The 576716-nt window shown below is 39.3% G+C and overlaps 2 protein-coding genes and 1 pseudogene across 12 annotated transcripts; 2 read left to right on the forward strand and 1 right to left on the reverse strand.

Annotated features, from left to right (window-relative positions):
• Positions 1-13262: 13262 nt before the first annotated feature.
• Positions 13263-13377, reverse strand: LOC113835422 (annotated as a pseudogene).
• Positions 13378-39616: 26239 nt separating this feature from the next.
• Positions 39617-40594, forward strand: Ccdc54 (coiled-coil domain containing 54). Its single transcript, XM_027413356.1, has one exon. The coding sequence runs from the start codon at positions 39617-39619 to the stop codon at positions 40592-40594; it is 978 nt and encodes a 325-aa protein (XP_027269157.1).
• Positions 40595-185841: 145247 nt separating this feature from the next.
• On the forward strand, positions 185842-433080 carry Bbx (BBX high mobility group box domain containing). 11 transcript variants are annotated; one of them, XM_035444510.1, is made up of 19 exons: positions 185842-185979; positions 189338-189410; positions 209207-209283; positions 287315-287388; positions 343189-343359; positions 348150-348392; positions 356594-356789; positions 362339-362406; positions 373388-373468; positions 377302-377376; positions 384137-384217; positions 398258-399263; positions 400165-400300; positions 403038-403186; positions 412418-412507; positions 413818-413877; positions 421669-421863; positions 423948-424131; positions 427186-433080. In XM_035444510.1, exons 5-19 carry the CDS (start codon positions 343198-343200, stop codon positions 427271-427273), a joined length of 2814 nt encoding a protein of 937 aa, XP_035300401.1. In that variant the 5' UTR covers positions 185842-185979; positions 189338-189410; positions 209207-209283; positions 287315-287388; positions 343189-343197; the 3' UTR covers positions 427274-433080. The 11 variants fall into 11 exon arrangements, with proteins under 11 accessions (XP_035300401.1, XP_035300402.1, XP_027268333.1 ...); XM_035444511.1 differs by lacking the exon at positions 209207-209283 and adding an exon at positions 237055-237198; XM_027412532.2 differs by lacking the exon at positions 209207-209283 and adding an exon at positions 294448-294525.
• The last annotated feature ends 143636 nt before the right edge of the window (positions 433081-576716 follow it).

Below are 576716 nucleotides of genomic sequence, written 5' to 3' on the forward strand. Positions count from 1 at the left end.
TACTGACTCTGTGTGAGAACTATATTTTGAAAATGCTTAAAACTTTCCATCCTTTATCCTCCTTCTTAGATTTGTTGGTGCCTTTGGAATTTTTAAAGAAAATATTATTTTTTAGACAACTTGGAGAATAGTTTTTAAATAGTATAGCATTTCTACATTACTACTTAAAGTATAGAGAGAAAATTCTTAGCACATCCAGAGTAAGAAAATCATGAATTCAAAGTATTTGTAGCATTTCATTTACCTACGATACATCAATCTCTGGTAGGCATGCCACATCTGATGCCATAAAACATTGTAAGAGTCCCTCCAGATGAATGCAAGTATCGAAATTTACAGGAGAAAGCTGTGTGTATAATAGAACAGATAATGTGAAAACTTCCAACTCAAAAACCTGGATTTCAAACCAGCATTTTCCAGGTAACCTTTTTAACACCATGGTTGTTCTTCAATCAGAGGTTTGTTTGGGGAAGAGGTTTTTACTACTTAAGTATTTGTTTGCCTTTTTCATCCATTTATCTCCCTAGCTGTTAGTCAATAAGAAAGACTCAGAGCAGGGTTCAAGGGCACTGACAGCTACTCTATATGGTGGCTGTGTCTCTGATGGCTCAACTCAGATGAAGAGATAAGCAGAGGTTGCATTCTCTGTGGTTCTCAACCTCCCTAATGCTATGACTCTTTAGTACATTTCTTCATGTTGTGGTGACCCCCCAGCCATGAAATTATTTCATTGATACTTCATGACTGTAGTTTTGCTACTGTTATGAACTGTAACATAAATATCTGATACAAAGGATATCTGATACATGACCCCCAAAGGGGCAGCACCCCACAGGTTGAGAACCACTAGCTTAGATGACCAGACAATGATAGAGCAATGCTTCCCAAGCACACCACAGGTAGCCCTGCATTGCACAAGATCACTATAGGTTAACATTTCATCATTTTCCTGCCTACATAATTTCAGCATTTTAATAGTTATTCATGATAACTACCAGGAGGCTAAATAGCAGAACTCTTCCAGTATATTATTATTTATAAAAAAGGAATATATGATATTACTTGTAATGAGGTCCTAAGTAGGTAGTGACATACTAATTTACTCTTAGAGTGTGGTTACTAAGGCAGGTCCATAAATGGGTCAAGCCTTCAATAACTGAAACTGTGCTGAAGATGTAAAGACAATATAGCTTTAAAGGTGTGTGGTGTCAATTCTTAGGTATTGTGGTGGTTTTGATAAAAATGGCCCCCATAGACACATATCTTTGAATGCTTGATACCAAGGAGTAGAAATGTTTGAGGCTTAGAATGATTAGGAGGTATGGCCTTGTTGGAGGAAGAATGGCCTTGATAGAGGAAGTATGTCACTGGGGACAGGTGGGCTTTGAGGTTACAAAAGCTCATGCCAGGTCTAGTGCCCCTGTGACTGCCTGCTGCCTATGCTCAGGATATAATCCACAGCTCCTTCTCCAGCACCATATCTGCCTGCATGCTGCAATTCTCCCCACCATGACGATAACAAATTCACCTCTGAAACTATAGGTAAGCCCTAATTAAATGATTTCTGTTAAAAGAGTTTCCATGGTCAGCATGTCTCTTCACAAAAACAGAACAGTGACTAAGATAGGTATCAAATTCCCATTCATCACTGAGCATTTTTTAGCAATGAATCAGCTCATCGCTTTTAGAAGTCAAATCCAAGAATATATATTATTATAAATTATCAGTCCAACTCTTTCTGAATTGAACTTACCATGATTAAGAGGATTAAAATATTTTAGACATAAAAGAAGACATTTTCACAAAACTGTGAGCACTAGCAGGGATCAGGATAAGAATTCATTAGTGACTGGGTTACTTATCTGCATTTCAAATGCAGCTATAACAACAATAAAAAAATCACTGTACAAGTATGATGGAAACTGTTGAAAATATAGAAGAGAAGATAATTGGCAACCAAGAGAGAACCTATTTCATGATGGGTTGTGCTTCCAAATGCTGGTGTCCTTTGACACATAAAGAGGACATTACAAAAAACAGCACATTTTCTTAGGTAAAATAGAAGGACATGCAGCATTCTAGGAGCTAAAATTCTGTGTACTGATGATCAAAATGCAAAGGCTGCTAGACAGTGTGAAATAATGAGTGAAACACGTGTAACCTAATTGGCAAATCATGGTTAAAGCAATGACTGAGGACAAAGTGAGAAAAATGACTAATAAGTTAAGATTGTCAAATCCAAGTTTATTTTAGAATCGCAGACATGAACAGACAGTAAAGAAGCCATTGTTATGCAGAGGAAGACAAAGTGAATAAATTTCTCCACAGACTGCTCAAGCTGCCAATATTGTTCAGTTGGAAAAAAATATTTCAAATTTCTCTTGAATAATCTGAACAATAGTCTGTTAAAATCTTAAAACATTATCTTAACTAAATCACACACCTGATGTAGTATTTTAAAATGTTACTGATACATTGGGATAATTAAGAAAAATCACACGAAGTGATGCTAAGCTGAGCACAAAAGGTGCCAAACACACAATTGAGAAAACATGAAGATCTCACTAACGTGGTCAAGCTTTGGCACACACACTTTCACTGTGTTCAAAGAGAGATCTGGCCACTAGAGATACCCAAGAAGATTAGGAAAAAGACCAGTCAAATATCAATTTATGCAGACCAGTGAACTCTTACAGTGGTATTGAACCTTACAGGAAAAAAAAATAGAAATATAAAGTCATAAGCTAAAAAAAAGAAAATCAGAAATTGGAGGCTGAAGAGAAGGCTCAGTAGCTAAGAACATATATTATTCTTCCAGATGACCCAGGATTCCTTCCCAGCACCCATTATCAGACAGCTTAAACCACTGTAACTCCAATTCTAGTGGCTCTGAAATCCTCATTTGTCCTCCTCCACACTTTGTATTTAAGTGGTACAAACAGGTACATACACGTACATTTCTAAAACTCAAATTTTCATCATGTGTAATTGTTTTAAAGTTCTCTTCTGCCCACAGGAACCTTATATATCTAATGTAGTCAACATACTTATAAAAAATATCCTGTCCTAACATGGCCTTATCACAGACCTAACATTTCTTCTCGGATGATGTCAAATTCTGCTACCAGAATAGACAGTAAATCAATACTGAAAAAGAGCCAAGTTGGAGGACTCATGCTATCTGATTTCAAGCCTTATTCTAAAGTCAGTATAAACAAAACTCTGTGGCACTGATGTTCAGAGAAGCCACAGAGTCGAATGAGACAAAACCAATGAAACATCTTTAAGGTCATTTTTGGTTTTACAAAGATAACACACTTGGAAAGGTAAAAGACTTTTTCTTTTCAATAGACTGTGTTGGAGAAAACGACTATCGTCACAAATACAAACCAGATTAGTAACAAATTAATTGATACAAACTCGTTCAGAATATTAAGTCAGTTTTCTAATCACACATAAATAATTAAGAATGAATCAAGATTAATAATAGAAGATTTAGAACTATAATTATTCAATAAAAATAACACAAGACACATTTCTGACTACAACGAGACAAAGTGATCCTATTTGCCAAAATTAAAAATTAAAGAAGAAAACAGGTATGCTGTGCTTGGTGTTGCATGCCTTTGATCCCAACTCTCAGGAGGCAGAGGCAGGAGGATCTCTGTGAGTTCCAGGCCAGCCTGTTCTACAGAGTGAGTTTCAGGTTAGCCAGGGCTACATAGAGAAACCCTGTCTCAACCCCGCCCCCCAAAAAAAAGAAAGAAAGAAAATACATGATTACTTGAAAGTCATCAGAATTAGGAAGCCAAATTGTGTATCTAAATGCATCAAGAAAATGAAAAGAGAACCCATCTCAGAGCAGGAAGCAGAACTGTGTATTTTGTATCTGATAAGATCCTGGCACCCAGAATGTGTGGGATGTAGTAGGTTAGTGGTAGAGCTTTTACTAGGAGTAAGGGGACTTGAGTCTAATCCCTAGCATTAAAAACAAACAAACAAAAAAACCTACAATAACAGAGACTCAGCCAACTATCAAAACAAAACAAGCTTAAAAAGACATTTCTCTCTTTTTTAATGTAAAATTTTTTTTACTAATTTACTTTTTACATTCCAATCCCAGTGCTCCCTTCCTCCTCTCCTCCTGCTCCCCCTACTCCCCACCCCACCTCCCATCTGCTCCTCAGAAAGGGTAAGGCCTCCCCTAGGAAGTCTACTAAGTCTGTCCCATCGTCTTGTTGAGGCAGAACCAAGGCACCTCTCCACCTCCACACCCCTGAGTCTAGACTGGCAAGGTATCTCTCCATATAGAACAGGCTCCACTAAGTCAGTTTGTGCATTAGTAGGTCTTGGGTCCACCGCCAGTGACCTCATATATTGTTCCAGTCACACCACTGTCACCTATATTAAGGGAGTCTAGTTAGGTCTTATGCAGGTTCCCCATCTGTCAGACCTGAGTCAGTGATCTCTCACTAGCTCAGGTCAGCTGATTCTGTGGGTTTCCCCATCATGGTCTTGACTCCTTTGTTCATATTTTCGCTCCTCTCTCACTTTGATTGTACTCCAGGAGCTTGGGGGGGGAGGGGAGACATTTCTCTGAGAACTGTCAAATGGCTAAAGCTTGACATCATTAGTCATTAGCAGAGTGTAAATTAAAACCACATCCACTAGAATAGTATAATGGAAAAGAATGACTTGGCCTGGTAAAAAAAAAATGCTTGTGACCCCAACTACTCAGAAAGCTGGATCTGTTGGATCTCAAGGTTCAAGGCCAGATGGGAAACTTACTGAGTCGCTTTATCTAAATAAAGAATAAAAAAGGTCTGGGGACTATAGAGACCAGTAAAGTGCTCACCTATCGTATGGAAGACTCAGGGTTCAACCCCCACTACCACACACACACACACACACACACACACACACACACACACACACTCCAAGTTGATATTTGTAAAGGTGTAAAGAAACTGAAACTTTTCTTCACTCTTTAGGGAATGAAGAAATGGTGCAGTCATTTTGGAAACACAGTTGGCTATTGTATCAGTTGCTCTTCTCATTGTCATGATCAAATACTTAACAAGGAGTACCTTAAGGAAGAAATGATCAGGGCTTGTGGCATGAAAGCGTAGCCCATTATGACATGGCAGTGGCTCACTCACACCTGACCAGTTTACAAAACAAAAGCAGGCAGGCATTAAGTTTAGAATGTAACCCTAAAGACTGGCTACTTGGTGACTCACTTCCTCCAGCAAAGCCCCGCCTCCCAGGGAATCCATAACCACCCAAAACAGTGACACAAGCTCTGGACCTTATACAGTCAAACGTCTATGATAATTTTTAAAACTTAAACATAAGCTTACCATATGATCCAGGAATTTCACTCAGGTATTTACCCATATGGAATTAAAATATATTCACATTAAGATCTGTACATGAGGACTGGAGTTTCCTCCAAGGTTAAAAATACTTGCTTGTCATCCTAAGCCAAACATCCTGTTATTAGGCAAGACCTCCAGTAGCCACACGTTTGGCCAAACAACCTGTTGTTTAACCTTGGAGGAGCAAGAATAAGTGTGAACCTCTCTGACATTAAGTCAAGAGGAAAGGGAGTCAATAACACCATGGGCTCTGATACTGGGACTCAAAGTGAGAGCAAGGACAGACTTCAAATGGCCTCAGGGTCAAAGATGTATGGGAAATACTGTAAGATTGGATGGATGTGGTAAGGAAACCAAACTTTGATCTCTATAATTTCGAGAATAATGGATGATGAGGAGGATAAGGTCAGTTTCTCCAGTGCATTGTCACAATCACTCCGAAGAACTGAGCCATTCTCAGACTCACAGCCCACCTACCAAAAGAGACAAATGTTCTGTGAGAAAGCACTCCAGACACTACAGCAGAAACTGACCTAGATCTTCCCTAAAGGAATGTAGACATTTATTCAGGTGGCAGGAGAAAGAAGAAATCCTAGAGCTGGTGACAGCTGTTGAAGAGTGTGCTACTTTCCATGGTTGTAAGAAAACACTGTAGATTATAAAATGAAAAGGGTTATTTTGGCTCATGGTTTTAAGAGTTTCCATACCACTGATGGACTCCACTGATTTTGAGCTCATGGTGAAGGAGCACATTTTAGTGAGGTCCGTGGGGTGGAACAGAACTCGTTTCATGGTCATGGCATGAAAAGAAAGAAGGGGCAGAGTTCCACTGTCTACATGCCTTTGGGGATAATCCCAGTGGCTGGAAGACCACCAACACAGCATACCTCTTAACATCTCCACTGTCTGCCCCTGGCTGAAGTCAAGCATCAATACACGAACATCCGGAAAACTCTCGGTACACAACAGCACAGTCTGAGACTGCTCTCACACTCAAGGAAATGCAATGCTGTCATCTCAAGTTCAGCAGGAGAAACTGTAGCATTCATTGAATTGGTGGGATAGTGTGGGGAAACCCTTGAACTCAGGCCAGTGAGATGGTTCAGCAAGTAAATTACTTCCTGTGCAAGTCTGAAGACCTGAGCTTGATTCTAGAAACCCACAGAAAGGTAGACCAAAGTAAATTAGAGCCAGTCCACAAAGTTGTCCTCTGGCCTCCACACGCACTCCATGGCACACACACATACAAATAATAGATAAAGTTTATTAAAATAAAAAACTGTTGAACTCCCTGCCAATACTAAGGTCTTAGGTCAGTGAGGTTCACGAGAGATAAATACATGGAGGCTCAGGCAGTGTGGGCTACCTGATATTGGCAAGTGGCATGTTCCTTTAGTCCATCATGGCGTGAGACAGCTTCTGGGAATTTGCTGACATGGATGTGCATATGAACCATGCAGGTGTATAGAATGAAGTATGACCTTCCTAAATTTCACATCAGTGCACAAGGGAATTATATCACCCAGTCAAAGATAATTATGTTTCATTTGTTGTTTGCTTCAATCTTCAGTTCGATCATTAGAGCGCATCTTATCTTGTGATTAAAAAAGATTATCTATTCTCTCCAATTACATATTTAAACAAACAATGGGTTTGTTTTCATTCGTTAACAACTATTACAATCCATTAGTTTAAAAATGTATAAATGAAAGACACATTGCTTAAATAAAACAGAGCCCCACGGAAGAAAATATAAGACTATATACAAAAAGTTAATCACAAGCTTGTTCTGATGACATTTAAGAAAAAAACACAGAAAATATTCTTCAGGTAGTCAGGTAAATGAATCCAAATAGACAGCACACAGCCAGCTCCACACAAAGTGCGCAGGTGAATATTGCTGTACTTACACATTGCTGTTAAATATTGTCAATGATGTATTGCCTTTGTCCTTGCCTGCACTTTTATTGTACAAAACTGCATATTGGTGTCATCCATTAAAATGCAACATTTTCTCCCAAGCATTACTACTCGATAGCTGGGAATACGATCACATCGTGGATAATTGCTGGATTGTTGCTTTTAAAATAACATCTGTGTGTATGTAATTTGGACAGAAATATGTCAGTTCCATTGCCAGAAACTGATGTTATTGTAACACACTTCAGAGGTATAACAGCTTTCAGAAGAAACTCTTACAGCATTTTATTTTTATCACAGGGAAAACTTAAGAGCACACACATGAATTTAAGACAAAACTATGCATCCCAGGGCCGTTCAATTTTTCAACATGCTGCTCTTGTCATTACAACTATACCCAAGGGAAGCCTGGAAGCCATGGCCTGTTCCTGGACTTCCAGAGACTCTTTCCTCTAATAAACAAGCTACACCATGCCTACTGGCTACAGTAGTGTGAGACTATAAGAGCTAATCCTACCATGAATTTTCTGCTTAAAGATCTTGTTTATGAAAGTGATCTTAAGGAGGGAAACTTTGAAAAGAATATTAATGTTGTAAATTCTATAAAAGCATTTTGCTGCTACCCTAACGTAGCTGAGGGCTTAAAAGGCATATCAGGAGTTTTCTGCAAAGTATGGGGTGATGGTCTTGGCCATAAGTCTTGGTGTCTAGAGAGGATAGCCATCCACAGGACCCCCCCCACCTCCAGACTTTGCTTACCCCCAGGAAGACTTCACATGCTGCAAACAGTAGAATGGAGAGGCTCTTCATGGATATTTTCTCTCTGTTGACCCCTGCAGCAACTAAACAAACACAGATAAAACACTCCAGTGTGGTGTTATTCATTTATTATCCAGATAAGATATGCAAATTCCATAGATGGATGTCTCTCACCACTCGCCCACTTTTAGCAGTCTTATTTTTTTTCATTTTTGTCTCTTTTTCTTAGAGAAGAAACCGATGATCGTATTACCCGGATATAAATCCATTTGTGCACAACTTCAACATCTCTGCTTCCATAACCGATGGGACAAGTAGACAGAAAGCAGGTAAAGAGACAGTAGAACTGGCCCATGTCATCAATCATGAGGGCTAATTGACATTTTGAGAACATTTCCCCTAGACTGTAGAATGTGTGTTCAACTCAGCTCCATGTAGACCATGCACAAAGCTAAGGCCAGATGTCAGGGCACAAGGCTCAATAAAAAATAACAGAAATCAGACAGCAACGTTCTCTAACAGCCATGGAATTCAATTAGATGTCAGCTACAGAAAACATGTAGAAATCACTAGGAATGTGGAAGTTATATATCATAATTGCTAACAATTCATAAACAAAGTGAAAAATGGGAGCAGTACTCATAAAATAGCTGAATGAAAATATAAACATTCCACATCAAAGTTTATGGGATACAGTGTTGAAAGGAGAATTTATTGTTCTAAATGTTGCATATGAAAATGTATCTATAATTAAAATCCCAATTGAATAGTATATGCTTTCTATTTTAAGAAATAAGAAAAGCAAAGGGAGAGCACAAGAAAAAAAAACTCCATTTGAGTGAAAAGTGCAATTTCTGAACCAGGGTTATACCCCAAAACTGAAAAATTACAGGAAGAACAAGGCCACTGTGGGGACAGAACCAGGAATAGGATTCAAAGCTACCAGCCCATTCTCTGTTTCTCTTCCCTCCTCTCCCTGCTCCTTCCCCACCTCTCATCCTCTTCCTCCTCCCCCCCTCCTCCTTCTCTTCCTCTTCATCCCCCTTTCTCTTCTGTATTTTTACTTCATGATACTGTGTCCCTGTCCCCTCACATGGATAGCAAGGAACATGCCTCTTAATCCCAGTTCCTGAAGTCAGAAGAAAGATACTGTTTTTCTCCCAGGTTCTGTCTATAATACTCCACAGAGAACAAGAGCTACCCTGGTCTAGATCCCCTTCTGCTCCTGCTCAGGTCACTGCAACCATGGCAATGTGTCCATTTTGGCTGGTTATCTTCCTTGGTACCAGCAAAAGCACAGGCCTTGCTGTCAAGGTGTATCAGTCAGCTGTCAGCTAGTGGAGCATTTATAAATGAGAACACAGGATAAAACACACATTGACCTACACACCGACATAAGCACACACAGTAGCATGGACCATCTATATCATCTTCACCATGTCCAAACAGCATCACTGTTAAGCACCGTAATAAATACCTACCTCACTAGCAACCTGCTTATGTAGTTAGGGATTTTTTTTAAATGGTTTTACAAAAATCTGAGAATTTCAGACTCTCAGATGGATCAACCAAAAGCCTTCTCTGGAAGAAGTTAGAGAAGACAGGACAGTGTTTCTCCAGTGATGTGTGAAGCAGAAACCAGGATATTTTAAGTATATTCATCTCTATGCACAAATGCTCTTCCCCCTTATGCTTCCAGAGAATAAAAACAAAAACAAAAATCCATGCTTCTTAAATCCATTCATACTTGCACTTAGGATGCAAATCTAAATTTAATATGTTCTGGCTGAGCAGTTTACAACACATTCTGATGTTGCGATGATGGTTTGGTTTGGTTTTCTGTGAAATAAATCAATTTAGCTGATCTCAGATCACTAACAAATAATCAGCCATCACTGGCAAATGCCCATCATTCCAGCATCTAAATTTTGGGATTATGCATGCTATCCAATTGAAATTTTTGGTTAACTGAATGATATAATAACACAGATACAAATTGAGATATCATTATAAGGCAGGAAAAACACTTTATTTCTGTGTGATTCTCACAGTCAAATTGAAACCTGGATTTTATGAATAAAAGAATTCTGATAGTAACTGAGGCAAAGCTTGTTCAAAACCACTTCAGGCTGTGGAACATTAAATCAGATTAGGTGTATTATTCAGCCTTATGTGAGACTATAAAAGCAAATATTAATTATTCTAACTAATTGAGCATAACTTAGGTTTAAACCAAATTTTAGAGACAGGCTTTGAAATGATGTAATTATAGACAGTTGTTTAATCAAAGTATTTAAGAATATTTCATTTCATAAATTTACATAAATGAATTTCTAGAAAAAATAATGGTACTTGTCTAGCCCAGGATTCATAGAGATTTTTCTCTTTCTACCATAGATTAGAATAATTCCATGCTATTCGCAATTATGAATTACACATAGCCTCAGTCATGGTTCATGGTTTCATCCTAAATCACATAGACCACGAGTATGTGTGCTATGAAGGTCATGCTTTGCAATGACCTCATAAGCAAACCTAACACCGTTAAGCATTTCATACATGCATATATGTGCTTTGATCAAGTCCATACCCCGTTCCCTCTCCTTATATTCCTCCTCTGTGCCTTCACAACACTTTTCTCTCCCAGCTTCATGTGTTCGAATTTCTTTTAAACCCACTGAGTGTACTTAATGCTACCTGTGTATTCATGAGTGAAGATCCATCTACTGGAGGGTAGAGCTGCAACTTTGCCTATCCTTTCCCCAAGAAGCCACCAATTGACAATAGCTTTTCAACTCGGGGTGGGACTTCATGAGCCCCTGCCATCCGTGATGATTGGTAGACATGGCAGGCCTATTGCACACATGAACTCACCACAGCTGTGACTGCATGGATAAAACTGCACTAGCACAAACAGCTCTTTTTTTTAAGCACTGGGACAGTTTGATGATAGATTGTGGCTGATAATGTACTTAGGTCTGAGATACTAAATTCTCTTTTCAATTTCTGAAATGTCAGAATAAGATACCATTCAGAGAAATTGCAGTGGGCTAGGAATCTGGCTATCTAGTATTTTATGCCTTTTGCCACACCAGAACCTGGTGAGCCACCTGACATCCTGGGAACTTTGCCACGTCTATGAAATAAACAGGTTTGATAATTGGCCTAAAGTTCATTCCAACATGGTAATTCCATGACTCCATACATGTAAATGTAATCAGGACAGTATGTGGAGCACAGAGAAGATACCATAACTTTACCTCTTTTCTCTCAATCCTTTCCCTGACTACAACCACAGTCCATTTCTTTGTATTCAGTACTTCATCTCAAATAACATACCGGACAGTAACAAACACTGTTGTCAACTCTATCTTCAGGAAATATGGCAAAACTGAATTAGTAATTTACATTCATCGCCAAGAACCTGTGGCAAAGACTGAAGAACTGCTGTTTTAAATGAGGCCAGACACAATGAAGCACCGAGCATCTCAATATCCAAAATGGATGTTTTAGTGATTAGGAACTCATCTGGCAATGGAGAGAACAGCACGGAGAATACTTCATGGAGGCATGATGCAACCATGCACTCAGCAGAAGAGCAACTAAGCATCTACTTCTCATGGACCTTCTGCCCTTTAGAATCAGTTATCTCAGGATGAACCATCCCTTCTGATTTTTAAGTGATAAATGACTTATCCGTAATAGAACTGCCACAGACATATCTATTACACTTAGCATTCCTGATTATGATGAATACAGTAATTATCACATTTTATATATTTTGAGAGTCTGTCTACTATACTTCTATGTTCTCCATGTCTATTTCTAACAAGTATTAAATATATTAACTGTCCTAGCTTTAGATCTCAAGTCTTCCCACTAGAGTTTTCTCCTTATTTTTTTTTCATTCTTAGGAATGTCTTGTCTATTTTTGGTATTTTGCCAGTTCCCATAAATTGTTATTCAGCTTGCTAAGTTCCACTGAAGCCACTGTTCAAATTCTATTAATTTGAAAGATGAACTTGAGGAAAACAAAAACCTTTATGATACCGACTCTATCTGTGAATTGCTATGTCTTCTATTTATACAGATCTCCAAAAACCATTTGATTAAAAATTTTAAATGTTTGCATAGGTTGGTCTATTTTTGTTAATTTGTTACTGGAAACCTCTGCCTATCTTGTTGATATTATAAATAGCACCTGGTGCTTTTTACTTCTTTCTTGTAAGTTACCATGAGACTTGAAGCAGAATGTTAAGTGGAAGTGCTAATGATAAGCAGTCTTCCTAGTTTTAAATGCAATGTGAGCGACAGTGCAGTAAACAGGAAACATGAGACTTGCTCCTCATGCTGAGTAGCAATCCCTCACTGGATCAAAAAGAAATGCCCTTCTGTTCCCTTATTCTAGGTAGCTTTTTAAGATTTTATTTCCAAAAATATATTTAGTCTCTGTATGTGAGCACACATAACCACCTGTGTGTGCGTAACACACATACACACACACAGTATGTAGGCCTGCATTCATATAACACATGTTACAGTCAGAGGACAGCTTGCAGGATTCAGTTCTCAGTTTCCAGGGAGAATTGTGAGTTCCCTGATAAAACCCATGTTGTCACACTTGGTAGCAAGTGCCTTTACCCACTAAGCCGTCTCATAGTACCCTTTCAGAAGAGTTTGTGGTGACTGAACATTGACTTTTGTAAAAGGCTCTGTTTACATTTACTGGAATAAAATAAAAATTTTCAACTTCCATTTTATGTACGTGTATGTAGTGTGTGTAACGTAGGCATACATGTTTCGGCTTCACAAGTGTGTGAAGGTCAGAGGATGACTTTTGATGTCTTCCACCATCACTTTCCACGATACATGTATATTTCTTGCAATTTTCCCTTCAAACATATGTTTTTACTTATCTAATATATAATAGCCCAAGAGAACAATCCATAGGTGTGTGCCAATCACATGTTTGGTTTTGTAAGTAGTGCCAAGCAGTGTTCTGGAGTGTCTATGCCAATTTGTATTCCCATCAGGGATGTATGAATGACCCAGTTTCTTTGTCTGACCAGCATTTGGTGCTATTTTTTGTTTAGCTGTTCAGCTAGGCATGTGATCACATGTATGGCAGTCAGGAATTATATTTCCATGGTAGATAATGATATTGAATTTATTTTCATGTAGAATTATTTTCACGTGCCCATTTGCTGTATGTGCACCCTTGTTGGTTTAGTATACTGTCCTTGGATGGAGGATGTATCAAATAGTAAGCTGATAAGAATGGTTAGTGCACTTGATCCTAGCTAAAAGGCTGAGAAACCATCCTACTTCATGTAATTAGGCAGGGTTTCTCACTCGAATGCAGAGCTCACTGACTTAGCTAGCTCCCTTTGTCAAGTCTCCTTCTGGGAGAATGCTGGTATTACAGTCAGGCTGAAATTTCTGTCCAATATTTACATGGGTGCCGGGATCTAATCCCCAGTCTTCATGATTGTAAAGTAGGTTCTTTACCTTCTGAGCCATCTTCTCAGCTCCATCTTGAATCCTTTAATGCAGTAGATTACAATTGTGTTGTTATGAAAGGATAAGCATATTGATCAATAATACAGAATAGAGTTCTCTTCAAAATGTATAAAACACAACACCTATAACATAGATAACCAAGGAAAAATAAATGTAGGAGAGGTAAATCAGCAGCAGTTCCACCATAAATAAGCCATTCATCATTTGTATAGTAATGGCAGGGCATTTGTTACTTTACAAAAGCATACAAAAATAAGATTTCTAGGAAATCTTATTCTGAAGGGTAGAAAAATTCATGACTGCTAGAATGTAGCTTCTGTGGTATTTATGCATGCATGTGTGCATTCAGCTGTGTGTGTGTGTGTGTGTGTGTGTGTGTGTGTGTGTGTGTGTGTGTGTGTGTGTGTTTCACTGGCTTCAGCTTTGGCAAGTGTCACTCCATCTATTTGGCATCTATGTTCACACCTGGCATTTGAGAGTAAGTTCTCTCCTCCGCACAAACTGTTTCGGCTTTAAACTGCTGGATAACCAAGTACTTTGAAACACAGAGGCTGCAAGCAGCAATCGTTTTTGCCATGCTTCCCAGGTTTGTGAGTTGGACTTTTGAGTAGCATTTCCCTGGGAAAGTTTTCAGTTCTGTGTGGTATTAACTGAGATCAAGGAGCAGCATTCAGCTAGTGAATGGACTGGGCTGAAGTCCAAGACAAATTCAAACAAATATGTCTTGGTGGGAAGACTGGAATGCTAGGCTCATTTGGGCCCCTCATCTCCATACAGTCCTAGGGCTTTGCCACATGAAGCGCACAATAGAGAAGTCTTATTTCTCACATACTAACTCCAGCATCTAAGAAACCAATGCATGCCTACCCTTCCTTTTAAAAGCCAGTTCCAGAACTGTCATATCACCACTACCACCACACTTTAATGATAAATAAATAAATAAATAAATAAATATGCAATGAAAATTGTAGAGGAAAAGAAACTCATCTCTTCTTGGAAATAATATCAAACAATTCACATCAGCATCTTATCTACCATGTAATATCTACTTATGGTTTTAGTTTCAGGACCAGACTACCCTGATAACATGAGTTTGAATTATTTTCTATTTTTCTAGCTTCAAGAAAACATTTAGAATGGTTTTACTGTCCTGCTTCTTAAGTTCTTGGTAGAGGTTCCTTCTAAAACTCTCAATATCTAATCTTTTCTTTGTGAAGACAGTGATTTTGAGACTACTCCAGCTTTCTATTTCTTCCTGAGTTAATTTTGGTAAATCAACTTCCAACAATTCATTCATTGTGTCTATATTTTCAATATATTGGTAAAAATAATTATTGATTACTGTTATTTTACATATTCCAATAGTTACATCAACTTTATTATTAAAACACATATTGTTCATTATTTATCAGTGAAGCTAAAATTCTTTGACTTTCTTAAATTTTCAGAAACTAAAATGGTTACACATTTCTCTTGTATGTTTGAGTTTTTTCCTCATTTTCTGTTTTCATCTTTTCTATTCCATTCTCTTCATCTTATATTTATTTCAATTTTTGTTTTTTGCCTTTCATGACATTCATAACATATTCCCATTCTTTTTTTGTTTTGTTTTATTTTTTGAGACAGGGTTTCTCTGTGTAGCTTTGGAGCCTATCCTGGCACTCACTCTGGAGACCAGGCTGGCCTTGAACTCACAGAGATCCACCTGCCTCTGCCTCCCGAGTGCTGGGATTAAAGGCGTGCGCCACCAACGCCCGGCCATATCCCCATTCTTTTATTTTATTTATTTACTTATGTTTGTTTGTTTATTTTAAGAAAGGGTCTCACTATGTAGCCCTGGCTGGCCTTGAATTCAGAGAGATTTGGGATGATATGTTGTAAGTTCCCACTCTGTTCTTTTAAGGAATGGGTGTTGCCGATTTTAAAGGACTCCCTTGTATAAGTATTTTCTTCTCTGTTTAAGTATGTTCATATTTATAGACACTATTGTATATTGTTTTCAAAGCAGTATAATATTCTATGACCTGGGGTTTACATTAGGTAATATCATGTAGTGGTCCATTGTCAGTTTTTGTCTTTATAATTATCTGTCTGACCCAGAAACATTTATTGAAAGATCTGTGTTCTCACTGCTCTCTATTTCCTTCTTTACCATAAATTAAGTAGATTCATATGTAGAGTTTGTTGTTTGTGGGTGTTATTCTGTTATTTGTGTCTCCTGATCCATTCTTGTGATAATACTATAATTATTGTAAAAATTATAACATTATAAAAAGATTAATAACAGAGAGAGTAAGTTTTCTTTTGCTGATAAAGCTGATTGCTCTTGGTCCTTGACTTGTTATGTTACTATATCAACTTTCTAGTGATCTTGTCAGTTTATACATATAGTCAGGCTACTTCATGAAAATTATGCTCAACCTAGTAGAGCATATTAGGAGAACTGACATTTAGAAAAATTAACTTGTTCGGTGTGTGAATATAGTGTCTGCTTGTCATTTGGGTCTTTCCATTTTGTTGTTTTTTAGAAATCGTTTTCTGAATAGTTACAAACATCTTTGGTCAGTTTGTTATTGTTCTTTTGATTATAAATATTACTTTATTGTTCTAATTCAATGTTAATGTATACAGAAATATAATACTTGTAATACCTGCAAAAACTTGGTGAAATAATTCATGAACTTTAAAAATCTGTTAATGGCACAGATTTAAGTGCATGATTATGTTATGTTATATATGAATAACTTTTCTTTCTACTTAAATTCTTGTTTCCATTTGACTTATTGTACTGGATAGGATCTACTATAAAGTAGTGTCAAGGTAATGACAGTTAATCTAATGACACTATATGTTATCAAATACTTTTCTTAATCTATTGAGTTGATCAGATCATTTTCACATGCTATCAATGTGGACTATAGGTTTTATCATTTAAAACTAAGGCTTCTGGAACAAATGAAACTAAATCAGTATCTTGATATGTATATATATATATATATATATATATATATATATGTACTTTGATTACAATGTTGTTATAACTTGTACTATCATGGTCATAAGTGAATCTGATCTGTAATTTTTTATTTGTTAATATCCATTTTATAATTTTATTATGAAAACTGTACTAGTCAAACATAGTAAGCTTATACGGGTTCTTCCTATTTTTTTCTCTGTAGCAAAATTAGCATTTTCCAAATATTTTGTTTCTTATAGATAGTGCTGCATTCTACATTTTTTTCTTGCTAAATCTCATAAGAAGTTTACCAATTTTATTATCATTTTCAAAACACCACCTTTTGGGTTTTATTGATTCTACCACATTTTTTAGAAAGGGAGGTCAAAGTGTCTATCTGAACTTTAATAATTTCTTGGTACAGTAAAGGAGTTTTTCATTACAAATCCAAAGTCCTGAGCCTGAGGTAGATCATCAGTACTTGATGGAATGGGAAAGGAACTTGAGAGGGCCAGATGTAATGAGACACACCTTTAATCCCAGCCCTTGGGATGCAAAGCCAGGCAGATCTTTGTGAGTCTAAGATTAACCTGGCCTACAGAGTGAAATATTGTATGGTGGTTGAATGAGAATGGCCCCCATAGGTTCAATATCTGAATCTTTGGCTTCTAGTGGTGAGCCGTTTAGGAAGGATTAGGAGGTTACAGGTGTGATCTTGTTGGAGGAGGTATACCTCTGGGGGTGGGCTTTGAAATCTCAAAGCCCGGTTTTCCTCTTTCTGCTAACATAACCCTAACCCTAACTCTTAGCTACTGCTTCAATGCCATATCTGCCTGTGTGTTGCTCTAATTCCCATCATGACGATCATGAAGTAACTAGCTGAAACTATAAGCAAGCCTCTAATTAAATACTTTCTGTGATAAACTGCCTTGGTCGTGGTGTCTCTTCACAGTAATGTAGCCATAACTAAGAAATCTTGTCTGAGGGTTGAAAGAGGGAGGGAAGGAAGGAAGGAAGAAAAGAAGGAAGGAAAGAAGGAAGGAAGGGGATAGGAAGAAACTGGGAAACCTAGTAGGAAAAAGAAATATCTTAGCTAGAAGGGACCTTGGAGGAAGACTGGAGCATAACCAACAGAAATGTGGGTTTGTTATCTAGCACTAGGCATAGGAAGACAGAATCTTAATCCCTTTTCCATAGAATGCATAGAGTAAGAAGTTATGCATCCCTGAGAGAAATTTGATTGAAGGGTAGAAGACAGAGACATGATGGTATATTTAATTTAGGTCCTGTACTACTGACCCACCCTAGCCTTTTCCAAGACCCTAGCTTAATCCAGAGATCTTGGATTGTAAACATACCATCAAGGTATGTATAATTTAGGTCTTAGTAGTACTAACCCACCTGAGCCTTTTCCAAGACCCTAGCTTAATCCAGGGATCTTAGATTGTTGATTCAATATTGATGGTTGATATGGATTAGTCTCCTTCTCTCTGGCATTTGATTTACAGTCACAGTAGCCCTGTGCACTGCTCATAACAGTAGTATTAAATCGCAGAATTTGGTTTATGTTTTCTTCCTAATGAATTGGATTGCTGGAAAATTCCCTTTCTCCCTGAGAGCCTAGAGACCAAAGGAAGCCTTCCTGCTGCAGGACTTATTCACAATCCCGTCTTATGGTAGGTCCAAAACTGAAAGTCCTCATGTTCTTGATTACAATTTATCCTTTTATGAGATTTTTTTAAGTAACATACTTGAAATATTTAACATACAGAAGCCAAGTTTAAGATTAAAATTCTTATAGGAAAAAAAGCTATTAGTGGATAAAAGAACATACACTCCTGGAAACTATGTGATTTTGAAGTGTTTTTCAAGATAACTATAAAACTAATCTCTCTTCTTTTTCATTATGTTCTGATAGTTTTATTGATGATTCATAAGTCTCCAATGAGCCAGTATACCATTGCTTCCTCTATTGATGACTCATAAGCCTTCAGTGAGCCAGTATACCATTGCATCCTAATGATGGAATGGGTAACAGCTACTTACTTAACATGAAGTTCTGGGGGGCGGGACGGAGAGAGGAGAGAGAAATCAATTTACAAAATGCTAGCCATCACAGGGCTTCTATTCATCAGCTGTGGAACAGCCTGCACATTTCACCTGCTGACTTAGAATAGTGGGGTTTCCAGTGGGTATTGAAATGAACAGGAAGGGCAGAAACCCAGACTAACACCTATGGAATGAACTATGTCTTTTTAACATTGAAGCAAGTCATTTTGTGTCTTTTCAAGATACATATCCAAAGAGATGGAATATAAAGGAAGAGATGTGGGTGGTATCCCAATGTCTTAGCAGCCTCATTCCAAGTGACTTCCTTTTGACTGGTGATTCATGTTTTAACTATGGATGTAACAGTATAACTATGTCAAAACTGTGAGTAAACTGTGCACGACATGGAGGTTTGAACTATAAAAACACAAGAGATTGATCAGCAGCTTCAATAGCATTTCATCTCGCTGCCAGAAGCATAGCCATCACATAGATGAGTTGCACAATGGCCTTCCACAGCTTTGTTGAAATATTAGTACCTGCCTCATTTAAGCATGGGGCTTGGTGATATCTTATGTTCCTAAAATATTCAGGGTCTGGGAGGTCTATCAGGTTATCTCTTCTTTGCTGTATTTTTCTTCTCCAGGAAGAATACTGCCCTGAAGGGCCATCCTTCAACCAAAATAGACCTTATGAGTTCTGAGAGAACATGATGTCTTCATCCAATCCCTCTCTCGGGGCTCGGGAAATGCTGCAGGGGGGAAGAGGAAAGAGCATAAAAGCCAGAGGGGATGAAGGATACCATAGGACACAACAGAGCGGCACACATATGAATTCACAGAGACTGTGGAAGCATGCATAAGACCTGCCAGGTCTGCCCATTTGGGGTCCTAATGCTGAAAGGAAAAATAGACCTGTGCCCCCATCTCTAACCTAGAAACTATCTCCAACTCATAGCCACTTGCTAATGAAACATTAGTTTTCTCCAAGAGAGTCTCACTGAGGAAATACACTACTTGTAAGGGAAAGCTACATGCCAAGCACTATGTGGCCAGGACAAAATAAACTCAGCAGCATCTTTGGAGATTCTGTGGCTCTCAATGTTAATTCAGGGCACTCTTTTTCATCTTACAGATACTTTTTATATATTATAGGTTCCAGTTTTGTTTTTGTTTTTTTTTTTACAGTAGGCCTATGTGTGTGAGTCTGAGTATCTATACTTTTAAATTAAAATTTTTAAAATAAATTTAAATTATACATTTCCTGAGCTGTGGATCTTTTTCCTGTTTGCTTGTTTTGTCCTATTCTGATTTGTTTTGGTTTTATCCAATTTATTTGGTTTATTATTATCCCTTATGTGCCTGTTTTCTAACGACTGACAGAAATGGTGTGGAGCCAGACGGGAAGGGAAATGGGGAAGAACTGGGAGGAGGGGAAACCATAATCAGAATATATTGTATGGAAAGACTCTACTTTCAATAAAGGGGGTAGAGATCATGAGTTCAAGGTTAGGACAGCTGGACAACATCGTGAGATGGTGAGATCTCCTCAAAACAAATAAGTGTTTTCTTTTGGGCAATGACAGTACATGGCTGTCATTCTAGCATCTCTGGAGGTTAGAAGCTGGAGGTTCAGTAGTTCAAGTCTAGTTATATCTAGCCATGTAATAGGCTCAGAGCCACCCTAGGCTGCAGAAGATCCTGTTTCAAAAGAGATGTATGAGTTTATGCTGAAAGAGTTAATGTTTAGAATAATAAAAGTTTTAAAAGTACAAGTCTTTTAGACATTCAGTTTAGAATGCAACCATTTGGGTATCTAGCCAGTTAGAATAACCTGTCATCCCTGAAATGGCCAAGGGCCTCTACATTCATAATCACCCCTTGGAAACTATTTGCTTCTTTTAATATTTAATACAATTTTAATTTAAAAATACTATTTTAATGTGATGTTTAATAGGAATCTACTGGTCATTTGATTACCAGCAAGTACTGTGCTGGCTCAGCAAATTAAAAAAGTGCAGGAGGAGGTTTTGCCACCAAGTAAAGGCAAGCATTACAGCATGCACAAAGCTGAGGGATCACTGCTCCTTGTAAGACACAGCACAGATCAAGTACACAGGCACTGAGCGAGAAGATGCATCTGTAAGCATCAAGGTGAAAAGATTTCCACCGCACTGTTAACAGAAAGGGTATAGACCTTTCTGTGTTTCTCCTAATCCACCCTAGCAAAAATAATAGATTACACGTATTGATTTCTGACTACCATATGGAACAGGCACCGTGTCGAATTCCTTAAATATCTTATTTAGTGTTCACAAAAGCCCCAGAGGGTCAGGACTTTTAAAATTCCATTTTCTAGATAAAAGGGATTAAGAGATTGACTTGAGCTCTCGCTGCTAGAAAAGCACAGTCCTATTTGTGTAACCGGAAGAACCTCCAGCCCAGGCAATACACTGTTCCCTGAGCAACTGAGCCAGCTGTGTGCTTGGTCCAGATGGAAACTCATCTTGGATAAACTGAATGCAACACTCTCAGTCTTTTCTGGGAACTCTTACTCCAATGTGTGAGCCCGCTGTCTTTATTTAAAAGCTACCTCAAAGGCCTCAGGCTCCTTCATTTCAGAGACAAGACAGACCTTAGTATCGTTGTCATTCTTAACATGTAATTTTCACATGTAGTAAATGTTAGTGTGGTTATTGTGACATGTGCTGCACATACACTTAACTTAGGACATCCAAAACACACATACTGGACTCCAACCATGGCATAGCAATAATTTGGATTTTCTGGTGGATGCATGAAGTTCAGGACACAATCCCTGCTTGAAAGTTTATACTTAAGCTGCAGAGAGATGAAAAACAAACACATGAAAGGCAAATAGTTCAAGAGTTCTTCTACACACAAAAATAAAAACAAAGTTTACTACAGGATAACACTGATGACTTGTTAGGTTGTAGCAGAGAAAAGAAATTCTGTAGTTTTGTTTGTTTGTTTTGGTTTGGGTTTTAGTGTTTCTAGACAGAGTCTCTCTGTATATCCCTGGCTGTCCTGGAACTGGCTCTGCAGACCAAATTGGCCTCAAACTCAGAGATCCACCTGCCTCTGCCGCCCAAGTGCTGTAATTAAAGTTCTGTGCCACCACCTCTCAGCAATTCTGTAGCTTTTTAAAGTGTGAAATGAGTTGGCTAGATGACTCAGAAGGCAAAGGGGCCTGCTGACAAGAGTGAGGGCCTGAGTTAAATCCTTGAAGCACCAAGGAGTGAACTGAATCCTACAAGTCAATCTCTGGCTCCTATTTGCATGTTTTGTCACGTGCGTGTGTGTGTGTGTGTGTGTGTGTGTGTGTGTGTGTGTGTGTGTGTGTGTGTGTAAGAGAGAGAAAGAGAGAGAGAGACAGACAGAGAGAGAGAGAGTATGCTCATACATACACTCAAAATAAATAAAAAATGTAAGAAAAAATTTTAAAACAAAATGTGAGGATATGAAATATTATTTACTGGAGCAGACTTCTTTAGTGCAGAATCCCTCAGTGTCTATCGTGGCATTACGCACATTTCACATGTGGCTTTCAAAATTGTTCTGAAAAGTTCTACAGTCCAAATGCTATCACCAAAATGCACATGTTGAGATCATAAGTCTCAATGTGATGATATCAGAAGGTAGGCCCTGTGAACATTGTTGGGACAGGAACTCCACTCATGGATTAATGGTCTTACAAACTGACCAAAGCAAACTCATTTCCTCATTTCGGAGTGGATGGCTCAAGAAACCCACCTGTCTGAGAAGCAGGACATGGGCCCTGACAAAACACTAAAATCTAGAGCCTTGAGCTTGTATCACTCAGCTATGAGAAATAAATTTCTATTGCTGATATCAGGTCTGGAATATTTTCTAATAGCAGCGCCAACAAACTCAGAAAAAAGGGAACAGGAGGTGTGTATGACTGCATTATATCTTTGTGTTTGTGCATGAGCACATGTGTGTTGCATGTTTCTGTAGGAGAATGCACACATATATGATGGATAGTATACACAGAGGCCAGAGACCAACCTGGAATATCATGCCTTTCCTTTGCCACCTAATTGGTTGTTTTTGTTTGGTTTGGTTTGAGACAGGGCCTCTCATTAAGTAACTGAAGCTGAGTACGGTGATCCTCAGAAACCCATCGCCTCTGCTTTCTCAGCAATGGGGGTGTAAGTGCCTCTAACCATGCATGGCTTTTTCACAATGGGGACTATGGTTCAAACTTGTGTCATGGAGTTTGCATGATAAGTACTTTAATGATCAAGTTATCTCCCCGGCCTGTTTTTCTTCCTTTAAAAGTTTTAATTACTTAATTAATTTATAGACAGTGCCCTGAACTCTCCTCAAAGTTAAGATCTTCCTGCCTGTACCTTCCAAGTGCTGGAGTTATATACATAAACCACTGCACTTAATCTAAGATTGCATTTCTTGGGGTGGAGGTAAGCTGTCTTTTCAGAAAAACGAAGAACTTTAAATATACAACACATGCCACAAACTCTGTGATAGCTGGTTTTATGTCAACTTGACACAGGGTGGAGTCTTCGGAGAAGAAGGCGCCTCAACTGAGAAAATGGTTTCATAAGATCAGACTGTAGGTAAACCTTTAGGGAATTATCTTAGTTTGGGTTTCTATTGCTGTGAAGAGACACCATGACCAAGGCAACCCTTACAAAGGAAAAGGTCGCTTTCAGAGGTTCACTCCACTATCACGATGCAGGACATGGCAGCATGCAATCAGACATGGTGCTGGAGAAAGAGCTGAGAGTGGAGAAAGAACTACATCTTGATCTCAAAGGCAACCGGAAGTGGTCTGAAACACTGGGTGTGGCTTGATCATATATGAGTCCTTAAAGCTCCCTCCATAGTAACACGCTTCTTCCAACAAATCCACATCTCCCAACACTGCCATTGCCTATGAGCTTATGGGGGTAATTACATTCAAACTACGATAGACATTTTCTTGGTCAGTGATTGATGGGGGAGGGCCCAGGCCCTTGGGGGGATCTCTGAGCTGGTGGTCCTGGGTTCGATAAGAAAGCAAGCTAAGCAAACCCTCAGGAGCAAGCTAGTAAGCAGCACTCCTCCATGGCCTCAGCATCAGCACCTGCCTCCAGGTTCTCACCTAGCTTGAGCTCCTACCTTGGCTTCCCTCAATGGACTATGATATGTACGCTAAATAAACCCTTTTCTCCCCAAGTTGTGCCCTAAGACTCATTTACCTCATCTATGTACTTCCCATCCTCTGCATCTCATGGCATCTCCTCCTGACTCTACCCTTCTTCCCCTCAGCATTCTCTCTGTACTAAAATTCTGCCTCGCTACTGGCCATTTGGCTTTTTTATTAAGTCACTCATGTGAAATATATCCACACAGTGTAAAGAATATTCCACACTTTAAGTTGGGGTTTTTAGCCAGAAGGGAAGTAAAACTGGAAAAATAAAAACAATTAGGGTTGGCAGATCCATGGGATGAAGTTATCCACACATCACATACCTTGTGAGAAGGACTGTTGGCATCACTAGCATTTGAGAACCTGTGGGATGGCACTAATAGCGTCATCCCAAGTTTCCTCCCTTCCCTCCATATGAGACACTTCCATGCTGTTGCCTGACTACTGTTACACATTCTTCCAAGTTCCCACCAGCAATCATCTCATTGTGTTCAGGCTGTGGCCCAACGTGCCTCAGCCGCCATCAAGAGAAGTCAGTAAAAAAGCGGAGGCAAACAGTAACGCTGTTTCTTGTGTTCCTCAGGCAGCAAGCTCTTATGCTTCCTACCTGCCCTCATAATTCCTGAGTTCTTTATAACCTAAAATCTGTTGGTTGAAGTAAATAAGATGTCCCTTTCCCTACTGTGTGAAAATAATTACAATTTATAAATGAGTTCAACATTCTTCCTCTCCTTTGTTCTCGAAAAACAAATTGTTTCAGGGCTCCTTAGAATGTTGGGTGAGACTCTGTCTGCTCTATGGGCTTTCTCTGCCCTATGTGCCTACTTTTCACAGGTAGCATTCCCAGTAAACTGAGTCTACTCCCAGCTCTGTCTCAATGCTGCTTCCCATAGAACATGCTGATACATCTGTGGTCAGTGAAGACGTCAACACACAGCCTTTTCTGTATGAGTGAGTTTGCCTACATTAACATATCATATACCCACCTAGATTCTCCAAACATGTCCAGGACTGCTCAATCCCACGTTAGGCCCAAATTACAACTTTTCTCAATGAAAATCCTTAACATAGCTCTGTATACTAAAAGAATGATTGTTAGGCTATAATGCATTCATGAAACACACATTTAAGAATACAGATTCAGTGCTGTGGAGCTGGCCCAGCCATTATGAGTGAGCACTTGATACTGTCGCAGAGGACCCAGGTTAAAAGGCCAGCACTCACATGTCAGCTCACAACTGTCTATAATTTCAGTTCCAGGAGAACTAGAACCCTCTTCTGGCCACCAGAAACACCAGCCATGCAAGTGGTAGAAATACATACATGCAAACAAAACTCATACACATGAAAATAAAAGTCCTCTGAAGAATAATAGAGGTTATCGAACATAATAAATTTATATGATGGCAGAAAACTAATCTTTTCTAAACAAATACTATTACTTTTTAAAATTTATGTATTATTATTATTACTGGGGTGGGGCATGCCATGATGTATGTGTAGACGTCAGAGAGACAACTTTGAGAGCCAGTTTTCTCCTTCACCGTGGGTTACAGAGATGAGACTCAAGAGCTCAAAAATCAGGTTCAAGTTTAATGATCACATTCAAAAGTCATCAGACTTTCAAGGCAAAAGCTTCTAACCACTGAACCATCTCACCAGCCGGAAAATGTGTGTCTTGTAAATTAATGTATATCTAAGATGCTACTCACTACAGTCATGTTGAGATCTTATCATTTGCTTGCTTGTTTGTTTGTATGTATGCAAGATTATTTGAAACAGTGTCTTATGCAGCCCAGGCTAATCTTCAATTCAATACATAGTTAAGGATAACCTCGAACTTCTGATCCTCTTGTCTCCAGCTCCAGAGTACTAAAATTACAAGCATGTGCCACTGCACCTAGTTAATTCAGTGCTGGGGGCTGAACCCAGCTTTGGGCATGCTAGACAAGCACTCTACCAACTGAGCTACAGTAGTCCTAGCCCTCAGACTGCTATTTTTAGCATTATTAAGAAAAGTATCTTTCACAGGGAGAACCTAGGTCCTGCCCCAAATGATATGTCAGACTTTGATGCTCCCTCATGGGAGGCCTCACCCTCCCTAGGGAATGGATTCGGGAGTTGTATGGGGGTTGGCAGGGGTCATGGGAGGATGGGAGGGAGAGGGAACTGGGATTGGTATGTAAAATAAGATTGTTTTTAATTTAAATAAAATTTATTTTTTTTTAAAATTATCTTCAATTAGCATGTGGGCACAATGCTAAACTGCAAACTACAGGAAGAGAAATCCAAATGTCCATCAATGAAGAGCAGTGTTAGGAGATGTGAGAATCTGTCTGCAGGCAGATCACAGGTACATTTCCAGGAACTCAAGCACACCTTAATAAATGATCAGACTCAAATCCCTGGATGACTTTGCTTGCCTTGTGATAATTCACAATTAAATAGGTAATATCTAATTTAAACTGTTAATAGCCAAATATTGGAGAACAATGAAGCTTCAAGCTTAATAAGCAGATAAAATTGGCTTACATTATAAGAGTGGTATATAAAAGAACTTTTGACATTTGGTAAATAGGAAGATTTTCAGTTTTAGAAATGTGGAAATTAATTCTACCTTTGGAAAGTAGGGCATGCCTTCTCTAATTCTGGAACTGGAAATAGGATATCACTGAGTCAAGGGCCCTCATATTTCTGAAGACAGCCATGAACTCCAACAGGTACGATGATATGACTGTTCAGTAAGGGGGACTTAGAGTCATGGGTCATCTTTGCTCCAGAGTCTATACACTCCTTTTTCTGTCTTTCCTCCTCTATCTCTCAGGGGAGTTGGTTCCTTCCAGAGTTAATAATGGAGCAGAACCAGAGCCTTCCATTCATAAGGCCTGAGCTCTGCACACTATTTCAGCATGCCAGACCCCAGAGCAGCACATCTGAATTAGTGGAGACACAACCTCCTAATGTCACCTAGGGAGGGACCACCTCCCACGTGTACCATAAGTAATGCAATAGAAAATAAAGGGAGAAGGGAGGGAGACAGTGGGAGCAGAGAGAAGATGAATTGTTCATGAACCTTAATCCTGGTAGCACATCATTAACCCCATTGGATTCTGGGAAGGATTTTAGACTATCAGAAAATGAGAATCACGGTAAATGAGTTTAGGTGGCATATTGCTTTCTTCCAGAGTTTATGGCCAAGAAAACAACAACAAAATTATCTACGATGGAGTTCCTCTGAAGTCAGACCATCAACTCCAATGTCTATCCTCTGTCCGCTACATCCACGGTTCATGTCCACTCCTTAGACACAGAGAATTTGGCAAATCCATGCAAGTCCTGAAGGAATTAAGGGAAGTTATTGAATGCTTTTATCAAGAGCATAGGCAGAAGAGAAAATTTTGAGATAGTCTTGGAGCATTTCTGCCATTCTCCTTTTGTCTCACAAACTCTAATCTGACAGTGTGACCCAGCTTCCAAGCTCCCACTCAACTGCTCCCTTTTGAATGGGGTCAGTTGGTTTCACAGGACAGTGGGAGTGCCACCAAGGGACCCAGCTGGTAGCTGACTCCTGGCCCTCTGCTTTCTCAGAGCACTATCAACAGTGTTAAAAGGAAATCTCATCACACTGACATATCAAGAACGAGACCTTACAGGATCAACATCACTGCAGTGAAATTTAGGGGAAAGATGCAAGTAAGAAAAAAAAAAAGAAAGAGGTCATGGGGAGCAGACTAGTTTCTGCCTCTCAGCCTTTGAAATGTTCTATCTTGGAGAGGAAAATGCTGGGATACTAAATTCACTGTAATATAAAGGAGGTTCACCTATGTACAGCCCCCAGCACCCTGCAGGCATTAATTAAATGTTTATCAAATACCTGTGGTGGGTCAGGTACCGAACTATTTCTCAGATAATATTTTCTTGTATAATTCAATCCCTGTCCTCAGTTTTTGCAAAGTACTATCATTCTTATATAAAGAAAAAGTAACAAGACAGAGAGACTTTTATGAAACCAGTGGAAGCACCCAGGAATGGCAATCTCAACTTACTATCCACTGTACTCTTCAAAACCAGGTGAAGATGACTGTTCTGTCTTTGCAGAAAAAAGAAAAAAAAAAGCAAGGTAATCAAACGTGAATTGCGAAATATCTAAAAACAAAAATTCAAATGTATAAAGTTACTGCTAATTTTAGGGACTCTCACTAGAGTTACCATATGTTAGTGAGGAGCAGAGAGACCCTTCTTCAGGTTCTTTGTCTCTTTAATAAAAGAATTTAAGAACAAATTCAAATGGAAGCTTGAGGATGATTTTATTTAGAGTTTAAATAAAAGTCCCAGGGACAAGCTGTAAATCTTGGCAGCTGCTTTCAGGAGTAAAATAGATAAGAGAAAAAGCCAAGCCATTTGAGATAAACCAGCATGGAGGTCAGCCACATAGCAGAGAAGCAACCACGTAGTGAGGAGACTTAAAGAAAGAGGTCCAGAGTATGAGAAAGCATGCAGAGAGAGAAAGAAGAAATGTGAAGGCCTTGCTATCACTGAAATAGGGGGGAAACACACACACATAGCAGATCAGAAATCAAAATGTCACTCATATGATGGCTGTGACCTACATGTGTAGTAACCATAGTCTTCCTAACACCCAATCTCAAAATGACAGTGATTCCCCAGACTTCAGCCCTGTCCCAAATCTATGTATGGGTGCAGAGTTCAGCCCTGCTCCTGCAGGAAATGTGCATGGGCAGGAGGATTCCAGAGTGGGGGAAAGTAGGAAAGAGATGAGAAATAGAGGACCAGCTCCCAGTCCTAAACTCCACAGTAAAGGAAGGATGAGCCTCCTAGAGATGAGGAAGGGTGGAGAGAGTGGTAAGGTTAATTCTTGTCCCTGTTTTTGAAAACATAAAATCTAGATAGAAGATAACACCTGTGCCACTGTCTCTTTGTGACACACACTTGTACACACACACACACACACACACACACACACACACACACACACACACACAGAAACCTTTCTCTGAATTTGCAGGATGTTGGTCTCAGGCATTTCACTGCCTGATTCTCTTACTCCCAACAATCAGTAGGAAATGAGAAAAGAAAAAAACCTAGTCCTACTGCGGGTAAAATCAGGGTTTAAAAAAGGGAACATTTTCCTGCCACTCATATTTTGTGTGTAAAATAAACAAGCGTGTATAGATATGTAAATGGCATAGAGAGGAAGAAGTCAACTCTCAACAGTGAGTCAGGATTAACTACATTAATAGCCAATGGTTCTATTTACATCTCAGAAGGAAGTCAAGCCATGGCTGACACACTATACCACAGAAGTGACTCAGCACATGGAGAGGAAGGAGTGGACCCCAAAAGGGAGGAGGAAACGCAGCAGATGCTGTGTCTGATAATAATGATGGGACTGAAAGAGCACAGAAGAAAAGTCAAAATTAAAAATAGCTCAGCTACTTACCCCACAAAGCCTCATCCACCCTTCCCTATGCTAGGAAACAAGTTTCAGTCCTAGTGCAAGCTGGAGGAACCCCAGTGAAATCAGTCAGCTCCCCCATTGCCGTGTAAGACTCAGGCCTAAGGGTTCACATAGATTTGCAACCACTGCTGCTAAGTTCTGTTCCTACCGACTATCTGGATTTCACGATAAAACATAGGTCACATCATGTATTTTGTTTCTCAGTTCTTAGCTACTTAGCAATGAAATCAGGATATGCAATTTCCAGCTCTGACTGACCCCTTCATGGCTATTACAGAAACATTCAACTTTTCCCAACTATCACCAAAGATACCTACCTACACCACCCTCCAACAGCCACCTCAGTTGCTTTGTACCAGACGCTTGCAAAGAACTCCCAGGTTTTTGCCAGCTGTCTTGCTTCAGGCTTTTACTAGAAACAAGGCACAAGATATTATGCAAATATGTGTTGACAGTCTATGCAACTTGCATGGCATGGTACCTTGCATGGCAGAGTGAAGAACAAACCAAACAGAGCCCCTGAGTTTGTGATCCACGATGCCTAGAAGGCTCAGTAGTAGCAGTACCTGTCTGAATCTTAGCCACTCAGATTCTTCCAACTGACACCACTCCCAAGCCACTGATTTCCATAGGGCGCCTCCAGCTGGACACCCCATCTGGACACCATACACTTAAACGACAACATCTAAAGGCTCCAGACCCATTCAGAGCAAATGCCCTGGGTCCCAGCCAATCCTTGTCTCCCCTTTTTCTCCTGTCAGAATTAATCCTGGGAATAAACTATGGTTCCATAGGTGGTTTAGGAAGCAGGACTGGGAAAGGACTAGAAACTACCCTGAAATCACATGCTAATCTGGGTGTGTGATGTTTTCTGGTAAATCGTGCACAGCTTCCATAGTATTCTCAAAGTTCAAGATCTTCTATGTTACCAGGTTGTGAGTGATCACCTCATTGTCACAATAATTACAACAAGCCTATACAGTTACTTCATTTCTACTCTAATTTCTAACAACAAGGAATAGAATTTCCAGAGATATGCATCTTTTATGGCTTTTGGGGAGGTGGTATGCATGTGTAGACACTATATATGTGCAGAGAAGTGTATGCATGTGTAAACATAGATATATGTGCAAGAGGAGGGAAGGGGATGCATGTGTAGACACATATATTGCAGAGGAGGGAGGGGTATGCATGTCTAGACATGTGTATAAGTGCAGAGGAGGGTATGCATGTGTAGACATGGATATGTGCAGAGGAAAGAGGGGTAGCATGTGTAGACGCGTGCATATGCGCAAAGTCTCCTCTATCACTCTGTTCTACTTCCATAAGAAACAGTCTCACTGAACCTACAGTTCAACATTTCTTGGCCAAGCTGGAAGCCAGTGAGTCCCAATCATCATCCTGCCTTGTCCCATGCCACCCTGCTCAGTGCTAAGGTAACTGTCACGGGTGGTTGTGTCAAGCTTTGTGAGTGTGTATTGAACTCATGAAGTCTTCATGCTTGAACAGCAAATACTCATCTATTGAGCCATCTCCCCAACCCCTATTCCTAGTAATATTTTTTTAATTGCTACCAAAATGACAATACATAAAGTTCAATGGAGACTCAGTTATTTTAAGATATAAAATATCCAAGAGTTTCAGTGGGTTCAGTACAGTTTTACTATGTATCATGAAAGAGAAACTTGGGCACTTCACTAGAATGAGTTGTAATTAAGTGTTAACACAAGTTACAGTGAGAACCATGGCTATCAATAACCAGATTTGAAGCAGAAAAAGTATTGAAATACATGCTTAATAGAACTGCCCTGTTGGTCTACATTTCTGTTATTTGATGCTAAAAATACTTTCAGACCATCAGTAAGCAATTCAAATTTCCAAGAAGAGATGGACCCAAAAACTAAAAATTCCCAATCTTAGAATTAGGCATCTGCAAATACTTTTTTATATTCCAGTTGGCATACTAAAAGCATCTGCAGTGACGATACACATTTTCAGTAAATATTTAAAACAGTGAATAAGTACTCCCTCTCTTGGATCTCAGCTGTAAAAACTTAGGTTGAAAACTAAGGGGTGAGGAGGAACAGGGTTCACTTTATTATTGTGTTTGGGTGCTGCTTATTTTGTATTTGACTAGAGTAAGGAGAAATAATTCATTTCAAAAATTAAATAGTTTTTTGTTATCTAAACCCATGCAAGAGCAAGAATGCAGGTAGATTTAAACAAAGAAAGGAAAATAATATACTATCAACTACTGAAGAAAAGCACTGCAGAAAGAGAACATGCTGCTAGTTCATAGTTCTTAAAGAAGATGCAAGGTATGAATTTAAAAATCCAATGGAACAAACATTTTAGAGATGATCCTTACAAGTCTCATACATGTCTGCCCATGCATTAGGGCTGCTCACTGGAGGGATGAAATATAATGGAAAATAATTGCCCGGAACAGAGGGTATGTGAATAGCAGAACAAAAAGTAGGGTCTAGTGATGAACACTTGTTTACTTCACAGAGATACTGGCACCAATTCTTTTGGAAATAAAATGCTATAATAATAGCTATTTTTCAGGGTGGGAATGCTCAAGAAAAAAAAAACATCACAATGTTACACATTATAATCTTTCAAACTCTAGAATATGAAAGAAGCTGGATTTTGTAGCCCAACATACCATAAAATGTGATAAATGAACACTAATCAGTTTCTCTTAAAAATTAAGAGAACATGCCCAGATAATGAGCTCCACATTATTTATAATTAAATAATTAAATGGAAAGTTGTCTAATTTCTCTACAATTTCTGGATTTGTTTACCATCTCCTATGTGATTGCAACTTGTTCTGTTTCTTTCCTCTTTTTTGATACAGCAAGATCAAGAAATGAGACAGAAAGGTGACACTGTGCTGTCTTCATCAAATAATGTTTTTCCTACAAAGTCTGCTAAATGATTGAAAACCAGGGAAACCGAGGTGTTTAACTAGATGGGTGCACTGCATTTACTCGCCAGTTCCACTGACTGGGAGCTGAGTGGCTAAGCAAAACATTGCTCTTTTGTTTTCTCACCTCCTTTCCAGCCATTTATTTTTATGACTACATCAATTCTGCACATCAGGACTTAGAGAACACAGCAAGTGGAGTGTCGATCATAAGACAAAGGGAGCAGAGGTGTAAAGGTAATATTTGTGAAGGGAAACCAAGAGATGAAGTTGAAAATTGCAGGAGCCAGGCAACCTCGTGTAATATATTACCAGGCAAAGCCAAGCATAACAGAAGAATGGGAGAGAGGTGACAGTGGAGAGAGATTACATAAAAGTACCAATATGCCCCAGAGTCTGGAACTAATGATGAGCAGAATGTTTAGATGAAGTAGAGAGGACTCATTTTAAATTCAGAGTTCATAACACTAGATGACATAAATAAAGAGATAAGTACTTGAGTACCTAAGCAGAAAACAAACGAATTCCCCCGAACTCCTACGGGGGCGGGGAGAATACACTGATTGCCTATGCTTCTCTGGAGGCCTTAATATGCTGTGCAGTGGGAGTATGCTACACGCCTTAGCCACCTCTAGAGTCTGTGTCATTCACCTCAGCCCTGTTACCATCATTACCGACTCTGCTTCCTACCTATGGCCTAGCTGTTTCCAGACACATAATTACCATCGTCTCCCCGGTCTCCATTTACCTCTTCTGCCACTTAACTGCTTCTGGCCTTTGGGGAAGCAATTAATGAATCCCTGTGCTGAAATCATTAAATGACATTGGAGGGACCGAGAAAAGTTATTCCGCTTATAGGGCCAGCAACGCATTTCCTACCACCTATAGAAACTGGCCTCGGCAAGACCCAATGGATTCTTTGGCAGCCATCCACAGTTATATTCATTTACTCACTCCTTCATTGGATAAAGACTTGCAAGTACCATATTAGGCAGCTTTGCATCACTTCAACTAAATACCTGGCATATATTGTACAATGTAAAGGAAAAAAAAAGAATTATCAGGATTCCTGGTTTCAGAGATTTCAACATAAAAGGTCATCTAGATACATTGGTTTGGGCCAAAGATCAAACAGAATATCATGGTGGTGTATGGCGGAGGAGGCTGCTAACCTCCTGCCATTGAAAAAGCAGAAAAAAAAAAAAAAAAAAAAAAAAAACAGAGGAAGAGACCTCAAATGAGATGATTCCTGCTGCAATCAGCCCTCCCTGCCACAGTCTCCACCTCCTCCCAATAACCCATTTGATTAGAAACCTATTGATGGAGCCCTGAGAGATGGCTCAGCAGCAACGAACACTTTTTGCTCTACACAGGACCCAGGTTCCGTTCCCAGTACCTGCGTGATGTCTCACCACCTTCTAAAACTCCAATTCCAACAGACCCAACATTCTCTTGAGGCCTCCCATGGCTGTTGTGTGCACATGGTATACATGAACCCTGGAAGCACATACATGTGAAAATGAATAAATAAGTAAAAATAATCAAATCAAACCAACTATTGATGGTTTAATCCACTGATTAGAGTCCTCATAATCCTGTCACTTTCTATAATTCTGTCAGATGGCAACCAAGCCTTTAAAACACGAGTCTTTTGTGAGGCCATTTCCTATCCAAAGTGTTACAAGCAGAAACCATATGTTGGGTTTTGTGACGCCAAGGCTCAGTGTTGAAAGCATCTGTTAGGGGGTTCACTGTGTAATTGCCCAGCAATCACAGTCCAATATGAAAATTTGTGACAGGTAGATACTCAACCAGTTAGGAGCACTGGAAAGACAAGAGAATCTGAGTAGGAAGGAAATGAGAGCATCATAGAGGCCTGGATAATTTATAAAGGATATGCAGAAGTTTGCCAGGGTAATAAACAGAAGAACATTCCAGAAAGAGTCCATACAATTTTAGTACCAGTGAGAATGTGAACAATCATTACCAATTGTGTGTGTGTCCATTTGTGGAACTCTCTGTGCCTGAGACTGAGCCGAGGCCTAGTGTGTGCTAAGGAAGTGTGTGTGCTACCAGTGGCCCTCTCAACCTTCATTCTCAAATACCATGTCAAGGACACTCACTCATCCACCTTTTCACTAAGTGTGTTCGCCGTCTATTTTGGCTTCTGGCTTCATAGGATTTCATAATGCTGTCAGTGACATTTATTTCCCTGTCTGTCACTCTGGCCAGGTTGCTTTACCGGTTTTGCTGGGTTCCAGCATTTCCTTCTGTGGACTGTGTATCAATCTGCCAACCTACAAACTTTACATCTCAGCTTTCCCTATCTGATTTCCTACCTGGTCTCTATGTTTTTCATAGCTAAAATGAAAAAAAAGTAGAAAATGATTTCACCTTCAGATCTTTCATAGATCATAGGCTTATGTAAACATCAGATTTAGCTCCTCGGTTAATTTTCTAATTCCCTAGGGCTAGCTGTTCTGATCATTTGAAAGAACTTCCTTGGGGAGGGAGCAGATTCTTGTAAATCTGGCCACATAATTTCACAAGCAAAAAAAGACCCCATAAATTTTCCTAGCTGTAACCACTAAGTCCATGTTAGTAACAGATTACTATAGATGTACCATGAAGTCTCCCAGTAATGCCCAGTTGCTAGTTAAAGCCGTTGACTATCCCATTCCCTCTTACATATACACACATTTAAAAGGCTAATTAGGGTGAATATATTTTATATACACAATCTTGACTCTGCCATAATTAAGTTTTAACCTTTATACCCAAATATACCGTGTCTTGGAATAAATATTATTTATTATTAGAAACATCAGTCTGGAGGTTACCTCACAACGTCTGCCTGATTGATCATGTTCAGGCGAGAGGCTCTGTGTATGAGGAGGCAGGCTGCAGGTTTGTCTGCCTGCCTGGGTCCTTCTTACCAAAGCCTTCCATCCACTAACTGTATTGAGTGAGCACCACCCACACTCTATGTCATGGTCATATTGAAAGAAAGAATGAAAGGCAAAACTGGAAACTGGGGGAGTTACCTGGGCCAAAACTTCAAACCCTTGACCATTTTCTCCTTCCATTTGGAGGAAGGAAGGTGAGAAGATGCTAAGAGAGGAGGGAGGAAAAAGTCACCCTTTCATTGAACACTGGAGTTTCCAATCTATAAATAGATGCAGTTTTATTAACCCTTTTTACACACATAACGGAGGAAGGCAGTCACTTGTCTATGAGCATAGTAACTGTTACGGCCCCAAACATCTTTGCTGTGAAAACCAGACTCTTTTTTTTAAAAAGACTTTTTATTTAAATTAGAAACAAGCTTCTTTTACATGTCAATCTCAGTTCCCTCTCCCTCCCCTCCTCTCCTGTCCCCCACCGACCCCCCTAACCCAACCCCTTTCTGCTTCCCAGGGAGGGTGAGGCCTTCCATTGGGTATCTTCAAAGTCTGTCATACCATTTGGAGCAGAGGCTAGACCCTCCCCAGGGTGTCTAGGCTGAGAGAGTATCCCTCTATGAGGAGAAGACTCCCAAAGTTCATTTGTGTACTAGGGATAAATACTGATCCACAACTAGTGGCCCCATAGATTGTCCAGCCCTCCAAACCGACATCCTCCTTCAGAGGGTCCGGAACAGTCCTATGCTGGTTTCCCAGCTATCAGTCTGGGGTCCATGAGCAACCCCGTGTTCAGGTCAGCTGTTTCTGTGGGAAAACCAGACTCTTATCAAGCACTTTTGCTCAGGAAGTCTCCCACTGGGCTCAATGCTACCTCATCCTGAGATGCCTGTGCATTCCTGGTGGGAACCCTGAGAAAAGAAGTCAGCCATTTTCTGTTGACCACATAGTCAGGACCTCCTGGGACGACCTCTCCCTGACTAACAAGCCCCAAATCTGGACTCTCTTTGGGAACACTAATATGCGTCAACTACATCTAGACATGTGTGTATGAAACCTGCTAGATTAATGTCTCAAAAAGTAATCACAATCTATGAATATTTTTTAATTTGATACCTTTCCAGGGTTCTAACATTAACTTAGCTCGTTTTTACTTGAGTGAGAACTAATCCAAATTCTAAAATCTTTACAAATTGCTGCTTCAAACATCTTTGATAAATATTTCTATCAAATAAAAAAGCTGTGATAAAGCTTTAATGTTCTCCTATTGTTAAGTAAATAAAATTTTAATAAAAAGTAGTTTTGTTTCTACTGTGATTAAAAGAAAAGGAAATGCCTATCTTCTCCTGAGCTGTGACAAATATGTGCATTTTTAATCATGACTGTGTGGCAGTAGAAATCAAACACATGACGTCTAGAACCAGACTGGGAAGATGTGACATCTGACTGCCCATTTTTTAGCTGTGTCACCATGGGGAAGTATCCCAACTTCTCTGAACTTCACATAAACAGGTAATGTTTGTAGTCATGTGGTATGGTTAATTTTGTCAACTTGACAGGATCTCGAATTACCTAGGAGCAAACCTTCAGGCATGTCTGGAAGTTTTTAGATTGGAATGGTGGAAGTCAGGAAATCCCACTTAAATATGGGTGGGACCATCCCTTGGGCTGCAGTTCTGTATGGAATAAAAAGCAGAAAGGAAGCTCAGCACCCTGTTAAACTGAGCCCCATGTTTGTATCTCTCTGCTGTCTGAGTACTGATGCAACATGACCACTGTCTTACGCTTCCCTGGCCATGCCTTCCCCACTATGGTGATCTGACCCTCAAACTCTGAGCCAAAATAATCCAGTCTTAATTCCCTTTTGTCAGGTGTTTTGTCAAAGAAACAAGTAATCCATGTACTATGTCTGGGAGACACTGAGTGAGTCTTGGCTGATACTTGCAGGAGTAATTGCTACAAGCAATCACTCTAACATGAGAATTTCTGAAATGTACAAGTGCATTATCTACAAATCTTGCTCCAAATGTATTCATCAATATTAATAATATTAAATTTGACAATTAATGAAGATGATATGCTATAATTCAAAGACATCTAATTTACTGCTCAGTGTTGCAGCTTTCATTTAGTATTCTGAGCCCATAGTTTGTTTGTTTTCCTCTCTGGTCGCAGATGTTTGTTTGTATTGGCCCCAGAAATCAACCACTCCAAAGCAATGCTCCTGTGGAAGCTGATGGACAGAATGCCCTTGGCCAAAGTAAATAGGACCATTCTGACCCTAATCTTTCTGGCTTCAGTCCCCACGCCCATCATAGCCTGTTTCCTGAAGAACATGTTCTTTTCCCAGCAAGAGTCTGGAAAAGTGACTAGCCATTTTAGAAAGAGCCAAGCAGCAATTCGGAGATAGAATGAGGCAAAACCCCAGGTACTGTCAGTGAGCCAAAACTCTTAAATCACGTTTGGTATAACTTCAGAGTTATACCAAAAGCTGTGCCAAGACCGACCCTGCAATTTGGCACAAATGGGAGAATTAGTGACTTCGTGGCAGGTTGTAACTGACATTACTATTTTTAATCCACTCAAATAGGATTGTTTCTCAAGAGATATACAGGTATGGGATAGCATGTCATTTTGATTCCAAAAATGTTCAAGTTTTACATGTTCAAAGAATAAAAATTTTACCTCGATGAATCAGATGGACAAAATATTATTTAGTATTCCTAAAAATGTAGGTCTCCAAGACTGCTTTTACCCTCAGAGGCAATGGTTTTCCAAATATGGCAGATGGTGAACCTTGAGAGCAGAGATGCTTTAAAATCACTAAGGCGCCACTGCGTTTGTGACTTGCATTTTGAAAATGCATTGCAAATGCAGTGGTGGATTAAGCTGGTTGTCCCTCAGGACATACCAAGGCTGTAAAATCAGAAAGGACCAATAGTGAATGCCTTCTGTACCACCACCAACGTAAAGGGGGGAGGGAGGAGGAAGAAAAAACAATTTCACTCAAAAAATATTCTTGATGAAACAATAAGAAAAATCTTACTAAATCTCAACCCTTTGTATTGCGCACAATGTGGAAGTAGAGATGGAGTGTTCTGCTGCCTCCCAAAGTCTGAGGATTGTCTAAAGAAAATTCTGAGCTTCAGACCAAACTAGCCCCTTTGCTCAGGAAATGGCATTTATATCTGAACAAATGACTGGCAACAAACTATGGCATCCACAGTTTGGGGCATTTGGTAATCCATTTTTACTAAAAAGGGATCTGAGAAACCTATTGCTTCAGAGAAAAGAGCAAACTTGGTAAGTTTTAAGCTTTTAAGCTAAAATTATAATTTGGGAAGATTCGAATTTACTACAATTTGATGTGGTCTAAGATTACACATGGTGAACAACTTCTAAAACAATTGCCATTTGTCCAGTTTTAGTAGGATAAGCAAGAATGATGCTGCCAATTATCTGAAAAATACTGTTAAAAGTTTCTTCAAACAACAGATCCCTACAAGGCCACACTTTGTTCCTACATTTCAACCAAAACAGCACCTTACATATGTAGGAACACATGTAAGAATGGAAGTGTCTTCTGTCAGTCTGGGAATTTTATTTAATTAATTCATTTTGGTCATTTTTTGCATTTGGGGGTTTGTTTAGTCCCAGCTCTCCTGGAACAAGATATGTAGATCATAGGCTTGCAGCAAACTGACAGACATCCTCCTGCCTCTGCCTCCTGAGTGCATGCCACCATGTCTGGCCTAATCTAGGCATTTTGAACATTTACACATATGTAAAGCAATATATACATTCTGTAGAAAGTAGAATTAGGAATACGGAGGCAGGACGGTTGTTTAGAATTCTCAAAGGCCTGGGTTTGATTCGCAGTACTACAGAAATTAGGTAGGTGCTACCAGTGTAACACTTGGTAGATGGTGGCAGAAAGATCAGAAGTTCAAGTCAACCTCAGCTACATAGTATGAGACCAGATTGGGACACACAAGACCCTGTCTTAAAAAGAAAAAGAAGTAATTATTTTTTATAAAATATATGTAACATGTTTACATGTAATAGGTCTTTAATCTAAGATTTTAAGACTTTCTTTGTTGATTTATAATATGAAATACAAATTAGTATAACTCACATAAACAAAAGCTTTGTAGTCCTCTATCATTTTTACAAGTGAAAAAAAAAAAAAAGTCCATCCTGTCACAAAAATGTTGATACCTGCTGCCATGCTACACTTATCTGTGTTCTAGGCCAGTGGCCATTGTGACATCAGCATCAGATGAGGACCACAGGAAGGATCACATGCTGTGGACTCTTAGTTCACAAAACTCTGCTGTGGAAGAGATAGGCAGACCACCTAACCCTGCCTGTTGCTGCCTTTGATGTTCTCCATGGGATATTCAATGATGTGACAGCAAAGAACTCCAACAAATAGGAAGAGAAAGGCCATCCACAGAAAAAAAGACAATTTCTTCCCTTGATTCCTGTCATGCTTCCCATCGCTTTGTGTCTTGTATCTCAGTGAAAAAAATGTACCGATTTCACACCAAAAGAGTAAAGGCTGCTGCTGAACATGTGTGGACTTCAAATCTCCACAAGATCAGACGATCTCTTAAAACTGTTTACCAGAAATGTAAGACCCAGTGCTCATATTCAACTAGATACCCAGGGACTGATTCTTATGACTGTGACCAAGATGCTCTCAGTTTGAATGAAGAAATGAATCTAACAGCAATGCTCCAAGACATTAAAGGGGGACAAATGGAACTCCTCAGCCAAATGACTGACATTGTCAATGCAATATCAAATATCCAGGAAAAGACTGACCATTATCAGAAGCAGATGGAAGTCCTAGAAACAAGAATAAACATTATCGAAGACAGACAAATCATAGCCACCAAAGACATCCTCTCCATGAAGGAAGACATCAACACTCTAAAAAAGAAGGTGATAGAGCTGGAAAGCCAGAATTCTCACTCCAGCATACGCTGCCTAGAGGTTCTGGATGGACAAAAGGGCAAAGAAATCATGCAACTGTTCCATAATCTCCTACAAACAGGCATTCCAAAGGACATGGACACTGAAAGCTCTTCAGCAGAATCAGGAAGGGTGCCTAGCTACCGGCAACCCACTGGTCAGATTAAGGAAAAAGCAATGTCTCCTCAAATGAAAGCTCTGAAGAAAAATAACAGCGTCCGGAATGCATCTGTGAGTTGCAGAAAGGTAAGGTCAAATATTTATATTTACCCTGACTTCAGTACATGGATCAAGCTCACTTTTGTTCATGGAGGAAAATGGAGGTTTTTCCTCAGTGCCACCAAGTTAGAGGAATTCATCCAGTGGCTTCTGTCTAGGCCAACCATCCTTCCTGAGGAACCACAAATCATATCCCGGAGAGACCGTGCCTTCACTGGACCCATTGAGAACTTGGCCACAATCTGTCTCTCTCTTTTCAACTATCTTTACTACCTTTTTGGTTCCTCAAAACAGGAAATAACTCGTCTTTAGAGTTATTTTCTGCTTGCCTCAGTACAAAATAAATGTAGCCCACTGGCTTCAAATAGTCGTATGTGTTTGTGCTGTCTGTGAACTCTAGTTTGCTGGCTATGTGCCCACCGTGCCCACCGTCACAAAGTTCCTACACGACTACTGTTAAATTGTATCATGTCATTAGACTGTTGTGATCCGTTTTCTGCCAGTGTTCTTGTCCTCTCCAAAGCAGTTCATGAGGGCTCATCTTGTGCCTGATTTCATAAATAATTAGAAGCCAGAATGAAAGGGTCAAAGAAAATGTGAAACACTTGGGGGCTTCCACATCAGTACTAGTGGCTTTTGGCTGATATAAAGTGTGATATAAGACAAATATTTTAACAATATAAAGGAAAAATATAGACCCATTGTCAAAACCACTAAAACTAAGGTTATATTGGGGCTGGAGAGATGGTCAGACATTAAAAAACATTTGCTTTTCTTACAGAAGACTTGGGACTGGTTCCCAACATACACCTTGGGTTGTTACAATCACTTGTAACTCCAGTTCCAGGAAATCTGATGCCCACTTCTGGCCTCTGTGAGCATCTTCATGTACATGGTTATATATACATAAACTCAGGTACACATATAAACATTTTTAAAATTGTTAGAAATATGTATAAATAAAAGGGAAAGTTATTGCAAGGAAAATATTAGTTAACAATGGGATTTTTTTTTCTTTCAACGTCAGCTTCATCTCTATTTGTCAGTTAGATGTGAAAGGAAAGGCTAAATACAGTTTGGCAATTCTTTTACATTTTCTTGAAAGGAGACAAATACTATGCCCTGCCTATTTGCTACAGAGGAAAAGGTAAAAACTGAAGAGACATCTGTGAACTAAGTAAGTCTCATTGCTATGGTACTATAGGCCTTTACCTGGCAAGGTATGTATCCAAATGAGATGTTATTTGAGGGCAAGCTTTGTTTTTAGATGTCATAGATATCTATGACACTATAATGTCATTTTTCTTAATATCAGAACAGTTTAAAAATGCCTCCCTCACTTCTTAACCCAGTGAAGGAATCATCTTCCCTATTGTGACCATGTTATTAAACTGAAAATATTCTCTGTATATGCACTAATTTTAGTTACCCCCAGTTACCTATTTGAAAATAGAGAACAAAGACAGCAAAAACTAGAAGAGTTAAATGGTCAATACAGTTTAGTCTGGGAGTAATAGGCACCAATTTTTTTTTCATTTGTGAATTCAATTCATTTTATCCTCCTTTACAAATTTACAGGTATGCGTGTACACAATAGCCTTCAATACATTGCTTTAAAAATATGCCCATGTGCAATACACTTAATAAAATCTAGAGTATATCTTAAGTGTGTAAGTGTGTCAGCTTTAGCAATTTCTGTGTACTGTTAGCCAACAAAAGAATGTGTGCAAGGAGCAGCCAGATCCCTAGTTAGGCACATGGGTATCCAGACATGGCTTGGTCAAATGACAACATAAATGTCTTCTACAAAAGAAAGGAGTCACCACGTATATTTGGAAGTTCGGTGTGTCAGAGCATGCATCATTTTCCACTGGCACATCTCAGACAGTTTAAGATTTTCAAGAGACTACTTGCTGAGGAGGGAAAATATATATGTGTGTGTGTGGAGAATCACAACCTGTATGTTGTGAACCTAACTTCTAAGTCTTTGAAGTTCTATTACTTAATTGTAATTAGGTTTTCTCTGACTTTTGTAAAATGAGAATTAAGTTAATCTGTTAGAATTTTTTCCCCTGAAACAGGAGATCATGGAATATAAGAGTGAGAAAGAAAAAGGCATTCTCTACTCTTTATATACACAGCACTAAGAAGAATGCATAAAGTGTGCACACAAACAACCTTAAGGCATGACAGATGGGGCTGGGCAGCTGAGAGCAATCGGAAAAGGACTTCCAGCATTGGAGGAAAGAGAGCATTGAGGAGGCTTGAAAGGCAGGGAGGAGAAGAGGGCAATGGAGCAGACAGAAGGACAAACAAACACAGTCACAGGAGTGAGACTGATATGGAACATAGGAAATAAAAGCCAGGAAGCATTGCATATATACAAAGTACAGACCTTTCAAGGACCTTATTCTCTTCAGTGACTTTCTCACAGTGCTTACTTTAACCCATGCTTTAACACAAACGCTGGATGTAGTGGCACAATCCTGTAATCATAGCATTTAGGAAGCTAAGGCAGAGGGAATCACAAGCTTATTCAACAAAAGCCTAGGTGCAATAGGCCTTTCTAAGGAGAAAGGAAGAGGAGGATAGACAGAATCAGGGTGACTGCATAATTTTCTCAAGGCTTCAGAAGATGATTCTGTTCATCCTCAAACTATGGGTCGTGACCCCTTCAGGAGGGGGGTCACATGTCAGATAGCCCACATAGCAGATATTTACATTTCACAATTTATAACAGTGGCAAAATTACAGTCATGAAGTAGCAATGAAATAATTTTATGGCTGGGGGGTCACCACAACATGAGGAACTGTATTAAAAGGTCACAACCGTGGGAAAGTTGAGATCCACTGCTCTAAGGAAAAGAGACATTTTGCTTTCTGACAAGACTGCACGTGATTTGCTAAGATCAGAAAAATGCTCATATGTGCATGAGAGTAAATAATCTGTTTTTCAGGTCTGAATTCGCAAGCCTCTTCCCTTGCTCACTTCCATTCTTAGTAGCTCAGAGAAAATGTTGGTCTTGTCTCCATTCCTCCTCCAGTCACTTATCAATCACTCTCCTTTCTTTATTTTCTTGCATGGTATTTTATTTTATGTGTAGGTCTATACATGCCATAGAGCATGTATTGCTTATGTATGAAGGCCAGGGGCCAGCTGTGAGAGTTCGTTCTCTACTTCTATCACTTAGGTTCTGAGCCATTGCTCTTCTAGGTCCTTCTTGGTTTTCTTCACTGATTCCTCCAGTCCCAAATATTCCTCTAAAATATGGATAATGAGTCAGCTTAAATGAAAGAACCCACAATTCAGAATCTCTTGAGACCCTCTGAGCTCTTGACTGAAGTGAACACATAACTTCTTTGAATTGCTATGAAAAAAGCTAGCTATAAATATATATTAGACAAATATATATACACATAAGTATACATGCTCAGATATAAAGCCTATTGTGCTTTCACCAAAATGTCTCAGACCCTTGTTGCTATAAATTAAGCACATTTGCTGGGGATGTGATAGGGTAAAGAATCACTTTACCTGTGATAGGGTAAAGAATGAGGGATTTGAGAGAACCGGCTTTAGAACCATTGCTCACTGAGTAGATAAGCAGAACTGGCCACTGTGCCCCAGTTGTGTGTGTGGTGATGCTTGTGACTATATGATTATGGCAATTTCCTTTAAGGCTGGCATTCTTCAGTTTTCTTAAATCTAAATTAAGAGCAATTTATGTCTTGGGATTGTTGCATTAATTGAGTAGGATCACATGTTGTGTGTGCCCGTAAGTGCCTGATTTAGCAGATACTCAATAAAGGGTAGTCATTTCCTTCCCTCTTTAACTAGATGGAAGGGTGTTAACAAGGGGCATGAAGATGAATGGGACAGGGGCCTCGCCTCAAAGAGCTCCCTCCAGGACTCTGCCTCCTTTTATCAGCTATAAAAGACTCTAGACAAATAATAAACAAAGTGACAGGCTAAATACAAAAGCTTCAAACCGATTCTTGACTGCCTTATCCAAAGATAGTGTGATAAGAATAAGACAGGGTGTGAATCTCCCCTCCTGATCTGGGCACCCAACCAATATTCCATCATCTGCAATAGTCGTTCGCCAACCTTTAATTGCACTCTATATAAATAAGCAGCAAAGGAAAGGACTTGGAAGGAAGGAAGAAGACTGAGTTTAATATAAATAACTTAGTTCAGTTAGGAATATTTACTTCGATAGGTGTATTCACCAAGAGGACTCTGTTTATTTAAAACAAGATGCATCAATCAACTTGTATTGAAATCTGACACTGTGCCTGGAGCCAGCAGAGCTAGGTGTGAAAAGACAGATAAGACGACAGTCCTATTCTGAAGAAACATACTTTTAAATGGTGTTCTTTCTACCTGCAATTATGTTAGCCTGCTGCTTAGATTTAGACTGAAAAACAATTCACTAACCTCAAGCAAAATTTGATCTTTTTTCATGGAGCACAACTTGAGTTCCTGTTAGGGGGGGGGGGGAAAGCCATGGTTATTCCTCAAAACAATAGCTCAAGCTTCCTCAATATTATTTTATGTTTCTCCAAAAATATAAATGGTGGCCAACATATTAATGACTTACGCGCTGAAACATCAGTTGTAAGGTTTACAATAGGAAAGTACATCATGAATATATATTAGTTGGACTTTTGCTATGTTGTAAAAATAGCAATAAAGTGCCTGAGATAATGATATTAATGAAACTGCAAAGGCAAGCCTTTGTGTATTTTTATGCTAACATATATTCATAAAAACAACTACAAGAGCGGCTGTCCTGATAGTTGAGTTGGGACTCCCACCCAATTAATGATGGAGTTTAAAAGTTCACTGGTTGTAGGCATTAATAGATGACTTTGGAAGGAGGGAACAAATGAAAAGAACTAAGTTTTAGCTAGGGCAGGAACTCTAGAATTGAGAATCTGAAGTGGGGGAACTCTTGGGTGAGGAAGGAGACAAGGGTTTCTTTGGCTACTGAGGGGACTGTCTGGAGAATAAGGGCTGAGGTGGATCCAAGTGCCCTACAACGTGAAAGGACCAATGTCTAGAGACACTATAAAGTATGGTGGTGCATGCCTGTATTACCAACAATACAGAAATAGAGTTAGGAGGATGAGGATTTCAAGAATGCCCTTAGCCATTTAGCAGGTATAAGGCCAGGCTTAGCTACATGTCTCAAAAAATCATAACGCAAATTTTTGAAAAGTCTGGAAATGAGAAAATATGCTTATAAAACATGTAATATAGGGTGTGTGTGTGTGTGTGTGTGTGTGTGTGTGTGTGTGTGTGTAGTGTGTAGTGTACATTTTTGTGTGTGAGCAATGTAGAAGCCAGAGGACAGTATTGTCATTTCCACCTTGTTTGTTCAGACAGGGCCTCTCACCAGTTTACCAAGTGGACTAGGCTGCCTGGTGGATGAGTCTCAAGGATCTGCCTACCTGACTCCATCTTCCCAGTGCTGGGATTCCAAGCATTGGCCACCCCACCCCCCACCCTGTTTTGTTGTTTTGGTTTTTTTGTTTTATTTGTTGTTTTGGTTTGGGTGGAGTTTTTTCTTCTGTTTTGGATGGGTGGGTGGTTGTTTCTTATGTAATGTTGGTTTTAAGGATTGGACTCAGTCCTCATGCTTCCAAGGCCAGGTACTTTACCAAGATGTTGCTTCCAAGGCCAGGTACTTTACCAAGATGTTTCTCCCCAGTCCCCAGATTCTAGGTTTTGCGCTCTCATTTATCCTTTGGAATGAAATCTTGTGTTAGTAATATTTCTGTTGCTGTGACAAACACATATGACAATCAACTTAAAGGAGTGGCTGGGGCCAGTGAGATGCCCCAGCAGGTAAAGGCACCGGACACCAAGTCTCACAACCTAAGTTTGATACCTGGGATGCACACGGTGGAAGGAAAGAACCGACTCTTCTAGGTTGGTTCCAAGTCTAGCCTATATGAGTGAAATGTGGCATACAAATACTTACAACTTAAAAGTTTTAAAGAGAGAGGCAGAGGTTCATTTGAGCTGATAATTTAAGAGGTTCCAGTCCACATTACTTGGCCTCATTACTTTTGGGCGTGTGCTAGTATACCTGGCAGAGTGTGGCTACGAATAGAACTACTTGATGACAGCCAAGAAGCAAAAATGGAAAGGATGGGGTGCCAACATCCCCTTCAAAGACCTTCTTGTTTCTAGTGGACTCTACCCCTTAAAATTGACCTCCACACAGCTTTGGGAGACATGTATGAACCAAAGGAAAACATACTTATTTGGGAAAATGTCTATTTTTTGAGGAATATGAAACTTTAAGTCTTTATGAACTTAGAAGGTTGGTGGCAGATTCTGTCAGTGAAACAGAGCAGGAGTTGGGACCATAAAACATGTAGCTGTGGTCTGCTGCTCTTCTGGGGCTCTCCTGTCATTTTATTATTCTTACTTCTTTCCCCTCTTCCACTCCATGCTTCCACCCTAGTGTTTAAGCAAGGTGTAAGATAATGAGATGCATCCTAGCATGACATGGGGATGGAATGAGAGAGAAGACAAGGAGATGATAGGAAAATTTCCAATAGGCCTGAAAAACAAGGAAGAGGTTGAGGCTCAGGTGCAGAGCTGTTCTGGTTTGTTTTCTATTCCTGGGATAAACATGACCAAAAGCAACTCAGGAAAGAAAGGGTTCATTCAGATTACAGGTAACAGTCCATGGTGGAGGAAAGCCAAGGGAAGAGTTCAAGGCAGAAACTTAAGGAAACCAAGGAGAAACACAGCTTACTGGCTTGCTCCCTCAGGCTTGCTCAACTATGTGTCTTAAGCGGCCCAGGCTTGCCTGCCTATGTATGGTAAGGCCCACAGTGGGCTAGGCCCTCCTACATCAATTAACAATTAGGTTAATGCCTCACAGACAAGTCCACAGGCCAGTGTGATCTGAACAATTCTTCAGCTGAGGCTCCCTTTTTCCCAAGTGACTATATCTGTGTCACGTTGACAATTGAATCTATGACACACATTGTGGTTATTTGAATAATAATAGCCCCATAGGCTTATATATTTGAATACCTAGTCACCAGAGAGTGACACTATTTGAAAGGATTAGAAGGATTAGTAAGTGTGGCCTTATTGGAGAAAGTGTGTCACTGAGGGCAGGATTGAGGTTTCAAAAGCCCATGCTAGGCCCAGTTCTCTCTCTCTCTCTCTCTCTCTCTCTCTCTCTCTCTCTCTCTCTCTCTCTCTCTGTCTCCCCTATCCTCTTCTCTCCTCCTATCTCTTTCTCTGCCTCAAGATGTTGCTCTCAGCTAATATTCCAGCAATGTTCTTGCCACCATACTCCCTGCCAATGATGATAATAGATTAAACCTCTGAAATTATAAACTATCCTCAATTAAATGTTTTCTTTTATAAGAGTTGCCTTGGTCAGAGTGTCTCCTCACAGCACTATAACAGTGACTAAAACATGCACTAAAGACATTTCTACCAAGCAGAGGTAGAAATACGAAGGGTAAATAGCTTTAAAAATACTATTGACATAAGCATATACCACATGCTATGAAAAATACCAAACAAACAAACAGAAAACAGAATGCCTCTCAGGCAATTTAGTGAAATATTTGGTCATCCTTTTCCCTCTGTGAGTTAAATTTTAGCCCCAAGGGACTGTCCAAGCTTCTAAGAACAGCTTCCAACAGAACTCTTCAATCTTTTTCTTTAGTCAAGGCTTCTACCTATTTTTAGAGCTCCCTTTCTTCCCTGCTGTTATCTAGGATAGGAAAAGAAATACATGAAAATGTGGCCAGGTAATAGCCTGATTCCGATGATGTATTCTTTCCACTAATTGTTGCAGAAGGATATTCTCATAGGCCAATATCCTGATGAAAGCTGGACCACATCTTTCAGATATCAGAACATTGAAGTGGGGTGCCAGTCTCACTAAGAGTGACCCTCAGTCAACTTATATTTTCCAAATACAAAGACAATAATTGCTTGATTTGCAGGCTGTAATTGGATCAGAGCCATCAGTGACATGGTTATTTGTTGTTAGAGCAATATTCATGGAATCATGCCTATGGCAGCCCAATTAGAGGCGCACCATCGGTGACCCAGCTGGCGTTTTCAATATGCTATCTCAGAGGTATGATCAGAAGACAAATTGGAGCTGACTTAATGAAGTTTCTGATCAGAGGCTTCTCTGAAGACAAAGAGTTATTGGAGGAGACAAAGAAAAGCTGGTAGCTACTAAGTTTATGTGCACGATCAGAAAACAATAAGAAAATCAATGAAATTTACTGGATGCACTCACAAAGTTTTTTTCATCACAACAGGGGAGTGTTCTCCTTTCTCAACAGTGGGATCCCCAAAACTTAGATTGGCAATGAAAAGAAGCCTCAAAATCACTTAGTTCTGTGATATTCAAGTGTAAGATTGGGAGACAAAGAGGGGATTCCCAAACTCAGCTTTTGAAAAGTGTCCTGGTGGCCTTTTGCAATCGTCGTGGCAAGTCTATGGGTTAACAATGTGACTTCATTCTTTGTATTTGAGAATTATGACAATAAGAAGCCAGAGACTCCTTATCATGAAGACTTAGAACAGGCACTTAAATACTGGTAATCCTGAGTGAATGGAGGCTGTGTTACCTACTAGGTGTATGATCTTTCTAGGTTTCCTACTCTGAGCAAATATTTTTGTCTCTGAATGAGAGATACTAAGAGACAGGAATGCAAGATTGAAGAAAAATACTTAGTTTGGCACCCAACAAGTGCCACTGCTGCTGCTGCTGCTGCTGCTAATACTATTGAATAGACTGGGCAGCAGCTTTATGTTCAATAAATTGAGGCAGAAAAAAGACTGAGAACCAAAACACTGGTCCAACTCATGTCAAAGGAACTGGAGACTGAGAGGCAGAACTGACTTGCCTAATATTACTTGGGGTTGTAGATTCTAGATGGTTGTCTGGGCTCCAGGTTGTTAGGTCATGCCCTCCAGACTTCACTGAATCCTTGAATTCTGACCATTAAAGGGCTGGCCATGGATAGGAGGAAATGCGCTGATGTAGCAGCCAGATATATTAAATTTTACCTTACACCCTCTGACTGGTACCTTTAATAATAAAATGGCGGACTGTATTCATCAAAATTAGGGATCTGCCGCGATTACCACCCCACCAAGCCTCTCCCTCAAGCCAAACAGTTGATGGTCCACTATGTGAAGCTCTGCAGAGACCTTTGTTGCTCCAGAATGTCTATGTTTCTCTTCTATTTCCCGAATTTTTGATCAGATGCTGTGGCAATATAGTACACGTGTGTACACACACTTATATATATTGGGGAACAGATATGTATGTGTACATACAGGATATCAATTATATAGGTATGTCATACAGTTATACTAGAGATTTACAAGCTTTTTATTTCTTTATCTTTGTCAGTGATGAGTTTTTAGCCACTACGAATCTAGGTAGAAAGCTAGTAATAATAAGGCCCTTCCACACATGAGATTCTGGTAAGAACCTCAGATGGTATCTCTGAATGTTGTTATTGTTTGTTTTTAAGTTGGGAAACTGAGATTAATGTTTAGGTTGCTTACATGATTATAATTAAAATGATAATTCACTGCACACCCTGTCATATAGGGGAAGCACAGAGTTTGACAAGCAGCTTGTATTAATAGACTTAAAATCAAATTTAGTGAGGCACCTAGCCTGTCTTACTTCCCACCCTCTTCTTTAAAGCATGGGGTGTTTCTCTTTCCCCATCAGTTTGCCTGGGTTTTGGCATGTGTTACCAGTTTCTATTGGTGGGTTTTTCTTCTTGTTGCCTCTTTCTCCCTCTGTTTCCATGTCTTTTCCTCACTTCCTTTAAAGTGGTTTTTCTGAAAATAGACAGCTCATGTGGTCACATGTGTAGATGTTTGCCGCCCCAAGTTATATCCGAGTATTCTCTAGTACACCTTTTGCACCCATAAACCTGCCTGCCCTTTTCTTCCTGTCCCTTCAGGTATTGCTGACTTCCTCCTCCAACTTCCTGTTCTGCTTCATCCCCATCCCCTTCTTTCCAGGGGCTAATTTCTCCTTCCCATTCAAACCAGCCCCACACTTCCTTCACCTTCCCTTCTTCCTCTGTGTATGGCTGCCTAAACGTATACATTGGATCTATTCTGATTAACTCCAGTGTGGCCCACTAGGAAAGGTCTCAAATACATACTATTTCCTTCATTTGGTTTGGGGTTAGCATTTTGCCTCTCATGCTTTTTTTTCCCCCTCCATTCCTTTCATTTTCCCATTCATAAATATGATAAAGTTCAGAAATAGAATTTATTTTGTGCAATGAAAATTATTGAAGTTTCCTTAGTCTGAATTTCAAAAGCAAGTGAGTAGAGCTAGCTATAATTTAGTGAGGAGAATAGCCTTAGCTGTAGATGTTTTCACTTACCATATTTTTTCTCATCAACTCTCAACTGAAGGAAGAATTGTCCACACTGAGAAAATATATCAAAAGCAATCTTAATCTAATTTTCTTCTTTTTATTTGTTCTAATATTTTGGTCCCTTTGTGGTTTCAAACAAATTAACTTTCAAATTTTTCTGAGGGAAGATAGAAGAGCCTTTTTGGTGGTTTTATAGTTCACTGAAAATGACTTTTAGAATAAGAATGTTTTATAGAAACGCTGATTATAACTCTGTCATCTGCAACAATGAAATGCAAAGAAGTAAAAAAAAATAATTCAAATAATTACACAAAAATTCATATTTGGGTAAATTACCAAATCTGAGATAAGATAGCTTGTTTAGCTCCATATTGCACTCCATTTAAAACAAAAAATGAAGTTTCGAATTTTCACATCTGTAAAATTAATTTCAATATACTTATAACTTTGGGAATAGTGCATGACTAAGCAGACTAAAGAAGACTGAACAAAAACTGTAAAGATTCAATTCACTGTGACTCATCTGAATGAGGCAAAGCACTAGGTAGGTTCACTCTCTTTCACTTTATTAAAATAAGCTCTGCTGAGAGACAAATGGAATTTTTAATCAGGAATGAAATTTCCGCAAGTGTTCAGGTTCCTCGTTAACTGCAAGTACAAAATATCCTTTAAGGACAAGAAAGTCGTTCATGGGCATGACAAGCTGGGCTGCTCCTGATACTACTTTCACCAGGGTGTCCTGCCATCCTTGATTGGATAAGGACTTCTGTTGACAAATCTTTTTAAAATATATTTCCACCCCCAACTCTTCTATTGTGTAAGTTTCTTGTAAGCATGTCTTCCTTTCAGAGACAGACATTAGAAAGGGCATGAACAGGGTGTGTTCTCCAAGCCTGTGAAAAGCAACCATTTTAATAAGCCAAGTCAGCCCCAATATCCATGAAATAAATAAGCTCGAAATTGACCAAGGAAGCACTACATTCCTATTTCTGTCATCTCGGTTTTTATCTCTTTTTTAATTGCTTTTATGTTTAGTTAAATCGTAATTGTATCTTTTACTGCGTCTCATGTAATGTTTTGATATCTACTCAAGGTTGAATGGCTGGATCAAGCTAATCTACATATCCACCACTTCGGTTTTTTACCATATTTTGAAATGTACTCTCTCCATTGCTTTGGATCTCAATGTTCTAATGGTAATTCTATCTTTTAGGAGCATCCAACTGTTTTCCACAATGACTTTGCAGCTCTACATTCATACTAATAGTGTGCAAATTTACCTTGTCCCCACATCCTTGCTGACACTTGTCTTTGTGACCATTATCTATTCTAACTGGTGTGAGGAGAAAGCACAATGAGTTTTTTTTTTTTTTCCATATACTTCTTAGCCATTTGTATACTTGCTTTGAGAAATGCCTGGACGACTTCTGCCTATTTTTTAATTTGTGGTCTTAGTATTGATTTCCTCACTTTCGTATTACCCCTGTATTAGTTGTATGTTTTAGAAATACAGAATGGAAGACAAAGTTACTCTGTTAAGTGTTTTCTTTTCTCACCATGTTCTTACACTTCATTTTGACCATTATGCTGGTTACCTCTGACATTGCGCTATCTATGCTAAGTTCTTAATAATGTGTTAGTGGATAAAGCAGCAAAGATAAGTCCAGAGATCATATGATCATATGAGTCCTTGCAGTTTTCACTTTACTTTCTTTTCAGATACCATCCTGGTGTTTGCAATCTTGTCATGGCTATTTCTGCGTGATAACTTCTGGCAATTCTGCCTAAGGCCCTGGCCATGGCTTTACTGTATGGTTCAATGAATTCAGTCCCTCTAAGCACTTCTGTCCCCTTACCATGCCTCCTTTCCCTGCTATTGTTGAGTAATAGTCTCAGTTGCACTACACAAAGGTGGTTTCTCATACTCTTACACCAGATCTCCAGTTATACACATTCTCTCCTGGACTCCATTCATCATCTCATCCAAGGTATGAGCAAAGATCTGTTGGGGGAATTCCAGGAATCTTTTTCCTCCTTGGCAAAAAGGGGCATATGCATACACATACTTTCCTTGTTTATCTTGTAACATCTATCGGGCTTCTTTGCAAACTTCCTCTCTGCTCAGCCTTCCATGTGACCTTCCTCATCATGCCTTGAGCCTGCAGGGAGCTCTCTCCACTTTCTCCTCCAAAGAGAGCTCATCTTCTCTCATGTCTCTAGATGCCATTTATAGATGGCCTTCCAATATTCTTTCTTTAGCCCAGACTATTCTTCTAAGTTGCATATGCATTGTTCCACACTTGAATGTGTTTTAAGAATTTTTAATATGGGGTACTCTCAAATAAATGTATTATCTATAGGTAACTTGGACAAAAACTGCCTGTCCCCTATGGTTCCCTGTCACAGTATATGGTACCAGCACCATTCCCCATGCTCCAGCCTGAGCCATTCTAAGCACTTCCTTCTCCTTCAGTGTCTCCCTTACCTGCCCCACCCCTGCCAAAATAGCCAATCACCAACTCTACTTGGCCCTCCTCTTTCTGTCCTTTTCCAATTTAAGTCAACCTGTCTGGACCTTCGTCATCTATCTTCTAAAAGGTTTTCTCCTTAGACTACCTTTCCTTCAACCTCGACCCATTTTTCAAATGGCAGTAAAAATAATCACTTTAAATGTTAATCTCATCAAATAATTTCACTACTGAAGCTATTCGATGGCTTCTCAAATATGAAGTGTTAAATCCCAAATCCTTCTGTGCATTTCCTGAGTAAAATAAGGCGAGCTTTGCCTGAGGGTGTTGCATATGCTCTGCCAGGAGTGTTGTTCCCTGCACACTGTGCATGGCTAACTTACTTAGCTCTCATTAATTACTACTTCCTGATGGAAATCACTGTTGATTAGCTTATAAATAGTAGGGGGTTTCCGCTTTGCTCTATTACCCTGTGATTTAGTAATGAAATCCCCTTGATACAATCATCTGTAAGGCAGATCTGACTTTATGGGGCAAGCTCCATGAGGGGAGAGACTGGGTATAACTTGCCTACTGTAACATTTTCCAAGAGCAGCAGCCAGGAATAGTATGCACTCAGTAAGATTTGTTGGAAACATAAACTTAGTATACCCTGAGTGACAAACCCAATTAACCTGTTATGTTCACCAAAGGATGGGCTGAATACTAAATATAGGCCTTGACTGTGATAGGTTCTTAATTATGATAATTATTAAATTATAACCTATTTATATTTCCACAACAATTTAACTTGAGATTTAATAAATTTCTCAAAAGTAAAAGGAAGTCTGATATTTTCTAAAAAGTTCATTTGAAGGACGAATTTTCTTTTTGTTTGTTTGTTTGTTTGTTTTGGGCATTATTGTTTGGTTTGGGGTTTCTTTGGGGGGAGGTTGCTTTGTCCCAGGCTGGCCCACCTGGAACACCCACCCACTTTTGAAGTAGTGACAATCAAATAGTGTATTCATACATTGCCGAAAGTCCCCTATGGGAAGGTTGAGATACTCTTCCTGGTTTAGAATCTGTAATAACTGGCTAACTTAATCTCTCTTGAAAACCATGGACTATTTAGTTGTCATGTATTTTTAAAAAGAAAAATAAGTCAAAATTCAATTATTTCAATAAAATCATCATTTTGCCTACCAAGATTCAAAATATATTAGAATACCATTCATCATTCTTTTGAGGCATTGTCTAAATGGAATGAAATTTTAATTCCAAATTTAGAACTGTGAAATTAAGTAAGAAAAAAGTGGAACTGTGACATCTAAAACTTTTCTCCCTGCATGTTCTCATAGGGGGACTTAAAGGCCAGCCTGAGTCTCCAAGGTCCATTACTAATGCATGTGGGGAGAGAATGATTAACAGGTAATGAGAGACTGGGGGGGGGGGTACCCTACCAAAGAGGAAGAAGACTGATGGAGATTAAATTCTGAGCATGTTCAAATTCTCAAGGGCTCTGATTTATTGACATAAGAATATTATGGCAGACAGAAGTGAGAGGAGGAAGTAATTAGAGCACATTTTTCAACATCAGTCCTTTTGACACTTTGCACCATGTAATTTTTTGTTTCAGGTGACATTCCTGTGCATTGTGGGGTACTCAGGAGCATCCCAGGTCTTTACCTAACAGACACCAAGGGCAAAACCACCCACCCGCTTTTGAAATAGTGACAATCAAAAATGAATTCAGATATTGCCAAAGGTCCCCTATGGGAAAGTTTAGATATTGTTCATGGCTAGGAATCACTGAATAAGAGAAAGCCAAAGTCATCTGTTGATTCAAGAAAATCACAAAGGACACAGGTTTTCTGTCATTCACCTTGCTCAAATACCACTTGGCCCCTAGGGTTTCCTGTCACAGTGAATGGTATCATCACCCTTCCCCACATTCCAGGCAGAGGTAAGGGAGGTCTCCCTTACCTCCCACTGCTGCCAAAATAACCAATCACTAAATCTACTTGACCCTGCCACCTTTCTCTATCCTTTTTCAATTTAAGTCACCCCCATATCTTGCCTGAACCCATAGAATTTATTTCCTAACAGGTTTTCTCCTTAACCTACCTTTCCTTACCTCAAACCCATATTTCACATGGCAATGAAAAAATCATTGTAAATGTAAAACTCACCAAATAATTCCTCTACTTAAACCACTCAGTGGCTTCTTGATATGAACTGTAGAGAATCCTGGAAAGCTAACTAGAAGTGGCAGTGTACGAGAGTCAAGGGGGGTGCACATGCTCTGATGGAGTGGCACATACCACACCATGCAACAAGCCTTAGCATGTTGGGCGGGTAGGTGTTGGCTAGTCTCCATAGGAGGTCCCTGTAGTAGCAGTCTTAGACTGTAAACATTTGGGAGGAGGAAGCTGCTGTTGCTAGTGTTTATATACACTGATCACTCACTCACACTAGAATCCTGAGAAAAGCTTCACCATCCCTCTTGAGCTTAGCCCAGGGAAAACTTTGACAATTTGCTGTGGGCCAAAGGCCTTGGTCTTTGTCATGTGTGTGCTCATGTCCAGAGTACACTTACACTCAGGACTTGACTCACTCGGGATTTCCTCTGTTCCTGATAGGCACTGCACTCTTAGAAGTGGACTCCTAATCACACCTCTGTAAGAAAGAGCAACAGCCTGGCCTCTGGAACTTCTGGAAGATTCAACATTCAACCTTTGAAATTCTCAGAAGTGTGCAGTACTTGATTCCCTGTATCTTAGTTCATCCTGCTTAAAACAGGATGCTCCCCGGTTTTTGCAAACGGAGTCCTGCAACTCTATAAAATAAACTGTAATGACTCAGTACAGCTCTCACATGCAGTGTGATCACACACCCGTAGCATGGAAACAGATCGTAATTTCCTCAGCTAAGCACCAGATGAAGAACTTGGCTCCCGTGGAGGGGCCATGCTGCATGCGAAATATGTTTGCTTTTGTTTGTGTGTTGTTGAATCTATGCAAGTAAAAATATAAGACTGCACTGTAAGTGCAGTGCCAGAGACAAGCACAGGGCACACACTGTGGAGTTGGTAGAGAGTCAGAAAGATTTTCCTAGAGCAGCAAATGTCTGAATTCAGTCTTAAGATATGACGATTGAGACGTGAAAACTGTCCTGGAGAGTGGAAGAGCAGGCTAAGCAGAAATGCACGTTAGATGCAGAATTTGAGGAAGCACAGTGCATTTGCACAGATGGGGGCTGCTCAGTGGGGCTGGATTATCCCCTGAAATGTGAGAAAGGATGATGGGATCATTTGCAAAGCAGAGATAAGATCCTGAAGGAGGAGGAGCTGGGTAAAACGCTCATGTTCTGTTGTCTAGGAGGCCCTCAATTCTAAGGCACACCATTCATATTTATAAGAGCTCTCACGAGAATTTAGAAGCTCTAGTCTAAATACATACACTTTATTAAAAATTAACTGAGACATCACTTGCTCATTAATTAGTCTAAACATGTTGTTTTAATACCCAAATAAGAATTTGCATCTAAACCTTCTTGACAAATGCAGGATGCAGAGAGATACCTTTAAGTCACTGTTGGTCACTGGGCAGATATATTTAGCTTCCCACCAGCACCTGTGGTCTTGACTGCTTTAAGACTGATAGTCATTTCAAATAATATTAGGATTTATTCTTCAGGAAATATTAACATTTCCTGTTTCCTGTTTGGTTAAACTCAGAGAGATTTTTGTTACTATTTGAGACAAGGATCCTCTATGTAGCCCAGGATGCCGTGAAACTTTCTATAGACAAGGCTGGCCTTAAACTCACAGAGATCCATCTGCATCTACCTCCCAAGTGCTAGGATTAAAGGGTTAACTCAGCAGATTTTTTTTGTTTGCCTCTTTTTTTTCTTTGACTGAATTTACATTATTGTAAATCAAATAGCTTCTTTAGCAATTAGATAGACTCTTGACAGATTCATATTCCATACCTGAATAAAAGTCCTGTGTGAATGCACAGTAACCAGACCAACGTCTCCCTATCCTGAAAACTCAGTGGAGCTGAGAATATAGCTCGTTGGTAGAGCCCTGCCATAGCATGTATGAGATCCTGGATTCATCGTAGAGGGTAGCAAGAGAGAAGGAAGGAAGAGGTTGGAGGAAGGGAAGGAAGGAAGGACAGAGGGAAGGGAGGCTGTCTTTTGCCTCCATAGAAGGTGCAAGCCTTATGGCTCTGAGGGGAAAGGTTTCCTGGCAGTCAGAAGCCAAGGAATACTGTAAAGTCACACTCCACCACAACCTCATGCAAGAGACTTACTAAGAAAGACACAAGACGGTGGCTGCCTCTTCTTGGGCAAGAAGCAGCAAAGAATTGAGTGGAAAGCAGGCTTCTATAGAGCTTCTTGGGGGCAGGGTTTTCCAGGGTAGAGATTTCCAAGGTGGAGATTTGTGGGATTTCAAGTCCTGATCTTGGGATTGGTGGAATTTTGGCATCAGAGATTGGTAGGTTTTCAATCTCAGGAACTGGTGAGTTTTCAAAATTCTTTAAGTGAACTCGGTTTTTACCTTCAGAAGGGTTGATGTTGTTTGAGAAAAAGAGTAGAGAGGGAGTTTTACAGATTGGGAAGTGGGCATGGGTGAGGAGGAAAGAGTCAAGGTACAAAGAAGATAGGTGAAGAGTGAATGGATTTGATCAATACATGATGTATTTATGTATGAAAGCATAATACTGAGTCTCGTTAACCTGTGTAAATAATATGCATTGGTAATAGTAATGAAAATCAGAAGTAAAAAAGAAAGCAGATGATTCACCCAGAGACACTCAGACTATCAACAGTATGCGGTTCCTTCCATTTTTAGAACATGCCTGACCTTCCTTTTGAACCATGACCCTAATGCAGAAATTTAAACCTCTATTCACTTGAATGCTCAGTCTCTCAGAATGTAATTCCCTACCTACTTACTTAGTTTTAAAATCTCCTTTTGTTGGCTGGGTTTGGCATCTTTCAGTTCTCTCTCTCTCTCTCTCTCTCTCTCTCTCTCTCTCTCTCTCTCTCTCTCCCTATTTCACCCTGTAGCTTAAGGTAACTTAGAATCCTCTATGTAGCTCAGCTAACCTAGAACTCAAGGCACACACACCTCCTGCTTCAGCCCATACCATAATCTGACTTTTTTCTATTCTATTTCTACCCCTCCCAGCTCTTATCACTCAGATCCAAGATGTGTGGCTCATGTAACATCCAGAAAGGAGTCTGCTGCCACTGTCTCTACAGCAAGACCTCTCATTCACCACTGAACTTACTTCCTGATGTTTGAGGCTGACACTGGGACATTCATAAAACAAGAGTTGGTCTGTTTGAGAAGTTGAAAACCACACTCAATATCCTTCCCTGAGTGATATAGCATATTTCTCACTTCTCTAGCTAAACAGTCTTCATACACACACACACACACACACACACACACACACACACACACACACACACACACTTGCAAACAACACACATGGTCCTGGTTGGTTTTTTGTCAACACAAACTAAGGTCATTTGGAAAATGGAAACCTCAACTGAGAAACCGCACCCCCCTCCCCCTCCACCAGATGGGACTGTGGGCAAGCCTGTTACACATTTTCTTCATCAATGATTGATATAGAAGGGCCCAGATCACTGTGGGTGGTGACAACCCAGGGAAGGAGGTCCTGAGTTATGTACTCCAGCAGAGCAAGCCAAGGAGACCCAGTGGATTCCCCTTCAGTTCCTGCCTCCAGCTTCCTGGCTGGAGTTTCTGCCATGGCTCCTGTCAATGGACTGTGGCCTGGGATATGTAAGTCTAATGAACTCTTTCCTCCCCAAGTTGCTTTTGGTCACAGCAATAGAAGCCCTGTGTGACATGCATTTACATACTTCAAGCTACTAACCCCAGAGCCCTTATCTCAAGTCACTTCACCTCTTATTTTTTCTTCACCGCAATACCCATATAAACTGGAAAGCTCTCAAGTCTGCCTTTTCAGGAGTGCTGGATTCCACTTCAGGAGCATAAGAAAATACCCAGATTCCAAATTTAAGAATGGAGTAGAACCTCTGAAATCTTCGCGCCAGTTCTCCCTAACTACCTGAGTCTTGAGTTGCTTTGATGTAGTCACTATCCAAGCCAAAGCCTGCAGAAGGACAATAAGAATTTATCCCTGGCACTATTCCTCTGCCTTCCCTTCTGTTCCCCACCAGCCCTTTAATAATCCTTTGGAGGCAGTAGGAGACTCCATATGCTTTGAATCATATCTTTATATTAGTTAGGATGTCCATTGCTCTAACGACTACACCTGCCATACCTTGTATGTGGCTTTATAGAACAGAATACTTGGGTTTGGTTCACCTTGTTCCTGTTCAGGACCAACATTCCTGGCCAGACATCTGTCTAGTTTGTCACACAGAGTCAAGGCTTCTTCCATGGTGTGTCATTCTGGTTTTCTCTTAACCCTTGCAGAAGCCTACATATAAGGTGTTGCAGGAATCCAGGAGACTCTGGTAAAGGTTCTCAAGAATTTACTTAGGAATGAAATACAAATAAACACTCACTGATACAGAACAGGTTAGACCTAACCACTGACACAACTGCCCTCATTCTGCTCAGGGGTGAAGAGTACCAGCAGCAAGCCACCTGCTCCACTCCGACCACCCAAGAGAGCGCAAGTGCAAGATCACGGCAGATCTTATCCCTCAGCTTATATGTTGTCACATAGGCAGACAAAGACCACGCCCTAGAGCTTGCTGCCCCAAAGGTCATTGGCTAAACAGATCAAAATGTCACGACAATAAGGATGCTATGAAATAGGTCAGGCACTGTCACACAAACCATTGCCTCCGCAGTGGTGCCGACTAGTATGCCGACTAGTATGGTGCCGACTAGGACTCATTAGTATGACTACCTAAATACCCAAGGAATCTGAAGACTATTCACTAGCTGTGTGTCTCAGAGGAAGAGGAAACTTTGTGAAAAAACCCTCCTGGTGTGAGTCAGAGGGTGGAGTCCCTTTACACTGGAGAAGGAATATTCAATTCTGAGCTCTCTAAGCGCCATTCTTTTTTAACACCCTTAGGGGATTTTTATAATCTTTTCCTATGAACTACTATCTTCCTATCTACTGTTTTACTTAAAATCTTTTGACTTTGGAAATCACGAGTGGCTCTTTTTCTATGCACTACTGATATAATTTATGTAATCCAATACCATAAGCTCCCCTTGGAGCAAATGGATATCTCCAAGTACTTTAAATTGCAAAAATTAAAGCATATTGATACTTTCAAATTATTCTCCCTTATTTAACGTAATTGTAGCATGGAACATTAGTTACAAGATATACCCGAGAAGTGGTGGCATACAGACTGATAGAGGCTGCAGCTTGCTCTAATAGTCTGCATAATAAGTTAGAGTTTAAACCCAGATAGAAAGCCTTGGCTCTAAGGACAATGTATTCCTGGTCAGTCAAATCTATCCTCTTAGCTACCAGTCCACCCTAACCTCTGACCCCAAAATGCTCTATGTAGAGCTCAATAAGATTTCACATTTTTATCTCCCAGTCTACATGGACTAGCATATAAACAGGACTTCATTTTTGAGAATTTTGGACACTGAGAGTAGAAATTCCAGTACAGTATTTATAGTAGTGACCCCTTCAGGAAAAAATAAGGATCAGAATTGTATTGCTAAAAAATATGCATTAGAAGTTCAATTGGATAGGAGAGATAAAAGACCTTAAAGGATGGTTGTCTGATTGCTGAAGTGGAAAATTGGAAAGATGGGGGTGACATTTTTTAAGACATAGTAGAAGAAAGCTGTGGGTGAAGAAATATTATAAGCTCAATTGCACTAAAGCATATGCAGTATGCCAAAGAGAATGTGATCTCTGGGCACTTTGATATATGGATCTGGACCTTAGAACTGGCCTAGAATCATCGGACAGACTTGAATGTCATTAGGCTATAAAAAGATAGTCAATGTTATTAAGCATTCCCTTCAAAAATATGTAAAAGGAGAAAATGGTAGGAGGAAGACAAATGGCATCAACATTGGAAGAATATGCAGCAGAAAGAAAGAGAGTAAGATTGAGATGAACTTCCCAGAGAGAATACTAATCACCATCAAGTTGATGTGACATAACACCTCACAGAAAGAATTTACATGTAGATAAATTCCTTTCATCCATGCGTTCAGAGATATTAGTCCACAATGTTGGAGCGGACATCACATCATTGTGGCCAAAAAGTCAAGAAAGAGAGTAATAAAGGAAGAAGCTGGAGCAAAAATAGGTGCAAAGGACACCCCACACACTATAACTTACTGCCTCCAATGGAGTCATAGTCCTACTTTTTCCACCTCCCAATAAGGCCATAATACTATCGATCCATTAAGGGATTGAACCTCTGGAAACACTGGCACAGACACCCTGGATGTGTGCTCCACTAATCTCCTGGATGTTTCTTAATCCAATAAAATTGGCATTAAAATTAACTAGCGCAAAGAGCTGAGGTTGTAGAGAAAAGAAGGATCGACAAATATCTTAGAGTTATCAAATAAGATATCTACTTTGATTAAAAGCATCTGCAGGTCTTCTGTGGTGTCACACACCTGTAACACCTCCAGAACTCAAGAGGTGGAGGCAAGAGCATCATTACAATCAGCATCATCTAGCTATATAGTAAGCTCAAGGTCAGGCTGGGCTCTATAAGACCATGTCTTTTAGCAAATTAAATAAATAAATAAGCTAACAATTATATGGGCTTTGTCTCATTTGCTTTTGGGGAGCTATAACAGGTCCCCAGACCTTAGGATAGCTAACACTATGATGGAAGTACCATTCAGGTGATAAAACTTACCCGAAACAAAAACAAAGACCCAATACATCAAAGTCCACAGTTGTGGGAAAGTCTCTAAATGTACTAACCTTGCTTTTTTGGCTTTTGTAGTTCATCTTTTGCCTAACTGTTCTTGTTAACTGAAGCTTATCACCCCAGTATATGGTTTTTGTGCTTAAAAGCTCACCCTGAGAAAGACTAGGAACTACACTGAGATCATGAATACCCAAACATAGTCTCTGGATAGTGAATAGAGTTTCTATTGGCTTAAGCCTGTGTCCAACTAGTCTTTTCTGGTGGATACTCCACAACAGACTATTGGGAACCTTGAGTTGCTTTCATTCAGTCTTTCCATTCCCCTCACCTCAAAGACTTGGCCTTCCATAGATGCCGAAAACTGTGAAAGAGGGGCTTATTCACACAGTGTGCACAGACAGAGGTTGTTTTTCAGCAAAGGCTTGCTTATGCTACATACCCCCGCCCAGGCAAAGTCTTAGTCTGGACAAAGGGAAATTCTCACCAAATTCCATCTGGAAAGACGAGTAGCATAGTCTGTGGTAGGTAGAGACAGACTGCACTTTGTAGAAGCCCTTGGTCACTTGACAATTCTAGACACAATGCTCTCTCCCTCACAGTCCTCATTCTTAACTGGCTTCATTCTTCAGCCATCTTCTTCACATTCCACAGACTCTGCCTATCTCTTCCATTTTTCTCCATCTTCAGTTCAGGGAATGTGTTTTCCTTTCAGGATCTTTGGGAAAATGTACATTCATGATTGCTATTTCCCAGAGACTTTCCGATGAAGACAGATTTCTGTTCATCTGTTCTGCCTTTCATGTCCTCCTCCAGAGATAGTGAGCTGATACTGAATTGGGAGTGAGAGCAGATGCCAAAGGAGAGGAAAGTGAACAAAAACGTTTATCTACAGGGAGGGGGCATTGCATAAAATACTAGATTGACACTCAAAAATCCTGGAAGGTTTTGTTGTTTTTTGTTTTTGTTTTTGTTTTTGTTTTTTAGGAAAAAGAATGATGACTTTGGGACACAGTGTTGTAAAAACATTGTGAAAAAAAGCAAAATGGCAGTGGGCAGTAGGTAGAATGGGTGGAAAGCAGATGATTCTTTTCCTTCGGAGTTGAAGGAAATAGATAGGTTAATAAAGACTGGATTATTTTTCTTTCTTTTTTTTCCCCTTGACAGTTTTGTTCTGTAACCAGACTGTTTTGTGTCCCTCCCAGCTCAGCTGAGAGTGGAGTTTATACCTGCACATCTGGCTAAGAATCATTTTTCCTATATCCTCCATATACCAAAAGGATAAATTCACTTCTCTGGATTGAACTTCAATGATTTGTGAGTTTCACAGGATCATTTAGCATGCAAGTTCAGACCATTGATGTACACATGTTTTAACAGTCAGTATTTGCCTAGTTTCAAATCACTAGTTCAAAAAAATGTGGTCACTGATCAAATCATTGTAAATTTTCCCATCCCTAGTTTTGGTCAAAACAATAAAGCAGACCTCGGGCCCACAGCTGGAACGTGACACTCACCAAAATATTTTCATCTCTGACCACACCCCAAAGTAATTTAAGATGGGGGGGGTGACTCTGATCCAAGTCCTCTATACATACCACTAGCTACAAATCTTTAAAAATGTTACCCTCTTACTTTTCATCATTGGTTTTGGCCCACTGTTACTTTTTATAGACTATCCATTTGTATTTCAAAAAATCAGAAATAATAATTTGTATCACGTGGAAGATACAGTTAAAAAAATGTGGGGCAAATTGGGACTTTCCAATAACCTTTTATTTAGAAGTGACTGTGGTCTAACTGTGGAGTAAAGCTACCTGTCCTAAAACCACAAGCTTACCAACTGTGTGATTAGGCCATGTTTCTTTTTCTTTCTGCACCTTGATTTCCTTATTAGAAATTTCAGAATTAAGCTCTGCTTTATACTACTATTACAGCACTAAAGCTGTTAGGGCACTGCCTGCCACATATTAAGCTCTCAGGAAATGCTAGCTCCTACCATCTTTTAAGACTTCTCAAAAGCTTTCATCCCTTTCCTTAGCCTTTTACCTTATTATTTTCTTTAACACTCATCATTAGTGCCAAAGATAATAATTAGTCACTGATGATGGTTGTAATCCAAACAATAAAAATGAGTTCATAATAATTCTAATGGGAGGACTTAAAGTTTTGGTTCTATGTGGCTTAGACACTACTATTAGTGGAGACTCTTACCCCTTTTCTAGCAAGGCAGCAGGAAAAAAGAATTCAATGCTTGTGCAGAAAACCACCTGCTTCTCAATAACCAATTTGTTTCATATTTTATTATTTCAAAAAACTTTACTGCAGATGGACTTTCTGTCCTGCCCAGTCCCACACCCATTTGTCCCAAATAACACACTGAAGCTTATATGAATTAGAAACTATTTGGTGGATGACTCAAGCTTCTTATTGGCTAGCTCTCTCTTAATTATTAACCCATTTCTATTAAAATATATATTGCCACATGAAATAGATGTCTTCTACCATCGTCCCCATCTTTGGATGGTTACTTAAGATGATGGATCAATAAACTGGGGCTTTCAGTATTAACTGACTGCTCTTCTGTTATGAAAAAAAAATAATATGTATTGCCTCGAGGCTGTGGCTTACCAGTAATGCTCTGGCATGTTACTACTTCAGTGGCTACATGGTATTCTTCCCTCTTCTCAGAATTCTCCTAGCCTGGTACCCCTGCTTATACTTCCTGCCTGGTTACATCCTGTCTGACCATTGGCCAAAATAGCTTTATTCATCAACCAGTTAAGAGAAACATATGTTCACAGAATACAGAGGGACATCCCCCATCACTTTACTTTTAATACAGTTTCCTCCAAATGCTCGTTCCAATGGCTACTGGAAAACACAATATATCAAAACATAAGCCACTCTATTTTAGTTCACTTCATAACAAGATAGGAAACCGATTAACCCAATTAGTCCAGTAATAAATTTATTTTAATAAAATAGGAATTTGTGTGATTCAGGCATCATCACAAATCTTTTTAAGGAATATATATATATATATATATATATATATATATATATATATATATCTTCAACTGGGAGTAAAAATGGACTAGACAACTGATTCCAGGGTTAGAGATTATGGCCAAAGTGCTACTTTAATGGAATTTTTTATTAGAATTGAAGAAGAATATAGAATTTTTACACAGAAATAGTCACTCTGACACTTAGGCCCAAAAAGCTAAAGAGGACTATCCTTATATCAACCGAACACAGTGACCTTTTTATGCCTGTAGTTGGCGTAATCCTTAGCCATTAGCTGAGATAGAGATTTTTGCACATGAGGGTATTGTTCTCCCTATGAAAGAACTGCCTTTAGAAGCATTTCAGATAATTTATTATAAAAAGCTCTTTGGTGTAACTGTGGGGTAGTGGTAATAATGGGAAGGTGGGGAGAATGCTATTTTTAAGACTCTAAAATGACTTCTTGATGCTGACTATAAAATAGCCTGATTTGAACTTGAGAATTCCAGAAGGATTTCTTCTTGAAATGGAGTGAATTTTTCTCTTGAGGAATTCTGTAGTTGAATTAAAAGATCCTGGTAGTTGTTGGTGAGGTCAAGACACCATGACAAACTTTGATCTAGCTGTGTGCATGCTGTGTGTATACATGCAAATGTCCAGGTATGGATTTTTTATATAGTGCATTTCATATTTTGGCAGTACGTATGTGCTGTGAGGAGCCATCTAGATGCATCCTTCATGCCTCATGTAAACTTCACACATCAGCTCTTTCAGAGAGAGGAAGGTGACTCAATGAAATTACATACATTGCTAGAACAGCACACCCAGGGCCTATGCAAGGTGCATGGAAAAAGACCAGGCCCTTTTGCCTCAGTTCAGAACTCTGGAAGGGTTTTCTGAGCTCCTCAGCTCTCTGTGTAGATCTTTTCCACATCTATGTTTCTTTCTTTTCTCCCTCATGTTGTTCTGAACAGCATATCCCAGTAAACTTCCTGAGATATCAGAGCCTGCTTCCCCAGGGACTCAACTAAGTCATTGAGCACATGTTATGTAATACCACTTTTGGGAAAAGATTAATTTACAGGTTTATAAATGTTGAAGGGGGATGGGCATCAGGATTCCTGAATTAGTCAAGCTACCCGTTGATATAAATCAGAAAATAACCAGAAGGAAAATAAGGTACTTTATTATTTTGCTCTCCTGCTACCTTGTGTGTCTTCTCTTATTACAGATACCCAAAGAATTATCTAAACCATAGAAAAGACCTTCAATCTACGTATGCCCATCAGGTCTTTAGCAATCTCCACCACTCCACCATTGCCTGTAAGAGGCAGTAGTATGGGCACTAGGTGACACCTTGGAAAGGAATAGGTTCAAATTAAAACAAGGAAGAGAATGACATAAGAATGAATAGGTGAGATGACAAAGCTGTATCTTTCTGACCCAGTAACACACAATGTGTTATTTTAGATAATCAGTAGATAGCAAAGACATCCAGCAAGATATAATCAAAGCTCATCAATCATTGAAACTAAGTTGAGCCCATTCATAATTTAGAGATCAAAGAACATAGAAAGTTGATATCAAAGATCTCCAAGAGCAATAGAGACATGGAACTGAGGTCTGAATTCTAGCGTGGTGCCCCAGGGAGGGGCTTCAGATTAACTTGGTGGGGGAATATGTATCTAAAGATAAATCACCGTTTAACTCTCTTTTGGCTCCTCAGGATGGGTTTCCAAGATTTCCTCAAGGTATCTTCATCATAGCAACAACCACCTTTTTAAATAATTTGGGGAGAATATTTTAATGAGGAGAAACTTGTTTCTCCCAATCCAGCTTTTCAGAGACAAAAACTTGGGCATAGCCTGGCAGTTTAGTCTTCAGAAAGATGTAGACTGGTTGCCAAAAGCCATGCACAGATGTAAATAACAATTCTGAGTATAGCTTTAATCAATTTCTCCTGTTTAAGGGCAGGATTGATTGATTGGCTGATTGACTGATTGATTGGTTGCCTAATTGAGGTAAGTAGAGCTAAATCCATACATAGGTAGGGATCAGAAAATCCCACCTATAGAAAAAGAAGGAATGTGAGAAATACTCTAGGAAACTGGCAGCCTATACAGGACAAAACTTAGGATAACAATAAGCAGCAGTTGAGTGCTGAGATTTTCTGTGTGACCAGTGGTTAAGATCACTGATTGCTCTCCCAAAGGACCCAGGTTCTCAGCACCCATACAGCATCTGTCAACTGTCTACAACTCCAGTTCCAGGGAACCTGCCAACTTCTTCCAGCCTCTGAGGCCACCAGGCACTCCCATGGTATGCCAACACAGACATAGGCAAAATACCCATACACACACACAATAACAGTGTTTCTCAAAAAAATGTGCTGTGCAATGAATGTTTACATTCTCTCTGAATGTGTATGCTGAAGCCTAATCACCAATCTGCTGTTATTAGGACCTGGAGAGTTTAGGGGCGATTTACAATGGGTTAATGCCTTTATAAATGAGGTTCAGTAAGCTGCCTCCCCTCCTTCTACCATGTGAGAGCAGGATAAGAACACTTCATCTGTGAACCAGACAGTAGCCCCATAACACCCCAAGCTTTTCCGACTCCAGAAATTGCTTTGCTCATACTCACCCAAGTCACAATATTTTATTAGAGCCACTGAAATGAGCCAGCAAGTCAAGGGCCTGGTGGCTGTCTCAGAAAAGAAAGAAAACCACCTCTGCAGAACTTTGCAGGCCCTTCTGGAAATAGTCAAACTACACATAGGAAGAGCTACAAATGTGCATCTCACTTATTGTTTGTGAAAAAGACATTTGCTCACCAGCACATAATATAGGCATATTCTCTCACATACAAACCTGACGGTTTCATTATAGATTTGGAGTATGTTCTCTGGGTGTGTCCACCAGATTCAAGGGATTTAAATTCATTAGTTCCCTCCCTCGCCCCCTCAACCACCCACCTCCACCTTTGGTTCTGACAAAGCCAAAATATTCTTTCAAATTTAATCTGCTTTGGCCTAGATACATCTAAAAAGATCGACTCAGAGGATGGTGAAGGTATCTTATATGGGTTTTATAACTTATATAACTAGATATATATTGCTTGGCGCATGCTATATACTACTGTTCTTTTTTTGTAAGATGTGGACATTGGAGCTGTACTGTAAGCAGACATCTTGCCAAAGGGCTTCAGAGCCAGGACAGTAAAAGAGGCCTCTGGACACCTAGATTGATTCTCTTGTGTGATTCCATGGAGCCTCTCTGAATCTATGATACCCAAACAGAATCAAATATCCTGTCCTACTCAATAAATGTTAATTAAAGGAATGCCCTGTGGTTAGCATTGCTTACCTTCAGTATGACAATTTCTGCCACCTAGTGGTTTGCTGTACCTACTTAATGTAAGGTTACCTTTCGGGGTTAAAGATCCAAACTACAAAACAAAGAGCTAAGAAAGGACATTTTTAAGGACATATCTTTCCAGGTATGCAAATATAACAAATCTCATCTTTAGTAAAGGATGTACAAGATGCCGCCATCTATTAGCTGAAGGTGTGTGTGTGTGTGTGTGTGTGTGTGTGTGTGTGTGTGTGTGTGTGTGTGTGTGTGGTCACAAAAGATTTCCATATTGACTATAATCAAAAACATTATTTTAAGGATGTGCTTGTCCTATTTTAAGGGAGAAATGAGTTCTAGTAAGTTAAACTAAGTTTACATTGAGTTAATTCAACAGGAACTCTTTGCTGCTTGTTAAAGAATATTTATTGATTTGAAACCTGCTTACATTTCCTGTTTGTAGATATTTTCCTTCCTATGAATTTTCTCATGACTGTGTATGGGCATACCTACTTAATATGCTTCATAGTCCTAGTTACTTAAGGTTTATCTTACATGACTGTTAAAAATCAGTCCCCCATAGATGCTGATGCAAACTATGAAATAATTTAAGGCAATTTATTAAAGCGTATCTAAATTTGCACTTACAAGTTCAATCCTGTCATAAATGTAATTGCTCTTAGCTACAATGATATATATGCACACAAATACATTAAATTGAAAACACTTGCATCACATGGCTGTACAGTTTCTTGCTTACAGTCAGATACAACCTCAGAACATTTTGTTATCCACTTATGTGACCTTTGAGTTACCTCTTATTTCTTTGCTTAGGCTATTTACTGGCTTTGTCTGTCATAAACTTTCCCCCTTAGTGCCATGGCTTGCTTTCATATCAGTTTGGCACAAGCCAGAGTCATTTGAGAAGAGGGAACCTTAAATGCCTCCATAAGATCAGGCTACAGGCAAGACTGCAGGGAGATTGAAGGGGGAAGTCCCACCCCTGGGATAATGGTCTTGGGGGCTAGAAGAAAACAGATTGAGCAAGCTATGAGGAGCAAGCCAGTAAGCAGCACTGACCCCTCCATGACCTCTGAATCAGCTGTTGGCTCTAAGTTCCTGCCCTGATTGAGTTCTTGCCCTCACTGCCTTTGATGATGAACTGTACATGGAAATATGAGTGAATAAAACTTTACCCCACCAAGTTGCTTTTGGTCATGGTATGATACAAGTACCACTGATAAATTATATATGCCTGAACCCAAAATATTCAGCTTGACGTTATACAAAATCCATATACAGGGACTAATAAGTAACTTTGGATATGTGGAGACATTCAGTTCCATTTGTCTCCATTCAAAACAAGATGTCCATAGGGTCTAGCCTATAGAATCTCTTCACCCAAGGAACATCCTACCTTGGTAGTCTCAGCTTTAGAAGCGATGTCTGAATATATGAGGTAAGAGGAACTGGGTTGCTTCTGCTCCATGGTTGCTGTTTCCTTTGAAGAAGACTTACTCATTCTGACAAATTCATACAACAAAGACTGAAAAAGCTTAATGTTAGGAAACTGTCCTAGCGTCTCCTACTCCCTCAGGAACTGGGACTCTCGGGCCACTGACTGTTGCATCCATGGTGGTCAGTCGGTATGTGCTAATTACTGCCCAACTGTCTATGTCATTTCATCTTCATACTCTTTGTTACCCTCATACATATACATCGGCTATTATAATTGTTTCCTCTTTTCCAAATATCCTTTCACATTATGTTACTTTCATATTTGATCTAAACCTTTTACTTCCAAGGTTTTATATAGTTGCGAAGAAATCCTACAGTAAAAATAATAAACCCATGTTTAAACTTTTACAGATTATATTCTTTAATTATTGACTTAGAGTTTCTTCGTGAATTACTTCAGTTTTCCTCATGAAATACTGCTATAATTGGTATTAATTGTTTCACAGTTTGGCTTTTATTTCACTTTCTTTTTTTTTCTTCTATTGACTTTTTCTTCTACAGTTTATCCAGTTGATAAAAACAAAGAATATAAAATTCTTTCCTGGCAGTTCATCTAACTGATATGTAACAAGGGATAAAAATATTCCATTTCTAGACCCAAATGATAATTTTCTTAAAGCCTCTTTCATAAGATCTTAAAAGACAAAAATAAATCTTCTAATATCTTTCTGAAAACTAAAATTAGTATATAATTTAATCACTCATTTTATATAGGCATTTGAAAAAACCTGAAAGCTCAAGAAATAATGGGACAGAAATAGCTAGCTTTTCTGCAAGAGTCACTTTACTATTTTACTTAGTCATCATGGAGGAGAATTATAAGTATTATATATTTTGTATCATAAAGTGGAACAAGACACCATTATGGCCTACATATGAATGAGTTGCCATCTTAAACTGCTTCTTCTACAAAGAATTTCTCTCTATTAGATTTGAGGAAAACCTTCAAAGAATTAAAACATGCAAAAACAATTGAGGAGAAATCTAACCCTTCAAGCTATAAAAAGTTACAGAAACTGACTCTGGTCTTTTCCTTCTGTATAATATTTCAAGAGACCTTCTGCTTTGAAAAATTGTGGCACTGACACTAACTACACTTTTTAAGTAGACAAGAGAATTAAGATCACTTAGAAGGAACTGTCCTTTTCATCTGTTTCTAGAAAATGAATCTCCTAAGAGTTTATAAGTATCTAAAAGCTCCCGACTTTCCAAAACTATATTTGTGAAAATGTTTCACCATAACTGCCATTTTTAAGCCAAAGTTCAGAAAACAGGACAAAATACAGCCTAAGCCTTTGGTTACCATTCCATCTCAGTAAGAACACAGAAGGCTGCTGGGGGAAAAGATGTAATGTTCATCCACCTCCCCGTTTGCTCCCTCTGACCCTCAACTTCCTCCCCAATTAATCTCGTTAGCTGGTAATTTCCCATGAGGATTTCTAGATGATCCAATTTCAGACCTCCAGGGGCTGATCCTGAGACAGTAGATTGGCCTAAATGTTACTCCCTAAAACCATACAGATATTTAAAAGATTTAGAGTTTTACTTATGTGTGCGTTTGTGAGCCTGCATGCGCTTGTGTGCACAATATACATTCAAGAGCCCTTGGAAGCCAGAAGAGGGTGTCAAATCCCTGCAACTAGAGTTACAGGCAGTTAAGAGTGCTAGTAATAAAACTCAAGTCCTCTGCAAGAGCAGTAAGTGCTCTTAACCACTAAGTCATCCCTCCAGCCCCTCAGATATCTTTGAAAGATGCTGTTCAGTGTTATCTGTTATCACAGGTCAGCAGTACAAACTGAGATAACACCACCAAGACTGGAATTTAGAGTCACTCCTTCTAACCAGGCAGTAGCAATGGCAGAAACATGGTGAGTGGGATATCAGATTTTACCATACCTCTCCCCCTCAAAAAAAAAATTTACCACATCTCTCCCCCCACATTTCTCCTACCTAGGAAGGAAAATCTCTCTGGAAGTGCTCAGGTATTTACTTAAAAAGATTAGAAATGCAATGGTGAAAAATGCCCAAGTAAAAAACACCACAAAATGAATAAGAAATTTTTGTCTGAATCACACCACTCCCATGCCCATCACTGCTCCCATTGGGAAGAAACTACACTCCTCAGAAGAAGGAAGGCTGGGTAAACAACAGTATTCCACAAACTTTTGGGTCACTGTTTGAAAGTCTCACCCAGATCCATTCTCCTAGGATCGCTCTGAAAGAATGGCATAGTGAGCATCTGGAAACAGCTTCAAGCAAAAGACAGCAGGTGATACTGGTACCAGCAACGCAGCGGGAGACACAGCTATCCTTAGAGTCTCCCCCGCAGAGGACCCAGGAGCCATCTCTTCTGTGACCTTAACAGCCCTAGAAGTGCTGCAAACTCCTAACAGCTTTCACCATTACGGACTCACACTGTTCTCTATCATGGATTTAAAAGATTGCTACAAAGAGGACTCCATGAGCCTGTAGCCAAAGGTCATTATTTGCCTTTACAAACTTTTTTCTGAGCCCCCCACTCCCTAAATTTTGCCATTGTGCATGTGTCTACAGTCAAACTTGTCATCAAGCAGATACCTGTAGCTGGCCTTGGCAGCCAAGTATATGCATTTGAGTGTCCCTTGTCCCCAATCCTACCCTGGCTGCTGGAACCCTAACAGACCTCAAAGTGTAGAACTGCTAAGTTGTCCACACTATGAATGACAGCTGCCTGAGCAGACAGACACCTTATCCTTTGAACTGAAAACCTTCACCCATGCCATGGCTCACTGGGTTTAGCATCCAAATGTGCTTCAGTGCACTTCTGCTCAGAGGTAAAATTAATTCCTTTATTAGAAATTTGTGAAAGTAGCAAAACGAAAGAGGGTCGTTGCAGGCAAGGGAACTCTCTTCTATCATCAACAGCTCTCTCAGCAGAAGACTTAGAGAGTGGGCTGAAAGAGAAGTGCAGGGGGGATGACTGAAAGATTTCATTGTTCCTCCATATGCCTCACAAGTTATACTGAAGGGAATCACTAAACTAAAGCAAGAAGACACCATTTTTTCACAGGGGAAATACAAAAGTATAAAATTCAAAAGTAAACATAGAATCAAAGAGCAAATGTGTCACCAAATTCATAATACTTTAATAGTGTAATGATGATGTATATTATTACTCTATTATAATAACTTATTACTCTAATATAAAGGTCCAACCATAACTATAATTACAGGAGCTGGAGAGATAGCTCAGCAGTTAGGAGTACTCACTGGATGCTCTTCCAGAGGGTCTGGGTTCAATTCCCAGCACCCACATGGTGGATCAAAAGTGTCTGTAACTTCAGTCCTAAGGAGATCTGAAGCCATCTCCTAAGCCTCTCTGGCGCTAAATGCATAATTGTACCGGGTGGCTTTTATGTGTCCCACGTGGTCCCGCAGCTACTTATAAAATAATCACTCAAAGGCTTAAAATTAACTATAATTGCTTAGCTGATGGCTCAGGCTTTTTACTAGCAAGATTTCACATTTAAATTAACCTATTTTATTAGTTTATATTTTATCATGATGCTCGTGGCTTGTTACCTAACATCTTGCTTCTCCAGCAGCTACTGGGATCTCTCTGACTCTGCCCTCCTCCCTCTATCTTGGATTTCCTACCTGGCTCTATTCTGCCTGGCTATTGGCCAAATCAGCTTCTTTATTAACCAATGGTAATAAAGCATATTCATAGCATCCAGAAAGACGTCCCACGTCAACACTTATGTGCCAACAAGTGAAACATCCATACAAATAAACTATAAAGTTATAGGCCAGGCATTGGTGGCGCATGCCTTTAATCCCAGCACTCGGGAGGCAGAGGCAGGAAGATCTCTGTGAGTTCGAGGCAGGCCTGGTCTCCAGAGCAAGTGCCAGGATAGGTTCCAAAGCCTATCTCGAAAAACCAAAAAAAAAAAATTATAGTTGTAATAACTTGTTAACAAACATGCAATATGAAATTGTCTAAAATATGACATAGAAATGTAAAATATGAGTTCCAGGCTAGTCAGGGCTACACTTTCCTGTGTGTGTGTGTGTGTGTGTGTGTGTGTGTGTGTGTGTGTGTAAATGTGGAAAGCAGAGCAAAAGTGTAGAACTTTTGCATGTGGTTGAAGCTGTCAGATTAATATAGACTAAGTAGAAGCCTCATAACAACCACAAATAAAAACCTACAGAAGATAAACCAAAGATAAGACAGAGGAACCAAAACACACTGCCACAGAAAAGTCATCAAAGCACAAAGGAAAACAGCAAAAGATGAAAGAAATAACAAAGACTAGATGGCAATAGTAAGGCTGTGCCTGTAAATAGCCACTTAAGTGTAATAATAGGTCAGAGATAGGATAGGTAGATGTAGCTGCCACTTTCTTCTTACCATTGTGTTCTTGTTCACCACTGTCATTAAGTCCTAGAATGTTCCTCATCTTCCCACATTTAACCATCTCTGCTGTTTGAACTACTTCCTACTCTTCAAAGTCCATTCAAGGGCCATATTTATCATAAAAGCCACCCAGCTCAGGGTAATCACTCCTGCCCCCGCTTCTTTTTCAGCAACAATTTACGTCACTTCCTACTACACTTGCCCAAATCTGCTCTTTTCTCTCATACCTGAAATGAGCTCTGATGATGGGAGCCAGCTACCAACAGCAACAATGAAGATTCATCCTTGACCATGTCCAGGTCTGTATCTTTTAGTGTCACTTTTCCAAGACAAATACCCATCCTTTCATCTTATCTAACAAAGAACAGCAAACACTTAATGCCAAACACTTGAGCCAACTAAAGAGCGGTTTCTATCCACCAAGAGGAGTAACATTCATCAGAGACTTCCAGCAAACTGTAAAAGCCAGTGTTTTGATAGAGCTATGTCTATTAGCCCGGGTAAATTTAATCAATAGGATGCTGCCAACTACATCTGCTCATTCACTGAAACAACAACGACAAGGTAAGACATGCCTGTAATCCTCACACAAATAATTGAAATGATTGACTGGTTAATTTAATTAAATAAACAGTTTAGATGTCTTATTTGTAAGCTAAGTATTTTAGAGGCTTGTCAACAATTAAAACAGCAACATTGCCTTCTGGGTTTTGTTTTATTGATGACAGATGGCAATATTGAAGTACTTATCACCAATGAAAAAGATACAAGCCAGTAGGGTTTACTTTGTCCAGTTATTTTTCTGGAAATTGTATGTAATAGTAGAGGTAATACTAGAGTCACGCCTGGCGTTGGTGGTGCACACCTTTAATCCCAACACTCGGGAGGCAGAGACAGAGGCAGCGGGTCCCTTTGAGTTCAAGGCCAGCCTGGTCTCCAGAGCGAGTGCCGGGATAGGCTCCAAAGCTACACAGAGAAACCCTGTCTTGAAAAACCAAAAAAAAAAAAAAAAAAAATTAAAATAAAAAATACTAAAGTCACAAAAAGTTGTGTTTGTATATTTGGTAGGCCCTACCCAAAAGCTTATATATTAAGATAACTCACAACAGCTCATGAATATGTGTCTGACCAGAAGTTCTCACAAGGAACTTCCAGTGCCTCTAAAGCTGTATGTTAGTGACTGGGAAAGCAAGAAAGCAGTTGACATTGCTGACAGATATGTTAGGAAAGGACTCTGAAATTAGTTCCAACCTTTCTTTCCTTTCTGTTAATACTGGATTCACTCACAAGCCAAGGAAGGAAGGAAAGGCCAAATATAGCCACCAAATCAGGTGTGTTGCAAAGCAACAGTCTGCTGCATGGAGCCGAGCAGACAGTTGGAACGCCAAGTGCAAATAGTACACAGGCTACACTGAAACGGTAATCACACTAATCACTATTTTGTGTGCAAAAGTGCTGCACTTCAAATGCCTACAGCATTGGATCATCATTAATTAATGAGCTGTAATCACTACTGCAGGGACACACAAAATGGTGTGTAAGATTGAAAAGCAACAGCTTCCCATAGAGTGTTTTTAAAAAGTGAGAGGCTCTTCTGTTGTCCCTCCCTCTTTTTCTCCAGACAATGCTTGTTCATCTGTTAGGTATCGTCATAAACATCACTTTACAGTAGACACAGTTGCCAACACTGCCAACGTACGGCAGGAGTACCTCTGGACACCTTTCATCTCACTTTTCATACTCTTTTCCTATTGAGCTACCTGAGAGCTGGACTGTCAGAGGCTACCCATACTTACTATTGCATCACAGTACATGTCTTTACCAAATAAGTATTTCTTTAGTGAATAAGAAAGATGTTTATTAGTTCCCCATGAGAGAGGGGGCGATAATGAAAGTCCATTATTACTAACTTAAGTTCTCACTCCAAATTAACCTGCTCAGTATAAAGGATGCTTATCTCATTTCAACTTTTCCATGTTCCTTTAAGGAAGGAGCATGTTCCTCTGTTGAATATAAACAACCTCATAGAACATCAACATCAGACAGGACATTCTGAGACCATCATACAGTTCAGTGAAACTGAACAGATGACTTTGTTATTTTCTCCAAGCACTGACCAAAAGAAGGGCTATGAAGAAACTCCACAAGAAACTAGCATCCCCCTGTCTTGGCTGGTGGGAGGAGTTCTGATCTTTCTTTTCCCAAGGAGTTTTATACTTGCTCTCATCAGCCCTCTCCACCAGTCAGACTTAGATCTTCAGTCTTAGAACAGTCCTCACAACCTGGCAACAACCACAGAGCTCTTGCTCTGTGGAAAGCATAGATTATTCAAGAAATCTTTTTGAACCATCCTATCACTGAAGCACAACCCAGTTCTATGGTCTGTGTCTTCCCAATGCTCAGTTAAAGCACACTAGTGTTCCTCAAATGTGTGCTCCTTCGGATTTCAGGTGAGAAGCCATTGACACAACATGTACCGGATTGGAGAATGAAAACGTGAGTATTTACATTTATATATATCTAAAAGACTAAGACATCTTAACTGTCATTCATCGTAGTACATAAATATGGTCTTGTTCTCTCATCCCTCCCTCTGCGAGGTGGCTCCAGGACCAATCAGCACCAGGATATGACAAAATGGTTATTGTATGTTACCATTCCTGTGTAATTGTGGCCAGTAAAAATCATAGAAACAGAAAGCAAATAGTGGCTTCCTGGGGCTCAGGGCAGAGAAAAATGGGAAGTTGATTAGAGATGCAGTTTCAGTTTTACAAGCTTTTGTCCTTCAAATGTAAATAAACAATACTAACCTGCCATGTGCTGCCCAGCTTGATCCTGATAACCTGACAGTAGTGATGAAGGAATGAAGAAAGGACAGACACCCAGAAACAGAAAAGCTGGGATCAGGCAGGCTGGGCTCATTCTGCTCTAGTGACACAAACTATGCCACAAGCTAGAACTCCAGTGGTTTGTGATGTTCACCAAGAGAAAGAGAAGTTAGCTAGCAATTTCTGAAGGGAGCAGTCTTTAGTCATCTGAAAGGAGGAAGCAGCAGTTACTAGTTTTTGCATGCACTGGTCAACCTCATAAGCCCTTGTGTTTGCCAATTCCCCTGGGTCCAGGGTATTGGTCACTGGAGGAAGACTTTGCCTATCTCCATGGGTCTGAGGCATTGGTCCTTGTCAATAACATGCATTCACTCAGAACTTCATCCAGTCTGTACATATTCACTCAAGGTTTCCTATGCCCTAACCCACACCCCAGCTAATCTATGCTTGAAAATAGATAATAGTCCAGGTGGTGGTGGTACAAGCCTTTAATCCCAGCAAAGGCAGAGAGACAGAGAGAGGCAGATCTCTGAGTTTGAGCCCAGCCCGTTTTACAGAGTGAGTTCCAGGACAGCTGGAGCTACATAGATAAAACCTGTCTCGAAAAACCAGAAGAAAAAAAATCTAATAAAATTTATTTTATATTACATACTTTTTAACCACAACTTTCTATTATTGTGTTTCCATGTAGGCATAGTGTGTGTGTGTGTGTGTGTGTGTGTGTGTGTGTGTGTGTGTGTGTGTGTGTGTGCGCGCGCGCGCGCGTGCCTACCTGCTCCAGCACATGTGTAGAGGTCAAGGAACAACTTTGTGGAGTTGTTCTATCCTTCCGTCTTTACCTGGGTTCCAGGGATTAAGCTCAGGTTGCCAAGCATGTATGGCAAGAACCTCTACTGCTCAGCCTATTCATCGCAATTGAAAGGAAAATGTTTGAGCAAAGAACAGTTCCAGAAAAGAGATAATTCAGTAGAGCAGTTATAGATTTAGTCCTTTCCTGGACACTGCAGCCAATTTGTGCTCAGAAAGAAACTTTGCATTGTCTGCAGCTAGTCTGGGTACCCATACCCTGTGGTCAGGGTACACATACTATTTAATTTAGCCATGAGAATGGGGACTCATTTGAGGACTGACTTTTGCATTTGTGTTTCTCTCAAAGAAACCATAAGTGTGTCCAATGTTCAAGAAAAAAAAGTTGTTCACTTCAATAAGTTTAGAACTTGCTGGGAGTCCTGAGAGAACTCCATATGTCAATTAGTGTTTCAAAAGTGGTGAAAGTTCACAGGTGAGTACAATTACGTTTAGTCAAGGACCAAAAAGAGATGATGAAGTTAGTAAAGCAGAAGACAAAAATTTTCTATGTGATTCCATTGTTTTCATTTTTTTCTACTGCAGATTTTTCCTCCATTTACAAATGTTATTTGTTTTGCTGTTATAAATAAGAATACAAAGGAAAACTTTGCAATTAGAATAACTTTGAAGTGGAATAAGGACAAAATGGCATAAGGAAAAAAATTTTAAACTGTTCTTGCTTCCTGTTGGCTTAAGATCTCTTCAACACCATTAGCTAACTTCATGGTCCGTTTTGATCACTCGACCAAGGGCAACACCACCACTCGTCCACGAACTTTCATAGCATCTTTGAACCTTAGGTTCATTGGCTTTCATGGTTTTCTGAGTAAAAGAAGGAAACAATACCTACAAGGTATTAAAGGAGCTCTTTTGAGGAGGAACCAAAATGTGTGAGATGGCATATATTGATTAGTGAACGACAAGAATAAAAGTAATCACAGAGAACAGGCATCTTAAAAGTATTCTGAGTTTCTGAGATGACAATCCATGTGGAAAAAATAAAGTGCATTGGAAAAATATTGAATAGTTCTGGAACATTTTGTTATTTAAGAAAAAAATCTTTGTGGTACTTCAAAGAAAGAAAGTAAAATAGAAATGTAATAGCCAGGCATTGGTGGCACATGCCTTTAATCCCAGCACTCGGGAGGCAGAGGCAGGTGGATCTCTGTGAGTTCGAGGCCAGCCTGGTCTACAGAGCGAGTGCCAGGATAGGCTCCAAAGTTACACAGAGAAACCCTGTCTCGAAAAACCAAAGAGAGAGAGAGAGAGAGAGAGAGAGAGAGAGAGAGAGAGAGAGAGAGATGTAATCAGCTGTGCCTATCATATTTCTTCTACCACCAAACTGAGTTCTGAACTGCTAACAGTGAGGGTGCCAGACAAAAGTCAAGGTACAAATGGGGCACAAGTACTCTTTGCTTATGGTTGGAGTTGTAGCTACTGTCCCATCTCATTATATCTTCAAAGCTGCCATGGTCTGAATGTATCCACAAAAGTGATGTGTTGGGCATTTAATCCCTGATACAATAAGTTGAAAATTTGAGCCTTTTGTGAGGTATTAAGATTCCAAAAGGCCTTTTGAACACATTGATACCACATAAGAGAGCTTCCTGCAAGGAGTTTGTTCCCTTTTTTGGATTCCCACCTCTGTCACACAAGGAAGGTCCATTCCCCACCTTTGAATACAGCATTAAGGTGCCATCTCAGAAGCAGCTTAGTCCTTGAATTCTCCACCCTCCATAAGTTAAAAGCGAGTCTCTACTTTTTACAATTTGTCTATAGTATTTTCCTTCAGCAGTACAAAAAACTAAGACAAAAACTTTAACCAGTGAATGATTAAGGGCTGGCAAGATGGCTTGGTTAGGAAAGTTCTTGCCAGATGATCATGAGGGCCCGAGTTAGATGCTCAGCACTCACATATAAACCAACCTTGACCACACACACCTGGAATCCCAGTATGAAGAGGCAGAAATAAAACCCTGGGGTTCACTGTCCATCTAATCTAGTGAAATAGATGAGGTTCTGTGAGAGAGTATCCCTCAAAAAAAATAGATAGGGAGTGTTTAAGGAAGATGCAACATCAACCTCTGGCCTCCACATGTGCATACACCTGTGCATTTTAATATACATACATAAACAAGCATGAACAGTGAATGATTTTCTTAAAAACTGTACTTCTCATACCTCAGAATTCAACTGCTAGTATGAGTATAGAATTACACTGTACTTTTTCTCCTCTCATTCTGTCATAGTCCAAGGGACTGTAGAATTGCATCATATTTATATTGTTTCCAAAAAGTCTTCCCCAAAAAAGTAGGCAAGGATATTACATGGCTACCTGAACACTGCTTCAATTTCTCTGTTTATCTGTAACTAAGCTATAAAGAACTGAAAATTCCTAACTCTGGTCTTGCATGCAAAGAATTTAGAAGTTGTGATTCTTCCTGACAACAAAACAAAAAGCAGGCCCAACTATAAGTTCAACAACTTTTCTGAGGCCACAGTGCAAACTACTACCCTAAAAATTAGAGACATAAATTATCAAATTCGGAGAATGAGAGTTTACAAGAGAGAAAAACCACAGAGATAGTATAAGGAAGCCAATAGCTTAGGTTTCCAGAGGATTCCACAGTCTGAGGGTTAAAGTTCCCGAGGAACTCACTCACATAGGAGTACCTACCCTTCTGAGAGTTTTACCTCCAAGAATTTTACCATGTGAATTGTTTTAGTTAGGGTTTCTATTGCTGTGAAGAGACATCCTGACACAGCTACTCTTATAAAGAAAAAATATTTAGTCGGAGTGGCTTACATTTTCAGAGGTTTAGTCTGTTATCATCATGGTGCAACACAGTGGTGTGCAGGCAGATATGGTGTTGGAGAAATGGCCAAGTGCCCTAAGCCTTTGTGCAGGTAACAGGAATTGGTCATAGAAACTGGCATGGCTTGAAACCTCAAAGCCCACAGTGACACGCTTCCTCCAACAAGACCACATCTAGTCCAACCAGGCCACGCCTCCTAATAGTGCCACTCCCTTTGGGGACCATTTTCTTTCAAACTACCACATGAATATTGGTGAAAATCTTTGTGTGTACTGCCAGGAGAACAGCAAAGAAGGCATCTGTTCTTCTTAACAAACCCTGTTCTCACCAAACAGGGTCTGATATGATAAGTTTTTATCAAAGTTTACCCTCTCCACAGAAAGGGAAACCCCACACTAGCCCCCTCTCTCCCACCTGTCCAAACCAGGGGTGGACATAAAACTGAGAAGCCATAAAGAAGGTCACAATCCAAAAGTTTAATAAGTCTTACCAAAATGTGGGGCCTAAACTAGAGGGTGACAGAACAATTTTGTTTCTCTGCCCCTTACCGCTATTCTCTCTATGAATATTTACCACAGTCTTTAACCACAACACCAATATGATTGAGTACTGGCTGGTTTTGTGTGCCAACATGACACAAGCTAGAGTCATCAGAGGGAGGAGCCTCAGTTGAGGAAATGAGATCCAGGCATAAGGCATTTTCTCATTTAGTGATCAATGGGGGAGGGCCCAGGACATGGTGGGTGGTACCATCCCTGAGCTGTTGATCCTGGGTTCTATTAGAAGGTGGGCTGAGCAAGTCATGGGAAGCAAGCCAGTAAGCAGCACCCCTCTATGACCTCTGCATCATTCCTTCCTCTAGGATCCTGCTATGTTGTTCTAATTTTCTTCAATGATGAACAGTCATATGAAAGCATAAGCCATATAAACCTTTCCCTCCCCCACCTGCATTTTGGTCATGGTGTCTCATCGTAGTAATAGAAACCATAACTAAGATGGGTTGTTTGTATAGGAATGGCCCCCATTAACTTGTGTGTTTGAATGTTTGGCCCATAGGGCATGGGACTTTTTAGGAGGTGTGGCTTTGTTGGAGTAGGTGTGGATTTATTAAAGGAAATATGTCTCTGTAAGGGTGGGCTTTGAAGTCTCCCATGCTCAAGCTATGCCCAGTGTCACAGTTGCTTCTGCTGCCTTAGGGATCAAGATGTAGAACTCTCAGCTACTTCTCCAGTACCATGTCTGCCTGCATGCCAGCATGTTTCTCCTCATGACAATCGTGAACTAAACCTCTGAAACTGTAAGCCAGTCCCAATTAATAAAGGAAAACAAGAGTAAAGAAGAACAAATTTTCCAAGAAACCAGGGGTCAAGTCCAAAAGATGTGATGTATGTGTAATGAAAACAAGAGAAATAAAGGGAAACTTTTTAAAGCAATCAGGACAGATATCTATTCCCCAAACTTGTGTAGACACCATACTATGGATCCAGAGGCTTGGAAACACAGCAAACAGTCAATGTCAAAAATGAAAATTAAAAACTACATGCAGGCATGCTATATTCAACTTAATTAAAACAAAGAGAAGAAAGGAATATTTTAATGAACAATTAAGTTCAATAAAGTGATATCAATACTATGCAATAAAGGATACATGAAAAGGTTGATTCCAGTAAGTACTTAAGGATGCAATGACTTCATCCTTTAGGGAGTATCGTGTGTAAGATAGTACCTTGAGGAGGTAGAGCTTCCTCATTGGGTAAAGGGCTTGCTGCAAAAGCATGAGGGCCTGAGTTCTGATCCCAAATGCTCACATAAAAGCAGGACATGGCTGACTGCCCCTGTAACTCCAGTACCGGGGTGGAAGCATACAGATCTCAGGCTCTTGCTAACCAGTCAGTATAGTGAAAACAACATGTCCCATATTCAAAGAGGAAACTCTGTCTCCAAAATATTAGGAAGACACCTGATGTCAGCATCTGGCCTCTACAAGAACTTCAATGGGTGAGTGCATCTGTGCACCATTGCACATGTACACACACACACACACACACACACACACACACACACGCACACGCACACATGAAAATATCCCAAAAGGTCTATATCTCTAAGGATTGAGATCTTTAAAAATTAGTAAAACCCTGAAGAACCTTACTCATAAATAGACTGTTGATGTAAATGGGCTCACTTTATATAATTAGAGCAGACAGAATGTTAAAGATGATGCAATTATACATAAAAGTGTTTACAATCTGCAGGGGATGTAGTATAGCACTACATTAAGATAAAATCTGAATGAGACATATATTGCTTTCAAGAGAATTTTACAGAGGTTGTAAACAATAGAATATCATGCTACTATTACTGCAAGAATTGGTTTCTCTCCATTGTTGGTGACAACTTACAAAGTACCACAGCCTGCAGCATCGCGTGGGACGCTGTTGTTTCCAATTCCTTTGGAAGACTCATGATCTAGGTATTTATGGCAGATGGTTCTACAAATCAGTCTATTTTCAATCTAATGTGGCATTGGCCAACCAAATAAAGTGCTGAGATAACCCCTGAACATCAACATTCCTGGTGATTATTGGGTATTTAAAATATATTGACTACACAGCACAGACAATTCCAACTTTATCTTTACATAGCAGTTTGCTCATTCATGCTTTGCTTTTTTGTGTGTGTGTATTTACTTTCCCGTATGTTGGAGAGAGGGGGGATTTTTCTCTTAGAATTTGCTGCATAAAATGTGCAACATTCATTTTGTTTTTATTACTAATATATTCATTCCCCAAATCTGTTAACAGTCTTACTTCTTTTGGTGGCATGCTATTCACTGACAAGGATCAAGTTTTAATTATGTGTTTATTATTTGTATCAAACACTTAGGAAATTCAGCTTCTTTCTTTTCACATAGCCTTGATCATCAGTCATTCAACTGCTCAAGATGGAAGCTGACGCCAGAGACACACCACTTGCTTCTTTTCTCTGCACACTTGCTGCTCCACTCTGCAGTGCCATCAAAGGTTTCCCCACAGGTACCCGAGGAACCAAAATGCTATCTTACTTCGTAGTACTTACCTTCAGCATCCGTGGGTGAGCAAGCCAGTAACGTACATCCCTTTGGAGATGATTCCAAGCAGGAATCAGGAAGCCTTGCTGAAAGTACTTTCCTATCCAAAAGGGGAAAAAAAAAAGAAAGAAAAAGATAAAGATACCTTTGTATAACTTCCAGAGCTCTGTACAGCTTCTCAGCTACTTGTCACTGCTTTAGCCACTGACATACTGCCATCTTCAGGAAGAAACGTGGGGCTCTGCAGTCCCATCCGGAGAGGGGACCCTAGCAGCGTGTCCTTTTTTTATCTGTGAAATCACCTAAGTTATTTTCTTCATCCATCGAAGTATTAGTTATTTCTTTATGTGGACATTGTTTATCCCATATGTTTTCTCTTTCTAAACAACTAGGCATTTCAGTGAGAAGTTGCCCAGAAATGCTAAATGGAAGAAAATTCACTTCACCAATCACATACCAATCAAATGAACAAATGTTAAATTGTATTGCATGAAAAAACAAACTCCAAAATGTTTTCTGTGTATAAACAAACTAATTACATATAGAAAATATAAGTATATGGCTTTATCATTCAAAACTATTTTTTTATAAGAAAAGCTATATGTGTTTTAGGCTAGTAACGTAAAAACCTTTCCTTCTTTTCATTACTCCCACCCACGGGTTAACACACAAATTAAAATAAGTCTTCACCAGCTTTTTAGTGATTAAATCTAATACTTTACTCACAAACACTGCTTTCTTGGCTGGGGACTCAATCCAATCAATTGCAGAGCGCTGGCCTAGCAGGTGCAATGCCAAGCCGCATTGGTGTTAGGTTCCCAGTATTGTAAGCAAAGAAAAACTGCTGTCTCCACCCAACTTTTGTTCTGTGGTTGGTTCGACACCTGTTTCACTACTTTCCTTTGATGACTCTCTCCTCACCTTTTCCCATTCCCCTCTCTTTGTGGTTTTGTTTTGCTTTTCATCATTTAGGAAGGCCATACCTGAGTTGCCCATTTGGATTTCTTTTACGTCCTTCAAGCAACATGCTGGGACCATATTTCTACTTATTTTTTATAAAGATATATTCTCTTCTATCCCACAATGCCCAAACATAGTTTTACCAGAAATAAATAAAAAAATACAATTATTGTGAAATCATACTTACAAAATACTAATTATGGAGTGTGACTAGAAATAATACATAGACACATAATACTCTCATTTTAACACTCTAAACAAAATTGAGAGTTACAAAGACATGTAGTCCCCTGATTAACTTTTATTTATTTAGTAACTAATACAGCTTCCATGGTTTTTTATTTTATTTTTGTTATTTGCCTCATTTTAATCAGCATATAATGTTAGAGACCATTATGACATTCCTGAACAAAGTTATTTTTGTGTCCTCTAATTTTAAAATCATATAAACTAAATCTTAGTATGATAAATTTGAAAGACAAAATTGTATATGCTAACTTCAAAATTCACTTAAGGTAATCTACTAGAGATAATAATTACAAATCAAGTTTTTGGAAAAGGAATATTATTAAAGGATAATATCTAGTATCAGATATCAACAAAATAAAGATTATAAGAATACAACATGGAATTTATGTCTGAAAAGGCAAATGAGAAAGAAAAAGACCTTAGTGTAGGTGAAATTTTTCTTTATTGAAAGTGTTACGGACAGGCATAGTGGCACAAACCTTTAATCCCAGAACTCCGGAGGCAGAGGCAGGAGGATTTCTGAGATCAAAGCCAGTCTTGTCAACAAATCAAGTTCTAGGACATCCAGGGCTACACAGAGAAACCCTGTCTCAAAAGAAAAGAAAGAGGAGGAGGAGGAAGAGGAGGAGGAGGAGGAGGAGAAGGAGGAGGATTGCCAGTTGAGCCTCAGCATCAGCATCCACCTCTTCCTGCTTCCTGTCTGTGAATGGAATGTGACCAGCCCATTCATGCTCTGTAGCCATGATACATTGAGATACATTCTTTCATTTGCATCACATAGTCATTAAAACCTTATGGGAATTTTACATACACTCCACATCTCAACTTGGTTCCTAATTTTTTTTAAGATTTATATATTTTATGTATATGCGTGCTCTGTCTGTATATTTGTCTGCATGCCAGAAGAGTACATCAGATCCCATTATAGACAGTTATGAGCCGCCATGTGGGTGCTGGGAATTGAATCCAGTGTCCTCTATTTGTAAGAACAGTAAATGCTCTAAACCATTGAGCCATTTCTCCAGCAATTCCTAATTTTTAAGGAGTTTTGAGACAAGGTTTCTTTGTGTAATAGTTCTGACTGTCCTGGACTAGCTTTGTAGACCAGGCTGGCCTGGAACTCAAGAAATCTGCCTGCCTCTGCTTCCTGAGTGTTAGGGTTAAAAGTGTGAACCGCCACCACTAAATTTTAATGGGAATACTTGATCAGTATTTAGATTTCAAAAACTTTAGGTTGTGAAAGTAAGTTAACATACTCAAGTTTTTCTAGTTTTCTCTGGTTTTCTAGTAACTGATTCAAGAACCTGTTTTGAAATTTAAATTTAAAAGAATTGAAACTAAACAAAATTAAAATCAAGATTTTCAGGCTGGAAGCAAAGGTCAGTAGTAGAGCATTCAGGAACCTGGGTTCAATCCCTAGTTTGTGTGTGTGTGTGTGTGCGTGCGTGCGTGCGTGCGTGCGTGCGTGCGTGCGTGCGTGCGTGTGTGTGTGTGTGTGTGTGTAGGTACACATGTGTGCATGTGTGTTAGCACCATACAAAACACCCAAAGGTGCTCAGTTGTAGTGCTCACATTCACATTAAAAGTGTGACTAGAGGCTAATTTACAAGTCACATTTCCTCTCTGAAGGGATTAATAATGAAATAGTGGTATTGGTGTGCTACTTTGCTGGGAAATCAGCCTGAATATATTTACTACTCAGTGAGTTTGATTCTAAATTATAATGATATTAAAGAATGTACATTGTATGTGCTTCTCTGCTATCTTAGTATCGGTTTCTATAACCAAATCACACATGTATTAGATAATAAGCAAATTTGTTCATACAAAAAGTATACCTCACACCAGAAATGTAATATTGGTCTCAGTAATCAGTTGGCTGACAATTCAGATTCCCTTGGTAGACTAAAAGATAAATCTGTCTAGGCTTGGTGGCATGCACCCTTAATAGCAACACCTAGAGGTGAGACAGGAAGATCAAGAATTCAAGGTCATTTTTGGCTATTCAAGGCATTCTTGGGGACTAGTCTGGAATAAGCAAAACCCTCTCACACAATAGCAACAATTACAAAATGCTAATTATGCTGCTCTACAATGCCTAACAGTACAGACTCGGTGTGTAAAAAATGAAAAGTCCAGTCACACTGCTTTTATAGGAGGTGACTATGTGACCTCACAAGCAGGGAACTGTCTCTCATATCCAAGAATCCTTGAATGGCCCAAAAGAGATGAAATAATAATCTTCCCAAAGCTCAGCTGTATTCTTTAGCTTGTCCATAAACATTGGACTTTACTTCTAGCACTTAGTCCTCTGGTGGTGCTAATGAGTGTAATATTTTAAGAACATTACAAACTGGACTGAAATTCTTTTTTTCCATTTTTTATTTGAATTAGAAACAAGATTGTTTTACATGTCAATACCAGTTCCCTCTCCTTCTCCTCCTCCCCTGCCCCCCCCGCCGCAACTAAAACCCTACCTATTACATACCCTTTCTGCTCTCTAGGGAAGGTGAGGCCTTCCGTAGGGGGTCTTCAGAGTCTGTCATATCCTTTGAGATAGACCCTAGGCCCATCCCCATGTGTCTAGGCTCAGGGAGTATATCCCTCTATGTGGGATGGGCTCCCAAAGTCCATTCCTATACTAGGGATAAGTACTGATCTACTACAAGAGGTCCCATAGATTTCCAAGGTCTCCTCACTGACACCTACGTTCATGGGGTCTGGATCAGTCCCATGCTGGTTTCCCAGCTATCAGTCTGGGGACCAATGGACTGAAATTCTTATAACTGGTATGTGGAGTTGTGTCCCAGGTGCCAGCAATGGCTAGAGGACATAAAATGTATGCCAATGTTGTCAATGGTCTAGAAACTAATAACATACCATGATGATATGTATCATTCCTTCCTTTGCATAAATGTACTTGCCGAGAGATCATTGTCTTCCAAAGTAACTCATGCAAAAGCAAAGCCTTTTGGGATGGCAACATAAGAGTGTAGTGTATGTGCACCACTAATCTCAATTTGTCAGTTGATTGTCAACAAACTTTAATTGTCACTCATACCAGGCACTTCATCGGTTGTCGGGAAACAACTACATCAATGATAAAGTTTCTAATAAGGGAACAGCCAGTGACTAACAGCATACAACAGTATGAATTAAGTCACAAATGAATGATAGGAATCACTAGAGCTACTGCTAGGACCTGAGCAGTCACTCTCAGCATTGCCTCTGGGACTCACTGAGAATAAAGCTATTTCTACACAAATACCTTGGTATTGTTTATCTCCTATCTGTGTTAGTGTTTCTACTAATAGTGGGTAAAGCTATGGCTGCTTTTGCAAGAGCTAAGCAGGGACTCCCGTCTGTAAGAGTTGTCTCCCCTTATCCACCTGGTATCCATTTCAGGACTCCTAATGGATGCCTGAGATTTAAGATACTACTAAATCATATATTTTTTCCCTTGACACATATATATCCATGATAAAGTTTAATTTCTAAATCAGGTACATTTAGATTAATAACAACTGGTGATAATAGCGAAAACAACACACTGTTGTTAAAGTTATGCCAAGGGAGCAACTCTGCATACCTTTTTACACTGTACTCATTCTTCTTGGGATGATGTGACATAACGGAGGTTCTCTGTAGTGAACTGAGAGGGGTGAATGACATGAGACACAGTGTTAGGCTACTGCACAAGGGTTACTTGATCATAGCTTTGCCATATTGAAACAGTTGATCTACTAATCAAAATGGCTTCTAAGAGTCCTACAGGGCAGATAGCTTACTCAACACGGACACAATGGATGTAGTTGACTCTGCCCTTTATAGTCCAAAGGACATACCCTTTAAAACGCAACTATTTCTTTGTGGAGTTTTCCACTTAGCATTTTCAGGCCACGAATGACCTCAGATAGCTGAAGCCACAGAAAGCAGTACTTCAGAAAATGAAAGCACAGATAAGGGAACACTGAAATCACGTGGTTTTCAGCATCCTGGCCATCACAACAGAAACCAGTTTCACTCAAGAAAGTGATTGATCAACCACTTAAAGAATTGATTTTATTATATTCTGACTGTCTAGGACATGTCTTTTTAATGTTCTGTGGGATAAAGTTGGGAGAGGGGCTCCCTCTGAAGTGCTCCTGTTGCACATAGAATTGGGATGTTTATCTAGGGAAAACAGTACACTTAGAATTGGGTTGAACTAGTCACTTTTCTTACTGAATAACATTTTTATTTGAAAGAATGATTGAGTGACAAACACATTATGCTTGCTCAGCCTTGAGTATCTGCATGGGTTTTTCTCTCAGAAATAAATAAAACAAGATTGTCACTTCAAAGAAAACAGCTGACAATATTTTAACAATGTTAAATTTTTAACTTAATATGCAAAATAAGAATACTAGAAAATACATATCCCAATGTGTGAAATCTGTCCTGATGAACTGGGCATAGTGGCTCACAATTATAATCTTATGACGTGGAGACTTAGGCGTAGTGGGATATTTGTACACTGTGTGAAGGTGTATTGCTGTGATCAGTGTAATAAAAAGCTGAACAGCCAGCCGCTGGGTATTGGTGGCACACACCTTTAATTCCAACACTCAGGAGGCAGAGGCAGGCAGATCTCTGTGAGTTCAAGACTAGCCTGGTCTACAAGAGCTAGTTCTAGGACAGCCTCCAAAGTCACAGAGAAACCCTATCTCAAAACAAACAAACAAACAAAAAGCTGAACAGCCAATATCTAGGCAGGAGGTATAAGTGGAGCTTCAGGACAGAGAGAGAACTCGGGAAAGAGGAAGGCAGGGTCACCAGCCAGATACAGAGGAAGCAGCATGAACAGTATGGAGAGATGAGGTAATGCCACGCAACAGAACATAGATTAAAATAAATGCATTAATTTAAGTTACAAGACCTAGTGGGACAAGCCTAAGCTAAGGCTGGGCTTTCATAATTAACAATAAGTCTCTGCTGTTATTTGAGAGCCGGCAGTACAGATCAAAGACTCGATACACTTGGGCAAGAAGATTGCCATGAGCTCAAGTCTAACCTGAGTTACAGAATGAGATTCTGTCAAATAAATAAATAAGTAAATAAATAAAGCTTGGAAAGAGAGTAACAAAGCTGGTGAGATATCTTGGCAGTAAAGTGCTTACCTAGAGTGCCCTAAGGCCTTACAGTCAGCCACCAGTACTGCTAAAAACAAACAAGCAAGCAAATTATATATATATAATGAAACTGTCACTGAAAGCAATGTGTTTGGTCACATCCAGTAAAACAGACAATATTTGGAAGACCTGCATAATTCAGTAAATCAATAAATTCCAAATGGCCAATGGGTGCTGCTATAAAAGATGCATGGGCCAAAGATCCATCTAATACACAGTTAACATTTTGGTATAACAGAAAGGGAAAAGTGTATTGACATGAACTTAAAAATCTACATCACAGTTTTGTTTAATTACCAGTGGAAGGATTTTGGAGTAGTATCAAGGATTAGCCTCAGTTATCTGAAAGAACCATTTTAATCTGCAGATAGATAGATAGATAGATAGATAGATAGATAGATAGATAGGTAGGTAGGTAGATAGGCAATATATGTATATCTAAGCTATCTAGTCACTGAAGCAGATTTTCTCCATGCCTCTACAGCACACCCCAAAACACACAGACTGGAAGCAAAAATGAGAGTGCAGCTATTGTTAGTAACCATATATTAAGAAGACTCTCAAATATAAAACAATATTTCTATCTATTTGGGGAGAGATGGTTTTATTTCATTAAACATACATTAATATGTAATGGCTTCTCATTATTAGATAATTAAGTAACAAATATTCCATGTATTTCTCCAATTCTAACTTCTTTTTTAAAAGACTTTATTTTTGTTTTATGTGCATGAGTATTTCTCATGCATACATATCTGTTCATCACTTGCACACCTGATGAAGGTTGGATTCCCATGGAAACGGAGTTACAGCCAGTGGTGATCCACACCATGGTGAGCACTGGGACTCAGACCCAGTTCCTCTGGAAGAGCTGCTGGTGCTCCTAACTACTGAGCCAGCTCTCTAGCCTTCCAGTTCCAACTCCTAATATAGTGAACACTGACAGATTTCATCTACATAATAAAAGGCTTTGTAGATCTCAAGAAAAATTATAAAGAATCACCAAATGAGAGAAAAGGGGGAAATCTGGGATACTAAGACCCCATTACTGCATAACCTCCAGCATACCTTTTGTGGTGGCTTGAATGAAAATGGCCCCCATAGGCTTATTGGGGTGGCACTTTTAGGAAGTGTGATCTTGTTGGAGTAGGTGTGGCCTTGTTGGAGGTAGCGTGTCACTGGGGGTGGGCTTTGAGGTTTCAGAAGTTCGAGCCCAGTCTTCTCTCTTCCTGCTGCCTGCCCATCCAGATGTAGAACTGTCAGCTACTTCTCCAGCACCATGTCTGCCTGTGTGCTGCCATGCTTCCCAACATGATGATAACATGAAACAGTAAGCAAGCCCCAACTAAATGTTTTCCTTTATAAGAGTTGTCATGGTTCTGATATTTCTTCACCGCAATAAAATCCTAACACATCTTTCTTCCCCTTTTTGACCTCAAATAGTGCTGATAATTTAAACTGTTTGTATTTATTTTAACGTGTGTGTGTGTGTGTGTGTGTGTGTGTGTGTGTGTGTGTGAGAGAGAGAGAGAGAGAGAGAGAGAGAGAGAGAGAGAGAGAGAGAGAGAGAGACTGTGCCATTCCCCAGTAAAGTATTTGAGGAGTAGCCCATACCACATCACATCTGAAGAGGTCTGAGGACAGACAACTTTGTATCATCAGTTCTTTCTCCCCACCTTTAAGTGGGTTCTGGGGATCAGCCTCAGGCAGTCAGTTTTTCCCAGCAAGTGCCTAACCCTCTCTGGGCATCTCTCTGGCCCTGTTGTTGCTAATTTAAACATGAACAATTTACACTAGTATTCTCTACAGAACAATGCATTATTCTTGTGGACATGTGATCTAAAAGCCTCTACTGGGACAAAACTCCTTCATAATCAAATATCCAATTGAGTGGCAATAGACTGGAGCCAGCCACATCACATTCTAGCATCACTCAGGCTCTCTGCATTTCCAAGGTCTCATGTTTTATGTTTACAGTTGCCATTTTTATAACTCTCCCAAGATGCTGTAGAAGGTATTCACTAGCAAGTGAAATGTGTTAAATTTTCTGTGTGGTTTTCTATTTCAGATTTCGTGCAGAGCTCAGTCTACACATTCCAGGGCAAAGCAAAGACATTGGGATTTTCATTAACTGGTCTGGAGGAATCAAGCTATTTCTGTGTCAATCTTTGTGATTTTAAACCAAGTGATAGGATGGCCTTTTACTCTGCTGTCACCTCCATAAACCTTCCAGGACATAGAAACTGGAGGATGAGACCCTCTGTTCGTGTAAAATTCTGGCTTGTTCTTGTCTTTAAAACTTTGGTTTGGGCTTTAGGACACTCAAATTGTGGTATTTATAAATATGGCCACTAACTTTTGCTTAGGCATCAGGCAGCAAAGGAGTCTAGGGTTTGTGCCCCTTTGTAAGTACACACCAGGCTGCTGGCTCAGAAAGGAGCTGTGTGATTAATAGCTTTATAAAGCAAGAAAGTGGCTGACACTCCTTTTAAGTAAAGGTTACTTTTGTTATTTTTAGTTATGTGCGTGTGTTTACCTATGTGAAGGCCAGTGGAGGGTCTGTGCAGGTGCCTAAGGAAGCCAGAAACATCAGATTCCCCTGGAGCTGGAATTACAGCTAATTGTGAGCTGCCCAAGGTGGATGCTGGGAACCGAACTTAGGTCCTCTGGAGGAGCAGCAAGCCCTCTTAACCACTGAGCCATCTCGTAAGCCCCAGAAACTCAATTATCTTAACACATAATGGATACATACAATGGAGCTACAGACACCTGCCTTCTATGGATGGTCTGGCAGAAGACTGAGTAAATTAGTTAAATGCCCTGTACATGAAGTCATTTGACATTTCCTACTATTGCCAATTTGTGGCAAATTTTTCTTTAAAGAAATGATTTTGAATAGTCTTTGGCACAGCTTTTGGCCATTTAAAAACAGGATGAAATACCTAACCGTGCCAGCATGCTCAGTGTGTTGGTACTTGTCCAGGTTTGCCTCCAGACACAGAACAATCAGGGTTCGCAGGCTCAAGGAGTGCCCTGCCCAAGGTTGAGCAGCTGTAGGCCTGTCAGTAGACACAGCCGGACCTCTGCCTCTTCTAGTATTTTGAATCCAGTTTATAATTTATTGCCCTTCTGCAACGTGGACCACAAGTCAAACTTTCTCTCCAGTTAGTATAACTCTTTCCCATCCCTCTCAAATATAAATACAATATTTCCAACAAATTTTAATGAGGTAATATTTGTTACTATTTATGGGTGATATTATATGGACTTGGAGTGTTGGTGAGATTTCTGATGTTGAAATGTGCTATGGAAGACCTTCGGGTCGTCAGCACATATAAATCTGTTGCTAAAAATCGTTATGCTGTTGGGAAAATTACACTGAAAGTATTATCATTGGTATGTTTTGTTGCCCTTCATAATAAAATAAGAACATTTCAGAGTTGTATTTTGATAAATTCTACAAGTACAGGCTCTATATTATCTTTCCCTGCCTACCAGAGGAGGTCTATTAGGGGTTAATTGGAGTTTTCAGTTGTGCATGGTATTTATAGAGGATAGGCACAACATTGTTACTCTTACATATTGTTTGATTTGAATAATTTATCACTTTAGAAAAAAACTACCTAGATATGATTGTAATATCCAGTCCCTGATTTGTTTTTTTTTACATTAGACTGCTTAAAAATTACTGCTTACAAATGTATTTTTAATTTAGAAACAAACGTGCTTGTTCGATGGAAATGTGAATTTCCAGAAGATGGGTAATTCCCTTTCCACAATTCTGACTGAACACGGTGCTGGGTCTTGGCAAGGGCAGCAGGTTTTCAGTCTCCATAGGAATCCCTCTGGGTCCCGACCGGTCGGAGCTACCCAGCTCTGGCTCCGAGGCGCCAGCTGCCACAGTCAGCCGGAACCCTCCAGGTTCTGCCACTTTACCTTCCGAGCCACCTAGGAGTCTTCACCGTTCTACCGATCCGAGGTTCCCAACTTCTAGTGAGGGAGCACGTTCGAAATTCAACAGAATTTAACAGACCCCCCCCCACACACACACACACCGTCACCCAGACTGTCATGGCTCTCTGTTTTAAGAATAGAAACCCCAAGAGATTCTGGTAGATTTTGCCTGATGACGGAATATTTTATTAATGACAATATTTGCATACATCTGAATTGGCGCTGCCAGCTAAGTTGTACAGATGGCCTTGCACAAGGACCATCCTCAGGTGCTCCGGGTCTCAGCCCAAGGCCACGCAGCTGCGGCTACTGTAGCCCGAGAGGCCGCAGGTCCAGCCTGCCCACCCAAACGTCCAATTAGGCCGGCTTCCCACGGCCAGTGGGCACATCGCGGTGCACCTGCTGCCCCCTATCGGCCACGCGAACAATAGCCCTACCCCGCCTCGCTCGCTGGAAAAGGCCTCTGAAATAAAAGAAGGTTCCACCACCACGCAGTCGCGGGAGGATTCTCGAAAAACCTGCTTTACGTAGTCTGCAAGCTCCCACTGCCTCGTTTTAACACGGTTGTTCTAACGGGGGGAAGAAGACGTGAGCTCGGGAAGAAGAAAGTGCCACCGCCTCCGTGGGGGAGGGGCGAGAGACCCAGAAGGTTCGATGTACGGTTTCCACCCCCTGTTCAGTCATCTGGCCAGGGCTGAGGGAGAGCGCGTGCCTTCCGTGGGGACCAGCACATTCGTTAAAGCACAGGTTGTTTTCCCCAGCTCTCAAGCAGTTGCCTCCCCCATTGCACCTTGAGCAGAGTCCAGTGACCTGCTACAGAGGTGACAAAGGCCACCCGCCCCGATAATCCAGCCTCAGAGGTGTCCAAAAGTAGGTGTTATCACTCCAAGTGCCTGTCATGCAAATACAGATGTATCTCAAGGGAAAGCTTTAAATCCTGAGCACAAGCCCCCGGCACCACTGGCGTCTGCACTGTGTGAATTCTGTCCTAGAATTGAATATTTAAAATTTGCCTCCACTTGGACACAGCCGAGACTGCTGGCGGCTTGAGAGCCATGAGCGCGCGTGGGGTTACACTCTCGGGTGTTTCTAATTTCGTTTTCATTATTTTCTCCCACTTCATTACCACCCTCCTCCCAGTGCACACGCGCTTGGCCGTATTCTAACTTGTTCGCTCATGTCCATCTTTGCCTTGGAGCTTTTTTGGCAAGAAGGTAGGAGAGAGATGGACGGAGGTGAGCGGGAGATGGGAGGGCGGGGAAGAGGTAGAATCAGCTGGCAGCCCCGAATGTGTTGGCGTAGGTAGGGGACTAAGGCGGAGGCTCCTCTGGGGGTTGGGGGGGAGAAGCCCCGCACGCGCTCGCAGAGCCAGCCTAGGCGCCTGCAGTGTGCGGGTGGCAGCAGCCGGTCCACTGGGACCTTCCGAAGCTCAGCTGGCTCCGGTCTCTCGCCCAGTCCACGGTAGCTGCAACTGCTGGCCGGGTCTAGGCTCCCGGGTGGCTGCAGGTACCCACGAAGCCCATCCCCGGGGAGAAGAGAGACCAGGGCCGCGCCCAGCTCCGGGACTTCCCGGTCGCGCGGCCGAGACTCCAGGGGCCCGTGTGCGCGGTGCTCCCAGGACCCGGGAGGCCCCCGATCGGGCGGAAGCAAGGACTGCGGGGAGGAGCTGCCTCGCCCCGAGCGGGCCGCAGGGCTAGGGAGGCCGGGGAGGCCGAGGAGGCCGGGCCGGGCTCCGCGCGCTCCCGCCGTGCGCCTTGGCGCGGGCACCCGGAGCCGCCCCCCGCGGGCGGCCACTTCCCGGATGGGGCCGCGCTGTTCTCCAGGACAATCAGGGCTCCTCCCCTCGCCGCGATCTTTCTAGGAGGCCACCTCCGAGGTTCCCAGGCAGCTTTCTCGCCGACGCTACCCTTGGGCTTCTCTCACTGAAAACCCCGAGAAGCACAAGCCGAGTGCTTGGCAAGGGACCCCCACCACCGCTGGAAGCCAATGGGGACGGAAGTTCATTGGTGATAGCCCTGATTCGCGAGCTTCCTAAAAGTTACGTGCTCTGTTTTCAGCCTGACCAACAACACGGAAAATGTTATTCTGCTTTTTTGTGTTTCAAAATCAATAGTGCCGAGTGACTTTCAGGGGATACGTGCACCTAGATGAGAGCCATAACCACGCCGCAGGATCGAGCTAAGGAGACTCGGTCCCTTCGTCTCAGCTCACTCACTCCAACGAGAGTGCTATCGTTCAATTATTATTATTTTTTAATTATTGTCAGCCTCACGATATTCATAGGACAGAGAGACAGAGACTGAGCGTGAAATTGAAGCAGTTCTCTCAAAGTACTAGTTTTCTTGGGTCAGTAATTCCCGGGATAATAGAGAATTTGAGTCTTACGGAAACAAAGGCAACTTTGCTCTTTGAAAAAGTCATTATTTAGCAGACACTTATGGGGAATCTACCTTGTATCATACACACCACTGTATACTGTGAACCATCTGCTTATGGTTCAATATATGGCCGTCAGAGCACTCGGTATTTTGAAAGCCTTGATTCATTTTACCCTTCCTGATTCAATATGAAGTAGATATTGATTTTTATATAAGATTGAGATGTTGATTTTATGATATATGGGAGAGTTGATAACTCATGTTAGCATTTGTAGCTAATGCCACAACAGGGATTAAACCAAACAATCTGCCGAAGAGTCCTCAGGCTTACCCACTCATCTCAGGGCCAGATTTACAAACATATGTACTGAAACCATCTCAGGTAGAGGTGATGTACACCAAAACTTGAGAAGCATTGATGTAACATTCCCTCGTTTTCCGGATCAGAAAAACAACCCCAACGTATTATAACTAAAGGGAATTACAGTATCAGATAGATACTTGCACTCTCATAATACGGAATTGACCAAGGTGTCCATTAGAAGGAAATGTATAGTAAAACATTATTGAGCCCTTAAAAAAAGAGTGGAATTTTGCCATTTGAAGCAGCGTAGGTGGAACTGAACGTCGTTCAATGAACTTAGCCAGACACAGAATTGTGGAAATAAAAAGCTACTATCTTGGAACACAGTGGAATAATGTCACCAGAGGTAGAGAAAGGCCAATAAGAAGGGTATGGGAAGAAGTGTAATAGTGACTAAAACACAAGTAGAAAGAATTACTTCTAGCTTTCCGTGGCTCAGAAATATAATTCTTTATTTCAAAGTAGCCAGAAGAACGTGAAAGTTCGCAACTTTCATTCTCTGACATGGTGCCATTTGCTGGAGGTGCCTGTTGCCTCGATGCATCTATTGTATCTGTGAGCTGAATTATCCCATACCCCAAAAGGTGAACAAACATTTGCATCTCCACGAAGTTTATATTGATAATAAAGGAGACCCCCAAGAAGAGAACGGTGTGCCGACACACAGTGAATTGCAGAACGGGGTCTAGAGAGACTTGTGCTTCCTGCCCGATATCCTTTCTACCACATTCAAACCACACTGCCTCAGCCCAGAAGTAAGAATGTGAATAATTCAGCAATTACAATAAATGTACAGTCGAGACTTGATTGTCCTCCCTTTTCTCTGCTAATTGCTTGCCTTCTGGATATTTGACTATTACCAAGTCTCTCTCCCAGAGGGAGACAGAAAACGCAGCAGAACTCAATTCTCTCTTTTCTGCTAATGCCAACCAGTAATTCTAATATTAAAAAGGGGGGAAGAGAATTTGTGGGAGAAATTACTAGAACTATTCCTTTAAGTAAGACTTCAAATGACACTGAACTTTAGTTTTCATGCCACTAATGGCAAAATGGATACTGCTCGCCAAAATGTGCCTTCCTGGCCATCATGCTAGCGATAATTAAGTGGGAAAAAATAAGAAAGAAACGGGAGGGATTTGATGAATTTTTGTACTTTTGTTTTGGAGGTTGGAAGGGTGACAGCATCAAAATAAGAAGTTGAAGAGAGAACTCCGTGGTTAAAAACACTTGTTGCTCTTGCAAAGGACCTGGGTTGGTTCCTGGCACCCACGTGGTGGTTAACTACCATCTGTAATTCAAGTTCCATGAGACCCCCTCCCCACGCATGGATACTGGGCACACACATGATGTACATAATACACGCAAGCAAAGCACTCACATGTAAAATAAAAACTCGACAAGCTTTGGCCCCTCTTCGGCACTGAGCATCAATTATTAAACAAAGACTTCTTCTTAGTTTTTCTCTAACTTTCCCTGGATATAAAGTTGTTGACTGCAAAAACCAGGAGGAATTCTGCTTTTTCTCAACAACTACCACATCACTTTTTTTGTTGTTGTTGTTGTTTGTTTGTTTGTTTGTTTTTTAAATCCATTTTCAGGCCCAGGCTGTGGTGGTGGTGGTGGTGGTTCATGATCTTTTATCTCAGCATTTGGGAGTCAGAGGCAGGCAGATCTCTAAATTCAAGGTCAGCCGTTACAGGATGAGTTCCAGGACTGCCAGGACGACACTGAGTAAACCTGTCAGAAAAGCAAAACACAAACAAATGAAATAAATAAATAAATAAATAAAACTATCTGCTGATTCTTCACCAACTCTACAGGACTGACTGACTCTGCTTCATACAATGAAAAAGAAAATATTCATGAAACATCTCTCACCCCTCAGTACTCTCTAACTGAAATTCTAGGAACACGAAACAGATCTGCCCCTATTCCATGTTCCCTGCATGACTATCCTCTGCCTGGTGTTGGTTGGTGCCTGCTAGGTACACTCATGAATTCTTTTCTGAACCTGGCCTGCATCCCTCAGAGTGATTTGATTTCATTTATGAGAGGAACACTTCTGTTTATCATACAGCCTCTATTCATAGCTCTGAGTATGCCATTACTGCCCCTTCTGAAACCACCCCCTTTTCTTCTTTCTATTATTCCAGCCTTCCCTGGGAACATAGATTTTTTTTGGTTTAGTGTACCTGAAAAGTTAGGAAAAGGTTAAACTTATTATCAAATGTTGTTTATAACTTCAAATAATGCACTTAGCAAGTTTAAAGCAACAGACCACTTAGACTTGCTACAGAATGTCCCCATACAAGTTTTGGAAACTGAGGGAAACTGTGTACTCGTTACATTTTTCATGTTATTCCAAGACTTTGAACTGTAGGCACTTTACCTGAAAAGTTTTCTGAAGTTTAACGAAAAACATACTGAGACTATTATTTGAAAATAAGACTGAAATATTCCATAACCATAAATATGTCCTGTTTCCTGGTTTTTCAAAAGGACACCCTGTAATCCTAGCCTCAAGCACTCTATCCTCACACCCGACTCTTCACGTGTGTGTGTGTGTGTATGTGTGTGTGTGTGTGTGTGTGTGTGTGTGTGTGTGTGTGTGTGTGTATTTGTGAGTTGTAAAATGACCTGAGTTTAAACACCCATGGTTCCAGGAACTTCCCTTTCTAGCTTCTCCTGGCCCAGCTTCTGTTTGGTGAGCTCCTCCTACCAGCTTTCTTCACTCTGTCTGTCATACCCACCCATCTACATGTCTTGGTTCTCCGTTCATTCTGATGCTTTTGATAAATTACAAAGTGACTTGTACATTTTGGGCGTTTTACTTAATGAAGTTGTCCACAAATTTTTCCCTACTGGTGACTTAGAAGTTCTCAAGGAATGGAAGTAACTCATGAAGCACCAGAGCAGATAATGCCCCAGAATCATCCAATTACTCGACACTAAGGAAATAAGTAAATAATTTTTGAAGGATTCCGTCTGTATTACCTGTGAGGTTGAGTTAGGAATGGACTCCCAGACTGACACAGCTCTGTTTTAGCCAACATCTTCAATTAAGATTGCCACAGAATTTTCAGCTTCCAGAAGTTTGGGAGTGGGCAAATGGGTTTCCTGTGGTCATATTTTGTTTATGCTATAACAAATCAAGCTTGCCTGAAGATCAGAGTGCAGAGCTAAGCCACAAGTTAGCCATAGAGGCCGGGCAGTGGTGGCCCACACCTTTAATCCCAGCACTCGAGAGACAGAGGCAGACTGATCTCTGTTAGTTCAAGACCACCCTGGGCTACACGAGATTGAATCTGTCTGGAAAAAGAAACAGAGCTCACACAAAGAGCTCCCAGCATTAGGGAGGTGGAGACAAGAATGATATGGCTGGGAAGAGAGAGGAGCATAAGGTGGGAGGAGAAAGGAGCTCAAAACAGTCTAAGGATTTGTAGAGGTAGCTGCAGTCTGAGGACAGGATGGCCCCTTTGGTCTAAGCCCTGGTAGAGGTAAGAACTCTAGTGGCTAGCTGCTCTGCTTCTCTGATCCTTCAGCTTTCACTTCCTGATAGCTGACTCCAAGTTTTTATTGGTAACAACAAAGATAATCCACCATCAAAGATAGTGAGAGTGGACCACAACCAGGCAAGTAGTGGTTTAAGCATGGGTACATTTTCCATGTCAGGTTAGTTCTTAAATAAAGAATGTGTATATTCCCACGGAGTACATGTATGCTTATATTTATAAATCAAGTATCTAATAGCACCCCTGGGGGCCTTCTCAGTCATATCAGCAAGGTCTCTATCTCTGGAGCGGTTGCTTAGCCTTCAGTGTAACAATGTTGTGTGCATCACATGTGCTAATTTAGACACACAGCAATGTGCACATGACATGGGTGAGTTCAGAGTAAAGCTTGAGAGCTGGTAAGAATAGCATTTCCTTACACATCACGTTCTCTGCACACCACAAGGGGGGAGAATTGAGAGCTTTAGACTCCCTAGGCCTAAGAAAAGTCTTGTGAAAATGAATGAAGTCTATTTCAGAAGAGAGAGTATTTTCCCCAACAAAAGCATTTGGGGAACTCTTGGCTCAAGAATCACAGATTGAAAAACAAGAGTTATTGCTGAGCGGTGGTGTCGCCTTTAATCCCAGCACTTAGGAGGGAGAGGCAGGCAGATCTCAGTGAGTTCAAGGCCAGCCAGGTCTACAAAGCAAGTTAAAGGACAGCCAGGACTGTTACACAGAGAAACCCTGTCTCATAAAAACAAAAACAGAAAGAAAAAGAAAGAGAGAGAGAAAAAAAGAGTTATCAAGAAAAAAGGTAACAATGAAGACAGGAAGCAATTGAAGAGAACTCTTATAAATTGTGATCAGGATGCTGATATGTTTGTAGCTCTCCACAATAGAGAGCTAATGGTGGTGGAGGTGGGGAAGGTCTCACTTTTTCTTTAAGGGGCTGGCTACTGGGAGTTTGACCATGCTTTAGTGACTATGGACATACAAACTGGGCTTTTTTTCAATCATTTTCTAGGGGAGAAGGCCATAAGGGTGGAGGGGCAGATCTGGAGGGGAAGTAAGGGTGATCAGGGTACATTATGTAAAATTCTCAAATAATCAATTTTTTTAAAAAAGAAAAAGAAGGATTATAAAGTCTCATTCTTTTAGAATCAGAGTCTTGGATTTTTTTTAAATGAGCTCAATGTTTCTTTCTGAAACCCTGTTCAATTTTCAACACAATAAAAAAATGGCAATCTTCTGAGTAGTTTAGGCCTTTAAATAAACTGATCATTGTTGGTGTTGCATCAGCTGAAAGTAGAAGATATAACACAATATTTTGGAGATATCTGGAGCTAGATATCCAGATTCAAATCCAGATTTGTCCCTGTGTGCCGGCCATTGCTTTTTTCCTCATTTGGTCAATTTCTCTGTGGGTGGGGGTTAGGGGACGCTTCTATTGCTCTACCACTGGTGAGGGTATCGTGTACATCAAACCAAGTACTGAGCTTGAAACTGAGCCGCCTTTTTAATATGTTTCTGATGTAGGTTTACACAATTTTTAATTAAGATAAATATCCCTTGAAACGTAATAAATACCTAAGTTGATCCTATTCTGAAAAATGGGCTTTTCTGAATGAGACACCAAGGAATCATTTTCTCACATATCTTCCCATCTTGTCTTGCATTGTCCTTGATGAGTTAGATGAGGTCCAATCCCACTCTAGCTGCCAGGTCCCCTCTGCTCCTAAAGGATAAAGGGCAGCTGCAAGCCACAAGCCGGATTGCCAGCTATGCTCCTGTTTTCCATATTCCCATTACTATGCACTCACCTTACAAATTTATTTTCCTAGATTCATTAATAACATTTATGACAGCCTTTCTGAGGGAAGTGGGGAGATGTGGGCAAAAGGCTAGGAAGATGCAGTTACATAGGCTAGGCAAATCCAGAAACATAAATTGCAACCAAAGCTAATAATTATAATCAATAATAATATATTATAGAAGGAGAATAGATGATAGATTTTTTAATGGACATACGCTCTCCCATCTGTGTGGGCTGGTGACTACTATTCATCTGCTTTGCTGCAGTGGTTATTTTACTGTATAGATCTAGCTTAGTGGCTACATACCGAAAATATGTGCCACAAAAAAAAAAAAAACTTGTAAGTTGGCCATGTGGTGGTGGAGCACGCCTCTAATCCCAATATTTGGGAGGCAGAGCAAGCCAATCTCCGAGTTTGAGGCCATTCTGGCCTACAGAGTGAGTTCTGAAACAGCCAGGGTTACACAGAGAAGCCCTGTCTCGGTGGGGAAAAGAGTAAAAAAAATGTAAGTTCTACAGCCATTTATCCAAACATGTATGAATTTATATGCAAGGCAGGTAAGACAACTGAGAAACAATATGTTTTCTTACATCTTCACATCTGATTACGGAACCATTTTTTTTTTCCTAAACAAAGATCCCATGAGCTCATAATTGTAGCTAGTGCCACAAAAACTGGGAGAGAGAGGAAAATGTATTTATGCATAGACATAGATATGAATCAGTCAACAGTGTGCCTCATGACTCAAAACGGCTCCCATTCCTTCCACATAAGTTCTCTTAAATAAGACGTGTCTGTCTCGTTTCTCACTTCTACCTTCCCATGTAAGTGTGACGATTAGTGACTAAGATGGCACCCTTTCGTAATACATACCCTCTTTTATCCTATCTATTTCAGCAAACAGAGGGAGAATTCTGTAAAATAAAAAGTATTTTTAAAACTAAGTTTTTGTTGGCATTGCAGCTAAATAATTACATAAGAATTGCACATAAAATGAAGTTCTATGAGTTCGAGGCCAGCCTGGTCTACATAGTAAGTTTCAGGCCAGCCAGGGCTATGTAGAGATCCTGACTCAAAAAAAAAAAAAAAAAAAAAAAAAAAAAAAAAAAAAAAAAAAGAAAGAAAGAAAGAAAAGAAAAGAAAATTAAAGAAAAAAAGCCTATGAAGTCATAATCATACTGAGTGAGTTACTGAATTGAGCGCCTTTTTCGAAGGTAAAGTAACAAGCTGGAGGAGATTCTGGAGCCCTCTGCGGTGTGGAGGACAAGGCTGGCTGCCCTCATCTCTGCAAATGAGAATGGTGTTCCCTGGAGATTCCCTGGCAAGGCTGAGATGTGAGTACTGTTCAGTTACAGGGTTGCAGAGGTGCACAGGGGTTCATGGGACGAGTGTCTGTGTGGGCATGGGGGGGGGAGATTCCTCCAGTGCCTAATTTTCAAGACCACTAGAATACGCCCACTAGAATTATTAATGCCTCTTCAGTTTTATGACTGTATTTCCCTGATTAACTTGGTAAATTAAACTGTACTTAAGAAGAAAAGATTGGTACATGTCTACATGAGAGTGTTACAGAAGACAAATGAAGAGGTTTTGTGATACACTGTGCCAATTAGAGGCATTCATGAGGTGCATTGGTAGAAGTCACACAGGAGAAAGGCTGATGAGCAGACAAGGCCTCACAGCATCACCAGGACGCCAGTTCACTCGTAGCTTTCTTTTCCTTCCAATCTGCATTGAAGAATAGAGGGTCCCATTGCTTGCCTTTGTCCTTGTTCCCTCCTCAGCACTATTAGGAAGAACCGAGTTTGCCGGCAAGAGTTCTGTGGCCACTGCTTTCTTCTGTAGAACTCGGCAGTGTGGCCAGAGACTGGGGGAAAACAAACGGGCTTGCTGAGTGACTGGCTTGGAACACTGTGTCCCTAGCCTCAGGGCTAGGGCTCTAAACTTTAACCACGGGTGTGTGAATCTGATGGTCATAAATTTTGCAACATATCCCTCTGAAGAAAATGCAAACTTCAGGTTTTACTTATTCTCCGTGGAAGTTCTTGCCCAGGCTGCTGATTAATCGGCTTCTAGAGTATATGAATTAATAGACAATAAATGTAATACTACTAATTTTTCAAATGGTTAACTAGGTGACAGTTGCCTTCTTTTGTAATGATAGATTTGTTTGAACACCCACGGCATGATAGGCACTGTTGTAGGGTCTACAGTGAGCAGTGAATAAAACTGACAAGCAGCAGAGAAGTGGTCTGCAGTGAGTCAGGTGGTTATAAGTGCTGTGGACAAAAATAACACAGGGAAAGGCAACCCGGTGGAGCTTCTGGCTTGTTAAAGAAGGCTCCCTAAGTGGGTAACCTTTAACCAATGACCTGAAGCAGGGAAGAAGCCAGCTGTGGGCTTCATGGAGCAAGAACAGATCCGGTGAGAGGGACAGCTTGTGAGGATAGTGTGTGCTTAATAAACACAGAAAGAGCAGGGAGACCAGGTGGCTGAGAAACACAGGAGTAGGAGAGCAGCAGGAGATGGGGTCAGAGGTGCTGGGTGGACAGCAAGGCAGGCAGGCGCCTTGCACCTGGAGGCCACTGTAAGAGCTTGGCCTTTGTTCAGAGCGAGATAGAAGAGTTATGGGCAGACGTGGCTGAGCCGGCTTGTGTTTTATCTCTATGGCTCTGTATGCTATGATAGACAGGAAGGGAAAAGGGACAGGGTGGATGCGGAGAGACAGGACACACTGCAGCGATCAAGGTGAGAGGTGGCGTGCATATGGTGGCCGTGTGGAGAGAAGTGACGCATGAGTCCTGAAAGCAGTGCAAACAGTATTTGCTGATAGCTGGGATGCGGCCTCTGGAAGAATGAGAGGAGTTTAAACAGAGGCAAATTAAGTCACTAAGGTTCCGGATCTGAGCAACCACAAGATCAGCGTTGCCACTATCTGAGTCGGCGAAGATAGCTTGCAGGGGAAAATCAGCACTTTCAGTTCAGAACACCCTGTTACATCAAGTAAAAATACAGAATAGGCCATTGGAAACACAAGTCTGGTGTTCTGGGGAAAGTCTAAACTGAATATGTATTTGAGGGTTATCTAAAGCCCTGTAAAAGACTGCAAAGTTGCTATCAAAGTGCAGAACAGTCGAGTGGTGGTGGCATTACACACCTTTAAGCTCCATACTTGGGAGACAGAGGCAGATTGCTCTCTATGTGTTCAAGGCCACCCTGGCCTACAGAATGAGTTTCAGGACAGCTAGAGCTACATAGAGAAACCGGGTCTGGAAAAACCAAAACCAAAAAAGATGCATAGCAGCCAATGTAACAATGGTCCTCACCAATCCAGGTGTGGGGGCACAATTCAGAAGGGTTAGGTGTTAGATCCCATTCTAGAAATGGGATCAGAGGAAGGTCTGAGGGTCCCAGAGTGAGGCTAGGATGTAGTAGGCTATGAAAGGCACAGAGAGGGATGGTGAAGAGTGTCTTACAACCTAAGGAGAAGCAGTTTGATGTTTCACTGAGCAGTACAGCACACCAGCCTGCAGCACATGGAAACTGACCCCACGGGAAGATGGAGGGGAAGAAGGACAAGAGCATCAGGCGGAACGATGTTTTAGAATAAAGAGGATCCCAATATACACAAATGGAAATACTAATTTCTCTGACTTGATCTGATACATTGCACACCAGTTCATGAACTGTCAAAGTGAACTCCACAAATATGTACAAATAGGACATGCCGATTCAAATTAAAAAATAATGCTGGAGAAAATTACATGCCAAAACATGGGGAGTGGATAGAGGACTAAAATTAGAACACGTAGAGGTCTGAGGACTAAGCAAGGGCAGATCAGGATTTGGGACTGTGGCGAAGGGTGTGTCAAAAAAGGAGAATGGTAAGTAGCAGGCAATGAGGCAGATGAAATACTGTGGCTGTGTGATACCCTCAAAGCACAGGGACTATTGGGGTCTGTCTGTAGTTTGTCCGTCTACTTTCATCACTGACAAAAGAACCAACATACCGTCTTAAGAAAGTAATAAGCTGATTTTGGCTCTCAGTTTCAGGAGTTTGAGTCCACTGTGTTGGGGAAGGGCTGAAAGGAGAACAACTCACAACTCACACCATGGGGGCCCGAAGTAGAGGAGATGCCTACTGTAGAAGGCTCCCTCTGTGGGATGGTACCACCCACACAAAAGTGTAATTTTCCTCCTAGTGAACCCTGTGTGAAAACATCCTCAAACACACACACACACACACAAGTATACTATACTAATCTAGGCACTTCCCAATCTTATCAAGTTGTCAATCAAGGCTAATTATTGAGAGCTGAATGTGCTGGAACAAGCCTGTAATCCCAGCACATCTGAATGAGGATGAGCTCTGGCCCTTGGAATTGGTGTCACAGAAGCCACTGGGTACTGAGCAGTTTCAGTGCAACTGCGACGGAGACAGCAGCATGAAAGCCTGAGGAAGTGGGAAAGAGGAAAATAGTGGTTGGTGACTGAAAATATATGCAAATATCTCAAGTAGTTTTGCTGTTTAAAAACCAAGGCAGGAAAGTGATGGGGAGTGGGTGGTTGGAAGGAAAAGCAAGTGAAAACTGGGTTAGGTTAGATGGGGGACAGTACAGTCATTTGTATTGAGTAGGGATGACCAGAGGACAGAAAGAGAGTGAAGCTAGGGGAGCAAAGAGACCTCAGTGATTGACTTACTGTGGGCCACGTCCTGCCTCTTCCTCCACTAAATTAAAAGTTTTTTGAGTGAATTTCATCACTGTGATGTATAGAAATGCATATGTTAACATTGTATGTTAAAACATTTTCTTTATTCATATGCATATTTCATCTACTTATTTTACTTTCCCAGCCATCACAAAACTTATCATGGACACCTTTGCCCTACCCACGAATTGTCAAGCAGGAGGGAAAAGAATGGGTTAGTGTTGGAAAGTGAGAGCCATTGGAGATGGAGGGCCTGATAGATCATCCAGGTTCTGGAGGGCAGAGGATGGGACATGGCTAGGTAAGTAAGCAGACTTGGGAATGGGAGCTGTGGTGTAGTATAAAGTGACATGGGGTTTCTACTGCTTGTTTGTATTTCCTCAGTGAAGTAGTAAAGCCAGTCATTGTCCAGGGATGATTGTGCAGGAGGCTCGAAGAGAAACGAAAGTGTTTGAAGCAGACCCCTAGAAATATGGGGGATTGAAATATGGTCTTGGGAGAGTCCCATACCCCCCCCCCTAAAGTACTTCAGGGCACTTGGAGAGCTACCTAGTTTCTCCAGGATTGGGCTACATTTCTGTACAACAGAACAGGCGAGCAGGATTCAAGATTCAAGATTCTCAAATAGAACTGAGAAGTTGGGATGGTGCAGAAGAGGTACAGGGCACTAAGGGTGTGTGCAAAAGGCCCAGGCAATCTAGGCTGAGTAAAGATAGAAGTGAGGATATGAAGGGACACCGAGATGATGGGAGACTTGAATGTAGTTCTTGGTAGGTCCAAAATAGCAGGAGTTAAAGTGCAGATCTGACTTAGAAAGATAGCAAGTGATGGTGTGAGAATGGGGGTGCTTGAAACGGAGGTAACAGGGAGATGTGCACTTAACTATTCATAAGGACGCCTACACAGAGTTTGTGAATATTATATTTGCTGTGCACAAATCAAATGGCACTTTATACTCCGAATGCCCTCCAAAGGTGGTCATGGGTAAGAATTTTATGTACATCAAATATATGTACACCAGAGAGAGCTTCAGCATTAGCCTATTTTGTTTATATATAAATAGAATCGTGTTAAGCATATGCCCAGACCTTCGTTGTTTGTTGTTGTTGTTGTTTTGTTTAATTCTGAAATTTTTTTATGATGGTTTATGTAGATATATTTTACTTTTAGTAGATTTATTTTTCTTAACATAGCTTCCAATCTCCACTTGAACTCTCTGGGGAATATTCTAGACATGTTTACAATGATGGATGTAATGGAGTTTAGGGTCTGGGTCCCTCACCTTAACAGACCTCATCTTGTGGCTCCGAGTGGGTGAACAACAGGTTTGTGTGGCTTTAGTCTTTGTAAAGGTTACAAGAGAAAGAAATTTCAAATGTGAAGATTAAGACTCTTTCCAGATCTCCTCCATGGCACTTTCTCAGTATTGAATGCTTTAAGAAGCTATGAGTACCCAGAAATAAACATTGACTTCTAACCGAATTCTTCTGAAGAAATAGACATTTTTGTAGCTAATTTTGCACAGCTGTTTCTTGATGGACTTCATAGTTGGATAACCTTTGAAACCAGCACAACTGGAATCTGCCTTTCCAGGTTTAAGAACTGTCACTTAATAATCTGCATCCTCAAGAATGTCTAGGTTGCAAGGCACTGCCACCTGACTTCCCCAAATATCTATTGCTGAACCTTACAGCAAAAATATCCTCCCTTTTCCCTCCCATGCCCTCTTCCCTTCCCCTGACAAAAACTAATTCTACCATGGCCAAGGAACTTTCAGTTTTCTGCATGCATGCTCTGAAAATTTAAAACAAATTTTGGCTGTAGCAATTCTGTATACTTAGTGTAAAGCCATTGAATCTTAAACTGATTTTTAGATGATTATGAAAGTACTCCAGTCACTTTAATTGTTTTCCAAATGTTTAATTTGAGATACTTATTTCTATAAATGCTTTTGCCTTTGTCTGAAAATTAAGCCAGAGAATCGTTAACTCTAAGTTTCAGATACAGGAGGTAACTTTGAGATCACTTCACCCACAGCTTGATTTTATTGCTTTGAAAGATGAGGCATGAGACAGAGAAGGATAGTGCTTTTCAAGGAAGGGGCAGTCCAATGTCAAGTGTAAGGTGAAGAGATCAAGTGAGGCAGGCCTCAGATCTGGAATAGGAAGCTGCTGACCACATACTGCTGTAAATCTTAATGCATTCTGTCTCACTAACTACACTAATGACTATAATAAATTAAGGACAGTTTAGTTAAGCAATAAACAATTACAGTTGACACAGGGTATAAACTTGATGCCCTAATTAATGTACTGACCAAGAGATCTTTGTAGGCTAAGAATGCTGGTCCTAATTTACCCATAAAATATAGACATATAGCTTTATATATAAGAGGACTGAGCATATTTAATATTCAATAGGTGCACAGAATAAGGCATTAAAATATAGAGATTCAGAGCCAGGCAGTGGCAGTGCACACCTTAAATCCCAGCACTAGGGAGGCAGAGGCAGGCTGATCTCTGTGAGTTTGAGGCCAGCCTAGTCTACAAAGTGAGTTCCAGGACAGCCGGAGCTACATGGTGAAACCCTGTTGGGGTGGGGGAGGTTTGGGGGGACAAAAACAGTTGACTGGCAGTTATGCCTGGTGGATGTGTTCCATTTTGTAAGGAGACACAATGACAGAGTAAGAAGACTGATCTTAAGCAAGCAGATTCCAGTAAGGCTCATGCATTCCCAACCTGCTTCTTCCTGCCATGTGTTCACCACAGGAGACTCTATATTTATTCTGATAGGACTGCCATTGCTTAAAACATTTTCTGAAGTGCTCTCTTGAGACAGCCTTGGTGCTGTTATGGGACACAGGAGAAGAGCCTTCTTATGGCTAAAGAAATTATGGATGTACATAAAGGTCGTTTAAAAACAACAGTGGGGTTGGGTTGTAGATCAGTGGTAGAATATTTGCCTAGCAATGTGCAGACCCAGGAACTGATGATTCTTACTGCCACAACAACAACAACAACAAAACAAACAGAAAACCAGAGAAACTATTTATCAAGCAGCTAAGCACCCTGCAGAGACAAAGTTCTACATCTCTAAAAGAAGCCGTTGCATAAGAAGACAAATGTCAGTTTAAAGTTTCTACAGAGTTATTATAAGACTCATCAAAAGCATTTTTAAGCACATCTATGCATATGGAATTCTCCCGGAAGATAGGAACTCTTTTAATATGAAAAATGAAATTCGTAGTGTTCAGTTATTTGACAAGTTGTATGTTGGCCAATGATTTCAGGAAGTAATTCCTGTGTGGGAATTGTACCTGTGAAAGCATGTTATGTGCATTGGTTCATTTGTCTTTACAACAACCTAAAGATATTGCAAAGATATCGATTATTATTGTCTTAATTCTACTTACTTAAAAATTTAGGCTCAAAAATTTAAGGGACTAGGTCCATGTTGATACAAGTGAGTAAATGAGTTTGATCTGAAACTATGTCTTTCCTATTTCTCATTCTGAGCTGTTTCAAAATTAAATCAAATATTTTTCTAAAGTCTGTTATTAAGGGTTTTCAGCGGGGCAGTGGTGGCACACGGCTTTGATCCAAGCTCTTGAAAAGCAGAGGCAGGCTGATCTATGTGAGTTCTAGGCCAGCCCGGTCTAGAAAGTGAGTGCCAGGATAGGCTCCAAAGCAACACTGAGAAACCCTGTCTTGAAATAAATAAATAAATAAATAACTCTCTATCCAAGCATGAACTTTATAATGTTTTAAAAATCTGTATACAAGTTGTTATTTTAACTTATTCTCGTCTAACACTAAAGACCAAAAGAAGTTTGTGGGGTGATATGTAACCTAATTTTTTTCTTTGGTTTGGGGTAAATCTAGTGACTCATTGGTAGAGATGAGTCTCTGGCTTCAATGCTGAAGGTTGCATCTTTCTCCTGCTCTGGTTTAGACTGTCTGTTATGGTGGATGACAGTTGCTGTGTCCTGGGGATGCTTAGGCTACCCCATTGAGAGCACCCACAGCTCCCGCCCACGTGGTAGAAGCACTGTTACTAGGCCCAGTCATGTCTGTGGCTCTCAGAATCAAGACTCTAGTCTAGAACCTCAATGCTAAAGTGCTCCCAGATGCTTAGTTCTCAGAAACTGCATAGAAAGATAACTGTTTGCTGTTTTCAGGCCATATATATTTTTAAAAAAATTTAGCCACAGATAACTAAGAAGGCTCTCCAACAAAGTGTTCTGTGACCACCAAAGTTTATAAGTTTATAAGTTGTACAGTCCACTTTCTTATCCATGAATTTTACATGCACAAATTCCAAGAATTACAAATGGTAAATGTTTCTTCAACTTTTGTATTCAATATGTACATTTTTCTTGCCATTATTCCCTAGGCAGTGCAATACAGTAAAGCTTTTCATGTGAAAGTAGAGACTATTTAAAATATAGAAGGTGTGTGCAGATACAATGAAAACACTGCATTATAATAAGGGGTTTGAGCATCTGTGGGTTTTAATGTCCACAGGGATCCTGACCCCAATTCCCCATAGGCAACAACAGATGAGTGTATCCTGTAGCCATCTTAGGAGGCTATATCTCTTATTAGTGTGTTATGCTCTAAATAGGAAATGTCTCCCCACAGATTCATGGGTTTGAACACTTGGTCCCCAGTGGTGACAGTGTATGGAGAGGCTGTGGAACCTTTCAGTCAGGAGGTCATACCTAGGTAGAGGCAAGGGTCAATGGGTGGGGACCTTGGAGGTGATAAATGCCCAGGCTCCTAGGGCTGCAAGAACTTGACAGGCTGCAAGCTCCCACCATGTGGATGAGCCATCACAGTGGTCACACCTTTCCTACCAGGGTGAACTATACTCTCTATAACTTAACAACAAAATAAACCTCTCCTTCCTTGTGGCTACTTCGAGGTAGTCTGTCCGAGCAAACAGAAAAGCTAATTCATACCGGGAAGGCTCCTGAGAAGCCCTGCAGCACAGAAACCAAGTGTTTCCTGCTTGTAATATAATTCCAAATTCACTTTAGCAACTATCATCTGCATCACATGGAACGGGGCTGGGATACTCTGAACTGTAACAGTGTAAATCCCTAGCAGTCTTAGTTCATTGCTTGCTCATTTGGAAAAATGAACATAGAGGAAAAATACCAAAAGCTACACCTCAGCTGGGCCTGCTGTCATCCCAGCCCTTGGGAGGGTGAGGCAAAAGGATCAGGACTTCAAGGTTATTCTCAACTAACAAGTTTGAGACCATGTGGACACCTCAGATGCAGTAGCCAAGAAAACAAAGCAAAAGAACTAACACAACAAATCCAGTAGATGTAGATGTTTGGGTCTCTATTGGATGGAGCACCAAGCTCTTGGAGACATTAGAAGTTTTAATATTATAGGCAAATGGAATCAACCTAGATGTCCACCAACAGATTAATTACATATATGTGTGTCTATCTATATGTATATGTATATACATATGTGTGTATACATATACATATAGATAGACACACATATATGTGTGACTACTACTCAGCTCTAAACAAAAAAGAAATGTAAGATTTTGCAGGAAGTCAGACATGATAGTACATGTCTGTTATCCCAGTACTGGGTGGGAGACAGAGGCAGATAGATCTCTGTGAGTTCAAGGCCAGTCTGGTCTACATAATAGACATCTAGACCAGCCAGGGCTACTCAGTTAAGACTGACTCAAAAAAAAATGTAGAAAAATAGTCGGACTCGCAATGTGTAATATTAATTGAGGCAGGATGTCAGAAATGAACCATGTGTTCATTGCCATATGCAGAATCTAGCCAATAATATGTGTATATATGTAAACAACCATACGTAGGGGTTAAATATAACATGAAGAAAAGAAAACAAGAAAGGCTCATAAATATAAAGGGATGAGAAAGGACTCAATACAGATATTGGGCATGAGTTGTGAAAGAGAATAGAAAGTTAATTGCTTTTCTAGTTCTAATTCTGTTGTGGATTTTGATTTTGGTTTTGGTTTCTGGAGGTGGGTAACGGCACAAAATATATTAGATACTGAAAGTGTAAAATGTAGCATGAGGAAGCTGGAGTAATGGCTCTGTGTTTAAGAGCTCATACTGCTCTTGCCAAGTTAGATTCACAGCACTCAAGTCAGGTGACTCACTACAGCCTGGAAGTCCAGCTCCAGGGAATCTGACTGCTCTGGCCTCTAGGGACACATGCACTCATGTGCGCATAATTAAAAATAATGCAAGAGAATTTTTTTTTTTTTTTTTGGTTTTTCAAGACAGAGTTTCTCTGTGGCTTTGGATCCTGTCCTGGAACTCACTCTCTAGACCAGGCTGGCCTCGAACTCACAGAGATCCACCTGTCTGTCTCCAGAGTGCTGGGATTAAAGGTGTGTGCCACCACTAGCCAACTTTAATGAAAGAAAATTTAAATATAAAGTTCCATTTCTTCAATTCTGAAAGCCAATTCTAACTGTGAAGAATTTCACTAAGTTCTGTAGACTTTGTGTGTGGTTAATTTTAGTGTGTGTTCTTTTTTATTTGCAAGGTTTTTTATAGTAAAGTTTATAACATTTTTAAAACAGTAATGTCATAAAAGGCATTCAGACAAAATATTGGGGGAACTGCAATAGGTTAAAGGAGATGAAAAAAAGTGAAAACAATATAATCTTTGAATCTTTACTGACTTTTGGATGAGGGAAAAAATTCTGTAAAGGACAGTAATGAGACAACTTGAGGGAATTTGAAGTAGAGTTAATATAGATGATATTGTATTAATGTCAAATTAGTGGAGTTTGGAAATTGTACCATGATTATGTAAGAAATGTTCTTTTTTGGGTAATTTAATGGTGAAATTTATAAGGCTAAAGTGTGTATCTTTGTGTGTCCGTGTGTATGTGCATGTCTCTGTGTGTGGGCTATGTCTGTGTGTGCGTACGTACTTATCTCTTTCTATTATACTGTATGTTTCCTGAGAGCATGAATAGTAAACACCTCCTTCGTTTTGATTCAGAATATACACACAATATTTTTTCAAAGTAATTTATATTTTCTTTCTAGATTTCCTTTTTCTCTTGTTTTCTTTCTTCCTTTCTTTTTGAGTACGTTTATGTGTGGGGCTCTTCTCACATTCAATAAGTGACAGTGTCTTCATGCTGTCAGCTAGACAGCCCTACCCACACATCACCTGATGGCTACTGTGAGCCCTCCCCCCCCCCCCCCCCCGTCCCCAATCAGTGAGTGCTAGGTATCATCTAGCTGCAATAGATGGTATACTGTGTTGAAAAGTCTCCTTTACAAATTCATGCCCACCTAAAAACTTGGAATATCATCTTTCTGGGAAATGGGGCATCTGCAGATTGCAATTAGTTATGTTCAAATGAGGCCACACTGGTTAGTGAGTGTCCTTACAGACAGATAAAACAGACACAAGAGCACAGAGGGAAGCCCACCAGGTGAAGATGAGACTGCAGCAAGCATCTGCAAGACAAAGAACACCCATGATCCCTGACAACCAGCAGGAGCAAGGGGGAAAAAAAACAGATGGTCCTTCCCCAGATCCTGAAGGAGATACCTGGCCTGCTGACATCTTGACTTCACACTCCAGCCTTCAGGATTGAGATAGTTCTGTTAGTCCAGCCACTCTGTTTATGGGAATTGCTATCTGGCAGCCTGGGAAGCAAATTCAATATAGATAGATATTTATGAAGCTATACCAATATGCTAGGCAGACCCCGTCCAGATCAGCCTCCACTCTCAGCCTGTAACTCTACCCCAGACTCTGGCCCTGTGAGTCAACTGCACAACGACAGTACAAAGATCCTTGATAACAGATTTCCTGCCCACTAAGCTTCTGAACAGGGACAGACCATTTATTTACCATCCTTCCAGAATATTTGCATTTTAATAGGATCCTTAGTCATTCAAGCTCATACCCATAGTATCCATTTGCTCTTATGCTTTACCAAGTGTCCACTGAGTGCCAGGCAGTGCAGCAGGTCAGCCAGAGCGCTATTTTAAGACAAACAAGCAACTTCCCCTGCAAGGCTCACATCACACCCTGCAGATCTCCACCTACTCTGTCAGCGAGCTCAAAGACCGTAGTGGACACTCTGCCTGGGGAACACAATAACTCGTATGTCTTTCATTGAACAAAAGGGTGCTCTGGAAAAGGCAAGCTCTGTGCGGGCATGATTTGGGGAGGAATGAACAAGGAATGAAGAGAAAGATAAGTAACCAGTCATATAACCCATCGAGCAGCCTCCAGCTAAGTAATCAGTGGAAAATTCCACAAGACTGCGCACGGCACTCCCGGCTTTGTTCCTTGTGCTCTCACCTCTTCATCTTCAACTTCGTGTCCTCTCCGCTCTGGGTAGGCTGCAGAGGTGTGTATATTCTTTACCTTTTTGTTCTTGCATCTTCTCCAGTCATCCTATATTCTCTCTGGATTTTTACATCTGGTTTCATTGGTCTCAATTACCACTTGGTATATACTGATGTCTCCCAATGTTTCTCTCTGAACCAGAACTCCCTCCTAAGCTGCACACCATTAAACCTGACTGCTTTACGGGATAGCTCCCCATGGATGTTCCACAAATACCTCAAACCCAGTGCCTTGAAAACTGAACCCACTGGCTTCACCATCAAATACGCTTTTCTATCACCATTTATCGTGTTATTTATGTAAGAAACTATGTGTGACAAGGTTGATAATGTACATACTGTATTTCCTTTATTTGTCATAAACGTTAAGTCCTTTGAGGTTGAAGGGAAATTTGAGCTCTAGATATCTCTGATTTTGTGAATATAACTTTGTTTATCTTCTCATGTTGACCATTTTGAGACTTTAAAAAAACAAAAAAGAAAAAACAAAACAAAACAAACAAACAAACAAACAAACAAACAGAAAACACAGGGTTTCTTCCTGTAGCACTGGCTATCCTGGAACTTGCTCTGTAGACCTGGCTGGTCTCAAACTCAGAGATCCACCTACCCCTGCCTCCTGAGTGCTGGAAGAGACTACAATCTTAATTTCAAAAGGCTGCCTTCATTTTTTTTTCTATGAACTGTTATCATTCACCAGATATACTTCAATCCTATTATAAAAAACATGGAAAATCCTAAATTTCTAACAATAGAGTTCTGCTTGCTTAAGTGATGAAACCTCAACACGTTGAATGATTGGAGTCATGCTCTAAGGTAAGAAATGTTTGTGATTAATATTGTTAAAAGTATGGTTAAAGCTAGGGCCTGGTGGTGCACAACTTTAATTCCAGTACTTAGGAGGCAAAGACAGGTGAATCTCTATGAGTTCGAGGCTAAACTGGTTTACAGAGGGAGTTCCAGGACAGCCAGAGCTATACAGAGAAACCCTGTCTCTTTTTTTCCAGACAGGGTTTCTCTGTGTAGCTTTGGAGCCCATTCTGGCACTCGCCCTGGAGACCAGGCTGGTCTTGAACTCACAGAGATCTGCCTGCCTCTTGAGTGCTGGGATTAAAGGCGTGCGCCACCAACGCCCGGCTTGAGAAACCCTGTTTCAAAACAAAACAAACAAACAAAAAAGTTTTAAAACATAGTCATGACTTTAGTTTGTTTATTTTTGACATGGGATCTCACTATGTAGTCAAGGCTTGGCTGGAACTCACAGAGATTTATCTGCCTTTGCCTCACAAATGCCATGATTAAAAACATGTGGCACCACACCCATGACTTTTGACTCTATAACAACAATAAAAATATAACCAGGTCTACAGAGATTGTTCATTCATTAAGAAAATTTACTGCTTTTTCAGAGGACCAGAGTTCAATTCCCAGCACCCACATCAGTGTCTTACAACCAACTATACTTCCTGTTCTTCCTAATCTAGGGGATCCAATGGCCTCCTCTGGCCTCCTCAGGTACCTATACACATGTGGTACACATGAACTCACACAAGCATTCACACATACATATACATCAAATTTTTTATTTTTTAAAAGAGCAAGATAGGTGAATGATTATTGTAGATTGACAATAATATACCCTGACTCCTTGAAATTCCATCAAAAGGACTTATCCATGAAGAAAATAAATGGAAAGAAATCTGAGTTGGTTTGTCATTGTATATCTCTTTATACCTGACACTGTGACCAGGAATAGCACGGCCTATTACTCCACCCCCTGCACAAACTATATCCTGATATTCTTCAAAAACTGGCCAGAGAGAAAAGGGAATTAGCCTGGTGAGTAGAGAAGGCTCTGTGGTATATCTAAGACTAATAGAACCTTATCTGTTCAAGTTTGTTTCATAGATAAACAAACAGAAGAAAAAATAACTGTGCTGCCTAGGGTGATGGTACTTGCCTATAAGCCCAGCCCTCAGGAGGATGAGGCAAGAGAAGAACAAAACACAGCAAAGAAATAAAAGATTTACTGTGAAATCTGTAGAAGAAAATCATTCTTGTTATACTTAAGGATATGCATATGTATTTAAATTCCCAAAGCATCAAGTGTTTTCTGTGTGGCAATATTAAAAGATGGGGTCTTTAAGAAGTGATTTGGTCTTAAGGACATCTTTCTGAATGAGATTAACACCCTTGTGGAAGAGGCTTCACACAACCTTCAATTTGCTTGCTCTTTGCAGCCTGAGGACTCTCGCTCCTTTGGGTTCTGTATGTGTTAGTAAGATACCATCTAAAAAGCAGAGAGCAGCCCTCCACAGACAAACCTTCAGTCTCCTTGATCTTGGACTTCTTAGCCTCCAGAACTGTGCGAAATTCCATTTTTCTTTTTAAATTAGCCAGTTTGTGGTATTTTATAATAGCAGAACAGACTCAAATAGCTCAGCGTATACTAACGTGTACGTCAAACAAACCAGCTTCAAACGAGGCAAACCAGACACCCCTTTACCTGACGCTCCCTTTATGCACTTCCGTGCCAGAACTTCCAGGGCAGGCATAGTGAAATCTTTATCCTACTGGTACTTGTGTTGTGTTGTGTTGGGGGGGGGCACATGGGGACATAGGTTCTTGGCATTATGTTATTGACAAGCTTTTAAATAACTTTTAAAAGCCTTAACAACCATTTATATGATTAACCAGATCTCTTTCTTAAAAGTTCCCAAATGTCTGCCCTGTTTTATATTTTTTTTAAAAAAGGGTTCTTTTTGGTTTTTCAGGAAAGAGCAAAGACTTCACTTTGCAGTTACACATAGCATGAGTCATAGAAAAGGCTTGAATAATGTGCTGAACGTTGCCACTGAGTCATCATGGATGACACAGGACCACTTGAATACTGATGAATCAAATCCTTATAATCATAAGAAATCAAAACACTACTACCTTTTACTCTAGAAAGCTCACTTTCAGTTTTGCCCTAGAAGAGACACTGGGACTATCTAGCATTAGTTCTTGTTCATAAATGAGGAGGTTTGTGCTCCCAAAAGTTAAGCGAGAGCCTCAACAGAGGCAAAAAATTGAACATGTAACATGAAGCTTATTGTTAATATTGCTTCTCCCTGTTTTAATGATTCCTTTTTCACAGTAGGTGAAACATTAAAAAAAAAAAGAAAAGCAATGGACTGGGGAGATGGCTCAGTCAGGAAAGTTCCTGCCTTAGAGCATGGGGACCTGTGCATGGACCCTCGGCAGGAAAGAAAAAGGAGCCAAACAAGGTGATACGCATTTGTAACCCCAGAACCGGAGAGTGGCTGGAGTCAGACAGATCCCTGAGTTTCACTGGGTAGACAGACTATGAATTGATGAACTCCATGTTCAGTGAGAGACCCCATCTCAAAAAATGACATAGAAAGTGATAAACACACTCATTGTCAGTTTCTCCATTTGTGCACACACACACACACACACACACACACACACACACACACACACACACACACGCACGCACGCACGCACGCACGCGTGCACACATGTAAATACACTGAAACAAGTATATATGCCATACACACACTCACATAACTGGTGTAATTGTGACTAATGCACTCAATGAACTTCTGATTCCCAAGGCTTCAGGAGACATCACTGACAGGGTTTGATGGGTATGCTGGAATGCCTGTGATTTATCATATAATTTACGTGTCCACCTGTGCACTAGGCAAAGACATAGTTGATGAAAATATAATCTGCCCAGCTGTTTTCTCTACTCCACAGAGGGCATGAAGATTGCTTCTCGGCAGCCGCTGCCATTCTTCTAGCAACAACCCCACCTTCTGTCAAAAGGATCCTTCATTTCCACAGGCTTCTAGAAAAGCAAGGGCAGCAATACCCGTCTAATCCTGAAGAAGGTTCCAGCAATTTTCTAGGCTAGCTGCAAAGTAATGAGCCTTGACATTGATTAAAGAAGTCATTCTCTCCACCTTTGTATCACTGCCTCATCTCCCGGCTACAGTATGAGAAAAGGAGCTGTGGTCTGAGCTGCTCTCCTAGGTTGAATTTCTAGTTCCTTATATTTGCCTTTCAACTATTAAAAGAAGAAGTAAGGGACAAGGAGTGGTGGTGAGGGGTGGAGGGAAGGCTGTAGCTTGATGGTAAAGGGCTTGTGTCACACATGTAGAGTCCTTCCTGGCTCTGATCACTAGCACCAAAAGGGGAGGGGAGGGGATGAATTACTCAACACCAAAAGTGGGCAACACAGCATTATTTCCTGTGTTAGTCAGGGTTCTCCAGAAAGACAGAACCATTAGGATGTACACATAGATATGTGAAAGGAAATTCATTTAAAGACACAGAGCTAGGTAGTTGCTGGAGACCTGCTTCGGCAGAAGAGGGAGGGGGAGTGGGTGGGGGGGTTGTTCAGATCCCAAAGAGAATGTGTGGAGTTGGAGGGGAATGGGGGGGGGCCACGATCTGAGGGTGAATCAGGATGGCTGCCTGAAGCCTTTAATTGAAAAGAGACTACACTTTTTATACTGTATAAGTGATGGTAGATCATGCCTTTAATCCCAGCAGTGGGGAGACAGAGATAGGTGGATCTCTGTGAGTTCAAGGCCACCCTGGTCTACAGAGAGAGTTCCAGGACAACTAGAGCTACACAGAGAAACCCTGTCTCAAAAAAAAAATTTAAAAAAAAGACTTATGGAAGGGCTTTCATTACTTTTTTATTGCTATGACAAAAAACCATGATCACTGCAACTTACAAAAGTTAACACTTATTGAGACTCACAGTTGGAGGAGGAGGAGAACATGACAGTGAGAAGGCAGGTAGGCATGGCATGGAAGCAATAGCTGATGGCTTACATCCTGACCCACAGACACAAGGCAGAGGAAGAGAGCTCACTGGAATAGTATGGGGCTTTTGAAACCTCGAAGTCCACCCCCTGTAACACCTCCAACAAAGCCACACCTCCTAATTCTTTCCAATTGGTTCTATCAACTAGGAGCCATGCATTTAAACATGTGAGCCTATCTGGGCCATTGTCATTCAAACCACTACATCCTACTCCCTGGCCTCCATAGCTCATGGCTAGACCATAATGCAAAGTATATTTAGTCTAACTTCAAAATTCCCCATAATTTTTCAGTCTTAAAAGTCCAAAGTCTCTCTTGAGACTCAAGGCAATCTTTTTTTTTTTTCTTTTTTTTTCCTGTTTTTTTTTTTTTTCAATACAGGGTTTCTCTGTGTATCCCTGGCTGTCCTGAAACCTACTCCATAGACCAGGCTAGCCTCAAACTCAGAGATCAACCTGCTTCTGCCTCCTGAGTGCTGGAATTAAAGGCATATACTACCACAGCCTGGCTACAATCTCTTAATTGCTACCACCCAAAAAGTCAAAAAGTAAATTACATATTTTCAACATACAATGGCACAGAATATATAAACATCACCATTCCAAAAAGGAGGAAAATGAGCATAGAGAGGAAATAATGACCAAAACAAAACCAAAAACTGGCAAAGCAAAGTCCAAATCCTGTAACTCCATCTCCTATTGTCAAAGGGTCTAGATGGCCCTGCTCTCTCTATTGTGCTAGTTCCTCTCCTTATGTGCAGATATCCCATGGCTCTGGCATCTCCAACATCTTAGTGTCTCCAACACAATTTAGGTTTCACTTTCCCAGGTTCATGATATCCCACACAGAGACTTCCCTGCCCTGAGAGCAGGGCAAACACCCCAGCTAAACTCCTAACTCATACAAAAGAAAAGCTTATGCAACAAAGGAAACCAACTGGGAACCAATCTTCAATATATGAGCCTATGAGGGCCATTCTCACTCACGCGACTATAGGAGGGTCTTGATCTTGACAATTATAGGTGCTGAGAAGTCCCATCTATGTACCATGAGGTGTTTGTAGTATGGCTGATCCCAAGTCTAAGATCTTAGTACCAGAAAATCAGTTGGGGTAAGTCTCAGTCTAAGGCAGTGGTTTTCAACCTATGGGTTGCAACCCCTTTGGGGGGTCCTATGTTAGGTATTCTGCATACCAGATATTTACAATAATATTCATAACAGTAGCAAAACCACAGTTATAAAACAGCAATGAAATAATTGTATGGTTTGGGGTGTCACAACAACATGAGCAACTGAATTAAAGCAGTGGTTCTCAACTTGTAGGTCATGACCTCTTGTGGGGGCACATGGGGGGGTCATCAAATAACCTTTTCACTGGGGTTGCATATTAGATATCCTGCATATCAGATATTTATGTTGCAATTCATAAGAGTATCAAAATTACAGTTATGAAGTAGCAAAGAAAATAATTTTATGGCTGGGGGATCACCACAACATAAAGGACTTGTATTAAAGGGTCACAACATTAGGAAGGTTGAGAACTGCTGGTATGGCTAAAGACCTGAAAACCCAGGGATTACTGGTGTAATTCCTGGCTTCTACAGTCTGGGAATACTGCAATGTCAAGGACAGGAAAGGAAAGGATGCCTCAATGCCCATAGATCCATATATCCTCTACCCTTTGCCTTATTGCTTGCTGGGCCCCAGATAACTGGATAATGCCCATTTGCACTGAGCGCTGACTTCCCTACCCTAGTAGTTTTAATAAGAATGTCCCCCATAGGCTCAAATGTTCGAATACTTGGTCACTGGTTAGTGGCTGTGTTGGGGAAGGTTTGGGAGGCATGGCTTTGCTGGAGGAAGTATGGTGACCGTCTTTGATGTTTCAAAATCATGTGCTATTATCAACTTGCCCTCTCTCATTCCTGCTTATAGTTTAAGGCATGATCTCTCAACTTGCTGCTCCAGCTGCCATGCCTGCCTGCTGCCATACTTCCCTGCTGTGATGGTGATAGACTTTATCTTTCTGGAACTAAAAGCCCTAGCAAACCTCACCTTCTATAAGTTGTTTGGTGATAGTGTTTCATCACCTCTATAGAAAAGCAACTAACACACTTACATAATCCATTCAGCCACTCTCGCTACTCTCCTGAAAACACTCTCATAAACGCCCCAGATTAATACTTAACCACATTTCTGGGTAGTCCTGAATGCAATCAAGTTAACCTCAAAATTAACCATCGCCCCCTGTTGCCTTCTAGGAGCTTCTGTACTGGCTTCTCTGTTCTCCATAGCTCTGGGGCTCCTGGCAAATTAGTAACTGTATGAATTGGAACAGCATATGGCCCTGTAACATGATTCATTTGTGCTATTAGCAAATTATTATTATCATTATCATCACCACAATTGTCATCATTGTTATCATTATTAGTCTTAGAAACTGATTTGCTAACCTTCCCATTGAGAGAGCCACTCCCTATGTACCAATTGTGATGATAGGTGCACAGTATATAGCTATGAACAAAAAGCAAGTTAGTGAGTTGTGGTTGTTAGTAGGACAGAAGAAAAACCTCCAACATATTAGGCACATATTTCACTTGCCACAGAGAGGTACTAAAACTTCTCACTATACTTATGGCCTTAAAATAATTAACTTGACACCTGCTGGACAGTCAAGTGATCAGGCTGATAGAGGCTGCATGGCTACTCTACCTTTTACAAGTCTTTCAGAGTCGTACGTAGCAATTCGGACCCAATTGCAAACCACAACAGTATCCTCAGATCAGGCACATGGAAGGAAAAGAGGTGGTAGAGGAGACCCAAGAGACTTCCCGTTTTGACCTTTGACCTCTCATTCCATTTGCTTATCTGGCTGCCAAAGGAACTGGCCCAGGTCCCAGAGCTAGGCCTAATTCCTTACCTGGACTAATGAGTGAGTGAAGGAAGGTCAAGTAGGAAGTGGCTTGAAAATGTGCACAACTTATTAATCAAAAATATAGGGGCCTTTCCAATGTCGGCATTTCATAAAATGGCCCTGGGTTTCTGTCCTTTGGCGGGGGGTCCAGAATTTTGTTCTGCACTGGCAAATGAGAATAGGGTGTTAGGAACTTGTGGGAATTTAATTCATAAAAGCATTAGTCCTACATACTCGGCAAACAGTCGACATTGAAAGGCATTCCTAGGAATCATATGACTTGTTAATGAGAAAGTTCTTCTAGGTAACTATTCAGAGAAAGCATACCTTTGATGAGGAAATCTGAGGAAAGCCAAACAGCAGACAAATGCAGCTTAACAAATTTGGAACATTTTATAGTCTGTTATTTTGGAGGGAATAATACAATTCCAGAAGCTTCTCTTCAAGCTCCCCCCAGCCCATCACAATAATAATAAGGAATATTTGAATGGTGCTTTATAATTTGCAGAGAGTCTGAACATTCATTTGCTCGCTCTACCTTCAGTGATAAAGAAGCTAACATCCCCTTTTATAGATAATGGGACAGAGGCTAAGAAACACTGCAATACCCAAGGTCACCTTCCAAATCTCAGTTTCTTTCAGTCATGTCCTCAGGCTTTTTATGTTCCTTCATCCTAACTTCAGACATGTCCATTGCTTGACAATAAACTCAGTTTATGTAAGTAATTATGAACAAAAAAAATTATAAGCACTATCAATGAAATTAAGTTGGTAATTGCGTATCTTTTCTTATGCAGAGTCTTACACAGTGAATTGTTTAAGGCAAACTAATTAGCATGATAGTAAAAATACATATGCAGTTCTAAGTGTTTCCTATTTGTAAGTGTGCTAAAATTATACACAGTTTTGACATATAAGGCATGTCCATAATTTAACAAGATAGTCATTATAAATTGAACTGTGTTCACCCTAACCCTAAATTAATATGCTTAGCCCCACCCCTATTGTCAAGATCTTAAAAAGCTAATTAAGGTCATTAGGGTAGGCCCTACTGCAACTTGAGTGTATTTAAGAAGAGGGAATTTGGGGTCTGGAAAGCAGCACAATTGATGGAATGCTTACTCAGCAGGTGTTAGGGTTTGGGTTTGATTCCCAACCCCACGTAAAGTGGTCATGGTGGCACACACCTATAATACCAGCATCCAAGAGGTAGAGGTAGAATATAGACGTTCAGGTCATCTTCAGCTACATCCTGAGCTTGAGGCCACAGTGAAGACACAGAATAAAATGATCATCTATAAACTGGGAAGAGAGACTCAGAAGAAAGCAACTCTGTGATACTTTGATCTCAACCAACTACTGTCCATAACTTCAGGAAAATATGTTACTTTAGACATCCCATCCATTACTTTGCTATGGCAGCTCTAGGAACTAATACAATAGCTAAGACTTAGTTGTGTATAGGGGTATATTATATTATATTATATTATATTATATTATATTATATGGATACTAAAATACCCATATATGTCCTCATTTAAACAATATTTGTACACATGTTAATTTTGAGTGTGTGTTTATTGTGTTTTGAGCAGAAGCATCATTCACTCACCATCACAATTATTTGTGTGAGAGTTAAATTGGCACCCAGACATTAATGTTATATACTGGATTGGCATTCAGATTTTCAATACACCAAATACATTTTATTTGAAACATTAGAGAAATTTTCCCTAAAGTGAATAGATTGATGTTGAAGATTAAGAATGATTAAGGTTGCTGGGCATTGGTGGCGTGTGGGAGGCAGAGGCAGGCAGATCTCTGTGAGTTCAAGACCAGCTTGGTCTCCACAGCGAGTTCCAGGATAGCTTCCAAAGAAATACAGAGAAACCCTGTCTTGAAAAACAAACAAACAAACAAAAAAAAAAACAAATCAAAAAAAAGAAAGAAAGAAAGAAAGAAAGAAAGAAAGAAAGAAAGAAAGAATGGAAAAAGAAAAGAATGGTTAAAGCTCTAATGTAAATTCTCTAGGAGTAGGTTGAGGGAAAAAAGGCAAAGTGAAAATAGAGATCAGCTCTATTTCTCTGAAGCAGAAGTGGTAAAGCCTGGATCTCTTGGTTTCCAGGAAAAGCAAAGTGAAAAGAGCAAGACAGAAATCTCGTGGAGAAAGGATATCCACTAGCTTCAACTGAGGCCAGTCTGAAACCATCTTCATGGGCTTCTGGATGCCATAATGTACCATCCTATGCCTGCCTGAGGCATTTACTCAGCATTTACAAAAATGCTCATTTGGTTTCTGGAATCACATGGTGAAGTAAATCATTGCTGCTATCCTAGAAATAGTGAATTAAAATCTCTAGGACAGTGTTCTCAGTATGGCTGCACATTAGGAATCACTCAAGAAATTTAATAAAAATTTCTGATACCTGGCTTAGAGTCAAAACCAATGAAATCTGACTTACAAAGGTTGGAAGCCAGGCATTTCTCTAAAGCTCTCACTAGTAATTCCAATGTGTAGCCAAGTGAGACCCACTAACAAAAGGCAGGACATCCAGACCAAATTCCAGAACAGGGGAGTGGAACATGAAATCAAGCTGTAGCAATTGGCAGTTGTCAGCTGCTGGGAGATAGAGAGTGCACAGTCTCTAGTAAGTGACTGACTATGCTCCATCAGAAGACCATATATCCAGAAATATTTGAGCAGCACAACTTGGTCTTGATCTTGATAAGTTTTTTGTTTTTGTTTTTGTTTTTTTTAAGGACACAAAGTTGGGTGCATGGGGAAGGGAGGTGGATCTAGGAATAATTGGAGGAGGAGGTGTATATGATCAAAAAACAGTGTGCAAAAGAATAGTAAATAAATAAAACATTTTAAAGAATTATAAAATCTCAGAAAAGTACTTATTTTTAAAAGGCTTATGTAAATTCCAAAGAAATCCTCATAAAACTAATGCAACTTTTTTTTAAGAAGAAAGTAAGGCCAGCAAAGCCACAATAACAAAAACAGCATGGTACCAACACAAAAGCAGACTAACAGAATTGAAAAAGAATACCCAGAAATAAATCCATGCAGTTTCATCTATCTGATTCTTGAGAAAGGCACTACAAACACACATTTGAGAAAAGAGATTCTTAAAAAAACAAAAACAAAAACAAAAACAAAAACGGTGCTGGGAAAGTGGATATCCATAGAGAACAGTGAAACAAGCTCCTGTCTCTTGCCTTGTGAAAAAAAATCAAATCAAAATGGGTTGGAGATCTTAGTGTAAGGGCTGAAACATCGAAATGACCAGAAGAAGAAAGCATAGGGAGGCTCACAGAAGCTCGGGCAGTGTTTTTCTCAGTGGGGCTCCTGTAGTTTAGGAAATAAGATCAAGAACTGACAAGTGGGATTAAACAAAACTGTAAATCAAAGAAAAAAAATAACCAAAGTAAAGAAACATGTTCTTTTGGTTCTTCATACATGCCACTTTGCCTGGTAAAATCATACTTGTTGTTCACAGTGAGGGTGTTTTGAAAGCAAATGGCCACCAAAGGGAGTAGCACTACTATGAGTTGTAGATTTGTAGAAGCAAGTATGGCCTTGTTGGAGGAAATGTGTCATGGTGGGGGCAGGCTTTGAGGTCTCTTTTGCTCAAGCTTCACTCAGCGGATAGTCATACTATTGCCTGTTGCTGTGGAATCAAGATGTAGCTCCTTTTCCACTCTCAGCTTCTTCTCCAGCACCATGTCTGCCTGCATGCCTCCATGTCCTTCCTGCCATGGTGTAATGGACTAAACCTCTGAAACTGTAAGTCACCCAATAAAACGTTTTCCTTTATATGAGTTGCCGTGGTCATGCTCTTCACAGCAATAGAAAACCTAACTAAGACAACAGTCTAGCCCATAATTCTAGCCTCTTTGGAATCCAGTAGACTCCTCTTCCCAGTCATTCACCACAAGTTTTCTCCATACTACCTCCTCAAGTATACACACCTCAGGGAGAGCACTCCCCAAATACCATCTTCATTATTTGTTTTATCCATCTGGTTCAGTTATCTATTTCTATGTAACAAGCTACCTTTAAAGCACAGTACATTAAACAATAATAATCTATTACTCATGGGCTGGAGACATGGATCAGCAGTTAAGAGCATGGGCTGTCCATCCAAAGATCCAGAGTTCAATTCCCAGCAACCACATGGTAGCTCACAACCATCTATTATGGGATCTGATGCCCTCTTCTGCTATCAGGCATACATGCAGACAGCACTCACGCCTAAAAAAAAACACATAAATAAATAATCTATTACTCCTCAAATCTGTGCTTTGATTGGGATCAACTGTATAGTACTGACATTAGCTCTCCAATCAGCTGAAAGTCTCCACTAGCTAGAACTTCCTGGTGTTCACTCTGCTGTCTGGGCCACAGCAGGGATAGCTGTCGAGCTGGGATTTTTCTCTCCCGGGGAGAGTTTTTTGGCTTGTTTGGGTTTGTTTGTTTGTTTGTTTGTTTTTAGGTTTTTCAAGACAGGGTTTCTCTGTGTAGCTCTTGCAGTCCTAGAACTTGCTCCATAGATCAGGCTGAGCTCAAACTCACAGAGATCCACTGGCCTCTGCCTCTGCTGGGATTAAAGGAGAGCATCACCACCACCACCTGTCCCCACAGGACAGTTTTACATGGTTCCCCCAACAATGGTATCCCAACTTCCCACACAGAAATTTAGGTTTTCAAAAGAAAAATATTGCAAAAGAAGGAAATAGAGGCTGCTAGGCAGGTCTCTTAGAGGGGCCTCAACTGCTACTGTGTCACTTCGCTGCTGTTGGCAATTAGAGAGCATGAATACAGGAGGGCACAGTTCCCTGTGGAACTCTCTTGCTCATCTTCTACTTGGTTGAAGGTCAAGATTATATCTTTTTTTGTTCAGTGGTCTCAAAATCTGGTGTGGATCAATTATTAAATGACACATGACTGAGATGGTGTTGGTGTGGACCTGGAGGAATCAGGCACAGAGCATGTTAGGAATAGTTGTGGCCAGCTGGCCATAGTGACACAAGACTTTGATCCCAGCACTTGGGAGGCAGAGGCAGGTGGATCTGAGTTCAAGGCCAACCTGGTCTACATAGTGAGTTACTGATACGTGGTCAATGGCAAGAGATAGTAAAGGACCTTATAGTTAGACTTCTGATGTGGTGTCAAAATGAGACCATGACCATGCATGCATACATGCATGCCCTAAGCTTTCTAAACTGAATTAAATGTCAGTTCTCTAAATTAAAAGTGTTAAGAATAAACATTTAAAAAACTATATCGTATTTGTGGGATTTTGCTTAGCATTTCTGTATTTTTAATATGGTGGGGATGACCTAGACCTCTGCTGACAACTGAAAGTTCCCAAGAATAACGATTGTCAAGTGTGAGTGTTAGGTAGGAACTTTTAAATTGTGTTGCTAAGAGACACTCTGAGAGTTCAGTGGAACTCCCTCAGGGACCTCTTCATAGGACATGGAGAGGGGTCTGAGCTGGGCCCTGCCTGCAACCCATCCCTATCCAATCTAGACGGCTTTTATTGGTTTCAGTTTTTGATGCAAATAAGGTTTTATTTGCAAAACATAAAAAGACAAAAAAACAGCTCCCCAAACACACAAATAAATTGTGACAATTACATGCTAGTGAAAAAAGGATGAATTAACAGGATTAACCGTGAAGATTCAGCTGAAGCTGGGCAGACTGAACTGGCAGCAGCCCAGGGCAGCGTAGTTTTTATTGGCAAGTCTAAGAGGAGATTAAAGAGAACTGGGAGGCAGAGGAGAATGTACAGGAGCTCGGAGCCTAAAATTTTAGTTCAGGTCTTACTAACTAGCTTTTAAGCCTGGGATGGGGGATGTTAAAACTCTGTGGGCTCGTTTTCTCATTTGCAAAAGAAGGACACTGGTCCGAAGGAATTCCAAGGTTTAGGATTCCTGCTTTTAGACTCTTTCACTGTTGTTGTTGTTGTTGTTGTTGTTGTTGTTGTTGTTGTTAATATTTATTTATTTAACATCCCAAATACAGTTTCCTCTCCCTCCTCTCTTCCTGGTCCTTCTCCCATATCCCCCTATTTCCCTATCTCCCACCCAAAAGTCTACTTCTCCTCTATTTCTGTTCAGAAAAGGGTAGTCCTCACATGGATGTCAACAAAACATGGCACATCAGGTTGACTACTGGGCTAGGAACCAATCTGTGAGTATAGCACAATATTGTTGGCATCATAACATTGACTCTCTGGTTGATAGCGGAATGTGCTTTTAATCCCAGCACTCAGGAAGCAGAGGCAGGAAGATCTCTGAGGCCAGCCTGGTCTATAGAATGAGTTTCAGGATAGCCAGGGCTACACAGAGAAACCCTGTCTCAAAAACCAAACATCATAAAAGGACTCTTGACTCTAAGGCAGCTGTTCTTGACCTGTGGGTTCCAACCCCTTGGGGGTCAAGCAACCCTTTCACAGGTGTCACTGAAGACCATCAGAAAACACAGATGTATGTTATGATTCATAAAAGCAGCAAAATTACAGTTATGAAGTAGCAATGTGGGGATCACCACAACATGGTGCAGCGTTTAGGATTGCAGGATCAGGAAGGTTGAGAACCACCTTCTCTTGGAAGTTAATGAATTAGTAGATGTGACTGACCATGGTTTGCAGACTGACCATGTGTGCATTATTGAATAGGATCAGAGGAAGCTCAGGATCTGCAGGACCAGAAGGGAGGGAAGAGAGTTTTAGGAAGTTCCTGTTGGAGTGTATTATATATTTACATCAGAAAATACCCAATATTGACTAGCTCAGAAACTTAGTACACTACTGGTACTGTACCACTCACGGTACAGTACAGAATTCACAACTGTAGCAGGTAGACACAGTCATGTCAATCATAAAGATTAGGAAAGTCAAGCATATTATAACTCTGTGATCTTAGCAGTTTGGGGGGGGGTTGAGGCAAGAAGACTCAGAGATAGAGTCTAGCCTGGGCTACATAGTGAGACTGAGAGAAAATAGAAAGACCCTATTAAAAAAAATAATTAACATTAAAAAATTTAAAGTTAAGAAAATTGAATCTTTTTATTCCCCTAGGGTGTTGTGAGATATTTGATTACACTGTGTAAAGATATGCCACTGTGATTGATTTAATAACAAGCTAAAATGGACAATAGCTAAGCATGAGGTATAGGTGAGACTTCCAGACAGAGAATTCTGGGAAGGACAGAGGAGTCTCAAGTCAGAAGCAGAGGAAACAGGATATGTAGAAGGAGAGGTAGAAACTCCAAGCCACATGGCAGCATGTAGATTAACAGAAATGGGTTAATTTCTAAGATGAGCTTTCATAGTTAATAAGAAGTTTCCATGTTGTTATTTGGGAGCTGGCTGGGGGAGGGGTAGAGAAAGACTCATTACACTAGGGTGACACAATTACTAATAGGGATTAAAATATGAACACTTAACCACATACCTTTATTCTTTTTTATTCACAGAAAGTCCCTGTTCATACTTACTGCATTAGAAAACCCTGAAGGATGAAGCATCTTTGTCAACTAAGTTCACTTCATATTCTAGAGCATGGCTTCAGACGCACAAGCCCCTTGTAGGTCTTTTCATTATATAATGAAAATGCTATTAGTATTGATGATATTAATGCTGGTTAAATAGAACTTATTTTTGAAATGTAAGTTATCAAACTGTATTGATGACTTAAATACTGGTCTATCACATTGTCTTGTTAGAAACCACTGCTGTTAAAAATAAACTTTAAGCCAGGTGTTGGTGGCCCACACCTTTAATCCCAGCACGAGGGAGACTAAGGCAGGTGGATCTCTGAGGTTGAAGCCTGTGAGTTCAAATCCAGCCTGGTTTACAGAGGGAGTTAGTTCCAGGATAGCCACTGCTACACAGAAAAACTCTGTTTTGAAAAGTAATAACAAACAAACAGAAAAGAATGAACTATGAAACAATGGAAGACTTTCAGAGAAACTAAAAAAATTTTGAAACTCTGCTTCTATGAAATCAACAAAATGATGAGTGGCAGAAGTGTCTGAAATATTTCATGTTAGGGAACTCATAAAAAAGAAAAAGTATAAAAAATGTAATAAAACCTTATGTCTGTAAAGCATGTAATGAACCACAGGACTTCTTCCTAGGGGCACTTTCAGCTAGTCCCCATAGCTCCGTGAGCATTACCACTCTCTTGTTAGAGATCTAAAAACTAAGGATTACATTGGCTAAAGTTTTGTCCAGGGAAATGGAGCTAGTAAGTAGAACCAAGTTTTGTTTGTCAGACTCCAAGTCTAGTGTATTTCCATTATGCCAGGAGGCACTTTATAAAAATGGACATTTGACATCATAGTAAAATATAGTAGCTGTTACACAGTAAAAAAAAAAAAAAAAGAAGAAGAAGAAGAAGAAGAATTGGCTATTTCACTCTCTTGAGAAGGAAGTTTTATTCTGCCCAGACATTTGGCTGTTAGAGGTATCTATTAAAATTATTGTAGGCACTGGGTTTGAAATCTGTGGCTAATGCTTTAAAATGCAAAAAATAAAAATAAAGTAAAGTAACTGTAAAGTGGTGGTTAGGAGTTAGCACTACAAACAAAGGTGTTGCTTAGCAGATATAGAATTGGGAAATCTATTGACTACTTCAATGCTGTTCTGATTGAACACTTACCTTCAAGCCAGACCAAATTTTTAAGCCACTTGATAGATTTGATAGCTTTCCCCTTGCTTTGTTTTGTTACTTGTAGGTGGAGTTTCTCTGTGTCCCAGCAGTCACTCTCCAAATAACCACATAGAGACTTCATATTAATTATAAATGCTCAGCTGATAACTTAGGCTTATTGCTAATAGGTCTTCCAACTTAAATGAACCCATTTCTATTAATCTGTGTGTTGTCTTGCGGCTCGTTTACCTCATCTCCACACTGCACATCCTGCTCACTCTGTGTCTCATGGTGTCTTCTCAAGACTCCTCAGACTCTGCCCTGCTTCTTCCCAGCATCCTCCTAATCTGCTGTCCCATCCAATCTCTTCCTTCCCAGCTATTGGTCAATAAGCTCTTTATTAACCAATGAGAGTAATGCATAGTTTCAGTGTACAAGGGTTGTTCCACATCAGTTTGGTTTGGGGAGAGTAACTATTAAAATTATTATTTGGTTGTCTGCAGTGCTGAAGATCAAGCCCAGGGTCGGGTCTTGTGCTTAGCAAGTTTTTCAGACAAGTGCTTAGCAAGATTTTCAGCCCAGTTTTAATACTAATTTTACAGAGGTTATTTTCTTGATCTCAAGGTGACTGTTCTTCAAACCCATTCCCATCTGGGATTTCCTCTAGCTGGACTACCAACCCTCTGCATGACCTTGAGGATGGGCACTACCCTCAGATCCTTAGTTTCCTCAGCTTTAACAGTTCCTATACCACTGGGTTGATTTCAAAATTAAAATGAAAGTATAAACAAAGCAGAGAGCTAAGGATCTGGCATTCAGAAAACACTAGTTCTTTCTGTTTGGAGATTTGTAAGTATTTGTACATTGGGCTTCGTGCTAAGAAAAAACAAATCCACATCCACAAACAAAAACCAAAAATCCCTCTCTGATGACACCCAGCATTAATGCGTGGGCTATTTAGACCTGTACCTTATTTACAGCCAGGAAGTTGATAGGGAAATGATAAATGTTGAATTCAGCTGAAATCAAATTATACCACCTCCTGCGGTCTGGAATGGTTAGAGAAGTCCACCACAGGCAACTTCTCATTGGCCAGTTTCTACCTAATACATAAAAGAATGCTGTTGTCCTTGCAGCGTTCCTCCTTGGTCTCTAGGTCCTGCCTTTTTGTCATAGTTCATTCCAGCTGAACTAAAAATTCTCCAAACATGACTGGAGCGATGGGCCGGATCTAACAAGATTAAGTTTAATAGGGATAAATGTAAAGACTTATACTTGAGTCTAAAAAGAATCTTGTGCAAGCGCTAGATGGGGAATATATGGATTAGCAACAACATGTGTGAGAAAGACTTAGAGGTTTTAACTGATATTAAGCTCAATTAGTCAACAGTATGCCTTCCCTAACAAGAAAGTTTATGTGACATGAGTCTGCCCCAGCCTGGCAATTCCCCTACTGGATGCATCCTTAAACTTTGTCACGTAGATGTAGATGACATCTCCCATTTTTCTCATTCAGTACACCTAAGGTGGGGCCTGCGAACTTGCATTCCTAAGAAGTGTCCAAGACTGGGCTAAGATTCCTGCCTTTGGGTATAACCCTTCTTTCTTGCCTGGTTAGGTAGCGGCTGAACTGCTGAGAGCAAGAATGGTGAAGAGACCAGGGTCCTCAGAGAGCCCAGGGAAGAAAAGGAAAGAAGAGCTGCTGTGTGCTGCAGAATTATGAGTAAAATTAATAATAATTAACATTCTTTGAGGGTTGGTTGTTGGTTAGAAATTCTACCAAACACCACGCTGCTTGTATAGTGATAGCAATAACCACCAGCCACACAGCGTTTGCCTGTGTTGTTTTGTTCTGTGCACTTTGCAGATTTAATGCTTCTAGACTCCTAGGGGACATTATTGCTAGGCTCTCTTTTCAGATAAGGATACTGCAATCCAAAGAAACCCACAAAGGTCACATTTACACAGTCGCAAGAGACAGGGCAGGATTTGGACCCAGATGTGCTGACTACACAAATCTAGGAGACCTCTGTGGAGCTTTGATTGAAGAAGTAACTTAGCTCCAAAGAGAAAAACAAAGGAATGTTAAGGACTGGGTGGTGTGAGGATGAGCAGAATATGGTTTCTCATGTAATGGAATACGACCCAGCTATAAAAATGAAAGAACTATTGAAAACACGCACAAACAGGAAGTAGTCATGGCAAGTGAATGAAATCAGAGTTGGGGAGGGGAGGAGATGAAACAGTGTTAACTAATGGACAGTGACCAAGCAAATCAGAGGTTGCCGAGGGATGGCTAAGGACTCTGGGAAGGGGACTTTGGAAACAGGCAGGAGGGAAGGGATTACAAACAGGCACGAGGAAAGCCTGGAGAAAAATAAATATTTTGCTGCCTTTAAAATGGCACTGCTTTCTAATGGGTTGAAATATGCCAAAATATATCAAATTGTACACTTTACCCACTGTTTAGTGTCCATTCATCATTGCTCAGTAAAAATATACTTGGGTCTAAGTATATTAGTTCACAAATGGTGCGAAATAGACCTGAGTTACTATTCTGCTACCTGACCCAAATATTTGTGGGGTGCAGTCATACCACTAAAAAAAGCAATGTTGATAAGTGGCCCAATATCATAACTAACATATATTTAACATGTCACACCAATTTTCAAGTAGAAATGCCAATTAAATAATAACAAGTTCTCTGAGAATCCAACTAAATAGAAAAATCAATACTAAATTATAGCTTATTAAAAAACAAATCATAGGGGGCTAGAGAGATGGCTCAGTGGTTAAGAGCACTGACTGCTCTTCCAGAGAACCCAGGTTCAATTCCTAGCACCCACATGGCAGCTCACAGCTGTCTGTAACTCCGATGACCTCATACAGACATACATGCAGACAGAACACCAATACAAACGAAATAAAAATAAGTAAATATTTAAAAAAAATCATATCTGGGCAGTAGTGGCGAATGTCTTTAATCCTACCACTCTGGAAGGCAGAGAAGGGCAGATCTCCCTAAGTTCAAGGGCAGCCTGGTCTATAGAGCAACTTCCAGGACAGCCAGGGATACACAAAGAAACCCTGTTTCAAAAAACCAAAACAAGCTAACAAACAAATCATAGCTGAGCAGGAGTGGTGCACACTTTTAATACCAGTATTCAGGAGGCAGAGGCAGGGGGAATCTCTGAGTTTGAGGCCAGCCTGGTCTAAAGAGTGGATTCCAGGACAGCTCTCTAAACAAACAAAACAAAGTAAAACAAATAAAAACAAGTTATGGTTGTGCATGCCTTTGATCCCAGCACTTTGAAGGCTGAGGCAGGTGGTTCTCTGTAAGTTCAAGACCAACCTGCTCTACGTGGTGAGCTAGCCCAGGCCAGCCAAGTCTGTATAGTGAGACACTGACCTTCACCCCCTTAAAAGAATCAGACTTAAGAGAACATGCATCTGAAACAACAGTAATTATAGCGGAAGCAATGTTGCTTCCTTAATAAATTCCCTGTTTAAAAGAAAAAAACGTTACAAAAAGTTACAAAACCAGAGACCCACAGCCAGACATTATGCAGAGTGGGAGACCTTAGAACACTCAGGCCTGAGGGATGTCTCCATCAAATCCCTCCCTTCAGGACTCAGGAATTCCTACTAAAGAGACAGCAGAAAGAATGTAAGAGCCAGAGGAGATGGAGGACACTGAGAAAACAAGGCCCTCTAAATCAATACGACCAAAGCTCATATGAACTCACGGAGTCTGAGGAAGCCTGCACAGGGCCTGCACATGTCTGTACCAAGTCTTTGTGTATAATATTATGGTTTCCAGTTTAGTGTTTTTATGGGAATGAGTGGTTCTCTCTTTCTTGTGCCTTTTTGGGGGGCTCTTTTCCTTCTGTTTGTTTTGTCCAATTCCAATGTGTTAGCTTTTGTTCAACTTATTTTATTTTTATTATCCCTTAGAAAGAAGCCTGTCTGTTTTCTAATAAGAATCAGAAAGGGAGTGGATCAGATGAGAGGGGAGGTGGGGAGGCACTAGAAGGAGTGGGGGGGAGCTGTAATCAAGTCAGGATATAATTAAAAATGGGGGGAAAGCAACTTCCAAACAAACAAGAAACTTAGTATTCTCTTCTGAAGCCAATAAGAGAATAGATTTATTCTCTATTCCATTCTTTTTTCTTCTTTAAGAAAGGGTCTCCTCCACCATAGCTAGGAGTACTCATGTCTGTTCTTTTCTGGTTTATTTCTTATTTCATTCGCATGAGCAGGTCAGAAGACAACTTTCCAGTCGGTTCTCTGCCTCTACCATATGGAACTCAGGTCATTGGCCTTAGGGATGTGCCTTTACCTGATTAGCCATTTCCCCAGGCCTTGGAACCTTTCTTATAACTCCTTTTGATATCTGTGGAGGTTTGCTTTGTTTAGCTTCATAGCCTTTTTTGTCTGTGTTTTACTCCTTTGAGACAGTTTCTCTGTGTAGCCCTGGCTGTCCTGGAACTCTGATCAGGCTGATCTTAAACTCAGGCCTGCCTCTGCCTCCCAAGTGTTAGATTTTTAAAATAAACTAGAATGCACCACTTTGTCACAGGAACTGCCTAAGAAGCCCAATAGTCCAAGCTTTTTTAAAATGTCAGTTAGAGGCTCAGCAGATAAGAGCACTGGCTGCTCTTCCAGAGGATCTGGTTCAACCCCCAGCACTCTACAGTGACAGATCACAAACCGTCTTTAATTCCAGTTCTAGGACATCCAATGCCCTCTTCTGACTTCCTTGGGCACCAAGCACATTTCTAATAGTTCACATACATGCATTAAGGCAAACACTAATACACATAATTAAAAACAAACAAACACATTAATTAGGAAAATCACTTAAAGATTTAATTCACAGAGCACATGTTTCCAGGGCTTATTTCCAGGGCACAGAAGCTATGACAATCAGTGTGTGAAGAATTGTAGAGCCACTCCTGTAGAGTCACACTGAAAGTTGCCAGGTTTACTAACACAATGCAGTTCTCAGATTACCTGTCACTTAGTAGACATAGGAAACTGACCTCTCTGATTAACTCAAAACTGCAAGTTTGGGCAAAAGTGGGTGGCATAATCACATCTTTGTTTCTCTTGCAAGAACTGTTTCATCCCCTCACTCTATCCCAGGGAGGATAAAGTGACAAGTCAAGGATAACCTCAAGGACACAGCAGAGCCTCCGAGATAAGGAGAGGAGTCCAGTTTGGGACAGGAGGAGTGAAGAACAAGTTGTATAGCTCAAGTAGATTTATTCTCCTCCCTCTATCGCCTAAGGAGGTCACAGGGATGGGGGAAGAGGTCTGCTTAGAAGGAGGCGCTGAAAAACAAAAAAGCTATGGATTCAGCCCCAAAGAAGTGGGGGGGGGGATGATTTGTGGAAAAGACCACAATGAAACAACAATGTGTATTTAATGTCTCATCTTCCTCCATTCCCAAACCTTGGTACAGTGGGGAGTGCAAATTAAACTGCAAGGTTCTGTGACCAAGTCTTGACTAATATCAAGTGACAATCAAGGGCAAAGAATTTTAAAGAATTTCCTTCCAAAGTTAATTATTGAAGTTTTATTAAGAAACAGCATGGTGGCTCACAACCATCTATAACAGGATCTGATGTTCTCTTCTGGCCTGCAGGCATACATGAAGAACACTCATACATAAAATACAAATAAATAAATAAATAAATAAATAAATAAATAAAAGTACTAGCACTGCCTCCAAAATCTCTGATGGTTCCTACAGAGCAGTGGGTTGGTTCCTGTGTGTTAAGAATCAATCAACAGAATCCAAAAAGAAAAAAAGAAAAAAAGAAAAGAAAGAAAAGGAAAGCCGGGCGTTGGTGGCACACCCCTTTAATCCCAGCACTCAGGAGGCAGAGGCTGTCGGATCTCTGAGTCCAAAGCCAGCCTGGTCTACAGAGTGAGTTTCTGGATATCCAGGACTCAGAAAAACCCTGTTCTGAAAAAACAGAGAAATCAGAGAACCATGTTTAGGTAGCTTCTGTAGTATTGTCCTGGTCTGTTTTCCGTTGCAATGTCAGAATACCTATGATTAGGTTGTTCATAAAGGAATGAATGGGCTTGTATCCTTCTGGAGGTTGAGAAGACCAAGACTGGGAGGTCACATGGGGCAGTGGACCTCATGAAGCCTCAGTCATGACAAAGCAGAAGGCCATGTAGACTCCCGTCAGAGAGATAAAACACAAGGAAGGGTGCGCTCCCTTTGTAATAGCCTGCTGCCCTGGTAACTAACCCAGAACCTAGAGACAAGAACTCACCCACTTGTACAAGGCACCACTTCTCAACACTGTCACGGTGAAGAATGGCAGGGGGGAATTGGGGGGGGGGCTCAAACCACAGTTAGGCAAGTGAATTCCAACTGCAAACTTGGATTTTGTTAAATCTCAAGACAAATGGCTGAGGTGCCAATTTAACATATCAAAGAGGACCCAGCCTCCAGGTTCTCCCCATGTGGCCCCATCCACTCTGGACTCTTCCTTTTATCTACAATAAACTTTCTCCTCCACCAAACCTAGAAGCAGTCATGCCCTTTCCTTTTTATTTATTTATTTTTCATTCAGATTTCTAATGTGGTCCCAGGTACACTTTAATCAAGAAATGAATGAGAATAAAGCCTTGTGGAGAAGGATCTCAGTTAAAGGAGGATAATCGGGCTTGGCCTCGTGAGGTAGGATCTGTGAGGAGATCAATCAAGCTTGACCTTTCAGGGTAGGATCTGTGATTTGCACATGCCTACTCTACTGGTTCCTGGGCTCGGCTTGATGCTACACTCTGTTAAAATCCATAATAGGCTTGGGAGTGTAGCTCACCGGGTGTAGCTTGCTTAGTGCTTGTCAGGTTCTAGAATTGGACCGTACCACCACCCAAAAATGTGGGGGTGGGGAGTGGAACTTTCAGATGTAAGTTTTGAACTTAAAAATGTGGGGTGGGATGTTTGTTCTTGTTTTTCATTTTGCTAAACATCCAGTTGTTACCTGGTCCCAAAACAAATGGATGTGTGGATAGCATCAATGATGTTCCCTGTTCCATGTTGTCATATTTATCAGACAGTGTTCAAAATAGACTAATTCAAAGTCACTGTGTCTCCTTTACCAACTATGTTCTCTATTGTTCATTAATACTAATTTACAAATTCTGCCAGGTTCAAATTTATTCAAAGCCACATTTTATTTTACATTTTACAGAATGTCAGACCTGCAATCCTAGGAGAACAGCTTCTCGAGCAATGTTTTCCTTTATGTCTGTCTGCATTGTGTCTGCATTTTTTAGTGTGGCTAGTGCATTGGCAACAGCACAGCCACAAGCCTTCCAGCCATAGCCCTATGCACAGTCGACTCTGAACATTCACCTGACTTTTCTGCACTTGCAAAATCGTGCAGACATTTGGACCATCTAGGGAAGCTCATGAGTGAGAACCAGTCCTTAGTTTCATCCTTCTTGGCTCCCAGTAACACTGGCAGAGGAGACCAGAGCTGTTTCCTAAGAGACCAGACCCAAGCAGTTCTGGCCTACCAGGACTTCATGACTGAAGTGAGGCCGAAATCCAACAGAGGTAAGAGGATTTGTTTTGTTTTGTTTTGTTTTTTAGAAAAGGTTCAAGCCAGTAGCAATCCTGTGCCCCCAACCCCAGTGTTTTGTGTTATTTTGTTTCTTTTAAGCTAACTTTTAAAAGGTTGTGTTTACAGAAGCTAAGGAAACACTCCCTAGGTTTGATACACTGAATTAGATTTTTCTGGGTGCAGAAAAAGTTTCAAGATCTATAGACTGCCTCTTTAAGAGGAAGAGAGAGGGAGAAAGAGCTAAATGTGAACAAATGCTACAGCAGAGATGATGGGAGAAATGAAAAAAGGCAGAAGGTAAAGAGGTGATGGGAAAGACAAGGCCAAGAATGAATACTACAGCCAGGCTATTCAGAAATCCATTTACATTCCACATGGCATCATGATAAGTAATTAATTGCTCAAGTCATTTCATAAGTACAACAGAACACCAGTTTGGATGCTCTCAACTTAAAATTTATGTAGTAGGTCTATACGAAGTGATTAGCATAGATGATTACTGAAAAGTGAACATGATAAGATTATTTTAAAGCACTCTCAGGTGCTTTATTACTCTTGATTTTTATTTTACTTTTTAATTGTTTTTGGATCTGAGCACACTGTGTGCCAGGTGATGGAGTTTTATTATTAAGAAGCATAGGTCAAAGGCCTGTTTTCAAGAGCATGGAGGGCAGCGGTGAAATAAGTCAGGTACATGGAAAAATGACTCTCAATATCAGGTAACTGGAAAAATTGAGGAATGGAAATTAAGATAACTCATTCTGTTCTTTAGGGCACAGCTCCTAGAAAATGACATGGTAGTTACGGTGCTACTGGAAATATTGGAAGGTTTTAGTTTAACTTTTCCCGTCTTGTAACTATCTGGATTTGTTTTCCTCTCTTTTTTTGTTTGTTTGTTCGGTTTTTTGTTTTTGTTTTTTTTTGTTTTTTTTTTGTTGTTGTTGTTGTTGTTTTTCGAGACAGGGTTTCACTGTGTAGCTCTGGCTGTCCTGGAATTCACTCTGTAGACCAGGCTGGACTCAAACTCACAGAGATCCACCTGCCTCTGCCTCCCAAGTGCTGGGATAAAAGGCGTGTGCCACCACAGCCCAGCTTGATTTCTCTCCTTATTGAAACACTTTTCCTCAGTCTTTAGATGTTGGACATTTGCCTCAGGTTGGAAGGAACACACTGAGGAAGACACAGTTCCTGACATGAAGGGGTTTTTCTTAGTAAAGAGTTCTCAAAGTAAATGAAGTTCTAACAGGAAATAGCTAAGCAGCCTGTCTTGACAGCACAGGCAACTGGGCTTCCCCACTGGCAGACCCCGGAGACAAGGATGTGTTTGCATTTATTTGGGGGATGATCACCAAACGCAGCAGGCGGGGAGTAAGGGAGTTAGATGAGGAAGCAAAGTAACTGGTAATAAAGGAAGCTTACTGAGCATTTCCTGCTGTGAACAACTGGAGCTCCATCCTACTGGGGCACTCTGAGGACACTGTAGAAGGTGTCTCATTCTAGGCAAAAACTCCTAGCTGTGTTCTAGATTTGAGAGGAAAGTCCACAGGAAGCTGCTCACAATCCAGCCCAATGATATTCATGGAAAGGTGGATTGTGTGTGGGGAGAAACGGTGTGTGTGTGTGGGGGGGGTGGAGCAGGGGTGTGGATAGCATCAGTGATCCAGGGTTTAATGTGATTTCAGATGTGTTGCTGGGAGTGGTGGCAGTTCAGCAAGGTCACACCAAGATGAAGGTGGTGATGAAAGAGTACCAGCCTTGGCAGGAGTGACTGTAGGATGGAAACAGATGGAAAAGAGCGTCTAGTTGTCACAGGAGACCAGCATCCCTGGGGAAGTTCATGACTACCAGGGAAGAAGGAACAGGGAATATAACTAAAGACAAGCAATAATCAAGTTCAGGCTTCTTCAAATATCCCTCTATCAACTTTAATTTTATTTATATATTTTAGCACATAATTAGCTGTTTTTTTGTTTGTTTGTTTGTTCGTTTTCAAGCCAACAAACTTGATCCTGCAGATACTGGGAGACCAAATCGGCTTGATTGCTGGAGTGTATGATTAAATTTTTATCTTGGCAAGATTGCTCTAGAAATCTCAGAGTGCTGAGGGTGGACCGGAAGAGGTAGACAGGAATTATCTAAATAATAGAGCCATGATGTGCTGCAATCAGTGCGGCTACAAGGGCATTGAGAGTGGAAAAAGAGACGTTCTCACTCTGGACACAGTAAGGCTCCCGGGGCTGCATACCGTTGGAAAAGATGGAGGAGGAAGGGAGGGCCCCAGAAATGAAGGATGGTGACTCAGAGAACTGATGTTGTCTTTGACTGAGATAATAAATTATAGCAGGAAGAAGAGATTTTGTGGTTGGAATTTGGGTCTGTTGAAGTCAGTGTGGGCTGTTAATCTGGACAAATGGAGCAGAGAGTTTTAGACAGCTATTTCTGCAGCTTCTAGAGCAAGCTAGAGCAAAGCTCACACTATAGGACTCTACAAAGGACAGCCCAAAATGAAAGCACTGTGGGCTAGCCATCAGATACTCAGAGTTACTAATGCTTTCTTTTAAATACAACTTGGAAGGGTCATTTTCACATACTCACTAATTAGGATTGAGAAAGTCCCCTTTCCAATTTTTGTTTTAAATATGGAAGTAAAAGGCCTAGACAGCTGTAAAATATAAACTCTTACTGGGCATAAAGTGTATCTATGAATTAAAATGTAGGAAATAGCTCTGGAGAGATGGCTCAGAACTTATGCACTTGTACTGTTCTCGAAGAAGACCACAGTTCAGTTCCCAGCATTCACTTGAGGAGGCTTACAGCCAACTCCAGGCAGTTCAGCACAGCACTCTCTTCTGACATCTTGGGGGGGGGGTTGCTGGATTCAGATATACATACAGTCCCTCCAACACACACATAATTTAAAAACAAATACTAAAAAGAGACTTTAGGGGAAACAGAATGTAGGGGCTACCGGTGTAAATTGAGGATAAACTACATTGCTGAGACCTTTGGAGAATGGCTGAAAGTGCTAGATCACTACATCTTGACAGCAGGGACTGACTGATTCCAGAAATACTCTGGTTGTGTTACAGGAGGGAAACCACTAATTTTAAAGTATGAAATAAAGCAGTTATCAATTCCTATTTGCCGAGCTCCTCTAATTTGACTCCCCCGCCCCCAAGGCAGTGTTCTCTGTGGTAGGAACCTGCAGAGGCCCTATACAATATTTCTTGTGTACCTTTAGGCTACCTGTCTGCTATTTTCCTTACTAAAGCCTACCAGAAAATTAGTTATAAAGACATGTGCTGAAGTTTGTGCAGGCCCAATAAATAACACTGCTGTTTTCCTCACTTGAGTTTTGAAGTAAAGGACATAATGTCAACAGAGAACAATGTGCCACTTTTATCATTTTTGTTGATAAAGGCCAGGCTAGAGGATGTGGCTCAGGTGGAAAGCAACAATAGATATTGACGCTCAATCTGTGCATTAGACAAATTTATCCAATAAGTTATCTGCAAAGATAGATAACTGACACCCTCTCCCTGCGTGGGAACTCACTTTGGAACATAAACTTGAGGCGTGGGAAAGCAAGCCAGAATTCTCAACTCTCAGTGATTTGTTCTCAAGCGAATGGGAAGGCAAAGATCTCTGCATGTCCACTTCCTTAGCCTGCCTTTCCCAGTACATCATTTAAGTACTTCATTTACTTGGGTGATTAGATACTGAAAACACAAGGGCAGGTGAAGCCATTCCCCACTTCTTTTGTCACCTCCCTGCCATCTCCACCACCTAGGAAATGAAAACAGGACTTAGGAAAGTCTTCAGAGGCTACAGCTTAAGCGCCATCACGGAGAGATAAAATGACTTATCTAAAGACACACAGCTAATTAGAAGACAATCCTAAACTAGCATCCTTTAACTGAGAGAGAGATCTGGAAAAAAATATGGGATTATTTAAATCTGTAACTTTGTATATCACTCATAGATGCCTTTGAGCTGAATTGTCAGCCAGATGGTGATGACACCCCCCCCCCAGGGTTTCTCTGTAGCTTTGGAACCTGTCCAGGAACTCACTCTGTAGGTCAGGCTGGCCTCAAACTCACAGAGATCTGCCTGCCTCTGCCACCCAAGTGCTGGGATTAAAGTTGTGTGCCACCACCCCCCAGCTTTTTTTGGGGGGGGCAGGGGAGGTGATGACTTTTTTTTTAAAGAACCACTAACCCAGAGAATGATCGTAATGAAGATGCTGCCTTTCACACGGCCCCTATTCAATATCTTAAATGGAGCAGTATCCTCTGAGGCTTTGGGTATGTTCCTTCTCATACTATGGAAAACGCAGGTCTTTCTCCCTAGAAAATGGGGAAAATATGCATTGTTTGTTTGCTTGTTTCCTCCTAACGAGCACAGGGCCTGGTGTACAACAGGCATTCGCAAAATGGGACTGATAAATCCATCAAGGAATGAGTAAATGAACAAGGCTCCCTTTCCACTCAGAAAGGGGTACAAGATGAAAAAGGAAAAAAAAAAAAAAGAATGCTTTTCCAGCTGTGGTGATAAATAAAGCACAATAGGGAAATCAATTTATTAAACTCTGCCTAAAATAGTTTCTAAACATTTTGATCTGAATGGATCCAATGATTAGCAATTATCATCCCAACTGACTTAAGTGAGAAGAATGAAAAGGAAAGAGGCGTCAGGAAACATTTGAATTAGCCAGAAGCAACAACAAAAACAGCTAGTCTGGACATGGTGGCCCATTGGTGTGATTCCGGCACTTGGAACACAGGAGGATCAACAAGAAGAGTTCAAGGCCAGCCTGACCTGTAGAATAAGACTCCATTACAAACAAAGTAGTTAGGACAGCCTCACTCTTAATGACGGGCAGTTGTAACAATCCCACAATTCTCCAGGTAGACAAGTGAACAAGAGAAATGAATCAAGTTCAATTCTTAGCAGAAGGCCCCTCACACCCCAACTCCACTCCCACCTTCTAAACTGGGTCCCTGACTGGCAAGGAACTTGCTATGTAGACCAGGCTGGCTTCAAACTTACAGAGATCTGCCTGCCTCTGCCGAGTAAGGGTTGGAATTACAGGCATGTGCTGCCACACCCAGCCAACTCCTCCCTTTTGCATACCAGCTCCATGGCAGGCATTTAGGTCAGGAACTTCATACATCCTATTTTTACTTACAACCATTCTCTGAGGTAGGCATTATAGACTCTACCCTATGAAAACATTAAGCAAAATAAACCAAACACAGAAAAGAAATTAGTGATCCCACTAGTAGGTGTCCTGTGCCCCTTACCCAAAACTCATGTTAAGATTCAGCTACCATTGTGATAGTATTAAGAGGTGAGACCTTACCTGGGCGGTGGTGGCACATTCCTTTAATCACAGCACTCGGGAGCCAGAAGCAGGCAGATCTCTGTGAGTTTGAGACTGGCTTGGTCTACAAGAGCTAGTTCTAGAACAGCCTCCAAAGCGCCACAGAGAAAACCTGTCTCTAAAAACCAAAAAAAAAAAAAAAAAAAAAAGAAAAAAAGAAAGAAAGAAGGAAGGAAGGAAGACAAAACAAAAAAACAACAACAAAAAAAAGGTGAGCCCCTTAGACCTGGGATTGTAACTCTCTTAATAGAATGCTAGCTTGGAATTCATGAAGCCTTGGGTCCTAGTTGTGAGGGCACATGCCTGTAATTCCAGCACTCCAGAGGTTGATGCACGAGGATCAAGGCCACTCTTATTGACATAACAAGTTTGAGACTAGCCTGGGCTACTTAAGACTCTATTAAAATAAAAAAGAGTGACTTTTCATCGGTGATTGCTTTAGTGAGATTAGTTATCTCGAGAATGTGCTTGGTCTGAGTTAAACCTCAGTATGAGAGAGCAAGAAGGCAGCAGACCCTCAGCTTCTCAAAGTCCAGAACAATGAGCCAAGTGCCCTCTAGTATTTAACCATGCCTTGTGCCTTCTGGTACAGTGGCAGGACTTAGATCCAATAAAACATAGGATCTAAGGGGAAAAAAGTAAGACATGGACAAAACAGATGTCACCAGGGACAGGAGGTGGTCTAATGAACTGGGAGATGTAGATTAGTGGATGAAGAAAGATCTGTTGGATGAGCAGCATGACTACTGATCATAAAGCTGAGCTGCAGTGGGCACTTGTGCCCTATGAGTAGATTTTAGTGCTCCTGCCACAAAAGAAAGGGATAACTATGTAAACTGATGGTTTGTTAGTTTGCCTCACTGTAGTAATTGGTTCATGTCCTCTAACATTCCCACAAATGTTTTGTCTTGTTTTGGGGATCCAGGATCTTGTATACACTAAACAAAGTATACACTAAACAAACACTCTACCACTAAGCTACAGCCCCAGACCTTTATAACATCACTTGTATGATTTGTACTTATTTATTCTAAAAGAACCATTAGCTCCATTATAAGCTACAATGTTGTGGATCTTTTTTTGTTGTGTGTGTGTGGGGGTGTGGTTTCGAGACAGGGTTTCTCTGTGGCTTTGAAGGCTGTCCTGGAACTAGCTCTTCTAGACCAGGCTGGTCTCAAACTCACAGAGATCTGCCTGCCTCTGCCTCCTGAGTACTGAGATTAAATGCATGTGCCACTACTGCCAGGCAATATCCTGGATCTTTACATGCATAAAAAAAAGAATTTTTGGAGCCACGAGTGGTGGCACACACCTTTAATCCCAGCACTTGGAGGCAGAGGCAGCCAGATCTCTGAGATCAAGGCCAGTCTAGTCTACAGAGGGAGTTCCAGGACAGCCAGGACTACACAGAGAACCCCTGTCTCGAAAAACAAAAACAACAACAACGAAAAGGACAAGCTTCTATCACAAGAACCTGTCTTTAGGCTTATGTCTTTTTCTCTCCTTATCTGAAGATTTTTGTCTTCTTAATTCATGCATAGTCCTAGTGGTTTGAAAGTACTTATTAACTAATAGCTGGGATAATAAATTCAGATATGTTAGCAATGAAATATTCTATCATGGAATTAATAATTCAACACTATTCAAATCACATCAGAAGGGATAAAACACTAGGGTAAATTTAAGAAAAAATGTAGGATTTGTATATCTAAAATTACAAAATTTTGAGAAAACTGAAGAAAATCCTAACAAATGCAGAGATATTCTATGTCTGTGAATCAGAAGACACAATATTGTTGCTATGATCATTCTCTCTAAATTGATCTGTAGATTCCATTCAAATTTGTAGCATTCTTTGTTGAAGAAATTGAGGAGTAAATCCATCTATATGGTAATGAACAACAGCTAGAAGAACCCAAACAGTATTACAAAACAACAAAGCTAGGAGGCTTTTGTATTCAGTTTTAAAATCTTACTATAAAGCTATGGTTACCAAGACAATGTGGAACTGACATGAAGATAGACATGGATCAGTGGAAGAGAATGGAGAGTCCTGCAACAAATACTTGCACTCATGGTCAACTGAGTTTGGGCAAAGATACTAATGTAGTTTACTGGGAAGAGGACTGAGACCAACAAGTAGTGCTGGGGAAACCAGATAGTCATCAAAAGAGATGAACTTAGACTTCCACCTCATAGCGTGTGTAAATATTAACTCAGTATGGAACATGTATATGTGTGTCATATACAGAATATATGTGTGTATATATAGAGGAGAGGCCTTAAAAAGAAAATCTATATAAAACATGGGCAAACATCTTCAAAACCTTGATTTAGACACAGTCCCTACAAGAAAATAAACAATAAATCAGACCTTACCAAACTTAAAAGTTTTGCAATCTCAATACATTATTAAAAGGCCGGGTGGTGGTAGTAGAACATGCCTTTTAATCCCAGCACTTGGAGGCAAAGGCAGGAGGATCTCTGTGAGTTCAAGAACAGCCTGGTCTACAGAGTGAGTTCCAGGACAGCCGGAGCCATGTACTGAGACCCTGTCTCAATAAATAAATAAATAAATAAATAAATAAACAAACAAATAAATAATTTATTTTAAAAAGAAAGAAAATAAAATGAAACGAAAAATAACAGACTGGGGGAAATGTCTGCTAAACTGACACCGAGTAGAAGAGTTTTAGTCAGAACTTACAAAGAATTAACAATTCAATGACAGGAAGTAACAACAATCAAATCATGAACAGAACTGTCCTTTTATCCATGATATATATAATATATATATATATATATATATATATATGACTGTGAACCATACAGAAAGATGCTTAGCACCACTATTTATTAAGCTTCCACAACAAGCCACGAGAAGACACCAGAATACAGACAACAACAAATACTAAGGAGGGTATGGAGAAGCAGAGACCCTCATCTGTACATGATGAGAATGCAAATGGATATCTCTGAATGTCTCTCACAAGTCAGCATCAAAGTTCCAGCAAGCCCAGTAATTCTGCCTTTGAGCATGCACCCCGGGTATGGGAAAGCGTACATTCCCATGAAGATGTGCATTAGAGTGCTCAAAACAGCAAGTAGTGAAAACAACTAAAATGTTCATCAGTCTGTGACTGGTTAAATACATGTCGGTCAATAAATATAATAGAATATCACTCATCAATAAAAAGAAAGAGATTGTTGACTCATACTAGAAGGGGAATGAATTTCAAAACACGTGAAGTGAAGCTAGATTCAAAAGATCCAAATTAGTGAATTCCTTTTTCATAATATATATGCAAATTTTTTCATGCACTATACCTGCATATGCAATTGATGTAAATTTATGGTTGCCTAGGGGTGACAGTGTGGACTGACACTAGCTATAAATGAGCAGAAGAGTGTTACTTGAGGGATAAAAATGTTCTGCAACTAACTTATGTTGATGAATGCACCACCTGGTAAATTTACTAAAAATCATTGAATTGCATGCTTGCAACAGGTGAATAATATTAAATATTAATTATTATTAATGACATTAATGATAGTTCAATGAAGTTATATAAAATAAACTAAATTTTAAAACAAATGTATCGTGTGATTCTATATGTAATATACACTATTTGCCAGAGCTCAAATCTTGGTCACCATGGAAACACTCTTCTTCTTCATGGCCACACAGGTCAGGTATTAGGCCTCCCTTGCTCTTCCTGGGAACTTCATTATATGAGCTAATTAAAAAAAAAAATTCCAGCCAGGCATGGAATATTTCTGGGATGGGTGTGGGTGTGGGGGTGTGTGTGTGCATGGGTGTCCAGGTGTCCAGGTGAGACAAGCCTTTAAACCACACACCTCAGCATGCACTAATGTGCACAGGTGTCATCCAATGTGCTTGAAGGTTTTGACAGAATAAGGCTGTGGAAGGTGAATTTGCTCTCTCTTCTGGAGCTGAGGCATTGGCTTTTGCTCTCAGATACTGGAACTCTCCAAGTTTTCAGGCTTTCAGAGTCTAAGAATTACAGTATTGGCTTGTATTGGTATATATGATCAACAGGATCAATTTCCATAAAAACTCTTCCACAGATCCTTCGGTGTATATCGTATAGACTCTGTTTCTCTAGAGGCCACTGATCAATGCATGGTACAGAATCACTTTCCTATTTGGACCCACTCTATGGTTCTGATTTTGTGTTTCATTCAATAAAATCCCTTTATTCGATCAGGCTGTATTCCTCATCTGACCCCTCCTTGAAATGTTTTCTCTGCATGAGCTGCCTCCCTACTTCTTGCCTTCTGCACCACTCCCAGTGAGACTTGAACTCTTCATAAAGAAGCCATATAAATATTCTGTTGTAAGGCATCCAGAATTTTGTGACACATTAGGTATTCATTTCAAGGGGCCATGGGTTAGAGGGGATGCCCTCAGATAGGCGGCTTACACAAATATGAATCTAGATAAACAGCTCTAGACATAAGTCTGAAATGAGTTGCGTGTGTGTGTTGGGGGGGGGGTGGATATTCATTGCAAAAGGTATAGCAAAGAACCAACCCTCCATGGCATCTACAAGCTTCTGCAGACCTGCTGGCAGGCCTTGCTGCCCCATGACTTGTAGACATATCCTTTGTTCTTTGTGTCTGTCTTCACATGACCTTTGCTCATGTGAAGGGGCACTTTTCTTTGTATTAGGGCCTACTCTAATTTTGAGTGTTTCAACTTGAGATCCCAGCTCAGTTACACCCAAAGTGATCCTTTTTCCAAAAGGGTCAACTGCACAGGTACCAGGTGATTTCTTTTGGGGGAACAATACTCAGCCCATTAGATCCCCCTATGTCTTTTTTATATCTTTGGACACATTACTTTCCTACAGATTTCTCTTCCATTGACTTTGTCCAACCCTGCTTTAGTGCCTGCATCCAGCTAACCAACCTCTCTTACTTAGAGCACTGTATTGGTTCCTCCCATTTCTGTCCCCTGGCAGCACTCACTATTCTATTCAGATGCACTGTCTAGTTCATGCTCTCAGGTCTGCTCCCTCACTAGACCTCTATCTCCTGGAAGATGAGGTCAAACCACAAAGCTGTACTTGGCACCTTTGGCTGCAGACTGTAGCTATGTAGAGATGTTAAAGAAGCCCACCCCTACAGGCTCCAACTTCCTTAGTCTGGGGTGTATCTTATGCATAAATATTCCTTAAAAAGCTCCCTTATTCTATGCTAATGAACATCCAGGATAGAGAATCCGGTCACTTTGAAGCAGAGTCTCTTAACAAGAGGGATTTTAAATACTGGCTGTGGTGGGGTGGTATACAAAACAAACAATTATTATAATTATGTGCCACATTTCAAATGGTCATGTGCATGTACACACACACACACACACACACACACACACACACACACACACACACACCTCACCACCACCACCACCACCACCATGTATTTATGACACTAAAATTTCATGGGAGACAGTTAGGGAATAAATATCTGAAATGACTCTTTAGGGGACAATAATAAAAAAAAAGAGGCGTCCCTAAAACATATTAAATTACCTGTGGAGCTTGATAAAACGCAGATGGCCAAGGTCCCAGAGACTCTGAATAAGGAGTTTGGACTGTGTCCCTGAATTCTGTATATTTCATAACAACTAACATCTGTCGCATGCTCTCTATATGCCAAGTAGTGTCCTCCGAGCATCCATGTATCATCTTCACATCGCTGATGAGGAAACAGAGGCATAGAAGCCAGTTCCCAAAAGTCAACCAGCTAATGAAGAGCGGATAAAAGATTTGAACCCTGGCATTTGTGTTTATTGAATCCATGGCCTCAAGTATCAAACATAAGAACCATTGTCCTGGTAGGAAGCATAATTCATAGTTGGCTTTCACAAGAAACCAAACGCTTAAAATACATAGAGGGCAGGGTACCTTTGTTAGGTTAACGTTCAGGAAATAAGTAGGGAACCAAAGGATTGTGAGACAGACAGTAACAGGACATCCTGTATGCAGGCCCAAGGAAGTAGCTTCCATGAGCTGACAGGGTTGGCTACCATGAAGCGAACTAAATGAGGAAGGTCAAAGAAACTTTTGTCTTTCGTCTGAAAAGTGTAGGTAGGGCTTGGGAAGCCTCCATTATGTTACTGGTAATGATTAACATGGAGTTAAACCCACCGGATCTCAAAGTGCCTTTTGCTCATTGTTTGAAAACCATTTGATAATTTAGGAGCCCTTTTAGGCATAGGTCCCTCACCTTCTTTAAATTTCACAAGTTTCTCTGGAAACCCTATGTGAACTCATGTAACTGAATACAATGTATAATTAGAAAATTGTTTTGAGGAAAGTGAAGCCTATAAAATGCTTCAGGCCTGGGGCTGTAGCTCACTTGGTAAAGTGCTTGCCTGGTAGGCACAAAGTCCTGAGTTTGAGCTCTAGCACTGTGTAAGGTGTGGGAGGGGCGTACATGCTAGTGCACCTCTACATATCTGTAATTCCAGCATGTGGGAAACAACAGAGGGAGAATCCAAGCTGGGATACATTAGACCATGTGTCAAAACAACAACAACAATAATATTAATAAGTGTCAACATATATAATAAAATCACAGGGTCAAAAAGGCAACATTATATTTATGTACATTCTTCAAAATGCTTTAAAATGTTGATAAAATACTAGCTATGTTTCTTGCTAACATTTTAAAAGAAGATAATATGTACAAGTAACATTATATAGACTGAGCAGATTATATATATATGTATTTAAGAATATATATGTAGCTGGGTGTTGGTGGCACACGCCTTTAATCCCAGCACTTGGGAGGCAGAGGCAGGCGGATCTCTGAGTTTGAGGCCAGCCTGGCCTACAGAGAGAGCTCCAGGACAGCCTCCAAAGCAATACAGAGAAACCCTGTCTCGAAAAATAAAAAAAAAGAATATATATGTATATACGTATACAACAACAATTAATGAAAAAAAGACGCCATGGTTTTAAAAAGAGCAAAGAGGAGAGTATATGGGAGGGCTTAGAAGGAGTAAAGGGAGCAAACAAATAATACAATTGTACTATATTCTCAAAAAAATAAAAGAAAATTTAAAAATCTTATGATGAATTTAAAAACAATTTAATAAAAGAAGTTGCAATGAAAATAAACGGTACTTCATGCTATTGTTAACAACTGAAGTGTGGTTAGAAATACCTGTGTCACTACTGGTTTCTGTTGGTGGCTGACATAGGTATTGCTTAACATGGTGAAAAGAAGACATCATTTTCGATTATTTACCTGTGGATCCTGGTTAACAAGCCCATTTATGGCGCCTTAGCCCGTTTAATCCTATACAACATGCTTATCTTGATTTAAAGAAAGGCCTGAGTTCAGCTCCATCTCTGTTAATGACTTTTGGCCAAGAACCGTCTCCAGAAGTTGAGGATGGTCCTTCAACACAGCACAGGTTTAGACATAGCAGTCACTCTGCTAATGCTGGGAAGTAAGCTTTGTAGGGAAGGATTAGTTAGAAAAGTGTTTCTGGAAACAAAAGTTTTTATCTTTACTTCTCTTGACAGGCAAGTAGAATATTAATAAAAACAACAAAATAAAAAACCAAACAAAACAAATCCCTGCATCATATTCGAGTCCTCCTCCTACTATCTCCCTTCCCTGGCTCAGGAACTCTAATTTGGTAGGTTTGTGATGGCCCAGGAACCCGAATTTTCCAAGTTGAGGCTGGATGCTCTGTTTCTGACAATTGTGCACTTTGACCTGGGGTCTAACTCACTGGACACCTCTTTGGAGAGCAATTTGTGTTTCCAACTCTAAAGAGGAAGAAGCAAATGAAGCCTTCCAGAGCCTTTCAGGACAGACACCAGGTAAGTGGATCAAGTAGATGGCCTAGGGCTGCCACAGCCTAACTCTAAGGACTTAATACGAGGGCCAAACAGTCCTGATTCCACCTCAAAAAACAATTTTTACTCAATTTTCCTCTTGCAGGAGAGGGAAATATTGTTTGCCTTTCTTTCCACTTCTTCTCTACACCTTCCACCCCTTCCCATGAAGGAAGATGTGTAGAAAAGATACCATCATTCCCAGTGAGGCCTGGACCCTTGACAAAGCCCCCAGGCAAATGGTCTAATGTTTCATGGAGCCCACAATTTGGAGCAGATAAGGGTAAGAATTTCCTGGATTCGGGATGCTTGCTCGGGCTTGCATGAGTGGGATGACTCTTTTAAAATCTATTTATCTGAAATCTGGAAGATAACTTCAGATTGTGTTAAAGGAACAATAATACAGATTCTCTCTCAACCATTCAACCTTTGACCTTTTTCTTGAAGACACCCAGGAGACAGGCATGGGCTTTCCTAAGCCTTTTATACCTTTAGTATCTTCAGATAAAAGCTTTCTTAAAAACTTAACCAAAGCCAGGTAGCTCTTTCCAGCAGCCCACGTCTAAGACGACTGGAAGCATCAAGATGACAAGATGTCTGGAATTGTAGGGTATTTTTACGGCCACAAAGACACAAACAGCATGATTTCAAAACATATTAAACGCTTATTTTGGAGACAAAATGTCTGGCTAGGTAGCATAAACTGGTTTCCAACTTCTAATCTCCTGCCTCACCTGCTGAGTGCTGGGATTTTAGGCATGAATTCTCATGTCCAGCTAGGTAAATCTTTTACATATACCAAATGACAGCTCTTAGCAATTATAGTACGACTTACCTTTCCCCTCTTGTGACAGGGATATTTATAGTCCCTGACATTTAATTTAATTTATAATCATTATAAATGTTTAAAAACTTTCTAATAGGTGGCTGGTCAGTCAAATGTGTAGAGTTCTCTAGTGTTCCATTTGCCTCTTACAAGTAACTAACAACGGCACTTAGTGCTCGTTTGTGGGTTTTTTTTGTTTTCACTTCCTGGTATCCCTCAGATGCTTGCAACAAAGTTGGACACAGATGATATTTGCTGAATAACTTCTGTACCAGACACTGTACTTATCACTTTATGGCAGCTAATGCCAATTCATCCAAACAATTACATATTCATCCTGCATCACATGAGTTTATAAATTAGAAAACACAAGTCTGGAAAACACTGAACACACTTCACTGTGTTGGAATTTGGAAGAACACTTGAGACTGATGAGACTCAGAGCTTCATGCTGCCCAGTCCATTGGTCAGCAAATTATAGCCTAGTGACCAATTTTGCTACTGCATATTTTACTGGACCTTAGCTTATTTCTGTATTGTCTATGAATGTCCTTTTTGGTGCATTTACATACAATGACACAAGGTGTCCAAGATCAATGGCCTACAGAACAAAAACTATTTGTGTCTGGCTGTCTCCTGGGGCATATTCAGCAACTGCTTACTAAGGCCACTCTGAAAACTTACCTGCATAAGGCATATTATGGAGTTCCAAACCTAAATCTCAATAAAGGGTAAACATGCTGAAAGCATTAGGTAATCTAGGTGTGTTGATAGTATTCTAATCCATTGTATTTCTCAGGTTAATCAGATCTTTACCGATCATAATTATAGGAATTTACAAACTTATTTTCTAAGTCTCTTCTCTACATCCAAGGATCATCAGACACAAAAACATTGCAGAGAAAGAACAAATGAAAAGCACAGAATTTGAGGGGAAACTAGAATGAAAACTAGAAAGCTATCAGAATCCACTGCGCCACTCCATGTGACCTCTCATGTCTTGCGTTGCATGTTCAAAGAAGGAACTCAAACTCAGTGTGTGAATCAATGGTCACAAAGCTAAATGTGTGTGGTCAGATGGTAACTGAGGTCACCACCAAGAGACACTGATGGTGACTTATGCACATTTGATAAATGCCCCAGTGCTGTGTGGTGTCGGCTCCCCTAAGAACACTGTGAGGGTGGAAGAATGATGCCCACCACTAAGAGGCCCCACTGAGAGTGTCCTCAAGGTAATGTGAGTGATGCCCATCCTTCAGGATAACTTCCGTCATGAACTTCTGTTACCCACTGAAGCATATCACATCCTTCAATTTTGCTAGTGTGGAAAACTATGCTCCTGTTAGGGAGAAAAAAAGCTTTGTCATGTGAAGACATATTTAGAACTGAAGCATGCATGATATACGCTATTCCTTAAAACACTAAGTTTAATATTTATTTTAAAACACCAACTGACCATTAAACAGAGTCACTGAGATGATAATTTGAATTACTTACTTGTGTTGTAAATGTAACTTTTCTTCTGGCTCCCTAATCTGACCTAGATATTAGCTTGCCTTCTGTTTACTTCTTGTGCTGCTTCTACTGGGCAAAACAGAGGTATTAGTAGTTACTATAACTTCATTAGGCCCAGCATACAGCAGCATCTCTAGGTTGGACTTTAATGGCGTTATCATAGCTCTTTTAGCAATTTCCCAACATGTTTTGAGGGGTAGATTTGTAGTTAATATAGTTAATCCATTTGTAAGCCCACCTCTGAGGCCGTAATGCTGCCTTCAAAATAGGCAGTACACTTGTGCTATTCATTTAACAGCCAAATACAACCTTCAATTAGTTTACAATAGTGTTGATGATGAGTATAGTTTGCTTTGTCCATGAAAATGTCAATCCTTTTCTAGATAAACTTATACTTTGATTATTCCCTTTGTGAAGAAAAATGATTCATATTTGTTTTGTGTATAATTTTTGTTTTTAAATTATCTTAATTCATGTGGTCACATAATTTACAAATGCTCTTCTTCAGTTTTTTAAAAATATTTTTCAATAAATTATTAAATTTTTTTCAAGTACTAGAGCTTTCATTTTTAGAAGTTCTAATTCATTCAAATCACCTTGATCACCTTTTATTCTCTCTGTTTTTGTTGTTGTCATTTGTTTTGAAAAAGGTTCTTATAATGTAGCCCAGGCTGCCTTAGAAGGGATAACAATCCTCCTTTCTCAGCCTCTCAAAGGCTGGGATTATAGGCATGCCCAAAATTCTGGGCTTAGTCTTAATTTCTTTTAAAACTATGTTTGACATATCAATTTTCTTGACAAGTTACATAGTTAAAGCCTTTGTGAGTTTATTTATACTAATTCTTGTATTTTGTGGCCACTTTCCTTCTGTGTCTTATGATTTTTAACAAGGGTATATTGCGTGAGTGTGCGTGTGTGTGTGTGTGTGTGTGTGTGTGTGTGTGTGTGTGTGTGTGTGTGTGTGTGTGAACATATGGATTCAAGACAACTTCTTCTCAGAGGGTTTGTGCTAACTTTCCCCAAACCCTGCAGGATGCTACCAACCTGGCATCACCTTAAGTCTAGTCTCAGCTTGAATTTTTTGGGGCCAATTGGGTAGTATGAATTCAGGCTGAAATTCTCTCTGGATCAGCTGATGGTTGTGAACCTGGACAGGATATTTCTCCTTTAGTCAGTGCCATAGTAAAACAATGTGACTTTCTCAAGGTTTTCCCAGCAAACAGGAAATAGAGAGGGCTTAGTTCATGGTCGCACTGAACAAGTATACAGATTCACACTCAGTTCTAGTTGCTCATGGAGGCCATCACATGCTAAGGATACAGAATACAAGCCACCCTTTGCCTTCGGCTTCCTAAAAGTGTATCTGGTCCTTTAAATAGTTTTTCTTTGCATCTGACACAACACTACTTCTATAGACAGAGTGAAATGATTGCAGGAGGCAGGAGTTATCTTGTTCCAAATATGTTCTACCACTTGTGCACTCATGGCTTCTCTAACACCAGGCAACCACTTCCTGGCTTATGGGTGGCTCCTTGAATTGGCTTGAATTGTTTGTTCCCCAGACACTTGCCTGTGGACAGCTTTTCCCTGTATCCCAGAAGGTATGACTCAAGGACTTCTTCACTCACCTTTGCCATGTAGTGAGTCATGGTTATAACCTCTTCAACAGGTTCCCAAAACAGGGACAGAGTTAAAAAAGAAGTTCTTCCTGAATGTTTTTATCCCACTGTCAAGGCTGGATGGTATCCACTGTGTCTATAGTCTTGATAACTCTATTTCTCATGAGTATTGCTCACTAGTTAGATCTCCTATTTCAGTTAACAAGTCTTTATATTAACTTTCTCTGTTCATTTTGTTACGGTTTCCCCCTCTGGTTCTACATGAAGATATCTAGATATGGTAGTATGTATCTGCAATCCTTGACAGGCTGTTACAGGAGGGTAACATATTTGAAGCGAGCTTGGCTTACATAACAAGTTCAAAGACTGCAGTGTAAAGAGGTCCCACCTCAATTATTTCTTTATTTATTTACTATTTTTGTAGTAAGAAATAGTTCAGTATAGGCAATCTGAAATAATTCAAACTAATATTTTTGGTGTAGTTCCTCCAGCATATTTCTAACAGCACTTATCCCTCTAATTGAAAATATCAATTAAAAAAAATAATGTCACTTACTGTAATATTGCAAACTCTTGGGAACAATTGTTAATATTTATAGCTCATGCTTAAATGCCTAATCCGATTCACAGTTAATTACTATATACTAAAAAAAAAATCCTTGTCAAGTTAACTGATTGTGGGAAATCATTTATTCTCTTACATCTTAAGTTTCTTTTTCTTCTAACTGGGATCATTAATACCTGTTCTTTCTAATGTTAAAGTTCTTAAGATGGACTGAATGGATATTTGTTCCCACTTCCTGAGTATATTGGAAGGCAGATCACATATCACATTACTCAGTGTGTTGCTTCAAGTGGGAGAGCAACCTAGGAGTCATTCTTTTAATAATATGATTTGATTTTTCTTTTCTTTTTTTATTTTTTCCGTCTTTTGTTTTTTTGTTTTGTTTTTCAAGACAGGGTCTCTCTTAGTAAGCTTGGCTGTCCTAGAACTCACTCTGTAGACTAGGTTGGCCTTGAACTTATAGAGACATACCTGCCTCTGCTTCCCCAGTGCTGGGATTAAAGGCATGTGCCACCAGTGTTTGTCATTTGATTCTTCAAATATAAGTAATTTGTAAATTACTTGAAAAACACACACTATATTTAAATATAAAATACATTAAAATCCTACTACTTTTAGATAAATATACCAATATTTCATGTTATTATTTTTGACATTTTGGTGAACATTATGAAACCGAGGATTAGATGAAAACTATATAGTTATGAAGGCTGTAATCTGCCCTTTCCAACCAAAAGACTGTTCTGAAAATTTTACTCCATCTTTAAATACTCTGAAAAACACATTTTTAGTCACTGAGTAACATTCTATTATACGAAACACCAGCAATAATTTATCTAACTAATTACACAAAATATGTTTTAATTTTTGCAAGTACAGTGGTATTAAGGCAAATATTCTTAGAAATATTTATGCACATCCTTTATTGTTTCCTTAAAAGAAATCTGTGGGAGGATATGCTGGGTCAAAGCATATGAACATCTCCATAGTTTTTTTTAACTGTTGACAAATTTCTGCCCAGAAATCATACACTAATGTGCACTTCCAAATGAGAAAACATTTGAATGCCCACTCAACGAGGAGATGGGTTAGAAAGAAAATTAACAATTTAGGTGTTGGGAATATTGTTTTTGTTGTATTTCTTTTATTTTTGTAACTTATGCACATTTATATATTTACTAGTCTGTATTCTTTTTGTTGTTAGGTCTCTCTCTATATGTACTTGCCTTTTCAAAAATTTCAAAATGATTGAAAATACCATCATTTGAGGGGTGGGCATTATATTTGGAGAAATTGAATCAATGTGTTTAGAAATTAATAATAAATATGGGATTAACATTTTACTTTTGATTTTTAAAGTTTTATGTATATTGTGTCTATGAAATTCATGTAAAAATTTTCTTACTTCCTGTGAATTTGTGAGATTTTATAGATTTATACAGTGATGTATTTTTTTTTCTGTTTGAGACAGTTTTAAGCTGTAGCCTAGGCTGGCCTGAAACTTACTGTATAGACCAGGCTGCTCTAAACTTGCAACAATCTTCCTGATACCACTTCCCAAGTGCTCGAATTACAGGTGTGAGCCTTGTACCAGGATAGTCAAGTATTATAATTACGCATTGAAATGCATTTTTTGTTAGTGTTTCTTGCATTGATTTTTTTCAAATATATATATTTTTTTAATTTTTGAGATTATACTATTATACCATTCTCATTTTCCTTTTCTGCCTTCCAAACTCTCCCATATACAGCAACAAAACCAGCTTCTCCTCCCACTGGGTGACTGTGACAAACTTGCTCTGCTTCAATACAAGAGGAATGAGATCAAACACAGTCTGGGGAAGGTCAGAACCATCAGGAATGGTGGAGGGGGAAAGTCCAGGGGCCTGGGAGGACTGATCAGGTAAGTGGGGCAAAGGCACTGCCCTTTACCTGCTGGGATCCTTCCAAGCCTCTCCAGTGTGGCTGGACAACCTGCAGCTCCCAGAGGGAGGGCAGGTCTGGGCTAGTAGATGTTTCAGGCAGGGGGCTGGAGATTGATCACAAAGGCTTGCATTCCAGGGAGATAGCAGGGGCATGAGCCTTGAACTCCAGTTTAGCTTGCTTGTAATTCTTGCTGATTTCTGTCAACTTCTGGATGGCATCCTTGGAACTAGCATAGATCATTTTGCTCTTAAGAGGGACACTCTCAGGGACCCAGATGACCACCAGGTCCTCCTTCTTGCTCTCCTTTGTCTTGTAGGTTGTATCATAGAGGGTGTAGCTACAGTCTTTGTCTGGCAGCTTATTGACAAAGGTAAGTGAGGGTCATTCAGTTTGCCCTACATGGCCTACCAGGGTCCTTGTGCCCCTCCCCCACCTTCTCCCATTACTCAGGCAGAAGAGTACTGCCTTCTTGAAGTTCTTCCTTTCCTCTGGGATCAATGACTTCTGCATATTCATTTTACTGTACATCTTGATGACACCATCCATAAGAGACAGACATACTAGAGGCCATGTTTCCGGAAGCAAACGAGAGACAAGGGCAGTTAACTGAAGAACTGAGTCAAGGTCCGACTTGATTTGTTGTTTTCAAAACCAACCTTATTATGATAAGCAACTACTGGACCTGCCATCATAATGGCTATCCCCATGCTCAGGATTCAGAGTAGTATTGAGTGTTTTATATTTCACATTCTGGTTTTAGCTCATAGTCCAGAAAAGGTGATTCTCATTGATAGAATATATGTACTAAGTTAAACAGTAATAGGTTATTTTTATCACAATCTTAAATTAATACAAGCTACATTTTTGTATGTTAGGATATTAAAATTAACCACTAATGGCTTTATCAAGATTTCTAGCACCTAAAGTCACTTGAACTGAGGCAATATTTTTATGGAGCTGGAAGAGAGGATTGTAAAGTAAACTGCTGGTATATTTACAGTTAGTACCAGAAGTACTCCACCTTAAGAGCAAGGTAACCCGATGGTGAATTGATAAAAAAAAGAAGTCAAATGTTGAATTGCTAGACAGATAAACACCAATTGCTTTTAGAAGAGTTTGGATGCCAGGTGAGCAGAATTCCTGAACTGATTGACTATACCATCTTGATTTAGTCAATATTTACAATAGAAACCTACCACACTCAAGGCAATACTGTAGGTACTAGTAGGATGATGCAATATATATAGGAAACTCAGGAGTTCACAGCAGTGAACAATCAGGTATTGGAAACTAGACTCAGTTAGGAAGAACTTTAACATTTAAATAAACTAATATACCAGGGTAATACAAAGCTGAACATAGCCATTGTCCTTGTTTAGTTTGTCTCAAAGCAGAAAACTTGAAATCCATCGGATCTGGGTTGTCCAAGACCTGGGTTTTGCTGAAGGCAGTGTGGCATGTTCCAGTACATTGTGCCTCCAGGATTCAGTATACATTCTGTTTTATGTCTTGAAAGAATATGGAAGTTATGTCACCCATACATCTTTCAAATGCTTATCTAGGATTTGACATCTAAAAATACTTCCTGGATCCAAGTAGTTTCAGAGTCTAATAGAGGAAATAGGGATTTCTTTTTAAAGTGCTTACATATAAAAAATATATCCCAGGATAATTTAATTTGATGAGTCTGGCAAAATAAGTTGTTATTGTCGAGTAAGACAGGTGGTATACTTTGCCTTCTGAATTTCATAGCCTTGCCTTTAAGGCATTTTTTAAAATAAAAAAAAAACATTTTTGGTAGCAGGAGTCAATAATTATGTCAAATTATATGCTAAAGAAGTGACTATAGTTGTACCATAAAATATGTTTCTATGGAGAATTGTGTTTTCACTCACCTCATATTACTTATTGCTTGTACAATCTACTCATTATATCAGAAAAAAATGAAACTCCATTCCTCTTGAAATGTATATGGCATACACATCACCTACACTAGTCCTAAATACTTCCTTATTCTTTTAAAACAGTGTCTGTAGACTCACCAATCATCAATGAACAGCTGTCCCAGGCATTTGGCTGTGTGGTATTCTTGCTCATACTCTGAAATGGGATTCCTTCTACCTTGCTCCTTTTCCTCCTTTGAACAGTGTTTGGTTGACTTTCAGACTGTTTATACTGATAACACCAGGAGGTATAACAATATCAAGCACAAGAATCAGATGCCTGGATTTACCCGCTCCCGTGGGATTGCCCTGTGCTCTGCACACCTCTACCATCTTCGCTCGTCAACACAGGTGACAGTCTTTTCCCTAGAGAGGACCGCTAACATGGAAGGGTTCTTACAGGTGCCCTCTGTTTTCCTTTGCTTTGTTAACTTTTGACAGTCTCCTCAGTAAAATCCTTACCTCTTTGCTCCGTGAAAAGAGACAATATCCCTGAATGTAACTTGTAAACTTAGAAACCAATATACCAGTGCAGTTCATTGCACCATTATGAGCTCCCCAGTATGAGCTACCCAGATGTACAAAGCAGTGCTCATGGCACGTGCTTCTGGAAAAGGGGGGATTGATGGTGTTACAAATAAGGCCACCTTTCTTGTTCTAAAGGTTTTCATAGCAATTAAGGAATTTAAAAGTCAATAAAAATGGAAAATAGAAAAGTTACCCTAGCCAGGAGGTGGTGATACCTGTCTTTAATCCTAGCCCTCAGGAGGAGAGGTAGGGGGATCTCTGTGAGTACAAGGCTAGACTGGTCTATAGAGTGAATTCCAGGACAACCAAGGCTACTCAGAAAAACCCTGTCTCAAAAACAACGAAAGAGAGGGGGGAGAGGGAGATTACCCTACATTTTTTCTTCTTGTCCTTTTGGTTGTTGTTACTATTTTTGTCGAGACAGGGTTGCTCTGTAGCTTTGGAGCCTGTCCTGGAATGTGATTTATAGAACAGGTTGGCCTCAAACTCAGAGATAGGCCTGCCTCTGCCTCTAACGTGCTGGGATTAAAGGTGTGCATTACCACCACCAGGCTTTTTCTCATGTTTTGTATGCTTCTGTTCTGTCTACAGTGCTGTAGCTTATAGCCTGTCTTCATAAGTTAATATTATAGTATAAAACTTTTTATGCTACTATAGGCCTATTTTACTTTATAACATATTTTACTAAAATTTTACATAAGAAATATGCTAGCCCATTGGCCCTCTAACCCTTTGAAGGAACTCAGAATTCTTCTTTAAAATGTACATTAATGAAACTTTATTTATTCAAACTACTAAAATGTAAAATATACATTAAATATGTTAATTATATGACATAGGAATTAAATCACAGTGAACTTTTTATTTAAAGCACAATAAAATAAACACAAATTATTCCCTTTAAAATAATTATATATTAATATCATTATATGAATATTATGTTATATATTATAATCAATATTATATGTGATATAATATATTATATATAAAACACATATATGGATATATATTGTGGGTGTGTGTTTGTTTTAGACAGTGTTTCACTATGTAGTGCTAGCTGACTCAGAACTTACTCTGTATATCAGATTGGCCGGGAACACAGAGATCTGCCTGACTCTGCCTCATAAGTACTAAAATTAAAGGTATGTGCCACCATGTCCAGCCAATACTAATTATATTTTTAATGATGAGTAATGTAGCAGAATAAACCAAAATATTAATTTGTATTTTGTCATTTGTATTTCACCCTGTCTAACTTAGATGTTAGACTCAAGAATTCGTATATTTTTTGTTGTTGTTTTTTTTGGTTTTTCAAGACAGGGTTTCTTCTGTGTAACAGCTTTAGCTGTCCTGGAACTTGCTTTGTAGACCAGGCTGGCTTTGAACTCACTGATTCACTGAGATCTGCCTGCCTCTGCCTCCCAAGTGCTGGGACTAAAGGCATGCACCAACATGTCTGGCCATTTTTCTTTTCTTCAGATATATTTGCAAAGCCAAGTAGAAGTTTCATGAAAGAAGTTTGCTCTTAATTTGAATAAAAATCTAAATTTATTATAGAGGTTATGCAAAATACCGCAGAGACCAATAGGAAGCAAGAACACAAATTATTTAAGGCAATGGTTCTCAACCCGTGGGTCTCCACTCCTTGGCGGGGGATGGAATGACCCTTCCACAGGGTCAAATATCAGATAACCTGCATATCAGATATTTACATTATGATTCATAACAGTAGCAACGTTACAGCTATGAAATAGCAACAAAAAAAATTTTATAGTTTGGGGGTCACCACATGAGGAATTGTATTAAAATGTTACAGTATTAGGAAGGTTGAGAACCACTGCTTTAAGGGTTTCAAGGGGAGAGGAGGGTAGGTAGGAAGGTAAGTAGGTAGAAATAAGAGATAAAGACTTAAAAGAACTCTGGGGTAAGTGGCCCTGGATTGAAGTCCAGGTAGGGTGAGTTCCAGATACAGATATAACCAGAGTCAGCAATGCCTCCGAATCACAGCAGCCCTGAGGCAAAAAACGTCTTTCTGAGCAGGCACAGGTTCCAGCAGAGACCAGTGTTGCCTCTAGGCTAACCAGAATGGCTCCTTAAGAGCTTTGTGATCTCAAGACGATCAGAATTTGTCCACGAATGCATTCACGGTTGAGGAGTCTCAGTCACCACAGATTGAATCTGGTTGGCCTGAAGGAACACCGATGTGGATTCTGGCTTATGGGACTTGAAAAGAAAAGGTATAAAGGTATTTTTTGTTCTTTTTTTTTTTCTACAAATGGTTACTGTTGCTATAGAAGTATTGTAGTCATAAAGATCACAATCATTTTCTCAATCACTTCATAAATGATGTCACTAATCAATTTTTCAGAGGGAATTCCTCCCCACCAACCATACCCAGTGTAGGGTACTGCTGTGTTTTAAATCTTGAAAGGATCTTGGAAATCTAACGCAAGTCCTTTATCTTATAGATTAAAAGACTGAACCTTCAGAATGCAAAACAAACATTCCACTGCTACAGACTTGAATCTAGGGTAGAATCAGGGATCTTTTCTCCTAGGCAAAGTCCATCCACTGTCTTGGAGCAAGATTAGTCAGGACCAAGCTAAAGTGGCGGTATACAGATGAGACAAATGTCAAATTGTTAGGAGCTTTACAGTTGTTCACGCCACAGCCGAGTGAGAACTTGATAATCATTTCATGAGTACTGTTCCAAAGATGGCTTCACTGTAACTCACTTGAGATGGTGGTGTTTCAAATGTAATTCACCAGAAAAATATTGTCATTGACCAACCTTCACAAGTGCAATGGCACATTCTTCACGAAGAGCTATGCAATCCTTATCATATTGTACGAAGACAGTCCATTATTCCTTCCTGTGTGTCTTCCACAGTGTCTCCACAGTGGGACTGTGAAGACATACTTTGACCTACATTTTTTACTCTTTCTATAACATGACTATGATGTAATTCAGAAGGACCAGCAGAAATGACAAAAAAACAACTCAAAGGGTCAACAATATTGTGAAACCGAAGGAATGTACATTGTGCAAGGGATAATTGACATAAGGATCTGTGCTAACTCGAGAAAACTAAGTGGATGCCTTTCCTTTCCTGAAAAATCATTATGGAATGGTGTCTGTATGGTTTACTGTAACGCTCACAGAACCACTCTCTCCTTATCATCCTGTATATTCTGGTTGAACATTTGTTACAAGTGTTGTTATTGCCATTTGAGCACTTTCCCTATTCACTAACTTAGACGCAATTGAAGCAATTTTAAATTCCCACTCAGGGAAAATAAAACCACCACTGGAAGAAAACATGTTTACTTTGATTTATACTTATCAATACATTTTAAGTACACACACACACACACACACACACACACACACACTGATTACATTTTTGGATGGTAACTAACTAGACATTACTTTTTTTTTTAATTGAGGGACTCAAATATTATTTTTGTCAGGTTACCTGACCAGGTTTTATATCTCAAATTTATTTATGAGAGTATTTTTTTGTATTATAAGAATACAAATGTCAACAATTATCTCTAGCAAATATATGATTTTGTGAAATCACCAAGTCACCAACGCTGATGTTAAAGTTCAGAAGTAGGTATGCCAGAGGGTGAGTGGTCAACCTGGTATCCTCACAGGATCAAATGGTCTTCAAGGAAGTTCCCTAACTCATTACCAGGTCCTGAATGTTTTATGACCAATGGTTTGCATTTGTCCATGTAACCAGATTTGGCCAATTTAAGGTATAACACATGCTTTTCAAAGTCTTTACTAAATGCACAGATTCAGAATCTGTGGTGGGCAGGACTTGTGCTATGATGTCAGCAGGATTGTGTGCTCAGCCAAGCTCATCAAGACTTCCTGTGAGGTCCAGGCACTGCATTTCTCAGGCTCTCGGTATTTATATCTGTAAAGTGCAACTGTCATAACACTGAAAGAACATGTGAAATCTCTGGCACAAAGTTGATCTAATGATGAGCATGATGACAATGATAAAAACAAAGGAAGACGATGAGGACGAGAAAGAGGTTGCTAATCAGTGAGATTAGCGTTAGTGTCTGGGTACTTTCTCCCAGAAATCAAAGCCAGTCAATTAAGAAGGCCAGCAAGATGACTCAACTGGTCAAGGTGCTTACCACCAAACCTGATGACCTGACTTCCATCTCGAGGACCCAAATAGTGGAAGCAGAGAACTGTTTCCCACGAGTTGTCCTCTGACTTCCACATGTGCACTGTGGTACACACTCCCAACAATACAAAATAAATAATATAAGAATTAAAAAAAAACAGTAAAATGAGAATGTGGTTGATTAGTAGAGTGGGATCAAAATGAATAAAGTGGAATACTATGAAAATTTAGGCCTTATAGTCATGAGATGCTGTTGATCTACCTCTACCCTAGAGGATGCCAACCTAGCAGACAGGACAAGTCTTTCTGTGCCAGCATATGAAGCAGTACCCCACAGATGGCAGACCCTTAAGACATAAGTGTTGTCTCTTAACAGACAGAGGAGGATTCTGGGAAATGTAGTAAAGTCTTGTGATCCAGGCAGGAAGTGACATAGCATGCAGACTCAGAATATAAGCAGGGATAAGCAGGAAGTCATTCTCTTCCTCTTTCTCCTCCTCTCTTCTCTGGAGCCATCATGTGAGCCCGACAAGAGAGGACGCATGCTGCCAGCGTCCTCAATCAGATAAGTCTTTACAAAATATATAGATTAAGAAATCCTAGTCATTGGCCAACAGCATTGTACCTAATATAAGTCTCTGTCTGTTATTCGGGGACCTAACATGCCAGCGGAACTCAGGTAGCTAGCAGTAAGACTTATCGTTACAGTATCCCAACACACAGACATAATCGGATAGTGAAATTTCCTCACCATAGTTCCTGTGTCCTCAGCTCAGCTGTTTCTTGGCTGAGTAGATGTATTGCACCTTCCCATTTTTCTACACTTTACACCATAGGAACACAGGATTTCTTCAGTATAATCAGGTGGCTCACATTTCTGCACAGTAATCATATGTAGATAATGCCTAATTAAATTCATCATGGTCCCTATTTCCAAATCCTATGATTTCTTTTCTTCTACAATATATGGAAGAGATGGAACAGCATTTGTGAAATGGAATGTCCCCTTTTCTCTCTGAGCATAGAACTAGACTACCCTTTTCATGACCAATACAGGACTAGCTAATGAAATGCATATACAAGTGATGAATACTTCTTCCACATGGTCTCTTTGTTTTCAGCTCAGTGCTATCATTTCAGTCTAGAGAATTCAGCAGTCCTAGGAAATAGTGGAGACAATGAAAGGAAAAAGCCCAGGCCTGAATAATCACATGGAATAGAATTTGTGTCCCTTCTCATCATATAGTCTACTCGATCAGACTGGGATCCAAATGCATCATTTTTATATTATGCTACAGAAATTTGGGGAGTTAGTAGACTATCCTGACTAATTTAGTACTCATTTCTGCTTTTATTTTGTATGTGTGTATTTTGCTCCAGAAGTTGAAAGGGTTACATGGCTACCCACACACTTTTCTATTAGTCACTCATGTTATTAATTGAATAAATAAAACAATCAATTCCATGTCTAAGTACCTAATCTCTTCATCTCCATTACCTATACCTTATTTATCAAGGCTGCTTTTCCCACCTAGTTTACTGAAGCAGCCGCCTCTATTTTTCTCCTTGCCCTCATTTTTATTCCCCGAGCTTCATTGCCTTGTCTATGCTGAGTAATCTTTCTGATATGAAAATTTGGTTTTATCCTTCTTTTGCATAAATTCCGTGACTCGACAGCACCTCACATCTAAGAACAAAATATATTAGCATACTTTTACAGTTTTTTTTTTGGCTCCTCAGTTATCATATGCCTTAATGTATTATATGGCTCGACCCTTCCCAACTATGAATCTAAAACCCTGGGGTGTCAAGGCCCTACTAGGAAGAGTGGTGGACTGCACAAGTGGCCTGGGTACTCTTTGCTGACTGAAGAAGTGATATAGATTGACTTTGTATGTATCACTACCAAATAGGCCAATACATGAAACACAGGGAGTTGTGACATGAACTATCATTATCACTACCATTTCCCAATGTGTGTATTTAGTCTTGTAATTAAGTAGAATTTCACTTAGATGTTAATTACTTCTAATATATTTTTCAATACAGGATAATAAAGCACAACCTCTGTCTTACCCATTGCATCAGGGGCTGTGCATTTTCATGTTTTTTTTTTTGTTTTTTTTGTTTGTTTGTTTTTTTAAGGATCCATACCTGAACATGTATGGATTGCCGCTCTAGTCATTGCAAACTATTTGGAATTCTTCCAATGGACAGGGACACTGATTTTGTACATGTGGCAGATTCTGTGGTTCAGACTGCTCATCCTCCAGTCTGGGCTTCCACAGCCAGGAAGCTGTGGGCATCTCTTCCATTTTCTTTTAAAGTATGAGAGCAGAAGCTCAGGATGTACGAAGGAAATGGGTCCCTCTAACACTAAGAAATTGGAGACAGGGCTGTGATCTTCTCCTTGCTTTCCTGATGATTTGCTGTGTGAGTGATTTTGCAGTCAGCCTTTCCCACACCAGAGCTCCTGTGTCCCTCTTCTGGCTTCTTGAGTGTTGAAAGGCAGATGAAGAGGCAGCCACGGCAGGACGTCTTCCCCACCTCTCCTAAGTGGACAGCAACATGGTCTTGTCAGAATCACTCTAGTGGTGGCCTCAGTGTGACAGGACTATAGCCTTCTGGGAGTCTTTCTTGCTAGGTTAGTCTATAGCTCATTCTTCTGGCTTTCCCACAATTTTTTCCTTGTTACCTAAGCCTGCTCATCTTAAGGTAGTACACTGGCTGTTCTGGTCACTGAATCCTACTGATGGAAGCTTTGGGATGTCACACCAACTCATACAGGCATCGGGAAATAGTGCTGTGACATGGAATAGATTCTTTGGACTCCTTTCTACCGCCCCACCCTCACCCTCATCTTCAGGTATTCCCTTTGTTAGGAAGCCTTTACTAACCCCTTAGCCAAGTCAAAGACTTTTCCTGTCCAGACACACCTCTGTGCTGGCACTTTATTCTACTGTATAGAAACAATCAAGTGTTTGTTTGGATAATTTGGCTAATAAATCTACACTTGATTAGTGACTTATTCTCAGGTAATTAATTATATTGGTAGAGGGAAGAGATGAATGAAAGTGAAAAAAGGGGAAATAACAAAGAAAGAAACAACTACGCAGCCATCTTATAACAAAGAAACTTAGTATAAGGGTATGTAGTTTTAGTACACAATGGTACCAGTCCAAATTTAGGTAAAACAGGCACTATGAATTTATTCTGTTGTTTTAATTTATTAGTTACTCTAGCTAAGAAATCCATATAATCAAATCAGGGATCAGCTTTTTTTTTTCCCTGAAAGGAAACAAAAAATAAATATTCTAGGTTTCAGAGCCATACAATCCTGTAACAAATATGCAGCAATTTTCTTGAGAAAGCAGCCATACATATATGGTCAGACAATACAAAACAAATGCATCAGTGTTGCAGCAAACCCTCCTGGCCTAGGAACATTGAAATTCAAATTTCACATAATGCACACATGCCACACGGTATCATTCTTCTCTTCATTTTTTAAGCATTAAGAGATGTAAAAATCATATTGAAATACACAGTGGGAGAAAGAAAAAGGAAATGAAGAGCAGACCCTGATTTTATATAAGCAGTCCTTTGCCAACCCTGGTTGAAAGGATTTAGGAAAGGTCTGAGTTTGTAGTATGACATAAATTAGATTTTAGTTAATTTCTTTAAGATTTAGTTTTTAAATTTATGTGTCTGTGCTTCTGTGTGTATATGCACATGTTTGTGTAGGTACTGGACACCCATGAAGGCCACATGAGGTAGTTACATCTTCTGGTGTCAGCCACTGGATAGGATGTTGGGCACCAAATTCTGGTCCTCTGGAAGAACCGCACATTCTTTTAACTGCTGAGCCAAGTCTCCAGCCCCTATTTATTTATTGTTGAAGATCCTGGGGAATTTAACCTAGGGCCTCACACATGCTTGGCAAACACTGTATCACTGATCTATATCTCCAGGTAATTTCTTTAATTATTAAGTGGACCTTGGTTGTATTTCTGGCTTTCCCTATATAAAAATGAAGCTTATAATACATTACTGATAGAATTAATTCTGACATAATGATGGTTAAAGGCTCTGAGACCTCAAGGACAGGCCTGGATCACATGTAGGAGTTCATAGCTAATTCAAGTATGTGGTAACTAACATGTGCCAGTAATGTCTTGAAGTTCTATGTATCTGGCAAGACTTCTGGTGAACAGTATGTGGCAAGAATATATTATCCTACTCATTTATAAAATGAAAGGCAAAGAGGCACAAATAATATGTGGAAGATCAGCATACTCTATTTTTGTTCCCATCCAAAAATGGACAAATCACCTTAATTACAGTTTTCAATAAAACAGATTCCAAGAGATTATAGTCCTACACATTATACCTGTGCTAGTTTCTAGAAGAAAAAAAATCTTGTAGCTTTTCAAAGACTTGTGGAATTAGAGAGGTAGAAAGGACACCGCTTACCACCCCCAATTCATAATTGAGAAAGTCGTAGGCACAGAGCTGTCAAATGACAGTTAGCAAGAGGGCTGAATAAGGTTTGGAGGGGGGCGGCTAGGGGCAGACCCTGCCTCTGAATACCACTGCCATGCTCCTCCTACTTAATCAAGATGTAAAGCCAATTTTGTACTATGTTTTAGTAAAAATTGCCAGTGAGTAAATCTAACCATGGATTTAAAGTTTAACTACACACATTTCTATGAGTTACAAAGCATTTGCCTTTATGATATGTAAAATGTACAGTATGGTGTTACATAAACTCTGTTATAAAACACAGAGATAAAGCCTAAGTATCTCTAATATCTCTTATTTCTTACGGTAACATTATATATCATCCCAAGTCTTGAGATGTGGAACCATAGTGGGTAAGGGATAGACAATCTGTGAACCTAAAGAACAGAGCAAGGGGCTGGAGAGATGGCTCAGTGCTTAAGAGTCCTGGGTGTTTTTCCAGAGGATCTGGGTTCAATTTCCAGCACCCATATCCCAGCTCACACTGTGTGTAACTCCAGTTCCAAAAGATCTGACACCCTCACGCAGACATATATGCAGGCAAAACACCAATACACATAAAAAATAAAAATAAATAAATTATTTTTAAAAAAAGAGCAAAGTGAGGCCAAAAAGAGAAAATAGTCATGACCACACGAGCACACACATACTAATGAGCTACTCTCTGCTGCTTTCCCATTGCATTTAAGAAGTTAAGGAATGGCTTCCCACTTATTTTAGGCATTCCAGCCTTTTGCTTTTATCTAAAATTGTACAATTATACTGAGTGTTGTACAAACCCCACAAGAAAACCATTACCCATAGCTCTATGGTTACGAATCCCAAGAAGTCCTCTCCTGTTCTCATTCAAAATTGGAATGCTCCGACTCCCACACCCTGTATCCATAATACTCATCTCATTTTTCATTCCATGGAAATAACTTATTGACTGTGTTTATTGTCTATTGTATTTACTCTCTCATCTGCAACGTAAGCTCCATGGCTGCTGTCTTCCTTTGTTTGCTTCTCTGATTTAAGAAGGTAGAATAATCTTTGAACATAATAGTTACTTGGGGAATATTTGTTGAATAAGTGAAGTTGAGAAAATGAGTAATAGGGCATTTGGAACATCTTGACATATTACAGTATTAATTTTTTAAAAACACTTGGAGAAAATACATAAAAAGTTTGCAACAATAGAATTACAGAATGCCAAAGAACAGGGGCACTACCACATGCTGAGGATCATGCTAAGGGCTTTGTACCTACTGCCTTGTATTTTTCACTACAACTACTATTATATTCAATTTACAAGTGGTGAAAGTGAGGACAGTCAGCTTGCCAAGATCTATACAACTGCTCGAGGCCAGCCTGGTCTACAGAGTGAGTTCCAGGACAGGCTCCAAAACAATACAGAGAAATCCTGTCTCGAAAAACCAAAAAAACAAAACAAAACAAAACAAAACAAAACAAAAAAAACAAAAAAGATCTATACAACTGATAAGGGGTGGATCCAGAACTTAAAACTCCACATCTGTTTCACTCTATGTGTATAATCTTTGCTCTGGGACCAACTACTCAGAGCAGCCTCCACGATCAAGAGAGAAGATGGAACCATCTCAGCCTCCAGGCCCATTTTCTATTAAAGTTGTTAACTGGAATGTTGCCTTCTGTGACATACCTGTAGATTCATCCTGAAAAGGTGTGTATTTCTTCAGTTGTATTTCTTCACATTTACCACGCAGCATGACTCTCACTGCAGCTCGAAGGATCTCCTAAACTGATTTTTAATCAAAAGAAAGTTAGCAGCCAGGCACAGTGGCTCAAGTCTGTAATCATAGAATTTGTAATCATAGAAGTTGAGACGCTAGGATTTCTGTGAGTTCAAAGCTAGCCTGGACTACAGAGTCAGACATTGTCTTGAAACAACACAAAATCAACAAACAAAAGAAAAGGAAGATAGCACTATTTCACTCAACAATCAACCAATCCTCAAACTAGGGAATTTAAAATATCAATCCTTGTCATCTGGACACTGGAAAATGGTTTAGCAAGCTGAATACTTGTAGAGTTGACATACCAGGGCAGCAGGTAGCAGAACTGCCTCCATAGCACACCTGTCTGTCTCTGTGTCTGTGATTACCAAGGGTCAAGTAATAGAACACAATTAATTTTTCCCTGGATATAATTGTAAGTACTTTTCCCTTTCTCTCTCTCACACTCTCAATTATGCTGACATTTTCCCACATATATTTCTCCTCTACTTACAAACCGAAACATGGAACATGATTTACCACCTTCATGGTTCAAGAAGCATGATACTGGTTCCGAATCAAAAGGAATATGGAGTAGCTATGAAGATAGAGAGGGAAAGGGATATACAGGACAGAGATGCCGAGGGAACACACGCCAGGGACTTGTGAGACTTAAGAACCAGGAAGGGGACGGTCCAGTTCAAAGAGCTCAACCATGGAGACATTTACATTAAAGGGTTTTGTGGATCTTGATAATATAATTATTCTGCTTCACCCCGGCCCTTCTCTTCATTAAACAGGAATAATAGTTTAGCTGTTGCCACAGTAATTATGGAGAGAGAATTGTTTCTGAAGATTCAGAAGAGAAAGTAAATCACCATTAATAAAGTCATTAGGAAATCGCTACTAAGATGTAAAGACCAAAGGGTTTCATTCACTTTGCAAGTGTCAGGATGTGTCACAAGGACGCCTCACACAAGTTACCACTTAAAGAAGAATCCCAACCACTCAACCCCTTAGAGAACATCGCTTATTTGTGGAACAATTACTTCTGCAGTCAAGCCATTCTTAAGCTTAGGTAGTCATAAAAAATCAGTGGGGTTAGGTATTTTCTTAATACCTACATATTGCTCAACATGGCCAAAGTAGGCATTTGAGTTTTTAAAGATCACTGAGTGATTCCAATAATCCACACTTTGAAAAATACTACTATAAGACTTTAGAGTACAAAGGATACAGCATTGGAGTTAAATTGAGTCTCTCCATATTTGTCTCTCTGTTTCTGTCTCTCTATGTCTTTTTTTCCCTCACTTCTCAGTGTGAGTGTGCGTGTGTGTGTGTGTGTGTGTGTGTGTGTGTGTGTGTGTGTGTGTGTGTGTGTTCGCTTGCCCATTCAGGTACATGCAGAAGCCAGAGGTCTCAGGCTGACATGGAGATTTCCTCCACTATGGCTCTCCATATTATAAGATTGAGTCTCTCACTGAACCTGAAGCTCACTTGTTTAGGTGAGACTGACTACACAGAGTACCCCACAGAATCATCCTATCTCTGTCTCCCAGCAACGGTATTGCAGATGTATGCTACCATGTTCTGCTTGTAGTTACTGGTGATCTAAACTCAGTTCTTCAGGCATGTAAAGCAAGCACTTTACTTGCTGAGCAATCTTCTCAGCCTCCCCCAAAATTGAGTTCTTGATCTACTGTGGATACATATTGAGAAAGCTAAAAAAGTCAAGGCAGAGGTACATAAACACTGGGATTTCTGGTGTTACTTAAATAACTAATAACACCACTACCTTTTGTAAAGAAAACAGAAGAAAATGTTTTTTTTATCTCATTCGTTATAATTACTGTGTCACCATATTAAATTTTAGCAATCTTTAAAGAATGCTTCCCCAAATCTCTCAAGCATTTTAACTACCTTACTCAGAAGATAAAATTGCTATTTATCATCCTAAGCCTCATGGACTGGATACTAAACATAACTGTGCATTACAAGCCACATATAAGAGCTGTTATTTATTGTCAGAAAGTATTTTTATTTTCATGGTCATGTTTAATTCTCAGAACCAGCATTAAAAGTAGGCACCACTTTTGTCCCCATTTTACAGTTTCGAGCAATGAGGCCTGAGGATTAGTAAGCTTAAGGAGTTTGTTCAAGGTCATATAACTAGGAAATAGCAGAGCCAGTGTTCACTGAAGATCTTTCTGATTCCAGAGCCACCAGCTCTTAAGCTCAAAGCAATTCTGCTTCCATGGGACAAGTTGGTACAGACAGACCCCAGGAAGACACACAGATAAAGAAAAATGTCCAAATACAAATTGTATAGCTGACTACAGTACCAGTTGAATAACAGGTCTAGTCCACCAGAAATGACATAAGGTCAAAATGCAATTATGCTGCTCCCAAAAAGAAGTAAAACCTCAAATCTACATCAGTATCCAGTGTCTGTCAATCCTGTCAGACATGCTTCAGCTATGGATATAATCATTCTTGTTGCCAGCATTTCAAGTTCTCTGTTCTGGGTAGCGACCACCTGAACCCTCTAGAGTGGAGTGTTTTCTTTCTTTCTTCCTTTCCTTCTTTCCTTTTAGTTTCCTTCCTTCCTTCCTTCCTTCCTTCCTTCCTTCCTTCCTTCCTCCCTCCCTTCCTTCCTTCTTTTCCAGACAGGGTTTCTCTGTGAACTCACTCTGTAGACCAGCCTGGCTTCCAACTCAGAGATCCATCTGCCTCTGTCTCCCCAGTGCTGGGATTAAAGATGTTCGCCACCACTGCCCGGCAAGTGGAGTGCTTTCTGACAGACACTCCTATAACAATGAATACTTACATATTTTTTAGTTAAAAGATTTATATTATATATAGGTTTATATTAAACACTAATACATTTAGCTTCCTACTAAAATGTCCAAGGCATGTAAAATAATCTCTCTCAATCACTCAGTACTACACAAACCCAAGAGTTAAAAAAAGAATGATAGTGATTACACAGATCATAAAAAGGGCACATCCCAAAGTTACATTTTGTTTTTCTTAGAATATAAAGCCACCCTAAGAACTAACAATCATCCATCCTTTCTTTTGCTGACTAAGGTAATGTTCGCTTCTTTTCCAATCTTAAGCACCCAGCCCATGACATTGGCTCTTCTAGTCTACTTTCCTCCAGTGTGGCAAGGTTCCTTGCTCCGTCTCACGCTCATTGTGGGGAGCATTTTGTGTTATGCTGTACGTTGCAGCTATCTTTGCTACTAAAGCACAAGGTCCATCAGCAAAGGGACCATATCGGTTTTGTCTCTCCCTTTCCTTTTGGTTTTTCAAGATAGGGTTTCTCTGTGCAGCCCTGGCTGTCCTGTAACTTGCTGGCCTTGAGCTCACAGAGGATTCATCCACCTCTGACTCCCAAGTGCTGGGATTAAAAGTGTGCATCACCACTGCCCAGCTGTTTGGTGTCTCTTGTGATAACCACAATGCTGGCACTGAAAGGCATTTAATAAATGCATGAATGAATGAATGAGTGACGAGGAAACACACAGGCTCTTGGAGCTCTGTCCTTCCTTCCATGTTCATCTGGCAGCAAAGCTCTGAGCTTTACTTATTAGTAGAAAAAAAAAAAAGACATTCGTCACTGCTTTCTCAGGAATAGTTCAGTTCAGCTCTTCTAGATGTTTCACTTTGAAAATCCAAGGCAATTCCAAGCTATGAAGGACTCTCAGCACATCGAACCTTGCAACTAGGAAGACAACAGATAGAACGGTAGTGGGCTAAGAAACCAACGACGCCCTACTACCTGCTTTGCCCCTTTGAACAGAAAACATTCTTGTCTCGTGCTTTTATAATGCCAGTCCAGGGAGATAGAGAGAGGTGGCTCCCTGGGACTTGCTGGCCAGCTAGTCTAGACATTTTTGTTAGTTCCAGGCCACCAAGAACCCCTGTCTCAAAACAAAACAGTCCTATGACACTTAGAATAATACCTTAAAATTTCCTCTGGCCTCCACAGCATGCACACACATGTGCAAACTCACCTCATGTGCACATATGTGCAAATGCATCTGTACACACATACACACACACACACACACACACACACACACACACACACAGTTATGTTTGGAAAGAATAAAGAATGAGACTCTATTCAGAAATTAAGGTTTAGAAGCAACAACATATATTGGGCCTCAAACATTGCTTAATTATGGAGCAATGATGATTGAAAGGACCAAGAACACGATACTGAACAATATACAGATACTTCAGAAGCTTCTGAAGACTTCTTTATTCTATCTCAAACTATCTATGATAGCTTGTATGATATCTTTGCTCTCCTCTTTTCTGGTTGGACCATGTTTTAGACACTGTTTTATTGCTATGAGGAGACACCATGACCAAGACAACTTAGAGAAAAAAGCATTTTCCTGGGGGCTTGCTTCAGTTTCAGAGGGTTAGTCCATGGTCGGCATGTTAAGGACAATGGCAGCAGGCAGACGGCTATGGTGCTGGAGAAGTAGCTGAGAGCCCACATCTGATCCAAAAGTTTCAGACAGGGAGCGGGAGGGCTGCGGAGGAGTGAGAGAGTGAGACTGGACAGGCATGGGCTTTGAAATATCAAAGCCCACCCCCAGTGACACACCTCCTCCAACAAAGCCACACCTCCTAATCTTTCTCAAGCAGGTCTATGAACTGGGTATCAAGCATTCAAATACATGAGCCTCTGGGGGTTAATCAAACCACTGAAAGCCATACTCCTTTCACTCTTTTTCTTCACTCCCTCTCAAATCCCTCAATTATGACTGGAAAAAATTTTACCTCATTTTTCCTTTTTCTACAGCACTAGCTGTAGCCAGCATGTTAGTGAACACATAGCAGTTGATCTGAAGCTTCTAAAGAGAACTGTATCATCTCCGAAGTTCAGCTGAAGATTTTGTTTTTGAGGAAAGAAGAAAAACATGGAATGATGGAAAAAACGGATTACGTCTTTCCAAATAGCTAAGTACTTCAAGACCCAGAGTCAATTATTCCATTGTGAAGGTTTTAGTCTAACTTCAACACTAACTTCAACACTTTTGGCACTTTGTTCTTTTTTAGAGAGGCCCTCTTTCACAGGCCAGACTCAAAATATTTTGCTTTTTGTTAGTAATTCTTGTGTGGTAGGGGTAAGCCTAACTGCCTCCCACAGCCTTGGACGTTACATTCCTTCCCTCAGTGTATCACTTTTGTAGGCAAGTTCTCAATGGTGTGTGACTCCTACTGCTCCTGCCCTACTCTTGGGCACTCGTGCTTCCTGTATTGAAACTACCCCAGATAACACTCCCTGCCTATCTCCCAGCCCGGATGATCCTCCTTAGCTTGGGAAAGGAGAGGGGGGTTACAGCTTTCTCTCAGTTATTCTTCGCTGCCACTTTCCATTCCCTTCGCCTGTTTTTGAATATTTCTCTGTGGAATGTGATAGAAAGTAAGAAATAAAGAAAAAAAAATTGAGACCATCTATGAATCCAGATTTTTTAGCCCCATTAGATAGTACCCAAAAGTCCACAAAATACATGCAATAAAAACTATCCATTGGAACACCAGTGGAAATTGTTGCCAGAACCAGTCAAGGAACGTAACAAATAGGCAAGCATAGCAAAGAAATAACGTATTTCTGGATAGCTGCAGGTACAATGTCAGGTCATAAACATTGTAAGTAATTGTAGCTAAATTTCTGCAGGTTGGGGAGAAAAGGCAGATTCTGCAAATTAGAGGGTAGTAAATGAATCACAGAGTGGAGGCAAGGGTTTAGAAAATGGTATGTGGTAGAATACCCATTACATTCTGCCATCCATGGCTAGCTCACTTTTAAGGGCAGTTTTTTGTTTTTTTTTTTCTTTTTGCTTAACCACACATAAATGTACCCAGTCTCCAGCAGTCCCCATCCCCATAGTCAGGAATCCTTGCCCTTCACCTGGTGACTGTCAGGCGACAAGCTTTTGTTTTTATGCCTTGTTATCTTGAAGTCCTTGGGCTCTGTGGGAGATTCCAATTGTGGTACAATTAATTTTCCTTTTTTCCCTTTAAGCTTATCTGACGACTGGCTTTATGGCCCTTGAAACTAAATGAAATCGGACTAGACAGGCTAGTGAAGATCTGTGCAGGCGTTGGAAAAGGACAAAGGAATTGGCAGAGTAGGGAATGGAGGCTAGCCCAGAGATCACTTTTGTAATAGGGTTATAAGAAACTGGGTCTGCAGGGGATGGTTTGCTTGCCCCTGTTGAATACCTCTTTGACTTCTTTTACTTTTGCTTCAGGAACCAAAAAAAAAAAAAAAAAAAAAAAAAAAAGAATTTCTTTGAAGTAGTTTTTTTCTTTTTCTCCAAGTTCATTTTTTTTTTTTTTTTTTTGAGACAGGGTTTCTCTGCATTGTTTTGGAGTCTGTCCTGGAACTCGCTTGGTAGACCAGGCTAGCCTCGAACTCACAGAGATTTGCCTGCCTCTGCCTCCCAAGTGCTGGGATTAAAAGCGTGCACCACCAACGCCCAGCCATTATTCATTTTTAAAGTATGTTTGACACACACATGGTAATAATGCAACATTTATGTGAGCTATATATGAATAAGAATTAGATTCAGCTAACTATTTCTGTCCTAATGGAAATCCTGGTCTTTTCTACCACTGCCCCCACTTATGGCCCATGCTAGATAACTACTCATGCTTGGTAGGAGAATCAAGCATTATGTCTTTTTCTACCTGGTTCCCACCCTAAGCAGAAAACATTGATGAAGACAAGTGGATCAGTCCTTTCTTAAGCTGGGGTAAATTCATGATAATGAAGGTAAAAATGATTTCTAATAAAATGATCTCAATATCTGGAGAGGATGGTGCAACTGGCTTTTCTGAGATTTGATTCTTCAGTTTTTTCTTCATTTTTAAGCTCTGTTCCTCATCCTGCCAGAAGTTTGTTTTTGTTTTATTTAGCAAGAGATATTTAACCCTTATTAAGAACAAATTTTTCAACTGGGCTATGGTAGTGAAACCCTCTATCCCACCACTAGGGGGGCAGAGGCAGGAGGATCTCCATGAGTTCGAGGCCAGCCTGGTCTACAGAGTGCCAGGATAGGTTCCAAAGCTACACAGAGAAACTGTCTCAAAAAAACAACAAACAAACAAACAAACAAAAAACCCCCAAAACACAAAAAACAACAACAAAAAACCCCACACAAACAAAAACAAAGAACAAATTCTTCTCTGATAAAGTTAACTTTATTAACTTATTAGTAAATGCATATCAAAAATTTTATAAATCCTGATAAAGCTGTATCAGGTATATTTTTATGAGTGGGCTATGAAAAACATGGATATAATGGTAGCAAAATGATAAAACAGTGGTCATTTCCAAGGAAGACAAGATAAAGAAAGAGTTTCCAACTTAAACTCCACTGTTTGGTTTTTTTAAAAAGAAATCTGAGCACTATAAACATGCTACGTTCTAGTGATACTCAGGTGTCTAGTGTCATGCACCATGAATCCGTTTGCATTTAAATAACACAAATTTAGGTGGTTCTATGACAAGCTCAATAAATGTGGAGTTCTGATTAATGGGTCAAGGTGAATGTGTTGGGAGGCACGAGCTTTGGATTCTACCTTCAACAATGTTTTAAAAAATTACTGCGAAAAATGAAAGGAGGTCTGAGATTTGTGAATAAATCAGAGATGTTGAAATCAATAGCCTATGTGTTGAATGAACTAATTGGTCTACAAAACGGTGTTGCAAAAGGAATTCCGGGATGAATGTCAGAGAAAAGAGAAAGGAAAAAGAAAACTATCATTTACTGAACATGTAATGCAGACTGTTCTACATATTTTGTAAATATTATTTACTCTTTACAGCAACCTTCTGAAATGTTAATGTCAACGAAGGCAAACAGAACAGAAGTTACAAAATCTTTCCAAGTTCACAACGCTAGCATGTGTTGGAACAAGGATATGGATAATGACCTATATTGGTATAGCCCTAAGGACCTAGTTCTGAACTACTGTACAACATTTAGGCTATAATCCCTTGCACCTCAATTCCTCCAAGAAAATTATACATTGGCCCATCCTTAAAAAAAAAAAACACTTTTTTTTTTCTTTTTGAGAATAAGCACAAAACAGGCAAACAGAGCTTAAAAACATCTTAGCTTGTATTAATAGAACTACTTTATCAAGGATCTGTGGTCACTGTGTACCCTACACTACTCAGCCTCTGCCTGTGCGTCACACTTGAAAGAACACATAGACAAAGACAATAGACAGGGTCTATGTGAAAAGACCAAGAGTCAAGAATAGTGCTCCAGAGGGAATGTGTTGAGATAGTTGGGAAAGACCACAGAGATAGGTGCAGTTATGGGAGCTGCCTTTGCATGCCATGTGGAACAGGGATTAGATTATGCTATGTGGTCTCAAGAGAACAAGAAAAAGAGAATAGTAGCTAAAACTTAAAAGGAGAGGAATTATGTTAATGCCAGGAGGAACTGTATAATGATCAAAATTGCCAGAAGATGAAATGGGCCTTCTTGGGAACAGGGCTGCTGTCAGGAGCTGAGTGTGGGAGAATAGAATTGCCTTGCTGAGAATGTAGTTGAAGCGTCCAACAGGCTAGTGCTAGGAGGACCTTCCTGCTGATGTTAAATGGTAATCAGATTCACTAGTGAGAAACCATTTTTCACACAGAGACCAATCTGCATGTTAGGATCCTCAAGTGACTTTCTGGGACATACCACTTCCTCCACTCACACACAGACAAATAAATAAAAAGAAAAAAAGAGGAAGAAAAAGAGGAGGAAAGAGTGAAGCTTTGCAGAACTAAGCCTAACCCCGCTGAGCAACTAACTGAATAATATCGTGAGGATCAGTTAATCTTTCCTTGCCTGCTTGACTTTTTCATGGTTAAAAACACTATCCTGCTGGGCTTGGTGGCACATGCTGTAATCCCAGCACTGGAGAGTTGGAGGCATGAGAATCTTTAGTTCAAGGTCATCCTCCATTACAGATGAGTTCCAGGCCAGTCTGGCCTACAATGAGACCCTGTTCAAAAAACAAAAACAGGAACAAAAACAACAAAACAAATTCTCCCTGCACCATCCTCCCTGCAAGAAAACCCCAACAACGAATAACAGAATGCAAAAGCAAATCTGAAACATGGGTAATAACGATAGATATGCTAATGGGGATGGGGAGGAACTCAGGGGGCCTCAACCTTACACAACTACATGCAATTCAGAAATGCCGAGAGTGGGAAAAGTAGCTTCCATCAGGGAAGAGCACTCCAATTGGTTATCCAATACCAAATAGTCAGCCCTGAAAACATACATACAATTAGCGTTACATACACAGACAGACACACACACACACATACACACACTTAAAACAATAATTAATGAAAAAGAAGTCCATGAATTTGAAGGAGAACAAGGAGGGATATACCAGAGGGTGTGGAGGGATGAAACGCAAGGGGAAAATGATGTAAATATATAAATAAAACAATTATAAATAAGTACATATTACAGAATAATACACAAATTACAATGTAAGACTCTATTATATAAATAAGAGATATCAAATAAAATAACCAAACATAAAACAATGGTGGTGAAAAAGACTATCTTGCTATTTGTTTTATCTGCCTTACATGGATTTTAGTGAGCATGGCAGATTATCTAAAATGTAAAATACTTTAGACAATTTAACAATGTGAAAATTTAGTTCTGCTAATGATTTATATGGGGCCCTTATCTCCTCTGTCACCTCTTTCTTTTCTGGATTCTGAGTGTTTTAATTTCTATTTATTTAGCATGGATGGACTGTCCAAGTTTGTTCTGCTTGTCTTGTTCATTTGCTGTAGAGATCTTTGCTTTGTGCTACATTTCAGGGACTGTGCTAGTTTCCATTATAGCCACTGTTGGGAAACAGAACATTGAGGGAGATGTCATCATTTTCCTCAAGGTATTTGGTATTGGTTAAATATGTCTGTCAATACATCAGTAATACAACCCTAAGGAAAATATCTGGATGCCTTAGGTAGTGATACAGATAGAATCCCACAGCGAATCGCAAGAGAGTGGGGATTCCAAAGTGCTTGTCTGAGCATCGCCCTATGAGAGCAGCATATTTATGCTCTTTCTTCTTACTGTCAGTTCTGCTGGTTCTCTTTAACCTTTGAATCTCTGCATTGGTCTGATTTCTAAGTTTTAGTCCCTTTACATTGACCTTAAGGGAAGAGGTATGATTCCTCCCTTACATATATACATTTATATTATACAGAACAAAGGGGAATCTCAGAAAGGTCAAGTATGAGTCATAAACTTTTGTATAAGTCACTGTAACTTTCTCAAGTTGGTTTGTGTCAAAGAATGATTAATAAATTTGCTCTTTTTTTATTATACCCAACTGATTATTTATTCTAGGCGAGGTTGATAACTCCCTTTAATTAATTAATTGATTTAATTTTTTGAGGCAAGATCTCAGTATGTAAACTAGGCTGGCTTTGAACTCCTTCTACACTTCTGCCTCCCACTGCTAGGATTACAGACACCATGTCCAGTCCCTGACATGTACAGATAGATGCTGGAGTCCATAGAGTGTAATGTAAAAGGGAACGCCAAGCAATGGGTCAACAAGCTGGAACAAGATCTGTAAACTTCGTTGGTATGATAAGCTTCACAAAACCCTATGCCATGCATCTGCCATTGACTGTGTAAAAGATAAACAAAAATGACTGTCTGACTACTTATAGATTTTCTTCTCTCTATGAGTTCCAGGCCAACATGGTCTACAGAGTGAGTTCCAGGATAGCCAGGACTATGAAGAGAAACCCTGTCTCAAAAAATTAAAAAAAAAAAAAAGAATTTTTTCTAAGGTTGCTTAACATCAGGATTCCAACTAGGATAGTGAACAGAGGCAAAATAGAAGAAACACAGTTACTTATGTACTTAAATACTTACATGTGCACATTTATGCACATATCTAAGTTGACTTTCCTAAAGTAAGTTTAGGAAACTGGACAATCAAGACTCTGAGGACCATGCTAAGCATGTGATTGAAAACCAGCAAAGAAGTGTTGACGGAGGCAAACACTAGCTGCTTGCATTCATAACCTAATATTATAAAAATTAAGTAAATTCTCTGAAAGCTATGATTTTGTTCCTAGTTGTTTTTTAAAATTTTACAGAACCATTGGAATTTAAAATTCCTTGGTACTTCTTCTCAAATGAAATAATAAAAATCTGGAATATATTTCAAAATATGGTAAAATAGTACATTAAAGTTGGTTGTAAGCTTCTTTTCCTTACTTAGTCATGAGGACTGATGCATCCATGATGCTGGAGGTTGGAATTCTGTTGCTTCCAGGAGCAAGTAATTTTGGTATATACAGTGCATCTGGCATAGAGAACCTACTCAACAAATGTCCTGGGGAAGAATATTGAATAGACTTTTAGAACAACATGATGCTCCAATACAAATGGACCACTAATGTGCAAAGTATTTAAAAAATATATAATTATCACAATTCTAAAGACTCTGTGGACCCACCAGTTTTCCAGTAAGTGATAACTTGTAAATAATGGCTTCAGATCATTTTCCCTATGCTGTCAGCAGTCCTGGCCAGTTAGCACCTTCCACTGTCAGAGATTTCTAATCTAGAATGCAAAGCCTTGGAGTATAATATTCAAGGGGACTATGGGATAAGTTAAGCTATAATTTTACTTTTTATTTATGTTATGACTTTTCTTTTTTGTGTGTGACCATATGCTTTATAAATAATAAATAATTTATCCACACTAATTATTTTTTTTGGGGGTTTCGAGACAGGGTTTTTCTGTGGCTTTGGAGGCCATCCTGGAACTTTGTAGACCAGGCTGTCCTCAAACTCACAGAAATCTGTCTGCCTCTTCCTCCTGAGTGCTGGGATTAAAGGGGTGTGCCACCAAGGCCCAGCTTGCTTCCTTTCTCTTACAGGCAAAAAAGAGAGCAATTAGCACAGACTTCAGAGCAGTGTCTGGGAATGAGGACACTTGTTCCTCTCCGTGAATTGAATGAAGAAGGATATTTTATGATCTTCAGTATTATCACTTTAAATACTGTGGTTTTATAGGATTTTTCCTTTAAAATTTATTTTCTTTTAAAAATAGAACACCACATCTCTACACACTGCTTTGTTTTATAAACTTCACAAATTTGCCTTTTTCTCATTTTATTTATGGCTATGGGAAAAATATCTTAGGCTGGCATCTAGGCTGGCTGGGATGGATGTTGTGGCCCATTCCTTTAATCTCAGCACTCTGGAGACAGAGGCAGTGGGATCTCTGTGAGTTCAAAGCCAGCCTGATTTGCAAAGCCAGTTTCAGGCCAGGCAAGGCTACATAGTCAGACTCTGTCTCAAAAAGTAAAATAAAGTTAAAAAGTTATCTTATTCAGTTTTCTTTTAAATTTTAAACTATCAGCTAGACTATAAAAATTATACTATTTAATCTTCAAAACTGTTGATACTTAAGATTCTTGAAAAATTTGGATCTTGGTCAGAAGGAACCCCAGGAAAACATCTGGGTCCTAGAATAGTGCCAATGAGTTGTAGATGCTGAATAACCATTTAATGAAGGCAATCTCGGAAAAGCTTATTTTAATCTTCAAATAAAAACTAAAATCAAATCTAAGAATGAAAGAGACTAAAAAACCTCATTTACTTATTGCTTAACTAGTCAAGAACTTGAGTGTGAATTTTATTCTAATTCCTAGGTTTGACTTTTTCTCAGTAACCTTTGGCTTGTTTATATCAAACTGTTAAACATGATCTGCCAAAGATGTAGCAAAGAAAAAATATCATCAAAGTTAGGTATTACAGGGCTTGAGAACACCGACTGCTCTTCCAGAAGACCAGCGTTCAATTCCCAACACCCACAAGTCAGCTTACAACTCGGTCTGTAACTCCAGTTCCAGGGGACCCGACATCCATGACAAAAACACTAATACACATAAAAAAGAAAAAAGAAGACTACGTGTCACATTCACCATCTCTAGACGTCACCAAACATACAGCAGTCACATACAGTGGGCAATATATAAAGGGGAGATATATATATATATATATATATATATATATATATATATATATATATATGCTATATTGAACCAAAAGGCCTATTTCTAAGGCAAACTGTTAATAGTCATTTTTTTTTCCACGAGGTTTTACCTTTCAGCACATCTTGCGTGCCCACACAGGTGATTGCCTCCCGACTTTTAAGTGCACATTCGGCTGTTTTAGCAAAAGGTATATCTTTATTCCTGTGTGTTGTATTGTTTTTTTTTTCCCCCCTCTGAATTTGTCTACGAATGAGGCATTAACAATCTCGATGCATTCTAGTCTTGATAAACTTATCTTGCACTATTTTGGCCTATGTGATGGCTAACCCATTGACAAAAGAAATCTAAGCCGATAAAAGCGTCTCTCGGCCACTTGTTAGCAGGCCGGGATGTAAAATCATAACACAATGCTCGCCTCTTTCATGGGGCACCACAAGGCAGCGATCAAACCCACCCCCCCTCACTTCCATATCCAGTGGAGTTGTAGTTTATTACCATAACCCTCCCAAGTCAAAAGGACACCAGTTCCAAGGCAGGCAACTTGGTACAGAGAGGGCTTTCCCCCGCGACCCTCACTCTGCTGGGCCTCTCTACCTGTCCTCGCCCACTGTCTACAGGTCCCGAACATTAGAAAATAGAAAATGTGATGATCTTTGTGTGTCTCTGTGAAATGTGTGTATGTGTGCGTGTGTTTGGGTGTAACGCGCCTCCTGTTTGGCTGAGCCGCCCGTCCGTCACGGCGCGGGCCAATGGCAGGCTGCCTTATATAAAATGAGTGTTTTCAGTCTCTCCGGGTTGCATGTACTGTATGTGGAGCAGTGTACAGTGGAGCGGAGGCAGCGCGGCTCCGCGAGCTCCTCTCCACTTTCCCATAGAGAGCCCCTGACTGGCCACTGAGGGCGAGCCACACACACGCCCTCGCGCCGCGGCGAGCCCGCGAGGTAGGCGCCCGCCATCCGCAGCCTTCGCGGGCGCTCTCCCGCACTTTCTGTTTTCCTACTCACTTGCGAGCCGCCGGGGCTGCAGCCCGAGGACTCCGCGGCAGGAGCGGCGGCGGCGGCGGCGACGGCGGCGGCAGCCGGTAGGGTGGACTTGAGGAAGGCGAGGGGAGCCCGCGCGTCCGGAGCCCGAGCCGCCACCGGCCGGCGCCTCGCGGGCCACTTTCCCCTCAGCCAAAACTTTGGGTGGCGAGAGGTCGGGCCGAGGGTCGCGGCCGCCGCGCCGGCGGCGGGCCCGGGCCGGGGGGGCGCGCGGCGCTGCCCGGCGAGCGCGAGCTGGGGGCCGGGCTGGGGAGGAGTAGGCCAGCCGGTGCCAGGCTGCGTTTGCAGGCGAGCACCTCTCGGCGCCCGGGCAGCGCCGCCTGAGGGGGCACGGAGCTGGGGCGCGGGCTTGAGGCGCCTGAGGAAAACAACAACGGAGCGGTCCTCAACGCCGGCGGGGCGGCTCGTGGCCGCCCGGAGAGCCCCAAACTTCAAGGAGGCGAAAGTACGTGGAGGAGCCCCGGGCAGGGCTCGGCTGCCGGGGGGGAGGTGGGGCCTTGGGGGAGCCCCGGGGCAGGGGAGGAAGGTACGGGAAGGCTGCCCTCGGTGGGTCTGGGCTCGGTTTTCGTGTGTGCGTCGGTGACCGGGAACCAGCAGCCCGGTTGCTCGTTCATCTGGAGAGTTAGGATTGGGGTGTTCCGGCCCCGAGATCGGTGTCCCCCCTCATCCCCCCACCCCCACCCCCCCAGCCAAATGCGCGGCGAGTGGAGAAAGTGCTGTTCTAGTGCCAGAGTAGCCTGGAGGAAGAACAGGGGAGAGGGGAAGAGGGCGAAGAAGGGCGAGAGAGGGAGAAGGAGAGGGAGGGCAGAGAGAGAGAGAGAGGAGAGAGAGAGAGAGAGAGAGAGAGAGAGAGAGAGAGAGAGAGAGAGAGAGAGAGAGAGAGAGAGAGAGAGAGAGAGAGAGAGAGAGAGAGAGAGAGAGAGAGAGAAACGGGAGGGAAGAGAGGAGGGGGGAGAGGAGGAGGGAGGCTGTGTCAGGATTTTGCTTGAATGTGGGATTATGTTGTGTCAATAAGTTTAAGGTGGAGAGAGCGAGGCTGGGGGTGGTGGCGGTGGAGGGGAGGAGGAAGGCCTTGGCTGCTTGGTTGTTTAAAGACTCATTCTGAAGGTAAGTTATGGCATTGCATGGTCGCGATGACAGAAAACTTGCAGATCCTTTATCCGGGGATGGGGTCGATGCCTCCAGAAAGAGCTCCCCAACCCTCTAAAGCCACGCTCGTGTTACACTGTTATTTGCTGCGATCCGGGTCGCTAGTAAATTACAGAAATCAGACTGGAGGCTTCTTTTCCTCTTCCACCTCGTCTCGCTCACTCACCCTCAGAAATGTATTATTATTATTATTATTTTATTTATTTGGGGGATATCGCATGAAACTTAACGTAACTGAGACCGAACCCGAGTCCTGTAATTTACAAGGACCCTGAATCCAGGAATCTGGAACACGTTTATGTGTGAAATACCCGCGATCATTTCTGCTAAATGAGGAAGGTAAAACGAAACGATGCAAAAAGCTAAGACACAACATGTACGACAGAGGGGGGGGGAGAGGGAGAGACACAGAGACAAGCTATTTTTTGCTTTCCTTTCTGTAGAAAGGAAAATAAAGCGTGCATTGCCCTTCCTTCCCAGTGTGTAGGGTCTAGTCAATATTTTAACTGAGGACAAATTAGCCCAGGTGGATCTTGTTGAAAAGTTTAGTGAGGTGGGGTGAAGGTGGGGGGGTGCGAGGGGGGAGGTGGGTGGAGGTGGTGGGGGATGGGGACCGAGCTAGCGCTGCCTCGGCTAATGGTCATTGGCCTGGGGCTTTGAAACCATTGCCTGTCCTGCTAATGACACGTCCAGTTCTCGTCTACCGGCCGTGGACGCCGGGCTGTCGTTCCTGGGGTTGGCTGGCGGGGACTGGGGTACTTTCCCTGCACGGGGAGGGGCGCTCTCGGCCATCCCTTGGGGCTGCCCACTCGCGGCGTGGGTTCCCCACGCGCGTCCTCTCTCCTGCGCGCCGCCGCGGCCACCTCTGCTCGCGCGACTTTTGTAGCCAGCCTGCGGCCAGGGGGCGCGGGGGTCCCCGGAGCGGACATCTCCGCGCGGCCACCCGGCCCCCGGCCCCACGCGCGCCACGCAGCGCGGTCCAAGCCTGGAATGGCAGCGTGGGGCCGGGAGGCAGCGGTCCCTCCCTGGGGGGCGGCAGAGGCAGCGGCGGCGGCGGCGGCGGCGGCGGGATCTTCGCCGGGGCCCGCGCGGGAGGAGGAGGAGAACGGGAGGAGGAGGAACGGAAGAAGGAGGAGGGAAGGAGAGGAAGAGGAGCGAGGCTTTTTTTTTTTTTTTTTTTTTTTTTTTGCCCAGACCGCCACCAGTTCGAGCGGGCACAGGCACGGGGACACCCCACTCGTTGCTCCTGCGTTGTGGAAAGGTGTTTAGCAGACTTTTACGCCCGGAGTGTGGGATTTGCACTTCATTTTTTTTTCCTTCCCCCTCTTCCCCAAAGCAAGATGGACTCTATTGCCTTTCTCTTTCTCCCTCTACCTCTGCCTCTGCCTCTGTCTTGTCAGCCTTTAAGATCGACATTTTGTACTAAGACGCAAACTTGATGGTGACCAGCAACAAAGCCTGGGTGGGATCCCTCCCTCCCTTTCTCCCTCGGCGTTTCCTAGCTTCCCCCACCCCGACCTCGCCGACCTGGTGGCCTGCGCTTGCTGTCGTGGGCTCTGGAGAATGTGTTTCCCCAGGTCGACTCCGATCTCCAGTCTCAGGATTGTGACCCAGCCAAGCTGTTGGGAGCTGGCTGTGGCCGCCCAGGTCTGCAGGTCTGAGGGCTGCGATACCTGGAACCGCTGCTGCCGTGGCTCCTCAGGCTGGCTGGCTTCTGGGCACAGCGAGCAAGGCACGGAGGAGTGCCTATCGATCTTTGCGATTTGGTTACTGGTGTATTTGCCCAGGGGGTGGTGATCACTTGTGCAAGTTGATGAATGATGGTGATGTGGGCTTTACTGTTCAGAACGGATCAACTTTCTGCTTTGTACAGACAGGGAGTAGGAAACAGGGTTCTGGGGAGACCCTGGAATGCCAGCTGGGCTGCCCCCACCCTCTTCGAATAATCTTACATGCTTTCCCTTTCTGCCCTTGCAGCTCTCTCAGGGAGGAGGGTGGATTCAGGCAAGGGGTTGGTGTGGAGCTGGACTCTTGGGTTTTGTGTCCTTCATTTATGGAATCTTGTAAAGCCTTCCCATCCTGATGATGTGCCTTTATTTGTTACTTATAGGTCACTATCATATGACAAAGGCTTTGCTGCAGTTTCTTCTTCCTTCCTGTGTACTTCCCATTTACCTTCTCGGGTAAGTATGCACACTCTAGAGAGGGAAGTGGGTGGCTGTTAGTAGTTACAGAAGGGTCATCATTAGACGCTTATTGAGGTTATAATACTCCCCTGCCCGCCCCACAGCCCCAGGAAGCCTGTCTCACTGAGTTTCTCACAGCAAAACTCAGGATTTTTAGTCTTTACAGTTTAGCTTTAGGCTATTAACAGTTCAAGATAGTTTAGATGTTTGTTTATCTGCCAAGTGTCACTTGAAAGCTAATTATCAAATAGACATTTTAGTTGGTAATGAAGTTTTACACAGAGTTGAAGGCCTAGTAAATTTGTCAGACAGTAATGTGGAAAGCTTGTAATGTATGAATGGACTTATTAAAAACCCAAGGAGGCGCCATAAAGAGGACTTCTCTAATTATGTGATGTTCTCACTTTTTCTTGGATTCTCCTCTTCAATGGTACATGAAACAGTTACTTTTGGGTTGGGGAAGGTTGTATTTAGGTGGTATAGTAAATCTTTTATTATGTAAAAGCATGATTCAAAATTGAACCTAATTTCTGTAGAGATTCATGTATTCGGAGAAATTAGGAGTCTTTTTACTAGTCTTGTGTATGAAACAAACATCTACTCTGAGATTTATTAATGTTAACTGCAATTTTCCGATATATGCCTCCAAAATCTCCAAAATGGAAAGTTCTGCAAAATATGTTTTGGGTAGTAAGTTTCTGAAAAGTTTGTGAGAGATAACTGTAGTGAAAACAAGATTTGCACAGTATTTGAGAGCAACACGGTGTCTGAGAACTACAGAAAACTAATTAGCAAGTCAACCCCACTATATTAAAGTATTTAGAGTTGCTGATGATCTAAGAAAATTAACTGTACTGAATTTTATAAATTTATGATAGTACCATAGTGAATTTGAAAATTGTGCTTTGTTAATGAAAATGGGTTGGATTCAGTGTTCCATGAAAGAAAACTTGACATGCCTATCTTGTTTCCTGATTGGCTGGGTGGGATGTTGTATCTATTAATAAATATGTTAGTGTTAAAAGGAATAAAGTTTGAAGATCAGGCCTTTGTGGTAGCCAATTGCCAGTAACAAATATACTTGGACATTACTGGGGTGTTTAGTTACTTTGTGGGGGTGTTAGGTAATCTAAATTTTGTGTTTTTTTTCTTTTTTAGTAATATAAATATTACATTAGTCCTCACAGCTAGGTATTTCCTTCAGAGATCTCATAATGTCATATATATATATATATATATATATATATATATATATAATATATATATTGGATCAACTAGAATGGTTATAATTGATTATTTTGCAAGGTAAATTTAGTATGTACCACAATATATGAATTTTTTATTGCCAATTTTTTTTAAAGGTTTTTCCTTTCCCACATATGCAGTAGATTCAGAGTACATTACTGTTTTCTAAAGAACATCCTATTTACACACAATTCGACATTGTGTTCACTGTGATGAACATTTAATGTTACTTTTCCCTCTGGAAATGTATTTGACCAATTCAGAAACTTAATATGAGAATCAATACCAGAAAAAAAGCAATCTGACCAGCTCTTGCATTTCTTTTAGATAGCAAATGACTCCTTCATTAAAACAGTTTTAAAAACCTGTCTTTGAAGTCAGCAGTTATTGTGACAATGTAAAACTTGCAATGAGATCTTTAAAAGTCCCCTTGCCATGAATTGCCAGTTGTTTGCATCCACAATGTATTTACTGGTTATGAGGCTTTACTTATCAAAGTAAGAATTTAAAGAGGTTTCTGCTTCTGCATCATCAAGAGTTTCCAAACTTCTCTTATTCTGCATATTTTTATTAGATTCTGAAACTGTAGCCCTACTTTGCATTTCATATAAAATACCAGCTATTAAAAATGTGGCTATCTCTGTTGTTTCATGGTGCTACATCTTTGGTGGTTTGAGGAAATCTTTCATTATAGACGTAGGTGTCTTAAAAGCTTTATAATTTTGAGACTTAGTAAATCCATCTTGATCTTTGCATCTGATTAAAAAACTGTAAGAGTTACAAGTTAATGAGATAGCTTTGTTTTTAATATAGAAGGAACAGTGAACCTGAAAATAATGTGTTATTTGGCAGCTAAACTAATAAAACCACATTTTCAGTAAAATTATAAGCAATTTCCAATTATTGTTCATTAGCTAGCATACCTGAAGTGTATGTTTTCCTTACTTCAGAAAGAGCATAGGTAACGGCAAGGTCCACATCTTTAAGTAAGTCTTGCTGTGAATCTCAGTTTTATGTTAGAAATCTTTATTTGAAGTAATGAAGAATTCCTGGTACTACCTTACAAAAAAACCCCTGACAACTTTTGGGTAAGTGTCACAACAGATGTGCTTGTTTTTGCTGTACTATGTAAGTAATGCCTAAGTTTCTTCCTAGTGTCTCATTAAAGTGCTGACTATGTTTCCAGCTGTGGTAATCAAGAAAAAGGCACCTCTTTTGAACTTGTACTTTGGCATCCACTTGCTTTTTAACATCTCACCACCAAGGGTAGCTTTTAAAATAGGCTTGTCTGGTATAGTATCTTCTCTGTGCTTTGCGTCAGATATTTCTGTATTTTTCAGTCATAGCTGAGAAAGTTTGAGTTTGGTTTCACACAGTATGCATAGTTGATCATTGTAACATTTCAAAGGTTGTTATTCCTTGGAATGCCAAGTGTCTCATCTTAAAGCTGTCCAGATTTTATCCAGAAAATCCTCATATGGTAATGGGGAATCCTTATCGTGTTTTTCTTTTCAAAGAAAAAATAATATATGATGAATATTGAAACCAGTGCCAATTAAACAAGAGCATGCTTAGGAAGGCAAGCAGGTAAGGAATTCTATCTAAAAATATAAACAGAAGATGAGAAAATTAGTGAGTGAAATATTAACAGATTAAATTCCATGGAGTGGAATTTATCCACAATAATATATAGTTAAATTATACCAATCAGTTCAAGGATCTAGGTAAGTGAAACAACTCCACATAGTGAGGAGGTTGGATAAAAAACAAAGGGAAAGTTCTTAGACTCAAAATACTGCAAAATGTTGGTTAAATAATTTTATGAGTAGTTAGACACAGACCGAAGAAAAACTCTGGGGTTATAACAGAAACTCTTGGAATAGAGTAACTAAGATCCTAAAAGTGACAAGAGTATAAGGCTGGAGGAGACAAGAGAGAGATGCTGTAAGAACAGCAGTTAGTCTGAGGCAGTAAGTCTGAGGAACAGTGCAGTCTAAGAAGTCTAAGGAGCAGTGCAGTCTGAGGAAGGATCGCCCCTTTGGTCTGAGGGTTGGTAAAGGTAAGAACTATCTAGTGGCTTGCTGCTTTGCTTCTCTGATCTTCAGCATTAATTCCTATATCTGACTTTGAATTTTTATTAGTAAGACTATTAGAACTCCTGCTACATCTGGCACTATAGAATTCATGTTACACAGAAGGTTACTTTTTTTTTAAAGTAATATTAAAATTACTTATTTAGAAGGAGAAATGAAAATAAAAATAGTTAATGCAAGCTAGGTTGTGGTGGAGCACACCTTTAATCATGAAGCAGAGGCAGAAGGAGCTCTGTGAGTTCGAGGCCTGCCTGGTCTGCAAAGTGAGTTCCTGGACAGCCAGTGAGTGCTACACAGAGAAACCCTGCCTCGAAAAACCAAAGGGGGAAAAAAAGTTAAAACAGCTGTATTTCTTAAATGTAGTTGACTGAGTTGTATGCAATAAAATTTTACTTCCTAAATAGCATCTGAGAACTAAGCAGGTCTCTTGAGTCAGTGTATGGTACCCTCTGATTTTTTCTGTCTCCATAGTATCTTTATAAATTGTGTTTGTTTTAAGCTATTTTATTGAACGAAAGCACAGAGTATGATCCCCTAAACTGATTTTAAAACTTATTGTTTGAAAATCCAATCTTGAGTGCATGCTAAAAATGGAGGCACCATTACTAGATATTCTGTTCTGGTGAGGCCCAGAAACTTATATTTTAACCAATATAGAGGGCAATTTTTGAAGTATTTGGGAAGTACTTTGAGAAACTCTGGCATAAAGGACTGACGGCTAAAGACTGAACAGGAGTCACCCTCTGAAACTGTTGACTGTCCAGGTCTGTTCTGGCTTCCCCAGATTTAGGCTCAATGCAGTACTGACAGAGCCCTCATCACTGTAAATATCTCTGTATTAGCAGTATATACAGGACAAGGGACAGAGGCTTTGTACACAAGGAGCCTTAGGTTCTACTCTGCTGTCTTTGTTGGAGACAGTTGAGGGACTTGGAGTGTGTCACCTCTCAGCTTTAAAACTTCTGTTATTGTGTGTGCAGAATGTAATTACTATACAACTGTGTGAGAACTACACAAGATAATAATACATGTGATGGTTCTTAGCTGTAATCAACAATATATATTGTGTCTGTGCTTTATTGGACAAGTAATTGAGGAAGGAAATAATAATAATAATAATAATAATAATAATAATAATAATAATAATTAATAATAGCAATAGCCAGGAAAAAGAAAAAGCTAAGGTGTATCATGTGTTTTTTGGATCTGGGAAAAGGCTATCTAACATCTTTTAAAAGGCAGAACCTGTTTGAGATTTAACTGTGTGGTGGAGTATTACATGCACAAAGCTGTGGCTTTAGCCCTGCAACCTCCCCTCCCCCAAAGTCATAGCACAGGACAAGTGGACAAGAACATGATTCTTCATATTTCATGGTGGTTAGCTAAGATCATTGAATTTTTTTTCTGATAACTTTATGAATGCTTTATAAATCCCACTTTAGAATTCAGTGGTCCTCAACTTGTGGGTTGTGACCCCTTTGGGGATTGCATATCAAATAACCAATTCATAATAGTAGCAAAATTACAGTTATGAAGTAGCAATGAAATAATTTTATGATTGGGGATCACCACAACATGAGGAACTATATTAAAGGTTCCTAAATAAGTTCCTAAATTTCCTTTCGGACACATGACTGTTTTACATATGGGCATCGTGATTTCACTTTGTGATAGACACAGGTAAATTTTTGCCGGGCCTCATACCTAGTACGGTGTCCAAGCCACACTGTGGGTTTTTAATGGAGGTTCTCTGTGTGATAAAAACCATTCTTTTCCTTATCAAGAAGATGTGTCAGTGGAAGAATGATATAATAAAAGTCTTAAATCTACTCATGGACATACATGTAAAATTGTTTCTAAATCATGGTACTTTTTTTCTGACTAATTATTGAGGGCATTCTTCATAAACCATTGAAATTTGCCCTCTGTCAAGATAAATTTTATTGTTTAATAAGTTACATAGCAGAGCATAAAAAGGAAGGATAAGCTAAGGAGAGGATGAATGGGATATGTGTGAACCAAATCCCTGAAGATTTTAGTGTAAAAACCAAATGGTAGGGAAAACAAAACATGAGCTCAAATGAAAAGAAATTATAGAAGTTAGGTCTCAGGGTCTTGGCAGTACCCTGAGAGTGTTTTAAGTTTACACATTGCTTTGCATATAGACATTCATTTTTAGATCCTCTACACAATCATTTAATATATATAAATCAATTAAATTAAGTAACTTTTGTGTATCCTAAGTTTTGGGATTGTCATTGACTGGAACTACTTTCCACTTTATGAATTCTAATCTGTTATATTTTAAAATGTCCAATAAATTAATAAGCTCTGTATATTTTGAAAATGCTTTTGTACTTTCACATGTCTTGGATATAGATTCACAGTATTGAAAAAAGTAAAATTTTTGTTTTTTTTTCTCAAAACTTTGGTATCAACATTCATTTGTCACTAAAGCTTTCAAGTCCACTTAGACTGTACATTTAACTTTAGATGTAGCAATATATGTTTATTGTTTGCTTTATTGTAGTCTAGCTAGAAATTTTATATAATATGTGCTGTTTGCAGCATTTTACTATATTAAAACCCATGGAAACCCTAAAAGTTTGAACCTTGATTTGTATAGAGAAGTATGAGCTTTAAATAAGGAGGGTGATCTGTTGAATTAATTTCTTAGTCTATGGAGTGAATTATCTGCTATTCCTTACCTGTTCAGCCACAAAGAACATCTTTTTGCTGACAGTAATCTGTGATCAGCCCCATGGTCATTTTGACTTCACTGCAATTTTATAACTGCTTAGGCTGTGTCTGTGAAAACCCTGTGGTTCTACATGTAAGGGTGTAAGGCATAAGGGGCTGTAAAGCCAGGGAAGCCAAAGTATTGTTTTTAATGTCTGTACTCCAGTTGAACAGAGTGAATGGCTCTTGGAATAGGAAGGCTTGCATGCACAAATGGGTAAGTTCACATTTAGATGAGTTCCATATTTTCCTTTTTTTGGAGTTTTATTAAACAAACACAGATCTTTAAAACTTTTAGAACCACTAAGTGACTTCTTAGAATGGTGAGCAAAATGCAGGCTACCTTTACAATGTTTACTGTTACTGGAAGTTTCACAAAATAGTTATATTGTCACTTACACATGTTTCTTTCCATCAAAAAATAAAAATAAAAAGCTGGGTGGTGGCGACACAAGCATTTAATCCTAGCACTTGGGAGGCAGAGGCAGGTGGATCTGTGAGTTTGAGGTTCTATAAAGTGAGTTGTAGGACAGATAACCAGGACTACACAGTGAAATCTTGCTTAAAAAACAAAAACAAAAACAAAAACAAAAGCCAAAATCAACAAAAAATAGAGTGTTTTCTGAAAATTCATTCTATTCTTAGATAAGAATGTTTAGGGGTTTGTTTTATAGAGATTCTCGATTCCTTTTTTTAAAAAATTAGAACTTGGTAAGATTATGCCTTTTACTTTTAAATTCCTATAAAACCACCATGGACAAATGAAAAGCTTGCCATGAAGATGGTATATGACAGTATATATCATTCTAGGAATAAAGTAACTTGTCTGGTATATCATTATGCTAAAATTTTCAATCAGTTGTCAGTGATAGACACTCAAACTGTTACACTAAAGAACTGTTGTTTTGCCAGGTGTTGGTGGTGCACACACCTTTAATCCCAGCATTTGGGAGGCAGAGGCAGGAGGATCTCTGTGAGTTCGAGGCCAGCCTGGTCTACAGAGCGAGTTGAGTACAGTACAACCTCCAAAGCGATACAGAAAAACCCTGTCTCGAAAAACCAAAAACCAACCAACCAACCAAACAAAAAGAACTGTTGTTTTGATAGTTATTGTTATGACTGTACTCCTTAGTGTAGGAAAGCTGCAGATTAGGGACTCCAGGCTTTTACTCGTGATGTTGATTATTGTAACATTAATAAATTCTAAATTATCACCCCCACCCTCACCCTGACCTTTTATTTAAAGATGGGTTCTTGTTTTATAGTTCAGGCTGGTCGTGAACTCAGAAACCTGCTTCTGCTTGACCAAATGCTGGGATTATGGGCCTGTACTACCATATCTGGCTTTATTTTATTTTTTTGTGTGTCTTTCAAAGCTACCTAAGTGTAGTTCACTGACTGATTACTAATGGAGTGTAGTGGTGCACAAAACAAAAGGACAAAGAAATGAATCTGTGTGTAGCTGTCAGACTTTATTTTTCTGGGTTGTGGAAATTCAAATTTTCTACTTTTCCTTCTTCTCATTTTTCTTTACCCTGCCTTCCGTTTATCTTCGGCCACTTCTTTCATCTCTCCTCCCTTTTTCTCCTTTTTTCTTTTTTCAAGACAGGGTTTCTCTGTGTAGCTTTGGAGTCTGTCCTAGCACTCATTCTGCAGACCAGGCTGGCCTTGAACTCATAGAGATCCACTTGCTTCTGCCTCCTAAATGCTGGGATTAAAGGCTGTGCCACCACAGCCTGGCCTTTTTATCTCCTTCTTAGCCTTCCTTCCTCTCCCAATATCCCTCTGAGCCTGTACTCAGTAATATTGCCTGTCAATATTTTAAAATGAGAATATGGAGGTAAATTTTATTTTTTAAACTTTCATATGATTTTAAAAATATATACGTTTCGAGTCATTTTAGTATTTAATTCTGCTTATATAATAAACTTGTTGGTAAATGAATTTGAGAATGTAAATGTCCCTACATGTGAGTGTCATTTGGGATAGTGTTATGAGGAGGCTTTAGTGGGACCGTGTGAAATGTAGACGACACCTGTTGTTTTGATGCAGTAGATTGAACTAAATTCCCTGTTCTTTCTTATTTTTGAAGGTGATAGGATGACTATGTAGTTTGATTAATATTCACTGGAAAGCTGAGTGTGTTTTGAAGAACTGTTTCCCAAATTGTTTTACACTGGGAGGCAGAGAGAAAGCTAACTTGGATTGAGAGCCTCCATTTATTAGTTCACTTTCCATAATAACTTTCAGATGAAGAGTGTCCCTGTTTTAATGACAAAGAAACCAAGTCCCAGGATGAGTAATTTGTCTGAGATCACACAGCTAGTGAGGGATTTTGCCAGGTGTAGACTGCTAGTGTGCACTGCTGTGGTCTCCTGGGGCTTTATCTATATTTACCTGCCATTAGGGCCACATTCCAAGAAGCTAGACATGGAAAGGTTTGGACAAAGTTTCCACCAAGGAGTACTTGGGTTTTCTTTCTCTCAAAGGAGAAGTCTTCATTTTGAAATGATAGGACTCTTTTCTGTACCACTTTTAAAGGTGAGTCTCAACTTGGGACTAATGCATGAGATTACTGTGAAAGGCAAAACCAACTCCAAACTTAGTTTACAAACTAGTCAGCTTTCTTTTTTATTGGTTTGTCTGGTATGGAAATGCTGATAGCCATTATTGCTTTTAGTATTTATTAGTTCCTTTCATGTCAGTAGAAATTATTGCTTATTGTATGAGCAGTTGACTTTTATTAACTATGAATGTGATGTTTGTGTTCTGGGATTTTTAAATACCCAATCAGTAACAATATTTTAGTAGAGGAATTTGGCAGTATAATATGGGCAGTATTGTAAGGTAGTTTTCTGACATTTACTTTGAAAGAAAATTCAATATTAGTGGAAAAATTTGTGAGTATATTTTAGTTCACAGCATTCATATCTGAGTGCCCATTGATCAAACATGATCCAATTTGTAGCCAGAAGTTCCAGATTCATCACTTTTTGAAAGTGGGTTGAGGAGATATGTGTTTTTCCTTCATTTTACCTAAGAAAGTTGTTTCTATTTCTATTGTGATAAGTAGAATATATTCTATAAAAGTTTGCGTAGGAAAATATTGTTTAAAAATAGAAAGTAAGTGGTTTGTTACTAAGATCTATATTTTTCCGAAATCATTTTTTAAAGGTTTATCTTTGCATATGAAGTATTTGTCTGAATGTATGTTTTGGTACTACATGTGTTCATGCAGTGCCTGTAGAGGCAGAAGAGGATGTTACATCCCTGGAACTGAAGTTATAGGAATAGGAGTTACAGAACTGAAGCCAGGAACCAAACCCAAGGGCAGTACCACTAAGCTGAGCATCTCTCCAGCTGCTCAACAACACCCCTCCCCGCCCCCAGGTTTCTCTGTGCAGACCTGACTGTTCTGCCTCCTGAGTGCTGGGATGAAAGGTGTGTGCCACCACCACCCAGCTAGGTTGTATGTGCCAGTTAGTTTCCCCAGCTCCCAGAGCTGAGAGCTGAACTCAAAGGAGGGCTTGTGTGCTTGCTAGACTAGGCAAGTGCTCTACCACTGAGCTAAATCACTAACCCTCAATTGTCTTTTAAATCTGAAAGTTGAGTGCTCAGGATAGTTCAATTATAGAAGATTTCAAGTTTGCTTTCTTAGAATGGGTCTTGTGAACACCATGTTTTGGTAAAGTAGCATTTGTGGGTAGTCATCTTATTAGAATATTGCTTTTCTTGCATTGGTCAAATAATGTACCAAAGGTGCTGGCCTTCCATTTGTTGTTTTACCCCCTCCCCCACTGCTTTCATACTGTTCTCATTCAAGTAGGTTGTAACTTGAATTAATTTAATTTATGAAAATTGACACACTTCTTTCTCCTTGATATCCCAAGTTATACTCAAATAACAATATTTTCCAGATAAAGAAATTTGATCAAGTGCTGATGAGATTTAACTAGTCAACTCTTGTCAGTGTAATTCAACATTTATGGATCAAGTGCCTACTGTATGCTGATACTTGACCTGGATTTTGGATATATAAAAATAAATATAAAATAATCCTTGTCCTCAAAGCAAACATGTAGCCAGAGGATGTAATATCAGTCATATACACTAATATGTACTAGTTTTTCTAATAGTTGGGGTATAAAATAGTACTAAGTAATAAATACCAGTGAAAAACATGTCAATATGGGTGGGAGATCGTCTTCCTATGATACTTGTCTTTGTCCTAATTGTCATTAATTATAGACTAATTAGTCTGAGCACCAGGGTCTGTTTTTAAAAATTAAGTTTATAGTTGGTGGTATGTCTGTAATCCCAGCATTTGTGAGACAGAGACTCTGGAGGGTGATGGCAAATTCCAGGCCGGTCTGGTCTACATAACGATTGCCAAGCCAGTAAGGGCTAACTGTTGGGACCTTTTCTCAAAAACCAAGCCAACCCCCCCAAACAAACACCTCCCTAAATCAATCTCAATGTAAAAAAATCAAGTTTGTGATGTTAATTTTTAAGTTTATTTGAACATCAGTACACCCTTTTGATTGGTTTACAAGGCCACTAACTTTTGGTAACACTTAATTCAGAGTTGTATTTCAGTCAAGTTTTTAAAAGTTTGCTTTGTAGCTATTACTATTAATGTCATTGTTGTTCTTTTGTTTAAGTTAAAGAGTGCAAGCTATGGAACCAGCTCGATGGAACACAAATCAAGAGATACATTAACCATAGAGGTTATTACAGGTGGAGAGAGAGAGAGAGAGAGAAAAAGAGAGAGAGAGAGAGAGAGAGAGAGAGAGAAAAGAGAACGGGGAAGGGAGCAAAAAGGAAGGGGAAGGGCCAACACATGGAGGTGCTCACTTAAAAGGGTAAACTTGCAGGTGCTTGTGTAGCCCCATAAAGAGTGACATAGCCATGATGTGGCCACGCAACACAGGGCCCTTTGAGCTGCCTGAGTATCTGCCTGAATGCAGATATGCATGTCCCACCCATTGTCAGGGGGCGGGGTCAGCATGGGACCAGGTTCCAATAGCCATAATCTGTAATGATATCATGATTGAACACAAGTGTCTATGTGATGTCTCAGAAAGGATTCCATATACACCAATGGTAAAATTATGACTAATGGAATAGAATAGTAAATGTGAACTAGATGTAAGAGGGCCCAAAGACATGCATATATGTACTATAGTCACTAATACTTTTACTTAGATAAATTGCTCAAGTATTAACATGGAGTCTATAGAAGCCCATGAGAGATAACAGTAAGTTGTGCCAAGTTCTGTTATCAAGTAGTTTTCACGTTTTCCAGGATGTTTTCAACCTGTACTAAATAATTTCTAATTTAGGAAGCTTTGGGACTGGTGGACACAGTGTTCCCAGTTGTCAACTCAGGGTGCTTTTTATAACACATAGATTCAGAAATGATATCATAAGGAAGAAGCTAACCTCGGAAAATAGTTCTTTATAAAGTCACATCATGGATAATGACTGTAATGTTTTCAGCAGAGTGGCAAAGAGGAGCGAAACACAGCGATTAATAATCTGAGTCTTTTTTCCATTCTGTTTTGGAGCCATTTGGCTTCATTGAAGAACAAGCATTAAATCTCAGTATTTCCCAATCCTCATGGAAATAATGAATGTCTTTACAAGTCTCATATGTAGACACGTGTTGTGATCTTATTTGGTGCTGTAAAGGCTCAGGGCCCAGAGCACTTATTCAGATTTGTTGTCAGTCTGGGCTTTGTTTTATGTTAACGATTTTATGCTTGACCTCTGTGTAAACAATGGAAATTGAACACATTTTCGAAAGGGTGGAGGGATGGGATCACTCTGTTTGTAACAGAGCTGTGAGAACTTACTCACATGAGTAGTGGTGAGCGTGTTGTGGGAAACTGATGTCATGAAGCATTTGCTTTCCTTTTAATTTCCTTAAATGTGATCTTCGGTATCATTCCTGACATATAGATGTCAAATACAATAGGCAGCCTTTGAGCCAAATGTGCAGATCTTAGGAATTAGGAAAGATGTGTACTTTTCTCCATTAATTAAATGGTTTCATAAAAAGTTTTGGCCCTGTTTGATGATATAATTTCAGGACACCTCATATTTATTTCTAATTGATACTCACTTAGCAGTGGATACTGGTTTTACAGATTGAAGTTTTATCACCAAATATCAATGTAGTAAATGTTTCCTAAAGTATATATTGGGGAACTGTGTAAATGCAGTATTATTTTGCTAGAGGCATCACAGTACCTTATTGCAAGTTATACTACGGATAATAACGATAATGACTTTATTATTAATAGCTATAGTAACAAGAACAGTGTAAAAAGATATATTGACCAATGAAGTAAAATAGAGAACTACAAAATGAACCCACACAATTATAGCCAAGTAATTAAAAAGTCTATTTACTTAATTTGTGTACGACTGTGCCTTTACGAGTGTATGTGCATATGTACAGTCCAGGTGCAGAGGCTGCAAGAAGGCATCTTTTTTTGTTTTTTGGGTTTTGTTGTTGTTGTTTGTTTTTTCGAGACAGGGTTTCTCTGTGGCTTTGGAGGCTGTCCTGGAACTAGCTCATGTAGACCAGGCTGTCCTCAAACTCACAGAGATCTGCCTGACTCTGCCTCCCAAGTACTAAGACTAAAGGCATGTGCCACCACCGCCCAGCTGCAAGAAGGCATCTTCTATCCTCCTTTTACTCTATTTCTTGCATCTGGGTGTCTTTCTGAGCCTGGGGCTATCATTTTCTGGGCTAGGCTAGAAATCAGCAAGCTCCTTCCTTGTTCCAGCCTCCCTTGAAGCTGGGGTTACAGACATGCAAAGGACTCCTGACTTGTTGTATTGGATCTATGATCCAAACTGCCCCTCATGATTGCATAGCAAATGCTCTCAATTGCTGAGCCATTTCCACCCCCCACACCCTTAATTTTTGACAATGATGTAAAATACAAGACATTAGAGAAAAGACAGCCTCTTCAACTGTGTCTGGGAAGTTTGGATAGCTACATACAGAAGAATAAAATTAGATTTATATTTTTCAACCTGTATAAAATCAATTCAAGATGGATCAAAGACTGAACTTAATACAGAAACTCTGCAACTGCTGGAAGAAAACATTAGCAAACACTTTAAGATAGGAAAGAACTTTTTGAAAAGGTCTCCAGTAGTACAGGAAATAATATCAATAATTGACCAATGTACTTGCATGAAGGTGTCTTCTATACTGCAAACAGTCAAAAAATGGAGAGACAGCATAGAATTAGAAAAACAGCATATAGAATTAGAAAACAATCTTTGCCAGCTACCATCTGACTATAAAGAGCTCCAAAATATAATATTAAAACCCATGTTAGCTGTTTAGTAAATGGCCAAATGAACAGTTTTTGAAAGAAGAAACAGAAATGGCCAATACACATTTGAAAAAATATTCAGCATCCTTTGTCAGTCATCAGGGAAATACAAATTAAAACTGCATTCAGACTTTGTCTCTCACCTGAGTCAGAATGGCTATTGTGAAGAAAACAAATACCAGCAAATGTTGGTGAGGATGTGGGAAAGACAAATCCTTTATACAATGGAGTTGTAACCTGGTATAGTTATTATGGAAATCAGTATGGAGGTTCCTCCAAAATATAAGATGTATGAATCTTGCTGTCTCACTCTGGGTGGCCCCTGAAGAAATCTGTGAGTCACAAGAATCCACAAAGATCCATGTTTATTATTTATTACTGTGCTGTTTACAATAGTTGATGTGGAATCAGTTTGGATGCTAACCAACAGACAAATGAATAAAGGATGTGTTATGTATACACAGTGGAGTTATTTTTTTCAGTTGTAAAGAATATGTTTTTTTTGCAGGAAAATAGGATTGAAGATCATCAGATTGAGAGAATTCAGATTCAAATGGATATCATGTTTCTTCTCATATATTACAGAAAAGTAGAAGACTGAGAGGAGGAAGGAACTAAGGGAGGGCTGAGGTGTGAAGAGGAGGAGGTAATGGGGTAGGAGATGAACTATCACACTTTCCTAGAGTCTAGATTTATCTATATATGTTTTTATATATACATGAAAGCAAAAGGGAGACTATTTGTATGGAAGAAGGGGCTAGTGAGAAGAGAGGATGGAGGGGCAGTAGAGGTATGAATATGAGCAAGGTACAATGATGCATATGTGTGAAAATGTCATAATGAAACTCATTATTTTTGTGCCAACTGAAATTAATAATGAAGAAGACCAGTAATGTTTGCAGAACAAAAAGACGGTGGCTCTGGTGCTAGGATATTTCTAATGTAGTAATAACACATAGCCACTCTGAAATAGAAAGCCAAGGGCTCATAACATTCATGTGTTATAGGCCTGATGGATATAGGATGATAAAACATGATTAAAAATGGAAATTCGGGTGGACTTGAAATTTAACTTTGCTTATATAAGCATCTCTAGCTATTTCCTCAAAATGCTTGTTCAATCTAAATGAGAGAAAATGGGGCAATGGAGAACCCAGGTTAACCCTCCTTGGGCCAGACATTCCTCCCTAAATGTATGCTCATCCAAACTTCTGGCCTCCAGGTTTAAAACGATGTTCTTGTCAGTAAAAGAATTTGAGGATATATCCTTGATGTCTTTATATTTATTTATAAATTGCATGTAACAGGTTATTATACAACAAAGTAAAAGATTAGCTACAAAGATCAAGTTTTCAAAAAGAATCTTATGTTTTTCTCTCATTCCAAATAGACTATCTTGTTTATATTTTGGGGTTCAAGAACCCCACTGCGGAAAACACTTTTCAAAACTGGTCAGTGCCACACCAATTTTAAGTTGTGTGAGAATCAGAGGCTTTGCCTTGTCCATTGTTATTTCCCTTAGCGTATAGAGTGTGGCAGGGAATCCAGAATACTATTAAATGGATATGCAGATCAGGATGTTTGGTAAGGGTAAGGACAGAGTGTAGCTCATGCATGAGGAATCTGGTAAGAATGGGAATTGTTTTTCCTTGCTGTATAATTTGTGCCTCTAAAAGTGCCTGCCACAGGGGGACTCAGTAAATATTAGCTTGCAATACAGGAGTGTGGAGGTATCTGGCAGAATCCACAGGTTGATGTGTGCTATGAAAAGTTTGAGGATAATGTATGGAGGAGACATTCTGTATAGATAGGTGGAATGTTCAAGTGGTAGGGTTTAGAGAGCTAGCAAGAATGTTTCCAGGGAAACATTGGAGACCTCAGATCTTAAAGGTAACATGGAGACCATCTTAGACAGTGAGGTCTGATTTTACTCATCTTTGTACCCAGTGTGGTATGTGTTCTAGGATGTGGTTAGTAGGTGTCTGGTTAATCTTTGTTGAATTGGTTTGTTTTATACTGCACATTGTGGGTAGGAGTGGATCAGAGACCTATAAATGAATGCCGTACTGGCAGTGCTGTCCACAAGGATATGCTGTGGTGACCTAAAACTGCTCTGGTCTTATTCCTTCTTCCCCAGTACTAAAAATGGGTAGGTCATGTGTCATCCCAACCTTACACTATCACAAGCAGAACCAAATTTATTTGCAAATAAATTTTAGAAAGGTATTTTACATTTTCTCTATTGCTTTGGAATTATCTTATTCAAACTTTTTCTTTTAAAGGTGGTAGAAATTTCTAGCTAGATTATGTTCTTACCTATACCACCAGCCTAGTTCTGTATACCCACTTAGAGTGTTTTTGAGCTCCTATCATGTTCTAGGTGCTGACCTACTGGAACTTCCTAACCTTGGAGTGACAGTTTAAAATTACCTTTTGTGTTATTGACTGATGCTGGAGTTGGGGAGGACAGACATTATCTCTCAGAGGAGCTGGGACCATTAGTTTTCTCCTTTAAAAACTAGCCACATGAATGCAGTCCTTTGCCTCTGCCATACCCATCAAGACAGGTACATGTTTATTTAAAGCAGTTTCACATCTGCACACGAAATAAACTACAGAATTCTAATTTGCTTTTCTAATGCCTTGTAGCAAATGTAGGAAGTTCCCTATTTATTGTCTTACAAAGACAGCCTGGTCTTCCCCAGCTATCCACAAATGAATGCAACTTTAATTTCTTTTCAGAGATCCTTTTGCATCTTTAGGGTGATCTCCAAGTAATAGTTAAGACAGCTTTGTTCTTATCTTGTTTGCCATTAACTTACCAGATCTTTATTTCAAGGCTGTAACCCTTATTACTACTGCACTATGGTAAAATCTTATACTTGTAATATAGAATCTGTATTGTTATTTAATTGATATGATCTTATTTGTCGTTAAGAATTGTCTGTGAGGTAGCTAGTAGGATATTATTCCCATTTTACAGACAAAGATGCATGCTTAAAATTAGTGGCTTGACCCAGGTGACTGAGTTTGTACCGGCTCCCCTGAGGGCAAAATTTACATATTCTAGCCATTCTTCTAGAAAGCTGCTCCTGTGCAAGGCAGAATTTTGTTTTTGTGAGCTAAGATTTTTTTCCCCCTCTTATTTTCAACTTGTTTAGATTACTGTCACCTAGAACATCAGTGGTGTAAGAAAATAAGCTTTAGTGGTTTATGTCATAAGGCCTGCAAAATATCAATGGAATTAATCCTAAATTTCTGATGTATTTAGATGTATTTGTACTTTTTAATAAGTGTTTAAGGTAATGTGAAAAGTTTGTCTACTGACAACATTTTTTAGAGCATATGATGGAAAATAAAAGGACTATTCACTGACAAAGAATGAGCTTTGTATATGTATATGTTAGGTTCACCTCACCTTATCCCCCTTTCTTTTTCTTTCTTTCTTCCTTTTCTTTTTTCTCCTTCTTGTTTTTTTTTCCCCCCTAAGACAGGGTTCCTCTGGGTAGCCTTGGATGTCCTGAAAGTCAGAGATTTACCTGCCTCTGCCTTCCCAGTGCTGGGATTAAAGCCCCTCCCCCCCCTCTCTCTCTCTCTCTTTAAAGATGAATTCTTGCTATTTTGAGCAGGCTAGGCTTGAATTTGAGATTCAAATAGCTGGCTACAAGTATGTGCCATTGCATTGTAGTTACAGGGTCATTTTTTTTCTCTTGTGAATGTTTCTAAAATTATATGAAAATTAATTGGAAACTATCATTTGATATCTAGATATTTGAACTACTCTTATTTCCAGAATACATTCACGTCATTCATTTCATAATTGATGTCAGCTAGTGCTTTCAAAGAAATGGAGTCAAATGGTGAAGTGATCCTCCCTCTCTCTCTCTCTCTCCTCTCTCTCTCTCGCTTTCTCTCTCAGCACATTTAGGAGAGATTTCATGACCAATTAGAGGATCTAGTATAGTCTGCCAACTTTAAAAAAAGAAGGCCTTTCTATATGAAAGTTATTTAATTAATATTTTATTTATTTTTTCTTATTCATTAGTATTTTATATAATGCAGAGGTTGTATTTGTTAGGCTCTATCTCTAAATCCCTCAAGAGTAAAGAGATTATATAATTGCTTTACTGTAGGAGAATAGTAAAAGATTGATTATAGTAAAACTTCAGAACTATTTTGATTTTTTGGTGTGTGTGTGTCTGTCTGTCTGTCTCTCTCTCTCTCTTTCTCTCTCTCTCTGTGAGTGTGTGTGTGTGTGTGTGTGTGTGTGTGTGTGTGTGTATGGGATGGTGGTATATGCACAACAAACACATGAAAGCCAGAGGTTGACTGTAGGTGTCTTCCTTTCTCCATTGATTTCCACTGTATTTTTTTTGAAATGGGATCTCACAGATTCTGCTAGGCTGGCTTGCCACTCAGTTCAAGGGATTCCAATATCTCTTCTGGAACTGTAGAGCAGGCTGCTGTGGTGGGCTATTTTAACTTTTTTAAAAGTAGGGGTGCTGGGGTCCTTATGCTTACACTACATTTACTTCACTGACTGAACTATCTCTCTAGCCCTACTTAGAAAAAAAATTATTGTTTTAAAAATAGTGTCTTATGTATCCCAGACCGGCCTCAAACTTAGTTCCTATGTAGCTAAAATGATCTTGAACTTGTGATTCTCCTCCATTCATCTTCCAAATGCTGGAATTGTTAGTGTGCCTCACTATGCCTGGTTTATTAGAGCTCAGATCCAAAGCTTCCTGCATGCTAGGCAAGCACCCTTCCAATTGAGCTACATCTCTAGCCCTACATCAACTTAATTTCTGTGATTGTTATTTAGTATGATGTCTTTGGACATGCTGTATTGTTAATGAATGAAGAAATTCTGTTGAGAACTTGCAGTTTGACAAAAGTAGATTTTATACAGTTTATTTTATATAATATATAATGATAGAAGTGTTAGAACCGATGAACTTTTTCTTGTTTTTATTTAAGGTGGCATAGGAAAAGAGAAGCCTTAAGACAGTGAGGTAGAATTCCTCTCCAGACTCAGTGGCCCCACTCCTTTCTATCAACCCCTGTGGTGTAAGAATTAGCATTCTCAACTTTAGATGCAGGAGCCTGGCCTCAGTGGCTCCCCATCTTACCCATGTTATTCTTGTGGTTAGTGGACTTGGCATTCTGTCTCAGCTCATCATCACTCCCTCCCTCCACCTGCCCTTTGTTCTTTTTGCATGGCATTGGCACCACCCACTGGACCTGTGTGGACTCCCTTGGCTTTTAAAGCATGACTTTCCAGCCCAGAATAAAATGGCCTTTTCCTTATTTGTGTTGATGCATTGCCAAGCAGGTTGCTGTGTGTAATTGTTCCTCAACAGCTTGTAGAATCATTTCAACATTAAGGTAAATTTGCGAACTAAAAAGTTAATATTCTGTAGAGATGGAATATCTGTGATTAAAAATATAAAGATGAAATACCATGAATGTAAAGAGTAAATCTAAATCTGAGTTAATGTAGAAGATTGACTGTAGAAGAGATATTGCAGATCATTTGAAGTTTGAAGAAAGTCTCAGATTAAGGAAGCATGACCCAGGCATGAGTGGCAGGGCTCTGTCTGAGTATGGGACCTCTTGGGTTGTTGTTTTGCTATGGATATGGGTTTAGCTTCAGTAATGTAAAACGATGTAAAAATATTAGTTGATTGTCACTGTCTTCACATAGGATTATGTGACTTTTTGTTTCTAGTGAGCATGAAGCTAAAGCTGTATGGACACATCGTATGTTCCCTTGCTTTATGTGTTACCTTAAAATTGCCTTAATGTATCTATTACTTGAAATTACTTTATTATCTTCATATGCAAGTTCTCATTGACTTTCTGGTATCTGATTTTGATGGCTAACAGATAATAAAATGAAACATTGTTTCAGTGTAGTTCCCTGTGTTTAGAGCAAGAATTTGCAAAACAATTACACATTGTTTAATGGCACACCGGTTTAGCAAATGCCCTAAGTTTATTACAGGTGGATCTTGGGAAAAGCCACCTCAGCCTCAGCAGCTCATCCTAATCTTAAGTAGAACAGCCTTTATAACTTATTCTAGGGATGTTAGATTTGTTCTGTCCATGAAAGTGTAAACCACTCCAAGCTGATCAGGAGAAAAGGAGTTTGTAAAGCCATAGCAGAGCTAGTTTCCTAACTGCCTTGTACACCATGATGATTCATGGTGGTCGTAGTAAGAAACTTGTGTAGCTAGACAATGCCCAGTTACTACCTCGTCACGGACTGAAGCCACTCAGACACACGTGGGCAAAATGGTAAATTAAGATCCAAGGCCTTATTTCTAGCCTAGTATTTTCATAACTGTCTTTTTTTCAGAAAGTACCTCCTGTTTTCCAGTTAAAGAGAGGAGTCTGCTGTGCCTCATCAGAGTTCTGCTCCTGGGAGTTTGCTTGGCAAGTAGACACTATTTAGCCCTTATCCTCCAAAGAATAAGAACCAGCTAGTCCAGATAGGCACCCTGTGTAAATTTTAGAAAAAGGTACCTTTTTCTTGAGGTACTTTATTTCCAAATGCTGGAAAATTGTCAAAATAGATTGGTTTTCTTAGAACAAGGCATTTTATTGCTTCTGTCAGGAAATTGCCTTATAAATGTACAAAACCTTTGTATTTGATATAAATGGCCCCTCCTTGGGTTGTACATTGTGTGACTTACAGAGATGTATACAGAAACTCTGAAGCTAGTTATAGACCAGAAAATCATGACTTTAAACATAGTCATTAAAACATAAACTATAAACCTGTAGAGAGAGATCTTAAACATAAAATGCTTATTATTTATGGAACTCATTTAAAATTATAAATACAGGACAGAAGACTAAGTAGTAGAAACATTACTTCTGTAGTACAGTCATGAGAAAGGCTCTATATTCTATTACATGCCTCTTGGTTTAAACAATTTTATATATTTTTAAAGTTAGTCTTTTTAAAAAAGTTGATTAAAGAAGAAAAATATCTGACCTTTATAAAGAAGTTTTACTTTATTAGATGGGTGCTGTGATTAAATGCAAAATGAGGTTAAGCATCTACTTCTTTCATCCACCATTAAAAGCTAATAGTCACATCATATAAGGCAACTTGATGGGATTTTTAATATACCCAAAATTGGCAACCTGTGAAGAGGCAAGAATTCTCTATGAGGATTTGAGTTAGGAGAATGAAAGGGAAAAATGAGTCTTTTATAAATCTTAAGTGGCAACTAGATGGAAATAAAAGCTTTTAATTTGGTGGGATAAGGGTGATAACAGATTAGTGGAGGCAGAAAGCTTGAGTGTTGGACATAAGTCTCGATGGTGGATGTTCAGAGGGCTGAGGATTGTATAGGTTTAATCCCTTGCATGTTTATAATGATAATGTAGCATCTACATTTGTGCTAGTCCCTAAAATGATTAAAAAACAAAACAAGGGTGATGATTACTTTCTTATTCTTTAAGGAATGGCAATTAGTTCGGTTATTTATCAGGAAGACCATTACCTATGTGATTGTGGGGGAGTTAGCTTTTGTTCTCTGGCTCCAGCTCTCTCAAGTTTGGGTCCTACTCAGTAGGCAGTGATGATGTGTTAAGTGGTTAAAAACCACAATTTTGGGAGGGCTTTCATTCACCCCAGTGATGTAGGTGACTATAAAACACAGGGCTCCAAACATTTTGCAATGGTGTTTTCTTACCAGTCCTCACAGTTTGGTAGAAGGGGCAGTGAGACAACCCTGATTTGTAGGAAAAAAGTCGGCCTGGATAAGTTAGCTCAAAGGTGCTAATTGTTTCCAGCAGGAAAATTACACATGGAAGCTCGAGGTAATCCTGGACCCTTGGCTTATGTTTAGGTCCTGAGAGCTAATGATCAGTTTTCCTACACTGTAATACCTAACCTGCCTTTTCTGCAGTCCCCTAAGCTCTCAGCAGACTGATAGTTGATGTTGGCATTGGCACACTGCTGCACATCCATGTTTTCATTCTTTTAACTCCAGATTTCACAATAATGTTACTCATTTCCCAATTACTTCAGTCAAAAATTTATTATTTTATTTTACCATTGTTGTAAGTTTAGGAAATGTAGTGTGGTTAGCTTAAGGATCATTATTTTTAGAGCTGATTGTCAGAGGAGGGTAATGGTTTGTTTATTTTGGCCAACGTAAAATTCAGGTGTTTTAGATTCCATGGGAGACAGGGTCACATGATTAAGCAAGTCATTATTAGGTGATTTTAGTGATGTTTTTCTAGGGATGTATAATCTTTTTGAAACAGGGTTTCTCTGTGTAACAGCCCTGGCTGTCCTAGAACTTGCAAAGGCCAACCAGGTTGGCCTTGAACTCAGAAATATGCCTGCCTCTGCCTCCTGAGTGCTGGGAATAAGGGCATGAGCCACACCACCAGTGTATAATCTTATTTATATGAAATAATTTCTGCAAAACATTTGTATTAGAAATTCATAACATTGTTTTTTTTTTTTCCTTTTTTTAAAGACAAGGTCTCACTATGTAGCACTGGCTAGTCTGGAACTCACTATATAGATTAGAGTAGCCCAGAACTCACAGAGATCTATCTGCCTCTGATTCTTGAGGGCTGGGATTAAAGATATGCACCATCACACTAGGCTGAAAACTCTCTGAATTTTTACTTTCATTTTAGTTTATGGAAAAACTTGGGATTATTGAGTTAAATAACCAAGCCTTATATTTGTATACAAACCTATAGCAACTATATGTTAATCTAAAAAATGCTAAATAAGGTCATCTTGTTAATTTAAGATACATAATCATAATATTTTGGGGCCTAGTGAACTATCTTATTTAACTATAAGATGTTATGGTTATGTAAAAGTGATACCTGTTTTTTTTTTGTCCCCAACTATGTTTATTTTTAGAAAAAAAAATAGTTGTATTGATTTGCTGAATACTTTCTTACCTGACTAGTTTCTGCTATGGTCTTCAAACATAGCTGCTCTGCTAGTACACTTATTGTGACTTGTGAGTAATGAATATTTTAGGTAAACTTCTTAATGTTCACAGTGAAAGATTGATCAATGCATGCTTCTTTGCCTTAAAAGTTTTTTTAGCTATTTGATTAGCAATTACTAAGTTGTTTTGTATCATGAAACAATACTAGAAAACTGTTTCTCCCTAATATGAAATAGCTCAAACTGTCAATTTTTTTTTATGAAAGTTTCTATGAATAGTGAATTTTCTTTGAATCTTAGACACAGGGTTATGGTACAGGCCATATTAAATATACTACAAAACTGTAAGGGCAATTGGAAAGAATTTATGATGATTCTTTAAACAGTGTCTTTAGTAAACTAGTGGTATTGGTGGCTGTTCATAGCATACCTTCTCAGTTAATCTTACTGAGTGTTATGTTATCTTAGTTCTGCATGTGATTACTGTTCTTTGCTTGACATGACAGTACCTGGTTGAATACCTAATATGTAATTGAGTTTTTATGGATGGATGAAGTATAAAGAATTTAGAGTTTTTCTGATCACATAAGTTTGATATCTGATCAGTTCTAGATTTCTGTGACATGTATTCCAGTTGGTTTACTTTTAGCATTGTATCTGTCTTAACTTTCAAGAAATGAAGAAAATACGATATTAATTATGTATTTATGATCTGTTTGTATACGTTTGTATACAAGGTACACTTCTATACAATTTTCAGTCTATCAAAAGTCATAATATTAGTAGATATAATTTACCTAAATCCCCCAACTTGTCTCCTCTTCTGTGTTTTTTAAAACCCCCTTTTCTATTCTTTTATACATTTTGAGGCAGGGCTCTGACAGGATGAGTCCCATACCTGGAATCACATAAGAGAGATTAGTATCTAAGTCCAAAGCCACTTCCTTTTCTACTGCTCTCCAATGCCTGGAGTTTTTTTCAGTTTCTGGACAGTTGTTTGTTTTTCTCATTTGCTTAGTTCCATTTTCAATATCGTAGATATAGCTCTGATCCCAGGTACAGTCTCAGAAAATTAAGTTGGTCTTTTAAATATTCACCTGGGGGGTAGCATGCTTTAGAATTATGATCATAGGTCAGAACACTATTTGAGTGTTATTCATGACACTGTTAGCTATGTGTAAGTAGGTAAGGTACATAACCTCCACATAGTTTGCCTTTTTCATCTATAAACAAAGACAATATTAGTTAGCTTTTGGAGTCATTTTCAGAATTAAAAAATGTAACCTATGTAAAGTACTTGAAGCTTTGCATATAGGCAGTCAGCATTTATATACTCATACTTTTTGTTTTAAACTAAAAAGATACTCTGGTTTATTAAGTGTCTTCAGTATATCTAACTATTAACTTGTCTATTAAAATGAAATATGTAACCTTACATATCATTTATAATGAAAGAACAAAATTCAGAAAATGAAGGATTTTTTTTTGTTTTTTTTTAGTGGTGAGGTAGGGGACACTGACGATACAGAATAGTATACCTATAAAGATGATAAGAAGGGAGATAGCTAGACCATTATTTAAATAAGAAATGAATTGAAATATTTGCTTAATAAACATTTATTGAACTGACTGAGATAGGCACTAGTTTAATCTCTAGACTATATTACTGTTAATCAGACGGTTGTAATGTTAGCTTTATGGAGCATACTTTCTAGTAGGGGAAAAACAGACAAAATATGTGAGCTGTCTGTGATGTTAGTTGCTTATAGTCAAAGGCAAAGCAAAAGGACAGTCAAAGAGTGGAGCTTGCTCTTTCTCTGTGGCTTGTTGTTCACTAGGGGCCACACTCTGTACAGAACTGTACAAGTCTAGAAGGGTGTGTTTGAAGATGGTAAGTAAGAATAGTGTTAACTTCAGGGATGCTTGTCCTCTTGCACTGTCTTTCCAGTGCATTTCATCGTTTGAAGGCATTTCTGTTGAGCTCAAAGACATTAAGTACATAAGGACTCCTCTGTTGTGCTTGGAAGAGGACACCTGGTACTTTGGATGCCCTTTTTCTGTGACTGGCAAAATTAGGGGCAAGCCACACATATTCCTTGTAGCTAAAGTACTTGTAGATCTTTTAGTTTTTGTTTTTAATTTGTGGTAGAGGTTAAGTGAGTTAGTAATAGACATTTAGAACTGAGAAGAATGTAAAGAGCATTGCTTATTTTGGATTTTTTTTTTTTTTTGAGACACAGTATCAAACTCAGGACTTCCTGTCACAGACTCCCAGATACTGCACTGGCTAGCATGCATGTACTATTTTCTTAATTTCTTAACTTAAAAAAAAAAAAAAACAAAAATGCCAAGGAACGTACATTAAAATTTTAATTAATTTACAAGGAGCCAAGAAAAAAAGGAAAATAATTAATGTTGAGCTAGTATTTTCTTTTCAAAAAAATCTTAGGGGTCTAGATCTCTTTCTACCTCTATACATTCATTTATAGACTTTCAGCATATACTTACTGAGTAGGTAAGGAAAATGTCACATAGAGAATAACGGTAAGCAATGTACTTTTACTCCTGTTTGTGAAGAGTGTATACTATAGAATGGGAGAGGAAGTGTAGAAATAACCTTGACCTCAATCAGGCAATACAGGAAGAAGAATCTAGCACATTTCTGGGAATATAGTATATGCTCAACACCTGTGAATGCCTGTATTGATTTTTGAATAAAGTGGTTAGTCATTCAAGAGAAATACAGACAGCGTGTTGAAGATGTGGGGATCCAGTGATGTTTGACCTGGTTTTTAGGGATGTCTGGATGCGCTTATGGAAACTTGAAATGGGCCTCAGAGATTGGATTGGATCTGAACATACTTCCCTGAGTATGGGGAGATTTCCTTATCTTACTACTTAATTTTCTATTTTTTTTGAGGTAAAACTGAATAGGCTGTCCATAAATATTTGTTGACTGAATAAATAAGGGGAAAAGACAGTCCTAGTGAGAGAAAATTGAAAACAAGAACATGCAAGAGACAAGGAAACACAGGGAAGTTTAGGAACTCCAGCAGTCATTTAGTCAGTTGGCTAAAGGAGGGATTAGTGCAAGAGAAATGGGGCTTCTAGGTAGGAGGAAGGTCACACCCTAGGGTCCTAATCATTGGCCCAAGAAGTCAAGCAGGTTCAGTTGTCTATACCTGTACTGCTGAGCTTGGAGCAAGCTGCCGAGGCCTCAGGTAAGGAGAGTGAGTATCAAACGGGATGTAATTAGGAACTCATTTCAGGTGGCCGTAGGGACTACGGAGGCATGTTTGCAACCAAGTGATATTTTAAAGGCTGAATTGGCAGCATGCTAAACCGCTGCTACAGCTCTGTGGAGTGGTTTTGAATGCCTCCTTTTGCTACAGGTGTTCTTCCTAAGAAAATGAAAACATCAAATCACATTTACTGGATTAACTTTTCTGAGAGAGTTTAGTGCTATCTAATTCATTCTCCTAAGAGCCCTACAAACATTATGCAAGCAAAAAAAAAAAAAAAAAACAAAACAAAAATCAAGTAAATGTTTTTACATCAGCTCTCAGGTAATTTACAGCAGTTCAATTTTTATATACTGTAAATATATTTTTATAGTCCCTTTGGGTCTTTTGTGTATTCTGTACTACACACACACACACACACACACACACACACACACACACACACAGAGAGAGAGAGAGAGAGAGAGAGAGAGAGAGAGAGAGAGAGAAGTAACCACATATTAGTTACTTATTGATGTGGCATCTTTCTTTAGTCATATAGCCTGATGATACTGTGTTGATTTTTTTTCATATAAAAATTCTTCATGTTCATCAGGCTTATAAAATGGTTCGTAATAAAAGCATTTTAGTGAGGTTTTTTTTTTTCCTTTTTGAAGAAACATGTAGAATAGTAATGCTGTTTTAGCTTTTACTTAGAACAATACATATTTGTTAGGAAAATAATTCTTTAGAGAAGCCATCTCAGCTTTTGTCTTTGTATCTAGCAGAAATTCATAACACTAACAAGAGAGAGTCTAAGCATATAATAAATATGATTCTTTCCTTCAGAAGGATAGGCCTTATTAGTACACTATGTAAATAAGATTCTAGCTGGGACTTTTTCCTTTCTAACCTGTACCAGATCCTTTATTTCATCAGATGGCAGCTTTTCCATCTAAATTAAGAGCCTCTTCTGAAGTGATCAGGAACATTTTTCTAGAAGCAATTTCCTATGACTTCTGTGAGAGCTATGGGGGAAGGACCTCCCATAAATATGGACAGTGTGTAATATTATAATATTCAGATGATTTGCCATCCTTCCGAAGTTCCTGATTTGTGCTTTGTTTTCCCCAACAGGAGCCTAAAAGACCCATGTTTACTTTAGCTGCAGAACATTGGGCTTTTCTAAGCAGAGTGCATGGTGCATGGAAGATGCCCCAGTACATAATTGCTGGGTTTGTTTCAGTTGTGAGAGACATTAGTGTGTTGAGGGATTCCTCTTGGACTTGTCTGATCCTCTGCTCATGTTAGAGAAGCATTTGGAACAGCTCTTGCTGTATTCAGAAGGAAACTCTCAAATGGATGATCACAAAAACCATTATATTCACTGAATGAGCATTTATTGAGGTCCTGCTACTGGCCCGGCAGGCATGATATTAAGCCCTGAGAATATAAAGTAAATACAAATATACCCCTACCAGCTTCTGTTAGAGAAAAAGGCACTAGGGACTAGAAACAAGCACGTTCTACTCTAGTATTACAAGTAAGAAAGGAAAATATGAAATCACACGACTGCCCTTTGCTCTAAGGGTTTTTTGTTTTTTTCCCTGACAGGGTTTCACTATGTAACCCTGGCTGTCCTGGAACTTACTATGTATACCAGGTTTTCCTTGAACTTAGGGAGACCCACCTGCCAAGGATTAAATTTAGGTATGTACCATCACACCTGGCAAAGTCATTGTTAAAATAATGTCTTAAAAAGTTCAAATACTGGTGGTGGTGGCGTACACCTTTAATCCCAGCACTTGGGAGGCAGAGGCAGGCGGATCTCTGTGAGTTCCAGACCAGCTTGGTCTGCAAGAGCTAGTTCAAGGACAGCCTCCAAAGCCACAGAGAAACCCTTTCTCGAAAAACCAAAAAAAAAAAAAAAAAAAAAAAAGTTCAAATACTTGGCCTGGCGGTGGTGGAGCATGCCTTTAATCCCAGCAGAAGCAGAGGCAGGTGGGTCTCTGTGAGTTTGAAGCCAGCTTGGTCTACAGAGTGAGTGCCAGGATAGGCTCCAAAGCTACACAGAGAAACCCTGTCCCAAAAAAATACCCAAAAAAACAAAAATTCAAATACTTAAAAAAAGATTTATTTCAGCTTCTTCTCCTTTACCTTAAGTTTATTTCTCTTGGTTTCTTCCTATGTCAGTTGTCTTACCTAGCCTGATGGGAGGCAGGAAGATAACTCAATCTTTTTTTTTTTTTTTTTTTTTTTTTTTTTTTTTTTTTTTTATTAGTTCAAATTAGGAACAAGCTTGTTTCACATGTCAATCACTTCTCCCTCTCCCTCCCCTCACCCCTACTCCTCCTCCCCCACCCTCAACCTATACCCCACCCCATCCACCCTCCACTCCCCAGGCAGGGTAGGGCCCTCAACTGGGGCTCCGCACATCATCTGGTCTGGGCCTAGGCTCTTCCCCATATGTCCAGGGCAAGAGTGCATCTCTTCACGTGGATTGGGCTCTCAAAGTCCCTTCTTACACTAATCCACTACCAGGGGCCCCCTGGAGTGCAGAGGCCTCCTCATTGACATCTATGTTCAGGGGTCTGGATCAGTCCTGTACTGGCCTCCCAGACAGTATCTGGGGTCCATGTGTTCCCCCTTGTTCAGGCCAGCTATTTCTGTGGGTTTCACCAGCCTGGTACCGACCCCTTTGATCTTCATTACTCCCTCTCTGCAACTACCAGAGTTCAGTTCAGTGTATATCTATGGATGTCTGCCTCTGCTTGCATCAGCCACTGGATGAGGGCTCTGAGGCTTGGGCACCCGCTGCAGGACTGAGGGCAGGGTGTAGACAGGGGTGAGGTGTGTCCGGACTCAGGGTTGATAATGCAATCTTTAAGGACATTGTAGCCCCAATCATATAGAGATGTATAGATTAAAGCTCCCTTTAGTCATTTTTGCTGAGTGGTAAATGCCTCATTTTACACATGCTGGAACTTCTATATTTCATTTTACTTCATGAGGAAAATATTTCAGACATTTTATTTTGGAGTATCAGAGTTATATCTTGTTGTTAAAAGATTTGCTAACTTTGCTTGAGTATACACTATTTAGTAGTGAAAGCTTGGCTTATTTGATGTTTAGATATCCCACTAAAATGAATGATAGGCTTTCTCATTGGCTTGCATTGACGATAGTAACCATTATTGTTGCTGATTATCAAGGAGTATGTATCATACGGTAGGATAAGTATTTATTTATTTGAGACTTTAGAGTCTCATGTAACTCAGTCTGGCCTCAAATTGACTGTGTAGCCAAGGATGATCTCAAAGTTCTGATCCTTCTATCTTTACTTCCTGGTGTGTGCTCCTATACCCAGTTTTATGTGGTGTTGAGGATCAAAACTAGGACTTCTGCTTGGTAGCACTCTACCAACTGCATCCCTCTTCCAGCCCTATGGGAGAATCTTAAATAATCTTATTTAAAGAGAATAGCATTGTGAAGTAGGTACTGTGACCCACTCTGACTGGAAAATAATATCTATGTAGCTGTTTCTCTGCTTTAGGATTTGAATTCTGGTTGTTCTGAACCCAGAGTCTAAAAGTCAGTGACCAATTTTCTACCATACCCTCTGAATCTAAGAAATGGTAGCTAAAATCCAAGCCTGTATTTTTTGATAAATAGCCCAAAAGGCAGATTGAATAGGTGAGGGTATGAATTTGAGGCTATCATTTTGGAGGGAGGCTAGGGGTATAAATAGAAAAAGTACATTTTAAAAACCAAGACAAATATGAGAAAAATGTAGCCAGGAGGAGAATGAAGACCAGCAGTGGAACCAGTTGCCCATCCACTAAGGGGAGTGGGTAGAAGAGGTAACAGAGGCTTTGAGGCCTATCTGTGATTCCCCAGCTACTACCTCCCCGGTCTACTCCTAGACAAGCAGAATGTCCAGAATTGAGTCAAGAGTGTATACTTTTCATGTCTTGCAATCGATTCTGATATGCAACAGATGCTACAGGAAACTAGATAAAGTAGTGGAATGAGCCAAGTGGATGAGAAGGGGTTTGGTATCTAAACTCAGGTTGGGGTGTGGAGGGCTTCTGCTTTTCTGAAGATCAAGAAAACGGACATGAGTGGAGGGACTATTGGTTACAGATTGAGGTTTTATTTTAGCCCTCCTTAATTTCCCCATTCTACCTAATATCTATAGAAAATAAATTGTCTTTTCCTTTGTGATTTCTGTCTTAAATGCCTCAAAAGGTTTTCTAAATAAAAACACCGATATGGCGGGTGTGGTGGCATACTCCTTTAGTCCAGGAACTCAGGAGGCAGAGGCACGTGGATCTCTGTGAGCTTGAGGCCAGTCTGATATACAAAGTGAGTTCCAGAACAGCCAAGGCTATTACACAAAGAAACTCTGCCTCAAAAAAACAAAACTAAATAGACTGATAATCTCACTTATTTTTTTGAGTACAGTATTGGATTTTAAGAACAAAAGGTATGATTATTAACCCAGTTTAATTTATTCATCATTTTATTCTTTTGATTTGTCTGACATTTAGTTCCTAAATTTAGTCAGTCTTCTGTATCTGTACATCCCACACCTTTACACTTTACTTCTTTATGACCACAGAAGGAGAAAATTTCTGGGGGAAAATTGCATTGGTGCAAAATATGTACCAACTTTGTGTCTTCTCATTATTCTGTATATGCTGAAGTGGTACTGTAACTACTTGAATTGTGTTATAAGTGGTGCTAAGATATGTAACATGTATTTGAGGACATTATAGGCTATATGAAAATACTACACCATTTAATAAGAGATCTGAGTGTCTGAGGATCTTGGTATCTGCAGCTGGTCCTTGAACCATTTCCTTGTAGATCCTAAGGAGTAACAACCCTTATTTTCTAGATTTCTGTGTTTGACTATTGTTTCAGGAGAAAGCTAGTATTTTAGTTTTGTTTTGATTTCTTTTCCTGCGTGTGTGTGTGCCCATATGCACATGTGCATGTACGTAAGTGTAGGACACTGCCTTTAAGAACTCCATAAACTTCCACTGGGAGTTGTTGGCGCACGCCTTTAATCCCAGCACTCGGGAGGCAGAGGCAGGCGGATCTCTGTGAGTTCGAGGCTAGCCTGGTCTCTAGAGGGAGTGCCAGGATAGACTCCAAAGCTACACAGAGAAACCCTGTCTCAAAAAACAAAAAAACAAAAAACAAAACAAAACAAAAAACAGAAAAAACAAAAAGAACTCCTTCAACTTCCTTTGAGACATGGTTTTTCATTGGTTTCATTGGCTCATCAATTAGGCTAGACTGACTGTCCAGCAAGCCATAGGGATCCTTCTGTCTCTTTTTAGGATTATGAGCTTGTGTCATCATGCCCAGCAGCACTTACACATGGGTTCTGAGGGTTTCAAACAGGGGTCTTCATGCTTGTGAGGTAAGCACTGTACCAACCAAGCTATTTCCCCATCACCTTATGACTAAATTAAAAAAAAAAAAAGATTTACTTATTTGATGGGTGGGAAAGGGTGTGTATGCCACAAGGTGCAGATAGAGGTCATAAGACAGCTTTCTCGGGAGTGTTTTCTCCTTCTGCCATGCAAGTTCTGGGGATCAAATCCAGGTGGTCAGGCTTTGTGAAAAGTGTCCTGACCCATCCTCTTTGCCTGCTTTAAAAAGGAGTTTTTCTAAGAAGCAGTTAGCCTCTCTGATGCTGGGTATGTGGTTATTATATCTTCTGGGTTGTGAACACCCTAAACTTGCTAGTGGTAATTTCCTCTGAAGCCCTGAGAGGTAAGAATAGATGGTTAAATGTTGAAGGTGTTGGAAATGCTCTTGAAAATTAGATAATACATGCAAATATTTTATGTCAATTAAAAATTAAAAAAGAAAGAAAGGAAAGATGATGTGGAACCACGTCTGTGGGAGGACAGTGCAGCCGCACCAAGCCTGCTCAGAGGGTTGTCATGAGGCTTTTACATCCACAGCAGTTACTACAATAATTAGTATAATTTTTCCTTTCCCATATTGACTAAATCTCTATATTTCATAGAGTATTTTTGGTGAGAAATAATGTAATGCAAATGTTTGAAGATGACTTTGTCTTAACATGGGAATCTATACTTTTAGTCTCTGCTAAGACTAAGTAAGGTCTCCCCATGAAGTTTGCTCACTTCACGTTCCACCTTGCATCTTTTCTGCTTGCATGCTGCCTATTTTGAGCCCAAGATCTGAGAACATGATGAATGGACCAAATAGTACAGTGTAGTTGGAATACTTTTCTTGAAGTTGGTTTAAGGTTTTAGCTATACCTAGCTCATAGAGGAATTTCTAGGTTGCTAAGAGCACTTTAGCAAAGGAAAGAATGTACAGAGGGCAAGGTAATCCACCAGGTTGGTTCTTCTTCAAAACCCCAGAAGAATCTTGGGGAGTGCTTGTATACTTTCCAAGAAAATATGGATCTTTATGGCCATATCACTGGTATGATCATAAAAGTCCAACAAAAAATATTCATGAAAAAGCAGAAGTGGAATCCAAACTGCTATCACACCATGTTTAAGAATAGTCTCTGAATTCTGGAAATATATAACATTGCTGGCTTAGAAAGATAGGAGTTACAGAAACTTCACAGAAGAGCATCTATAAGTCCTGGGAGGGCCAGGTATGGGAGCAGGTGCTCTTAATGAGCACTGACGACATCTCATGTGTCAGCCTGGGACAATATGGATAAAGTAGCTCAGGATTTATCTTTACCCCAAGTTCTTGTAGAGTTAGTGAGTAGTAATTTCTCAGGGTCTTAACATTTTCTGGACAAATACTCCCCATGCAGACATTCTTAAATGTTAAGACTGTCATGTTATGGACAGAGATGGTAAGAGAAAACTTGTATTTCTACAAAAACATCACCTAGTTAGTTTGTCATAGAAAAATATTGGAATGTAATTGTAACTGGGAGATTTTGGATTTTATCTATAATCTTGTAAGGTGTCAGAATAAAAAAAAAGCCATGTTCTTTTTCAATAGACCCTTGTTTGTCTACACTGTGAGGCCTAATACTGGCCCGAGTTGCTCCGGAATCTGCAGAGTGTCACTACTTTGTGTGCTCTGATGCAGTACTTTGCTTTGTAGTTTAGGAAACTCCACAGGTGTTTATACAACAGGTTTGTATGCTTACTATTATATATGAAAATCATTCATGTTGGGTGTATTATTTTAGTGTATGTGTTTATTCTTTTAAACCCAATCTGCTTAAATGCTGGCCTTGAGCCAGGACCATTCTGCTTTGTACACTTTCAGAATCCTTTTTTTGCAGGGGAATATTAACCATAAATATTAGGTGTCTTGCAGCTTTATAGGTATCTGGTGACTTCCTGCAGTTACAATTAAGAGAGTCAGTGGGGCTGTTGCAGGGTCTGATTCTTCAGTGGCTATAGGTGAGTGTGTGTGTGTGTGTGTGTGTGTGTGTGTGTGTGTGTGTGTGTGTGTATGCTATATATTACATACACATAAGCATGTGTATGATTTTTTTTAGCTGCTGCTGTTTTGTTTTTATTTTAAAAAAAGATGTATTAATCTTTATTTTATATGTATGGGTATTTTACTGCGTCATCTGTATGCAGTACCCATGGAGGCCAGAAGAGGGTCTCAGATACCCTGGAACTGGAGTTACTGAGATTTGAGAACTTCCTTGTTGGTTCTAGCAACCAAATGAGGGCCAGCATTTAAGCAGATTGGGTTTAAAATAATAAACACATACACTAAAATAATACACCCAACATGAATGATTTTCATATATAATAGTAAGAGCAACAAATGCTCTTAACTGCCGAGCTATCTCTTCAGCTCTTTGTTCTCATTTCTTAAGAGGTTACTTTAGGAAAGTTGTATTAAGATATATCAAGTGATAATCCTATCAAGATAAACACCTATTTACATTTCTGGAAAAGACCCAATTTATATAAAATAACTGAGGCAGATATTGGAAAATTTTAAGATCAAGCATCTTTGGATAGATTCTGGTAAACCTGAAGTCAGATATAGATCAATCTTTGAATATTTTACTATTCTAATCCTTAAATTTTCTACTCAAATTCTGAAATGGCAGATAGGAATAAACTCATTTTTTTAGTCAGGTAAGAGTTTGGGTCTGTATTTGCTACCAGGAACTCAGACTTACATTTTTAGAATGTTTTCTCTAAAATGTCCATTTGAATATTATACTCTGTTCCATTATATATACCTCCTTTTTTTTCAAATTAAGATAAAAATGACATGGTGAAATGCATTGATTTTTAAACTATTGCTCATTTTTTTCCTTAGTAGGAGGTCTCTCTCTCTCTCTCTCTCTCTCTCTCTCTCTCTCTCTCTCTCTCTTTAATCTAGGCTCACCTCGAAGTCATGACAGTTCTCCCACTTCAGCCTTCCAAGTTCTACCAAGGAATTACATGCCTAGCTGAAATGTATAGATCTTAAATACACAGTTTGGGTAATAAAAGTATATATTGGATTATAACAGAATCTTCCCAATTCTGTGAAAGCACACCTATGTTCAGTTATGGAAGTACCACTTCAAATGATTTTCCAAGGAAATTGGTGTCCTTTCTTTCTTTCTTTTTTTGATTCTACCTGTTACACTACTCTGTATTCCCAAAGGGGTGGTGATGGACAATGGCATGATTCTTTAATTTTTGAGAATAATGTAGGCTTTATCAGTAAGACAGTTTTGTGTAAAGTGATTAGGTTTCTTAATGGGCTTTGTTTTCCTAAAGTCTGATATTAGCTAGAGATACTGAACAGTATCACTTCACTAAAACACACAAAATTCCCATTTGTCTAATTGTAAGTAGTTTATCAAGTCCTGTAACAAACCAGGAAGACTATTTTTGAAGTGAATTTATTTTATAGGTAAGGTCATTTGTATATAACTGAGATCTACTATTTAATTCTTTAAACATCCAGAATCAGGATGGCATTGGACACTTTCATTTCAAATATCCCCAAAGAACTCACTAATGACCTCTATCCAGTTTTCAGTCCCATTTCTTGAATTTTCTGTTGAGCATTGCCTGAAGCAACTGACAGAATGCACTTAACCTCTTTTTTTCTCCACTATAAAATCCTCTTCAGTAGATACCAAGGTTTGGTTCTTGCATATAGTACAGTGCACAATAACTGTAGTCCAATAGATTAATATTAGTAGTAACTAGGGTGTTCTGTAGTAAAGAAGGTACAGAGTTGAGTGAAGGATGATAGAGCCTTTGTTCAACAAATGTTTGAAATGAGATCGCTGGTTAGGATTAGGGTTAACAGCATCTTCTGTTAGTCATGAATATTCTCAGATCTCCCACCAAGATCTTGAAACAGAAATTCAAGGGAAGGGTAGTAACCTGTGGTTTAATAACTCCACTAGGTGATTGTGATTGGTGATAAAATTTGAGAACCACCTATTGAGAAATGAGGGAAACAGTGGGTTCTTCTGGAACCTAGGCCCTGGAAGATCCTTCAGGGAGCTTGGATGTATGAGACCATAAAGATGCTATTGAGAAAAAGAACTCCCTTAGTACTCTGTTGTCCATCATACATTGTTTCTGGAGCACTGCCTTAGCAGACTGGCATTAAAGGCAAGGTAAGTTTTCCGATTCTCTGGGCAGAGTGCTCCTTGTACTCATAGCAGCTAGAATGGTGGGCACACTGGCTATAGGTGAAGAGGGTCTGGATGGGGTATCACAGTGTCCATTACACTGAGGTCCAAGAAGTTGTGGAATAAGAATGGGATTTGAATCTGGTGGTGTCATTCCACAGTCTGTCTTCCTAAACATTAGCTGTGCTGTCTATTATGTATAATAAGAACCATAATAACCATAATAACAATAACCATAATATACATAGAGAAGGGATTTACATTTGATTAGGGGAAAACAAGTGGAATGGCTATCATTTGGTTTTACCTTGAAAATGTAGGATACAGTATGGCTGGATGTATGAAAACTTGTGAGGCAGAAGGACTAGCTTGAGAACAGGCTTTCTTTAGGAGTTCTTTCTGACATCACAACAGCTGGACTCAGAATAAGGGAAATGAGCTACAATGCCTGATGTCATCTGTATTCCCTGTACTCAGAATATTTATGTGTCTTGTTTTCAAGAAACAGACTACACATACATAAACTGAACAACTGGAAATACAACTAAATCCCAGTTCTTTGGCTTACCAAAAACAAAAAAACAAACAAACAAACAAAAAAAACAAAAAACAAACAAACAAAACCTAAAAAACAAACAAACAAAAAACATAACTCTCACTTCCTAGTTGACTCTACTTAGTATCTCTGATGGCATTTTTTGTCATTTATTTTATTTATAAATCTAAGTTACAGCATAGCAAGAGCAAGTAAGCAAGATATTTTGTAGAGCCAAACCACTTAATTACTTATTTTGGGAAAAGGGGAGGGGTGGGTGGAGGCAGGAGACAAAAGGTCAGGATGCTGCCTTTGTAGGAGCTGGAAAAGAAACCTTTGTTTTCTTTCAACACCTGATAGTAAAATTTCTTTTTCATTTTCCCCTCACTGACTTAGAAATCAGTAAAGGGGTTAAATTCTCCCTCAACTTAATATACAAAATGTATATTCAATATTCATTTAGGTGATGGGGGTTAAATTGAACAGAAAGTTGAGACTAAGATTTGGAATCCTAACTGATGTCAGTCTTCTCATTATTTTCATTTTCAACAACTGTGTTATCAGCACTAGTGGCTGCCAGTTATTGACTCAACAGTGAAGTTTACTTGGTCCACACATTGTACCGTGAATTCTGTCATCGTCTCCAGCTACTTGTCTGATCCCTTCACATGAAACACTGCTTGCTGGTTTCTAGGCCTGAGCTTGAACTGCAATGTTGCTATATACTCTTGCACCCTGCATTTCTGAGGGGCCACTCACATGTAAAGGGAACAGCCAGCACCTTGGAGGGCTTCCTCTTCTTTGTTCCTGACTCCAGTATTGCTTCTTCTGAAATGTCTTTTTGGTCTTTCTTTTCTTTTCCATTGTAACTGAGAGCAGGTCCTAGTTTATCCCATACACTCACTGCTTTTAACCTTAACTCCTTTCTGGGTTTCCTTGGTTTCTCTTCTTGAAATTCAGTTTACACATCTGTTTTAATATTAATTTTCTTACAGTTTAATTTGACTTTCTTACCTCCCAGGATAAAAGGACTTGCCCTCAACTAACACTGAACAACTTTTCTCTCAGAATTCTTCAAAAAGCCAAACAGAAACCCAGTGGAATAAACAGTTTTCTCACACATGTAATCACATCTCCAAAATGAAAAGAAGGGATGTTGTAATTTTTAAAAAGCTGTGCACACGAGAAAGACACCATGCAATAGAGCTTGGATGGAGGTGTTTTTTTATTGAGGAAAATGAATAGGAAAAGGGAGGAGGGGAGAAGGGAATCCGGCAACAGAAGAGAAGAGAGAGGCAGAGAGAAGTGGGGTGCACACAGATGGAGGGACGACAGAGACAGGTAGAGAAGCAGCCTGAGAGAAAATAGGAGGTGGGTTGGGCGGTGGTTTAGTCCCAGCACTCAGGAGGCAGATGCAGGTGGATCTCTGTGAGTTCCAGGCCAGTCTGGTCTACAAGAACTAGTTCCAGGACAGCCTCCAAAGCCACAGAGAAACCTGTCTGGAAAAACCAAAAAAAAAAAAAAAAAAAAAAAAAAAAAAAAAAAAAAAAAAAAAAAAAAAAAGGTGTGCAGGGCCTTTAAAAAGGGAATGTAGTGAATGAATGTGCACAGTTGGTGCTCATAGTGGCTGCAGCTGAGGGCTTTAAGCCAGTACAGATTCGTGAATACTAACAGGGGAAACTGCTTTGCTAATGTTCCTGACACTTTGGTTTGGGGGATTGCTTCTTTTGGGGGATATTCTTTGCATTGTAGACTATTTAGCAGCATTATTAACCTTTACCCACTAAATGTTGGTATTACTCCATAACTACATATGTCTCCAATATTACCACTAAAGGTCTCACAGAGAGCAAAAGTTATTTCTTATTAAGGAGACATTGTGTTAACTAACGTAAGTGGATTGAGCCAGAACATGAAAGTCAGATTGCATAGCACTGTGCTTGGGACAGATTATTTTGGTTATGTAGGACCTATTTCAAATCATATGATGATGTGATACAACCCCTTAGGAGAGCATTTTGCCAGTATCCAGCAAAAGTTGGAAACTGTAGGAGTCCATATATACATAAAAGACATTAGTTTATAAATATATTAGTTTATAATATTATAATATATAAATAATATACATAGTATATTATAACATAATATATAATCACACATGATTTCTATTATTTATATGTTAGATATATATACAGACTAGTTATACAAAGCATATATATATACATATATATAAATATATATAATCCAGAGAAACTCAGATGTCTGTGCAAAGGCTATGTATATGGATATTCATAGTAGAATTATTTATGATGGAAATTTGGGTATAGCATGAGTAGCCAGCAGCAGGGAAACAGGTCAGTCATGCTGATTAATAGGATAAAATAAATGTACAGCTGTTAAAATGGATGGATTAGTATGGATAAGTCTAAAGAATTGCAGTAAAACAAGAAAACTACAGGATAAGTTTGCATGATAGCTTCTGTGTGTCTTAGAAAACACCCCCAACAATGTTATATATCATTACTCATGCTCCTTCTTAGAAGAAAGGAATGAGGAAGAATGGGGCCAAGGACAGCATGATGGAGGAGTTCAATTTAATTGATTTTTCAGAATGTCTGAAATTCATGATGGTTCAAGAGTGGCAGCTTCATGTGTGTTTTATGTTTGTTCTTTGTGGTCTTATTTTTCAAATTAATTTTTGCACTTGCATTAGTCTTTTCAAAAATATAGACTGTTTTAAGACTCAACAGTGTGAGTTGCTGTTCTTGACTGCAGTGGTACCATTTCCTGAGAAGACTTCTAACCATGGATTTAGTTGTAAATGTTGAAAAAAAGTGATGTCTGTACTGTTTCTTATTCGTGTTTTCATGCACTAAGCCATGGCTTTATGATTCACTCCTGTACTAACATGTAGCTCTGGATTCTCACACATTGAAATAAACGCAGCTGTGTTTATTTCAGTGTGATTATGTTCAAATAAACACACATGAAATCCCTTATGAGCATGAACCCGTAAAACACTTGTTGATTTGGTTCTGAAATTGTGTGTTCAAATAAACACACTTGCTTTAAGGGAAGTTTTGCTTTAGTTGGTGTTCATGTCTTGGCCATGTGTTTTATAGAGGGCAGATGTGGAGTGCCCTGACAGAATAATAGTTCTTTAGAGTCTAAATCATTGCTTCAGACTAATGTACATTTAATATGTTGGTGGTTGTACCTATATAACACAAATAATCAAGAAAGTATTTTGTATTGCCTGTTTTATTTTAGACAGTGTAAATAAATGGGATATAATATTAAAATCAGATTTGTTTCCTAAAATATATTTGTGAATATATTTTTTAAAAATATCAAGGGTAAAAAAAAAAGGAAAACTTTTAAAGCCTGGGACCTGTTTGTTGTATAACCAGACTTATAAATCTATGTATTTAATGCTTAATAATTTTAGAATGAAGGTAGAGAAAAGTTCCATACCAAAAGAACATTATAGAGGATATTTTAGCCAAATGCAATGTAACTCAAGGGGCCTATATTTGAGGTTGTCATTTCTTATTGAATGAACTGCATCTATGGCAATCAGTGGGTTTTTCCATCTTCTGAAATATGGGGGTGGTTTCTATGTGTGGTACTATGAAAATATTTAGGGAGTCGACAAACTGAGGTCTGTTGTAACTTGAAAGTCTAAGCATTACTTTATCGTCCTTGTAAAGTTCTTTGGTTCAAAAGTGTTATGAGGACCACAGCCTTAGACTGTACTGTACGGCTTGTCCCTTCTGCTGTCTGGGAGGAGCTCAGGATAGGAGTGTAGGGGAACAGTTAACAGAGAGACGCTGCTTCATCTGAGGGCCAAGTGTTTGTATCCTCAGGGGCTCCCTCCTGCCTTGCCTATTCAGGATCCATGGGACTTGTTCACAACTTCTGGTAAGCCCAGTGTGGCTTTCAGCTTCATCTCACAGGACCACACAGAAGGCCACTGGCTGTGGTAGATGTACTGATACCTTAATACAAAGCCTGTATTTCTGCTAGGAAGTCTATGTTCTCTTGTCAGTCATTGTGAATTTGGTGTTTTAGGAATTTTTATCAGGCATTTCAGAAGGTTAAATATTTTAAACATACCACCCTGCAAAGTAAACTTATGGAGTTTTTTCCTTTTGACAAAGATCAGTGAATTTCACAATAGAATAGTCCTGCTTATATTAACTAGTATTTAATCATTTCTGAAATTATTTTAACTTAAAGTAAAAGTCTTTTAAATTGTTTAAGTTCATATAGCCTGCCTCACCCTCTAGAAAGGAAGTTTCTTAGAAATAAGAACCTTTGTTTTGCCTGCTTTACTTGCAATGCTTGCTGAAGGGATGGAATGCATCACTCACTCACTCCAAGACAAGTCTTTAAAAAATTATTCCTATTCTTGACGTCTTGTCAACATCTCCTATGCTAGCTACTTATTAGTTGAGTGTATATTTCATAGAACCCATTCAATGCCTTTTCCTCATATCATCTCATGCAAGAAAAGCAGAACATTAGGCACCATTTCCTTCCTTTTGCTTTTTTTCCTTTTTTGTTTGTTTGATTATTTTATTTTATTTTATTTTATTTGAGACAGGTTCCTCTGTGTAGCCCTGGAACTCACTCTGTAAACCAGGCTTACCTCAAACTCAGAGATCTGCCTTCCTGTGCCTCCCTGAGTGCTAGAATTAGAGACAGTACCATCATGCCCCCTCCATTTCCCTTTGCTTTCGCAATTTGGTTAATATTATCCTTCTTTTAATGCTTTTTGCATCTGATGTGTGAAATGTAGTGTGAGTTTTACAATAACCTATGAAACTGAGCAGGTATCTGTTACTGGACAGTTTTGTTCCCTGAAAGTATGGACTCGTATATCCTTTGCTCATTTTACTATTGAATTGGCCCCTTTCCTCCATAGTCTGTATACTCTTTCTTTGTCCATGTAAGCGTGCATGGGTATATGTGTTTATGTGGTAAAGAGGCAATTGTCAGCCCCTTCTGTGAACTAACAGGTTTTTTTTCAGTTCTAAGCAAATGATGTTTATTCATCACATGCAGAAATTTTCGAGTTGGTGTTTGAACTTACATGTTGCTACATCAAATCTATTTTTCTATTTCTGTGGAAATACACGATTGACAAGTAGTTTTATAAAAATTCATCCACATAAATGTAAAATCATTTCCTGAGTGTAAATATTATAATTAAAAATTTTCTGGATTACATGTAAATTAACGGAATAATTTGAGGAAAGCTGTCATATAATGACTGACTTTCTGGGAACATTCATCCCTTTATTTAAGTTCTTTTTCCCTATCTCCCCTTCTTCAAATCTTACACACCTCTTCTCTGGTTTATTCTCATATATTTGTTAGTTTTTATTGTCATGGTGAAAGATATTTGTGCACAGCCATATTTTCTTATTGATTATTCTATTTGATTAAGAAAAAGCAAACATTTATCATTTATCTGGCTACCTTGTGGACTGTTACTAGTACTGGCTAGTCTGTTGACCCTGTCTCGGTGTCTAGATCTCTCTCCCTCCCTCCCTCCTTATAACTAATAACATTTATACTGTCCTATTCAGTCTTTGGTTTCTTGATTGGTTAATACAGTCATTTGTATTTCAAGTGTCTTTAGTTACTTATTTTTATGTATTTTGATCATAGAGTATTTATGTAAGTACTATGCACAATATTTTATTTTTAAAATATGTTCCCTTGCTTGACAGTGGTGGCACACACCTTTAATCCCAGCACTTTGGAGGCAGAGGCAGGAAGATCTCCTTGAGTTCGAAGCCAGCGTGGTCTTCAGAGTGAGTTTCAGGACAGCCAAGACTGTTACAGTGAAACTCTGTTTTGAAAAACCAGTGTGTGTGTGTGTGTGTGTGTGTGTGTGTGTGTGTGTGTGTGTGTGTGTGTGTTCACTCCCTAGATCTCTGTATCATGTAAAGGCTTGTTTTGCCTAAGAATATTTAGATGAATACATGGTATAGTAAATTTGTTGATCTGATTATGTTTCTTCTTTCACTCTGCTAATGGAGTGAGTGCCACTGGTAAGTTTCTGCTGTTAACTGTCCTTACATTTCTAAGGTAATTTACTTTTATGTTATTCTTTTGTTTGTTTGTTTTTTTTTTTTTTTGAGATAGGGTTTTTCTGTATTCCTTTGGAGGTTATACTGGAACCCACTCTGTAGACTAGGCTTGCCTCGAACTCATAGAGTTCCTCCTGCCTCTGCCTCCCAAGTGCTGGGATTAAAGGCGTGCACAACCAACACCCGGCTTCTTTTATGTTATTCTTAACAGAAAGCTTTGCCCTTAAAATTTGTACTTAGGAACTTCACATGTATCTTGTAGTACTATTGAAAAGTAAGTTATCTTTGCTGTTCTTACTGGTTCTACCGAGGCTTAAGTGCATCTCAGTCAGGATAATCTTCTATAATTTCTGTATGTTATGGGAAAGTTTGGCTAACATGGGAATTATTTATTGTGAATGTTTATTATAACTTCTGCAAAACTGCTGTAGGACTCATACCCTGCCGTCAGCATGTGTATCTTTGACAACTGCTTTCAGTTTTCTCCTGTGGTTATATATTGCTGAATTTTCTGCCTTTTCTCTGGTCAGCTTTAGCAAATTATATTTTCTGAGCAAACTTTCAATTTCACATAAGCTTTATTGTTTTTGGTGGAAGGTCCTTAGTGTTTTCTTCTGTTATGTACTTTCTGTGTCCAGCTTTTGTTCTTCATGCATTTATTAGGTTCTTTGCCTTAGTTTTTTTTTTTCCTTTTTCCTTCTTTTCTGAAGTTTGTATTTTGAAATTATTTTCTAACTTATCTGTTATTTTTCTCAGAAATGTCATGTGATGATTATTGTTAACAGTGATCAGGATCTGGCTGGTGTCTTGCAGATTCTAGGCCCCTTATTCAAGAAATTAGAATAAAAGCTAATATACAGTGCACAAATAGTAAGGAAGTTTTATTCAAAGTGAAGAGGTAGTGCAGATCAGAAAGAAATACATTCCATGAGTGAGGATACTCAAGGGCCCTGAGGTTATTGCTTGGGGCTTCTTTTTATAGGGTTCAAAGGAAGGAGAAGTTCGGTTAATAGGGGCTTTAGTTTGGGTCATTCTCTGTTTAGATTGGCAGGCCTGGGTAAAGTAGGCCTTTGCTCAGATATCTCTTCCCATAATGCATCTGATTTTAGTCATATTCAGAGCCCCAAACAAGTGGAGTATAGGTTGCTCAAGTATTCCTTATGTTTGTCTGATTCAGTATTTCCTATGGGTGAGATTTGATAGCACAAATTTTTGAAGGTAGTATTATACACTTTGAAATATTTCAAATCTTACAACTTATTTCTTAACTCATGTTATTTAGAAGTGTGGTTTAAAATTCTCAGTTTAATACTTTTTTCACTGTCATTTTATGATTGAGTTCCTAAGTCACTGTGTTAGCAAAGTAGGCTGCAAGAAAGTAATGGGGATTTGTGAATACGTTTTTGTTTTGCTATACGGCCCATTTCTATGATATGTCTTTGCTTTGTTTTCCTCTTTTTTATTTTGTAATTAAAATCTTTTTCTCACATTTACTTGTGTGAGTGTGCAAGTACATGTGTATGTGTTTGTGGAGGTCAAAGGACAACTTGTTGGAGTTGGTGCTCTCTTTCAACCATGTGAGTCCTGGGAATCGAATTCAGGTTGGAAGGTTTAATAAGAAGCTCCTTAATTTGCTAAGTCATATTGCCAGCCTATTTATTTGGTGTTTTTGAGATAGGGTCTCATGTAGCCTAGGCTGATCTTGAGCTCACTATGTAGCCAACGTTGATCTTAAACCACTGAACCCCTACCTCCCAAGTGCTAGGGTTATAGGAATGTACCACCACACCTAGCTGCATGTCTTTGAAACAAAATGCATCCTTTTCACCTAAGGTTCAAAGTGCTGCATCCTATTTTTTGTTACTGTCTTATCTACTATATAGTTTGATTTGCATATTATCTATATCCTTTGTAACATTGATGATTTTTCTTTTCATTTATGTATTTTCTGAGTTTAAGTATCTCAGTTAACTACAATTTGTTGTTATGCATTATGCCTTTGTTTTCTTCTTTATATATTTCAGAGTTATAATGTTAAATGTATAGGAATCAGTGACTGTTACTCATGGAGGAGTCTTCCTTTTGCTGGGTAACTTTATCTGATGGTTTTCTCCTTGGTCCCTTCTGTTCTTTGGCAGTGTTGTTCCATCTCCTTTCTTGTTCCATTTGTCTGCCTTACATTTCACATTTCTGAATATTCAACTTTGTGTGCCATCTTCATTTGCATTTGTTTTATGGCTCTAGACACAGCTGGTTTTAACTTTTATTTCATAAGTTGACCTCAATGGAACTATGAGTAGGTAGTAGTATTTATACTTGTAACTAAAATTCGTTAATTTCTTCTCCTTTTTTCCTTTATAGAATTTTGTTGAGAATTACTGTTGATGAAACTTACTGTTTCTTTGCTGTTTTGATTTGCACAGTATATGTTTCTTTGCTGTTTTGTGGGTTTATTTTTAACATTCACGTTTAAGCTTTTTTTTTTTTTTTTTTTTTTTTTTTTTTTTTTTTTTTTTTTTTTTGTAGCAGTGTGTGGGGTTATAGGCATCTGTAGCTTTTGAAATGAAGGGAACTGGGATGTGTTCTTGTTTTCCTCTGTCCATCTCTTGAACATCTTAGGTTGATAAGGATAGGGAAGTGCCCCCCCCCATGTTGTTAAAGGAGAAAATCTGGGTTCTCCACTCCTCCATTCCTCCCTTCTCTCCCCTCACCCTGTCTTACTGAGACATTTTAGGATTACCTGTTGATCTGTGACTAAAACATTTCCTTTGATACCTTGTCGGTGCTTTTGTTTTAGCTTATTTCAGTCAGCATAGTGTGGCTGCTTTCCCATGGATAATGTTCTTTTGTTTGTGTTTTTTGTTTTTTGATTTTTCAAAACAGGATTTCTCTGTGTACCCCTGGCTGTTCTTTATTTTATCAAATTGTTAACTGTGCTGTGTTCTGATAATGTCTGTGAAACTTCTCTGTTCTCATTTGAAATTGTCAACAGATGATGAAAGCAGATGTAATGTCTGTACCTCAGCATTTCTCTTTTTATCTCTTACTCTTTTCCTTACCTGTCTCTGTCTCTGTCTCTGTCTCGTCTCCGTCTCTCTCTCTCTCTCTCTCTCTCTCTCTCTCTCTCTCTCTCTCTCTCTCTCTGTGTGTGTGTGTGTGTGTGTGTGTGGTCACAACATGCATGGGGGTGAGTGGCTAGTTCTTTAACCATTTGGATTACAGGGATTGAACTCAGGCTGTTGGGTTTGGTGGCAAGTGCCTTTACCTGCTGAGTTATATAGTTGGCCTTTTTAAAATTCTTTATTTCTTGGTTATTTGTATGTGTATGATTTGTGTTGGATGGGCATACATGCTACAGTGAATATGTGGAGATCAGATGACAATTTTATGGAATCAATTCTCTCCTCCTTTTTTTTTTCAATTGTCTAGAAATGCTTGGGCCCAGTGTGACCCACCAATTTACTCTTCTACTCTTCTGTGGTGTACTGTTATTCTACTGATTCTGTTTAGTTCAACAAATTCCTTTTTCATTTTCAATATTTTTTAGGATCTCTTTTGTAGGGTTCAGTGTTGTTCTTATATCCATTTGGAGGATTTTTGAAACCTTTGTAAAATATGCATTTGATAAAAGCAATAAGCATATAAGTCCCAGCAGTTCATACAACTGCATTCAGATCACAATCTGTTGCCATTTACCTGTGTTATAGCTACTTACTTGGTATGTGGGGTTGAGCTTTAATTTTCTAGCAGAGTTGTCCTAAAAAATGCTACTTTCCTGTACCTTAAGAGTAAATTTCTCTAATAGTAATATTAGGCAGCTTATTAAGACACTGTGTGCCAGGAACTGAATTAGGTTAATTTTCTGACATGTTATCTCATTTAATGCCATTTTCCCTTGCAAAAATCCTAAGTGTATGGCTGTGGCAGTTTCTCAGTGTCTTCTTCCCTTGAAACCAACTGGTCTTGTCATTCTTGTGAAATTTACTACAGGATCAAATCTCTGGACCCTGGCTGTCCTGTTGGCCTCCCAAGTTTATCAGTGCTGTCAAGAAAGGTGTTTAGCCAGCCTTGATGGTCTACACTTAGAGACTTTTGAAACTCCATTCTTTCTGCTCAGTTTGTGGACATATGGGATGTGTGTGTGTGAGAGAGAGTACATTTTTTAAACCACTGGGTGGAGTTCATTTGCTGTCTAGACACTGTATATGCAGCTCTTCCAGCTTGCTATTGACTGTGTGGGACCCTGACTTTTTCTAAAATCACAAGTTGCTTATTTTATGAAGAAATTATTTTGTATATGGAATTGATAACCTGGAAGTATACCACGTTCATTATGGTACTTAGGATGTGAAGGTAGTCCTGACCTGAACCCCACTGTGTGCTGATAATCACATATGACTGACTCCCGAACTTTTCCTAACTTCATTATTCAGATAATTCTTTCTTTGGTCCTTGAAAATTCATAGTGAATTTATTACATGTATCTTTTAAAATAAACAAAAAACAAAACTTTTTTTTCTGTTTAATATCTTGTTTGGAGACTTGGTGCTTATTAAAGGTTATTATTGTACCAGGATTGTCACCCTTCAGAGAGTCAGCAGTGCCTGGAATGCATGGGGGAATTCTCATATGTCACAGTAACTGCATATTAGTTAGTCTTTATTGGTAAAAGATTTATAATTGTAAGTAAACTCTCAATATGTTACTTCCTTTATTTGAAACCTTCTGATCATTACTATGTTTACACATTCTCTTCAAAAAGGTTAAAATTTACATCAGTATGCTACAATCATTTCAGTGTTTAATATACAAACATATAAACAGGTTGATTTTAAAAGTAGCATTTCAATTATCAACCATTCAAATAAAAAATTATCCCTATTGAAGTATGCCTAGGGAAGGCAATCGTTTTCTTTACACTGATTTACCTGTCTTCTTACATTAAAATTCTCATTTTAAAGAATGTAATACAACCAAAAAAGTTCCATTATATAATGTTAAGTGAGCCACCCTTTTGTTAATTTTGTCCTAAGCAGCAGTCTGTACCTTTAGCTCACAACCACCATACCAAAACATTTTCTGTCTTGTCTCTTTAAAATTTTTAGCGAATTTGAAATTAATGTTTTCAATATTACCCCAACTTAAACAAATTAGCCAAGTGAAAACAAGGATCAACCATACTGCTGGTATTTTCAACAACCAGCTAGCTCAGTGCTGCATGTGATCGTAAGCACTAAGCATTTAAAGTCAAGGCAGTTCTTTGTTGGCAGCTTAGTAAACAGAATTGGAAAACAACAATATTTAAAATCATACCTTTAAGTCACCATCATTAATACAAATTGGAAATGAAACTCAGTGCCTAAAAATAGTTCTTGACTCATTGGTCTGTATCTTCCTCCAATATTGAAAACTTTTACTCTTCAGAAAGAGTGACTCAAGGCTGTAGAGGGCACTGTAAGCCACCTCAAGTGGACTGTCTTGGGCTAGGGAGGTAGAACAATAGTTGCTACTGTCAAAGTTCCCTAAGGTATGAGACCCACATCTCTGACCACTATTAGACTTGTTTCAGACTTAAAAATGAGATAAAATGTAAGGTTGTTAGAACCAAAGATTCATATAAACCCACAAAGAAATGGGCAGGAAACAAAAGCTGTTTCTACACATAGGAACTCTGGTGGTCTAGCCAAGCATCTATCTTAGATAAGTTCATCTCCCAAACACTTGGGAGTCAATAAACTTGATAAAGATTTTTATGAAGAATTTTTATTTATTTTTTCCAGTTATATAATTATAACCCAAAGAGCCAATTTCCCATTGTTCTCCTTCACCCTCCCTTACCTCGTCACTCCGAAAACAGACTGTTTATTTGTTCACATCACAAATTGCAAGCCATTACTAAATTTGGAGAATATTTTAATTACGAGGTAAGTTCATAAGACATTTATTCTTTTACTGGTATTCCTGGATAGCTTGAATATCTTGGGTTTGTTTGATCTCTCTCTCTCCCTCTCTTTCTCTCTTTCTCTCTCTCTCTCTCTCTCTCTCTCTCTCTCGGGACTGTGACATTTTTGAACTGAATTTTACACTGTGTTTTACAAAAATTGTCTCAATCTCAGTATCTCTTTCATTTAGGAAAGGCCAGCCTGGGCAGCACGGTAAAAGTTAGTCTCTTAAAAATAAAAATAAAAAAATACATTTCACTTATCTGTAACGATCTACTAATGTGATACCAGTCATTGTACTAATTTCATTGGGTAATACTATATAATTTAAATAATTTTGGTAGGCATGTGATCCTTGAGTAACTTGCTACCTCAAAAGTTTGGTAAATAGTTGCTTAGCTAGGTTTTAAAATGTTGATAAATGAAGCATTTATTTAAGATCAGAGTGCTGGCTCCAAGACTTTCTTGTATGTTTGACAATTTTAAGTGTGATGAGGAAAAAACTGTGATGGGAATCAGGAAAACAAAGGTCAGAAAAAGAATAAAACAAACCAAATGTTGTGTGTAATACTGTCGCACCCATACTCCCTTTTGGTTTTCACAGCTTCCTGTTTGTGTGCTGCTGTTCTGTACCTACACAGATGTAGATTGGGGAATACTGAGGCTAAGGTAGTGCCAGGGAAACACAGGGTTGAAGTGGTTCATGAAATTGAAGACTGCAATGGGATTCAGTCCTGTTGACGTTGTTAGCTTGGAACTTTGTGATTTTGCTCACACAAATGTTGAGTGATTCTTTAAAAGTCTATTTAAGAATTAAAACACTGCCTGTGTCTTTCAGAGTAAATTCCTTTAAAAATAATTTATTTTTAATTGTGTGTGTGTGTGTGTGTGTGTGTGTGTGTGTGTGTGTGTGTGTAGGGGTCAGTGTATATGTAGGTTAGTGCAAGTGAATAAGGAGGCCAGAAGAAAGCATTGGATCATCTGGAGTTAGAGTACAGGTGGTTATGAGCCTCTTCACGTGGGTGCTGGGCACTGAACTCTGGTCCCTACAAGAAAGAACAGTATGTGCTCTAATTTAGCTTCTACTTCCTTTTAACTAGAGGATAGCCTGCCTGAAATTACTCACTAACTGTTAATTTCAGTTAAGGAGTTTTTCACTAATTCTTTGGGACAATTCAAAATTTTTAGTTTTCTGTAGAAGTCTCTGAGTGGTCTAAGTTATTTATATATAGCTTGTTTGTGTTACATATATAAAAAATCCATAACTTGAAATGATTTATAGAATTATTAACAGGGAATGTTAATTGAACAAAATTATAAGATGAATAATTACTCTCTGCTCTTTAGTATTTTTAAAGATATGATCCATCAGTTGATTTATTCATCTATGCAGTTAGTTAACTGCAATTAATTAATTAGTTTTTGGTCCTAAGTCTGTGGTTACAAAAAACTGATCAAAACTTACATCTTGATTTTTTTTTCTTCTAAGACCCCTTAAAACATTAAATCAACCTGGGCAGTGGTGGCGTTTACCTTTAATCCCAGCACTCCAGAGGCAGAGGCAGAGGCAGAGGCAGAGGCAGGCAGATCTCTGTGAGTTTGAGGTCAGCCTGGTCTACAAAGTGAGTTCCAGGACAGCTAGTGCTGTTACATAGAGAAACCCTATCTCGAAAAACAAACAAACAAAAAACAACCCCCCCCCCCACTAAATCAGCAGGAGATACTTACTAATTGATTTGTTTTATGGTGCTGGTGATTAAACTCAGGTCCTTGTATAAGCTAGGCATTCTGTCACCGAGTCACATTCCCAGCCTGAAGATACTTATTTTTACAATACCTCTGAAAAGCCTATATTTGTTTCTTGTAAGTCTCATTAATTAAACATTAGGATGGAACCTTAAGACCCTAGTCCTCGTAAAGGGTCTGATTGTAGTGTTGGATTGGGTGTGGAGCACAATGTAAAGCCCACATTTGACCAATATATATATTTGGGCCATATATTTGTAAAAAAAAAATGTTTTGTAATGGGAAAGAGTGATGGAATAGAAGGAAGGGTTAGAAAGCAAAATTGTTCTGTTGTCTTCTGGAAGAGGAATTGAAGGCTAACTAGTCTTTGGAAACATTACTCAAATTGTCTAAAGCTCACTGTTCTCACGTGTAAAGTGGGAAAATTTTAGTACTTGCCTGCTAGTGCATAAGAATAGTGTAATAAGGACTACAGAGAAAAGATGTACAAATGGCTTCCTTACTTCTTGGCACATAGTATTTTCTAAGTAATTGATAAGAAGATGTAGTAGTTGTTTTGATGTAGTAATGATGAATGAAAATCAATGCTTGAAGTGCACTGGAAGCAGAGGGAATAGAAAGTAGGTAAAGCTTCCCAGCTGGTGTGATGTGAGCTGTGAAGAGGCATTGACGCAACTAATGGCAAGAAAGACTTTCAAAGAGTCAGTTACAAAAATCCAAGACTTGTTTCTTTGGTTTTTCTTGCAGCCCGTTTGTTTTAGTGAATGTGTGCTATTTTAAACTCTTGGTGTAAAGTGTGTCTTTTTGGTTCTGACTGAATAAGCACATAGTTTTCAGTAGTCCTTTGTGTGGCTAGTCAGTGTGCTGTTAGACGCCAGACTGCGGCCGCTGCTCTATTTTAAAGAATCACTCTAAGATAAACAGTATCTAGCAGCGTGGCCAGGTACGTTCACTGAGCTGTATGAGGGAGGGGGGGGGGAGTAGTCAGGAAGCTTGTAGGTGGGAAGGGTTTCCTGTTTCCAGGCAACAGCAAGGCACTACAGACGGAGAGCAACTTGAATATAAATTCATTCAGGAGAGGGCATTTTACCTTTCCTCCTATTAGGGACACAGAATTGACTCTGGGAGAGAGGGTGGGGTTTAAACTTCATTTATCAGTAGTTATCAGAAGCCTTTTCTCATTAGCTTTTGTGTGTACTGAAAATATGGTGGGCCAGTGACTAGGTTAGAATTCTACGGTATTTTCAAAGCAGCAGCATCTACATTGCCTTCTTTCTAGAAGCACGGGGTTTCTGTGGCTTCATTTTACTGCCAGTCGGCCGAGAGAGAGCCTATGGTGCTCTTGAGCCTAAGCAGTCTCTTTGCTTCTCTGTCTGACTCCATCTGCAGGAAGGAGGGGGAAGCGCAGCACACTGGCTCCAGTAGAGGTGCTTCCTCCTCTGTGGAGCCAGCACGGAGGGAGGTTCACAGGAGCAGAGGAGCACTCCCTGAGCCCTTGCTTGTGACATTTCCCCTCCTCCCACGAAATGAAAGACAGCGGTAGAATTGCAAGTGTGACAGAAGATGTTTGCAAGAGAGAGCTCTCTAGTTAGGATAGGTTAATTTTGAGATTTTGGAGGTAGGTGGTTATTTAAATTTTGAGACATTCCTCCCCAATGATTTTATATCTGGTGGATCTCTAGCCCTATGGACTCACATTCTGTGCTCCAGCCCCCATTGTTAGGGCGAGAGAAGCTCCATGATATCTTTCTGATTGTATTTCCTCTGGAGTTGTTGGTGCGAGCTGCTTTTCTCCTAAAATCTGCTTTCCATTGTGTCACCTTACTGCTTGGATTAAGTTTTCATCAGAATCTGAGTCAGATGAGTGGCCCTGTAAAGGGCCTGGGCACATCACACACTGGGATTCGTTCTTCGCTTAGACATGGAGAGGAGAGCTGGTGCTGCCTACAGTCTCCTTGCAGCAGTTGTGTGTTTATCACTCCATTAGGAGCCTGCAGTAGTCACTTGTCCTGTGATTTTAGGTACCTTAAAAAGACTTCCTACTTAAAGGGCCACAGAGAGCTGTGCTGCGACTTAAGCAAACACACAGGGTCCAGGCTTTATGTGGGACCTCTTGCCATGCGTGCCCCGGGATGAATCACTTCTTGAAGGGTTTAATCTGTCAACATATTGTCCTCCCGGGAAAGGGTCACATTATTTAAGTGTAACTTCTGAGAGCCTGGCAGGCCTTTTCAAGGAAATGTTGATGGATGCTCTGTAGTCCCTCCCATCCAAACTGAGTTCTTTATGCTTCTTTCTACTTAGACACTTAACCTATGTTTAGGGTGCCTCTTTTATTACTAGAAAGAATAAGTTAAAAGAGTAATCCTCACTATTGATACGATTTGTTCCTCCCCAGTTTGAGCTCTGGGCTTTTAATCAGACATGGAGTTGCCTCTCCCAGTTCCTGCCTTCATTCAGTTGTTTGTGTTTAAGGGCAGTAACACCCTGTCCTTGGTGAGGTCAGAGGCCTTATTCCTATTTGCTGTAGGTTTTAAAATATGCTTTAGGATTCTGAACTAGTATGCTCTGGAATATCTTTGTTTATTATATTATTGTTTATGGCAGTGGGTTCCCCCTCTCCATAACTGGATTTCACTTGAAAAGCTTATTTCTAAACACAACAGATATTAAGAAAAATATTATTATGTAAAATTGGTTACTTATTTTGTAGGCAGTCCCGATACTTTTAATCATTTTTGAGTCTACATAATCTTTATAATTTTATCAGTTCTATTTCATATATGAAAATGACAATGACCACAGTAAAAGTAGATTGTAGATCCTTTCTTACTTTCCTTCTTTCTTTCTCTCATTCTTGTCATCCTGATTTTAAAGACATGGCTCTGTTACAGTATTTTGGGCAGAAGGTGGGTCTGAAATGCACTGGGTTTTCCTCAGTTAATTTTTAAGATGGTTATTTTCACTGTTCCCCTTCAACATTGCCATGATTTTTAATTCTTCTGGATGTACACTATTGTTTTTGTATTATACCCTCACATTCATGCAATAAAATGTGCTTAAGAATTTGTTTGATTTTACTGTTGATAGCAGTATGATTTCCTATCAGATTTAATTAGTAAAACAATGTAGTCTTTTGATGTCAATTATATTAAATGTGAATTTTTAAATTTATTACAAATAGATCTGATATATAAGTATGTTATCAGGAAAAGCTATCCCATGTTTTAAAACTATTAGAGAATATTTCAAATAAGAGTAAGTTTCATGATTTGAGTCTTCTACATTATACAAATAAATGTTTAAAATGTGGAAAACCTAAACTCAACCTGGTCCTTTTTAAAGTCGACCAGTTTAACTATTATTCATAAATGCATTCTTGAATGAGTTTTGTATGTATTTTACTAGAAGCAACAAAGTTTCTGAATTTTCAAACAAGCTACTGGTTTTGTTTTAGATATCTTCAATTATATTTTCATTTATTGAGCTTCTGTAGAATAATTATGCTTACACTACAGCTGTTGCTGCTATGTGCTTTTGGAGAAACACAGTTATTGGGAGTAGATAAGAGAAAAATTCAAAATCTTTTTTCCCTCTGTGTCCTAGGAAAGCAATGACCTTTCATGATTTTGTTTACTTTTTGTTTTTAGACAAGGTATCACTATGTAGCATTGTCTGATCTTGAACTAGAGATCCACCTGCCTCTGCCACCCTAGTACTTGGATTAAAGGTATTATACTCTTATTTTGAGATAATCTCAAAATTAGTAAATAGCCAAGGTTGTTCTTGAACTTTTGGCAACCCATTGGCTCCAGAGTGCCACCATGTCTGCCTCTTTTATGGATGTTAAACTTAGTCTCCATCTGTGATCCTTCATTTGTAACTGGCTCTTATTGAGACTGAAATGAAGGTTCCATAATTTCTTCATCCTTCTGTCTTCAGATGCTAACAAAGTTTTAAACATGCTAAATAGATAATAACTGTGGAAGTAAGCAGAGATTTTTAAGTAGCAGCTTCGTGAATAGAATTGTATGCCAAATTATAATTAGTGGTTTGCTAGTTCTCCTGTGTTGTGGGTATAAGCTGATGATGTTCCGTTTGTATCCACTGCATTCATACCATATGTTTAGTATTTTGAATTAGCCGTGTGTTTTATTTGGCCAGCAGGAATTTATGATTAGGATTTGAGTTATTCATAAACAATATATCAGGAAAAGGGCAGAATTTATAGAATTTATTAAATGTTATTATTAATCATATACTGTGTCCTCTGAGGAATACTTGTCATACATTTTTAGAAAAGAATTATGGTATATTATTAGTAATGCTATTATCAGAATTTAATGCAGTTTAGATCACTACAACATAGTATTTCTGCACTGATAGTGTATGCATAAGATGAACTGAGATATTTCTGTTAAAAAGTTTCTATAACTTAAAATTCAGAGATTGAAGCAGTAGTTATTTCTTAGTTTGTTCAGACACTAGATATTTTCCCTATCTTTTTGATTAGTAAAATATTTTTATTTGTTTGAAGAAGTATTTTTAAGTACTTCTAAAGTACTTTCTATAAGTAGCATATGTTGAACAAATTATGAAATACTTGGAAGTATTTGGAAAATATTTAAAAAATGATTTGTGCAACTTTTGAGAATTTTTAGCATATAGGTATCATGTGTAGAAACTCTCCTTTGCTTAAAGTCATTCATTCTCTACTGCTTAGACAAAATTTATAAGACTAACATGTTTCAAAATATTCTTTCTTTTCAATAGAAGCACTGAAGTTATGCCGTTAGGGTTATAACTATCCTATTCTGCCAGTTAAAGGAGTGTCCTTGAAAATCATAGCCATTTAGTTGCCAAACAATTAATACTCATTTTAAGTCAGCTTCTGGGCATGAATTCAGTTCCTTATTGTGTAAAGTAGTCGTGTCTTGCCTCAAAGGTTGTTGGTAGATAAATAAGGCTGCACTTCTGTGTTGGTGCTTTGTCACAGGGCTTTGTTATAATGCATAGTAGTTAAGCTCCAGAAGTTTGTATTTTAACAGGTGTCTTGTTAGTGTGCGTGGGGTAAATGGGTGGGTGTGTATGTCATAGCACAACTTTGTGGAGTCGGTTAGTTCCATCTGTATGTAGGTTCCAGGGACCTAACTCAGGTCATCACACTTGTGTGGTTAAGCACTTTACATGTTTTACATGTTCTGCTTTAACAATTTTTAACTTTAAAAAAGAAAAAAAAGCTTAAAATTTAAGCTTTTCAATAATTCATGACATTTTTCTGTTTCCATAAATAGAATTTAACAAAGAATCTCTCAAGTGTGTTGTATTTACTTATTTATTTTTATAAATGTACAGTTGCCATTGTTTCAGTTATAGATGGTGCAGGTGCAATATGCTTGTTGCTTCCCTAGAAACTGTAATACTGTTCTTTAGGGAAAAAAAAAATCTGGGCTTCAGTAGTTTTTCCATTATCATTTGCTTATTTCAAAGGCTGTTAGCAGCCTAGTTGTATGATTTGCTACTAATTAGACAGTGGGGAAACGTGAATTACTGCACCTATGAGCACAATCAAAGTTAACATGTCGTGAAGTTTAAGGACCTGCTTTACATATAAGGGACCTGCTGTCTGTTCAGTTTAGCCATACAGAAGATTTTCAATGGACTTTTTTGTTTGTTAGTTTATTTTTGTTGTTGTTGTTGGTGTTGTTTTGACTTTATTGGTTGCTTTGTACTTCAAATAGTTTGAAGTAGTCTTAGAAACAGGCTTTTTCATTAACTATGATGGTTCTGTGTTAGGTTTGTTGGTATAACGTAAACTTTAAAGGGCTAGAAGGACTCAGTACATAAGCTTTTCAACCACTTTATCAATGACTTTTAAAAGACACATAAGCGATTTACTTCCTTACTACAAACAGGGTAAGAAAATTCAATTTTTTAAAAAGATTTATTTATTCTATTTTATGTATGTGAGTGTTTTCCCTTCATGTATGCAAGCATGCCTCATGTGTACCTGGTGTCTGTGGAGGTCAGAAGAGGGTGTCAGATCCACTGGAATTGGAATTATGGACAGTTGTGAGTCTCTATGTGGGTGCTTGTCATTAGTGGGGTCCCCTGCAAGAACAAGTGTTCTTAACTGCTAAGCTGTCTCTCCAGCACTATTAGATTCTATAGTAAGTAGTAATTCAGTTACCATTTAAAGAGAAAATTGAATTTTAAGTACTAATTTAGTTTTATGAAATATATATTGTAAGTATATATTTTAAGTTTTCAGGGTGTAACTCCATGATGGAGCATTTGCCTAGCACAGGTAGCCTCTGCATCAATAGATGAAGAGGTTGAGATATTTGTGTGCTGAATAGTCCTCAGTTTTCATTTTGGGACCAGCTTTCATAGGGCTGCTTTATTATAAAACAAAAGGCCAAGCGTGTTACTTAAATGTACTTTAAAACTGTACACAGCATCTTTTTTCTTTCCTCCTTTTTATTAATTATAGATTCTTTTCTCCTATAATACAATCTGAATTAATTTTCCCTCCCTTTATTCCTTCTAGTTCTTCCCCACTTCTTTTCCATCTGGATTCATTCCCTTGCTGTCTTACAATAGAAAAGAACAGGCTTTTCAGATATAACAACAGAGCATAACAAAATAAAATATAATAATGTAGTAGTGCTTTCTTGTTCGGACTGCCAGCTCACAAATAATGACATGTAGACTTATTATTAATTATGAATGCTTGGTCTTACCTTATGTCTGTTCCCAACTAGTTCTTATAACTTAAATTAACCCATATTTTTAATCTACACTCTGGCATGTGGTTCATTACCTCATCTTCATACTGCTCATCCTGCTTCCTTCGCATCTGCCTAGTGACTCCACCTTTCTTCCTCCCAGTGTTCTCTTCTCTTCCTGGAAATCTCATCTACTTTCTCTTGCATAGCTATTGGCCATTCAGCTCTCTATTAAACCAATCATAGTGACACATCTTCACATGGTGTAAACACATATTCCTCAACATAATAAGATAAAATGAAAACCATCATATTGAAGTTGGATAAGGCAAGCCAACAATAAATAAATAAGTAAATAAAAGAGCCCCAAGAAAAGGAACAAAAATCAGGGTCATACTAGTTTGCACATCCAGTAGTCCCATAAAATTACTAACTGAAAGCTACAGTATGCATTCAGCTGTCCACAGTATCTTCTGAACTTGATTCAACTAATTTATAGTTGCTTTGATTTTAACTTTGAAATCAATATTGAAGCAATACTACTTCTTTTTATTCTTTCTCTCTTTTTTTAAAATTTGTCAGACCTTTTAGAAACAAAATCAGCTGGCCTTAACTTAGTTTGTAAAAGTCATTCTGATAATCTTGTATCTGAACCTGTGTAGTGGGAATCAGGGACCACAATCCCTAGTTATCTCCTAGGCAGAACAATCTGCATCCAATTGTTATTAATTATTATTAATTTTCTTTTTGACACCAGGTCTCACTATGTATCCCCGGTTGGCTTTGAACTCACTATGTAGTTTGGCCTTGAGTTCACGGAGATCTACTTGCTTCTGCCTCCTGTATGTGTTACTCTACCTGGCATTAATAATTATTTCAATTGCAATTTCTATACATTTTTAAAAGGAAAATAATGGAGCACTAAGAAAATTATGGACTTAGAATGTGTCTACAAGGTTGTTTGTGTATTTACTTGTGTTTTCAAGGCTGAGTAAGCTTGAGAATCACTGTCTTTAAAGGATTGTGGTAACTGATGCTTTTGCAAGTGGTGAGATTCATTTTTTTATGAACATACTTTGGGGAATTTTATCTTACTGTTCTGTTTAGAATACATTCACTTGTAAATTATTTTATATTTAATAATATTACATTCAAATATTTTATTCATATTATATCTAATATAATATTTTAATATATTCACTTTATAAATTTTATAAAGTAATTTAATAATAGAAATTGAATTGCTTTGTTGAGCTTTTAAGAACTGAGTTACATACAAGGGGACTGGAGTGGTCGGTGGGTCAGTGGTTAAGAGCTTTACCTGCTATTCTAGAGGACCTGAGTTCATTTTGCAGCACCCACATCTGGCAGCTCACAACTGCCTGTTTCCAGCTCCAGAGGGAATCTTATCCCCTCTTGTGGCCACTTTGGGCACTGCCCTCAAGGACCATATTCACATAGACAGGCATACTAAAAACAAACAAAAACGGGCAAAGATTTTAGTTATGTATTGGAATGATTTGGATTTTCATATAGTTTTAGATAATCTATACTAGAAATTGATTTTCTCACAATTCCTAAAGAGTTAAGAGTGTGAGGTTTTCATTTTGCTGATTTCTGTTATTAAAGTTTTGGTTGCTGTCCCAAAGCAGAATCTGTCTGGGAGCAGATACAGAGGTCAGTAGTAGCATGGCTTTGTCAATGGTGGCTTGAGCGAGAGGATAGAAAAAAGGGGTATCTGGCTACACTTCAGATGAAACTTTACTAGGCTCTTGCTGTTGAGTTAGCAATCTAACTGGGGAAAGTAACATTTATAGATGAAAGCTTTCATCACAGTTTGAGCCTTCCCTCCCTCCCTCCCTCCCTCCCTCCCTCCCTCCCTCCCTCCCTCCCTCCTCCCTCCCTCCCTCCCTCCCTCCCTCCTTCCCTCTCTCCCTCCCTCCCTCATTATATCTTCCCTAATTAACTAATTATTAAAATGTATCTGTTATATGAAAGCTTGGGACTGGAATCTTTACTTTCTGTGATTCACAGTTTTGCAAAATAAATTTGCAGAAAGCCAAACATTCAGTGTAACATAAGTCTTTCCACCAAAGCTGCCCTAGCCATGCTGCCACGTGGGTGCTTTCCGACAGGCTGCCCAAGTTCGGCCCACCACCACATTAAGGTCCCAAGTAACACAGAGAGACTTTCATTAGGTACAAATGCTGTTTGGCCAATGACTAGAATTTCTCATCTGCTAGCTCAGTCTTAATTATCATAAGTCTATATATTGTATAAGACTTATCGGACACCAACTGTAAACGTCATGTCTTCCGGGGCTCACATGGTGGCAGCAGGGCTCGGGCTGCTTGGCAGAAAGACTTACTGTTACAACTCAGTACAAAAATTACCCCCCCTTTTTTTTCCCCCACAATGATCAACATTGGCAGGAATTATCTTTGCATTTTTTTTTAACTTATCTTTTTCTTCCCATAAAGTCAGATGTACTGTTTGTTTTCTCCTCTTTTCTGGTGACTAGAACTGTAATTGTTACACAGTAGATGCTAAATAAGGAACTGAGGTGGGATTAGAATGAATGAATGATGGTTCTGATTGTTCTTATGAGGCTTTCTGGAGGGGAGGGTTCTTAGCTGTTTGAGACCCTGAAGGTAGTGGGAAGGGAGCACACACACCATGAACACTTGGGCTGACTGAACTGTGTAAAGAGTCTTGATCACAAAAGTTAAAGGATGGATTTGGAGAATCAGGGTGGGAGTGATAGAGCAAGAACAGCAAGGGAGCCTGGGTTGAATAGCCATTTTATCCTGGTGACAAACAAGTAGCTAAAATGCTCCAGTGAGCTGTAGGAAGGGAGGGAGTAAATGTGGTATTACTCAAAGAAGCAATTTTGAATTTGGTATTTGAGGTTCAAATCCCAGTTCAAAGCCTCCCATAAGCCGAGTAACTTTGTTCAAAATCCTGAGTTTCTCTGTACATACTTCCCAATTTTACTTTTAAATACATATATCTTTTGTTCAGTCATTAAGATTATGTTGACTAATATTTTTAGTAATATAAGAAAGTCATAGTGTCATTTTTTTTTAAAGTAGCACTAAAGTATAAAAGGATGGGTAGCAATTGGGCATATATCATAACCCTAACCCTGATAAAGGTAGAATTCTTACCATGTGCTAGGATTTGGGGTTACCAGGCTAAAACACCAGAGGTCAAAAGTGTCATTAATGATGTAATTATGGGCCATATTATTTAAACAGAAATCACATATCAATAAAAACTTACGAATAGAAAGTCCCAAGTTAAGATCAACATCAGTTGTGTAAGATTACTTATATTTAAAAAATCCCAAGTAAGATAAAAACTGATGAATTAGGGATGATGTATTTCCCCTGCCCTATCCTCTAGATTCTTATAAAGCAACTGAGAAAAGTTATTAGAAGAAATAGAGGACAATTGAAGTCAATGGAGTTAAATCCTAATCCTGAATTATTCTCTGAGATTTCTGCTTCCTGACCAAGTGGTTTTTCTTTTACTTCCAGATTGCCTTATTGATCAGGTTCTCCCTTCTTTCAGGTAATTATTTGAAAACTAAAGCATAACAGAAGTGGCTGGAGAGGAGATAGCTTGTATTTGTCTTACAGAGGACCTGGGTTCAGTTCCAGCAACCCTGTGGTGGCTCACAACCACTCCTAACTCTGGTTTCAGGAGATCTGAAGCCCTCTTTTGAACATTATACATGCCAGGGATCCATGTGGTGCTCATTTGCACAAGTAGCAAAACACTCATGTACACGAGTAAAATAAATGAATCTAAAAAGAAAAGTATAACTGAAATGACAACATATGATTTACATTTCCTAGTTGCATTCAGTGCAGCAGCATTGGTTTAAATGTTCAGATGATTTCAGTTGGCACTACGAAGCCCAGAGAAGCCTAGGTCTTGATGTGGTTTTGAGTAGTGGCACCTAGTAGTTCCTTTTTGAGATTTCAGAAGTGGAGGCTGAGGACATAGCACAAGGTCATGAATTTGATCCCAACACACACACACACACACACACACACACAGAGAGAGAGAGAGAGAGAGAGAGAGAGAGAGAGAGAGAGAGAGAGAGAGAGAGAGAGAGAGAGAGAGAGAGAGCGTGCTCAGTGATACTAACTTTTTATTCACTTTGAGATGGTATCAGAAAGAAAAATTGTCTTGGCTGTTCTTCAGTTACAGAAATATGCCAGAATTTCTGTACCTGTTTTGAGAATTTTGGCCTTCTCATCACAGACAAGGCACACAGATGTATTTAGAGAAAGAACAGAATTTAGGAAAAGGAAATTTTTTGTGTGAAAGAGTGCTTTTCATAGTTGGCTAGCAACTTTGCTTCATATGCTGTGAATTTTGATTTTTCTTTTATTGTGTTTCATCATTTTGGGGGTCTAAATCAGTCCATTTATCTTGGCATAATCCTGTCATTCCTCCCAACCCATATGTGGCTTCAGATCTATAAATGAGGCTTTACAATTCCACATTTCAAGTATTTCCTTAAGGTGAGCCTTTGTAAACATCACTGAAATCATTTTCATAAGGAACCATTCCATGAGCTCTTTGTCAGTAGGTCAGACCTACTTTAATATGAAAATTTTAAAAATCAAATAATTACCATAAAACTCAAATGCCTTGTTGTATGGCTAAACTGAGAATTCTTAGTGTGCATTAACAGATGTGCAACTGTTTGACTTTTTACCTGCCTTGCTTTGGCATCTTTCCTATACTACTCTGAAGTTTAAGCACTGCTCAGAGCCCCACCTGCCCCACATAGATCATCCATTTGGTGACCATGTAGGCATACTTGCCTTTCTGTCTCATGTCTTGAAGATTACCGACTCATCATTTATTTCATCATCTAAAGCTGTGTCATGCATGGGCCTGTGCCCAACACAAAGATTAGGGCAGATAACAGTGAGTAAACTGTTTTGTAGTTTGGGGGCAGGGATGCCACTCTGCAGTGGCTGCACAGTCTTGGGTGGTTCCAATGTAGTCACAGTCTGCTTGTTCCAATATTTCCGGAAACCTAGTTGCTGACCTCTCATGACCTTATTTCCCTAACACAACTCAAAATAATGTCCGCTTCCAGGCATTACCCACTCTCAGGAATCAGCCAATTTCCCAAAGGTTAATGACCACCCATCCAGTCTTAAGGAGGAAATTACTTACTAGAGCCACATCAATACTTTTCTCATTGGTGCTTTATCTTAAGAAAGCCATCAGATTTGTCTTTTACTATGATACCCATCTAAAGAAAAAAATTAGACCGTTTTTCAGCAAACTCCTTTGACATTTTTCATAGGATGGTGAAGGAAGTCAGTGAAATAGTAGTACTAATAAAAAAAATAGATCAGACCATGTTTAGAGAATTCAGGGGAACAGTGAGAGTCCATTGAAAGACGTGTAAGACATAGGTTACTCACATAGTTAATTAGATGTGGTTGGTGAGAAAAGGAAGAATCATTTAGAATTCTGCAACACTCCCCCCCCCCCATTGTGTTGACATGTATTTTGACAACTTTACAGCATGCTAAAAGCATTTGAATTTGGAGTAAGAAAATGTAGTTACAATTTTGGCTTTATAGCTTAAATAGGTGAAATGTTGATTCACCTTCCTGGATCATAGTTGTCTTTCTTTGTAAATAGAAATAATAGTGACCTTGGTGGTTTTCTCTGAAGAGAATGTTTTTGTAAGATACGTTTGTTGTATCTCTTTTGGTAAATATTTAGATATTGTAGATGAATTTTAGATGTGTCTGTAACCAGAAAGGCTTTGCTAAAAGACTTTTAAGTTGTAACTTTCAAACAAAACCTCTCAGTTAAATGGATGTAGAAGGAATATTTTTCTTGGGAAAATTATCAGATAAAAGAACACACAGGCAGTTGATTAGATCACTCAGTCAGTAAAGTGCATACCTTGGCAGACACAGATCCTGTGTTTGATTTCCAGAACTCATGGCCACATGGTGGCACCCATAAGCCTTGGGCAGTTATCAATAATCAGGGTTTCCTGCTTATTCAGCCTAGCTTACTTGGTGTGTTTGAAGCCAGTGAGAGACTCAGTTTCACAAAAACATGATGGACAGCTCCTGAGGAACATCTTAGGTTGTTCTCTGGCCTCCATATAAATGTGCACGAAGACATTCACAAATGTACAAATGTGTGTATACCCATGCAAACACATACATAAAGAACATGCAAATAAACACATATGTACCAAGGTGGGAGAATGTATTTCTTTTCTTTCTTTTTTAAAATCCAAGACAGGGTTTCTTTGTGTAGCCCTGGCTGTTCTGGAATTCACTCTGTAGATCAGGTTGGCCTTGAATTCAGAGATTTGCTTGCCCCTCTCTCCCAATTGCTGGGATTAAAGATATATGTCACCACTGCCTGGCTGGGAAAATATATTTCTATTAAATATAATTTATTTTTTACAAAGTATAAAAATAAATGGACATATACTGTTAATACTGGTACCAGCTTACAAGGAAGAAAAGTCCCAAGTCATACAGTAACATCTGTTTATTTCAAGATGTCTAATAATAAAAGAAATATTCCATTGAGTCAGAATAATAAAAGTGATTGAAATATTCTTAGTAAGACTTAATGGAAGGATGGAGGGAAATATTTGAAAGTATGTGGTGATGGAATTTGTAACTTTCCAGTGAATTATATGCAAGTTTATATAATGCCTTGGTACCAAAAACATGTGAACAATTTTGACTTTATGAATATAATTTAGTTGTTGTTACATGTGCTTATAGCTTATATTAAGAATTAATTAGTTCTTCAGTTTATGAAGTTATATGACTTTTGTACTTAGTAAAATCTGAAAGGGTGTGAGGCCAAAATTTAATCTATTACTTTTTTATATAAAAATGGTGTATTGCAATCACCATAAGGTGTTATGGCTGTGGATGAATGGAAGAGCATCTACTTAGCCTGTGCAGAATCCCATGTGCATTCCTTGCAACACTGGCACATGAACATAAGAGTAATCCATATTAAGGCAAAAAGTGTTGTTAACGCAATATTTTTAAGTAGTGGTGGAAGTAAAAGCTACAAGAATGTTTGTAAAATTCTTTGCCTATAGCTGATCATAACTATATAATTTTATAAAGCTAATTGAAACCTCTTGGGTTCTGCTATGTCTTTTAACACTCCATTGGTAGTTCAAATGTGGTCTTCATTTGACCTGTGGCATTTCTGATAGTAAAAGTCAATGAATCAGCCAATCTGAACATGCTTGTCTGACAGTGAACTTGTGCTCACTCACCCCTATACTGGAGATGTGTAAACACACACACACACACACACACACACACACACACACACACACACACACACACACGTACACATGCATGCACATGGGATTGATAAGTCTCTGAGGGTGTTAATAAATCCTAAGTGATCATGATTTCAAGGTGCATCTTTTGTCTGAAAACTGAATACTAGACATATACTCAGGAATGTGGACTCTGAAATATCAACTTAAGGGCATCCCTTTTAACTTTCCCAGCTAATTGCCCATGAAAGTAATCACTAATCTACTAAACCTTAATCACTTGTGATCTAAGGTAACAGACTTTGAGAGCAGTTTCACTGGCAAAGAAAATCTTGAATCTTTGAAAGTACTATAAAAAACTTTGCAACAGTCTTGGTTCTAAATTGAGAGCCATGCAGTGGACTAGGTACCGAGATTCTACGTATGTGTGGACCATTGGTTCTGTTTGCTAGGGAAAATGGGGAAACCAAAACCAAGTCACAGATGGGGCCATCAGTGGTCTAATAGGTTATGTGCATGTAGTATGCAGCCTGATTCTACTGATGACAATGGGCAAATGTGATTTTCCCTAAACTCTTAAGTATGGGGAAAAGTCTTTAAGATTGAAATAGAATCTATAAAGAAAAATAATGTAAATTAAAAAACCCAAACACAGATACTCTAAGCAACCCAGGAAATAGTTTTGCATGAATGTATAATTTAAGATTTGCTGAAGAGCTAGATTTTCAGTTTAACAGTTGAGGGGCATCTTGATACCTTGGTACTTGGAGAGTAAATGCTTCTCATCATGCTCTCACATATCAATGATAGTTGATTAAAATGGTCACTTTCCCCCAGCAGGGTCAGATAGCAGTTATTAAGTAGGCAAGGATTAGACATGTTGGGCTTTGCCATTTTCCTTTTACTCTTTTAGGCACCTTATATAATTTGGTATTAACTTTCCCTTTCTCTCCCTGTATTACATTCTTGGTATCAAGCCTCTATTTAGTTCCTCCATTCTGCTTCATATTTTTTTCTTCTAAGGACTAGGCCTGTTTTTGATTCTCTAAAGCCCTTACTCTCTTCATTCTCAGCCCGATTCTTTGCCTTATATATGTTATTACTGGGGTGACTCCTAGATCTAAGGCCTTCAAGATAACTACAGAAAAAGTACATGGTCGAGATGCAGATGATGATAATGGTGAGGCCAAAGTAGTTGGTAATGTGATTATTTCCACAGCCTATAGTTCTCAATATGAGATCCATAGTCATACTGCTTAGTGTCATTGTCATCTCTTGTACTTAACACAGTGGCCTAGGTAAATTGAACAGTGTCTTGGACAACATCTTTCTTCAATAATAAAAATCAAAAATCATAGTTTCCTTATGATAGAATTACTGAAAATATTAAATGAATAAAGGCATGTTACATTATACTACCAGTACTACCATTATTATTACTTAAAAAACTTCTACTGGTAACTGATGATGTACTAAGGACAGCATGTCCTTGATCCCTTGCTAGTGCTAGTATTTTTTGTAGATGAGAAAATGGAGGTTTGAGAAAATTATATAAGCTGCCCACAGTTCAATTTTTCTGGATTCAAATCCAGATTTGTGTTAGTGCAAAATATCTACTCTTGACTAAAACAAGGTGCCTCACGTGTCACAGGTGGGGCAGGATGACTGTACCTCTCCTGTGTCTCACTGTGTCACAGTGAGACAGGTAGGGCAGGGCTACTGCACCTTTCCTTGCTGCTTTTCGGTGGAGCCAGGGCAGGGGAATTTGCTGGACCTTCTGCATGCAGGCTTGCATTCGACTTCTGATACTCACCTTCTGATTTGTAATCCTGAGCAATTCTCTTAAGTATGTATATATGAGGCTTAGATTTGTAATCAATACCTGGAAATGACGGTAGCATTTTATGGAGTATAATAATTCATGAGAATGGGGTTGTAACTTACAATGTGGATACTCAAAGTAGAATAGGAAATATGTTAACTTTGAAAGACTTTATCTTCCAGCTGATGTTACTTGGATTTTGTATTTCTTAAAAGTGGGAGGCTTATTTGGTGCTTCCCTTTATTTTTGAAGAAATCTGAGGGCTCAGGGGGCACTGGCTGAGCTAGGAGCTTGGAAACCTCAAGTCCCAACAGAAAAATAAGCAAAAAGACTTAGTGAGCAGATGATTAATAAAAGTAATAATGATTTGAGTGAATGATTGCATGGGGGTGGATTTGATATTAAAATAAACCAGCATCAAAGACTTAAAATACACTGGGCCCTCCTGAGAATAAGTTCTAGCAGAACAGATTGAGGCTTGGCTGGGACATGTACAGTTAAAGCTTTGTATATATTACTCAGCACTTAGTAGCACTGATCTGGAACCTATATGACCTCTGGAAATAAGTGCCACAAACTTGATGTGTTTTATGGCTGTCACATTACTTACTCTATTTTTATTAGGATGAAAGAGAGATCTCACTTGGCTGATTTCCACACCTACAGCAATTAGAATGGGAGGGAGGAGTATTCATGCAGGTGATGAGAAGGGTTAGGAGGAATCCGAATAAAGGGTGAAAACCCAGAATAGTATCATTCCCTTTTCCTTTCGGTTTTTCAAGATAAGGTTTCTCAATGTTGCCCTGGCTGCACTGGAATGCTCTTTGTAGAACAGGCTGGCCTGGAACTCACAAAGACCTGCTTGCCTGTGCCTCTCTAGTGCTGGGATTAAAGGTATGCACCATCACCACCCCGGCAATATAAATTTAAAGAATCTTTAGGTGAAGCACATGCACGACTATGAACCCACTTTGTTGTGTGAGATAGTTTAAGAAGTTATTAATTTCTTTTTGGAGGGAAGAATGTTAGAAGTCTGTTCCAGTCCCTCCCTCTTTGGAGTTTGCAGTGTAAGCAGGAGCTAGCAGCCAGGGTACAGGAGCTATCGATTAAGTCTGCTCATGGGGGGTTACACTTAATTCAGAATTCCTCAAAAGGAGCCTCCTGGTTTGGGGAACATGAATACTCAGCAGGATTGGTGCCACTGATAATTGCCGGGGAAACACTAGGAAGGATTAAATTATGGTGATGAAAGCAAGTTCCCTGTTTTGGAAAGATTTTCATGCAGAATAGTTTAAAAGTAGGAAACAAGAGCAGTGTTCTACCTGACAACTTAGTCGCTCCAGTGTTTCATCTGAGGGTCTAGATCGCTGTATTCTTGTTTGCAGTGATTTTGATCATTCTTGAAAAGTATTTGGGATTGGAAAGAAGGGGTAGGCCAGAATGATACCCATCATTATTTTGGTAAAATAATCTGGAAAGTCGTCATTTTCTTACTTATTTCTTAATTGAAATTAAAAAAATTTCGTAAGTTTAAATTTCTTGTTGATTATATATTTGTTATTTTATAAATATTGGGTATCTCAGTAGGATGGGTTCTTTTTCTCTGCTTAAATATATTTATTTTAGTCAGACACTGAAGCATTGTTATTTTACATTGTCAATTTACTAATTATCCCTTAGTTTTCTGAAATCTTATGTTTCTTTGTGTGTGCTTGAACTTTTTATTGTATTTTTCTCGCTGAGTTTTACCTTTCTATTGCTATGTTTAAAATTTTACTATGGAACACTTCATACTTCTGACATAAAAGTTTTAATTTTATAAGACCATATGGCTCTTATTAAAAAACCCATCAAAGTGATGAGTAGTACACACTGATCATAATAAATCAAGAATGTTTAAAATATTAGAGGTAAATTTTTTAATTAAGATGCATTTCTTAATGAAATGCATTATTGGCGTTTTTTTATAATTGGTAGATTAGCATTATTCAAGATTGATTAATTCTCATTTCCATCCCTTCTAATGTATATGTGAGATGTTGTTTATATAGATAATCTTGAAGAGAATGAGAATATTTTTTGGGGGGATTTGTGGGTTATATTCATGGGCACAGTGATCCATCAGTTACAAATATCTTTAATGATTTATCAGTGGATGATTCAATTGGTTGTCCTCCAATTTTAAGTTGCAGGTTGGCAACTAGAGTTGCAGAAGAATGATTCGTTTAGGACCATTCATGATCCACTGGCAATACTAATTGTCACCTTGTGTCCTGTAAGGAATTTGGTTGTTCTTGCCGCTTTCCTCAGAGTTAAGTTTGTGTGTGAGGTGTGTGCTGTAATCGTATAAAATGGGAAGAGTGTGCTGCAGAGGGGGAGATGGGAAAAGCCTCCATACTTTGTAGGGGCAGTCCAGGCTTGACCAGCTTTATGGAGAGGTAGAAGGAGAGAGATCTAGGGAACCAGAGATGTCCCTGTGCCTTTCACCTTGGGAAAGTTAAATACTGGCAGGAGTTTGCATATTCCCATTTGAAGGCTATTATGTTAGAAACCATGTACTGTGGACTCTTAAATAAAAATACATCTGCTTATCTATCTATCATCTATTTATACTTCATTTAATTTTGGTGTGACCTTTAAACTTGAACAGTGCTGACCCAGGTAAATAGTAAATGAGTTGCTTCCATGCATCTGTTTCTAGGGAATTCTTTTTTGAACATGCTGTAAGAATCCCAATTCTGTATAAAATTCCCAGATCAGGATCAATACTTGAATTCCCTCTAACTCTTCCTCCTGTATATCACTTGTTATTCCTTTTACATGGCTAGTACTTTAAAATACAAAGCATATTTTAAATAGCTTAATATAAGGAATGGTATATAATTTTGTAAGTAAATAGCCACAGATTACTTTTTGGTTCCTGCCTTAGTTTTTAGGGGGTATCAATTCATAAAATTCCCATAGTACAAGAGGTCTCTGATATCTGTATTCTTCCTTCCAGTTTTACAAAAAGGAAACCATAGGTTAGATCAGTAGCCCCAGGTTACAGAAGTGGTATGAGGAAAGTAGACCTGAGCCTCCTGACTCCAGTATTACATGCTGTGCTATCTCATACCTGCTGCCTTTGGCTAAATTGCATTCCTTACCCCAGTCCTGCTTAATATCCTTTATCCTGTGGACTGACTAGCTTTGGACTATTCAGCATTATTTTTTAAATAGAAAAGCATTTACTTTTTCTTTGAGGAGTTTCCTGAAACAAAAAAAAAAATATGCCTTATCGGCTACTGAATACTTTCTGCTACCCTGTTATTACAGGGCTGGGCAAGCTGGGGGCCTTAAACTCCTGGGCTGCTGAGGGAGGGAGAGGGGGAGGGGATAGTCACAGGTCAGAGTAGAGGTGGATTGGCAGAGCAGGGGCTGGTGGGAGTGGGAAACTTACATCATTTCCCTGTAACTGGAGGCCCTACTTTCCCCTGTGTAATAGTTCACTAGATTGGCAGAGATTCTTAAAAGAAAGAAAAGGAATGGCAGGCCTGATGCTCCTGTTCATAAATCCATGCTATTAGATGAAACTGTCAATAACTAACTAGAAGCCGCCAGGACTGTCTGTGCTTCGCTCTCCCCAGCTCAGTTCCTTTCTGCTCCGCCCCATCCCTGCTCTCTGCTGTTCAGATCAGCTTCCTGCTTCTCTGAAAGCTGTTGTGTAGAGCTGGTCTGCCTTCACTGAAAGCATTATATTTGTAAGACTAAGGCAGGTTTTCTGAAAGTATTGTTGGTTTGGTTTTCTTTAATAGAAATCGAGGAAAAGATTTTTTTAAAAAAGAAAGGTGCAGGCTGAAAAAGCAAAACCATCATGAATTGTGTTGTCAACATCGTGCCGGTGTTACAACCAGCTCAGTAGACTGCTGCACTGAAAACATTTCTGTGAGAGGTATGTGCTTGGAAAACGGAAAGGTGACTGACTGTTGGCTGTGGAGCAAACTGCCTGTCCAGCAGCTGCTCAGATGGTGTAAGATCCTAATTCTTCCTAGTGTTTTGATATGGAAAGGGCAATCATTACTTGAAAACTAGTGCAGTTAACTAGCATAACGGTTAAAAAAATGTTAAATCTGTGTGTTTTGTTCCCACCTCAGAACTCCTTCAGGCCTGGCCTGCCTGGGTCTAGTGAAATCCATAGTGTTACTGCAGACTCTTTTGGTAGTGGTTGTCAGTAAACACTATGATGATCTTTAATACCTGTCTCATTATTTATGAACCACATGACAAAGATTAATGAAAAAGACTTCAAGTGGCCTAGAAGAAGCTTCAGACTCATTAGGAGCTTTCTGAACTGGCAGATGGCCGATGTAAAAGGGAATGGTTGATGCTTTACCATAATCTAAAGTGGAAGCTTTAAAGTTTAGAGGGTGTATTACATGGCAGTGGAAAAATCTAGAGGGGTCACTAAAATCTGGGAGCATAACCCATGACCAATGATGCCTGCTCAGAGCACTTTGAATACTCATGGCTGTCTTTTCCAGGGCGATGTTTTTATAATGTTTTTATTCAGTAGTCAGGGTCAAGGATTATGAACAACAATGTAACCAACACTGAAGGAAACATGGGGCATTTTACTACTTAAAATTAGGATACTCTATTTCAGAAAATTTTAGAAAATATTAAAAATAGAAAAATATTTTTTTATTGTCTACATGATTGGGTTAAGCTTCTAGTGGCAGAAACCATCCAAACTATGAAGTATTTTATGTTTGATTTTAATTATTATTGTCAGGGAAGAAACTGAAGAATTCTTAAATGTTGGTGTTTTCAGTTATTAACATTTTGTAATTAAATTATAGTTATTTCTGTATGATGATGTGCATACTCTTGCACACCATTACCACAAAAGTCTTGAAATCTATTGTCATGAATAGAAGCTAAGTGTCATAACCCAACTTAAGTTCTATCCTCTAGGAGAGTATTTTTTTTCTTTACAGGAGATTTAACTTCTCAAATATTTAGAAATAGCAAATCTTCATGGTCATAGAAGATAATGCTGAATTTACCAAGCTAAATATGGGAAAGTTTGTAGGGCTGGAGGATGTGTTACTTAGTGGTAGAAAACTTGTGGTTCAATTCCTAACACCAGAGAAGAATAAAGGAACATGTGAACGAATGAATGGATGAATGGATGAATAAATGATCCTAGATCAGAAAAGATACGGGAGATAAATCTATTTCATTTTCTTGAGAAGGAAGGAATTCCCTGACACAAAACACTGTCGGGTTAATACCTTGTGTTTACTGTGGTCATTTTATGTGCAACCACATGTTAGAAACCAAGGAGAGTTTTTACTACCATTACCCAGTCTTTCCTCCAGAGGTTCTAATTTAATTGATTGAAGTGGAGCCGGGGTATTCAAAGTTTCAAAATCATTTTCTCCTATTTCTTATGTAGTCAGAGCTGTTAGCAGTTGCATCACCTAAACATCCAGCTTCGGATTCTTTTTGGATACTGTCTGTGTGGTCACCAGATCTGCTTTGGCATGTGTCCTCTTAGGTCTGAACTCTGTCACACACAGCCCATCCAATAGTATTTCTTCCCCAAGACTTAACTTTTTTTTAGGCTAAATATTCCTAGCTCCATCAGTCTTTAGAATTCCTTCACCATTTTGGTGATTCCTCTTCATTGAATTGCCCTTGCTTGTCAATATCACTCTTAAATAGGATACCCTTGTACTTAACTGTTCTGTTGGCTGTCTGTGTGGTGTCCAGCACAGGATGCAGAGGATAGAGAGACAAGACAGTTTTGTAGCCATCTACATGAGTTTTTAATGGTTAAGTTGACCTTGGTGCTTTTGACTGCATGAAGTCATCAAAGGCTCTTAGCTCCTTTTCACGTGAACTATACTTACATTAGGCCTCTCCTACTCAATGCTTTTAGGTTTTCTTTTTCAATGTAGTTAGCTCTAAGATTTACACCTATGAAACAAAAGACAAAAACCAATGGATCAGTTAGTTATTCTGCACATCTCCATGTGGCTGAACTCAGTGCCAGATCCCCCCCCCACCCCGTGTGTGTGTGTGTGTGTGTGTGTGTGTGTATTTGTTGTTTGTTTGTTTATGAGATGAGGTTTTGCTATGCAGTCCAGGCTAGCTTTGAACTTTTTGATTCTCCTTCTCTTCCTACAAGTATGCACCGCCACTTGTACATATAGCAATAGTTTTAAAGAGTGTTTTGTGGATTCATTTGGATCTACAGTTAATCTTGTTAATTAAGTCTATCTCTCCAATTTTTCCTTCAATTCATTACTCAAAACTTGCAATTCATAGTGAAAAATCCATTTGATTTAACAGCCTGTCATAATGTCCACATTCAGTATTTCATCAAATGTTTCCCTAAAACTAGATTTATTTATCTAGAACATTCTACTGCACTACTTGCTTAATATGTAAATCAACAGGAAATGCATTTATCATAACACAATGTTTTATTGTATATATTTGTGTGTGTGTGTACACTTGCCATTCTTGTGTGCACAGATCAGAGGATAACCTTTGGGAGCTAGTTCTTTTCTTCCGTCATATTGATCCCTCAGTCAAACTCAGGTCGGGCTTAGAAGCAGGTATCTTTACTCTATGAGCCATCTCACTGGCCCTGTCAAAACACAATTGATAAATGACAGCAATAGAAAGAAATGCTTTGTCAAGGAGCAGGTGACTTATGTAAGGTCACACCGTTAGTCTCTGCTTTTACAGTTTGCTGTACCCTGCATCCTAGTGTGCATCTCAAGTGCCAGTGTTGCTCATAAGGTAGAATGGTAGAGAAATCTGAAAGGAAGCAGAAAGCGTCTGCACATTGATTCTTCCCTTTCTTGTTTCTGGGTAATAATATTTAACCTACAACATCAGTATATAGCCCATTCATGGATATGCTATTCATTTACTGTTCTGCCCCCAAAAAGAGAGGAATAAAGTAATTATTGTTCCTAAGCTAACTGTAGAGAATAGTTTTCTTAGAAATTTAGGTATCTTGGCTTAACCCCACTATTGCCTAATCCTTGTTCCCAGTCTTTTCCTCCTCATTTCTTCCTTCCTTGCAGTCTCTCTTGCCACACCCCTGTAGGCATCTATACGTACTCAGAGTGTAACATCAGCTTGCTCTGATGGGAGTGTAACATCAGCTTGCTCTGAGTGAATCAACATGGAGAGCTTCTATATATTAAGGCAGAGATGTATAAGGCCAGTCTCCAAGTTTGTAGATGAAGAAATTTAGGCAAAGGCAGGGGTAAGTTTTGCTGTAGCTCTGCATGTTATGCAGAGTACCGAGTGCATTAAAACATTTAGTAAATGCTTGGTTACTGCTTGGCTCCACCTGCCTCTCTCCCCATTCCTTCTTTCTTCACCTAGGAATTGGATTTTACCTTTCTTATTCCCAGGCATTGCCCTGGGGCACCCATTGCTTTAACATTGTTGCAAATGGAACAGATATTTCAAGAATACCTATTACTTTAAAAAAGCTTCAGTGATACAGTAAGAGCTCAGATAACCAGGTTTATTTTTCCTTCTCTTGACTTATAGGAAAATAAGCTCCCTTACCCCTCCTGCTTTAAAAAATTGATTTTAAATAGTGCAGGAAAGAAGAAGAAAAGAGTTTCCAGGGACTGAATAGCCTTGAGCCCATCTGTTTATGTCTCACCAGAATGTCCACATCTTTAGGGTCTAGTGAAACTTGATGGTCCCACAGGTACACTGTCTGCTACTATTTGATGAGATCTATCATCAGCAGTGACAGATTTAATTACATTCACTATACTGTACGTATGGGGAAAGAAAGTATACGTTAATACTTCAGAAATATCTTCAGTAGCAGTTATAGAAACAGAATAGCTTTCTTTATAATAGCCAGGCAGACCAGGCTATTCTTTCAATGTTTTGATTAATCAGGTCTGATGCTGTGTGAGTCTTCACTATTTGGAAGCCTGTGGTTTCATTACCTTTTGACTTTGGAGTTGTGTTTTCTAGCATCTTTGGTCCCTCTGCTCCAGTAGTTCCACATCTCCATTTTCTACTTGGTTGCATAGCTTGTATTGCTTGCCTAATACTAGTTTACTTTTACATGGCTTGTCCTCTTGTCCCATATCTTGAAATCCATGTCTATGAATATTTCATTGTTTTTCATTCCTGTGCTTTTAACCAGATCTTTTTATTTTCTGGAAGTGAAGATTGAATGCTTGTAGAACCAGGAACAGTGTATATAAGGGCCATATAGAACTGTACAGTCATATGTATGTGTGAAAAATAGATAAAGGTATGATTACTAGTAGAATTAGCTAATACTTGAACAGTACTAAGTATGAAGTATCTACATTTAAATAAAGAACTAAAATAGCCTGGGAGATGGAGATATGGCTGGTTCAGAGTGTGTGTCTGTGACAATAAAGGGCAAGAACCAAAAACATAAATTAAAATCTTATCGGGTTTAAGTAACTTTAGACAGTACTTATAAACTATTTTCTACAGCTTCCAAACAATTACTGTTTTATGCTATGTAGTGTCTCAGTTATTTTCTTGGGAGTTTCCCCTGTCATTTATATTATTAAGAGACTGGGTAGAGGGTATCACACTTTAGAAAGAACGTTGGATACCTAACTTTAGGGTCAACAGAATGTAAAAAAATTGTCTGTTCACAGGAAACTTAAAAACCTCTAAAAATGTTCATATATTTGTTTATGTGCACATACATATAAACAGTTGCACACACACACACATGTATGAGGTTGCCCTTAAAGCCTACTAAATGGCAAGGAATTGTAAGAAAATAGTGTGCTGGTTGCTAAGTATTTATAGCAGATAAAAGTCATAGTTAATGAAAGGTCAAACCTTTGGCTGGATTATTATTATTACACTTTATACTATGAAAGCTTCAGAGAAAGTGGATGTTAGGTGTCTATCAAGCAGGCCTAAGTTAACCCAAGTAAGATGCCAAATCAAATAATGTATGACTTATATTGTAAAATATAGCAAATGGATATGTACTGTACCTTGAAAAGTATCAAAAGTACCTTGTATGCATTTTTTTATTAAAATGTTTTCATTTGGTTGGGTTGTATTTGTAGTTGTATCCTGTTCATTAGGTAGCAAGAGTCTATTTAGGTTGAGGTCTCATGAAACTGTGTAAGAGGAGGTGATGAATGAGCTCTCATGAATAGATATTAGGTCTTTTCTGCTGGGAGTGGTAGGAAGAAATGCAACTGTCTTAAGCAGAAAATAGAATGTCTTGAAGAAATTAGAATTATTATTCTGGCTAGTGTTCATAAGTGAGTCTGAAGAGTGTCATGGCAAAACAGAAACCAGGATTTATGGGATTTTGTATGTGGTGGGAAGGTTTATAATAAGTATGTTGGCAATGTTGAAAAATTTTAAGCAAGAGAAAGGTTATATTTCATAGGGGTCTCTTTAGTTTCTACAGGAGGATATCAGGCAGGAAAATTGCAAGTGTTTTAATGAGATGATGGCACTGGGGATGTGAAAAGTGAATTGGCTGACTGTATTTAAGAACTTCAATAGGTTAAGGTTTTATGGTTGCATTTGCGATAATAAGTAAGGCAGAATAAACCATACACTAGCATGATCAGTTTTGGGTGGGTTGAATGGTATAGTGATAGCTTAGCTCATTCAGACTGGTATAATACAATTTCATAGATTGGGTAACTTATAAGTAGCAGAAGTTTAACTCTTACTTTCCAGGAGTTGAAACAGATAAGCTATTCTAGTAAGGGCCCATCTTCTGGCTCATGGATTACACTTTCTTACTCTGTACTTACATAGTGGAAAGAGTAAGGTAGCTGTTTGGGTTCTTTTAAAAAGTGAAGACGCTAATCCATACATAAACTCCCTACCCTCCTGACTTTTCACAATGACCCCTATCCTAAAATTCCTAACCTCAAGGAATAGTATTTCAACTTAAAAATTTTAGATGGATGCAAGCATTCAGATCATAGTGAGTGACAACTACAGAAACAGGGAAAGCCCTAAGAGAAGAAAGTACATCTGGGGCTTTAAGGGGAAAACATGGTATGTTTAAATTCCAATATTGAAGTCTCTGTGAGATAAGTAGGTTGAAGTACTCATTTAAAAGTAAAATATGTCTGGGCTTTGGAAGAGAGAAATGGGCTTGAAATACAAATTTGACAATCATCAGCATGTGATACCTGAAGCCCTCAGATTGACTCAGGGAAATAGAATAATGAAGGCTGACCAAGGAACTCCAGCCCAAGACACTGTTAAGGACACAACCCATAGCACAGAATGGCATTTTGATCATTGTTTCTTACTAGTTTTGCTTTATGTTTCATGTTGACCTGTTTATTGAGGTAGTTGTAAACTTACATGTAGCTATAAGAAATAATGCGTATCCCCTATACCTGTCACTTGACTTTCATCCATGGTCACATACTTCGCATGGCTTACAGTGCCATAGCCCTCACAGCACTTGCCATATGACAGTCAAGATGAAGAACATTTCACTATCCCAGAGACCCCCTCCCCACTTGTTGCCCATATTATAGACACATCTGCTTTCCCCTTCCTCCTTCCCTTTACAACTCCTTGAAAACAATGTCTGTTCATTTCTATAATTTTTGTCATTTCAAGACTACTTAAGAAATAAAGTTACATAGTAGGTGGATAGTCTCAAGACTTACTGTGGACTCAGCATTACTTTCTGGAGAGTCATGTAAATTGTGTATGAATCGGTAGTCCCTTTTTATTGCTGATTAGTATTTCTTATTCTGGAGATACCATAGTTTATTAATTTTCTTAAAATCATGCAGAGTATTTTGAATATGGGATCACCATGAATAAATATGCTGCAACATTCATGTACATGCTTTTGTCACTAATTAAAAAAATTTTTGTTTCTGGCTGTCTGTTTCCATGGATGTCTGCTTTCTCCAATGTCATTTATTTGGAAAGCTGTCCTTCCTCCATTGAAATACTCTTGTACCTTTGTTAAAAATAAAATGAGAATATTTGTAAGTTTAATTTGGGTTCTCTGTTATTTCGTTAATATATATGTTTTTGATATCATGCATTCTTGATTACTATAGTTACGTGCCTTAAAATCAAGAAGGTTGATTCTTCCTTTATCAATTTTAATTGCTTTTTTTCCCCCGCTATTCCAGTTTCTTTGGCTTTCTATTTCAAATTTGAAATAATTTTGTGGTATCTACTGCCTGTACAAAAATGTTACTGGGATTTTTTATTGGAACTATTTTAATTTTTTTTCATCAATTTGAAAACTGTCTTAGTATATGTTCCTTGGACATTTGAAAAGTAATGTATATTTGCTGCTGTTGGGTCAAGTAAGTAGTTTATAAAGGTCACTGAAGTACTGTTGATTGATGAGATCACTGAGTTATTGTATGCTGATTTTTTTGCCTAATTGTTGTCTGTTACTGAGATAATAGTGTTGCTATTTTTCACTGTTCTTTGTCATAGGTTTGCCTATAAATCCTTTCAGTTCTGTTCATTCTTATATCCCACATGTTTAGGGTTAGTATATTTGTGAAAATATGATATTTGTCATGTATAATGTCCTAAACTGTCTCTTTTAATTGCTTTTGTTCTGAAATGTATGTTATCTGATTAAAATAGTGCTCTTATTATATTTTGAGCAATCATTATATAACATTTCATTTACTTTTAATCTACCTGTAATTGTATTTTAAAAATGGGTTTCTAATAGATCATACAGTTACACTGTATTTTTAATGTCTATGGATTAATTTTAATTATTGTATTTACTTTCCCTTTGCAATTCGTAATATTTTAAACTTTATTTTGTTGTATGAGTGTTTTGCTTGCATGCTTGTCTATGCATCAGATGACTGCAGTACCTCTTGAGGCAAGAAGAGGGCATTGAATCCTCTGGGACTGGAGTTAGAGATGGTTGTGAGTCACTGTATGGATACTGGGAATGGATCCCAGGTCTTCTCAAGAGCATCCATTGCTCTTAAGTACTGAGCCATTTCTTAGGCCTCTGTAATATTGTTTTAAATACTTTTCCATATACATTTAGAAACACATTAGACAGTCTTAGGATTTTATCATAATTTAGAAAACTCCAAAGAAGAGGGAAGGCATATAGTATTATCTGTTTTTGCTATCACGTTTCAAGGTTTTTCTTTTTCATATTTCAGTGTTCTTTCTTTTTTCTGTATGTTTACTGAATTTCTTTAGTTACCCTTTTAGGGTAGGTCTGCTGCTAAACATTTTTTTCTGAATTCATTTTTTTGTCTGAGGCTGCCATTATCTTGTCACCCCAGAGAATACTTTTGCTGTGTGTAGGGTCCTAAGTTTGTCTTTTTTATTTTGGTACTTAAAAAATACACAGCATCCATCCTGTGTGAGTTTTGATGAGAAATCTGTTGTCCTGTGAACTGTTACCCCTATGGCGATTAACTTTGTTCTCTTGATGGTTTTAGTATTTGAGAGGAAGGAGAGATGATTGATTTTCAGAAATTTGACTCTAAGTGAGTGCTTGTGTGTGTGGAGAGGGAGGGGATGTAGCTAAACGTGGACATTTTTCTGTCATTATTTTACTTCTTACTTCTTCCCTCCTTTCTGGATTTTAGATCTATTTATTATTGTTCTACAGTTCCCCTGAAGCCTTGTTTAGATTTTTAAAAATAGGTTTTTATTTTATGTTCAGATTGGATAATTTTTATTCTATTATTCTTTCCCCTGACTCCTGTATTCAACTGCTAAATGTGTTTGCTAAGTTAACTTACTGTGCTGTTTAGTTCCAGAATTTTCATTTGATCTTTTTTATATTTTGTTTCTTTGCTGAGATATTATTCATTTGTTTCAGCTAAGTTCACAGTTGCTCACTGAAGTATTTTGTATTTAATCCTAACCTGTCTCTCAATATTGACTTTCACATGTGTGTATTAAGTGGAGATGCTCTTGGTTTTGATATAGGTGACATGCTTGAAACCTGGAACTTTGATGTTGTGTTTCAATGCTGTGGCTCTCACTGAAATCTGTTCTGTAATCTTGACACTGACCTAGCTGCAAGAAGAGTTGACACCATCTCGTTACTACATGACGAGTCAGCTTCACTCCCATTTGTCCTCCATTGACACCTGGAGAAGACAGGGGCCCCTGGTTACTTCTGTGCAAGGGAAGAATTCCCACCCTCTACTAGGCTTCCATTGATTACATCTTCGCTAGAAAGGATAGAGGGACTTCACCTTTGCTCTCTTCCTGGCTTCCAGTGGACTAGGGTGGGAAATGGAGAGTTGGTCACTACTAAGCAGTGACCAACATTTTGCTTGTCCATTAGGCTACCTGTGATTCTGTGCAAAGACACAGAGTGGGAGGCATTACTGCTAGGTAGGTGGCAAGACTTTCTTTGTCCTTTAATGACCTACCCTGACTATATGTGTGAATGATGGGACTCAAATCCCTAGTCTTACATGTCCTCCCTCTGCATTGCCTCAGTTTGTGTGTTGTGGCTTACCTTTAAAGTCAGTCGAGGGTGGAAACCTAAGTGTTCTGTATTTGGTTTTATCTGGCAATAGTAAATATGAGGCCACAGATTTTTTTTCTTTTCCTGAGATGTTTGGCTTTCCTACAGCAATTATCATATAGTTTCCTTGGTTGCTATGCTGCCCCTCTGTTGGTCCTTTGGCTAGGAAAAGCTAGTTTTGTTGGGACCTTGGTTCTTTGCTCTGTTAGCATTTCTGGATAGTCAACTCCTTCAGTTTCAAGATAGAATACATGAAGTAAAAAGAAAACCAGAGAACTCATCAGTGTGTTTCTTGGGTTCATAAAGCTGTATCAGGTCAGCCTCCTAGCATCTTTTTAGAGAGAGAGAGAGAGAGAGAGAGAGAGAGAGAGAGAGAGAGAGAGAGAGAGAGAGAGAGAGAGAGAGAGAGAGAGAGAGAGAGAGAGAGAGAGAGAGAGAGAGAGCGCATGTTGATTATGGGAATCACTATGTAGCCCAGACCAACATTAAAGTCACTGCGTAGTCTAGCCTGGCCTTAAACTCAGAATTCTCCTCTCAGTATTCCAGGTGTATTGTCTAGCACTTTTCATTGTATTTAGTGAAAAGAGCACACACACACACACACACACACACACACACACACAGAGAGAGAGAGAGAGAGAGAGAGAGAGAGAGAGAGAGAGAGAGAGAACAGAGAGACAGAGAGAGCAGAGAGACAGAGAGAGAGAGAGAGAGACAGAGAGCAGGAAAAATAAAATTAACTTTATAGATAGATTATGGAGAACACAACTTAGAATCCGGGTGGAATTATTAACATTGCAGTGGATCTTTGAAAGACAGAGAGAGTCTCCTGTGGTAATTTAGATATCTTTCTACTGAAAACCTGAGTTACTGCCTGATGACAGGCAGTGAGTGACATGGTGTTCTTTGATTTTTCTATGTGCTATTTTGGTCTTGGTTTTGAATGTACAGTAGAAAAAGAAATATATTTGGTAGGATTACACCTTTGTAAGTCATTTTCAACACTAGAGCAGTTCACTCAATTCCACTAGCCTTGAGGTCAATGGGCCAAATGCACTCTGGTCAATCAGCTGAAGCAATGCACTCAGTATAAATGCTTTTATTCCTAAATATTCCAGGAATTTATTTCTGTCTTTTTAAAACTTTGGGCTGTGAAAACTTTTATAGTTTAAATTAGTTGTTAGTAAAGTTGACTGTATAGCTCTATGAACTTAAGCATGTACAGATGTCATATGAAATGAATATAATCGCATTGTGCTACATTACCAGAAACGAAGAACAGAAAGATACCCAGGTTTTGTGCAGTCTGAAGGTCATACAGTTTAGAGACCCCATTAAAGGAAGGCTATGGATATGAAATCAGGTGCAGTGTTTGGAAGGGGCTGTGAAAACAAAGCAGAAAGCTGACCCTGCCTTTGTGAAAATGATATTGCATAATTAAGTACTACTTATAGGTTGGGGACTGTACAGTGTGATTCTTACTCATCTTCATTTAATATCCATAAAAGTGTAACATTTTTGATTCCATTGTACTGGTGAGAAAAAGGGATTTTTGAGCAGTAAACCATGCAGATGGAAATAGTAGAGTTGGGCTTTAAACCCCAAAAGTAAGCTGAGCTTGATGGTACATATTTGTAATCTTAAAACTCCAAATACTGAAGCAGGAAGATTGCCATAAGTTCAGTGCCTGCTTTGGCTACAAAGTGAGTTCAGGCTAGTCTGGTTTATATAGTGAGACCCAACCTCATAAATGAAACAAAAACTTCCCATAAAACGCAAGCATACCAATTTCAAAAGTGTGGAATTTGGCTGCATGTAGTATTCAGTGAAACAGATTATGGAGCATCCAAACTTATGTCCACGTAGGGTTCAGTAGCCATATTGCTTGAATCCACTTTTGGTTTTGCTGTTATTGTTCTGACCTTGAAAAAAATGCCTTAACTTACCTTTACTTCTGCATCTGCAAGTGGGGCTATAGAACCTGCACTTGTAGCAATAATGGCTGAAACAGCATCTAGAGTAACTTCTGGCTCACCAGAGTCCTCTTTATCTACTGTGGAGAACAGTGCATTTAGGTGAGTTAAGTTGAATTTTACTTCTGTTCATCAGCACAACTTCTTGAGTTCCTAAGAGAGGTTATGAGAAAGGGAGATATTTTTGTTTTTGCTAATAAATAATTTTAAAGACTTGGGAAATGGGATGAGACATGATTATTGTAAAATAGGCCCAGATATCTAATCAATAATATTTTTGTATTTTGTTAAGCATGTAAAAATTGCCAAGCATGTAGCATTTAGGAACTTAAATTCTAAAGATATTTATGAAGTTTAAGAAACATCCTTGTAAGAAGAACTGGTATGAGGGGTGCATTGTTCTAATTACTATATTTTTACTATTGTTGTCAGGGCCACTTTATTTATAATTTCTGAATCAAACTGTCATTTAATCTATAACATATAGAGAGTTCAGTGCTATTTTGTTTTCAAACATCCACTGAGGACATAGCCTTATAGATGGGGTATATGCTAAAGCTATACACCTTAATGAACATATGTTACCTCAAAAATTGTGTGAGTCAAGAATCACTTCAGTGAGTGATTCTGCCTTTATGGGGTTATAGTTAAGATGTCAGCCTTTATGTGGAACCTTCAGTAGGGCTGGGACATTATTTTATGGTAGTTCACTCATGTACCTGGTTTGTAGGAGCCCATGTAAATCAGCTTTCTGCCACTGTAATGAATACCCAAATGATAAACTTCTGAAGAGGAAAGCTTTGTTTTGTCTCATGGTCTCAGAGTTTCCCTCCCATGATTGATGGGCCCTGTTACTTTGGGCTGTGACAGTGCATCTTGGCAGGAGTCTGGTAGAGCAGAACCATTCATCATTTGGCACTGGCATGTAAAAGGAGACAATGATAGTCTTTCAGGGCATGGCCTCAAGACCTGAAAATCTCCTCCTGGGCACTGCCTCTTAGAGTTTCACCAGCTCCCAGCAGCCCAGGCTAAGTACCAAACCATTAACACATGAACCTTCTGAAGTCAATTCAGATGCAAACTGTAGCAGTACATTGCTATGATAGTGATATAAGTATGGCTTATTTGAAGATAACTCATCCAATTATTTAGGAAATAATGTATAACAGGAATATATGATTCATTTGCATTTGTTGTAACCCCACACACAATTTTCTTATTTAATGTCTTGCTTTATTCTTAATATCTGAAAAGGTTTTTCCTTTTAAAATAAATACCCATCTTAATATTGAGTATTTTTAATGAAATATTTTTTCTCATATGATAACAAAAATATTATAGCACTGGAAAAGCCAATCACATTACTGCATCTAGAGTCTGACTTTTCAACTGTTTTATTAACAAAATTAAGATGTTTTTCTTTTCACGTAGGAACAAAAACTAGTGCATAACAAAATGGTATCCAGTGCACTCAGCAATCTGTCATGACTGTCTGTCTGTCTGTCTGTCTGTCTGTCTGTCTGTCTATCTATCTATCTATCTATCTATCTATCTATCTATCTATCTATCTATCGCCACTGGAGGGCTCCATAGTCAAAAAATTTCATGAAAAAAAAAAAACGCTTTATTATGTAGCACTTTTAACTAGAATGACTAGAATAGTCTATGTTTTAAACTAAAATTGGGAGTGAGTTGAATCACTGAATCAGTTGATTATGAATGAAAATTAAATGCACATACAGATCATATGTATTTTACAAGTGCTTGGTTTTCTTTGTTTTATTGGAATGAAAATAAGACATATTATCCAATTTCTTAAGTCATTTTTTTTTAGTCTGATGCCAAAATATAGAACTGATCTTTTAAAACTCCTTAGTAGAGAAAGAAATTAACAGGTGAAATTGTTATTTCTCATGTCTCATTTATGTATCATGTACAATTTATATAAGTAACTTCCTTTTCTTTGAGGTGATTATTTTCACCTAGTTTATTGAACTCCAACAATTTCAGTGGTATAATAATAAAAAAGTAGGGAACATTTTAAAATTTAACTAAAGCCAAGATTAAGATGTTGCATTCGGCAGTGCTTAACCTGCACTTGTAGTCAGACTTTTTCTATCCTACCAGCCAGCCAGCTCCCAAATAATCACACAGATTTCTTATTAATTATGAAAGCTTGCTGATAACTTCTAGCTAGGTCTTATAACTTAAATTAACCCGTTTCTATTCATTTACTTTCTGCTTTGTGGCTTTATTACCTTATCTCCCTCCGTAGTGCTCATACTGCTCACTCTGTGTCTCATGGCATCGCCACCTTCTTCCCTGCATTCTCTCTGTCCCAAAAAGCTTGCCTAACTATTGGCCATTCAGCTTTTTATTAAACTAATCATGGTGACATATCTTTACACAGTTTAATCAAATAACCTGCAACAAGTACTCTTAGCTACTATGGAAACTGAGCAAAGTAGGAGGATCCTAAATTCAAAGCCAGGTACAAAAGTAGCATCTATTGCTTTTTATTGTGTAAAAATACTTAAAATGTGAGCTGGTGAGATAGTTCAGCAGGTAAAGGTGTTGTTGCCAAACTTAAGGACCTAGGTACTTAGTCCTTAACCAAAAGAGAAATCCATAGTACTGAACCAAAAGAGAAATACTATGACCAAGTTGTCCTCAACACACACACACACACACACACACACACACACACACACACACCATCCTCCTCCCCACAAATGAATATACATAAAAAAATTAAAAATACATTAGTGATACAATTTCTTTGGTCTAGATATATAGTTCCTGCTGTTTTGATCTGAAAACAAGCATTCAGAACATTTCCTTTATTCAAGTAGAGTAGGAACTGACAAAGATGAAGAGTTAGAAGCCCAATGTGTTAGAGCCTAAAAGTAGTGTATCTTTATCATATAGAAAAATTCTATATAGAAACTCTATCCTGTTCCTCAAAACAGTATTTTTACTTCCTTGATCTTCTCCACTTGTAAGAAGTGTTTTGATTTTGTTGTAATTGTGAAGTGTTTACTTTTTAAATGTTTGAACTGAGCTCTGAAAGCCTTCAATTTCTATAGCATCTAAGCATGTCATCGTCGTCGTCCTCCTTCAGATTTGGGTCTCTTCCTACTGAACTTGCAGAGGCCTGGGTGCTAGTTTTGGGGGATTCAGCTGAAGGTCCACAGTTCTTGAGTAGCTTTGTCCTTTAGCACTTCCTCTTCACAGATGGAAACCGAAGTGCAAATTAATTGTTAATGAGGAGGAAACAGACACAGGTGAAATCCAGTAGCAACAGAAGAACCCGTATGCTTTATCATTTGAAATTTTTAAAAGACAGTTAATAGCAAAGCCATGCTATAAAGTCAGAAGTGAACCCCACAAATGAATCACTGCAGCTGGCAGTCCCTTCTTAGTGCCAAACGTTTACCTGCCGGGCAGTGTTGTGGAATGATTGATTGTTTTTTTAAATAAGTTGGGCAGCCTTAGAGACATTTTCTAGCTTTCATTTATAATACCCATTAATACACCAGGCAATAAAATGTGTCACTGGGACATGGGATACTTAGTTATCTTTATTGTGGAATTTTAACTGAAAGGAAATATTCCCTATGGAAAAAAATCTCTCAGGAGGGCAATTATAAAGCATGTTAATCCCACCAAGATCTTAACCTCATGATCTCCAGTTCTGTGTGTGGTACATTCTGTACCTCGAAAGTTAAACTAAAAATACTCAGGAAGACAAAATTTAAGAGATAATGAAATGAGAATTTGAACCAGTGTCTGTAAGGTACAATTTAGAAAATAAATCCTTCATCAAATGTAAATGAAAAATCCTTTGCTGTCTTATAATTAGTTTCTTGTCCTTTGAGGACATTAATAAATATTAGTTAAAATATACAAAAACCTCTTATGCACATAGAGAAGCTTGTGTGATGATTTACCCATTTAATTCATACTCCAGAGAGGTTTTCCTCTTATTTGTATACTGATAAGTATATCTATATCAACTGGTAGCTCTGTGTTCTTAATATATAAAAGGAGGAGGGAGGCTTATATCATTACTTTAATAGTTTTTACATTTATTTTATTTATATCAATTTATGTATGTTTACCATGTACATACCTGGTTCCTGCAGAGATCAGAAGAGGAAGTCAGATCCCTGAAGCTAAAGTTCTGGATAGTGAGCCACAATGTGGGTTCTGGGAACTGAACCTGGGTCCTCTTAAAGAACAAGTACTCTTTAACTGCTGAACCATCTCTCTAGCCTTCTGTGTAATACCTTTTGGTAGAGTCTATTGTCCATAATGTACCTTGATTTCCAAAGGGCAGTTTAGTGAAAATAATTAATAGTACTATTATTTGAATCTCTTGTGTTAATCCTGTTTTAGTTTGTCACAACAATGAACGCAATCCTATGATGACAGAATTAATACAAAGTCTTATATATGAAAAGTTCTGTTCTGTTAAGACTGGCATGAGGTCAATTTCTGGTTCTTTAACAATTTGACTAATATTGATAGTTATTGTGATATAAAGTATAAATAACTCAGATCTTCCTTTGAAAATTTTCTATACTCTGAGTAGATGGGGTTTCCTAGGCACTATTGATTGCTTTTAGGTATAATGGATTACAGGTATCAAGGCCTCTAGTTATTTTCCTTTGATTTTTGAAAACTGTATAATTTTGAAATCTTTGGATCTCAGAGTTGAGGCCTCAGTTCCCTGTATGAGTTCTCATGTAATAATAGCTTATTATATTTCTGCTTGCATATCTCCACTGATAGAGAAATATCCAAGGTGAACTCACTTTACTTTTTGGACAGGCTTGATAATTAGTAAGTCCTAATATTACGTATCCCAAACTGCCTGCTAGAAACATGTGCTAAGCTCTGAAATCACTATACAAAATTATGTATGATGCTATTCTCTTAAGAGACTCCAAAGAGATATATAAAAAACACATTTCATTCAAACCTTCTGGTCCCAGGTGTTTTCCATTACTTATCAATGATCTGATCTGGAGGCATTTTGAGTTCCTCATTTGACATCTCCAACACTGGGTACAGTGAGTAGGCTTTTGTTCCTTCTTGCTGGACAGTGTATCTTTGCTAAATCCAGCTCATTTGGAAGCACAAAACTGATTCTTTTTCATGTTATTTTACATGTACTTTCTGTTAAGGTAGGCACCCCCATTCGCTTTGGATGCTTATTCATCCCACTTGGCACTAATAAACTTAGACTGTATGTGTTACTTTTCAGTGTTATAAACAGAGATAAAATACCAATGCTTACTTATAAATCAGTAGATTTATTTATATTCTGCCTTTTCCACAGTTTGAAGATTTTTATTTCAGATGAAATGTCTGTTAGTCTGCTTTGAATTTTCATTCTGGAACTTCAACAGAGAAACCTAGAGTTTTCCCGTTAACAGCATTTATCATCTTCACTGCTGTCATATGTACCATGCGTGGTTTTGTAAAATTAAGAACTTAATAATTGTAATTGAGTGGTTGCTTTGGATGGAGGGAGGGTAGTGGGAGTGGAGTATGAGATAAAGAGAACTTAGTTCATTAAAATACTTATTATTTTTTAACAATAGTATCAGTTGTGTTGCAGATTTAACTCTTGACAAGTAGACTTGAATTTTGACCTTGTTTAAGTCTGTTTTGTAGTGTACTTAGAAGATTCTCAAGTTGTAATATGACACTCTTGATACTGACTAGATTCATTAAAATCTATGAACCAGACACCAAAATTGGGATTCAACATGTTACTCTCCACTCCAAAGTATAATAATTAAAGTTTGGTTATTGCTATATATCACAAATTTTGGCAGTTTCAGAACACCGGAAAAGTATTGTTGATGTAGCCAAGATTGAGAAATGTATCCTGGGCCTGAATTTACATTTATTAGTACTCACTTTTTTTTTAATATTCCTCTTACTGTCAATCTAAGAAAGAAATACTTTTGTTGTTGCTTTTATATAACTGGAGTGCTGTCTTTGGATTCTGTGTCACCCTAGAGTTCAGTGGCTTGAAGTTTGGGATTTTAGTTATGTGTGAACCTTCATATTAGACGATACCACAAATATTATATTCAATATATATGAAAGGGGCTTGAGTGATGTAAGATAATACAAGGATTTAATGAACAAAGCACTAATATACATTATTAGTACATACATATATACATACATACATATATATATATATATATATAACAATAACCAGCTCTTTGATTCGTGACTACACACACACACACACACACACACACACACACACACACTCACATTTTAATAATTAGGCTAGTCTTTCACAGCTTCACACACATATAATGCATTCTGGTAATGTTCCACCTGTACCCTTTCTTGTCTCCTTACTACTTCTACCATCCCCCATGGCTACTTGTCTCTTTCCCAGATTCATGACTTTTCATTTTGCTTTGTGACCTATTTAGTTTAACCAGGGCTATTTTACTTTAATCCTTCAAAAATTGGTTATGTTTTTCAACAGGTGTGCATGGAAGCAAAATACTGTATTCACAATTAGCATGTGTTTTTGCTTTTCTTCTTCTTCTTCTTCCTCCTCCTCCTCCTCCTCCTCCTCCTCCTCCTCCTCCTCCTCCTCCTCCTTCTTTCCCCTCCTAAATACCAGAAAAACTGTCAGGCCATCACCATGTCTGGAGAATAAATTGTGTGACACTCTCCACATAAGTATACCAGCTACATAGCAAATTGCAAGTTATTGGAAGTAACCCTGAGCCTTACTTTCAGAACTCATATCAACATTTGCCCATTTCTCAGTGTTTCTGTTAAAACCTGAATTTCTTTTTAGGTAATATAAATTGAAGAAATTGATGTAGCTTGGGTAGAGATTTAAAATCTAAACATCTTGACTTACTGAGTATCATGGTCTGCCAAAGTTTTTGAATAATTTTGTTGAAATTGGGATTTGAAATAGAATAAAATAAATCAGAACCCTCGTCTCTTCAGAAGTTATGTAGGTAGTACAGTACTTTGGTGTTCCACTTTCTGATTTTTTGTTCCTATAATCATACAACAGAACATAAACTGTTATTTGTTAGCTGAGCCATGGTTCAGGTTTCATATCCATTCCTCACCCAACTGTGGCATTCAGGATGATAGAAAAATGATGTGTAAGCCTGGGTGATACTACCACCCTAGGATCTTGGATAGAATTAGGTCCACCCCACTCAATGTACATGGACTCTTTCCCCCTAAAGAGATGCAGTGTCAGGGTATATGAGGTATTTTCTCAAGAAATAGGTATTTTTTTTACTTAAAAAAAATGGGGGACTGTATGCTAGGGAGGAAAATAAAAAAGTCTGCTAATTTTGGTTTGAGGAAGGTGTGATTGATGGTTTGAATGAGAAGGGCCCCCATTGGCTCCTATGTTTGAATGCTTAAGCCCCAGTTAGTGGAACTATTTGGAAAGATAAGGTGTGGCTTTGTTCGAGGAGGTATGTCACAGAGGAGTGGGGGTGAGCTTCAAGGTTTCAGAAGGTTTCAAAAGCCCAAGCCAGGCCCAGTATTTCTCTTTTTCTCTGCCTGAAGCCTGAAGCTCAGGATGTAAAGCTCTCTGCTATTGCTCAGTGTTGGACCTGTCTAATGATCATGGACTAGCCCTCTAAAAAAGTAAGAAAGCCCCCAGTTAGATGCTTTCTTTTCTTTTCTTTTTTCTGCTTCTTTCTTTTTTCTTATTTGAATTAGAAACAAGATTGTTTTACATGTCAATCCCAGTTCCCACTCCCTCCCCTCCTCCCCTACCACCCCTCCCCCAAATAATACCCTACCTATCATGTATCTTTTCTGCTCCCAAGGGAGGGTGAAGCCTTCCATAGGGGGTCATCAGAGTCTATCATATCCTTTGAGATAGGGCCTTTGAGATATCCCTGTATGTGGATTGGGCTCCCAAAGTCCATATCTATGCTAGGGATAAGTACCGACCTACTCTACAGTAGGTCCTGTAGATGTCTGAGGTCTCCTCACTGAAACCCAAGTTCCTGGGCTCTGGATAAGTCCCATGCTGGTATCCCAGCTATCAGTCTGGGTACCAAGAGGTCCCTGTTGTTCAGGTCAGCTGTTTCTGTGGGTTTCACCAGCCTGGTCTGGACCCCTTTGCCCATCACTCATTCTTCTCTGCAACTGGATTCCAATTCAGTTCAGTGATTACTTGTAGGTGTCTGCTTCTATTTCCACCAGCTGCTGGATGAAGGATATAGAATGGCATATAAGACAGTCATCAATCTCATTAACAGGGGAGGGCATTTAAGGTAGCCTCTCCTCTGTTGCTTAGATTGTTAGTTGGTGTCATCTTTGTAGATCCCCAGACCTTTCCCTGGTGCCTGATGCTTTCTTTTTTATAAGAGCTGTCTTGGTCTTGGTGTCAGAATAGAATGGTAACTAAGGACAGAAAGCCTGCATAGGAAATACATTTTTATAGATGGCTAGTCTCCTATTGAGAAAAGTCGACTATAGTGAATTTCCCTTTTAACTAAGTTGTGATAATGCCTGATGTTATATGGTATAAGAAGCTAAAATTTCAAAATATGTGTTAGCAATATTAACAGCTGTCTCTAAGGTTGCTTGAGCACAAGACTTTCACTATTTAGTCCTTGTAACTGATGGCCCCTGGGATTTTATAACACTGAATTCTGTGCCCCATTAGATTAGATTAAGGGACAAGGGGTAAACTTATAGAAATATTCAGAGAATATTTTCTTTGATAATTTAAAATAGCTTAATTTGAGTTAAATGATTTCTATTACTTTCAGTACTGATTGTCATAGGAGCAGTGGTGGCTTCTTTTTTCTTGAGAAGTAATAACTAGTAGAACATTCCCACTGTGCATAGATGGTTGTTGTCGAGGTTGTGCTTAGTTTTAGTATAGGGTATTTAGTATAGGGTATCGTTTTAATTGGTATTCCTGGGTATTTCTCCCGAGGCCATGCATTTAAGGGGAATTGCTGTTCATATGGCACTGGCTTGTCATTCTCTAGTTAGTACATAATTTTATACTGTTAGAATGAAGTTGATGTTCACTTGTTTAGCAAATTTAGTTTTTATAGTAGTCTTAGATTAGTTAGCTATACTGAACAGGAAGTAGTTTCTCACATTCCCTCTGTCTAAATATCAATAGCTCAACTTTTACTTCAAGATATTTATAAACATATTATGAAAGAAAAAGATGCTTTGCATGCTTAACCTCTATGGCCAAAGGGAGTCATTCTCTCTCTTCCAAATAGTACCAATAAACACTCTCTGAACCCAGTGGGTAGAAAGTTTGATTCTTCTTGCTTTCTGCTATGGCCGGTCATGGGAAGAATAGTATTATAAATGGGGGATAATGTTCTAAGTGCTCTGGTCTGTAGCCTCCTGCTGGTCTATGGATGGCAAATTTTGGAATAAACTATTGGACAATAGTCTGAAAGTGCAGTGTGATATGACAGAGGTGTTAGGAGCCATGAGTTATACATGGGCTATACCTACTCCTGTGTCTGGGTCATCAAAGGATAATCAAGCCTAACAAGCTGTTATTATTCTCTCTGGCATTCTTGATTCTGTGATTTCACAGTATGTCTGTTAGGGAACAACACTAAACCCTACAAGGGCAGCAATATGCAGTAGAGACTATTGTGAGGAGTTGAGTATTGTTTCCATCTGTTCACAAAGCAGCCATGACTCTTCTCCTGGACTATACATGACTTCACCTATGAAAATTGCAGTTTGTCTTCCTTTGAGCACCAAGGGAAATTTTCTTAGATTTTTCTGACTTGAAATAACTAATTACTATGTGACATTATTTGTCTCAATAACAGTGGCCTTGTGAATACATTCTTTCAGAAGGTAACATCTTAAATTCACCATGGCTTGTTTTGGAGTAGACCCCTCTTGTGCTCATATCAGGAATACTCCTGCAGTTAAATATAACAAGAACAAGTCTTTCTGCCAGATACAGCTAAAAGGGACAAGGATTCTTTATGGGTAGTAGAGGGGTTTTTGTTCTTTTGAAAATAACAGTATACTTAAAACATTTTTTGATACAAACTAATTCCATCATATCCACTCCCAGTCCCCCTCTTCCTCTAGAATTCCCACCTCATACTTCCCCTTCCTGTCTTCTTTATAATAACACACTGAGTCTAATTAGTATTATCTTTATACATATGATATGGGACAATCCATTGAAGCATAAGACTCTTAAAAGCAGCCATAACCTCTGGAAAACAACAACAACAGCATTCTTTTCCCCCCAGTAGCCAGCAGCTTCCAATACCTCCTCAGCTGGGGATGCAGCCTTGTGGGTCTCTCCTCCATTTATGCTGGAATATTGATATCTTGATCTTATGCAGGTAAAATCAGCAACTATGAGTTAGTTCCTGAGTGCCATAACCATGTCCTGTTTATAAGACATAATTTCAAAGTCTTCCCCCATTCCCTATTCCTTTCTTTCATTTATTTAATTTATGCATTCATCCATCCATTTATTTATTCCTTCTTTTTCTTAATGTTCCCTGAATCTTGTAGGATGGTGAGTTGGTAAAGATGTTTCATTTAGGGCCAGGATTTCATCAGTCACTTACTCTTTACATGTAGACCACAAGTTTCTACGTTAACTGCTGACTACTAAAAAATGAGGTTATCTGACCAAAGTTGAGAGAAGCACCAGTCTATGGATATAAACATAAATATTTAGGCAGCAATTTAACAATATGACTATTTAGCAAGACATCAGTAGTAAGTTTCTCTCTAGAGAACAGCTCACACCTGTTACATTGAGCACGCCCACTTGGGTGGGATCACAGGTGTGAACTTGGGGGGGGGGCTAGGTCTGGTACCAAGTCCTATGTATCTTAATCTGTGCATCATTAGTCAACAATATGATTTTTAATAAAAAATATGATTTTCTTAAATAAGATCACACAATTTGAAATTATAAGTTAGTATTTTAAAATTATCTGTGTAATTTAATTTAGTAATAAAGGGAATTGAGAACAATGTCCTTTACTTTTTAGGACAAGCATTTCCTATTTAAAATTACATAAATTGCTGATTGCTTGCCTTCCTTTTTTATTATGTGACTTTTGACTAATTTCTTTCATAAGAAAAGAAATTGATCAAGTGAAAGCAGCCATGGGAACTCTTTCTTATGTCCAAGGATGAGGTGGTCTTGGGTAAGAGGTTAAGGTTTCACTTTCACTTTTAGAAGCCTTGCTAAAGATGCAGGTGTGAATCCTTAATGTGTGTGGAGGATGATTTGATTGATTATAGTAACAATTTACTTCCCAGATTTGTGCTCAATGGCATAGAGCTAATGAATTTTTGTAAAATACCTGGTGGTTTCCTGTCAGTATTCCTGACATAGCTGCTGGTAAGCATGGTTTTATACTTTTCCTGGAAGTGAAACTTAATCTGTCTTAAATGTGTAATTTCCCCTCCCTGAGAAGGTCAAAGGCACGTTTGTACAATTCATAGGCACATAAAAGGGGCATTCAGTGTCTCCCTGCCAAGCCATTTGAGTAGACTAATACCTGGTCATTTTCCACATCTACTTATAGGAACTGCAGAAATTCATAGTTCTACTGTGTTCCTTGAAGCAATAATCTCATGGAAAATGATAATTATGATAAAATATTCATATTATCAAATAAGTTAATGTATACTGAAATTGGTAGGAGTAAAAAGTGGCTACTTAGACTAGTCAGAATTAAACATATGCTAAAGCCACTGAAATTAATGTAGGACCTACAGCAAAACACTATTTGAGAGAGTAGCAATTCATCCTGCATGCAGATTCTGTGAATATTCAAAGCAACCTCAGTGTTTTCACAGTGTTACTTTATTAGATATTTTTCTATCTCCTAGTATTAACTATAATGATGAGATTACCAAGATGACATTTATTGAGATTCACTGAATAGTAAACACTTTGCATTTATATCACCTCCTGACAGTTCTGTTTTCCATTTCTCTTCACGTTTGTTCATTGTATATAGTTTGGGAGTTTTAATTCTTAAGGGAATATAAGGATGGTATGTCAGTTTTTCTTATGAGAGGCTTTGGAATTGGCCCATATTTGCAGGATATGCCTCAGATTACCAGATTTAACACAGCTATGCTACTGACTATACCCTCCTATTTAGGAGATTGTGGGCACAAGAAGAGATTGTTTCCTCATTTGCCTATATTTCAGGTCTGCTTTCTGATGTGAGACTTTTGCTGCAACCAGATCTGCCTCCTATGCCTTCTAACACTTCTTGCAAGCCTAATATCTCACAGTACTTCAGATTCTACTTTTATCCATCTCCTGCATAACACAGCAGTCAGTCACTGTGTGCATATCAACTAGTGTGTGTGTGTGCGTGTGTGTACATATGTACCTGTTTGCGTGTGCTTGCATACGTGTGCACCTGCATGTATGAATGCACCGAGGTGGCTAGGCTAGCTGACCAGTGAGCAACAGGGATCCACTGTCTTTGCCTCCCTAGTACTAGAATTACATTCTTCTTTCACAAACCCTGACTTTGACTTGAAATCAAGTCCTTATGCGAACAAAACAATCGTTTTACTGACTGAGCTATCTCCTTAGACGACATTTTAACTTGGAAATAAAATGATTTGTTTATCATGTTATTATTTACTACATATTGCTATATTATTGCATAGCTTTCTGTGTGCATAATTTATCAGCTATATTATCAGTGTGACTGTTCTGCACTTTATGCTAACACATAGTAGTAATAGGCCATTAATTTCTCAAAAAGTGGAAGATTAAATAATTTGCATTGCTGTTCTGTTCAAAATTATTTAGAAGATAGTTTTTAAAATATAATTTTGTAATTGTAACTGAGTATTGAAAGGGAAGGGATATTCAAGTTTTTATATTCTTACCATTTCATGAGGCCACTATTATAGAGTGAATGTAGTGTTTTGCCAATGCCAACTAATATTTTCTGGAAACTTTTTGTTAAGTGAAGAAATGGACAATTTCTGTAATTCCTGCTAGATGTAGAGGGAATTTTTTTTGCCTTTATTTTTGTGTTTAGTGTTTCTTAATTGCAAAGGTCCGGGTTGTGAGGACATGCTAGACTTGTGATGGGAAGGTGACAAGATCAGATTTGCATGTTCCTTTAAAAGATTTCCATTCTTAGTGTAGCTGACATTTGTAATGTCAGTTGAAGGTTGGTGCCTGACCAAAAATGCTTGTGAAATAGTTGTGGTTTAGGCGTCAACTATAAAAAGACAGAAAGGTAATATTAACTGAAGGGATTTATTTATTCATACTTAATGTTACCACTCCCATACATGTACACACATACATGTGTCCTGGAGATATCCCTGTCCATATGAAGAAATGTTGTTTCGGTGAATGATTTAGCTAGAGGTCTAGTTCTGGTCTGTGGAAGACCACAGTGACTGGAGGTATCCCATTCATTGGCTAAAACTACACACCACTGTGCCTCACAGCCTCATTCTGCAAAAGTACATCAGATGTCATGATTCAGGAAAGTAGAAGAATATGTAGAATAGTGGAGGGAAAAACACATACAGGGGAAACTTTAGTTAAATTAGTAAGGAGTTAAAAATGAACATGAACACATTTCGTAACATAGAAGTCAGAGTTTGGAGTTTGTATTTCACTTTATCTATAAATATGCAGTATGTATGTACTTGAAGAAAACAAGTCTTATTCATGTGAAACCATTTAAAACAACAAGTATCCTTTAAAGCAAATTTGTGTTGTAAAGAGATTGGAATATGTGTTATTTGTAAAATAAAGGTTGCTAAGCAGATTTAGTGACTGGTAGAGTAGGCTTGTTTTGGATTTTAGAAATTATACTGACTCTTAGATAAGAGTTTTTGTCTCTTTTTTCAAATCAGAATCATCATTGGAAGTAATAATTCAAAATTTCCTGTTTCATAGTCCTCATTTATCCTTTTTCAGCTGTTAAAACATGAATTTTCCTTTTTCAGGAGTTTGGACAAAAAAATGTTCCTTTTGTAGCAGTTTGGCTCTTTTATTCTTGAGCTATATAAATGGAGAGACCTTTGCATCATGCCCAGCCATTTTTTTTATTTGAGTATAATTGTTCCTTAGCAAATAATTACAGTCTAGAAGGACTTTTATTGAGCTTGATTGAATTAGGGGTAGAATGAGTTGGTTAGCTCAATCTATTATCCAGAGAATTGATGAAAACATCAGAAAAGCAGTCATTCATGGGGCAATAAATATGCTTCTGTGTAAGTGGACACATAGTTTACCTTGGGGTCCTTTCTGCACTGACAGAGTAGTAGTGACATCAGGGTACATAGCACAATTTTGGCATAGAAGGTTTTTTTTTATGTGCCTTTGAATGCTATCTGGATATTAACACTAACTGGATGTCTGTCTCATGGTAAGAAGTGGGAACCCACCTCTTATAGTATCATAAGATTTTCAAAACATAGTTCTCCAAGGGCTGAACTGGGCAGAAAAACTACTCCAGGATATTTCATCAATTGCTTAGGCTATCCCTAGAAAATGTTTGTCATTTGCCCTGTTTGTGATAAGAGGTGAATAATATGTATTTAATAGATGGTTTTTCATTCACCTTGATTAAATTTCTGAGAGCATATCTATGTTAAGATGTATTAGGTTAGGGTTGCCCTGGTAGGCAGAATCATGGCTGGGGAGCACAGGCCTTGAAAATGGAAGGGACGCCTATTGAGCCAATGAGAGCTGATCATAGGAATTAGAATTTTGAGGTTCTGAGGGGTTGAGTAGATTGAATGGAAGCCTGAGTAGGACCCAGAAAACACAGGTAGATACTTGGTTGTTAAAGCAAAATTCTGCTTAGGCTTTGGACTAAAGGTATATTCAAAAATCACTATTGTGTTTGCTCATATGAAGACTGTCTCCTTCCCCCCTCCCCGTGTGTGTGTGTGTGTGTGTGTGTGTGTGTGTGTGTGTGTGTGTGTGTGTGTGTGTGTGTTTGTAGGTCAGAGGATGATTTGTGTGGTCTGTTCTCCTTTAACCATGTGGGTCCTATGGATGGAACTGAGGACTTCTAGCTTGGTGCCTTTACGTGCTGAGATATTTTCCTGGCTATAGATTTTTAAAAAATTCATATATTTTATGAAAACTTAGATTTCTATACCACTTATTTGTTCAGTTTTGGAAATTGTTGTTTCCTTCTTAAAACAGACATTTAATTTGGATGTATTCAGATATATCCAAATCATATATATATATAAATCCCCCTTTGTAGTTAGCTTAAAAATAACTGGTTTTCCCATTCTCAGCATTCCCTGGTTATTTGTCTAGAGTTTGGGCCCTGTGAGTTTTTCTCTATTCATGTTAGCATGTCCATCAGTGTTGTAGTTCAGGTCTCATTTAGATAGCCATATTGGTGAGACTTCATGGGTGTAGCTTCTCTGACATTTCTAGGAGATACACTCTCACAACAAACTTCCTGTTCATCTGGTTCTGAAAATCTTTCCATTCTTTCTTCCACATGATCCTTGAGCCTTAGGTGCAGGAATTGTGTTGTAGATCTGTCATTTGAGACTGGGAACCACAAAGTCAGTAGTTGTCTGCATTTTGATTAGTTTTATTTTTCTGTAATGGTCTCCTTCAGAAAGAAAAGTTTCTTTGCAGGGTGAAAACTACATTTATCAGTGGGTATGAGGATAAATATTTAGAATGTAGTTAGGGATTATGCTGGTATTATCCAATATCAAATAGTCATCCCTGAGGTCTATCGTCTACATACAGATTACATCAAAAATTCTGAGCAGGTTGTGTTTGTGTATTTAGGAATATATATCTCTGTGTATAGCAATAATTAAAAAAGAAGCCATGAATTTGAGATAGAGCAAGTGATGGTGAATGGGAGGGGTTTAAAGAATGGAAAATATGTAATATTTTAATTAAAATATTATTTAAAAAGTAACTGATTTTAAAATTTTAGCCATATTCTTATTTTTCAAATATCTGGAGATGATTCAGTAGTATCTGGTTTGAAATAATATGAAATCATTTAATATTCATTATTTCCTCTGTTATTACTTTGGAAAGACCTGCATGATGACTGAATCATTGATTTCTGACTGAATGACTTCATTGAATTATAGCATATTTTTGATATTTAATTGAAGAGCTGTATTTTCCATATACATGTTGACTGATTAGCAAAAAAAAAACAAACAAAAAGTTTTTAGATAAGCCATAAAACAACCAATTATTTAAGGAGGTATGAGTCAGTAATAATATCTACAGCATTTTCCCTTTTTAGTTGAGTATGGATTAATCACCATTGAAGCAAGCTAGAAATTGTGTCACAAAAAGAAACTGAAATAACTCAGATTCTTAAAAACAATATTTCAGAATATGCCTGTACTTGTGTTATGTCTCATCGGACTTCATGTACATTTTATTGCTGATTTGACCATCTTCCATTTTCTTAGTTCCTTATACTTAGGAAAAAAATGAGTATTTGTTTTGTTCTAAGTTTTATTTGTGCCCCCCTCACCCCTAGCTGTTTTTTTGTTTGTTCATTTATATTGCTTTGTTTCATTATTTTTAAATCACTCAAAGAAATCAAAGACAATAATACAGAATCCTAGTTTATCTAACCTCGTTGGGCCAGTCATTTAAAATAACTTAAATTTAGTACAGATTCAGATGCACAGTTTCCCATCACATCCGGAGGTTGTCTCTAAATCTCCATTTAGTTTTAGCCAAAGGTGGGGAATTGACAGCCTGCAAATCTGAGTCTAGGTAACTTTACTCTACATTGAGTATTTGCAGGGAATATCTTTTAATATTAAAATCAATGATACATAGTTTGGGCCACTTGCTCTAAAAATCCGTAGTTAGCAAAGGGATATTTGCCCTTTTATCTGGGATTATTTGGCCATAGGAGATGTGTGGGCTTTGAAAGGCCTCCTGGCTCCCATTTTAACCACTTTGCTATGTGTCTTTCACAGAATCTTGCTGCATCACAGAAGCCAGAAGTTCTGATGTTCCGTTGAAATCACAATGGAAAGTCTTGACTTGACTGGTAAGAGTTGCTCTGGGCATGCACCTTACTTACTTACCTGGAAGCAGTGAGGCAGTCAAGAACCATGTGCTATCAGAGCTGGTCTTAGCCTTTTCCCATCCGATGGATTCACCTTCCATGTTGATTGGGGAAGTGTGACCCTTGTACAGTTTTTCATGTCAGTGTTTTTGTGTGTAACATTTTAATCATCATCAAGTAAGTTAAATCTTCTTAGAGGATCATGAATTTTAACTTTTCAAAATCTCTTATTTCACTACAGCATATGTTATTGGTACAAGGCAATCTGTTGAAGTACTACAGATTTAGAAATTACACACCTAACAGAAAGCTAAGTGATTAATCTATCTCCAGGCAGCTTTTGATAAAGTGTTAACCTTAGGCAAAAGATGAGTTAGCAACCATTATTACCCAATAGAAATAAAGTACAAGTGTGTGGGTCTGAAAACATATAATGAAGAAAAGTTTGGGATTATAAAACAATGTACACATGACAAATTATCATTCTTTTGTACAACACAATCTGTCCTTTTGTACAAAAGTTAATTTTTAAACTCTTGCTTTAGAAAATTCCTTACCAGCTTTAAAATATGGCAAAAATATTTTAAAGTTATTTTTAATAATAATGATATTGTAATTTTCCTAATCTGGGGATACAATGTATGATTAGTGATACATGAATACTGTGTGGTGAGTAGATGTTGTATGATTGGAGAAATTAGTGTGAATTAACATGAACAAATATATAGTCCCATTACAGTTTTTAAGAAAGAAACTTATTTAACTTTCCAGTTCATTGGAAATTAATCTGAAGTCTTTTCAGTTTTAAAACATTTTTGTAGCTTATTAAATGTCTAAAATAACTCCCATCTATCTACTTTTGTCTTTAGAGAAGTATATTATTGGAGGTTGCTCTTACACTGTAAGCATAGATTGCTTCTAACATTTAGAATGTCATTGTCTAGCATTAAACTCCTAGTAAAAACATAATTTGGTTTAATATATATTTACTATAAGTATGTTTAAACACCAATGAAATCTTAATATGAATAAGAATAGTCTTTTGTTACTGTCTTTCCTCCACACTATACCATCTTTTAAGGTCACATTTATTAGTGATACAAATTGTGGCTTTGAGAAGGCCAACCTGAATATAATTATGCTTTTATTGAGTCAGCAGACTAGGGATATTCGATTGGAAAATATTCTGTATGTTCTTAACTACTAATCCAAAGGAGAATTTGGGGAGGTCTAAAGAAAAATTTGTGTCAGTATTCTAAGTCTCTTACATATGAGTACATATGTAGAAAATAAGGCAGGATATTTTACCTTTTCAGAAAACTAAGTCATAAATATGCCATTTTATAACAGTTTTGATTAAGTAGTCATAGGCCCTTTGATTCCCTAATGATGAACTTTTTGCAATAGAAATACATTTCAATTATGCCAAATAGTGATAGTAGGTAGAAATTTAAATTGTTGATAGCATTTAAGGTGAAATTTTAATTAGGATGTGATTCTAGCTTATATTTATATTTGTGTTTATGTACATCTTAAATATAGTAATAAGAAACAGAAAAGATGCCATAAATAATGATTGATCTGGAATTTACAAATAGATGCCAGGGCCTAGTAAATCGAGAAACATTAGTCAGCTTAGGTAAAGTTGTATTTCATTATCAGATATGATTGTAGCCTAATGCCTCTGAATTCTTAAGCTCAATTTCAAGAATAATTTTAGAGGTGAAGAATGCAAACTATGAAGAGAGCTGTTTCACAAAACATATTTTCTAAGTTATTAATCTATAAATAAAAAAACCTGATTAATTATGGTTCAAGATTCTAAAACCAGTTTTGGTACCTTTGAGTTGGGAGATATTCGAAGTTACTGAATTTATAATTTTGTATTATGAAGTCATTGTATATGAAAATGAGGCTCTTAAAAATTACGATATCAAATCTAAGAACTTGAAAGACAGAAAACCAGAATAATTAATATATTAGAGGAATTACATCCCTATAAAATGATTTCCCTGAATATTCATTGCTGCCTAGCAATAGCAATGAATATTTGAAAATTAGGTTGAAGAATAAGAGCATTATGGTTCTTAGATTATGTTTCTATTTACTATCTTGTCAAAAAAATTCAGACATTTTTCAAGGCAGCATTCTTTTATTTTGTAAAAACAGCTGAGAATCCAGACAGCAAATTGGCATATATATAAGGTTTCGATAAACAGAAAAGAGCTTTTGTATGTGAAGTAAAACAGTAGAAGTCAAAGAACCTTCAATTCTGTCCTTCCACCTGCCTTTTCTCCTTTTTCCCCATCTTCTTCCCTCTTTGTTGATGACAGCATATTAGTTGTTTTTCTCATCACTGACAAAATGCTGTCTAGAAGCTGCTTAAGGGAGAAGAGGTTTGTTTTGGCTCATGATTTAAAGAATGCAGTCTGTCATGGTAGGGAAGGCATGGCATCTGGGCTTCACTGGTTATATCTCCCTGGATCAGGTTGCAGAGAAAGTATGGTCCACAGCTAGACCCTGTGTCATAAAGGTTCCACAGCCCCCTAACACAGCACTTACCAGCTGGTAACCCCATATTTAGTACACAGGCTTTGTCACATTTTGCATCCAAACTAAAGCAACAGTTAAATAATAGTTGTTTGAAGTTGTTAAGTATTAGCCTAGATGCTACCCACTGAGTATGGAGTGCTCCTTTTTACTACATGATGGTGCACTTTCTGTTACACACATCAAGTGGAGTAGCACTTGGGATTAGTGGTAAGTAATACATTTACTTGATGGATATTGATGTAGCATCATTTTGTTGTTGTTGGGTGGTTGGTTTTGTTGATTTGTATGTATTTTCTGTGTCCCTAGAATAATTTTAGTCTTTGTTGATTTGACATCAGTCTTAAATAAAATGTAATAAGAATGCAATAGACTATTGAGTTAAGTACTTCCAATGTAAAATAACTTTAATTAGTAAGATTTATTAGTTCATTTCTGCATTTATAAACTATAGGGTAAACTGTAGATGTCAGTGTAATTGGTTAAGAAGCATTTTAACTTTTTTGTTCACTTTTGATTTGTTTCCCCTAAAAACTATTTCTGAAATGATTCAAACTTGAAAATAGAGAGGAAAGAGAGAGGGAAAGAGGGAGATAAGACAAGTGGGGGTAGGGATGGGCTTTCTTTGACAAGTCTTTTGGAGAGCATACCCCAGTGATCTGACTTCTCACCTGACCCCACAGGTTCTACAGCCTTTCAGTAGTGCCACACTGGGGACACAAAGCCATTATCCAGTGGGTCTTCTGGGTACATTCTAGATCTAACTATAGCAAGATGAACAGTGTAATATTTCTATCTCAGAATTCCTGTGTATTTCAATATAAAATGTGTACTATGTTAGCCGATCACTATACTCACGTACCAATTTTGTGTATGTGATTATACACATGTAGTTCACTTCAAGTAGTTAAGAGGCTTACATTTATATTAGGAATTCTGTGCAAGGCTATTCGATTATAACCTGCAAGCAATGCCTAGCATATGGAAGTTGCTCTAGTAACACTTGATAGATTATTGTCATCCAAACTTACCTTATTTAATACTGTATTCCATTAAATTTGGTGTTAATAAGCACCCCTAGCTGCTTATTATTATTATTATTATTATTTATATAATGTTTTACTTATGTTATATATAAATAATATAGCATAATATTAATTATCTTTTATTTACATATTTATTTTCTTACCTGCTGAATTCAGGATGGATGAGTATTCTTGAAATTAAAAGTTTTTCTAAGCCTTTAAGTTTGCAATAAATGTTAGTGGCTCTGAGAACTTAAAATGAATAGCAGAACAACTATTAGATATCCTCTTGGCTCATTTTTCACGAACACTTAATCAGCAAGTCTTGTTAAGATGTGTTAGCCTTCTGACAAATTATTCTCTGACTTTGCTGTGGACTTGCAAGTGCAACACATGTGAAGGTTGCAGTATTAATAATTAGTTTACTTTGGGCCATATGCCAAAAATGTTGACCAGAGTTGGCATTTACATTTTACTCTAGGGTATTTTTAGGGTGCCTGTTTTCAAAATGACCTGTAATGATGATAGTTAACAGTGTTGCATATTGACTTTATATAGACTTTCATAACTTGAGTTTGCAGTTATGATATTACCTCCCCTCATACATTACTAATTTTAAAGATAGGTGAATTATGCAGTTATTTATTTGTTCTTTAACATTGATGTTGAGGCCCTTTACTACCAAGTGCCTTATCATGATAACATTTTCATTTTTAATTTAATTTTTAAATGTTTTAAAGCCCTAGGCATTGTTATAGACACTTGGATGCACAGATTTCTTGAAAGCCAGATGGATGTAGAAGACTGGCTTTTGTTTAGGGTTTAGCTACTATTATGTGGTGAGCAGTGTCCTTATAGATTTTGATATCCTAATTACATTGAATTATCAAGTATAAGTCAGTTAAATCTACATTGTGTGAGAAATACAGAGTTGTATATACTAACTACTCTGCCTACCTAGGTATCACCCAGATGGACATGTGCTAATACTCTGTTCATGCTTTCCATACAATTTTTGAATCCCAATTCTGCTTTCAGCATTGTTGGTGTTCCAGATTATCAAGTAGGTATATTATAGATGAATCAGTAAAGGTTTAATAACAGCCATCACTGTCAACCCCAGTAATGCCAGACCCCTTTCAATAGCAGTTACTTAACTGACCAGTTGAAGGACAGAAGCACACAGGAGGAGTCTTTCAATTCATTTGGTGAACATTTAAATGGATGATAAAGCTTTCAGGCCTGATAGTTTAGTTTTTTTTTCTGTCAAAGTAGTAGTATTGTCTTTTTCTTTTTATGTTTTTCAATTAGCTTAAAAAGTAATAGGTATCCAAATAGCATTTTTATATGTGCTTCATTTGATTGGTTTCCACCTACCCCCTTTCCTGTTGTATCCTTTCCCACCTAGTATTTACCCCTTCTTCTTTGTTTTATTGTCTTCCCCAGCTTCCTTCCTTATGTGTTTTTTTCTTCTAGTAACTTGGGTCCCTTTCTAGTTTTCTGGCTTTTATCTAGAATATTTACTCCTGCCTGGATACCTGTGTAAACAGACACTGCCTTTCTTTATTTACTTTAAGATTAATTCACTGAATAGAGAACATGAGATAATTCTTTCCAATAAGGTTGTTATAATAGATCCTGTTGCTAGCAAAGGTGTTCTGGTCAAAAATCACATTTTTTTTAACTGATTTTCTTTGTGAAAGAATATTTTATATATTTGAGTTTCTAAGTGTCTCTAAAATGTATTTTAGATTGTTTTCATTTTAATACTTATAAATTAATATCCTTGTTTGGTCCTGAGAGATGGCCTAGTAGAATGCTTATTGGGCAAGCATGAGGACCCGAGTTTGGTATCTACTTGTAATCCAGCGCTGGGGAGCCAAAGATGGGAATTCTTGATGTTTGCTTGCCAAACAACCTGGCCACAATGAGTGGCCCTGTCTCAAAAATCTCAACATTGGAGGTTGGCCTCTGGCCTCCACTCATACACATGTGAGAAGACCTGCATACACATGTGCTCACATGAATGTGAGCCCACATGCACACATAGTCAGTCTTATAGATTGCCAGCTGCTTCTTGAAAGTTAATAGGTGTAGGCAGAAACAACAATTTATCATTATAGGGATCACATTTTTGTATTTTGTTTCTGAGCTTTAGGGTAATTTTAAAAATTACATGCTGATTCTTGTGTCAGAAGGACCCAAGACTAACCAAGCTGAACTCACCTGGTCAGTATTAAGAGAGCTGACCTTCTGATTCCCACTTAGAGATATCAGTGATGTCTTTATGGAGGAATGTTATCAGTTGAATTTATAATGGGTAACAGACTCATGTGTTGAAGGTGTGGTCCCTGGAAGGTTCTAGAAACCTTGGGACATAGGATCTAGGTGAAAGAAGTACGTCACTGAGGGCCTCTTCTTGTGGACTGTATCTTAACCCTAGCCTACCCCCCACCCACCCCATGCTTCCTGACTACCCTGAGGTAAGCAGCCTCTCTGGCCACACACTCTTGCCACTGTTATATTCTGCCTTGCTTCAGGCACAAAGCAGTGGTTAAGTGACCTCAGAAACCCTAGACCTAGAGTGAATGCTTCCTCTTGAACTGTTTTTCTTAGGTGCTTGACATGATAAAAGGTCTGACTAACAAAAGGAAATAAAGCTTGGACTGTTAAAATAGATGCCTGTGTCAGTTGGCTAGGATATTGGGTGAAGTTAAAATAGGGAACTTTGGTGAAATACCAGATGTAAGAGGTCTAAAAGAATGTAAGGGTAAGTTTTTTTTTTTTTTTTTCTCCTCTAAAGGTAGACAAACTACTGAACAGTTTTTAGCAAATGAAATTGATGGGATTGAGTAGAAAGGAAAAGAATATTAAGGACTGGAAAAATTGGGGGCTTTAGTACTGCCTTTGTTAAGAAGAAATTTGTTTTAGCAGGGTGTTGATTTGTAAATGACACTATCAGATTATGAGGGTTATAGTCTGGATGTAACTTGAGATATTCAAATCAAGTAAGCTTTTTCCAATCTGTGGGTTCGAGATTAATATGTACTTTGTGGGGAAGGGGTTGTTTGTGGTGCTGAATAGTCAAACCTAAGGCTTTGTGTATTGTAAGTTGAGCAGTGTACCACTGAGCTATCTCCCCCAGCTTGATATTTAGCCTTATGAACTCCTCCCATTAAAGTGTTCTGAAACATTTAGTGATTGCTACTGTTTAGTTCTCTCTCCATCCCTGTCCTCCCCCTTTTTTTTTGCCCCCTCCCCACCTCTGTGTATGTGTGAGTGTATTTAGTTGTAAAGTTAGCCTTCACCATTTCTCAAATCTGAATTCCAGGTCTCTGTCACCTGAACAAACTTAAAATCAGTAACCTATAGAACTTGGTTGTAGACAGAACTTGTTTTGAGGGTGTAGAGGGACATTGAAGGAAAAAACAATGAAAGGTACATTTTTTATTTGAATGTGATGCAGACAGTTGCTGATGAGAGGCGATGGCAGCAGAAGCTGGTGCAGAAGGAGCGGCGCTGTTCTGGATAGACTGGATTGGAGGTGGAGAGAAAATAGCCATGAGGCTATGTTTAAGATGTAATTTTAATTTTGTTGTTGTTGTGTTGTTAGACAAAGTCTCACTGTGTAACCCAGGCTGGCCTTGAACTCATGATTCTCCTACATCAGCCTCCTGAGTGCTAGGATTATAGATATGTACCATCATGCCTGGGGGATATTGTAAATTGTAAATTTAAATGATCTTGGAAGAGATTCAGAAAGAACCTAAGGTATAATATATGGGAAAGTTGAGGCTGAAGCTTTGCAAATGGATAAAAGCAGATACTGTATCTAAAAACAGAACAATGGCAAGACCTTATTGTTGATAAAGGAAAGCAAAACAAAGTTGATGTACCACAAGAAAAAGAGTGTATGTCCAGGAAAGGCAGAAAAAATGAGTAATGATGAATACTGAAAGAAATCTAAATGCTAAAGTAAAGTCTTTAGGTTAGTGATGTTTGGATAAGTAAGTTTGGAGAAAACAGTTCATCAACTAGAAAAGCTACTGTTGTATGAAGTTGAGTGGCAGTCTTCGTAAAGTAATCTACTGGTACCTAGAAATTCTCTCTCAGGAAAACTTGAACACATCTTCTATAAAGGTAATTTTAATTTCTTTATCTTGGATGCTTCCTTCCACTGTTTCAAATCAAGGCTTTTCCAGGTGTTAATATTTCCTCACATGCACTGAAATGACTTTAAATGTCATCGGTAAGCATACTTCCTAAACGCTTCACCCACAGGACTTACATTATTATAATTGGCATTGCAAGTAGGTGAATAATGAGTTCCTGTCATTGCCAGCTTTTCTTTTACACCAAGTGTAGTAATACTTTACGTAAAGTCTACTCTTTATAAAAATCTCCTTGAAAACTCTTTACCTGCTTGTGCAATTTCTGGGCTCCAAGGCAGATAAGGAGTCACGTGTTTTTTTCTGCTCCCGGTCGTGGTAAGAGCATGAAGATGCACTCCAGGTAGAAATCTGCTGCCTATGTCTCCTGAGTACTTGTTACCATGCCTGTCTTTATGTTTATTAAAATTATGCCTATATTTTTTATCATAGTGTCTACAGTGACCTTTTAGATACATATATTCATTTTTCCTGTTTAATATATTAAACAGCAGAAAAGCTCAGGGCACTTGCTTGTTTGAACTTCTTGACTATAATAAAAATACAAAACTGGGATTCAACTAGTCTCTTTGATTTTTAAAGACTATATTCTCTATATGCCCATGCAGTGTTTTGATGTGTTTGAAAGTAACATTCACCCCAGAGTGTAAGCACACTACCTCATTGTTTCCTTTTCTTCTCTGTCAGTTTGGAAGAATGCAATGCCACTTTATTTGCTCCAGGGATCACACTGGCATTTGTTATGGCAGACTAACTTAGTTGCTTTATACTGTTACATATATTGTTGTTGTTGCTCTTGTTACCATTGCATTTTATAAGAGAGGGACTTGCTATGTAACCTAGCAGAGCCTTAAACTTGAAATCTTCCTGCCTCTGCTTCCTAAATGCTGGAAGAGCAAGTGTGTATCACTGTACCAAGCTAAGGAAGATTTTATTTGATTTAGAATAGCGTCTTACTATGTAGCCAGGCTGTCCTCAAATTTAAAATCCCACTGCCTCAAAGACCTTCTAAGTGCTGGGATTATAGGTATGTACCTATGTTGTCTTATGTATTTTTAATTTTCATATAAGCTTGATAAAAGGTATTTCATATTATTTCATAAACATTTTGTTATGAAATTCATCCTTACAATGTATATTTGGTTGTTAGTGTTTTATTTTGCACATTTTTGTTTTAAAAATATTTAATATCCATACATGTATGTGTTGTATTTTGATCAAATCTACCTTTCATTCTCTCCCCCAATGTTCCCCCTCGTTTCATGTATTCCTTTTTAAAATATCTGAGTCCATTTATTGTGCATAAATGAATATGAAATTGAAACCACCAATGGGTGGAGCATGGGTAACCTCTTAGAGACTGAGAAAACTGACTTTTGCTCCCCCAGCTATTGTGCCCCCCTACCTTCTGGACTTAGGGACGGTTTGATCTTATTCAAGTCATGTGTATATAGTCCCAGCTGCCGTCATTGATTTGTGCTGTCATGTCCAGCAGGTATTGGTTCATTGTAGATGACTGTTCCTTCTGGGTCTTAAAAATCCTTCTGATCTCCTCTTATTATAGCTGTAAAGACAAGGTCTTGGGGCACTATACCACTATGTCTGATTAACAGTATAATAGCACTAGATTCTTCCCTAGGGTTACAGTATTTAATGTACATTTATTATATGTCTATCCTGTCCCTCATCAAGCCCACATAAATTTTATAGTGTTGAAAGTAAATTATAGACACCATCATATCAGTTTCAAAATGCTTGACTTTATTTATCATTAATTATAGTTCAATATTTATATACAGGTGTCTTTTGATATAAAATCTGCATTTACTGAAATGAACACATGTCTAAAACCCATTTAAGTTGTGATGAATATAACAGGAGTGGAATCCAAATCCCAACCATTGTATCAGACTTTTTTTTTTTTTTTTTTGGTTTTTCGAGGCAGGGTTTCTCTGTGTAGCTTTGGAGCCTATCCTGGCACTCGCTCTGGAGACCAGACTGGCCTCGAACTCACAGAGATCTGCCTGCCTCTGCCTCCTGAGTGCTGGGATTAAAGGCGTGGGTCACCACCTGGCTAGCCATCGTATCAGACTCTTAAGTGCCCTTTATAGTTTACATTTTTTAGATGCAGAAAGTAAGGCATAGAATCTGCCCCCGTTTACACTGTTGATTGGTTAACAGAGCTGAGATTCACACTCTGCCAATTTGGCTGCAGAGCTTGCACTCCTAACCACATTGTAGATTAATCCTTACATGTTCATATATCATTTACATTCAGTGTATAGGTAATGCATATTTTAACATAAATGTGTAGACACAGAAACTGATACAATGGCTTAAGTGAGAACAGAAATGATGTTCTAGAAATGCATTGGATCCTCATGACAGTAATAGAAATCAAGAGGATAATTTTACTGTGACAGAGAAGTTCCCTTATCAGAATAAGAGGATAAATCACTGCCTGGTGACTGTCTTTGGCATCTTAGTGTTTCTGCCATTTTAGTAAGTGGTAGCAAATTTCCTAATGATAATGCTGATATCCAAGGAAATCTCAAAATACCATTAAAGAAATTAAAGTAAGTTACATTCAGTATTTTGTACTAAATAAATCTTTGTTTATTGTAATTAATAGAAAAGTGTTCACCTATGTATGATATACATAGTACCACTTAGACTTCAAAATAAGAGGATTAACTATTTTAGAATTCATAGTTAATTAATTTATAAAAATCTTGACAAGGAGATGGACTAGAATTCTTTGGTCTTACAAAACGAAATGAATAAAAGTACAAGGATCAGAAAACATTGTCTTTTTAAAAAACAGAGAGATTTCAGTACTTAAATGGGCCATTGCAGTAAACTTCTGCCCCCCCTTTTCTTTCCTGTATTGTGTTTATCCCACAAAGCATACGTTTAAAGTTGATTGAGCTTCTTCTCAGTATTCAAAGGATGATAAACTGCTATCCTGTAGTTTGAAAAGTAATCCCAAGTATTACCTAAAACAGAATTTGAAAAAGCAGCATGTAGTTAGTAAAACCTAGCCAGTCACTAGAGGGCAGAGAAGTACTGTACTTTTGCTAAATTTGAAATTTTCTGTTTTAAAAATTGCTGAACATGATAGAAAAATATATTGATGCACAATTGAATATAATTTTTTTTTGTATTCTTATTGTCTTGTAAAATCCAATGACATACGTCCTACTTGTACAGAAGGAGCTTTTTTGGCAATTGCAGTGACTGCTTCTCAAAGGGTATGGTTATTTAAGAATGTAAGCATTGTTCAAGAGGAAATACTGATGGCTACAAGGGGTGTGATTGTTTGTATATGAAATATCCTGAAATGGGACTGCTGTGTAGATGGTTAGGTTCCACTATGAGATGAAGTGTGTCGTGTCTTTTCGTTTTTTCTGGTCAATTGAAATATGTTGGATCACTAATTAAGACCTTGAAATTTCAAAGTTGTAAAAGCAAATGAATGAATTCTAGCTCTTTCTAAAGTCTTTATTTATTTTAGTTATTTATTGGGGTAGGGTTTCTCTATGTAACCCTGCCTTTCCTGGAACTCACTATGTAGACTAGGCTGGCCATGAACTCAGAGATCTACCTGTCTGTTTTCTGAGTGTTGGGATAAAAGATGTGCACCACCACTGCCTGGCCTAAAATTTTTATATTTGATTTGTTGACTTCACTCAATTTTGTTTCTGTTGTAAATTTTCTATCATTCTGATGTACTTTTATTCTGTTTTTTCTGATATATTTTTATTAAAAATATTCTTAATAATATACCTTGTTCATTGTCCTACGGGAGACAAAAATTATCTTAGATTTGGTAGAATTTAATATTACTTATTAAAAATTTATGTTTATATAGTATACCTTTCTAATAGGAACAACACAGGATATCAGGGAAAATACTGGATTTTGGAATCAAATTTGGTGCCCTACCTTTTCATTTGTTTGTGACCTTGGGCAAGTCACATTACCTCTCTGATTTTTCACATTCAAAATGAGAAAAATGGGATTTTCTTATTTGAGGCTAGGTTGCTTTGAGGATCGTGTGTGGGCCTGGTGAAGATGAATGTTGATGGGTGAAGGTACATGTTCAGAGAAACTGCAATAGTTACTTTGAACAGTTGATTTTATTAATAGTTTAATATCACATGGGCACCACTGCTTCATAAATAGTACCATAAATGTGGACTCCAAACCAAAACCGAAGTTAGGATTGCAGTCTTCTCAAATTGTGGTTGCAGATTTCTTCTCTATCTCTGGCTTTCTTGACTGCTTAATCCCTGCAACTCTGACAAACCTTCAGCTCTGTATGTCTGTCTTCTGCTTATCTTTGCATCTCCCTCTCTGTGTTTCTCCTGACTGTCTCTGGTCTTTCTCTGTTTTTCTTGTCCCAGGCACCCTCAGGAAGACCCCAAGCCTCTAGCAGATGATATCATCTCCAGCATATTATAGATGTGGAGGATTCCCTGGGATATTGAGAAATACCAGAGGCGAATTGTTCCACTGTAGTAAGTCAATCAGCATTTATATAGTGACTACTGTTCAGAGTACAGCTGGTGATACTTTGGGAGAAAAATAGTAAGGTAGAGTACAGTACAAAAGACACACACAGGCTTGTCCTTTCTTCTTGCAGGATCTGGTAGGTTGGCCACACATGCAAATGAAGACAAATTTTTAAAGCTGACAAATAAATATATAAATAAGTTGCATTGTTTATATGCTAAAGAGCCAAATGGTTAATGCTGAATAGAGATCAGGTAGTGTCAACCAAATTTCCCACATGAGTTTAAAATGTGAGTTTGAAATATGAATGGAAGAGCAACAAGGGAAGTATGGAAGTCATTTCTGCATGGCTTTGGCTAGTGTGCTCAATTGCAGTAGTCAAATGAGCTTGACAAATTTTGGCCTAGCAAAGTTAACTTTTATTCACTTAGAGGAAGAAGTTAGGTCAAAATGATGTCTGTTGCCATTTTTAGAACTTTGTATTTAAGCAAAACTGATGGTTAGTAAGAAAGTGTTATGATGAAGTTAGCAGATGCTTAGAATGTTCATTACACAAAGGTGAAATAGAGAACTCACATCTAACATCTGTTTCATTTTTATTCTGGATATTGTTTTTCTGTTGTATTTAGCAGTACTACCTAGTACATATACCGTTGAGATTTGGATACATATTAAATTCTAGTGCTACTAGCTATGTAACACTAGGCAACTACTCAACAATACAGCATCTCAATTCCCTTGTATGCAAATCAAAATTGAAAATATTAACCTCAATAGTTGTATTAATTAAAGGTGACTATTTTTATAAAGTTTTAAATCATATTACTTGGAGATATTTAAAAATAACCTTGAAATTATTTGTTAAAATAGTAGGTTGTTTCTTACAGCTTTCTGAAAATAGAAGTTTCCCCAGAGTTTTTACAAAATGCTGTATGTACAAGGAATATTTATAGAATGTAACTGAAGTATGAAGAATAACATGAACATGAACATAAATGACTGAACATCTATCCTGGCTCAGGAAATAAACATATGGTATCTTTGTAGTTCACTGTGAGCTCTGCCAGATTCTACCTTATGAATGCTGGGCATAGACTTCCATGCTTTTCTTGAGTGTTTTTACTCATTTCTTACTCTGATCATTTATTCATGATCAGAGCTGTTTTATAGCCTTTTATTGTGTGAAAATGCCACATTTCATTTTCTTTTTTCTTTTCTTTTTTTGTTTTGTTTTTGTTTTTTTCAAGACAGGGTTTCTCTGTGGCTTTGGAGGCTGTCCTGGAACTAGCTCTTGTAGACCAGGCTGGTCTTGAACTCGCAGAGATCCATCTGCCTCTGCCTCCCAAGTGCTGGGATTAAAGACATGTGCCACCACCAGGCTTTCATTTTCTTTTGATGCCTGTTAGTTTCTCTCTCTCTCTCTCTCTCTCTCTCTCTCTCTCTCTCTCTCTCTCTCTCTCTCACTCGCTCTCTCTCTCTCTCTCTCGCTCTCTCTCTCTTCGTGTATGTATGTGTATTGGTTCATGAGTGTCTGTGTTATTGGAGAAGAAACTGTAGAAGAAAAGTTCTGAGAAGTTCAGCAGATTCACTCCTTAGGTACATACTGTTTCTTGGTGTCTGTGCAGAACTGCTTTGTCTAAGGTATATCTAGCTTCAGAATCTACAAAATGATGGATTTTCATAGACCTTGTTACAGTTTCCACTTACATCAGCAATGCCATTACTTCCCCTATCCCCTTTGTCTTCAAGTTGTCTGAAATTGCTAGATTTCTGTTCGTATTATTGTCATATTTTTTATGTCTTCTGAGGATATTTCTGTTTAGGGGCAGAATTAAAAAGATGGTTGATTTTTCTATGACACTATCTTAATAATAAGCTTGGTAATCCTCATTTTTAAGTTAATTCTGTTGGAGAAGCAGCTTGTGTTTAGCAGTAGTCACAGTCCTCTCTAACCAAGCTGAGTGCAGGCATCCTCAAATGACTGTCAATGTTTGCTCAGCAACGGCTTTTCTTCAATATAGTGATAATACGGAGCTCACTTATGATGAATGAAAATGTCAGCTGTGGACTTATCAAGACTGTGTGTGCAGAGAATTATATATGTGTTTTACAAATTTCTTTTCCCCAATTTGAGTAGAGATAGACATACAAAGGGTTTCTTGTCTACTGCAGTGATTTAAGTTTGTCTGTTGTTTGCCTCAAGGGTTTAGAACTTCCTAAACTCCAGGTGTACTTGCCAGTCTCTCTGTTTGTGTCTGTCACCCACTTCTCATTTTCTTAGTGATTCTTCTGCTGTCTATTACATTTTTATACAGTTCATTCCAACGATAACATCCAAAGTTCCTCAAGAAGAACTTGTGATATGAGTGGCACTCAGTGGTCTATAATTTGTGACAATACCAATGTTTACCTCTTGTCAGGCACTATTTTTGCATCTGCATTCTGAGGGTCCTGGGAAGAGATACCAGGGTTTAACCTACTAGGGTTGAGTAGTACTTAAATAGTTAATAGTTGTTGATTAAATATAGAAAGGAAAGATGTAAATGCACTATGCACTCATATATCAGTTCTCTGTTCAGCAACAATCATTTTTCCCCAAAATCATAAATGTTTTTTGGGGAAATGACTATTGAAAATAGTTTTGTTAGTAGGGTGGCTGTGTTAAAAACACAACCAAATAATGTAATCTTCAATGTAAAGCAAATATAATAAATGCCTTTGACTTCCTACTTCATTCATCATAGCTAAAACTTGAGTCTGCCCTCGTCTCTACTTCTTACCCTGTGGTTGTGACCAAAATGCTTCATCCTATCCATTTTTACTTGTTGTACTTCTTAATCCCAGGTTTTTTTGTCACCGTCCATTTACCATTTTTGAATTGTATTATCCTTTCCTGAAGGTGATGGGTCTGTCTGTCTGTGGCTGGAAGCAAGTTGTTTGTTCCTGGCTTTCTGCTCTGGTTCTTCCCCTTGCATAAATGGTACAGAGAAGCTGGATTCCTTTCCTTGCTACCCTCACTCAGTCTTCTCATGCCTACTGAAGCTTGGTTCTTCCATTTCTTTTTTTTCTTTTTTCTTTTTTCTTGTTTTTTGTTTTGCTTTTAATAAGACTGAACATCTTTTATTTACATATTTCTGACATACATTTATGATCTTATACATTTAACTAAATTTAACAATGGTGAAAATGGAACATAAAAGACAATTTCAAATGTTAATTACATTGAAATACTTTTTCATTAACTGTTGGACATGACCAGTGAATAGCCCATATGAAGTTGTGGGTTGTCTATAGATTCACTTTTAAAACTGAAAGCCACACAGCTATTAAAGCAACAACAAATTTGCAAATCCACACATTACATATGCAAGAAGATGCATGCAGGGCTATCACATTTACTCCTTAACCTTAGAGCCATTTGAAAGTAAAGTGGAATAAGGAATAAGCATCTTAGTATCATGTATGTACATCAAGGCACATTCACTTCTTGTGCTTTAGGAATGATTTACATATAATCTCTTTATATCTTAATTTTACATTTGAAGAAAGCTTCTAATACCTAAAAGCTTAATTTTAACAATTATAGCTTGAACAATAGTTTTCTAGAGAGAAATGTGGCATTTCTCCATAGTTATTTTCAAAAATCTGAATCTGACAACTCAGAAAGGTGAGAAATTTTAAAAAAAGTCAGACACACGAATGATTATAATTTAGATTTAAGGTAACTTTTCAAATACTTACAGAAATTTGATAGTACCATAATCAATGGTTCTTCCATTTCTTATGTAACGTAGTTTCAAACAAGCTTTGTTGGTAAGCTCCTCTGAACTAAGCACTAAAAGTACATGATGCCACAGATCATGCAAAGGATAGTAAGCATCTTTCCTGAGGATTCCAATGGAAAACACAGATTAAATGGTTTTCTTTTGACCTTCGGGGCAGAAAATAATCTGATCTCATTAATGTTACTCATCTGCTTTTTGAAATCCCCATGTAATTCTAGCAGTGTTTACATTAAAGAAAAAGTTAGGCAAAGGGAGAAATTTTAATGTACAAAATGAAAAAGGATGAGACATTTAATGAGGGATTTATTCTTAGTAAAATCCACTTATACCTAAATCAAGTTTGGAGTTGAAAAAAAATCACCTTAAATTATTCTATAAATACCAGATTACTTATCATTGAAAGCATAGTTGTTAACCTCCCACCTGTAGTCTTCATGCACTAAAAGCACCCGGGATCTACTGGACTGTGTATCTCTGGGGATAAGAAGCAGACGGTGATCATCTCCTTTACCAACTGCTTACTCATCCAAACTCTGGGGAAATGTAGTTTCCACGTGTTCAGTTTCCTGAAGATACAGCTAGCCATCCTATCTGAAGAACAGACTAGTTTTTTTGTTGCTTAGGAATGCAAGGAGAAAAGCATGCTTTTGTGTTTGTAAAAGAAAAAAATGGGAGAAATTGTATGAATTGAATTTTACTGGTAGGAAAATGCTTTTGCTAACCACTCTTACATTGTCTCTTTGATTAATATAAAATGTTTGACTTGTTAAATATGCACATTAGTATTTCAACTTATCAGTATAAGTTTCTTTTATACTATTAATTCACTTAGCATTTTATTAATTTAGTTAGGCTTCAAAGTACTTTGCCAAACCTACAGCTGTAATTTAGTACTCTTGTTTTAATTTAATGTCTTCTGAAAGAGAGACATAGTTCCTCATTCAACAAATATTAAAAATAAACTAGTATTACTAGCAGGTTGGAGTGTCTGTAAATACACTGGAGAGAATAATAAATATATAAACTTTTGATAGAAAATTTTTTTTCTGAAGGAAGATAGAAGTGTTAAATTAAGAGTAAAATTCCAGTTATATATTTAATTTTACTGATGTTATACAACAAACCTGTAAATGAACATAAAAGCTCAAAGTAGGTCTATATGTAATTAGTCAAATAATTATACCAAAAGTAGGTTTATCTGTATCATTAAAAAGCATTTGATAAAGTAGTTTCCAACAGCCTCATAAAATTTAGCTGTTGCTGTAACAATATTCATTTTGCTCAAGAGTTCACATATGGGTAAGAAAGCCGTGAAGAGAAGTGAGCAGTGAATCTGTTTTTCCTGAACTTAATTTTCCAATATGTTAACATTTATCCTGGTACTTGTAAAATCCACATTTCTAAAAGCCTGCCTAGTTCTTATTGAATAAAAAATAAATCATGGAGAACAGAACAGAGAAGATGGCACCTTAAGATTGATCATTGTTCTGGGGAATCTGGGTCCTCAAGGATGCTTGCCTGGACACCAGCACATTTTAAAAAGGGTTTTCTTCTGCCTGTATGCCACCCGCTTCCTCCTGACTCTCTGATTGTGTATGTTTCTTTCATACTCAGCCAGCTGACACTTAACTTCCTTTCTCTGTGTCTGCCAAGCACTGTGTCTCCTTTGAATGGTGGCATCATTGCCCTTAGGTTAAAGTCTGCTCTCAGCTTAGAGGAGGTTTGGCTGCTTTTGAAAAAATCCATTTATGGTTATTTGCTGTTACTTAACCCTTACACAGCACCTGTAGATAGGTTTGTTTAATTAGATAGGTGTCGGTGTTGCCCCTGTGAACAACATGCTGCTCAGTAAACTAGGTATGTTTTTATCATGTAGGAACCTACGAGGTGCTAAGAACCACACTCAACCTAGGGAAGCCAGTGCTCTGGAAATCTGAGTCAGACAACCTTTAGATTCTGGAGCCCAGTTGGGGGTGGCCAGCAAGCTCTTAGCAGCTGTTTATGTGATGGCTGGGCATTGGAACTGTGGACCTCATGTTTGTCTCATGTCATCTCTCTTGCCTGTATGCTTTTGACAATAAGAATAAAATGAAACTTGCTTTTGGATGGGATGATAATCTTGGTTTAACTAGATTGCACTTAAAAATATACCATAGTGGGTTGGAGAAGTAAAGTTTAGTTTTTGATACTCAGTGAATTACCCATTACTAACACTGGCAACATGTCCACCTTCTGCCTTTCCATTCCCTTTACAAGGTATTTGGCAGGTTTTTTAGGAGGTAGAGATGGAGAGTTCTTTTCTTCTTTTTAAACTGTTGTTAGGGTTTTTTTTTTTTTTATGTTAGTTCTTCCTAAAAGCAATTTCGCCTAAGTGTGGTTGAGAAATATCTATAAGTTTCAGATTGCTGTTTAATTCTTAAATATGTTAAATGGATGCCATTTTGTTAAACAGATTTTTTTCTTTTTTTTTTTTTGCCTCTTATTTTTATTTCTCTTTGTACAACCTGCATTTCCTTCAACAGAAGTGGCATTAGGGTCACAAACAAGATGCAGCTGTCTGAAATATGTTCATTGATTCAGCTGGACATCCTGCAGTTACGCAACAAAAGTTATTTGATTTGGGGTGATGTCAAGAAATCAAAATAAGCATTCACATTCAGTTTCGGGTGCTCTAATAAGTGTTGTGCCTATAACTGCAAGTCTTGGTTACATGTAGTGCATGCTGATGTTGAGCTTTGCGGAGATTTAAGCTCACCGTTGAGACTGTTAATAAGAGAAGCAAGAAACGGAGACCAGTGTTTATTCTGAATTTTTGATCCCCAAAGGAGAAGTCAAATCTTCATCTCAAGATTGAGTTGTGAAAGCAGACATCAATATTATAACTAAGATGAGGGGGAAAAAAATCTGTGAATGATATTCAGTGAAATGCAAGTGAGTACTTTTTTTTTTTCACCAAAGAAAATCAAAGAATGAAATGGACAGAGCCAGAAGTACACTGAGAATGATGTCCCAGAAGACTTTTAGGAACTGTAAAATTGAGTACAGCAGTATAAAACTATTCACACATTTTATTAGATCCATATACAGCTACAAACTGATGGTCTCTTTGAGAAACCAGTGTTGTAAATATTTAGATAGGGAAAGAATATTAAGTCCCCAGAGTAACTGAATGTTCACAGTGGAATGGTGCATTGAAGTAATAATATATTTAGAAATGCAAGTTAATTTAAAAATTCTACTTTTCTTTTTTTTCCCTTGAAATATATTTTCAAAGCCTTTACTTCTGATTATTCACCTCTGATAGCCAAAGAAAGATTAATGTGTTTGGGGAAACTCTAAGCACCAGATCCTGAGTCATATTGAGGCCTTATTAAAACATGGAATATTAGAAGTGTTGCCTTTCATTTGGTCATTCACAGAGGAGTGTTCTTTCAGCTATGCTGTGGAACTGCATGTTAGGACAGATGCCTTGGATTCACGTGTGTGAGACCTTAAGACCTCTTCACCTGAGCTTTCTGAGTATAAAATAAAGTGTTTATCTTGCACATTCACATATGATTCTGTATAATATATATTAGGATTTGGATGCAAGGTACTTGTCCCTTCCCCAAAGTCTAAAGTGTTTGCTCCCACCTGGTAGCTACGGTCTTTGGAATGTGATAGGATTCTGAGGACTCTGACCTAGTCAACGGATTAAACTTTTTTTTTTTAAATTCAAATTAGGAACAAGCTTGTTTCACATGTCAATCCCTTCTCCCTCTTCCTCACCCCCACTCCTCCTCCCCCATCCCCAACCTACCTACCTATGATTCACATTATAGAGGAAAGAATGTTATGTTTAAATTACAGTCTGCAAAGTAAATATTAGTAGGATTTGATCTTTTCATAGAAAAATGCTTGATGTATACTCTGAATGGAAGAGATCTAGGATAATGACACCAGTCTTCAAATATAAATTAAACATGGTGTTCCAAGGGAAGACCCTACATGGGAAGCACTTGGTGGCTCTTTAGAAACTTCAAAGTGCATGTTTTTGAAATTGTGTTGTGATGTGGGTAGTTCTTCAAGATGACATCAAAGTGTAATGCTCAGTTATTTAGTAGTTGAAGTAGATGAATCCTGAGAAAGCAGCTGAAATGAAGGAGTATTGAAAGTACATTTGCTGTTATATTACAGTCCACTAGAGTACAGTGTACCAAGTTAATTTAACCTTTCTTAGAGAATATTAGGGTCCTATGATAAATTTTATCCAAAAAAGTTCTCACATAGTATTTTTCCTTTTTATCAAATGTGTCTATCATAGCAATGGGTGCTTAGTATATATGGTGGTCCATACATTGTGACAAATACCTGAGAAGAAAATACTTAAAGGGAGGACTTATTTTGGCTCAGGGTTTCAGAGGTTTAGTTGGATATGTGTTTGGTCTCACTGCTTTGGACCTGAGGCAAAGCCAAGCATCGTGGTGGAGGAGGCTGGAGGTGGCAGAGCTGCTTACCACAAGCCACCTTGGTAGCAAATTGGCTAGACGGACAGGACAAGGTATATCTATAAGACATACCCATCAGCCTTCTTCTTTCAGCTCAATCTGATCCTCCAGTCACAGTATTTTGTGAATCCATCAAGAGTGCTGTCTGGGAGGCCAGTACAGGACTGATCCAGACCCCTGAACATGGATGTCAATGAGGAGGTCTCTGCACTCTAGGAGGCCACTGGTAATGGATCAGTATTTTCCCTGGTGTAAGAAGATACTTTGAGAGCCCATCCCATGTGAAGGGATGCACTCTTGCCCTGGACACATGGGGGAGGGCCTAGGCCTGGCCTAGGATGATGTGGTGGACTTTGTGGAGCCCCCGTTGAGGGCCCTACCCTGCCTGGGGAGTGGAGGGTGGATGGGGTGGGGGGTAGGTCGGGGTTGGGAGGAGGGGTGGGGTGAGGGGAGGGAGAGGGAGAAGGGATTGACATGTGAAACAAGCTTGTTCCTAATTTGAACTAAAAAAAAAAAAAAAAGTTTAATCTGTTGACTAGGTCAGAGTCCTCAGAATCCTATCACATTCCAAAGACCGTAGCTACCAGGTGGGAGCAAACACTTTAGACTTCGGGGAAGGGACAAGTACCTTGTATCCAAGTCCTAATATATATTATACATTTAGTTTTCAATACTTTGTGATTTTTAACGAAATAGGATTTTGTTTGTTGTGAAAAATGTCAACGATACACTTTTTTAAAAAAAGTAAACATGTTGCTTTAAATATGTAGTTTTATCTCAGTGATGAATGAAAAGCATTTTCATGGATAACTTTATACTCAGCCCAGCTCTCTTAATCTTAAACTTGTTCTGTAGCTTGAGCAGATTTTTTTTTTTTTTTGCTTTCATTTATTGCAATGAGGAGGTTAAGTTAGATATCCTATAAAGTTTATTCTCACTGTGTTATTCTTAGGATTGTTTAGAGTGAAGAGTAGGAGTTTTAGTTTGTTTTATATTGCTATAACAGAATGCCACAGTCTGGGAAATTTATAAAGAAAATATTTTTTTCTCTTGGTCCTAAAACCTGGGAAAGTCAGGTGAAGATGCTAGTGTCTGACAAAGGCCTTCTCTTTTCTTTATCCTGTGGTGGAAGGAGGGAGAGTGAAAGGACCAGGTGCACTAGAGAGGAACAAATGATTGTCAAAAAGCAATTGCATTAATCCTCTTTAAAGGTAATAAATTCACTCCTATAGTAATGGTATCAGTCTAGTCAGGGAGAACATTAAAGTTTTATTTTAAAAGTTCTGAGTCCTATACATGGAGTTCAGAGATCAGAGTCAGGCCGTGGTAAAGTTCCAAATAAGTAGAAACAGTCTTTGTGAGTCTATTAGATGATGTTAATAGAGAAAGGGGGCCTCATAGTTTTTAAATTAAAAATAAATTTCTTTACTTTTTAAAATTAAAATATAATTAAATTATTTCCTCTCTTCCCTTTCCTCCTTCTTATCCCTTCCATGTACCTTCTGCCTCCAATTCCCTCAGATTCATGGCCTCTTTTTCTTTAATTGCTATTATTACATATTAATATATATGTTAATGTTGCTTGCATGTGTATGGTTGCAGAGATGACCACAGTGGTATAATCACAAAATGAAAAGTTAATTTTTGGGGGGAAATAGTTATACTTAACATCTGAGATAATTTTACCCAAATCATTAATGCCACTTCTGTTTTCCACAAGAAAAATAGAACTTATTAGTGCCGTATCTTTAATCCCTTTAAATTAGAAATAAATGGCAAAGAGCCTGGAAAAAGGCATCATGTGTGCATGTGTGACTGTTCTCTGGCTGAATAACTGGTGCTAGAAACTTCACCTGTTGGTGTGACTTTATTCTTTGAATAAGTGCCAGTACCATTTCTGACCCGGGAAGATGGACCTGGGTGTCCTACTTTTAGTCTGGCAATGTGTAACCCACTGTATCACTGGTCTTTTAATTTGTCATAGATTCCAAGTATATCATAATTAAATAAAAAGACCCCCTTTGCACAGAAATGTTAAACTTTTGTATCAGTTGAAAGTTCTTGGACAGGAAACCTTTGCTCTAGTAATGACTTTGTACTCTGGACGTTCAGCAGGATGACTGATCCAGTGTATTGCTGCCAAGTAAGAGGATGACATGGACAAGTGCGGTGTGTAGAGTTGCTTTGACTCACCCTTTCCTTTGGCAGTGGCTGCAGGCCTGTGGCAGCAGTACAAGATCTGTGTACTTGCACATTTCAAAGCTGCTTTTCTTAGGCTCCCAGAGCAGTTTGTATAGAGGTGGAGCCAAACTAAGATGTCTACAGACAGTCTCAAAAGCAATTCACATGTAACCTACAAAGGACCCCTTTGAGGTTTGTCTTATCACTATTTTCCCCAGACTTCTTTTAAAGCTGTTGCAGGAGAATTGTGTTTGAGCTGTGCCTAATAAATCTTACTGAATTGAAATCTGGTGTAGAGTGTTTTCCAGATTCCAACTGTAAGATTACTTAGATTTGGAGGGGCTGCTTCTTCCAGGACCAGATGAGGTGAACCAGAGTTAGAGATAAGTAAGATAGCCAAGACATTCATCTGCCTAGAGTTAATACTTGCTTCCGGATCTATAGATTTCCAGTTGATGCACACATTTATTGTGTCAGAATCTGGTTCTGTGAATACCAAAGCATACATTCTAAAATAACAACAATCAGGAATATAACCATAATGTGATAATTAAATACAAGTGTCAGTTGTCCCAGAGGCTTGGAGGAATACACAGGGTGACAGGAACCAGTCCAAAAAGAAAGAATGCATGGAGTGTCTTTACCTACTCTGAGAGATGATGAGAGAGAATAGAAAGTTAGGACTGTATTCTCAAATAATGAGGGTCAGCTCATGAATGTTCTCTGTGGGCTTGTGTTTTCCTAGCATTCATTGAGGCTGCCCTGCTCCTCAGCTACAGCAAATTGAAGAACGATGTGGTGGATAACAGAGATGGCCCCTTTTGCCCAGTTCTGGACAGCTGCCTCATCCCCTTCCCAGTGCTGTGGTGATGGGGGATGACACAGTAACTACCTTATTTGCCTTTCAGACCCACCTACGTAGCAGTTCCCTTAGGATCTTGTAGGATCCAAGTGTAGGACATTAAGATTTCTCCTTAAGAAGATTTTAATAAAAACATCTCATTTTTATTTGAAAAGGAATTTAAAAAGTGAGTGTGGTTCAGTGGAATGGGCTCTCTAATCACGTGATCAAGAGATCCGGAGCTTGGCTCTGCTGACTGAGCTAACCTTGACATCTGTGGGTCTTGTTTTCTCCCTTTATAAATTAGAAGGTACCCAAGAATTATGTTTGTAGTCACATCTCCTGTAAAATGATTGCTTTCACTTTTAAAAGAATAACTCCCGAAGCTGAAATTATTGCAAAGTGTAGCACTAGGATCAGTAGTAACAAATGCAAAAGTTCCCACAGAAAAGAGTTATGACAGACTGCATACAAACTTTTAAGAGTAGTGTCTTTCAAATAAATCATTAATTTATGTATTAAAATATAAAAATATAAAAAATATCTAAGAGAAGCTTAATACATATATGCACTATCTCTAAAAAAGTAGAACAAAACTACTACCTCCTCCCATCTTAGTTTGCTTTCTGTTGCTGTGATAAAAGGTCATGACCAAAAGCAACTTGGGAAGGAAAGGATTTATTTGGCTTACATTGTCTCAAATTACAGTTCATCACGGAGGCAAGTCTGGGTAGAAACTCAAGGCAGGAACTTAAGCAGAGACTGTGGAGGAACACTGCTTACTGGCTCATTCCTTGAGGCTTGCTCAGCCTGGTTTCTTGTACAACTCAGACCAGTTGTCCAGGGTTAGCACCATCCAGGGTAACCATTAGTTAAGAAAATGCCCAGAGACTTTACTACAGGCCAAATCTGGTGAATGCAGTGCCTCACTTGAGATCCCCACATCTCAGATATGTCTACTTTGTGTCAAGTTGACAGAAACCAACCAATACATGCTCCAAACCTCTTCTGAAATAAACAGTTCAGGTATGGTCTACAGCTGGGATAATTCAAATAGATACTATTTTTATTTGATTAAATGTAAATGCAAACATTTATTTGATTATGGAGTAATAGTTGAAACAACTATTTGGTCTGCTCTCTCAGCCCTCTATTTTGCCATGTGTGTTTATGCTGTGTTCCTTTTAGCATTAATTTCATTTTAACTGGTTACGACTTGTGTTGCTGACATGCCTGCTGGTACAAGAAGGCCTCTGCAGCTGTGCTGTCACAGACATGGCACTACTAGTAAAAAGTTCTGCTGACTTCTGACTCTCAGAGGTAGCTTGGTTCGTTTAAATGAGTAACAGTAATTACCTTCCTAATGTAATTATACATCTTGATATAATATTCTCACATCATTAGCACTAGTAAATTAGAACATGTTTGTTAAATTGGCTCTCCTTTCAAACTATATATAGTTTTTGATTTGTCTTCTGGGCAATTTAAATTCTCATTGGCCTGTTCTTGTCCTTTGTGATTGTGGTGTAGGTTCAACTTCAAATTTAATATTAATATTGCCAATCATGTGTGTTATTATATGTTTTAGGCCAGTTAGTATCAGTAATTGCTGAGGAGGGCCTGTAAGGGTTGGCCACTTCTCATGTAGAGGAACTTTTTAAAGGATTATGGCATTCAGAATTTTAGTGTACACAAGAACAGAGAAACTTTACAAAACATCCACTAGATGGTGCCTAGACTTTGCCTGTGCCATTCCTGACTAGAGGGTGTGATTCAAACAGAGTTATTTTCTCAGAATCTTGGTTGTTAATTAAAACAAAGATTTGTGTAAACTTTAAAAATCTTCTGGCAGTGAAAATGGTACAACAGCATACTTGGTAACCTGTATTATATTGGACTTGCTTTCCTAATCATTTGAACATTTGTAATATATATGAAATCATAGGAAGAGAAAACTGGTTACGGCAACCATTACTTAGACAGTTGGTTTCTTTCAGGAGTTGAATGTTGTGTTTTTGGAGGATTTAGCTTCTGTTTATGGTTCTAAAGTTCTTTACTCTAAACCTTTCAATTGTGTAGCCCAGGCTATCCCTATTCCGGATCCTTTTGCCTCAGCCTCTGTTCAATGGTGGGATTCTAGTAGATTGCAAGTATGCTCAGCTTCAAGTTCAAGTTCTTAAGGTTTTAAGTGCTACTGGCCTGATCTTCAAGAATATTTCCTATTCATTTTCCAAACTGTCAATAGAAATAGTAATAATAATAGTACTCACAAGTTAAAGGTTGAACCTTGCTCAGCCTGTTACAATTTTCAAGAGTTTATGATTTAGAGAAACTTAGAGTGTACTGAGATATCTTTTTGTTTTGTTTTATTTTTGAATTTCAAGTTAAAGAAAAGTTAAAAACAGCAAAATTATCAAAAAAGGACAAAACCCCAACTCATAATCCTATTATAGAGACAATGTTGTTTTTTAAAATTTATTTTTACGTTATATGCATTGATTTTTTTTTTTTTTTTTTTTTTTTTTTTTTTTTTTTTTGCCTGCATATGTTTGTGTGAAGGTTTCAGAAATCCTAGAACTAGAGTTACAGACAGTTGTAAGCTGCCATGTGGGTCCTGGGAAATGAACCTGGGTACTCTAGAAGAGCATCCAATGCTCTTAACCACTGAGCCATCTCTCCAGCCCAGAGACAATGTTATAAACATGGTATGTATTATTATTATGAGCCCCTAAGGCAAATATTTATTATGCGTTTTTTACAAAAAATACATTTATAATTATTCTGTCACATATGGTCTGTCACTTTTCCAACTGTTTATTTTAAATGTCTTTTAACAACAAATGTATTTTTATACATGTCTTTGATATTGTAAGTTGTTGCTGGTGTTTTTTTGTTTTGTTTTGTTTTTGCTTTTGAGATCTAGTCTTATTTGTAGCTTGGGCTGGCCTGATCTGGCAGCCCTCAGCCTCCTGAGTGCTGGGATTGCAAGCATTAGCTACCTTCCCCAGCATGAGCCACCTTCCCCAAGTAGATTTCAGTTAGTCTCCCACTATTTTTTTTCTATTTTTATTTAAATTAGAAACAAGCTTATTTTACATGTCAATCCCAGTTTCCTCTCCCTCCCCTCCTCCCATGTACCCTTTTTCCATTTCCTTTCTGCTCCCCAGGGAGGGTGAGGCCTTCCATGGGGATTTTCAAAGTCTGTCATATCATTTGGAGCAGGGCCTAGGCCCTCCCCCATGTGTCTAGGCTGAAAGAGTATCCTTCTATGTGGAATGGGCTCCCAAAGTCCATTCGTATGCTAGGGATAAATACTGATCTACTACCAGAGGCCCCATAGATTGCTGAGGAATCCCCACTTCCTCACTGACACCCACGTTCAGGGGTTCTGGATCAGTCCTATGCTGGTTTCCCATCTATCATTCTGGGATGGGCTCTCCCTTGTTCAGGTCAGCTGTTTCTGTGGGTTTCTGCAGCTTGGTCTTGACCACGTTGCTCATCACCCCTTTCTCTGAAACAGGATTCCAGGAGTTCAGCTCAGTGTTTAGGTGTGGGTGTCTTTCTGCTTCCATAAGCTATTGGATGAAGGCTGTGGAGTGGCATATAAGGTAGTCATCAATCTCATTATAGGGGAAGGGCATTTAAGGTAGCCTCTCCACTATTTCTTAGATTGTTAGTTGGGGGTCATCAGATCTCTGGACATTTCCCTAATGCCAGATAACTCTTTAAACCTATAATGGCTCCTTCTATTATGGTATCTCTTATCTTGCTCTCCTCTATTCTTCCCCAGACTCAACCTTCCTGTTCCCTCATATCCTTCTCGCCCTTCCTCTTCTCCCCCTTCTCTTTATCCTAGTTCCCTTTCCCCTCTCCCCATGCTCCCAATTAGCTCAGGAGATCTTGTCCCTTTCCCCTTCTCTGGGGGACCATGTATGTCTCTCTTAGGGTCCTCCTTGTTTCCTAACTTCTCTGGCGGTGTGGATTGTGAGCTGGTAATCCTTTGCTCCAGGTCTAAAATCCATATATGAGTGAATACATACCATGTTTGTCTTTTTGTGACTGGGTTAACTCACTCAGGATGATTTCTTCTAGTTCCATCCATTTGCCTGCGAATTTCAAGATTCCATTGTTTTTTTCTGCTGAGTAGTGCTCCATTGTGTAAATGTACCACATTTTCTCTATCTATTCTTCAGTTGAGGGGCATCTGGGTTGCTTCCAGGTTCTGGCTATGTCTCCCACTATTTCTATTTAGCCTTTTCTCCTGTCTTTTTTCCTACAGATTTTGACATACAGAGTATTTCTCTTTTTGTAGTAGTCACTGATAACATTAAAACATTAAAAGCAGCATGATTTTGATGGCAGCCTGGGTTACATAGTGGTTCCAGGCCAGTCTGGGAAAGAGCAAAGAACCTGTCTCAAGAAGCAGCAAAGAAGCAGCAGAGCTAAGGCTGGCACATCCAGCTGTAGTTCTTAGGTGTACTGATGTTAATGAGGCCAGTAGCTGTAGTTGGTAATTGTAACTTATTCAAGTTGATTTTGAATGTTTTTTGTTCTCTGATTAATTGTAATGATAATAATAGATTTTCATATGCACTTACTCTGTGGAAGCCACGGTTCTAAGTAGGAATACAACTAGGTGTGAAGATTGCTTTATAGAGACTACTGTTTTCCTATTTCTATCTATAGGATGTCAGGGGACAGAAAGATTAGACTATTTCTTCCTCACACAGTGAACAGGGGACCTGGGAACTGTGCATACAGGTTATGGATAAGAGAAACACAAGAGTCTGTGCTGTTAAGTTTCAGGTCAAATCACATGAAATACCTGGATATAGACAACTGAGGTTGAGCAAGTAATCCAGGATTTCTTTCAAAGACATATTTAAGAACATGGTCTTTATTTTCTGATTTCTTTTCATCTTTTTATTTTTTTAATTAAAAATCTTTTTTTCATACAATATGTTTTGATCATATTCTTTCCTTTCTTAAAATCTTCCCATATAGCCCCACCTACTTACTACCCAATTTCATGTTCTTTCTCTCTCATAAACACAAGTCAAACAGTACAACAATACCAAAACAAAATATGAAACAAAACGTGCACACACACAAACGAGTTCATTTTGTATTGGCCAACTATTCCTGGGCATGAGGCCTGCTTTGGAGTATGGTTAATATACCCAGTGACACTCCATTAAAGAAAACTGATTTTCCCTTTCCAGCAGGTATTAATTGCTAATAGCTTCTCTATTAGAGGTGGGACTTTGTGACTGTTACCCTTTCTCAGTGATGGGATTTTGTCTTGTGAACCCTTGTAGGTCTTGTGCAAGCTGTCATGGTCTCTGTGAGTTCATCTGTGTGTTAGCCCTATTGTGTCCAGAAGGCATTGTTTCCTTGGAGTTGTCTTCCACCTCTTACTTTTAGAATCTTTCCATCTCCTTCCTTTCTCTAAGTCTTGATTATATATATATATATATATATATATATATATATACATTTTTTTCTTTGGCTAAAAAAATGATTTATTTATTTATTATTTATTTTATGTACATTGGGGTTTTGCCTGCATATATGTCAGTGTGAGACCCTCAGATCCCCTGGGACTGGAATTACATACAGTTGTAAATTGCCATGTGGGTGGTGGGAATTGAACCAAGATCCTTTGGAAGAGCAGCCAGTGCTCTTAACCACTGAACCATCTCTCTAGACCCTGAACATACATATATTCTAAAGCTTTCAAAATGGTGCTATCAGATTTCTTATTGAATGTAAGGTTCTAAGTTGTCAAGTTCCTAAAATAATGTAGAACATAGTTATACATGACATAGCTCAAGTCTTCCTTTGTAAGGTGACACAAATGATGTAAAATTTTCGGTGTGCAATTTATATGACAAAGTAGTAATTTGATCAATATTCAGTCTCAGATTGGGAGGGGTCTTTTTGTTTAGATTTTCAAGACAGGGTTTCTCTCTATAGCCCTTGCTTTCATGGCACTCACTCTGTGGACCAGGCTGGCCCCAAACTCAGAGATCACCTGCCTCTGCCTCCCAGTGCTGGGATTAAAGGTGTGTGCCACCATCACCAGCATTGAGGGGACTTTGATATCATCTTTTCCCCAGCTTTGTCTGGGTCATATTATCCTGAGTATAGGAAATACACGGTTTCCCAATTGCAGAAACATTTATTTAATGGACATTCATTAAACACCTAATATGTCCCAGGCATAATAATAGCAGCAGGCATTTCCTGATGAATAAAACCTAGCCTCTTCAAAAAGGGCATAGTGAAAGCTTAGGAATAGTAGGTCTTTTGTATTGCCTGATCACTTGCGTTATCTAAATCAGAAATCCTGTTAGCAATTAATAACTACAGTAAGAAACTTTGATCTGAGTTCCAGAAATAAGGGAAGCCTGGTAAGGAATCAGTGTATATAAGAAATAAAATTTAAGATTTCAGCTGCTTCCTGTTGAATCAATATGAATAGCTGTGGCTAGAAGACACAGACAAGGGAGCCTTAGTTTTGGGTGACAGAAAAATGAACAGCCAAACTTTCTTTGTTTGACCACATAAAGCTTTTTGATTCTTAGGAAACTCTGGAAAATGTATACACAAGGTAGAGGTGAAAAGTGGTATACATGTACAGTTACATAAAGGTAGACTTCATCAACATTTCTGAACTCCATATTTTAACTGGAGCTGAGATAGACAAATACAACATCTTTGATAGAATGTCCCCAAATCTAAATAGGGTTTCAGGAATCCAGTATTTCTAAAGATGTCAAGGAGCACACGTGGTATAGTCACATAAAAGGAAAAGTGGTTTCCATTTAAAATGAACATGTTGATTGGTGAGAGAGCCAAATTGTGAAGGCATTAGGGCTTGCTGTACCTGACACTATAATTACACCATTGCAAAAAAGAGCAGAGAGAAGGCCAGTGTTCAGTCAGAAACCATTATTTATGTAATATTTAGAGGGAATAATCTGTGCTTCTGTTGAGTTAGGTCTTGTAATGCTTACTTTTTTAGGCCTCTTTAGTTACTGAAAGGTCCTTCAGGTTTGCTGCACATTATAAATAAGTAAGGGAAGCAGTAAAATTTCAGCATTCATGCTAAGTCATTGTTAAAAATCATAATTTAAGAGAGATTTACAATTCTAAATAATCATAGACTGAAATTTCATTGCTCTTTTGCAAATTTTAGAGTGGCACTTCATATTTTAAAAATGACTCATCAGCTTTCCATTGTTCTATTCATTAGTCACTCCAAACTTGTGAAAATTTGGGAGGCAAAGGCAGGGGGGTCTTTGTGAGTTCAAGACCAGCCTGGTCTACAGAGCTAGTTCCAGGATAGCCTCCAAAATAATACAGAGAAACCCTGTCTGGAAAAACCAACAACAAAAAAATGTTCATACCTAACAGCTGACCTGAACAAGGGGGAACTCTTGGTTCCCAGACTGATAGCTGGGAAACCAGCATGGGACTGATCTAGACCCTATGAATGTGGGTGTCAGTGAGGAGACCTCGGAAATCTATGGGGCGTTTTGTAGAAGATCAGTACTTATCCCTAGCATAGGAATGGACTTTAGGAGCCCATTCCACATAGAGCGATACTCCCTGAACCTAGACACAAGGAGGGGGGGTGCCTAAACCCTATCCCAAAGGATATGACAGACTCTGAAGACCCCCTATGGAAGGCCTCACCCTCCCTGGGGAGCAGAAAGGGGATGGAATAAGGGGTTCCTGAGGTGCAGGGGAGGAGGGAAGGGAGAGGGAACTGGAATTGACATGTAAAAAAAGCTTGTTTCTATTTCAAATAAAAAAATGGAGGGAAAGAAAAAAAAATACTCTTTCCCAGTAGGTCTTGGAGTATGCATCTTTGTGTGTGCTACTTCCATGACTTAGCAGAGGGAAGGGTTTATTACGTCTTACAGTTCTAACGGTGGCACCTCAATAGAATAAACTCCAGTGACAGAGTAATAATAATGCTGATAATACAGTATATGAAGAACAAACCTATTTTGATAGCTCATAAACACAAGTAGAAATTTTAACTGAGATATTTTTATGACATGAGGATTATAAGCATTCGTATCATGCAAAAAATCACTAAGCCAGTCAAGGACACATAAGGGTATAACGAATGAACTCTGTGTATTCTTGAAAATATCTTAGGAAAGGAAGTTGTAAGTCACTAAGGGAAAAAGTCTTGATGAGATTGCTTTTCAAAATAGTGTTAAATTATTTTTAAAATTGTAATTCTTATATAGTAGATGGTGCAGTGGTTCCCAACTAGTTCCCACCACCCTCCAGGAAGTGCCTAGAAACTTGTGAGACCTTGTCATCAGTGATGGGGTAAGTAGGGGTTGCTTTGTCCTGAGATTAGAGAAGGGACTTGTGCGATGTAGGATGGAGCAGTGAGTAAAAAGGCCTTGCCAATAAAACCCTATCCCATCCAGAAAGGCAGGAGAGTCCTCACCAGGAAATAACTGGTTTAACATAGTGTATATCACTAAATCAGGCAGAAACAGTTAAGTGACTCAAAGTTTTCACCACCTGGGCACTGAGGGTATATTTCATGTACATGAACAATAAAGTAGATGTGTTGTAATCCTGTTGAAATTCTGGCAATTTCCAAACTTACTATTTTGCCAATTTAAATCATCTTGTGTTTAGTCTTATTTAGTTGTTTATCTTTACTCCCTGCATCACAGTCAAGCAAAGCGGTGGGAGAGAACATGTAAACTTCCCAAATTTTATACCTGCAGGCCATAAATTCAATCCAGACCTATAGAGGAGGCTGTGTCCTTAGCAGCAGTAAACCATGTCCTCAGCAGCTGCTGATCATGCTAGCACTGCTGTAAATTGACAACATGTACTCATATTCTTCATAGCCATGCAGTGTAATGATATGCAGAGGGTAATTCTTAGGAAGGACAAGGAGGCCCATAAATGTACTACATGTGAACTAACTTCATTCCTCCTTTAAAGATACACTTTCAGTACACCATTGATACATTAGCAACGACTCAGTGAAAGATTTGAGGTACAAAACTTTAAGGAAGAAACAGTTTTTCTCTCTTTGCACATTCTTTAGGTTATACATGATTCAGTGATTTCTTCAACTGTCTCTGACATTTGTTCCCAAGTTTAGTTATTTTGAGGACAGTTCAAGTATTCATCACTCAATGAATGCAGCTTTTATAGCAATCATGCTTTCACTGAGTATGGAAGACAAACCTGCAAACAAAAACTTTCTGCCCTAGGTGATACTTTGAGGAGCTGTGTGGGTGTGACACTCTGGGGTGAGGGACTCACTGCAGCACGTCAACCCTGGTCCCTAATCAACATGTGGAAATAATACAAGTTATGGAAGTGAGGCAGAACAGTGTTTGTACATACTGCTGCTTCCCAGAACATTGGCTTATAAGCTAAAACACCATGGCATAAACTTAGACAGTAGGGTTTTAAAATTCACCACTAATTAGACTGTGATATGTTGAGTCTCTTTTATTTCTGTATATATATTCAAGTAAATGCTTTACTTCTTAATACTCAAGCTATAAACCTTCTGCAGTAATTGAATTACAGACAAAAAGGTCCATTTGCCATAGTTGCAGTAATTAAGTAGTGAAGCAGTTAATTTTGAACAAGTGTGAAAAGATGTCTCATGGTCACAAAGGATTGGAAAGAGAAAATGTTTTTCCAAGGCAGCATATTGATTTGACACCTCAGAAACCTGATACTCTGTCCTGCTAAACTACATTTAAATTAATTGTTTTTAAATTAACTTGCTAGTTTCTCTTTTGCTTATAAGTCAGATGAGAATCATACTAAAAGCACAAAGGAAGCTAGGCATCACCTACAGTGGACTGACCTCCTCATCCATGTGTCTTTGAGCTCCTGATGTTAGCCTCTTCATATTTTCTCTAAGCAGAAATGTACACATGTAGTTTGGTTTCTTTTAAATTGGAATCATGGTATATAACTGTGAGCACAATGAATTTAGTAGGAAAAAATAATTGATTTTTTTCCATCAAGTTTTGGTTTATTTTCTTAGTTTCTTTCTGTTTTAGTGTTTCTCAAAGGTGGTTGTTGTTTTGTGAACTTTTGTATTTTATAAGCTACTCTCTAATGTGTTCTATATATCTGTAAAATTGCTTTCATTTAATAAGAATGGAAGGTAGTGTTTTCTTTTTTAGTTAAAAGAAAAGTCATTTTTTAGAGGAGAACTTATAGTACTATATGGATATGTAATCACAGTTTACTGTAATGATGTCAGATCCAGTGGCATATGCATGACTTTTCAGATTATCATTCCTTAAATTTGAACTTCACATGCCCTTGACCCTTACTGTGTGCTCACTACTGAGGTGGCATGTGCTGCCATGCTATAGTCAGTCTATCAGCATGCTGAGTGCTGATTTTGTGGATGAGTGTCAAAAGTAAAACTTTTGGGGTCATGTTCAAACAATACCCTATCTTTTGATGGGGTGTTGTGTATGTGAGCATGTATGTGCACATGCATCCTATTATTTGGAGGCCAGTAGGACAACTTGGATGTATATTTTAAGGTACCATCTAACTCCCCCCTCCCATTTTGGTACTGGGCCTCTCAGGGGCCTAGAACTTGCAAAATAGCTAGGCTGGCTGGCCAGTGAGCCATAGGGACCCAACATGGGTTCTGAAGCTCTAACTCAAGTCCTGTGTTTTCAAGGCAACCACTTTATTGACTGAGCTATCTTCCTAGCCAAGTGCAGCTAGGATTTACAATACGTACAGATCTATCAGTTCTACACTTTGTAGAGTGTGCATATATGGTTGTGTTTCTTTGTATTGCCCATATGGACTTCAAAATCATAGTTCTTTTCCATTAAAAAGTTCTTTTCAGAAAACTTACTGTGGTGACTGGAAAGTGTCAATCAAGGATTACACATTGTCCTTGTGATTCAGTTAGAACCTGCTGTTTCTCCTACTAACAACTTCAAAGGCTGCTTGTTATCAAAAATAAGAGCCTCCCTGTTAGTGTATGATGTCAGTGTCTTTCCTTCTCAAATTAAGAAATTCTTACAAGTAGTGACTTCTTTTCTTTTTTTTTTTTTGATCCCCCCCCCCACACACACACACAGGGACTCTCTGTGTAGCTTTGGAGCCTCTCCTGCACTTTCTGTAGGCCAGGTTGGCCTTAAACTCATGGAGATTCACCTGCCTCTGCCTTCCTAGTGCTGGGATCAAAGGCATGCACCACCACCACCCGGCTAAGGAGTGACTTCTTAGATAAGAAAATATTTTAATAACCAATATAGTGTCATTTATAATTTCTAGTAGTTGTAGAGGGACTACCTCGATAAAGGGAGGTTGTTACAAGATAGGCTTGGGTTTTTTGTTTGTTTGTTTTTTATTTATTTGCATTGATGTTTTGCCTCTGTAAAAGTGTTAGAACTTGGGGCCACAGATAGTTGTTAGCTGCCATGTCAGTTCTGGGAATTCAACCCAGGTTCTCTGTAAGTGCAGTCAGTGCTCTTAACCACTGAGCCATCTTTTTTTTTTTGTAATGGCAGATACATGTCATCATTAGACATCTGCTGTAATAGAAAATGTGAAAGATTAAGTCTATATTCAACTACATAAAATATATTTAAATATAAGACTTTAAGGTCTTCATGCTTTCTTCACCATTGCAGTTTGCTATGTCTCACATCTCCCTGAAGGAAAGGTCTTTCTGTGATATGATGGATGTTATTAGTATGGCATGCTTTTATGCCTCCACGAAGGCAGAAACATTCAAGGAACAGCCTGAGACTAAAACTGATAACTCAGGCGGCTGGATTTCAAGGAACATTTGTCCAAAACTTAGGGGTAGGACACCCAACTAAACCATTAGTGTCAGCAATGAACAGGGAAGTGTTTTTCTAAGAACAAAGGCATATGCATTTGGCATTTGTTCAAGAATAACTTTGCATAGATTTATAATTTAAACTGTAGTATTTTGTTATCTCTCATCAAAGTCTGCTTGTTAGTCTATCTCCTGCTTTTTTTTTTTTTTTGCCTCATTTTATTATAGACTAGGGGGCCAAGTAATGCCATCAAGGTAGTGATCCTTGTTTTTAGTTGCTTTAAAATATAGATGATTGGTTAGGTGTTTTGGAAAGTGAAAGTGGCCATCATGAAAATGCAGTGTAGGTTCACTAAGGCTTTCTCATGGCCTTTGACAGATCGGTAGCAGAAGTCACAGTGCAAACTATAGAGAAAATGAAGAATGGAGAGAAAGAATTTATAAGCTTTTAAAGGCAGCATACTATGTAACAAGAGGCTGCTGCCAGAGTCCTGGCTTTAAGGAAATTAGGAAGTGTGTCTGACAGGAGAGTCTCTGCAGAACAAATCCACTACTTGGTCAGTTTGACAGCTTCATATTCCTGGTCCATTTACCCTGAGGGTATTTAATCAGCTGCTTTCTCAGGAGAATGTTGGAGGTGGTAATGTGGGGGTCAGCTTTAAGGTAGTTGCAGACTCACACAAACAACATAAGCACAGAGACTTCTGTAAATGAAATCGGGGGAAAGAAGAGAGGGGGCATTACAACCAGGATCAAAACTGTGGCCCAGAATGTGTAAGTATGAGATAGATACATCTTTCTTTTCTTACCCTTCTTTTCCTTCATCAGCTCTTACCAGCATTGGTACTGGGATAATTCAGTTATCCTGTCATGAGTAATGGACCCTGATTTCCACTTCTTGGTCACTTACTTTCATGAACTGTAAGTGACGTCTCCCATATGTGACGGTTCCTCATGCCCCAGTGCATTTTGACTAATACTCTGGGCAAAAGTCCCAGAAACCACACACACTGTCATTCAACTTTCCTGATTGTTGTCTTTACAGGTTTCTAGCCAAAATTCTCAATGCTGGTTTTTGTCCCTACCTTTATAACCACAGGGTTGTGTTACTTCTGCTACTTGGTATCTTGTCTTTAAAATATTCAGCGAGAGAACAAATAACTTTGAGAACTGTAAACTGCCCTGAATAGACCTTTTTTTTGGTCTTTCTGTCTCATTAAGATAATAGAATAAAATTGCCCCTTAGGAGCTTTTCCTGTATTGATCAGCTCATTTCAGAAACTGAGTGGGAAGAAAAAGCTAAGCTGTCACTTCTGCCATCTTTTATTAACAATAAACCTGGTAATTTTTAACATTAAAAACAATACTTTAGCCACTTGTGTCTCACTAAATGATACAAATTCAAAATACTCTGGGATTTATAATATAGTAAGACAAGTGTGACTATGTCTCTAGTTACACATATTTTATATAGTAATCAGTTGTTCAAAAGGGATTCAAGTTTTATATCAGTTCAGAGACCAATAATGTTTAATTTAAATAAGCATGGTGGTGCTTGACTGTAATCCCAGAACTCATGAACTATATAATGAAAGCCTGTCTTTAAACACACACTCATGTGTGCATGCAAAGTTCTATATTAACCTCTTACAGATCCAGGTTTAGAGGTCTTTAGTGGGGTTTGGACTGTAAACACAGTCCCAATACTCTGCAGCTTTTCTTGCAAACTTCAAATATCTGTTTCCTAGGAATCTAAATCCAGAAGTGACCTGGAGATGAATTTTTGCCTTACTTCAATTTGAGCAGTAGTGGGTTCCAGTTTTAATATGCTATAGCCATTTGCATTTTTTTTCTCTCTTAGAATGGTGTCAAAGGAATTAGTTGGGTTTTTGTTGATGTTGTTGTTGTTTGGGTTTTTTTTGTTGGTTTGTGTGTGTGTGTGTGTGTGTGTGTGTGTGTGTGTGTGTGTGTGTGTGTGTGTGTGTGTGTGTGTGTGTGTGTGTGTGTGTGTGTGTGTGTGTGTGTTAGAAACCTGGACAGTCATTTCTTACTGCCTTCTCTCTCTGAGACAGGTCCCAAGAATCATGGTTCTAGGTTGGAACAGTGGATCAAGACCTTTCATATTGCCAAGTGAAATGGCTGTCACTTTTGCATCTCCCTCTTCCCAGTGCACGGATTTTCTTCACCTCACATGATATTTGTAGTACAGGAGAAATTGTAATTGGGGTTCTATATAACTGTTTGCTAAAATACCTTCAAGATGAACCCTAAAATTTTTTGAAGTTGGTTTAATAGACTCCTGGGTTATATGGGAAACACTAAAATAAGTCTTACTAGTAAGAGAACTTATTTAATTTTTATACTAATTTAATATAATCATATTTTTATATATTATATGACCTATTTTTATGTTATTTTATATAATAAAGAATGGAAAAATAGCCCAACAAAATAACTGGATTCTATTAATATTTACTTATTTTAAAATAATCATTAAATCAACGATTATTTAATAATGCAGCTCTTAAGGCAGTGATTTAATTATAGTTAAGCTTATAATATTAATTATGGTGAAGTTGAACTATACTGAGTCACAAACACTTCACTTATTAAAGGAAGTCCCAGGTTAAAGGTGACAAAGGTATTTACCATTTTTCCCTTTTCTCTTTCTTGTTTGTGCTTTGTTTCCTTATTTAACTTATGAGCTCTGTGATCCTTAGAGGACTTAGTAGAAACCTTTTAGAGTTTAATCCTGTTTTAAATGTGTTATAGCAGTAGTGGAGAACTCAAATCACTTAGCCATGGCAAGTGCTGAAAAGCACTGCAGTATTGCCTCTAGGTTTCTAGGGCCCCAGTCTTATGCATGCAGTGTCCCAGCTTTCCTGGCACTCATACTGGGCAAGTTGCTCTGTGTGCCTCTGTTCCTTACATCAGAAATTTGCTCAAGTACAGTTCCTATTTCAGTGTTATTTGGGGAATTAAATAGTTTAAAAATTAAAAGTTAGAGTGGTACCTGCAATATTGGTAACCTGAAAAAGGAAAAGGCCTACATATTGTTCTCCAAAATTTCTTGGTCATGTTTTAGAATTCTGATTTCAGGTTTGCTCTAAGTCACCTTTATTTCCAATAAAAATGTAGTGTTCCTCCCTTGCCTCGGAAATAGCAAGGACTATAGTTGCATGCTACTGACACATAAACATACCATAGGAAGCCTTATTAAAATGTTAAAAATTATTTTTTCTCAATACAGAATCTAAGAAAGCACACAAGAGTTTAAGGTATCTATAATTAAGATACAACTTAGTGAAGGTATGCAGCATTCAGCATTGTAGCTAATTTCTAAATTATAGAATCTAGTGGTAATTAAACCAGGAGGAAATGTAAACATTGTGGAATAAACACATAAAATTACCACTGCAAAAGACCCACCTATACAGATTCAATTGCAGATAAACTTCCATGAGTATATAGGTTGTTGGTGGAGCTTTGTCTGTACCTTCTGTGGGTGTGCTGTGTGTGTGTGTGTGTGTGTGTGTGTGTGTGTGGTGGAGGACTGTGTATAGGGAAGGGGGCATTCCCTACTACACTTCAGTTGTATCTGTGGATACAAGGTCAAATCACAGCATCAGAGTGATGAGATTATGAAGTTAGTTAGACCAACCTTCTTTTTAAAAAAAAATTATTTTATCTATTATTACTGTGTGTGTGTGTGTGTGTGTGTGTGTGTGTGTGTGTGTGTGTGTGTGTGGCGGGGGGAACACACATGTGTGTGGAGATGAGAGAACACCTTGCCAGAGTTGGGTCTCTCCTTCCACCCGGGGTTCTGAGATGGAACTCTTAAAGTTATCTGGCTTTCAGAGGAAGTCCTTTTGCCCACTGGTCCTAAAACAACCTTCTGATCTCTGACGATCTTCCAGTTATCCCACTCTATTAGGTTACTGGTTGTCACTGGGCAGGTCTGACAGTGAGTCCTTTTCTTTCAAGGTAAGCCAGGATGAACACTAATATTGAGTGTACGGTTCATCCCATGTTCTCTGCTTCTATGCAGAAAGGAAGTCTACAAGTAAGGAAATGTGAGTGTGAGAATCACAAAATGTCATTATATATTTCACATACTCCTCTATTGTCTTTGACCACATTTTCTTCTTCTTTCTTGCTTTTCTATAAATGCCTTCCCAGTTTGTAATTCAAGTCTGAGATTCAGGAATTGTCCAGCCACCTGACTCCCTTCCAGTTAGTATAACCCTTAGGAAGTTGCAGAACCTATCCCAGTGTTAGGTAACAACAGTTAATTTTGCTAGCACCCAAATGTAAAGTTGGAGCTGGCAAAATTTTACCATGTCAGAAAGCACTTGGAACCTAAGTTCACAACAGACAGTGCCTTTAACAGTGTCAGGGAGTTTAGCTGTTAACAGTGGCTAAATATGGGTCATGAGAGAGAATAAATCTGAATTCATCCTGGTATGGATTCATGTCTGAATTCTCCATTGGCTTTAGTGTCTCTTAGGTGCCCACATGAGGAGACTATAGCATAGTATTATATCCTCCCTGTTCTCTCATGCTTTAGGACAAAGTTGTTGCTCTCTATTATATGCTGCCTAGTTCCACAGTAGTTTTCTTATGTGGGTTCTATCTCACCAGTGAGTCTTTTATTGCTTGAACTCACCTTTATAACTAGTGCCATTTCCTTCGATGTGAGTCCATGAGCAAGTCTCCAAATGTTGACACAGGATGGAGAGTTGTCTCAGCAGAGGCTCTATAAGAGTTCACCTGAAGCCCAGGCTTGGAGTCATGAGAGCTAAGGCTTGAGAAGCAGGGTTCTCTTCACTCCAAGACAAACCTTACCTTCCTGTTCCAGAAAAACTGTAGCATTATATAAAATGTTTCTGGCATTTACTATTCGATTATGAGCAAGGATAGGTTCGATGTATTTTCCCACCTAGATTGCAGGTGTTTAAATTTATGTCATTTATGTTCCTTTTTTCCCTAAAATTTTACCCAAACTTACTTTACATTTTAAATAATTTTACTAGTATACATTAGTTGTACCAAATGATCAGTTCTCTTGTAATGTTTTTATACAAGCATATAATATATTTTGATTATATTTACCCACCTCTATTGCTCTCTCTTGTCCTCCTTCCTTTCACCTCCTGGTCCCCTTCCTATTCCCAAATAGTCATGCTTCTACTGTCGTGGTTTGTTTTCTTTAAATCTAGACTCCACATATGAGAGAAGACATGTAATATTTATCTTTATGAATCTGGGTTATTTATATAACATGATGATAGCCAGTTTCCATTTATTTTTCAAATAATATACACTCATTCTTCTCTATGGCTAATAACCCATATATATATATATATATATATATATATATATATATATATATATATATATACATTTACCTATTCTTAATCAGCCCATTTTTAAATCTAGCAAATATTGAATATGTTGCTCATGGTGGTTCACACCTTTAATCCCTGCAGTTAATAGGGAGAGACAGGTGGATCTCTTGAGTTTTTTGTCCAGCCAGGTTTACATGAGTTTCAGGCCAGTCAAGGCTACTTAGTGAGAGCCTGTTTCAAAAAATAACAAAGATATGCTATGGATTTTTGCTTTTATACTTAAAAAGTATTTGCAATAAGTGTGGGAAGCTGCATGCTCCCTTGGGATTATATGCTAGGTTTCCCTTTCCTGCTATGTTGCCTGTGGCAATAACAAGCTGTTGTGATATCTATTAAACTGTAAACTATGTACTGTGTACAATTCTGAATTTAGTTCAAGTAACTGGAACTCAGGATGTTTTGTCAGCCCACCTATCATAACAATTAGGTGGAGATGCATGTTCACTCCATCAGTAAGACACTTGAAAGATTGAGTACTCATGGGCCATTATTCACAAGGACATCAATACTTACAAAATGCAAAGCACAGACACAGGAGCTCTCTGTTCTGGATTCTTTCTGCTCCTCAGTGTATTCATATGGCCAAACCCATGGTGATTCTCTTAAGTATTGAGAGACTCTAATGGAATGCCAAAAACAAGGAAAAGATTTTTTGAAATGGTGATAGTTTTTTTCACAAAGTAAATATATTGATTAAATACCACAGTCCATGATGCAATTCAGATATAAGTGTTTGGGGCTGAAAGTACAAAACATTTAAGGCTGTGACAGTCAATGGTATTTGAAAGACACTATAAATCTCTGTGTGCTTCTCAGGTGTGTTTATTCCTGCTTTACAAAATTGAATAATGATATGTAAATAAATGAATATAATAGGCTTTACACATTACATAGTGATGTAAGATTACAAAGCAGCAGATAAAATAGCAACTTGTGGTATCAATGGCAGTATTATAAAATAAATTTGGAACTTAATAAAACGTACTCAAATTTCCAATTGTAAGGTACTTTTTTGAAATTAAAAGTTTCTAAGATATGTCAGAAAATGACCTAATTATTCTATTATAATCTATGTTTGACTAAGTCAGCACCAACTAGAGTCTCTGGTAGCTCTGAGTCCCTGTTGTATTTGTCCAGTCAGGAACTCTTGTGGCCTTGACTAATCAGTATCTGAGTGCAACACGCCCTCCTGTGGTTTTTGCACACACTGCCATAGGACATATGGAAAGGTATAGTTACAAGAGACTGGATATTCCAGTTAGAAAGGAAAGAAATTAAGGAGCAGTCATCTCAGTAGACTAAGATCACTACTTAAGGGGAGAGTAGTGTGAAGTTTTAAATTCCAGATGTCTTTCCCTAGTTTGCACAGCTCCTGAGTGTATTACAGGGAACATTTACTCATTATACAGGAACCATTACTTTTCTCTTCAAATAGGAAGCTAGAAGATACAGAATTGGCCAGCAGAGGGAGCAGATTCATGTAAACTAGGCTATAAAAAAATATAGTCCAAGATGCCTCAGTGAACAAGAATCCTCACAGGTGCAGCTTACAGCACTCTCATGCTTATTACAGAGAAGAAACAGAAGGACAGGGCTCTGGGTCAGATTGAAATTTGTATCCTTTAAATTCTCACTTTGCAATTGAGGTTTTGTTTGTTTGTTTGTTTGCTTGCTCTCCCCACTCCCCCGCTTTGTTTTGGGTTTGGATAGTCCTGTGCAATAATGAATAATGAATTTTAAAAAAAAAATGTTATGCATATTACTAAGAAAATTAAAACATTTTCAATATGTAGCCCTGGAATTAGGGTATCTTCCGGTCAGAAACCTAAAAAGGCTTTAAACTGAGGAAGCTGTCATAGAGTGAGTTATGAATGATTAGAACAGAACACTGTTAGGAAGAAATCATCAGGAAGTACTGCTTGTTTCATATGTACTGAATCAGGAAATAGTAATATATTTAAAAAAAACTTGCCAAATGTAAAGTATAAATCATGGCTTTCTTCTGAACTCTAGTTCTATAGAAATGAACAATAGCATCCTGTGCATCCTATCAAAATTCTTTGGCAGATGTGGGCTGTTATGGTATCAAGTTGACGAATTTCACCAGTTTTGTGAATAAATGCATATCCATTTATGATATGGGCTATCTTATGAGCACTGGGCAGTTTAAAGTTGAGTAGCACTTAACTTATCTTTCACAAGATTTATACATGAAGGTAAACAGCAATATGTCAGAGTATAAAAAAGCTAACCCCTAACCCATTAAAGGTGCTGAGTCACTCATCAAGACACTAGAGTATTTCAAAAAGAAATGAGAGCTCTTTTCTATTTTTTAAAAATGAGTAGTTTTTTCCCCTTTGTAACTATTTAGGCCAAGAAATTTTGTGTTGTACAGCAAAATAAGTGAGCTGTCATGAAATTATTTACCATCCCTTTAAAGAACAGTAGCACAGAAAAAAGAATTTCCAATTGTTTGTGTAGGTTGTTGACTTGAAAATTCAGTCCTTATGATTGAAGACCATGATGGATGATGAGACACACCTAGATTTTTTAGATAATTTTTAAGCTTTACAACTAAGTCATGTAAAATAAAAGCAGTTCTTTTAAACTTTGATCATTGTGTGTGCATTTTTGAAAAATATGTGTAATTACTCCTTAAAGTCAAAGAGCTCACATAAACTACAGAAGATAAAGTAGTCAGAATTCAGTAATGGATGCTGGAGAAGAGGGCAGTCATTTCTCCAGTGAGATCAGAATTACTCATTAGGAATTATTCTTTCCTCATGACTGCTATAAAAACAATTTCCAAATAAAATCACTAGATGCTTTAGTTGATGATTTGAATGGATGGGTACTAGAAATTTCTGAATTGGGTCACAGCAGGGTGTGATAGGGATGGATTAGGAAAGTAATGGAGACAAAGGAGAACAAAATAAGATGGAAGAAGTCCCCTGCTGGAAACAGCCTTAATTCCTTCATTAAAAAAAGTGTTTGCATAGAGTGTGCCTGGCCCCTTGTCAGACCCTAGCGCTGTCCTGGGGAAAGTGCAGCTCATGCTGTCTGTCATGGACCCTATGATGCAAAGAAGGAAACAGGCTGTTCTGTGTGGTACATCACAGCAAAGCTTCTTAAACCTCTTCCATTTGCACCTTTTTTTCCTCAAATTTTTAGGTGATGTTTGCTATCTAGGAGTATAAAATAGGTATACAAAACAAGTATTTACTGATAACAAATCATGAGTTCATTTTAAAGCATTTTTGTATAGATATAATTTTACCATTTACTAATGACAAGAAAATAGTGATGATGTATGTATATGTCTATTTCTGCATAATTAAATCTTGGTTGACTAAATACTACAGAATGGAATATATTTAGTGCTTTACATAGTTGATTTTTTTTATTTTATAATTGTCAGCATTAAGAATGCTAGCTTGCATAAACATATAGGAGATAATGATAGAAAGATGTTTAGGGGACATTTCAGAAATTGTTGGAAATTCTATCCTTGATCTCAAGTCAAAACTCATTTTAAAAAAATGAAATTCAAGTTAGCAACATAAAAAATACTTTTAAAAATCCAACATTCTAATAATATAATCAAAACATGCCAATTTGATACTCAAATGATGAGGAATAATGGTAAGAAAATGAGGAAAATGAAAAGAAATGTTTTCTCTAGTTGAACCATTATGTTTATACATGAGCACAATGCATTTTATATATAGTAAAAACACCACAGTTCCTAGCATTGGTGCTTGAAGGAGCATGTTTGTTTATACTGCATGCAATGACATGTGTAGTACAAAGTATGTATACTTTGTGTCCAGAACCAAGACTGTGATGAAGTCACAATGTAACATGGTGAGCATTGCCAGAAACAATGTGGATTCATTATGTACATGGTTGATTTTTCAATTAATTTGGTTAGTCTCTGTTGAGAAACCTTTCAGTGTGGCCATTTTTTTTCATAGCAAAGAAACCTTGATAGCTTTAAAAGCAAGCAGGAACTACTAGGTAAGGGGGTTTTGTAAGTTATGTAAAGATAGGAGTTTGGATTTCTGCTTTAGTATTTTAAGAAGTTGTTTAAAATAGTCCATGGACAGATTGATTGGGATGTAGAAAACTGATAATCAGTACAGCTTTAGCTGAGAAGACCAGACTGATGTGCAACATATGTATGAAGTTGAAGGGAGATCTTGGTAAGAAATTGGATGTAGTAATTTGTGGGGAAAAGCAGAAAGGATATGCATTTTTCATATATAAATGTGTAAGTGTATAAGAAAAGCAGATAGATACAGCTTGTAAAATGTTTCTGAGTATTTATGTGAAGGTAAGAGATGCCTAGGCGCTATTCCATAAGCTTTGGCATATTCCTCAGGGGTGGAGTGGAGGCAGAGGGCTGGCTCAAGCAAGGTAACTTCTTTGAGAGTCTAGAAAACATTTGAATCAGTGAAGTAGAGAGCTGAGTGCCTATGGCATGATTAGAAAAATCTGCTTGCTCTCTATAAGGGGTTATTGTTGAAGGTTAGGACCATGTCAGTTCACCACAAGGCGGGCACTGTGAACAAATAACTGGCAAGCAATTCTGCATAGGTGCTAGCTTGATGGCTTTTGTATACACAGAGACCTGTCAATCTGGTCTGGAAAGACCAGTTTATACAAAGAAAGACTTGGTAAAGGAGGCTAGGGATTCAGAGAACTCTCAAAGAATTGTATCTAGACTGAATACAAAGAGATTGATGCAGCAAGTTGTTGACAGTTTGTCAAAGAAACTAAAGGTCGCAAAAGGTAGCTTCAAGGAATGGAAGGGATTGATGTTGACCTGCCTAAGAAAGGAAGTTTTGAATTGGCAGACCAGCTCAGTATTTGACATGTTAACCAGGAAGCAAGGACATTCTTAGAAAATGTCATATTGTGGCAAGAAGAACAGTATGGAAGATGATTCAAAACTGAGGCTCTGGGGTTTGAAGACCTACATTTGAATTCTAGCCCCATCATATGCTGGCCCTGTAACTGTGGGTTGCATTAGCTTTGTCATTCATAGTTGTTCTGTTGTTTAAAAGTGATGATTATAGCTGGGCGTTGGTGGTGCACGCCTTTAATCCCAGCACTCGGGAGGCAGAGGCAGGCGAATCTCTGTGAGTTCGAGGCCAGCCTGGTCTCCAGAGAGAGGCTTCAAAGCTACACAGAAAAACCCTGTCTTGAAAAACCAAAAAAAAAAAAAAAAAAAAAAAAAGTGATGATTACAGCATCTTCTAAAACGTTTTATTAATAAAGAGTTAAAGGCTGTAATTAATGAGGAGTTCATTTAGTAAAGTTTGTTGTTGTTATGAAGCAGCATTGATTAATGGTCGAGAACCACATTCTGAAACCAGACTCTTAATTTCAAATATTGGCTCTACCAATTATGTGCTCCTGGTATGATTTATACATTTTATTTATGGCTTACCATGTGATCAATAAGGTTTCCTTCTTGGGCAGCATAATTGGACTCTACTCAAGTGACATGTGTCTAATGAAACTTTGGTTAATTTATGAGGGATGAAATATTTCTCTGTATTGTATGTACTTCGGTTTTATTATATTTAAGAAGCAGATAATACCTATCCTTTAGTTAAAAGTGTTAATTAAAGTAAAAAGCTCTTAGAATGTGGTACATAGGAAGCATGTATGACCAGTTGCCATTATTATTATTCATGCTCTTAATATTAATAGGAACGGAGGAGAAATAAATTTTCTACAGAGCACATTGGGGCTAATAAGACAAGTATGTAGTGGTTCACAGGTAAACACTGAAGACCAACCTTAGACTGCAGAGTTTTATGGAAATGTGAGGATGACACAGGATTAGCCAGAAACGCAAGAATTACTCTAGAGAAGAAAGGTGCTCTAGAGATTTAGAGCTTGGGTTGTGAAGAACAGAACCAACGATAGGAAAAGAGTACCAGTAAACCACATCCCATAGGCTGTGTTCTGAGAGAATAATGGAAAGCTGTTAACAAATGGCCACAGATAGGAATAAAGCTACTGGAACATGTTTTTAGACTGATATTAACAACTGTGTGGAATTAACTTTGACTTATCACATCTATCACATTCCTTTGCTAACTTGTGTCTTTTCTCTCTCCTCTTGCACCCTTCCTGTTGTTTTTTTCCTTTCTGCATGTTTTCTTTCAAGGTTTCTTTCTCTTTTGCTAACAGAACAACACAGAAGCATAACAAAGTAGATAAGTCCTATTTCTATGTTCAATTTCATCTGTTCTCTAAGTGCTCCTCTTTGTCTAGCACAGGTATCTTTGCTCTGACTGATGGGGTAAAACACAATTGGCTGGGACAATCATTACACTGAAGAGTTTCTGAGAGAGAAATCCCACGAGGTCATAATATTACATGCACTAGATGAAAATATTGTCTATACAAGGGTAAAAAGCTACAGCATTGCCTTTGTGTATGTGTGATTGATTGAAAGTGGTGCACTGGAAAGCAGGTGGCATGAGCAGGAGCTAGTGTAGTACGTGAGGCGGGCTGGAGCAGAGAGGACAGGCTGCAGACTGCAGGCATGGAAGAGCACAGAAAGCATAGCACAGAAGCCATGAGGAAGGATGAACAAAAGCAAACGGGAAGTGCAGAGGACATCGCAGAGGCAAAGGATGAGTGGAACGGGAGTTAAAGTGAGTGAGGTTGGACAAGACCAAGACCACAGACAGGCAGGTCCCAACTGCACTGATAATGGGGTAGGAGGAAACACCTGTAACCATATTTTTTGGTGCTTCATCTTCTTTTCAATGTGATAATAATGACCTAAAAGCTAATAAATGCATCTAAATAAAAACCTTTGTTAATATGTAAACTAAAAAGTATTTTTAAGCCAATCGAAGAGTAGCAATTTAACAATTAAGAACGTAAACTCCTCTACAAAATACTAGAAATAGTGATGGTTGCATTGGAGCATGGGTAAATGGGGATTACAGCCAAACCTGTTACTGACTTCTTTGTCTAAACAGCTCTCCTTGCCAATTCCTCTCTCTTGGTGCCTTGTCTCTTTCCAGATAGATACTGTCTTGATATCTGTACCTTAGAGCAGCATTTTATCTTGTTAGGCTTCTCCAAGGATAAGGGTCACGAAGCTGCAAGTATTAAAAGATCTTAAAAATATATTTTCCATCATGAAGTTTGAGAAGAGACCAGCACAGTGGTCTCTTTTCTTTGACCAGTAGGTGCCTTGTTACTCATGAAGAGCATACAGATAACATCATGACAGAGCTGGTTTCAATATGATGAGTTTACTGCTTTTCAGTAGGGAACATTTAAAGACATTCTGCATAAACTGTAACTGCATGCTTCTAAAATGAGAGTATTTATTGAATGAAAATTTTTCCCACTTTATCTATAGTGTAGGATTGTCATTAGATCCCAAGAAGTAATAATGATTATCATTTGTAGGACTTTTATTTTCAACAAGTTTTCATCTAATTGTCATTTGGAGTCATCAGAGACATGGTATAGGTATACTTTGTGCCATGAATCCTCAAATCTCTTCCCTCACCCTTAGTGTGCCCCTTTGGTTTTCTAAGACTTTTAAGCTATCTCTTGTTCTGGAAATGTACAGGGTTGACACTGAAAGGCTTCCTCCTCTTTCCCTTGCTAAGCACTTTGCTTAAGTTAGATTTTCTGGATCACCTCTTCTACCTGTTAACTGTGTGGCCCTGGGCAACGTACTTAACTCTCAGTTGCTTCAGTTGAGATTCACAGTGGTTTCTTCTTTGGAATGTTCCTATTAGGATTGTGATGATAAATATATATTGCAGTTAACACCTAGCAAGTTAAGTATTGAATACTTTTTAGTTTATTAGTAGTGTTTTAAGAATTTTTTAGAGTATAGCTTCCTGAATTATATGTGGTAGAGTATAGGAAGGGAAAATATAGTCATTACTGTTTTTTAGGAACTGCTGTGTGCTCAGGGACTAGGCTGTCATTTTCCCAAGAGCTATGTTCCAAGAAGACCCTTGTAGTTATCTGAAACTATGAACAAGTCCAATATTCTCTATACTAGGTTTTCATTATATATTTCCACCTGTGACAAAGACTCATTTGCACATTAGGTATGTAAAAGATTAACAATGATAAAGTGAACAAAATTGAATAATTATGATATATAATAAAAGTATGGATATAATGAACACTTCAATACATTTAATAAAAGGTGTGTTGTCAGTGCAATATAAATGTGTCAGTTGCCTCTTCATTGACAGGCATGATTTCTCCAGCAGTATGTATGTTGTTAATTCAAACTGACTTGCCAGTCTGTACCACCATCCTAACTTAGAGTAAATGACCTGTTATCCCTCTGGAAAGTCTATGCTAACGCTTCAGAAGCCTGAATTCCTTCTGGTGCAGTATGCTACCATTGTCAGAATACAGTTTTTCTCATGTTTTTCACTTGTAGATTTAATGTCTTTTCCATCTTAACTAAGCACTTCTTATTTGCATTGTTGCCATAGCTTGCAGTTTGAGGTGTAACAGAAAAATTAGCATAGATTTCTCTTTTCATCACAATTTTATGACTAGAAAGCTCACCGTTATTATAGACTTAGCTATTTCTGCATAGGACTTTCTTTCCTGATAATTAAGAACGTTTACCTTTTCCCTTAAAAGAAGAACTTTACAGCTTCTCTTTGGCATGGGTTTTGCATATCTCAATCACTAGCATCACTACTTACTTATATGCTTCCTGGAGTCACTATTAAAGTGAAAGTTGATTGGAAAGAAGTGGGCACTACTGAGTCTAGCTCTATATGATATTTGAGATAGCAACCCAGTGACTAATACACAGGTAGTGTTACAGAAGGAAGACATGATTTTTATTCTAGGTAGGATGGAGCTGAATGACACACTATTTCCTCATGCTACCTAATGGCTTATAACTTATAGTTTATTTCTGGAATTTTTCTCTGTAATTTTTTCACCTACACTTGACCACAAGTAACAGAAACTAAGGAATTAAAACTGATCAAAGGAGACTCAGAGTGAAAGGGCTTCCATAGTAAGGCCTTAGAGAGGGAGGGCCTATTTGACAGTGGCCTTTAAGGATGAGCAACAACTTAGATAGAAAATGGGATTTCAGGCTAAGAAGGAGCAAGGCCTCAAGGTTGAAGTATTAGTTAGCTTCTACAGAAGCAGACCTCCTGTGAAAGACTGAGAGAAAATTGGCTTGGTTTATGCACTAGTAATAGAACTGCTATTTCTTCACAATTGCTTTCTGACTGCAGAGTAGAGAAAGATGTGAAACAGCGCCGTCTTCCTTCAGGTTAGAATGTGTGTTGCTAGCAGAGTTCTTGAGCCACCCCTATCTTCTCCTGTGTCTGAGGTTCCATCCTTAGGGTTGGAATAGGGTTTTATTAGACATCAGAAATGTTTAGACTCCTAAAGGACCCTATTCCACAGAGCTAGCGTTTTAAAGGAGGAAGTGTACTGATGGTCCACACTCTAAGACAAGGTGATGGAAAGAGTGAGAAGATCTTTTTTCAAACATGCTGTCTTTGGTTACATGATACATGCCAATCAGACAAGGAAAGGATACCCTCCCTTTTCAGTTTTTGGAGTTGGAGATAATGTCTGCAGTCTATGGACTACTGAGGAATGGGAGAAGCATACCTTTCCTAAGCAGAACCTTAGCTATTTGTGAGTGGGTAGATGCTGCCGGTTAAAGCTATTCTGCTTTCATGTGGTGTGGAAGGAAATGATTTGCTGTGCTGACACTGAAGGGGAGCCTCTGAGTCTGTGTGCTGGGCATTCTGTCATCTACCAGCACAACTACTGTGGAGTTTTCACAGGAGGAAGGATCAATGTGATGACTAACTTCACAAGTAATTGGTTACAGAGTGAGACATCTATTGCCTGCTGATAGTAAATCTGTTTTCCTTGCAGTTTTTGGCTGCCTTTAGTGTTGTTTTTGTTGTTGTTATTGTGGAGTTTGCTCATGAGATAGGTCCTAATTTGGCTTGAAGAACACAGTTAACTGAAGTTTTCTTTACCATATAAAATTGACTGACATTAAGGGAACTGGACAGATAGTTCAGTGTTAATAGCCCTTACTACTCTTACAGAGGCCTTAAGTTTGATTCCCAGCACCTCACAACCACCTACAACTTCAGCTCCAGGGAATCCAATATCCTCTTCTGGCTTCTGTGGGCACCTGTTCTCATATGCACACACATGCACATAAATGAAAGTAAGAAAATATTTTTAAAAGGGTTTTAAAATAATAGAGTAATGCTGAATTCAGTACAGTGGGTATGTATTTTGGGACACTTATGCCTATAGAAAATGGATACACACTGGAGGCATTGATTTTTATACATTAAATAAATATTCAGTGCTTTGATTAGAGGTATTTATCACTTGGCAGCCTCAGCAGCAAAGTTTTGATCTCATTTAGTCTTTAAAGTACTGAGCCCATTGATCAAGTAATCTAACATTGATTGTCTACAGTCACAGAGGATAGAATAACCCCCATTTGAATGAATTGAATCCATCAATTGCTTCATTTATTGCATATAGACTGCCAGCTGAAGTTGTTCTTCTTTGAGAAACAGCAGCCAGACTAAACTATTGGGGCTTTTAGCAGTGATAAATAGACAAATCAATAGATGGATAGACAGACAGATAGCAAGATATTCTGTCACTACCAAACTTAATAAAATTTCCACCTTCTTGTTGAAGATCAGTGGTAGTGTTTCAGACTTATGCTTCCTTGCCTTTGTCACTCCTATTTTTTTAACTCTTCCTTTGATTCTTCTTTATTTGTTACTGCTTTTGAGAACTATAATCAAGAACATCATTATCCCCTGCTGTTTTACCTTCTTTGTACGGTTTAAAACTAGACTGATAGGAAATTAAAATCTAGCTCATTAGATAGTTATTACAACCGTAAATTATTAAAGTGTCCAGTTCACAGCTGGATGTGTTTTCCACCTTTAGATTACACTTTTGTGGCAAGTCCATCTGAGATGTACTACCTACAGCTCACTAATTCGTGCATTCTTCTGTCATGAATGCTAAAATTAAATGTCCTGTTTTGTTTCTGACACTGTGCTGGGTTGCTGGCCCTATTTTCCTCCAACTTCAGGTGGCTGTTGGTTTTCACTCACCACAAGCCACCTTGGTCTGTATATCAGAGTTGGACAGTTTTGATTCCCCTTTCCCACTCAGGAAAAGAATATCTGAATTTAAAGAAATGAAAGAAATGGTGGTTACTTTGAAGTCACCATACTATACAAAAATAGTGTATCACTACCACAGTTAAGTACTGGGGTTTGTATAGCTGTTTGAAAAGATGCTTAAACCTAACTGATTTAAGTACTTTGGTATGTCAGGAGAAAGACAATGTCTTGAACCATTATGAAAAGGCTTAACAGCAGAGGAGAGTTTATTTAACTTATTATAATTCAAAGGAAAATATGATGAAATTACCAATATAAAATCACTGTATATTTCTGTGTAAAGAGAATTATTTTTGAAGTTATCATAAACAGTATAGTGGGGGCTGGAGAGATGGCTCAGAGGTTAAGAGCACTGGCTCCTCTTCCAAAGGTCTTGAGTTCAATTCCCAGCAACTACATGGTGGTTTACAATGATCTTTAGTGGGATTTGATCCCCTCTTCTTGTGTAAAGGCATACTTGCACAAAGAGTACTTATATACATACAATTATAAAACTCTTAAGTAACATGTGGACTATATAAAAAGAGTGAGAACAGATCATGCAGGATGAGAATGAAGGTGAACTTCAAGCCACATATTAATTACCCATTAATTTGATTCAATATTCTATGAATATTGACCTATTTATGCACAGATATATAGTAGACCCTCTATTTGATTCATCCAGCCTCATAAATATTCAAGGGAGAAAACAAAACAAAACTTGCATCTATGGTACAGGCTTCTCTGTCATTAATCCCCAAAATGTATAGTAGAGCAATGATTCACACAGTATTTACATTTTGTTAGATGTTATAATCTAGAGATGACTCAAAAATAGGGAAAGATGCTTCTGTTTATTACTCAGCTTCATGTCACTGGCAAAATCAAGTTAAAGGGTGGAAGATCACTGGTCATGTTCAGTCTGTAGTGACTGGCCTCATTACTTTGTGCCTGTGGTGGTGGCAAAGTACACAGTTGTAGGGGACAGATGCTGGAAGACACTGCTCACCCTATGGCAGTCAGGAAGCAAGGAAAGATGAAGGTGTAGGTTCCCATCATCCCCCTCAAGGGCATTTTTCCAGTGATTATCTTTTTCTATCAGGCCATTACTCCAGCCCCCACTGTACCATTTACGATAACTTCTTCACAACATTGAGTCTTTGAGAATATTTAAGATCCACATATAACAGTGTGCTTGTGTAAAATACTAAACCATTTTATAAGAGATTTGGGCACCCTAGATTTTACTATCTGTGAAGGGTACTGGACATATATGTTTGTGTGTAGGATAAAAGCTTATTATATGTAAAACTAATAGCATAATGTAATTCACAAGTCTAGGGGCTAAAATACGCATTTCTAAAGGTATTGGCAATACTTTGCCATCTCCAATTGATAAAATGCTTAAGCATATGGCTTCCCATTGATTTCTTTTACTATTAAAATATGTTATCCCATAAAATATTGGGTCCCAAATATGGGTTTAATTACCCCGCAGACAGCTTATCCTGAATGATTAATAAACCACAGAAGCAACCATTTCCTTTGCTCTCTGTATGGCAATGGTATTTTTGGAAACTGGGCTGCCTGTGCCAAGCTTTATGTGTAGATAAAATGGGAGTTGTTAAATGGTCTATCAATTCACAAGAAATCTTTGTTCTTTTATTAAGAACATGCCAGATAACTAGTTCCATTTGAGTTTTCAATAACTTCTTGTGCTCTTAAAGCAGCCATACGAGGCATATAATTACTTCATTCAGCAGAAATTCTTGCTACAAAAGCCACAGGGACACTATTTTGCTTCTTTCTCCTTTCCTTCCTCTTCTTCCTTTCTTTCCAACTCCTCCTTTCTTCTCCCCTCCCAATTCTCTCACTTTCTTATGTTTGTTTTGTTTTTGACCTAATCATAGACAGATGCATACTTTATGAAGGTTTTTTTATCAAAGGGACAATTTATATTTCCTGAAAATGCATATTTTTATGCTGTGTTCAATTAGAGACTTATTTCACTGTACATCAGCAGTGAGGTAGTTGAGTAAATTGCAGTATCTTGGTATACTATACCTAATGATTTGAGTTGATCCCTGGAACTTGTATGCTGGAAGGAGAAAACCAACTCCTGCAAGTTGCCCCTTACCACCCCCATCACACACACAAATACAATAGAGAATTTCAAGGGTGCCAAATAACATAGTTCCCAAGGCTACTGAAATTGTTAAAGGAGATTGTTAAGCAGTTAGAGGGAGATGATGATTAACAGAATAGTGAAATGGGTTTGTCTGTATGGAAATTTAGAATGGATAAAAGTGACATTCTTGGAAAGTGAAGAGAAATCTGGGTATTTTAAGAAATGGTACTGGTACGGTTGGCTAACTATTCAGGATAATTGAGTAAACTAAATCTTTACCTTACTATTTTTATTAAAGTATTCTAGTGTCAAAGATGAGTCATACAAGTTCTAAATGAAAACACTAGTGAACAGCTTTTGGTTTTGAAGTGAGGACAACCTAAGCATAACTCAAAAATTCAGAAATAAAGAAGTTGGATGGGTTTGTTATTTTACAAGGTTTGAAAATGGGATGGGATCTTGATGCTTTATGTGCATGGACCCAAGATTGTTTTAACATGGTGTTATAAGTTCAGTGACATTGTACTGCAAGCATTGGATTGGTACAAATATTTATGGAGTGAGATCAGAAGTGTGTTTGTTCATAATTGTCAGCATCTGTTCCTAAGCCATTTAATGTTTGATAGTTTTTCACTATACTGTCTGAGTTTTATATGAATACATATGAATAGCACTTTGTTACATGCTATCTCATTTTTGTTTTATTTATGAATAGCATGTAAGAAAGTGCTTGGTTACTTCTAGACTTTAGGGTTGGTTGTATTGGAAAATAATTGACATGCCATTGCAAACTATCTGTTATGAACATACTCTTATCATCAAGAGTAACTTTTTTAAAGTCATTGGAAAACAATGGAGAATTGAGGGTAAAAAGGTTATTATGTCACATTTAAGCTTGATTATCTCTTAACTATTTTAGCAATTATGCATTTAAAAACTGTAAAGATTTAAAACCTTTTTTTCTTTTTAAATAAGGCTACATGTATGCTGGAGGAATGCAAAAAATGTGATTGTTTTATTTTGTTATAGATATCTGACTCACAGTGTGTTTATGCACCAAGTTCTTGGAAACTGCACAGGTTTTGAAATACATATTTTATCATATGAAATAGTTTTATTTCAAATCTAAACCAAGTAATCAAGTGACTCTTAAAAAACACTTTAATATTGCAAGCACGTATTTATCTTAGTACAGAATGCAAAATTCACTTGAAATGTAATAGCCATGACAGAACATATGGAGGGCCCCTCTCAGAATCTCTCTGCTTCCTGAAAAGTCATCTTTCATCAGTCTTGTGATTGGAAACTGGGAGACACTATCCTGAATAAATGTGAAAGGGTGAATGTAACTGGTAACCCCCTAACAGCTTACTTAGGTTTTAAGTTTTGAAGTTATGGAATGGAAAGTAGACTTGTTAAGGCAATTTTTTAGCTCAATTTAGCCCATTAAAATGAATGCATGATTATGTACTTATGATTCTCACTGAATCCAGTAAGTAAGTAAGTGTCTAAGCTAATAGATAGTTTAGAAATTAAAATTATAATCCAATGAGAGCTAACTGGGAAAAATAAAGTAATTTTAATCAGACTGACTTTGGTTCATATTCATAAGTCACTCCATCTTTTGTTGTTCCCTCCCTCCCCACCCCCCAGGTTACAGTGATGAAAGGCAGTAATAGAAATAAAGATCATTCAGCTGAAGGAGAAGGAGCTGGAAAACGACCAAAACGGAAGTGTCTTCAGTGGCATCCGTTGCTAGCCAAGAAACTTCTTGACTTTTCAGAAGAGGAGGAGGAAGACGAGGAAGAGGAAGATATTGATAAAGTAAGCCTTCTACTCAACATAGAAATCTCAAGTATATGTTTAGGTACTAATCATTTTCTAGAAAATATAATAATAAATATAACATTATTATGTGCTTAGTCTTCATTGCATTGGCCTTTGTGGTATCTGGCTGTACTCACTCCCTCTCCCTGAAGCTTCTGTGGCCATATTGTCTCAAAGTTCCCTTCTGGAACACCCCTTTCCCATGCATGAACAATTAGCCCTAGGACTTGGTATAACGGACTTTTCATTGTTTCAGTAAAGAACTACCTCCTTGAAGGAGCTAAATCATTGTATTTAAAGTCAGGGTTTCTCCATAAAACTCATAACTATTTGCCCTGTGGTTAGTTATGCACTTGTTTTGTCTTTTTTCTGAACCTGAGAAGCTCTGTGAGAGCAGAGGCTTTACCCCTTTTGTCCTCTCTTCTGCCTCAGAACCAATTGTGGTGCCTGGCCCATAGCAGACACAGAGTACATGTATACTGAATGGAAGACAAAGAGCATGTATTTGTCACCACAAGTTTTTAGAATATATGTTTTCAGTGATTTTTCAGGCCATTGACACCCATTCAGTCATCTTTTTAGCAACAGCAGCAAACATCTAGCAGAACTCATCTTTTTATGAGGAGTGAGCCCAATCTGCTCATGAGGCATGTTTCAGTGCCCATTTAATTTCAAGATTAGTTTTGGAAGGGGACCTTCAAATCATTGCTCTCTTGTTTCAGGAAATTGCTGACTGTATGCTTCGTTTGACTTTTCTGATTCATTTGCCCCATTGATTACTTGGTACTTGAGGTTATATCCTCTTTCATGACAACATTCCCTTCTATTTATGTAGCTTCCTTTACCTCACTTCTTCCTGGTTTCTTTCAGTTGATTTCTGTATATTACTTTACCCTCAAATATTCATGCTCAAATCTGGGTGTAGAGTTTTACATCTCAGTACTTTGGAAGACTGAGTCAAGAGGATGGAGAATTTGAGACTAGCTTTGTAGTAAATCTTGTCCAACAAAACTAAACAAAAGTTGTTCATCTCTGGGCCTGTAATCTTAATATCTGTCTTCATTCTGGATTTTTATTCTGAACTCATATTTCAAACTGTCTGTCTGTCTATCTGTCTGTCTGTCTATCTAATCCATCCATCCATCCATCCATCCATCCATCCATCCATCCATCCATCCATCCATCCATGGTAGGAATCTTGGTTTGAATGTGCTCAAAACTAAATTTTTACTTTTCTCCTCCAAATCTTGTATATTTCACATTTCTCAGTAAAGGTAACTACATTTCCAGTAATACTTAGCCTTGCCTGGTTTTGTTCAAGCTTCCCATCCACCCACCCATCCACAACTCCTCTCAGCCGTAACTTTTAAAACATGTTCTCTATGTGACCCTCTTTAAAAATCTCTTTTAAACTCTCTTGGTGCAAGCCACCACTATTTCTAGCAGAGATTATTTTATTCCTACCCATCTCTCTGCCTTCATCCTTCTCCCTGTAGTGCCTATTCTGCACAAAGCAGTTACAGGGATCATTTTAGAATGAATGGCCAGTCATGTCCCCTCCTTCCTTAACAAGGGCAGGAATTTGATTTTTGTACTCATTGCTCTGTTAAAACAGGGTCTGGTGCATGACAAGTACCTAGTAAACAATTGCTGAATGAAAGATCTTAGAATTGTTCCTATCCATCCCCATAACCTTTAGTCCTAGAATTTTTGCTCATTTATATCCTGATCATTATCCCACTGGCAAGTATCCACCTAGCTAACCATAGCTCCTTCAAATGCAAACTATCCATTACTATTTATTCTGCCTTTCCTGGGATTATTTTTAGTTTTTAAACCAAGTTAAACACCAGCCACTCTTGGTTCTATCTTGAATATTATCTCTGTTCTTATATCCTTTTCCTATTCTCTTATCTGGCTTTCTGCTCTCTCTTTTTCCTAGACATTGGAAGTAAACTTTTAATTGGCTTCTCAAGGTTTGGTTGCTTATGATTTTACTCAAAAAAATTTGTGGTCTGCAGTACCAGCAGCAACTCTTTTTTTTAAAATACAAATTTAATAGTCTGTCTCTTGCTTCAGAAATTTTCTCAAGGCTCTAAATTTATTTTAGGTACCTGTCTTGTTACTGCAACAAAACACCTGACAAAAGCAACATGAGGAAATATGTATTATTACAGTTCCAGGGCATGTAGTCCATTATAGCAAGGAAGGCATAGCAGCAGTAGCAAGAGACAGCTGTCACAAGGTATTCATAGTAAGCAGAGAGTAATGGATGTTATTGCTCAGCTCCCTTCTTCCTCTTTGTTCAGTCTGGGACCACAGCTCATAGAGTGGTTCCACCCAAATTTAAGGCGCATCTTTCCATCTCACTTAACCTAATCTAAGAATGTCCTTAACAGGAATGCTCAGAGATTTGTTTCTATGCTGATTCTAAATCCTGTCAAGTTGACAGAACCATCACACCATTGCATCTAGCTTAGATAGCTGTAGTTAAGAGATGCTTGGTAAATAAAAATAAAATCAGCTGTTTCTAATCTTCATTTTGTTGTTGTTTATATATTTGCTCACTTTTCAGTTAATCGACTGATTTAATGAAGTAATGATAACATTAGTAGTAAAGAATTTTTGATGCCAATACTTAGAAAAATAAAGGGTGACAGTTTGTCCCAAACTAATAACTGGTGTATCAGTTTAAATGCCCACTTTTCACCATGGCAGAGCACATTATTCCTGAAACAGTCCATGTTTCCTACTACTTTACATCCCAAACCCTATTCTCATTTTTCCTGTATTGTGCTATAGAACTTCATGTTGATGTTCAAGTGAAGCTCCAAACCTCAATTTTTCCTTCTGCACATCTTCCAACTGATCAGCCAACATGTTCTGATTCAGTTTTCAAAATCTTTATTTACAAGTTCTTATCAGCACATTTCTTTATAATTTATTTATTTATATGTATTTACATAATGTATTTTATTCCTAAGTTTTCCTTAGCTTCATAGTTTCAAAATAGCAAATGATCTTCAGAAATTCAGATCACTACTAGTAATTATTACATACATATAAGTATGTATATGTGTGTTTGTGTGTGCATATATATAATGAGGAAAATAAATCTGTACTCTTTATTTTTTAAGTTAGCCATAGTTTCAAGACTTTATTATTTGTGTTTGACAATAATTGATCGTTAATTTGATTTATTTGCAATATTTACTTAAAAGCATAAAAAGTAGTAAACTGTGACTGGTAAGATGGCTCAGAGGGTAAAGACATTTACCACAAAACCTGGCAACATAAAAGTTGATGGAGAGGACCAACTCAACAAAGTTGTCCTTTGACCTTTACAATCATGCTATGTCAAAGTACTCTCCTATCTCTCTCTCTCTCTCTCTCTCTCTCTCTCTCTCTCTCTCTCTCTCACACACACACACACACACACTCCAATAATTTTTTAAAAAAATAATAAATTGGAATAAACAAATGTTTCATTCTCCACCCAGGCACAGTTGCCTTCGACTTGTGGTTCTAGCACTTTTGAGAATTGGTTAGAGATACTAATTCTTAGGACCCACTTCAGAGCCACACAATCAGAAACTCAGAGCCTGGCAATCTTTTCTTTAAACAAGACCCCCAGAGAGTCCAATTCACTTCTGAGTTTCAGTACTGCTGCTCTACTGTGTGTAATACAGACTGATGACTACCTTGAGCCATCTTGGTTTTGACTATAGAACAAGAAATGAAAGACATGAATTTATGCAATCTGGATTTCTGTACATGATTGCGTTTGTTTCTAAGAGACATCACAGAATTATATTTCAGTTTTAGAGATACTGCTTTCCCAATATTTTCTGAGATTCTGTGATCACATATATGCTTCATGAAATTTAATCTGATAGTCATTTGGTGGAAGTGTTACAAGGAGGATTAAAAGGGAAAGACTAGACCATAGGCCAAAGTATACTATTGGTACTGGAATTGCATGGATTCAGAGGGGCAATGAATAGACAGACAGAAGATTTGGTGCTTTCTGGAAGTCCTTGAAGACAATGGACAGTGGTCAACAAAGAGCTTAGGAAAGAAAGATTTCAAAATGAAGGCTGACTCTTTAAGCCTAGGGGAATTTATCCTTATTGCTATAACATTTTAGAAGATAAGACATATTTACGAGATTAAAGATGTACTATGAAGTTCTTTTAAACAATTATGTTAAATGTTTATATTGATTCTATATATAAGAAGCTCTTCTTGTGGTTGTACAAAAGCCTGGGTGCTCTATTTTTTTTTATTATATCTGCTTTCCTGGTAGACATTCTCATGTTATTAGCTATAGGGTACTTTTTGAAGAGCAGAAAGAGCTAATATATACATGTATTTCATGTGGATATCATTAATCTTGAGATTCATAAATCACAAAATAATTTTTGTTCACTTAGCAATTGGTTAAATGTTAATACCAGATAATGACTTGGCCTCTGTAGTTATAAAGGTAAATAAGAAAATTTTATCCCCAAAAGGTTCAATGTTTAGGAGAGAAAAAGGGTAAGCAATTATAACACAATGTAATATATGCTGTAATAGAGATAGGTTATCATAGACTCTATACAGGACACATAATAAGTTAGTTGTCAACCACCAGGAGTAATTAATGATTGTTTTTAAATTACTTTTTTAGTTTGTTAGATGTTTAAATAGATCTAAGAAAAATAATGTATAAGTCAAAACTGATTGTCAAATCAAAATAGTTTGAGCTGTGTTAAGCACTTGGCTTTTGCTTTGGTTGGTGATAGGTTCAACTTCTTGAGGCGGATGGCCTAGAGCAAGATGTTGGTGAAACTGAAGATGATGAGTCACCAGAGCAGCGAGCCCGGAGACCAATGAATGCATTTCTTTTATTTTGCAAGCGCCATCGCTCCCTTGTCCGACAGGAACACCCAAGGCTTGATAACCGAGGTGCTACAAAGATATTAGCTGATTGGTGGGCTGTTCTTGATCCAAAGGAAAAGCAGAAATATACAGACATGGCCAAGGAGGTAGGTTGTAAGGACAAGGTTGTGACAGTGATTATGGACATCCAGTTCTATAATTCTTACATTGCTGTCATATTCTCTTGTCATCAAATGCCATGGTAAAGATAACAACTAGATTGTTTTTCTTATCATATCACCTGACTATACTATGATCAAAATCTGATGCTAAATAAGTGTGTGTGTGTGTGTGTGTGTGTGTGTGTGTGTGTGTGTGTGTGTGTGTGTGTGGTGTGTTTCTGTCTGTCTGTCTGTGTGTTAATCTTTGGTCTCAGCTTTTTACAATTACTGCAATGAGAAAGTTTAACAAAGATTTGTATGCCTTCTAGGTCTATCATGTTTTGAATTTTTCGTAAACACAATTGTTACGAGGTATGCTTTGACTTGTTTCTGTTCTGAAAAATAGTGCAGCATGAAAATTTAAAAACTAGTACATGAGTGAATGGCAGTAGAGCAGGGTGTTCTACGACATATGCATGCTTGCAAATACTGTGTGAACAGCAGTAATGGTGAGAAACATTTCTACATGGGAATACTATTCAGAAAGGTGGCACATTGATTCCAAAACGATAGCAGTGACTATATGTTTTCAAAAGTTTTGTACTAGATTTGTTTCTATATTAATCTGGAATCAATATGCGATCTTTGTACATTAAATATAGAGCAGACTTAGTTCTAAATAAGGAGTAAGTACTGTATCATGGTTAAGTCTGAAAGGAATAATTCCAGTATTATTTCCTTAAAGTTTCAACTTGCAAAAAATTTTGATTCATGAAAGTCGCCAACACCCCCATTCTGAGGGGGGAAAAAAGGAACCAGCAGGGGATAAAATAATGTAATTTTAAGATATTTTATTAGACATCTCAGTATGTGGAAAAATAATGCCTTCAATTGACATGGTTTTATTAGTTGTTTAATAAGGAAACCTGCAACACAAAAATTTCTTTTAAAACATTCAGGGAAATTTAAATCCAGAGTAAATGACTCGTGTTGCTGTGTAATTAATGATCACAGAAGGCTCTAGGAATTTACTAATTGTTAAAGATAAAATTTTAACTATGCTGGGCATCTATAAAATTTAAAATCAATTACAGCAACCTACGTGATTTTAAATATTACAATAGATTTCCACAAGCCTAACAGTAATTAACAACAAACCCTTCTCATTAAATAGGTTTATATCCTTTCATACTTATGCTTATATGATAAAGTAAACAATTATCTGAAACCTCACAGGGAGCTGCATATGCTTCCTATAATTAAACACTTGAGGTTGATTTTGGAAAACATGCACTGTATTGCCAATATAGTGTTTTCCTTTTCTTAAATACAGCTAATTTACAAACCCAATAGGTGGCCACTTTTAAGAGGAGGAACTATTATTTTTGCACAGGAAATCCTTTATTAATTACTTAATTAGCATCACAATATTTGCCATTGTGGTGCTATAACAAAATCTGTTTAGGTAGCCCCCTGCAGCCTACAAGTGGAAGCCAGAATGTCCCACATTGCATCTTGCCTTGTTTATAGTTATTCATGTAAAATATTGTCTCATTTCTACTCCAAAGTCTAATCGATTCAGCTACTTCCCAAATTATCACACAATTGGTCTCTAGTGGTTATTTCTTTCAGCTTATTTACTAAATATTTCACAGTTACATTAAAGTGTATATAATGTTGCTGAAGCCTTTTTTGTTAATATTGCAGCCTTAATTGGAATGCCAGTCCAGTCAGCCAATGCTTATTAAGAAGTTTCAGTACTCAGATTTTGTAGTAGTTGCTAGTGATACAAAGCCAGACCAAAGAAGGCCTCTGGTCCTCATGCCCAAGTCATTTTGAAAACCACTTCAGGTGTAACTTTTCAACTTTGAACCCCCAATTTTGAATGTTTTTCTAAACACAAGGCATTCTTTCAGTACAGTGCATGTGTGAAGATGAATACTTTACATTTATTTGCCACCTGTATCCTTGCCCCTTATTAGAGTGAGAATAGTCTAGTTACCAACAGGAATACAGCCTCAGAATGTGTCCTTAGGCATTTTGGTCATTGTGCAAGCATCATAGTTTATTTACCCAACTAAGTCCTTTTACTGCGCAAGGCAATGCAATCCTATGAGACCACTGTTATGGTGTTGGTTAACTAGACCATTATTATATAATTTGTACCTTTCTCTTTCTGATTTTAAAAGAGTAGCTTTAAAAGAGTGAGTAGCAATACAATTTTTTTTCCTATTCATGAAGTTTCCTTGACTCTTACTTTTCTCTTCAGTTACTGGTAATGGACTGCCTATTCTAAGATTTGTTGCCTTTTTCACAAATTATTCATGGTACTAATTCATACTATGGGGGAAAAGACTCATTGAAAATTCTTCTGTTTGCCTCCTTTGTAATGAAAAAGTTTAAAGAGTTAAAGAAAATTGTTAAACCAAGTGAACATTTATTTGAGAAAAATGTAAGCATTTCATAATTAAGACTTTTTAGTGTATTTTCAGAATGGATCTTTACTAGATTTTTTTTTTACCCAAACCAGCATCACTTTTTAAAAATTAACAAGTTAAATTTTGTGTGTGTGTGTGTGTGTGTGTGTGTGTGTCCGTGTCTGCACACCATGTGCATGTATGCATGTGGAGATCAGAGGACAGCATTTACTATGTGGGTCCAGTTGTTAAAGTCAGATCTTCAGGTTTGGCATCATTTACCCACTAAGGCATCTTGTCAGCCCAAGGTTAAAAATTCTAATAAAATTCTCAATTGTTCTTAAATTTAGTGGAAACTGATGAAATTTAGTCAAATGAAATAATTTTCTCCTAATTGCCTGAATTAGTGAATAAAACTATATCTTAAATATATTTGTGTTCAAAAAGGAGCTGTCATTGCCATACCAACTTACCTCTTCAAGGATTTAAGTAGCTATATGCATAGCCAGCTCCTTTCCTTTCAGGGTTTTCTTTGTCTTTTTTACAATAGAATAGCACAGTTGCATTTTCAAGTATGTAATTCCTGTTGACTAGCTCTATCACAAACATTTCTTGGGTTAATATATAGCTTGAAATACTTTTCCATCAAGTCCAAATACTAATTCAGTGTTTTATCATGTGAAATTGAACTGTGTTTCTGTTTTTAAAAACTGGCAAAAATAATTCCCACCTAGTTGTATACTTAACCACTCTGTCCTACTGACGGGTCTAGTATCTGTGAAGGAAAAGTTTTCATATTAAGGGGGCACAGATTCATACCACTCCCCAAGTTTTCAAACTAATGAGGCACAGATTCATATCACCGCGCCCCCCCCCCAGTACTGATTAAAATTACTTCTCCCCTGTGCTCTATACAGATTAGACTCTCCCCTCTTGATTAGCACCACTTCTCCCCTGTATTCTGTACAGGTTAGGACCTCCACTAATGATTAGCACCCCTTCTGTGCTGGCTCTGACCTGGTTGTGTGGTGTAATTTCTGCCTGCTGATGAGGAAAAACACAGCTCTAACAGAACTGACTAAGGTGGGAGTTCCCTCAGCTCCCTATGGTGGATATGTATAAGATAAAATGTGTGTTAGAGCTGTTCTGTAAAATTTTAGATAATTTTCTGTATAATTTTTTGACTGGCCTGGTAGATTTTATATATTTGTACCAGCATCATCTGTCTTTGGTTGTTCAGACATTCTCAGAATGTCTTATTCTAGAATCTCACCAGGGTTGCCATCTCTTTTCACTCTGTAGATTTAGGCTGTAATAATAACTAGAAATACTAATGCACACTGAGATAGCACCCCAAACTCAATTAAAAATAAATAAATGGAGAAAACCTTTCATTAATATTAAGGTACATTGTAGATCAAATTTCCATTTATGTAATGATCTGAAAAGCATTTATTGTTTGAGACCCCATTTTAAAGCATTAATATAATAGATTATTGTCTTTTTTATATGATAATAGCATTGTCAGATATAAAGAAGGTAAAACACTGTGACAGAGGGTATGCATTTAATGACAGTACTGAATAACAAAAGAAGCAGCAATTTCTATTTGTTATTGCTAGCGAAGTACAATAGTGGTTAGGACCTAGAGAAGACAGCCATACTGAATGCCTCCTATCAGTGAGGAACTATCCGTAAAGCAAATTTAGGTTAGGTTATTTAATCAGTTGAAAGTTTGCAGGAAAAAAAGTTGAAGATCCCCAAGGTGAATTTTGATGTTCATAGAATTTTGAAAATCAGTATTTTAGTAAAAGTCTAGATATGTGTAAGTTTTTCATCAAAATCTTAGGATCAATAAGCTGTGATTGATGTTCCTGGAGGATAAATGGGCTACCCTCTCAGCTCCAGCATCAACAGTCTGGCTCCGGATGTCTGGATAGATGGGGCCTATCTCTTGAGGCCTTTCATTCCTCTGATGATGGATTTTGTCCACATGGTTGACCTACATGGTAATCATTACACTTATCTATTTGCTCCAGACTGTATAACAAGTCTCCCTTCTTTTCCCTTCTTCTATAATTTCTTTCCTAGTAACCTTGTCATCACAAATGACAAGCCTTTCTGGTGTCTCTTAAAAGTTGAACCTGATCAAATGATTGATGAAGTACCAAGTTCCAAGGACATATAGGCATCTTTACACTCTTGCCTCTGACCTTGCTTCCTTGCTGCCTGAAGCATGCGTTTTTTTGGTATCTTATATTAATATGTTTATGTGTTATTTTTTCTCATTCACAAATTTTAGCCCTTCTGATCATTGACTAGGGGTCTAGTGCTATATCTCAGTGATAAAATGCCTACTAAGCATGTCTGAAGCTCTGAGGTCAGTCTGCAGCAACAAACAAAAGCTAAAACATAAAAATGTTATATGTTTCTATTGGACATTTATACTGAATTTAAGAGTCTTCACAATTCATAGAAAATTGTCTGTAACCATTTTCTAAAACTTCCCTCATATTCTTCTCTTTCATGCTTGTTGTCTACTCATAAGATACTTGTTTTATAGACCCATTGCAGAGCCATTTTTCATGCCTGAATTAGGGCAAGGATTGTAGACCATGAGTAAACAGAAATGTTTATGTAGTTAATTATGTATTGTAAACAATATGAAAGGAGGGACTCTGCCTGCTTCACCCTCTTTCTGTTTCCAGTGTCTAAATGTCTGCTCAATGCTCACTGAGTCTTTGCAGTGAAGGTGCATAGGATACAAATAGGAGTGATTTTATGTGCTGATTGTTGGTGTCATATGCTATCTTCAGCACTATCATGAATTAGTGTAAGTTGGCCTTCATTAGTATCATCAACTCATAATTTTTCAGGATGACAATCTAATTTCTATCACACTTGATTTTCACTGAAACAGATCATTAAGTGATTCTTAGTAATGTAACTAGTGAAGGACATACCAAAAAACTGAATATGAGGAGGAGAAGGGCTTTTCATGGAGCAAGTACTAACGCCAGCCAGCCTCTTTCACTGTTGGGGCTTTGTGCTGAGAAAAATTTAACTACCAAAAACAGATCATTTTATTTCTCATGATTAATAAGTTTGTTTGAAAGTCTCCGGTCACTGCAAATGACTGTTCATCTGGCACACCTACCCCATGTGCCTTTTACTGCAATGATGATGATGCATGTGTCTGCTTCTTGTCTTTTTCACCCCTGCCTCCATTTATCACTTTCTACCTTCAGACAGAGGGCAAGGTTATTTGTCAGCCTCAGCTTAATATGTAAATTCCCTACTCACAAGAAATCACTGTGGTAATGTATCTTCTTACATCAACTTTGGTGTTTCCAAATTCATTCTGCCATAATCTGTTTGGCTCTGGCCTTGTGTCTCATTTCACCTCTTTATTTTCTAGAGAGGTGGCTCAGTGGTTAAGAGTCCATGCTGTTCTAGTGGAGGACCAGAGTTCAGTTCTCAGCACCCTCATTGGTCTGTAACTGCAGGTTCCTGATGCCTCTGGCCTCCAAGAGCAGTGTGCAGACACACACACACACACACACACACACACACACACACACACACACCTCAAATAGAATGAATACTTTTTAAATTAAAAAAAAAATATTGCCGGGCATTGGTGGCGCACGCCTTTAATCCCAGCACTTGGGAGGCAGAAGCAGGTGGATTTCTGAGAGTTCGAGACCAGCCTGGTCTACAAGAGCTAGTTCCAGGACAGCCTCCAAAACCACAGAGAAACCCTGTCTCAAAAAACCAAAAAAAAAAAAAAAAAAAAAAAAAAAGAAAGTATTACTAAGTATTACTAGAGTTTAGGGACCTATGTGATTACTTTATACACACACCCCTGTGTATCAATAGGCAAATTTATGTCTTATAAATAAAAAAATGTCAGAATGAGCTAAGATAACATTGGAATAAATATCATTCATTGTTTATTAGTACATTTTTTTAGATTAGGTGTTCTTTCCTTACACCTTTCCTCAAAAGGGTAGCATTTACCCCTTGCCTAAAGTTATTCAGAGCTTATATTGAACAACATTACCATTTTAAAAGGCAAGCTTGTGAGATTAAAGAATTGTATTAGCTGGTTGTGGGGATGTATGCCTATAAGCTCAGTATTTAGGAGACTGAAGCATAAATAGTGAATTCAGAACCAGACTACATAATCAAACTGTCTCAAAAAATGTGTTAATAATATAATCCAATAGTGATGTTTGAAGAATACATAGGAAATATTTTTTTAATTAAACAATGTAGCTCTGGGAATGTATAACGGATATTAAGAAAGAGGATGCCGGGCGTTGGTGGCGCACGCCTTTAATCCCAGTACTCGGGAGGCAGAGTCAGGTGGTTCTCTGTGAGTGCCAGGATAGGCTCCAAAGCTACACGGAGAAACTCTGTCTCAAAAAACAAAACAAAACAAAACAAAACAAAAAGGTAGTGGAGTTAGGAAAAAGGATAAAAGGAGCTAACAACAGAAAAAATGGTGAAAGATGTTGTAAGTGAAGATTTAGAAACTTGTAAATAAATTATATGATGGATTGGTTATAACATGTGACATCAGAGGTTGTTCATATATGCCATCCCGTGTACTCATTAAAAAATATTGGCAGGTATGTTACACATTACAGATGGAGGAATGGTGCAAGGAACATTGGTGCCTTTTGTGTAACTGTATCACTAGGACCATTGCTGTTAAAGACGAAGCCACAGACTTTAGAATTTGAGAATTGATGCCCAAAAGTGGCTAAGTAGAAGTACTACTTAAGTCCGGGTCATCAGGTTGCATCCACTGCTCTTTCCTCTACCTAGCCCTGTGTCTAAAAGTAACCAAAAAGTTGCTCAGCTAGCCTGCCTTGCTCCCTTTTTACTTGATCTTGGTTCCTTTATCCCATAATTGAGATATTTACTTTGTGTGCATTTGCCTTAGAAGAACACTGAGGCAAAGATTTAATTATTATAAAACCATTCTTAAGCAGGGTAAGTTAACCAGTGGTCAGAATCTGGCTTCTGAGCCTGGTGTTAACTCATGCTCTGAAATGTATACTAAAGTGTCCTTTGAAATAGGTGCTGGGCACTGAAGAGATCAGGACTAGGGCTCTGTTCCCATAATCCATATGGAAGCTCACAATCATCTCTAACTCCAGTCCCAGGGCATCCACTCCCCTCTTCTAGCCTCCATAGGCACCAAGTATGCAAAAACATACTTGTAGGCAAAACATCCATTTGATGATGCTGATGATAAAGTTTAATACACACACACACACACACACACACACACACACACACACACACACACACTTTTTTAAAACTTTAAGAGAAGAAATAGGTGCTGTGCTGTGCACTGTTAACAGTAACCTAAAGCATACCTGGTATTGTGCTGTCCATTAAGGCCCACAGGGAGCACTACTCTGTGCTTAGTGACTGAAGTCTGATGTGGAAGGACCAGAGTTTTATCTCTGCCTTTTATGCCCTCAGAGCCCTTGACTCTTTCTAATACAAAACCTCCTCTGCCCCCAGAGCTAGACAACTTTTTAAGAACAAGAACAACAAAAAGAGTAGAACATCCAAAATGTGTGGTCTCACCCCACAAGTTAGATAACTCTTCCCTGTCTCTAGGTCTCTGTGTGTGGTGGTGTCATCATCTCTAAGGAATGCCACTAAATGGAATGTGGTTTTCTCAGTCATAGTCTGAATGAGGAAAAGGGTGAATGCTGTTGAACTTCTTGTTCTAGATGTTAATTAAACCTGCTGTTCACTTGTTTATAGTATAAAGATGCATTTATGAAGGCAAATCCTGGCTACAGATGGTGCCCTACTACAAACAAACCTGTAAAATCGCCAACACCCACTGTCAACCCACGGAAAAAACTTTGGGCCTTCCCATCTGACTCTTCAAGGGACTTGCCAACCCCCAAGAAGGCAAAGACAGAAGAAATTCCTCAGCTTAACTTTGGAATGGCTGGTGAGTTTACACAATTTGCACCTGTTTTTAATGTACTGAGTTTTTTTTTTCTTTTTTTAAAAATTTAAATTAGAAACAAGCTTCTTTTACATGTCAATCCCAGTTTCCTCTCCCTCCCCTCCTCGAATGCTCCCTACTAACCCCTATTCCATCCCCTTTCTGCTTCCAAGGGAGGGTGAGGCCTTCCATGGGGATCATCAAAGTCTGTCATATCATTTGGAGCAGGACCTAGACCCTCCCCTAGGCTGAGAGACTATCCTTCTATGTGGAGAGGGCTCCCAAAGTCCATTTGTATACTAGGGGTAAATACTGATCCACTACAAGTGGCTACATAGATTGTCCAGATCTCCAAACTGACCTCCTCGTTCAGGGGGTCTGGAACAGTCCTGTGCTGGTTTTCCAGCTATCAGTCTGAGGTCCATGAGCTCCCCCTTGTTCAGGTCAACTGTTTCTGTGGGTTTCTCCAGCCTGGTCTTGACCCCTTTGCTCATCACTCCTCCCTATCTGCAACTGTATTCTAGAGTTCAGCTCAGTATTTAGCTGAGGATCTCTGCTTCTGCTTCCATCAGCTACTGGATGAAGGCTCTAGGATGGCATTTAAGGTAGTCATCAATCTCATTATCAGAGAAGGGCATTTAAGATAGCCTCTCAACTATTGCTTAGATTATTAGTTGGGGTCAACCTTGTAGATCTCTGGACATTTCCCTAGTGCCAGATTTCTCCTTAAACCTATAATGGCTCCCTCTATTATGGTATCTCTTATCTTGCTCTCCTCTATTCCTCCCCTGACTAGATCTTCCTGCTCCCTCATGTGGACCTCTCCCCTCCTCTTCTCCCCTTCTCTTTCTCTCTTTCTTCTAACTTCCTCTCCCCTCCCCCCATGCTCCCAATTAGCTTAGGAGATCTTGTCCCTTTCCCCTTCTGCAGGAGACCATGTATGTCTTCTTAGGGTCCTCCTTGTTTCCTAACTTCTCTGGCAGTGTGGATTGTAGACTGCTACTTCTTTGCTCTAGGTCTAAAGTCCATATATGAGTGAATACATACCATGTTTGTCTTTTTGTCGTTATGTTACCTCAGTCAGGATGGTTTCTTCTAGTTCCATCCATTTGCCTTAGAATTTCAAGATTCCATTGGGTTGTTTGTTTGTTTGTTTTTTGCTTAGTAGTACTCCATAGTGTAAATGTACCACATTTTCTCTATCCATTCTTCAGTTGAGGGGCATCTTGGTTGCTTCCAGTTTCTGGCTATTACAAATAGTACTGCAATGAACATGGTTGAATAGATGTCTTTGTTGTATGAATGTGTATATGCCTAAGAGTGGAATTGCCTGATCTTGTGGTAGACTGATTCCCATTTTCCTGAGGAACCACCATACTGATTTCCAAAGTGGCTGTATGAGTTAGCATGCCCACCAGCAGTGGAGGAGTGATCGCCTTTCTCCACATAACTCTACAGTATAAACTGTCAATGTGTTTTTAAACAAATTATACAAATTTGAGGAGAGACAAGTTTTGACCAATATGAAGCACTGACAATTACATAGTATATCATGAGGTATTAGGTCATGGTATACAAAGAATGTACATATCATGGGGCCAAGTTGTAAATACCATGAGATCCTGATATTGGCAGTATGTAGGGGAAGCTGTAGCCACGCCTACTTAGGGGCTGGCTACAGGTGTGCCTGACCACGCCCTTGCAAGCTTGCGAGGGCGTGGTCAGGAGATGTAGGGTGATTGCGTTTTCGCTTTCGGTTTCTTTTTGGGGCTTGCATACAGACTGCTGCCACGCCGACTGGCTAGGTCGATCTGTAAGTAAAGCTTTTCCCTGTTAAATACCCTTATATTTCTACCTGACTCCGTATTGGTGATTTCCCACTATAGCAGTATGGAAATATCAACAGCAATTTGGAGCTTGTCAGGAGTGTAGGGAATTTTATATTAACAAAATAGCCCCCCCCCCACACACACACACTTCTTCCCTACTATTTAGCAGAGGAAGCACCGGATTTATGGGTTTTTAAAAAGCCACATTTACATAGACCATCCGAGTATCTGATGCACCAAGGGGAAGCATGTGCACAAATCCATCCAAATCTGATATAGATCAATGGATGTGTCTTAAAGAGAACCCCCCACCTTACCCCTCTTCCCATCCCTATTAATGTTTGCCCTTAAAATTCCAGATGGTGCCATTTTACTCTTTGGGTGATAAGGAATGCTAATGCATTTATGACCATGAATTTTACATTCTTGTCCAGAACGGCTGGATCTTCCCTCCTATTCAGTATAACTGAAAGGGGATTGTGCCAGGAAGAAATTCTAAGGTTGAATAAGGCAAAATCAGGGAAGTTCATGCTGAGCTTAAGTTCTTATACCACATTACAAGAAAATATTTTTCAGAGTCCTAAACTGTTTATCACATAGGAAGGTTGTTAGTAGGATGCAGTTGAGCCACACTGTGATAGTAGACTCTTAAATAGCCAGTAGGTTGCATAAGCCTTTGTAATTCAATGTTGTGGTTTATATTGTGAAAAGTATGTGTGATGCATGAATGCCAGAAAAAACGATATAACATATGGCAGTATCTCTGGGAAACAAAGTCGTCAGGTGATTGTTCAGTGCAGTGTCTATAGTGTAGTTCTAGAATAGTTTCCAGTGTGTGTCCCCAGGAAAACCAAAACAGATCTGTTCCTGTGTTAGCTAATACTTTGTACAGTTTTAGCTCCAACCTACTTGTTATTGGTCTTTGTGAATTGTCTGGACTTTCAAGATTGTGGTGTCTTCAGGAGCATACATAGAAGATGTATATTCAACTAAAGTCGAAATACTCTTTGACTATTATTTAGCATCTATTGCTATTCTCTTAATTCTAAATCTAGGTTAGTGTATCTAGAGTTTTTTTTAATGCAATTGTTCACAAACCAAACAATAATTGTATGTAAATTATAGAAAGTATGTAAATACATCTTTTAGTAATGATGTTTCTGACATTAATCTACCCTTTACCACAAAGTAGAAGTAGAATCTAGATTTAAGAAATACATAGGTCACCTGAGCAAGTGGAAGGTCATGGACCCCAGTCTGACAGCTGTGGAACCAAACCAGGCCTCCTGAACGTGGGTGTCAGTTGGGAGGCTTGGGTAGTTTATGGGACCTCTGACAGTGGAACCAGTATTTATCCCTAGTGCATGAATGGGCTTTTGGAGTCCATTCCCTATGAAGGGATACTTTCTCAGCTTACATACTCAGGGGAGGGCCTAGGTCCTGCCCCAAATGATGTGACAGACTTTGATGATTTCCTATGGGAGGCCTCACCTTCCTTGGGGAGTAGATGGGGGTGAGTAGGGGGATTGGTGGGCAGCATGGGAGGATGGGAGGGAGAGGGAACTGGGATTGGTATGTAAAATAAGATTGTTTTTAACTTAAATAAAGATTTATTTTTTTTTAAAAAAAGAAATACATAGGTCAGCTTTTTAAAACAGTATTCTTTGGTGCAAAATATAGAAAAGGGCATTTGATCAGTAATAATGCCGTGTCATGTGTTGAAACTTCATGACCAGAGCTCACTCACTGCTTTGATATTCTTAGTTATGTCCCTTTTCAACAAGATGAAAGTGAACCAAATTACTTTTGATTAAAACCTTGTATTTGGCTATCTGAACGTAGGGAATACAAAAGCAATTTTAAAGGTCAGTTTAACACAGAATCTGTTTTGTTTTATTCTTGTTTATTTGTTCAGTAGTCCTTGACACTCCACAGTTTGCAATTTTAGAATAATCCAACTTTGTCAAATATATGATTTCCAAGGAAGGAGAAATATGTAGAATTTCATATACTACAAAGCTTCAATGAAGGCAAAGTGTTCTATTTATGTGAATATATTTTTGATAGTTTTAAACAGCGCTATGTAAGTGATAGAAAAATGATAATTTTTTGGCTTATCCTTTAGGATGAATAGTAAACTTCTTACAAAGTCACATTTGGTATATAACTTGAATTGTCATGTAATCGTATTCCTATTTTACTTTGTAATTTGAACTGCACATTTTTATCTCTTGAATGCTATCACTCAGCCCTGGTTCCTAAGATGCCAGCTGCAAAGTGTTTCACTCTCAAGCATCGTAAATGCTTACTTTCTGCTAAATTCATTTCCCCTCTTGACTTTTACTTTTAAATAAGCACAAGTATATATTTTATCAGGCACTTCTCAAACTTAAGGTTTAAATTGAAAGTTGACACCTAAAAGCACTTCAGGGCTTTGTTTCATCAGATTAGCCAGTGTTTGTGTTTTGTGTGTGTGTGTGTCATCCAGCATGGCTGCCTACCAGTGTTGGGCTTTTTAAACTCACCATTATTTGATGACTTATTTTTCTCTCTGATTGCCTCATAGCCTATTTGTCTTTTTTTTTTCTTTCTTATTCTCATCTTCCTTTTGTGTGTGTCTACCTCAGAACCTTTTCTCAATTAAAAAAAATTATATACAAGCTGTCATCAAAGTTGTTTCATGAGTTCTCAAGGCAGTCTGTGAACAAAGCTCTACTTCAGGGCATACATTTAAACAGAACTATCTTCAGGCAACCTTATGGTATCTTCATCCTAAAGCTGAAATGCATGCCCTGAGACCTGTGGCCACTAGAGACACACAGGTACTTCCACATCTGGTCTTTCATTGATGCATTAAATTTTAACATTTGAGACAGCATTAAAGAATAAAGGTTTCTGATGAAAATATAACCTGGAGCAGAGACCTACCACTTTACTGTTTTGTCTTTCTGCATCATTTACTGTTGAAAAAATTAAAGCAAAAATGTTGGCTAGCCAAAATACATTAATTTTGCAGCTTGAGCTGTTACAGTAAGAGCCTGATTATGCTGATGATTTATAATGTCTAAAACATATATGTTATTTTAAATATATTTTGGAAGTATTAAAGAGATTATTTTCAAAATGGTCACTTGAATTTGAAAGCCATTATGAAATCTCTGTCCTGTGATAGACTTAACCAAACCTGATTCCACATGGCAGAAATAACAATTTGGGATTAACAGTATAAAACTTCTCAGAAGACAATCATGAGTACACTTTGTTTTAAAAATAAATCCCATATAAACACCCCAATCTGGGGAGAAAGAAGGTTTGGGAGATGATTCATATGATAACAGCTGTACTACCGGGGAAAACTGTTGTGTTGGAATGGTAGTAGAGCAGTAGTATTTAAAAGATTTAAAAGGACAGGTGTGGTGGTTCAAACCTATTATTCCTGCACTCAAAAAGCTAAGGCAAGGCAATCATGAGTTCTAGTACAGCCTGTGCTTCATAGTAAGGCACTTTCAGAAAAAAGAAAATACAGAAAAGGAAGGGGGGCTCCTCAAAGTATGTGCGTTAAGCACACATGTACCAGGTTACATAAAGAAAGAGTTTTGGAATTTTTCCATAAAGTTTATATGTGGCTAATTAGGATTTCTGCCTTTATGGATATCCTTTTTCATCCCGTGTGTTGTGTGTGCTTCATGGTCCTGAGTTGATTTTTTTGTTTTTGATCTTTAGATCCTACTCAGATGGGAGGCCTGAGCATGTTGCTGTTAGCTGGAGAACATGCTCTTGGAACCCCAGAGGTAAGCCAAGCCCTTAGACCTCATTGCTCTTCATGCTGCTCATCCAGGTGTTTCAGCTCAGAGACATCAGCATTCTGTCCACCTTGTTGCTGCAGTTCACCATTTACAGCTCATTGAGAACTCTACCTGTATACCTAATATGTTGAGGGTAGCAGAAGTGGTGTACATGAGCCAAAAGGACAGAAACACAACTCCACTGCAGAATCTGTAGTTGTTACAACTTAGGAGTAAAAAATTCAGTACAGTCCATTGTATTTTTTGTGTCTGTATTATGGGTACGTAGATTGCATCCTAAAATAAGTTCACCCTGTTCAATACATTCCCTGTTTGTATCATGTTCTCATTTAAACTTGCTAGTGGGAAGCCGACAGTAAAAATATGAGACTGTCTGTCTCTCTGGTATCTGAGTAATTCCAAACTCCTGTTTGAACATCTGGAATGACAGCATTGCAAAACTCTTTCATCCTTTAAAATAGAAAAGGAAAAGGACTCAGGGCCCTCATGACCTTGTTCCTGTGATCTAGTTATTGGTCTGCTTTTGCTAAACATTTTTTAGATCTGATCCTGTTCAGCTGTGGCAGTTAGCCACACATAATTTGCATTTGTGGCATCTAATATTTTCTACACCCACTTAACAGAGATCAGTTGAATTAACCTGCTAAATTTTTCTAAATTCATGATCTCCATTTGGAAAGTTTCCATTCAAACCAACGTAGCTGCTTGGGACAAAATAGCAAGAGCTATCAGTATTCCCATGGAAAATGAATCCAGCACCAATCCTGCTTTAATCTTAGTTATTATTACTATGGAAGCATACTGCAAACATTCTAAGTCATTTTTCTTTTTTTTTTTTTAATATTTGTGCTTTTAGTCTTTTAGTTCAATTTTATTACAAGCCTGTGCTGTTTTACTGTTGTTTTAAACTTTGAATAGACCATATAGGTTACAGTTGAAATCTGTTCAACTATACAGGCTGTTTACATTATGGAGCTGTTGTTATTTATAGTTTATATGTGGGATACAGAATGGCTGAGTGTATATTAAATTTAACAGATTTAGCCGGCGTTGGTGGCACATGCCCTTAATCCCAGCACTTGAGAGGCAGAGGCAGGCAGATCTCTGTGAGTTTGAGGCAAGCCTGGTCTCCAGAGCGAGTGCTAGGATAGGCTCCAAAGTTACACAGAGAAACTCTGTCTCAAAAAAACAAAACAAACAAACAAAATTAACAGATTTTTTCCTTTTCATTTTAATGTAGCAGAAATATTAATTTGTGTACAAATATTTATTATGTTGTACAAGTCTTCTACTGAAAAATGCATACATGTGACTGTGCGTTTGCAGCTTATTATTGAGCATGTTTTTAGCTCCTAGCAGTAGCACTGTTGGGCATCATTTTCATCCCTAACACATAGGATGGACCTCCTAAGGGCAAAGCACACTGTCTGGAGCATAGAGTAGTCTAAATCTTCCAAAAGTAGATGTGAACACAGTTGACATTTCAGCAGTCTGACTCATGACCATCACAAAAGTCAGCATCACCTCTCCTCATCCATTCAATTATGTTTTATTCCCAACTTTTTTTTAGCATTCTTTCACCACTTCAGAAGAAATATAAGCAAATGATCTTTGTAGATCTTTGAAATTAATTTTCTACTTTGCTTAAAGTTTTACCACTTATGCTCTTTTTAGTAAGTTCTGCTTCCTTTAAAAGACATAGCATTTTGAGAGATGTAGTGTAAGCACTGCAGTGGAGGACCTTTTTGCCTCCACTGCAGTAGAAATAAAGCATTTTGAAAACTCTCCTCATAAAGAAGCAAACAGTGCAGGAGCAGGTACCTGTTGCAGTAGTTACATCCATAGGAATCCATCTTTCTGTTCTTGTTCCCTCCCCTCATCTCAAGAGATATTTAGGTCATAACTAAAAACTTAAGTAAAATATTATCTCTAAATACCATCAGAGAGCTTACTTTTATAGATCAGTAGACTTTAGTTAATCTATAGATTACTACCTCTCCTTTTTTTTTTTTTGCAAATATATAGACTTGGTAAATAGAACTTTTGTTTAGACAGATTATCTTAAGATAAACACAATAAATATGTACTCAAGTTTGAAATGAGAACAATGTGGAAATTTCATACTATTTATATTAGAATAATTACTGTGAAATCTATTTAAACTACTTTGTTTGACTAATCAAAGTGACATTTTACAAAAATTATGCCACCAAAAGGTAGTCATAGAGGGATGGGAGCTTTCTTTTTCACTGGTCTGAGATTTCTCCATATTTACAGATTTCTAAAGAGAATGCTTTTTTAATGTGTGGAATTTAATGTAGGAACTAGATTTTCTTAAATAATACAGGTATTTTCTTTACTATAACTAAAATGATAGATTCTGCTGAAAAGCTTCTATGGCTACTACAGTGTCATGGATCTCCTCCATGTACCTTTGCAGTTATAGACAGTTTAGTTTCTTGAGATGCCAGTGGGCAGATTATACTGATGTTTGCATTTGTTTTCCTCACTCTTCCAATTCCCAGTCTGCCATAATAGATCTATGGCACGACTGGTTGGGCATAGTTATGTACTGCTGTTTCTGAGCCAAGCAGGAATGTTTGCTCTTGGTTGTAGTGAGCTGGAGTCCCTAGCAAACTGAAAGGGTGAATTTTGTTTCATAAATCTGATGTTTTATAGTTCACACAAATAATAGTCTTCATGATATTTTTATATGTAAATATCTGAACTATTTGAGACAAATTTTTAATAACAGTATTTACTCTATAGAATTTATTGGAGAAGAAAAATTGATATAGTGAACAAGAAAAAGACAAAGGAATGAGTCCTCGCTCAAAACACAGCAAACCTATCTCTATTGAGTGCTTATAAAAGACTAAATAGGTCTCATTAGTAAATGACCTCATCATAGTGGGAAAAAATGGGAGGATATCATATGATATTGTGGCAAATTATTAAGTCAGAAGTCAAATCAAGTTGCTTGAGCAATAGCACAGAAAGACCTTCTTGAGCTGTAGAAGTAAACTGGTTTAAATGAAGCATTCAGAGATTTAAGTGAATTCATTGTGGTTTAACTTTAAAGGAACAGGAAATAAAAAGGCAGAAGAAATAAAAGTAATATTCTTTTCATCATATTATTCGTGGAAGAGGTAGTTTGAGAGCTAAGCAGTTAATACAGTATCAGAGAGTTACTGGAAGATAAAAACACAAGTGAAATATTTGATCTAGAAGTACTAAAAGTAATCTTCAGAGAGTATGTGGAAAGAACAATTACTCAGTTTCAAAATGTATAAAGTAGTTGGATTAATCTTGGCAAGGACGTTTGTTGTAACCAAGTGAGCAACCGAGTCATCTTGGGTAGAGCAGAAGGAAGCAAAATGGAAAATAAGAGAGGCTAGGAATAACACTCATTGTTGCTGAGGGGAAGACCTGTCTATTCAGTTTAATAACTGAAGCCAGCATTAGCAGTATATGAGATTTACCTTAGACTTTGAGTGTCTAGCTTTTGAGTGCTTGTTCTTTGGTGGAACAAACAGATATGACAGCACGTCTTTGGTCTAGCCACTCTTTGCCTTGCTTTATTTCCATTCTGTCTAGAGAAGCAAATAATAATGCTTGCATCCTGTAACTCTTGAGGCTACTTCGAAGATTAATTAAATAAAACCTGTAAGGCATTTTTTACTCCCTGAAAATTCTTGTAAATATACAGGATCATCACCGTAAGTTATTCTAGGCATTTCATATTTAATTCAAAAGCTTAAGTTATATCTGTTATTCCTGCAGGGTGCAGTGTGCTTTGCCATCAGCACCACGCAAGCATCCATCATACACACACACACACATACACACACACACACACACACACAGAGTACCTTGTTCACTGACACATTGGAAGATTTTACAATTGTAATTTTATTCTCTTCACCATCACTAGGTGATCAAGAAAAGGCAACTAAATTTAAATTTAGGTAATCTAGGTTAGTAGAAGAGGAGCTAGCAGATGGAGGTAAATACCCTTCAGGGGCCTATCCAGTGAGGCCATACTGCAGAAAAAAAAATGGCAGTAGTGAATATGAGCATGTGCCATTGTTTTGAACATTTAATCAGATGAAGAGTATTCATGGAATGTCTTTGGTATGTAAGGCACATCAGGGAACAGACCATACACAAATACCTGCCCTTTATGCAGCTGATACCTCTTAAGGCCCAAGTTTTAAAAGAAAGCTAATCCTTCACATAAACTTTTGACTTCATGGAGAATCCTCTTTTCATTTTTAAACTGACAACCTGCATGTTTATAAAAGAAGAAATGAATGTTTGATGGAATTTAAAAATTATATACTTTATTTCTTGAAACAATATTAATCTTTCACCTCCCTCAGAATGTTGATTTCTTGAGCCAAACAATATTTCTCTCCCTAATCCTTAAAATACTTGCTGTCGCCATTATATATCATAGCACTTAATTGTAGTTAGGTTTATTGTAAGATAATGATAACAGTTTCATTTTATTATTTTTTTTCATTTACTAAGTTATTAAATGGACCTTAAGAAACTGATGATGAGGAATAACAAGATTTTAACCGAATACTACAGAGTAGTTAGCCATCATTCAGTACTGCTTCCTTTGAAAGGGCTGCTCTTAAATCCAAGAGCAGGGTAAGTATAACACCTCCTAAGCAGTCCTGGGAGTTAAGTTTTGTCTACTTTGTGAGTAAATATTAAAATATCAGGTGAGGGACGAGGGCAATGAGGTTAAGTAACTACCTATTACAGTCTAGCTGCAGTGGCAGAACTGAGCTGGTACTGCAGCAGGACTAGACAGTTTTTGTGTAGCACCCAGGGACTTTGTGATTCAATTCCACCTACCCAGCTTCAACTCTGGCCACTTCTTTTAGGTCCTGTGTCATCCATACTACAGCTAGCTGCAGCCAGAAGACAAGACATTTTCAGACTGCTTCAAGCTAGACATAGAACTAAGCCCTTCACATGGGTTAGCTCATTTTGTCCTCCCAAGAATCCTAAGATGTCAGTTCCTTGTTGCATTCTCCGGGGCTATAGAGTGAGGAATCCATAATACTATCATTTAAACCCACCCAATTTCCACTAAATGAAGTGATATGCAAAATCCAAGCCACTAATATAGTTGCACTGATATAGTTTAAATGATTTTATTCTCACTTTAAAACACTGAATTCTATCTTTGTTTTAATAGTGATTTAGATAAAATTCAAAGTTTTAACTTTTATTTCTGATATCAATGGAATAGGAAAAATTCTTTTCTAATCCACCAGTACAACTTGAGTTAATTTGATATGTGCCTGTCTTAGACTAGTGTGCTTGACTAGTCCAGGAGACTTAAACCCATTAAATTCCATTATCTCTTTCATCTCCTGGTCCTTAACCTATCATAACATTTATCCTCTTTTTGCAGATTTATAGCTTCTAAATATGCTTTGTTAGGACATGTGCTTCATTTAAATTCTATGATGAAATGGTGCCCACAGGGTTTTTTCCTTCCTCTTCCTCTTTACATGTCTCCCTCACTTACATTACTTTGTAGACAGTGGTACTGCCCATCTTGCCAGGGAGCACTGTTTCTTCCATCAGTAGTGGGGCTCTGTAAATGTAGTTCTTAATTGGTCTGAACAATAAAATCCCAGAGTTAGATACAGAGGAAAATGCTGAGAGATGTCCCTCAACTGGGGCTACAACAGGGATCAAAGTCCAGGTAGTGAGGTCCTTTTCCCTAATCTGTGCTGGTAGTCATAGATGGTTAAAAATGACAAGAAGACAGAGTGGCTTCCCACTTCATCAAATGAGGAAATTGAGGCAGAAAGATGTAGTCCTTTGTCTCAGTTTTATAGACAGGATGGAGTTTCCTGTGCTCTTGTATGAATGAGCTTGCCTGCACCAACTGTGATAATAGGAAAACTTTATCCATAGAGTGGAGACAGGGTTCTGGTGGCCAGGATGCCCTGAATGAAACTAGGGTCTCCCCCATCCCCCTCCCCTTTTTATCAGATGATAAAACAGGTTCTAGGAAGCACAAGACCCTCAGATCAGTTGACTATGCTTCCCATGGAAACCTAGTACTAGTGTTGTATACCAGTGTCAGACAGACATTCAGACACACTCCTCTCATCCCATAGAATATACTCCCTGTCCCCATCAAGGCTTCCTCCTCTTCACTTCTCTCTCAGTTTCACTTACCATAAAGATACAGGTGTAGTCTGATCCTTCTGCTGATGCCCAACATCCTTCCAGACAATTACTGAGGGCTGGCAAGTGCTATCTCTAACTTAATTGAGGCCCCACATCTCTGCAGCTTTATTTCCCCTAACCTCTAATTGCCTTCTGCCTCCAGTCACTTGAAGCCAAGGTTGTCCTGTATGCCTCTGACATAATTATCTAAATGCATATCTCTGATCATGCTATTCCTCTAACTAAAACCCCTGGTTAGCCCTCTATTTCCTCCAGCCTAATTCTCAGACAACAGAATTACGTTTTTTGTCAGCCTGATTCATTTCCCACTACACTTGTATGGCATCTTATTCTTTACCTACACCGGGAATGTCACTGTCTCTCAAAAAACACAGCAAAGATTTACCTCTGTACATTCTCACCCGCCATGACTTTGTCATCCTCACTCTTCCTCTGAGGGAAATTCTGCCTTTCTTTCCAAGTATACCTCAGATATTACTTTACCTCCCTCCCCTCACACAATCAAGGATTTTCCTCTGTGGGCACAAAGACCCTTTTAATATGCATTCACTGTATATTTCTACAATGTAGATGTCCCCTTCACTTGAATTGCGAACAGGCTTAAGGGTCTGGCACATTCCCTTAGTCATCATTTTACTCCCAATTTTACACTGGATGCAAGTGGCATTTAAACTTCCTAATGGCATCAATCCCCACAGCTGGTCCTAGTGTTTATTGAACAAGTGAATGAGAAATAAATATTTGAACTGACAAGAGTAGGAATATGTGGTTGATCCCCAATGTGCACTTGCTGTGTATTCATCATAATGCCAAGCAGTGTACAGCTCTGTCTTTGGGCTTTGCAAAGTAGGACTAGCCCTTAATAATACATAGCTTCCTAAGTCACTTGTACTCAAAACTGGCTCAATCTTGTTATACCTGTGATTTCTCACCATCTGATTTGACCCTGTGGAAAAAATGTTACTTATTTTGTCATAATTTTTAATAATACTCATTATTTCCTTCCTTTGCTATTGAGAATTATAGCTAAGTCAAAGTGGACAGCAATTGAGTGTGGTGAGAAGATTTGAATGTGCAGTTGAGTGGAAATCCCTGTAGCTATTTTCATTTTTGGGTATAGAGCAACACCTAGTGGCTTCATGTATTATTTCAGAGACTTTCTAGAAACAGGAATTGCTTATTTTCCTTTTCTTGTTTAACTGTAGCTTATTTCTTTTATTTTAAATGATTTATAAGAATATAAACTTAGGAATAAGTGTTGATCCATAAAAATCATTCTCCAATTAACAAAAATAATTAATTTGAATATTTTATGTAACATTTTACACATTTCATAAGGTCTGGGACTGTAATATGAGCCTTTTATAGGAAATCCACTTTCCCTTTCTTAAGTATAGAATTTTCTAATAATACAATATGTACATTTGCTACTATCATAGGATCATTTATGCAGTTTGAAATCTTTAGATAAAAATGCCTAACATGTATCACATCCAATTTTACTTTGCTTTTAAGATATTCATCCTTACCTTGGTGACATGGAATCATAGTTACAAATGTAAATTACTACTTTGAATATATACATTCTGATGAAATTTTAATGGGCAATTTACCCTACCTTAATTTGTTCTAGATAAACATTTACATCAGCTCTTTAGTTTTCCTAAAAACTGCATCATTTCCCTGCCTTGCTTATTGAGAATTGCATCTAAATCAAAGGGAGAATTTGGGGAAAGCTCTCCCTCTGTCCTCTATGCTTCTGGCATTGTTTGCTTTTACAATGCTTTGCCTTCCTTTATCTCTACTCTACACTTTTGTCATTTTCTTCTCTTCTGCTTCATTTAGGGTCAGGTAACCAAGTCACTAAGTACATGCTTTAGTAGTATCCCAATCCCCAGGCTCTTAATTGTGTGCTGTTTCCATTACACTTTATTGACTACACTAATTCACAAATACCTACATTTTGAGAAAGGACATGGTCCACTGGAGTAAAATTCAGGCTTGGTGGTTCTAACTGTTCTGTTTTAGCCACTAGTCAGCCTTTGTTGTACTTTCCTGCCAGGTCATACACAAAAGAATAGAATCAGTCAATTGATTTTCATTGTGCATCTACTCTGCCTGCTTCATGGTTAACACAAGCACACATGTGTAAACTTTTTTCTTGTGCCTGGTCAGACATGCCTTGATAATTTCTTTTCTCTGAGCCTTCCATTCATCTAGCTTTATTAAAATCTATCTTCTTAAAAATTCATAAAGAAAATCATTTAAATTTTAAACTTCATGATTTGAAATGATTTCACAACTATAAATGATCTTTTATGTTTTGTGGGAAGAAGTTAGAGAGAAAGAAAAAGAACAAAGTTGAAGTTGGGCGTTGGTGGTGCACGCCTTTAATCCCAGCACTCGGGTGGCAGAGATAGGCGGATCTCTGTGAGTTCCAGGCTGGCCTGGTCTACAGAGAGTTCCAGAACAGGCTCCAAAACAATACAGAGAAACCCTGTCTCGAAAAACCAAAAACCAAAAAACATAAAGCTGAGTGGGTAGGGGGATTTGGGAGGAATTGGGGAGAAACAATCAAATATATAAAAAAATGTATTTAAAATTATACTTACAGTTTAATTTGATATTGTTAATATGAACTATAAGCCACTAGGGCAATTTGCCTCCTCAGAGAGTTATTACCTCTCTCATCTCACGGAACCTGAAATAAGATACATTGATGTATTTGTAATGACATTGTAGCAATGGCCTGCATGTATGACTGCATCCCATAAAATCATATTGCTTAGTGATGTTATAGCTATATATTCTCTGTGACGTCACACAGTTCTCAGAACTTGATCAAAAAATAATAATAATCAAGCTTCATTTCCCCAAATAACCAGGATGTAATGCATAGGGTTTCTTTATCATTTCTAAATTTGGTTAGTCATTCTATCCAAGAAGGAAATTTCTAAACTTTTGTGGCTACTAATTTGAATGTTTATTGGCTTTCTTTTTAGTGCACTTGTTGTCTTAGTGGTACATTTAGCACAACATGCTTAATAGTTAAGTGGTGATAAGAGAGACAGGCTTGCCCTAGATGGCAAATTAATTAAGGGTTCTGCAACTTCTTCATGGTACTTATCACTTGGAGGAGTCATCATCTCTCTTTAAAACATCCAAAGTAGCCATAAAAATTTTCAAACATTTGTTTCTACTCTACATCCTGTAACACTGCTAGAAAAAGACCCTTCCTTCTCAGCCATAGAGTGGAGTAGAGAAGTTCAGTGGGAACAGCACCAATATTTGTAACTTCTGTTGCCTTTCCCTTTAAAGTGAAAAAAAAATAGCTATTCTTCCCCAGAAAACCTAACTTTATTATTCAGGACTGTAGAAGGAACACACAGATTTGGGACTTACAAGAGTACTTCTCAATTTTCATGAGTCCCTTCAGTATTTTTTTTTTTTTGAAATAGGGTCTCATGTATCTAAGGGTTAACCATAAACTTCTGATTCCCCGGCCTCCACCTTCTGAGAGCCACAGGCATGTGCTACTGTTCACAGTATACTTCAACAAATACTTCTTAGTAGCACTGTGCCTAGGCATTTTGGAAAGTAATGCAGTAATGTCTCTAGGAGAAGATACACAGTAAACAAGCATGTCTTGTGATGGTAAGAGCTAAATCAAGGGGAACTGAGTACTTAGGATAAGTGTCACTCACCTCTAGTCCTGAATTATTGCATTTATAAAAACAGTAGAGACTTAGGTCAGACCCTAATAAAGATACCTTACTTCACTGGAATTCACTATTGAGATGAGTATGTCACCCAATACAAATATTTTTATTTCTCTCACAAAACTAGAGAGGAAATGTATATTCTTGGAAGAATCCTGGAGAGATATAATTTTAAGTGGTTTCTAAAGTAAGTATCGTTAATAATGAAAATAACAGAAGATAGTAGGAGAATGTTAAATGTTCAGGAGCATAACATCTCACACAAGAACATTTCTTTAGGTAGACCCTAACCTTAAGATTAGGGTTCATGCTATAAATATGTGAAAACCCTGGAAAATAAGAATTTGACTTTAGTTTTATTTTCTCAGAATTATCCTGTCAGAGCTCATTTGTGTTTTTGGGTAGTCGTGTAGCAGGAAATGTAGAGGCAACATAGTACAGGGAAGTTAGGTGTTCTCTGGATTTGTAACAGAAAGCCAGCAGTAAAATGTTAATCTTTGTACACATTCTGAAACTATCGCGCTGTCTACCCACTGTCTGTCATTATTTAGAACTTGAGTGGTCACTTGCATAGAACTTTGTAAAGTGTATTAATTTTTCTTTGTTGCTGTGATGAAATGTCATGAGCAAAAGCAACTTACAGAAAAAGTTTATTTTGGTTGACAGTTCCAGAGGGCTAGCATCCATAGTGGCAGCAAAGCATGACGTACCAGCAGGAAGCTAGCTGATAACATCTTTATCTGCACACAGGAAACAGAGAGTCAGCAGAAAGTTGGGCAAGTCTATAAACCCTCACCTGCCCTCCAGAAGTTTCGATAACCTTCCCAAACTACAGTGCAGACTGGGGACCGAGTGTTCAGATACATGAGCCTACCGTGGATGTGTCTCACTCAGGCCACTCTAAGCAATGACTTTTTTGTTGGTGTTGCCTCAGTTGTTAGATCGTGAGGTTGGCAATGCTTTAGGTTTCATTTGTTTGTCTGTTGTTATTATGATGCTCAAGCTGTCTGCCTATTTTTCAGGCATCCACTGGGCCTTGCAGGCCTGATATTTCAGAGTCACCTGAGCTTCGTCAGAAGTCACCATTGTTTCAGTTTGCTGAGGTAAGGCTTGCATCTTACACTTAATTAAGCAAGGAGTCATTTGTAAAGCCAGTTTAAATTTGAGCTAATGACAAGCAAGTGAAAACAGCCAAGAACTCTACTCAGCTCTATTCATTATAAATTGGAACCTATAATCAAAGTTTGTAAGAGATATGGGACTCCAGAGTTTTTTGTTTGATTGGTTTTGAGACAGGCCCCTAATACCAGGCAGCTTTCAGGGTTATGATCCTGCCTCAGTTTGCCATCTGCATGGATTACAGACACTCACGGCCTTGTGGTGTCCTAAAGATTTTAACTGAGAAATAAATACAATAGAAGCTTGTTAAATCATACTAATTATTTTTATAATTATAGTAGAGTTATTAAATTATACAACATTTTGATCGATAAATTCAAAGATTAAATGAACTCAGAACTGTTTCCTATGCATTGTTTTGTTTTGTTTTGTTTTTTAACCTGTACTTGCCTCTTTTCTAACTTGACGCTGTATTTTATTTTGTTTTGTTTTAAATTCAGCTATTTATTTTACATCCTGGCCAAACTTCACCCTCCATCCCCTTCTCTCAGTCCCTCTCCTCTATTTCCCCTTCCCAACCCCCAATCCCCTCCTCTTCCATCTCTATCCAGGAAAAGGCAGGTTTCCTATGAGTATGAATAAAACATGGCATATCAAGTTGCATTAAGACTAAGCACCTCCCCATATATTAAAGCTGAGCAATGTGACCCAGTATGAGGAGTAGGGTCCCAAAAGCCATTAAAAGAGTGGGAGACAGCCCCTGTTCCCACTGTTAGCAGTCCCATAAGAGGACCAAACTACACAACTGTAACAGATATTCAGAGTACCTCAGTCAATTTCATGCAGGCTCCCTGGTAGTTGGTTCAGTATCTACTTTTCGAGCCCCTATGAACCCAGGTTAGTTGGTTGTGTGAGCCTCCCCACACTCCTCTCTCCTTTTCCACAAGATTCCCAAACTCTTCCTAATGTTTGCCTATGTGTGGGTCTCTGCATCTGCCTTCATCAGTTGCTGGATGATGCCTCTCTGATGACAGTTGGGCCAGGCACCAATCTGATTACAGGAGACAGCTATTCTAACTTCATATTGTAGTGTAAAGTTTTGCCATTTCTAGAGACTTACGTCATAGGACAGAATTGTTAGCTTGATGTCAGTGTCAAAAGCAGAGATTAAAACTCCTGTAAATGCCTCAGTTAATGCTAGTACTCAATATGAAATCTCATCTTCTCCCCACCCCGACCCCAATCTTTAAGCCACCTGTTCCTTCCTTGGTCATTTAAATTACCTTTCATTTTCCTGTCCTATCACAGTTTGGTACAGGACAACCATAGTTTTCAAATGTCTCTTTGTTTGCATTGGCACCTCCTGTGCTTTGAGAATATTTAGCAATATTTCTAGCTGCTTTGCTTATTATCATCAGAATGTTAGATATTTGTTCATGGTATATATCTGTCTCTTTCTGTCTTTGACTGAGGGCTGGAATAAGTTTGGTTTGTTTTGAATATTGATTTCTGCAAGGACTAAATATAATGGAGAATTCATGCTGTGGTACCTTTTCAGCAGTTAGAGATACGCTGATTGACGTTGGGCCCAGTTTCAAGCAAATATGCTTAGTGAGTGATCCTTGAAACTCTAATAATAGAATGAACTCTATAAAGTTTTATTGGAAATTTTGTACATATCAAAGGCCTCTATAGCATATATATGTTTCCAAAGAGATCTGTGACAGTATTGCTTTTATATGAAAGGTCTTGATATTTTTTTAGGAGACCCTATTTGTATTACTAACTGAAATCGTACTTTATGTCAACATTTATTTGTAAGAGTATCCTTTTGTTTATAACTCATTAAATGCTTTTCAAATAAACTAGATGGATTCTAATAGTGGTTCTATTTGGTTTACTATCTGATTTAATTCCTGATGAAATACATTACGGGTTAGGTTTTCCTTTTATATGAATTGTTCATTTTTTTTCTTAATTTTTATGGATGGCTAGTGGGAATGAGAAATATTATTGGAAGTAAATCCTACTAGCTTCATAATTCCCAAGACTGAGGAAAATCCTTGCAGCTTTGTGTTTGTAGATTATCACACTTGAACGGTGTACCTGGGACTTAGAGAATTGGTGGCAGATCCAAGAAAAAGTTACCCAATTTCAGCCTAGAATGTCTTCAAATCACTTGTTTAAATTTTATCCTTTTATGATGATTTGTTTCTGTCTAGTTGATATTTACTTTTAAATAGCTTATTTAATTCAAAAGATGTGGTAGCTTTCAATTTTTCCAAGTGATTTCAGTAGTAAATAGTATGAATAGTCAGACAGCCTTTATATTAATCTTGTTTCTTCCTTGTATATCACTTCTGATTCTGGTACTCCCATATGACCATAATGTTTTCTAACCTTTCTAAGTCACTCTTATGGTTGAAGAATTGGGATCAGGGTGCATTTACTGTTTAATAGGTTAGGTACTCAGTGATGATTGAAGGCAATCTACTTTTTTCTCTTCAGGGTACTACCAATGGGCTGAAATGATAATACCCAAAGCTCCTCATCACTGCCACTCACTTCCATCCTGTTATGTAACTAAGCTTTATCCACTCTGGAAGAAAAATAATAACTGAATTGCTATTAAAAATTCTTACAAGTATTTTATTCTAGCCCTCAGAGCAGTTTGAGGGTATCACTGTTGCAGTGAAAACAAAACAACATATGGTATCACAGAATCATCTATGCACTGTTAGACACCGAAGTGTGTATATGTTTTGTTTCAGGAGAGGCTGCAGGTGTCACACAGAAGGAAATGGGGGCTGAGGAATGGTTCAGTGGGTAAAATGCCTGCCACATAAGCATGAGAACTAAGCAGGACTACTCGCCAACTATGGGGAGACGTGGGCAGGAAAATCCAATGGTGTTTGACAACCAGCCAGTCTCCATGAAACAGTGAATTTCAGATTTAGTTGTAGACATTTAAAAAAATAATGTGGTGGAGAGTGATTGAGGAACAACCAACATAATCCTTTGTCCCCTACATGCATGTGCACAAGCATGTCCACACAAACAGAAGAAAATATTTTCGTATTTGGACAGTTGTGTCTTAGTCTATGCCAGAGAATACATTTTTAGGTTTATTTGCTGCTCATCATAATTCTATAAAAGAGGCACTATCACCATTAATATACAGTTGGAAACATTAGTCTTGGGAAGTTTAACTGAGGTCATAAACCTGCTAATTAGAGGTGAGATTAAAACCCAGATACCCAGACCTCACTTCCATGTGCTTCTCCTGTACAATTTGAGAGATTCCTCTACATAAAAGGCAGCTTAGAAGGTGTAGGGAAGAGTATGGTTGTAACTACGTACAGCTTTGAGCTTTTAATGCTATGTTTTCCTGCTTTGGGTAAGGTGATGGTTTCTCAGTGTAGCCCTAGCTGTTCTGGAACTCACTCTGTAGACCAGGCTGGCCTCAAACTCAGAGATCCTCCTACCTCTACCTCCTTAGTGCTGGGATTAAAAGTGTGTACCAAATACCTGGCTTTAATACTATGTTTTTAAAAAGTCTTTGAAATAAATTCATCTGATTCTGTTAGTGCTGCTGCTTGATACACTGGATATTCTTATATGGTTCATCCTTCTAAATGAGCCAGACTCTCTCTCTCCTTTACAGCCATTGTCTTCCTTTGACTTTTTGTACAGATCTTTCAAGAGGGATTTAGAATGTCGACTCACTTCTGAATCTACATGGAAATACATGGCAGAATCTAGTGGTGTGATGTAGTAAAGTATCTCCAAACATTAAATATGTCCTGTTTCCTTTTAGATATCTTCAAGGACATCACAACCGGATGGTCCTTCAAAACAGTGTCAAGCATCAGCTTTGTTTCAGTTTGCAGAGGTAAAGTCTTCATTTCTTCATACCTATTAGGTTCAGAAATCATGTTCATCTTAGGAAATGCTGAAAAGGAATCCTAATAATTTATGTTGCACTTCAGGCATGCCCCTTCCGTTATTAGCATAATATACAGAGTATTTATGGCCTTTTGTTGCCATTGGCATAATATAGTCAACTCAGCTCTAGATTTCATAACCATTTTATAAGCATTCATTAGAGTCATTCACAGCAGGCACTTACTAGTGATTCATTTATTTCATTTACCTTCTTAATTTACTTTAATCTTTAAAAAAAAAAATCCAACAGCAGCAACAACAACAAAAAAAGTGCTGTCAACATGAATGCCATAGGATTCCAGTTAAGTGTTTCCAGTAGTAAAATTAAATGCTGTAATTGATGAATAACTTTCTCACAGCAAATACAGTATTGAGTATGATCTGTTAAATTGTCACTATGTAGCTTTCCACCAGATGTAGCTGCAGCCAGTATTTTATTAGAGTCTAATCCTTGTCTTTGCTCAGGTCAGTTTTTGCAAGATCTCCAGTTTCTTCAGCTTGTCATCCAGATAGCACACACCAAACAGTATTTCTTTGTTAGTGTACTTGATTTGCCTCAACCATGTGCTCATCCCTAAAGAGCTCTATGACAAATAGTTAAGATGGACACAGATCATGAAAAAAAAAAAAACATCCTGCCTGCTTTAGGTCCTTGTATTTTTCATTCCAAGAAAACTGCATATCAGAATCTAAGAATGTTTTATAGAATCAAGAGGAAATGACAGGGAAGACTGTTTAATATTGATGCATTGAATCACTGATTCATTTGAGTAAGGAGGCTGCCTAAAAGAAATGTAAAATGATATCTTTTGGCAAGGGAAAACCTAGCGTTTCACTTTGAAAATGAGAAAAAAAATTGCTTTGGACTCTTACATTAAGAACAAAAAAAAAGCTTCTTCATCTTGGGACACTTGTGAGACTTGTAGCACCAGCTGGCCAGCTTTTGTCAGGCCATTCTGCTATAGTCGTTGCTTTAGTTGCTGAGGCCTATTATATAAAACTAATAACAAATGCAAAACATTTCATGAAAAATAATTTGCTTGACGAGTCTGAGCACATTAATATTTTATTATAATTTTCCATTCTGATAAGCAGACTGTTTTCATTGTCTGGGGGAAATAGTTTTGTTTAATTTCATTTTCACATTATTTTTGTTATTGATACCCATTTATTGCAGCCAAATATTTTTCAAAAGTTAAAAAGAAAGCTGGTATGTTGACTAAATTTATTTTAATGGTGACATCTAAGCCATTCCCATCAAGTTTTTCTGAAGCATTTTATACAAGATAGAATTTATTTGCTGTATATTCTGCCCAATTAAAGTCTCCATCAGGGAGCATGAGTTAGAAGGGGGTGGAGGCTCATCTTTGATAAACCTGGTATTTATATATTAATTACCAAAGGTATTCAACTTAATGTGAAATATCAGTATGAGATGTATGTATGGTATGTATGTATGTATGTATGTATGTATGTATGTATGTATGTATGTATGTGTACAGCGTTCTGCCTGCATGTGGCCTTTCAGGTCAGAAGATGGCACCATATCTCATTACAGGTGGTTGTGAACCACCATGTGGTTGCTAGGAATTGAACTCAGGACCTCTGGAATAGCGGTCAGTGCTCTTAACCTCTGAGCTGTCTCTCCAGCCCCCAGTGTGGAATATCTTGACCAAACGTGTATACTTAACAGCATGATTAAGTGGTACTTAAACGATACCATCATCAAATTTCATTAACAGCCCCTGAAGATCTGGGTCAGTGTTGAAGGGCCACTGTCCAATGATTCTACAGAATGAGATCAGTCAAGTCTCCTAAAGGAAGTAATTTGTGCTCAGTGCACTCCCCCATCAAATGACTAAATTTGGTCCTTGCCTCTCAGTTGTACTGTTTTTCCTCCAAAGGGACAAAGAAGTTAACAGACCATCTTCAGGGAAGCATCCCTAGAGGTCATACTGCTTCTTAGTAGCATTCATATCCAAAGTCTTTTAGTTGGCACAAAGCATCTGTGGGATTTGAGGAAGCTTAAAATTATTAATTTGAAAATTTAGCAGGAGCCATTTCAGGGAATTGTAGCATAAGTCTTGCATGATAGATAACCCAGCCTGGATAATGTGAACAAACACAACTTCTGCTATACCCAAAAATCTGATGCAGTCTTCTTTCCTCTTCAAGCTCCATGGAAATGATCTTCTTATATTTTGCATAAGATGGTAATATAAGCTGTTTTAATTTCTGAACAAATGAAAGTGTGGCGCAGGGATTATTTAACAGTATGTGCTACATTTGCCTTACATAAGAGAAGTCTGTGCTTATCTAGAGATTCATAACTTAGTCCTTCCCCTTATGATAGATGAGAACCTAAGTTTCAATCTAGTTTTTTACCATCTGACAAAATTGTCAGTCCAACTTATATAAGGCTAAACAAGAATTAACTAAATGAACTAATAAAGTTGTCTGCTGAAAACTATTATATATATATATAATATATATATATATATATATATATATATATATAGATTTATAAGAGTTAGAGTAGCCTGTAGTCACTGTGATCATATATATCCTTTGTTTTTAGTTATTTCACAAAATAACATCTTTTATTCTTCTAATTAGTCCATTATTATTTTAAAATAACTCAGTGTTTCCCACAAGGCTTGTTCAAACCACAGAGAGATTCCTTGATTCTACTCTTAGAACTTCTGATTCACACAGACTGAGAAATTCCATCTGCAGCAAGATTTTTTTCAGCAACCATACCTTAAGGCTACTGTTCGCCAGTTGCTGCTGACTTGCAATATATTATTGTAATTGTTAGTGAACTTTCTCATGCCCATTGTTCTCGTAAGGGAAGGATAGAAACAAAGTGTTTGATTGAAAATTACCATTTGTACCTCCATCTATTTTCTGAAGAGTTCTCTGTCCTAATATTACCTACTTAAGAAGGGAGTCAGTATTAATGTATTTAGGAAACATTTGACTCTGTGAAAGTATTTACTTTTGAAATATTTATAAGATACAGAAGTATTCCTAGAAAGCATCCTGCTAATTTCATGTGTAAGCTCTTCATAAGCATTTGACTATGTGCTCTCTTAGAAAATGGTTATTTATTATGAAGCATAATTATCAAAGAAAACACACATATTAAAGGGTCTGACCATTTTCTTAGGTTGAAAATGGGTTTTCTTTTTCTTTTTCTTTTTTTTTTAGCAAGTCCTAGATTTCTGCATTGAAAGCTAAGAAGGACTTTTCTTCCCCCTTTGTAACAAAGTCTTATCATCTTAAAGGCTGTTGAAATTAACCTTCATGGAGCCATGGCACTTCTTTTTTTAATAGGTTCCTTATGAATGTTATACTAAAGAACAAAGATAATATTCCTGTTTTATAAGATCTAGAAATACAGTGTAAAGATTGCCTGCCCCATGTCAGTCAGCCTCCTCTTCCATTTTGATACTCATATTTCATTTAGATTCATCTTAAACTATCCAGTGTGCTATCACTCTATGATTACTCATATTTCATTTAGATTCATCTTAACCTATCCAGTGTGCTATCACTCTATGATTCTAAGCTCTGATGTATTCAGCTGGTCAAAATGAGTTCCCTGTCTGCATTGTTGTTGTTCAAAGGTAGAGTGCCACATCATTCATTTTAGATCTAGGTCCTGAAGACTAATGGCTGAATATAATGCCAGAAGGGAGCTATTGTTTTCCATTATTTAATAGGTATAAAAGCGTTGGCTAACGCACATATTCTCTGTCTGATGTGTGGCTGGCTCTTAAGTCTAGTGTATATCTCTGCATTGAAAAATAACATACTTACTAAAAAGACACAGCTAATCTATATGATTTAGACAAATAGACTTAGACATTAAATCTTTCCTTAGAAGGTATTTACCATCCCAGTATAAATAGAATCATAATCATACCAAATTTAATGTTTTGTCACAATAGGATATAAGCAGTAAGTACAAATTTATAGCATTCATTTTCTTGGTGGAATACTTAATATGATACAGAATATCGCATTCCATAAAACACCATATCCTTCACTACAACTAATCACAGAACATACTATGTGCTTTTTTGGAAACATTAATATTTCTTTTATAAGTAATACCAGCTATCCTCATATCCCATTTATTTTTTGATTCATTTGTGTAGTATTTATCATTAATTTTCTCCCAGACTAGTTGTCTCTAATGCCTTATAATTGCAAGAGATCAGTATCACCTAATTTGACTCTGATCTTTACCACCTATTTCCCCTGTATACTCATGCAACTAAATGAAACAAAATGAGGACTTTAACCTTAGAGTGATACTTTTTCTTAGCATTTTTCTTCTGTATCTCAGATACTATTTTACCTACTTACTATCACACCCTCTTACTAACCTTTATGAATGAATACTGTTTATCTGAAATATGTAATAGTCAAAACAACAGAGTTAACAGATTGGCAAACACCACATACTGAGGAAAATAAAATTTACAACCATGAGCGTAGTATACAATAATCTCTATTGTATAGAGCGTAGTATACAATAATCTCTATTGTATAGAGCGTAGTATACAATAATCTTCCTATCAGTGTGTGTAGCAATCACACACTGATAGGAAGCAGCATTTAGGTTAGTCATTGGAAAACAGACATTGGTGGTATTGTTCTTAATTAAAGGAAAACATATGACCGTTACATTGAAAATTTTTAGCAGGAGTGAACAGTAACAAAATGACAGATTAACATTATATGAATTACTCTTGAAATCAAAGCCACTGTCAGGTATGAAAGTACTAAAAATGTGTAACATAAAAAGGTTGGGTCCTAGAAGAAAACTCTGAGAAGAACTAGTATTTATAGGATCACTGTAGAAAGAAGCCATCAGAGATTAGCAAGGAGTGGCATCAGAGGTCAGTCTCTAGAAATCAAAGCCCTGAGAGGAGTTTGCCAACAGAGAGATTAGCATGTCAAATGCTGCAGAGAAATCTAAACAAAGGATGAGCCACCTAAATTATCATATGTCCAGTTTTCTAGAAACCTCTGAAGAAATACTGCCCCTCCACTACATCCTCCTCCCAAAAAAAAACCTTAAATATTTTAAAAGACATGCTTAGGGGACACAGCAAATCATTCCATGAAAATTTTGTCAGGAGAATTTAGAAACACGAACCTCTCGCACACATACACTTTTAGAAATCAGGCTTTTAAGCAACCTTGAGTATTGTATCTGTGAATAGTTGAACATATTCTGAGATTTAAAAAAAAGAAAAGGAATGCTCCCTGCTGTTTAAGAAACCATCTCAAGCCTCCTACTGAACAGTGCTTTCACAGAGGGCAGGGAGCCCCTTAGTGTGACCTGTACTTCATGAGAGTCAAGTGACAGAAACTGGAACAAAAGGAACAGCAGAGGGAGCAGATGGAAGAAGTACCCAGGCCCATCATCCCTTAAGTTACTAAGAGTCAGTTTGCTTGTTTTTTTAGTCTAGTGATAGGTGAACAATTAAATTTCACTTGTCTAGAAATAGTTAAGAAGTGACATGCATCAGTGAAAACTTCACTAGTGGGAACTATTCCAAACTTCAGAAACAGTGAACTCCTTAAATTATCTTCAGTAGAATCACGTGATTGCAGTGAATTTACTAAAAGTGTTAACATCCAGGAGGGAAAAAAATCTCATAACTTCCTTTAGTTAGACTTTTTTTTTTAAAGTAGCCCAGTAAAATATTAAATATGTGTTTCTACAAAGGGCTGTTACTCCATGTGTACTCTAGAGAGAACTCCCTCTACCAGTGAGCACATGTCATGCAACCTGTTCCTGAATTGACACTCCTTAGAATGGCCTTTGGGACCTGGGTCACTGCAAGTTACTGGGCTGGATTTCCTCCTAAACCAAATTGAGAAAACTTTATATAGACTGAGAAAGAACTCAGAATCATAGAAATGGAGGATGCTTAGGCCATAACTACCTGCTCCCATGATGACTCCTCTAGGGAAGAATGCTGTGTTCGTGTCCTTCCTCTTTTTCAACGCTTACTGAGGCTAACAATTGAAAATGAAGTTTATATAGGAAAATAAGAGTGTGTTCTTCATTCATAATATTGCCCAGACACTTCTTAGCCAAATTTGCACAAAAGTATACAGGCAGTATAATGCCATGTGTACTCATGCAACCCAAATTGTGCAGGCAGATCCTTAAACCCTGTAGGTTTGAGGTCCATTAGTCTTTGAGTGTAGTTTATGCAAGTCTCTCAAAGGCAGTCAGTATTTTATATAAATTTCTTCCCCTTCTCTAGCTCCTGTCATATTACCTACCACATAATGAGTTTTTCTGCAGAAACCCCAAATATTTCCTTTAAAAATAATTGATTGGTATATGCAATATAATTCTATAAATCTTTCTACTTGGCCAATTGATGAATTAGTTCTTAAATAGAAATTAACATGCATAACATGCTAATGTTAAATTTAGAGTTGGGAATATGAAGGATAATATTCTTGTCGTTATATGGCTATCAAAGCAGCATCTATTTTTGAGCAGCTCAAATGGTTCTCAAAATGATCATCCCAGATTTGATCTTGTTGAAGCAGTTTGGTAGTTGGGAGTAGTGTGTTCTACAAACTTAAGAAAATTCCTAAACATGTAGATAGGAAAGCAAAAATTCTGGTATCAAAATTAATACTGTTTATGTGAATTGTTTTCGTTTTAGATCTCTTCAAGCACTTCACAGTTGGGTGGTCCTGAGCCTGTGAAACGCTGTGGGAATTCTGCGCTCTTTCAACTGGCAGAGGCAAGTCATAGGAAGTTAAGATCTGCAGACATGGAAATCACAAAATAATGATAATAGTGTTTCTTACGCTGTGCTCTCTCACCTGTAACCATAAATAAGCTGTATTTGTTTTCATTAGTGAAAGGACTACCTTTTACTTTACAATAAAGAATTTTGCTACTAAAAGTCCTTAAGCACTGAAAAAGATTACTGAAGGATATCACAAAAACTGTTTCACAGGTAATATTTTTAATAAGACCAGATCAGGAAGTTTAAGATTAATAAGATTAAATAAGTCCCATGTAAGCTCCAAAAATAACTTATTTTTTCTTTCTTTGATTTTTTTAAACCACTTCTAAATCTCTAAAATGCACCACTTTAGTCAGAGTGATTTGTGTATGTGTGTATAACATTAACATGAAATATTCTAATATCTGGTTTTAGACTATCACTCATACATTTGATGTGACATGTTACTATTAGTCCATTGGCAAAGGAAAAAGATATTCAGAAGTTGCTGTTAGTTACAGCATTTCTATCATGTTGAGACCATTCTGCCTAAAGGGAATATGTGGGAGGATTTCTTGAACACCAGGATCCTCTCAAATGTTGTACAAAGTGGATAATGAGAAACTGATACTAAACTTTTCCTTCTCTTTCTCTTTCCTTCCAGTGAGTTCCCTCTGAGTTCTTTTGTGAGGGGCATGGTTCTTTTATAAATTCTTGTTAATTTACTAGGCTTATTTTATCATAAAAATTGGAGAATTTGAAATCTTTAAGTTGGTATTTTTAAATTGGACTTTTAAAGCCAAGCCAGGTACAAAGCCCTGAGTCAATAACAGATACAAAGACTAGAACAAACCAATCCATTGTATCAGAAGCCAAGCTTGACATAATGTAAAGCAAATTCAGATCCAAAGAGAGGACTGTGAAGACCAGAAACACTGAGGAAAACTAGGAGGAAGCAGGGGCTGGTTCTGAAAGGTACTTGATGAGGTAGTAAAGCTCTCCCTCAAATACACCCAACAAAGAGCATCTGTGAAGTCAGCTTTGCAAATGGATCTCAGTAAGCAGAGAGACAGACTGTGTGGTTATGAATTTCATACTCTAGATCATCAAAACAATTTACTTGAAATGACCATTTTTTTAAATAATATGAATGTATGGGCCATCTGCTTTTTCTGGCTATATAATACCTCTTTGTGTACACATACGTATAAAACTATAAAGTATTAGACAACACCAAAATGTAAAACAAACTAACTTTCCATATAGCATTTATCCTTATCAATCCATTTTTGATGGTAACATATGAACCTCTGAGCTGCTTTGCTGTGCAGTGTTGCTAGAGAGAGGAATCTGCTTTGTCATTTTCTTTCAGTCATGAGGATTTCTTATTAAATCAGAGCTCATTAGAAAAAAGCATTCTTCTAATTTGTAGGGATGCATCCCAAATATGAAACAGATGCTATGGCTTAACAGATGCTTGGATGTTGGTGTCATAATTTAAAGGGGTAAAATTACCAAAATAAGCCTATTTCAGTTACAGAAAATCAACTTAGCAACATTTGAGTAAAATATGTGCTTCTGATGAAACTGGGTTGCTGAGGAATTATTTGCCAAGATCTTTTATTATTATTTGTGCCACAACATGAACAGTGTGTTTTAGAAGAACATTCCCGTTGCCAAGTGAGCATCAGATGCACAGTAGATGAGCCAGCATGGCCAGTGATAACCAGTAGTTTAATGCTTTAATTTTTGTCTCATTTGTAATTCACAGGTTTTTTTTCTTCTTCAACAAATAATGCATAATAATTTCTAGTACCTCTAAAAAGTAAATATAGTGACAGATGCAAACTTTTACATTCCAAAGGGAAAACTGTCAAGAAAGTAGTTCTGATTCATACTGGATTACCTTCTATACCTTAACAGGCCTCACGCCACCACTTCAACTCTCAAATCATCCTAGAAAGTGATATATGGAACACTGTACCTTTTCTCTCTCCTGAAGAGAGAAGTATTCTCCATTCTTTAACCCACTTTGTCCGGAAAAGTGAAACCAGCTTTACTGTTGAAGTTTAAGGAAGGAACATCCATGCAGTATATTCTTATGGTTTTACGAGAAGCAAGAAAAGCTTTAGACATAAATGTTTTGTGACATCCTTTACTTATCTGACCAAACACAAACAAAACAAGGGAGCAGGCAGCAGGGAGATGTGGAATGGCTTTCACTGTTCTTAGTTTGACATTGGAACCCAAGGGTAAAGTAAATAAATAGAAAGTAGATTAGTTTGATCAAGCAGGAGGAAGCCCCTGGAGACTAATGGGGGAGGGATTGGCAGGCAGCAGACCTGGGGCAGTCACATCAGAGAAAATATGATAGAGCTGCCTTTTGCTCAAGATGCCATCAAGTACTGTGAGAGGCAGAAATGATATTCAGCTGGATTTTACCCATACAACTGTCTTGATCAAAATATTTACAACCATGGGTTTAAAAAAAAAAAAAAAAAAAAAAAAAACTTGAGTCAGCTTCTCTCCCTGAACCCTGTAAGATCCATTTCAGCCATATCTCTCTGATCTCTGACATGCCTCTCTGATCAGTATTTTAAATATCGTCCTGTCTGAGGCATTTCTTGAGGAAGTCCTTGAGACATATCTGCAACAAATGAATAAAGAAAAGATAGTATAGTAGTTAGATGTTCTGGCACAGCAGCAGAACACTTGAGAGAAGCAACTTAGGTTTATTTTGTCTTGAAGAAGCATGAATAATGAAATCAGCCTGTCTTGTTACTGGCTGAGAGGTAAGGCCAGGTTATAACCTCATGCTACCTCTAGCCAGACCCCACCTCCTGAGCATTCTGTAACCTCCTGAGACACCTCCACATGCAAGCCAAAACAGGCAGCTCTACCTCTGCCATGTCACCAAAACTAAGGTTTTAGTCTTCTCAAAGGACCAGAAACAAGGTTCAGAGCTAAGCACGGCCCCTTTTACATCTGCAAACCTTTGACCAGAATGCAAAGAGAAATGAGTGAGCAGATTTCCCAAAGTCAGAGTTATTGCTTACAAGAAATACCATCTTGGACCTGGGTGGAGGTGCCTGTCACCAAGCTTAATAACCTGAAATCAATCCCCAAACCCACATAGTGGAAAAGAGTCCCTACTCCCACAAATTGTTCACACACAGACGCAATTAATGTAATTACATGTGTGTTTATTACCATACTCTGTACCTACCTCAGCAGTCAAAACTAATGTGCGATGTTAGCATGAGGCAGAGATTTGAATTCTCCTGCACTGTCAGTTTGTATTTTAAAAGGACACCTCCCGGGTGAAGGCCCTAATTGGAACATATGATTGACATATATAGATATTTGTATGTGGGAGTGGGCACATGTTCATATGTGTGCAGTACACATGGATGTGGAGGCCAGAAGACAACCTCAGTTTTTATTCCTCTTCAGTCCCAGTCTACCTTGTGTTTTGAGACAGATTCTCTCACTAGAGGCAGTAGTTCTCTGCTTAAGTTTTCCCAGCAATAGAATTACAAGTGAACCACCTTACCTGGTCTTTTACATAGGTGCTGTCAATCAAGCTGAGGGCCTCGTGCCATCTACTCAACCTCACAGTGGGTAGATTTTAGTGTCTGAAAGTGACCTGGAAATCCTAGGACTTGTTCCATCTATTTTAAAGGGATCTATCCAGCCAGGAAGGGAGCTTTCTGCTGAGATCAGAAATTGACTACACAGCTCTCATTGTTCAGGCCTCCACGAGGCTCATACTGTTCAGTTAATCAGTTCCTTATCCTGGCAAGTGCTAAAATGCATTGTTTCCAGTCATTTTGAGATTAATTAGGCTAATCATCTACAGAGCAACACAGCAACCTCCCTGGGATGACAGTTGGGTATGAGAGTTGCTGCAGTTTGGAGGGTGTGCTGAAGAGAATCAGAAATAGCTTTATCTGCATTTTTTAAATTCTAGAATTAAATATCTGTAGCACCAACACTGTCTGGTTAACAAGCAGAATGGTGTAATCACTAATTCTAACAAACAAGAGTGTTTCAGGGTTTCCTTCATGTCAGTAATAGAGGGCTGCTAAAGTTACCTACCCATTTATACATCTTTAGTACAATGAGAACTAAAATCTGTAAGCCACCTAAGATCAGAAATATAGGAACACTTCACTTTCATATAAATTTTGTTTCTTACAAAGTGACAGGGGTTGAGGTTATGTCTAAAATCACTGATGTTTGTTTGGATAGTTTTTCTGAAATTACTTCTACTAATGAGTTTTGTTTAACTTAAGATAATATGGAGTGCTATTTATTATCTACTGTATGTTAAACACAATTTGAGTACTTTATATGCATATATGCATAAAGTTAATTCTCACAACTACAACTACACTCTGAGACAGGTACTGTTATCTTCCCTGATTTTCATATTAGGAAACTAGAGAATGTAGAAGTTAGGCAAGTTTGCTTGGTAGCTTGCTTAAGGTCATGTGGACAGTAAAGAACAGACTCTACGTAGGAACCCAGATGTTCTGTATCCCTGGACCATTCTCTTTAAAGTAGGCTTTTCTGTCTTGTTTAAGACAACTATAAAACACTGCATAAGATACTTGTTATAGGTATGTGCACATTTTGAATTTTTAAGGAGGACAGTTCACTCCTACCCATATATGCATGGCTGAATGAAGTAACCTGTTCAGGGATGCTTTCAAAGAAACGGATCTTAGATTTTCTTTTTAAGAAAGTCTTGCACCTTTGAAAAGCTGACAGGTTACATACAATGCTCTCTGTGGATATAGTTCTGTAGACATGTGAGGGTTTTCGGAAATAAATGGTATGCAACTCCAGCCCTAAAAGGGATTGCTCTTTAGTTGCAATCCTTCTTTAATTAAGAGAAGAGACAAAGGCAGAGAGGCCCACTGTTACATTCTTCTTTATCTTAGTTTGTCAAGCTTGTTAGATGTCTGTCAGAACTAAAGAAACAGGATGTTGCATTTCCCCCAGATGAATCTGACAGAAAATAGAAAAACTACTCAAACGTTCTCATTAACTATTTTATTAAATAATAATATAGGAATTCTCAGAAGCTTTAACATCTTACTTTTTCTTGTATTCTTAATTGCTATAATGATGTGTAAATCGAGTAAAAGCTAGATAAAGATGAATTTATTGTATCCATAAAAATCAAATTATTTATAAAATTGTGTATTAAAATAACAGGATTTATAAACAATATTGAAAAACGTAGGTAACTCCATGAATAATCTTGCTTAGCTGTTCTCCCTCCAATCCCTTTAACATTTCCCATTACTGCCAAGAATGAGGTGCTTAACTGAAGTATGACTGTATGTAAGTGTTCCGTGTGTGTCCTGAGTGTCTCACCCTCCCAGCCACCTTTAACCCAGAACATAAAGCTGCAAATCTCAACCCAATTTCTAATTCTAAAACATGAAATTTTACAAGAGAACCTTTTATTTAACGTTGGTGTGTTTCTTATCTTTTGATTCGTCTCTAGTCATTTAAACACCTCCTAAAACTTTTCTTCTCACTCCAAATTGCACCAGTGTATTTTGGGGGAGGCTGCAATATAGAAATGATTTTAATAACTGCCTTTAACAACTTCAGAGAAGACATCAGATGGCCATATGGTACCACAACAACTCCCACCCAGCCAGAATCCACAATTTTCAAGGAAATAGTCAGTGAAAAAATATTTAAATTATCAGTTCACCTAGCCCAGTGTTTTCAGTCAACCAAAGAGAAAATTGCTTAAGTTGCCCAGATCTCAGTGCTCAGAGATATATAGACCACTGTTTTGTGACCATTTATCCTGCATGATGGAGAATCTGATTTTCTTAGCAGCAATGCTGTCGTTATTCTCAGGAACTGTAGACTATATTTTTATGGTTAAAGCACACAAACATACAAACAGACACAGACACACACAATCCTGGTTTTAATTAATTACAGAAAAAAAACACACATCTTAGAAAATGCTGCTGGCTGCCATCTTAGAGTTGTGCATAAACTGTTTTGGCAGATTAATAAGCCAGTACAAAATGATTGTAAATATACCTTGGCTACAAAAACACTTGTTTTGTAATAAAATGCAGGGATTTTGAAATTAAAAGTGATGTGTCAATAGGTCTTTTTGCACATGCCTTGTTTTTAACTTAGCGGACTCCTTTATAGTGGACAGTAAAAGACAAAGTCTAAGTGTAAGATGATATGGCCCATCTTGAGGCTGCTTACCAAGGCTTAGGACCAGCCAAGAGATGACAGCTACTATGGCATATTTCTAACAGTTTATTAGTTTTCACTCCCCATTTCATTGTCTTTTAAGGCAAAACAAAAATTGGATTAATATTTCAACATTTGTTAAAAAAATACATTTATAGTGTCTCTGACAAAAATTTGATATAGCATAAGTTTATTATTCTTTTAAAGCCAGTCCTCCTTAACAGACCCCAAGCCTAAAATGTGCTTTTTTTGTTTCATTTTTTTTATTTTAGAGGCATTCATATTTACATATCCATCCCCCCATTCCCTCGCCCTCCCATTCTCCCATGTTCCCCACCAACCACCCTCAACCCACCCCCACCTCCTCCCCAGGGATAGTGAGGTCCTCCACAGGGGACCATCAAAGTCTGTCATATCATTTGGGCCTATGCCCTCCTTGCTGTATCTGGGCTGCAATAGTATCCCTCCATAGGGAATGGGCTCCCAAAGTCATGTGTGCTCTAGGGTTAAAGACTGACTCCACTGTTAGAGGTCCCATAGACTGTCTTGGCCTCCAAGCTGGCACCCACATTCAGAGGGCTTGGTTTGGATCTTCATCAACCCCACATCTGACAGAGGGCTGATTTCCAAAATACACAATGAACTCAAGAAGCTAGCCACCAAAACACCAAACAATGCAATTAAAAAGTGGAAAATAGAGAATTCTTAACAGAGGAAAGACACTTAAGAAAGTGCTCAACATCCTTAGCCATCAGGGAATGCAAGTTAAAATGTGCTCTTACCTGATTAAAAAAGGCAGTCTCCCTGTACCCAGGAACATGAAATACAATCCTTTCACTGTGTTTGAGCCCCTGAGGTAGTGGTACTTAGTTCTTAGCATTTTGAAGATAATAACCTGTGCATTGGTCCAGTATGTTGTCTGTGAGAATTAGACTCAGTACTCTTTCTTTCCTTTGAGGAAGGAGTTACATTATCTCTAGCACATCACCCCAGGCTTTCTGCCTATACAGAAGGAAGGGACTGCAATGTAGTTTCTATTGGCAGAGGGAACTTTTAAATAATTGTGATTAATTTTCACACGTACTCTTGGGATGTGTAACTATGAACACTATGATTGTCAGTAGATACCTGGCAGTAGTGTGGTTATAGAATTATAATAATTAGCTCATAAGATAAATTTAGAGGCTCATAAGATAACTTTTCCCTAGTTTGAATCAGAATGCACTTTAGACTCATGATACCTAAGGACTAATGAGCATTCAGTTTAACACAATTATCTGTTGAAAACCTTTAAACCTTTTCAAAGATAGGAGCATATCCTTGGAGGAGAATACAAAGGTGAACAGAATGCATTCTGTGCCCATTGAGTTATAGCTGTTGAAAAATAGAGTAAGACCTGAGGGAACTGACAATAACTATCAAATATTTATGTCCATCTTTGACTTAAAACATTAACATTTTAACTTCTTTGAATGCTGCTGTGGGAATTCCATCACTGGAAGGTGCCCTGATGATTTTCTGTTCTCACTTTTAAAGAAAGTTAGTGCTCAATTTAAATTAATAATAGAAGGATAAATTGTCCTTTACCATGTCAGGCACTATTTCAGGGTTCTCTATTAAGGGCATATTGACTAAGTTAATAATTATCATTAATTCTGTATTTCTCACAATTCAGTTTTGTTCCCTGGAGCCCACATTGTTCTTTTATGCCTGTTGTTTGATTGGCTGCATGTATGTCCCATGAATGTATAATGTAGTTTGTATGAACATTCCTAAGCTCCACTGAATTATGGATGCATGCACCCATAGTAGATGTGAATAGGCAAGCTTATACACAAAAGTAAAACTGGGCACCGGAGAAGAGGCTCAGCAGCTAAGAACCAAGCTGCTCTTGTGAGGATCGGGCTTCATTGGTGATTCGCAGCCATCTTTAACTCCAGTTCCAGGGGTCCATCTCTGTGGACACTAGGTACACATGTATACACAGACATACATGCAGGCTTACACATAAAGTACACATAAAGTAAAGGTAAATAATTTTTAAAGTTACACTGGTTGTATATGACAAGACTTTTTCTGTAGAGATGCAATGTACATCTACTTACCCCAGAAGTAAGCCAGGACAGACCAAAGATGGTCTGGAAACCACCAAAGTCCAACTTAGTAAACGAATGAATTTATTGGGGTTTCATAGGTGAATATGCGTGAGGGGTTACTTATAGGAGCAGAAATGACTCAAAGACAGTTGCATCACCAAAGCCTGCCCCAATGCAGGTGACAGCACACAGAAGCTGGGAACCTGGAGCATACTGCACAGCCTGCAGGCAGCCTAACAGATTGCAGTATCCTTTCCAAATGCCTCAGGTGCTCTAAACTTCTTGCAGGAAGCTGGACTGGTCTCAGGCTTCTCTGCACTTGTTTTGTCTGAGAGTGACTCTCAGTCTGTGAGGGAGGGACCTCACGCATCTGGTCAGTTTCAGGGTCTTCCTGAAGCTATTTTGAGTTGTTTACCTTCATTATTAAGGAGCTTCTTTGCAGAACTGAATGTTTCAATCTCAGAGGAAACTACTACATAACAACTAATCATAGTTACATCTTTTTTAGAGTTTTTCTGAAAATAAGATAGTCCAGACCCAATTTTATGTGTAGGCTTTTTTCCCCTGCCCCTAGAGAATTATTGAACCCTAGTTTTAAAATTAAGAACAAAGAAAATAGCCAAGCAAGGCTCTGGCATACTGCTTATGGTACTCATATAAATGTCATTAATTCAAGTAATAGAAACATCATTCATTATTCTAGCATATGTTTTCTGTGACATAAGACTCCATTGTCTTCACTCTGTTCTAGGCACTATGAGTTCTGTACATTGCTAAGACAAGAAATATTACAATCTATATGTTATAGATTAGGAACCCAAGGCACAGAGAAGTTTAGGGAAATTCTGTGAATAATCTTAAATAGAAGGTTCCCTCTTCCAGCAACATAACCTATCTGTTGCAAAGCTCATCTGCAATCCTGCAGCCTGATCCCAGAATCAGCATCTTGAAACTACCCCTTAACATCTAACTTGCTTGACTCACAGGAGTCATTACAGCCATGTCTGTCCCCACATTCTGTTTATATCACATGGAAATATCTACTATGATGAGGGAATGAATATTAAAAACAACAAACAATGGGGTTGATGGATCTTATATAATAGCCAGGAAACCTAAGTACTTAAATGAGATACACAGTAGAATGAGGATACATCACAATCAGATACATTTTTTAGACTTAAGGAAAACTGACTTTCAGAAACAAACCAACAAATAAGCCTAAAATGAAGTGAGGCCCAAAGGACTGATGACATTCAGTCTTTCTCACTCTCCTAATCCCTTCCCACTCTAGTTTTGTATGTTATAGTTTGTTTCTGTCTCTGTAGGTCTCATTCCTGCTCTGCTTGTCCTCCTTTTGTATACAAACACACATAGTACATACATCTCTGAATAGTATGAAAATAAGTATGAGCTATAAATGCAAAAACTGGCCAAAAAACTGCTGTTTTTTAAATTTGTTTTTAGCTAAAGAAAGAAAAAAAATTGGCTAGTCTAAATTAGAAGATGCAAAGCTATCATAAAGATCCAGGAGAAGGTGAAACTATATCATTATTGTTTGGTACCATTCTGGAGAGGGAGTGAGGAAAATAATGTTCAAACCAGTACATGTCAGTGTAGAAAGACTGGTGTGTGGTAACTGTGGAGCAACGTGGTAGTAGGATATTAATTTGGGTTTCCTACACAGAAAAATTCGACTATAGGCTATGGCAAGACCTTGTAAATGAAATTTGTCTGGCTTTTGGTAACCTTTGACAAGTTGTAGAAAACAACTGAGAACAAAATGGGGAAAATTATTCTGACTTTCAAAGAATAAGCATTATTACTAAATGTAGGCTAATATTTCATAGAAACATTAAAAACTGTTCTAATAACACTGGAACTTGCCAGCAAGAGGGTTTCCCTGACAAAGGCCATAGTCTTTGGTGCTGTCCCTGAGTAGGCTTGCTCTGTTCTCTGACATCCCAGTAACTGCAGAGTGCCTTCTCCTGTTCCTTTATGCTCAGCTTCCACCTGCATTGAGCCACTGAGAGACACTGATGGAAGACTGGGGAAGGGAGGAGGAGGAGAAAAGGAACTGGAGGGGAGCTGTATGTTGGTAAAGCCAAACCCTATTCTAGGGACCTTCTGCCTCCAGTGAGGCCCATCATGTTTCTTTCTTACACTAGCAACCTGGCCTTTGGGTTTCAGGACTGTTCTGTACCCCTTTTTGCCTCTACCATAGCTTCCTGTTGTTGCTAATCTCTGGGTTTCCTTGCCATTTCCTGTGTAGTCACTGTAATTTTCCATGAGCTATTATAACAAACCTGTTCCCTGCAAGGAAGTTGCTCTACTAGGTATGCCATAAGTTGTTTCTGCTTACCCAGTTATGTTGACTAGTGTGTAAGCCAGCTTCATTTTTCTATTTGCTATCATTATTATTTACTTTCCTTTTCAAGCTGTTGGCATTGTTGGTATGCAGCATACGGTGTACAGGGTTCAACAAGGCCCTTGAAAGCTAATTGTATACCTTCTGAACAGAACAGGAGATGTGATTATAATGCATTCTTAGATGGCTGAGGCTTATTAATGTTCAAAACAAAACAGATGAAGAGTCTGGAAGTTCACCAGAGGCTGTGTCCTTGTCACTGTCCTACTCAGCATTGTTACTAAAGGCTTAGGCAAAGTCATGAAAAACACTGTTATCAAATATGTGGCTGACACAAAGCTGAAAGACAATTCGAACTTTGATAGGGTAAGGTTTACAAGGAGAAACAGAAAGTTATTCATCTAGGTACTAGGTATATAACATTAAGTTTTAAAATGTAGTGTTGAGATGACCAAGCTTCCTAGCATATTACATGGATAAAGAAATCCGGGACTTCTAGGAATCAGAGTGTGATACATTTAGGCAAAAGGAAAGATTTCATCTTTGGGCACCATTAAAAATACCTAGTATCCCTGCTGAGAGTTGTGTGTCTGATCTGGTACTGCAAGAAGGCTGAGTGTCATTTAAAGAAAATGTTGCCACATTGAAATATCTGTTCTCCGAGTCACTATGGGGCTCTTATAATTAACATGTATTTTTCACTCATCCATTTTTTTTTTTTTTTTTGCCTAACAGAACCCCAATTAAGGTTGTACTGTTATCCACTTCTCAGCCTGTTTTTGCTATGAATTAAATCTAAGCTCTGCTTATGAACTCAAGTTTTATTCAATAATGTTTTTTCTTTAGGACCTGTGACAAATAGGGTAACCAGCTTTTGCTCAATATTAAAGTCTTCAAACCTGCCCCCTCACACAGTAATAAGTTACCTTGTGCAGAAGTCAGTTAACTCTCAGAACACTGTAACATGAACCCCTATATTGGAAAGAAGGTTCTATTGCAACCCCATGACACTCAAGTCTGGGTCATATTTGGGTTTTAGTTAGTGAACAGATTTGTGATTTGTGGTTTTTAATAGAAGAATTTCTTTTACTTTTATTATTTTACCTCCAATATAATTGTATTTCTTATAATTTAGGATCAAAATGCTTTATTTGCAGGGGGTAGGTAGGGAGGCTTCTAAGAGCCTTAAACAGGGAAGTAAAGCACAAATAGTGCTTGCTGTAATTACCTACACAAGAAATATTATGCTATTTCCCAGAATATGTCCCCAGAGTGAATGTCTATATGTGTTCCATTTCATTCCTAGCTTAGAATACTATCAAGAGTGATAAGGAGAATCATTTTGAAATATATTGAACAGAGAATAGAGTTTGCAAAGTATTATTAGGTTTGCTAAGTTGAATCTGTGCTGCTGATGCAAACTATTGGCCTAGCCCTACAAATGCCTCTGCCTAGATGAAAAAAGTCCCTGCCATGACCTATGAAAGGCAACCAAAGTGAAAAATGGCTGAAGAAACATTAAATTTATTTTGAAAATGTCATTCTGACCTACTTCTAGAACTAGTATATCTAGCACACCTGGGATAGTTTATAAATAACTAGGGCCAGAAGAGTTTAAAAGGAAAATTATTTCAAAATTCACTCATTAGAGTAAAACATGCAGGAAAGAATAATTTCATCAGTGTTTTGGCATTAACATAAGATAACATGTGCTTCAGGTATGTTTCTGGTTCAGTACAATAAAGGGAAGAGCCCAGTGTGCATGGTTACAGCTGAATTTTAAAAGTTAACTTTCGTGAGTCCAGGGAAAGAGAACTCCGTTGCACATCCTTCACATCTTCCCTATGAATTGTCTGAAGCACTGGGAGTTCTTGTCTTGTTTTGTTTTGTTTTGTTTTGTTTTGTTTTTTTAAGTGGCAAAATATGCTTCTCCAGCATTTCTAATTCCTTCCTGGTCTAGATATTACAGAATTCTTACAGAAAGGTTTATGATGCATTAAAAGTACTATGTGGGGAGGTGGGGTGAGGCAAAGGGCATCTGTATATCACCCATTCCGAACTGAGTTTCACATCTGTCAACAGCCCTAACAATTTTGGAAGATGATGATTCTGTAAAGATGAGTTTCCTGCTCCTGTGCTGATTTTGTGCTGACTCAGCAAGCCCTAGCTCTCTTTGTTTCCATGCTGCTAATGCACAGTAAATTACATATGTTACTACTACTTTCTACTGTGTTGTGCTTGACCAAATCAACACCATCAGCCTCTTGGTAAATTTCTCAAAGACAACCTAACCCTGTTGGTTTTATTACCATTAGTGTACTTCTTGGTGCCTAGCATTTGAGTTAAGTGTTTATGAGTGGAAACTGAGGTATTGAAAGTAGTTTACAATAAGCTGTAATTTCACCTCCTGGAACATAGCCCAAGTTTCAAAGTAATAGAGAGCCAGAGATGAAGGTGACCGCTTTACTCTAAATGTCCTTGATTTGGGGATAAAGAATTTTTAAAGTTGACCAAATATAGAACAGATGTGTTTTGGTATTCAGAAGTTTTCAAATTCTAAAAAAAAGTACAAGTTTAGTAAATATATCTTGCTCTAGGTAGTGTGTCCAGTACATATTCAAATCCATGAATATTCTGGTAGCAAAAATACAATAAGCATGATACAAGTAAATGTGATGAACTACTTATGACATAAACAGTTTCAGTGGGTTTGGCTCCAAATCTGCTGCCAGGTTCAGATCATATTAGATTTGTCATCAGACAAGATTTTTAAAAAAGTGTTTAGAACTTCTCTGTTTCTGTAGCTGTCTATTGGTATCTGTAGACCTATAATGTGTGTTAAGTTTAACTGAAAACTTTCATTGTTGTTTAATAAATCATAACATTTCTAATTTTGAATAGATCAGTGGAACTTACTCCTGTTTTCCTTTTTCTCTGGGGTGTGGGGCCAAACATCAGAACAGAGTGTAGGGATTATACCGACATAAGTACTTAGTCTCACAAAATCCTCCAAGATAAGAGCTATCCATTTATAAAGATCTGGGCAACAATGAGTGAAATTCTGCACTAAACAAGTATAAAACTAAGAGCCAAGTTTGTCTTTAAGCTCCAGAATCTATCCTCTATCAAATCTAATTTTCATAAGAAAGGTTTCTGATGGTGCTAGAAAATGATTCAAGGATGTTTGTCTATAGTTCAGTGAAGTTAGCTTGGCAGAAGTGAGCTGATTACTGTAAAGTTTGGAACTTTTCTTAATTTCTAAAAAATATAATTATAAAGTTAAAACTAATTTTGATTATAAAATAATGATATTTGGTGTTTTTCTCACACTTTTGTTTTAACTAGATGTGCCTGGCATCAGAGGGCATGAAAATGGATGAAACAAAACTAATAAAATCAAAAGAATCAGATGGTGGGAGAATTAAAGAAATGGAAAAAGGGAAGGAAGAGAGAGATATAAAAATGGAGAAAAACAATGAAGCTGGGTTCCAGAAGGAAGCAGAATTTGAGAAACCATCTAAGGAAAATATAAGAGAGCCTAAGGACTTAAAAAACTTTGAGGAACTACAAATGGATAATGTAATGGCTATAAAAATGGAAGACCCCAAAGAAGTTAGAAAGGAATCTGAGGATGATCAGAAGTACAGTCACTTCCCTGATTTTTCTTACTCTGCCAGTAGCAAGATAATAATTAGTGATGTCCCCAGTAGAAAAGAGCACATGTGTCACCCTCATGGAATTATGATCATCGAGGACCCCACCGCGCTAAACAAACCAGAAAAGATAAAAAAGAAAAAGAAGAAAAACAAACTGGATCGACATGGAAATGACAAATCCACACCCAAGAAGACCTGCAAGAAGAGGCAGTCTTCAGAATCCGACATTGAGAGTGTCATGTATACCATCGAAGCTGTTGCAAAAGGAGACTGGGGTGTGGACAAACTTGGAGAAACCCCAAGGAAGAAGGTCCGTACCTCCTCAAGTGGCAAGGGAGGCATTTTGGATGTCAAGCCACCAAAGAAAAAAGTGAAATCAAAAGAGAAGAAGGTTTCCAAGGAGAAGTGCTCAGACATCACCAAAGAGTCACGACCTCCAGATTTTCTTAATATTTCTGCCAGCAAGAACGCTCCTGGGGAGGTGCCAGAGGGCATGAAAGCAGAGCCCTTGACACCCACAGAGGATGCCCTGCCACCTAGCCTACCAGGACAGACCAAGCCTGAGGACAGTGACTGTCACAGAAAAACAGAGACATGTGGCTCCAGGAAATCTGAGAGGTCTTGCAAAGGTGCTCTTTATAAAACCCTGGTGTCAGAGGGCATGCTCACCTCCCTCCGAGCTAATGTTGACAGAGGTAAGTGACATCTATAAACCTGATAGGACTACAAGGCCTAGCAGAGTCTCCCCTTTAGACTTACTGAAAAAAAAAAAAAAAAAAAAAAAAAAAAAGATCATGAAGAGTTGAATGTCAAACTAGTACCTTGTATGCGTCATTCATGTGTCATACTTCCTACCACTGTTAAGGGAAGGTTTGTGTTGTTTTGTAGATAGTCAGGATAGAGAAATTCTATCTTTTTGTTTGTTTGTTTGTTTGTTTCTCTGTTATGGGCTGACTTCCTCAGATTAAATGGCACATTTAGCTTGAATATTTAAATTGTTGGAATTTCCTGAAAGACGCAAATCAATTTGGCAGAATCTTTATCTGTAGGCTCCAAAAGCAAGTATCCTAGCTAGCTCTTTTGTTGGGTAATCAAAACTACAAATGAAGCGCTATTTAAAACATGGTAGCATTATACAGTATTTTATCTGTATTCATTTTATTTTGAAGCATCTGGCTAGGAAAGGGTTTCTTGGTGGGCTCTATTCCAACAAGAGATGTGTGGTACTTAGGTCAAATAAGCCCTGAGTAGAGAGAGCTTGGGAGTATACAATTCTTTGGAGATGTCTTTTAGTGAGTCTTGAGAAATTTAAGATTAATATTGTCTATCAGCAACACACTCACACTTTAGGCTGGTTCTCAAATGGAAAAGATAATCTTGGCATCTTGAGTGTAGTACCAGGTGACTGCTTGCCTCAGAGGTAAGATTCTTCCTTTATTAAAAGCAGTCCAACCCAAATTTCTCTGGACACTAATAGCTATAAATAGCATCATGGAAATGATAGGTAAAGGGGCCAAGAAGTCACTTGCAAAGGACCTGAGCTGAACTCAGCCAGCCCTAATATTCTGAGCAAACCCCTTCACTTGGGTTTCCTAGGGAAACGAAGCTCAGGAAAAGGAAACTCCTCTGATCATGAAGGGTGTTGGAGTGAAGAGAGCTGGACATTTAACCAGAGTGGGACCAGTGGGAGCAAGAAGTTTAAGAAGAAGCTAAGGGAAGACTCCTTCCTTGGGTAAGTGCCTGTGAGCACATGTGACCTTCACTGCATACCCTACTATGGCAAGAGTGTTAAGTCTGAGGTACTGTGTATTCTTTTTTTCTTTTAGCCCTTGTCTTAATAAGCCCCCTACTGAGAATAGACCAGGGGTAATTATGTCATTCCTGCTCTTAACCAACCATATGAATGGTAATATCATTTACACTTTAGGTAATATCATTTACACAAACTACACATTTTAAGCTTGATCCTGAGTTTGAATGGTTGTCTACCACAGTACAGTAGTGTAATAATTGTGCATACTTTATTATCAATTACTAGGACCCATTTTACCATCTGGAGCTTAGGATGAATTTTATTTGTGTATTTACATTTTGCACATTTTATTGGTCATTATATTTTAGTATTATATATATTTAATTTTCTAAAATATAGGTACATATTTTTATAAAATAATGATAGCTGGACAATATGAGGTAAATAAATTATGCTCACCTTATAATGTTGGTGTTTTTAAACAACCTACTGTTACTCTAAGAAAAAAAATTTGGTATACATTACACATCAAAGTTTGGTACTGAGGAATCAATGGCAAATATCACTATAAAATCACTTGGGATTATTATTTTATGATTACTTTATGCCAACACACTTAATATCAATCAATATAAAGCATTTTGTTAGTAAGTTGGTAGAGATAGTACTTTATATTGCTGAGAAAAGTATCTGCATATTCTCTTATGTTATATTCAGAGTCCTTTGAGATTTCACATTAGCCTAATTTGAAAGAATACATTGAATGCAAACAATTTTCCATATTTTTCATAAGTATACAAATTTTATGTATTAGGTATATTGTATATATTTTATTCATAATATTTACATTTCTATTTATGAAAAATATCATTTTCCTTGGAAATAAAGTGCTTTAAAATCTGGTTAATTCTAAAACTTTAAGTTGTCATGAAGTGGAAAGGTAGAGGTTCATGATGCACATATTTCTAGATTATTTTAAAATACATATATCTCAAGATTATATTGAAATTATTTATTTAATAGTTTCATTACTTGTATTTTAGAAGTCCAAAGTACTTCAAATTAGTTTTATTTACATTATGCTTAAGTAATGAAATGGAAATTCTCCATTTGTCATTGCTAAATGATACTTTCAAATGCAGGATACTTTAAAATGAAAAAAAAAAAGTGATCCTAGGGCATCTCTGAACAATACTATGTATTTTCTAGAACTACCAATAATTTGTGAGTCTGAATACCTAGCCAGAACAGGAGGTAGCTCATGACCAAAGTAGGGAAATAAAGTAAGCAAACATGAGAGCTGAGGAGATAGCTCAGCTGCTGAAGTGTTTGCCACTGTGGCTTGAAAACCCAAGTTGAATCCCAGAGCCCATGCCAAAAATAAAACTAAGCATGGTAGCAAACCCAACACTAGCAAGTCAGAGACAGGTGGATTGCAGATGCACTGGCTAGCTAGACTTAATCAACAAGCTCCAGGCCGAGTAAGTGTCCCTGTCTCAAAAGACAAGATGGAGAGCTCTTAAAAACAAGACATGAGGTTCTCCTTTAACCTTCACACACACACATATACACATTTGCACACACTCACCAAAGTGGTAATAATAAGCAGCAAACATTAAGCTTGCAAATGAAATTGATGATTCCTCTCGAGCATGAAGGTTGACATGTAGGCACATGCCCATGCCAATTCTTTGGAAGCAGAAGCATGACATGGGTTCAAGGACAGCAGGAGCTAAATATGGAGTTCCAGTCTTAACTACACAGAAAGACTTTGTCTTCAACCTAACTTGATCAATTAGTTAAACCGCCAAGTTGTAAAAGAGAGATATTTTACATTTGCTGAGAAACAGGGTAAATGAAATAGTCTTTGAAAATCTATCTCAAGAGAATAGTGGGGTGCAGGAGTATGTGAGAAGCCCACACATCTAAAGTTGCTCTTCTTCTCCAATCTGTCCCATTTCCTATCTACCAAACTCAGCAGTCCTGCAGCTTCACCCAGCTGTCTGCAGTGTGTCTTTGTTAGTAATTCTCATTGAACAAAAGCCAGCAGCTAGCCTAGGATCCAGCAGGCATGCTGCCATTGCTCTGTGGGCCCCTTAGAGACAAAACCAGACCAAGGATTCCCCGACTTTGCCTGTCATTTGTGGTTTTCATTTAAAGTGGTGTTGCCTCTCTTGCCAGTCTTCATTGAAAACTGGTTTTACTTTGCTAGCTGAGTGTTGTTCTTCACGAGTCAGTACTCTAGAATTTCTTTCCTGTCATTCAAAGTTTATAATATATGCTTTCTAAAAGTTGTGTATCTTTTAATCAAACACTAAGTCAGTAATTTAAAAACTCAGCTCATAAGACTGTCAGTGTTTCATATTACCTATACATTTGCTAATGTGTGAGCATTCAATGAATGTTAGAATGAGACCTGAGTAGAGTATACTTTTATTTTAACTTTATGAGACTAAACCATGCCAGTAGAGACAATGTCAAATTTTCCACTTCAACCATTCTATATTTTTTAAGGTGTGTGGATTTGTATTGATAGGTCTTCTCAAGAATTTCAGAAAGCTTTTTTTTTTTTTCTCTCTTTCATGGATTTTTTTTAAATGCCCTAATTCTGAGGGACTTCATTTTTATGTTGAAATACTTAAAAATATATATCACTTATCAGTTTCTGTTTAAATATTTAGTCTTTTGCTAATTGAATCCCCTCTCTTTTTAATAGTTCTGCAAAGCTGGATGAAGAATTTGAAAAGAAATTCAACAGCCTTCCTCAATATAGCCCTCTTACATTTGACCGGAAATGTGTATCTATTCCAAGGAAAAAGAAGAAGACTGGAAACATGTCCTCAGAATCGACTAAAACCAGCAAAGGTTAGCTGTGGCTGCTCTGCTCCTTGCACTGCATCATAACCTCAGCTGCCCCTTAGCTAACTTCAGCTCCCCTTAGAGGACTACAGTGATTAGAGTTAGAATTGAGGCAGTAAGGAGGTAAAATTACAGGTTGGTTCCAAAACTGTCTTGGGTCCCGGCCTCCCTTCTTCTTTCTTTCTTCCTTAATTCTCTTCAACCACTATCTTTGCATCAGGTCTATACATTTGCTCTTAAAGATTTACCCAGGCTTTTTCAGATGTGTTACTCATGGTCATGTGGCCCTGCTGCCTCTCTTCAGAGCTCTCTTGCAATTTTGAGATTTTGTTGAGTAAATTCTGATGACTGAATAATACTTCTATTTGGTGAGTCTGCAAGAGAAGGCTCTGGGACTGTGCAAACCTCCTGTTTGTCTGAGAAGCAGAGACTGTCCTTCACTATTTGTATGAACTAAAACAAAACAAACAAACAAAAAACTAGAATAGTCTGGTAATATATTTTGTTTTGTTAAATTTGAAAAAGTGTTTTGTTTACATATTTGTTTTCAAGAATATCAGGTTCTTCTGTCTGTGTCAGGAATCTCTTCAAATTATCAGTGTGAGTTGGGTAGATCTCAGCACTCATCAGGGAAAACATTCCCATTTAAAGGGACTTTTTAAGGATGTTGGCATTTTCAGTGGCCTCAACCTGGGACAGTTGTTGACATGCCTGCCCTGTGTGACAAGTCCTGGCATGATCTGGGTGCCGAACAAGGGCTCTACTCAGGCACAATGAAGAATTGGCCTACCTAGAATATAAGTATTGCTGTCAATGAGAACTTTGTCTTTTGATTTATCTTTAGGCCTAAAGATTGGTTAGGAAAACTTTCCTCTAGTTTTTCCCACAGATATGTCATTCCGTGAGCTGTCCGGCCAGGAATGGGAAATAGAGAGATGAAGCACAGGTGGTTAAGCTATAGCTGCTTCAGGATCAAATTCTGAGGAGGGTTTGGTAGATGAGTTCTTTGTCATTATCTTTCAAAAGTGGGTACCTGTTCCTTGCTTGTGTCAACTCAGTTGATTCCCTTATTTTGTGGATTTTGAGGGAATATTTAAGATACAAAAACTACAGAAAGATACATTTATGTTTTTTTCAAAATAAAATCCAAACCATTCTCCTTCAAGATCTATATACCTCTTTCATACTGTATTTAGCACAACAAAGAGAAGATCACTTTGAGATACACATCTTGGGATATTATTGAAAGGCTTGTGAAAAACCCTACTCCATCACTAAAGGCTAGGAGGGGCATAAAATAACTATGGAATTACCCATCTCCTTCTGTGGTTACTAAGGAGCCTAAAGAATTAAGAACTTAACAAAAAAAAGCATCACTTGCTTTTCTCAGTTGGGAAAATCAAATAGCGTTCTGTGGAGATCTTCCAAGATGGAAAGACAACAGGTGAAGTAGATCTTTTGATAGCATTTGAACACCAGGGTCAGTTACCACATGAAATGACAAACTTTGTCCTGAAGATACTTAGGAATAGGTAATGTAGTCCATGAGCCCAAAGATGTCAGATGTCTTGAGCTCCCACACTTTTTCAGTTTTTTTTTAATTGTTTTGTTTTTAGTTTTTTGAGACAGGGTCTCTCTGTGTAGCTTTGGAGCCTGTCCTGGAACTAGCTCTTGTAGACCAGGCTGTTCTCGATCTCACAGAGATCTGCCTGCCTCTGCTTCCCAAGTGCTGGGATTAAAGGTGTGCGCTGCTACCACCTGGCTTCATTTCTTGGTTTTAAAGATGCTGATAAATACTTGACAAGCCAGCAAAATGGCACTTGATTGATGTTCAAGAATTTCTTATCCCACTCCTTATAGTTCATGATATTCATTTTACAGCTGTGAAATTGGCTGAATTATCTACCACAGAAAGTACTGATAGTTTTCTAAAGCCAAAATCCTGAAGTTAGGATCTATTTTCACAAAACCTTTCTTGATTGTCCATTACGTGCTTTCTCCTTTCCATCTAAGATTAATAGTATTTCTTTGATGTGAAATAGCTTTTTGTAGTTTTGCATTGTGCTTCTTACAGCATCATCTTAACTTGTTCGTTTTACTTCTCAAGCCACAAAGCCACTGGTTCTTCAGTGGTATGTCAGTAATTATGTATGTAGGAAGTCTTCTAACTCTTTTTAGATTATTTTCTATATTGTGTTTCATAAAACAAAATGGAATTAAAATAAAGCAAAAATTAAATCTATTTAGCAAACTAGAGAAATAATATTCATAACCAATTTGCAAATTGGCATTAGCAGTGTACTAGACTGCGGGTTATTAATGAAATTACCATGCCAGCTGTGCTCTAATTGCCTGATCTTTAGGGGATAGAGAGATTGTTTTCCTAGACTCTAGACCCTTTGCACCTTTGCATAATGAGTCATTCAAAACAAATACTGTGTATGAGATCATTAGTTCTTTTGTAGAAGATTATGTGTCCATAGGAAACTCATGTTTTTCTTCTTTTTCAGAACAGGGTTTCTCTGAGTAGTCCTGGCTGTCTTGGAACTCACTGTGTAGACCAGACTGTACTCAAACTCAGAGATCAACCTGCCTCTGCCTCTGCCTCCCAAGTTCTGTGATTTAAAGGCTTGAACCACCATGGCCTGGCTAGAAAACTCATTTTTAACCCCAAGAATTTCCCATTTGTCTGTATTATTTTCTCCTGCATTCATTTTCATCCAACATACACTTTTTTATCACATATACTTGGCCCTTTGGTTATTTGTGGGTTATATAAGTGTATAAATTTTCTCTGAAATGTAATTTTGAGAAGAAATATTATTTATGATTTCACACAGATGCATATCTCAGAATTGTAGTACTTACTTGGGTTTACTCCTCTATTTTCCCATTGATCTCACTGGTTCTTTTGTGTGTGTGCGCGCGCTCTTTCTTTTCCATAGTCTTCCTATTATTTCTGCCCCATCCCTCATGTCAAAAACCCTACAGTGAAAGGGATGACAGTTGCTGCCACCTCTTGCAAGTGGGCTTGGTGTATTTTGTCATAGGAGGGCTCAGAGAGATCATTTAGAAATCTAATTTCCCTTTGTTTGTAAGAACAAACTATCCAATAAATTGTGATCCATCTAGCTCACAGTCCAGTGCAGCTAAAGAAACCCAATCTTATATTGTTTTCCAGGTTATCTCTTGGTTCTTTCTGTGTGATTTTGAAGGAAAGCTTTAAATCATGAGTCAAAGTTAAACATTAATTTCTAAGAGGTTTCCTTTTGGAACATCAGTTTATCTGTACTGATAATATATGAGGTATTGTTTACAAAAAGCCTCAGAAGTCAGAGTTCTAGGAAAACAATAATTTTCAAACAGCAGTAGGGTCCTGTAGAAAATGTAAATTGAGTTCAATTTGGAATGTTTTAATTAAGCTCCATCTTGATCCTTGACATCTCCTTATTCTTTATTTCTTTATATATTTCTTTGGCCCTTGTCAAATGTGCTGTTCTTTTTTTCCAGCCATATTATATTTTAATATTAAAGTTAAAAATGGTTAAGTGGAGAACTAGAGAGATGACTCGACAGTTAAAAGCACTGGCTGCTCTTTGAGAGGACCTAGGTTCCCAGTACCCATATGGCACTTACAACCGTCTGTAACTCCAGTCCCAGGGGATGTGATACCCTCTTCCCCAGCAGCTGGAGCAATTTGATACAAATTATTGCAAAGGAATTTATTGATTCATTGGTTATGCAATCAATACAAAAATTTCAGCCTAGTCTTAGGGGGAAAATTTCTTGTGCTTTTACATTGATTAGAACAATACTTACAGAACCTGGGGAAAGTTACAGGCAGTAGAGTTAGACCAGGCATTTATGATACAACAGCTCAGAAGAGCAAGTCTTACCTCTGGTCTTGAAAATTTACCACTAAAGTGGCTCCTATGTCACTGCTGCACATGCCAAAATGTCCATTTTCCAGGACACTCTGAGCATAAATGTTTTGGAAAGGTTATTGTCAAGATCTAAGTGTCAACCTTCTTAGTCCCTTGGCTTGTGGCAAGGCTCTACTGTTCTTACCCAGCTTTAAGTTGGGGTGCAGTGCAAAGGTTTGAGACACCCTCAAAGTTCAGGACATCCTTCCCCAGTGTAACCTGAGGCACTCTACCTACCATCACTGTTCAGTGCTGCCCTAAGAAGGCCACAGTTGCTGCCAGTATTCTCTTAAGCAGTTTGGTGGGAAAAGAGATGGAACAGAAGCCTGAAGTATATATAGTGCAAGTGAAGAACAGTTATCATTTCTTTGCTTTCTGAATGATTCTTTCTAGAACATTTTTCCTGCTTTTTATTTCCTTCCTTTCCCCCCAATTTGTGCTCCCTTCTATATCAATGTAACAAAGGAAAAAAAAAATACTACTAAATTTCCTTGTATTTCCTATTTTCCATCATTTTTTTACTTTATTTTGTTTAGACAGCTTGTCAAACACATGTGCCATGCTAGTGAGTAGAAATAAAATTGTTCATTTATTGACTCCTAAATCACTGCTTTTCTGTGACTATGATTAGATCTTACTCATTACCTTCCTTTCATGTTTTTGTCATTATCTTTGAAGAAGCCATCATTTGTTTACAGTACTTATAGTCATCTTTGGGGGATGCTTCAGAGCAAGAAATTTTTTAAATGTAAGCTTATGTAAGCTCTTCTGTATACAAAACCACTGTGTGTGTATGTGTGTGTGTGTGTGTGTGTGTGTGTGTGTGTGTGTGTGTGTGTGTGTGTAAATATGAACAGATTTGTCTTTAGCTTTGACCTTAACACTTATCAGATTTCTCAGATGTGGGTGGGTCCTTCTTTTCTAAAATCATTCCATACACCAAATCAATCTGTTTTTATATCTCTTTCTGTGTAAGCCAATACCTTATAATTCCCACAGGTAAATCAGTAGGATCTCTGTAAGCCCCAGAAGTCTCAAAATGTTTATTCTGCTTTCTCTTACTTACTTTCCATGATTGCCTACATGTCATTCAGGTGTAACAGACTGCAGGTGCCGGGGTTTTATAAAATATAGGAAGCAATGCTTGCAAACAAATTATAGAGAACACTGCTAATATCAATATAGTATGTGTGTGTACATGACAGGTTTACTTTGTGCTTGTTAATTTCTTTTCTCTTGGTGCTGCTTTTTTTCTAAAAAAGCAAGCATAGAAGCTTTTTCTATTTTCATTTCAAACCACTTCAACTAATTCAAAAATATTTGGTATTGGTTATTTAAAAGAATGATTTGTGTCCATAACATCTGCAAAGATTTAGGGTATCATTGATTTAAAAAAAAAAAAAAACTTAAAAACATACATTTTAATGGTTAAAATGTTTCTTAAATTTAAAAAAATATTTCAAAACACTTAAAAAATACATTTCTCACACATTATTGCCAGTTAGTGCTGTAGTAGATTTGTTATTTATGAAGTGAGTCTTTTTTGAGAATCTGTCCTATACTAAGCACCCTGATTATAACTGTGAGTAGAATCAAAGAACCTGCTGTTATGGAGGTTTCATTATACTGGGAAGACCAGATAAATAAATAAGCCCCAAGTATACAAAGTATGTTATGTATTTGAAGGTGAAAAGTGCTATGAATAATAAAAGAATAGACTGATAGAACAACTATACAAGTAGTCCACAAGGAAAGTGAGCACTTTAAAAACATTCAAACAACTAGAACTAACAGATAAGAACCAACACTTGCAGAGGTTGTATCTCAAGTATGTACGACACTCTCCAATTTAGATATGTGGCAGGCCATAAAAGAAACTGATCAATTTAAAATTAAATTAACAAAGTACTTTCTCTTGCCATAGTAAAAAATTAAAAATCAGTAGTAGAAAAATCTTAAATGATGAGATGAATGCAAATGAAAACAGTATCAAAATGAGAGAGATATGGCTTAAGCTGAAGAGAAATTTACTTCCTTATGAAAGAAGATCTGAAATCAGTACTCTAACTAGGCTTTCACCTTAAGATACTGAAAAAAGAAAGGCAAACTCAAGTTGAAAGGAAGCAGAAGGAATGAAACATATAAAAATTAATGATATGAAATGTAATAGAGAAACAATGTCAGAGAAACAATAAAACAAGTTCCTTGAAAATAGCAACAAACATTTAACTAGATTATGATGAAGAGAAACAGATTGACATTAGTAGAATTCTGAAATGAAGTAGGACATTACTATCAACTGAACATAAATGGAAAAAATTGTGTAAGTACTACAAACAGAATACTATACACTAGTAAATGAAATAACCATCATAAGATGAACCTCATACTCCTTCATGATAAAGGCATTCAACAAAACCGAGGAAGAAAGATTTGCCTAATCCTGAAACGTGGAATCCGTGCTCTATTAGCAGTGAAAGAGTAAATGCTCTCCTGTAAGAATCCAAACGTCCATTCTCACATTTCTGTTCAGTGCTGTAGTTAAATCTTTATGTCCTCACACTAACAGAGGATCATTAGATAAGACATCAAAAACTCATGTAGCAAAAAAATAACACAGAGAAATAGATAAATTAGATGGTATCAAATTAAAATTTTTGTACTTTAAAGAACACTGTCAAGAGAAACAAAATATCTCATGGAATGAGAGATACCATATTTTAGGCCATACATCTGACAAAAGACTGATTATTTTTTAAAAATCTTAAAACTCAACAATAAGAATAACAAAAACAGGCAAGTGATCAAAATAGCTATTTCTGTAGAGATGTACAAATCACTATTGAGAGAAAAGTTGCTTGAAAACCAACTCTCAGGAAAATACAAAGCAATATCACAATGAGAAAGATACCACTTCAAATCCTTTTAATGACCATGAAGACTGAAAATAATAAATGTTAGAGATGGTGGAGAACTTGAAGCCCTTATGAACTGCCATCGGGCAGATAAAACAGTGCAGCTGTTTCAATAAGCTGTGTAGAAGTCAGACATGCTGACCATATGTCCTAGCAATTCTACTCCTAGGTATATGCCTAAGAGCAGTGAATACATACATTCACAAAACACTTGTGCATCAATGTTTATACCAACAGTGTTATGATAGTCAAAAGGTGGAAATAATCCATACATCCATCAGTCCCTAAACTGATCAAATATGGGACATCCATGCAGTGAGCACTCATCCTGATAGATGCTTGCTGTAGCACAGTTGAGTCCTAGAAATATTATGCTAAATCTAAAATCAGTCTAAAACTACTTACTATATTGCCTGATTATATGAGATATTTAAATAGGCAAACCTGTGGAGATAGAACATAGTTCAGTAGTAGTTTAGGGGTAGGGAAATTCAGGATAACATGTGTAGTTGCTGACAGATGTGACATTGATTTTTAAGGTAATAAAATGTTCTGTAGTTGGTTGATAGTGCATATATTTCTAGAGGGGAAAATATTAACTATATTTTAGTTGAGTGGTTTATTTGGTACAATGGAGCTGTTTTGTGTGCTTGCTTTTTAATCATTTGAAATAAACAGTTGTTGGGAAAGTGAGATCACAAGTGATGGGCATGAGGACGGGCATGAGCTTTGCATGGGAGAGTGTGGTAGAGAAAGCAAGTTAGTCTTGATGATGTTTGGATACAGGCAGAGCCATTTTAAACAAAGATAGCAGCTGACACAAAGATACTTAAAGTAGGACTGAGGCAACATGTGCGGCTATGGAGCAGTGAACAAGGATATAGGGTTGCAGACATGACAGTTCTCTGAATCTCAGGTCTGTGCTTGATATTGTGAGGGTGCTGACATTTTAAGTACACAGAAATCTGGCTAGAGTGATGGCATTTGTGAGTCATCAGCCTGTAGCTGGAATTTAAAGCAGAGACTACAAATCATCACCAAAGAAGTGAGAGTAGAGAGCAAGCCGCAAAGCCGTGTTGTCCCCAACTTGGGGTGCATAGCAAGAGAAGGAAGCAAAGGACACAGACAAAGATCCATTAGGGAAGAAACAAAGTAAAAGGCTTGTTCCTAGAAACCCTGTGAAAGAAGTGTTGAAGGTAGAAGGGTGTGCTTCAAGTGGGCAGTCATTGTGGGAGCTGCTAACCATCCCAGTACAATGAGAATCATCATTTGACTTTCATAGCATTGAGTTGTAGGTGAGCTGAAAAAACAAGGTTTTCTTAAGTGATGGTTGAGATGGGTTTCATACACAACAGAAAAATAAGGTTGTAGACAACCCCTCTGAGGACAGATTTGCTACAGAGGATTTGGGGGAAGGGGCAGTAACTAATATGAGAAGTTTGAGCAAATGCCAACACATCTTTTGTTTTTTTAATTGGGAGGAATAATATTTGTACACTGATGCTCAAGAGGAGAGTGGCTTAGAGCACAGATGGAAAAACTGACCACACAGGAACATTGGTAGTTTGCTGTCAGCCAGAAGACAGAGCTTGCTATAGACATTAATAAGTGGGAGATGTAGCAGGGAGAGCCTGTGACACTTAAGAACCCTTTGATCCTCACACCAACCCAATGAATTAGGCACTGTGGTGACCCCATTTATAGATGAGATAACAGAAGCCATGTAAAAAATTATTCAAGCATGAAGATCTGCAATGTATAGAAAGCAACCTGCTTCAAAAAGGATGCTGTTAATTCTAACCCTTAACTGGAAAACAGCAGTTCCATTTCATCTGAAAGGACTAAGATTCTGAGCTATCTCTTTAGCAAATATCCTTCTGTTTTTTAAAATCACAACCAACTCCCTCCTTCCCTTCCTAGCCTCTGTAAGGGCCAGAAAACTGTCTAATGCTCTCAGGCCAATGGTTATTCTGAAAGTGTGTCCTTGTGAGATCAGTTTCTTAGAGTGAGACATGCATTCTGTCCTCTCCTTCATGGCATTTAGGAGTCTAAAGTTAAAGCCTTCTCTATTCCAAACCATCATCTCGCCGCTGTAAGCTGATGATAGTCTGTTTCTACCCACTATATCTGCAGCATCCTCCTAAGGAGTCCCAGCCCTAATGGAGGCTTTTGCCCAACACATTTTCAAGGAAAATCTCTCTGAGTTTTAAATAAGCCTAACAAAATGGGCTGAGCACTTGTTAGCTGAGTGAATCTGCAAGAGAACACTTCTTGCAACTCTTTTTACTCATTGCATAGAAGGGAGGAGGGAGTGATAATTAAAAACAACAAAACAAAACCCACAATATTGTTTTATGCAACATTGTGAACTTAAAATATATTTATAATATTGTCTGTAGGTCCTTTCCAGTCTCAGAAAAAGAACTTATTCCACAAAATTGTCAGCAAATATAAGCACAAAAAGGAGAAGCCTAATGTTCCAGAAAAAGGTATTGGTGCCTTCCATCCTCCATTAAGGTTTCTTGGTCCACTCCATTCCAGATTCATCTTTGAGCCAAGCTTCTGTGCACCTCTTCTCCCCTTTGCTTGCTTCAGTGCCATCAGCTCTTGACATGGCGTCTTCACCCTTCCTAAACTCTGCAGCTATGCAAATCTCCTTCATTTAGATTCCTACTCAAATCCATTACTTGTCTCTTTGATCACAATTCCATATGAATCCTAAAATTGCTGCTTCTCATTTACAATTGGTGCATTTTATAATTTATTCTTCTGGGCCTCTTAGTCATTTATTTTGTTTGGCTATTCTTATTTTTCTCATATTTGGCAGCCTTTCATACATTGACCACATTTTCCTACTTCCTAAACTCCTACAGTTTTATAGTCTTGTGAAAGTCCAGCCATTTCTATACTCTCCTTTAATTAAGAATTCTCACAACCTTTTTTTTTCTACTCCTAAATTGTAAAATCTTTTCCTCATCTATGCTTCACTGATGGCTGGACTTTTCAGCAACAGAACTGTTATTTCCAGAGGGCATTAGGAATTTGGGCACCATATCACCTTCTCTGAACTCGCCCTTCTCTGAACATCCATTGCTATTGTTGGCTTAATGGACCCTTGAACCTCTTCAGGGTTCATCTTAAGATTTCTAGTCTCATAACTCAAGACGTTCATTCTTACACACAAAAGATAAGTCCTCACATCTGGCTCAGTAGTCATGTGATATTGGAGATGGACTCTCCTAGGTGTCCTGCATGTCATTGTCACAGCTACCATAAACTTGCTCACCTAAGGCTTGTTCCCACGCTACTTGCATGGCCATGTGTGCAGCATGTTAGGCTTTAGTACTGAGACTTTCACGCATTACGTATGGATGTATGTGCCTGTATGTTCCTGCACCTGCAGCCTTTACTTAATTTCGGTTTCATCTTCACATCAACTTCTGGCATTACATATTGATGATCTGATTTTTTCTGCTTCCAGTGAGTAAATATTATAATGTAGGTAAAATACCAGCCTTTGTTAGTTCCTTTTACAGATCTTCAAATTATCTTGATTAAAGTCAAAATACTGTCTAACATATTTCACAAAGGACAGAATTTGGTTATTCTTATCTATATCTTATGTAGTCTCTTTTTTTAGTTGGCAAATAGTTTTGAGAATAAAATATTTGAAATTAAATTCTGTTTGATGTGCATGTTTCATGTTCAAGTCACTTTGCACACAGCAATGTTCCATGCTATGTATATTTGTGCTGGGAGTAGAGCTTCACTGTTCTTTCCTTTTCTGTCCTTGTTTTAGGAAGTGGGGATAAATGGTCACACAAGCAATTCTTCTTGGATTCCATTCACCCTACAGAAGGTAAAAGAAACAGCATATTATTTAATTATACATGGTCTAAGCTAAAAATGGAATAATTTCATTTTCTTTAAAAAATTCAAAATTATTCTGGTTCAACCAATATTAGACATGTGTTCACATTGAGATTATTTTTTATTTTAAATAGTTTTGCTGCTAATCAATGTGTTATGTGGTATTTGGTTTGATAAAAGGAGATTTGCAGCCTTTGAGTCACATTAACAACCCTTTGTGTCTATGGTGCAGGAGCATAGGAGTCAGGACTGAAAACTGGGGGTCCTCCTGACTAGCTGAGCATGGCAGGCTAAGCAAGGTGATTTCTGAGCTTACTGTTGTCCCTCATATGTCCATTTCCCAGTACCTCTAAGTATGTTAAAACAGAATTCATCTGAGGCATATGCATAGTCAAACTAGTCGTAGGTCTTGTACAGATGTCACTTTTAAGTTTACCACACCTTACTTATATATAACTGTCATTACAGTCATAACTGAACCCTTAGGTATGTGCCTGCCTTCTCTTCCTCCATCTGACCCCACTCACAGAGACACACAATATGTTCATTATAGATATTTTAAAAGGTGTAATATTTTTAGTGATTAGTTATAGGTTACTTCACTAGAGCTGAGTATGTTAGTGCACCCCTGCCCTTGAGAGTGGAGCTTAGAAGGGAGTTAAATGTTGTCCTCAGCTGCACAGTGATTTTGAGTCCCCATTGGGCTATGTGAGATCTTGCCTCTAAAAAGAAAACGCAAGTAACCTTATTTGAAAAGTCAGTATTATCTTTGAAATATTCCAGTTAAAGAGCTATATGAAAGATTTATTTATATCAACAAAATTGAACTTATACATAGTGAGCCACCTAATACAAATGGATAAATTGGGTCAGGTGTAAATCCAACACTCAGGAGGCAGAAGTAGGATTGCTACAAGTCTGATAGCCTGAGATACACAGTGTGTTCTATGCTACCCAGGAATTTTCTTAAGTCTAGAATGGGCACTCAGTGATTGAATCCAACCCCTACCACATGTGATAGCGTGCGTATTCACCTGTGGAGGATGGGACCTATACTCCTGTGCCTGCATGTGCTGAGCTCTCTCAGAGGACAGTAGGTGTCCTACTGCAACACTCTTCACCTTTCAGACAGGGTCTCTCATGGAATGGGGAGTTAGACTGACAGCCAGAGGGTCCCAGTGACTCTCATGTCTCTGTTCTACATAGTACTGGGGTTACAGGTACCATAGCCATTCAAACTAAGGTCCTCATGCTTACACAGCAAGCACTCTTACCCACTGACCCATCTCACCAGCCTCCTAAGCCCACATCTCTTAACTCCCATATACACTTTTGTTCCTTTACTATGGGGAAGTGTAGGGTACAGGTGGGTGACCAAATTTCATATCTGTCCTAAATCACTTAGCAGAATAACACATTTTAAAAATATTTATCCAAGATATTAACACCTGATTCAGTAATCAAACTGCTTTGATAGTAACAGTATTAAGTAAGCCACATCTGCTTTTTCATTTACTTTTTCTGAAATTCCAGCCTGGCACTTGCTTTCTGATCCATTATTTCCCATTCACAAATTAAATGGAATACTATTTCAGTCTAAGTGCAAGCAAAACAGAATATGAATTATACTATTTCCAAAATTGAATCCTAATATTCCCTAACTGAAACTTCTCTTCTTGTGCATTTTAAAAATATCTTCTACACAGATTTCCTAATGGTAAGGTGTAACGATAAATCTTTCTATCAAGCTGCCCAAGTTCCTCTGCACATGGGCACCCAAAATAACACACAGAGTCTTATATTAATTACAATGCTGCTGGCCAATGACTAGGATTTCTCATTTGCTAGCTCAGTCTCAATTATCAACCATAACTATTCATCTGTATAGTTTATAAACTTATCCTATTGAGGATGCTGGCAGTGTACGTCCTTTTTTCTCAGGATCACATGTCAGTGACCTCTCTTACTACATTTCCCAGAATCCTCCTCGACTCCTAGTCCCACCTATCTTTCTGCCTCATTGGCCGAGCAGTGCTTTATTCAACAACCAATAAGATAAACATACACAGAAGGACATCTCCCATCAGTAAGGCACTAATGAACTGTCAAAGAAATCTTAAGGTGTCTGAGCTTATATTACTTATCACTTGAAATGATGTTTTAAATAAGTTTTGACCTTACAGAAGTGCAGAGTGCATGTATAGAGTGAAGTGGAAAGCTCATTTGCCATGAATTAGAAGATCCATGTTCTCAGTCCTGCCACTAATTAACACTTTTTCTTAGGACAACTTGCTTGACCTCAGTATAATTTACTCTATATTTGTACAAAACACTTATATAATTCATGTGCAGGGCATGGGAATGTCATACATGGCAATACATAAACTTTTAATTCCATGTCCCTCTTTTTGTTGTTGGCTTGTTTGTTTTGTTTTGTTTTGTTTTTGTTTTTCCAGACAAGTTTCTCTCTGTGTAGCCTTGCCTGTCCTGAAACTCACTCTGTAGACCAGGCTGGCCTCAGACTCACAGACCATGTCCCTCGTAACACATGACAACTTTCCTCTGATGTCTTATGGGTTCTATGATACTAGAAGCAGCATACTAGCAGCTATAATGCCCTGCCTTGTGTGGAGATAGAAAGGGAATCAGTTTTGAGTATGCTCTGCAATCCCCAGAGTTTAGTTGAAATAGAGTCGTTATTGATGATACTAAATTACTTATATATTATTGATGTATATTGAACAGAACTTTGGAGGCCATGCTCTGAAAGTGTGTTTCTTTTACTTACAATAGAGTGCAAATTCATTTTACATAGCCAGTAAAAGAGAAATCAATTTGAGCAACAGAAAGTCACTAGTAATTTAAATTGACTTGTTTTGGTTATTTATTTTCATGCCATCCCCAATACTTGTTTGTTCAGGGGGAACTTTGTAAACTATCCAGGCCTTTATCCTTTCTTATACCCATGGCCATATCACTGCTTATTAAACTTTGCTTTCAGGGTATAAATATAGAAAGACATGGATAAAACCATAGTACAGGGTACTTTTAGCATATATCAAAAAGCAGGGGAGGTTGTTCATGACCTAGAATTGGCAGGATTTTTCTGGTCAACTGAGAAGACTTACCCTAGTCTTTCCATAGAATGTGGTGACTGAAGTTTTCTAATTCCACAACACAACAATAGCATGATGATAGTTAATACTTAGTGACACTTAGGGGGCTTTTCTTTTTTTTTAATTGTTATTATCAGATTTTGATAGTAATTCCATTGAACTAAAGAGAGTTTATCAGCCCCAAACACCTGATTAAAAAAAAAAATGAAGATCAACCAAACCTTAAAGAGGAAAGAATGCTTAAACATTGTGGCCATTACTGTTCCATTTTTCCAAGCAGATCTGTCAACTGTTAGTCCTCATTTGGTCCACTGTAATCCCAACATTCGGGAGACTAAGGAAGGAGGAGCCAGGGCTGCATTGTAAAATCTCCATCAGAGTAGTTTGTTTGCACTGTGTAATATAATTACAGGAGTAAGAGGGGCGGCCTATTTGTACAGGTGAACTTTAGAAGTGATCTATCCACCCAGCCTAACTTGATCTCTTTACCTAAGTTGGAACTGTTGGTCTGTAACTCCAGCAAAGTCTCCCAGGATCGTAGAACTCCCAGATATGAATCCTTCATTCCGTTCTCTTTTCTTTAGTTAGTCGGCATCTGACTTGTTTTAGTTCGTGGAAGACCAACCAAAGGCAATGAGATTTCAGATACAGCCATAATGATTTCAATGCAACTTTGACTTTCCCAGTTGGAATGTAAATTCCTGATTCTAATAGCCTCCTGAGGTGCAGTCCAAGTGCAGCACTGCTTTCCCAAAGAATACTGTCCACATTTGGGGAGTAGTTTGGAAAACAAAGCAGTCTCTTACTGCCACAATCCTAATGTGACTCCAGGAGTGAGCTGGCATTATCACCCTCAGATGATATACTTCACGTGTGCTATGGTTATTGTCGAGTGTGAAAACTAGCCTTGTGGACTTGCTGCAGTGAGCTTGAGTCATTTTATGTGTTCAATTAAAAGCCCAAAGAGAAATGACTAATATGTTCTAGATGTCAAAGCTTTTCTTTTCTCACATTTTCATCTGTTTGAGTAGGAGAAGAGGGGCTTGATGTTTCTCCCTGAGCTGATTTATTTCGTGCCTGGCATGCCCTGCCTCTCACTTGTTTTACTTTGGGTTGGTGTGGCTGAATACTGTTTTGTCATAGACGACTATTTATTGACTTACCCTTACCTTCCTCAGTTCTTCTATCATGGAGATTATCCTTAAGGGCTGACCCTTTGTGTAGGCTATGATACATGGATGGATTTTCTGGATTTAATCCTAGGTCAGAGCACAAGGCAAAAACCTTAACTCTCTGCTCTCTAACTCTCCAACATGGTCTCGGTTTTATTCCATACCTTTGTCAAGCGTGTTGGTCCGCAGGGCCCATGATTGCTTTTAGATCTGATAATAGATTTAGATGACACTTCTTCCAGGTAAGCAGTGTAACATCACTCTGGCACCGAAACAGACTTTCCATGGGTGACATAAACTTCCCTTTTATCTAATCTGTAACTTGTTATTTCTTACCTCCTCCTGACATCTACAATTGAGTGTTGCTGATGCCCTTTCTTTGACTTCCTCCTCCTGTCTGCCTGTGGACTGAATTCTCCTCCCATACGAGGTCCTTTAGTAGCCATGCCTTTGGTCTCTAAGGTGTCTCTACTGGGTCATCTGGAAGAGACTTTAAAAACAGCAACTACTTAGTAGGATGTAATTTACTTCAAGGCTCATCATTGAAAATCAACAAAAACAATTAATCCACAAGTGTCCTTCCCACTTGGAGCTGACTAAAAGATCTGTTTTTCCCTGATAATAACCCTTATTGTAGACTATGTGGCAGTTTCAACTTTTTAGGTCAGAGTGTCGTCTTTACAGCTAATCTAGCCCAATTAACATCCTTACACGAGAGATTATGGTCTTACAGTTTGTAAACTGCAGTTCAAGAGAGGAATCCTGTTGCCTTCAGCTGTTGTCTCTGATACTGTGTAGTCTCTGGAAGTCACATGACTTCTCACCAACTCCTTGGCCTTTTCTTTGCCATGGCTCTTTTCCCCATACAGTGAACTTTTTCACCTTTGAAACTAACTGTGCATTGCCCATCTTACCACAAGGTCTAGAGTTTTTGTTTTTCCAAATACAAGTAGGAAAGTAAAATTGGTGTGCTTTTGGGTAAAGCAGTGATGATATTAGAGAGGTGAGTAGAACTCCCTCTAGCTAGAGTGACAGGTGAGGGATCTGGACCAGAAAGCAATAAAGCTGAAGCAACAGAGACATTATTTGATATTCATTTTAAATTCGGGTTTGGCTTCTTTAAACTTGTCTGAGGCTCTGAGTTTTAAGGTTATATAGTAATTAAACTTCTTTGAGGTATTTCTAACCAAATTGTAGTTTTTTGTAAGTTATAGCCTTTATTTTTATAATTGTTAAATATATAATACCACTGACTTAAATATACTAAGAAGCGAAGTACCAATAGTCTGAGCCCGAGTGCCTGGCATGGAAACTATTCCATCCTTGAACCTGGGACATGGTCTAAAATTTTAAGAAGGCTTTTTTTTTTTTTAAATAGTGGATTCTGTACTTGAAATAGTGCTTAGAAACATTACTTAAGAGGTGTTTTTGGGGTATTGCTAAGTAAGTAATTGCTGCCTTAAGACTGTCCCACCTAGGCATGGTGTTGCAATACTGAGATATTGATACAAGGGCAAAGAGAAGCCCATACTCTATTTTGATGTAATTGGAATGATTTTCCCATGTGTGTGGAGTGTGAGTAAACCATTTCGTTTCAGATATCTATCAAAGGCAAGGGACCATGATTTACACGGAAAAATATCTTAATAATTTGTAGTCTTCCTTTCACAAGGCTATACCTACAACTTCTAAAAATCTAGATTAAAAATGTCAGTTAGACTTACAGGAATATTTATATTAGCAAGTATGTTTCTCACACCTGGGACTGTCCTTACAGGATTTTCCTCCTTATCTTGTTCCTTTTATACTGTACATTTAGGGTTTTTTTTTCTTGTTTGGTTGGTTGGTTGGTTGGTTGGTTCTTCAAGACAGGGTTTTCTCAGTGTAGCCCTGGCTGTCCAGGAACCTACTCTGTAGACCAGTCTGGTCTCAAACCCAGAAATCTGTCTGATTCAGTCTCCTGAGTGCTGGAATTAAAGGTATGCACTACCATAGTTTAACAAAGTAGGTGCCTACCCTCAGATCCATCATCCAATTTATCCTCTTTGTTTGGTTTTCTTAGACTTTGTCATGTCAAATCTTCATTTCCTGATCTAGTCTTCCCTTCTTGTTGTCAGAAATGATTGCTATGCCTACCGTTAAAACTGAATGGCCATTAAAACTGATACAAAAATGCTTAACATTTTTCCTGTCCAAAAACTTTTAGGCCAGCCACTGGCATTTAAAAAAAAAATTCCAATCATAAAATGATTTCTTTTATTTTTTTAAATCTATTTATTTATATGATGGGTGCTTTACTTCCATGTGTGGATATTCTACTTCCATATATGTCAGTGTATTACATGTGTGCCTAGCACTCACCAAGGCCCAAAGACAGTATTGGAATTTTCTGGAACTGAAGTTACTGAGGGTTGTCATCTGTTACATGGGTGCTGGGAATCAAACCGAGGTCCTCCAGAAGAGCAGCCATTGAGCTTAAGTGCTGAATCATCTCTCTGGATGTCCCATAGTATATTTACCTTTTAAGGTTTACTACACTAGTAACTACATGTTCCTTGTTTTTATTTCAAAATGAGGGGATGGGAAAGAGGAATGCCTAAGGAAGTAAGTGTATAAGACAAGTATTTACATGTAATCGAAACTAAAGAAGAAAGCTTGAATGGCATGCACCTACCTTACTCTCGATTTGGGAGTCACTGAGAATTCAGTTCTGTGTTATTAAATGAGTTATTGGTTTTGCAATTACAGTGCCAAAATGCAGTCTCCCCATGAACTGTGCTTCATTCAGTTACCTCATTAAGCATGTTCACTATGTCCTAGAATTCAGATTTCATTTGCATTCTGACTCTACCAATGTCTGTCCTATTCTCACTGAGAAATCAGTATGCATGAGAGAAGTTTAAACCTCACAGTTTTCTTTCCTGCTCAGGCTAGCCTGGCACTTAAAGGTAAATGTCCCAGCTATAAATGTTCATTTAAAAAGTACATATTTAATCTCTGTATCTTCAAAACACAAGAAACTACTGTGAACACCCTGTTCAACTTAACTGTCCCAAAGGAACTCAGAAAGGTGCCCTGATCACACCCAGGACTTGTGTTTGATTGGGATACAGGTGAAAAGTTTGCATACATTAACACCTCTACCACCCAAGCCTACCAGATCCAGAGGTAATTGACAGGGAAAGAGGGGCCTGGGGATGTAGCTCAGTGGTAGAATTCTTGCTGGTCAGATGTGATATCCTGTCTGTGTTACTTCACACCATAAAAGATGGATGAGGTGATGTATCTGAATCCTGTGCAAATCTGAGAAATATGTAAATATGTATAAACAAATTGTGAGAATATTTCATTTTTTTTTTCTGTCAATGTTTTGAAAACTCTTGAGTGTAAATTCTCTATTCAGATGGGTCAGGTAGGTAGAAATATGTCTTTTCCAGAATGGTGCTAATGCTTTATGGTTTTGTGTATAACTATGCATTTATCCTGTTTCAGCCATATTTCCAGAAGACAAAAACACCGCAGAGCCTGCTTATAAGGTTAAAAATGCCCTATCCATTCCCAACACTCCAGAGCCAGCAATGCAAGAACCTTTGGTGGGCAGCCAAAAGAGAAAAGCAAGGAAAACCAAGATCACACACCTTGTCAGGACTGCAGATGGCCGAGTATCACCAGCAGGAGGTACCCTGGGTAAGGAACGAGATCTTTAGGTCAAGGTTATGAGAACCAGCAGGTGTCCACCATAGCTGCATTGGCCAGCAAGTGATTATAAGCCAAGTGTTGTTTCTCAAAGAAAACCCTATCTGTTCTACATCTTTTTTTATTGGCCTCCACACATGTTCTATTTAATGCTCTAAATCCATACATAGCTGTTTCTCCAAGTGTGGGTCTGAATCTCTAGAAAGGGAAGGCAACCTTTTGGAGTATTGTCTGCTTTTTCTCAGCCCCTTCCCACCAAACAGTATTGATTAAGTAAATTCCAGGAGAGCCTTGATTTTGAAAGCTACTATACTAGTCTGTATAACTAAATGGTGTTCTATTCATGCCACTACAAGCCAGATTATTAGATATTCAAAGCAATGAATTAGGAAACCTGAAAATACATTTAACACTTTCTGTAGGACTGATTCAAGCCACTAGGGTAGCCTGAGAATGTATCTGGAAATCTTGTTTTTCTGGTCTAAGCAGACAGTACAATTACCACTTCCTGTCTTAGCTTGCAATCTGTTTGTTGTTTCTGTGATTTCAGTGTTTTCCGAAAGCTCAAGGTAAAGGGTAGGATGATGACTGAACATGCCCTGAAAATCTTGGGGTGCTATGATGGCTTTGAATAGTGATCTAAGTTGTTGCCTCCTAACAGGTCTTGCATTCCATTTGATCTGATTTGGGTTAATATCAGTGTTTGGGAGATGAATTTGCTTGCTGAGCTAGAGGGCAGAGGCTGGAGAGATGGCTCAGTGGTTAAGAGCACCTATTGTTCTTCCAGAAGACCTGGACTCAATTCCCAGCACCCATATGGTGGCTCACAACTGTGTGTAACTCCAGTTCCAGGGGACCCAACGCCCTCACACAGACATCCATGCAGGCAAATGCATATAAAATAAAAATAAATAAAAATTTAAAAAGAGGACAGTTGTTAATTTTGCACTTTTCTGTGTTTTGTATTTTTAAATAATTATTAGAACCATAAGGCAGACTATAACTCTTAGTTTTAGTTGCATAGCAGAGGTGAAACTTTGAAGAGGTGGAATTCTATGCCTGAATGGGAGGTCAGAGTGAATACTAACATCTCGGTATTGGTCCCACGGGTCCTTCATCTCTTCACTTTCTAATCTATATTCTGATCTGTGACTTTCATTTTATTTTTCTTTATTATTAGTTAGCTATTATTAATTAGCTTATATTTTGTTGTATAAAATAGTAGGTGCCATAATGCCATTTTTATTCATGTATTTAATGTGTTTTAGTCATATTCAGCTCCCATTACTCCGTCTCGAATCCCAACCCCAACTGGTTCCCTTTCCCAAATGGTCTTTCTGCTTTTTGTGTATGTTACGTTCTTGTTCATTTATGTCTTCATTCATTCTCATTTGTAGGAAAAAAAGAGAAATTTTAGAAGATACTCCCTCTTTACATAGGAAAACACCATGCCACTTTTATGTCCTAATTATGAAAGTCCTATCTTTTATCAGTTGTTTTCTATATTTAAATATTATTAAAAATTCTGTCTCTCCTACAATGTTTGCATAATGAAGAAAGTGTTCTTTTGTCTTTTAATTGGTTCCAGAAAGTCCTTTGTCTTTATTCCATTATGTCTTTTGAACAAAGTCACAATATGGGAACTCAGCAGGACTGATTATCTGTTGTTTAGTCCATTTTACCTGTTACATTAGACATTGAGCTCACATTACTGTGACAGTCTATGCTATGGCTTCTTGAAAAGTATATACCTATCACAGAACTCTCTTGGGTTTTATTTCAGTCACAGTTCACTTTCTTCCTTCTCCCCACAACACTGAATCATTCTTTAGTGTGAATAACACACCTTTTCTTCTGTCAGGTTTAGGACAGAGTCCACAGTTTGAAGTTGCCAGTTGAGTTGAGCTTAATGAAAGTGCTTTGTTGCATTGGAGGAAGAGACTCTCTGTAACTTTGTTACTAGGAAGGTAGCAGACATGGACAAGAAAGATAGCTCTCCCCACTGTCTGGCACAGTGCTTTCTCAGTATCCTTCTCAGAGTGATCCTCCTGTGATGGATTTCTCTTTTGTTTCAGATGACAAACCAAAGGAACAACTGCAGAGGCGTCTCCCTAAAGTAACCGAGGCATACTGCAGTGATGATTGCTCACACAATACGATTGAGGAGCCACGGAGCAATACTCCAGAAATGCCTGCTGTGTCTGCATTCTTTAGCCTCGCTGCACTGGCTGAGGTTGCAGCCATGGAGAATGTGCACAGGTGAGTGGTCAAACATGAGTGGAGGAAGCAGTGTGGAAACCAACCAACCATTGTAGAAGTGATTGGCATTTTACACACAATGTTCTGGGTTTCATACTGAATTTAAGGACACCATTATTTGAGTTGTTGCAAAGTATAAATGTGAGTTAGTAGTGTGGTCAACATGAGAGAAAATGGCAACCAAATATTTTATCTTGAATATTGTAGTATCCTATAGCTAAATGTTATTTCTATGAAATTCCTGTGAGTTGAGAAGCAATATTATTTTAAACATTCTGGAGTCAAATCTTGAAGCAGAGTTGTGAGGGGAGAGCAATACAGTACCTGAGCTCTCACTCCAAGCATTTGTTTTGTGTAAATTGGCAGTGGGTGGCTGTATTTGCTAATTTTCTGTTGCTGTAATGAAACTCCATGACCCAAGCAACTTCTAGAAGTTGGGTTCTAAAAGACAGGGTTTATTTGGGCTTACAGATCCAGAGGGATAAGAATCCATCATGGTGGGAGTCATGGCAACAAGCATCAGGTATGATGGCAGGAGCAGGTGGAGACAGTTCCATCTCTACCATAAGCACAAAATAGAGAGAGGAAATAGGAAGTAGGAAGAAAACCCTCCGTGAGGCACATACTTCTTCCAGCCAGGCTTCATCCTCCAAGGTTCTACAACCTTCCCAAACACTACCACTCACTAGGGACCAAGTGCTTAAATGTCTGAACCTGTGGCAACATTCTTTAGAGATCACGTTAAGTTCTAAGTTTATGATTGGATCTTGTGTTACTTAATGGGAAAGAAAGAAGGGCTTTTTGTAAACCCAGGTGTTTTATTTTTTATTCAAAGTGGATTACCCACTGAAAAGTAACTTCATTTATTAGACTTTCAGCCAAGTACAAAAGCTTTGAAAGCCCAGTAGATGTACAGTGTGCTAGAGCTTCATGACACTCTTACCTCCTGGTAAACCTGAAGGCCCTGGTGGCAGCTCTGTCTGCTCCTGGCCCTTTAGCTGTCTATTGTGGTGCTCCCTCACAGCAGCCTCCAAATGTCTCCAGGAAGTCAGATTCCTTTTCACTTATGCACTGCAGCTTCCCACTGGGGTGTGAGGGTTGACAGACATTGCTGAAAGATCTACAAAGCCTGTGAGAGAGAGAGGATGCTTCTCCTCTTGCACCTCAGTGACCATCATAATGAAGGACTCAGAAAAGGCCACAGTCACCTCACTACTGCCAGCATTCTCTTCTATATTCAGCTGTGGTTGCATCATTGTCCTGTCAAGGGTGACAGCAGAAAACCTAAGCTAGCCTTTCCAATCTCAGAAAACCTGCCTCTGGCCTCCCCCACAGCTGGGCCATACTTGCCTTTGTACATTGACACAGGTGAATTGCTGTTCCTCCTTACAGCCCCTGTGGTTAGTCTCCTCTCAGACACCCTGCTGCTGGAGCTTGCATGCCTCATGCAACTGTGTACATACTCCTGAGACCAGCTGCACATTTGGTTGTAATTATATCTGTTGATGTTTCGTCTCCTCCTGATATATTTTGAAAACAAAACATCTGTTTTATTCCTTGTGTCCCACCTTAGGTGGCTCCTCTTCTACCAGTAGGTGAGTGTATGGCTGTCTGACTGTGCACTCATAGAAAATACTATGTGTAAGACTTTTCTATAACTTCCCATTAGAAAAAAAAAAAAACACCAACTACTAAAATTATACCATTGGCCTAACAAATGCTAGTGTTCTTTCACTTTTCCTTGTTTTCTTTTCTCCTTTCCTACTACTTCCTAAAATTATTTTCCATCTTTAAATATAATTAGACAATCATAAAGATTACAAACCAGCATTTTAAATCCATTTTTCTTGAAGAAAGAGCTGAACATACTGGGCAGTTAGTACTTAACAGCAGCATGAATGAACAAATTAATAGAAATTTGTTCTTAGTATGTTTTCTTTTTCTAAAATCCTTAGTGTCTTGTATTCTTCAAATTCTGGACATTAAGAGAAATGTGGGTACAGTTATAAAGCAGGTATTTGCTACACCTTAAAATTGCTGCTTTTGCTTATTGAAAATGTATTGGAAGGTAAAGCTTATGGAAACACTGCTGTTTTCAGTGTTGTGTTGTACAGCGTAGGCCAGGCTAGGGGCAGCCTGAGTGTGCTTGTCTGGGCATGACAGGCTTATTGGTTTACCCTGGCTTCTTAGGATGAGAAACTTGACTGAAGTTACCAAAAATTTTGAATAGGATTCTTATAACCATGAACCCTATTTTTCACTACTAAACATAAAAATTATGAAAACTCAGCACAGATTCAATCCAAATAATGGAAGTTTCCATGAATTCTCCAGTTCTGTCAGGAATTGTTCCTCTGCATATTGATTTTGGCTCAAGTATTGGGCTGGATGTTCTTGCCATTTAAAATGTCAGTGTCACTGCTAAATTTCATCACTGAGAGTCTCCTGTTAGATGTTATGGAAGGTTCACACTGCCTCTTCACTTGTTTATTTTTGTTCTTATTGTTGTTGTTCAGTGTGAGAACACAGGAAAGTGTCATTTAAAATCTCCATGCATTAAGAGGAAGGTGTTCTCATAGAACATCACTCTTGGCTGAAAGTTTTCCATGTCTTAAGGAGTTGTTCAGCTCTATGGTATTTCAGATTTCTATTTCTAGAGTGGAAAGCCTTAGCTTTGAATGGTAACAAGAAAATGTATTGTTAGGGTTAATGGGGGCCAAGCAGGGAGGGGGAAGGTGTGGTGAATAACTTCAAAAAAAAAAAGAAAGAAAGAAAGAAAGAAAGAAAGAAAGAAAGAAAGAAAGAAAGAAAGAAAGGGAAAGAAAAAGAAAGAAAGAAAGAAAGAAAGAAAGAAAGAAAGAAAGAAAGAAAGAAAGGAAAGGAAAGGGGAAGAGCAAAATAAAATTCTAAAGGCAAAACCAGTTTTAATTAAATGACTAAGTAGCAATTAATTACTGTTGAGTGAGATAGTGGAACATTCTTATCACCCATTGTCCTTGCTTATCTCAGATTATATACCCTCAATAAGTGACTTTTTCCCCTTTTGTTTTACAGAGGTCAGAGGTCAACTCCGCTCACCCATGATGGACAGCCAAAAGAAATGCCACAGGCTCCTGTACTTATTTCTTGTGCTGACCAGTGAAGCACCCTTTAATTGTAAAACATTGTGCTTTACCTACTACCCTAGCCTTGTCTTTACCAGGGATGCTAGCAAGTCCATGTGGTGGGAAGTTACAGACTACAGACAAGTGCTTGTTGCCCCACACAGCCCAGAATCACTTGAAGCAGAACTTAGCATTCTGAGCTCATTTGTTGTTTCAGAAGCCACAATTTTTGAGGGCAGTGTTACTTCGTGATACTGAGCAAAAGCAAAGTGATTTGGACCTTTGCTTTGCATGGAAGGAAGGCTTTTGACAGTGACCAGTGGTAACTTGGTAAAAGACTGCCTTTATTGTAGCTCATCCAGCATCTCTTTTACCAACCAGAGAGTGTGAAACTAGTTTCATATATTACCTAGTTATTCTTTCAAAACAAACAAAAAACCCTGACGCACTGCACTAGTTATTATTAGAAATTCTTAGTCTTTTGTACATGAAGATTTAAGTTCTAAGATGGTTTATATAATAGGTTATACCTACATTTATATTGTAGAATAAATATTAAAAAGCCTGTACCAGAGACTCCCAAGCAGCATGGGCAGGCAGACGTACCATTGTTAGCGGTGTATGCTCGGCCTTGTGGTCCATATATTCTGCACTTTTATATTTGCCACCAGAATGGTAGTGGTAGTTTGCTGAGAGAAAGAGAGAGAGAGAGAGAGAGAGAGAGAGAGAGAGAGAGAGAGAGGAGAGAGATTGATTTTTGAGATTGAGAAAGAGACTATTAGAATTCTTACAATCTGAATTTTTTCCTTAGCCTTGAGTGACCAAGAAGAATTTGCTTGGGGCAAATTGTGGCAAATATTTTCCCAGACAGGGGAAGCATCCTGCAGATTACAGATTACTGATGTTTTCATGCCTTGAGGAATCTTTTATTTTTACACAGGGGTCTAAGTGACCAATGGATCGTTCATACAAACAAACAAACAAAAAAAAAGACAAAAATATTAACTCAGAAGTGACCTTAGTATTACTTCATTATTCTAAACACACTGAAGATGCTCACTTCATATGGACTTGGAGCTTCAGACCTTTTACATTCATCACAGACAGACTGGACGGGTTGCGATTGCTATGCACGGCCTAATAGGCACTGCAGGTTTTAGGAGCTATTTGGAGTTTGTGTTGTTGAGGAGGTATTGAGTACACGAGGGGGGAGGTGTCTGAAGTGTGCCTCTCAGTCAGATCCACCTACAAGTTTCTGTTTCCTTTTCATGTTTTGTTGCTTTTAAGCATAAAACCAACCATATGCCAGTGCCAAGTGGATTAACTGGCTTACAACATTCAACATATTGACTTAACCACCTGACGTTCACAGTGTCTTGTTTCCTAGCAACAGATTCAAAGTGATACATCAAAATTAATCTGAGGCTACAGATTTTACAGGGTATTTGTTCCATAGCACAAAGTATTTCCCCACTCTTGCATTACAGCACAAACTACCAAATTTTAATTTTTGGATCCCAGCAATAATTTTTAATAGTTTTCAAACTGGTGGAGTTTTGATAGTGCTAGCTGGAATTTGAAGCTTTTGAATTAGATCTCTAAATGGTGACAGTTTACATGGTTTTATCTAGCTTTCTTATTTATACTTGACTGAATTGTAATGATTTTTTTTCTAATTGTAATTTGACCTAATAGCCATATAAAATGACTCTATTAATACTGTCTAGGTCTAGCTTCTCATGGTTGTAGATATTACTTCAGTTCCGGTGCTGGAAAATATGTACAACAATACTAACAGAGTTGAAAAAGTAGAGGTTTGTTTTGTTTTGTTGTTATTTTTCCAAAACAGGTAGGGAGGGCAGCAGAGTATTAAAATTGTGTCCTCAAAAGTTCATGTTCATTGTAGGGATGAAGGAAGCAGGAGTTAGTAAAAGGTAAATCAGTAGGTATAGCTTAACCCCATTCACATAGAAATAAATCAAGTGAACAGCCCCAGATTTTATTAGCATACTATTTTTACTATGATAACTGTTTTCATAATATTTTCTAAATTTCAAAACAAAAAAAAGTGAATGTTTGGAAATTGCTGGGTCCTGATGTTGGTGGCTGTTGGAGTTTTGGACCACTTGCTAGCAGTGATTTAAAATGATAATTAGCTAAAACCCAAAAAATTAGTAACAAAAGTAGAAAACCAACAATTGCATTGGTGCAGAACATGCATCTTGACAATGGTACTAACTTGTTATTCTCTAGAGTACATTAGAATAGATCTATTTTTGCCAGAGCACCCTCCTTCAGTCCTCCGAATACATTTCAGTAGGGTCCCTTAAGAGATTGCTGTATATTCCTGAGACCTTTTTTTTAAAAAAAGAAGCAAATAAGAGATGACTTTTCTATATGGTTAATATCTTACCTGTTCTGCTTCCTGAACCCCAGTGGCTATTCCCTTAGGCAGGGTGGGAATGGGAGGGACTTACTGGATATGACTGTTTTCGTATACTTTAAAAACAAACCTTTTTGTAGAAATGCTTAATTTTTAAGCGGTTAGGCACTGAGAGTAGCAGAAATCCTGCAAAGCTTTATAGTTCTCTGAGTGAGGTCTTGATTTCAGTAGCTGTGCTTCTTATGCCCCGAATCTGCTGGAGAGGGGTGTTGGTATTTTCAGGTAACATTTGTTAGCACAAATCCTTCAGTCCGTTATACTGTAGTCCACTTCGTTAGCATTGTCATCCTCATTTCACTTCTCTCCTTCTGGAAACTGGTATTGCTCTATCGCTCTGATCTGTACTTGTAATCTGCCAGAAAACACCATCTACACTAACATTTGTCTCAGCATCCTCAAGAAAACAAGTCGTTGCACCTTATTTATATCTCAAGCAAACCAAAATACAATGTTCTTCTGCTTTGTTATATTCTAAATTGTTGTAGCATATCTTTCTGAAACCACTTTACATTTAGTTGAAATTGTCAGTATTTATGCTTTTAACAGTAATTTCTGGATTCAAACCTGTATATAAATCTTCTTTTGAAAGTTGTCCTTGCCCTTCTCTGCAGTGCTGGAGTAGGAGGTTCTGTCTCAGGTGCAGACATAGGACTCTTCCAGTGTTCCTTAGCCTTTTATTTATTTTAGTTATTCTGGTATTTCCAATGTAATTTTGAACTGTCTAGAGTATATTATAGTAACTAAAACTGCAGCTCTTAAGCTGAGTGCAAGAAAAAATACTGTAAGACATCCTTGAAGTTTTGTTTGTTTGGGCACTGTAAATGAGAAAAAGAGAAAAGAAAAAAAATATCCCACAGCCACATTGGAAACCACAGGTTCTTGTCCCCAAATTAGGTTAGTCTCAGATTGTGGATCAAAACTCTTTAATTCATTCAACCCCCTCATGAGTGATCTCGTTATTCTGGCGGTTAGTTCCCACAGTGTCAGAAATTATTTAATTTTATCAGATGTTGTCCAGAAGTCGTGCTGAAATAATTCCCATATTATCATTGTTATTCTACTTCCTGCTTTTACAGTTACTAGAGAAAGATGATGTCAACACTGTATATGGAAAGGAGCATCTGAACCCGTCTGGGGTTGGAATCCAACGTGTTGATTCCCTATTGTTTTCTTCCTAAGTCAAAAAAAAAAAAAAAATGTGTTTGCACTCTGCAGTCTTTGGCTCCGCGTACGGAAGTGTTTGCACCGATGTAAAATCTCAAGCAAATTATAAATTGCTATGGAACAGACATTAGTTGAAAACTGAATGACGTGTTTTGTTTATAGAGTGGGGTGGGGAATACTACATAGCTCTGTTCCAAGCTTGGCATTTGATGTTAATGTGAAGCAGTGGGACCATGCTGCCTGCTAAACTACTGTATGCGTCCTAAGTGTTCTGAAGACCAGCAGCTGGAAGCTGGAGGACAGCACCCAATCAACAGAGAAGCACCACTGGTGGTTCCTGGGGGAAGGAAGTCTGGAGTCCCCGCTTGTAAGGGAAGTGTTGGGGTGTAGATGATGCTGTTGAGATTCACCTTTGATTGCACTGCTCCACAGAGTCCTCAGATAAGGCCAATCCTCATGGGCTACCTCGGCTTCCAAAGTTAGTTTCAGTAAGTCTGTCTTTCGCTTCTACCTTCAGTGCCACGATTTTCCACTGCAGTGTTTTGACTTTACCAAACCAGCTTCTCCGGAGAGATCAACATCTTGCTGAAATGAGCAGTAGGAGCAAGTGCTTATCACATTTGACCTGCTAAAGTGTTTGGAGTGACTGCTAGGTGGAAATTGAATTTAGCTTCTCCCCACACATCCTTGTTCTGCACTTTATGCAAAGTGTACTAATTGTTAATTAGATGTTGTTTCTGTTTATACAGGCATTCCCAAAGAGTTAGACTGGACTTGGTTTTATTTGAGTTTGGGGAGTGTTAAAGTCTTACTTAGATTAACAACATGTGTATAATGAAAACAGAAGCATCTGTGTAGTTCATGGAACCATGGATCTAGTGAAGCGTCAGGGTTTGATGGACTACTTTGCTTGTGTTTGGAAGTGATAGCTACGTTCGTTATACTCCATGCTGAAGGACTGTCCTTTTAAGGGGGGACATTATTACCTTCTTACATTTCAGAACAAAGAAGTGACAGAACTAAATGACATATGCTTGACTTCTTTGTATATCTGCACCTATCTGTGCTATCCTTCCCTCCAAATATATAAATATACATTATGAGGGAGGGAAAGTTTCCTCTTTTGACCAAATTTTATCTGTGGTGGTGTGATTTTTACTGATAAAAGTCACAGGAGGAACTTTGTAGTTAAAAGTTCTGTGGCCACTGTTTTGTTTTGCTTTGGTTTTTTGTTTGATTTTTTTTTTTCTTGGCAGACAGTGGTCAAACTGATCATGTCTTCAAATTGATTTTCATGCACAGAACTAGTTGTTGTGAACATTACTACTACTTCCAAAGATTTTTCTGAGAACTTGGGCCAGAACTGGTGACTGAGTAACAAGGATCTGATTGAATGCCTCCAAACCCACCCAGCCACAACACGAATCTTACCTCACAAGCTCTAACCTAAATCATAGAGACACTCATGTTCCATGGAATGTCACTGACTTCTCTGTTGCTCGCCAGAAGGTGTTTGCTCTTGTCTCCTGACTCCTCACGTTAGTGCCTCGGCTCTTGGAGCAGCAGAACCTAGGGTCAGGAAGACTGGGGACCTTGAGCTTAGTGATTGCTCAGCCACATTTTCATGTCATTAGCACTAAGCAAGCCTCTGGCTCTCAGGAATTTGTCAGAACATTGATAAAACCTCCTGAGATTCCACACACCAGGTTATAAACTGGTTCTCATAGGTTTGAATTGCTTACTTACATGTCATAAATAAACCATAGCTTCATTTGACCCCTGGTCTTAAGTCTGTTGACAGTTTCAGCATGACCTATTCGCTCATTTTATTTTATTTTTTTTTTATTTTGCTTTGGAAATTGGCTTGGTTCTCTTTAGAGTTGGTGTAAACATGCCATGTAATAAATGATTTCCAGTTAATGGTACAACAGAATTATTGCTTTCTTAGATGTATGTGTAGTAAAAGTCAATATACACATTTATATAATTTCTTCAAAATCTTATACCTAATTTGATATTTCTAAAAATTGCACATGTAAATCATGTGTATAACATGCTAAAGTACTTTAACTGTGATCTTAAAACTGAATAAAATATTTAATAAAAATTTGAAATATTTTAAACATATTATTCAAATACATTTATTTATGTTCACACTACCAAGCTTAGAATATGTGCCTTCGGTGTACCATGTCCACTAAAAACAGTAAGAGAAAATAATAAAGCATTCTTCAACTATTTCAGAATATCGGTTAATGGTTTCCCCTTCCACTGTGTTCACCTGAGACTGACCACTGTGTTACGAGCATTGATTGCTCTACCCTAATATAAAGGGGAATCCAATGGAAGAAAGAAGATTCACTTCAGGCTACCACTTAGGATAAGAGCTTTTAGGGGAGCTCTACATACTCTTGCCTTGGGTTGTAATAAAAATATGTAAGTTACATCATGTAGGCAATGGCCACCCTTAGAAGCTCAGACCTCAAGCTGAATAAGTGTAGTGTTCATAAACCTTGTCTTATTTTAAAAGTCCTTTGAGGCTGGATGTGATGGTACTCACCTTTATTTCAGCACTTGGGGAGGCAAAAGCAGATAGTCTAACTTTGAGGCCAGGTCCCAACCAGTTAGGGCTATATGATGAGACCTTGTCTCAAATACAAAATCCCAAACAACAAAAGGCCTCTGCAAACCATTTGTATTATCAACATAGGTGTGTAAAAACATATCTGATCCCAAAGTTCTGGACCATCACCCATTTACCATTGGGTTTTGAACCTCGAGGAATCCCTTAATGAAGGTGGTTGTTTTACTACCTACCATTGCTTTTGAGATAGGAAATGTTGGCATGGTGCTTTTAATGTAAATGTACATTAAGTGTTTGTTATTCCATGTCCAAATTGGCATGCTTCTTGAGTATATTCAAAGGATGCTGAGGAGCCACACATGGTTGCATACAATCCTATCCCTACACTAAGGCAGGAAAATTGAGAATTTCAGGGTAGCTTGACAGTGTGTAATATTCTAAAGTTTAAGTTGTTTTGGGAGATTTGATGGTGTAAAAACTCCTCATGGTTTAAACTCCTATCTATTCATACTTTGGTATGTAAAATGTTCTCTGCACCACTACCTAATGAATTACCAAAGTCACTCCATACTTCCTTCCCATTACTGAGAATAAAATTAGGAGAGGGGGGCTGGTGAAAGAGGGGCTCCTTGCTAAAGATACAAATTCTGTTAGCAAAAAGTGACAGTGACAGTGTATGCATATGTGTAATTATACAGTGTTATATGTATCAATACTGTTGCATCCTTTTAAATAGAATGTGAAATCTCTTGCAAGGAAGAAAGTTATTAACAGTTAAGTAAGGTAAAACCAATATGACTAACTTCATACACACTGAAAATATGCTGGAAAGGAAAATTATCATAATTTATCTCAAATCCGTTTGCTTTGTTGGAATTATAGAATTACAGTACATGCAGAAACAGTTTGTGTTTTCAATCTATGTACCCATTGCACTTCAACCAACAACACCAATATTTCCTCCGTTCCTATTTTATCTGTGTGCCATTCATTGTCTCCACTCCTATTCCAGCACCAGGTGACATATTTGTGCTAGAAATAGTTCATCTGAGCATTTCAGACAAAGCCTTTGAAATGGTTGCTGTGCATTCCTTTTGTTTTATTGATTCTCAACAATTCCAAAACCTGTCCAAAGTCAAAGGAATCCATGAGGCCAAAGCAAGGATATTCTGGAATGGAGTTATTTGAAATTCCAGAAAAACTGTTAAGCTTGGATACAGCTGTTTACCTCTATGATCCACAACCTCAAAGGAGATTTTTAACTGATCTGGTCAGAGAGAACCCTTCCTAAGAGGTCTTTGTATGTGAATGTGTGTGTGTGGGGGGGGGTGTTTACCGTGTGCTTTTCTCCATATTAAGTGACTTGGAAAGCCCAAGAGCTAAAACTTTAAAATGTGTCTATATTAACCATATGTCCTCTACCAGCCCCAGTGTCTTTTTCCCACTGTGTCCTCCAGGCTTCCAGGAAGTGTAGAGATACTTAGGTGTGCTCTGGAAGACATATCTCCAGACTCTGAAAATTCTGATCAGCATGCTAGAAATTAAAGCACATACATTTGTATGACTTTTGCCCAGCTTGGAGATCCTTTGCCCTAAAGGACTTTGCAGAGTTGTACATAAGAGAAAAATATGAGGGTTGAAAGTTTCTTTAAAAAGTGATGGAGAATTAAGAAAAAGGAAAATTCTTGTAAACAAGTCTTAAATGATTTATATTTTTTAAAAAAATACATATTTTAAAGTCAGTATGAAATGTGCTTATGAAACATTCTCAAATGAGTTGTTGTTTTTTTTTTCTGATGGTATCAGTGGAGCTTAATAAATGGCCAATTAAACAAGCATGGGCTCTTCCAGAAGTAAGCATAGAAAAAGCACTGAGAGATATATAAGCAATAGACATATAATAGATACAAAATAAGGTAATGACTGGCCACAGAATTTGAAGCTCTTACTGGAATGAATTTAATAGAAAAAGCAGTATTGATACAATTTCCCCCAAATACATATAATTCTTGACATACTGGAAATGTTTAGGAACAGCTTTGTAGAATAAAATTTCCCATATTCTGTATTGGCTTAATCTATGTTAAAAATAGAGCGATAGTCTCCGCATAAGCCCTTGAAAATCCAAAGCCTTTTAAAGTAGAATCTGAAATGTTTCAAACTTTGATGCTAGCCCCACCTAAAACTTGTATTTGCTTGTCAAAATCAAAACTATACTTAGATGAAAGTTGTCTAAAATCTGCTTTGTTCCACAGTTCTCAAAGCTCATAGAAAATTGCTCCAATGTGCATGCCTTGGTTCCAGAGAGTTCTCAGCTGCCCACAGCTCAAACCCCTCAGATTGCTACATCATGCCTCCTTAATGGAAGTGCTTTCATTTAACAAATCTGCACTGAGTACACTCTATGTGTAAATACTAAAACCAGACTTCTATGAAGTGTTAAAAGGTGCTCAGGCCTGGAAGATAGTTCAGTGGATAAATTTCTTCCTGCAGACCTGAGGACCCAAGTCTGGGATTCCAGCACCCACATAATATATAGGATGGGCAGAGCAGCTTTTGTAACAATCTGGAGGAGACAAGAACCCTAGGGTGAGCTCTGGGTTAAGTGAGAGCCTGGCTTGGTATGTAAAGAAAGGGGTGGGAGAGAGAAAGCCAACTAATATCTGTGCTTCCATCCTTGGCCTGCTTGCACACCTGCGCACCCCCATACCCCCATACCCATGCAGAGATACCAAGTGCTAGAATGTAGGGCCTGTGGTGACAGACACGGGAATCTGAGGCTTTAAGGAAGCAAAGCCTCGAGTTCACGGGATTTTTTTTTTTTAAATCTTTTTCACAGAAGAGATTTCAGAATAAGGAAAATACAAACTGCTACCACAAGGCTACCAAGCTCCAAAACTGACAAATGTGTGATCAAAGACCTAGAGTGAGGCTTGTGATAACTATTCCAGGGCATGGGATGTCTCCTGACAGTCTAGACCAAGGAGGATATGGGGCAACACCGTCACCCTCCCTTTGCTCATGCTTCTTTCTGCCCCAGTCCTGGATCATGCATACTACTAGAATCAAAGTACTTTAGTCATTAAATTTCTCTTGTAGTAAGTTATGGTAAATTTTTTACCTTTTTTTACTTTTTCCCCTCTGAAAGAACATGTTTTTGTTTTTGTTTTTTTTAATATGGGTGAAAGACTCGATTTCTAAAACAAAAGACTTTTGTAGGAAAATCTACCCATTGATAGGTGTTACCCCAACATTTTTGTTCTAGTCAGAATGGGAGCCCTCTCTTCCTAATGCTTAGCCTTTAAAGACTGCCACAGAAAGTGCCTATTCTATTGGGCTCTGGGATTATTCCATTTAGTGGTATTTGATTGGAAACTCAAACACACCCCATGCATGATCTAGAAAGCTCCATTCCTGTTTCTCTCTTAAACCCTGCCCACTTAGAGAGTCTCAGAACAAAGAAAAGGAACCTAAAAGCCCAGTTCTGGCAGCTACTGCAGCTTCCTCCCTGAAGTTGTGGGCCACCCAAGTCCTCACCTAAGTGTTCAGTTTTGACTGCACTTGGAAACAAACTGAGCTTTTGAGGAACATGCCATCACCCCTCACCTACAACCTATAAAATCTTCCTGGTGTCATACAGGGGCACAGCTTCTCTGGCCTCAGTCTCAGAGAATCTGCCCAGGAGTAACTCTGCTCAAATATGCCTATTGTTATTTTTCAATTCCTCTTGATCTGGCAGAGAAACCTATGGTGGGGGTGGGGGTCAGGAGAGGAGCAGAAAAACCTATTGGTGGGTACTGAAGGTTTTGCACCTGCTCTTGAAACCAAATATTCACTTTAGTATGGCCAAAGAAAAAACCCCTCTGGGGATTGGTACAGGAGTCTTCTTTAATTTCAAAGCCATCTGCTTTAAGAAGCCAGATCATGCCTCTTACATATGCAAACTGCACTGTAATTTATGTATGAGTTTGTAAAAAATTGTAGGAATTTAAAGTTTAATTTGAAGTTCATCAGGCACCTGTCTGTGTTGCCTTCCTCCTCCCAGAAGACTCAGATGGTTAAGCCTTTGCTTCCTCTCCCCATTTCTAAAGGTCTGTGTGGGAACAGATGAAGTCTGAATGAATGTTCATTGTTGACATAAACCAGGCCAGGTCAAGGACACTGTCATCTTAGTCTGCCAAAGCCTTCCTGGGCCAACCTCTGGGGAATGATAAGACCTTTCCCTGGTGTGGTGGGTTTGAAAGAAAATGCCCCCCAAAGGGAGTGGCACTGTTAGGAGGTGTGACTTTATAGGAGGAAGTCTGTCACTAGGGGTGGGGGTGCTTTGAGGTCTCCTTTGTTCAAGCTAGACTCTGTGGTAGACAGTTCACTTCCTGTTGCCTACCCATCAAGATGTGGAACTCCGAACTCCTTCTCCAGCACCCATGTCTGCATGCTGCCATGTCCTGCCATGGTGACAATGGACTAAACCTCTGAAATTGTAAGCCTCCTCAACTGAATTTTTGTTGTTGTTGTTTACCTTTTGAGTTGCCATGATCATGGTGTCTCTTCACAAAAATAGAAACCCTAAGACACCTGGTTAGAGCATAGATGTTCATCAGTGGTTAATCTTTAGTTAAAACCAGTAAATTTGGAAGGTGCCATCACAGTTAACTCAGTGTGGATGACTGCAACCAGAGACTGCTCCCTAAAGTAACCCTCACCAAGATTAGCTAACTCCCTCCTTATCCCCACTGCATATAAAAAATGTTGACTTTCCCCATGCTTCTGGTGCATCTCCATCCAAACGCTTGGCCCATCTTATCCCAGCATTACATAGCTTGTTGTGTCTGTCATTTCTTTATTCTCCATCACTCCAAAGTCCACAGCTGTTCAGGTTAGGGCAAGTGTCACTCAAATAGGGGCTTGAGTATGGGGAACTTGCATCCATTGAGGGCAACACTGCCATGAAAAGGTCACAACGGTAAGGGAAAGCACATTTCTATGCATCAGGTATAAAACACAGTGTGAGTACAATCTAGACATGGCAGTTTTTGAAGAAGATTTTGAGGAATGGAGGAAGTAAGGTTAAAAAAAAATTCCAGCATCAACAATTCTTCGCCTACATTCAGGACACACTCCCATGGTTTCCAGAAAAAGGTTCAGTAAATTTGGCTACTTGGGGAAAACAGAAAAATTAAGGGATAGATACACAGCTGAAACATCCAAATATCTTCCCACTTTTACTTTCTGTTTGGAGTTTATTCATGATTCCATAGATCACAAGCTGTTTCCTCATCAAAGGACAAAGGAGGCCAGCCTTGTACCCTTGCCCCTCTGGTTATGAAGGACTGACACCTTGTCCCTGACAGTCACAGATGATGGGGGTCACAGTTACAGCTCCAACAGCTACCCCAGGTATCTACAAAAGACAGAGAGAAATCTGATTCACATGTCATGCATGTCCTGACCAGCCTGGCCCCTTGGATACTTGATACTAAGTAACATGATTACAATGATGCGGTCACCCTACCTGTGGTGAGACTGAACCTTAGATCTGGCCCATTTCAACATTTAAGGTAACCTGAACTCCTTTACAATAAACCTTGTTTAGAGCAAGAGATCTGGGAGAAAATAGTAAAGGTTTTAGCTATTTTCCTGTGTTTTGAGTGTAGTAGTCTGCCCACTCTGTCCCCAGAAGTCCTGCCTAACCTCTTCCTGCCTAGCTATTGGCCATTCCGGTCTTTATTACACCAATCACAGCAATACATCTTCACACACTATATAAATATACAACACCATTTAAGTGACCTGATTCACAGAATCCAAACAAAATGGGCTCTGTTCAACTTTTAGGGATAGACTATGATGTTAACCATATGTTGCTGTCCTATATATCACCCCCTTGCTGCATTTCTCTTTAAGACCTGTAGAGTAGCTTTGCTATGGAATGGTACCCATGTAAAAGATTATAAATCTACAACTAATAGGAGTTGAGGCCTCCAAGTATACAATGCCTCTCACCTCCAATGGAAAAGTGTAGAGCACATAAGGTTGAATGAGTGCCTTGAATGAGTGTTAGCAGCACTAACATTGTTCAGTGTTTCACTAATGGCTCCACAAATGGTAATAATACAAGCTTTTGGCATGAGCCTGAAGTTGGACTAGGCAAAGGGCCTTATCATAAGAACATGGAAATAGACAGCTACTACAGACCTTTTTAATATCAGTTGGTCGAGTGATAAAGTGGATAAAAGAGGATTACAGGGTCTACATTCAATACTTCAATAGTGCTATGCTATCTTGACTGACTTGTCTATCTCTCTGTCTCTCTGTGACTCTGTCTTTGTCTCTGTATGCGTGTATTTATCTGTCTCTCTGTGACTCTATCTCTATCTCTCTGTCTTACACACACACACACACACACACACACACACACACACACACACACACACACACACCACATATGCTCTCAAGGATCAGTTAGACAATGACCAAAATACAGATACATGGTTTAGTGCCCTCAAAGCCACAGTGTTGTTGCTGGGTGATGAGATCCAGGCCTACAAATTAGAGAGGATTTAACAAGTTGAAAACCATGCAGGTCATGGCAGTGTGGCTTGAAATGAATGGATGGCATTGGAGCAATGCTCTTCCAGGACCCTTTGTGTGTGGAAGACTGAGGGTGGTGCAACAGAAGACAGTTGCCATCAAACAGGCCCATGAGCCTACCCATCTTGGCCTCCTAGCATCTGACCTGAAGGCAGAGCAGTTGACTCTTGGGCATGCTGCCTTTCCTTGTAGGATACTTTGAAACTGGAATCGGATCAAGAATTTCTGTTCTGTATATGGGCATTTATCCATGTGAAGTACTTTTTTTGGGTTCCTCTTTCACTCCTACCCACACATCCAATATTCCATATGCCTCCTTTTAAAAAGCAAATGGTTTTCTGGTCTGGGTGTGCACTTTTCCCTTTCTGAGTTGCCTTTGTGTGACATTCTAGCCTGCCACCACCAACACCTGCTCTTCATCTGAAGATCTATTTTAGCTAGAATATGTCCCAGCTTTTGAGCCTACTGCAGAGAACAGCAGCGGCACAGATTGGTGGTGACATTACATTAGCTGATGAATAATGTTTCTCGGGGAGTGGCTGGGTTTGGCTGGCATTCAAAGACAAGGCAGGCTCCACCCAGCAGGGAGCTCACCCAGCAGACTGGACTTGGAAAATGCAAATCACTCAACAGGAGCCCTGACTGCCCCTACAGCCTTTGAGACAAGGAACAGGCTGGACACAGATTTGAGCTACACAATCCTCAGATCCTAGGCTCTAGTAATTTCTCCCTCTGTAAATTTTATTATGGGGTTAATTTTTTTTAGCTTCTATTAAGCCATTTAACCTTCGAAACTCACCATACATGACTGAGTTTGAGAATCAGGCAGAAGGGAAATTCATTTTCATGTGGCCTATAGTGGCTCCCCTTGTCTTCACCAGCATAGTTCTCCCTCATCTAGGTTTTTGCTTCCTGCACTTGCAGTTACTAGAGGTTATCCAAAGTCTGAACATATTAATTTGAGAATTTCCAGAAATAAATTTACACATCTTAAGTAAACTTCATCACAGTATATTTGTATGTTAGCATAAAGCACAGCTCTCTCGCTGGAAAGGGAACAGGAGACAGTTCATTCAAAAATGAGTGACCTAGGACATAGATTTAGGTTATTCAGAATGATAGGTTTACTCTGCAAGCAATTACATGAACTTTTTGTGGTCACAGACAAAAGAAATAATAAATTAAGGTATTAATCAAATATGTTGGTGGGAGGGACAGTCTGGGAGAAATCGATGCTGTGTCACATACTGTTGGATGACAGATATGGACTTGTAGAAACTTATAGGCTATTAATACCATAGTTACTTAATATGTGCCATGATTTTACATGATAGTCAAAAGGTGAGTGATCAATGGTTATTAAGAATATTAAAAATCACCCAACATCATTTTGGATCTTGATACAAAAATTTCTAACTCTCCCAATCACAGAGACTTAGGCACACTAGGAAGGCAGTCAACCATTGAGCTGCATCCTGAATCCTTCTCTGTTTTCCTCATAAAGCTAATATTTAAAGTGCCAGTATTGCACTTATGACCCAGGGTGTTTAAATAGGATTTCATGTGCTTCAGTTTCACTCACCAGCCTCATCTACCTTCTCCAATTTTAAAACAATCTTCTCTTGTCCCTGCACTGGCCATGGACTGTCAGTTTACTGAGCAATCATGGCTGCAAGGTTGAATAAACCTAATTCTGTTCATTCCTAAAAAGCCTTTCTGTGATAGCCATACCAGGTAAATGTGGTTCCGTTTATAAACCCTGAATTCACAGTCTCCTCAACCTCCGTGCCCTTCTGACAGCTGACTCGGGACTCTCATGCCCTCAGAGGCTGAATATCTGGCTTTCCCCCAGATTAATATGAGCAGTGTTGCCCTGCAACCAGGCCTCTGGGGAACCAGAGAGAGGAGGCAAGCCCAGGATGGCTTCCGTTCATTTGAACATTGCATTTGGCTGCAATTATCACCCAGAGAATATTCTCCTGAGAGTGCTGAGGAGACCAGGTCTGTTTCAAATGGCTTCAAAAAGACAATACTCTCATCCCACCCTTGAGGAAATTACTGACTGTACAGAGGGAAAGAAGTCACATTCGGGAACGTGATCATGCACATAACTCTAGAAGGGAAAGCAATTTAAATGTATTACTGGACAAAAACCATTAGCTCAATGAATGTAAATAAGCCTCTAAAGAAGGGCACTGTTCCCAGAGAACTTCCTCTGGAGTGTGGAGCGTGGAGGAAATGTCTCTACTGGAAGGTCCTTGAGTGTCATCTGAGTGCTTTGCAACCCCAGCTTGTTATCAAGGAGTCAGCTTGCTCTACTTGTGTAAACAGCCCCATTGGAATCAATGTGATACTCATTTAGGCAGGGGAGCCAGAAACTACATAGCACCAGAACCAGGCAATTTTGCTGTGAAAGAAAGGCTGTCAACTTGACTCTCTCTCTCAAATTATCTCAAGCAAATGCTGCCAAATCCTGTTGATGTCACCCATACCATTTGCCACTCCATTTGAATCTTTGTATTCCTAATGCAGAGGCTGAAGCTCCAAGTCCACAGGGCTGCTCTTAGCAAGCCCTGCACCTCAGAGTGGGTAACTTTGCACATAAAGTCTTCGTGCAGCTTCCTGGGGACTCTGTGTGTCCTCAAGGGGTAGGGCCTCCTCCAGAGAAGCCTGAAAGCCGGAATGCTCCCCACTGAACCTAAAGGCAGAACTCTCTCTCTCTCTCTCTCTCTCTCTCTCTCTCTCTCTCTCTCTCTCCTCTCTCTCCTTTCCTCTCTCCTCCTTTCCCCCTCTCTGTCTCTCTCTCCTCTCCTCCTCACCTCCACTATCCCTCCCTCCCTCCCTCCCTCCTTCCCTCCCTCCCTCTTTCCCTCCCTCCTTCCTCTTCTGTTTAGTTTTCTATTTTCCAAAAGAGCAGAAGGAATGTCCAGGACTTTTACCTTGAAGAAAATTTGTAGAGTTGGTGGTGGTGTTTTTGTTTGCTTTTGTAGTGTTTTACTTTGAGTTTCTTTGCCAGCAGGGTCTCACTCTATAGCCCAGGTTATCCTAGACTTCGTTATGTAGCCAGAATTCTTGACGGTCCTTTTGCCTCTGCCTCCCTTGTAGTGGGATTAAAAATATGTTAAGATTACAGTTGTTATAACACCATGCACACCTGGATTTTTTCTTAATTTTTTAAATTTTATTCTCACTTGCCATTTAAAAGTTGTGCCTGTCTGCGGGAGAGTCATGAGATATTTCCTGTAGATGTGCACCTGTGTAGACAGTGACAAGAACACTCATCAGCTTAAGACTTACTTCTTTATGTTGAGAACATTGCAGTCCTCTCTACTGGCTTTTTGAAATCTATAATTTTTGTCTCCATACTTCTATATCCACGGTGCCATGGCACATTAGAAGTTGTTTTTCTTGTCCATCTGCACCCCTCTAAGAATCCATTTCTTAAATGTCACCAAAGAGAAACAAACAAGTGACTGAAAAGCCATGTTATTTTCTTATTGCAATAATAAATTTTTTCCAAGCCAGGCAGTGGTTGCGCACACCTTTGATCCCAGTTGAACTCAACACCTTTGATCCCAGTTGAACTCAACACCTTTGATCCCAGTGCTGAGGAGACAGAGGCAGGCAGATCTTTATGAGTTCAAGGCCAGCCTGCTCTACAGAGTAAGTTCCAGGACAGCCAAGGCTATTACACAGAGAAACCCTGTCTCAAAAAAACAAACAAACAAACAAACAAACAGAAAACCCGATTACAATTTTCCTCTTGGGGGAACTCAACAAGGCTGTTTTGTTTTGTTTACCTCCACTTTGAAGGTGAAAAATAAACTGTTGGTAAGCTTTTCCTGAATTGGTTCAGACAAAAAAAAAAAAAAAAATGACTAGTGAGCACATCTCTAGATGAGTTGCCATCCTCTGGGGGGAGCAGCCAGCTTTGCGCAGGTGCCCTAGCTCTGTTTCTAGTATAAAGTAGAATTCTGAGAGCCTGAACTTAGTCTTCACTGAGGCTCGTTGGTCTGGACCCCATGTTTACCAGCACCGCAGCAGTGTCTTAGGAGAGGAAAGAATGACAAATGGTGCCACTGCTGGGACACCACCTCATGTCAGGTGTGTTAACATGGTTAGTGACTCAGCAAGGCAGCACCTCCTGGGGCAGACTCCCCTGTTATTGCCCTTCAAAGTCTCCTTCCCTTTGTTTTCCGCTAAAACCTTCTGGTGCAGGCTGAATATACCCACAGACATTTCTTTCTGTCTTTCCTTTTTTTTTTTTTTTTTTTTTTTTTTTTTGAGACTTGGTTTCTCTCTGTAGCCCTGGTTATCCTGGAAATCACTCTGTAGCTCCGTGGACCAGGCTGGCATCAAACTCGAAGAGATCCACCTGCCTCTGTCTCCTGAGTTCAAGTGCTGGGATTAAGGGCATGTGACACCACCGCCTGATTACCCAGAGGCATTTTTGTCCATCAATATAATAATATGTGCTCTGAGACTGTGAGCTGAACACACATACACCCTTCCCTGAGTGTGTCTACTCTCCCTTCTTTTTCAATTATGACCTTAACCTGAGCATGCTGGAGGAACCAGCCCACTCCTATGTAAATACAGAAAAGTGACCAGAGTGAAAGCCCTGCTGTCTTGAGTGCTTTGCCTTGGAAATGAATTTTCTTATCTACTGTGTGTGATGCATCTTTTCCCATTCTTTGAGGTCTTGGCTGTGCTGTTTTGGGCTTTGCATTCACCAAGACACAAGCCCAGTCATTTGACTATAACACGACGCTTATAGGGGCCTTGAGGGAAAAAAAAATTATCTGAGAAGCACAAGCCATATAACCCAGACTGGCTCAAACTCCCTAAGTAGTTAGGCAGAGGTAGGTGGATCTCTGTGAGTTCAAGGCCACCCTGGGCTACACAAGATTGATCCAGTCTAAAAGAGAAATAGAGCCAGGCAGTCATGGCTCACACCTTTAACCCCAGTACTTGGGAGTCACATGCCTTTAATCCCAGCACTAGGGAGGTGGAGACAGGAGTGATACGGCTGGCCAGAGAGAGGAATATAAGGCAGGAGGAGACAGGAAGGAGCTAAGAGCCTTCGGTCTGAGGATTCCTAGAGACAGGACCACCCATTGAGTCTGAAGATTCCTAGAGACAGGGCTGCCCATTCAGTCTGAGGATTCAGTAGAGGTAAGCTGGCTACTCTGCTTCTCTGACCTTTAGGCTTTAACCACTATATTTGGCTTCAGGTTTTTATTACTAAGGCCAATTAGAATTCAAGCTACAAACTGAGAAAATGCCCTCACCAGATTGCCCTGTGGTCAAGTCTGTGGTACATTTTCTTCATTGATGATTGATGTGGGCAAGCCTGTGCTACATTTTCTTCAATGATAACTGATGTGGGCAACCCTGTGTAACATTTTCATCAGTCATGACTGATGTGGAAATGCCCAGCTCACTGTGTGCTGCCACCTGAAGGGGTGGCCCAGATTTCTTGTAAATCTTCTTACTTCAAATGATTCGATCAAGAAAATCCCTCACAGTCCTGCCCAGCTGCCTAGGTTTGAGGTGGTTCCAGCTACAATACTAAAATCCAAATCACTTTTATTCAATTAGGTTTTTTGTAATAAAAATTTTATGGTCTTCTGTAATGCTACAGGCGAAATGATAATTACTCTTTGAATTTTGATATGAAAAATGGTGACAGCTTTGCTTTCTCACACTCTTGTCCTGGGTTGCCATGTGGGTTATCAGCAGCTTCAGCGCCCCTGAGGAAGGTTGTGGCAGATGCTCTTGCCTACAAGGTTTACTGCCTGTTCCTTGCAATACAAACTTGCCCTTACTGAGAGACTCAATGACTGAGGAAAACTCAGTCTGCTGTTAAGGCAGCCACAAAGCTGAGGCATTAGAAGGAACAGGTTAGCTATAACTCAGTATTTGATATTATAGGAGAGGAAAAATATTTTTCACTATACACTCTAGGTTTATGGCTGAGGACCCTCCTAAGAAGTGACACAGTATCAAAGAAAAGCGCAAATGTACTGAATATTAAGCCTTATGTAACTGGAAAACCTTGATGAAGAAATGAAAGATGAAAGAGTTAACCCTGTGTGTCTGTCTAGGCATGATGACGAGGAAGCCTCAAGATGGCATTTTGAGGCAGGAAATTATAAGAGGTAGATTAGTATTCTGGGACCCCCACTTGACTTATGCACAAACCCCTCTCATAATAATGAATTTCACCCACATGTAATATGCACATATACCTCTTTCAAAAGAGACCCCAGAACCCACTTGTCACCCTCTGCAACTGCATCAGGCTACACACACTCCATCTCTGAATAATTATATGAGTTTCTCTGCCACTGATAGCAATCAAATTTAGATAAAATTCAAGAATATTCCCAAATATCTAAGAAAAAACTCTAGAAGGATTGATCTGGCCTGGACTGATTTGGGGTGCATGGACAGTAAGCAAAACTGTGCCCTCTAGGAACTTTTTAAGGAAATGCCTCTGTTTACCATCTTAGACCCGTGCACACTTGGGTATAGATAGTATTAAAATCAGATGCATTATGGAAAGGGGCATGCACAGAAGAAAAAGGATTACATAATCCATATATCAGTTAAAGTAGAAACTCCCAAACTCTGCCCCTTACTAATGCACTCTTTCCTTGAACCCCACAAAAGGAAGCCCAGAACAATCAACTGAGCCTTTGAGTACTCTCACTCATGTGGCCCTCTGTCAATCTTGACATCCCCTCTTTGACCTGCAATATCACTTTGCTCCAAATACAACTATCCGACTCCTTTTGCAAATCTCAATGAGCCCATGTTTTCAATTCTTTGACTAAGAGGCCAAGAACTGCAAACACCGGGTCTAGACCCAGAACTCCAGTAACCATTTGCCAGGCAGGAGAGGACTTGATCTCTCGGCAATACACTTGGAGGAGGGGTCTCAGCAAGGCTGACTGACTCATATCCTCTGAGACCCTCATCTTTCGAGATAAAGCTGTACACTCCCTCCAGTATAGGAAAGACCTCTTCCACATGTCGGCCCAATGACCTGCTTCAGGATGAGGTCAGACAATTGCCCAGGGTCTTTTAACTGCTTCGAGAGAGAAGGCAAAGGGAATGGGAAGTAATGTGCCTGTTTTTCTCAACTTTCTTTAGCTTAAAATATTTACTATGCAAAGCTGCCCCATTTTGGGATAGTGTGTCCTGAACCTTATCAATATTGTATTAGCCAAGTCACAGCAGGAGGTGATGATACAGATGAACAGAGCAAATATGAGTTCTGTAAAGGAATTATTTACCAAGCCACAGCAGGAAACATACAAGAAAGCATGGTGCCTAGGACCAGATCTGCCAACATCAGGCCTGAAAAGCAAGGTCATCAAAGGGTGACCAGAGCCTGGTAGGATAGGAGGGGGCAATTAGAGAATCATTTACCACCACCACCCCCCCACACACACACAAACACACTCCCTGTTGTTCCAGTCCCTCTGGAAGGCAGACAGCAGCAGAATTTGCTTAAATAGCTCATCAATGCAGGGACCACAACACAGCAAAATGGAGAGAGGTAGAGATCAGGCCAGGGAGGCAAGTAGAAGATGCACTCCTTGATGCCATCAAAAGAGCCTGGAGTGGTTTTGCATCTCAACATGTTGTTTTGAAATATAGAGTGGGAATGAAGCCACTAATTTTTTCATGCTTCCAAGAGTCTTCATTTGGCCTAGGGTGAATCTGGCTTGGGGCAAGACTGTTTAAGCTGGTATGTGTCATTTAATTTCGAGCACAGAGTCCCCAAGACTCCAGAAGAGAGACGGCATGTTCTGTTACCCTGACAACGCTGGATTCTGACTTGGCCACACAGATGTGCTGTCAGTAGCACCCATCACATCTGTTCAGCCCCCCAGACTTGAGGGAGACTCATACACAGGAGACAAGCTATCCCATTAAATGGGGGAAGAGGGACATGTTCCATTGAGGGATTCAACACACAGCCAATTTCAAAACTAATGAAGGTCACTATCCAGGACTCTGATGTAATTTTCTATGGCAAAATGTTTGTGTTTTATTTAACACTGTTGATAGTGTTTACTAAGCTCTCACCCCTAACAGGCAGCAAAGCGCTTTCATCTGCACTCGACACAAAAACAGAGCATCTGTATTTAAATATTGGAGTTAAACATATCTTGTGTTTGCAGAGCATAATGCTGTTGACATTGTTCCACAGTACAGTCTTTAGGGAGTTGGAATCTGTCTTCAGCATTAGTCATAAAGTCACAAGAAACATTTGAATGAGGATCAACAGTGAAGCTGCTCCAAGGACCCTTGAACTGAACAAAGGAAGTTGGTTCAGGGAGAGACAGAGAAGTGGAGATCTTAACAGGAACTGCTTCTACTCTCATGGCAATTCATTTCACAGGAGAGAAGAGGCATTCAGCTGGGGTTACCTACACAGGCATGGCCTCCAAAGAACAACTGGGCTCTTTTGTGAGTGACATGCTCCCTTTCCCTGACAGCTATGGACCTTCCTTGAATTCCTAGAAACTTTCAACTATGGGCTAAGGATGCTGGGCAGTTGCAGAGTGCTTGCTTAATATGTATGTGGTCCAGAGTTTAATCTCCAGTACTGGGAAGGAAAGAAGGAAGGAAGGAAGGAAGGAAGGAAGGAAGGAGGGAGGGAAGGAAGGAAGGAAGGAAGGAAGGAAGGAAGGAAGGAAGGAAAAAGAAAGAAAGGGATTGAAAAGAAAAGTATCAAGTTCAGGACCCTCAAACCAAGTTCTCAGCATAAAAGAGATGTATTTGCCCCAGAGGGACAGAGGACAGGGAATAAAAGACAAAGGCAGCCTTTAATCCCAGCACTTGGAAGGCAGAGGCAGGCGGATCTCTGTGAGTTCGAGACCAGCCTGGTCTTCAGAGCGAGTGCCAGGATAGGCTCCAAAGCTACACAGAGAAATCCTGTCTCAAAAAACAAAAAACAAAAAACAAAAAACAAACAAACAAACAAAAAACAAAAAAACCCAAAAACCAAACAAAAACAAAAACAAAACAAAAAAACAAAGACAGGAGATAGAGGACAGAGGTATTTGTTCCCAAGGGAAAAAAAAAGACTTCATCTGATAGAGAGGAGATAGACATGGCCCAAAGGAAAATGGCAGTTTATAAAAGTAAAGTGGGAAGCCCTGTGATAGGATGAGGTGTTTACTTCTAATTGGCCATGTTAATTAGGCTAACTAAAGGGGATTTTGATTGCTAGACTTCAATACTTTGATAGCTGGACATTTGTAGCCAGCCTCAAGAGGAGGAAATAGCCAAATAAGGGACTAGACCTTGGTGACCAGCTTTAGGAATGTACTCTAATGCTTTTTTTGGCAATGCAGAGGGATTCAGGGAGAAGGGCAAGGCGTACCAGAGCCTTGCTCAACATGCTCGAGCTGGTCAGCATCCCTCAGGGAGGAAGGCAGAGAAGAAACACGTTGATACTTACACACAACACCACTTCCCTCTACTCAACCTGGCCCCCATGCAACCGTGCATACACACATGTTAGCGGACAGGAGGAAGTGTGAACGTGGAGCTGGGCTGTTGAGCAGACCAAAGATGGAAATACCTGCAGGGATGCTGCCTGCCATGTCCCACATGGCTCTGCATCCTCTGTGTCTCCATCTCACGAACCCTTACTTGATCCTTGGGACCCTGTGTGTCAGTGGAGGCACATCGGTAACTGGCTCCAGTCCCCTGGAATACAGACAGAGAGGAGTGGGTTCAGCGCCCTCTTTCCTATTCCGACCACGCAGCCCTATGAATCGTTTCTGTTTCAAGAGCCCAGGTTTCAAGAGTGCTTAATTTAATCGGCCTCATGTGGGTTAAGAAGGAAATTAGAGAGCCAACTGAGAGCTGTAAGTTTCCACCAGAGACTGGAGCCTGGCCTGAGGCATCTGATTTGAAGAAACAGGACTAACAATGTCAGATCTGTGTCGTGGAGAAGCCCAGAGTGTCCATGGTGATAGCAGTGAGGGTGTCAGGGCCGATGGCCCTTGACACCCTGTTATTCACAGTACTCTGCATCCTACTCGCCTGGGCATTCCTGTGTTCCTCCTTTCCCTAGCTCCAACTAAACCAGGATCAACCACAGTGGGCCACACTACCCTATGAGGTGGATTTTTACCTTTTACTGCTTTTTGACACCAGGATCAGAGGGGCAGTCAGGGCATCCCTCCCTGTACATGTGACTGGCTGAAATGAAAACATGCCCAAGTGCAGTTATGACACCCTGACTCTGGGTTACTGGGGTGAGGACATGCTTCTATCACTCACTAAAAGCCAGAGATGTGCCGTATACATCATAGTCTAGTCCCCCAGAAAAGAAAGGGTACTTAGTCAAAGGAGACACATATATGTCCATGTCCCACCCAGTCACTCTCTGCAACACCATTTAGGGGATGCTGACATTCTTTCCCAGCTACAAAAGTCTCCAGGGATACAGAAAGCTATCATCAACTCCCATCCTCTGTTACCCAGAAAGCACTGCTGCTCCCAAAACCAAGGCTGAAGTGGCCCCGCCTACTCACCTTGCTGTTGACCCCTCGGCCTTCGGCCTTGGCATCATTCTCTTCCTTTAACATTCTTGACCCTCCAGTGCCCTACTTTCCCTGTCTCCCTGCTGCCTGGGCCACCTTGTCACCTTCACTATCCCCATCATGTTTTTGAGGCCTGTGGTCACGAGTTCCTGCCACCAAATCAGTGCCTAAGGCTGCTGCATAATAATCTTCCTTGATTAGGGCATCTTAATTATGCTCAAGGAATTTGCTCAAACAGATTAATCATTCTTGAGCACAAATTTAGAAGCTGTGCTTGCTGAGGGATCAGATCTGATGTCTCCTGAGAAATTTGTTGATTACACCTGCCTGTTGGGCTCTTGCCAACGCCTGGGTTCATCGCAGGCTCAGTCCCTGGCTGGAGGCTACCTATTAACCCTAGACTCTTTGTTTTGTTCCTTCCAGTCCCCTTTCTAAAGGCTGGAGCTGTGACCCCCACCTGGTTGTGAAATAAGGGTGGGGTAAAGAGTGGGCATCCCAATGGCCTCTTCCTTGTTTAGAGCTCTCTCTCTCTCCTGAGTAGTAGATATGTGGGCCACCTTCTCAGTGAAGACAAAGCCCCATCCATTCACTGATTTGTGGTAACCTGGTTCCCACAGTGGTTCTTAGTAAAATCCCTACTTTCCTCCATTGCTGGCCTTGGGAGATTCATCCCAGGATAATTTCATCAGAATCCCCAGGACTGAGCATCTTGAGGATAGAGCTGGAAAAAAAACAAAACAAAACAAAACCAAAACAAAACAAAAAAACAGAACCTAGAATCTGCAGGGAATGAGGTGGGGGTCCAAAAGCCCCTGAGGTTGGGAGGCAATGATTCCTGGTATTTCAGACTTCTTATGAAAACGATCCCCTCTTCATACAGTTGTCAAGGGGAAGGTTAACCAGATCTGTGTCTGTGAATACTTTAGCCCAGGGCCAGTCTTGCAGGAAGCCCTCAGAAAAATCTGGCTCACAGTACTTCCCTCATAGTCCACCAACATAGAGCTCAAGGATGAAACAGAATGTTCATATAAGAAGCTGAGTAGATAGAGACAACATGGTGTTCGTAGTGGACTTTTATTCCATCCCAAAGAATAAAACTATGTCCTGTGCAAAAAAACAGATGAAAGTAGAGTGTGTTGAGTGAAATAAGCTCGACTCTGAAAGTTTTCTCTCATTTGTGAAATCCAGGGGATTATAAGCACAAGCCACCATGCCAAGCTTTTGATACAAAATGTTCCTTTTATTTTTTGAGATTAGAATATAATTATATTTATGACTTCCCTCCCCTCTCAGTCCCTCCAAAGGTCCCTCCTTGTCCTGCTTTTAAATGTGGACCTTGAGGATTCAACTGAGGCAGGTCTTGTGCTTGGAGTGAGGTGAGCACTTTACTGACATAGGTATCTTCCCAACTCTGAAACCTTTATTTTGTATGCTAATTATATTTTGTTGTTGTTGTTGTTGAAAGAAGGAAAAAAAATAAAGACTCCAAGTGAGGAGATGTTTCCCAGTAGCAACTGATGAGGCTCGACTTGGAGCAAACCAATGGTACTGTGTCCTTTGCTCATGGTCAAGGAATAAGCAGAAGTCAGGATGTGCTTCTTCTGATCTGAACCCACGTGACGAAACAGAAACAGGTGTATGTATCATTTCATGATTAGCTTTGGGGAAAGAAAATTAAGAGTTTTGAAGAGAAGGAAAATCAAACAAACTTAATCTACTGAAAATGTGAATTCGCAAAACAAATGCAAATAATGACTATGCATTGCACACCTGCTTTTCAGGTCATCATTGTAGGCAAACTATGCTTTATCTTTTAAACCTGGTCCGAATGGAAACTGCTAAAAGCCCACAATTTCACAGGCTATCAGCTCGAGGCTGGCAAGCCAGAACTGGCAGAACTGGCAGGTCTGGAGAAGGCATGTGGCCCAGTTTGGCTAGCTCTGCACAGTGCCCACAAAGAGAACAGAGAGGCACACAAGCGGGCAAGATGCTGATCTTCAGCCACATGCTGCTCCTTAGGGGCCGAGACATGCCTTTTGTTAAGCAGCAAGAGGAGTGCATGAAGGGTTTATAAATATTTGGAGGAAAGAAAGACTAGAAACATAAACCTGATTAGGAAACATGCTGAATCAAAGAAACAGAGAGATGCGAGCTATTTAGGTACTTTTTAGAGTTGCTCTTAACACATTCGTGTCTTCGGGGAGAAAGTATAAGCAATGAGTTTGTAACCCACCAAAATGTCTTTGGCACCAGCAACTTTCTTAAATAAGACTATATTTTTAAAAGAAATAATAGATACTACTTTTTTTTCTGGATGTTGGGAGTAGTACCCAGAACTTTGCCCAAGCTACCTGAGTGTTGTACATTAAGCTATGCCCCCATCCCAGAAATTACAACTGTAGGCTGAATCATTTACTTTTTTATATTAATTTTGCTGTTTTGATAGATAATACATTATCAATAGAAAGACATTTGGCTTTTTGTTTCACTTCAGCAAAAAGAAAAATCAATGAACAATTTCACTTTTGTAGATATTAATATAAATGCTACTGTTGCAAATTCTACGTTAAATCAAACATCCTAGTAAGGACAGAAGGAAAGGCAGGCAGATAGCTCACCCTGATGGGAGTACTGTCATGGGAAAGAAAGATACACTGGGCACCAACATGTTAACCTTGAAAGCTCTTAACAGGCTAGAGTGTGGCCGTTGTGGAGAGGTGAGAAGTGAGGGGGATTTTATATAAGTCAAGCCTTACCCTGTCAAGGACTGTCAAGGTCAGCTCTGCCCTAGAGCATAGATTTCAGCCTCAATCTCTTTGTCCATATACATCGCAGCTGAAGCATGTGGGCTGGATTCTGCTATTCCATTCCTGTTCTTATACAGTTAGTTTCTTAGGCCCCAGCAGAAAACTTCACCCACGGTCTCCATCAAATTTCATCTCCGTAGCAATTTCCAAATAGGTGAAAGTTCACATACCTGTGAAGGATTAGACATGGTCCACATCGTATCATCAAGATTGAGACCGGAGCAATAGAAAAGTGGGTAAAGAGTCAATATGGAAAAGTCATTTTCTAACCTTCAGAACAAAAATAGAAGATGTCCCAGGCATCAAGAGGGATGGATTCATGTCACCAGAGGTGACCTGCCATGAGCTAGAGGAAACTGGAAAGGGGCAGCTGAGATGATCCAACATCGTATGAGATCATTGCAGAAAAATTTATCATCGTATCAAATAAAATCCCGTTTGCTTGCAATGAGGCTGAGGGGGTTCCAATTTGGGTGAGTTTTGCTTCAGTGAACTCATGTTAGTCTAATTCTTTTTCCCTTTCTTTCTCTTTTCTCAGATAATTCTATTCTGAGTATGTTTTGAAGTAAGTGTGTTTTTCCTGGGTCTAATTTTTTTTGAAGGCAATGACTCCAACAGAAATTTATTTACCCTTAAATGTCCAAAGCTAACTTCCAAATACTAAACAATTAAAAAAAAAGACTCTTCTGACCTCAGGGAAGATGGAGACAAATGATAGACATATTTTCTCATTCCTTTTTACTTTCGGGACTCTTAACTTTCATTTACTGTTTGTTATAACAACTGAATAATAGGGAAAATAAAACATTTTTATATTTATTTATTTTGTGGAGGGGAATGTTTTGTCTGAGTTAAGTATGTGTACCACATGTGTGCCTCGTACCCATGCAGGTCAGAAGAGGGCATGGATCCCCTGGAACTGGAGTTACAGAGGCTGTGAGCCCCTGTGTGGATGCTGTGAAGTGAACCCAGGTCTCTCTGTAAGGGCAAGCATTCTTAACTGTTAAGACATCTTTCCAGCCAGCTTTTCATTTTCTTAACGCACTAAATTCCCAAGACTATAGCAAAAAGAATTAATTGTAGAAAGAAAACCCAAGCTGTAAAACTGACGCAAATCCTTATTTTTTACACCCGTCTTATCAGCTTCTTGAAGATTCACTCTTTTGGCAATGAGTTTTGAAACAATGGTTAGGAATGATGTGCTGCACTCTGTCTGAATGCTCCACAAAATCGAAGCATCTGTTACTGTGTCATAATTCCAAGACTATCTGAGTGTTCTTAAGATGATCACATGGACTATTTATGTCAATGGAACTAATTAAGAGAAGGCTCATAAAAATACTGTGTACATGAAATGCCAAACTTATCTCTGGGATAAAATACTCTCTGTAGAGGTTAGGTTTGCTATGTCCAGCCTAAGCTCAGCTCTGATTTCTCTGACTGGTCAAACCCATCATCCTGCCGAGGCCCATCAGAGATGTCCACATATGTCCCAAATCTTCAAGAGTGACCTTAATCAGCATCCATGACTGGCCTTCACAAAGATCCATTTGGGTTGTAGGGACAGCTCTCCCATAGGTAGAAACTTAATGCACTTTTCTGTACTAGAAACATCTTCCTTTTTATATCCCAGAAGTTATATGGCAGTACTATTGCAGTGATGACATGTATTTTAGTCCCTGGAGATTTTTAACAGTGGTACCTAGCTCTCAGCATCACCTGGAGAACTATCTGCGGTGGTTTAAGTAAGATTGTCTCTCATAGGCTCTGACATTTGGACACTTGGTTCCCAGTTGGTGGTGCTATTTGTGGAGGGTGGTTGATGTGGCCTTGCTGGAGGAAATATTTCAGTGGTGGTAGAGATTTCAAAGCCTTGTGCCATTTCCAGTTAGCTCCCTCTTCTTCATGCTTGCAGTTCAAGGTGTGAGCACTCAGTTTCCTACAGACACCATAATGCTACTTTCCCCACTATGATGGATTCTCATCTCTCTGGACTCATAAGTGCCAACAAAACCCTTCCTTCTATAAGTTGCCTTGGTCATGGTGCTTTATCATAGCAACAGAAAGAAACATAGACACCATCTAAATTCCAGCCTGAGGAGAGCCTGAGATTTTACATCTCTGCATCTCTCCATGATGGTGATGGTGAAGGTTCTGGCCCCATGACCACATCTGAGAAACACAGAGAAATGGAGTTCCTGTTATCTCTTAATGTTGTAAGAAATAGTCATTATGGTCCATTTTCAGGATAAGTTGTGACTAGAGCTCATCCAAGAATCACAGATAGCAGAAGGATCTAGGCCTATCTTTCCCCTAACCCAGGCAGCAGGAGCCTACTATATCTCACAATTCTGAGAGTTATAAACAGTCTGCTTCATGACCAAGCCCGCAATGTAAAAAGTGGGCAATCCAAGCCCCAAGATATTCACTAAGATAAGGCTTTTAGGGGTTGGAGAGATGGCTCAATGCTTAGGATCACTGGCTGTTCTGCAAGAGCAGTTACTGTGCCCACATGGTGGTTCACAAACCCCTGTAATTATGCCCTCTCATGGTCTCCTCCAGCACTGCACTCATTTGTACACACACACACACACACCCATACACACACACACACACACACACACACACACACACACACACACACAAATCAATAAATCTAGCTTGTTTCCTTCCTTTCTTTTTTCCTTCCTTCCTTCCTTTCTGTTTTTGTTTGTTTGTTTTGTTGTTGTTTTAAGACAGGGTTCCCAGTGTAGCCCTGGCTGTCCTGGAACTAGCTTTGTACACCGGTATGGCCTTGAACTTGGCAGCTGGCTGCCAAGTGCTGGGATTAAAGACGTGTATCACCATGAGGGATAATAAAATAAATCTCAAGAAAAAAGTAAGGCTTTCCATCTTGAACTAGTAGGGTGAGTAGTGGGAAGGGGTTATATTACAAAATTTGAGGACTACAGTTTTCTAAAGTATCAACCCATAGGAAAAGGTGGCAGGAATTCCTTGAGATCAGGGACTTTAAAAGCCACTATCTTGGGCTGGAGCAGTGGCTCTGTTGTTAAAAGCTAAGCTCACAACCCAATACGACTGTCTTGTACCAAATCAGTATAACAGCTGTTTTTGTTTGTTTTTTGTTTTGTTTTGTTTTGTTTTGTTTTGTCTCTTCTTTATGCTGGTGTCCATCCTGCAGAATGGTATATTAAAAACTGTTTCCCTCTCAATTGTCTCAAATTTGTTATTGCAGTAGAAGGGTCTTATTTCTCAATGTCAACTAGGGATTGACTTCAGAACTCTCCTATCTCTTCAGGACACTGAAATCCATATATACTCATGTGCCTTATATAAGATGGCATTTGTTTGCTTAGGAGTTATACATATCTTTCTGTTTACTCTAAATCATTTCTACATCAAAAAATACCCAGTTCAATATGAGTGCTATGTGAATAGATGCTTTATTTCATTGTTTGGAATGGTGATAGCATAAATTTTACAAATAAAAGTTATACATGTTCAGTATGGATGCAATCACATTTACTTTCTAAATTGTGCGTATATGTGTTCATTCTCATTATATGTGCATATGTGTGAGCATGCACATGTGTGCACACATGTGTGTCAAGGTAAGAGGTCAATTTGGATGTCTTTCCCTATTGCTCTGCTCCTAAGTTTTTGAGAGAGGCTCTGTTAGTGAACACAGACTTCATTAGTTGTCTGGGAAGACTGACCATGAAGCCCCCAGACTCTACTTGTCTCCACCCACTCCTCCCATTGTTAGGATTATATAAGCATGGACTACTATGACTGGCTTTTTACATGGACATTAGGGATTTGAACTCAGATCCTCATGCTTGTATAGCTCACTTTATCCAAGGAGCTAACTCCTCAATATTTTCCAGTCTGAGGTTGGTTGACTCCATGAGTGCAGGAAGAGGGAACAGTAAGTGGTCTTAGCTGTGGCCTGAGCAGCTATACCTTTGAAACTTTTAAATCTCACTGGCAATTCTAATGTGCAAGCAGGGCTGAGAATGGCAGCCAAATCTGATGGTCATTTCTTAGAATGTGTGTGTGTGTGTGTGTGTGTGTGTGTGTGTGTGTGTGTGTGTGTGTGTGTATTTTTCATGAAGGTTAAGTGCAATGAGAAAAATCTTCTGCTAAATACAAGGGCGGCATAATTCCAGCTGCTAAACACTGTGCGACCTAATTTCAGATTCACTTACTGACTTCACTATTACACCCACAGTATACATAGCTGTTAGCACATAGAGTACTTACGCAGTTATGAATATCTTCTTAAAATAGTTCTTATTGTATATTGAAAAGAGTGGGTTCACCACCCTGAACTCACAGACACTTTTAATTTGTTTTACTCAGTCCTCAACAAGGCACTTACAGGAAGCTAGCATTGTTGAGCAAACATAGAGATGCTGAATAAACAAGTGTGCTATTGATGAGAGCACAGGAGCAATATAAAACAGTTTAAGCAAACCAGGCTCATCTCCAATTAATGTCACCCTGAAAGAGCCCATTAAACCTGTATTCGGAATTAGGTAGGGTGCCATTATCATTCATCATATTGCATCAATACTGACAGGATAAGCACATGGATTTGGACAATTAAAAAACACGTTTTAAACAAGTCACTGAAATCAAACACAGGGTGGGTATCATTAAAGATCCACAGGTGTGGTTCTCTGTGTCCATGCCCTGGAACTCTCTTTTTGAGCCCTTTAAAGATGCGAAGGAAGTTGTGTTTGTTTTTCCTGCACTGGGGATAGGGCCCAAGGCTTCATGTATGCTAGACAAGTGCTCTACTTAGCTACAGCCTTAGCCCAAGGGAGGTGTTTTGTTTTTTATTTTCATTTTCTCTTACACGGAGAGCTGAGAAGTTCTGGCTAGCACATAGACTATCCTGCCGGGTCTGTGACTCACTTGTTTGCATATACTGGTAATGTATTCCCAATAGAGTTCTTTCAGACGGATCTGAGTAAGTGGGGGTGGGGGAGGCTCTCAAACATTATGGGACATTTGAATTTTAACAATATTTTTGAAGACCAAAAACCTAAGGTGAGTTGATATTGCCCCAGTGAAAGCCTTGTCACTGCAGCTGGGATGGGGCAGCTGGTTTGCAGCACAGCCCCTCCTGTGAGATCGAGCACGTGCCCATGTGCTGCTCCTCAGAGGGCCCACGCAAATAAAACAGTTAGAGACACTACCCTGGGGATGAAGAAAACAAGTTGTCTGCTTGTATGCATTGACATTTTCCACTGAGTAGTTAGGTTTGATAGCAGCTAAACCCAAGCTAGGGTTCCCAAGCCACTTGAGGCTGGTCTAGCAGAATGTGCATAGAGGGAGCTGTTTGCAGGCAAGGCAGGAGAGAAGTCGCATCCCTGGGCAGAGGTGCCTGGGAGGCTCAGCTCCACAGCTGGTGACTCTGGAGGTCATGGGTGACTGCCCTGCTAAATGCAGAACAAGGGCAGAAAAATCCCAGGAAATACCAGCATCCAAAGGGATCCTAAGGCAGACAGATGAAACTGGATGTGAAGAGATTCAAGATCAAAGACCAAATAAGCAGAAACAGTACATACACAGAGTCGGGGGAGAGGGGCTTACGGGAGAAGAACCACACACATCATGTGTATCTAGAGAACAAAAGAATTTAGAATGGGACGCTGTGGGTGACTGGGCACTGAAACCCCATCCAGGTGGCCAGGCCAAGTGTGACGACTGCTTCCAGGACTCTCTTCTCTCTTATTTTTTTCCTGTCAAAAATGCAAGTTTATGCTCAGCATCTTCCTTGGCTTGGAGAAATCAGTACCATGGTGCAAAGCTCAAACTTACCATGATTTTTCTGGGTGAAGCCATTCTCTGATTAAGTTTCTTTAAAGGAGTCTGTGTATACTGTCATCTTCTCTTTGGCTAAAATAATGGGCTGCTATCTCAGATTATCTTAATATGCTTAAATCACACCAGCTCATCAAAGCCAGGCATTTTTAACCACAGTTTTTGTATGGCTCACAGACAGGTCCACGTTAATCTCCATCCATTCCTGCTTCCTTATAAGCCGTCGGAGAGTGCCTTTCAATCCCCTCCATTTCCAAACTAGAAAGGGTATTAGTTTTCTTCTTCACAAACACATACCAGTGAGTCCCTGGTACAAGTCCTTATCATTCATCCTCATTTCCAAACACAAACCGAGCTTACAAAGATGGATCCTCACCCCGTTATGCTTGGAGCTCCATCAGCAGAAGAAACCACCTTGTAGACTTTATTTATTATTTATTTATTTTTTTTGCAAGCCCTGCTCCTTTCACCTTCTGAGTCACATTTGTTATCTCTCTTGTCACAGGAGCTGATTCAACACATCCTGGGTTATACTCTCCCCTTCATCTAATGCAGCAGCAGGAGGGCAGCTGGGATAAACGCAGCATTTAAATCCAGGTTCAGAAATGACTTTACATGTGGCTTTGAGGGCTCACTAAATATTCCTAGACCCATCATGCTGGCCACGGTTACCTGCTGATGAATGAGCCACTGGTGTTTTCTGAACACACAGGCTGGCAATTTCCTTGCAGCCACATTCTCACTGTGTGTCTGTGAATTCTCCTTGAGTGGCGCCTATAGGATTATGCTCCTAGTAAGTTCTGGCACAAGCAAACACCAGGGTCACTGTCCATAGATCGATCTAATCTTGCTGGGGAGAACAAGACTGAGGTGGGAGGGGCAAGGGCGTGTGGGCATGAGAGGAGTCTGTGGGAGTGGACAATGAAGGCCAGAGTTAGGGAACTCACCTAGCAGATACAAGGGTCTAGGTTCTACCCAGGGGATGAGTGGTTCTGGCCCTGCCCTTGTGGAGAATGAGTGCTAGGGTGTGGGCTTTGTTATGAAAGGAGAACCTAGGAGACTAGAGTGGGAATAAACAGGAGGGACTCAGACAAAAGCCTGGAGGGGCTAAGCAAGCCTCTGCCACGGTCTCAGTTGCAAGGACCACTGTGGCATCCTTATGGCTGAGCTGGGCCAACCAAAGGACCTGAGGCACGACCTTCCAGTGCATGCAGATATGCCAGGGCATCCTCCTCGGTGTGGGAGCTGCAGCCACACAAACCCTTCAACTTGCTTAAAGCTCAGTTTTTGCCATCCAGACACTCCTCGAAACAACTCAACATTGGCCTTGGTGTCTCCATTTACACCGGTACAGAATCCTGGGGTATGTGTGACAGCAGGAAGGGCAATATCTCTCTTCAGGTGATAGAGGTCCAGCCAGAGACAGACATGGGACAAAACCTGGTTCCATCCCATGACCTCCACACTGCACCCCTTCACCGTGCTTGATATTTGCTTCAAGCAGCCTTCACTTCCCAGCGTTATTATGTGTCCTGGAATGAGTCCTCCAAAATGAATGTGGGGAGCTTCATTCTCAATGCAACAGTGCTGGGAGGTGGGACTTTTTGATGGGTAGGTATCAGGTCTCTGATGTCACAGACAAGCCTTAGTCCAGAAGAGGGTTCACTATAATGGGATGGGCTCTATCTTTCTCTCTCTGTCTTTCTGTCTCTGCCTGTCTTTCCTCCCTACCCCTCTCAAGATCTTCCTTTTGCCAAAGGACAACACAGTACAAAGTCCTCATGCGTGCAGGCCCTTTGTCTTGAACTTTTCAACCTCAAAAACCGTGAACCAGACAAATTTCTGTTCCTTAAAAAATTCTCTGTCAGTAATATTGCTACATCAGTATAAACCAGAAGAAGCCATGGACCATCTCGCCTTTATCTCCCCCAGAGGCAAGGGCTCCATCTATCTTGTTTACACCAGTTTCTTCAACAGCACCTGGCACCTGTGTATGGATGCTGAGTGAATGGGGGGTGGGTGGGTGCTTCTAGGTCTCAGAAGGGACAAGGTCTTCAGGATCTCAGAGGAATTGGTGGACTCAAAGGAATGTGTGTGGTTAGGAAGGCCCTCAGGTCTCTACATGAAGCTCAAGCCGCTATCTCCAAAGAGTTCTGCACAGACAGAGGAGGTGACCTGTGTCTCCAGGGGAGTTGCAGGGAGTGCAGCTTTGGTGGTCTGGCTGCTCATGTACATCCCTCAGTCTGTCAGGGAGCTGGGGGGCAGGACAGAGGCTGCAGGTGGGAGAGTCTCTAGGGGAGCTGAGGCAGGTGAAGGCAGCTTCAATAAGATTGGGGCTTGTGGGTACTCAATTCTTTCGAAACTGCCTAAGGGGACTGTTCAAATTGCCACACAATTTGCCATTCTAACTGACTGAGGGTCCAGAGGCAAAATTGAAATTAAAATGTGCTGAATTGTTCACACCCAAGGCAAGGGAAGCAACTTCAAGAGGTTTACAAAGCATATGCTGATTAGAACTGCTCACAGGGCTTGTTCAAGATCTCACTGAGGAAGCCACCCCCTAACATATCAGGATAGTCACAAAACAACTGTTACTATGTGTAAATGCGCCATGTTCATAGAACCTTATACACACGGCTTCCAGGTCCTATAGGTAGGGATGTCCTGATCCTGAGTTGACACAGTCCTAGGATAGCAGCTCTTGTCCTTTCTGCAAAGTGTTCCAAAATGAGTAGCCTACTTGCACAATGACTTCATCCAGGTTCTGTACCCAACCTCAGTACATGATGACAGTGCTTGTGTCCACTTGAGAAAAACAGGAACAGAAAAGTGATGTTGTCCTCCCATGGGCCTGATCGACACCTTAAGAAACAAGTTAATGACAGTCTGGCCATACTGCTGAAGACAGCACCTACAAAACTCTTTGAACACAGAGAAGTTCAACTGGTACCTACCTAAAGCCTTTATCCCTAAGGACTAATGTTCATGGCATGGGAAGGTACTCTGCATGTCCAAAGGACAAAGGACAAAGGACACCAGCTCAGCTACTAACCCTTCAGTCTGCAATGGTGATCTACCTGCAAGATACGGTGGTACAACAGAGGCACAAAGGTTGTGGGAGTAACCAACCAATGTTGGTTTTGACTTAAGATGGAACCCATACCTGACACTGCTTGGGTGGCCGAGAAACTGAGACTAGCTAGGCCAAGTACCTAGGGGAAAACCAAATACTACTACTATTCAAAAACAAAAACATATCAATAAAACAACTCCTAGGACATTCTCATAGATCAGCGTTTTGCTCAGCCATCACCAGAGAAGCTTTTCAAGCAGGGGGTGGGAACAAATACAGTATCCCACAGGCAGACAATGTGCAGAGGGTGAGAGAGCTTGGGACACTCAGTCCTAAATGGGATGTGTCCATCAAATCCCTCCCTCTCAGTGCTCAGGGAACTCTGTGGAAAAGGGGGCAGAAAGAATATAAGAGCCAGAGGGGAAGGAGGGCACCAAGGAAATAAGAGCTTCTAAAGAGATGGTGTTTGGAACTTATGAAGACTGAGGAAGCATTCACAGGACCTGCAAGGGTCTGCACCAAGTTGGGCCCTAGAGCTGAAAGAAGTGGACACATGTCCCATCCCTGACATAGAAGCTAGCTCCAACGGAAAACTACTTGCAAATGAAAGATTCATTTTTTCTGCTTTCTCCAAGGGAGTCTCACTAGGGCAACAAACCACTTTTAAGAGCATGCCCCGTGCCCAACAGTAGATGGCCAACACAAAATGAACTCAATGGCATCTTTGGAGTTTTTTTGTCTCATTTCGTGTCAGCTTTTTTTAAAACCTTACAGGTCCTTTGTGATACATGATAACTTCTGGTTGTTGTATGGGATTCCTATGTGTGTGTGTGTGTCTTCATCTATATGTGTTTCTTGTGTTTTTCCTTTGGCTCTTTTTCTTGTTTGTTTTTTCCTATTCCACGTTGTTTGCTTTATTTTATCCCTTAGATGCCTGTTAGTTTTCTAAGGAGGGACAGATAGGGTATGGATCCATATGATAGGGGAGGTGGGGAGAAACTAGTAGGAGTTGGGAGAGGGGAAACCATAATCAGAATATATTATATGAAAAAATCCAGTTTTTGGTAAAAGTATGATTTGCTTTATGGCATTTCTCATTTATGAATCCATTGCTTAATCAGTCAGTAAAGACGTCTGAAGTTCACAAAACGCACCCTGCACATTTAGTGTGGTGAATCCGAGGAATGCTGCTTCTGACTGTGGACCTCTGGCCTGGTGACAGGTGAACGTTGCTGTTGAGTGTCCTGCTAACAGGGCACACAGTTCACCATGGGACAGCAGATAGAGATGGAATATTGGTACAGAAAATACATTCTTACTTAGGGTAACCCTAGAGCCTCACCAAATCTAAGACCCGCTGGTAAGAATAGGAAGTGAACGCAACCCACTCTCATAGTGGAGTTTGTCTTGCCAAGGCCCCTCCGAAGCAGGCACCCCTCCAAGTCATATCATGTGCGAAAACAGAGATGATCACACCTGCCTGCTTGTTCTGCCCAGAGACAGTGTGGGATTAATTAAATAATGACTGCCAAGAACACCAGGCTCCTTGGAGCTGAATGATCTGCAAATGCAATCTTAGATGATTATTCAGACTTGCATTCTGTAAATATCAGGACAGACTTTCAGCTCATGAGAACAGGTTCACAAAGACCACAGCTGTGCAGTTTCAGTTCCCCCAGAGGACTCAAAGGATGCCTGGAAAATTCCTGACCGCCAAACCCACACTGTGCTAGGGATTATATAGACACACCAAACCAATTTATGTTCACATCTGGAGTGCCTGTGTTGGGAGTCTTGTGTTCAGTTCAACTTTACATCCTTCCAAGTGAACATCTCTTCTACAGTAAGGGCCTTGTTCAGCTGATAATTGTGGTGATATTTTGTTTGCACTCTCACAAATAAAGCTTACCTGAAGATCAGAGTGCAGAGATAAGCCACTAGTTAGCCACACACCTAGTTCAGAACTAAGCCACTAGTTAGCCATAGAGGACAGGCAGTGGTGGCTACACCTTTAATCCCAGCAGTCAGGACACAGAGGCAGATGGATCTCTGTGAGTTAAAGGCCACCTTGGGCTACATGAGAGTGAATCAATCTAAAAGAGAAACAGAGCTCACACCTTTGATCCCAGCACTTTCGATGACATGCCTTTAATACCAGCACTAGAGAGGACTATAAGGCTCAGTGCAGTCTCTGGACAGTGTGAGTTTTGGTGGAGACCATTGCAGTCTGCAGTCACTCTGAGGACAGAATTGCCCCTCTTTGGTCTTAGTCTTGGTAGAGGTAAGAACTCTCTAGTGGCTGGCTGCTTTGCTTTTCTGATCTTCAGCTTGAACCCCAAAATCTAAATCTGAGTTTTTATTATTTGTGCCACAAATAACCCTTCATGTGACTTTATCTTCATCACTGTAAACTAATATCACCTAGTATGACTGCATGTAGGACTTCCAATGGCAGAACTGGAGTAGTTCTGAGGCCCCTGGACCATTTGGCGATGACTCTAATGGACATTTTTCTCTTTAAGTTCTGGGGATCTAACCCAGTGACTCATATATGCTAGACAAGGACTCTACCACTGAGCTACATCTCTGACTATAGGCTTTGTGATCTCAGGAATGTACTTGTGAGTCTTTGGAATAACAATAAATTGCATAGGCACAGTTCCAAGTTCTTTACATAATACCATCATTCCTGAAGAAAGACATTGTAGTGACATTCATGTGACAAATGAGGAAAGAGAGAGAGGAGAGAGAGAGAGAGAGAGAGAGAGAGAGAGAGAGAGAGAGAGAGATGAGTTTGCTGCTTGTCACACAGCTGGAAACTGGCAGAGCTGGAGTTTACAGCTAGGTGATTAGGTTCCAGGCCCACAGGCCCCTGTTCCTAGGCATCAAGTAGTACTGCCTTTCTATGGATTTCCCAGAACTCAAAGTCGAAAATTATTAGGTCAAAAGAAGTCATGTTTCCCTATTTCTGTCTTTTATAACCACTAGGTAAGCTCAGAGCCCAAATCTGGGAACACTTTAACTCCAAGTGAAAAACCACAAAGCAGCAAGGAATCCCAATGCCAAATGAGAAACAAATTGTTATTTCCCTTTAGACTTCTCTGCCATTGAATTGTCCCATGCTGCAGGCAACACAGGGCATGTAAGGAGCCAGCCACATCTAATTGTAAATGCTCTGGCTGTCCTCACACTGCCACTGGCTTTGTTGCTGACTCCTGGCTTTTGGCTGTTAGGCTCCAGACTGACCCACTCACACCAGGATAAGCCATCACTGGCCCAATGTCCATCTTTCCGAGGTGGACCAAATGCTTTCATGGTGCCAGTGGTCGGGAGAGATGGCACTGTTGACTTGACTTGCTGGGGTGCAGCTTCACAGGCACTGAGCCAGAATCTTACTGGTGTCTATTCCAATATGGTCTCCCCATACTCCATTATTCTCCAAACACTCAAGTGTCTCAAGAGCCTGTACTTACTGCCTTTCAAAGAGCAAACACAAAGTCCTGGTTACAACTGCTTGCCACTGAAATCGAGTGATGTATTCACAGGCTGAAGAGCAGCCATGTGACTCAGCCTCAGCTCTGGCTGCTTTAACTCAATTGCCAGGGGCTGGGTCGTGTGAAGATTCAGGTTCTTTTTCAGGAGGCTGGGAGGCTAAGGAGAGGTGCCAGTATGATTAGTTTCCGATGAGGCCAGTCTTCTTGGCTTGACGGCAATCTCTCTCTCTCTCTCTCTCTCTCTCTCTCTCTCTCTCTCTCTCTCTGTGTGTGTGTGTGTGGTGAGAGAGAGAGAGAGAGAGAGAGAGAGAAGAGAGACAGAGACAGAGAGAGACAGAGAGTAAAAGAGCAAGTGTGTGAGTGTATATGTATGAGTGTGTGTGAGTGAGTGTGTATGAGTGTGTGTGTGTGTGTGTGTGTGTGTGAGAGAGAGAGAGAGAGAGAGAGAGAGAGAGAGAGAGAGAGAGAGAGAGGATGGAGAGGGATGGTGGGAGAGAAAGAGAACTGTAGAGAACTGTAGATCCTCTTTTCCTGTGAACATACTAATCCTTTTGAGGGCCCCACAATTATGATTTCTTCTAAATATAATTGTCCCCTAAAGGTGTCATCTCCAAACACCAGGGGATCAGGACCTTTGTATTCTGAGGGGGACACAATCTAATATATAGCAGCTAACTGATTATCTCTAGGGATCCTAGGCCCTCCTATTCCATTCCCATAAAAGCAAAACTACCTTTGGTAACTTAAAAGTGATTTAATCTCCTTATTGTATCCAAGTCAAAGTGACTTATCCCTCCCTCTATTATTCCTGCAGGAAAAGAAAATGATTTTAAACTCTAGAAAGCTATCTTATGCTGTCTGTGAAAAATAGCATAAAAGTGACAACTTCACTCACCCAGCTTAGGGTTCAGATTCAAGGCCTGTAGTTCCAAACAGGCCTAGGGTATAGTTAACATCTTGCCCTTGATTTTGGATTCAGAATAAAAGTTAAAGTATTTCAATCAAAAGCAAAGTCTCCCCCCCCCCATTCCGTAATTATCCTTCACCGCTCTCTCAATGCTAATTCCTATTCCCACCCCATTTAGTTCTCTGGCATATGCAGAACTGATTTTACAAATCACAAGTATGACACAGATAACATGTGAAAGTCAGCGGGTAGGACTGGATTGTTGAGCTGAGGAGATTGACAGCCGGACAAATGGTCTGTGATTAACTCTGAGGCAGGCATTGAAGTCTCACCTGCCTTATTGGAGGTGCTCTGCACATCTCAAAATTCCACTGGTGCTTCTAATATCCAGTTGATGTGTCTATTTGCTTGTTTGTATCACCACGCCACATTCAGCTGCTACTCCAGCCTAGGTGTCCTGGAAATGAAATTTAAAAGGTTAAATGTTTTCAAGTGCAACCTCCCTGTGAACACCATTTATTGCTTATTTTCTTAGGAGGGTGTGTTCTTCGTTTGAATAAAAATGACCTCCATAACTGCCTGGGAAGGGAAATTAGATCAGATCTACTGGATAAATGGGGGGAGGAGCAAGGAGTGAGGGGGAGGGGTGGGAATGGGAGGGTGGAAAGGAGGAGGGATGCCGTGGAAGAGCAATGAAAGGGATATCTTAACAGAGAGAGCCACTATGAGGTTAGGGAGAAACCTGGTGCTAGGGTAATTCCCAAGAATCCACAAGGATGACCCCAGCTAAGACTCCTAGCAGTAGTGGAGAGGATGCCCAAACTGGCCTACCCCTATAATTAGATTGGTGAACACCCCAACCATCATCATAGAACCTTTACCCAGTAATTGATGGAACCAGATGCAGAGTTCCACAAACTAGCACAAGGCCGAGCTCCAGGAATCCAGGCAAAGAGAGGGAGGAGGGAATATATGAACAAGGGAGGTCAAGATCATGATGACATCTACAGAGACAGCTGAACCAAGCTCGTGGAAACTCATGAACTCTAGACCTACAACTGTGGAGACTCCAAGGGACTGAACTAGGCCCTCCATATGTGGGAGACAGCTGTGAAGCTTGGCCTATCTGAGGATCCCCTGGCAGTAGGACCACGATACCAACCTGGTGCATGACCTAGCTTGTTAGAGCCCATTCCCTATGGTGGGATGCCATGCTCAGCCTTAATGCATGGGAGAGGGGCTAGGCCCTGCCCCAACCTATTCTGCCAGACTTTGTTGCCTCCTCATGGGAGCCCTTACCCTGAGGAGGAGTGGACTGAGTGTGAGCTGGGAGGTGAAGGAGGTGGGAGGCAGGGTGAGATGGAGAATTGTGGTTGCAATGCAAAATGAAATTTAAACGAATAAATAAAAAGGAACTACAACAACAAAGTGGCCTCCATAGGCAAAACTGTGTTTTCCAGCTACCTTTTAGGCAGAATCCCTTATTTATCATCTCATGCCTGTGCAAAAGTGGGTGTGCAAATGATTAAAAGCAGATGCATGTGGAAATGGACATGCCCGGTAGGAACAAAGAGTGAATGTATGACCTAATATATCTATCAAAATAGAGACATACTCAATCTACACACCTGAGTAACCAATCCCTCCTTCTCTGGAACCCCATGAAAGGAAGCCCACACAAAGATCAGAACCCTGAATGGTCTTACTTACACAGCTCTCTGTCAATCTATACAACCTGCATTGTTACTTTCCTCTAAGAAGGGTTACATTGTTTCTTCTGCAAATCTGCTGAGTCCTTCTTTTCCGTTCTTTGGATTAAAAGGTCAAAATCCTAGAAACACTTGGCCAGTATCACAACTGGTGCCACTCTCTCCTTGTAGCTGGGCATCTTTGTCTTAGGATTGCTGCAAGACATTAACTCAAAGGATTCATACATATGAGCCATTAACATAATGTGTGCACAATGAATTTTAGTTGATCTTTTATCTTCCTTAGCCTGTGGGGAAAGTCATTTTTTCTTTATGTGACCTAAGAACAAGCAGCTGAATGAAGATTATCTAGACCAATGGTTCCCAGAACTTTAGATTTCAAGGCCCATTAAAACTTTAAAAAAGAAATTAAGATTGATAATGGGACACTAATTTTTTTATTTTTTTCCAAGATGAAGCAAGTGAAAATGAATTTTTAGCTACTAGCAAGAATTTGGGATTACAAATAAATGAAGATGTACTGCAGATATACCAGATAGTTAAAATGGAATACATTTAAATTATGGAAAATTATGTCTATCACTTATGCTTTTCTCATACTGCTAAGGAATAGAAGAAGTCTGGCATGGGTTAGGGGCTCTCATTTACAAGTTACCTTTGCCTTCATAAGCCATCTTGGTCACATGGTTGTCTCTCCTGGCTTGGGTATTTGGGGACATGAGGATTTCACAGTCCTCTTGGCAGCCCGTTCTGAAGTCCATGAGGCAAAGGGCACATGTGACTCTCCAGAGCCACCAAATTCAACCAGCAAAGAAAAAGCAGCCTGAGCTGTCAGCTTTCCGGTTGGGCTGCGCCTTAATTAGGCATCGAAATGTATGATCAAATCTCTTTGGGGGCCACTTGGATTTGAGGAAGAGCTGCACTAAGAGTAAGCATCCACCAGATATTGAGAGAAGATTAAAAGAAAGGAGTGGTGTGTGTCTCACAGTAAGAGTTTTGCCTAGTCTTCAGTCATGCTCACAGTCTGGAAGGTTCTTGAATGCTCAGCTGGTCTTCTGTTATCTCTGGGTTCTAAATTTCTTTATTAAACTGACCAAGGATCAAACATATTTGGAAAAAAAACCAATTTTATATGCTGAATATATTTAGGTTCTCTCTTTCTCTCTCCCTTCCTTTCCTCCCCATGATCTGTTTCTTTTTCTTTTTTCTTTTTTCTTTTTTTACACAAGGTCTCACTCTGTAGCCCACTTGGCCTGAAACAGGACCCTTGCCTCAGCCTATCTGTCAGCTCTGACACTTTTTCACCTTGTCATTCTCTAAACAACACCATAGAGCAACCAGCAACTATTTATAAAGCATTTGTCATGTGTTTGGTATTATAAATGATCTACAGCTGATTTTGAGTATACAGGAAGGTATGTAGAGGTGACACACAAATACTATTTCATTTTGGAGACTTGAAGTCTGCAGCTTTGGCTTTCACAAGGAGTTCTGTAACCAGTTTTCTATGGGATGGACAACATTGACGATAATAATCGTTTATCGCTATGTCATTTATCCTTATGTCAAGTCTTAGGGTCTTCAGCTGGAATAAGCACAGAATTAAATGCAATTCACAGTTGTGACCTGATGGCAGTTCTTCCACAGGAATCCTGAGCAACCACTGAGATTCCAGAAATTGCTTAATTCATCCAAGTTCCTAGGCTCCATAGAAAGCCTTTGTATAGTTTAGGTAGCCTCAAGGTCTGTGTGGGGGGCAGGGATCAGATCTTTCCACTTGACAATTTGTAACAATTAGTGAAAGAATCTCAAGTTTTCAGAACTTGAAAATGCTCTGGAGTAACCTAGACGGATCTTCATTCCCTACAGGGCCGAGGAAAGTGGAATGATTGATTTTATTTGTTAAGAAGATTAACTCATGCTGCAAATAAGTTCCGCAACAGGGCAGAATGTTCTTTATCCTTTTCAAGTAAAACCACAATGCCAAATACCCACCAATTCTTTTGTTTCTTACATCAGGTCTGTGCAGGCAGCTGGGCGATGAATTTGCCTCATTATTTGCATGCAGTATCTACAAATAGCCCCAGGATGTCGGGATGGTCAGAAAGAACATAGATTTAACTGGCAATAAATTCAGAGGATAATCAAAGGATCAATTTGCTCAGAAAGTATTTTTGGTGTAAGAAATGAAATAAAGATGAGCAGCAGTGGTCGTTTGGAGGCTAGGATGATGCACCTCCCTTCAGTGAGGCTTATTAGAATGAATGGGCCTCAGGGCTATGACTGCACCATGCAGTACATTGGGGGAAGCACAGAAACAATACAGTGTGTGGAGATCCAAACACAATGGGCACTCAAAGGGGGAGATGTGGCTTCTCTTCAAATCCTGGAGAGGGAATCTTCATTAAAAGTAAGAAGGAGAGAGTGAGATGGGGAAACAGAGAGATGTTGAGTATTACGTGATGTGTGCGCTCAAAGATGATCCATAGTCCGTAAGGCTAAGATTTCTTTATTCAGATAAACACCAGCCCAAATACAAGCCAGAGCGTGCTCGGAGGTAGCAAGCTAGTGTGGCCAGAGAGAAGGAGCTTCCACATGTGTGCGGTCCCTTAAGAATTGACCCTGCGTCATCTTTGACCTCCCCTGACCACGCCCTCACGGGCTTGGCCAGGCACACCTACTAGGGGCTACTAGGAGGCGGGGCTACAACGTCTCCCTACACAAAGGGGACAGGGTGGGGGGACCAGAGTAGCCTCTTCCAAGAGTATCCTTCCAAACAATCTCCCAGGAGTCCCTCTGAGGAGTCCTGGAACAATTCCCAGAGCAAAGAAAACTCTGAATTTTTATGTCTTAGGGCCATGGGAAGTTTCTCATCATATGATTTGGTTCAGAATAGTGTGTGTGACAAGGAGCATGGAGGAGCCAGGTACCACAAATTGAGACCTGTCAAGTCATAGTACAGACAACTTCTTTACTCTCTGTCCCAGGGATATCTGCAGGGAGACATGTCCTGATTCAGGAGATGGGATCTGGCCTAAAGGTTCAGGCTTCTCTTCTAACAACAAATAAATATTTTGAAATAATGGTAGGTATAAGATCTTTTTTGATCATGTTTGTTTTATCTTCATTTAAAAGCATCTGCTCTTTGGTCTTTTTGTTGTTGTTGGTATTATCTGAGTTTTTTTCTTCTATTGAAAATAAGTTTTTTTTTTTTAACAAAAATACAGTACGTTCTGATTACACTTTCTCTTCCCCCTAACATTCTCCAACTTCTCTCCCATTTAGATCTACACCCTTTCTCTCATTAAAAAACAAACAGGAACCTAACGAATAAAAATAAAGTAAGATAAGATAAATGAAAACAAATTAGAATAAGGCAAATCAATCAAACAAGGAAAAGAGCCAAAGGAAAAGCACATGAAATGCATATAGACACACAGACACGCATGTTGCATGTTCACATGCACAAGAATCCCATAAACACCCCCCAAAACAGAAGACAGAATATGTACATGAAGGACCTATAAGGCTGCTGTTCAGTCCTAAGGTGACTTTTGTATATCTTTTGTATATCCCCAAGAGAAGTGATCGATGAAACAGAATTTCTGTTATTCAGGTTGAAGGGGTCACCATCTATGAATGTGAGCAGAAAAATATTAGAAAAGAATCACACTGAGCTCTCAACAGTCATGTTATTAATTTTAAGTTCAAAAAACTCACTTTGAGGTAAACCAAATGAGTTTTTGTTTAAGGTTTATTTATTTTATGTACATTGGCATTTTGCCTGCTTATATGTCTGTGTGAGGGTGTCAGATCCCCTGGAACAGGAGTTACAGACAGTTGTGAGCAGCCATATAGGTGCTGAGAATTGAACCAGGATCCTCTGGAATATTACCCAGTGCTCTTAACTGCTGAGCCATCTCTTCAGCCCCAAATCAAGTGAGGTTTAATACACATATCAGCTAAGACATTCATGTCATGTACCAGTGAACTGTTAAGAACATGCTTCCCCAAAGGATAACCAGCCTACAGTTCACAACCCCAGAGAAGCTAGGTAACAAAGAGGACCCGAAGAGAGACATACGTAGATCTGCCTAGGAAGGAGAAATAGACAAGATCTCCTGAGTAAGTCGGGAGTGTGAGAGGGAAGGGAGAGGGTGGAAGGAGAAAGAGGGGAAAAGAAGAGGGGGGAGGAAGAGAACATGAGGGAATGGTATGGTCAAGTTAGGGAAAGGACAGAGAGGGAGAACAAGGAAAGAAATATCTCAATAGAGGGAGCCATTATGGGATTAGCAAGAAACCTGGCACGAGGGGAATTCCCAGGAATAAACAAGGATGACCCCAGATAAAACTCTAAGCAATAGTGGATAGGTGGACTGAACTAGGCTTCTCCTGTAGTCAGAGTGAGGGCTACCGTAATTGCCAGCATAGCCCCTTCATACTGTAACTGGTGGAAGCAGAGGCAGAGATCCACAACTAACAACTAGGTTGAGCTCCCAGAGTCTAGTCAGAGAGAGGGAGGAGCAATCATTGAGCAAAGGGAATAAGACCACGATGGAGAAACCCACAGAAACAGCTGACCCAAGCTAGTAGCAGTTCACTGATTCCAGGCTGACAGCTGGGGAACCTGCATAGAAACAAACTAGGCACCCTGAATGCAGGAGATGGAGTTTGTGGGGTCATTGGTAGTGGGACCAGGATCTATCCCCAGTGAGTAAACTGGCTTTTTGGAGCCCATTCCCTATGGAAAGATAGCTTGCTCAGCCTAGACACAGTGGGGAGGGCTCAACACTTGGTCCTGCTTCAACATGGTGATGGGACAGATTTCGTTGACTCCCTATGTAAGGCCTTACCCTCTGTGAGGAGCAGATGGGGGGGTGGGGTGGGGAAAGTGGGGGGACAAGGAGGAGGGGAGGGAGTGGGAACTGGTATTGATATGTAAAAATATGATGATAATAATAATAGAAAAGAACATATTTCACAGGACAGCTGCTGTGAGCTGGATGGTTTTTTGGTTCCAGATTAATAAAGGTTTCTGTTAGCACCAACAAAAGAAGCTCTTCCAGGAATCCCAGCAGATAGCTGAAAACCAGGAAGTGTTCAGTTTCGGTGTTCTCCATTATTCATTTAAGCAAATGCGTCTTGCCTGAGCGAGGGAGTGTGCTCTGGGGAAGACTGCAGCACGATGCTCTGGAGGAGACTTCTCTCCAGCAAGATGACTGTGTAATACATTCTGAAAACTAAAGTTACACAGTAAAAGCAGATTCCTTCTGTGATGTGGGTGCATTTTGAATGGGGGCCAGAATATACCTTTAGGCAGAATCAAAACCAATAACAACAACTACAACAACAAAAAACCCAAATACAACAGTTTTTTTTTTTTAATGAAGAATCTAAAAGTACAAGAATTTTCTCAGTAAGACTTTTGACAAAAGACAAAAGGACCAATCTATTGCTGCTGAAACAGAAATAGAAAAGGCCTTCACAACCCAATGACTCTGCTGTGAGAACATTCAAGAAACTAGGACATCACTAGGTCCATACACCATCAAGGGATTACCTTTTGAATACAAAGCACAGCCCAGACTGTATGAAGGGCAATGGAGACAGCCACAGAGATGCCGAGCAGTGAGGATGGTGGCAATGTTTCAAGGAAGCCCTTGGTGAAGCAAATGGTAAGACAGACCATGGGAAGCGGACCCTTCCCCAGACATGTTTAAATTATAACCCTCCAAGGCACAAGTGTCCATGTGTGGATGTGTGTCCATAATGCTGCCGGTATCAACAAAATTACAAATGCTGTAATCATGCAAGTTGGGTAATAGTAATTATGACAGAATAAATAGCAGTCGGAATGCCTTTGCTTCAGTTATTGATGTTGATGGCAAACAGCCAAAGTTTTCCTTTTTTATTTTTTTTATTTTATTTATTTATTTTTTTGAAGGGAAGCAACCCAAGAGGGTGGACTCTGCAAATGTTTGCCAGGAGAAAGGTTTTATGTGCTATTTAAAAATAGACTTCCAGTGAGGAGATGTCAGGGAGGTGCATTGCTTCTTTAAATACCTAGGATTTATGAATAGTTAACTCATTAAAAATATAATCACATCCATGTTTATATAAATCATACACACAAACATATGCTCCTCCTTGTGGAGAGGCTGTGGCTAACACAAGGATCTCAGCAAGAGCATGTAGGAGTGTGTATGCCTGCGGTCTCTTTTGTGCTACTCGGAGCCATTCCTTACACATTTCTTATCACTGATGTTGGGTAGCCCGGCGGGGGTAGCTCACACCTTTTATCTCAGCACTTGGGAGGCAGAGGCAGGTAGATTTCTATGAGTTTAAGGCCAGCATGGTCTATAGAGTGCGTTCCAGGATAGCCAGGGATGTTAAACTCTGTCTCCAAAAGCAAAATAATTAAGAGCTCTGGTGATATGAGGATGGAACTGTTGGTGAAAAGGACATTTTTTCTTTGAGGCTGGTTTTATTTCCTTGTGTATTCAATTATGAGTGAATGTTTTCCTTATTGCTTACTTTCCCCATAAGTAGTCTTTTCAGCACCAACATCGTTGCTTTCTTAATAACTACCAGGCAATAAATACATGTCTCTTTGGGAGACACGGGGTGCACATTTCAGTGACTTTCTCATCGTGATTTCTGAACAGCAAACAGCGGAGACTGACAAGACCCAGGGAGAGGGTAGCTTGACACTGAGGAAGTTAGTGTCCAAGTTTTGTTTCTGGATGGAGGGGACCATTCATAATAACTCGAGGATTCAACAGGCAAAGCAAATCGAATCAAATCGATCTCCTACATTTAGACGCTCTGCAAAGCCAAACATTTGCTTGGCTTTGATCCTCCGGTGCCTTTTCCTGGGGATTTATCTGTAGGAAGTAGTTGAGTGCATGGCAGAGGAACACATTTGGGGACCTCTCCTGTGTCCTTATGTCTCACAGTCTGGTTTGGTTCATTTCTGGGGTGACCCCAGGAGGCAGAAGAAGAGAGTAGGGGAGACGACAAAGATTTAATGGGTGCTCAGCTGCTGGGGTTCCCTCCACCAACCCTTTTGGCCCTTGTTCCAAGGCCTCTTCCAGTTTCCTTCTGGAAGGACTGGAGAAATGACAAGCTCTGCTTTCCGGTGACTGCTGGCTGCCTGGAAGTAGGGATTGATTCTCCTTCGTTCCTTTTTCGTTCAGGCTCTTTAGTATTGGGGAAGCTCTTGTGCTACTTGGGGTAGGCTGGCATCATGAGTCAAGTCTGGCCTTTCATAACACATCCATTGCTGCTATGGTTGAAACGGGGTGGGGGGGTGGCTGGGGACCAGAAGCTCCAACTGTAGAAGAAGTTGGCAGCACCCCAAAGATGTACGAATTCTTTAAACGACTTTACTCTGTGAAGACAATGGGATATTTGATATTCATCAACAACTGTTACTATATTTATGGACAGAAAAGGCCTGTGCTAAACAAAACAAAACAAAAACAAAGTAACCAGATTATAAGGCAGAATTTATTATTTTTACTAATCTTTTTTTCTTTTTTCATAATTTAACTTTCTTTTATGTTCATTGGCATAAAGGTGTCAGATCCCCTGGAACTGGAGTTATAGACAGTTGTGAGCTACCATGTAGGTGCTGGGAATTGAACCTGGGTTCATCTGGAAGACCAGCCAGTGCTCTTAACCCCTGAGCCATCTCTCCAGCCCTAAGGCAGAATTTTTGCTAGCAATTTATTTTTGTTTAAAAAATTATAATTATGCAGATGTTTGCTAGGTTACGGAACAGTCACACAACTGAAAGTTGTCCCATGCAAATGGCACCACAAGGCACCCAGTTTAGTCTTAGAGATATGGACATTTTCCCATCCCATGTAGACGACAGTAGCCCAGCACAAGGGAAAACAGTGGACAATGCAAGTCAGAGCCAACAGAGGCTTTGCAAAAGGCTTGCTGTTTGCATGTGCATCTGTTACCTGCTGTGTTCACAGTGCAGCAGCCATGCTAATTCTTCGTTGTTTGTGTCACCCCCCCTTTTACTGCGTTCTAATTATGAATGGAGAGCACTGATAAGGACTGAGGCTAGCAGACTATTTGCAGGTGTGGGAGGGGAAATACAGCATCCATAGTTCAAAGTTTGCGCTTGTCATGGGCTGTTGAATAGCTTTAAAGACCTCGTCCATTTTTTTCCCACCCTGAATCATTTTAAAAGGGAAAGGCAGTGCCCTGAATGGCAATACAAAGGCAGCAGACACAAACCTACAGCATTTCAATGTACATGAACATATGAAATGTGATTTGCTCAAGACCTTTGAAAAACCAAGTAACTGCACAAATTGGCAGAGGTCCAGATTCTCTGGGAGAAGTGGATCTCTGTAGAGGACGGATTTTCAAATTATGTTCCTTTGTTGGATCTTCCTCCAATATTGTGTTTCCAAAAATTTCTAAAGACTGTGTTAACTGAGTAACAAAGCATGATGATGATGAAGGAAATGGTGATGATGATGGAGAAAGGGATGGTGGAGAAAGGGATGAAGAGAGAGTCTATTTTAGTGCAAAGAAAGGCACTTCCAGACTGTGGGTGCAGAAATCTGTCAGAATAGCCTGCTGATCTGTCTCTCAGCACTTTACAGATAAGAAAGGGAAATGCCATTCCAAGAAAAATGCTATTTTATTATTTTTAAAGATTACAAAAATTATGTGCATTTGTGTGAGCCTACATTAGTCTATGTACACCACATGTCTGCAGTGTCCGTAGAGATCAGAAGGGGGCATTGGGTCTCCTGGGATTGGACTTACAGATGGTTGCAAACCACCATGTGGTGCTGGGAACTGACCTGTGTCCTCACAAGAGCAGCAGTGCTTTTGATTCCTGAGCCATCTCTCCAGCCCCAATTTCATTCTCTATCATTCAAGAGTGAGGCAGTCTCTGATAGGGGGAGAGCCAATGTTTCTATCTTGTTCCCACCCATCCCTAACATCTAATCCAGCCACTCTGTGGGATAGTGCCCAGGTAACTTGCCGAGAGACTGGAGTCAGGTTTGGATCTCCTTTCTTTCCTTTATGGGACAAACTATCTTTCTGATGTCATGTTAGTGCAAGGGCAGGAAACCTGGGACATCGCTAATGTGTCTGGCTTCCCTGGTCAGGTAAATCAGTCCAAATGGCAATTCCCTGGATGTTAAGGACTGTTCTTCTGCATGAGACAATGCCAGGGGCATCTGATGGACAACACCAGTGCAAACCAGTAGACTGGGGGGTCTTCATATAATAACCACTTTTCTTGGGTTACTTGGGTTACTTTACTAATCATAGTAGCTTCTACCTTAAAAAAAAAAAAACACTTATTTACTAACTATTTTAAATGTAGACCAGGCTGATCTCAAGCTCACAGATCCCACCTGTTTCTGCCTTCTGAGTGCTGGGATTAAAGGCGTGCACCACCACTGCCTGGCTACATGTCATATTTTTAAAATGCATCTGTGTCTTTACCGACTGGGACAACAGTAAATTCTGTAAAATGGAGTTAATAAATATTTAGATGTTTCAGAGCATAAAAAAAAAGTTGATGGATACCAAGAAGAACAGAGACACTATTTAAATTTTGTGCATGTTAATGGAAGCAATGGCTCACTCCTCATCCTCCCTTTATTGAGAGCGGTGATTCTTTTTTCAGGCTTGAATTTTCTGCACCCTATGGTCTCACCAATTATCCCAAGGGAGGCTGCACAACTGCCATCGCCTCATTCCCAGCTCATTGCATTCATTGATTTATTAGGTCCACCTGAACATATTTCAAAGACAGTAATTGAAAATGCAGCCTGACAGGTTACCAGGAGCACAGGGGGCTGGGAGGCAGAGTCTGTAGAAGAGGCTGCCTGATGCTTCAGCTTCCGCAGGTGTGGCTACTCTAAGGCTGCCACCCAGGATGCTAACCCAAAGTCTACTGAAGACTGGAGGGCAGGAGATAATTGCATTCCACCAGCCCTTCACCTGCCTCAGAGAAGGACCTGGAGGAGTGTCACATGACAATTTTGCTTGCTATGCATACAATAAGGCTCAAACCAACTGTGTTAGTGTTATGGAGAGCATGTTTTATTTATTCCTTTTCGTTTCCCATTTCTTGAAATCTCCCGTTTTGTTTGTTGTTTCTTTTTTCCCTAGGTGGGCTGTTTCAAGCTCAACTAATCCAGATCTATTTCCACATAGTCATTCTTTTTGTTGGGAGAAGCAGCAGAATTTTAAAATGTGAACTTTTATAAAATATTAATGGTGCCTCCCACCTCTGTCAGTGTTTCCCACTGTGGTCTCAGTTCCATTGGGTGTCCAGGTAATTCTGTGCTCACTGTTGCCAGGGAGGATGTGACAGTGGAGCTAAGTGAGGGACAGTGAACACAATTGACCTAGGACCTCAGAGCGAAGGATAAGGGCTTAGAGGGAAATTAAAACGAGGCAAAATATAACTGATAGGGAATTGCAGGGAAATCAGGGCTCCTCTGGATATTGGAAGGGATGAAGGAGTTCCTCAGAACAGGTGAGGCAAGCAGAGAGCAAAAAACCCAATGTTAGTAATTAGCTAGCCTAGGGTGTCAGAGGAGAACAGTTGATCGAGCTCAGGGTCAAGATGATGCCAGAGAAAGACTTCACAGTGACTATAGGAAGCAGGGCCTCAGATAGCCTCACCAAAACTTCCTGTCTTTCGAAGAGGTACAAACATCACAGGGAGTGCTGTGGGGTTCATAGAGGCCAGTTAGAAGAATGGCGTGTTCCTGGCAACCTCTGAGGGTCAACAACTGAGGAAGTGTGGGTGCCCAGCAGGCATCCATGCAGATAGATGCCTCTGGCAACTAGGCACCCCCACACTCAGGTTCTCTGCATCCCCAGAACTCTGTAGGAAGAAAGAACAAGGGTGACTGAGATTCAGCTTTGAAGCGTGAAATACGTTAGTGTTAAAAACATACACTAGCTTTTTCTACACCTGGTTGTGCCTAGGATTTATGCCACCTGTAGTATTACTTATTCACACCTCACTGTGTGCAGGGTAAAACAATTGAACATGCAGTTGAAGATTTTACTATGTCAACACATTTCCAAGAGTTGAAAAAAATAAAATGCATCTTCTCCTAAACTGTGTAAGGTGGTCAGGAAGACTGTCATCCCACAACATAGAGTAGGCATCTAGAATGGGCTGTAACCAAGGGGCTTGTTCAGCATCACGCAGCTGGTGCATCCAATCTCAATGGACCAGCACTTCTCAGGCCTTTCCAATCCATCCTGCGGCCATCTTCTTCTACCAAGTACCACTTCTCTTTCCTGGCATTAAAAAAATCCCATATCTTGTTTAACATATTGTTTTTGAAGTGTTCTTAAAAGAAACTAAATAGTGCATTTTTAACAATCAAAATATGGGACAAAGGACTGATTTGCTTCAGAAGTTTGACCCACCTGCCCACACTGTTTGAAATATTTCTGCATTAGTAAGCATTTCCAGGAAAAAGGCCACCTATGATTTATCCTCTATTATGTTTTGCATTGAGTCAAATCAGGGAACCATTTCCCCTGATAGGTTCATCCATTCTGAGCTGTTAGGGTTAGGGTTCTCCCCTAAAAGATGGCACCAGGAATACTTAAGCACCTGTTGGGATGTCGTTCTATACATGTAGGAATAGTGCTTATTGTTCAGATCACAAAGCCAAATGGAGAGGAGTTGTGCGTATTAAAACTCAGCTTCCTTATTTCTCAGCCAATACCTTTCCTATATATTTTTGTGTCAGTTAGATGAAACACAGAGAATTTCTCATTGGTGTATTTAATAATCCCCCAGGAGGGCGGAGAATGGCTCCTCAGCTAAGAGCACTTACTGATCTTCTACCGGACCTGGGCAGCTCACAACTTCTGTAGCACAACTCTGTCTACAGTATGTGTCTACATCTGACACATACTCATAAAAATAAAACACTTAAAATCACCTTATTCTCATTTATTAAAGGAAAATTAGCCAATGAGCCCAAGCAATTTTTCCCTTGCCATATAATGTTCTCCTTACTAGAAATGGTTTAAACTTTTCTTCCACAGAAAAAAAAAGATAGACATAACAAATTTCTCATATTGAAAATGTCAAGTTCCTATTTGTTATTTGATGATGTCAGTGACTACAAATAGGAATTTCTGGCTAAGGATGTAAACTCTACAAAGAGTTGAATTCCAATATCTGTAGATGTGCATGATAACCAGAAGATTGTTTTGCGTGAGTCGCTTTGAGATAGTCGTGACTGCCATTGTTCAAAGCAAGCCTGTATCTGTGCATGTCTGAGAGAGAGAGATCGCTGTTGCTGATATTTGTACTTATATTTGTCACTGTCTTCAAACCCTAGAACAGATATTGCCAAAAGGTCTCTTTTTCATGCAAGAGATTTGTGGCTAACGATGGGAAGGGCAAGACATTAATATTTGCTGAGTATCTACTGTGTTTTGGGGACCGTGCTAGGAAAATGGTGTTCTTATGTGTCTGCAGAGAACTGTCTGGCCTACAGTGGCTTGAACACACTATGACTAATTCATGTGTCATTCTGTGTACATCTATTCAACAGACAGTGGACAAATGTGTTCCTGGAGAAATACAGGGAGTGTTCTAGGTGCTGGGGTAATAGCAATGAACAAAGAGAACCATGTTCACCCAGAGACTACCTTCCAGAAGGGAAAGAAAAATCAATAACAAGAAGACAAATGTGTAAGCTAACTATTCTTTATACTATGCTTAGCATTCAATTGTTCATTTATGTAGTTTAATTATCAAAAGAATTTGTGGGTACTACTTCATTTAAAGTTATAAATGAGCAAAATGAAGGACAAAGAATAAATAACCACCCAATGCCGCAAGACTCACAAGACAATTCTGAGAAATACTAACCTATGGAGTCTTATCTCAGTGCTTATGCTCTTAGCCACTGTGAAGCCACAACACATTGCACATTGTGCCCCCAGAAGCTCATTAGTTGAAATCTATCCTCAACATGATGATTATATGAGATAGGGCCTTTAATTCACAAAAGGGAAGTTCTTGTAAATACATGGAGCATCACTGATGATCAATTAACACTGTAAAATTGTCTAGATTTACAATAATCTAAGAAGCACACCTCTAGGTATGACTGTGAGGTAGTTTCTAGAGAGCTCTAATTGAGAGAAGACTTATTCTGAATGTGGGTGGCACTATGGCTGGTGCATAGGACTGCATAAAAAGGAGAATGCGGAGCTTGAGAGATGGCTAGCTAGGTGGTTGAGAGCATTATTATTCCTCTAGAGGATCTGGGTTCAATTCAAAGCACACACGGTAGCCCACAAGCATCTGCAACTCCTGTCCTAAGGTATCTAATGTCCTCTTCTGGTTTCTGTGGGCACCAGACAAGCACGGTTATGTAGACATATATGTAGGCAAAACACTCATACATATAGAAATCAATACATAAAATTTTTAAAAGGTGAATGTGAGTTGTGCATCAATATTCATCCCTCTCTGCTTCCTGAATTTGGATGTAATGTATGAAGCTATCTCTTGCTCACGTAACTACAGTTAGAAACACTCTCACCATTGTGCCTTCCTAGCCAGGATGCCTTTGCAGCTATAATGGTCTGTATTCTCAAGCATGAGTCAAAATAAAGCCTTCCTTCTTGAAGTTGTTTTTGCCATAGCTTAACTGCCCCTCCCATGCTGGAGTGCTGACTGGTTTGGTCTTGTACAGGTATTGTTCAAGCAACCCCAGCTGCTGTGAATTTATGAGTACAGTGGTCTGTCCTGCCCAGAAGATACTGTTTTGCAGCAGTCATCCCCCAAATTTTCCACCTCCTCTAACACTGTGCTCCTTGAGCCTTAGGAAGAGAGGGTGTGATGTAAATGTCCTAGTTAGGTCTGATGCTCCATAGACACTCAGTCTCTGCACTTTGGCCATTCTCTATACTAACTGCTGCCCACCACAAAAAGAAGCTTCTCAGATGAGACCTGAGAGCTGCACTGTAGTTTGAATGAGAATGACCCTTCTATGCTCATAGATTTGAATGCTTGGGCATCGGGGAGTGGCACGACTTGAAGATTAGGCATGGCCTTGTTGTAGTAGGCATGGTGTTGTTGGTGGAAGTGTGTCACTGGGGGTGGGCTTTGAGGTTTCAAAAGGCCATGCCAGGTGCAATGGCTCCTAGTCTTCTTGCTGCTTTCCAATCTAGATGCCAAGCTACTTCTCCAGCACCATGTCTCTGCTTGCTTGCCACCACACTCCCTGTAATGATGATAATGGACTAAACTTCTAAGATTGCAATCAATTTCCTACTAAATGCTTTCCTTTATAAGTGTCACTATGATCACTGTGTCTCTAAACAGTAATAGAACATACACTAATCTATGGGTATAGAGATTAACTAATTAGAAGGCAGTTTGATACAGTATCCATTTAGCAAAAATAGTAGTAGGTCCTCTCCTAGAGCAGATGAGCTCCTCAACCACAGATTCTTGGTCAGATTTACAGGACAAAGTGAATTTCCTCCTCTGGAGCAGGCCTTAAGTTCAATTTTTAAAAGCAGTTGGCTACTTCCATAACATTCATTCCACTATAGCACTCACGGGCACACATAGTCAGCCAGTATTTTTGCCATCACTTAAGGTTGTCTATCAGTACTCATTTGTGAGACCCTACCTGGACACACAAATCAAACAGGTACTGACCTGGAAGCTTACTTCCCGTCTACTAGTAAGGTGTTATGTAGGCTTCTGGGGAAGAAAAGTCATTAATACTTGATGGGGAATGTCCTTCTGTCTATGTCTTATTGGTTGTTGAATAAAGCACTGTTGGCCAACGAGGAAGCAGGATAGGCAGGACTAGGAGTCTAGGAGGATTCTGGGAAATGTAGTAAAGAGAAGTCTTGTGATCCAGGCAGTAAGTGACATAGCAGGCAGACTCAGACTATAAGCAGGGACAGGCAGGAAATTGCTCTCTTCCTCTTCCTCCTGCTCTCTTCTCTGGAGCCGCCATGTGAGCCCGACAGGAGAGGAGGCATGCCGCCACCATCCTCAGCCAGATAAGTCTTTATAAAATATATAGATTAATAATTATGGTTGATACTTAAAACAGAGATAGCAGATAAGAAATCCTAGCCATTGGCCAGCAGCATTGTACCTAATATTATTTTCTGTGTGTAATTTCGGGTGCCCATGTGGCAGCGAGGCCCGGGCAGCTTGGCGGAAAGATTTATCCTTACAAATACTTTTAACCCAGATTTGTATCCATTTGCATTTTCATTTGGATCCCTCTTCCACTAGGTGTTTTCTAAGGGCTGAATGACTATCTTTTTCTTTTTTCTGTCTAATCCCCAATCCCCAGGAGCTAACTGAGGCAGAACTACAGTATTCCAAACATCCCACCACCACCAGTAGTAACACATGCCTCTCCCAACGGGAAGGAACAGATTTTGATCTTATTTAATGAAGAACAGCAGGAATTTAATTGCAAACTGGCAAGAAGATCTTGAATGTAAGAGATTCTGGATCTCAAATCTTTTCTTTCCCTTGCCTTTATCACATCTAATTTGAATCAACAGGTAAAAGTTCAATTATTAGTCCTCTTGGTGCTCCTTAGTTCATCATCTACTGTAGAGTCTAAGCATCACTTGGCCAAGAGACTAGCTGGGTAGGAACACAGGCCAAGATCTAGAATGATTTTTCTGGCTTCTCCTTACTTAGGAAAACAGTTAAGAAAAATGGAGGAAAGTTGAACATCAAATTCTTCCCGTGGAGACAGAAACTAAGGCCAGCACACTGACTCTTTTTTATCCTTTTAAAATAAGTGGGGATTAAGACCACCATGATACATTTCCACTTTTATGCATACAATAACTTTGGGAGGATACAAAGAAACCTCCAGTGAGTGGTGTGAGGGCTGGGAGAATAAGAAATAGTAGGGGGAAGAACATTCATCTACATTACACCACACATTCATTTCAAGTTCTTTGAACTAATTGATTAACATTAATTAATTACTCATTCAAAAGCTATTTCATCTCTAGAAGGGGTAAAATGTAATTCCTGGTTAAATTATTTCGAGTACTGAGATAAAGGGTGGGAAACAAGAGACTTGTAGCATGAGGATAAAGAGCACGTGCTATACCCTAGTGGACTCCATGGGGGACAGGGAAGTTTGCCAATGGCAACCACAGAGCAGAAGTCCCAAGAAAGTACCAGGAAAAGGCTACTGACTTCTGGGCCGGGAGTCTGACATGAAAAATTAAAACTCAGAAAAACGACAGTGGTCTAGAATGACCAGTCATCAGGCACTTCATCTGTGTAATTTTTTAGGTTGATTCTTGCTTATATAGGCCAGGCTGCCCTTAAACTGCTGATGCTGTTAGCTCAACCTTCTAAGTGCTGGAACTGATGGTATACAACACCACACCTGGTCCTCAGTTTATATCTACAGATAGATTTGTGAGCTGAGGGGGTTGTCTCACTGTTTCCAAATGGGAAAAATCTGGGCTTTATTTATTTATTTTTGCATATTGAAAACAAACAACCTACTCTTTAGCTGTCTACAACTACATGAAATAATTTCCTTCAAAGTCCAGACATTCTGGTTTGGGTGAAGATATATTTTAAAAATATGTGGTTGAATTCAAAGTGCCAAAGTTAGATAGGGTCTTGACGATTTAAGACAAGATACGAAATTATTTGAATTCTTTTTTGTTTTTTTTCAACACAGGGTTTCTTTGTGTAGCTTTGTAGACCAGGCTGGCCTTGAACTCACAGAGATCACCTGCCTTTGCCTCTCAAGTCCTGGGATTAAAGGCAGGCACCACTACTGCCTGCCTAATTATTTGAAGTCTTGGTCAAAGATAATATGTACCATGATTCATGGGTTTCCGTTTACTATTTGCTTCTAGTGTCAATTTAGCAAATATTTCTGGAATATTTATGTATCTGATTTTAGATGCTGAACCGACTTCTAAAAAATTGTATACAATTCTGTTTCTGTCCTGGATGAGATTATTTTCCCCTTTGACCAAAATGTAAGAAGCAGCAGGTGAGTGCACTTGTGTATAGTAAAACCCCACAACAGGAGACATCCATGTTGGAGTAGACTGTCATGGCGAAGAGAATGTTAGATGAACTTGTACGGATTAGTCTCCCTGGATGTGAGAAGACACAAAAATGAATTATTTCCAGTAATAACTGTAATCTCTTATTTCTTCACAGCCAGGCAGATTCAAATGTTAATTGTACACTGCACTGGAAAAATTAAACAGTGAATATAAAACCAAGAAACACGAGCACAACTAAATCCCTTTGCTTAACAGCTTGTCTCATGGCAACTCTCCTCCTTCTGAAGAATTGTTATGAGAAAACTGGGGGCAGGAAGTGGCTTCTGTAAACAGCAAAATAAACTCTCTGAGGTGTGGAAATGAAATCTCCTCTGTGCTTGGCTCTGAGACAGCAGTAGGCGTTGTTAGTGCAAGAAGGGCAGCCCCTGAGTGGTGACTGGAGCTCAAAGATCTTGAAAAGAAGTGAGAAAATGGTGGGGGACGGACTCATTTGAATTCCAGAAATTATAGATTTGAAACTACCGGATCTTAAATAATCACCATCTCTGGGACTGGGGTAATAGTGTGCTTGGTAAAGTATTTGCCAGGCAGGCACCAGAACAGGAATCTGATCTTCCACACCTGTGTAAAAGCCAACATGGTTGCCTGCTTGTAATCCTAGCACCTGGTAGATGCACACAGATGGATTTGGGGGGCTCACTCCCCAGCCATCCTAATTGGTGAGCCCCAGGTCCCAGTGAGAGACCTTATCTCATAAAACAAGGTGTCATGTTGCTGAGGAGTAGCACCTATGGTTGACCTCTGTCCTTCATTCACAAGTACACAGATCTAGGCCCCCATATTCAGAAAAGTCATCGTTTCTGAGAATACTGTCCTCTGACTTGAAAGTATGTATGTTAGAGCATATCTATAAAATCAGGCACACATATGAATACGTATAATTGTGTACTCATATGTGCATCCAAATTGTGTGATGAACTGAAAAGCAATAATCCAATAACTTTCTAACACCAGTATTCTACAGCCACTGGTCACAACATCATGGAAACTTGTTCCTGCCCCAGTCTCCTCCCTTCCTGGGTATTGAACCTGCTGATGCTGTAGGTTCTGGGAAGGATCTTTTGCAGGACTGGCCAAGAAGGAACCAAGAAATGCAAGAGTCCATGATTGGGTTCTGTGATGAGCATTCCCGCCTCTGTACCAGAAGGGATTCTTTCAACTTGGAAGCCCTGGGCAGTTCTACCTAGTGAGGTCACTGTCACCAGCCACCATCACAACTCTAATAAAGCTAACGAATTGATTAATGAGATGCAGACATTAGATGCTATTGGGGAAGTTTGTAAAGGAGGGGATGCGGTACCTGCTTAAGAGGCTTATAGCCTCAAGAAATACAAACAGACCTCAATTTCTGTTTTCCTTGCTTGAGTGAATGTATCCTACACTTTTCTGTCAAATCAGAAAGGCTACATCAGGGAGAATAAGCTCCCTCTAACATGTATGCAGAAAGAAACCCAAAGAGAGCAAGCAGGAGTCACTTTTTCCAGGGCTCAATAAGGGTCCATGGGAGACACAGCCTTAAATCCAAAGTCTGCAGTGACACTCCGGAATGTAATCTTCAAAGACAGAAAATTAATAGTTGCAAACCTTCTTTAAAGGATGCTTTATTTTACTTACCTAAATTACTATTATTTTCATTTCAAAATCACAGCCCTTCAGATCTACCTTCTTAATGTTGTCATGTTTCATGTACCTGAAGGGAGAGGCGCCAGGTATCAGAAGAGCCATATCTGACAGAATGGAATGGAAACCTTAGTGTTTTTCTGGGAGAGAGGTCTCATATTTCAATAAGGATTGAGATACATGGTGCTTTTATGGGAGTAACCTGGGGGAAGGGCCACTGATGGTGAATGAAAGAATTAAAACATGTCTGAGAATAAACACAGGGGGATATCTACAGGGATTCTTTTCCCTAAGTCCCGACAAGGACTCTGCTGTTGAGTAATAATTTATAGGTACTTGTTTAGGAGCTCTGCTGGGTTATTTTCTTCTTTTCCCCTTGTTTATAAGGGAACGATCTACACTCTATGCTTGTGTTTAGGGATCAGGGCTGAATTTGTGCAATGCAGGAAGGAATGCATTTGAGAACAAAGCTGGCCACCCAAATCCTCAGGTCTGATCCAGCTTTAGGGTTAGTCACAACCAGGTCTTTCCAGAAGGCAAAGGTACCCTCAAAATCAGCTTTTACACACTGCCCTTGGTACAGGATGGTGGGGCCCTTGACTTGGGCCATTATTGGAGCTGTCTTATTTGATGTTGGGTGTTTCTACTTTGAAACCTGGTTTGATTTTTCTGGTTCACCTTGCCTCCAAGTCCTTTGATTGCTTGAGGTCAGCCTTTATTGTCTGCTTTTGTGTCCCAGCCCTACACTTGGTTCCTCCGCAATTTTGTGCCTTGAAAGCCTTCAATTTTGAAACCTTAAAAGTCTTCCATCTTGCAACTCAGGAAAAATGTGGTGTTGGAAAGGCTGCTGTGTCTTCAAAAGGATGGTCCAGCCACTAGTCACCCGTGATGGACAGGCTGGACTTTCTCCTTGAACTTGGCAGTGTACATTTGAGGAAACCAGAGGCTCCAGTGAGCATCAGCCTTCAGTACAGAGAGTTCCCAGGAAACAGAATGAGATGTACTCTGGGGAAAATAATCAGAAAAAAATCTCCGAAACATCTGAGATCTATGTGACACAAACTGCCTGATTATCATAAAGGAGGAATGTGACAAAAAACATTATATGGGACTAACATCTGGCTGTACACACATTACAGGATTAATGAGATTTAAAGATTCTTTTGATCAAAAACATCTCCCCTAGTGGCCTGCCAAAGCATCTGAAAATTTACATTTTCATGTCCGGAAGGCCTCTGCTCAAATGCAACTATCTATTCTGGGAGGTTACACATACAAATTAATCAGAATCAACCCATCAGATACAGTAAGTGACTGTCCTAGCAGAACAGGCTCTGGAAGCAAAAAAATGGAGAAAGACAGTTTAGACACTGAACATAGAGAATGATTTAGAGCAGCGGTTCTCAGCTTGTGGTTTGCAACCCACACAGGGGTCTCATATCATATATCCAGCATATCAGATATTTTCATTACAATTCATAACAGTAGCTGAATTACAGTTATGAGGTAGCAATGAAATAATTTCATAGTTGGGGATCACCACAACATGAGGAACTGTATTAAAGGGTCTCAGCATCAGGAAGGTTGAGAATCACTGGTTTAGAGTGATTTACTTTCCAAGACGACAGACCCTGGCTTTGTAGCCACTTAAACTTTAAGAAAGGAAATAGATTATTGCCTCAGGCATGCTAGCCATAACTGGCAGATGCACTTGGCCAGTGCTTACCATATCACACAGTACAGACATACACGCCTCTCATTGGAAGCTTGTTGCACAGCCATGGTCTATATGGACTATTGATTTGGAAAATGGCCAAGAAGTTGCTGAAAGAGATGTAGGTAATGGAGAAAAGCTCCCATGGAGAAATCAGATCTTATCAAGCCAGGGTGGCAGGGAGACTAAAGACCAACATTGTCTGTGTCGCCATTTATTGACAGTCAATACAATCTATTATGAAAATTTCCTAGAAAGTCATGCTGGAGTCAAAGTCTGGGTTTGTCAAATACTAGCTGGTATCTATGGACAAATCACTTAACTCTTCTTAGTCTTTCCCCATCTATAAAATAGAGGTTGGGATTTTTACCCCCTACCACTGTCATGAAGATACATGGTAATCCGTTTGGACCTGGTGTATGGTGGGTGTTACAGTTTCAATGAAAAATACCCCCATAGGTATTTGAACACCTGGTCCCAGTTGGTGGCACTGCTTGGGGATGTTAAGGAACCTTGAGCAGCCTTGCTAGAGGCTTTGAGATTTTACAACCTTGCTCCACTTTCTGCTGTTTTCCATATAAGGACAAGAAGGTAAGAAGGTGATTGGCCAGCGTTTGGTTTTGACAACTTGCTGATGTATTTTCCTGCCATTATGGACACTCCCTCTAGAACCATAAATTCAAATATCCCTTTTCTTCTATAGGAAGTCTTGCTTTTAGCTATGACATTGTATCACAACAACAGGAAAGTAACCAACATATTAGATAGGTGGTATGTTGGAGCTAGGACCTCATGAAACCCATTCCCATGCCTTGGACAACTGGCTGGGATCCCTGAACCTCTAAATCTGTCCTGTTCTCAGCACATAGAAGACACTGCACATGCAGCTGTTGAATTTAATTGAACTGAAGTACTCTAACCTTTCTCTTTACACTCTCATTTTCATTATGAATGAAGACCCAGTGCAAACTCTGCTGCTATTAGCATCCAAGGAGTAATTAACATGAAATAGGATCAGAAGACAACAATCCCTTAGAAGCTAATCCTTTTAAGTTAATAGAATTGAAATATTATAATTCACGAAATAGCACTTAAATAATACTGCTTGGACAGTAACAGCTTGTTATTTATATTTGTTGAATTTTTAAAATTATACCCTTCACAGAATTGCTTGAGGGAATGAGTACAAAGAATTAATACATTAATTATCATAAATGAATCATTAAACAGCAACAGTCATAAACAGCTTAAGCTAATGTCTTAAAAAAAAACAAACCAAACAAACCAACAGTCTAAGTGTTCTCCACATGGAAGAGTGAGCTTAGGGAGTAGCTGATTGGAGGAGCATTGGGTGTGACAGTGGGACCCCCAAGTGCTTCTCTGGTCACTTTCCTTCCCTCCATATTGAAACCAGTGGGGAGAGATAACCCCACACTGGCAGCCCTTGATAAAAGAGTTTATAGTTTTTCTTTGCCTGCAGGAATCTACTCTTAGACATCAATGATCAACTTCCAGGTTTTACTTTCTGTTTTTCCAAATGAGATGTTTCCGATTTTCCAATGAGAAGATATAAATTATGGCTCCAGCAAGTCCAGAGCCAATCAAGGCCTTGGGGAGCAAAAAAAAAAAAAAAGAAAAAGAAAAAGAAAGAAAGAAAAAAAAAGAAAGAAAGAAAAAGAAAAAGAAAAAGAAAGCAGGAACCATAAGCATATGGTGACCTTTGACCTACTCAACTTCTTCCCTGCCTCAACACCTGCCCCTCAATCTTGCCAAGCCAGCCCAGCCAATGTTCACCTGCTTAATTGGTTTGCTTTAATTGGGTTTGAAGAAAAGTCTTCAACAACTTAAAAATAATTATTTTACTAATTACTAAATTGGAAAGTTTCAAATGTTCAGGCCTGTAATTATCTATCCTCACTGCCAGTTTATATTCTTATACAGTCAGATTGGGTTATATGCAAGGGACACTAACATCTAAAGAATTCTATGCAGAGGATTTTCATTTATGGTCAAAGCTGAGATCGACTGCTTGGCCCAACAGCACTGTTCTCTACCTAAGTAGAGACGAATAGGGCAGTGTTCACTAGAGAATGGAGTTTTGTCCTGAGAGTTGTGTTAACCTTCTTTTATTTCTTTTCCCTGGCATTGTATGTACAACACCATCTCTATCTTGGCACTAAGTAGTCACTGCCATGGCTCTCAAACCATGTCCTGTCATTTAACTCTACTGATTTCCACTTGTTATCATGATGCTGTTGCCTTGAATTCAGACAGTCTATTTGGCAAGTTACCACAAATGTGTTAGAGTATGTTTTGCCTTATATGTGTGATGTTTTAGGATGAGTCTGAACCTATTGTTATGCCTTGAACACTGTAGTTCACAAGGTGTTATTTGAACTCAGAGACAATTTTATTAATGTACCACTAAATGTGTAGCCATTTAGCTGTGGCTACCTACTACTCTCTACCCTACTGCTTGCTGTTGCTGTAGTACAAAGATCAATTCACAAGGTCAACATTCTGAGCCTTCCCTCTGTGGTCTGGATGTGGTCCCAATGTTGATAAACAAGTACCAGGTGAATAAAGGCACTGGGTAGGATATGTTCTGAATAGCTACAGCTAGCATTGGTATGGGTGTTCCCCCACTCGGGGAACAGACTCTCCACTCTCCCCCCCCCTTTTCTGTCTTCCTTTTCTCCTTTCTAAACGTCCAAAGAAGCAGAAACAGAAAACACCATAAATACCCACATACTGCATATCTTCATCCATATATCTTAACTTTTTCCCCAGTATTCAAAGTATTCCATCAGTGCTTAAGTTAGGAAATAGAAATTCGTCAACAGAGTTGAAGCTACCTGTGTAACTGCTCGCTCTCACTAGTGGTTCCCAGACATTGCTACATTTTAGAACCACCTGGAGAGACTTCAAACTCCCCTTACCCAATTCTCATCTCATGCTAATTAAATGAGAAATCTAGGGAGGCCGCCATTAGTACCCCCTGAGCTCTACAAGCCATTATTATATGTAAAATTAGAGAAACACTGTCCTGTCCCCTACTCTAGAGGGAATGGCCATGTCACACTTAATATTTATATCTACCCTGCATACATATTCATAAGCAATGTAGTTTTGCATGTTTAAAGTGACAAATTTTGTAATATCATGAGTTCTGTCCTGTGCTTTCAATATTTAGCATGCTTCTATCCATGCTGACACATGTATAACTTGTTAATTTTAGTATTACATATTCAGTTTTAAATAAGCCAAATTATTTGTTCACCATACTATTGGTAGATATTGTTCACGAATTTGGTTTATTTCTCCATTTATTTGGGTGAGCTTTTGAGATGCCGGTAAAGACGTTGCATATTTTGTGTAGGCTTTCCCCTGCACATCTCGAGTTTCTCTACTCATCGTCATGGTGTCTAGAAGCCACTTGTCTCATTGGTCACTGGCCTGTAAGAATAAGAACAGTTTTACTGGGGTAATTTTGTGTCCTTGCTGGTATTTCTTACTTGCTTTAGGATATTTTCTATAGACTCGCTCACATTCCATTTGGAAGCAATCATGTTACCTGCAAAGAGCCAGACATTTTTTTTTCCTCTCTCCAAACTTTGTAAATTTTGTCTTTTATTTTCTTGCACTGTTTAGGACCCCCGGGCATAATATTCAATAAAATCTGCCGTAGAAACCCTTGGCATCCTTCCGATCATGTGGAAAGTGCTTCTAATAATTCACTTTTAAGAATCCTATCTGCTTTGGACTTGAGGCCCACTCCATGAGATGGAACCCATCCCTGACACTGTTATGGTGGCCAAGAACCTGAAAGCAGATGAGGCCAGGGACCTAGGGGAAAACCAGATACTACTGTTCTGCTAAAGGAACACAGCAATAAAATGACTCTTAATGACATTATGCTGTACTCATAGATCAGCCTTGCTCAGCCAGCGTCAGAGAAGCTTCCTCCTACAGCAGATGAGAACAAATACAGAAACTCCCAGCCAGATAGTATACAGAGAGTGAGAGATCTTGGAACACTCAGTCCTGAATGGGACACATACATCAAATCCCCCCGCCCCCTCCCCAGGGCTCAGGGAACCCCATAGAGGAGGAGATTACAAAGATTGTAAGAACAGAGGACACCATGGAAACAAGGCGTTCTAAACACGGCACTGCCGGTGTACATATGAGCTCACAGACTGGCAGTATACACAGAGCCTGCACCGTCTGCCCCAGACGGGGTTCCAGCTCTGAGAGTAGAAATGTGTACAAACTCCCATCCCTAACCCCAAAGGTATCTCCAATTTTTAACCACTCAAAAATAAGGAATTAATTCTCTCCAATGGAGTCTCACTTTTCAGGGCAGGCTGCATGCCTAGCAGTAGATGGAAACACAAGATGAACTCAGTGGTATCTTTGGAGGCTCTTTGTCTCATAATGTTTTGTCAGGGATTTTTCCCCCTTACAGGCCCTTTGTGTATACACTCTGGTGAAGGTGTGGATGTAATGATTTCACTAGACCCAAGATAAATGATAAATGGGTGTTTTATTGGGGAACAATCTACACAGAACAATAAAGAACCACCACAGCCTGTCTCTGCCCTTCCAATCCGATCCGTGATCCAAGAGACGAAAGAGAGAGAGAGAGAGAGAGAGAGAGAGAGAGAGAGAGAGAGAGAGAGAGACAGAGAGAGACAGAGAGAGAGAGAGAGAGAGAGAGAGGAGAGGGAGGGAGGAGGAGAGGAGAGAGAGAGAGAGAGAGAGAGAGAGAGAGAGAGAGAGAGAGAGAGAGAGAGAGAGAGAGAGAGAGAGAGAGAGAGAACTTTCCTTTTCCCTCTGTCTGCACTTGAAGCCACGCCCTAAGAGGGTATGGCCACTGTTATGGGTTCACAGGCTTCTTCTGGTTTGTGTTTTCATGGGATTCCTGTGAGAATGAACCCATTGTCTCTGTGTTTCGTGTGCTTTTTCTTTCTCTTTTCCTTCTGTTTGTTAGTTTTGTCCTATTCTAGTTTGTTTTTGTTTTATTATTATGATTTAGAGGCCTGTCTGTTTTCTAAAGAGACAGAAAGGGTGTGGATTCAGATGGGAGAGGAGGTGGGGAAGATCTCAGAAGAATTTCAGGAGAGGAACCATAATCAGAAAATATTGCATAAAAATTGATTTCAATAAAAGAAAAATACAGGAAAAAAGAATTATATCTTCTATTGTTTTCCCTAGTTTCTGTTACACATTTAAAAAGTTTTTTTTTATTTAGCTAAGAGTTTCTGTCATGAAAGATGAATTTTTCCGTGTGATATTTGTTACATCAAAGATCATATGGTTTTTCTATTTTAGTCTGAGAGGGTAAATTATATGAATAGACCTCACTTATATACTAATGTACCAAAGTTACATAATTTAATTTATACTTGATTTATATATGTGTGTAACTAAGAATCAAATGGTATAACTAATGTCATAATGGACCCAGTTTTTGAGAAAACTATGTTTAATTATTTATTCTGGTATTTTTCTCATTTAAAATAATAATAATAAGTACATACTGATTTTTTTGTTCTGAAGTCAGCCTTGGCTAAGGATCATAGCTCTGTTTCCTTTGGCTAGTAATAAGACATTGTGTCATTCTCTGTCCCTTTGCTTTTTAACTTATTCTGAATCTTCATATTTAAAGTGAGTTTCTGCTATAAAATGTAGCTGAGTTTTTTTAAATCCACTTGGACAATTGATATAGTTATATAAATATGTATATGCTTATCAGAAATTTATGACTATTATATGTATAGTATAATATTTGGGTTATTATCTGACATATTTGAAACTGCCTTTTCTCTTTTACATTGCTTTTTAATGTTTTCCTCATCTTTTTTGCCTTCTCTGTTTTATGAAAATGTGTATATAGCTTACTACTTATTTAATGTGTGTGTGTATATGTGTGGTGTCTCTTTGTCTCTGTGTCTTGTGTGAGCATGACCATAATACATGTGTAGGTCAACAGATTGCAGATGCTGTTTCACTCCCTCTACGAGATTGAGCTCAGTTTACCAGGCCTGATAGGAATCATCATGTCAGCCCAAATTAAACATTTTCTATGGAAGCTATTTTTCTTCACTCTTAGCTTATTAATTATATCTAAAACTTTTTGAAATCATTTTCCTTGAGTTTGCAATGTATGTTTGCAACAAATGTTAACATCCTCCCAAGTTACAAGATTCCATTTCGTAGATACTACAAGAATCTTTTTTCTTTTAAGATTTATTGTTAGCCGGGTGTTGGTGGTGCATGCCTTTAATCCCAGCACCCGGGAGGCAGAGGCAGGAGGATCTCTGTGAGTTCGAGACCAGCCTGGTCTACAAGAGCTAGTTCCAGAACAGCCTCCAAAGCCACAGAGAAACCCTGTCTCAACAAACAAACAAACAACAACAAAAAGATTTATTGTTTATATTTAATATGATCTACACACTGGTTAGTGCACTGGGTGTATGCTTGGTGCCATCAGAGGCCAGAAGAGGGCGCCATATCCCCTGCAACTAAAGATAACAGATGGTTGTGAGCTGCCAGGTGGGTACTGGGGAATAATCCTGGGTCCTCTCTCTAAGAGCAAGTGCTCTTAACAGCTGAGCCATTGCTCCAGCTCCTTGACTCCAGACTTTTCATAGTCTCTTTCAAGGATTCTGGATTCACATAAAAGAAGGTACCTAGGTAATAGGACAGGCCCTATTCTGGCTCTACAGCTGTTGCAGCCACACTCCATGCTTCTGTTCCTCTGGGTTTCTGGTTTTGGCTGTTGGAAATTTATTTTGTTTTGTAGTAATCTGTGATGCAAATTTAAAATGCTATTCATTTATGGTTGGGCATTTCTAGGCATTTGTTAAATGGAGGGTTTCCTGGCTATTCCAACAATTTTTCATAAAAAGATAAGCTGATGGGACTTGTGACTCCTGAACCTTACTGGTCCAGACTAAGCCAGTCAGCCAAGTCATGAGGCCCTTAGGAAAATAACAGGTGTAGACTTCCAACAGATTTGCTGACCTCAGTGGATGCTGGTTGTTTCAGCTTCTCCTGTGTCATCAGGATAAAGCCTGTCTTGTTCTGAGCTCCTTCTGTAACTGTGGTCACTCACATCCCAGGCAGCATGGAGCTACACTCTGGCTGACCCAGATTAGCTTTTTAAACCCCTCCTTCCTGCCTCTGCCTTATCTGGAGACTCCAGTTTGTGAGTTTTTCCTCAGAGAAAGGATTTCACAAATTTTGCCTCTCTCTTTGTGTGTAATTTGCTCTTGTAAAATAATGGAGCTTTGTCCCAGGAGCATATTGAAGTTAAATCTGTACAGTTACTTTGAAGAACTATGGGATGGAATGCCTAAACGGTCAGTTTCTGGAACTTAATTTACCTCAGTGCCCAAAGTCTTATGGGAGAAGAGACTATGCGTGTGAAGAATTAAGTATTTCTTTCCCAAATATTTTGATTAATTGAGGTTAGTGACTGAAAAAAGGCATGGGGGAGGGGTGCAACTCTTTTCAACTCCACTCCAAAAACCCTTGGGTGTTGGAATATTGCAGCCTAATACTGAAGTGGGTTTTTTCTTTGTTTGTTTATTTGTTTTGGTTTTGGTTTTTCAAGACAGGTTTTCTCTGTGTATCCCTTGGAACTCACTCTGTAGATCAGGCTGGCCTTAAATTCACAGAGATTTGTCTGTCTCTGCCTCTGTCTTCCGAGTGTTGGGATGAAAGCTGTGCATCATCACTGCCTGGCTTAAAAAAAAATCTGTTTTTGTTAAACACACTAAGAAGGAAAATCAGCCCTTCCTTCTAGTGTCTGCTGCAAAAGCTATCCTTGCCTATGCTCTGTGTACCTTTCAAAATGAGTTGACTCAGAGATAAAATACTCAGGATTACTAAGAGATTATACATGTGTGCATATGCATATTATACATTTTCAAATTTCAAATTATGTAGATGTGTGTATGGGCACATGCGTGAAAGTGCCCTTTGAGGCCAGAAGCATCAGACTCCCCTGGATCTGGAGCCACAGGCAGTTGTGAGCCACGTGCTGTGAATGCTAGGAATTGAATCGAGTCCCTGGAGGAGCACTATGCTCCTCTAATCAGTTCTTCAGCCTTTCAAAACTGTATTTTGTGACTGCTTTCTCACTTAGGTTGCAGGCAAATGAATTTCCTGGATTGGGTTTGCATGAAGGATTAATTATTTTTTCTGTGGCTCTGGCAAAATACCCCAACAGAAGTAACTTTAGGAGGAAAGGGGCTATCTCAGCTCACAGTTTTAGGTTACAGTTCATCATGGCAGGGAAATCACAGCAGCAGGAGTTGAGGCAGCCGGCTACACTGCGTCTGCACCAAGGAAGCAGAGAGCCACGGATGCTGTTACTCGGCACACTCTCTTCTTTTTATTAAGTTCAGGATCTCAGTCCATGGAATGATGCCACCAACAGTCATGGTTTATCTCCCAACCTTAATTAACCTAATTGAGATCATGCTTCTCTTGCATAGCCAGAGGCTTGTCTCTGAAGGTGATTGAGATTCTGTCAAGTTGACATTCATTGCTAATCATCACACTTGGATAACCTCAATTCTGAACTAGAAATTTTATGATTTCATTATTAAGAAACACATGTATTCCTTTGGTTCCTTTTCTGAGACTTAAGGGGTTTCTTTATATACCTATATCCAGCAACAATACCCTCTTCATCAAACTATCTTAATTTCTAGCTACTGTTTCAACATCAGAAGGCATTTCCCTCCCTTGGAAATTTATCCTAATTTCTACCTAGTCTATTATTGCCTTGCTTTAAGGCTCCTGGTGCAGAACTACCCTGTGACAGCTTGTCTTTGTCATTGCTTACAACCATATTCTCAATATCTATTTCCCCCTCTAGGCTATTGGGACCCAGAGGACAAAAACCGTGTCAATATAGTGTGCTCTTCTGTTCCTCGGGACCAGCATGTACTCAATTGTTTCAATTTATTATGCCATTTTTATTAAGCATTATCAAATCCAGAAAGTTGCATGAATTGTGCTTGAATGGTTCAGTTAATTTTTAATAGTGAATATGCTATGGTGACCAAAACATATCAAAGAATGGAAAGATTATAACAGCCAAGAAGCCCTATTATCTCTTGCAATTATACCCACTGCCCCAAAGCTAGCACCCATCCTGACTTCTACTGTCGTACAGTACCTTTGCCTGGTTTGGGACCTTTATAGAAGCAGAACAATAAACTTACATTATTTTCAATTTTTTCTTTTACAAAGCTTGCATTTGTAAGATGTGTTCAAGCATTTGAGGTATGCAAATATAATTAAACTTCTAACCTGAGAGCATTCTATCATATAAATACTCCACAGTTTAATTATTCTCCTGTTGTTGTGCATTTAGGTTTCTGGTGTGGGGCCATTGTGAGCAGTACTGCTGTGAACTTCCTTTTACAAACCATTAGACACATCAAAAACTTCAAGAGTGTATTTGAGCGGACAGCAGTCTATGATCCTCATAGAAGACACTTAAGGGACAGTTTTTGTAGGGTACTTCTCAAAGTAAGACAAACAAATGAAAACAACCCCCCCCCACACACATACACATACGCACCCAAAACAAGTGGAGTTTTAAAGTGGACAGTCCCTGTAAAGAGTTTCCCTGGTGGGTTCCGATTGGGTACAGTGGAAGTTTTGCTTTATTATTTACATCAAGGCAGGCTTCGGGGTTACTTATGCTGCCACTCTAGGTATAGAGGCCATCTTAACCAAATGGCTTTTTCATTTTGTTTTAGACAATGTGTTTTGGTTTTGGGTTTTTTTTTTTTTGCGTATATATTTTCATGGCTAGGACAAGTTAATGGGTTATAGATATGAAGGTTGTGTTGTCAATTTGACAGAATCTAGGATCATCTGGGAGATTGACATCTGACCATGTCATTTGGGGGTTACTTTGATTGTGTCATTGGGTGGAGGAGAAGACCCACTTGCTGTGAGTGGCTCCATTCCCTGGCTGAGTCTTGGTCTTGGTCAGCATAAATGGAGAAAGAGAGCTCAGCAGAATACATACCTTCACTTCTCCCTGTTTTCAATGGTTGTGGTGATATTTTGCTTATGATCTAACAAATAAAGCTTGCCTGAAGACCAGAACACGGAGCTAGCTAGGCAGTAGTGGCCCACACCTTTAATCCCAGCAGCCACACTAGTTATTCACAGAAGCTGGGTGGTGGTGGTGCACACCTTTAATTCCAGCACTAAAAAGGAATATAAGATGGCTGGAGTCAGGAGTACAGTGTATTCAGTCAGCAGTCATGCTGAGACAGGATTGCTCCTGCCTTGGTAGAAGTACGAACTTTCTAGTGACTGGTTGCTTTGCTTTTGTGATCTTCAGCTTGAACCCCAATATCTGTCTCTGAGTTTTTATTATTAACACTAACTAAAATTCATCCTACAGATGAATTGAGCTATGCGAGGGTGCTTCAAATGCCCACTGTCTTGACTTCCCTGCTGTGATGGACTATACTTGAACTGTGAGCTAAAGCAAACCCTTTCACCCTAAAGATACATTTGTCAGAGTATTTTGTCACAGCAACAGAAAAGTAAACCAAGACAACAAATTTCATATATTTTCAGCTTTCATAGAAGGCACCAATTTTCCAGAAAGCTTGCATTGCTTTTAACTTCTAGCATCTACATTTGAGAGTTCAGCAAATGCATTTTGAGTAACTTAATATGTAAAGGAATTCTTCAAGCTTAACTGTTGAGAGGAATGGTTTCCCTTGCTACCACGAAAAGAAAGGGTTGCTGTTTCTTTCTTCTTTTTAATTTTCTCTTTGTATCTGTTAATGATGACTTAAACCAGGGCTAAATAGGAATTTTCATAAATGTTACCTATGAGAAATTCCCAAGTCATTCAACTAAAGCTATATTGTAGATGTTTCTTTTCCTGTCAATATATTATAACTGACGATGACCATTCTGGGAGCAACTAGCTTTGCTGTGGTATCATTTGTGCATAATTCAGAGAGCATATTTAATTTTTCAAACATGGGCCTGAATAATAGTCATCTTCCTTTGTGGAATTACTTAGACTCTCCTCATGCTGTAAACATATGGCAATCAAAAGTAACTGTGGATTTAAGCAATGGAGATCAATTAAAGTACAGTTACTGTTGGTGATGTGAGCTAACCACTGTGAATGTCTCTTTGTGATAGGCTCCAGGCAGATATATTCCTTTATCTGTCCTAAGAATCCTCAACTCTCAGCAGGTGAAAAGAATGAAGTGACAAGAAAACACAAAAACAAAAACCAACAATTCTATTCTATGTGTCATTAAGAGAGGGAGGTAATTTTTTTCAGGAATCTGTGTGATTCTGAGATTGCCACTTAACTGGCTTACCTGGTCTGAATAATAGTGTAATTTGCTGGTGGGAGGAACAGTTTACATTTTAGTACAGAATTCAAGAAAAGATGGCTGCAAGCCAGGTTAGGGCATCTTATTTACAAGGAGACCCCATTAAGCAGCCTCCTGTGCTGGACCAGCAATGGGGCTTACCAAGTAGTTGTTCCTACTACTAACAGTTGGGTATCCTTTCTTCAAATCACATCTCTTAGATCCACAAGCCTTCCTGAAAACCTGGCAAAAGTGGGACCTGTGAAGCTTAGTGGCATACTTTCAAAGACTAGAGAAAATTAAGGAGCACATGCAAAGGTGTGAGTCACTCAGCGTCCTGCCATCCTTCACTGTCTCAAAAGGTAGGTCCATGAAGGGTTGATGAATGTGAGCCTCTGTCTGCTGACATCAATGTAATAAAATGCTCCATCTCTGAGCTGCAGCTTCATTCTCTAATACATAGTTCCTGTAAATAGTGTGATGCAGGATGAATTAAACGGGCCAGAGAGTTTCATTGTCTCCAAATTGAATCTTTGTGGACTAAATGAATTCAATTGAACTGGTGCTGTAAAAGACACAGTGGAAGAGACAAATATGTGATTTCTCTGTCTCTATTAATCTCTTAATCTCATCTATATCAACATAAAATATGGTACTCTTGATGGCTGCGGTGTCTTCACTTGCTTCACTTGTCTTCTTTGAGAAGTAGATAGTCTCTACTTTCATGCTTCAAGATAGAGCAAGTCAAGAGGACTGTAGAACCCGCAGCTGGAGTCCCTTGAATTAAGATTTCCCTTGCATTAAGACTTCCAGGTGTGAGGGTCGGCATCAAAGTCTACCTTTTAGTCCATAAGAAAAGCCTTGGAACTGGGGGTCAATGCAAAAACACAAATCTTGCCCCAAAGAGGATAAGAGATATTAATTTTGAAGCCAAATATGAGTGACTACCATTTAGGAGCACTAGGATAACTTTGGTTATCCCCAGTTTCATGTTTGATGTGTTATCAATTTCATGAAACAGAACAAAGAACAAAGCAAGGTACTTTTTCAAATACATAGGCAGAGACATCCTGTAGGCAGGGTGCAGTAAAGTGGGGGATCTCAGCTACAGGTTTCTGGTGCTGTCTGAGGGTGTTCTTAGCCTTTGGGATGGTAGGAATGAGGCTATGTTTGTACATTCCAAAGGATTTACTTAATTGTCACAGACATGTTTCATCACCTACAGAGGAGAACAATATATGGTTATTAAAGGAAGCTGATGATTGGCCCCAAATAATTGGCCTTTGGATTTGTAACATTCCAAACTCTCCAGAAAGACTGAAGATCTAATCTGTTAATTGTCCGTACAGAAGATTCAATGGGAGGTGTGGTTCTTGTCAAGTACTCTTGTTCACAGTTGATTTCCCATTATCTTCAGCTCAAAATAACCCTTTTGTCATATTTTTGAGGAATCACATTCTGACCCCTTTCAGAAGGCACCAAGTTTGGAACTATGGGAACAGCTTTCTGATTATTCTGCATACTACCTACTAGGCCTTAAATCTTCCTTGAAGGCAGTCACATAGAAAATGCCTTTAATCCAGCACTGGGGTGGCAGAGGCAGGCAGACCTCTGCCCAGCTTGGTCTACAGAGAGGGTTCCAGGACAACCAGGGCTACACAGAGAAACCCTATCTCAAAAAGAAAAGAAAACTGAGTACTTAGAAGGGTTCACTTTTAGACAACCCAATAAGGACGTAGAGAAAGTTCTCTGGAGCCCATTAGAGACAGAAGGAGAAGCAACATTGGAAACAGAAGGCAGGATTGGAAGGGTGGAGACTAGGGCAGTGAGGAGTGTGAGACCCAGTCACCATGAACATCTATCTGAGTATGGAAACTGTCTGGACAGAGACAAAAAGACATCTGCATTGGCTTGCACTTCAGCACCCACAAACACAGCGGGCAAGAAGGCAGGAGGCTTTCTTGGAAACATTTTCTTGGAAGAAGAAGGGATTCTAGTAACGTTGTGAAGGGACTGGCTCCCCATTTTGGCAGCCATAACAGCTGAACACATGCTTGTTTGACCTTGTTCTAGTCACTAGAAAGTCAGATCCCTGCCTCATGGCAAGGAACCAATCAGAAGTTAGTTGGTGGTGCTATGCTTTACGGCACTGGGTGTGCTTTACGGACAAGTGTACAGCAATGTCGCATGGAGCATAGTAACCACCCTGGGAGGGCCTATGGGCCATAACAACCAATTGGCCAATCAACACAGGGCAAGCCCTCCAAGCCTGGAGGCACACCAATCGTGAGCCTGTGCATACCCCTAGACACTCCCCTTACGCTGCCCTTTTACAAGATCGCTTGGCAGCCGGTTTGAGGTGTCTTTGCTAGCCATCCGCCATGGCGTGAAAGACCCGAGCTAACATGGGGTTAGCTCGTTAAAAAAAAAAAAAAAAAACAAAAACAAAAAACAATAAAGCCTCATGCAGTTTGCATCAAGCTCTCGAATCTGCCTGGTGATTGGGGTGACTGAGGTCATGGCCTGGGACCCTGGATACCTGAGTTTTTCTAGGGGTCTAACAGTTGAAGGTCCAGAAATGCTGGGCGGTGATTTAAGACCACTACCATATGAAGCAGATGGCCATCTTGCACTTAGAGCAACACCCGTGTGGTAGGTTGCATTAAAATGTCCTCCCATAGGTTCATATATTAGAATGATTGGTCCCTGGGTTGGTAGAAATGTTTGGGAAAGGTTAGGAGGTGTGGCCTTGTTGGAGGAGATGTGCCATTTGGAGTGGACTTTGAGGTTTCATAAGCACATGCCATTCCAGTCAGCACCCTCTCCCTTTCTCTGCCTTGTGCTTGTAGATCAGGATATAATCCCTCAGCTACTGCCCCAGCACCATATCTTCCTGCCTACTGCCGTGCTCCCCACCATGATGGTCATGGACTCACCCTCTGGAACCATGAGCTTCAACAAACTCTTCCTTCCTGTTGGTCACAGACTCTCATCACAGCCATAGAGAATTAACAAAGACAAGCTGAATTCTTTAAAAAGTATGTTAGATTATTGATGAGAAAAGGGGATATATACTGGCCAGGCAGTCTGGGGACAGACACTTTGGCTCTCAGTGGAAGCTGGGAATGTCTGACTCTATCCCAGTGGAAGGCTAGAGATGCCAAGAAAAGGGCTATGATTCCTGTTTTGGATTCTTGTTTCCTCTCTTCTCTTTCTATGCAACCTAGGTGATCCCTGTTGCCTGGAAACTATTACATGAAGGATGTATGTGCTCAAAATTGAGAGACTCCTGGACAACTTTTGGGTAGGCCAACTTGGCTAAACAGATCATCTCCCCAAGCTGTACCCTCATTTCTGTCATTAGCCATGTAAGAAGTCCCTAGTCTACCAGGTCAGTGGTCTTCCACTTCTGGGACCCGCTTCTGCTACACAGAGGTTCTGCTTTCTCTCTTTCTCTTAGTCCAACCTATGATCCTACAACAAATTCCCTTTCTCAACTCACCCTCTGTTGTATGTGAAATTCATTCCTCAGGTTCAAAAGACAGAGGACCCCCAAACCACTGTCTGGGGCAACTCTACTGACTGTTGGTCTGTCTGACACTCAAGTTCTCTGAACTAAGCATCCCTGAGGAAAAAGGGCTCCATGCATTTCAGGGACCCTTGCTCTTCTCCTGTTTCATGTTGACCCACAGATTAGGGAAAGGGGTCTGAGGAGGGGGACTATGGGGATCAACATGCTAGTTTATTCCTACTTTAACTTTACCTGGGCTATTGTCCACCTTTCTGCACATGCGCAGGCCAGAGGAATGAGCCGTGCTATTTGCTATCTCTCCTTTTCTTCTTTACACACTCCTTTTACTGAGGAACTAGGTGGATTTCCTTGAGAGCGTTCTGTGGCTGATGTGGCCAGAGGCTAGGAGTTGAAAGACTGTACCTGATCCCCTCTCTAAATTGATGTCTGCCTATGATTCCAGAAGTGGGCTGCCATCAAGATGCCAGTCTAGGGACATTTTAATAGGACTTATGGAAGAAACTGGACTGAGGGTATTATGGTGCATCCAATGATCTAATATAATGGTTTCCCTCCATGGGTATGGGAACTGAAAGTGGCACTCACTCTAACCAGAGCAGCGTAGAGTTATAATCATGCCATGCAATATGACCACACAACAAGCAGCTTCCTCATCAAGTTCCTGCTGGTGTTAGACTGAAAGACAGCCAAATGTGTAGCTGATCCTCCAGTGGCAAAATATGAAGAAAGAATAGTTGTGATTATTATTGATCACAATTATGTGTTTCCCTCATTGGTATTTGTCTCTAAAATCCAGAGGGATGATAAAGTCATGAGAGAATTTGAAGAGAATAAAATCTGTGCACAGGAGTTTGCATTAGAAGACTGAGGTAAGGAATGGTCTGGCTGTGTCATTTATTGGCTACAAGACCTTAGAGAGTTTGTTTAATCATTTTGACTTTTATAGGAAATAGTATGTGTCTCACATGCCCATTGAAAAAAAAGTTGATGGGAGGTGTTTTGTGCACATTGAAAATGCATACAAATAAAAGTAAGATATTATATGAGCATTTTGAAGTAAAAATGATTGCTACTTCACACCCTTAAGATGGCTATAATCAAAAAGACAAATAAGTGCTGATGAGGATGTAGGGAAATGGAACACTTAGACATTGCTTGTGGGAGTGTAATAGGCACCTTGAGAAACAGCCTGGCAGTTTCTGAAAAGGTTAAATATAGATTTAGCACATGACCTAGCAATTCTCCTAGGTAGATGCCTAAGAGAAATAAACACATGAATTCCCACAGAATCTTGTACACGAATGCCTGGAACATCATTCTGATAATAGCTAAAAGGTAGAGCAACCTGAATGTTCATCATCTGAGAAATGGATAAACAAAATGTGGGCTGTTCATTCCCCAGAATTTTGCTTGGAAATGAAAAAAAGAATGAAGCGCTCATAAGCTACCCTATGAATACACTGAAAATATTATGTTAAGTAAAAGAAACCATTCACAAAAGATTACATATTACACTTGGTCTTAGCCAAAAGGCCAGAAAGCATTTACGGCCACCTATTGCACGATTCCATTCATATGAAATGTCTGTCATTGGAGAATATATAGAGATAGAAAGTAGGTTAGTGGTTGCCCAGGGCTGGGGAGAAATGAAGAGTGACTGCTAATGGGTATTGGTTATTTTGGGTGCAATAAAATGCAAGAAAATTGATTGTGGTGGTTGTGGCTGCAAAACTCTGTGACTACACTATAAACCATTGAATTGTACTCTTAAAGAAACAGGGCTTTCTAGTTCTGTGAAACACAACCAACGAAACACTAATTAATTAGCAAGAAAAGAGATTAGTAAATGATGCATTTAGATAAAGATATTTAGGCAGCTTTTAGAGGACCATAGGGTAGCTTGTACAAGGCATTCATGTATAAGATTCTGTGGGATTCATGGCTACCGATGGTCCAGCACCCTAGTCTCCTGAACTACACTCACTTGTGAAGAGAAAGTGTCCATGCACTAAGGTCCACTCAGGTCCACTCCCCCTTCTTTATAGTGCTAACATACCTCTGTGAGCATGAGCACTAATGACTATGATTTTTGTGATAGGCTTTTTGTGGTAGGTTGTTTTCCAAAACTGGTTGTAATGATATTTCTGTATCCAGACATTCCCTTAGTTCTCTGTCACACTCTTGTCAAGACACAGATCAATGTCTCCATTTTCCTTGGACCTGGAGCACTTCATGTCTGGTTTCGTGAATAGAATATGGTAGAAATAATCCTATAAGACACCAGATGCTAGATTAGAAACAGGGTGGATTTTTCTCCTTGCTTTCTTTCACTTTGGACCCCTGAACTGTCTTTAAGTTGTCCTCTTACCTTGATGCTGCTATAGGTTCCAAGTAGAGGAACCACACAGCTTGGCGCCTAGAATCTTGAGATCTCAGATGTTAGAATCTTTCCAGCCCATGGACTAGACATGCAAAGAACAACGTTCAGAATGATCAGGTACCACCTAACTGTTATCCAACTGCAACTATGGAAACATCTTAAAAGGAAACTGTTTAGTAAGCCCAGCCAACTTCCACATCTGGTGAGTTAATAATAACATGATTGTCTCACAACACTAAACTTTGGTCAAAATGCTCTTGGTTAGTAAGCTAGTGAAAGGATGCAAGATGAGGTTAAGCACATGCAGAAGTCACACAGGTCGTAACTGCAAGGGTGTGATGGTGACTCTGGAACTAAACTCAATAAAAGGAGGAAGGAACAGATGTTAGCATAATCAGGAAAGCTAATTGTGCTAATGGTAGGGTACCAGATGTGAAGACCAGAATCATGGAGACAGTTGCCAACAGGATTTATCAGTGCTCATCTATTGGTGTTCACTTTGCATCTGGTGAATTACGGAAAAAAAAGGAATGATTTATGGGACTTTCCCTATGAGCTGAATAATAGATCTTGTGGGACCAACTTTTTCCTGCTCTGAGCCACCAAGGAAGCTTTTCCCTTTAGATATATCATCAGACAGAAAACATGATGGCCAGACTAGTGCTCAGAACTGTGCCTATCCAAGTGGTCTGTATAATCATGCTGAGTGATAGGCATGATTAAAGTTTAAGCAGTGGTGTGTCTGATATTAGCCAATGTAAACCAGTGACCTGTAACCCTAGTACTACACCAGAGGGCGTCTTGAAAATCAAGCTCCTGGATGCATAATTCTGATAAGTGGAAACAGATCCTGGTGACTTCTGGATGGCTTTGCCACTATGGTCTCCCCCAGCCTTGGCTTCACACAGCCCAGTAAATATCTCACTCTCATCTGACCAACAGAAGTACTCTTTGAGATAATAAATGCTGTGATAGCATCCACCTAAAGCTTGCACTTTCTTAAACGCTGGATTATCAGGCAAACACTCACCTTAGGTTTAATAAGAATTGGATCTGTCCCTAACCTGGGAAACAAGGATGGAAATGGGATTGCCATTGGATAGCTGGTGGGAGATGGGTTCCATCCTTTCATGATGTAGGTCTGAAGGCCTGACTTCAGGTCATCAGGTTTGGTGACAAATGCTTTCTTAGCCTGATCAGATACCTCACTGTTTCTAGTGAGGGTTTTAAAAATCATTATTTAGTAGCATCCACATTGGTTTCATCAGATGGCTGAGATATAATTTACAGATGATGAAAATCACCTCTGTAAGTGTTGATTCTCTGACTTTTGATGGGTATACAATAATGCAAGCACAATGCAGTACAAATATAGGACAATTCCATTTATCCCCCAAAGTTCCCTGTGTCCTTTGTGGTCATATTCCAGCCCATCCCCCCAGACTCCGGCAGCCACAGATCTAGCACTGCTTCTTACAGCTCTGCCTTTGCCAGAGTGGTATGTACATGGGATCACATGACGTGTTATATTTCAAAACCAACCTCTCAAAGAGCAATGCTTTCCTCTGTGTTCACTGACATTATTACATTGATTGTTTACTCCTATTTAATGCTGAGAAATTTTCATAGTGCAGCATATTTTATTTAGTTGTTCAACAGTTGATGGGTATTTGGGTTATTTATAGTTTGGGGGCAATAATGAAGAAAGGTGTTGAAAATTGTGTATGGCCTCCTCCTCCTCCTCCTCCTCCTCCTCCTCCTCCTCCTCTTCCTGTCATGGGGAATACCTGAAACTGCCATTGTCAACTTAACAGACAAAGGGTTTTAAATGTGCACTTGACAGCCTGGCTTGGTAGCATATTGCTTGTAATCCCAGCACACAGGAGGCTGAGGCAGAAGGATCACTCATTTGGGACCAGACTTGGCTACACAGTGAGATTCTGTGTGAAGATTATATATATTCACACACATTCACATACATGCATATGTATGTACGCATATTCCTCACAAGCAGTCATTTGTGGAAATTATCGCTGTTAGCTCAATTTAGAGATGAAAGCTAAGACATACAGACATTATGTAATTGTCTGAAATTACTCTGCCAGTGGGGATAGACCAGGTTATTTTCCTGGAGAGCCTGCAGTCTTAACTGTGTCTTCCTCTCTACCTCCATCCAGCCAATGTCTGCATTGGAAGCAGAAGTAAAGGGCGTGACCTCCTCACCCCTCAGAACAAGTGTGATAAATACTTAGTTTCAGATGCAGAAATCGACAGATTAAAGCATAACATGAAACCCATTATGGAATCAATTGAGGAGAACATGAGCCCAGAAAGAAGACATGTGAGTTAATTCAGAATTCAGTTCAAGATGAGTCCTGACCTTTACGTTTTCATGCAGTTCAAATTGTATAGGATTGTGCCATGCTCTGCATGTAAGCAGCGCTGATGAATGATTCTTCATAAGACCTCTCTGCTGTTAATGCATACTAAATACCATGTTCGCACCAGGGCAGGCATAACATGTCTGCCCACTCAAATACATCCATACATTTGTGATTTTTCTAACATTCCTTTGTCACAATAACAATAGTAATAACTTTAGTATATGAATAATTAACATCTTTAACAGTTGCATTTTCTATTCACATATATACTGCCTTGGATTCCAAAATGATATTCATAACATGAACAAAAGAGAAACTGTAGCAAAGATTAACCTCTAAAACTGCACTGTGGAGGTTTGGGAGCTCTTCCATAGAATTGAAAATAATGAGAAATTGACAGTGAAATATAAAAGTAGATCATGAATAGTTAATACCTAATTTTTCTTTGATGAAAGAATTAAAATACAAACTAAATAATCATCCCAGTGACAATCTGAGGCAAATTTGTCATCGCCAGTGCCTAGCACCAGGCCTTGCATTTATTATATGCAGAATAAACATTTGCTGGGTGGAATTTAATCTTTCCAAGATAAATGTTTGTAGGAATAGTGAGATAATAGTGGCAGCTACTCTGTATAAAGTCTGTGGGTTTAACATTAATAAAGCAATGCACTTTTGTCTTACTAATGAAACCACAAAGGAATGCAAATGTTATTATTAACATGGTAACCAGCTTCCTGAAAGACATCCAAGATGAGAGGGGGTATCGACAGTTGTGACTGATGCTTGGTCCCCGAGTACTAGTGTATTCTGTATGCATAGAATGTAGGGGTTAAGGATTGGAAACATGGTACATTATGCGTGTAGCATATTCTAGGTCCTGGGTTCAGTCTCTCGGACAGTGGTTCTCAACTTTCCTAATGCTGTGACCCTTTAATACAGTTCCTCATGCTGTGGTGACCCCCAACCATAAAATTATTGCCATTGTTACTTCATAACTATAATTTTGCTAATGTTATGAATCATGATGTCAATATCTGATATGCAAGATGGTCTTAGGTGACCCCTATAAAAAGGTCGTTTGACTCCAAAGGGGTTTTGACCTCACAGGTTGAGAAACATTCCTCTAGCACTATTAAAAAATGAGGAAAGCTCTGATAAAGTCTTTCTAGCAGAAACAAAAACAAATGGAATGCAGCTGATCGAATCTTCCACCTTTGAGCAGAGCTCGAGCCCCAACCCAGGAGCTGAAACCATAGACAGCAAGTCTCCTATTCCCTTGCAGCCAGGGCATTAGTTCAGGGTATAGATTTTTGCCTATAGCATACACTTGCCTCATGGTTCACTTGGAAATTGATGTCTTGGAGGAGAAAGAGTTCTGTAGAGTCTATTCTCATAATTCTTGTGCAGAGGCAATGTAGCTTCTAGGTTCTAGAAATTTCAGTGGCAAAATCCCAGGGATAACTTTTGGCCTCTGCTGTTCATATTGTTAACGTGTTATGTGTCACTCTTGATGCACATTGCAGGTAACAGAGATGTCCCCTGGGGCTTAATTTTATGGTGTGAGGTTGAATGTTGTTCCAGGAAACTTACCACTTTAATCTGGAAGTAAGAACCTTAACTTACGTGCACATTTAATAAGGTAACTGGAAAGAGTCCAAATGCATGTAGTATTCTTGAGGAAGAAAGTAAATCAAGGCATACTGGCTACTCCAGAAGACTACAGAATAACAACAGGTAAGTGTAGATGATGACTAAGGACTAGAGTCAATGGACAGATGTGGTATTTGCTAATGGTTCAGGAACAGTGGTTAATTATACAGTAAGGACCCTGCACTGGAGGCCAGCACTGTTTTTTGCAAACTCTACAGTATTCTCATGTTAGAGAATTGCTCATACCACTGGGCATCTGTAGGAGGTAATTTCAAAATTTTTCTGTCTGGGGAATATGAACACATTCATTTACTCAAGAGAAATGGCATGAGGTTCACCTGTAAATGTGGGGTCACCTTCCCAGAATTCATTCTCTGTCTCCATTTGCTTTGATGATAGGCCACTCAAGTGATAGTTCTCAGGTACAGTGCTTAGGGCAGCATTCTGATCTATCCCAGAGAGAAGATGGGCACCTTGTGAAGGAAATAACCCCCTCTATTAAGAGGAAGTTGCTCCCTCTCCCATTAATAGCAAATGAGGGAGCAATAGTGCTGGTTAATATAGTGACCATGTTGTAATCTTGAAGAGTGACAGCTTTAGGGTTGCTTGATCCTGGGAAGGCTCAGTGGAGACACAGAAGGAAAGTGGGCTTTGGACCATCGGGGTCTCTGTCCACCAAGCTTTGCTCAAGTACTCACACATTTGGGTGAGCAGGTAGGAAAATGGGGTTACCAGAGTTCAAGCTTCACTGGAATGGTATCTATGGAAAAGGCAAAGGAAGCATACAGGAGTGGAAACATGAGACCTTGAAGTCTTGCTGCCTCCTTGATGCATGGTAGACAGGGAGGCACAGGCTCTGATGCAAATTCTAGTTTTACCAGATCCCAAAGAGGGCTCTAGGATGGATTGCTGGTTGAAGGATGCCACTTCAGGTAGCAGTGCCAAGTTCTACTGTGCTCAGCTCTCAGGAAGGTTGGCATTGCATCTCAGCTCTACATGCTGGACCCGGATCGCTAGTATCTGACAGCCAATAGCCCATCCTCTTTTAAAGGAAGGTCCAAATGATTCACTTTGTCTATCTCTGGAGTTCTTGACTTACCCAAACTCCCAAATTCGCCTGTTATTTTGTGGATGTTCCTGGTTACCATGATTACTAACACAGCTTGACTTCAGGTTTCCATTACCATTTCTGGAAGAACTCTGTTAGTGTGTGGAAGGATCGTTTCAGATCTTGAAAGGGTTATCAGTTGAGTTCAACACACATTCACTGAGAAAGCTATTTTAGTTATTTCTTATTTTGAAAAGCAAACAGATGACCAAACATGTCACAGAGCTGGAATGTAGCTGGCATGTAACTAGTGGCTGCTATTATGAGCTAGCATCATTTCAGCTATGCTACTCTGTATTGCTTAGCGATGTCAATTGAGCTATTTGTGTCCACACGGTGCTAGGTGGGTTTTTCTCTTTTTTGTATAGAAGATTATAATTATAGCTTCTCTTATCTGCATTTATACTCAACTGATGAAAGACATATATTTTATAACCTAATTTTGTAAGTATTTTTAACTTGTAAGCCTTACTAATATATTTTCAAATCTTAATATTTTGGTTTGAACAAGTATAAACACTTCATTTGTTATTTAATTAATGTTCAATTAGCTTTAAATTTTGATGGATTTAAGTCCTTTAAACATTAACACTATTTAGAGACTTCCTTGATGTTCTAAACTATCATTACCATTTTAATAAACGTATTCTCTAAATATCTGAAACACCTAATATTCCAACCTTATAAATCTAACATGCAAGATATTTGCAATCTATATCAAACCCTTATAAATTTAATAATTCAGGCTTATAACTTTAATAAAGTTGATTCTGTTATCTCTTTCCAACATCTTAAAATGGATAAAGTGTTCATGAAGTAACACAGCAGCTAATAAACAACTTCCCAATGAAGATCAGCTCCTTTCAAATTTATATCTTTGTGGCTTGTACAATTGGTTGTCCAATAAAAGCAGCAGGTACCATATGATCTTGCTGTATTACTTGGTTATAAACTTAGGATAATCAGAAGATTGTTAACTTGGGTTAGGCTGGCAAGGAACATGGCCTGGGAATGGAAGGAGATATGGGCTTGGTTGTCCAGTGGTCTACAGGGCAATACCAGTGTCTGAGCCCTAGGCTATGACAAACTCCAACTTATTTTCACTTCTCTGCTCTTGGAAGGCTCCTAGTTGTAGTTTTCCACTGAGATCAAATTCAGTTTCCCAACTCAACACTTTCTATATCTTTTGTAAATGTTTCAAGCTTTGTCCTTAACTCAGTTTTCAACTCTGTAATATTCAACTGTCAGCAACCCCTGCCTAAATTCCAACATACATCTTTGCTGCCTGATTTGACATAATGTATTTAGCACTTTGTGTTTTACTGTTTCAATTCTCTCAACTTTGTTGCAAAGAATAATTTATCGAGGAGAAAACATTTCTGTTCTTAGGGAGTTATTTTTCTATTAGAGATAAAAGAGACATGTTTATAAATCACCTCTCATAAAAGGCAAAAATGGAGACTTCTGTGAAAGTGTATGAGCATATTTCTGTAAGATTTGTGGTAAAGAAAACTGTAAGACTCCCCTCACATCCTGACCCCCAGTGTTGCTCATGAAATTGTCACCATTACAAGACAGAAGATAATTTTACAGGTGAGACTAGGAATTCATCTACTGATACATTATTCATATGGCCTAACTTAATCACCAAGTCCAGTTTTTACAGGGACTTGGCCCTAGCTGCTAGCAAAAGAGGAAGTTGGGGAGATTGAGGCCTGGGAGAGAATGGACATTGCATGGTTTAATTAAGAAAAACAATTTCTCACAGATGTGCCAAGTCATTTGGGTTTTAGGTTATCCCAGATGTAGCCAAGTTGACAACCAAGACTAGCCGCCACAGATTTGAAGGAGGTACTATGTTGTAAAGATTAAGGAGGCCTGCTGACAAGGACCAGAGAGTGGCCTCTATGATCTGACTGTGGTTCCTAAGTGACAGAAACATAGGATATCAAGGTCTCAGTTTCAGCAATAAGGAACAGAATTTCACAACAATTTGAATGAGTTCTGAGCAGTTCTTTCCTCAAGAGGGCCCAAATAAGAGCCTAATACCACTGACTCCTTGATTTTGGCTTTGAAGATACTGAGTGGAGAACTTGGTTGGACCACCCAGGCTTTGAACTTATAGAACTGTGGGCTAATAAATAGACACTGTTTTTAACAGCATTTGTGGTTTTTGTAATGCAACAATGGAAGATCAATTCACTCACGGATCATCTCCATTCCAGTCTATAGCATCACACTCCACAGTCTAGTGTTTTTAGAGGAATTAGCTGATGAGACTGCAAGGTCAAGGTTTAGTTGATTGAAGAGGGGCTTCAGTACCTAGGCGAGGATTCTTAATTGAAGAACTACCCAAAAGCCTACAGTTTTCCTCTATTGGCCTTGATAGACATGCTCTGTGCCATTCTCTCATCTTCTAGGGTGGATGGTACATTTTGAGTTTATTAGTGAGAAACACTCAGCATCAGCTAAGAGAATGGAGTTCAGGGTAGGTGAACATTGGGAGGAAAAGACAAGAGAAGAGAAGGTAAAGAATTGCAAGTGGGGCCTACAGTGAAAAGCTTGCCACCTTGTAGAGGATGGGGAAATGCCACAGGGAAGTACATGTACAGAAAGCATGAAGGAGAAAGACAGAGATATGTCACCACACTGTCATGGTGTGTAGCTCCTTCCCAAGCTGAGAGATGTGTGAGAACAGATGCAATCTGCTTTTAATTGTCCTTCATGAAAGCACACTGGAAAGAGTGTTCTGAGGCAACAACTTTTGTGTGAATGTTTCTCCCGTATTCTTTCTGGGAAACAGCAATGACCTACAATGTCTTTAACTGACAGAGCACATTCAGTTCCTCAAAGCACAGACTCTAGTGTGACCTTTCATTTCCTGACTCGTCATGAAGATGAAGTTGATAGTCATTTTATTGCCAGCAATGTGACATTTTTATACACTTTCCCCATACAGCATAGAATGTGTTACCCCCTGTAATTGCTTTTATATACTACTCGACTTAAGGATTGTTTCAACAGTTTTGCTCCTAAATCACTGTTGTTTTCAGGGATAAATGTTTTTAAGAAGTACATTTTCTAAGTAAAGGGTATAGCTTCCCGTTCTTTTCTTATGACCACTGAGGTAAAAATGCTATCCAGGTTTTGTTTGTTTTTAAGAAGTAGAATAAGTGATCTTAAGCAACACACTCTATGAGCTCAGCTGTTACTATATTTACAAGTGTGTGTGTGTGTGTGTGTGTGTGTGTGTGTGTGTGTGTGTGTGTGTGTTAGTCCTCCCCCACTTTTTAAAACTAAGATTGTGTTTGGACAGTATATCTTATGTTCTCACTAGTGGTATTTTTATAATCGATAATAACAAATTGCATCTGTGAGATCTCCTTAGTGTGCCAAGAGTTTTTAGAATCTGTACCACTGCAAATTTCTACTTACAGTCTTATTAAAAACATGTTATTATGTCATATATATGTATTTGAGACAAGATATCACTACATAATCCAGGATGGTTTTGAACTCACTATGTAGCCAGGTTGTCCTTGAACTTGTGATATTTTTTTAAGCTTCCTTTGTCCTGAAATTATAGGTGATCAACACTCCATTTGTCTATGTTATCATTTTTTAAAATTTTTATTTAATTTTACTGGTTCAAATTAGGAACAAGCTTTGTCAGATGTCAATCCCTTCTCCCTCTCCCTCCCCTTAAAGGCTGGAAATAATTTAAAAAGTACTATTACTAGTTTCTTATCTTTGTCATTCTTATTTTGTATTTTAAGTTTTAAGGGCCCCATTGATCCTTATTTTGATTTATTTCTTTGTTGTAAAGATCCTGAGAGTAATGGTTATAAAAATATTTTTTTCTAATAGAAATTTAAGTCTTTCTCAACATGTACCAGGGAGATAGAGTTTGGTTACCTGTCTTAGGGTTTCTATTGCTGTGAAGAGACACCATGACCACTGGAACTCTTATAAAGGAAACATTTAATTGGGTTGGCTCACTTACAGTTTCAGAGGTTTAGTCCATTATCACCACAGTGGAAAGCATGGCAGCATGCAGGCAGACATGGTGCTGGAGAAGGAGTTGAGAGTTCTTACATCTTGCTCCGAAGGCAGCAGGAAGTGAACTGAGACACTGGGCATGGCTTGAGCATATATGAGATCTCAAAGCTCATCCCCACAGTGACATACTTTTTCCAACAAGGCCATATCTACTCCAACAAAGCCATAACTCTCAATAGTGCCAGTCCCTATGGGCTTATGGCAGCCAATTACATTCAAACTACTACAGTATCTTAGTCCATGAAGATAACTCCTCAGGTCCATGCTTCCTGTCTGCAAGAACTCAATCTGAGAAGACAGATCTGTAAACAAATATAATCTGCTGATGGTATATTCACTATATTGCCAGTGATTATGAACATACTTATACAAAAGGTAAGATACTATATGTATTGAAAGATACTGTAGAGTCTTAGGACAAAGGCAGCAAGAGTGTGGGAGAGGGGCTTTTTGGGTGAGGAGAGTAGAGTCATTTATTTCCCTCAGAGAAACTGCCAGTCTCCTGGCTCCCCCCATCATCAAGCAACTTTGAATGTAGTGTTATAGTAACATTCCTGTGTCTTGGATTTTCATTTATGGTCATAATTACTACTATTACTATAAAGCAATAATTATGCAATTATTGTTATTTATAAGAAAGCTGAATTAAACATTCTGATAGATGCAAATTGGTTGGCAAAAGTACTTTTCCCTCTAATTTGTTTGCAATGTCTTTAAAATGAAAATCAGTGCTCAACTTTCTACCTTTTAGGATTGGCATTTTCTAAAAATTAAAAAAAAAAGAAAAGCCAAAACACAACTTTTGATTTATGACTTCTATTTGAATTTTGAATAACTTGGGTTGTAAGTAATAGACACTCATCATAATGAACAGAGAAATCTGATTATTTTATACACCCATGAGTTCAAGGCAGATTATTCCATATTGGAAATGACACATGAGAGCGAGAATCTTCCCACCCTTTTCCTTTTTTTCCATTCTGAACACCATCAATCTTTGCCCTCAAGTTGTTAGGTGTAAGTCACAGAGGTGCCTCATAATGGGAACATCATGTTCAAACACCAGTATTTAAGCATAAAAGAGAGGGCAGAGGGAAAAATATCCAAAAAACTAAACACAACAGAAAGAGACCTTTGTATGCTTTATGTTGGTCTTGCTGTTAAGAGACAGCACATCAGAGGCAGCTTGTAAGAGAAAGCATTTAATTGGGGGCTTGCTTACAGCTTCAGAGGGCCCACAGGCCCACAAGTTGCAGGGAGAGAGGGGTAGAAGGAGAGAGGGGAAGGAGAGGGAGAAATCTGATTATTTTATACACCCATGAGTTCAAAGCAAAGAGGGGAAAGGGAGATAGGGAAGAAACGGAGGGAGGGAGAGAGTCCTGTAGACTTTTGAAGCCATAATTCTCACCCTCAGTGACACACCTCCTCTAATAAGTCCACACCTCCTCCAATAAGGCCACATCTTATCTTCCGGAACAGTCAATTAACTGGGACCCAAACATTCAAATACATGAGTTTACAGGACCATTCTCATTCAAACCACAGTGTTTCTGGGAAAGCTTTACTGTTTGGCTTCTTGGGAATATCCACATCATGTGACCATGCCTTTCTGAAAGAGTTGGGGAAGCAAATCATTTTTCTCTTTCAGAACTTATAGTAAAAGGCCCGTCTGGAATAGGGTGAGAGGCTCTGAATAGTTGTTGAATTAATAAGTGAGAGAGTCACCCAGTATGTGAGAACAAGATACAAAGCAAGTTCTTTCAGAAACTACTGGGATGAACTCCACTAATACAAACACAAAAGCTAAAGTAGGTTTGTTGTCTAAGAATTGGGGCATTCTGGAGCCAGCACTTAGGAGCACCCAGTGCTACTGAGGGAGACAAACCAAGAGTTTGAATATTATTTTGTCTGTTTAGGCTTTCGGGCTATTTCAAAAAACAGTGAGGTGATAAGATTTTGAACTGCATGAGATTTTTTTTTTTAATTGGGCTTCCGTGTCTTCCTTGAAGCCTTTTCACCAGTCTGGCTGCATCTCTCATTTCCACAAACTTACACAACTACTCAACAAACAACTCCATTTATTTATAATAATTACCCACACAATAATTGTTGGAACCTTCTCTCAAGGAAAAATAATGAAAGGGAAATCCAATGATAATTATCTAATACATTTTCTGGCATCTCAAAAGACCTCAGAACCATTTTTTCTATGCATGTGTACCGTTCATTTTTGGTCATGTATTGTTTACTATTGAAATATATGATTGTAAAAAAAACACACAAAACATAAAGAAAAAAATCACCTTTAGAGCTATAATTGAGTGGTTATGATGAAAGAAATTACAGGCTGATTTCCCAGAGTTTATAGCACCAGTGGAACAAGCTAGCATGTCTAGACAATGAAATACTTGATTTGTGGAGATTTCATGCCCTGGCAGTTTTGCCTCCTAGCCTCTAAGAGAACATGTGAGTTACTTAGGTCCCTGACTGGTTAATCAGAATCCTAGAACTATCGTTGTCTTAACAGCTGAGTAAGCCTTCTTGAAGGAGAGGCTCCTGAAAAAGAAGCCATCCCTCCTCTTCCTCTTGAATTATGAAGGAAGCCAATGTTTTTTTTAAGCAAAATATTGGAGTGACAGCAAGAAATGACATCATTATACCATGGTCCTCTGCTACCTTTGTCCAGATTCTACTATTCTGTGGTATCCGGATGTGGCTGTTGTACCACCACCTTCCACTGTGTGGCCACCGGGTGTTTATGCAGCTTGAACACAGTTACTGTTGTCAACACACCATCAGATTAACCTCATCTGAAACACGATAAACTTTACTTATTCTTAATGCTGTGTTATTAAGATTAAGCATCAAGCTGAGCATGGTGGTAAACACCTATAACCCTAGCACTTGGGAGACTGAGGCAGGAGAATTGATGCAAGTTGAAGAACAGCAGGGTCTACATTACAAGACCACATGTAAAAAACAAACAAAAGAAGAAAGTTTAAGATTACTGGATCTAGGGCGCACAGACACTGTGGCTACAGTTACCCTAATACTTAAGGCTAACTTTTTCTTGGGTTTTATTCACAGTTTCTGAAAAAATCTAGGTGGAAAGAGAGCCATAAATTTTCCTCTGAAAGTATAGAAGCATAATTACTATATAATTGTTAAAACAATCAAGATCACCTGTTATTCAAATTGTCTTGCAAATGCTCACCTGTGGTATCATGCATGGCTTATATTTCTAAGGCTGTGACACCAGGACCATTGGGAAAATTTTTAAATGCTGATGGCCTAGACAAAACCCTGAGTTTCTGTATCAGATCTGAAACCTTCCTTTATTGGGCTTTTGTTTGTTTTTGTATTTTTAAAACGACAAATAAAATGTAGATAGTTATTGTATACAAGATGCTGTTTTGAAATATGTACAATTAAGAGTCTGAAAAATTCCTATCTGACGGCAGAAATCCACAACTAACCAATGGGCCAAGCTCCTGGAGTACAATCCAAGTGAGGAAGGAGCAAAAATATGAACAAAGGAATCAAGACCATGATAGGGAAACCCACAGAATCAGCTGGCCCCAGCTAGTGAGAGATCACTGACTCAGGTCTGACAAATGGAGACCCTGCATAAGACCAAACTAGTCTCTCTTAATATAGGTGACAATGGTGTGATGGGACAATATATGAGGCCACTGACAGTGGGCTCAAGATCTAACGCTAATGCACAAACTGGCTTAGAGGAGCCCATTCTATATGAAGAGATACCTTGCCCAGCCTACACACTGGGGTGTTGGGGGGTAGAGAGATGCCTTGGTCCTGCCTCAGCTAGATGATGGGACAGACTTAGTAGACTTCCTATTGGAGGCCTTACCCTCTCCATGGAGCAGATGGGAGGGGGGAGTGGAGGAAGTGGGAGGAAAGGAGAGAGGGGGAACTGGGATTGGAATGTAAAAAATAAATTAATAAAACAATGAACAAAAAATTACTATCTCACAAGTTCTCAGCTAATGCTGATATTATTGGTTCAGGGAATATACCTTGAGAACTGCTCTCTTTTGGGGAAGTTATATGAGATTCTGGTTCTATACAGAAACACACAGCTGTTTATGGTGCAGAGCTAAGAAAATGTAGAATGTCCCGCTGTAAATGGGACATCTACATTAAATCCCAGAGGCTCAGGCATTGTTGTGGAAGGGTGGTGGGAAGAGTGTAAAGGACAGAGGCCGTGGATGACTACAAGAATGTTTTCTGGACACCGTAGGACAATTGAACTCACAGTGGTTGTGATAGCATGCCCAAGGCTTGTGTGAGCTCAAGGGAGATGAAACTAGCATGGAGAAAGGGGAGGTGGGCATGAAGTTCCCACCCTTAGCTTAGAAGCTATTGGCAATGTGTAGCACCTGGGAGAGCCAGTGTTCTTTATGAGTGTAGCCCCTGGCAGATCACGCCAGGGTAAGGCTACACATCCCAGAATATATGGGAGCACAAATCAGACTTTGTGATTTAAGCAAGAAAAAAAGAAGACACAAAGTTGGGTTGGTAAGGATGGGAGTAGATCTTGGAGGAGGTTGGGGAGAGCATGAATATGATCAAAACAAACTTCACTAAAATGTCCAAGGATTAATAAAATAAGACAAATAAATAAATGAATAAATAACCAGAAAAACAAACAAACAAACAAAAACCCTGATTAAATTCTTAATCCTTAATCAAAAGGAAACATACCTTTTCCTTTTGTCTGGGTACAGTTTCCTAATTATTTGGACTAGATGACAGTGGCTTTAAATTATTCTGGCACTAATTGTGAGTTGGTACTGGGAATAGAGGACCCACAATGACTTTGGCCAGGCTAAAGCTTCAGAGCTCTACATGAATCTTTTAGGAAACCTGGCTAACCCAAAACACAATGCTATGATTCCAAGTGTGCACACAATGCTTGTATCCTTAGTTAAGGGATGGCAGGAGTGACGTACAAATCCTCTCTTCAGCTCCATAAAAGAAAACATATTGCCTTTGTTCAGTTGCAAGGATTTTTTTTTTGCACATCTCTGTTTGGGGTTTGTCGAAGTGGCAGGCTCCCGGGGAAGTGTTGCTGTCTGCAAGCTCTCAGAGGTGTGGCAAATTATATCTTTGCACAGGTTATATTGACTTGACTTGAGGGGAAGTTGCATTTATACAAGCCATACTGTGCCTTCCTGGGGCATAGAAATCATTGTATATACCTACCACTCCTTTTTTCTAATGAGGGGATTGATTTCTCCATGAGGGTGTGTGTGTATGGGTATGTGAGAATGAGAACAACCTTCAACACCTTAATTGTGGGTTCCTTAAAAGCACTATGAAAACATTTGCAAGCATTAGTCTATCCTGGGTCCTTAGTGTATCTCTGACACAGCTTTTATGATCTTTGAGGTTTCCAGCTCCCTCTCGTTTTTTTGTTTGTTTGTTTGTTTGTTTGTTTTGTTTTTGTTTTTTTCTGACTTAACTTGAAGGAAACTTGTTTTCCATCTGTGTTGCAAGTTTCCTGTTAAAGTGTCTAAAAATTTCTGGGTGGGAAAAGCATGGCTAGGGTTTCAGTTGCACTAGCATGTGATTTGCATCTTTGTATTGACTTCTGGAACACTGTATGTAGGGTGCACACTTATCAAAAGAGCTTTACTTCAGTCTGGAGACTTAAAGTGATGGATTTTTCACTTAGTAGTCAGTGAGCAATGAACTCAAAATCCTTGAATTCTGGGGGCACTCTGGTGTGGTTTGAAGGACGACACTACGTCTGCCATTACATCCTCTGAGGCACCAGATGCTTCCTCCAAGCATAAGCCATTTTCTTTAATGGCCAAGTACCATGTCATCATCGGGATCAATGGTTGACACCAAATAGGTGTTGGAGAGAGATTCTTGAATGAGCAAATAAGTGATTATCATCAATAAATGTAGCTGAGCCTGTCTTAAACCTAGATATATGCTCAATCCATCATACTTTGTGGCTTAATGAGGTCCATAAATTTACTTTCTGTCTTAATAAATATCACTTCCTTTTCTGGCTTTAAGGTTATCTTTTCTATAGAATTGCTGAGGGGTGGTGATCTAATTTCTAATATTCTGCAGTTGTCTCAAATCAGTATTAGTTGTGTGTGTGTGTGTGTGTGTGTGTGTGTGTGTGTTCATGTGTGTGTGTTCATGTGTGTGTATCTTTATGTGTGCAGTCACACACGTGGTGTGGAGGACAACCCTGAGTGCCATTTCCCAGGTTCTGTCCATTTTTATTTTGAAACATGGACTCTCCGTGGCCTTTAAATTCAGGTTAGAATGGCTGAAGAGTGGGCCTGGAATTGAAGAATGGGCCCCACGACTGAAGAGTGGGTCCCAGGGCTCCATCTGTCTCCCTGTCTCCAGTGCTGTGATTACACATGCCTGACTATAAACAAACAAACAAACAAAAACATTGGTTTTGAGGATCAGACTCAGGCAATAACTTTACCTGCTGAACTACCTCCCTGCCCCCTCCCCCTGCCCCAATCATATATTAGTTTCTTTTGGCTGCAAACAAATGACCTCAAAGCTCAACAGCTAAAAACATCATTTGCTATCTGCTAAGAGTTCTGAGGTCAGCAAGCCAAGTACTCCTCAGTTGGGTCTTTTATCCACTTACAGGGAACAGGGCACGACAGCAGGGTCTGCTTTGTAGGTGGCTCATTCATCTGCCATTGACAGGGCAACTCAGCTCCATGTGCTCCTCTATGGAGGGAACAAAAATGTCCTCTCAGATGCAGAAGTCAGCAAACAATGCACAAGAGAGCAGGCACATGGGAAGGATGCCACCAGTCTGCTGCTTTCTAAACATCTAGTCAGGGAACTCTTGTACCAAACCTTCTACTTTATTTAGTCCCTTGAAGCTGACTAGTCATCAGTTCCAACCCACATTCAAAGAGAAAGGAGTCAGGCTCTCCTTCTTAAGGGGAAGGCTACCCACAATGTTTGCATTGCATGTGAGTGGGAGTCATGTAAAAATATCCACTGACTGGCAGGAGAGAGATATACTTACCTTCTGCAGAAGGAACCTTGGGACCACAGATGAGAGGGGTGGTAATTCTTCCCTCCATGGCAGATGCAGAGAGAAAGAGAGTGAGCCAAAGATTAGAAGAAATATGTCAGAGTGGTTCTGAAAAAATGAGGAAGAGTGCACTAGGGAGAAGAAAGGAAGACCCTGAGAGCTGTGGTATGCAGAGGGGTATGTTACAGTGTGCAGCAGGTACACACACTGAAAAAACACCAGAGGTTGCACTCTTGGTGACCAAACATGGCTATACAGAACACAGGAGGCATTTTACTGTCAGCTACAAAAGGTCTTGTGAATTGTGGCTATAGAGTTTGCACGTCATTACTCCACAGCTTCTGAGTCATCTACTGGGCCAAGGGTAGAAAATGTGTGAATTACTGAGTCTCTTATTTCTCAGAATATTATGAGAGCAACAAAGCTTTTCTGATATATGCTACATTAATTAAGGGCCAGTTTGCTAGGGGAAGGCATTCTCCTGCTCATAAAATTGATGGAAGGTGATGCTTGAATAGGTATAGAAATTATGATTCTGAATCTTCAGCTTTGTCTGAGTGACACAAAGGTGACAAACCACTTGCTATGAGTAGATGCTAATCTGCACACCCTGCATGCACCCTGTAGAGGAAGGGTGGAGCCTCATCTTCTCTGAAACCCTTGTTCACACTGGTGTGGGCTTGGACCAGCCTAGAGAAGCAATGCCCTTCTGTCATGTCTCTAGACCCAGAATGAGCCTTTGGGACAGAAACTGAGGAGGAGTAAGTTGGGGTACAAGGTAAATCTTGGGCTTGATTTTAGAGGTGTTTTACATGATCAGAGCTCATTATCTAAAAGACCAGGATCTGTTCATTGTTGTTTGGCCTGCATGTATGTCTATGTGAGGGTGTCAGATTCCCTAGAATCTGTTGTGAGCTGTCATGTGGGTCCTGGGAAATGAACCCAGGTCCTCTGGAAGAGCAACGACTGCTCTTAACCACTAAGCAATCTCTCCAGCCCCCTTTCCCCCCTATTTTTTATGAGTTTTTTTTTATGTGAGGCTCAGATGTCTTAACTGGCAGTTATACATCAAGAGAGGAGTCAGTGGAGTGGAAGGAAGTATTCCAAAGCAGAAAAGAAATCTGGGAGCTAGTGCAGGAGCAATGAAGGGGGTGATTTCATAGAAGGAAATGGCTTGCTGTGCAAGATCAAGTTAATGAGAAGAAATCATTCTCCATGGGCTTTGGTTTAGGAATTGTTACTTTCCATTGAAAGAGTTATTTTGGGGAACATTGACTGTGGGTGTTAAACTCAAAGAACAAAATAATGAAATGAAGATATGAAAGTAAAACTTGAAAATTTATACTGTATCATTTATACACACACACACACACACACACACACACACACACACACATATATATATATATATATATATATATATATATAATTAGATTATTTACAGAGAGAGGTTAAGGCCACAGAAACTTTCTCGTAGCTCTTGGAATTTCATTGAACAAGCATTAGATTCCTCTTGTCCATGTGCAAGCTATGTCTATCTTCGGGTGTGGATCAGGTTGTCTATCCTCCCAACACATTTCCCCTGTTGAGCTGTCTCACTGCAGTTCTTCATGCCCCACCCTGAAGCCTTTTCTAGATGGGCACACACGTTATTTCATGCAAAGGCTGAAGAGTACTTTCTGTTTTGTCTTCAGTTATCATTCTACTGATAATGGGAATGGCATCTCCCTTTTGACTTCAGCAGCACATTCATTGTACATTTGGGGGAGTTTTTTATGATGCAAAGTTTTCCCTTTTTTAGAATTTTGCATATTTGTACTCTACACAAAAGACTCTGCATATTTATTATTTAGATGAATCCTGTCAGGAGCAACAATTTTGGAGGCAATTTTTGTTCTTATTTTTCTTCCTTAAATACATTTTCTCTGTGTTCTCATTCTGAAACTCAAATATCCGACTCAATTGTTTCTCTCAGCATTCCATTATATCATCAAAGCCTCTGTGGTCCTGAAGCTGTTCCTTCATTGTGTCCTTCTTCCCATCATTCAGGACATATGCTAAATAGCACATTTTCCTGGTGACCATAATACTTATGATTCTTTATGCAGGAAAACACTTGTCCCCATGATCTATTTTCCTCTCAGGTATATGAACCGATGTATGTGTGTTTGCATGTCTGTATTATGTGGATGTGTGTGAATGCACATACAAGTGTGTATATATCCATGAGGAGGCCAGAGGTCAACAGAAGTTGTCTTAATTGTTCTCCACCTGTGTATCACGACAGTCTTTCACTTGAACCAAGAGCTTGGCAATTTGACATGTCTAGGCAGCCAGTTTGCTGCAGGGATTCCTGAATTATGGGCTTCTAGGGTGGGTTGTCATATAACCTGGCATTTATATGGGTTCTTGAGCTCTTCTTAAAATTTATTTAAATTTATTTATTTTTGAGATTATTTAAGATTATTTCCCCTTTCTCCCCTCCAATTCTTCCCACTCTTCCTCAAATTCATGGCCTCTTATTTCATTAGTTATTATTGCATGCATGCATGTATGTACGCACACTCCTAACTATGAACTGCTTGGTACATATGGTACTTATCTGTATATTTTCAGGATTGACCATTTGGCACTGAACAACCAATTGGTATGTTTTTCCCTGGAGAAGGCTACCTCTCTCAACCCAGGCTTTCTTCACTCACCTATAGTTCTTTAGGGTTGAGGCCTCCTGGGCTTCTCCCTGTCCACTTTGGCTTGTCCACTTAGTGTCCTTCTTGTGCAGTTCATGTTTGGGCAGCCATGTTAGTGAGACTTTATGGGTGTGGCTTCTATCATTACTAGAAGACACATGTCAAAGCAAACTTCCTGATCTTCTGGCTCTTACCATCTCCCCCCCCCTTCTTCTGCAATGTTCCCTGAGTCTTTGTGTGGGAGTGTTTTGCAGATGGTCCGTTAGGATGGGACTCCATGACTCTGCATTTGGATTGGTTGTGGGGTTTTGGTAGTGGTCTCTATCTTTCACAGAAAGAAGTTTCCTTTATGAGGGGTGAAGACTACACTCATCATGGGTTTGAAGACAGATGTCTACAGATTGTGGGTGCTAGGGATCTTAACTCCATCCCCACATAGTTTAGCAAGTATTTTTTCCACTGAGCCGTCTTCCCAGCCCCTTGATGCTTACGGCTGATGAGCATTTACTCCAGTGGGTTCCCACTGTGACTCAGATCGACCATGTTGAAATTACCCTGGAAACAAAATTTTGTTGAAGGATTTAAAAGAATGAAGATAAACTGAGTTTCCTAAAATCTCCTGTTTTGGCACCTACCTACCTCCAAGCAGTCTGGTGGCTCTATCAGGAATAATTTCCTCTTATAGAAATTGTGATGCTTTATTTGTGATATGTGCTGAAATGTTCAGTGATTCTACAGTTGATAGTATTATCATTTTGCTCAGTATTCTGAGGTCTGCCTGCCAGGGACCTCATCCACTGCGGCAGGGTGCCCGTTTTTGATCAATATATACACAATTTCAACTATAAATTCCCTAAAAATGCTTGGGCGAGTGCCCGTGATTTATTTATTTCTGCTTGCCAATTAGGCCTAGAGAGCCATAATAATAGACTCCCTAGAAAATGAAAGAAACTGTGAGAGAAAGAGCCAAAGCACACAAGAACAACTTCCCTCTTCTCCACATTTACCATAAACCCATCACCGTTTTTGTCTTATGTCAACTAACTGTATCCCTCAAAATCCATCAAGTCTCTAAAGAAATGTTACAGCTTGGAGAATTTCTCTGTCAGTCTGGACTTTGGAAATTCTTGTGAAATATATATAGCTCATGTGATCAGGGAATTTGGGTGTATTGGTAGCTCATTATTACAATGGTGCTCGTGGGCGTTGGGAACGATAATGTCTGTATTTAATGGTATTTGTGGCTCGCTCCTGGCTTGCAATTACCTGCCAAGTGTAGTGGCTGGATTGAAAGCGTGATTGCAGCAGCCCATTTTAAGAGATCTCCTACTGGCTCCTTGATGATAATTTGACCTAAAGCATAGTGTGTTTGTGTGTGTGTGTGTGTGTGTGTGTGTGTGTGTGTGTGTGTACTGAGTAGGCTTACACTATTTCCTCATTCCCCTTGAGCAGTAATAGGAAACTTCCCAGGGAAATGAACAATCCAAATAATTTTTTTTCAGTATTAGCCTTGCTCACTCAGCTGGCTATCCTTGATAAAACAGCAAATGGCACTCCTTGGCCTCATACCCCAGGCAAGAGACACCTGGTCCTTGGAGAACAAGGTGAGTTTGCATGTGGCAGAGGTGCCTGGTCTCAGGAGGGTTGATTGTCCACAGAGATGAGTGGTTGACAGGAGCTTCTGTTATTCTAGCCATTTTGCATCCATTTGCCTGTGGTGAGTGGAGCAGCAGTGACTATCTTCTTACGTTTTCTGTAGAAAGCTCTGCACAGCTTGGGCAGCTGTGCAAGATTACCCTCCACCCCTGACAGTTGGATACTGATGTTGCATTTACAGAGCTGGCTGCAAACAAAGCAACACGGAAGGCAGGATCTCAGGTTCCCACTGCTGGGCAAACTGAGAGATAAAAATAATAGCAGAAAATGCATGCAAATGCAGACACCTTGGCCCTAAGAGCCTTCCTGTTTCCAAATGGAGCAGCTGAAAGCTTACGGCCATTGTTCTCTGATGTGTTGCTTTAACTGTCTTAATTATTTTATTTCTGCATAGAATAGAAATTAATTAAATTGTCTGCCAATTATTAAGAATTCATGTTACTAAGAGAATTTTGGTTTTGCACATTTGTAAAATCAATGTTTAATCATTGTAGAAAAATCACAGAGCAAGAATAAATGAAAGAAAAGCTCAGAAAATTCTAATATTTATATTACTGTGTTGCCAGTACTGGGTACTGTAATAAATGATTTTAGAAAGTCACTTTTTTTTCTTTTTCAGACAGGGTCTCACTGTGTATCCCTGGTGGACCAGGAATTTGCTATGTAGACCAGGATGGCACTGAACTCACAGAGACCCACCTGTTCCTGCCTTCTGAGTGTTTGTAGTTGCTTGTTCAATTTCCAAAGCAACCTTATAAAGTAGCATTTTTACTTGCCAACATTTTACAGACAAGACAATTGAGGAATAAAGAAGCCAAAACCCAGCATGGCTTTGAGATCTTGTTTTTGTCACATTGTGCTCATTTCCAGAACTATATACCATGTCACCACAAAGATATTTCAGTTTACCCAAGAAAAAGCATTAGTGTCTCTTTCTATTAGTATTACAATGAATTACAGTTCAATTGCATATCAATATAGCCCCATTTTATGGATGAGGAAATAAACTCATCCATAGAGGAACTGAATGAGTTGTCCCAAATCTCTTGGTTTTGGTGGAACAAAAGAAACCTATTTGAAAGTCCCATGACTGTGAACTGAATGTTTAACATTCTCTGTTCGGAGTTGTTACATGGCCTTTCAGGGTTTCAGTTTGGTGAAAGTGTGTGTTCCCTCATTGTATGACATGTTTCTTGGCAGAAGGTGACTGGCGAGTGGTTATTCGCCTGCTCCACCCAGCTGGGCCTTACCAGCTGGTGCTCCACATAACCCCTGTGCTGGCTATGTCCTCATCCAGGCACCCTTTAGAGAAATGTCCTCAGTAGCTACACCTAGCAAACCTGACTTAGGAAAAGTAGGGAGCGCTAGTATTGACAACATGGCAGTTCTCCACTGATCAGAATCAGTGCCTACATCAGGACCAGAGACACATTTTAGCATTTCCCAGCTGTTTTCATACCATTTGCTTCCAACCTGTAGAGATATTTCCATTCAAAAATTTTCTTAATATTAAAATGTTTTGTTCAAGTGACTTACGTGAACCAAAGAATGCCTCAAAAATCATTTCAAACATTTAATTCAGGGTTATTTCTCATGTTTCCATATTTCCAAGCTTTAATGCTTTTCTATTTCAAATCAATTACTTCCTATTCATTCTTTAAGCACACATATTTTGGACTGATAGCAGAAGAATAGCAGAAGAACTCCCCTGCCTTCCCCCTTTAATTTAACAGCACCCCCATCTTTCCAGGTCCTTTGCTGAAATTTCCTTGTTCCATCACTGTAATTTCACGCTTAGTTTTCCCCTACCAGCTTCCAGTACCTCTTGTTATTGAAGTGTTCTCTGGTGCAGCCACCTCACTGGCACTCCCTCCTAAAAGAACACTTTATGGCCACCCTAACTTTTTATTTTTATTATTTTTAAACATTTTTAACTGCTTTTTAAATGTAAACCACCATTGTTGTTTATAACTGGCTTCCTTTGATTTACAACTAGAAATATTAGCTAGAAGACATCCTGGAAATCTTTGGATAAGGCTCTGATCTTTGAAATGTGGAGACTGTCCGCATGCAAGTTAGTGGTGCTTGACTGTTCCTAAGTTTCTGATTCCATCCCATCCCTGGCTGATTCATTCCTTGCCTCTTTTGCATGTTTCCATAAGAGCCTAACCTGCTCCCTGCCAGCCTGCATCTCATGTGAATCAGTACATGTTCTATAGGTATGCTAAAATAAGCCTTTCTTACCCTCCTCACTGTGGCACTGCCACAGTTTATAGGACCAGAATAAAGCACAAATAAGGTCCCTGGCTTGTTCCTCTTCTCACTTCCAATTTCACCCCACTATAAGGGGCCAAGGAAGTGTGTCTAAAAGTGTTCAGCTAGCATTTAACTTTGTTCTCAACTCCCTAGGCTCAGGTTCCAGGCTCTTCTGGATGTAGGGATGTAGGCTTAATAGGTAGACGAAAAGGAAGACTCCTGCTCTGACACCAGAAGTCTTGTAAAGCCTTGAAGGCATCAAATTCCAGGGTTCTGAATGTAAGTGATCTATAAGACGAGACAAGTGTTCCAGCAGAACATATGGCTCCTTGAAGGGTGTGGCTGGAGCAGAGACAAGTAGGACCTTATCAAACACACTTCCCAGGGTGTAGGGACTGTTTAGAGACAGTCAGGAAGATCTACCACAGTCTAATTCCAGTTTTATGCTTTCAGCACCATCTCACACTGTTTCTAGGTGTGATCACTCCAGTCACTGAATGGTTCACTCATGTTTTGGGGGCAGGATCTTTCTCATGCTTGACACTAGGATAGCTTTACAGGGACCAGGAATACATGAGGGGTAACATCCCACTGGAGACAACAAGCCTCATCTAAATGCCAGAGATATTTTCAACTCTACTTAACTGGATGCATGAAAGACTGAGTTGCTATGTTTTCCTCTTATTGGGATGAATTAGAAATACAGATTTTCACAGGGAATCTCCGATTTTGAATCATTGACAACTGGGCATGATAAAAAGCTAAAACGCTGTTAATTAAACCATATTTTGTTGTGTTTCCATTTGTGACATGTTTACTTTCTCCACGCTGGCTTTCCTCAGCTCTGAGAGTCTTTCTTGTCTCTCACCAAGGACTCAGAATCTGTGAAGACTTTCTGGACCATCCCAAACTTCCTCTGGAATGTTATGTTATTATGACCTCTTCTTCTTTTATATCTCTAGTTGGATTATTGAAGGAGACCAGAGGAGCTAGAATTACACTTCAGTGACTCAATAATAGATATTTGTTGAATCAAATAAAATAGAAATAAGACCAATATTTGCCATGCTTTAAAAAAATGTGTATGTACTTCACACAAAGGAAGTTAATTTTTAGCAGTTTCTTCCAGGAAAAGGAAGTATATGTGTACAAAGATGTGTATATATAATAAAATATTTATCATAGCATTACTATCTAAAATGAAAAGTTAGAAACAATTTAAGTATTCATCAAAGCTTCCTGAATAAACAAAAACCATAATGCTCAATTTGGAATGTTGAATGTCTCTCGCATCCTTTCCATTTGTAATTCCATCCACCACCTCTCTTACTTGTTATTTCCCTGCAAAGACACTGGGCTGTTTTCTTGGCTTTGCTGATGTAATATGACTGATTCTTATGACATCTGTATCGCCTATGATCAGTGGCTTGCAGATTTGCATTCGAAAAGATTGGATGCTTGGGGGCAAGAGTACTTTCACACTGAATTAACAGGACTACTTTAACACAGAGATCTGATTGACCAAGCACAACCCACATTACTGCTTTGCTAAGGAGGCTTGTAGCTCAGCCTAGCTCTGCTCCAGGCTCCTGGGTGTGTGTCTTCCCTGTGTCTTCCCATTGTGGTTTACCCAGAGCAGAAGCATGATCAGACAAAAGTTTAAATATTACTGGCTGAAAGACTCTAAGGCAATGAGTGCTCCTCTACTTCCTGGTTCCCAAGCTTTTGAATTGATAGCATCATAGCATCGCCTGTTTTCAAGCTGTTCCTAAATACCACTATACTGTAGTTGTTTGACAGCGCCTTCACTATCCTATTCAAGTGTCATTGTCTCCCATTGTATCCCCTGTGACCTTAGTCTTTCTTTCAATGTTGGTGCCCAGTCATGAAAGTCAGGGCCTCAATTTAAAGTGAGAAAGAATCCAACTTTGCTTTTTGTCGGCTCTTTATTTCATGATCCTGTTGTGCTCCGTCTGTCTAGGTCTTTCTTCCCCATGTCTTATACCACACTCCATCATAGCTAATATTCAGTTCCTCATATCCATAGGAACACAGGACATCTTTAGAGCATAGTTTGATGTGTATGATGATGTTTTGGTCCTCTCAGAAGCCTTAGGATTTAAGAATTGTGTCTATTCCTTACAGGGATGCTTTGGCTTTCTAATTTATGTTCACACCAAATGGGGGTGCAGCTCAGAAGATGCCCAGCTTATCCAACCCCCCTTCAAGCAAAAGGTAGGAGTTTGGTTCATATTCATGTCTATCTGAGCCAAGAATTCACAATTCCCACTATGTTTTGTGACCGTCTTTTAAAAAGAGAAGAAGAGATATTTCAATTATTCATTGGTAGATCTTCAAAAACCTATAATATTTAACTTCTGTGTTTAATGACTTGATCTCACATGTACTTCACACTAGCCCTATAAACCAGTCCTTTTGTTCTTGGCTTTATTATCAAAAAGTAGACTCTAGACTACATGGTGAGGACCTGAGAAATTGGTTCAGTTGATGGAGTGCTTGTCTACTATTCAAGAAGCTCTGTAGTGGGTAGTGCAAATGCAGGAATCCCAGCATTTTAGAGGTGAAGGCTGGAGATCGCAAGTTCAAGATCCACTTACTACACAGTGAGTTTGAGGTTGGCTTGAGATACATGAGACCCTGTCTCAGTAACAACAGCGACAAAGCATGGTGATAAAATTGAGGGTTAAACCAAGTTTTAATAGGAAGGAGACAGAGCAATCCATCTAAAGGTGACAGTACAGAAAGGATGAGAGCTGCAAGACCAGGAGAAGAGAATTAACTACTAGCAAGAAAGGACAGTCCCAAGCCCTGGCGCCAGACCTGCTTTAAGCATGTTAAAGCAGGCAGAGGAAATCCTTTCCAAGGCATGCCTGTAAGTCAATCTTAATATCCCCAGTAACATCATCTTTGGCACAAACTCCTTGTGAAAAAATTTCTTCCAAGTTGTAAAAGAAAAAAAATAGAAAGTCCTTAAATCATAAAACCTAAACCTTGCCTTTTAGAAGTTTTAACTGAGCAGTGTGTCTCATAGATGATTCTTTGCCAACAAATTGATTTTCTCTTGGTTACTTCCCTTTGGGACAGCCCAAAGCTATGTCCAGAGTCAGTCGTCCTATTGCAGCCTGCTTTCTGGGACCCACAGAGCTGATGGACAGAAGAACTTTTCTTTTTAGTGTATCACATGTGTATCCACAGACCAGATTGAAGCCCTTGGAGCTTTAGGTCAATTCATCAAGAAAGGACATAATAAAATCTGGGAATGTTGCCAAGGAGCTACCTTTCATAGGGACAATATTTGCATGTAATATAGTTTTGGAAGGAAAGAATTTAGTCGTGCAAACCTAAGATGTTGGGAGATGGTAGAGCAGGTGATGCTCAGGCCTCCATGTATCTGCTCACACTGTGTGAAACAGACAAACCCTGTGCCATTCCCTTCTGTGGCCCTTTCCTCAGTGGAACTCTTTGTCTGTCTACTGGGAACTTCAGTATTAACCGTCTTCGAGCAATGCAGGGTCTAGGCTCATTTTCTACTGCTTTTCCTAGAACAGCATGGCTTTGCTCAGCTGTGTATTTCTTGTCTACTAAACAGCCGCCAGCCTTGCAGTAGGCTAGCTCCTTCAGCAATATTGAAACAAAGCAGAAGAACACAGACTTAAGCATCCTTCAAACATATGGAAGACCAAGGTCTTCCTAAGAGGTTCTTGGGAAACACACAAAGGGACCAATTCTATTTCTTATAACTTGGTAACTTGTGAAAATTAATTTAATCATTCTAGTTCAATTGCTTTTTTTTTTTTTTTTTTACTTTACCCTATTCATTGACTTCTAAGTCACAGAGCGTCCTTGGTTGTCATAAAGGAGCAGTGTTTGGGCTGTGTAGATGGCTTTGTCCTCACTCTTGCTTTTCTAGAGCTCTGCCAATTCTGCAACTCAACATGTGCAGAGAATCTGCTGGGAATGGGGTTCACTGGTTCACTGATAAAATGTTTGTCTAGCATGCACAGGACCTGGGCTTGATCTGCAACGTTGTTAAAACAATAAACAAACTGGCGGGAGGGGGAGAGGGAGAAGGGATTGATATGTGAAATTATAATTTTTTATTAAAAGATAGGCAAATGATAATAATAATAATAAACAAACAAATAAATAAATAAGTAGCCAGAATGTGCAGAGAGATCAGCAGTGTCTGCCTGCAACACCAAGTGGAGCACACCAATGCTTCGCCCTAGCGAGGTACCCCTTGTATCTGTCTTTACTCTGGTAGGAAGATGGAACCTTTCCGATCATTTGTATCCACTCTCATGCTTCCACATTAAGGAATGAGGTCTTCCTAGAGAATGGTGTTGATTGAGGGGGCCAGTTTATGTCTTGGAGCAGTGGAGATCCCAGCCCTTGTCTTTCTGGCCCACTTTGCTGATTGGTATGAGAAGGAGGGAATGCTGTCCTTCTGTCTGACATCACCCATTTCTCATTGCTTCTACATGTAAAGTCCAATATTCAGAGCCAGCCAGTGGTGGTTGAACATGGGGAGAAGTTGTATTTCCTTTGATACTCATCTTCTTCTACTTTTTCTCCCCACACTTGCTTCTTTAGCCTATAATGAATTCCTTGAGCCTCCTCTTCTCAACTCTTTGTCCATATCTGAACTCTTGAACTCTAGAAGGATTGTTTGAGAAATCAACATGTGGTGAAAATGTCTGATCACAGTACAAAACCTGTGTCTTCACTGAACTCTGTAATCTTTAGAACAGGTCTATTTTTTAAAAGCAGATTCTTGGCTCAGTGGTGAAGTGCTTGCCTTGCCTAGCTTGTGCAAGGTCTTGGGTCAACCCCTATTGCCATATTCCCATACAGATCCTGAGCTTATTGATTCTCAGTGGTCATTGTGTCCCAAATCCCTCAGCCACAGGGAAACCCCACCTGAAACCTAGGTAGGAATCACAGAAGAGGGAAGGGTGATGGGTGGAAAGGGAATGGGGGAGTAGGAGAGTTGACCAGAGAGTTGGGACACACGTTCTCAGCACCCACAGTCTCCCATTCTCTCATTACTTGTTATAGTTTAAATTATGGCTGCAAAAACATACATAAAAATCCTAACTCTTAGAACACATGAATATGATTTTATTTGGAAATAGGTAGGATCTTTGCAGACATAGTCAAAGTGAGTGGTCATTCTGGAGTTGGGCAAGCCATTATCCAGTGTGACAGGGGTCCTTCTAAGAGGAGAGACACAAAGAAGATGATGGAAGGACACAGGGAAGACAGCCGTGCCAGCAGAGCAAGAGAATGAGTGGTGCATGAGCACAGCCAAACCCAGAACAGGCCAGGCAAGTTGTGCCCTGCTGGTTTCTGATGATTATGATGGCACAGGCACTTTGGTCTCAGGAGCTGGGAGATGATATACCCCGGTATCTTAAGCTGCCTAGTTTGTAAGACTTTGTGACGGCTGTGCTAGCAAACTAAGGAACCAGTCCTGTCCTCACTTCTCTCCCAAGTCCCAAAGGGCACTTCTCACTTCTCAAACTCTGCCAGACACCAGTCTTGCTGTGAGTAAGTATGTTGCTGCTGATCTGGTCTCCTGGGAAGCACAGCATCCATGGCCTTTGGTTCCTTCCTGATCTTTCAGAGAAAGATGAACAGGATATGTCCCATATTGAGGCCCTGACCTCAAACATTAAACCAAAGGCATCTCAGCTTACAGGGAATCAGGGCAGAAGCCAATAAAGCCCTGACTTCAATTTTAAATCCTTTGTTTTATGGAAGCTATGGAAATTGGACTTTTTTTTTTTTTTGACTCAGGATACAGTCCAGCCAGAATGCTAGAAACATACAGATGCTCAGTGGCCTAGGTCTTTACTGGTTTTTGGTCAGAATTTCTTCAAGGGCATCTATAATTTGTTACTAGGCCCTTTTTATTTCCTGTATGCGGATGAAGAAAAGAAAATGGAGTGGGATGTAGGTTGTAATATGACTTACATATTTATATTACATATAAAATAGAGGGGGTTAAGAAGTGGCAGCCACATAGACTATTCCAGAGTTCCTGTGGTCTGGCATCTCACTCCACTCTCTGATACTCTTATTCATCGAGTATGTTGCTACGTGGTGCCCTGCAAATGATAACAGTCATGAACACTAACATTTATCAAACACTGTACACTGTAAGCCCCATCATATATCTTCACAGTGACTTGCAAAGGTGCCAGTCTTCCTTTTATAGATTAGGCTTAGAGAGAGAAGCTTAGGAAGGCATGGGTGGCTGAAGCAGCAAGCAAGTCCAGACATGACCACCTTCCCATTAGACCTCTCCACTCACCCATAAAGACAAACATAGTTTTAGCTAGCCTTGAGCAACCGAGTTCTCCAGTAACCCACATTGCCCTTGAGTTAGGATAGCCACCTCCAGGCTAGGACCATTCTTTACAGCTCTCATAGCCATTCTCCATTGCTTTGGCATTTCTGTTGAGAGACTTGACCATGGAAAAAGAAAAAAAAAAGTAAAGCTTTCTTAGGTCGGGCAGAAAGAATGAATTTTTCTGATTGCTCCATGGCTTTCACTAAAACTCAATTTGCATTTTATTGAAAGCTTTTGCTATAGCTGCAGTGTCCTTGCCACCAAGTGTGCCCAAGCATTTCTGAAGATCAACAGCATTCAGAATTTATGGGGTTAGAAAAGTGAAAAACTTCTAAAGCCCATGAGGAATCTGGAAGCATTTCACTGTCATGTCTAAGGGCCTTTGGTTAGGAAGAAAGCTTGGAATGTTCCAGAATTTCTGAATAGCTCGTGACCGACAGTTTAGACTTTTGCATATGTATTGCTGAGCTGTGAACCTGTTTAGCAATGAAGCATATGTGGGAATTGTAAATTTTAATCCCAGATAAAGGAGAGATTAAACCGAGGGGATTAGAAAAAAAGAGTTATTTAATTTTTTTTTTTTTTTTTAGTGCTGCAAATTGAATTCACGTTCTCACACTTTGCTTTGTGGTCTACCACTGAAGTATACTCCCCACTAGATAATTAGATTTTATTGTAGATATCCATTTGTCCACTCACTCACTCACTCAGATATAGGTCTCATATAGCTCAGGCTGGCCTTGAACTGTCTATATAGCTGAGGGTGACTTTGAACTTCTGATTGTCCTGCCTCTACCTCCTGAGTGCTGGAATTACAAGTGTGCACCACTACACACCTAGTTTGTATGGTACTAGGAATTGAAACCAGGGCCTTGTGTGTGTTATACAAGCACACTAGCAACTGAGCTACGTCCTCACCTGGGTTTCATTTGGAGAGTGGATATGTAAAAGCTCTCATATGAAGTTGCCTGCAGAGATGACACTGGCCAGTGGGTTTCTAACTCTCCTGAGGCTGTAATCAAAAGGTAATTGTGTATAATTTTAGATAGACATAAGACAGAGCAACATTTTTACAAAGAGTAAGAGAAGACATTATTTCTGCCTTTGCAGATCCTCAGTTCTGCCATTGTAGCATGGAGTGGGCATAGACAACATATAAATCAAAGGGAGGCTGTGCTCTGGTAAAACTGACAACACGTCTGGCAAGATGTCTTGGCCTGTGGAGGCATCTGCCTCCAAACCTGATAACATGTGTTTGATCCATTTTGGGGTGGAAGGAAATAACTGTCTATTGCAAATTTCCCTCAAACTTACAACCCCCTCCCCCCACACACACCACAAATGCAAAACCAAAACAACAAAGCTGAGCACCATCCTATGTCAGTGGGTAGAATTCACTCTGTGGCTATGGTTTGCTGACCCCTAACACAGAACTATTAGTTTTCCACAGCTGAAGTAAAGCACCAGAGGCTGAATGATGTATAAAGAAAAGAAGATTATTTCATTTTGGAGATCTAGGGGTGTGACAACGGCCTTGACTTCACTTGGGTACAGACCTTACTATGGATGGTTTCATGGTGACAGGAGCATATGGAAGTGTGAGAGATCACTTGTTGAGATACAAAGACAGACTGATGAGGAGCCAGTGTCACAGATCTAACTGAAGTCTCACAGAAACTACTCAATTCCTGAGGACAATGCCCTTAATGCCACCCTGCAGAGCCTTATCTCTTAAAGATCCCATCACCATTTAGCCCCAGACACACTCAAATCACAACCACACCATAGCAAGCATCCAGGACAAAATGTTATCTAAGTAGGAGTAATTTTGGTTGAGATTCTCCTTCATTAAGGTTTTTGAAAATTTGAATGGGCAGATATTTACTTGGGTTGTCTGACATACACTAATTCTTCCATTTTGACTATTGGTTTGACTTTCCATTAGAAAGCTCTGCATGCCATAAATACTTCAGAGTCCTTTTGGCACACTGGTGTATCTTATCCTTAATGTTACAGGACCACTGAGCACTGAAGTCTCTTTTCTTCTGAAGAGATTCAAGCCCCAGGGATATATTTCTCTCCAGGTCTTGTCCTGCATCAACAGTACATCTGAATGCTATGAGGAGCCATGGGCACAGGGAGTGGGAGGATCTGAGTCTTGAAATATTGATAAAAGAAAATGAAAATTAATTGACCATTCATTTTTCCCCCAGATTGCAAAAATGCAATCGATTTTTGCAACAAAGAATCCTTCCCAGTAGGGCTGAATTTCTACTTGCCAGCTTCCCTCTGTGCTCCATCTAATTTACCACCCAGAAGGGCTCATGAATAATATGGCAGTCACAGTTTTTGCACATGGTAGCCAAGAAGCACTTTGCATTGTTGAACAGTTCTAGTGGTACTTAAATGTGTACATATGCAAAACTGTACATATGTAGAGCTAGACGCAACATGCAAGAATTATGATACTGGTTCTTTCCATAGGCAGTTAAATTGTGGATATTTGGGGCTAGAGAGAAAGGTCAGTTGGTGAAGCATTTGCCTTGCAAGGATACAACCCGAGTTCAATGACAGTACTCAAGTAACTGTGCTGGGCATGGTGGTGTGTGCTTGCTTAAAGCTGGGGAAGCAGAGACAGGAAGCTCCTTATGGCTCAGTCTAGCTTAATTGGTCAGATTCAGGCCAATGGCAGATCCTGTGACAAAGGAATAGACAATTTTGTCTGAGGATGATACTAGAGGTTGTATTCTGGCCTCCACATGCATACACCATGGAAGTGTACATGTACCCAGCCGCCCATGCATCTACCAACTAACATGTATATATGACGGGGGAAGGCCTTCTGTGTATATGCTTTTCTTATTGGTGAATGAATAAAATACTGATTGGCTGATTGGCCAGAATATAAGCAGGGACAAACAGAAAATTGCTCTCTTCTCTTCTCTGTGGAGATGCTGAACAGTCTAGATGTAGGATGCCAGAGGAGTAAGAGGTCCTTGGACTTTTCTCTGGTAAGATAAGGCTAAGAGGAAATACATAGATTAGTAGTTATGGGTTAATAATTAAGTAAGGGCTAGCCTATAAGAAACGATAGGCAATGGCCAACAGCTTTATAACTACTATAGCGTCTGAGGGTTTCTTTGGGGACAGAGAAGGGCTGCAGGACCTAGTCAGACCAAGAAAACATGCATGAAATTAAAAAAGAAAAAGGTGTTAGCAAATTACTATAAATATGTTTAATAAAGGGAGTTGTTTTTTCTGAAATTAGATTTTCATTTTATAAGATATTTATTTGAAATGTATTGTTTATTAGATAGTTCTTAGCTTCTTAATTTTTCACTTAAATTAAAAACAATCTTGCTTTGTATACCAATCCAAGTTCCCTCCCATCCTCCCATGCCCCTACCATCTCCCCATCCCACCCCCAATTGACTCCTCAGAGAGAGTGAGACCTCCCATGGGGGAATCATCAAAGTCTGTCACATCTAGGCTAAAAGAGTATCCCTCCATAGGGAATGGGCTCCAAAAGCCTGTTCATGCACTAGGAATAAATACTGGTTCTACTGCCAGCAGCCTCATAGACTGCCTAAGCCCCCAAAATGGAATCCATGTTCAGAGGGCCTGGATCCATCTTATGCAGGTTCCCCAGCTGTCAGACTGGGGTCAATTAGCTCCCACTTGCTCAGGTCAGCTGTTTCTGTGGGTTTTTCCAGCATGGTCTGACCCCTTTGCTCATTACACCTCTCTCTCTACAACTGGATTCCAGGAAATCAGCTCAGTGCTTAGCTGTGGATCTCTGCTTCTGCTTCTATCAGCTACAGGATGAAGGCTCTATGATGGCATATAAGGTAGTTACCAATCTCATTGTAGGGGAAGGGAATTTAAGGTGCGAGTGCAAACTCATACAGCCACTTTGGAAATCAGTATGGTGGTTTCTCAGGAAAATGGGAATCAGTCTACCTCAAGATGCAGCAATTCCATTCTTTAGGCATATACCCAAAGGATGCACATTCATACCACATGGACATCTGTTCAACTATGTTCATAGCAGCATTATTTGTAATAGCCAGAACTTGGAAGTAACCTAGATGGCCCTCAACCAAAGAATTGATAAAGAAAACGTAATTTACACAATGGAGTACTATTCAGTGGGAAAAACCAATGGAATCTTGAAATTTGCAGGCAAATGGATGGAACTAGAAGAAACCATCCTGAGTGAGGTAACCCAGACACAGAAAGACCAACATGGTATGTACTCACTTATAAGAGTATATTAGACATAAAGCAAAGGATAACCAGCCTACAATTCACAATCCCAGAGAAGCTAGTAAACAAGGAGGAACCTAAGAGAGACATGCATGGATTCCCTCAAGAAGAGGAAAGGGACAAGATCTCCTGAGTAAATTGGGAGCATAGGGGGAGGGGAAGAAAGGTAGAATAAATAGGAGGGGAGAAGGAGAGTGGGGAGAACATGAGGGATCAGGAAGTTAAGTTGAGGGAAGGACAGAGGAGAGCAAGGAAAGAGATATACTTAATAGAGGGAGCCATTATGTGTTTAATGAGAAACCTGACACTATCAAAATTCCCAGGATGACCCAAACTAAGAATCTTCAGCTTCTTAATTTTAATATAAGTTTTCCAACATGTTTCAGAAAAGAAAAATACATTTTTTGGAAATGTGAAAAAATTCATCATTATTTTGCATTAGCGCTTTTTAATAAATATATATTAAGATGTTTAACTCATTAGCCAATTATCATTAAGTATATGCAAACACTATTATAACAACATAATTCATATTTTTGTATATTAAAGTTTATTTAGTCATATGGAAAAAGTATGTAACTTGTGACTTAAATGTCTTTTCTTAATTCATTATGGATACCCAGTCATATACAAGATAACCTAATGGAAGCATATTTTGAAAATGTTTACTATATAGATATGTGTTTACTATATAGATATAGAAAGGTACACACTGAAGTCTATTATTGAATGATAGCAGATCTCCATTTTGTCCCATCAAGGAACAAATCATTATTGTACATATCAACAGGATGTTTTAATTCATGAATAGACGATTCAAAACTGCCTTTGGTTTAAATCCTCTTGTTAAAAATTATTTTCAGCATAATTTGAAAAGCCCTTTTCCTGATATTTCTAACTCTCCAAATCCCTGGGAAAAAAAGCGTTCCATTAAAAAATCATTTTGTGCCAAACTCTTTTGGTGGCAAAAGTGAACTGGTTTGACACAGGTTATTTATAGCTCTTCTGCATATCATTAGAATTCACATGTTCACTTCTGGGTACTAATGAGGATCTGCCCCAGACCCTGCTTCCAGAGTCATGTAAGGGACTGTTCACGCATTATATTACCTTTCTAAAAGCTCAAACAGCATGGATTTGGATCATGTCTGGTCCAAAGTTTGCTTGCCTTAGTGAAAGAGAAAAATGGATGTGTGCAAGGAGGGGGCCATGTTTAGCAAGTTATCTTAGAATAGAGGCATAGCATACAAACAAATTCTTATTGTTTGCATGGCACAGGACTTTTTAGCAAAAGCATACGAACAATCAAGATGATTTTGGGGGAGAGTTTTTCGAGACAGGGTTTCTCTGTATTGCTTTGGAACCTGTCCTGGAACTCACTGAGATCTACCTGCCTCTGCCTCTCGAGTGCTGGGGTTAAAGGCGTGCTCTCCCAATGCCTGGTCAAGATGATTTTTAAAAAGATAAATCCTATTTTTAAATCAACTTTGTATCTTTATGTTCATATTGTCTAGGTTTCCTTTTTTCTTAAAATACACATTTTCATAGCATCCTCAAAAAAAAAGAAGATAAATTCAAAATGTTTTTTTAGTCTCATTTGACTTTTTTTTTAATAAAGCTGAGTTTGCAAAATAATTATAGTGAAGTGATACCGTTAATTAGATGATTCCAGTTCACACTGATTTTCATGATATTGAATTTACTTTCTATAATTAGGTCATAGCCTGCTTCATGCTGTATCCTTAGCTAGTAGTTGGAGTTGGGAGCTGAAAGGTAGGCAAGGAAGTTGTCTTCTCTTGGTTTTGCTTTGGGAATATTGGGCAACAGAAGCCTTTAAGAGTTCCTTATGGAGTAATAGATGCCATTTGTACTCAGGGAAGGACAGGATTTTATTCTGCAATGAGCTTCAGGCTTTGAGAAGCCATCACTCCAACCAGTTGAGGTCTAACAGAAGTTTGTCATGGCCACAGGGAAAGCTACAAATATAGGGCATTCCTCATAACTCTGACTGCGGATTTCAGTCTCCTGGGAAGCTTTTAATAAACACAAGTGCCCGTGGCCCACCCCAGGTCAACTGCTTCACTCTTCCAGGGAGTTTGACTTAATCCCTTGAGACTATTGTAACAAAATACCATAGACAGCATGGTTTATACGTTTATGCTTACAATTCCCTAAGCTCTGAAGTCCAAGACCAAGTTGCTAGTAGATCTGGTAACTGGTGAGGGTCTTCTCTCTGCTCCAAAGTTGTTGCCCTCTAGTTGTGTTCTTACAAAGTGGGAAAGTAGTCATATAAGTGCAAACATCACATTCATGAGGACAGAGCCTTATGATCTCATTACTTTCCAAAGACCCCAACTCTTGACACCATTGTACTGGAATTAGGAGTCGGTGTATGAATTTTGGAGTGACTCAAATTTCAGGCCAACACAATGTCCTGATAAACAAATCAGAATAGCCACTCCTTTCTGTCGGTTAGGGGTTCTCAAATGTGGTCTCTGAAGCAGTATGGTAAGCAGTTGGGAACTTGGAGGTACTTTAGTCTTCTGGGAATAAGATGGTCTGTGTAATAGAGACAATGACCTTGGAAGAATTGAGGTCTCCGAATTTCCTGAAATTTAGTCCAGCGTATGCTGTTCTTATTTAAAACTAAAAGAACCCTCCCCGCAAATACACACACACAAAACAAAAACAAAAACAAAACAAACAAAAAAACTGGGGAGGAGGTTTTCATTTTGATGCAGTATCTCTAGTCTCCATTAAAAAAAAAAAAAACTTTTTGTGGCATACACTTTAATTTACTGACAGTTCAACAGAGGCATGCCAGTAACCCAAGCTGGAGCCAGGGTGATCCACTGGATTACAGAAAGAAAAATATTAGAACTGCTATTTATATGCTTCCTTACTTCATCCTATTACAATTTCTGCTCTCAGAGACGGTGCCTGTGGTATTTAAAGCATGCTTGAAAACATATCAACATTAAGTATATGCATACTGCATATATTGATATGAGAAGATTCACTAATTCAGATGCATAATTAAAAATCTCAGGCTTATTGTAACAAACCATAAGCTCGTAGAGCAAGGAGATTACATTTTCATCTCTTTTTCTTCCCATAATTCTTTGCCTGCACATAGTAGACATCAGTTGGTGTGGAAATGAGTATTTTGGCTTACTGCTATATTTTGAGAAAATGCAACTAAAATTTCAGCCATCAGAGGAACTTAAAAGTGCCAAGGCTTTAATACCAACATTCATCCTGTTCCAGGCTGTGGGTGGCTACACACCTATCTCCAAATATGAGTCCCTTTCTGCTTTTAGTCTAAAAGCAGAAGCCATACTTGACATTGATTTTTTCAATGTCATGGAAAATAATCACACTCTTTTCATTTCAGATTTCATTGCCGTCACATCCTTTGTGGTGTCAGTCTCCAAGCCAGCATTCCCCCCAAGCATCTCTCCAGTCATTCTGCCCACACTGCTGCTCATCTGTGGAGAAACAGCAAGGGCTGGGAGCGACATTCCTCCTCCAAGAGTAGTGGGAATGGGGCAAAGCTTCCCACCAAAATAACAGTGCAAGCATTGGGAAGTTAAGGAATGCAATTTTTAAAAAGTCTTCTATATCCAATCCCTTGATTAACTCTACCTTAGCACAAAGAGCTATTCTCCATGCTTGCATATTAGAGAACATGTGTCCAGAAGTAGAAACAAAATCAAACACCATCTTATAAGTTAACTATGATAAGGCAAATGATTTATTTAAAAATAGGTCACAGAATACTCAGAGGCAACAAGGACACCAAGATGCCTACATTTTGGTTTCTCCTAACATTGTCCCATAGAAGGAATTGGGACTCTCCATAGAAAGTTTGTTCAAGAGGTGGAGTGAAGAATATTCAATCTGAGCCAAGCTTATCCAGTGATTCTAGAAGGTAAATAAATGCTGACACACACACACACACACACACACACACACACACACACACACACACACACACACACACACGCACACATACACTAGTTGAGGATGTGTCAAATGAACACAGATGCTAATTAGAAAGAACTTATAATTGTGAGAGATGGAATAAAGAACAAAATATATAGGGAAGTATTGTTTTGTAACCCAAACTACATAAAACAATCAGTATTTACTGTCCAAAGTGATATCAAGAAATTAATAAATACATCAATGGGATAGATAGACAAATCTAGCATACAAAAGTATTTGAAGCAATTTATTTGACTAGACTGTCTTGAGGCTCCTCATTGTTTAAAGGTGCCTATGATAGTGACATCCTTCCAAGGGTATAGGATAGAAAATGAGAAAACAAGAGTGATTTCTGAGTAGAAAGACCTGATCGATGTATCCATGAAATCAAGGTCAACAGCCACAGTAATAAGTCATGTTGACAGCATGTGCCCTTGACATGATTGATGGGAATTGTGTTTACTATTAAGCTCTTCCTCCACAAAGCCCCCAATCCTAGACTAGTCACATGACAGACATCAGCTGACCTCCAGTGAGCTATTCTATAAAATGCCTGACGACTGTTCTTGAAATCCGAAGTAATCAAAAGCAGGGAGATTGTGAGAAACTCAACGCTGCCTTAGGGACTCTAAGGAAATTCAGTAACTGTGTTTATTGATAGCGTAGATGGGGCCCTGGTGGCTATGGAGTAGGGAGTGACATTATGTAAAAAGAAAGGAAATCAGAATGCAGCAAAGCTTTACTTAATAAATACATCAATATCAGCTTATTAGCTGTGGTAAATGGGAAACTTAGTGTATAGTATATAGTAACTCTTTGCAGTCTTTACTACTTTATTAATCAGTTTGTGTCTAGAAGACCTAATAATCATATGAAAAGATGTTTGACATCATTAATCCTCAGGAAAATGTAAGAAAAAATATCAGAGGATACTCTAGACTCCTAAGAAACATTCACATTATAGACTGATGGCAAGGACTTAGAGCTGGGATTTTTATACCCTTCCTGTGAAGATGAAAACCAGTAGAATTTCCCCCTGAAAAAAAAATAGTTCAGTCATTTCATGAAATCCTATGTATAATATCATAGGAGCCAGTTATTATATTCCTATGTATTTATTCAAGAGACAGTTGAATACACTTTCACATAAAGAAGTGTACATGGATGCTCATGGAAGATGTCTTTTTAATAACCAGTGTTTCTAAAGATAAAACAACAACCCAAGTGTCCATCACCACATACACAGGGAAGCAACTGTGGAGCTGGGGCATGCTTGTACAACAGAATGCTACTCACCAATGAGAGAGAACAAACAGCAACAACATGGATGAATCTCAGGACATGCTTAGTGAGACAGAGGACAGCACACTCCATCACAACACTTAATGGAATGTTAGCAAATACAAACTCTATTATACAGGACAGAAAGCCAAGCCCCAGTGCCCACTCAAGGGACCAGCTATTACCTTCAGAGGGGCCAGAGGGCAGTTTTTTTTTTCCAATGAAGTGTGATGACTATGTCACTAAATGATGTTTTTTTTTTTTTTGAGACAGGGTTTCTCTGTGTAGCTTTGTAGCTGGCCTTGAACCCACAGAGATCTGCCTGACTGCCTCCCAAGTGCTGGGAGTAAAGGCGTGTGTCACCACCACCTGGCACTAAATGAATTTATTAATACTATCAATGACACATTTATAAAGGAGCATTTTATATTATGTAAATATATTTTAACGAAACTGATTTTTCTTAAAGGAAGGAGTCCTTAAGGGCTCTAAAGATGGCTCTCTGAGATGCCTCAGGAATGACCAACTTGTCCTCCTGCTGCTTCATGGCCTTTCAGCCACACCCTCTTGTGTCATCCTATTGTATCCTATTCCATCTCCTCTGATGTGCTCATCATGTTTTGTAGATGCCTGATCCTCAGGTTATTTCAGAAGGCAAAAGGTTTGGTCTAATGATTTATGCGGGTGTGGTATAAAGTGATCCTACAGCACACTTGCGAAGGAGCAGAGTGGACAGCCTTCCCTGGTTTTCTGGGCTCACAGGAGAGGCTCGCTGGGAATACAGCATCCAAGGAGGGGGCCATCAGGATGCACAGCTGCTTCTCAATGGGAAAGAAATGCTCAGCGGGGGCTGTCTTGTGGAGCTAAATACAGGCTCTGGAAATCACACACAGCCACAGGGAGACCAGCAACAGAAGCCATAGGAATAAAATGACATGGAAGAAGACAGGGCCAGCTCCCCACAACTCATTTTCTCTGAGAAGGAGGATTCGCCACTCTTCCTTGCAACGAACAAAGGTGTATAGGCAGTGTTGGTTTGGGAAAGCTTGAGACTACAAACTGTGACCAATGTAATAACATTGTATTTTGACAGAACATTCACAGAGTGATGAAAACTTTAAAAACCAACATTGAATTACCAAAAGAATCACTGAACCAGACCATGGCTTAGAAAGATGGTTAAGATGCATGCCCTGAGTAGATTAGGTTTAGAGAAGTTTTGAGAATATATTAAGTTTCATTTAAAATTTTTGCATTAATGGGGCTTGGAAAGATGGCTCAGCAGTTAAGAGCACCAGATAGATGCTCTTCCCCTAGGACCTGAGTTCTGTTCTCTACACCCATATCAGGCATCTTACAAGTGCCAGTGGCTCCAACTCAAAGGGATCAGATGTTCACTTCTGGCCTCTGTGGGCACCCACACATGTGTGTGGCATATACTACACACACATACACACCACACACATTAAAAAATTGCATTGATATATCACAAACCAACTGCTTTACTTATGCATGTATAGTATTTTGTAGTGGATTTTACTGGTTGGTGTACTGTGTACATTTGTCTGTCATGATATGTTCTTCTATAACACAATATTTAATGTCTATGCAATGTTCCACCACAGGAATGCATATATATATCCTAGCTAGTCACTTATTGTTGAATATTAAGTCTCTTTTCCCCCATATTCTAAATAAAGTTGATGAAGAATCTTATGCACATCTTTTCACACCATCCTGAGTGTTCCCATAAGATAAATTCACAGTTGGGAAATCACTGGGGCAGAGGACATTTGTGTTTTAGGCTTTTTAACACCATTTACAAGGTGTGTACCAATTTACACATCTGCTAGAAACCAGCAGTCTTTAAAGGATAATTTCCTGTTTATTTATACATCTACTCTGGCTCCATCATGAGATGAAAAAAAAAATGATCATTACAATTAGGATACATTTAGAGCTAGTCAAATTGGCATTATTAACAATATTAAAGCTTTTCCCCCCATTTTTTATTTAAATTAGAAACATGATTGTTTTACATGTCAATCCCAGTTCCCTCCCCTGCTCCCCTTCCCCCCACTAACTAACATCCTACCTATCCCCTACCATTTCTGCTCCCCAAGGAGGGTGAGGCCTTCCATAGGGGTCTTCAGAGTCTGTCATATCCTTTGGGATAGGGTCTAGGCCCTCCCCTGTGTGTCTAGGCTCAGGGATTATCCCTCTATGTGAAATGGGCTCCCAAAGTCCATTTCTATGCTAGGGATAAGTACTGATCCACTACAAGAGGTCCCTTAGATTTCCAAGGCCTCCTCACTGACACACACATTCATGGGCTCTTGATCAGTTCCATTCTGGTTTCCCACTTATCAGTCTGGGGGCCAAGAGCTCCCCAGTGTTCAGGTCAGCTGTTTCTGTGGGTTTCACCAGCCTGGTCTTGACCCCTTTGCTCATCACTCCTCCTTCTCTGCAACTGGATTCCAGTTCAATTCAGGGTTTAGTTGTGGGTGTCTGCTTCTACTTCTATCAGCTACTAGATGAAGGCAATAGGATGGCATATAAGTCAGTCATCAATCTCATTATCAGGGGAGGCCATTTAAGGTAGCCTCTCCACTGTCGCTTAAATGGTTAGTTGGTGTCATCCTCGTCTATCTCTGGACATTTCCCTAGTGCCTGATTTCTCTGTAAACCTATAATGGCTCCCTCTCTGTTGGTATCTCTTATCTTGCTCTCCTCTGTTCTTCCCCCACCTCAACCTTCCTGCTCCCTCATGTCCTCCTCACCCCTCCTCTTCTCCCCTTCTCATTCTCCTAGCTCCCTCTCCCCTTCCCCAATGTTCTCAATGTACTCAGGAGATCGTGTCCCTTTCCCCTTCTCCGGGGGACCATATATGTCTCTCTTAAATGTCCTTCATATTAACAACAACAACAAAATTGAAGCTTAATCTTAGCTGAGCTGCAGAAATGACCACGCCCACAGAGTGATCATAGTAAGAGTGGACTCGGCCTGTGTGGAGAGACCACACAGCAGGCAGCATTCACAGTGCTCTGCATATACTCATAATCCCTTGAAGTATTCCCCTCCCCCCATTTTAAAGCAGAGGAAACTGAGTCACACAGTGCTAACTGCCTTGGTAAATGTAGTCATATTAATGTCCTTATTAATGGTGTCATCACAAGCTGAGTATTTTAGTATTTCTTTTAATATTCTTCCTTTACATATGTATTGTGCTGCATGTGTGTACAGGTATGTGTATTTTCATTTGCGAGGGTTCTTATGTATGCAAGGTGCAGATGTGGTGCTTGTGAAAGGGAAGTTGATGTTGGGAACCATCCTTTATTGCTCTTTCACTTGATTCAGTGAGGCAAGGGGACTCCATCAAACCCAGAGCCCACTGATCTGGCTGGTGAGAATGTGGTTAGTCTTGCCAGCCAGCTTGCTCCAGAGATCCCTTATTTTTGCCTTACAAGGCTGGACTTTCAGGTGGGATGCTGCGCCTGCTGTCATTTATGTGGGTTCCGGGGATCCAAACTGTGGTCTTCTTGTTTGTACAGCCAGTGATTGAACTGCTAAATCATCTTCTGAGCCTGCTTTTTGTATTTCTGCATATCGTATTCCACTTAGTTTGCCTTAAGGCTTGAGTTAGTTTGCTCTTACACATATGAACTGCCTCCTCACGAAGGAACCCGTGCTTGGAATATGAAACAGTACACTTGACCAGTGGGGAGGCCCATGTGGTGGAATCTGTTAATCACTCGCTTTATCTTGAAGATGAGAACAAAGAACAGTTGTAAATCCCAAGTGCAATGATATGACATACTGTTCGAACTAGCTGTGGGGTTTGTCAAAAACAATTTGTTGCCAGGTGTGGTGGTGCATATCTTTAATCCCAGTACTTGGGAGACAGAGTTTGAGGCCAGCCAGGATTACATAGTGAGATCCTGTCTCCAGAAAAAAAATATTGTCATAGATGATAATGTTCTGGAGTTTATGAGTGGCACTTTTTATGTCACTTGGAGTGGACATAAGGTTGTTTTTATGCTAAGGTCACATCTTGCCCACTTGTCCCAGCATGCCCTCAGAGTAGGGCAGAGGATAGCGTAAGGTCTAGGGATGTCCAGCTTTTCGATAGTACAATATAGTATTGTCATGTACAGAGCTTGTGTTCAAGAACCACATAGCAAAGCCCTCATAATGTTTTAAGTGAGCTCACAACTTCATGTTGGGCTGCATTTGATCAAAGCTTGCATCAACCTGCAGCCCCTCTCGCTCCACAGCAGGAGAGTGGGAGGCTGGTACATGTGCAAGCGTCTGCAAGGGGAAACACAACTCCTAACTGAAGGAAGAAACTGGAAGGAAACCATATTAATCCAAACAGTAGGAAAAGGCAAACATCCTGTTTGCCTCAACACAGATGTTTCCTTCATCTTCTTTCCCTAATTAGTGTCAGGGAGCTAAATTCAGACTCTACCCACAACAACAGCAATAAAAGATGAGCTGTTTGTGCCCATCCAGAGATGGAAAGCACCCTGGTGATGTTCCAGCGTGTTGAAGGCTACCGAGATAACCAGGAGAAGAATGGGCCGTCCTAAACTCTTCATCATTAAAGAAATGTTTTCCCATTGATGAGCAGCTTGCTAAAGCCAGATAAGCAGGCTGAAAAGCATAAAAACAGGAGCATTCTTAATAATTCATTTGCTTCCAGTATCTGGAAAGCAACTGCCATCCTTTCCCTCAGCAAGTCGGGGATAGTCTGCTAATGCTCGAAGTGGCTGGGTGTCTCTTTCCTTTGTTAGTATTGACATTCCAGGATGTGAATGTTCTTGCTTGTTGATGTCACTGCTAATTAAGTCGATGACTCTCAGAGGATGCTTCATCCATTAACTGTCGTAGTGACAAACCATACACTAGCCCCATCCTAGAAAGACCATGTCCAAATTAATACCCATGTTCAGGACCAGCACCAACCTTGGGAAGAATTCGATAAAGTGCCATTCTGGTATGTATTTCTGTGTATGGATGAGAAATCCTTGTTATTCCCTAGATGTCTAGATATCATAGTAGCTCCTTCTGAAGAAGCCTTCTGTGTCTAAGAGAGATGGTTTAGTTCATAAGAGGAAGCAGGACATAGAGACCTGGTTCTCCCTTCTCTTTAGTTACAACTCACTGTGTGACCCTGGGCAAGGCACTCTAGGCCTCTGAGTGTTAGTTTGGTAATAGGTGTGATGTGATCCTTTCCAACTCTAATAATGTGATTCACTTTGAATGTAGGACTGTCAACTTCAGTGTTGTGAGTTCTATTCAAAGACAGAGAGTTACAGCTAGAAGAGCTTTGGGTTCCTCTGGAGACTATAGTCTCCAGGTTTCTTACCAAAAGCAAGTGTATTCATTGCTTTTCTGTTGGTATAGTAAAACACAATGACCAAGGCAGGTTATAGAAGAGTGTATTTGGTTCCAGAGGGAAGAGAGTCCATCACATAGGGAAGGCAACAGGAGTGATGGGGAGAGTAGGAAGCTGGGAGCTCATGTCCTTTACACACAAAGTAGAGATAAACTTTCTGTGTAAGTGGCTCAAGGATTTAAACTCGCAAAGCTGTCCTCAGGGATATCCTTCCTTCAGCAACCTATGCCTCTTCACCTTTCTCAAATAGCTCCACCAACTGGGACCCAAATGTTCAAATGCCCAAGATTGTGTGTGTGTGGAGGGGCATTGCTCATTCAAACTAACATAACAAGGAAATATACCACTATTGTTGTCCCTCCCTCCCTCCCTCCCTCCCTCCCTCCCTCCCTCTTTCTTTCTTTCTTTCTTTCTTTCTTTCTTTCTTTCTTTCTTTCTTTCTTTCTTTCTTTCTTTCTGGTTTTCTGAGACAAAGTTTCTCTGTGTAGCTCTGGCTGTCCCAGAACTTGTTTTGTATGCCACACTGGCCTCAAACTCACAGAGATCTGCCTGCCTCTTGTTGTTGTCTTCATATCCTAACCTATTCACCACAGTATAAATATTTACCTTTTGGCTGTGGAGACACTTTTAGTAACTACAACAAAAGGGGGTTGCTTCCCATGTGTGTAGAGTTTAGAATGAATGAGACAGGGTTTTGTGTAGCCAAAGCTGTCCTGAAATTCACAATGAGAAGAGGCTGACTTTGAACTCCTGCCTCTGCTCACCAAGTATTAGGATTTTAAATATTTGCCATTATGTCTGGCTCCAAAAAAAAATTAGTTTCAATAAAGTATGGCAAACCATTCAACACTTACTTTTGAATTCTTTCTGTCTGGGTGGTCAGCAACCCTCTCTCTTTGAATGAGAAGGTGGCTCAATTTGTTTCTTCTTTTGGTGCTGTCTAGATTAAAATACAGTATCTCCTCAATACAGTTCCTCAAGCCAGAAAAGGCATATGAGCCTACCTGCTTATCAGTCACACTGACACATCCCCAGACACTGAAGGTGGTCAACCCACTTTTCTCTATCTCCAGCATGCCACTTAATCCAGCCCCCATCACCTCCCATTGAACAGAGATTGTATTAACTCCCTGGAAGACTCTCCAGGCCCCATCCCCCAAGTATTCTCCGGACTTCAGAAGAAGCAACCTTCCTAAAGCATGAATCCCTTACTTTGTTCCATTGTCTACATTCTAAAAGATTTCTAACTGCACTGAAGATGTGCATTTCACTCTGGTTTACCCCGTGTGAGTTGTCCAGCCTCCTCTCCCATTCATTCGCCATCCTTCCAACACTATTTGCTCCTTAAGGCTATTTCACATTGCTCCATGGTGGGCTAGCTCTACCCTGCCTGACCTGCTAGCTCCCACCCTGACCTGCTAGCTCCTATACATGCCATAGCTCCCCGTTTGAACGTCATTGCCTCAGACTAGCCCCTCTTAGCTCCTTCTTCCAAACCTTGTATTTTCATCACAAATGATAATGGCAAGCGGTTTCCGTCATGTGGTTCTCTGAGGAGCTGGTACACTCTGACTTAACACCATATTCCTCTTCCACCAAAATGGCCAGTTCACCGTAAGCATATTTTTGTTGGCGGAATAGAGAAGTGAGGGAAATTCCTCTCTTTTCAGTGACATTATTTCTACACTATCAAACTATTTTCATGGACAGTGCTTCTTGTGATAATGCCTGCTATAGTTTTTTCCTTTGAAGAGTTTTCCCTATGAAGGGCTAGGTCTGGCCTGGGTGACTCTTGTTAGAAAGCCGCCATCTTTTCTTCACACGCACACTTTTCTGCTTAGGCATGCAGAGTTTCCAACGGTAGACTTCTGTCTTATGGTTTTCATTGCTGGGAAGAGACACTACGACCAAGGCAACTCCTATAAAGAAAACTTTTAATTGGGCTGACTTGCTTACAGTTTTAGAGGTTCAGTCCATTATCGTCGTAGCCGGGAGCATGATGGCGTCCAGGCAGATGTGGTGGTGGCTGTATCTTGGCTTGCAGGCAATAGGAAGTTGACTGACCATCACAATGAGGGAAGCTTGAGCAAAAGTGACACACTTCCTTCAACAAGGCCATACCTTCTAATAGTGCCATCCCTTTTGGGAGGCGTTTTCTTTCAAACCACCACAGCATGTCTCAAGAAATTTACACCACCATCAGGGTCTCACTCTGGACTTCTCTTGTGACCTCCATGGAGAGAATTCAAAGGAGATACACAGTTTCGGGTAGAAGACAGACAGTTTATTCCAGAGAAAAGAATCACTTTCAAGAGGTAAGAGTGCACAATGGGCATAGAGGCAACTTCACAAACTTTAGGTAGGCTTAGTTCCTAAGCCCTTGGGAAAGCTTTCCTAAGGGACATTTTTTCTGTCCAGGTGATTGACAGGCTCAACTCTTACAGGAGTGAGCATTGGGGTGTATGTCCTTGTTCTAGTTCATTTAGACAAGGTCTTGTGTATCCTGGCTGGCTTCAAATTAGAACTCATTATGTAGCTGAGGATGACCTTAAACTTCTGGTCCTCTTGCTGTCTCCTCTTGAGAGCTGGATCATAGGTGCCACCATGCCTGGTTAATGTGGTTAATCCTTTGACTGGCAGCCTTGCACTTTATTAGAAGATTTCCAGCTACATAACAATCTTATAAGGTTTGCATAGTTATCCACTAACAACTTTCCCAGCATTTCAGGGTGTCACACCAGGACCAGAGACATGACACAGCGCTTCCAGTCCTTTGCTTTTGATGTTGTTGGTTCTGAGAAAGGAGCCCAGCCCAAATGTCCTTTAATCTTGCTAATATCTGTCTTGTTTCAGTTGCCACCGCAAAATATCTTGATAATGAATAACTTATGAGAGAAAAGGCTTATTTCTGGGGACGTCATGCGGCAGGAGTATGAAGCAGCTAGGCAGAGTGCATCCACAGGCTAGAGCAGAGAGAAATAGATTCATGGATGCTTGCTTGCCTGACTCTAACACAGGCCAGGACACAAACCCACAGAATAGAACCAAATTCAGTGGGCTGAGTCTTCCCATGCTGATTATCCTAATGAAGAAAAAAAAATAAAATCCCTCCCGGGCATGCGCATAGGCTAGTCTGATCTAGACAATCCCTGGCAGAGACGGCAAAGACTCAATTCCTTTCTAGGTACTTGACTTCAGGCAAAGACTGTAGCCTGTTTCTTAAGCTCTAAAATGAGTTAATAATAGAATCTGATAGGTTTTCTTGAGGATTTAATGAGGTAATGAATGTAATTATAATGGGTAGTGCAATGCCTGACCTGCAACAGATGCTTGGCAATCAGTAGCACTTACTAATAATGTTTTACTCAATCAGGAAAGGCAAATCCAAATCATGGCTGTGTGTGTGTGTGTGTGTGTGTGTGTGTGTGTGTGTGTGTGTGTCTGGAGAGTTATGTATTCTGTTTTCTGCCCACCCTCCACGTATACTCTATCTAATTCTCCACCACTGAGCAGGTAAGAAAGAAACAAAAAGTGATAGGCTTTAATTCCCAGCCCTATTAAAACCAGCTTTCTAAACCGGTAGTGTGAAATTGCTGGTACTCATTAAACTTTGACAATATGAATCATGTTTAGAAATAACATGCATACATATAGTGGGCATATTGTTGGGTTTTGCTCTTTTGAGGTAGGATCTCAGTTTCTAGTCCAGGCTGGTCTGAAGTAATAATATTTTTAAATTAAGTCATTTTCCTGGAGGCCACCCACATATTGGCGTTTAGTGACAGCTCAGTGAAGGCATTGCAAAGGTGATATAAACCTTTTACATAGAAGTTGCTACACACCCAGCGCCAGGACACCAAGAACTGCCCTTCCTATTCAGCGTGGGCTTGTGTAGGAAGCACGTCCCTGGTGCTCTGTGTAGGCGGTGGAACGGGAGGAGGTGAACAGCAAGCTTTATTTCCCTCCCGCTGCCTGTCATCCAGTTCTCCGCTTTTCTCTGACTTTCATGAGTGATGAGGTCATCCCAGCGAAGAAAATCAAACTCCTATTTTCCAGATTCAATGAAGGCCAGCATTGTTTAGTCTGCATAAACAGAGGCCAGACCTGTGAAGCCAGGAAGACAAAAAGCCCGCCCTCTAGCGGTCACACTGGGCAGCGCTCATCACTCCCGGGAGCACCAACAGGAAGGCGGGAGCGTGAGGGCTAAAATGTAAGTTAAAATTAGATCAATAGTCAGCTTGGCTGTCTCAATCAATGCTTCGCAGGGAGAGCATTACAACCATCTATTTATAAGCTAAACCAGGCATTATCTTCCTCTTTTAGGACGGAGAGATCCATTACTGCGCGCAGCGGGGGTGAGGATGCTGCGCGGAGCTGGATCCTGGCACTTTACAGCTCTCTGGGTCGCCAAGACCTCACTAGCCTGGGACGGGACGTTGCTGAGCAGAGGGAGGACCCGCTTAGCCTGTGGCTCTCCTTTATGCTCAGGACTGTGCCCTTGCCGTGTTCCCTAACCAATCACTCCCGCCAAACCCCTAGTAGAGCGATTGACAGCATCCTAGTTTTTAAATTGGCAGGGCCAAAAAGTGGACCGGGCGCGGGAAAGGGGCGGGGGGTACATTAAAAATAACAGAACTCGAGGGCCCTCCTGCTGAAACAGGGCGGACATCAGCTGTATTCTAACCACAGGCTTCACTGCCCTTTGACAAAGGTTTCCAAACTTGCTTCCCCACTGTCTTGAATTATTCAGTCTTTGCTCAAGCAATTATTGTTGTCAATAGCTGCGGTTCCCCTCCTCCTCCCCTCCTCCTCTTTCTCCTCCTCCTCCTCTTTCTCCTCCTCCTCCTCCCCGCCTCCTCTTTCTCCTCCTCCTCTTTCTCCTCCTCCTCCTCCTCCTTCTCCTCCTCCTCCTCCTTCTCCTCCTCCTCATCCTGTATCATCATCATCAAAACACAAATGGGAATCGATTTGTGTAGCAGGCTAGTGTAGTTCTTGAGGTCTGGCTGAGCTGAATCTGTGCTCCATTAGCTCCGACTGGCCCTTGGGAAGGCCCCTCTGAAATACGAAACAGATCTACAGCAGCTATTGTGTTAATGTGGTTAAATTGCAGTCTTTGAAATATGCTACCGAAAAAGAGATAAAATTTTATCTGGCACCCCCACAATGCAAGATCAAATCACATTTTTTTAAAAGAAAATTCTTGCTTTAGAGATGTGCATTGCATATCCTACGGATTTACTTCTTTATTTTTGTTTTTCTGTCTCTGATAATTTTCTTTCACAAGCATGTACTATTTTTATGATGGAAAAACTTTAAGGGTCCAAAGAATTTTAATACTAGTGTACTTGTACATTAGATATATTTTTAGAATCGATCTATTAGCTGCTGTATCATTTGACATAAAAGGGGTTTGAACTAAAGATAGGAACTGTTGCATTCTTTATTTAGAAATAGTCTCTCCTCCTCTTCCACTTCTTGTTGGCATCCCTCCAAAACATTCTGCATCTGTCCCTTTCTCACCATCTACACCGCTCCTCTCTTAGGGACCAGTCACCATTCATTATCTTTCACCTGTATGCCCAAAATATCTTGTTTGCAATTCCTACGTTCATCTTTCCCCAATGAGGTTCCTTACTGGCCACTGTTGCAACCAGACTGCTCTTTTAAAATGCAAATCAGATACTTCCTCTTCTCCTTTTTAAAGCCTACCTAGGCTTCTCACAGAGTCTTGGTTAGACCAAGTTCTTTCCCTCAGCCAGAATGTAGCCTAGCTTCTTCTCTTCACTGGCATCTTGCCTGGGTTCAGAATGACCTGGAAGGCAAATGACCCCTGGACGCGTGTGTTTCCAGAGGTTTAGCTGAGGCACTGAGATGGATCATATATATAGATAGCATTAATCCATGGATTGGAGTCTCTGACTGAATCAAAAGGGGAAAACAGGGAGGCTGGAGAAATGGCTCAGCAGTTATGAGGGCTTCCTGTTCTTGTAGGGGAGCCAGGTCAGTTCCCAGGCCCATGTTGGGTGACTCACAATCTCCTGGACCTCCAGCTCCAGGGGGATCTGATGCCTCTGGCACGTAAATTTATTGCACATACACCCACACAAGACACACTCATATACATAAATAATTAAATATTTTTAAAACTGACAAACGATAGATGTAAATAAAAGCCCAAAGTTGTGTGTTTGTGGAGGGGAGGGAGGGGACAGGGGAAAAGGAATTGAGTACTAACCTTCTCTCTTTTCTTCCTGAGGACACAATGTGAATTCTCACCTCACGCTCCCTTCCACATGCTTTCCCTGCCATGGTGGACAATATCCTTCAAATAGTGATACTTCAAATAGTATTGGGGTGAATACTTCCTTAAGTTGCCTTTGCATCTGGTCATAGACACAAGGAAAGTCACATCTACATGTGTCATCTGGCTCCTGCCTGGCCTGTGCCTCTCAGAGAATGTTTCGGTCCTGTGCCGGCATAGCACATTCTAATTATTTCTTTGTGGGGCACAAACTTACCCGATGCTTCGTCCAGTCCCAGCCCCTCTTCTACTCTCTGTAAATGATCTTGGGTTTTAGAGAAGCTCAAGTGTGCCTAGTATCATTCTGATCTCAGATTGTGTATCAGAGCCTTCTGCCCACTAACACTTGTTAGCCATATTGCCTTGTTTTATTTCACAATACTTCATTTTACATTTACTTATTTGTGTGTGTGTGTGTGTGTGTGTGTGTGTGTGTGTGTGTGTGTGTGATAGATTCAAGGAGAACTTGTGGGAGTTTCTTTTCTCCTTCTACTCTATGGATCTATGGATCAAATTCAAGTCTCCATGGACAGGTGCCTTTATAGGGTGAACCATGTTGTCAGTTCAGCTCTATTTTAGTTCAACACAGCAATGATCTACCAATGGAATTCTGATTTGCCCTCACACGTTAGAGTAAAAGCCCCATGTCTTCCCTGTTGACTGCCCTCTCTTTGGGTTCTGGGATAATGCCTGGTTCATAGTTAGTGTTCAACAGGTGCTTGTTAAGTGAATTACTGAATATAATTTCCTATAACTGGCTTATAAAAGCTGCTTGTAATATTCTGAGTATTCTGCTTTGAATTTTAAATTTATTTTTGTGCCCATATGCTTCCTCCTCTCAAGTGTGAACTCCACAAGGCGGGATCATATTTAGTTCATTTCATTTTCTACAGCCTTATGGAGTCTGGCACATTACAGGTGTTTAATATATTTGTTGGATTAAAAATTGCAGTAAGTAAATGGATAATAAGTTGACTCAATGTGACCTTGTCCCAGGTCTGACCTTTTACCAGGGAAAATGAAATGAATATTGATGCCTAAAGGGATAGATTGTTACTTTGATCTCTCTCTCTCTCTCTCTCTCTCTCTCTCTCTCTCTCTCTCCCTCCCTTCTCATCCCTGCCCCTCTCTCACTCACACTTGAATACTTGTTCACAGTATTTTCAAAGGATATTACCATATTTGTTATTTCATTTGATCTTCATATGCACTGGTATGTAGGAACAGAAGCTAGAGGCATTAACTGACCTGCTCAAGCTTCCACAACTAAAATGAAGCAGCAGGGGCTATAGCTTGCTAATCTCAAATACTTTCACACCAGCATTTGCCAATATCTTCCCTCCACAACCACATTTCTGGTTCAAATAGAATTATAAATTCAAAATATTTTCAATGGGGTCTAGCACATGCCAGGCTCCCAATAAATGGCTCTTCCTTCCTCTTAGTCACACAACGGCTCTACCATCTCCCCATCCCCAGGAAGAATGCCTCTGTATTGCTTCATTCTTTTCCCCACTAGACTAATCTTTCAGATCCTCCTTATGGTATGATTTTAGTGTATCATATTAATTAGATATTTTCACAAATCTGAGCCATATTAAGTGGATTTTTGTTCGCTGACAACTGATTGCTCTTTTAATCTTCATTCTGAACATACACCAATGGGTATGTTCAACACACACTGGTTAAAGCTCACTAACTCACAGCTCAGAATGTCAGCCTGTGAGGAGACGGCACACACGATGCCAGATCTTGTCAGTTTTAACAAAGCCACAATCACAGAACAATGGAAGAGGACAAGTGATGGACAAAATTAGTTTTGCTATAGACCAAACAAATTAAAGCCTATTTGAATCATTCATTCACTCATGCATTTATTCGTTGAGTGTATTTTACATTCCAAGCATTGTACTAAGTTTAGGAATACAGAGGCAAGCAAAAATAGACTGAATGTCTACTGATTTGGCTCTAGCAGAAAACATTAACTTGAAACAGGCTTCCATGTGATGAGAGTGTGAAACAAGAGATTGGCGTAGTTCAGAAACGTCAGAGGTTACTTTCTTGAGGAAGTGATGACTAAGCTACAGTATATATTGAGTTCCAACACAGGTCAATACTCTAATGATCTGTAAAAATGGAGAAAGGGAAGAGAATGATGGAATAAATAAATAACCATAGTGAACAACTTTCAAATAAAGTTTTGAGTGTTTAATATATGTTTTGGTAGTTGCCTAGATGATTAGCATTGCAACAGTGGTCAAAAATTTTTAAAAAATCACCACTTTATGAACTTTGACTGGGGTGGGAGAAGGTATACAATAAATGTACACAAAATTAAAATAGCAAAGAATGTTAAATCGATATTTTTGTTATGGAGAAAAATAAGATGAGGAAGGGAGACAAGAGATGAACTTGGGTGGAGTAGTGAGACATTAGAGAGGAGTGAATGTCCCTATGAATAACAACAGCGGGCCCCAATAGTAAAGGAGCAAGGGCTGGGAGTGGGTGATTGAAGAGGAAAGAGCTCCCTGGAAGGTGGCTTGTACAAGGGCAATGACTCTGTGACTGCCATGCCCCAACTGGCAGTGTACTCGAGGAAGTGGGGAGCCCGTGTGCCTAGTAAGAGTATGCAAGACAGTCCCAACCAGGCTGTGAGACCAAGGATCTGATGAATCTGGGCCATACTGCAGATGATACTAAAGAAAACTTGGATTTTCCTCTAAGAAGAATGGGAAATCACCAGAGGCCTTAGAATGAGTGGCTGGCATCATCTCACTTCCATAGCCTCTGGAAATGTGTGGGAGTGTACTCACTCTATTCCAGGCATTAGCCAAGCACTTTCACCAGTGGCTTCCCAGAACCTTCACAATGCTAGCATCTTAAAGAGGAGAGAAGTAAAGCATAGGGAATTTAAAGAGCTTACTCAAAGTTGCAGATTCACAACAGACAAAGCTGGAATTAAAAGCTAATGTCACTCTACCACCTAAGTTGCTGCCACAGTGGGAGAGTGGCTCCCAAGAGAGCCTGGGGAGGGGAGTGATGCTGGCGAGTGTTAATGATAACCACCGTTTATTGTGGGCTCACCAGTCATTGCCATATGCTTTTCCTTCAGTCTATTTTGTTCTCACACTGACTATCAGAGAAGTAGGACTGCTTTTCTATTAGAGATGAGGATTATGCCATGATTAAATTCAAATGTTTGAAATTACACATTCACTTCCAAGGTGCCTCTTCACCAAAGCACATATCTTATTGCTTTCTAGATAATGATATCAAATCTCAAAATAGATGCCTCATAAATAATCTAGAAACGATTAAAGATGGATCATGTTAAATTTGTTCTCTTCCTTCTCTTCTTCCTCCTCCTCCCTCTCCACAACTTGCCCCTCTTTCTCAATAATGTCTATCTTCCAGGCTGACCTCAACCTCACTATTTAGCTCAAGATATCTCTGAAGTCCAGATCCTCCTGCCTCTTCCTCCCATGTGCTGCGGCAGAAAGGTTGTGAACTGGAGACCAGCTTGGGTTACATAGTGACATCCTGTCTCAAAACACAATGAAACTTGTTCTTGCCTTTCTCTGAGTTAAATGTTTCACAAGCCATTAGGCTCTTTCAATGAGTTCTTGATGTTAGAATTGGTGTGTTTCAAATGCAGTATGAGTTTTACCCACTTGCATTCTTGTTTGAAATTCTTAATCTTTGAACCTATTAGTTCCCCCCTTTTTTTCTTTAAAAATGATAATCTTAATTATTTTAAAGTGGTTTTCTCTTAGTTCATGTATTTGGGGTATAAGTATGCCTATTTGTACTGGTGTGTGTGTGAGTGTGTGTGTGTGTGTGTGTGTGCGTGTGTGTGTGTGAGTGTGTGTGTGTGTGCATGTATGTGGTTTATTGTGTGTGCACACGCATGTAGGCCGAGAATGACATCAGTTGTCTTCCTCTATCATTCTCCATCTTAGTTTTGGAGATAGGGTCTCTCATTGAACCACATGATCACCATTTTGAGTGGGCTGGCTCACCAGTGAGCTCTACCTTTCTCTCTCTCTAGCCCAGAACACTGAGGTTAGAGGAATTCAGCCATGCCCGACTGCTCAGTGACTGTTGGGATTTGAACACATGTCTTCTCACTTTAACAGCATGCACATATGCCCACTGAGACACTTCCTTAGCCTCTATTGCTTGATTTTTATTAATTACTTTTAAAACTTAATTAGTTTTAATGAGTATGAGTGTTTTGTCTGCATGTATGTCTGTGAACCACCATGTATGTCTGGCGCCCACCAGAAGAGGGCATCAGATGCCCTGGAACTGGAGTTACAGATGGCTGTGGGCCCCCATGTGGGTGCTGGGAATTGAGTTGGGGTCCTCCAGGAAAGCCAGCAAGTGCTCTCTTGTCTGCTTTAAACTCTTGATTATGGACCACACCTTTAGTTCTCATTTCATGCCAATGGAGCCAACGGATCAGAGTTGGGTTGCAGGTATCGGGTATGAAAACCAAATGAAATCTCATTAGCAAGGCTTTCCTTACCTCTAGAGCACAGACAGCAGAGGTTATGCTCTGTCTGAGATTGGTTTAAAGTTTGGGGTGAGTCTGAGGGCATCCCTGGGCGAACTCTGGCTTTGCCGAGGTCACTTCGGGGCCTTTAATGGGAAATCTAGCAGGACCCTGTCTCTTGGGCTCTCAAAGTTCCACTCTTTGGGTGTTTTAAGATTCTATACCATGAAGCTCTACTCCACAATGGCTCACGGTCTGGCATATGGTTCGAGGAGAATTGTTTTGCATTTGTATTTCCAACTCATATTTCTCGTGGGATTTCATTTTTAAGCACTTCAGATTATGGGAGATTTCATTCTGTCTTTCTGGCTCAGCCTAGCTAAGCCTTCCTCCACACCAAACACAGGGGAGAGAGCAGCATATTTTTGCACTCTTCTATTTTCTAGCCCATCATGCCACTCCTCTGCCATGACCAAATCTTTTTCTGGCCTCTCATCCATTCATTTGCTTGGCCTGAATCTAGTCTTTGGTCGCTACTCTAAATAAGCAACTTTACTCTGGAAAGCAACTAGTTGATCCTTCAAGCCTTCCGATTTGAGTTTTGAATCTTCCATGATGTTTGCAACTTACTGCTTTTTCCTTCTCTTTTGCTGTAATGTATATGTTAGCAGGCAATGTCCACCTACACTCTAGCCAGGATTGAAAGTCCCTGTGGGCTGTGTTACAAAGATCAGTCTCTTTTACAGCACAAACAGATTTTGGCATCCTCCAAAAGCACATATACTTTCTTGGGTAAACAGACAAATACAGCTTTGAAAAAGTGAAATATTCAAGGCTGGAAACTAATAAGCCTAGAAACTGAGACCAATTGTGAGGTAGGTCACCGGATCCAAGTCCCCCTTTTCAAGAGGACAAAAAGAAGAGCAAGGGACAGAAAGATAGAGAATGCAGTATGGCAGGAACTTGTCTATGCAGGAGGTAGGGAGAAATTCTGGAATCCTGGCTGTAGCAGGACTGCTACAGGTGGCCTGCCTTCAGAGACTCCTCTGGAAAATGTAGACTGAGTCCATCCCGAGTCAGCCATTAACTCAAACGCCTGCTTGTCCCCACCTTGTTTGAAAACAGGATTTAAAAGCCATTGGCAATAAGACCTAATGTGCAGACAGTTATGGATGAGGTATACAGCGTGATGGTGTGGAAGGTAGGAAGGCTACAGAAATAGAAGACTCTGACCCTGGGTAGGGAAATATTTATAGCTGATGGAGTTTCAGGACTAGGAGAATTGTAGGCTTATGAATTACAGAGTAACTGAAATAAGAGCCGGGCTCTTGTTTTTAAAAACAGAAAAGTGATTTTTTTTTATTCCTTTTTATACGGAGTTTGTCACTGTCAAGTCTTCCGGCCCATGATTATGAAACTAGTCCAGAAGGCAAAAGGAAGGGAGGCAAAAGTACAAGATTCCGGATGAACAGAGAGACTCAGTCCTTCCTACCCTGTTACTGGGGGCAACCTTCACCTCTCAGGAGAGGTGGAAAAACAATTAAAATGTGTAGGAAAGGAAAATCATGAGAAGATACGTTACACAAAAAGTATTTTCGTGTTTAATCTTCTAGGTGATAGATTTCTTTTCTGTGATTTTTCTCTTTTCTTCCTCCATTTTTTATTTAAATTAGAAACAAGATTGTTTTTTACATGTCAATCCCAGTTCCCTCTCCCTTCTCTCCTCCCCTGCCCCCCACTAACACCCTACCTATTCCCTACCCTTTCTGCTCCAGAGTGAGAGTGAGGCCTCCCATGGGGAGGATCTTCAGAATCTGTCATGTCCTTTGGGATAGGGTCTAGGCCCTCCCCTGTGTGTCTAGGCCGAGAGAGTATCCCTCCATGTGAAATGGGCTCCCAAAGTCCATCCCTATGCTAGGGATAAGTACTGATCTACTACAAGAGGCCTCCTCAGTGACACTCACATTCATGGGTTATGGATCAGTTCCATGCCAGTTTCCCCAGGGATCAGTGTGGGGACCAAGAGCTCCCCCTTGTTCAGGTCAGATGTTTCTGTGGGTTTCACCAGCCTGGTCATGACCCCTTTGCTCATCACTCCTCCCTTTCTGCAACCGGATTCCAGTTCAGATTCCAGTTCAGTGATTAGTTGTGGGTGTCTGCTTCTACTACCACCAGCTGCTGGATGAAGACTCTAGGATGGCATATGAGTCAGTCATCAATCTCATAATCAGGGGAGGGCATTTAAGGTAGCTTCTCCTCTGTTGCTTAGATTGTTAGTTGATGTCATCCTTGTAGATCTCTGGACATTTCCCTAGTGCCTGATTTCTCTGTAAACCTATAATGGCTCCCTCTCTGGTGGTATCTCTCTTATCTTGCTCTCCTCTGTTCTTCCCCCTACACAATCTTCCTGCTCCCTCATGTCTTCCTCACTCCTCCTCATCTCCCCTTCTCATTATCCTAGCTCCCTCTCCCCTCCCCCCATGCTCCCAATTTGCTCAGGAGATCTTGTCCCTTTGCCCTTCTCTGGGGGACCATGTATGTAGAGCAAAAGATTACCAGCCTACAATCCACACCACTAGGGAAGTTAGGCAACAAGGAGGACTCTGTGATAGATTTCTTTAAGATTTGTGATATTCTATGCTTTTCTGTTCTTAATTGAAATTTGATGTCTCTGCTCAAGCCAAGAGGAGGGGTTGCTAAGCAATTTAACATCATAAACAAGTGAGAGCAGTGTTTAGAACCAATGGGAAGCAGTCTGTCTTTATATTCTCAGGATTGATGCTTTGGAAACTTGACATCATGCACCCACATCCTGCTACCCCCCAGTCCCTCCATATCTGCCCTATAGCCCTGCAGTGTGCCCCCCAAAGTTAATTAAAAACAACCACAACAACAAAAAACGGCCTTACCCTTCATCTTTCCAACACTTCTTCATTTATCCTAGTGGCATCTGGCTCTGCAGTGTGTCACTCACTATACTTCTTTTGCCCAATCATCCCCACCCACAAAATGTTCACTGCAATGAGTCATTGGTCTGGTTCAAGGTCTCTGGTACACTATCATCACTAGACCCTCACTGAAACCCCTCGGATATCTGCCCAAGTCATGGAGATCCCACTGCTATTAGTCTGCAGGACCAGTCCGTTTGCACCCTCCAGCAAACCCTCATAGACGGAGCAGATGTTAGGGTGGGCCAATGCAAGGCCCAGATTGTGGGTCTGGGAGGTAGCTGGACTGGTTGGTCTGGGCCACTGGCACTGCCCCCTCAGGTGAGAGGCAGAGTCAGCTTTCCTAGGCCAGTTCTCCCATCTCTGGTGATGGATGGAACCATCTCTCCTGAGTATGGGGGTGAGCTCTTCCATGGGGGTTGAGGCCAGCTCTCCCACCCACTGCAGCATCCATCGAGGGGCAGAACCAGCTATCCCACAGCCAGTGAGGGGCAGGGCTGGCTCAGAACGGCCCTCAGATTTCAACATGCATGGTTCCTATGACCTCCTGTGATAACAGGTACCATGGACATCAGCTCAGACCCTGGCTGATGTTGGGCCATGGAGCCAGACATGGCCCACGGCAACAGTCCAAGCCCAGATGACACCATGGCCCCATGTGACTGTTTAGGTCACTCAGACTGGCATGGCCCTCAGACACCAATATAGCCACAGATTTTGGCCCAGACCCCGGGTATGGCATTTGGTGGTACCATGGTCCATGGACATACTCTGGCTGTGGTAGGACCATGGACCAGACATGGTTCTCATTAACAGGCTGGGCTTAGATGTCGCCTTGACCCCAGGTGGCAGTGAAGGCCACTCAGATCTGCATCCCCTGCCTCCCGTGACAATTAGACCCTCAGACACCAACATGGCCCCTGATGGCAGCCTAGAACCCTGGCATCCATTGCCTCCAATGGTATCAGGATCCACAAACGTCAACACAAACCCTAGCTGCAGTAGGGCCGTGGACCCAGACATGGCCCTCAGCAGCAGCCCTGGCCCAGATGACACCATGGTCCCAGGTGGCAGCAGGGCCACTCATGGCATGGCCCTGGAAGCAACATGGCCATCAGACACCAACATGGCCTCAGGATGCTGCCTAGACCCTGGGCATCTGTGTGGCCTTAGGTGGGAATTGTCTCTTTTTGAGAGAGGCTGTCTACTGGCCATCCTTACAGCAATTCCAGTGACTAAAATGTCCCTATTTCCTTAAAATTATCCACTATTGATAGCTCAGACAGTGCTATGAGCCAGGCACACTCCTAAGCAAGGGGCATAATGTGGGAAATTACTAATACAGAGCCAAGTAGAAATACAAGGGATTTTAATAGGGAAAAAGCCTTACTTACAGAGCAACCTAGCCAGTGGACGGGCAGCAGTCTGTACAGCAAGCTGAAAACGAAACCAGCCACCTGACTGCCTCTCACTCTAGGTCACTCTGACCACACAGGCGTGGTCAGGCACACCTGTAGGCAGCCCCTAAGCAGACGTGACTACAGCTTCCCCAACAGGGGCATGTCACATAAACTTTTGCAATTGATCTTTACAATAGTATTAGGAGGTAACAGTATATGGTATTTGTCTTTTTAAGCAAGTGAGGAAATGGGCACTTACCAAGTTTGAATAACTTGTCAAGGACCATGCAAGGGCAGAGTCCTGTTTGATCCATGTATCAAGTAATTCAAGCATTCTAGAATGTTCTTTCAGTTGCTTCAAACCGTCACAAATGTTTCTGTTTCAGTGATGGTCAACCCAGTGGGTTGGCTTGTAACCAAGACTTCCCTTTCTTTTTTCTCATCCAGACACCTTGGTGACCAGGCTTTTATTTCAGTCAATGGTGGTTAAACTGCATTTTGTGAAGTTTGAAAAACTGCAGTTTGGGGAAGCAAGACTGATCTGGTATGTTGTCAATAAGCCCCTTTGTTGGTTTCCAGTACATCACCTTTCTAATTGCATAGCCAGAGTCAATTAACTTTGGTAATTTTCATCTATAAAATTGGAGTAATATTAGCAAACCTTGCAATGGTGCTTGGGAAATGAGAGATATTGTATGGAAAGTGTATCATTCAATGCAGACACCTGGTAGTATTTGTCAGATATGAATTCCCTTCTGTTTCCTTTCCTATCGTCAATGCATGGAATGCTGTATCTGCCTTCAAAGCTGGCAATGTGTCTAAGGGAATTCTGAGTGCCTTGGTTTGACCTGCACATTTCATGTAACTTTGGAAGGAGTGTGAGATGACCAACATTAGCACACTAACAGTTTTCCTATTCGATGGAATGATGTTCTGATTTCCATGTTATCTCCTACCCCTAACACAGAAAACTTATGGAAACACAACAAAGAAATATGAGACCTCGGAGTTCCAGTTCCATCCATTCATTTGGAGCCATCTGGAATCAAAAGTGTTGTTTGGGAATGGGTCATTTTTCTGTGGGGATGAATTTGTCTTCTTTGACAAACTCAAGCCACTGGCCTCCAGGTGGAGCTGCATGAGAGAAAGAGAGAAGGGAGAGTGAGGGGAAAAATACGCTGCTGCCCCCAGAGAAACAGGCAGGGGAAGATACAATGAAAACAAAAAAAAATGGTGCATGATCCTAGGGGATTTGCCTGGAAGAGAAGCGCCATGTGAACTCATTCAGCCAGTTTAATTCCACAGGAATCTGAAAAGACTACCAATGTGCTTGGCCAGCCCAGGGTAGGATGCAAAAGAAATGAGACATGGTCCCTGAGGAGCTGACAGTCTGGGAGTGGCTGCTCACTGACAGGGGATGAACTGCAGAAGACTGTGTCGCTCAGAGATGAGACTGAGATGCAGGCGAAGACATGGTTTCTAAGGTCAGAGAGAGGCTATTAGCTTCGTGTGTGCTGCCATATCCCAGGCACTGAATTAGAGGAGTTCAATAAATGATCTCATTCAATTTAAGCCTAAAAACAAACCTTTGACATGAGCCTATTTTGATGGTGAGGAAATTGAAGCATGAAGATTAAATACTCTGCCAGTGATCCAACAGCAAGTGAGCTTCAGGATTCCAAGCTGAAAGTGACTGAATGCAACTCTAATTTTCTGAAGGTGCAGAGCCTCTTGCTAGCTGCCTGACTCAGTCCTTCTAACTGCACCTCAGTCTCACTAGGTGACAGATGGACAGAATGGATGGGTATAATACATTGTTTGGGGTCGACACTTTGCTTGCACCTTCTATCAAGCAATCTGCCCCTCACTTTAGACCCTGACAACAGGGCACTTCTGGTATCTAATCACATGACTCTATATTGGAAATGGAGGAGGCTCAGAGCAGGGTGTGCAGGTGACCCCAGGGAGGGAGGAGTGGTAGCAGAGAGGACGAGATCTACCGAAGTGTCGGATTTGTTTATCCTGGGCATAATCCCAGTGAACCTGTATTATAACCTTATAGTAACCCCTCACCCCATTCTGCCCTGTTTTCTTTGGCTAAATTGAGTTTCTGTTACTTGCCACCAACAAATCCCCAAATACAACAAATGTGTTCCCCATTTTCAGGAATCTGTGAGATAAGGTAAATTACAAAGGGCAAGGTTGATGAGACCATAGCTATTTTATCTCCGTGAGTAAAATAGCAATTTGGTTTTTATAATTGGGTTCCAAGGTTTTCAGTTCATGGAATGTTTCATTACATCCAAAGGAAGACATGCATAAATTTCCCTTTGCTGTGTCCTGCCAGGAATAATCAACATGGTTGATAGTCATGTCAAAATCAAGTCTTAAAGCCATCAGGTTCTCGGCATTTGGGACAAGTCGAGAGGCTCCAAGTCTGGTCATCTGGTAACGACTTTAAATTGGGTTTTCACTGGAGCCAGACAGTACCTTTCAAAATCTTCTCTAGGGACTCGATAGTCTGGCTGAGTGACAGACACTCTGTCTGAGTGACGGCTGGCTGACCATGCTGCTATCTCTTCCCGTGTGATAATGGTTCTGAGTGAGGTTTGACTGAGGATACTTCCTATTTGATTTGGTTCAGTTGCATTGCTGGTCTGTGTCACTCAAGATCACCAAAGCAACCTCACAAGCATACAAACATGGCGGGAGAGACATTGGCGCGTCTCTGGAATGGAAACGCAAGCAAACTTGACACTAGGCTATTTAGTAACATGGATGCTCTTTAAAATGCTCTTTGGAAGTTACACTTATTTGTGTGTTTGGGGGTTGGGGCTGTGGCACTCCATGTGTGTAGAGGTCAGACAACAACTTGCTCATTTGGGTCCTGGGGATTGAACTCAGGTCCTCAGGCTTGGCAGTAAGTGCTTTTACTCACTGCACCATCTCACTGGCCCTTATCATGGATACATTTGTCTCTGGGTTGATGATTCCATCCTGAGTTTATGGAGAAGGCTTGGAACAACACACTTTCTGCTGGTGCTTTATCTGTCATCTAACACGATGTTTATTTTTTATTTATCATGGACCTTGGGGTGCCAACTCTCTCTTTGTCTCTTAATCATTTCAGTATCGCTAGGATGAAGATGGAGGCATTTTAACCTGGCCCTGTTCCTGGACCCCGTCCACATTTTCCTGGGGGTTGCATTGCACCTTTCGTTCTCTGCTTCACTAAGGCAGTGGCAGCACAATATTTCTGTAAGTAAGGGTTTCTTTGCCTGCAGCTGCTTTATTACTTAATGCAGACCATGTAAATTACCTATCATAGGGCTGCCTGTGGGAAACTCACTCTGAATCCTGACTGATGACGCAGGTGGGAAGTCCGTCTCCTCCTTCTTTCCTCTGCTCTTACTTCCCGTGACTTCGCCTATTAGAATTAATTCTATTTTTTAAAGTGTCTTTTGGGAGGGTTATTCTTAGGGATCTGTCCTCTAAGACATTGTACACCAGTGCGTACCTCTGTAGGGAGAATTTCAGAAGGTCTGGGGGAGTGGATCAAGTGCCATAGAGACACCACGGTGGCCTTTAAGCCAAGTGATTTCTCAGATGAAAATGCTGACTCCGGCTTTGTGTTTTGTGCCCTGCAACTACCAGAGGCATCAGAAAACGCTCTAACATCATCTCATACTGTGGATTCTACTAGAGACATCAGATAAAAGTCTTTTAGAAGAGATTTCTGCTTGATATGTGGGGGTAGGAACACTTTTCTGCTTGCCTGTCCCGTGAGCTCCAATCTTGGTGGCAAAGATCAGGTTGTGGGACTCAGTGGTTACGATGACCTATGTTTTATTCCCAGCACCCAGTGTTGCAGGTGACCTACATTCAATTCCCAGCACCTATAGGGCAGCTCACAACCATCGGTAACTTCAGTTCCAGGGGACCTGACACCCTTTAATGGCTTCTGCAGGCACCAGGCACACACTCTGTGTAGAGACATACATGCAGAAAAACATTGATACAATAAAACGTAATTAGAGAAATAGCCAGCTTGGGTTTATCTGGTCAGTTACAGGCATATGATACTTGGATGGGTTAACCTAGGACTTGATAAAAAAATTTCTACCACAGCAGTGAATGAAATTACTTCAAATATGAAAGAATACCAGGCATTTGTAATACCTCCTATCACCTTTTGAGGTCACACACACAAAAAAAAAAAAAAAAAAAATCCTCAGATTTATCGAGCTCTCACTATATACAAATAATATTTCCAGCTTCATCTAATGCTGTTATGGTTTGGATGTGAAAAGACGTTTTATATGTTCATATGTATAAACACAGCCTAGCTGGTGGCCCTGTCGGAGGGGTTGTAGAGTCCTTAGACCATGGGCTAGCTGGAGGAGCTAGGTTGCTGGGGACAGGGCTGTGAAGAGGGTATCTGCTGGTTCTAGTTGGGCTCTCTGCTTTTTGATTCTCTAAGATGCTAACAAGCCATACCACAGGGTGCAGTACCACAGAACTGCATAAGGAGAAGGAAGCCACAGCCACCCTTCCTGTCACAGAGGATGGTAACCGCTGAACTATGATTCAAAATAAAACCTTTAAGTTATCTCTATCGGGTGTTCAGCCACAGCTATGAGGACACATTAATACAGACACAGACTTAGTTAACTCACCCGACAGATGGTGTGCCTGTAAACTTTTGACAGATTTTACATATAAGGAAACTGAGGCCCTCAGAGAGATTAGGGAACTCTCCCAAGGTCACATTGCTGGTAACTGGTGAAGATGGGATCCAAACTCAGTGGTCTCATTTCAAATCCACACAATAAACTTCAACCTCAGCATGGATGGTGTGGACTGCAAGGAACACAGGATGGATGTGGTAGTGTGAAACCTGAGTCCCCTCTGTGATTAGAGGGATAATTGCGGCTTCCATGGGGCTGGAAGTTCTCTGTGTCAGATCTGTTGCCCCTTACCGAAGATGTCACACTGTTTTTGCCAGGGGCAGCCTATGCCAGAACGATGGATGCTTGTGCACCCTGCTTGCTATGTGGGGATTATGCTGTACCACCGTTCATGAAATTTCTCATGTTTCCCTTTAAATGCAGCCTTTTCTGTTGATTTCTATGGTGACTGGCTCCCCCAACACATTCTGCAAAATACCTGCTTCTAATTGCCAAGAAATGCCTCTCTCTGGGTTTGTTTACATGACACTTCGACTCTGTCTGCTTAGAACTCTGCCCTGTGTGCCCCGTATGCGTTTCTCTCCTCTATTAGTATTCTCTGCTATGTTATGGCTGTGAAAAGAGCCATATTTCCCTGCCTTTGCTAGAAAGAAACATTTTAATATTGGGATCGCAGCCGGAATGTGAAAGTCCTGTGGGTACCTCTATGATATAATTAAATCTCCCTTGTAATGGTAGCTCTGGAATATTTTGATTTGTTCTAAGACTCCTATACCTAATATGAAGTGTGTAACCCAGGAAATAAGAGTCTGGTCTCACACATGGAGACAGAGTGACAGAGAGGAATGAACAAGGATCAAACAGACCTCAATGTACATCCCAATTCCAACTTCTTCTGAGCTTTCCTGGTCCATAAAACATAATAATATAATACCTCATAGAACTCTGTGTGTGTGATATATGCTCATTTGTTTATGTGGATGTGTAGATGTATGCATACAAGTGTGCTTGCATATGTGTGCATTTGGAGGTCAGGGACCAATCAGGTGTGTACCAGGACTTTTCTTTTGGGCTACCAATGAGCTCCCAAAGCATGGACAATTAATATTATGAATGCTCTGTCTCATTTTTATTTCTTTCTAGCTCTTTTAACTTAAATTAACCTGTTTCTCTTTATCTACCTTTTGCCTCAGGGCTCTTTACCTTTCTTCTATATATCTTACTTTCACTGCTTCTAGTGTCTGTTTGTCTGGCAGCTGCCTGGTTGTCCCCTGGTGTGTCCCTCTCTTTCTCATTCTCTTCTCTCTCTTTCATTCTTTCCCATTTTCAGATCCCCCCTCCTGTTTATTCTCTCTGTCTGCCAGCCCTGCCTATCCCTTTCCTGCCTAGCCATTGACCATTCTGATTTTTATTAGACCCATCAGTTGCCTTAGGCAGGCAAGGTGAAACAAATGCAACACATTTTTACATAATTAAACAAATGCAGCAGAAACAAATGTAACACACCTTTATACAGTTAAGGTAATATTCCACAGAAAAACAAATCTAACACACCTTTATACAGTTACGGTAATATTCCACACCAAAACAAATGTAACACACCTTTATACAGTTAAGGTAATATTCCACACCAAAACAAATGTAACACATCTTTATACATAGTTAAATATTCTACAACACAGGTGTCTTCCTCAATTAATTTTCAATTTGACTGAACCTGGAGCTCACTGTTTGGCCAGACTGACTGGCCGGTGAGCTGCTTGGATACCCTTGCTTCTACCTCCCCTTACAGCTCTGAGCCACAGATAACATGCCACCATACCTGACTTTATTTGGGTACTAAGAAGCTGAACCCAGATCTTTATTCTTTTATAACAGGTGCTTTACCAATTGAGTCATCTTCCCATCACCCATAGAACTTAAAATAAACATAATTATTTATTTATTTGGGAAAAGAAGCATGTATTACACTGTGTGCCCATGCATGCAATGTGTAGGTCAGAGCTTGCAGAAGTTGCTCTCTCCTTCTACCATGTGGGTTATAGGGGGTCAAACCTATCAAGTGATGGGTCTTGACTGCAGATATTTTCATCACTGAGTCATCTTGCTGGCCCTAGAACTTTTTGAGAGTAAGAAACAATGGGAGGCATGATGTACTCCATATGGACTAGGTATAGCATTGTTTTTCTTTTCTTTCAGCAAACTTTCTATCCTGCCAATAGTTGGCTTTTATACTTCTCTCCGAGGCACTTACTTTGCTAATTTTAGAAATGAGATATGAGTCAGGAGGATTGCTGTAAGTTCAAGGCCAGCCTGAGCTGTACAGCAAGACCCTGTTGCAAAATAAATAAAAGAAGAGGAGGAGAAAGAGGCTGTCAAGGCCAGGCCCGTCTCAGCCCCAAGCCACAGAAGCCATGAGGTTTGGCCTGAGTGGGGGAGTGTGAACTTGAAAGCTCCTAGCAACCCAACGGAGATAAAGACCAAACATGGGCATCTTGTCTTCTTTAGAGAGCTCTTGGTTCCATGATGCAAAACTAGAGTCTCTTGTTTATTCAGCATTTTCTTGGCTCCTTTCTAACCATGCTTCCATAGCCACGAGGTCATTTTTTCTCCTTCTGACCCCTCTCTGCCCTGTAGCTCCTAACTCTCTCTCCTCACTTGTAACTTACACCCCTAACCTCCCTCCCAGGTGCAGGCCTATTCAAATGCTTAGTCCTGTAGAGATGCAAACTAGGAGGCCTTCTACACTGAGGCTATGCTATACAATAGCAGACCTGCTCACTTTAGCAGTACAATAGTGGGCCGGAGTTCCTGGGTGATCCTGTTTACTGAAACTGGAGGCTGGACATTAAGACATTCCATAATGGAACTATTTTGGTCCCTAACAAGAGACACAAGTGGAAGAGGACAGTGTGACAGTCAAGTCTTCTGTGCTTGCCTACGCATGTGGTAAGTACTTTCCTTGTTCGGTCTCATGCTGTTCTCTTAGCAGTTCGTTGAGATAAGTCCAGTTATAACTCATATTTTACAGATAAGAAAACTGAGGCTTGGGAACAATGAGTATGTGGCTCAAGGTTATTTAACCAGCAATAGGCTAGAAAGTGAAGATGTCAACCCAGAACCTATATATCCTATCAAGGTTCTGAACTGCAGGACTGAGAGCTGTGGCTAACTGGTCCTTGGAGAAACTCAACATTTCCTGACAGTGCTCCTGAACATCCATACCATATGCCAGTTGGCAGCAATGTGGTGAATGTGCCCTTGCCCAGTAGCTATCTTAACAGGACACAAATCCAGGACAGTTCTCTAAACAGAACACAGGTGGATGACAAGTTTTGATTTTCTTACTTATGGATTAGATGGCTCACTGTGGGCAGGTGTTATCCACTCTGTATCCTCACTGTGGGTAGAAGGGCATCTGTCCATCCCCTCATCTCATTATCTGGTCCTTTAGCTCTAACAATCTGGGTCTAGAGACCAGCTCACCAAAGCTGTGGGGATTGTGCCTTCAAGAGTAAGTATGCTTTGAGGAAGTGCTTCCAGTATCTCTCGGAGTTGCTTTAAGCCTGGAAATTATGACATTTTGGTGTCATCAGAGGGAAGGAAAAGCCAATCAAAATAATTTGAAGCCTACAGTGATGCCCTGCACAGCTTGGCACCTTAACATGACCAAGGGCAGCAAGGGACTGCGGAAGCAGACACAGCAAAGGAACAGCATACACTTACAGAGAAACACTGGAGTCGGGCAGGCTGTGTGCTTTCTGATGGAGTGGCACAAGCTGCTGCAAGAACCCAGAACCTCTGTGTGTTTATTAGGAATAGCACAGGTGAGAGGAATTAGCTAGTCTCAGTGGGAGGAATGCACAGGCAGTTTCTAGCTATACACATCTAGGCAGATGAAACTGCAGTTGCTAGCTTTGCACATCCTTAGTAAACGCCTGCGCCTGGACCAGAGGAAGGCATTGCCATTCTGAATCTGACATGAAGATCAGTTTCCCACAGGTTGGAGGCACTGATTTTTGACATTCACTCACTCCTTACACATCCATCTCCTTGGGGCTTCTTCAGCTCCGACAGCCTATCAAAAGTTTATGCTAATTTGCATATGTAAATATATGGGTGTTTATATGTGCTACACCCACCTTTGACTCCACATAAATGTTCTGTTCTTTAGAGTTGTTGATCTCAAATGCAAATTAAAGCAGTAGTAGCTGTACTCAGCCTCCCGAATTCATTCCCTAAAACACAGGTACTGCTTCTAAGTGACTCTATTGGCATATCGCTCAGGAATCCACAACTGCCCTCATAATTATTTGTTGGTTGGAATCTGATATCCAGTTTTCTGGGATTTATAGTCTTCTTATTCTCCTTCTCCAGGTATTTCGGATGATGGTTTAGCATTTGAGAACTTAGTGATGGTGATGTGCTATTTTCTTTAACATATGAAGTGAAAATTCAGCCATCAACAGTGCTTCAGATCGGTTGAATTTTATCCCACTTTTTAACCTCGACAAACACTAGAAAAGCTGAAGGATTCTGAGTGGCAGCCAATGCTTTTCATCAGAGAAACTCAAACTTCTTCCCAAACATTAATCAAACCCCACTGCATTGTGGCCCAGTTGTAAGCTGAATTTTTCTTTGAAAGAAAGAGAAAAAGAAATCCAACAATATAAGCAAGTAGGCAGCAGATGTACAAGGCAGAGGGAAATGAAAACTTAAAGATGCAGACTTGGGTTCGTAGGTACCAAGGCACCAACTCCTTTTCAGTGAAATGGTATTCTCAGCCCCTCATCCCAGTCTGTTCCTGCTTTCCTATAGAGAGCTGTTGATCAAGTCACCCTTTCTGCAAGCTCTACTCCTTGGCACCGATAGAGACGTTTGTGTCTTGCTTTTATCGCCATTAGTCATGGTAAGGCTGTGGTCTATGGGAAAGCCTTCCAAGATGACAGAGAAATTGGGAGTGTTTCCAGGATGCTACCTTGTACATCTGGTCTCTGGGAAGGAAAAGACTGCAAACCAGGTTGAGTCTCTTTGAAGTAGAGGGATCTAGGGAATGAGTGTGTGAATGAAAGTTCCCAGATGGAAGCTACTCCTTCAAATAGAAACTTGTAGAAGGCTCAGCAACTGATGAGAACTTCAATGACTGTTGATAATTCAGAATGTTGACATTCCAGAGCCAAGATATGTTGGGCTGTCTTTAGCTCTCTTGAAAGCCATGTATTTACTCTGTTCTTTGTACCTGACCTGACAGCTTTGTGACCCTCAGGTAAATCATTTGGAATGTTCAGAGTATTAGTTTTCCAACAAACTAGAAAGCTAAGAATATTGTCCAATAGCATCCAAGGCCTGTAGGAGAGGTTTTCCAGTTTGTTTCAACCTTCCCGTATAATGTTTCTGCCAATAGATTTACTAAGTGTCTTGATTTATGATTGCTTTGTGCTGTTACTATGAAAATGTCCTTAAACTGCTTCTATGTTGGAGCATGGAATTTGGGGTGACCTCAATCTATGTTGCCAGGCCATGGTCATTCCCATTTGGCTTCAGAATAAACTGCCTCTTAGTCCATTTATGGTGAGAGTACTTTTTTTTATTTGTTTTGGTTTTTCAAGACAGGGTTTCTCTGTGTAGCTTTGGAGCCTGTCCTGTCACTCACTCTGGAGACCAGGCTGGCCTGGAATTCACAGAGATCCATCTGCCTCTGCCTCCCAAGTGCTTTGATTAAAGGCATGTGCCACCAACACCCAGCAAGAGTACTGTTTTTGCATTGACAAATATTAGAAAGATCAGGCATGGTTTCTACAAAGCTTGGAATTGTGTCTTAGGGTCATGTGAGGAACCAAAGGGAGTTTGATGAAGATAGGGCTGGGATACAGGTACAGGTACTCTCTCCCTGTCCCTGTCATTATTCCTTTCTGAGTCATTTTTCCTCAAAAGAAAGCTCAGTTTCTGTGTGTGACTTTTGCTTAGTTATCTCAATGTCAGTACAGCAAAGGTGGACATACAATGTATGGCTTGTTTGGCAGCCACTATAGTCTCAAAAAATAAGGTGGGCCCTAAGGAAAGACACCCAACCTGGTCCTCTGGCCTCCATGTATGTGTGTACCACTATGTATTCACACACACACACACACACACACACACACACACACAGAGAGAGAGAGAGAGAGAGAGAGAGAGAGAGAGAGAGAGAGAGAGAGAGTGGGATAAGGACAAACAGACTCAATTGCTAAGCTTAAACTTGCAATATTCTTTCTCCTGAAGCCCTCTGACTCATCCAGACAACAGATCCCCACAAACAGATGTCAGTTGGCAGTTTCCTGGAAAATTTGAATGATCTTGGGCTTGTTTATTGCTTCAATCCTCTAGACTGATGAAAATAGGCTTCCTACTGTCACAAGTTCCATAAGCATTGGATTCAATATTTTGAGTATGGTTTATTTACTATTATTGCATTTTGCATCTAGTCTTATATTGTCACCACAGGCATCTTAGTTGCTGGTATTGTTATCAGTGTCCTTGAAACAAGAGTAATGCAGC

This window comes from Cricetulus griseus, chromosome 4, assembly GCF_003668045.3.
Source record: "Cricetulus griseus strain 17A/GY chromosome 4, alternate assembly CriGri-PICRH-1.0, whole genome shotgun sequence".
Classification (NCBI taxonomy): Eukaryota; Metazoa; Chordata; class Mammalia; order Rodentia; family Cricetidae; genus Cricetulus; species Cricetulus griseus.

What these genes read in the sequence shown, in the direction of transcription:
- Ccdc54 (XM_027413356.1), top strand. Translation starts at nt 39,617, where the DNA reads ATGTACCGATTTCACACCAAAAGAGTAAAGGCTGCTGCTGAACATGTG.
- Bbx (XM_035444510.1), top strand. Translation starts at nt 343,198, where the DNA reads ATGAAAGGCAGTAATAGAAATAAAGATCATTCAGCTGAAGGAGAAGGA. An exon ending in ATGCTCTTGGAACCCCAGAG is followed by an intron (nt 362,407 to 373,387) that starts GTAAGCCAAGCC and finishes CCTATTTTTCAG; the next exon opens with GCATCCACTGGGCCTTGCAG. An exon ending in ACCAGCAGGAGGTACCCTGG is followed by an intron (nt 421,864 to 423,947) that starts GTAAGGAACGAG and finishes CTTTTGTTTCAG; the next exon opens with ATGACAAACCAAAGGAACAA.